The following is a 552,983-nucleotide window of genomic DNA, read 5'->3' as shown; positions in this document are numbered from 1 at the left end:
ATGAATAAGTCAGCCAGGATTGTTTAGAGGACTTTTAAAATAAAAATACTTGATTTAAAAAGAAAATAATTCTGATCCGAACAGGTCACTCTTGCAACTTATGTTATCTACAGTATTATTGATGGTGTTTCTTGGTGGTTTAGGTTGGCCATACATGGGTTGAATTTTGAAAGAATTGTCTTTTGAAAATGAGAAAATGTGTGCGTTTTGTGATATGATGGTACCACCATTCATTTCGAAATTCGACCAACCAAGCCTTCAATTTCACCTCCTGTTGCTAAAGAAAATAATTTTCATGGCTGAGAATCTTCTTTTCTTTGCGGGAATTTTATTTTCTTGCACATGCGCATTTTTTTTTCGATTACATTTCTCGCACGATTCTCCCATCATTATTTAGAAAAATATACACTTATTGCAAATTTTTTTAACCAAAAATATGTAGACATATTGGCCTAAACTGAGGATTTTTTATTTTTTTTAAATTAGGTGTATTTATTATAGCAAAAAGTAAAACAGTGTTTTTTTCAAAATTGTCGCTCTTCTTTTATTTATAGCGCAAAAAATAAAATGGTTAAACACAGCGGGAGCTGATTGGTGGGTATGGCAGACTCAATGTCCACCGGCACCCACCAATGCTTTGGTACACAGGCAGAACTGCAGTCTGCTTATGTAAACAAGGCAGATCACCGTTCTGTCACTACAGAAGGCTATGGGCCAGATTCAGAGAACACTTACGCTGGCGTATCTACAGATACGCAGCGTAAGTGTCCAGATGCGCCGTCGTATCTATGCGCCTGATTCCTAACACTAGATACGCCTGAAATATGGCTTCACCGACCGACGTAAGTTGCCGTACGCCGTCGTATCTTGGGTGCATATTTACGCTGGCCGCAAATGGAGCTTCCGTAGATTTACGCGTCAAATATGCAAATTACCTAGATACGCCGATTCACGAACGTACTTGCGCCCGTCGGATTTAGCTACGTCGTTTACGTAAGGCTTACGTCCAGCGTAAAGTTACCCCTGCTATATGAGGCGCAGGTAATGCAAAGTATGGACGTCGGAAAAAGCGTATATTTTTACGTTGTTTACGTAAGTCGTACGTGAATGGGGCTGGGCGTAGGTTACATTCACGTCGTTGCCATTGAGCCGTCGTATCTAAGGGAGTAAATTCGACGTGAATCTGAGCATGCGCGCGCATGCGCCGTTCGCACTGATCCATGCCTTCTTCTAGTACAAGCACCTCCCACACAGTAGTAAATTACTAATCAGGCACACATTTAACCCTTTGATCGCTCCTAATGTTAACCCCTGCCCAGCCAGTGTCATTAGTACAGTGACCGTGCATATTTCTTTTAGCACTGATCACTGTATTAGTGTCACTGGTCCCCAAAAAGTGACACTTGGTGTCCTAACTGTCCACCGCAATATCGCAGTCCCACTATAAGTCGCTGATCGCTGCCGTTACTAGTAAAAATAAAATAAATCAAAATATCCCATTGTTTGTAGGTGCTTTAACTTTTGTGCAAACCAATCAATATACGCTTTTTTATTGCATATGTTTTATAGCAGTAATGAAAAAATATTGTTTCATTTTCCAAAATTGTCTGTCTATTTTTTGTTTATAGCGCAAAAAATAAAAACCGCAAAGGTGATCAAATACCACCAAAAGAAATCTCTATTTGTGGGTAAAAAAATACATATATTTTGTTTAGGTACAGCATTGCATGACCACGCAATTGTCATTAAAAATAACGCAGCACAGTATCGCAAAAAAATTACCTGGTCATGAAGGGGGGGGGGTAAATCTTCCAGAGGTCAAGTGGTTAAATAAAGAATTTGCAAAAAAAAACTGTTGAACACTCATACAGATGTAAAGATACCAAATGCATATTTGAAAGTCTGCAGGTTTACAGTCTGAGCATGCCAGGTCTGTAATCATTGTGCAAGAAGTCGGGTTGCCTGTCTGTGAACCTACATAAGCACACACTTCCTTTGAAATTGTAATGAAGACTTTTGTTGTAACTGTTCTCCTTGTTTTTATTTTACCAGAGAGACCAAGAAACAGATTGTGATGATGAAAGGGGGGCCTGGAGGAAAGAATTGAGGATTAATAACCCTCCTGCCGCCAAAATATGTCCTTCCCATGTCCATATCCCCCTGATCTCAACCAACAGCCCTAATCTCCCCCAGTACAGTTCTTACCCCATAGCCCTAATAACCCACTCCCAGCCCAACACCTCAGTACAAATCCCCTTCCCAACTTAACCCCTCAGACAGATACCCCTCACTAAAGACTCCCTCAATACAGACCTCCCCAGTGCAGATTCCCCTCAAGACAGACCCCCCTCAGTAGGGACTCCTTTCCCATTACAGACCCATCTAATTACAGGCCCCCTCAGAACAGATGGCAAGTAAACACGTCTGACGTACAGATCCTCCTCCTCAGTACAGATTCTCTACCTCGGTACTCAATACCGATTCCTGCAGTACAGACCCTACCTCCTTCCCAGTACAGACTCTTTCAGTACACATTCCCTCTCAGTATAAACCAATACCTCCTAATCATTCCAGATTTAGCGGAACTGCCCTGAGATTAAAATAGGCCTGGAACGGGTGCACTAGCGCGGGCACCTGCTCCACCTCTTTTGTGGGGTGACAGGGTCCCAGACACCATGAACCCTCTTCAATGGCAGCTGGCGTCCCCGCCAACCACCTCCCTGTGACAATGGCAGAGCTGGCGGAGGCCTCCTCTAGGCTCCGCCTTGGATTTGTTATCAAGGACACAGGACAGGAGGAGGAGCTGGGGGGGGGTTCCCTTTGCATTAGTCGCACTGATCTGTGGTCTGTAAGTGCTTTAATAGAGATGGAGAGTTGATTGCAAGGGGAGGACACAGTGAGGGAGGTAATAAAGATTTATGCTGCATGGAGTGATTTGAGGGAGGGCCGGATTCAAAGATATGTGCTGGGGGTTGGGGGTATCAAATATGTACTAGAGGGGGTAAGAGTATTCTCTATGGGGAAAGGTTTTTGCTGGAAGGGGAGATGTGGGTGGGAAGATTTGTGGCAAAGTGGAAAGACCATTTGTGCTGGTAGGGGAAATTTGGGAACGGAGGATTTGTGCTGGAGAGAATTGGGGGGTGCTGGGGAGGAGGGGATTTGGGGGAGAGGGTGTTTGCTAGACATGAGAGGTTTTGTGTTGGGGGGAGATTGGAGGGAAGAAGGAGTTGAAGGATTTGAAGGGAGGAATGGGGGGGAGGGGTTGTGCCAGGGGGGGGATTTTGTAATTGGAATAAGATTTTTTTTTTCAAAATTGTTTATTTATTAAGAACAGGAAACAGGCCCGCCGGAACCACAGCGGCAACATATACAGTACAACCACAATTGTATGGGCAAGGTAGAGTACAAAGAAATACAGTACAGGCAGGGGTGGGCATTCATCACATCTATTGTAATACAGTTAACATCATACGTATTTTACCCATTTGTTCCAATCAAGTAATCAGCTGCCCAGCTTACACAGCGCGCAGTCTGTTCGCCATGGTCCCACGGGACCGCCACCTGCCACTTTTTTTTAAAGAATAAGGTCTAGTGAGGAAAAAAAGGTTAGAGGAGGTAGCCTAAGAGAAGGTCAGAGAGGTGCCGAGTAGAGCCCGGTTGGAAAGGGGGCAGAGAAAAAAGAACAGATATGGGGGGGGGGGAGGATCCGCAGACATGAACTTACGTTTCGCTCGAAGTGGTCTATTAGTACCGAGGGCCGTCTAGCTAGGTAAGCGTAGTTGAGCTTGCAAGACCCCTCTGAGTTTTCTAATGCGCTCCTCTAAGTGTTTGTCCCTCATCCGAGTACTTGAACATATTCCAGAGCTGCCACGTCTTAGAATATGCTTCGCTTCTGTTTTGGCTCGTAAGGATCAGGTCTTCTAGCCTGCTGATGTCATCTACTCTCCGCAGCCACATGGCGACCGTCGGGGGATGGGGAGACTTCCAACACAGTGGAATGCATGCCTTCGCTGCGTCAAGAAGGTGGCGGATAACTGATTTCTTATATATACGCATAGGTACGTTGTTTGCGTGCAGCAGGAAGTATGCCGGGTCGTCGGGTATCACCCGGTCAGTAAATTTTTGCAAGATTTTTCGCACTTCTTCCCAGTACGGTCGTAGGGTCGGGCATGTCCAAAAGACATGCAGCAATGTGCCCTTGTCTGTCTGGCATCGCCAACATCGGTCCGACGTTGTCGGGAAAATCTTATTCAGAAGGGCCGGGGTCCTGTACCACCTTGTCATGATCTTATAATTGGTTTCTTGCACCTTGGTGCAGATTGACGATTTATGTGTAAACGTAAGGATGTGTTGTGTCTGCCCAGACGAAAATGTACATTGCATATCTCGCTCCCACTTAGCCAGACTTGGAATTCTGTAGTCCTCCACCGGCGTGACCAACATAGTGTGGATAAGGGACAGGGCATGCGGCAGCGTGCCCGATTCCGAACATATCTCTTCAAAAGTTGAGAGAGGGTGGTCAGGCCGGGCGGGGGGGGGGTCATTGTATTCAGAAAATGGCTAAGTTGTTGCGCACGCAGGAAGTCCAGCTGAAATTGACCCCTTGGGTCCGTGAGTTCTATCGGTGTTCTCCACCGGCCCGCCACACTAAAGTGAGAGGCCTGAAATAGGCCAGCGTCTCTCAAGGCGGAGAATTTTGCATCCCGCATGCCCGGTTCAAAAGAGGGGTTCCCTAGTATTGGCCGTAGCGGTGAGATCCCCGACGAGAGATGCGATTGTGTCAGAAGTCTAGCACAGATTTTAATGGTGGTACCTATCAGCGGGTGGTTTTTAGATGGTTTCCGTATTGCCGCTTGACACCACGGCGCTCGGTCTAAAGGGGTCTCCCACTGTAATTGTTCCAGTGTCGGCCACAGTTTAGTGGTCTTGTGTCTGCACCAGTCTACAAGGCGGTTCAGATGTGCTGCGTGGTAGTAGGTCCTAATGTTTGGCATGGCCATGCCACCATATAGCTTAGGGAGGGAAAGGACCGTCTTATGAATTCTAGGGCGTTTTCCGGCCCACAGGAACGTTGTGAACGCGGTCTGGGTTCGCTTGAAAAAGTCGACTGGTATGTGGATAGGGAGAGCCTGCAAGAGATATAGGAATTTTGGCAGTATGGTCATCTTGAGGATGTTGCTCCTGCCAAACCAGGAGTGGAATCCCGAGGTCCACTGTGTCAGCAGCGTCTGGACCGATCTAAGTAGGGGCGGAAAATTTAGTTTATATACTTGGGAAATCTTTGGTGGAATGCGCGTGCCCAAGTAGGTCAGGGCCGTATTCGTCCATTTCAGGGGGAAGCTGCTACGGAGACGGGCCAGCTGTAATTCGGTCACTCCCACCCCCATCGCTTCTGATTTCGTGAAGTTTATCTTTAAATTTGACAATCGCCCATATCTCTCAAATTCTTCCATTAAGGTGGGTAGGGATATCGATGGTGACGTTAACGAGAAGAGCATATCGTCAGCGTACGCTGATATTTTAAATTGTTCTTCCTCTATCTCTACACCCCTGATGTTTGGGTTTAATCTCACGTGTCTCAAGAAAGGTTCCAGGGACAGAGCAAATAACAGGGGCGAGAGTGGGCATCCCTGTCTGGTCCCATTGGTGATTGGAAATGGCTCCGACAGTGTACCATTTGCTCTAACTCTAGCTGTCGGGTTCGTGTACACCGCCGATATCCAGTTCATCATTTTTGGTCCTATTCCTATATGTCTCAGGGTGGCGAACATGAATGGCCAGCTAACCCTATCGAATGCCTTTTCGGCGTCTGTCCCTATAAAGACACAGGGGGTTTTTGTTGTCGTGGCTACCTGGATCAGATTCAACACTTTAACAGTGTTGTCTCTGGCCTCTCTAGTTGGGACAAATCCGACCTGGTCGAGATGTATTAGGTCTGGGAGATGTTGTTGGATCCTGGATGCTATTATCTTGGTGAACAATTTAAGGTCCGTGTTCAACAGCGAGATCGGGCGGTAACTACCGCACTGTCCCGGGTCCTTTCCGTCTTTATGAATCACAGCTATTTGTGCCTGTAGAGTGGAGATGTGCAGTTTCGACCCGTCACTTAGGTTATTAAGAAGTGTCACCAAATGGGTACCCAGGGAGGGAAGGAGGGTCTTGTAATAGGCAGTGGTTAGTCCGTCCGGGCCCGGGGCCCTATTCAGCTTGGTCGTACCAATTGCTGTCGTAAGTTCCGAGAGGGTGATCGGCCCTTCTAAAAGGTCCATCGTCTCTGCGGTTAGTGTCGGCATCAGCGAGGAGATTATGTAGGTCTCTGTCGTGTCAGCGTCTGGGATCGGGGGAGTGGTGGGTAGGTTATATAGATTATGGTAGAAGTCTCTGAATTCTTGAGAGATGTGTTGGGGCGTTGAGATCTTCCGACCTCCACGTGACATGATATGTGGTATGTAGGCTGATTTGTTTTGTGCGCGGATAGCTTGGGCAAGCATCCGTCCGCATTTATCGCCTGACTCATATACTTTACGTCTACATATCTGAAGCGTCGCCTTAGCCTTAAATTGCAGTAGATCAGTGACTTGTCTGCGGGTAGTGTCCAAGTCAATGCCAAGTTGTGGCGTCTGGGCCTATTTATGTTGTGTTTCTAACGTCTGGAGTTTAGAAAGTACCGTATTCAGTTGTTCAGATCTCATTCTCTTTATCCTAGCCCCGTGCTTAATAAGTATGCCCCTGACAACCGCCTTATGGGCCTCCCATACTACCTCCGGATTACTATCTGGAGTAGTGTTCTCCCTGAAATAGTGCCCTATTTCCCTTACTACTTCCGTCAGGGTGTCTTGGTCTTGTAAGAGGGATTCGTTCAGTCGCCATGGGTGTCTCTGGGCGGATTGCCCTTCAGACAAGGCGTAAACCAGCTTGATCGGAGCATGATCCGACCACGTGATGGAACCTATTGTGGTGTCCTTAACGGCTGCTAATTGTCTGTGTGGGATCAAGAAGTAGTCAATCCTGGAGTAGGATTGGTGAGGTCTGGAGAAGAAGGTATAGTCCCTCTCTCCCGGGTGAAATAGACGCCAGGCATCTAACAATTGATTGGAGTGTAGCAGTGTCTGGATGTTTTTCCGCAGGGCCCCAGAGGTCGAGGACACCCCCGTGGAGGTGTCTTCATGAGGTGACAAAGGAATGTTCAAGTCGCCCCCCACCACCAGTTGCCCTTCTACAAAATTGGTCAGTTGTTTAATATGTCTTGTCAGGAACCTGTCTTGTCGGTCGTTTGGGGCGTAGATGTTCGCAAATGTAATTCGCGTCTCCCCTATTTTACCTTTTAAGAATATAAAACGACCCTCTGTGTCTAGTTTCACGTCTCCGTGCGTCCACGGCACTCTCGCAGAGATCAGTATGGATACTCCCCTGGACTTGGACAGCTCGTACATCGAATGGTGGACTATGGGGTAGTATTTGTTTTTTAGCATAGGGTATTGATTCCCCTTAAAGTGCGTCTCTTGTAGCAGGATAACGTCCGCTCGCAAGCGGCGCATATCATTCAAGAGCATCCTCCTCTTCTCAGGGATATTTAGGCCCTGGCATTCAATTGTTAGTTCGTCCATGTGCGCGGATATGTAAAAAAGAAAAACAATGAAAAAAAGGGGGGGGGGGAATCAACGGGGGTTAAAGAGGGGGAAGGGCCGTAGGGTGGTAAAAGAGTAACCACTCGGGCCTCGGATCAGATGGGATGGGGAGGGGAAGAGATTAAGATCCAAGTAGAGAGAGATAGGCTACTGCTCCTGAAAGAGAAAGCTTAGGGCAGTAGGCCGCTACTAGGGTGTGCGGCACAAAGTAAAAGGTCTAATTTAGCCGAACGGGCTAAAGCGCTCTCCAGTTAGACACTGGATATTGAGCACGGTCCTATGTGGGTGGTTGGGTGAACAGAGCCTGCGGAGCGAGCCCACCGGCCCTACCAACCCCCTCCGGCCAGTATCTAAAGTTGGATCACATGTCGGCAAAACAATCAAACAAAACAGTGCAATTTAGTAATATCAGAGCTAAAACATAGCATTTGTAACATTTATAATCTTTAATAACATTGCTGGACCCGGCATTGCTACCTCGGAGCCCCTCAGTTATGTAAGGGACCTCCAGTCTGTACGGCCAAAAAATAGGGTCTGACTATCCAATAGTCACCCCCAGATCTTTAGTGGGAAACATCATTCAGCAACCCCCATCATTCTCAGCCTCCCCCGCCCTCTCCTGGATCATACACATCAGAGCCCTCTGTAAGACCAGTAGGGGTCTCACTACCCCCCGCCCCCCCTCCCACCTAGTAAAATGTCTCGTCCATCACTCTTGTCCTGCGAGCGTGTCCTTCTTGCTGTAGATTCTGCCCCAAAACCATCACGGACAGGATCACTCGGATCAGAAATTCACAGAGTTTCGGGGGTGGTGGTAGTCTGGGTCCTGAGCTCCATAAATCCCAACAGAGTAAATAAGAACCCAAGTACAACAGGGGGTACCAGAGCTCAGGAATGTCACCTGTTAGGGCGCGTCCTAACAACGCGGGGGCCCACAGCAACACCCAGCTCGGGGCTTCAGCATAAATCGCTGATTCCGGATCTGTATAACCCGGGGGCTCACCCCCCCCTAGTCTTCAGCAGGAGAGGTGGGAGCCTGGTATGCAGGGTGAGGGGGGTACGGTGGGGGCGCGTTGGCAAAATATAGCAAACAGAGGCTTCTCTATCTGCTCGCCCGGTATCTGGGGGCCGTATAAGGCCTGTGAGGGACAGGGTGGGAGTCAGACGGGGTGTAAAGAAATAGTAAGATCATGGGGTGCTGGCCAAAGGCCTACTCACGTCTCTCCTCCCCGGACGGCGCTCGCTGTCTTCGTCTGCCGCCTCTCTGCTGCCTGGGTTGTGCTGCCATTCTATAGGTGAAAGGGCCAGACCTGCCGATGGAGCGTGGTTGCAGCTGGAGCCAGTCGGGGACTTCTATCTGTTCCGCTTCCATGAATCCGAAGAGGGCCGGGAGATCCGCTGGAGTCTGCAGGGTGAAGGCTGAGCCCTCCCTCCGGAAGGAGACCAACAGCGGGTAGCCCCATCTATAGGTGAAACCCTTCCGTCTCGCCAGATCCAGGACAGGGCGTAGCATGGCCCTACGTCTCAAGGTGGCTCTCGAGAGATCCGGGAGGATCTTGACCTGTGCGTCTTCCAGGATTCCGTCTCTGCTATCCCATGCGCTGCGCAGGATTCGTTCTTTCTGGGCGAATCGTAGAAGTCTACAGATTACGTCGCGCGGTCTGGCTGGGTCTGTTGATCTCGGGCCTAAGGCCCTGTGCGCCCTGTCGAGCTCCACCAGCACCGTCGGCTCATCTAGCACCGTGCGGAACAGCTCTTGTAGCCTCTCCTCCAGGGTCTCCGCCTCCACAGTCTCCGGTATTCCACGTATCCGCAAATTATTGCGGCGGCTCCGGTCTTCCACTTCCTCCAGGTGGAGCTGGAGGGTGACCGCTGCGTCCCTGTGTTGGTCCCTGGATCTCTCGAGGTCTGCGACTCTCAGCTCCAGTGCGGTAAGTGATGTCTCTCCTGTGGTCACGCGCTCCGCTATTGTGGTTACCTTTTCTCTCACCTCCTGGAATTCCCGGCGGTGGGTCTCCTCCAGTTTGAGGATAAGGGCCTCGATATCCGTTCTCGTGGGTAGGGCCCGAATATCCTGGTCTGTCTGTGGGTGTTCCGGGGACTGCGTCGGGGAATCCATGGTGTCCCTATCTGTGGGTTGTACTGACGCCTGTCTGTCCCTTGGTTCTGTTGGCCTCCGGGTGTCCGATGAGGAGACTCCCTCACTCCGCTCCTGATTCAGTGCCAATGGGACTCTTACTGTGCCTCGTGGCGTCGTAGCTCGGGCCCCGGGAGAAATCTGCTGTTGGGTCGGGAAATAGCGGTGTAAATCGCCCGCAAATGCGCCAGATCGGGTCACTCGGGTGTGCACTCTCCTTCCCTGCTTTTTGGAAGATTGCATGCCTGTTTTGATGGCCTGGTAGCCGGCGGAGGAAGGCTCAGGCCGGGAGCTCAGATGAAACACAGCTTCACACGGCCATATCCAAGCCACGCCGTAATTGGAATAAGATTTGTGCTGGAGAGGATTGGGGGGAGAATTTCTGTAGGTCAAGGAAGGTTGTTCTGGGAGTGGGGATTTAGGGAGTGGAAGAGGATTTGTGTTGGAAAGGATTGAGGGGGTTGTGCAGGCCAGGGGGATTAGGGAGAGATTTGTGCTAAAAGTGGGGAAAGGATTTTTGTTGGGAGAGGGGAATTGGGATTTAGAAAGGGAACTGGGAGGGTGTGCCCTGGTTAGGAGGAGATCGTGCTGGGAGGGGGGATTTCGGAGGCATTTGTGCTAGAAGAGGGGATAAGATTTGTGATGGGAGGGGGAATTGGGGGGGAAAAGGTTTTGTGCTGGGGGATTTGGAAGGAGGAAATTTGGTGTGTGTGTGTTGATGAAGAAGTTTTGTGCTGGAAGGGGGGGATTTGGGGGAGAGGACTTGTGCTAGAAGTGCTGAAAGGATTTATGCTGGGGGGGAGGATTTGTTCTAAAAGGAAGGTTGTGATTTTTGGGCAGGGGTGAAGTTTTCCTTGGAGGAGGAATTTGTGGGGATTTGGGGTGCTGGAAGAAGAAATGGGGGAAGGATAATTTGTGCTGAAGGGGAAATTGGGGGGAATTTGTATTGGAATGGGGGGTTGTGTTGGGAGGGAGGATTTGGGGGGTTGTGCTTGGAGGGAGAATTTGGGGGGTTGAAGAGAATTTGTGCCAGGAAGGAGGATTTGTCCTGAAGGATAGATTTGGAGAAAACAAATTCTGCTGGAAGGGGGGATTGGGCAGAGAGTGATTGGGAATTTTTGCTGAAAGTGTAAAGTGGGGAAAGTATTGAGTTCAGGGGGGGTTTTGCACTCTCCTAACCCCTACACTTTGTGTTACACACTCCTGACTCCTGCACTTTTTTTGTTTTGTACTTCTGACTCCTACTACACATTACACACATTACACACTCCTATTCCCTGTGCATTACATATTCCTGGACCCTGTTCTTTGAGTGTTATGTACTCCTAAACCCTGCACTAACCACAACACTTGTTACTTAATCCTGACCCTTGCACTGCACACCCTTGACCCCTGCACTCTGCCTTACAGGCTCCTGCATCACATACACTATATTGTATATTTGTATATTTTATACAGTACTTCCCAGCAAAGTGTTCATTGTCTCAACTGTTGCTGTTTGCTAAGCAGTCATTATATTACGTTTTAAGCCTCGTACACACAACCGTTTTCCTCGGCAAAACCCATCAAGAAAACTGCTGGCAGAGCTTTTTTGCAGAGAAAAACGGTTGTGTGTATGTTTTTCGTTGAGAAAACTGTAGTGGATCTTGACGAGATGTAGGGGGGGGGGGGGCAAGATGAGTTTGGGACCTCAAAAAATAAATAAATGGTGAAGCTATACTTTAGAACACATTTTAGGCAGGGATAGTAAAGCACTACAATGCAGCTGAAAAAATACATTGGGAAGTGACTAGGCTAGGTGTGTTTGGTCCCAGGATAGCATGCTGTGAAGGGAAATATGCATGTAGGCCAAAAAAGGGACATTAAAAGCTTACAGCATGCATGGGGACAAAGGAGACATTCACAGCATATTACAATCATGGTAATTAGGGAAGGAGGAAAGAAATACAATACATTAGCATACATTAAATACATTGAATGTTATATCAAAGGAGAAAACTTACCCTCATATAGTCCTCCTGCAGACTTGTATAATGGCAGAATAGGTATCTGGGATTATGAGGCCCAGAGCCTGTCATGAACTTCAAGTCCTGCAAGCTTCTCCCAGTTGCCAGATAGCATAACGTGGCAACTAGCCTCTGCTCAGCGCTGATGGCTTCCCGCATAACGGTTTCCTGCCTGGTGATATAGGGCGACACCAAAGCCAAGAGCTGCTGAAAAACGGGGTCAGACATCCTAAGAAAATTCCTGTAATCATCAGGATTATTCTCCTGGATCTCCCGCAGCAGAGGCATATGACAGAATTGGTCCCTAAGGAGCAACCAATTCTTGGTCCATGAACGCCTCCTCACCCTGTTCATGGCCTCGTCTTGGTCTAAAATAATAAGACCAGCACACACCAACTGCACAGCACGAACTCTGGGTCGAGCAGGTGCCTGCAACATGGCTATAAAACGAACGTCTAATCAGAACGATCGCACTAAACAGAACGCACTGAAGAATAGCAAGTCCTATGAAGAACGACCTGAAAATCAGAAACGAGCGGACAGGAACGTACTGTAAAATAAATATGACCTGACTACACACCCTGAAAGACAAGATACGAACCCACAAGCACAAACTGAACTGCAGAAAACGATCTGAAAGCACGAAGACTGAAAAGCGCAAATTGTCTCTCACCAAACTTTTACTAACACGCGGTAACACAAGATTAGCAAAAGCAGCCCCAAGGGTGGCGCCAGTGGAATCGAACTTCCCCTTTATAGTGCAGTCGTACGTGTTGTACGTCACCGCGTTTGAGAACGACGAGATTTTGTCTCGACAGTGTGTATGCAAGGAAAGCTTGACAAGAATCTCGTCAAGCTTGACAAGAACCTCGTCGAGAAAAACAACGTTTCTTTTACGACAAGATTTTCGGTCGTGCGTACGAGGCCTAAGTTATTAGTTCTTTTTTAAGGTAGGCTCAGGCGGTGTTAGCTTAGATTGTGCTGAGGTTTATATGTGTCTGTGAGACTCTTGCTTGTGACACATCACACAAAGCATATCTAGGTACAAGAATGTCTGAGTTTTGTTTAAATATGCCTCCCATTGTTAAAATTTATATGCAAACCTCCTTCCAGTAAAGGCCCCCTCCTCCCAGTACAGACTCCAATGCAACTCCCCTCTCTATTTCCCAGATGCAGCAGCAAGAAAGTCCTCCCCTCAGCTTTGGCATGTGACCAAAGCCAAGGATGAGCCTACCCTAGGTCTTACTCTGAACTGCTGCTGTGAGACAGGCAGATACAGGTTTCTAGTGCTATTAACCTCCCTGGCGGTATGATTATTTCAGAAAAAAGGTGCTGAAAGTGGTACTATTATTTGCAAGGAAATTTGGCATTTTATTCTATAGGCCTGTAATTCTTAGGAATAACTCACTTAAAAAATTTTATGACGAATTTCCCCACAAATCGCTATTGCATAATTCTGCAAGTGATTATAATTTATTATCGCTGTTTTTTAGCTGCTCTAAGACCATTTTTGACATAAAGGAACACTTTTGGACAATCTACAGTTTGCAGGCAGAAAGAACAGTTTTTATTATATAAAAGAACATGTAGGGCACTGGGCAGACCACTAGGGACAAGGGGTGTGTGTATTTTTTACATGAACATAAATGTTCTGGATGTATTGTGTTTGTTTACCTTTTTGAATTTGGTGCAGTTCTCCGCCCCCGTGCGTCGTAACGTCGCAGGGAACGGAGATCGGCGGCACACAGAGGCACTGTGTGAATCGAGCGAGGTCCCGCTTGCTCACACAGCGCGGTGGCATCGCTGGATCCAGGGACAAGGTAAGTGAATAATGCCTGTGGATTCAGCGAGGCGAACCCGAGTCTGACTCGGGGTTACCGATCGTAGCAAAAAATCTCACCCCGAGTCAGACTCGGGAATACCAACAGGCTGGTTAATATCATAGGCACTCCTGTTTGCCATGATATCTCTGCTATCTTCTGATGACTTTGTATTCCTCTCTCTTGAATTAATAAAAACGATTTAACAGAAAATATCATAGGCGCTGCAGCTGGCCCACTGGTCAGCACTACATAGCACCTGTTGTGGACAGCACCCCTCTAAGTACACCACTGTATTGGTGAAAGAAAAAAATCTCATTCCGACTTGTCCCCTCAAAGGAGGGGCCTCCACCAACCTTGAGCCCTGCGACGGTGTCCCCTGCTTTCTCTCCCTGTTTTTTTTAATTGAATGTGAAACACTCCATTTGCTGGATCTTACTAATTCTGGCACAACACTGTTGGTGGGGACATAGGCATGTCACCAACTTTTTATAATTGCCTGCACCAAGTGTTAGCCTGATTGCACTGCGCTTACTCTTGTGTGAGTTAACGCCCCTTACTACTGCACTGGGCCCCACACTGGAAGGACAACGTCCTTTCACCTGCTAGGGACACCTGTCCCAGCACTGACCACAATGTAATTTTAAGAAAAATAGTGTGAAACATTTTTTTTCTCTACCAGTTACACTTTACACTTACTCTTCAACTCATTGGCGGCTGGTGGTAAAAAAAAAATTGGGGGGGGGGTGCCAAACAGTGCACCCACAGCCCTGGGTCCAAGCCCCACCCCCACTCGGTTGGGTGGGACGGTCACGAACCCGGCACTTACCCCATCTATGGTGCGGGCAGCACTTCCCTCCGGTTGGTGGCTTCCCTGCATCTCCACCTCAGCATCATGCGGGATTCCGCCATGTGTCTCCTTCCTCCTCTTCCTAGGCCAGGAAGGGAGCCTAACTATCTTGACTGTGGGGCCAATAAGAGGATGATTCTTAAAGCCTAACTCCAGCTTTACTATCACTTACAATGATTTTTTTTGGCCAAGATGGCCCAAACTAACCATTTCCTTTACTAAAACTGTATCAAGCATCATACAATATACAGCACTGTGTTCCAGCAGCAGTACAGGAACTTCCCATCTCATTCCTAGAACCAAAATCAGCTCAGCCATTCTTAGGAAGCCATTTGATTTTATCAATAAAAAACAAGGCTTCCCCTGATTAACTGAGGTGGAGATCATGATATCACCTGCCCACCTTTCCACGTCACAGCAAATTAGAGGAAGCCTGATAAAGTTAGTGTTTGATACAATTTGGAAATCCAATTCCACCACTGGAATTTGAGAGTGTTAAAATGGACATTTTAAGCCTAGCTTTTTCCTGGCCCAAATACTGTATAATCTCAAAAAAATATACACGGGATTACAGTTTTCTAATTTAGGCAATAGTGATCTAGGTTAAAAACATTGGGAATGATTTACTAAAACTTGAGAGTGCAAAATCTGGTGTAGCTCTGCATAGAAACCAATCTGCTTCCAGGTTTTATTGCCAAAGCTTAATTGCACAAGCTAAAGTAAAGCCTCGTACACACGACCGAGTTTCTCGGCAAAAACCAGCAAGAAACTTGCTGGGAGATATTTTTTTGCCGAGGAAACCGGTCGTGTGTACATTTTCGTCGAGGAAACTGTCGAGAAACTCGACGAGCCAAAAAGAGAGCATGTTCTCTATTTCCTTGACGGGAATGGAGAAAATTGGCTTGTCGAGTTCCTCGACAGCCTAACAAGGAACTCAATGAGGAAAACTATGTGTTTCGTCGAGTTCCTCGGTCGTGTGTACGAGGCTTCAGAAGCTACCATTCACAGCTGCTCCAGACTTTGCAGTCTCCAGTTTTAGTAAATCAACCCCCATGTCACAATTTTACATCTGTCTTTATTTGGGAGACTTAGCAGGAACAAAAATGGGAAATGGAAACAATAACATCTGAGTCATTGTCACACTTCCCCAATGAGGTTTTCAAGAAATTGTTGTTATAAAAAACAAGGGAAATAGTGTATCTTTGCAGGTTAACAGGTATAGTTAGAGAAAAAGGTTTTCAGTTTAATTGTATTATGTAATTCAGACAATAAACATAATAGGTTATGTTTAAAGCGGAGTTCCACCCAAAATTGGAACTTACGCTTATCCCACTCCTTGCCCCCTTTACATGCCACATTTGGCATGTAATTTTTTTGGGGGGTTAGTGGGGGCTTCAGGAGGAGTGGGACTTCCTGTCCCACTTCCTCCTTCCGCCGAGGGGCTGGTAAGGCGAATAGCTTAATCGCCTTACTGCAGCCCCTCCCTGTAGGCGATCGCCTGGGACACATGACAGGTCCCATGCGATCGCCTGTCCAATGAGAGAGCACAGCGCCGCTCACGCATGCCCAGTGGGTGCCCGGCCGTGAAGCCGAAAGCTGTCACGGCCGGGTGCCCACACTTAGGATGAAGACGCTGGCCGGGGAGGGGGGAAGAGGAGCGGACCCCCCGGCCGGCGCGTCGCTGGAACGTGGAGCAGGTGAGTGTGTGTTTATTAAAAGCCAGCAGCTACACTTTTTTTATTCTACAAATATCTTCTAGACCCTCCTGAAGAAGCGGTATCACCGCGAAACCGGTCGAGGTCATTGGCTCCTCTCATTAGACACAGTTTGTTCTGTTATCTGATTTGATTTGTGGGGCCTGTCCCTAAATGTTTTTACACTGTAATTGTTCTATGTAAATAAATCTTGTTATTTTTATACTAATTGGTCTCTTATCAGTGCCGTGAAAGTCCCAACCAAAACCCCCCATCTTCCCCCTCCTTCTTGACCTATGATTACTGATGCCAACCGGCCTCAAGCAGCCTATGGTATCCCCGTAATTGGGTCTTACTGTTCATACATCAAACGGGATGTTGGCACATTTAATAATTTTTTATTACTATTCTATTAGAGGCAATACTCTCCCCTTTTCCATTACTGAAGACTGTTGAAATGCAAATTCAACAGATACATTAATTAATGAAGAAATGCCATAAAATTATATGTAATACTGTAACCAATAAATGTGTATGAACACAAATAAATGGGAAGGAATTAATGTGCAAAAAAAAAGGATAACATATGATTATATTACTCTTTAGCAAATTAGTCCATGCAAATGTGTATTTCTTTGGGAAGTACTGTGTAAACACAAGCAAATGTCCACGTGAATTATGGAAACTTTGAGATAACACAAAAACTCAGAGAATCAATCCAATAATGACTAGGATATCCCAGCGTTCCGAAGAAGCCTTGATCTTTTGACAGCCGAAAAGATATGATATTAAAGCCGCTTACGAGATAATGAGGATCTCATGTTATAGAGATCTGCAAAGCATGTAGGTCATCCCGCCGGCAGCGATGATGTCCACCTGTTCGTCGATCAAAAGAGGGTGTTCCCGTCTGATAGTAGTGAACGTTGTCAGCTTCAGGTAGATAAACCACTGATCAGAAAAATAATTCACAGGCGGAAATAGCTCAGCTTTTTCAGGCACTTCCTAGGAATGGTGACTCAGCAAGAAAAATATAATGAAGGCTTCATAGTATAGTATTTTCAAAAAGGGAGGTTTATGCCATAAAAAACACAGCAAGCAAGCTCAAAGGATTAAAAAAACAGCAAATGCCACAGCAAGCAAACTGGGTATTAGAAAAGGGAACAATCAACGGAAAAATGTAAAGGTATGTGCTCTACCCAACGCATTTCCCCAAAAATGACATCGACTGGGAACGGAGGCCAAGTTTCGTGGTTCCAACCACCCAGAGTCGCCAGACAAGGTGAGCCGATTCTCTTTGGTATAACCTATGCCTGCCTGATCTGCTGTCGGTGACAGGTAGATCCACTGGTTCTGGTAAGCATATTCCATCTATTTTTACTTAGTTGGAAGAAATTTCCCCATGATGATCCATGTGGCTACACGTTTATTTTTTCACCGTCACTCCACATTTTATATTGATGGACAATATTTATTTTTCTTCTTTATGTGGACTTATTAGAACATTCACCTTTAATTGTTTGGTTGTTTTGTTAATATTTTTTCACTGTTTTACAGCCAGTGATCATATTCACTTAGAGCCGGTTCACACTGGGGCGACCTGGGAGTCGCCCCAAGTCGCGCGGTCGAGAAAATGAATGGAAGTGAATGGGAGCCGTCTTAATGTACACTACTGAAGTCGCTCCAACTTCAGAAAAGGTTCCTGTACTACTTCAATCCGACTTCTAGGCAACTTGTACCCATTGATTTTGCCTCAGAAGATGGATCACTGTCTTAACTGAAGCAACAATACAGGAAGATAACATACATTTCTCAGGCAAACCCCTCCCTCCCTCCCCCTCCCTCCCACAGAGCTGATTGTTGTTTGATTGGCCACTGGAAAGCCTCCTGTCCTGGAGGCAACTTGAAGTTGCCTTGTAAGTTGCCTGATGATTCATACTCAAGTCGTGTCCAAGTTGCCTCCCAAAGTCGTGCTAGAAGTCGTGTTGCCCCTGTGTGAATGGGCTCTAAGTGAGATATTGAGTTTTCTCCTCAACCACCAGCGCTACATTTATATTTTTATGAGTCAGGGACAAGTTATTAGAATAACCCTGAATACACTAAGTGACCCTACTCGTCCTAAACTGTAGATTTCTAATCTGTCTCAAACTATATTCTTCATTATTGAAATCTCCAAGTAAAATGTGAAGAGGCTAAAATGTTTTTGGGCCAGATCACCTTCTCAAAAAAGCAATGTGATAACTTTCTATTGGTATTGTTTTACTTGACTTCGGTGTTGGAGCTCACAAAGGTTCATCTTCCATATTGGTGTGTTTGGCCTATTGAGTGGCCACTCAGGCCTGAGTACTGCCTAGGAAGAGGTCACATTCTCCCCCATACCAAAGCAACATGTATTTGTGAACACTCAACCAACTGGTGGGGGATAGGGGCAAAGAAAACAAAGTGGGCTAGTGGTGATTTGGTAAGAGACTCTTTTACTTTATTCTGAATGGGCGAAGTTATAGATTCTCTTAGGCCGCATTCACACCTGAGCCTAGCGTTTTCGGTTGTTTTTTCCGGTGTTTTGTCACGTATTAACACGTATTCGCTCATTTGCATACAGCGTTGTCCGACGTTTTTGAACTTAGTCGTTTTTTATCTTAGCCAATAGGAAAAATGCTCATCTCTTTCATCATTTGTTGCTATGTTTGTAGATTTTTTTTTATCTTCTTCCTGGGTGAAAATTCTATTTCACAGAACAGATTAAAGCGACAAAACGCCCGTAGAAACGCTCGTTGTCACGCCAGACGCTTGATTCAAGCGTTTCCATTAGTTTCTATGTGAATACAAACGTTCAAAAACGCCTAAATCAGCCCGATTTGCACGACAAAAAAGGGTCCAGAACTTGTTTGAGCTACAGGCGTTCGGCTTCAGGCGTTTTGGAGTGGAGATGTGAGCCATCTCCATAGAGAATAATGTATTTTTTCCCCTCTAGTGTTTTATAGCTTCAGGCTTCAGGCTACAAAATGTGTGAATGCAGCCTTAAGGCATCTTATTTTCTGCATATTAGTGAAAACTGTGTTTTACTATACACACGAGTGGCATTTGTTCTGATCAGAGGGGATCTGTGAACAGGAGCTAAACAGAAAAGACTGAGAAACTGATCTATCTGATTGTAATGCTCATCTGAAAGGGACCTCTTGATTTGCTTTTCCAAATGAAAACAGGTGAACAAACAAATAGCCAAATATGACAGCAATTTTATTTACCAAGGTCTCTAAATGACGGTATTTGGACCAGCATGTTCTGAAAATGCAGACCTGTCTAGCATTATTATAGCGCTGGATTACACAAGCTCAATATATAGTTGTATGATTTATTTTGTTATATGATTGTATAAAGCAGTAGCATGATAATTGTAATGTATTGGGGGTTATTTATGAAAGGCAAATCCACTTTGAACTACAAGTGCAAATGACAAGAGCAAAGTGCACTTGAAATTGCACTTGGAAGTGCAGTCGCTGTAGATCCGAGGGGGACAAGGAAAATAAAAAACAGCATTTTAGCTTGCACAAGATTGGATGATAAAATCATCAGAGCTTCCCCTCATTTCAGATCTACCCCTCAGATTTACAGCAACTGCACTTCCAAGTGCACTTTCAGTGCAATTTCAAATGCACTTTGCACTTGTAGTGCAAAGTGGATTTGCCTTTCTAAATAACCCCCATTGTGTTGACAATTCATTATTTTTCATTCACTTGTAAGGTAATAATAAATTAAATTCAAAAGAAATGTCATTTACTTCCTCTTAATTACACAAGATGCAGAAACGAAAGCCCTAACGTAGTTAGACGTGGAAATCCCCAAAATTGAGGTTCACTTCCTTATCACACTATACTGTGATGCAATTCTTGTCCTACCTGTTCCTGTATAAGATTTGTCTTAATTGTTAACAGCTAATGCAATAAAAACATTATGAAAAACAATAGGTGCATTTACCTTTTTAGGAGTAAACCTAGGTGATCTGTGTTTGAAGGAAAAAATGTTTTTAACAAATCCACACGAGCTACGTTCCATTTAATACCTTGTGATGGTTCTGACTGTATTAGAGGAAATTCGAAATCCTCTGCCCCTACATAACCCCACAGCAATAATCAGCCGGTGCTGCAGGGGTTAATACCATGGATGAAAAATGATCCATGAATGGAGTAGGCAGACCATTGAATGGAGGATTTGCAGATGAATAAAAAAGGTCCACAATCTGGTATGCTCATCCCCGAGAAGAAAAAACTCAGCTCAGGTAAGTAAAACGGGGAGGGGGTTTGGGGCTGGGGGGCCGGTGACTGCAAGAAATGTTTTCACCTTAATGCATAGGATGCATTAAGGTGAAAAAACATGAGGGTTTACAACCCCTTTAAAAGCGGTAGTAAAGTCTGCTTGATTATTTATACCTACAGGTAACCCTATGTAGCGCCTGTGTACTTTCTTACAGGTGCTATATTCAAATTTAGTGGGAGAATGAGAGTTATGTTACTCTCATTCTTTGATTTGACAAATTTGGCTGTCGCCAAATCTGGATTTGTCCTGTGGGTCAGTCTGTGCCCCAGAGATGCAGTCTCATCTCTGGGCGGCAGGTGGCGCCAGAGGGTCCAGGCGGAGCCGCTTCTTCCCAGCAGCCAATTGGAGGAGTTTTCCCTCGTGGGGCATGCTGGGGAGGGGTATTTCTGTGGCGGAGGCCGTTGTTCGGGGTTCTTTGCCGGTTCCTGGTTCCAGGTGTGGCACCCACCTTTAGGGTGTGCGCACATCACGGGCCCCACCACTATGGCCTACCTGGCCAGGGCCGCGTGCTACGCGGAGTTCCTGACTCTGGGCTCTCATAGCCCGGAGCAACGTATGCTGCAAAGGGGCCCCCAGTGACTTACTGGGTCTCCACTTCTATTGAGAAGATCCCAAGCTGGGTGCTGTTCGGTGGGGGATCGGTCTGAGGAGAACCCGAAGGCAGGTGATCCAACAGGGCTTGAACAAACCACCGGGGATCTGGGCACCGGACACTGACAGGTCACATTCAAGCTGTCAGTCGGTGACCCCAAAGACATACTGGGAGGATTTGCTCTACCGTCCTAACTTCCAAGCACTAGGCCTGTGGCAGAGGTCTCACCTGGACATCCAAATCCAATTTAGAGCCAAGTCTGTGGCAGAGACTTGTTTTCCTTTCCCAGAAGCTTTAAGTGGTGCTCTGGCTGCCAGCCCTGTGAGAGAGGTCTGTCCAGGGGCACTTCACCCACTCCGGCTGGAGTGGCGATATATACTAATACCATTGCTAAAGGGCAGGACTGCCTTTACTATCCATGGCCTGATACTGTGAAGTTGCTCTTCCTTCACCAACCTATCCTGTCTACCTCAAGTTACATGTTGGTCGTGTTTGTTCGGGAAAATAAAGCATTTGAAAACGCAATCAAGGGTCCTGGACATTCTATCATTGCTCTCAGCATCATCATCACCCCTAGACACAGTATAGAGGTAACTTAAAACACGCCGATCCCAAATCTAATCAGCGGCTCCTCCGGGGGTAGCGATACACCTATAATATGACTTACCTGTGGGTACAGTAAATATCTCCTAAATGTGCACTATTTAGGAGATATTTTCTTTAGTAGCAGCCAGTGACATCACGGACACATGGTATGGTACACATTGAAAGAGCTTTGTTATTACGGTTTACCACCGCTTTACCTCTTGTAGCCATGGACGAATAATGCTGTTGGGTATAGGAGGGGGGCAGAGGACTTGGGATTTTCACTGTTACAGCTGGCACCAGCACAAGGGACACTTTGAAATAAATGTAAATAATGTCCCTTATGCTGTTTTTGGCCAGTCTCTACTGAACCAGACAAAATTTTGATCCATATATGGTGGGCTTAATTTTTGCAGCACCTCTTTTTTTTTTCTCAGCTAAAAAAGGATAATAATATTCTAAATGACAGACAAACAATGGACAGCAGATCACTTAGCATAAATTATAGGTTTAAAGTGATTGTAAATGCTTTTAAAATTAACAAACAGGTTTATACTTCCGTGCTCTGTGCAATGCAATTGCACAGAGCAGCCTTGAAACTCCCTTTTCTTGTGTAACCTGCCAGCGCTACTACTATGTCTCCATAGAAAGCCGCTTTCAATGGGGGCACTTGTGCAGGTTTACTGTTAAGCCCCACCCCCTGCTCCATCGTCACTGGCTTTCATTACCTCAGCAAAGCCTGTGATACCAGGAAGTGAGGGCAGAGAAGAGCTGTAAACTGGCACAGCGCTGGATCAAATGGAGGGCTCGGGAGGTGTGTGAGGGGGGATACTGATTTCTAAACATTTTGTACCTAGATTCAAGAAATGCATTAAGGTAAAAAAAAATGAGGCTTTATAACAACTTTAAGAAGACCATAAGCTAATAAGCTTTATACATCAGGATCTCTCCCCCATCAACTGCAGCATTTAAGCTTGCCATACACTGATTAAAATTTCAATCATTGGCCATTTCTGTTCAACAGAAGAAATTCAAACATTGAAGAAATATGTAAAAAATGTTTCTCAATCAGTGATTGCAGACTCTGATTAGTGTATTCTGACAGCTTGTGGGTGCCACTGTTAGAATACAATATCCAAGTGGGGGCAAATGGAGCGGCGGTGCGAGTCCTCCATTTACCTTGTTTGTGTAGCTGGAGGAATCTTGCCTAGCACCAAGGCTATATAATAGGCACACAGATACTCTAATAAAGTCAATAAAAAGAAGGCCAGTTATAGGTGGGCCAGTAAGGAGGGGTTGGCTCCTTCCAGGCTCCCCTGCCCTCTATCAATTATAAAGCATGTGCTTCTACTATGGAGGCTCTCAAAATTTAGAGTTAGAACTGCAGATAATACTGGGGTGCCATGAAGTGGCTCTGCAGCTTACACATGTATTAGCAAATGTGTGCAAATGAAACCTCCTGTTTTAATACAATAAAACGATAATTATGTTGGTTGCAAGCTGGTCAGTAAGTTGCGCTTGGAATTTTCTTCATCCTTCCATGTGCTCCTTGCTGTAAAGGTCAGTTATAGGTGGGGGCAGTGGCCATTTGTAAAGTCCAAAATGTCCGGCACCTCAAAAGCAAATCAACTATAACTCAAAGGTAAGTATTGTCCTCCTTAATCCCTCCCCAGACTCTTACTAGATTTTCTAATGCCCGGTACACACGATCCGATTATCGGACAAATTTTTTTTTTTGCATGCTAATCTCATGTCGAATCTGATAAGTTTACTAAAGTCACGAAAATTCTCGTATAATTCAATAAAAAATTGGAAGTGATGTAATGTGTATTAATGCATATGTTTTGCATTTTCGAACAACAGCTGTACTGATTAAAAGAAAATTGTATAATCTGGCATCGTACGAACAAAAAAATTCCGTGCATGTCCAATAGAATAATATCGGATGAATGGTCCTGATCGTCTATCGAAAGCTCCGTACCAACGATCCGATTATCGCATGATCAATTAGAAAGCGGCATTTTTCGCACGATTTTCGTATTGGGTGTACGGGGCTTAAAACTCACAATGAAGATTTGGATCAAATAAAGCTTGATATAGGGGCTGCAAATGGGTAAGGTATTTTGTGCATAGGGGGGTGGAACAAGTTTTTCACTTCATGGAGCATGATTTGATGTGAGCACAATTCTAATTGGTGAAATTAATAAATGTAGGGCTGAGTATAAACCTATTAATACATATAAAAATATAAAATAAGGTGCATATATCTAATGATCATAAATCAAAATATAGGAGATTAATAGTCCATAAAATATAAATAAATAGAATCTCTCCTTATGGTCCGTGTTTCAATCGATAATCCACTGCTGTGATTGTTCGTCCTCAAAAGGAACGCACACCACCACCAGTAAAAATGCGCGCTCACCTCCCAGATGAGTTAAAACTCTTAAATAGATCTCCCCACAAGTTCACACGATCTCCTCCTTTAAACAATCAATGGTGGATAATCCAGCTTGTTCTGTTCTAATTAGCAACTCAGCACACTTGCTTTCAGGGAAACAAACGACCTCTCAGCCTGGCTCAAGATTCCAGGGATTCAGGGCATGTAAAAGATAAGTAGAGAGACCATAGTGTTTCTCTATATATACATTTATTTAAAGCCCCCCAAAAACAAGTTACACTTGCAGGATAAAAAACTTTAAAACCACATATAAAAGCTCCTCAGTAGCGCAGCTGTCTACACACTCACGGTGCCTGGCTCAACGTCACGTTATCAGCTCCTTCCCTCTAGACGTGTAGCAGGCAATCAGGCAGTATTTAGTAATACGGTATTTTTTGGCGCTGATTGTTATCATCTTACAATTCTAATTGGTGTTTTAATAATTTTAATACTACATTATCCTAGTAATTTTTCTTTTTGAGAGACACTGTGGGGAGGAGGATCCTGAGATTGTTTTTGTGGACTTTGGGTGTATTGATATGCATCTTAAAATGAAAGTTTGGTAAGAAGGGGTGTGCGGTCATGTCTCACTGGTGATATGTATTTTTAAAGTGGATGTGTGGTAAGTAGATAATCTGAGGGTTTTTGGGCTACTGCAGACTCTGTTTAATGCAACAGTACATAAGGATGCCAGGTTCTCTTACATTGTCCTGAACTGGAACTTTTTGCAGTGCAGCAGAAATTGGCTTCCTATATTTTCATTGCTGCTAAACGTACCATTGCTCAGGCCTGGAAGACTCCGTTGGCTGCCTCTCAGGGTGTGAAAACCTGGATGACTGCCCTGTTGGTTAATGAGTAGATGTTCAGTATCCTTAAGAATTTGCACAGGAAGTTCCTTAAAAACCTGGGCACCTTGAATAAACTATTGCTTCCATTCTTACCTCCAAAAAGTTATGGTCATTTATAGGTGTTGCCTGCATCGGTCCTGAGTCCGTGGTACTCTCTTAGTCTCCCGATCCTTCCTCTTCTCTCCTTTCTTGGTTTATTTTTTTCTATTCTTCAGACTCCCTCTTTTTTCTTAGATAACATCTATTATTGGGGACTCTCACCCCTTAGAGAACATCAAATAAGAAATACAGGGAGTGCAGAATTATTAGGCAAGTTGTATTTTTGAGGATTAATCTTATTATTGAACAACAACCATGTTCTCAATGAACCCAAAAAACTCATTAATATCAAAGCTGAATATTTTTGGAAGTAGTTTTTAGTTTGTTTTTAGTTTTAGCTAATTTAGGGGATATCTGTGTGTGCAGGTGACTATTACTGTGCATAATTATTAGGCAACTTAACAAAAAACAAATATATACCCATTTCAATTATTTATTTTTACCAGTGAAACCAATATAACATCTCAACATTCACAAATATATATTTATGACATTCAAAAACAAAAACAAATAAGTGACCAATATAGCCACCTTTCTTTGCATGGACACTCAAAAGCCTGCCATCCATGGATTCTGTCAGTGTTTTGATCTGTTCACCATCAACATTGCGTGCAGCAGCAACCACAGCCTCCCAGACACTGTTCAGAGAGGTGTACTGTTTTCCCTCCTTGTAAATCTCACATTTGATGATGGACCACAGGTTCTCAATGGGGTTCAGATCAGGTGAACAAGGAGGCCATGTCATTAGTTTTTTTTCTTTAATACCCTTTATTGCCAGCCACGCTGTGGAGTACTTGGACGCGTGTGATGGAGCATTGTCCTGCATGAAAATCATGTTTTTCTTGAAGGATGCAGACTTCTTCCTGTACCACTGCTTGAAGAAGGTGTCTTCCAGAAACTGGCAGTAGGACTGGGAGTTGAGCTTGACTCCATCCTCGACCCGAAAAGGCCCCACAAGCTCATCTTTGATGATACCAGCCCAAACCAGTACTCCACCTCCACCTTGCTGGCGTCTGAGTCGGACTGGAGCTCTCTGCCCTTTACCAATCCAGCCACGGGCCCATCCATCTGGCCCATCAAGACTCACTCTCATTTCATCAGTCCATAAAACCTTAGAAAAATCAGTCTTGAGATATTTCTTGGCCCAGGCTTGACGTTTCAGCTTGTGTGTCTTGTTCAGTGGTGGTCGTCTTTCAGCCTTTCTTACCTTGGCCATGTCTCTGAGTATTGCACACCTTGTGCTTTTGGGCACTCCAGTGATGTTGCAGCTCTGAAATATGGCCAAACTGGTGGCAAGTGGCATCTTGGCAGCTGCACGCTTGACTTTTCTCAGTTCATGGGCTGTTATTTTGCGCCTTGGTTTTTCCACACGCTTCTTGCAACCCTGTTGACTATTTTGAATGAAACGCTTGATTGTTCGATGATCACGCTTCAGAAGCTTTGCAATTTTAAGAGTGCTGCATCCCTCTGCAAGATATCTCACTATTTTTGACTTTTCTGAGCCTGTCAAGTCCTTCTTTTGACCCATTTTGCCAAAGAAAAGGAAGTTGCCTAATAATTATGCACACCTGATATAGGGTGTTGATGTCATTAGACCACACCCCTTCTCATTACAGAGATGCACATCAACTAATATGCTTAACTGGTAGTAGGCTTTCAAGCCTATACAGCTTGGAGTAAGACAACATGCATAAAGAGAATGATGTGGTCAAAATACTCATTTGCCTAATAATTCTGCACTCCCTGTAGCTGCACAACATGGCTAGTTCCAAAGTCCTTTACTGGAGTTCCCAATGTGACACTACAGGACACCAACAAGCTGCATGGTTGACGTGTTTCACACACTACAAATGTGCTTAATCGTTATGATTAAGCACATTTGTAGTGTGTGAAACGCATCAACCATGCAGCCTGTTGGTGTCCTGTAGTGTCACATTGGGAACTTCAATAAAGGACTTTGGAACTAGCCGTGGTGTGAAGCTATATCTTCTATGATTACTATATGTGGAGGCGAGCAGGGGCGGGCACCCACGTGCAGTTTCGATTAAGCTTTCTTGCCTCACCTGGAGTGGTGGGTCGTCTTTATTTATTGACCTCTTAGAGGACTGCCTGCCAATGATTGGGATGTTTAACTTGACTTCCCTGCTGGTCCACCTTAGTTTTGATTAGAATTATACTGTTTTAACAATACACATGACTTGTGTATGCCTGTTCTTATACGTGACTTTTTAGCGTAGGTAAACGGAGAGCTTGCTATGTTTTCTCTGAAAAGTTCAATGAACATATTGAAACAGAAGATAATCAGAGGGGGTGAGGATTCACGTATCAATGGTGTTTATCACATATGTTGGCATGCACATATGTGAGCACATTAAACTTTTTTTGTGATATTTTAGAAATTAGTACACTATATGAGTTTTTTTTGGGCATGCATAGGTGATTAAATGAAGAGGTTTCTAGAAGATGTAAAAACACTGGAGTGACCGGGTCTATTGGAAATAAGGAGGACACACACAGACATTAGTGATTTAAAGCTTTCAAATCTCCATTGTGGGTCAAAAAATCTAGCAAGTATCTGGGGACTATAGTTTATTTGCTTCAGAGGCACTGGATGTTTTATACTTTAATTAAACTGTAACTTGCCAGGTGGCACTGAATTTGGTCCAGGTGCTGGGAAATTGTTGGGTGCACTTAAGCGCTGGTGGATATTTAAACTGATAACAGTGCTCGAAGTGGTGTTATTGCAAGATTACTGAGAGGCAGAAGTGACTGTGGTGTACTTGGGCCCAAGCATCTATTCCAATGCACAAGAAAAGCATGCAAGCTAGAGACAACTACTTCTCACGTGCCTGTATTTACAAGTTAATTTAATTTTCTTAGTTAAGGAAAACAGTACCAAAGTATTAAAATGCAAACACATGGAACAGTTAAATACAAAAAGCAATCCAGACTTCTTTTTAAATGTGATACACAAACTCTAATTGGTTGCTAAAGAAGCAGCTTCAGAGTTGCGCAGATTTTTCATAGCACTTCCTATTAATCGACCCCAATGTAAAATATATCTAGTTAAAGCATACACCATGATCGGACTAGGTCCTACATTGGTGTTTTGTGTCATCCTTATTGCCAGTAAAATACCAAACATGGGGCCTGAAACAAGTGTCAACATCCTAGTCATTCAAAAAATACTGAAGGAACCAAAAATGGTGAAACTATCTCTGGACCAGAGAACATCAAGCTGACACTTCTTCACTAATATATCCTGAGCATAACTAAATTTCTCACAACATGTAAAGTATTGATTTGCAAATAGGATGTTTAGAAATATTACATGGAGTAAAAAGCAGGAATGTAGGTATGTAAATAGTAGCTTACACAATAAATCAATGAAGTGTATATTATTTAACATGTTACTGTGTTATAGAATACAAATTGTTACTTCTACTTCTTGTATAATCTTTACAGAAATATTGAATTAATGATTTGTAAAGGATATGTAATTTGAATATAAACTGTAGGCAATGTTATTGATCATCTTTCACCACCCATCATTCTCTGCAAATATATTTTTTTCTGAAACAATTATTACACAACCATTTCTGAAGAATTTGGTCCTGTGGCTTTGTTCTCAAATCAAGAAGTTGCACTTCCCTTTTCATTGTCAGTTTCAAGAAAATAGGTTATGAAAACATTGTTACAATTTATTGTTAAATTGTAATATAGGGCAGGGGTAGGCAACCTTTTGAGCACAGTGTGCTAAAAAAAAAAAAAAAAAAAAAAAAGCTTTTCAAAGAAATTGAAAGTGCCAGATATATATATATATATATGAAAAATGTCATCTTCACAATCTAAAGTAGTTGTTACCAACATCTGTCCTAAAGTTGTACCTAATTACCAATAGCAGTTATAAAGTAGTAGTTACTAAGCTCTGTTATAAAGTAGTTGTTCTTTCTATGGCCCCAAGATGCCATGACGGTACACATATCCTCCAACCTATTTTTTTTTTTTGAAAGACAGACCAAGGTATTTAATAAGAGACACCGTGAGGTTTTTAAAGTTGTAATTTCTTGAAATTTTTTTTTTTAAATAAACTGTTCTTTTCCCAAAGAGTTGAAATTTTAACAAGTTATTTCTCACACACAGCATAGGCATACTTCTAGTTACACATTCTACAACGCCTCCCGAGTATGGGGATACTACATGTGTGAGACTTTTTCTCAGCCTAGATGCATGGAGCGGCTCAAATTTAAAGCAGGCGTTCCAATTTCCTATCACATTTTTGGAGGCCCTGGAGAACCAAGACAGTGAAAACACCTATACCAATTAGTATGCTTTGAAACGTCCCACCTGGGAGATGTTTTGGAGATGCCAAGGGGATTTCTAAGCGCCGGTCTGGTGAGGCGGATGTAGCAGGGCTCATAACAGATCTCTGCGCTGCAGGTCAGCGGGAGGGGGGGCGGGGAGCTATTCCTGTGTACGTTTACCTTACAGGATTTTCTACAAATGTGAACTCACCCTTTAAAGATTTTTTTTATCAAGTGGTTATGAGTAAAGTTCCACTTTATTAAGATATTTCTCACACACAACATCATTTTGGAAAGCAAAGACGACAAGGTATTTGTATCTGAAAGGCACAGAGAGTCTTTTTTAAAATGTAATTTTGTTGCCATAAGTTTTTGGAAAATGCAAGAAACAATCTTTTTTTACACAATGCATCTCTTATACGACTCGACAGGTGTTCCTTAGACTTTAAAATGAGAGCTGTCAACTGTGGTTGCACTCCCTTTTTATGGACCTTGAGAGGGGGGGTGTTGACAAGAAATGACTTAACCAATCATGCGGTCTTAATGGCGCGTACACACGACCGTTTTTTTTTTATGATGTGAAAAATTAATTTTCTTTTAAATGTCATTAAAAACGACAGTGTGTAGGCTCCAGAGCATTTTTCATGACGTGAAAAATGACCATTAAAAATTTAGAACATTCTCTATTTTTTCCCGTCGTCGTTTTTCACGTCATAAAAAATGGTCTTGTGTAGGCTTTAACAACGTGAAAAAAACCGCGCATGCTCAGAAGCAAGTTATGAGACGGGAGCGCTCGTTCTGGTAAAACTAGCGTTCATAATGGAGATAGCACATTCGTCACACTGTAACAGACTAAAAAGCACGAAGACTGAAAAGCGCGAATCGTCTCTCACCAAACTTTTACTAACACGAAATCAGCAAAAGCAGCCACAAGGGTGGCACCATCCGAATGGAACTTCCCCTTTATAGTGCCGTCGTACGTGTTGTACGTCACTGTGGTTTACGCAAGCATTTTTTTTTCACGATCGTGTGTAGGCAAGGCAGGCTTAACAAAAATCTGGTTGAAAACAACTTTGTTTTTTCTAGACCATTAAAAATGGTCGTGTGTACGCGGCATAAGGTGTGGCTGTTGAGATGACACTGTTTACAACCATGTCCCAGATGCAGCTTCCTATAGGTATTAATATCTTGGCATACCTACAGGTTACAATCTGCTAACTTGCATATTATTGTCCAGCACTGAATTACCTTCAGAATGTATATAAATATGACAGATTTCGGATCTCTACTTTACCTAGGAGGGATAATGTGTTCCGTTAGCTCTCCATCTTGTCTAAGATAGAGGGGTTTGGACTTAAAACGTTACAGATTAACTGATGAAGGTAAATAATTCCTTATTCTGGCTGTACTATTATTATTTCATCAGTTATAATATACCCTGAATTTATTGATTCTACCAAGACAAAAATATGTATTGCTAGAGACTTCAGCTAAGGTATTTACGATGGGGGAGATCTGGCAGGTATCTGCTTGTTTTCTGGTTTGCTCACGCACGATCATTTTTCGGGTTTTAAAAAACAATGTTTTTTAAAAATGTCATTTAAAACGATCGTGTTGTGGACTTCAGAGCATTTTTTGGGTTCTGAAAAACGGGCAAATTTTTTCCCCGAACATGCTCTATTTTTTAACGACGTTTTAAACAATGTCGTATTTCGGGTTGTAAAAAATGATCTTGTGTGGGCTTTAACGACGTGAAAAATCTGTGCATTCTCAGAAGCAAGTTATGAGACGGGAGCGCTCGTTCTGGAAAAACTAGCGTTCGTAATGGAGTAAGCACATTCATCACGCTGTAACAGACAGAAAAGCGCGAATCGTCTTTTACTAACACAAAATCAGCTAAAGCAGCCCAAAGGGTGGCGCCATCCACATGGACCTTCCCCTTTATAGTGCCGTAGTACGTGTGGTACGTCACCGCGCTTTGCTAGAGCATTTTTTTTTAACGATCGTGTGTAGGCAACGCCTTTTTAATGATGAAGTTGAGAAAAACTTTGTTTTTTCTAGAGCCTGAAAAACGTTGGTTTTTAGAACCCGAAAAATGATCGTGTGTACGCGGCATAATGGCTTCTAGCCTGTGGATTTCGCTAATATGCTTGAGAGGGTCTGCATCTGTCCTCTTAAGGATGTGATAAGAAGGTTCTGACATTGGCTAACATTTTGTGTATTGCATGAACTGAAGGAGGAGGGAGGTGGAAGGTCACTGCAGCTATGTGTCTTATTCTGGCAAAATGGCATGAGTGACTTGGGACCTAAACAAAATATCTGCCACACATACAGATTTTTGTGTGTCCAGTATGCACAACACAACCATTACAATCGTGTATAGTGCCCAATAGAACATTTAATTCTCTATACATAAGGTACATGTCCTGACATTACCTGTATTAGTGCTTTACAAGTCATAATTTAAAGCCAGAGAACAGAATTTACTTATTTTTTTATTTTCAAGTAGAATATAAAACATAATTTTTAGAGTACCAGTCTGGGTTTACATTAGTAAACATTTACTTAAACAGCTTAAAACAAAACATACAAAAACTATTGTAAAATATGCAATGTAACCTTATTGTGTAATAAGAAAGATTAAGCGATACAAACGCTGAGCACTATCTGTTTTTGGAGGTTAAAACAGTCATATCAAACACAAGTGGCAAACCTTACAAAAATAAACCAGCTTATTTTGCAGGAGTACAATGTGGAGTGGCTGAAAGGAAACAGGACACCATGCAATAAACTCCTATTAACCCCAGCTGCCTTAAATGTTTAAAACCAACCTTGTCAACATAAAGTCTGTGATGCAAGGAGTACCTAAGCTTTCAAGTGTATATGTACATAGGTACATTTTCACAGTATCCTTTTCTTTATTTTAAAAAGTAAAAAATGCTTTTCGGCAGGAAACTGGGGTTGTCAAGAATTTACCCACATCATTTATGTATAAAAATCTATAAACATTTTCTCAAACATATTTTGTGCACAGGGTTACTTTACAATGTAAAAAATCTGTTAAGAGAAACAACATCCAGAGCAATATGTATCTTTAAGAGGTGAATATGAAAATACACAGCAAAGCAGACAATCTTTAGCAAACTAAAACTGTAATCCTTGGTGTATCAGTAGCTGTTTTAATGTCCTTTTGCGCAAATCAGCACAATGACATACATTTGTAATATGTGTTATCGCATGTATTTTCCCTGCATTCGAAAGTGATTGTGCATTTTTCTCCACTCTTGTGTGTGTGCTAAAGTACGCTTTATGTAATCTATTAAAGGAGGATTAGGTAAGAATCTGTTACTGCAACTGCTAGGCTGTGGGTTTAGAGCAATCATCTGTTAAATCTTTTCATTAAAAAAAAAGTTCAACAAGTTTTACTATAAAATGAAGTAACAAAAAACTGAAAAAGGGGCAAAATGCTCACTACATTTCTGCATAGTTTATTATCAGAGTGTGAATAAACCAAAATAAAGTGGTGGAGCCCTGCTGTATTATGAGGCAAGAGTTTCCTCTCTCTATTAGCCAATAATATCGAAGAGTAAGAAATATTGTAACCAGTGGCCTATTCTTCTTCAATGAAGGAGCAAAAAAAAAAAAAAAACTGTCAGAAAATTGTATTTGTATGCTTTTTAATGCAGGAGAACACAACGCTAAGAACAAGCAGTGCTGAGAATTTAAAGTGAAACTTTGGTCAGAAAATGAAGTCCTGATTGATATATACTGTTTAAAATCCAGTAGTAGTAGTAGACTATCTCACCCTGCTCTGCACATTCCCAGTTGTTTTCTATTTTTAGGCACTGTGCTGAAAATGTAGAGGCCGATCTGCTGACAGCCTAAAGAGTTACTGCTGCTCAGAGGCTCTGGGCTTCAGCAAAATGGCAACCTCCAGCAAGAAGAAACAGGAACAATACTGGAGGCAAATTACAGCACACACTATCTTTGGTATCTAATTATAATATGCAATGTATCTTCCTTGCTAAATAACATTATTTTTTAATAAGTTGTTATGGGTAAAGTTCCACTTTAACATATGCAAAATGCATGAACTACAGGCAGAGGATAATGAAGGTAATGTGTAACATATTAATTTATACAGTGGTAGGCTGCAGCTTTGGAGACTACAATTAGCCCTTAGGAGGGTAGAAAAAAATCTGTCAATTGTAGCTTTGGTACATTTTCATACTATATTTATATGATTAAAACATGGGCTAAAAAAAAAATACCATGTAAATAGATATTTGACTATGACAATCGCTGTGATATTGAAAATTAATATTAGAATATATGTTTTGCAGCGCTGAATGATTCTGTTTATGGCTGATTTAAACAGGCTTTGGTATGTGTCTGAACTGCTTTTCTTCCCTATTTAAAGGGGTTGTAAAGGTTCGTCTTTTATTTTCTAAATTGGTTCCTTTAAGCTAGTGCATTGTTGGTTCACTTACCTTTTCCTTCCATTTCCCTTCTAAATGTTTTTTTTCTTTGTTTGAATTTCTCACTTCCTGTTTCTCCTCAGTAAGCTTTCCACCATCATCCGAGCGGTGGAAAGTCATTTAGCTTACTGAACACCTTACTGAGGAGAAACAGGAAGTGAGAAATTCAGACAAAAAAAAAAACATTTAGAAGGGAAATGGAAGGAAAAGGTAAGTGAACCAACAATGCATGAGCTTAAAGCAGTGGTTCTCAACCTGGGGGTCGGGACCCCCCCGGGGGTCGAATGACGATATGACAGGGGTCCCCTAATCCTGGGCTGTTCCTGAATCCTGCACCACTCTCCCAGCCTTTTTGTGGCTGCCCAGCTGGGCTGTCCCTGGAGCCCACGGCTGCCCACTCAGCCTCAGCACAGCCGCCCATTTAATTCACGGCATGGCTGGGGGGCAGAGACTAGAGGTCAGCTGACTGGTGAGCAATGTGGGTGGGGCCCCTATCGCCTTATTTCGGCATAGGTCTCTTTGCTGAGAGACACCACAAAGTCTAAGACACAGTGAGTAACACTTTTCTTTTTTTTCTAGTGAGTAACACTACCTGTGATTAGTGTTCCCATTAAAATGTCCCCACTACAGTTCTCAGGTCAGCAGATGACAATCAAGAGCACCCGAGTTGGCTGATCAGAAATCCCTCCAGCACTGCCACTGATCCCATTCCCCCACCTAGGAGTAAGAGAAGGAATTAAAATAGAGAATACATGGAAGGGAGAGGAAAAGAGGGGGAGGCACAAAGAAAAAGGGAGAGAAAGAATAAGAGCAAGGACAAGAAAGACGGTTAGAGAGGAATGGGGGGGGGGGGGGGCAAGAAATTAGGATAGAGAGAATTAAAAGGGAAAGAAAGGAGAACAAAGAAAGAGTTGTACATCCTAAAATGTACCATAAGGGGTTTAAATATTGTACGAGTGGAAGGGACTCGGGGATCGCTAAATGTTCGTGGGTTAGGGGCGCAAATTACTTGTCTTGCCTTGGGTGCCGACAACCCACGCTACGAAAATAATTTTACTGTTAGGGGTCCCCACAGCTTGGGAAATTTTATCAAGGGGTCACGGCACTAAAAAAGTTGAGAACCACTGGCTTAAAGGAACCTATTTAAAAAATAAAAAAACGAACCTTTACAACTCCTTTAAGTCAAAATAATTGTAAAAGCACCTCAAAACAAATCAGTAAAACTCACATTTCAAGTGGTCCAATTCTTATTTAAAATATGTATTGGAAGCTCATAAAACAATATATAAAAATATTAGGCAAAATGCAGCTTCATCATATTCACCCTCCCCAATGCTAAGCATTGTAAAAATGCTCTCACAGAGCTGGGTTTCATTTGGTTAAATTAGAGTGCAGTTTTGGGGTTTAGTATTATGACTGATTATTGGTTAGTGCAATTCCCAGCTGTTTAGATTGGTTTACATTAAAATCCGAATGTTCGACAGAACATCTTGCTGATCATAGCAAGATTTGCTCGGGTTTATTTTAAAATCTCTTATGCCTTGTACACATGATCGGAATTTCCGATGGAAAAAGTCAGACGTAATTTTTTCATTGCATATTCCGACCGTGTGTGTGCCCCATCTGAGTTTTTCCATCGGAAATTCCGACGGACTTAGAAAGAGAACATGTTCTCTTTTTTTCCGATTCCGTTCGTCTGTATGGAGCTCCGAAGGAGAAAAAAACATGCATGTTCATAATCAAATCGATGCATGCTCAGAAGCATTGAACTTCATTTTTCTTGGCTCGTTGTAGTGTTGTACTTCACCACGTTTTGGACGGTCGGAATTTGGTGTGACAGTGTGTATGCAAGGCAGCTTGAACGGAATTTCGTCATAAAAATCCGTTGGAGTTTATCCCGATGGAAATTCCGATCGTGTGTACGGGACATTACTGGTTTGAGCAGACAGTGAAGAGAAGTGAAGGGATTTGTTAAAATGTTTTAAATAGGTCCATAAATTACAAATCAAATCTCATCAGGTGAAATCTAAATTGCATCTCAACCCTACTGTGTCAGAAAGGTCACAAAGATCTGGAAATCTCCTTTAAGGGAAGAACTGCAAAAAGCTATTTGATACGGCTTTGCTTCAAATGTTTTTAATATATATCACCAAGATGTAGCCACATTGCTCTCAATTGCTTCAAAAGACAGGTTTAGGCTAGTGCAACAAACCCTTGCACAATTAAATTCAATTTGAAATACAGACTTATATAGTTAGAAAAATAGGCACACATTCTAAGACAAAAATACAAGTTAGTAAAGATAGCTTACTTAAATGTTAACAAAAAAAGAAAAATATTGCAGGGAACAAATATAGGAGGAATCTTCTTGTAATTCAAGACCTATAAGATGAGAAAGACTTGCAACAGTCTCAGTGGTTCACCTGTGGAATAGTAATAGCAAATTGATGATTTAGTCAACATTGTCCTAAGAGGGCCAAAGAGGACATGTAGGTCTTTTCAGAATGTAGAATACCCCTATAATCAACAATTCTTATAGGACAACACATGACTTTTCACCTGCAGGACACAATAAAAGTCATAGTCGTTCCTGTAATACATATGAAAAATAAATCATGTGTTTTTAACAAATAACAAAAAAACTAACAACAAAGGGGATCAAACAACTTTCTTAATCTAAAAGAGTAAAAAAACTAAGTAAGGCAGTATACAAATTACTATGAAAAAAGTTGTGATTTCGGCTCTGGGTTGATTATTTTAAAAGACTAAAGTGCAACAGGCTAACATATTATATTTCGAGGTATACAATCCAAAGACTTCAAAGGAAAATAGCCTTATTTAATAAAATGCCACATGGCATTAAAGTAGCTCAAAGAGACCACTAATGCTTTGCAAGTGATGGCATAAGGACATTTTCTCTTTCCTTCAATTCCCCACCCGCCTGGGTGTTTTTCACAATGTAATAGGGAACCTGCAATTCTAAACCTTGCAGGTATCAACAGATTAATATAGAATGATTAGTGTTAACTGGATGCTACAATTTCACCAGGTACAAATTAGACTATACAATAGCTAAAATAAAGCACTGTTCAGCTTCAGCAGCATTGTCATGTAGAAATGAACTGCATACACAATAGAAATTATGGCTAATTGTTATATATGCAAGAGGCATTGCTATCCATCTTTGATCTACAGTGTAAATAGAAACAAATGGTATACTGAATGAATAGTTGTGACATTTTTACACTGATGCATTGAGTTTTTTCCACACTCGTAGGTTTTGTGTAGGTTACCTGCACTTTGCTATAGACTTCTATTTCATGGGGAATGGACGTGAATTTACAGAAATAGCTTAGGTCCTCATGTGTGGCTAGGCGAAAATTTAGCTGCTTCTAGCAAATGGAGTATTTGCCCACCAGCAGTAGCCGCCCCCAGGCTCTGCTTTTTTTTATGTGCCTGGCGGCTTACTCCTGCAGGTGGCAGTATAAACATTATAGTACGAATGATCTCCCCTGTGTACTTCAATGAACATAAGAAAGCAGAATTAGTGTTGTAATAGTCCATGGATCATTGTACAAATTGCTTTCCACATAAATTACATCTGTGTGTTTTATAGTTAAATTTAGCAGGAGAAAATTGAACTGTATTCACACATAACAATAGTATAAGTGCACTGGTCTACATTCATTTACATTTTAGTGAAAGCTAACTGGCTAATATATATTTGGGGAAGCTACACATTTTTCACTTTGCAAGGTTGCGGAAAAAAGAAAGTTCAACAAATCTTGGATCTAAACTCAATAAAACCTAAAAATCTTCCCCTGCAGTGGGACTGCGCCTACACTGCAAGCGTTAAGTGCATCATTTTGTCTGGGGGACTTGGTAAAGCACTTTTAGTTACTCTGCTCCCACATGCTCCTCTTTGCTGCTAGATACCATAGGTACTGTAGCCTCTTCTACCTTCCCATCTGGTGGTCTACAATCCTCTGATATCATCAGGATTGATGCATGAACCACAGCCCTGCACTGGATATGAAGATGCTGAGGAACAGTCCACCACCATGGGGAAGTGCCATCTGCCAGGGAAGCAGAGCAGGTAAGTAAAAAAGCTTTTCCCTCTCTTAGCAGGGTTGCCAACCGCCAGTAAATTTACTGGCAGTTTGTAAAAATCTGTTTTTTTTTCAACTGCCAGTAAATATCAGGGGCTGATAATTTCATTCTTTGTTTAGGTATTATCAGTGTTTCCAAATCATGTTTATACTATTCAAATATTCACTTTCTGTCCCAATTTTAATTGGATTTTGAAAATTTTGGGCTGTTGTGGAAACAAGGATTGGTGATAAAGCATCAGTGGAGACACCTTTTTCCCATAACTCTTACAGAAGTGAATTTCCCTTCCATGGGGTAGATTTCTTCTCACTTTCGGTTGTCTCCCTCCGTTTGTAAGTAGGAGTCGTTTGTAAGTCTGGTGTTTGGAACTCGGGGACCGCCTGTAATGGTACCCCCTTGTGTCTACTAAAGAGCAGCACATTTTGCCTGCGGGTCAGAAATATATGCGATTATGCATGGATTCCTGACCCACACAACTTTGTACCTAGCTTCACTGCTTATTCATCATCCCCTAGACTTAATGTGGAATTCCAGTTATATTGTTGTTTATTAAAAGTCAACAGCTACAAAAAGTGTAGCTGCAGACTTTTAATAAACTGCCACTCACCTGTCCCATGATCCAGCCGTACACTCACCTCTCCCCGTGTCCTCCCTCTGCGGTGCCATCATCCCTACTATAAGTCCTGGCTGTGACAGCTTGCGGCTACACAGCCCATGCGCGAGCGGCGCTTCGCTGCACTCTGTGACTGGTCTCAAAGTCTTCTAGGACCTGTCATTTGTACCAGAAGGGTAGAACTTAGGGAGGGAGAACTTCCACTTCCGATCGCCTAAGGAGATCGGAAGTAGGAGAAGGTACCTGTGAAAATCTGTACCTTCTCCCCGACTCCTCCCCAAAAGCTCAGTTTCACAAACAGGAGTCGGGGGCAGAAGTACCAATTTTGGGTGGAACTCCGCTTTAATGAGCATTCAAACCTTGCATTGTAGGAAGGACCCCACAGCTTTTCCCACAGAGTTCAGCTTTAAAAAACAGTCGGTAAATGGCTGTTTCACATCCCAAGCATATAGGTGCTGTACTTCTTCACAAACTCCCTTTTAATTGTAATCTATAATAAGATAATGAACACTGCAACAAAGAAAAAATGCAGTCAAAATTATGTTTGCGAAGACTGAACTGGTTTCTTTGAGCCCCATTACCACAGCCAAATATTCATGCCTCCATGGTCAGTATGGCCCCACATTTTAAACTGTTAAACGGTCAGGTTTAGGCCCCTTTCACACGGGGCGGGAGGTGCATTGGCGGTAAAGCGCCAATATTTTTAGCGCCACTTTACCGCTAATTTTGCGCCGCTATTTGGCTGAGAAAGGGTTAAAACCGCCCACAATGCACCTCTACAGAGGTGCATTGCCGGCGGTACAGCTGCGGTGTCCCATTGATTTCAATGGGCGGGAGCGGTATACACAACGCTTCAAAGATGTGGCTAGCAGGACTTTTTTACTGTACTGCTGGCGCACCGCTCCAGTGTCGGGCTTTCACACTTGAGACATAGCAGTGGCTGTTTAGGTCCGGTTTGCAGGCGCTATTTTTAGCGCAATTATGCCTGCAAACCGCTCCAGTGTGAAAGGGGTCTTAGTGCTAGAGCTCTATGTATAATGTACACCAGGGGTTTCCCAGGACACAGAAAGTATTAACTGATAATTAAAAATACTTGGAAGCACCAACAGCTTGCCTACATTTTGACACAGTTAGGCTTTGTTCACACTATTGTGGGTCGGGAACGCTCTTAAAAACGTATGCATTCCCGACCTGCAGGCAAAACACGCTGCTCTTTAGTAAACATGCGGGGGTGACATGAATTCTTAATAGCACCCCAACTCATTGGCAAACACAGTGCGTTCTGTGGCATCATGTGACTTTGTGTGGTGCGATTTAAAATAAAAAGAATAAATCATGGGTCTTCTTTTCCTGCATTTCTGCAGGTAGGGCAGCCCACTGCAATGAAAGGGTTACATACATACAGAATGCAGGTCGCACAGGTGGGAATCTAGCTTTAGGCCTCATCACCTTTGCTTACTTGACAAGCCCATCAGGTCATTTAAAGAAGAATTAGAGTTAGGCCAAACAAAATACTATGTTCTTACTGCCTATACGGTGGACCGTTCAAATTCATTTTACTGCATTTAGTTATACACACTAAATTTTTCGAGAATTCATGGTCATAAAAAGCAAGCAAAGTAAAAGGCCCATAAACCATCTGATCCTGAAGAGGTACCAGTTATGTGGTGAGCCAGCACCACAGTCTGGTACCATTCCTCATTTCTTGCTTGCAATAACAAATTTCATATCTTCAACATTTTCTGATACATACAGTATATAATGGTAGCAACTGCTACTAGTGTATTCTTGGAAAAATTTGTGTAGATTGTCTTACTTTAACATCAATACATTTTATAGCTGCAACAGTATGCAATTTGCCTTGCAGAGAAATTCTGCTAGAAACACATGTGAACATGCATTCATACTAAGTGAATTCATATTGTCCATCAGGGTCAAAGTAGCTAGGCATGAGTTAAACACAATGAAATATGTGATGCAATACACCAGCCTCCCTCCATGACTCATATTAGTGAAGTACACTTTACATGTGCTCTTTATGGTACACTATGGAATGCACAATACATTTGCTAAAGTGCAGAACAGTTTGTCTAAATGAAAAACTCAGGCATAACATATATGTGATAGGATTTGCTACTTAATTTCTATACCTTTACAAATGTGTTAAGAATCTAACACATATCATTTCTGCTACTTCTGCTCAGTGTATGGTAACCCAACATATAGATGTTGGGTTACCATACACTGAGCAGAATTAGCAGAAAATATGTGCGTTACATTCTATTACCAACCATCTCCTTAGCACTCATGCAATGTATAAAATAAACGCTCTTGGAACCCCCCCCCCAAAAACTTGTGTTATATATTAAAATATAAGATTCATGAAAGTTAAGCTCAGGTAATGGGGGAATGAAGGAACTTCGTACTTGTGTGTTACACAGTAGTTCATTGATCCTGCTGCAGATTAAAGAAAATCAGATACTGCTGTTAATGGCTGTAACTAGCAGCATTTATAACAAAATCCCATTAAACACTATTTTGTGCTAACGGGTCTGTTCACAGACACCTACTCTTTACATTGCACAAGAAGGTAAGAGGGTGTTTTGCAAACAATGATACCAAAAAGCTTCTCAACTCTATGTGAAAAAAAAAAACAGCAAAGCCAGTATTCTTCATGAATTCCATTAATCCCGGGCTCAGAAGAGAACAGGCTGCTTAAAAACATAAAGTTAGAATTTCTATTCCAAACTCAAACCTTAGGCACATTCTTCTACAGAAGAAATTGCTGTTAAAAAAGGAAAGGTTCACCGAGATGGTGGTGCCAGCACAGGGTATGACAGAGAGACATTAAGGGCATCGTTGTGCTGCACCAAGGATGTATGTTGATAATGCAAAACCAACTCTTTCAATGAAGCATAAAGGTAATAGGGCTCAGCAAAGCCATATCCAGTGGTTGTCTTGTAGATAACGCAGTGTTTGGTATCACCGTCGACCCTATAAATAGAAGTCAGAATAAATGAGTTAGGGGATCTAAGGTCACAGCATACACTTTCATTTTAGATCATCAGCATTGTGATTGTAATACAAACAATAGTTATCTTTGATAATCAAAATAAAGCTTCCTTGAAAAATCTTGAATGTTATAAGTGCTGCCAGTCTTCTGACAATCTTTTCCTGCAACCTCTGCTGCACTCTACTCTACTGTATTGGTGTGCCATTTATAGTGAATAGCACCATAGCACACCAAGAGCAGGTGCGTTACAAGAACTTGCACAAGCATGGATGGGCTCTTAATCTCTTAGCCAATGCCACTGCAGGGTACAGTTACTGGAGCCCCTGAAGTTTTATTAGTGCCAGCATAAAAGTAACAATAGCATAACAGAGTGCCAGCATAAAAGTAACAATACATATTCTATATTGGCATTATTATCAATTTAAATACATTTAGCCTAAGAAAAACAAACACTATTTAACCAAATTATTAGGGAATTGGGAAATATATATCTGACAGGTTTGTAACCTCATACTTACACAACAGAGCAGGCATAACAGCCTTTCTGGCGACTCTCTCGAATCAGAAAGGTACCATTTGCCTTCCCAGCCAGCATCTCTTCAGCCTGCTCTCTTTTCATCTTTCCCATGTACCAAGTGCTTTCATCATGGTGTAGGAGATCCTCCTCACCATCCCTGATGGAGTATGGGCTGCAAGGAACATAGAATATATCAAACATCTATTTTCTAAATACACAGTTTAACATAAGGCAGAACAACTTCAACAGTTGTAGGCTTTGCAGAAAATAAAGGGAAGACATGTATACACACGTCCAATAAATAGGACCAAGCCTTTGTCTCCAATATATAGATTGATCCCATGTACTGTTTGTTTATTACCAAATCGAACAGACAAAAACTTGAAAGACATTTGAAGCAAGTGTAAACTAGCCATTAATGTGTGTTGAAGCTGAAGCAAGTGTAAATGAGCCCTTAAACTAATACTTTGTTGAAGCACCTTTTGATTTTGATCAGCATGGCGCATCTTGACTTGGCAAAATTTGCCCATTCTTCTTTGCAAAAACACTTGAAATCCTTTGCTGATTTGGATGTATGCGTTGGGTCGTTGTCATGCTGAATAAAAATCAAGTTTCTCTTCATGTTCAGCTTGCTAGCAGAAGCCTGAAGGTTTTATGCTAATATTAACTGGTATTTGGAACTGTTCATAATTCTCCCTACCTTGACTAAGGCCCCTGTTTCAGCTGAAAAAAAAACAGCCCCAAAGCATGATGCTGCCACCACCATGCTTCACTGTGGGTATGGTGTTCTTTTGGTGATGTGCAGTGTTTTTGCGCCAAACATATCTTTTGGAATTATGACCAAAAAGTTCAACCTTGGTTTCATTAGACCATAACATATTTTTTCACATGCTGTTGGGAGACTTCAGCTGTGTTTTTGCTAAATTTAGCCGGGCTTAGATGTTTTTCTTGCCACTTTACCCCAAAGCCCAGACATATGAAGAATACGGGAGATTGTTGTCACATGTACCACACCAGATATTCGTGCAGCTCCTTTAATGTTGCTGTAGGCCTCTTGGCAGCCTCCCTGACACCAGTTTTCTTCTCATAAATTTTGGAGAAATATACATTTTTTTGTAACATCACTGCTGTGCCATAGTTTCTCCACTTGATGACTGTCTTCACTGTGTTCCATGGTATATCTAATGCCTTGGAAATTATTTTGTACCCTTCTCCTGACTGATACCTTCTAACAATGAGATCCTGTTGATGTTTTGGAAGCTCTTTAGGGACCATGGCTTTTTCTGTAGAATGTAACTAAGGAAATTTAAGGAAAGACCTACTAGAACAGCTGAACTACATTTGGGGTTTATCAGAGGCACTCTAAATGATATCAGGTGTACCGAGTCATATTTAACATGAGTTTGAATGTGATTGCTTAATTCTGAACACAGCTACATCCCCAGTTATAATAACCACATTATTTTATTTTTTACTTCCCCCCTAAAAGATTTCAGTTTGTTTTTCGATTGTACAGTTTATAGGTCACATTAAAGGTGGAAAAAGTTCTAAAATTATTTATTTGTCTAATTTTTTAGATCACAGAAACCTGACATTTTAACAGGGGTGTGCAGACTTTACATATCCACTGTATATACAAATTGGATGTGTTTTTAACCGCATTCAATTTGCATAACATGTGAGTGTGACCGGCTTTCAATTAAACCAGTTCACACATGTCCACGGCAGCTGCTGTGCCATTTTAAAAAGTGTCCTGTGCGAGTCTGGATCAAGTGTGAATTCAGGGAAAAATTTCCACCTGAATCGCACCTGAACAGTTGAACAGAAACGCACAGGACACCAGACTGCAAACTGCAGCCGCATACAGTGGGGTAAAAAAGTATTTGACCCCCTGCAGATTTTGTACATTTGCCCACTGACAAAGAAACAATCAGTCTGTAATTTTAACAGTCACAGAATAACAAAAATACCCAGAAAAATGCATTTCAAATAAGTTGTAAATTGATTTGCATTTTAATGAGTGAAATAAAACACAAAACATGACTTAGTACTAGAGGTCGACCGATATGGGTTTTTCTATGGCCGATGTCGATATTTAGAAATGAGGGCGGCCGATGGCCGATATATAATGCCGATTTTTGCAGCCGATTTTTTGGGCTGATTTTTTTTTTTTACCCATTTCGTAAAATGTACCAGTTTAGTTAAATAATAAAGAATGGAGGCTAGGCGTGGGTGGTGCTGCGTTGTGGAGAGGGATGGGTGGTGCTAGGCGTGGGTGGTGCTGCGTTGTGGGGAGGGATGGGTGGTGCTGCGTTGTAGGGAGGGATGTGTGGTGCTGCGTTGTGGAGAGGGATGGCTGGTGCTGCGTTGTGGAGAGGGATGGGTGGTGCTGCGTTGTGGAGAGGGATGGGTGGTGCTGCGTTGTGGAGAAGGATGGGTGGTGCTGTGTTGTGGAGAGGGATGGGTGGTGCTGCGTTGTGGAGAGGGATGGGTGGTGCTGCAGCAAGATGATTGATTTGCAATGCATTGTGAAAATGAATGAGGATGAGAGTTACATTGTGAAGAGGATCTCCACAATGTAACTGTGATATACACCCAGAGTCATCCTCATCCATTTTCTCAATGCCAGCCTCAGCCAGGTTTCACTTTAAAAAGACATACAATTAAGTCTGCAGGGGAGCACAGTACAGTAGCACTTACCCTCCATACATGCTGTTATCTATCTGCATGCACCTGATAGGCTAGGTGCATGCTGATGAGATGACCAGCCAATCATTGAACAAGTAAAATACAAGCAGCCAGCAGGCTTCGCCTCAGCAGAAAAGAAGACAGAGCTAGTGCTGGCCACGATCTCCTGCTGGGGGGAGTTACCATGTCAGGTGGAAGATGCTTGTAAAGGGCCAATGATTGTTTCTCTAAGGCCCCGTACACACGAGGGGATCTCCGCTGGAAACGGTCCGTCGGACCGTTTCCAGCGGAGATTCCTCCTCCGGATTTGGATCCGATGGCTTGTACTCACGATCGGATCAAAATCCGCGCGGAATTCTTCCGCGGTGACGTGTCGCGCCGCGATGATGACGCGGCGACGTGCGCGACGCTGGAAGGTAAGTACTTCCACGCATGCGTCGAATCATTACGACGCATGCGAGGGAGGGGAGCGGACAGATTGATCCGGTGAGTCTGTACAGACCACCAGATCAATCCGCTGGACCCGATTCAAGCGGATAAATTTCTTAGCATGCTAAGAAATTTATATCCGCTTGAAATCGATCCGGCCGACAAATCTCCGCTAGGCCGTACAGACGACCGGATTTATCCGCTGGAACTGATCCGCAGATCAATTCCAGCGGATAGATCCGGTGGTGTGTACGAGGCCTAATACAGCTCGCCGAGGGAGGGGGCAGGGCGGTACGATACAATGCCAGTAAAATCTTTCCTTGCCTTCAATAGTGGCCATGCTGGTAGAGGATTCAGGGACACACGCTGCTGGAGCACTGGTCAGTACTGCAGGGCTGGCGGCCATGCCAGCCGTTTATTGTAATAGCCGCGAATGCCGCTAATCGGACGCTTTTTTCACAATAATCGGCCAATGCCGATTTTATAAAAACGGACAAATATCGGCCGATATATCGGTCGACCTCTACTTAGTACTCCTTGCAAAATCCTTGATGGCAATCACAGAGGTCAGACATTTCTTGTAGTTGGCCACCAGATTTTGTACCACTCCTCTTTGCAGATCCTCTCCAAGTCATTAAGGTTTCAAGGCTGACTTTTTTTTAACTCGAACCTTCAGCCCCCTCCACATATTTTCTATGGGATTAAGGCAGTGTTTCTCAATTCCAGTCCTCAGGCCCCCCCAACAGGTCAGGTTTTCAGGATTTCCATTATTTTGCACAGGTGATTTGATCAGTTTCACTGCCTTAGTAATCACCACAGCCTTTTCATCTGAGGGAAATCCTGAAAACCTGACCTGTTGGGGGGGCCTGAGGACTGGAATTGAGAAACACTGGATTAAGGTCTGAAGACTGTCTAGGCCACTCCAGGACCTTAATGTGCTTCCCCAACTCCCCCAAAGCAAATTGTTTCCACCACCATGTTTTACAATGGGAATGGTGTTCTTGGGGTCATAGGCAGCATTCCTCCTTCTCCTCCAAACACGGTGAGTTGAGTTGATGCCAAAAAGCTCGATTTTGGTCTCATCTGACTACAGCACTTTCACTCAGTTCTCCTCTGAATCATTCAGATGTTCATTAGCAAACTTTAGACGGGCCTGTACATGTGCTTTCTTGAGCAGGGGGACCTTGGTCTGAGATCATTGACAAGATTCTCCTGTGTAGTTCTGGGCTGATTCGTCATTGTTCTCATGATAAGAAAAACTCCACGAGGTGAGATCATGCATGGAGCCCCAGAGCGAGGGAGATTGACAGTTATTTTGTTTCTTCCATTTGCGAATAATCGCACCAACTGTTGTTACCCTCTCACCAAGCTGCTTGGCGATGGTCTTCTAGCCCATTCCAGCCTTGTGTAGGTCAACAATCTTGTACCTAACATCTTTGGACAGCTCTTTGGTCTTGGCCATGGTGGAGAGATTGGAATCTGACTGATTGATTGTTTCTGTGGACAGGTGTCTTTTATACAGGTAACGTTACCTGTATAGAAGACACCTGGTAGCCAGAAATCTTGCTAATTGATAGGGGATCAAATACTTACTTCACTCATTAACCACTTACAGACCGCCCGCCGTAGTTTTACGTTGGCTGTTTGAAGAGGAATACCGTTGTCATGGTAGCAGCTAGCTACCATAACCCTGGTACCCTCTACTTCAGTGGGTGGTCCGCTACAAGATAAAAGTGGACTCTTCTGCGGATACGCAGCAAAATCACATTTATCTGCGATGGGAGAGGGCCCCCCCCCCTCCCCGGTGCCATTGGCAGCGGCGGAGGCGATCCGGTCCTTTGCCTTGCTGTGTATGGAGACGAGTGAGGGGAAGATGGCCCCCACCCATCTCCATATCACTGCAGGGCCGAAGCGATGTCAAAACATTACTTCCGCCCATAAGTCTTAGGCCGGGTACACACGGACAAACATGTATGGTGAAAGCGGTCCGTCGGACCGTTTCCACCATACATGTCTGCCAGAGGGCTTCTGTACGATGGTTGTACACACCATCGTACAGAAGTCCGCGCGTAAACAATACGCGGGGCGTGTCCGCGGTGTCGCCGCGTCGATGACGCGGTGTCGCCGCGACAATGACGCGGCGACGTGGGCGGCCCGCCTTTAAAATGCTTCCACGCATGCGTCGAAGTCATTCGACGCATGCGAGGGACGGCGGGCGCCTGGACATGTACGGTAGGTCTGTACTGACGACCGTACATGTCCGAGCGGGCTGAATTCCAGCGGACTGTTTTAAAACAAGTCCAGGAATATTTGTCTGCTGGGAAAAGGCCCGGCGGGCAAATGTTTGCTGGAATTCGGCCCGCTCGCGCCCACACACGACCAAACATGTCTGCTGAAACTGGCCTGCGGGCCAGTTTCAGCAGACATGTTTGCTCGTGAGTATGGGGCCTTAAAGGAACATTTTTATTTTTTTTAGAATGACATAATTAAATTTTTATTTTTTTATTGCATTTTAGTCCAAATATGATATCTGAGGTCTTTTTGACCCTAGATCTCATATTTAAGAGGACCTGTCATGCTTTTTTCTATTACAAGGCATGTTTACATTCCTTGTAATAGGAATAAAAGTGACCCCATTTTTTTTTTAAAACAGTGTCAAAATAAATAAAATAAAATAAATAATATATATATATATATATATATATATATATATATAATGGGCCAGATTCAGGTACATTGCCGTATCTTTGTGCCGGTGTAGCGCATCTCATAAGCGCTACGCCGACGTAACATTGAGAGGCAAGAGGAGCAGTATTCACAAAGCACTTGCTCCCAAAGTTACGTCGGCGTTGCGTAAATGGGCCGGCGTAAGCCCGCCTAATTCAAAGTAGCAAGGCAGTGGGCGTGTAGTATTATAATGAAGCGTGACCCCATGTAAATGCATGGCCGAACGAACGGCGCATGCTCAGAATCACATCGCAAATACTCCCTAAGATACGTCGGCTCAATGCTTTCGACGTGAACGTAACCTACGCCCAGCCCCATTCATGTACGACTTACGCAAACGACGTAAAATACGACGCTGTTCCCGCGCCCATACCTTAACATGACTTACCCCTGCTTTATGAGGGATAAAGTTACGCCGGACGTACGCCTTACGCAAACGGCGTAGCTTACTGCGACGGACGCAAGTACGTTCGTGAATCGGCGTATCTAGCTCATTTACATATTCAACGCGTAAATCTACGGAAGCGCCCCTAGCGGCCAGCGTAAATATGCACCCAAGATACGACGGCGTAAGGAGACTTACGTCGGTTGGATCAAGCCGCAATTCAGGCGTATCTGCTTACAAGAATACGGCACATAGATACAGAGGCGCATCCTACAACTTACGCGGCGTATCAGCAGATACGTCAGAGTAAGTTGTCTGTGAATCCGGCCCATTGTTTTTAAAGCGGCCCGTTTCGACGAGCTCACGCGCAGAAGCGACCGCATATGAAAGAGGTGTTCAAACTACACATGTGAGGTATCGCCGTCATTGTTAGAGCAAGAGCAATAATTCTAGCCCCAGACCTCATCTGTAACTCAAAACATGCAACCTATAAAATATTTGCAACTTCACCTATGGAGATTTTTAAGGGTAAAAGATTGTCACCATTCCACGAGCAGGTGAAATTTTGAAGCCTGACATGTTGGGTATCAATTTACTCGGCGTAACATTATCTTTCACAATATAAAAAACAATTGGGCTAACTTTACTATTGTCTTATTTTTTTATTAAAAAAAAGTGATTTCCCCCCCCAAAAAATGCGCTTTTAAGACCGCTGCGCAAATACGGTGTGATAAAAAATATCGCAAAGACTGCCATTTTATTCTCTAGGGTGTTAGAAAATATATATATATAATGTTTGGGAGTTCAAAGTAATTTTCTAGCAAAAAAATAATGTTTTTAATTTGTAAACACCAAATCTCAGAAAGAGGCTCAGTCCTTAAGTGGTTAAAATGCAAATCAATGTAAAACTTTTTTGAAATGCGTTTTTCTGGATATTTTTGTTGTTATTCTGTCTCTCACTGTTAAAATAAACCTGCCATTAAAATTATAGACTGATCTTTTTTTTTTTTTTCAGTGGGTAAATGTACAAAATCAGTAGGGGATCAAATACTCCCCCCCCCCCCCCCTTACAGTATGTGTGAACCTAGCCTGAGAGATTTCCTTGGCTCTTTGTTGATTATTCACACTATCCTTTAACTCAATATGGAGCCAGTTTTCCATTTGCGACCATGTCCAAGGAGGTTCTACCTTAAACGTACATCAAGCTGCTTGGGGGTGGTCTTTTAGCCTTAGGTGACTCCTTAGCTTTTATTGGTCCATGTTCAATGTGGGGCACGCCATAATACCAAACATCAGTCACTACTATTCTCCATTTATATGGGCTGATTGATTACAAGATATGTGTTATATTAATTAGACAAAACTGTTTGAAATATCACAGTGATCCAATTATTTAAAACATTTTCTAGGGGTACCAACAAAGCTGTCCCGGCCATTTTAGAATATCTTTGCATATTAAGCAATAATTTTCTATTTTCACACTTATTTGCTTTTCAAAGCCATGCAAAATACAACTGAGAAAATTATATTTAATTTCATCACTTTTCAGAAGAAAGGAAATATTCAATGAACTGTAGGGGCACCAACAAATTTGTCCAGTTAAACGTCCTTAGTTTTTATATATTCACTTCCTTTCATTCAAGCAAAAACCCTAGCTTAGATGATGGCATAAAGTTCAAGGTTATGATGCTGGCAGGATTTTGATTGAAAGAGTAATGTTTATTGGCCAGTTTTACCCAAAGTGTCACTAAAGGCAAAACCTTTTTTAAATTTTTTTTGGATAGAGTAAGGAAGGGTTATAACCTGGGAGTTTTTTTTTTTGTTATGGGTGTCCCACAGGGGAGATTTCTCTTCACTTCCTGTCTCATAGCCAAAACAGGACGTGAGAGGATATCCCTCCAAAGTGAGAGAATCCCGATGTGTCACCAGAACTAGTGTCCCCATTGGAGTATTTCCCCCTCTATTACTGTTCTGATGTCAACTATGCACAGGCTAAGTGATTGACGTATGACAAAAGGTTCCCCTCGGCGCATACGGCCGCGTCACGAGTTGCCGAAAGAAGCCGAACGTTGGTGCGTATATCGCCGTATAGCGCCGACTCGCAGTCCGGCTTCTTTCGGCAACTCGTGAACCGGCCGTATGCGCCAAGGGGAAGCTTTTGTCATACGTCAATCATTTAGCCTAAGCATAGGAACGCCCACTCCCGTGGGATTCACTACCCGGAAGGCGGGGGGAAAATAACGGAAAAAAGCGGTATGTACAGCAAAAAAAAAAAAAAGATCTGCATACTGTCAATGTCGGTAGTGAGCTGAATGTAATGTTAGAATTTTTTTTAGGGTGACCCCCCCGCTTTAAATCTTGACAAGTGGGACGTCCCCAAGCAGTGTCAAAAAACGAGGGGTGGGAACAGTATCAGTAAAACCAAAATAAGTTCACCCCAAAACAAGCAGAGCTCCTCAACAGAGGAGTTGCAACTTTAAACAGCCGTCTGCAAAACCTAGCGGCCGAAAGAAGCATCAGAAGATGCACTCACAGCAACCATGTAAAATATTGAAAAAACATGTGAACGGATGACTAAGTCGCCGCCTCGCACACCTGTGAGACAGACGCTTTATGTCGGAAAACCCAGGAAGCACCAATTGCCCTGGTCGAAAGTGCCGTGACCGGAAAGGGAGCGCCCTCACCCCAAGAACATAGGCATGTATGACGGTCTGCCTGATTCACCGAGAAATGGTGGCTGACGAGACCGCCAGGCCCTTTTGTGGACCAGACACCAACACAAAAAGTGCGTCAGTTCTACAAAACTGAGCCGCAGTGGACAGGTACACCCACAAAGCGCGTACCACGCCCAAAGTGTGAAGCGCAACCTCCCCAGGCTGTGCTGGCCAAGGACATAAGGATGGAAAAATAATGTCCTCATTCAGGTGAAAAAACACCTTCGGACTAAAGGAAGGTCGTGGACGCAGCACCGCCTTATCCTTATGGAGGATCAGGTATGGTGACTTGCAAGACAAGGCTGCAAACTCAGAAAGTCTTCTGACAGAAGTAATGGCCACCTTCTGAGATAGTGTCAAGAGAGGGATCTCTCTGATGTTTTCAAAAGGAAGGTTCCTGAAGAACCGAGAGCACCAGAGTCAAAACCCATGGGGGAAGAGGTGGGTCAAGAGTGGGGAAGTTTATGACAAAACCCCTTGCACAAAGGTACCCACCAGACACTAAAAAAACACAGCCAAGGCTGAAAACTGCCCCTTAACGGTGCTTAAGGCAAGTTTCTGATCTACTCCAAGCTGTAAAAAACAGCAGGACCCTGGACACCGAGTACGTCCGTGGACGCCACCCCATCTCTTCGCACAAAGAGATGTAGGCCTTCCAGGTGGTCCAGGTGATCCTCCTGGAAGAAGACCTCCGTGCCCTCAGCATGGTTGAGATGACCGAGTCGGACAGATCCCGGTCTCTTAAAACCCGTCTTCCAATAGCCATGCCGTGAAAGACAGCGACTGTAATCAGGATGAAGTATGGGACCCTGAGACAGAAGGTCCTCCCGCATTGGCAACCGCCAGGGTACATCCGCCACCAGGCACACAAGATTGGCGTACCAAGGACGCAGAGGCCAATCTGGAGCGATTAGAATCATCGAGATCCCCTCGGCCTCCACACTGCGAAGCAGCCGAGGAAGCAACTTCAATGGGGGAGAGGCATAAAGTAGCCAATACTGACCCCACAGGGCCACCAACACGTCAGCACAGGGATCACTAGACCTGGCCACGAACTTCGACACCTTACGGTTGAGACGAGCGGCCAGGAGATCCACGCCCTGTGAGCCCCACCTCCTGCAAGGGAGTTGAAACACCTTTGAGTGCAAAGACCAGTCACCCTGGTCCAGCATTTGGCGACTCAGGTAGTCCGCTTGCCAGTTTACCAGACGGTAGACATAAGCCACAGCCGTGGCGTTGTCCGACTGAATCCTGATCGGGCGACTTAGCAACCTCCTTGACCACGAGGAGAGGCAAAGCCTGAACGCCAGGAGTTCTAGGACATTGATCGGTAGACAGGATTCCGCTAGAGTCCAGCAACCCTGGGCCGACTGGACCCCCCAGACGCCCCCCCCCCAACTTGTGAGGCTTGCGTCCGTTGTAATCACCTAGACGGGAAGGGAAGAAACGACTACCCGGACCGAAGAGCCGGTGATCTCAGCCACCAACTCAGAGAGACTCTGACTAGGTGGCTTACCTGAATCTGACGACCCAGAGACAGAGGAAATTTGTTCCACTTGGACAGTATGTCTTTCAGCAAAACACAAGTGTGGAACTGGGCATACGGAACCGCCTCGAAGGATGCTACCATCAGGCCCAGGACTCACATGCAAAAACGGAGAGACAACCATTTCCGTGATGTCAACACCTTCACTGCAGACTGAAGAGTCTTCAATCTCTCCAGGCGAAGAAAGATCTTTGCTTCCAAGGAGTCCAGGATCAATCCTAGGTACTCCAAACGCTGAGTTGGAACCAGGACTGACTTCTGATTGTTTAACACCCACCCGAACTCTAGGAGGGTCTGGCTGGCTATAGACCCATCCTCCTCCAATTCTAAGCCAGAAGCTGCTCTCAGAAGAAGGTCTTCTAAGTAGCCCACGATGGCAATGCTTCGCTGTCTCAGCAAGCTAGGATCGGTGCGAGCACCTTGGTGAAAACTCTTGGTGCTGACGCTAGGCCAAAGGGAAGAGCCACAAACTGATAGTGGTCCTCCCCTAACGTGAAGCGCAGAAACCTCTGGTGACTTGCGTGAATTGGATGCCAGAAGGTCCCCTGGATTAAGCGTAGCTACCACCGAACGAAAGGATTCCATGCGGAACTCCCTTACTCTCACAAAGGCATTGAGGGCTTTGAGGTTCAAAATTGGACGGACCGCGTCCGTCTTCGGGACCCTAAACAGATTTGAATAAAATCCCTGAAAACTCTCGTCCTGCTGGACAGGTAAAATTACCCCGCAGCTTAGCAAGTCCTGCACTGCCCCTAGCAGGGCAGACCAAAGAAAGAGAGGGAAAGAATATGTTCTGTGAATAGGAAAGAACTACCTAGTACCCCGAAGAGACCACCTCGCAGACCCACTGGTCGGAGCAGGGAGGTTCACCTAGCTGTAAACCTGCGAATCTGTCCCCCTACCCATGAGACGAGCAGGGGCAAGACTTCATGCATTGGCGGGTTTGGGTGCCAGCGTGTTCGGCTTATGCACCCAGGGACGTTTCCGTCCCCCAGTTGAGCCCTTGTTGGCCTGGGAGGGTTTACCCGCGGGCCCTGACCGATGAAAAAAAATACCGCTTCTGAGCGGGGAATGAAGGACCCGGCTCACGGCGCGGCTCCTTTCCCCTGGTGGACTGAGGAAGGAGAGTGCTCTTACGCTCAGTGACATCCTTGATAATGTCATCCAGCGAGGTACCAAAAAACCTCCCACCCCTGAAGGGTAAATCAGCCAGGGCTTTTTTGGATGCTTGGTCAATAGACCAGCATTTCAGCCAAATCAGGTGGCGCAAAACCACCGCTGAAACAGAGGCTCTGGACATCAAGGATGCTGCATCCTGTGTAGCATCGCAGACATATACAAGAACCTGGACCAACTGGTCGGCCAGTCTAACAAATTAGGGAGGGAGGTGGTGCTCCTCCACAGTCTGGTGCAAAACCTTGGCCATTCAGTGAGTGTCTGAGACATCAAGGTTGCAGCCACAACAGGCCGCGATGCAGACCCCAGAATGGTAAACATGGAGTGGGTCAGCGCCTCGGACCTCCTATCAGTATGGTCATTGAAAGCAGGGGTCCCTTCTATAGGGAGAGCAGTCACCCCCATTTTAACCGGGCACACATGTCTTTGGAGCAAAACACTGCGACGTGGATGAGAAGGCCTAATGAGGCCTTTCTGAGCAAATACACCCCCACAGGAAAAAAAAACACAGGCCCAGACACCCCACAGTCCCCTGGTGGGGAAATTAGTCCCCCCCCCACCGGTCCACCCCGGCAGCAATAGAACAGCAGAGGGAAATATGACAGAGAGCAGGGAAGGGAGGACAGGAGGACCCCCGAACCCCAGGAATGCTCAGCCGTACCGACCCGCTGAAGCGGGAAGGACTGTACTTACCCGTCCCTGCGAGGACCCACTGACGCATTTCTGACAGGCATACACCGCGTAGGAGTAGCTGTCGACCCGGTCCACTGTGAGTGAGACAACACCACAGCCCAGTCATATGTGGACCCTGGAGCCAAAGCTCACCGGCCACCCCAGAAGCCATGGGGTATGTCGTGGCAGACCCAGCCTCTTTGCAAAGGTGTGCTCACGCTCGCTGGCCAGACTGAGGAGACTACAAGGATCTATATATCCAGCCTGTCTCTCAGCCGACAGTTGATAGAAGATTCTAGAAAGAAAATAAACGAAAAAGAAAAATATCCTCAGGGCGCTGGGCCCAAAGGGAGCCATACGTCCTTCTCCTTTTCTAGGCAGGAAGAAACTGAGGCTGCATACTGCAGGAAGTAGGGTTATGTCCGAAGGGGGCGGGGCTGTTCAACTCTGTTAAAGTAACATGTATCTAACATGTTTCTGCCTAGTCCTCTCCTGTGAACAGGATCATAACCCACTTGTCAAGATACTGTATAAGGAGCTGCGTCCGTCCATGGACGATAAGAGAAATACATAATTTATATACCGTATTTATCGGCGTATAACACACACTTTTTTACCCTGAAATAAAAGGGTAAAACATGCCTGCGTGTTATACGTCGATATCGGATTTTTTCTCAATGGGGGGCGGGGCTCGGGCGGTCCGCCCGAGTGCTACCCACTGGGAGGGTAGCAGGCTGGCCACCCGCCTCTCCTGGCCGTGGGACAGCACTGTAGAAAACATTAATGACAGCACTTTCTCCTAAAACGCTCCTCCTGTGTCACTCTGTCAAATTAATCAAAGCCTCTCTAATACCTGAGATAAGGACGCTCCTTCTGGCTGTTCTCCTCCTCATCCGCCTCATTCACAAGTGTAGCTTGTGATAGGAGGAGGAGAGCGGTCATGTGACCATCAATGAAACAGCAGAGGAGAGTCACATGACTGTGTCTACGAGAGAACGGCATTAATTGAGGTATGTAGAAGCTTTGATTTGCAGTAAGAGTGACATAGGAGTGGTGTAGAAGGGGCCGACATGTGTAGGCCCGACCGGACAATTGTCCGGCGGATCGGACAGTTTCCAGCGGACAAATGTTTCTTAGCATGCTAAGAAACCTGTCCGCTGGAACCATGTCCGTCGGACATGTTCGGTCGTCTGTACAGACTCACCGGACATGTCCGACCGGCCGTCATCCCTAGCATGCGTCATACTGATTCGACGCATGCGTGGAAGCTTTGAACTTCCAGGGCCGCCCACGTCATTGTCGCAGCGACGGCGCGGCCACGTCCCCGCGTATTGTTTACGCGCGGATTTCTGTCTGATGATGTGTACAACCATCAGACAGAAATCTCCGACCGGACATGTCCGCTGAAAATGGTCCGGCGGACCGTTTTCAGCGGACTGTCCGGTCGTCTGTACAAGGCCTTAGAAGTTGCGTGGGACAGATGCAATATCGGATCAATGCTGCACCCACCTATGTAATGATAAAGGCTTTTTTTAAACCCATACTTCTCTTATTTACAACTGAACGTTTTACTAAATGGCAGGAGGGGCAGGAACAGCAGCAAAATATAACTCTGCAGATACAGAAGCTGAGAACGAAAAAGGTACAGCACATTTTACATAGTGGTTGAATTCCTGGAGTTTAGCGTTAAAGCGGAGTTCCACACAAAAATAGAACTTCCGCTTTTCGGAAACCCTCCTCCCCTCCGGTGTCACATTTGGCACCCTTCAGGGGGGAGCAGATACCTGTCTAAGACAGGTATTTGCACCCACTTCCGGGCATAGAATCCTGCATTATCTGCGGGAGTCTACACGACGTCCGGCGCCCAACCGCTGTCTCCTGGTAAATACACTGGTCCCGGGAGAGTGCAGGGACCAATGACGGTGCGCCACGCTACTCGCGCATGCGCAGTAGGGAATCGGGCAGTGAAGCCTTCACTTCCTGATTCCCTCACCAAGGATGGCGGCGGCAGCATCCGAGAGACGAGCGATTGCTCTGCCTTGTCTGCCGACATCGCGGGCGCGCTGGACAGGTAAGTGTAATTTTTTAAGTCAGCAGCTGCAGCATTTGTAGCTGCTGGCTTTTAAAAAGAAAAATTTGGGAGGACCTCCGCTTTAAGCTTTCTGCCCAACCTTGTGTTAGGCTGGAGGAAGAATTTCAACAACTATTTGCTTTTATGCATGTTGTGGCGCTAAGCGTAAGCCTACAAAATCGTTTAGGGATACAGTATATATTCAGATTATTGCAAATAAATAATAGCGGTTTTACATTTACAATATTGGATTAAAAGACCAGATAGAAAGAACAAAAAAAAATAAAAAATAAGAAAATATTTACTCTTCAGCTTCATTCTTCAGGTCCAGCCACTCGCTGATATCTTTGTTACGAGCCCCTTTGCCAAACAGCCAACTGAAATACAAGACAGGACAATAAAACAGAATATAGGCAACAGCTATAAGATGCATGGAGACAGCAGACGAAATACCATTTGGAGATGATCATATGCACATTAGTAAAACTGAGTAAAACCCTACGGCAAGCTTCTTTACAGCCATCTTGACTTGCTAGAAGCTCTGATTAAACAAGCTCTTTACATTAAAAATAGATTGTAAAGAATGTGCAGCTCGCAGCACCACCATAAAAGTTATAAAAGCATTATTCAACAGTTGTTTCCTTTTGGATTGGTGAAGCACAGTTATGTCTTTATTACTGCAGTGGCAGAGCTAAGCCTACCAGTGCTTTGCTGTAAACTATTCTTCTCTGTTCTCCACACATCATTCAACCTGCTTCCTCTAAGCACAGTTCATCCTGGACCAGCCTGTGCCTTTTATTGGACGGTAAGGAAAAGCAGGACCGTTTTCAGCTCATTTCTCTTTCACTCTGCTATCTATCAGCATGCTTTTTGTCAGCACACACAATGATTGTCTCCTGTGCAGTTCTTTCCCTTTCACACTCCAGCTCTGTTATAAATATATATAAATATATATATATATATATATATATATATATATATATATATATATATATATATATATATATACTGCACAATGATGATATCCAATTAAAGTGGTTGTAAACCCTGCTTTTTTTATTTTTACCTACAGGCAAGCCTATAATGTTTACCTGTAGGTAAAATGAATATCTCCTAAACCTGCACAGTTTAGAAGATATTACCCTGCATGCAGCTGCTGATGTCAGCGGCGCATGCGCTCTAAAGGTCTGATGGCTTACTGAGCCGGAAATTCAGAGCTCCTTGCCAGAGCTCACAGCGCCAGAGCCCACAATCCCGTAAGAAAGGACAGGAGAAGAAGTCAGCCCTCTGAGCGGTGACTGCATGCCGCTGAGAAGGATTCACTCTAAGGTGAGTATTTCATAATGTGCTAGTATGCGATGTTTACATTCCTTGTGACAGCAATAAAAGTGATCAAAAATGTTTTTTTTTAAAAGCACAATTTTGTATTATAAAATTAAATAAAAAAAATTAAAGCGCCCTCCGTCCCCGCGCAGCAAAGAAAACGCATACAGAAGTCACGCCCGCATATGTAAACGGTGTTTAAATCACACATGTGAGGTATTGCTACGATCATCAGAGCAATAATTCTAGCCGTAGACCTCCTCTGTAAAGCCGCGTACACACGACCATTTTTCATGTCATGGGAAAAACAAAGTTTTTCTCAACGTGATTCTTGTCAAGCCTGCCTTGCATACACACGATCGTGAAAAAAAATGCTCGAGCAAAGCGTGGTGACGTACAACGGCAATATAAAGGGGAAGTTCCATATGGATGGCGCCACCCTTTGGGCTGCTTTTGTGTTATTAAAAGTTTGGTGAGAGACAATTCGCGCTTTTCAGTCTTTGTGCTTTTCAGTCTGTTACAGCGTGACGAATGTGCTATCTCCATTACAAACGCTAGTTTCACCAGAACGAGTGCTCCCGTCTCATAACTTGCTTCTGAGCATGCGTGTTTTTTCCCCATCGTTAAAGCCTACACACGACCGTTTTTCACGACGTGAAAAAGGACGAGAAAAATTAGAGCATGTTCTAAATTTTTAATGCCCATTTTTCACGACGAGAAAATGCTCTGGAGCCTACACACGATCGCTTTTAATGACCAATTAAAAAAATTGCATTTTTCTCGTCATGAAAAACGGTCGTGTGTACGCGGCATAACTCTAACCTGGTAACCGTAAAAAAAAAAAAAATTAAAGCGTCGCCTTTGGAGATTTTTAGGTACCGTTGTTTGTCGCCATTCCACGAGTGTGTGCAATTATAAAGCATGACATGTTTGGTATGTATTTACTCGGCGTAACATCATCTTTCACATTATATAAAAAAATTGGGCTAACTGTACGTTTAAATTTTTTTTTAATTCTTGAAAGTTAATTTTTCCAAAAAAGTTGCGTTAAAAACACCGCTGCACAAATACCTTGTGACATAAAATATTGCAACAATCGCTGTTTTATTCTCTAGATTCTCTGCTAAAAAATATATATAATGTATGGGGGTTCTAAGTAATTTTCTAGCAAAAAATACAGATTTTTACCTTGTAAACACCAAGGGCCAGATTCAGATACAAGATACGACGGCGTATCTCCTGATACGCCGTCGTATCTCTGAGTGCGGGAGGTCGTATCTATGCGCCTGATTCAGAGAATCGGTTACGCATAGATTTCCCTAAGATCCGACAGGTGTAAGTGTCTTAAAAAACGTGGGGTCAAGTAAAATTTAAATAAAACACGCCCCCAACATCCCCATTTGAATTAGGCGGGCTTACGCCGCCACACATACGTTACGCCGCCGTAACTAAGGGCGCAAGTTCTTTCTGAATACAGAACTTGCGCCCAAAGTTACAGCGGCGTAACGTATCGGAGATACGTTACGCCGGCAGATAGATACACAAATCTATCTGAATCCGGCCCACCCCAAATGTCAGAAATAGGCTTAGTCATGAAAGGGTTAATAGACACCTTAAAGGGGTTGTAAACCCTTGTGTTTCTTCACCTTAATGCATCCTATGCAATAAGGTGAAAAGACTTCTGTCACTGACCAGCCCCCCAGCACCCCCATTTTACTCACCTGAGCCCAGTCGTTCCCACTCCGGAGATGCGCTCTACCTCTCTGGCCAGGGTTCTTGGCTCTTGATTGGATAGATTAATAGCAGCGCAGCCATTGGCTCCCACTGCTGTCAATCAAATTCAATGACACGGGCGCCCAGGGGGTGGGGCCGAGTTTGGCATTCTGTGTCTATGGACGCAAATGTTGGACTCTGGAGCGTGCCCGCACAGTAACAACCAGGGAGAGCACTTCTTCTAGGTGATTTACTGATGCGGGGAGGAGCCACCAGCGCTGTTAGAGGACCCAAAAAGATGATGATCAGGGCCACTCTGTGCAAAACGAACTGCACAGTGGAGGTATGATATATTTGTTATTTAAGAAAAAAACAGGGTTTACAACCCCTTTAATATTTTTATGAAATGGATACATTTCTGTTTCTGCACTTCTACTGTTTAAGCAGAAGAGTGATTGAAAATAAAATGTTATACCAGATAGAGATTTTCTGCACCATCCTACTTACACCAGATACTGGTCTCTAAGTTTACGCAGCTGCAAAAGGTCTGGCTTCAAGCTGTTCATTTTCTTGTCGATTTCACGATTTTCAGTTGCCTGTTTTATTAAGTCTTGCTCTAGTTTCTTCTTGCTGTCATGAATTTCAGTCACTCGAGACTTTAGTTTTTCTGCATTGGTTGAGATTCTATTGGTAAAAAAAAAAAGAGATGTGATAAAACAAAGCAATATCTGAAGTACAGGAGTGTAAAACCTTGCTTCATGCAGTGATGTATGTTTTTAGATTTTTTTTAAATATCTTTGAACGCTTGTAAATTTGATTTGTGTTTTTCTAATACTAAACAATATGTAAGTAGATTGTAAACTTAGGGTAAGACAAACTATTTTTACAGGTTTTGGCTAGAGTAAAGGAGGTTTTTTTTTGCCATCTGTGTTTCATTGGGGAAATTTCCCATTTCTTCCTTTCTGATAGTGAAAACAGAAAGTAAGTGGGGGAATCTCAGGGGAGTCACCAGAACTAGTGTTCATATTAAAAAATATCCCCTCTACTACAGTTCTGGTGTTAAGCCAAAATATGGACTTTATCTTACTTTTTATGATAATGGTAAACAGGATATCTGCTGATGCAGATCGTGGGCGCAGTGTAGACTGTCAATATAGCCGTCTGTTCTTACCTCGTATGGGTAGGCAGTTACTGAATGGCAGAATCACTGAGCTACCTAGAGCGCTCATCAGCATCCTGGAATTTCATTGAGAACTACAAGCCGTCATCCCCATGGATGACGGTAGTTGTAGTTCAGCCATTCACAAAACGCTGTGAAGGAATGATGCGGCTGGGTGGGGAGAGGGGAGGTAAGGGGAAAATCTGAGCCACTCTACGAAACTATTACACAGAGCAAAAAACAAACAAATACCCCCCAAGGTGAGTATTTGGGATTTTTCAGGCAACAAAGAAAATCTATATAAGCAAGAAGTAAATTAATTGATATTTATTATTAGAAAATATGTAAAAATTGATCAGGTGCAAAACATCACCGGCAATACATTTTTAAAAACAAGATATACAGTGAATCATTTGTGCATATTCAGTCTGACGCGTTTTCAGGACAGCTGTAGGGCCCCTTATCTGTAGCTTTCAAGGCAGGATAAGACTACCGTAGCTAGGGTTATCCCGTTACCACTTTTTTGAGACCAAGTACAAGTACCGATACGTTTTTTCAAGTACTCGCCAATACCGAATACCGATACTTGTTTTTAATGTCATGTGACAATGGTGTTTTTTTTCTTATTTTTTAGGGGGGGGGGCTTGTAGTGGATTGTCAGTGCGTTTTTTTATTTTATTATTATTTACATTTTATTTAAATAAACACTCCGTGCTATGCTCCCCCCGTGCCATCTTCTCTCCCCTTGTGCCGTCTTCTGTGCCCCTCCGAGCCATCTTCTCCCCCCCTCCGTGCCGCTCTCCCCCCTCAATCTGTCAGGAAGGAGAGCAGAGAACTCTGTTCATTCGGAAAAGGTAGGAGCCGCTAAACCGGGCTCCTACCTTTTCCGAATGAACAGAGTCAGTGATCACTCACATAACTGAGCATCGTAACCTGTGTTTACGATGCTTCAGTTTATGAATGGAGAGGAGCTTCTCTCCATTTATTTCAGCTGAAGCTGCAGAGAAAGGGACTGGGGAATCTGTGTCCTTAGTCCCTTTCTCTGTCTTTAAGGGGAGATGCCAGAGGTCTGACAAGACCCACGATATCTCACCAAAGCCCCCCCCAACAGGGCTGATAAAAAAAAAAAAGAAGAAAAAATTGCCTAAATGCAAAGCTGCCTGCCTGTAGTGATCTGCTTCTTGAAGAAGCAAGTAGAAACAGGTAGAAGAAAGGAACAGAAAGAAGACAGCAATAGAGACTTTTGGCTCTCCACCAGCATACGCTTGTCCCATAACAGGTTCTCAAGTCCCCACCTGCTCCAGGGGTCCAAAGGAAAGGTCACCAGCAGTTTAGAAGTGTTTCACCCAGCAATCTCTCAAAACTGTTTCCTGTTTTACTCAACAGTTCATGAACACTTAGGCTGCTTTCACATTGGGTGGTGGAGCCGCTGTGATGGTATAGCCGTGTATTTAGCGCGATATTCGGGCGCTAGCGGTGAGGTTTTAACCCCCGCTAGCGGCCAAAAAGGGGTTAATACCGCGTGCTTTCCCATTGAAGCCTGCAGGGCATGATTTTTTCATGCGGTATAGCAGCGCTATTTTTAGAGCTGTACCGCATGAAAACGCCTCAATGTGAAAGGGGCCTAAGGATGAGCTCCGGCGTGTTTGCACACCCCACGTGCAGAGCCCACCAGGAAGTCGGCACTGCGCTGCGCTAATCACAGGCAGTGAGACATTGTCCCGATGCGCGACTGCATAGATCGCGAAAAGTCTCACTGCCTGTTATTAGCGCAGCGCAGTGCCGACTTCCTGGCAGGCTCTGCACGTGGGGTGTGCGAACACGCCGAAGCTCATCCTTAATGAACACCTACTGACTACTTCCTGCTCTTTTCAGCCCTCTCTTACAGGGCGGGTTACCCCTTGAAGACCAAAGTACCCGTAGTCAGGGTTAGAGGCTTTTTTCCACCCAAAATTTATACAAGCCTCAGAATTCTGTGTCCTATTATCAGGACTTGACAATCCTGAGAAAGCTGTAAGGTAGTTTATCCTCTTTGAGACGGACCACACCATAACCCCTTACCCTGCACAGCTGAGAATCCCAGTACTACATAGCTGTGATATACACCTGCCTTCTGGGACTCATCACTGGCATCCTGAACAAAGGCTTTTCAGCAGGCCCTTCTTAGACGTGAACGGTCTGCCATGACAAGGTAGTGAACAGATTGTACATGTAATATAGAGAAGGCCCATTCATAGGGAGGTATGATTGGGGATATTCGGGTAGGGAGCAACTTCTACCTCAATGTAAAAGGAGAAGTCCAGCCTGAGCTTGTTTGGCTGGGCTTCTCCTAAGGGTCACAAGAGTGCTATTAGTTTTGCACACCTATGACCCGTTTTCAGCAGAGAGCGGACTGAAGTCCTGTCTCTGCTGATGTCACAGGAATCAGTCCAGGCACCACGTCATCACGACAAAGTCTGGATTCGCCAGGTGCCTGGACTGATACCCGGTCTAAGCGAGCTGATGAGAGCCTGAGATGGCTGCTCCTTGCCCCTCCACGGCTCAGCAATCCAGTGACCCTGCACAGAGCAGAGATCTGCTGTCATTCGGCAGCTCTCTACTTGGGGAGCTGTGAGAACCGAGCCATCAGCGATGTTTGATCATTCGGTTCTCAGTGCAGAGGCGCCGGGGGGATAGCTGCAGCATCAGTTCCATGCTGCATCCTCCTAAGTATAATGGGGAACCCCCCCCCCCATACTTCTCTTTTAAGAGAACTCCCAAAGAGACAATCCTCTTCAAAGGCACATGCTCAAACGCACTTTTCCCAAGCTTAGTCAGGTGACCAAAGTGGAATCTCAGGGTGGTTTGGTCATAGGAGCGTGCACTGTGGGCAACTCTAGCAAACTTTTTGCCAGTGCCCAATTATCTTAAAGTGATATTAAAGACTATTTTTTTTAAAACAACAAACATGTCATACTTACCTGCTCTGTGCAGTGGTTTTGCACAGAGCAGCCCTATTCCTCCTCTTCTCGGGTCTCCTGGCTGTGACAGTAGTGGGAGCCCCTGGACGACGTCATCTCTGGCTAAACGCATAGGGCTGAGCGACGTGCTGACGTCACCTCGTGTTTCCATTCGTGTCCCGGAAGGATGGGTTTGTCTGGATGTGCATGTGCCAGCACACCAAACTTATGGCATTCTAACAAAATGGATGCTGTAAGAGCAATATTCTATGATACGATCAAAAAGGTTTATGGATTTACACTACAGTATATTGAGCTTTTTTATCTTCTATAAAAACCACCCATATATGCATACAAGCAAACAAGAGGCGCCCTGGAGATTGATGTATGCATATTCTTGGAGAAAGGGGATCATGTGGGTCTGGTAAGGAGATAATTCTATCATCTGGTGGTGGAACTTGCATGTTGAAGATGGTGGATGGATTTTTGTGAATAAGCCTATAGTTTCAAGCACTGGTGGACTTTTAAACATATGAACTTTTTATCTAGCGCGGTTTTATTTTCTATTTATATATGCCATACTGTGTTCTATATTATACAGGAGAATCGCTGCATTTGTTCATTATTTTTGTACTATTTTGATTATTGTTTTTTATTTACAATTAGCGCAGTTTTTCTAAATTTTCTACTATATAAAGCTTCTATTTTAGGGACTGGGATTACATTTTGTGGCAATATTTCTCAAGGTTTCTGTCATATGTAAGAAACTAATGCATCATTGATTTACTGTGTATTGTGTTACCTTGTTTGGTTCAAATCCAAGGACAGGTTTTAAATGTTCCTTTACCCTAGGAATGGGGACCCCAAAAGAATGAAGTCTCACAATTTACATTAAGAAATGTGTATGGTACCTCTCAATCTCCTGGTTATTGCCCTCTCTGCGACACTTTTCAATGTAGTCTTTAGTGAATGCTTCTTGGGTCTGACACTGCTCTTCAAAGATTTTGATTGTTTCTTTAAAAGCTTCAATGGCTGTTCGCTTCATCTGTAGTTCCTATTTTGGACAAAACAGAGAACATGGATGGTAAAATTCTAAGGCCCGGATTCAGGTAACACTTACGCCGCGTAAGTGTCAATGTGCGCCGTCGTATCTATGCGCCTGATTCTTAATGCAAGATACGCCTGAAATGTGGCTTCGTCCGACCGACGTAAGTTCCTTGGGCGCATATTTACGCTGGCCGCAAGGGGCGCTTCCATTGAATTACGCGTCGAATATGTAAATAACCGAGATACGCCGATTCACGAACGTACTTGCGCCCGTCGCAGTAATATACGCCGTTTACGTAAGGCGTACGTCCGGCGTAAAGTTATTCCACCTATAGGAGGCGCATCCCATGCAAAGGTATGGACGACGGAACAGCCGTCGTATTTTACGTCGTTTACGTAGTAGTACGTGATTGGGGCTGGGCGTAGGTTACGTTCACGCCGTAGGCATTGAGCCGTCGTATCTTAGGGAGTATTTTCGACGTGATTCTGAGCATGCGCCGTTCGTTTGGACCATCATTTGCATGGGGTCACGGTTCATTTAAATGGATCACGCCCACCTACTTTGAATTAGGCAGGCTTACACCGAATAATTTACGTTACGTTGGCGCAACGTAGGGAGCGAGTGCTTTGTTAATACTGTTCTTGCCTCTCTATGTTACGTCGGCGTAGCGCATATGAGATGCGCTACACCGGCAGAAAGATGCGCGGTTCTAAATCCGGCCCTAAGAGTGCAGGATTTAAGCAAAAATACACAGATGTTTTAAGTCAAAGGCATACCTGAGTTGTTCGGGTATATTCTTCATAAAGAGAGTCAAATTCCCGACTTTTGTCTCTGTATTGTTGGTTATAAACCTTAAGCTGTTCTCCTACAGCTTCTACACTGTCTTCTTTAACAATCTGGTCCTATTTCCATAAAACAAAAGATAGTAATGAAAGAAATGAAGAATGGTTTTGTACATATTTTTTTTTTTTTTTAATTTTTTATTTATAACAAGGGCAGGGCCCACACGGCCCGACTCAATACATGTCATATCTGAATACATTTCTGAATACACACTCCAATCAACGGTACAAAACATGGTACATTGTAGTATATCCAACACATCAACATAACTGTCCCTCCTACATCACATAGGAGGGGGTATCCAACTCAACATGTCTGTAGGATGACCCGAGCACCCCAGGAGATAACACCGGCGCCCCAACCGCCTTAAAGTCGCAGCAATGAAGCGGAACCTCCCCTGGATGTGGGAATCGGATCAGAGCCAACCTGTGGTGACGTCGGTCGCATGCGCCCTAGCCCTCCCTTTTCCATTTATCAAGGAAGGAGAGAATGAAATAGAGAAGAATCTAAGAGAGAGGGGGGTAGAATAGGAAGCGGTCAGAGCTTAGGGGGAGAGAAAAGAGAGAGAAATGTGGGGGGGGAGGGATGAGGGGGATCAGGCCCCCGTGCCGAAAAGGAACACCCGGTCACTTCCGCACTGTCCTAAACGGTCTCCTATATAGACCGGGGGAGGGGGGTGGGGAGACAGAAATCTCACGAGGGGACATGTATTCATACGCCAGCGGAGGGGTCTCTTAATGCTTGCCCCTCAGTGGAGAATATGAAAATGTTCCACAATTGCCAGGTGTTAGTGAATGTTTCCTGCCTGTTTTGCGATGTGAGGATGAGATCTTCCATGTGCTTTATCTCTTCCACCCTAGTCAGCCAAGAGGCAATAGTCGGTGGGAGTGTGGCTTTCCAGTGAAGCGGGATGCAGGCCTTGGCTGCGTCGAGCAGGTGTCTGATCACAGACTTTTTGTATACCTTCTCCGGGATGTTCGATGCATGCAGGAGAAAGAATGCAGGATCGTCTGGTATGATGCGATCCGTGAATTTCTGGGACACCTCCCGTACCACCCGCCAAAAGTGGCGTAGGCCGGGGCATGACCAGAAAATATGTAGGAGTGTACCCTTGTCAGCTTGGCATCTCCAGCAAAGGTCTGACGTTGCCGGAAAGAGTTTGTGAAGCAGTGCCGGGGTTCTGTACCACCTCGACACCAATTTATAGTTAGTCTCCTGGGTTTTGGCACAGATGGAGGACTTGTGGGTAAATCGGAGGATGCGCTGTCGTCTGGATTCATTGAAATGGCAATTCAGTTCCATCTCCCATTTAAGCAAACCCGGAGGTGCAAAGTCTGCCTTTGGTACGTTTAAAAGTTCATAGACTACTGAAAGCGTGTGCGTTATGGTGCCCGAGGTGTCACAGAGTTCCTCTAGTGTCGTGAGCGGGCGGTCGTTAGCAGCAGGGGGTGTCAAGGAGTGTAGGAAGTGGCCTAGCTGCCTGGACCTCAAAAAGTCCAGTCGAAAAGGGCCCGCGGGGTCCGAAAGTTCTGCTACGGTGTTCCAACGTCCACCCGTACTGAAGTGGGCGGCCTGGCACAAACCCGCGTCGCCCAGTCTCTGAAAGACTGCGTCGTGCATTCCCGGTGCGAACCCGGGGTTTCCCAGTATGGGATATATAGGCGAGTTGGTAGAGGATATGGTGGCCTGGGAAATGATACGAGCGCAAACTCGTGCCGTGTTACCAATAAGTGGGTGCCGCCGGACTTCCACCGGTAAAGACATGTAGCACCAGGGGGCCCTGTTGAGGGGGACTGAACTTTGGCTTTGTTCTAACTGTGTCCATAATTTGGTCTCTTGGTGCCGACACCAGTCTACCAACCTCCCTAGGTGAATTGCCCGGTGATAGTCCCGAATGTCAGGTAGCGCAAGCCCGCCGTGGTGTTTGGGTAGGACTAGTAACTTATGCGACAGACGCGGTCTCTTCTTAGCCCAAATAAACTCGGTAAATGCGGACTGGACCTGCTTAAAGAATGATATCGGGATGTGTACTGGTAACGCTTGCATAAGGTAAAGGAATTTCGGGAGGATCGACATTTTTAAAATGTTACACCGGCCCACCCAGGAGTGCAGACCCGTGTGCCACTGATTCAGCAGGGATCTAATGGTTCTCAGCAGGGGAGGGAAGTTGAGGTCGTATAGTCGCGAGAAAGTGTGGGGAATATAGGTGCCCAGATATTTCAGGGCAGTCGTCGTCCACTTCAATTTGAAGCTGGATTGTAGTTGTGAGAGTTGCGCCTGCGGTATGCCCACTCCCATTGCCGCTGACTTTGCAAAGTTAATTTTTAAGTTGGAGAGCGCCCCGTATTTTGCGAATTCGCGAAAAACAAATTGGGAATAGAGACCGAGGGAGCCGCGAGCGAGAACATCAAGTCATCCGCGTAAGCCGATACCTTATGTTGAGTGTGGTTAATCGTCACACCTAAAATGTTGGGATTTAGGCGTACCTGGCATAGGAACGGTTCCAGCGAGAGGGCAAAAAGAAGAGGGGACAGTGGGCACCCCTGGCGCGTCCCATTCGTGATTGGGAAGGATTCCGAGATCACCCCATTAGCCCGCACCTTAGCCGACGGGTCCGCATATGTTGCCGAGATCCAGCCTAACATATTGCCTCCCAACCCTACGTGGCGCAGTGTAGCAAACATAAAAGCCCAGCTGACCCTGTCGAACGCTTTTTCGGCATCTGTGCCTATAAAGACGCTGGGGGTGTTAGTGCGGGTGGCCGAATATAGCAGGTTTAGGACCTTAATGGTATTATCCCTCGCCTCTCTCCTGGGAACAAACCCAACTTGGTCTAGGTGTATTAGGCGGGGTAGGTGGGCCTGCAGTCTAGTGGCTATAATTTTGGTGAACAGTTTAAGGTCCGTGTTAAGTAGGGAGATAGGTCGATAGCTCCCGCAGTAGGTCGGGTCTTTGTCATCTTTGGGAATAACCGCAATTTGAGCTTGGAGTGTCGTAGTGTGTAGTGTTCCCCCCTTAGCAAGGCTGTTAAGGAGTCTGGCCAGATGGTCGCCCAGTACTGGGATCAGTGTCTTGTAATATTGGAGCGGAAGTCCGTCCGGCCCCGGTGCTTTCCCCAATTTTGTGTTATTTATCGCAAGCTGTATCTCGGGCAGCGTGATGGGTTCCTCTAGCAGGTCACGTGTCTCAGTAGGTAGGGAGGGCATACCGGACGAGGTTATGTAGTCTGTGATGTGGTCATGCGGTGGAGGCGTCGTGGGTAGGTTGTATAGTGACTCATAGAATTTTTTAAATTCCTGAGTTATTTGTTGGGGCATGGATACTTTTTGTCCCGACGGAGAGTGTACATACGGTATATAGGACGCCAGCTTCTGGGATTGCAGGGACCGTGCCAAAAGCCTACCGCATTTGTTGCCTGATTCGTACACCTTTTTACGAGAGATCTGAAGTGCCGATTTCGCTTTGAAGTTGAGTAGGTCAGTTACCTGCGTCCGCAGTGTGTCAAGTTCGTTTCTAATCCGGCTCGTCTGGGTTTGCTTGTGTCTAGTCTCCAGGTCCTGGAGTTTGTCAAGAAGGAGAGTCAAGTGGGCTGTTCGCTGTTTTTTAAGTCTCGCCCCATGTTTTATGAGTACCCCCCGTATGACTGCCTTGTGCGCTTCCCACACTAGGCCCGCATCACTGTCAGCGTCAGTGTTGGTTTGGAAGTAGTGAGAGATTTCCTTTGTCACCTCAGCCAGTACTTCAGGGTTCTGTAGCAGGCTCTCATTGAGCCTCCACGGTGGCCTCTGACCTCTATGGAGATCGGACAAGGCGTATCGCAACGTCACCGGGGCATGATCCGACCAGGTAATGGACCCCAGCGAGGAGCCTCTCACCGCCTGAAGTTGGTTGTGGGGAAGCAGGAAGTAGTCGATACGCGAGTATGTGATATGGGGACGAGAATAGAAGGTGTAGTCGCGCTCGCCGGGGTGAAGAAGGCGCCAGACGTCCACCAACTGTGAGGCATGGAGGGACGAATGGACGGCCCTGCGCAAGCCTCCAGTAGTAGAGGAGTGCCCTGTGGATTGTACATATTTTTTATAATTTATAGTAAACATAGATATAAAACATAAGTAAAACAAACTTTAACCGCAAACAGTAGGCATCATTTACATATCTCCACTAAAAACCAAGGATCCAGCGTAAAAAAGTGAATTTTTATAATTTTTTACTTACTGTCACCAGACAGTATCTCTGATCACTGCTACAATGGTCAAATAACACCACTGTACTGCACTGGTGACAGTGTGTAAAAAATTTTTAAATAAATAAATAAAAAAAACACATTGTGAGACATTTTTATTTGATTTCTTCATTTTCCAAAAAATCTTTAAAAAAAATTACCACTTCAAAAATGCCTCTTACTAAATACTTTGGACTGCCTATTCAGCAAAATTGGGTCATTTGGGGGTATTTGTACTGTCCTGGCATTTTAGGGCCACAAGAAATGAAATAAGCCAACAGTACATCAGGACTGATACATTTTTAATCACTTCAGGCCCAGGCCAATTCTGATGCCGCATACACACGATCATTTTTCAGCTTATAAAAAAACGACGTTTTTCAGCCTCTAGAAAAAACAATGTTTTTTCCAACTTCATTATTAAAACGACGTTGCCCACACACGATCGTTAAAAAAAAAAATGCTCTATGTTTATATAGCAAAAAAAAAACCCATTGCCAATTAAGGGCTCTTTCACACGGAGCGGACCGTTTCTGGGTCCGCTCCATGTGTCCGCCAAAGCTCAGCGGATAGGGCGGTCCCCGCACACAGTGCAGAGACCGCCCTGTCTCTGCTCCGCTCTCCCCTATGGGGGATCGGATGCAGACGGACCGTCTGTCCGTCTGCATCCGATCCGTTCCGCCGAACGGAAGAAAAATAGGGTTTCTTCCGTTCGCAAAAGCGGATCCCGACGGACGCGGAAGCTAGCGGATGCTCCATCCGCTAACGGACACGATCCCATAGGGATTCATTACAAGTCCGTTAACGGACTTGTAATGAACGGACGAACGGTCCGCTCGTGTGAAAGGACCCTAAATACTAACAAAAGTAAGCTCTACTCGTGTGAAAAAAATATAAAAAATTTATTTTGCAAGCAGTGTCGCATGTACAAGCAATTGCCAGTTAAAGCAGCACAGTGCTGAACAGCATTAAATGCCCTGGTCGTGAAAGGGTTAGAAACTTCCAGTAGTCAACTACAATAAAATTGATCTGAAAGCAATCTATAGTTTCTCTGTAACAGGCAGCAAAGGAAAAACAAAAACAACAAGGCAAATGATTACTAACCTGCTGATACTTAGACATGGGGTATAGCAGTGTGATGTCAAGTTTAGGGTTGTACTGAGCTAGAGACTCATGCCTGTAATGTGTAATAAGGGCTACCACTGATGTAAATGTTAGGGGTTCAGAGAAGCCATACACGTTATCTCGATGGAATATCTTGATTAGTTTGTTGTTTCCTCCTTTCCTGAAAAGTAAATATTTTAATAGGATATAAATATATACACACATATACTATATTACCAAAAGTATTGGGACACCTGCCTTAACACACACATGAACTTTAATGGAATCCCAGTCTTAGTCTGTAGGGTTCAATATTGAAATACCCACCCTTTGCAGCTTTAACAGCTTCAACTCTTCTGGGAAGGCTGTCCAAAAGGTTTAGGAGTGTGTCTATGGGAATGTTTGACCATTCTCCAAGAAACACATTTGTGAGGTCAGACATTGAACCCGATAGAACACCTTAAATTAGAGCAGAGAATGCAAGCCAGACCTTCTCTTCCACATCAGTGCCTGACCTCACAAATGCGCTACTGGAAGAATGATCAAACATTCCCATAGACACACTCCTAAACCTTGTGGACAGCCTTCCCAGAAGAGTTGAAGCTGTTATAGCGGCAAAGGGTAGGCCAACTCAATATTGAACCCTAAGTTATTGTTCGCTTTTGCCTTATGAATAGAATTAGCACTGGGCCAATCTGGTGCACTGAGAATCACTGGAGGGAGGAAGGACGGAGAATTTGAAGATACAGAAAGGTACATATCATACTGAACTAATTCCACAAGGTCATCAGAGTGTCTACTGCAAAGACCTGAGGGTTCAAAGATCCGTTGACGAATCTAAACACCGTGAGATTAATATCAGGTCTCCCCCACCAGTGGCAATGGGCTTGAGAGGCCATTCTCCCATCCAAATGCTGACGACTGGAAAGGTCTACCTATCAATTTTCCACACCTGGGATGTGGACAATGGAAAGAGCTGGAATGTAAAGTTCTGCCCAAGAAAGTATGATTAATGTAGGCCGTGGCTGTGGAATTTTCCACTAGATTTTTGTTGGGTGTCCTTGCAAATAACGTTTGGCTTTAAGGGAAACCCACATTGCTCTAAGCTCCAAAATGTTGATAGAAGTTCTCGTCAATTTAGAGGGGATATATGTCAGCTCCCCGCAGGACAGGGAGGCATCCATCGTGAGAACTTCGGAGTGCTGGGTTGAAAATCCACCATGATAAGGAAAAGCTGGCAAACCCATGGTGCTACCATGCTACCAGAATGTAGAATTGAAATGGTGTGAAGTAAGGGGTCTACAAAGTACAGCTCATTTTTGTTGGCCAGCAACTAGAATCCTCAGACACACTGCAGGGATGGTTTCTGCTAAAGTTAACTGTCCTCAACTCCAGGCAGTATGGAGTGCAGGTCCGGCAACCTGACAAAGCCCACCCCACCTGACACCTCACTGTGTTGTCGGTTGCTAGGCCTGCCCACATCCTAGCAACCAATGAAGTACTTCAGTGTAGACCTTCTGCAACGCTTGGCTTCAACTCCCTAGGTGTATTTCAAATTGGCACAATAGAGAGCCTACTGTTTCAGGGCTTCCAGGGCACTATAAGATAAACCCCCTGGATACAACTGGTTGTGTCCCACACATGAGACTAGTATAAGTTTTTTTTAAAGTGGTTCTAAAGTCAGAAGGTTATTTTATCTTAATGCATTCTATGCATTAAAGGGGTTGTAAAGGTAAAACATTTTTCCTAAAGAGCTTCCTTTACCTTGGTGCAGTCCTCCTTCACTTACCTCATCCTTCCATTTTGCTCTTAAATGTCCTTATTTCTTCTGAGAAATCCTCACTTCCTGTTCTTCTGCCTGTAACGTCACACAGTAATGCAAGGCTTTCTCCCTGGTGTGGAGTGTCGTGCTCGCCCCCTCCCTTGAGGGGGCGAGCAGGAGAATCAGGACGCTCTCTACATTGCAGACAGAGAAAGGAGCTGTATGTTGGTGGGCGTCCTGACTCTCCTGCTCGCCCCCTCAAGGGAGGGGGCGAGCACGATACTCCACACCAGGGAGAAAGCCTTGCATTACTGTGTGTAGTTCAGACAGAACAACAGGAAGTGAGGATTTCTCAGAAGAAATTAGGACATTTAAAAGCAAAATCGAAGAATGAGGTAAGTGAAGGAGGACTGCACTAAGGTAAAGGAAGCTATTTAGGGATTTTTTTTTTTACCTTTACAACCCCTTTAAGATAAAAAAAATCTTCTGTGTGCAGCAGCCCCCTCTGTACCCCTAATACTAACTTGAGCCCCATCTCGATCCAGCAATATTGCACAAGTATCTCAGCTGTCCAGGACTCCCCTCCTCATTGACTGAGACAGCAGCCGGACACCATTGGCTTTCACTGCTGTCAATCAAAGTCAGTGATTCAGCTCCATGTCTGAATGAACACAGAGCAGCAGCTCAGCTCGGGTGCCCCACAGCAAGCAGCTTGCTGGGCACTTGGCAGGAGGGAGGGGCCAGTAGCACCAGCGAGGGACCCAAGAAGAGGAGGATCTGGACTACTCTTTGCAAAACCACTGCACAGAGCAGGCAATTATAACATTTTTGTTTTTTAATAATAATAATAAAAAAAAAGACATTAGTATCATTTTAGCCTGTGGAGCACTGCCTGCAAGCATGATCTTCTAGCATTTCCTTGACATACTTGTCTTAGTTTTTTGAACTTGCCATTTTTAATTGCCTGTTGTGTTTACTGACCCCAGGCCTACCTAGAAGGCAGGTTTTAGGTCTGCCTGACTTTAGCAAGGATTTACAACCTGTAAATCATCACCTTTTGAGACTTGATAGGAAAAGAAAAAATAACAATTTGGGACTTTATTAAAGGCGGTGACCTGGTAAGGTCCAGTGCCTCCATCCCCATCTAAATGAAGAGGAAAAAATCATGCAATAAATTTGATATTTTTACACCTACGTACTTCATTCAAAGTTCCGCCTTTTGAGATTTAGAGCAGATGTAGAGCAAGTTGGGGAATGTGTACAGTTAGAACATTTTAAAGCCATAGTGTCATGGACATGCAATAATGTCTGGCAGCTTACCTTCTCCTCATGTGTCCATTAGAGGCCTGACTCTCTTCTGGCTGCCTTTTTATCATCTCTCCTCCCTGTATGGCCCCACCCCAGGCCATCCCAGGAAGTTTATATTAACTGTTGCACTGCAGGTCTGCTTTGCTGTTCAACTTTGTTTGTTAGCTTGTGTTTCTGTCTGCCGTGTACTACGTTTACCTTTCTGTGTACCGATTTTGGCTCGTCTCTGACTACTCCTGTTTGCCTGTGACCCTGACCTTTTGGCCTGTCCCTTGGTTACCCTTGTCTGCCTGTTGCCCCGACCTCGGCTTACCCATCACCATCCCTTGTGTCCTCAGTGACTGCTTCCCCTCTCTCCCTACGGAGCGTGACCTGGGGGACCCCAGGGGCCGCGACCTGGGTTCAGTTGCAGTGAAGGCCATCCTCACCACTAGAGGCTCTGGTGAACACCTGCTGGACCTTAGATTCCGCTCCCTGGGGAATCTTGGGCTCACGTTTCCTGTCCATCCACAGCAGTCTGCTATTGGGTTCACTACCTTGCGGTGCACCCTTGTCTCCATCTGGGTGCATTTGTCACCTGGCCACAGGTGACCTGACACATAGCCACAGAGGTTTATATATTTATATAGCTCAGAAAAAAGGTACCAACTTTTTTCCCCTGGTTTAGGCCACATTTGTTTTTTATACCAACTGCAGCCAATTTGAGGCAGTAACACTGCAAGGAAAATGTTGGCCATTAGGCCAAAATCCCCACATTTTCCCATTTACAGTATGTCCAACCAGAACTATCATAAGAAATATCATAATGAGCAAAACACAAAACTGACTGTTCTTTCAGCTGGATATCAATATTTAAACCATGTTGTTGTCACAAAAGCATGTGGTTACCTGATTGTAAGTGTGTATTCCCCCGGAATTTTATTGGCAGCATCTCTCACCAAATATGTCCCATCTGGTGTGTCTCGGAGTATATCATTCACCTCTTCTCTGAAGTAATGCAAACAGCAAAATAATTTCAAATGAGTATATTCTATTTAGCAATATGCTGTGTTTTTATAATTTAGAACAGGTCATCAAAGAATATGCATCTAGTTTTCCCTTTTCTTTGAAATCCTAAGCTGTCTTTCCAAATACCTGCTGCTTACAGACTCATACCTAAAATTGGGGAATTACTAAGCTTGAACACTTTTGGATGGAGTGCATGAAAATGATACTGTGTTAATGTGGAACTAAAGGTAAGGAAATTTTATGAAGGAGCAACTGATAGATTATGGTGTGCATTTCTCCTGTCGGTCATCACTGCAACAAATAACTATTAAATATTGCAACCATTAAAGTGGGAGTAAACTCCCATCTCTGAATTTTACCTATAGGTAAGCCTATAATAAGGCTTATCTATAGGGGGACTTTAAATCTCTCCTAAACATGCACTGTTTAGGAGATATTTACTGTACATGTAGCCAGTGACATCACTGGTGCATGCGCTCTGAAGCAACGGGCCATTCTTTCAGAGCCCTGTGCCGTAAACTGCGGCTCTCCGGGCATATATGCAGGAGTGATGGTGGCTCCGGACCAGTCAAACACATGGAGTCCAAGAACCCGAAAGGAAGATGGATGAAGATGCTCTGACATCTCGGTGCTGGAAGGGCTTTGTTTTAAGGTACATTTAACAAAATGTGCTAGTATGCGATGCATACTAGCACATTATGACATTACCTTGCAGGGTACAAAAACAAAAAAACATCCAGAAATTTACTACTGCTGTAAATACTTTTTACTGAGCAACAGTAGACTGGAATAACAATCCATTATCCATTCAGAGTTAGTGGATGTGTCCATGGGACAGGTGCAATTATCTTAAACTGGGATCCTGTGTTAGCAGTAAAAAGGAGAGTTGCAGGGAGCATGAGGGGCAGTAAAATAGCAGCAAGGTGCAAGTCTTGTTGTATACGTGGCACCAACAGTGGAAGTTGGCTCCCACTATAGCTGGCCTTACAGAGTTTTAAATTTGGCTGGTTCAGCAGGTACCAACTAAATTGTAATCCATGTATGGCCGTTCTTGCTCATGAAAAGTCGATCTATCAATTAACTTCTCATGAAAGGGCTTGTTGGTAAATTTTCACTTGATCGGTGCATGCAGCCAATCGGCTGCAGTGCTTATTAGTGTATTCTGACAGCCGGGGAATCCTGCTGTCTGGATACAATGACACAGCGGGGAGGATTCCCACATCCACATTGAATGTGTGGATCAGGGAATCGGTTCATTTTTTTTTTTGACCAGCCTAAAACAGCAGAAATTAGATTGATGTGTTTTAGAGTGTGTTACATGAACTTGGCAGCATGGACAGGAGTCTGTTGGAAGAAAGCATGCTAGTTCCATAGGGTAAAGGGTTGGTGTGTTGCAGCAGGCAAGGCAGCTCTTTCATAAAATGTGTGTAAGGCACGGCTGCAATGTCAAAAATGTTCTGTGATTTGCACTGCACTACTGTGCAAATCACATGCAATATCTGTGTGATTTCGAATTCAGCCATACAGATTGTATGGCTGAATTTGCATTGCATTCGGACCAAAATCATCCAGGACCCTTTTTTTTTGGTCCGCACCCACACGATCTAATTCCTGTCCGAATTGACAGTTCGCACTGCAAAATGCGAACCGATCTGGGGGTGTCATTAATTTTCTATTGACACCCGCAGTGGTTTGCATAGGGCAGTGTGAACAGCCTGCGAATAACATGCAATGCGGGAACCCGTACTGGATTTGCATGGGTTCTCGCATCGCAGCAGTGTGAACCAAGCCTAAAACAGACAGTTCATAAGGATGTGTACATAGTGTAAAATCAGACCTTGTACAAGTGGGCTTTCGTTTGAAGGAAAACAGTGTTTACAACAAGCTGTTACAAAGCATTTAAGTTTTCTTTTTTTAACAGTTTTATTGACGTTGCAGGGAGCTGCAGCCGCTGGCAAAAATTGCATGTAAAGATCGGACATACTGGTTGGACCCAACTTAATTGATTAATCAACTTGGGTACAATCAGCCTGTCCATACATGGTTTGAATCTCGGCTGGTTCAGCAGTGACCTGCCGGGATTCAAACTATTTATGGTTTTAATGGAAGTACTCTAGGTAATCTCATCTAGAAACAAGCTGTTAGGATGCTTCAGTAAGCTTCACCGCAGCTTGTTGAAGCCTGAAGCCAGCTGCTGGTTTAAGATAACAGAAAACCTATGAAGATCAATGTTTAACAACCCTAAACTGTAACTGAAGTTTGCTGTAAAAGCTTCCACAAAGCTGCTTGAAGCTTATTGAACACTTTGCAAATAGTGTATAAAAGAATGCTGTACACATTGATCTTTCAAATACTGAACCCCGTATAGAGAAGTCTAAAAAGCTGATCTAAACCCAAGAGCGAAGACTAAAGGCAGCATTAAACCTGCCATTAAGTTAATTAATGTTTTTAACAGAACAAGCTGTCCTGCAGATATAGCAGTTAGAGGGTTGAGACAAACCATGTAACACTGACAGGGGTGTATACAATGATCAGCTTTTATTTATGTAAAACCTTTACAGGAACAAAACTGTTGCTTTAACCTCCCTGGCGGTATGATTCTTTCTTATTTTAGGTCCTGAGAGCGGTACAATTATTTTGCATGAAAATTTGGCGTTTTATAGTGTAGGCCTGTAATTCTTAGGAACAACTCATTAAATCTGACCAAACAAGAGTCTAGTAGACATCCCGGGTATGATAAAGTTTGAAACACAAAATCATAAATTATAATTTAATAAATACCTTTAAATAATTATAACAAATAATAATATAATAATAATGAAAATTATTGAATAATGTACTCAAATCAAAAACACTGAAATTTGCTCAGTTGCAGAATTGTCTTCGTCATTACTTTCAGTGTTTGATGACGAATTTCCCCACAAATCGCTATCGCTCAATTCTGCAAGTGATTCTATTTATTATCGCTGTTTTCTAGCTGGTCTAAAACCACTTTTGATGTAAAAAGACACTTTTGGTTGCTATGGACAGTTTCCAGGCAGAAAGAACAGTTATTATAATATAAAAGTACATGCAGGACACTGGGCAGACCACTGGGGACAAAGGGGGTGTGTATTTATTTCATACAGTACTGCAATCTGTAAGATTACAGTATACTGTATGTATTGTGTGTATTTACTTTTTGGAATTTGGCGCCGTTCTTCGCCCCTGTGCGTCGTAACGTCGCAGGGAACGGAGCTCGGCAGCACACAGGCACTGTGTGAATCGAGCGAGGTGGCAGCTCGATCACACAGCGGGGAGGCATTGCAGGATCCAGGGACAAGGTAAGTAACTCTGCCTGCCTGAATACTGCAATGCGATCCCGAGACTGGGTCGGGGATACCGCTAATTGTACTGGATTTCCACCCCGAGCCACACTTGGGAATACCGCCAGGAGGGTTAAAGGGGTTGTAAAGGTAAAAAAAATGTTCCCTAAATAGCTTCCTTTACCTTAGTGCAGTCCTCCTTCACTTACCTCATCCTTCCATTTTGCTTTTAAATGGCCTTATTTCTTCTGAGAAATCATCACTTCCTGTTCTTCTGTCTGTAACTACACACAGTAATGCAAGGCTTTCTCCCTGGTGTGGAGAAAGCCTCTTGAGGGGGCGAGCAGGAGGGTCAGGACACTCTCTACTTTGCAGATAGAGAAAGGAGCTGTGTGTTAGTGGGCATCCTGACACTCCTGCTTGCCCCCTCCCCCCCTCAAGAGGCTTTCTCCACACCAGGGAGAAAGCCTCGCATTACTGTGTGCAGTTAAAGACAGAAGAACAGGAAGTGAGGATTTCTCAGAAGAAATAAGGCCATTTAAAAGCAAAATTGAAGGATGAGGTAAGTGAAGGAGGACTGCACTAGGGTAAAGGAAGCTATTTAGGGGAAAAAATTACCTTTACAACCCCTTTAACTGTTTAAAAACTATTAACTGGAGTTTGGCTTCAATTTGTCAGGGTATCCAATTCTGCTAGTGCATCCAACACCCCCTTCCCCAGACTGACAATGCTGCTGTCCAAAGGTGTGTGTTTCTCCTTCATCTGGAGTGTAGGCATCCTAAGACAGGCGATTACTTGCTAGATTACTAGGTGAAAACAGACAGTAAATTTAATGATTGGTAGATTGAAACACATTACATTTTTGGTTTTGGGGGTTTAATATTGCATAGTCCTTATAAGTGGTGGCTGCATTTATTATTATTATTTTTTTTTTTTTTTTCATGCCCGGTAAGTAAACAGGCATCTTAATTACAATTACTCCTAGCTGAACAACTACAGTTGCAAGAAAAAGTATGTGAACCCTTATGGAATGATATGGATTTCTGCACAAATTGGTCATAAAATGTGATCTGATCTTCATCCAAGTCACAACAATAGACAATCACAGTCTGCTTAAACTAATAACACACAAAATTGTTTATGTTACCATGTTTTTATTGAACAAACCATGTTCACAGTGCTGGTGGAAAAAGTATGTGAACCCCTAGACTAATGACATCTCCAAGAGCTAATTGGAGTGAGGTGTCAGCCAACTGGAGTCCAATCAATGAGATGAGATTGGAGGTGTTGGTTACAGCTGCCCTATAAAAAACACACCAGTTCTGGGTTTGCTTTTCACAAAAAGTCTCTGGCATATGCTAAAATTCCTGTTAGCGAATCTACGATACGTAAAACACTAAACAATAATGTATTTCATGGGAGGATACCACAGAGGAAACCACTGCACAAGAGCACCTGGCAAAATATTCTGTGGACAGATGAAACCAAAGTTGAGTTGTTTGGAAGAAACACACAACACTATGTGTGGAGAAAAAGAGGCACAGCACACCAACATCAAAACATCATCCCAACTGTGAAGCATGGGGGTGGGGCATCATGGTTTGGGGCTGCTTTGCTGTGTCAGGGCCTGGACGGATTGCTATCATCGAAGGAAAAATGAATTCCCAAGTTTATCAAGACATTTTGCAGGAGAATTTAAGGCCATCAGTCCACCAGCTGAAGCTCAACAGAAGATGGGTAAAGCAGGGTGAACAAATATCTGCGCTAACAATAATAAATAAAAAATAAAACTGAATAGAAGCAGCCAGTTTGTAGATAAATCAAACACAAAATATAATAGTCCAAAGTGCAGAGCTTGAAATTGTGATAAATATGTGATAGTCCAAATAACAAATTCCAACAAAGAGTGAAGAAGAAAGAAAGACTTCCACCAGACTTCAGGGTGCACAGAAGCAAAGCACACCAACACCCAGTGCAATCAATCTGCTTTGCCAGATACATATGAAAACAAGCAAGTAATCATATGATGCAGAGGCTCAATGGTGGATGGCAACACTTTAAAACTTGGTATGCAGGATTGGGTTAATCCAAAATCACCGGTCCATAGATGGATGGATGTGTGGTGCAGTCATCAACAGGGCATTAACCAATATGAAGAGAAAGCAAATAATTGGGAAGCCAGTAAGGTAAAAACACAAGATTTATTGGTAATCTACTTACAGGTAAAAAAGGACATTATAGCTCATAAAATCTCTGCGGCTCTCAGCGTGCTTGCATTGGCCAGCCTGACATGTTTCATCCTAAATGGATATCATCAGAGGCGTGATGGGTGTTGCAACAGAACAACGACCCAAAGCATAGAAGTAAATCAACAACAGAATGGCTTAAACCGAAGAAAATACGCCTTCTGGAGTGGCCCAGTCGGAGTCCTGACCTCAACCCGATTGAAATGCTGTGGCATGACCTTAAGAAAACGATTCACACCAGACATCCCAAGAATATTGCTGAACTGAAACAGTTCTGTAAAGAGGAATGGTCAAGAATTACTCCTGACCGTTGTGCACGTCTGATCTGCAACTACAGGAAACGTTTGGTTGAAGTTATAGCTGCCAAAGGAGGATCAACCAGTTATTAAACCAGGTTCACATACTTTTTCCACCTGCACTGTGAATGTTTACATGGTGTGTTCAATAAAAACTTGGTAACATTTAATTCTTTGTGTGTTTCTAGTTTAAGCAGACTGTGATTGTCTATTGTTGTGACTTAGATGAAGATCAGATCACATTTTATGACCAATTTGTGCAGAAATCCATATCATTCCAAAGGGGTTCACATACTTTTTCTTGCAACTGTATTTTTCTTTGCAAGTACAAAATGTTGTATGAGGTTATAGAATAACCCCCAACAAAAAAATAAAAGTGTTGGACTCACCTAGAAACGTCCCCCCAGTACCACTCTGCTTCCTGCAATGTTCCTCCACTCATGTTGGTTGTGCTGACTGGTGGTTTAGGTTTTGTTGGTTTTGGAGGGAGAGCTGATAAAAAAAAAAAAAAAAAAGCAAGGGAGCTTACCGGAGTCCACTTTGTTTAATCATCACTGTTATAAGCTCAATTCACTAAGGCTCAACTCCTTATTTTCCTTTATTATTGTTCAGTTGAAACAAAAACATTTCACTTAAGAGTCGGTTCACACTGCAGCGGCACGACTTCGGGGGCGACTCTGCAAGTCGTCCTGAGGACGACTTCAGAGGCGATTTGCGAAACGACTTCTGTATAGAAGTCAATGCAGGTCGCCCCGAGCCGCCCCCGAAGTCGTACAGGAACCTTTTTCTAAGTTGGATCGACTTGCGTCGCTCCTATTAGAACGTTTCCATTGCATTGAATGGGACGCGACACGTCAGGCGGCTGAGCCACCTGTCGTGTTGCCCCAGTGTGTTACGGTAAGTGTCATTCTTGTTTTACTAAAGTGTACTGAGTGTCTTTACAAAGGAAATACAGCATAAAGAAGGTCGCAGACACCGGAAATGTAGGAAAAACTCCCCACTGCCATATGGACCTGTATGTGAAAGGGTTAATAGCAAAAGATTGTGAATGTACCGCACACCCTTAGCGGTTCACCAGGCAAAAGCCAGTACATCATTCTTAAAATTAACATTTAGTATTCAGAGCCACATTTTCTTAAAAATAGTTATTTTATCTTAAGTGTTTTTATTTTATTTGTATGTTTTTTCAATAAATCTTTTTGTTTTAATTTATCATTTTTTATTTTGCTCTTCAGCAAAGCAGTGGGCCAGATATGGCGGATCAGAAACCTTCATAAAGCATTTAACAGTAACAATGAAATATGTCAATACACATTTGGAATCGTGTCGTCTTGTATAATTCTGTTATTAGGAATCCGAAACATGAAAAACTTTAGTTCCGAACAAGGCCCCTAGAACATACAATGCAAGAACATGTAATACTAGTGTGCAAACAGGGGTCCGACACATGCAGGCTTAAGCCATAAGAGCGTGGTTTATTTTTATTTTCTATAAAACCTAACTTAGAACATAGATGGGGATCAGGGAGGAATGAGTGAAAAGAAAAGGGAAAGGAAGAGGAAAAGCAAGGGGATTGGTGCAGGGGCTGGTGCTTGCCCAAGAAGCCAAAGGGGTACCAAGCAATCAATCACTTCTGGGCCTAAGCCCGTACAAATCAAGGAGACAGGTACGAAGTGTTCCAATAAATTTTAATGAAAATATTAAACATAAATATGCTTATAATTTTATCAAACAGAAGTCAATTTACATTATAAATGATAATAAAGACTTAAAAGTGATATTGTAGCTCTATTCTAATATAAATAAAATGTATAGATGTTGATGTGAGATAAATTAGAGAGATGGGTAAGGAAAGAAAAGAATATAAATGGAGAAGGAGCCAGGGAGGCACATCTACAAGAGGAATAAGCATGTGGATGTGAATACAAGCAATCTTATGCTTTATATGCGTAACAAGGTCATATCAAAGTCTTTTGGAAGGTAGGATATAATCCAAGGAGACCACATTTTTTCAAATTTGGATACATTGGGGAGGTTTTAAATTCAATAATGCTTCTTTTGTATTTTTTTATATTCTTTCTTTTATGAATTATTCTATAAATGTCTGTCCAAAATTGTTCGATGAGGGTTCCTTTTGCATGGAGTGAACATCGGATTATGTATATTTGAAAGAAGGGGGATAGTTATCGCAGTAAAGATACGCCGTTTACATAAGGCGTTTTCAGGCGTAAAGTTAGTCCAACAAAAAGCTGGCCAATGTTAAGTATGGACGTCGGTCCCGCGTCGAATTTTAAATTTTTTACGTTGTTTGCGTAAGTCGTCCGTGAATGGGGCTGGGCGTCATTTACGTTCACGTCGAAACCAATAAGTCTTTGTGGTGTAATTTGGAGCATGCGCACTGGGATATGTCCACAGACGGCGCATGCTCCGTTCGTAAAAAACGTCAATCACGTCGGGTCACGGTTCATTAGCATAAAACACGCCCATCTCTTCACAATTTGAATTAGGCGCGCTTAGGCCAGCACATTTACGCTACGCCGCCGTAACTTAGGACGCAAGTGCTTTGTGAATACAGCACTTGCCTCTCTAACTTACGGCGGCGTAGCATATATGCGATACGCTACGCCTGTCTAATGTTAGGCTCTCATACCATGCTTCAATTTTTTTTGGTCGTTTTTTACAAGACATAAAATGACGTTTTCCCCCACACACGGTCAATTAAAGTGACGTTTTTGAAAACGTCATTTTTTTTCATCACATAAAGTGATGGTGTGTACGCGGCATAAGTCCCCATTCACATCTAGGCGTTTTGTCGCCTGTAGTGCGACGCCGCTGCCGCCAGAGGGATGAAAAGACATTGCACTCTATGGAGATGGTTCACATCTCCACGCCGAACGCCTGCCGCCTGAAAAAAGGTCCCGGACCTTTTTTTCAGGCGGCTATTGGCGTTCGGGAACCATCTCCATAGAGGGGCACATCTAAGCGGACAATCGCGGCGTTTTGTCGCCGCAAATCGCGGTACAAAACGGGTTTGTTTTCAGGCGTAAAGTTAGTCCAACAAAAAGCTGGCCAATGTTAAGTATGGACGTCGGTCCCGCGTCGAATTTTACATTTTTTACGTTGTTTGCGTAAGTCGTCCGTGAATGGGGCTGGGCGTCATTTACGTTCACGTCGAAACCAATAAGTCTTTGTGGTGTAATTTGGAGCATGAGCACTGGGATATGTCCACAGACGGCGCATGCGCCGTTCGTAAAAAATGTCAATCACGTCGGGTCACGATTCATTAGCATAAAACACGCCCATCTCTTCACAATTTTAATTAGGCGCGCTTAGGCCAGCACATTTACGCTACGCCGCCGTAACTTAGGACGCAAGTGCTTTGTGAATACAGCACTTGCCTCTCTAACTTACGGCGGCGTAGCATATATGCGATACGCTACGCCTGCCTAACGTTAGGCTCTCATACCTGAATCTAGCTATCCGTAATTATCATACAATTGACAGGCAGCAAACATCTGATTTCGGGTGAACTATGACCACATTAAAAAAGCTGTACGATTCACAAATTATTTCAAGGGTCAAAACAAATGGTCGCTAAACTGATTTGAATTGTTAAATTGATTTCACGACACAGATGTTAATTAATTTATTACACAATGAGCATACCAGGAGGAGGGTGTTCTATAGGAACATTATTATCCTTCAGCAGAAGTTCCAAGAGCACAGCAGGATAATCTGGCAATGCTTCTGCCCTGTACATAACAAAAACAACAGAATAGGAAATAGAAAATTAGCAAGAAGGAATATGGGTATTTAAAATGTATACACTTAAATCTAAATAAAATGTCTTCTATGTTTTTTTTTTACTGGTAAATAAATTAATGCTGAAATATAGGCAGACCTGAAAAAACATTTAACATAAAAGTGTAGTCAATCAAAAGTGACATTAAAATAAATTATCACCAGGTTTCTGTAAACTAAAAAAATGAGACAAGGATAAATCATTTCAGAACTTTTTCCACCTATAGGTGTACGTTTAATAAAACAGTAATAAGCCGAGATCATGATGATCACGGCTTATCTCAGAGCATTGCTGGTTTAATAAACGGAGATAAGGAGCAGAGAGCATGTTCTCCGCTTCTCATCACAGCACATGACTGTTTTGTCACAAACGGCAAGTTTAATAAACCGAGATCTGAAGACTTCACAGCCCTTCCACTGAAATATCTCACTTCCAGATTCACCAGCTCAGAGGTGGAAAATCTGGGAGAGAAGCTGGTGTGATAAGAGGAAGAAGGCTTATTTCTTCCTAATATCAGCACTAGTGGGTTAAAAATGAAAATTAACATACCGTAATATATATATATATATACTGTATATATACGTGTGTATATAGATACTGTATATATGTGTGTGTATATATATATATATATATATATATATATATATACACATATACTGTATATATATATATATACACACACATATATACAGTATCTATATACACATGTATGTGTGTGTATGTATATATATATATATATATATATATATATATATATATATATATGTATGTATACACACATATATACAGTATTTATATATAAATGTATACACACAAAAAAATATGAATATATACATAAATACTGTATATATACACACACCCACCATGTGTATATATACAGGATATATATATATTTATCACATGTCTGAAAACATGCAATTACATGTTCTTTTAAACTTTAGTTTCACTTTTTGAACTCGGCTGCACCATAATCTCACAATATCTCACGAGATTACAGGCAGCCCACCCACTTTTACACAGATCTCGGCTGTTTTCAGAGGAAAAACGTCTCCTCTGTTCTCCCTCTGAGAACTTCAGTTCTCAGTTTATTAAACCGGCTGCAAAGGAGATAATTTTCCTCTGAGAACTGCCGAGAACTGAACTGAGAAAAAACTTCACAGTTTATTAAACAGACACCTTAATGTGACCTATAAACTGTACAACTCAGTTGAAAAACAAACTGAAATCTTTTAGGAGGGGAAGTAAAAAAACTAAAATAAATGTGGTTCCATAAGTGTGCGCACCCTCTTATAACTGGGGATGTAGCTGTGTTCAGAATTAAGCAATCACATTCAAACTCATCATAAATAGACACTGTTTACCTGATTTGGATGTAAATACCCTCAAATTAAAGCTGAAAGTCTGCAGTTAAAGCACATCTTGTTCGTTTCATTTCAAATCCATTGTGGTGGTGTATAGAGCCAAAAATATTAGAATTGTGTCGATGTCCCAATATTTATGGACCTGACTGTATAGCACTTACTTTATATTAGTAGCACAGAAGTACATTTCTTTGTAATTGTTTTCAACTGAGTTGTACAGTTTATAGGTTGAATTAAAGGTGAAAAAAGTTCTGAAATTATTAATCTTTGTCTCACTTTTTTACATCACTGAAACCTTTTTAAACAGGGGTGTGTAGACTTTTTATATCCACTGTAAGTTTAAATGTTGGTTTGTGTCTGCATCGTATACAATGCATCCCTGTTTTCTGTAAAAAAAAAAAATTCACCTCTTGCTATATTGCTCTTATGTGGCGCACCATGTGTAAGCTCTGCTAGTTTGCCTTGCTCTGGTACCCCAGCTCTGCTGATACTCTGCCACTCATTCCTCTTTCTCCAGTCTCTGCACACCTATAGGGTTCCCATGCTGCTCACCATGTGTGCCACTAGTTGCTTCACTCCAGTTTGGACCCTGCTCAAACACTTCCAGACTATATTATCGTGAACCGGAAATGACTGCTGAGGATGTCTTTACGGCTTGCTTGTTAGTTTCCCGGTACATCCAGGGATAGCTCATATATCTGCAATACCTCCAAAACAAAGCAACGCTAAATAAAAGCATCTAAAAAGCTGCAGGTGATGCTAGTGAGATTTGTCATAGACTTTTATGGAGGCTTTGGAGATACTTTGAAGCACCAAAAAAGCAATGTGGGGTATAATTTGCGAAGCGAAAGCAAAGCAAGCGCTGCAAGCTGACCCTTTTATTTAGTGACAGATGCTTTTATTGGCAGTCAGAGTGCTTTAAAAAAGCGTGTCCAATGCCACATTTTGAAGCAAGTGTAAACAACCCCCTAGTCAGGCTACTGGGTCTTTGCATGAAACTTCCTTCCATCTTATGTTAAGTAGCCTATATATTATGCATTTTCTTTCTTTCCACTACAGGTTTCCCAAGAAACAGCAAGGTGCTGATCTGAACTACACCCTGGATAAAAGTTTCTGAAAGAGAATGGACAGAGTAGAAAACATTTTGTATCAGGGTACTTAAGGCCCAGTTCTAGCCAAGCCCTGATTGTATTGTAGGAAATACAGAAAGCAAGGCACAGGGTACCGTAATCTCTGGGTTTAAAGTGCCTGTGTTCACAGCAGGTAAGAAAGGATTTCCAGGCACAATAATAGATCTTTCTTAAGTGGCTTTTTCCGTCTTCTTGTAATTAGCAAGTTAGGAATGACAGACTCAAGAGAGCACTCTGTCCCTGAATACATGAGCTTTAACATCCATGCTGTTAAATCTAGTGACCAAGAATCAAGATGGGCCCTGGGACCGCAAGGCTGGCCTGTTGGGAAGAGGCCAGGGGATGTCTCCTAGTAGTCTAAATAAATCTTTGTACTAAGTTCTTCTGGGCCAGTTTGGTACAATAAGAATCACTAGTTTCTTCCTTTGCTCTATTTTGTGGAGCGAGATAGAATTTGCACTGGAGGGAAGGCATAAATTAGCTTGAACCTAGACCAGGGGATTATCAAGACATCAAATGCCAATGCTAGAGGAACCTTGGTCCTGGCCATAAACAGATGTAGATTGCTGTTGAATCTGGAGGCCAGGCCAGCCATGTCTGGGGTTCTTTATCTCTGACATATCAGGATGCTGTGTTGAAAAAGTCTCAAAATTGAGAAAATGGAACAGAACTCAGATGAAGAAATTCACAGAGACTATATCTTTGACCTGAATTTCTGAGTGTGAGCTCTGAGAGAAAGCAGCTTCAGTTTACGGTAGAAGTTGATCACCCAAACGAAAGTTTGAAGTATCTGAATTGTCCTGTGGATGTTTGCAGATAGTTGAAAGGGACAAGAGTCCTTCAGAAGGTTGTCTAGATAACCTGTGATCTTAGGAGGGCAAGAAGAGGTACAAGGTAAATTTGCTGGAAGCAGCGGATAGGTCAAATGGCAGTGTGACAAACTGAAAGTAATGCTCTCTTGCCGCAATGCGGAGAAAGCGCTAATGAAGTGGATTAATGTTAAATGCAGATAGGCATCTTGGATGTCTTTGCCAGGAACTTGTTTCAGACAGGCAATACCTGACCTTCTATGCAAAATTTTGGATATCAAAGGCATTTAATGAGAAATAATTTTATATACAGGATAGAACTTTGGTACAATGAAAAAGTTTGAATAGAATTTTTATAACCTGGCCTGTGGAGGTAATGGCACAACCACTCCCTGTGGCAAGAGAAGGTTCAGGGCACTCTGCAAATCTGACTGTGCTTGGGCAGATTTTGGTTAATTTGAGAGAAGAAAATGGTGAGGGGGGTACAGTTGTAAACTCTATTTTGTACCCCTTTGAAACCATCAATTAAACCCATTGGTTCGGGATGTCTGTGACCCAGAAAGAAGCAAACTGTGTACCTTCATTAGGAAAAGGGCTTTAGGGCAAAGGCTTAACTAGAACCTTCAGGGCCCCGGTGTTTACCAAAAATATGTAGAGGAATACGTATCAGCCTAAACTGAGGGGAAACAAATGTTTTTTTTTATATATATATTTTTTTGGGGGATATTTATTATAGCAAAAAGTAAAAAATATTGTTTTTTTTTTTTCAAAATTGTCGCTCTATTTTTGTTTATAGCGCAACAAATAAAAACCGCAGAGGTGATCAAATACCATCAAAAGAAAGCTCTATTGTTTTTTTTTCAACCCAGAGAACACTAACCAAAGACATAATCAATTTTGCGTTCATACGCTGTCTCCATCCTGGTTCGCATCATGGTAGGAAGTTGGTTTTATTTTTTTGCTTTCTTTGTTATATCAATATATAGGTATAGACATGCTAAGCCTATATGGCCATAGAGTAGAAAAATACAAATAGTGCAAAAGTTTACATATTAATAAAAAGTGCCCCTACCCAAATCCACTAACCCCAGCCCCCCCCCCCCCCCATACCCCAGCCCTCCCCGTTCTCTCCGAACTTCAGTCTCTTAACTTATCAGCTTTTACTAAAATGCGCTTCCTGCTCTATACCATCTTAACTAGATAACTCTGTGATGACTTATAATTGACCCAATCCTGCCATTTCAGTTTAAATCCCCCTTCACCTTCCTCCCCCATGAACTTGAGCTGTTCAATATAATAGATGTCATTTATTTTACCAAGGCAATTCCTCATTGTTGGGCTCTCAGGATCTTTCCACTGTTTGGGGATCAGGCTCTTTGCTGCATTCAAGATATGGGGGAGCAAGGTTCTCATATACTGTTTACTAGTCATGTTTGTCCCATGGAACAAGCACACCCACGGGTCGACTGCTATTTTAGTTCCAGTAATTTCCTTGATTATAGAAAGCTCTATTTGCTAAATGCATGGCAGTGCCATTGAGAATTAATGGCACCCACGTCCGTCTGCAAAAGGCAGGTTTTTGTGTGGTGTGGGAAAACAAGAAATTTCTCGCGCATTCGCCTGGTGTGAACAAGCCCTAAAATGTAATATGTGAGGCAGAGTTCTGTGGTCAGTAGGTTATGACGGAGTTGCCTTGTACCTGTACAAATATGTAAGCAGTATGTACTGCCAGGACAGGGTAGTATGCAGTGGTAGAGCAGTCAGTGAGCGGTATGGTAGCACCAGTCAGTGAGCACCATGGTAGAGGCAGTCAGTGAAGCCTCTCGCAATCTGCAACTTACAACGCACCACTGAAGATGAAGGGAGACTTGCAGGGCTGTTTTCTTTGCTCCTTCATCTTCAGCCTTGAATCAACCATAGCAGTCGCCTGTGTGAGAAGGGAAGGAGGTGGCCACACCTTCTGAGTGAAGAGCTGCATATGAAGTCAAAGGAAAGTGCCACGAACAGTCCCTCCCCCCCTCTGACCTGTTCCTCCGTATCATCTTTGGAGGCAAGTCAGGGGAAACCAAGACCACTAAGCGGGCTAACAAAGGCCTCCTTAGCAACTGATTATGTCATCATTTGGCAGGATGCAGGAGGTCAACCCACACAGCACATAGGAGGTTACACGTGAGTTTAAAAGGCACAAAAAAGACCGGCATTGTGGTTAAAAAAAAAAAAAATAACACAACAAACTTGAGCCGGTAGTAAATAATATTTCATTTACCTGCCTACGTTAGTTGGGGCATTTTTGTTGTGCTTTTGCTGCAGAACCCCTGAGGACTCTTTGCAGCACCCCGGTCGAAAAAACTCTGTTCTAAGGCATGCACACAAAAGAGCAGAGTAGCCATATTTGGGGTCCAATTAAACCCCAGTTTCCTAAAGTGATCTTGTTTCTTCCACGTTTGAGTGGTGATCTTGTCCATCTTGCACAATAGGAAGTTGGCCCAAATGCAGAAAACCCCTTGTGGGTAGGCATTGAAGCTGCAGATTGTGACACTTTCCCACTATGGCTTTGACAGAGTGCAGGTGTACAGTATTTCTAATTCTCTCTCCCCGCATTCTCTAAAGCCTCGTACACACGATCGGATATCTGATGTAATCTAATCAGATGGATTTTTTCCTCGGATATCCGATAAAGCTGACTTTCATCAGTTTTGCCTACACACCATCAGTCAAAAAAAATCTGACCATGCCAAAACGCGTTGACGTAAAACACTAAGACGTGCTGAGAAAAATTAAGTTCAATGCTTCAGAGCATGCGTCGACTTGATTCTGAGCATGCATGGATTTTTGACCGATGGACTTCCACACAGACGATTGTTTTTTTCTATCGTTTTTTTTATCCATAGGAAAAATTTAAAACATGTTCTATTTTTTTCACCAATGGAAAACAAACCGATGGGACCCACACACGATCGGTTTGTCCGATGAAAACGGTCTGTTTTCATCGGTCAAACCGATCGTGTGCACAGGGCATCAAAGGACCATCCCAGCTTTTATCCACCCATTGACCGCTCCTCTCATTCCATCATTTTATCCAGCTCTAGTGGCTCCGGCTTCCTTTGCCCCCTGGGAACTTCTTAATCTTGCTTGTTTGCATTGGCTAGTTGGCCTAGCAGGTTGCTTTCCTTCTTGATACAAAAAAAGCGCCACTGCCTCATCTATAACTGGCCATCGCAGTAAGCAGCATTGGGGGGCGACATAAGGTATAAACAGGGCCAAGGAAAAATCCAAGGGAAAAAGACCAAGCTTACTTACCGACCAGCTCGTAGACAACCTGCCGATGCTGCTTACTGCGATGGCCAGTTATAGATGGGGGCAGTGGCGCTTTTTTTTGTATCACTGTATATTGGTCAGGCAACGCACTGATACCTTTGCAGCCATTGAGCTACATGCTGGGTGCTCAGTGTGCTCTTGTACCTTTGAAGAAGGGGTAGGCTGCCCTTCAATCCACCTGCCCTCACCTATCCATCAGAATGCATGTGCTTCCAATGTGGAGACACTAATAAGTTAGTGTTAGGGACCACAAATTCAAGGCTGCCGTGGCACCCTGCTTTGAACGCATACTGTTAGACAGGTTGATTTGGTTGTCTGCGAGCTGACCGGTAAGTAAGCTTGGTCTTTTTCCCTTGGATTTATCCTTGGCCCCGTTTATGCTTTCCTTCTTGGCCCTGCAAGAGACCCATAAACTACCACGATCTGAGGTCTTTAGATACCTACAGGTAAAACACTTTTACACCTCTGGTCTGCAAACTCAATTCTGTTTAGACTACCTTTTATGTTTTGAAGACGTCTTAAAGAATTTAATTCCCCATGTCTTATCTCTAGGCATATGATCTCAAAGCAGTATATTCGACTCCCATCCTGTTCTTGTAACACGTTACATTATGTTGCATTATGTTGTTAGAATACGTGGGAACTAGTTATTCGATATTTGATGTTTTTCTCTATTAAGAGTTGAAACAAGGTTCCTAGGCTATCTGTTTGTTTACCACTCCTGAAACTTACATGGCTTTTTCAAATTTTTTTTACTTACGTATCAATACCTTGGGGCTTTATTGCTATTCCAACTGCTGTTCTCTAAGGTAGAAAACAGCAACGCAAAAGGTAAATTATGTAATTGCTCAATTAAAGCACGGTCCTGGAATACAAGATCATGTTGGTTTGTTCATTGCCCTAGTCCAGTTAGCTGCAGTTGGATAGACAGATCTGGGCCTACAAGTGTAAAGAGAGCCTTTAAGACTGTCCCAAACGTCCTATCTGTAGAATCTTTGAATGCAGGAACATCTTCAATTGGTACAGTGAGATGTTTGAGACTGAGATGGCAGACCAACTAATGAAAAAGACCACTTTTTAGTGAACTCTATTTCCACTGGATAGAGCTTTTCAGAGGAATGCAAAATCCTTATTGGATTGACCCAATCATCATAAAATTCTATTTGTTTATGAACAGAATTTTTTTTTTTTCAACTTAGCAGGTCACTTTGCACCCAACTAGGGACATGACGAAAAGGGGGACAGTCAAATTCCACAATGCCAAGGCTTCTGCACACAGAAGTGAGCAACATAAGGTGTATGGAAATCTTACACAGTTTCCTCTAACTCCGCCTCTGGGTCCTTTTAATTCCATCCTCTTGTATTTCAGGGACAGTAAATCGGGACTATGCTCAGGTAGAGATTGTGGAGCTGGGGAAGGAATCTGGCATTTTGTAGCCAGTGTACAATGGTGACATAGTTTAGTAAAAATCTGCCTTAGTCAGGCAGAGTTTGTTGCATGCTTGAGACAGAACCAAAATTGGATGCAGAAACTGGTGTTAAAATCAGGTGCTGCTCTGATGAAAAGGAAGCATTGTCACTCTGAGACTGAGGTTAAACAGAACAAATGTTCACATGAGTTTTTGCTGTGGCTCCCTTTCGCTTAGATTGCACAATAGCTACAGGTAAGGAAATTTCCCCTGAGAGGTACGTAGAGTAGGTTGCGGAATTTAGCAAGTCTGAAGAAATATGCAGCAACAGGGGCGCAGATTGTCCCAAAAGGAGGTACTAATGCCAAAAGGTCTAGAGAAAGGGACTGGGTACCTTATAAGGGCTCTAGGCAGAAGTGGAGGTAAAGTCTGTGACCTGTGGTGTGATGTAACACCAGGTTATCCACATGACACAAAGCTCTGAGTGGGTACATTTTTGCGCCAGGTTAGAAACCTTTACACTGTAAATTGAATACATTCCAAACAAAGTCCTGGTTACAGTAACATGTCAGAGATACATGGTGACCCTCTATAACAATGATGGCGAACCTTGGCACCCCAGATGTTTTGGAACTACAGTACATTTCCCATGATGCTCAAGTACACTGTAGAGTGCATGAGCATCATGGGAAATGTAGTTCCAAAACATCTGGGGTGCCAAGGTTCGTCATCACTGCTCTATAACCTATCTTTGTTGCTGGTCCCTGTATAAAGCATACCACTGAATGGTCTTCAGGGTCTGGTTTCTATAGCAATGGACCTTGGCCCTGCATAGCACCCTGTGTTGCACAAAGTGCTGAGGTGAGTGCCCATTCAGGATCCAGTGTTCAAAGCAATATTACAAGCTGTCTCCATAATGTGGGGTCCAGGTATAGCTTCCAGGGTTTTACAGAGGTTGCACTGCCAGTATTGCTGTATTAGAAAACAGCAAATAGTTGATTGAAGCGTTGGCCAAGTTAAAATATTAAAGTAGTTAAAGCGGTGGTTCACCCTCCTTAACATCAGTCTAGCATTACATTCGGCATAGTAGCGCGAGCTACAGTATGCCTATCTGTATTTTTTTATCCCCGTACTCAATGTGCTATTGCACATTGAAGATTCCGACTCCCGCGGGGAATGGGCGTGCCTATGGAGAGGGAGGATGATTGACGGCCGGCTCTGGCACGTCACGCTCCCCGAAGACAGCCGGAGTAGGTCTCGGCTCTTCACGGCGCCTGCGCACAGGCTATGCGCAGGCGCCGTGAAGAGCCAAGCCTATTTCGGCTATTTCCGGAGAAGCGTGACGTGCCAGGGCCGGCCGTCAATCACCTTCTCTCTCCATAGGAACGCCCATTCCCCGGAATCTTCAATGTACAATAGCACAGTGAGTACGGGGATAAAAAATGTAAGACCGGCATACTGTAGCTCGCGCTACGATGCCGAATTTTATGCTAGAATAAAAAAAAAAAATTTTTTTAATAGGGTGAACCCCCGCTTTAAGCTAAGCTAAGAGTGATTTCTCAATAAAAGAAGAAGTCCATCACCTTGAGATACTAGCAAAAACTGAGGTCTCATGGATTGGGTTAGGGTTATACAGGGGATGCCCAGGGGGCATGTCAATCACTTGTAGGTACCAGTCTATAACCCAGGGTCTAGCAATTTAATATAGAGGATTTTGTTGATTACTGGAGGCTTGCTAAACTGTTTTATAGTGAACAATTGGCAAAAATACACCTTAAACATTTGTATAAAATGAGCTAGATAAAAAACAAAAGCACTCACCCTGTGATCACAGGCCGAACCAACAATGGTCCAAAGATCTCTGCAGCAACCTTCACGTTGAATCCATTAACGCTGCCAAAGCTGCATACCTTTCCAATGTGCCAAAGTATACACTGTAAAGTGAGAACGTGCTGAATAGGAACAGTAGGTGGTTGTAAAATTGAAGAAATACGTGCTCTCTTCTGCTCGTCTTCACTAGGATCTGTGTGACAGAAAAAATAAAGAACTAATGCATTAAAAAAAAAAGAAAAAAAAAATGTATGATGCATTTAGATTTAGTCCATATTCACACAGTGTTTTTTTGCTTGTTTCTTGTGGATGCTGGCTAATGGTGGAAACATCTTTCTACTATGAAAATACAAAGAAGAGCAAAGTGAAACAAAACTTTCTCAATCAGCATTACTTATTTGTAATCCTTATGCTGCTATCATTAGTTGATAGATGTGACCATATATTATATTTTTTTGTTTTAATGTTTTTCTGGCCTAGGCCAAAATTATGTTATACATCCCATGAGTCTTTATGGGCATTTTTTTCTTTCCTCTGAGGGAGGTTAAAAGTTTTTTTTTTTAGGTAAGCACACCCTCCTCCCTGCACACCTAAGCTAAGGGCAGATGGATTACATGTAGATAATGCTACATTAATCCTCTTCCCTTACTCAGGATAGTGGTGGCTAGAAATGCTAGGGGGCTTTTTTTTTATGTCGTTTACGTTCGGCTTTTTCCGGTGTAGAGTTACCGCTGCTAAATGAGGGGTATCCTATGTTAAGTATGGACGTCGTTCCCGCGTCAAATTTTGAAAATGTTACATCGTTTGCGTAAGTAGTTCGCGAATAGGGCTGTACATAAGTTACGTTCACGTCTAAAGCTATGACGATTTGCGGCGTAATTTCACGCATGCGCACTGGGATTCTTTCACGAACGGCGCATTCGCCGTTGCTAAAAAATGTAAAATACGTGGGGTCACACAAAATTTGAATAAAACACGCCCACATCATCCACATTTGAATTAGGCGGGCTTACGCCGACACATTTACACTATGCCGCCGTAACTTAGGGCGCAAGTTCTTTCTGAATTACGCCCGCCGATAGATACGTAAATGTAGCTGAATTCGGGCCATAGACTTTTGCATATGCTAGCCATTGCTCCCAGATTTCAAAGATTAAACATTCACTTTTCTAGACAAGAGTAATCCCAATAACTGATATGCTGTATTAGTATCAATTTACTAAGGGCCAGTGTTGATTGAGTTTTTCCCCATGTATTCCTATACAATCTTAAAGGAATGCAAAAGCAGGTCAATTGCACTAACAATTAATTATGAACTATCTCAGAAGCATTGCAAAGTGAAGCTTGCTGCTTTTTCCCATCAAAGGCAGTTGACATCAATATGACTCCAAGGCATTGCACAGTAGGTGTAAGGCAGGGGTCTCCAAACATTCTAAAACACATTGCCAGTTTACTGTCCATTCAGACTTTAGGGGGACCAGACTGAAGCCAACATCGTGTGGAATAGATGTGTATAGCAAAGTCACATGTAAAGAAAGCCAGGTGTAAGATTCTTCTCATGTATAATGGGAAAGAGTGTCCATAAGGTGAAAAGAATCTCGAACATATGATGGTAGGGACTGGACTATAGGAAGGTATTTACGTACTGGGAAAGACCAGTTGTGAGGCTATCCATAGCCACAAAGATTGGTCTTCTCGGGGGGCAGATAGGGTCTTTATGTACCTTCGGCAGCCGGTAAAAGTACAGATGTTTGTACAGCTCCCTATACAAGAAGAGATATTCCCCTGTAGTGATAACTTCGACTTTAAGGGCCTGATCTACTAGGGCAGGCATATGCAATTAGCGGACCTCCAGCTGTTGTAAAACTACAAGTCCCATCATGCCTCTGCCTCTGGATGTCCTGCTTGTGGCTGTCAGAATCTTGCAATGCCTCATGGGACTTGTAGTTCTGCAACAGCTTGAGGTCCGCTAATTGCATATCCCTGTACTAGGGTGTTGAGTTCTAGCTTATAGGATTCTAGGGGATTTGTGTAAGTTGTTTATATGTTCCCTTATCCGAAAACAATCTTCTGCTTCTTTAAGGTGATTCCCTGGCTAGTGTGGGCAGTGGTTTCTTCATCAAGTGTGTCCACCTTCGGTTTTTCGGTGGTGGGAGTCTTTTGGAGTTTGCTGACACTGTCAGCCTCAGCTGTCTTCACCAGAGAGTGTGAACACTCATAGCAGCCCTCCAGTCCACCCTGTTTACCATCCTGGATCATCACAGACAATATCACAGCACATCTACACGCAGTTTTCAAGTTTCTTAGATGTAAGTGGATATTGGAATAAAGTATTGTTGGTTTTACTTACACCGACATGGCTCCTTGTTTTTCTCCTTTATATCTCTTTTTCTGGGGGAATCCCAAATGTCAACAAGGAGCTGCCGGCTTGTATGTATCCTGTCCAGTCACCACCTGCTGCTGTTTTTCCCATTGATCTGAGTCACATTGTGGTTCTTACCTGTTCATGGACTAGTATCATTGGGCCTGATCCACAAAAGGGATACGCCGGCGTATCTACTGATACGCCGTCGTATCCCTGTTTCTATCTATCTAACTGATCCACAGAATCAGTTTCTCATAGATAGGCAAAAGATCTGACATGTGTAAGGGACTTACACTGTCGGATCTTAGGATGCAGTACCGCAGCCGCCGCTGGGGGCATTTCTCGTCGAAATCCAGCGTCGGGTATGCAAATTAGCACTTACGGAGATCCACGAAGCTTTTACGCTTCGTTTTTTCTCCGTAAGTATTAGTTTGCCGTCGCAAAATTAGGGCTGCTTTTACAAAGTGTAAAGTTAGTATACCATGTAAAAGTAGACCCTTCTTTCCCGCGACGCTGTCAAATTTGTTTTAAAAAAAACCCGCCACATCTTTTTTTTTCCCCGACGCAACTTTTTTTACCCGGGGCGCGATTCACAAAACTCGGCGTAACGTAAAACCGCGCAAAGCACGTCGGGAGCATGCGCAGTACGTCCGGCACGGGAGCGCGCCTAATTTAAATGGGACTCGCCCCATTAGATTAGGAACGCCTTGCGCCGAACGGATTTAAGTTACACCGCTCAAAATTTCTAGGTAAGTGCTTTGTGGATCGGGCACTTGGGTAGAGATTTTGCGGCGGTGTAACTTAAATGTCAAAAGTTAAGTTATGCAGGGTTTTTGTGGATCAGGCCCATTGTCTATTACTTTTTATTAGTCCGTATTATTTTTATTTATTTGTTATTTCAGTATATATTATACAGTCCCTGACAAAAGTCTTGTCGCTTCTCTATTTTGTAGAAACTCCTTCTATTAACCTGACTTTTAATTAATCAATTGGTGTTAGAAATAGCTCATATGAAAAGCTAAAGCCCTCCCAAATGATGTTTAATGCACTGAAATGAATTAGTTTCACTGAAAAAAGATTTATCATTTAATCAAGACAGAAAGGTCAAATTTTGGCAAGACAAAAGTTTTGTCGCCTATACAGAAATTGAACAACTTTACTGAAAATCCAAAAATATGTCAGCAAATTAAGTAGTGGTGCTGTGAGATCCAAATTGAATATCTTGTATGACTTCCGTGAGCTTGAAGGACAGCACCCATGCAGTCTGGCAAGGATTCATAACATTTATTGATGAAGTCATCATGAATAGCAAATAAAACAGTCTTGCATGCCCCCCAGAGTTCATCAATATTCTTTGGTTTCGTCTTCCATGCTTCCTCTGTCATTCTACACCACATATGCTCAATGATGTTCATGTCTGGTGACTGGGCTGGCCAATCCTGGAGCATCTTGATCTTCTTCGCCTTAAGGAACTTTGATGTGGAGATGGAAGAATGCGATGGAGCACCATCCTGCTGCAAAATTTGGCCTTTTTTATGGTTGGGAATATAAGAGGTAGCTAAGATTTCTTGGTATTTTAGACTATTGATGTTGCCTTCCACCCTGCAGATCTCTCGCACACCCCCATACTGGATGTAACCCCAGACCATGATTTTGCCTCCACCAAACTTCACTGTTTTCTGGGTTAATCTCAGCTCCATGCGGGTTCCAGTAGGTCTCCTGCAATATTTGCGGCGACTGTGGTGTAATTCAACAGAAGATTCATCTGAAAAATCCACCTTCTGCCACTTTTCCAGAGTCTATTCTTTTAGCAGGCTGTGGCCCTTGGCAAATGCCACACGGTTTTTCAATTGTCTTTTGTTTAGTGCTGGCTTATGGGCACTGATTCGACCATGGAGGCCATTTCGAGACAGAATCCGACAAACTGTTCTGGTTTACACAGGGACTTCAGGTGACCAGGTTTCGTGGAGCTCTGCTGCAATGGAAAATGGGCTGGCCTTGGATTTTCGAGCCAACAAATGGTCCTTTCGAGCAGTTGTCTTGCGGGGTGGGCCTGACCTGGCCTTGTCCAAAACGTCTCCAGTCTCTTCAAATCTTTTTTTTATCCTCTGAATTTGACGCTGAGACACATTGAAGGTGTCTGCCACATCAGCAGTGGATCTGGTCTTCAGCCTCTTGATAATCAACACTTTAGTCTCCGGGTGAATCTTGGGCATGTTTGCAGAGGTCTAGTTGCACTTGAGAAGGTCTAGTGTACTGGTGTTCTTTTTATACACACCTGAGACCTAATTGATCCATTATTAGTCACAGGTGAAGATCATATAACAAGGCGACAACACTTATGTCTTGGCAAAAATCGACTCAATGGGCTTTATCAAGCTGTGAATATTAGAATACAAAATTTTTGTCAGTTTGGTTTTGCACTGAAAAATTATTACAAAAGCTGTTGGGATTAAAATGATCCATTTCTTGTAACAAAATCTTGATTAGAAATATATTTTAGCTGCACTTCAGGTCAATTTGTACACAAGCGACAAGACTTTCTTCAGGGACTGTACACAGATACCATCTTATGTCAGTGAGCGCTAACTCACTCATTTTTTAGTCGGTGAATTGTTTGCATACTTTCTATTAGTTTGATACCCCTATTTTCTACCTCTTTAGCAATAACAGACATAAAAAATAAATAAAAAAAAAGCAGTGGTTTAGATGTCAAAGATTTAGTTTTAAAGTAAAATTCAAAGAAAATCAAATGTTACCTTGCAGTGTTTGGATTAGTTCCAGGTTGATGTGTGACGGTATTACAGGACTTGGCAACTCTTGAAGAAATGCCTTGACTAGGTCAGCAATAAAATGTACATGGGCTGCTTCCAAATCACCTCCGAAAAAATCTAGAATGAGAAGGAACACCTTGTACTGAAGTAGGATGTGAATTTACAAATGTGCAATTAATACAGATATGCCTAGTTCACATGGGTGTACTTAAAGTGGTTCTTAAGCCTTGAAGAGGTTTTGTAAACCTTAGTTTTCTTTTTTTTTTGGTAAGCAACAAACATATCATACTTACCTCCACTGTGCAGTTCGTTTTGCACAGAGTGGCTTGATCCTCGTCTTCTGGGGTCACCCAACGGCGGTCGCGGCTCCTCCCCGCATCGGGAAACCCCCATGCTAGACTCGGCCTGCCCCCGCGTCATTGTATTTGATTGACAGCAGCGAGAGCCAATAGGCTACACTGCTATCAATTTATCCAATCAAGAGCCGAGACCCGGCCAGAGAGGGTGTGCACGTCTCCTGCCTGGGGAACGTCGGAGGCTCTTAACCCAGGTCGGTGTAGCTATGTGTCAGACTGACACACCGCACCACCGATCGCTGCGATGCGCACCCCATGGGCACGTGGCGGCTGTTATTCTGCTGGACGTCATATAACGTCCAGTCAGGAAAACTGAACCACCGCCCAGCCGTCATTCTGCTATAGGCTGGGCAGAAAGTAGTTTAAGAAGTTGTTAAGTCTTGAGGTTTTTCACCTTAATGCATTCTATGCAAATTAGACAAAATACTTTCTGTGTTGCAGCTGCCCCCCTTTCCTTACCTGAACCCCATCGTTCCAGTGATGAGCATGAGCCCAACAGCTCCAGCCACTGTCTCGGGTCCTTATTGGATAGATTAATAGCAGCCGGGGCCATTGGCTCCCTCTGCTGTCAAAAATCCATCAAATCCAGTGACACAGGAGCCGGGGCTGGGGCCGAGTCCTGCTGTCTGTGCCAATGGGCACAGCAGCAGGACTCTGGAGCTCGCCCGCACGAGTGCCCCCATTGAATGCGGCCCTCTGTGGGGGCACTTGAAGAGGAGGTGCCAGGAGCACCACCTGGGTATCCCAGAAAAGGAGGACCGGGGCCCCTCTGTGCAAAACCCTTGCACAGAGCACGCAAGTATGACATGTTAGTTTAAAAAAAAAAAATCTGAGCTGCATATTCCCCCACCCAGGACAAACCAGCCTAACAAGAAATAATTAAAAAAAGGCCCCTTAACCCAACATGCATTTTCGTTACCTCCAGCTCCGCCATGCCCTCCTGGTTCAATTTGGCGGTACTTCCCCTAGTGTAGAACAACTGGATATTCTTTAAATCATAACGGGGCAAGACTCCCATAAACGTATCTCAGTGTTTTAAAACTCTCTCCTCCGCCCCACAGCGACGACCCTTGCATATAAATTGAGAGATCGTTGGTATGGGGATGTGGGGGAGCTGGGGGATGACGAATGGGAGGACGCATTAGAGACCCGTGGAAAGGTCTCAACTAGGCTATCGGACCACCTTACACAGCTTTACATCATACACAGATCATATTTGACCCCTCTTTGCTTGGCCAAATACAAACCTGACCAAAACCCATTGTGCCCCAGATGTGATAGTCCATCCAGCACCTTCTTTCATCTTCTCTGATCATGCCCAACAATACAGGACTACTGGTCCCACATAGTGAAATTCATTCATGATGAGATGGGGTCTCCCCTGACGTTGTGTCCCAAACAATGTTTACTTGGGGTGTTCCCAGATCAGGATTTGGATAAATTCCACAAAATATTCCTCCAAGAATCACTATTTATAGCTGGGTTACTTATAGCAAGAAAGTGGCTTCAAGTCATACCACGACACTCCAGGAGTGGATATCCGCAATCAACTAAATCAACACTGTCTTATCGTACAAAAAAAGAGATCTATGTTCATAGGGGTTGTCCAGCTAAATATGGCAACATTTGGGACACTTGGTTAGGAAATGCTGCTACGTGTAATGAGATACCCGATTGATCCCCTTGCCATTGTCTTTTTCCACTTTTGTTTTTTCCTTGTTTCTTACACTATGTTGGGTCCATAAACCTCCCTGGATGCAGACCCAGCGAATGGACCTCTTATGTTTCTGCAATTATTCATTAAGCTTACATATTACAACATTAAATGTACAAGATCTGTTGAACATGTCATCAACTTGGATCCTCTTGGTCTAATTGCATTTCCTGTAAGGTTTCAGACTATGGGAAACAGATCAGATGGTAGTAGAGCCTTGTGTAGACAAAATACCAGACAATGATCCCCCATGGAGCCATATACAGGGTATGAGAAGGTGAGGTCAGCTGATCCCCTGCACTCTTAATCTGCCAAGTGCAGGGCACAGTGTCCCTAGAAGGTGACGTTCATTGCTGTGGAAGAGTGAAGCCTTTAGTGCTTGACACTATAGGCTGTTGAATCCTGGAAGCATCTAGAGATCGCTGTGTTGTATGGTGTAAGCAAGTAGAGTAGGACCAAGCTCTTAAAACATCATTACAAGCTGGTCTGCATTTTCTATGGTCCCTCCACAATGCTATGTCATCAAGTGCTGGGGAGAAAGAGGGAGGAGGTGAACATTTTTTAACGGCAGCTCAGGTATAGACAATGCACAGGCTACCTGAGGAAAGGGAAGTTCTCACGCCTCACCTGTACAGCCTGACAGACTAAGTAGAGGAGGGTTTCCTATTTACAAAATTAAAGCTTTCACAAAACCCCACTGTACATAAATGGTTAACAAGTAAGTTCAGAATAAAATGAGAGATGTTAACCACCCTTACAAAGAGCCATTTACAGACTCCAGCCTCTGATAAAATAAAGGGGGGAAAAAAAATCTTCAACACAGTATGTAGCCGGCTAGCAAAACGAGTCTTCAGGGACAATGACAGGAGATACTGCCACAATTAAACTCACAATAAAAATATATTAAAACATACAGTTTAAATCCCAGTGTTATATAAAAATACAAGGTGAACATTAAACATAAGTCTCCTCAGTAAGTTTTCTGCTCATTTTAAGTAAAACAAACTAAACAGACCCTAGAGTTTGCAATAAAGGCCCTTAATAAGTTCAACTCTTGTAAGAACTGGTTCTTACCAGTTTTTAATGTGTGTCTAAACTCCGAGCCAGAGGTCCTGTACAGCAATTCACTGTCCATTCCTAGAAAGAAAACAAAATCTGTCATAAATTACATTTACAGAGTACTCAAGCGTAGTAATCCCCCACACGATACTTAAAGCAAGCAAAATACTCATCTTCTCAACCAAAGAAAGTGACAAAAATAGTAAATTAAAGAAAGAGGGTTATTATAACATGTCTAACCAATGTTTCTATTAAATATTATGGGCCAGATTCACAGTCAGCGGCGTATGTTTGAGCGGGCGTAGCGCATCTCATATGCGCTACGCCAACGTAACATAGAGAGGCAAGAGCAGTATTCACAAAGCACTTGCTCCCTAAGTTACAGCGGTGTAGCGTAAATGGGCCGGCGTAAGCCCGCCTAATTCAAATTTGGAAGGTAGTGGGCATGTTCCGTGTTGTATTATAATTAACCGTGACCCCATGTAAATGAATGGCCGAATGAACGGCGCATGCGCGCGCATGCTCATAATCACGTCGCATATACTCCCTAAGAAACGATGGCTCAATGCGTACGACGTGAACGTAACCTACGCCCAGCCCCATTCACGTACGACTTATGTAAACAACGTAAAATACGACGCTGTTCCCGCGCCCATACCTTAACATGACTTACCCCTGCTTTAGGTGGGGTAACTTTACGACGGACGTACGCCTTACGTAAGTGACGTAGCTTACTGCGACGGGCGCAAGTACGTTCGTGAATCAACGTATCTAGCTCATTTACATATTCGACGCGTAAATCAACGGAAGCGCCCCCAGCGGCCAGCGTAAATATGCACCCAAGATACGACGGCGTAAGGAGACTTACGTCGGTCGGATCAAGCAGAAATTCAGGCGTATCTGATTTCCTGAATACAGCGCATAGATACGACGGCGCATACTACAACTTACGCGGCGTATCAACAGATACGTCAGCGTAAGTTGTCTGTGAATCCAGCCCTATATATATACTATATATATATATATATATATATATATATATATATATATATATATATATATATATACAGGGAGTGCAGAATTGTTAGGCAAATTAGTATTTTGACCACATCATCCTCTTTATGCATGTTGTCTTACTCCAAGCTGTATAGGCTCGAAAGCCTACTACCAATTAAGCATATTAGGTGATGTACATCTCTGTAATGAGAAGGTGTGTGGTCTAATGACATCAACACCCTATATCAGGTGTGCATAATTATTAGTCAACTTCCTTTCCTTTGGCAAAATGGGTCAAAAGAAGGACTTGACAGGCTCAGAAAAGTCAAAAATAGTGAGATATCTTGCAGAGGGATGCAGCACTCTTAAAATTGCAAAGCTTCTGAAGCGTGATCATCGAACAATCAAGCGTTTCATTCAAAATAGTCAACAGGGTCGCAAGAAGCGTGTGGAAAAACCAAGGCGCAAAATAACTGCCCATGAACTGAGAAAAGTCAAGCGTGCAGCTGCCAAGATGCCACTTGCCACCAGTTTGGCCATATTTCAGAGCTGCAACATCACTGGAGTGCCCAAAAGCACAAGGTGTGCAATACTCAGAGACATGGCCAAGGTAAGAAAGGCTGAAAGACGACCACCACTGAACAAGACACACAAGCTGAAACGTCAAGACTGGGCCAAGAAATATCTCAAGACTGATTTTTCTAAGGTTTTATGGACTGATGAAATGAGAGTGAGTCTTGATCGGCCAGATGGATGGGCCCGTGGCTGGATTGGTAAAGGGCAGAGAGCTCCAGTCCGACTCAGACGCCAGCAAGGTGGAGGTGGAGTACTGGTTTGGGCTGGTATCATCAAAGATGAGCTTGTGGGGCGTTTTCGGGTTGAGGATGGAGTCAAGCTCAACTCCCAGTCCTACTGCCAGTTTCTGGAAGACACCTTCTTCAAGCAGTGGTACAGGAAGAAGTCTGCATCCTTCAAGAAAAACATGATTTTCATGCAGGACAATGCTCCATCACACGCGTCCAAGTACCCCACAGCGTGGCTGGCAAGAAAGGGTATAAAAGAAGAAAAACTAATGACATGGCCTCCTTGTTCACCTGATCTGAACCCCATTGAGAACCTGTGGTCCATCATCAAATGTGAGATTTACAAGGATGGAAAACAGTACACCTCTCTGAACAGTGTCTGGGAGGCTGTGGTTGCTGCTGCACGCAATGTTGATGGTGAACAGATCAAAACACTGACAGAATCCATGGATGGCAGGCTTTTGAGTGTCCTTGCAAAGAAAGGTGGCTATATTGGTCACTGATTTGTTTTTGTTTTGTTTTTGAATGTCAGAAATGTATATTTGTGAATGTTGATATGTTATATTGGTTTCACTGGTAAAAATAAATAATTGAAATGGGTATATATATTTTTTTTGTTAAGTTGCCTAATAATTATGCACAGTAATAGTCACCTGCACAAACAGATATCCCCCTAAAATAGCTAAAACTAAAAACAAACTAAAAACTACTTCCAAAAATATTCAGCTTTGATATTAATGAGTTTTTTGGGTTCATTGAGAACATGGTTGTTGTTCAATAATAAAATTAATCCTCAAAAATACAACTTGCCTAATAATTCTGCACTCCCTGTATATATATATATTCCGCTTTAACCACTTGCCGTCGCCGCACCGTCATTATACGTCCACAAGGTGGCTCTCCTAGGCGAGACCACGTAAATGGACGTCCTACCTTTTAGCCGCCACTAGGGGCGCACGCGCGCCCCCCGCTCGCCCCCGACTCCCGTGCGTGTGCCCGGCGGGCGCGATCGCCGCCGGGCACACGCGATCGCTCGGTACAGAGCGGGGAACGGGAGCTGTGTGTGTAAACACACAGCTCTCGTTCCTGTCAGCAGGGGAAATGCTGATTTTCTGTTCATACAATGTATGAACAGAAGATCAGTGTTTCCCCTAGTGAGGCCCCCCCCCCCCCCCCACAGTAAGAACACACCCAGGCATACTTAACCCCTTCCCCGCCCCCTAGTGTTAACCCCTTCACTGCCAGTGGCATTTTTATAGTAATCTAATGCATTTTTATAGCACTGATCGCTATAAAAATGCCAATGGTCCCAAAAATGTGTCAAAAATGTCCGAAGTGTCCGCCATAATGTCGCAATACCGAAAAAAAAATCGCTGATCGCCGCCATTACTAGTAAAAAAAATATTAATAAAAATGCCATAAAAATACCCCCTATTTTGTAAACGCTATAACTTTTGCGCAAACCAATCAATAAACGCTTATTGCGATTTTTTTTACGAAAAATATGTAGAAGAATACGTATCGGCCTAAACTGAGGAAAAAAAATGTTTTTTTATATATTTTTGGGGGATATTTATTACAGCAAAAAGTAAAAAATATTCATTTTTTTCAAAATTGTCGCTCTATTTTTGTTTATAGCGCAAAAAATAAAAAACGCAGAGGTGATCAAATACCACCAAAAGAAAGCTCTATTTGTGGGAAAAAAAGGACGCCAATTTTGTTTGGGAGCCACGTCGCACGACCGCGCAATTGTCTGTTAAAGCGACGCAGTCCCGAATCGCAAAAAGTACTCTGGTCTTTGGGCAGCAATATGGTCCGGGGGGTAAGTGGTTAAAGTATCTTTTTGGCATTTAATAAAAAAAACATATTGTGCAAAAAAAATCAAAAATTCAGACAACTGTTAAAAAAAGAAGAAAAAAAATGGTTATAATTTTTTCTATTCTTTTTTTGTTTCATTCAACCAGAGGGTTGAACAAAAAAAAAAACCCATCCGATTCCCCCATCCACACATTCAAGGTGGATGGGGGAATCCTCCCAATAAGCTATTATTCTCACAGTGGGAAGAGTTCTCCGCTGTCAGAATACACTGATCAGTGCTGCCAGCTAGCGCTGATCAAGTGGCAAAAATCTGAAAGGGTGGTTGTACAGAAGTTAATTGGTAGATCGACTTCTGTACAACTGCCTTTCACATTTCTAGATCAAAATTCGGACGGTTTCTGCTGTAATGGGCGAATGTCGATCCAAAAAAGCCTGCAATATATTTAATAAAACATCTGTATTTTAGATTTACACACACTTTCATATAAACACTTAGAAAACAAAATATAAAGAAACACAATATCTTAAAAGGTATTAAAGGTGTTGTAAAGGTAAAAAAAAAGTTTCCTAAATAGCTTCCTTTACTTTAGTGCAGTCCTCCTTCACTTACCTCATTCTTCCATTTTGCTTTTAAATGTCCTTATTTCTTCTGAGAAATTCTCACTTCCTGTTTTTCTGTCTGTAACTACACACAGTAATGCAAGGCTTTCTCCCTTGGACTACAGGAGAGTCAGGACGCCCTCTAACACACAGCTCCTTTCTCTATCTGCAACGTAGAGAGCATCCTGACTCTCCTGTAGTCCAAAGGAGGAGGCAAGCACGACACTCCACACCAGGGAGAAAGTGTTGCATTACTGTGTGTAGTTACAGACAGAAGAACAGGAAGTGAGGATTTCTCAGAAGAAATAAGGACATTTAAAAGCAAAATGGAAGGATGAGGTAAGTGAAGGAGGACTGCACTAAGGTAAAGGAAGCTATTTAGGAGAAAAAAAATTGTACCTTTACAACCCCTTTAAATAAGGTAGTGCTCTTACATAAATAAACAAAATACACTGTCCAAATCTTGCCGCCTCAACCTTCGCAACATCTCCAAAATACGCCCCTTTCTAACCAATGACACCACAAAACTCTTAATTCACTCCCTGGTCCTCTCTCGCCTCGATTACTGCAACTCCCTCCTCATTGGCTTACCTTTGCATACTCTAACCCCCCTTCAGTCCATCATGAATGCTGCTGCCAGACTTATCCACCTTACCAATCGCTCTGTCTCTGCTACTCCCCTCTGTCAATCCCTCCACTGGCTTCCGCTCGCCCAACAAATTAAATTCAAACTACTAACAATTACCTACAATGCCATCCACAACTCTGCCCCCAGCTACATCACTGACCTAGTCTCTAAATACCAACCTAATCGTTCTCTTCGTTCTTCTCAAGACCGTCTACTCTCTAGCTCTCTCATCACCTGCTCCCATGCTCGTCTCCAGGACTTTTCTAGAGCCTCTCCAAGCTTATGGAACTCCTTACCCCAATCTATCCGTCTATCTCCTTCTCTATTAGCTTTTAGAGGATCCCTGAAAACCCTCCTCTTCAGAGAAGCCTATCCTACCCACACCTAACAACAGTACTTTCATTTAAGTCCATCTGATCATCCCCCACAGCTAACTACCCTTTGTTCCACTTGACCCTCCCTTCTAGATTGTAAGCTCTAACTAGCAGGGCCCTCTGATCCCTCCTGTATTGATTTGTATTGTGACTGCACTGTCTTCCCTGATATAAATCCTGTATAATAATAATAATAATAATATTAATACAAAAGAATCAACAAAGTAATTTTCCTGCATTTAAAGTGTTACTAAACCCACAACAGTAAAATCAGTCTATATATGCAGTAAAGCATGTTTGTTATACTCACTGAAGAACCCATGGGGTTAATCCTCTGCGTAGTGTAAAAATTATGTTTGATCCTGTCTCCTCTGATCCTCCCCTTTTTCCACTGTCCTCTAATCACTGCTTGATAGTACAGAGCTCAGGGACAAGCTGCACATGCACAGTTTGGTGTGTATTGCCAGAGAGTTGTTTTTGTTCTTGGGAGAGAGTATGTGATCAGCACAGGGCCAATCAGCACTGTCCAAACAGAGGGTCGGGTGTCCTGCAGCCTCATGGGACAATCAGAGGGGAATGAAAATTCCTCCTACAAGCTTTAACCAGACAGTCACAAGACTGCTTTAAATGCTAATGAGAATAGGTATTTAGCAGTTTATATTTACTAAAATAATTGCATTTCCATGTTCTGTGTACTGTGGGAGACCAGATATAGTGAATGCAGGGCCCTGGGTTTAGTAACACTTTAAAGTGGTTGTTAACCATTACATATACCCACTGAAATATCTAGCCTCAGGAGATACACATATAAATTAAATCCCCCTAAGCTGTACCTGTTGTATTTGCTGCCTTCTCTTCTCTACAGCCATTCAAATTGCACACATCAAAGGCTATTTCTGAGCCTCCAACAAGCAGGGGGTGGGAATATGACATTACACACTGCACAGCACAATGCTGAGTCTAATCTTAGACCTGAGTAGAGGAACACCACACCCCGCACAATTGTATAAGTAAACATGCAAAGCTGAGGCTGTCAATCATCTATTACATGCTGGGGGAAGGGGCTGTCTCCCGGGATACTCTAGTTTCGGCATTAAAAATTCAGAAGTGAGGCATGCAGATAGCAGGAGGAGAGGGCAGCCAAAAATTACACCAAATGCTTTGGATTAATGCAAGTATACACTGTATTCACATTTCAGACCTTTACAACCAGTTTAGGAATAAAAAGTGGTGGAAACTGCAATAATACACACGTTTTACGATATTATCTATGCTATTGTGTTGCCGTTACCACAAAAACGTGACAATGGACACTTAAAACATCATCTCACCTTTGTTTTCAAGGGCTTCAAACAACTTGACCAGTATTGGAGGACCTATTTCTGGAGAACAAAACTGATCAACCAGCTCAGGTAGTAGAGGACCTTAAAAAATAAACAGAAATGATTAAATACTGATCATACTTTTCTTTCAAAATCAATGGCAGTACCACAAAAAAACAGATACGTTCAAAAGAAAAAAATGACTGTGTTGGAAGCAGCTTTTGTAACCTTGCATTCTGCAGTGTAAGTGGCACTGTTCAGTATATATACTAACACATCCTGAATGAGGCTGGGCCATCACATACAGCAGCTGCATTAAAACATCAGCTTATAACTAGGCCCCTGAGGCCGCGCACACACGATAGGTTAAACCAATGAAACGGTCTGATGGACCGTTTTTATCGGTCCAAACCGATCGTGTGTGGGCCCCATAGGTTATTTAACCTTCGATTAAAAAAAAGCAAACTTGCTTTAAAATTTAACCGATGGATTGCTAACCGATAGGTCAAAACCGATCGTTAGTATGCAAAACCGATCGGTTAAAAACCCACGCATGCTCAGAATCAAGTCGACACATGCTTGGAAGCATTGAACTTAATTTTTTTCAGCACGTCGTTGTGTTTTACGTCACCGCGTTCTGACACGATCGGTTTTTTAACTGATGGTGTGTAGGCGCGACGGACCATCAGTCAGCTTCAACGGTTAACCTAAGACAACTGTCCTTCAGACCGTTTTCATCGGATGGACTGATCGTGTGTGCGAGGCTAAACACATTCAGCCCCAAGAGGGTCACATGCAGCGTCCAGCCCAGCTGAGGGCAGCCTGTCAAAGGCTATGGCAGGATGTGACTGGACAGGGATGAATGCTGTACTAAGTGTTACCTTGTAGGTGTACCAGTGTGAATAATGCATTTGATTTGAATAGAGTGGGAAGAACCTCTATTCTCACTGCTATCCGGGGGTACATCAAGGAGATTTAGCCTCACTTCCTGTACTGTTGATGTTCAACTAGACAGATAAATCTAGATCTCTAAAGCCACAAGAGCACTGTTTTTTATTTTGTCAAAACATGGAAAATGTACAGGCACATTTTTAACTGACAACCTGAAATATGACAGACACTCCTATTAGAATTGATAAGAGAATTGATATTTAAAGAGTATAAACAATATGTAAACATTAACAATACCCATAACAAGTTATCTGCCTGGCTTTACAATGAAAGTCCTGTGGTGCTCTAAGCATGTTGGCAAATGGTGGTCAAGGTCAGGTTGTACCTAACAGTGGGAGTGGCCTAAAGAAGGATGCTTAACGGCTCCCAGACTGCCCACCGCATATATACTGTGGCAGGGCGGGCTGGCTGAAAAAATCACCTACCTGTGCATGATTTTGTGCACGCGGTGTATGGGGCGCGCCGCTCTCACTGTGATTGGACACAGCGGGAGCCAATCAGCGGGTCTGGGGGCTGTCATGGCCGATTCAACCCACCGAGCGATCTGTGGAGAGACAGAGCAGCGGTGTGCCTATGTAAACAAGGCACACCGCTGATCTGTTAGGGAGCAAAAGAGAGATTGAGCTCAGTTGAAACACAATGGCCCGGATTCACATACATCGGCGCATATTTATGCCGCCGTAGCGTATCTCTTTTACGCCACGCCGGCGCAGCGTGGAGAGGCATGCACTGCATTCACAAAGCCAGTGCTTACCAAGATGAGCCAGCGTAGAGTATTTTTGAAGGCGCAGGCCAGCGTAAGTGTAAGTGGGCGTGACCCCATGCAAATGATGGTCCGAGCCTGGCGCAGTGGTTTACGTCCGGCATATCTCAAACGGCGCATGCGCCGTGACATGAACGCATGTCCCCAACCCCTCGGCTCACAACTACGCCCGGCGTAACCCCTAAGATACGCCAGCCCACCGCCTACGCCCAGAGCATAAATACGCCCAGACATGCGCCCGTCCAGCGCAAAAGTACATCCGTTTGCTTGTTTCCCCCCCTGGAGCAAAGTACTTTTGTTAGAGCCATGGCAGCTGCTAAGGAGAGGAGGAAGAGAAATTTCTCGATGGAGGAGAGGGCTATCCTGATTTCGGCAACAGCCCAATATGATGCGTACTTCCATGGTGCCCACAGTGCCAGGACCAGCAAGGCACGCAAGAGGGAGATCCTGGAGAAGATCACCCTGGATGTCAATGCCTTTGGGCATGAGGCCAGGACCCCCGATGATATAAATAAGAAAATTAACGACATGAGACGTCGGGCCCGGGATAAGCTGGCCAGTATGAGGAGGCACGCCAGGGGCACCAGCTTCTGCTCTGCGGTTGACTGATGAGGAGGAGGTCATCGCCAGCTGTCTGGAGCGGGAGCAGGTGGAGGGCTTTGACTCCAGTGACCAGGCCTTGAGGACAGGTAAGTGTGTTTTATCCCCCATTCGGTGTGTAGCAAAACATTTGTCAGCTGCAATGTCGCAGTCCCACCAAAAATTGCTCATAGTCACCACCATTACTAGTAAAAACAATAAAAATAAATACAAGTTTGTAGACGCTATAACTTTTGCCCGAACCAATATAAAATATACGCTTATTGGGATTTTTTTTACCAAAAACGTGTAGCAGAATACATATTGGCCTAAATTGAGGAAGAAATTTGATTTTACATTTTTTTTTATTGGATGTGTTTTACAGCAAAATGTAAAAAAAAAATATATATATTTTTTTTAAATTGTCGGTCTTTTTTGCTTATAGTGCAAAAAATAAAAACCGCAGCAAGGTGATCAAATACCATCAAAAGCAAGCTTTATTTGTGGGGAAAAAGGACATACATTTTATTTGGGTACAGTGTCGCACGACCACGCAATTGTCAGTTAAAGCAACGCAGTGCCGTATCGTAAAAAGTGGCCTGGTCAAGAAGGGGGTTAAACCTTCTGGAGCTGAAGTGGGAAAAGTATAACCAAAAGGCAATTTTTTAGTTTTTGATGGAATGGAGAGGAATTAGAACACCTGTCAGGTTGTTATTGCCGTCTGTGTCTCCATTGGGGAGATTCACCATATCTGTGTCCTGTTGACAGTTAGCATCTAAAGTGAAGGTAATAAAACAGCCCAAATTGTGAGTTGTCCCCAGAACATAAATAAAGAGGAAATCTTCTAACGAGGACACTAGTTCTGACAACCAGGGATTTCCTCACTTTTGAGGGATTTCTTCATTCCATCACTTCACTTTAGGCTATGGGACAGGAAGTGAAGGGAACTCTTCCCATGAGGTATAGATTGCAAAAAAAACTCCCTTACGCTATCCAAAATAAAAAATAAATAAATAATTTGCCTTTAATTCTACTTTAAAGCAGAACTTCATGAAAATAAACAAATGTTGGGACAATGAAAGCCTTGGTCAGGGTTATATAAAATACAACATAATTAGCCGGATTCACGTAGAGCGGCACATCTATATACCGGCAGAGCGCATCTCATATGCGATACGCCAACGTAAATCAGTGAGGCAAGAACAGTATTCACAAAGCACTCGCTCCCAACGTTGCACCGGCGTAACGTAAATTGGCCAGCATAAGCCCGCCTAATTCAAAGTAGGAAGAAAGTGGGCGTGATCCATTTAAATGAACCGTGACCCCATGCAAATGAATGCGCCGTCCCGTGGGCGCTTCCCAGTGCGCATGGTCAGAATCACGTCGGACCTAACGCCAAAGATACGTCGAATCACTGAACGTAACCTACGCCCAGCCCTATTCACGTAGTCCTACGTAAACAACTTAAAATACAACGGCTGTTCCGTCGTCCATACCTTTGCATGGGATGCGCCTCCTATAGGTGGAATAACTTCACGCCGGACATGCGCCTTACTTAAACGGCGTATACTACTGCGTCAGGTGCAAGTACATTCGTGAATCGGTATATCGGTCATTTGCATATTCGACGGGTAAATCAATGGAAGCGCCCCTTGCGGCCAGAGTAAATATGCGCCCAAGATACGACGGCGTAGGAGACTTACGTCGGTCGGATGGAGCCAAAATTCAGGCTATCTTCTTTCAAGAATCAGGCGCATAGATACGACGGCGCATCCGTGCACTTACGCGGCGTATCAGAAGATACATCGGCGTAAGTGCTTTCTGAATCCGGGCCAATGTATATATAGAGTGTAGGGCTCAGGAGTAAGTAACATACAAGACAGTGTATTGATTGCAGCAATCAGGATTAGAGAAGGTGGGGAAAATAATGTTGTCAGCCAACGTCCCTGACTGTGTTTACTTTCAGTTATCTGTAAGGGAATCTCCCTGCTGGCAACTAAACAGAGTCAGGGATGTGCCAATAGTTGCTAGGACACCATTGGCTGCCAATGTCCTAGCAACCCATCAGCCCTGTACAGGAAGCTGTCACATTAATGCCAGTTTCCCAACAAATATGCTCAACTCTGAGCACTGATGTCTGTCAGTATCCTAACCCAGAGTTCTGTTTTAACTACCACCAGTTTGGGTGTCCGTTTAATCTGAAAACTGCCGAGATCTGTGTAAAAGTGGGTGGACTGCCTGTAATCTCGTGAGATATTGTCAATTACAGTGCAGCCGAGTTCAAAAAGTGAAACTAAAGTTTAAAAGAACATGTAATTACATGTTTTCAGACATGTGATAACTATATATATATATCCTGTATATATACACGTGTGTGTGTGTGTATGTATATATAAATATATATTAGGGCTGAAACAAATAATCGATTATGAAATTAATCGATTACTATTTTCATAATCGATTAATCGGCCAGTAACATAATGGGGTTAAAAAAAAAAGAAAATTATCCCTTTATAGTACAAAAAGAGCAAATAATCACTACTGTTAATATTATATTAATACGAAAAATCTTTGTACATTCGCTGAAAGAATGCTGTTTGAAATTTTCACTTGCTTTTAACATTTAGTTTTAAAATGAATGTAATTTCTGAAAGAAAACCCCATACACGGTCTGAAAATTCCTTTGACCAAGAGGTTTTCTATTATTTCTAAACTTCCCCGTCACTGTGGTTGAAAACGAATGTCGAGTTGACCCCACTAACGATTAGAAAATCGAACAAACGTTCTTAAAATATATATTTTTTTGAAGGAAGACATTGTTGTATGGCCACACTTTTTTAAGGTTATAAACCGATTAATCGAAACAATAATCGGCCAACTAATCGATCATGAAAATAATCGTTAGTTGCAGCCCTAATATATATAAATATATATAAAATGTTGTTAATATTCATTTTTAACCCACTGGTGATATTAGGAAGAAATAAGCCTTCTTCCTCTTATCACACCGGCTTCTCTCCCAGATTCTCCACCTCTGATCTGGTGAATCTGGAAGGGAGATATTTCAGTGGAAGGGCTGTGAAATCTTCAGATCTCGGTTTATTAAATTGGCCGTTTGTGACAAAACAGTCATGTGCTGTGATGAGAAGCGGAGAACATGCTCTCTGCTCCTTATCTCCGTTTATTAAACCAGCAATGCTCTGAGATAAGCAGTGATCATCATGATCTCGGCTTATCACGGTTTATTAAACGTACACCTTGGTTCTGTGACCTGGAGTTAATTTGTTTTTGTTCTGCGACAGATTCTAAACAAGCAGTTAAACCTTGCAATGCCCCCCACCCCCTGCTCTAGAAGACTCCAGGATTGTTCTAATTGAGGATGGGAGCATGCAGACCGCTAATGGGCGGCACAGTGGTAAAGTGTATAGCATATTCGCCTAGCAGTAAAAAAAGGGTTTGAATCCCAACCACGGCACTACCTGCCTGGAGTTTTCATGTTCTCCCTGTGCTTGCGTGGGTTTCCTCCGGGTATTCTGGTTTCCTCCAACACTCCAAGAGACATGCTGGTAGATTAATTGGATCCTGTCTAAATTGCTCCTAGTATATGTATGTATGAATGTGAATTAGGGTCCTTAGAGTGTAAGCTCCTTGAGGGTAGGGACTGATGTGAATGTACAATGTAAATTGACGGTGCTATATAAGTACAGTAGCTGAAATAAATAATTTCACAGTTCAAATGTATAATTTTTATCAGCATATCAGAAGAGGCAGCAACACGTTGTTGTCAACCCTGTAATCTCCTCCAATAAGCCAGTTTATGTTTTGTGCAATGTGTGATTAGTGGTGTCCATGGTGGTGGACTAGACCTCTTCAAGAATGAATTATGGCCAGCTTAGTACATTTTAAAGTAACAGTTCCATGGACGTAGCCGAAAGAAGCCGAACGTCGGTGCGGCTCTATACGGCGCCTGCGCACCGACGTTCGGCTACTTTCGGAAAATCGTGACGCGATGTATACGACTGTCGGAAGCCTGTCGGATCAAAATAGGAACGCCCAGTCCCGCAGCCCATACCCGGAAGCGGCGGAGAAGATCGCTCTCTAAAACGGTAAGTACAGCTTCGATTCCCCTAGACAAAATGAGCATGAATCTAATGTTAAAAATTAACATTTGTGGGTGAACCTCCACTTTAACCTGCATAATGGTCCGAGTCTTAAGTGGCTAATGCCATAATCAAAACAGGTCAAATTGTCTGAATACTACAACATGCATCACATGCCCTACATTTCACTGCTAGAGGACAAACCTACAGTAGGTAAATAAAAAGTTGTTTTAATGCTTTCCTCACCTCCCCCTTCCTCTGTATAGAAGCAGCCTGGCTAACTACTTAATCCTTAGCCTGGACGACGATCAGCAAATTCCAAGCTCTTTGAGTATTTTAACGCTTACAAGATGGGAAGCAAAAACAATGACTCAACAAAATGTCCTTTGAAAACATGGAATGGAAGGGATGAAAGTTGCTTCGCCTAGACTTAAAATATTTCAGCTGTTTTTGGAAAACTGTTGCTTTCAATAACTCAACTTTAATGCCTCGTACACACAACCGGTTTTCCCATCGAGAAAACTGCCATGAGAGCTTTTGGCTGGGAAAACCAGCCATGTGTACGCTCCATCGCAGTTTTCCCGACAGGAAAACTGCCGGAAAAAAAAGAGACCCAGCTCTCTTTTTTCCTGCCGATATTCCCTGTGGTTTAAACCCGGCAGTTTTCCTATGGGAAACACTGCGATGGAGTGTACTCACGGTCGGGATTTCCGACCAAAGCTCTCATGGCAGTTTTCCTGTCGGGAAACCCGGTCGTGTGTAGGGGGAAAAAGTTAGGTTTTCCCCTCGGGTTTCTGGCGGACATTTTAAAATTTATAAAAAGGAGTCCAAAGGAGGTGAGGTGATGTGTTTTTAAAAATAATGATGATGGTGATGATGATGCTTTACCTTGGACGCGCACTCAGGTCTAAGCTCTTCTCATGAGTGAAGCCAACTCTGGATAACAATGTAAAGGAAGACAGAAAAGTGCCTCTGAGTGCAATGTTTATTGTACAATAGTAGAAATTAATCCAACAGTTACATGGAGGTAAGGAAAAATATACTTATGGAGAACTGGGATCATCTACATTGTATCTTGTGTGAGCAGGGAACAAGACACTGAAGCCACGGTATGCCAGGATGTAAGCAGGCTAATCCAATAGGGGATAGATGTAAGGTTTAGCTCGGAAAGCAGCACCTCTAGGTGTGTGATGTCACTGGGAGTATAGAGGAAACCACAAAGCGTTTCAGAGCATGCGCGCTCTTTTGTCATGTGATACAAGCTTATGCTCTGCTCTTGCTGCACTGACCTAGCAGCTATTATAGCTGCTAAGTCAGTGCAGTAAGAACAGAGCACAAGCTTGTGGAACCACAGGTGCCAGCAGACCTACAGAAGCAAAAGAGCATCTAATATAGGACCCGACCCTCTCCTGTCCTCGTATCACTTGACAAAAGAGCGTGCATGCTCTTAAACGCGTTGTGGTTTCCCCTATACTCGCGGTGACGTCACACGCCTAGAGGGGCTTCTCTCCGAGCTAAACATTTTATTTATACCCAGTCCCCTATTGGATTAGTCGGCTTCCATACTGGGATACCGTGGATTCAGTGGCTGGTTCCCTGCTCACAGAGGTGACGTAGACGATTCTGGTTCACTCCATTCTCCATGAGTATATCTTTCATTACCTCCATGTAAGTGTTGGATTAATTCCCACTATTCCTTTACCTTTTTTTTAAAATGACCTGTGCGGCGACCCCTGTGGCCCAGTCATGGGCCACAATGAAATTAAATGGTTCAGAATTTTTTATTTTGAATAGCATAATGAGTGTTTTCCTTCTGCATCCGCTGAATGCCAGTGGGAGGGGGAGGAAGAGAAGTTGGCTTTCAGCAGTTGAAAAATGGAAAGGATCGGGGGGTAAGTAAGACCACATCTCAACTATTGGGTTTTACCGGACCCCAAACTGCAAATGTAAATACTCTTTTTTTTTTAAAGATATTTTTATTAGGTTTAAGACAATCCACAAACAGAAAAACATACAAAAAAAAAAACACCAGACAACCTGGTCATAAACGTTAGGCAATACACTCAAACATAGAAAAATAAACTGACATCAGTGCAAAATATAAAGTAGTCACAGTGGTAAAAGGCTCAGGTATAATACTGGAATATAGCAAAAGCGGAGGTCCAGACATTAGAGATCCCTGAGGCACGGCCCATCAATGGTCAAGCAAGAGTAGTACAATCAGTGCTGGGAGGGGTTAGCGGACTAGCCAACCATCTACCCCAAATTTTGTGGAAGGTTTTGTTCCGTTTCCGGAGTTCAAAAGTAAATGTAAATAATCTTTACCGTCATGCGCACCCCATTAGGCTGCTTTCACACTGATGTACTGTGGTTGCAGCGCAGTGTACATGCAGCTTTCCTGCAGGTTAGTTGCGCTTTTATGCTGGCTGTTAGAAAGGTTCCTGTCCCAGGCAAGGAATGATAACAAATGCACTTTGCCTGGGACAGGAGCCAGTCCAACAGCATCGGCTTATGCAGCTCCTGCAGCCGCTTGCTTCCTCTGGGGCGTCGGCTCCATCCAGTCTGAGATGGCAGGTCAGTAACCCGAAATCTGGAATTACCGACCCGCCATCCCAGGGCATGAGGTCACAGGCCACCATTTGAGCACCCCTGCTTTAAAGTGTGTTATGGCATTCTGCAGCACAAAGTCTGGGTGCAAGGTGCTTTAGGGTGCCATTAAGAACAAATAGCACCAAAAAGTACCAACACACTTCTTCCCCCTACAGTGCAGTGTAAACCTAGCCTAATAATTAAACTTAAAAATATTAATAGAAAACAAAATTCTTCCTAAGGAAGCAGATTATACAAAGCTATGGGAATTGTTAAAGAATAAAAATCACACACATACATAAGTTGAACTGGATAGATCTGTGTCTGTCTTTTTTCAAATCTTACAAACTATGGCCCGGATTCAGATAGAATTTTCGGTCGGCGTATCGATTGTTACGCCGCGTAAGTTCTGTATTCAGAAAGCAAGATACGCCAGAATTTTACTAAGATACGGCCGGCGTAAGTCTCTTACACCGTCATATCTTAGTTGCATATTTACGTTGGCCGCTAGGTGGCGCTTCCGTAGATTTACGCGTAGAATATGCAAATTATGTAGATACGCCTATTCAAGAATGTAGTTGCACCTGGCGTATCTATATGCGTCGTTTGCGTAAGGCGTCGGACCGGCGTAAAGTTACCTCTGCTCTATGAGGCGTAGCCAATGTTAAGTATGGACGTCGGGACAGCGTCAAATTTTCCGTCGTTTGCGTAAAACGTTCGCGAATAGGGCTTTGCGTAAGTTACATTCACGTCTAATGCAGTGACTATTTGCGACGTGATTTGGAGCATGCGCACTGGGATACGTCCACGAACGGCGCATGCGCCGTTCGTAAAGAGCGTCAATTACGTGGGGTCATGATAGATTAACATACAACACGCCCACTACCAGCCAAATTTGAATTAGGCGGGCTTACGCCGACACATTTACACTACGCCGCTGTAACGTAGGGCGCAAGTTCTTTGTGAATACGGAACTTGCGCCCTAAGTTACGGCGTAGTGTATCTCAGATACGCTACGCCGCCTACAACTTAGACTATTCTTTCTGAATCCGGGCCTATGTATCTATGTACTTTTACGACCTCCATGTCTGAACCCTGGGCTACTTTGGTCTTCCTGTACATTGCTAATGGCCAGTAGAAAAGTCGATTATACTAACAGATCAACAGGAATGTTCAAGTGTAACAAAAAGTATCAGAGTTTTGACAGTTCAGAACACAGTTCAGGTGCCACTGAAAATGTCAAAAGGTTTGTGCAGGCATCTCTAGCTATACTTGCCATATGGGGTGTGACAAACCCAACCATGATATGGGCTTTTGGAGGGGGTGGTACTGTAGGGTAGCCTCTTGCCTACTGACTATTGGCCCTGGTGTTGGGGGGGCTCTATTCTTTGGGAGGTGTGTGCCTGGGGGACCTTTGCCTTTGGAGTAGTTTTACCAAGTCCACATCTCCTCTAAACACACAGACTCTGAGTACTGGAGGACCCAAAAACAGATTTGTGGGCATATGTGCCCAACCAGCAATGACAGCTTCAACTCCTTACTACACTCAGAGACTTAAAGCAGATATTACCAGCTCAAAACAACACAATGCTGGGGTCTCCTGCACTGTAATCTGTTTATTAAGGTGTTGTGTTTACTGTAAAAGCCAGGTTCCCACTTGTACGACAAATGCTCCGACATTGGGAGCTCATGTTGCATGATGTGTGCAAATCAATGGTTCCCTGAGAGCCGTCTTAAAGCGGAGTTCCACCAAAAAGCGGAATTTCCGCTTTAAACACTCCTCATCCCCTTACATGCCACATTTGGATGTAATTTAGTTTTGAGTTGGACTTCCTGTCCCACTTTCTGCTTTCGCCTATGGGCTGCCTAGGCGACTCCTCTCCCCCTAGACGGCCCCTCCCTCTCTGCAATCTTCTGGGACACGTGACAGGTCTAAGAAGATTGTCCATCCACTGGGAGAGCGCAGCGCGACTCACTAATGCTCAGTGTGTGCCTGGCCGTGAAGCCGCAACCTGTCACGGCCGGGTGCCCAGTGTCACTGGAGGCACCGAGGAGGGGGAGTCGAGCGAGGCTCCATGCGGCCAGATCGCTGAACCATGGGACAGGTAAGTGTCTGTTTATTAAAAGCCAGCAGCTAAACTTCTTGTAGCTGCTGACTTTTAATAAACAAATAAAGCCTGGAACTCCGCTTTAACTGTTGCGACACGAGTCGGTCTAACTTTGAAAAATGTTCCTGCACTACTTTGGTCCGACTTTGATCCTACTTCAGCCCATTGAATATCATTGAAGTCGGAAAATCGTCTTAACTGATCCAACATTGGCATGCATGCTCTGAGGATCTTGAAGGGGAGCTCCACACCAAAAAAAAAAACTGGCATGGGGTCCCCCCTAAAATTGATACCAGATCCTAATCTGAGCACGCAGTCCGGCAGATCAGAAAATGGGGTGCGACAACCCTGGCTAGTGGTTGTTGGGGTGTGTGGACCAGGGCTGTGGAGTCGGTAGATAAATGTTCCGACTCCGACTCCTCAGTTTTATGTACTTCCGACTCCGACTCCCAGACTCCTCTGTATTAATATGCGAATGTATTTTATACATTCCTTGAGTGAAAGAAACGCAACCTACCACAGGACTACTGGCTGGGAAGCCAACATTCTACTGTATTGCTCAGTTTAAGCAAAAGACAAACACAATGAAAACAATCAAGTGACTGGATAGTAGCAGCAGGCATAAACATCAGTAACAGGCTCTTTACCAGTTCAAAAATACAAACCACATTATTTGGTTGTTTTAGAACAAAAACAAAGCTTATCTATAATGAACCAAAAACAAAATCTGCAAAACCTAGAAATGGTTTATATTAATCTTGAAATGTAGTTCTAGGCTTAGCAAATGCAAATCAATTCAATGTAGAGTTCTAAGGAAGAGAATTGCCTCTGCCAGATCCTCTTTCATAGAGGCTCTTAAGTCAGACTTTATTATTTTTAGGGCTGAAAATAATCTTTCGACACTGACTTGGGTGGGTGGCATTGCAGTAACTATTCTGGCCACATCACTAACGATCTCTGGATAAACAAGGATGGCTTCTTCAACAGTAAGTTTTGATGAGCGATCATACTTTTCAACTTCTTTTAGTGCTTTATAAAACTCCTGTTGGAATTTTTTTATTTGGACACTTACTGGTTCTCTAACATGCGTTCCCTGTAAAAGCAGAACACAACACTATGGAAAGTATAAGTATTGCAGCTCCTAATTGTGCGTTGCGTGCCATATAGTGAAGCACATGAAAAGCATGCTTCTTCACGGTCACTTAACGTGTTCGTTTTGCGGTTACGTGAGGCACTGCATGCATTGGTCTTTATTCTTACAGTAAAGAAGTCATTAATTATAACTTTTTGTGAATTGGGACATTTAAACTTGCTTTTTTTTTTTTTTTTATTCCAATCTAAATTTAGTAGGAGTCGGAGTCGGTGCATTGTTTGCCGACTCCGCTCCGACTCCAGGTACCCAAAATTTCCCCCGACTCCGACTCCACAGCCCTGGTGTGGACAGGGGGGGGCTTATCGGAATCTAGAAGCCCTCTTATTAAAAAAAAAATGTCAAAAATAAAACCAGTACACAGGTTTTTGACAAAGTAATTTATTAAATCAGCTTCGGCGTCTCTAATGCCGTGTACACACAGTCGTTTTTTGTGATGAAATAAAACAACGTTTTTCATCAGGAAAAAAACGACGTTTTTCATCCTGAAAAAAATTTACGTTTTTCTAACTTCATCATAAAAAACGACGTTGCCCACACACCATCGTTTTCTGAAAATGCTCTAGCAAAGCACGGTTACGTACAACACGTACGACGGCACTCTGTTCCATTCAAGCTCCCGTCTCATAATTTGCTTCTGAGCATGCGCGGGTTTAAAACGTTGTTTAAAACGTCGTTTTAGCCCACACGCGATCATTTTTTATGACACAAAAAACTACATTTTGAAAAACGGCATAAAAAATTGAAGCATGTTCGAATTTTTTTTTTGCTCGTTTTTTTTTAAGACAAAAAAACGATGTGAAGCCCACACACGATCATTTTAAATGACGTTTTTAAAAACATTGTTTTAATTCATCACAAAAAAAACGACCGTGTGTACGCGGCATTACAATTTCTTCTCCCCTCACCGGTTCTTCTCTGTGACGTCATATGGAGGCACCACCCCATCGTGCACCAGGTGGTGGCATAACAAGGGGGCAGGGCCTCCGGGTGACGTCACCCAGTGGCCCTGGCCCATGCCTATATAAGTAATTGCACACCGCAGACCTAACATTAGAGCGAGAGAGAGCATTGAGAAAAGATCGGAGGAAGAACAGAGGGAGAAGACAGCGCAGAGAGGAGAACCAGCAGATGCAGAAGACATCAGCGGAGAGTGGAGACCCGGCAGAAGGAGAAGAAAGCGAAGACCGGAGAAGACATCTCCTGGTGGAGGGAGAAGAGCCGGAGAGGGTAGAAGAGATCCCGTAGCTAATTTAATAAATTACTTGGTCAAAAACCTGTGTACGGATTTTATTTTTGACACTTTTCTTTAAGTAATGTGTGCGGGTACATACTCATTCACATAGGGTGGGGAGGGCGAGACCTGGGGGCCCCCTTGTTAAAGGGGGCTTCCAGATACCGATAAGCCCCCCTGCCCTATGTGAATGAATGCACCCACACCTCCATGGTGAGGGCATGTGGCCTGGTATGGTATGGTTCAGGAGGGAGGTGCGTTCACTCGTCCCCACCCCCTTTGCTAACCTGCCAGGCTGCATGCTCGGATAAGGGTCTGGTATAGATTTTGAGGGGTGAACCGAACTCTGTTTTTTTGTCCCTTAAAATCCACACCAAACCGAACGGCCTGGTATGAGTCTTGGAGGACAGCACACTGCATTGCAACACGCTTCCGGTTCTAAAACACTCCCTCATAAACTTGCCCCATCCCTCCATGTAACCTATCATGTAACAGCTGAAGCCTAGCCCCTTTTCTGAACGATGCATTTCCGGTTTCCGTCGTGTTCCTATTAGCTGTCTCTGTGCACTGTCTCAGTGTACATGAGAGCCTTTACTTCAACCCCATGATGACCAATGGAGTGGTGCACGCCAATGTGTTCGGTAAGGACTGGGTGACGCCGTACAAGATCTCTGTGCTGGTACTGCTGAGTGAGATCACCAAGAACATGAAGATCAGTGCGCTGGAGAAGAGAAGGCTCAATAAGCACATCCTACCCCTTCTCCCGGTGAGCACACATCATCCGATACTTCCTTCCAACCTAGGTACTCTAAAGAACTACTGTCAGCCATGTCCTATACATGAGAGGAATAAGTGCCCCCCCATCGCTTGTGCCAGTTGGAGGAATAAGTGCCCCCCATGTCCTATACATGGGAGGAATAAGTGCCCCCCCCTCGCTGGTGCCAATGGGAGGAATATTTTGCCCCCCCCATTGCTGGTTCCAGTGGGAGGAATAAGTGCCCCCCCATAGCTGCTGCTAGTGGGAGAAATAAGTGCCCCCCCCGGTTGCTGGTGCCAGTGGGAGGAATAAGTGCCCCCCCATTGCTTGTGCCAGTGGGAGGAATGAGTGCCCCCCCGTTCGCTGGTGCCAGTGGGAGGAATAAGTGCCCCCCCCATTGCTTGTGCCAGTGGGAGGAATGAGTGCCCCCCCATTCGCTGGTGCCAGTGGGAGGAATAAGTGCCCCCCCGTCGCCAGTAGGATGAATAAGTGCCCCCCCCTCGCTGGTGCCAGAGGGAGGAATAAGTGCCCCCCAGTGAGGGAAATTGTTCCCAGCGCCCCACTCTTGATGATAGTGGAAGGAATAGTGCCCCATTGGCATCAGTGGAAGAAATAGCAGCATTTTGTTGGTGTATGTGCTAGGAATAGCGCCCCATCATTGGTTTTAGTGGGGAAAAAATGGTCCTCGGAGTTGGTTTCAAGAGGATGGCTAGTGCACCATTGTTGGTATCAGTAATAGGAATTAGGGCTGTCCCGATACCAATACTACTTGTACTCGCACAAATGCTCCAGATACCAGATCCAATACCTGGAACCGGAAGTCAGACAACGGTCTGGCAGCAGCGGATCACGGGGGTAAGCTGGCCGGGGCAGGAGTGCAGGGCGGTGGCGGCGCCGCATGTTCCTTCCAAAACGGTGACCGGAGCAGTCACATTTGGTACAGGAAGAGACGTTCCGTGTCGCCGTCGGAAGGTAAACATCACGACACCCATCTTGGTACACCATGTACTCGGCTGCAGTAAGCCAGCAGCGGACATCTTGTTACACCCAGTTCATATAGTTCAGGCTGGGTGTAACCAGATGTCGGCTGCTGGCTTACTGTAGCCAAGTGCAAGGTGTACCAATATGGGCGCTGCAGTATACTTAATAGAAGTTAAATTACATGAACAATGAGAGGAAAGGAAGGATTTTGCAATGCTATATGCCATATAGCATTGCAAAATCCTTCCTCTCCTCTCATCATTCATGTTATTTATTATGCAATTGCCAATCAGTGCTGCATTTCAGTGCCTGCCCATAAGTGCCATCAGTTCCATCTATCAGTGCCACCTTTCAGTGTCCATAAGTGTCATCCATCTGTCAGTGACAATTAGTCAACCTTCAGCTCCCTTTACATATTTTTTATTGGATTAATGTCTGGAGACTGGCTAGGCCACTCCAGGACCTTAATGTGCTTCTTCTTGAGCCACTGACTCGTTGCCTTGGCTGTGTGTTTTTGGTCATTGTCATGCTCGAAGACCCACTTTCAGTGCCCTGGCTGAGGGAAGGAGGTTCTCGCCCAAGATTTGACGGTACATGGCCCCGGTCATCGTCCCCTTGATGTGATGAAGTGGTCCTGTCTCCAAAGCAGACAAAAAAAAAACAATACATAATGTTTCCACCTCTGTTTTAGGATGGGGGTGGTGTTCTTGAGGGTTATAGGCAGCATTCCTCCTCCTCCTCCTCCTCCAAACACGGTGAGTTGATTTGAAGCCAAAGAGCTCGATTTTGGTCCCATCTGACCACAACACCGTTATCCTCTAAATCATTCAGATGTTCCTTAGCAAACTTCAGACGGGCCTGTACATGTGCTTTTTTTTGAGCAGAGGGACGTTGTGGGCGCTGTAGGATTTCAGTCTTTTTGTTTTCTTGGTGACTATAGTCCCAGCTGCCTTGAGATCATTGACAAGATTCTCCTGTGTAGTTCTGGGCTGATTCCTCACCGTTCTCTTAAACATTGAAACTCCACAAGGTGAGATCATGCATTGAGCCCAAGACCAAGGGAGATGAACTATTATTTTGTGTTTTTTTCCATTTGCAAATAATCACACAAACTGTTGTCACCCTCTCACAAAGCTGCTTGTTGATGGTCTTGTAACCCATCCCAGCCTTGTGTAGGTATACAATCTTGTCCCCGACATCCTTGGAAAGCTCTTTGGTCTTGGTAATAGTGGAGAGATTGGAATCTGATGGACTGCTTCTGTGGACAAGTATCCCTTTAAGGCTGGGTTCACACTACTACACTACTTTCATCCTACTTTGCTCTGTGTTCAATGTTTCCCTATGAGAGCATCTTGTAGCGTCCTACACAAGTCGGTCCAACTTTGAAAATGCTCCCTGTACTACTTTTGGTCCTACATTGATCCTACTTCAGGCCCATTGAATATCATTGAAGTCGGACCAAAGTAGTATCCTGTTCATGAAAATAGGATGGATGTAGGACCAATGTAGGATAAATGTAGGACCAATGTAGCAGAGCAAAGTAGGATTAAAGTAGTGTAGTAGTGTGAACCCAGCCTTAGAGAGAGTGCTCCTAATCTCAGCACATTACCTGTATGGAAGACACCTGGGAGCCAGAAATCTTGCTGACTGATAGGGGAACAAATACTTATTTCCCTCATTAAAATGTAAATCAATTTATAATTTTTGGAAATACGTTTTTTTTTTATATTTTTGTAGTTCTTCTGTCTCTCACTGTTAAAATAAACCTACTATTCAAATTATAGACTGATCGTTTCTTTGTCAGTGGGCAAACATACAAAATCAGCAGGGGATCAAATACTTTCTTCCCTCACTGTATGTGATTTCCCATTGTTAATTGAGTCACCTATTGTTTCTGTCCGTTTGCGAATCATACATGATGTGACAAGTCTTGTAACAACATCACTTAACCATTGTGGGACTTTTACCCCAATGTGTAATATGTTTTTATTGTTCATTTGGTAACTACCCCTATTTTTTGAAGTGTATCAAAAAACAAACAAAAAAAACCCCACTGTATTTCTGTTCAATAAACAGTCAATCCTTTTGGTTTTTACCTCAAAATATTGTCTGTGTACAATGCTTCGGGTAAGGAGCTAGTATTCATTATCAGTCTGCTGGAAGTGTTTGGAGAGCAGGAAGCACTGTTTGGTTGAGGCACCCAGGTGGTCCATCACATGGTGTATTTAAGTGACAAAGTATGTTCATATCTAGGAGTAGGGTTGTCCCGATACCACTTTTTTAGGACCGAGTACAAGTACCGATACTTTTTTTCAAGTAGTCGCCGATACCGAATACCGATACTTTTTTTTAATGTCATGTGACCGTTTTCAAACCACAATACAGACCAAAGATATTTTCTTTAGAATTATGAAGAACTGGTACATCATGGTGTGGGGCTGTTTTTTAGCATACGGTACTGGAAAACTACATATCATTGAAGGAGTGATTACTGTCAGTGCAGCTCATCGGTGCCAGTGCCCAAAAGTGCAGCTAGCCAGTGCCACCTATCAGTGCAGATCAGTGCCCATTAGTGCATCAGTGCAGGGAGGCAGCTTATTAGTGCATCTCATCAGTGCCACCCAATCAATGCCAGTGCCACCTATCAGTGCCATCCATTTATGAGTGCCATTCAATCAATGCCAGTGCCACCTATCAGTGCCATCCAATTTGTGTTCGATGCCACAAAAAAAAAAAAAAGTATTCTATTTTGGTATCGGGAGTATTTGCGCGAGTACGAGTACTAGCGCAAATACTCGGTATCGGTCCCGATACCGATACTGGTATCTGGACAACCCTAGTAGATGTATACTATGAATGTTTGGTAATACCACACTAATGGGTGAGGCAGCCTAGTGGTAAAATATGTGGATGGATGTGCTTCAATGCCCTGGAACAGACAGTTTGGAACAGGAATGCAGGATCACCAGGTATTTCACACAAAATAAAGGCACGCAAAAGAGGACAAGGATACTTTTTAAATATAAGTGCATTAGAACACAGATACAAATCAGAAATATGAAATGTTGGGGTTATTATACCCTTTAATTGTCTAAATGTAAAATATGGTCACATTATATTAAAAAAACAAAATCTGAAACCACAATAATTAAATGTGATGATAATCCAAGATACCCAAATTAATGCAGAAGAATCTTGACTGAATATCTGGAATCACTAGATATATTTTCCAAAATGACAGCAGTCCCAACCTAAAAAGGTTTTTGGAGTGTAAAGCAGAGTGGCACCTTTCAGGGGGAGGACGACAGGATACCTCTCTTTTATTGGGTATCCTGTCCCCACTTCCACAGCACGGCCCATGATGTCACCGCAGGGCTCCCTCCTCCCCCCTGTCGCGGGGCCAGTAGGAGAGAGGAGCGGGCCGCGCATGCCCAGTAGGGTTCCCAGCGTGAAGCCATAAGACTACACCGCTGGGTTCCCTTACACAAAATGGCGGCGGCACCCAACAGCTGATGGAAACATCAGCTGCCGTGCCGACATCTCTGGACTCCAGAACAGGCAGTCTCCTATTAGAAGCCAGCAGCCACAGTATGTGAAGCTGCTGGCTTTTAATAATTGTTTTGGGGGCGGACCTCTGCTTTAAACAAATAAAACAGATTTCATGCCTCCAAACTTTCCACATACAATACAAGATTTTCCAGCAAGACAAAATTATTTAAAAAAAAAAACAACACAGCAAATCTGAAAGGTTTAAGCCTTTATATAAAAAAAAAAAAGGAGAAGGCTTTAGATTGTTTGAAAAGACCACCTAACTAAGTGGAAGAGAACACTGCTGCAGGCTCGTTAGACCAGCTATACAACTATCACAAAAGAGCTAAACATTGCTTATTCTTTGAAATTGATAGAACTGAAAGTTCAATTCCTGATTCAAATAACTTAAATGCCAAGCATGTTTGAAAATTTTGCAATAGAGGACTTGGGTCTCAAAAAGTGCTCATTATAAAGCAACAGAAACCCTCAGATTTAAAGCATATTTTAAAGGAAACATTTTATGATTGGTTGTTCATTTTTATTTTATATTTTTTAAAGGTTTATAAAAAGGAATCATTAAAAAATGTTCATATCTGTATAAAATATTTTCTGACATATATTACCCAGCCCTTTTATGACTTTTTGCAAAGGATGCCAGTCTAAGAAAAAGGTAAGACACTGCCCTCTAAGGTCTACCTTAGAGGGCAGTGTCTTAGAGTAATTCAGATCTGTGTACATACAGTAGGCAAAATAATTTGATCCCCTGCAAATTTTGTAAGTATGCCCACTTACAAAGGAATTAAGGGTCCATTTTTTATTATAGGTGTATCAATCAAAAATCCTGAAAGAACACATGATACAATTGTTATAAATTGAGTTGCAGTTCAGTGAGTAAAAATAAGTATTTGATCCCCTACCAACCAACAATAATTCTGGCTCCCACAGACTGGCTACAGTATGTGCTCATGCGGTACACAGATCAGTCCTGTCAATTTAAGAAGGTGCTCCCAACGTCAACTCGTTATGTGTATAAAAAGACACCTATCCAAAGAATCTCTCTTCATTCAAACCTCACCATCATGGGCAAGACCAAAATAACTGTAAACGATTGTAGACCTGCACCTGAAGGAGATAACTGCTGAAGTTATTATTCACAAATGTAAGAAATACAAAATAACCATCAATCGCCCTTGGCCTGAAGCTCCATGCAAGATTTTGCCTCATGGGGTATGGATGATCATGAGAAAAGTGAGTTATCAGCCCAGAACTACATGGGAGGAGCTGGTGAAGGATCTCAAGGCAGTTGGGACCACAGTCACCAAATGATCTAGTGGCAACACAATATGCCACCATGGATTGAAATCCTGAAGTACCCACAGGGTCCCCTTCCCCAAGAAGGCACATGCACAGGCCCATCTGAAGTTTCCCAATGAACATCTCAAATATTCAGAGAATGATTGGGAGAAAATTCTGTGGTCAGAGGAGACCAAAAATTGAGCTCCTTGGCATTAACTTGACTTGTCATGTTTGGAGAAAGAAAAATGCTGACTATGACCCTAAGAACACCATCCCAACAGTCAAGCACAGAGGTGGTAACATTATGCTTTGGGGTGGTTTCTGTGCTAAAAAGGTACAGGCCGACTTTGCCACATTGAGGGGCCAATGGATCATGGGGCCATGAATTGTCAAATCTTGGATGAGAACCTTCTTCCCTCAGCAAGAACACTGAAGATGGGTCATGGATGGATCTTCTAGCATGACATGACCCAAAACATACCATCAAGGCAACAAAGGAGTGGCTCAAAAAGAAGCACATTAAAAAGGTGAAGTCCAGCCTGAGTGTGTTTGGCTGGGCTTCCCCTACGGATCACAGGAGTGCAATTCGTTTTGCACTCTTGTGATCCGTTTTCAGCAGAAATTAGTCTGAAATTCATAAAAAAAAAAAAACTGGATCCGCCAGGTGCTTGAACTGACATGGTATGTGGATCATGGAGAGCGAGGAACAGAGCCAATAGACTATTGGCTCCGTTCCTCCATCTCCATTATCTACATACAGTGTTTGGTTAAAAACTGTAATTAACCCTTCATGCTCCTGAAAAAGCATTATTTGAAAACGCGAAACATGTCGAGCACAGCTCTGTTCTAGCCTACACACCCCTCTATAGCTACAGCCCTTTGTATATTATCAGCGTTTGGTGATTTTTTTTTTTTTTTTTTTTTTAGCATGCTGTATATACACGAATATGAATACTTTGGAGACTCCCTACCTATGTCTAAGGGGTGGGTACACTCACACTATAGTTCGTATTGGCGTTTTAATGATTTTCTAATACATCTTTATCTATATATATATATGCTCATTTGTTGTTAATATGGTGCCTCGAAAAGGCCCATATTCTGTGGTTCCTATTTCTCTCCTATATGCGAGGGTTAACATCCACTTTAAAGTGATTGTTATTCTTACAGAAAAAAAAAACAAGACTTTACAAACAGGTTATACTTACCTGCTCTGTACAGTTTTGCACAGGGCAGCCCAGATCCTCCCCGTCCCGAGTCCCTCTTTGGTTCTCCTGGCACATTCTTCCTGTTGAGTGCCCCTGCAGCAAGCAGCTTGCAATGAGGGCACCCAATCTAAGTCACAGCTCCCTGTGTCCATTTAGACATCAAGGACCGGTCAAGCCCCACCCCCCCTCTCTCGATTGGCTAACTGATTTTAAATTGACAGCAGCGGGAGCTAATGGCGCCACTGCTGTCTCAGCCTATCAGAAGGAGAGTTCGACTGCCGAGGCACGCGTGGACATTGCTGGAGAGAGATGGGGCTCGAGTAAGTATTAGGGGGTGCTGGGGTGGCTGCTGCACGCAGAAGTTTTTTTTTATCTTAATGTATAGAATACATCAAGATAGAAAACCTTCTGACTTTACAAATCTTTTCGAACATTAAAGTGTTTGTAAAGAGTGGACCAAATCCCTCCCGAGATATGTGCAAATCTGGTAACCAACTACAAGAAACAGCTTACCTGTGCTTCCCAACAAGGGTTTCTCCACCAAATACAAAGATATATATAGTAGACTTCCTTGGACATTCACAGGGAGAATCCAGAAAAATTATCAATGTCCCAGGCAGGGCTGATCCGGGCGCCAAAGCGTACCAACGGTGGGGGGAAGGTTGGGTCCGGGTGCCACACATTGGAACGCCCGGAGTCCTTCTCTCCTTGTAGGTGTCATGCAGAGTGGCGATCTCCCGCTGTGACACTGAGCTTGAAACTCAAATGTCCCGCCTCTTAGACTGACTCCTGTGATTGACGACACACTGATCCAATGCTAGGAAATTTAATCAGTGTGAGGTGTATCATGGGAGTGGGTCTAGGATGCGGGACATTGTTACAGCAGCTTCCCGAGCAATTCAAATACAACTTAACACAGCGAGAGATCGCCACTCTATGTGATCTGGGCACAGTGAGTCTGCATTGATGAGCACAGTGAATCTGCACTATTACTTTCACTGTGTCACAGTATAAATGAACGGTTGAACCCCTTTATAGTAGCGACCATTTGCTCTTTTCGTACTATAAAGTGGAGGTCGACCGATATATCGGCTGATATTTAGCTGAAGAAATCGGCATCGGCCGATTTTTGTGTAAACCAGTCCGATTTGCGGCTTTACCCGGCCCACAGGGCCGTCAGCAGTATTGACCAGGGCCCCACTCCTGCTACAGCATGTGAAATTCATTCTTCACCCCGCACACTGCCAGTCACTATATCCAAGGGAAGGGGAAAGTTTCACTGGCACCGCCCCACTCCCGCGGCGGGCTGTAGCAGAGGAACAATACAACTTCATTAGCATGTCAAAAGCCAACTAGTAACTCCCCCAAGCAGGTGATCGTGGCCAGCACTAGCTAGCTCTTCCTTCCTGCTAAGGAGGAGTCGGCTGGCTGCTTCTTTTTTTTCTTGTTATGCGATTGGCTAATCAGGGTCTATCTGCATGCACTTAGCCCTATCAGATGCATGCAGATAGATACCAGCATGGATGGCGGGTAAGTCACAAAGATTTAATGTGTGCTACTGTGCCCCCCCTGCAAACCTGGCTGAGGCCGAAAAGCTGGCATTGAGAAAATAGATGAGGATGACTCTGGGTGGATACGATTGTTACATTGTGGAGATCCTCTTCACAATGTAAGTCTCATCCTCACACAGTCATCCTCATCCCCCCCAGCACTATCCACCCCTCGCCACCCGGCATCCCCAGCACCATCCACAACGCATCCCCAGCACCATCCACCCCTCTCCACCACGCATCCCCAGCACCATCCACCACGCATCCCCAGCACCATCCACCACGCATCCCCATCCAAAAATCGGCCTAAAATATTGGCTACAAAAATCGGCATCATATATCGGCCGCCCCGATTTCTAAATATCGGCATGAGAAAAACCCATATCGGCCGACCTCTACTATAAAGGGCTAATTTTAGTTATGACGACAGGTGATACAAAAAAAATGCATGCAGCTGCTACTACAAAACGTCTTAGGCTTGGTTTACACTTATGCGTTTTTTTGGTGCTTTTTGCAGAAATGCACTAAAGTTCATTTTACATGGTTTCCTTTGGGACACATTCACATTATGCTTTTTTTCAGTAGCTGCGTATATGTGTACATACACACATATCCATGTTCTGCCCCTTCTGCCCACGACCGCTGGCCACGAGCATCGACGCGCCTGCTATTCCACTTAAAAGGGACCGACGTACAGCTACGACCAGGGGTCGACAAAATCCGGGTGACAGGTCGCAATTGCGACAAGAAATTGTGACCTGGCGCCCGCGTCCTCAATTACCGGTCGCCGCGATCGCGGGGGCGCACGGAGGCACAGGATCCTGTGTCTCCGTGTGGCCGCACCTCCCCCACTGCGCGATTGCGGCGGGCCCGCGATGGCCGGTAATTGAGGCCGTGGCTTTGCGGCCTTGTGAAGTCCCAAGCTCTTCCTTCTGCGAGCTGGCGCCATCTGGTGGTGGCCGTTGGCATTACAAGTTAAACAGCTGTTCTAATGTGTAATCTTTCACTGCCATCTCCTTCCCTCCAAGTAGAACCCCCAAACATTATATATATTTTTTATTCTAACACCCTAGAGAATAAAATGGTGATTGTTGCAATACTTTGTCACGCCGTATTTGCGCAGCGGTCTTACAAGCGCACTTTTTTGGGGGGAAAATACACTTTTTTTTAATTAAAAAAATAAGACAACAGTAAAGTTATCTCAATTTTTTTTGTGAAAGATAATGTTACGCCGAGTAAATTGATACTCAACATGTCACGCTTCAAAATTACATCCGCTCGTGGAATGGCGACAAACTTTTACCCTTTAAAATCTTCATAGGAGATGTTTAAAAAAATCTACAGGTAGAATTATTGCTCTCGCTCCAACAATCGCGGCGATACCTCATGTGTGGTTTGAATACCGTTTACATATGCGGGCGCTACTCACGTATGTGTTCGCTTCTGCGTGCAAGCTCGTCGGGAGGGGGGCGCGTTTTCTGCCTCCTAACTTTTTTAGCTGGCTCCTAGATACGAAGCAAATTTGTCAAACCTTGGCTACGACTGTTCGTGCTGACCTGCTGCAATATAATGACGGCGGCTGGTCGGCAAGCAGGTAAATAAAAAAATTATCCGAGTGATGATATTTACTAGATTCAACCTCTAAGGCCCCATTCACACCTAGGCGTTTTTACGCCTGAAGCGCACTGCTCACAAACGCCAGAGGGAAGAATTAACATTATTCCCTATGGTGACTGTTCACACCTGAACGCCTGAACGCCCAAACGCCCAAACGCCTGTCGCGCGAAGTTCAAACAAGTCCCGGACCTTTTTTTGTCGCGCGAATCGCGCGACAGAGGCGTTTGAGCGTTTTTTTTTTCCCCATCGAAAGTAATGGGAAACGCGCGTATTGAGCGTATCGCGCGACAACGGGCGTTTGCTATGGGCGTTTCGTCGCTTTAATCAATAGAACTTGTCGCCCATGCAGAAGATTAAAAAAAATCTACCAACATAGCAACAAGTGATGAAAAGATGATAATTTTTCCTATTGGCTAAAATAAGAAACGCCGAAGTACAAAAACGTCGCACGACGCTGTATGCAAACGCGCAAATAAGCATGAATACGCGCGAAAAAAAACGCCCGAAAAAACGACCGAACGCCCTACGCTCAGGTGTGAATGCAGCCTAATAGTATATACAGTATATCTCTTCTGTCTGTTTATTCTCAGAGTGGATTAGAGATTTTGAGCCCCAACCATATAGTTGGTTATTTATATTTACCACCGCATATAGATATTTAAGAATATATTTGCCCTTTTTTTTTTTTTTTTACTTTACATATTAACTAAATTAATTAAGGTTATATCTGATTAATCGAAGCGATAATCAGCCAACTAATCGATTATGAAAAAAAAAATGTTAGGTACAGTCCTAGTTACAATAGCATGAAAAAAAGAAAAAGGAATTGAATGGATGGACAAGTTGACAAATGGCTTAAATTTATCCCAGCATTGCTATTTGTATATACAGTGCATCCGGAAAGTATTAAAGTGGAGTTCCACCCATTTTTTTATGTTTGTCTGTGCTGCATGCTCTAATCTCATAGTGTTCAGAATGGACAATTTTTATTTAATTTGTTGCTTGTAAATACCTTTATTTTGTAGTCCTTCATTACTTCCTCCTCCTTATTTGCCTAGGCTATTTGCAAGGGTTTCTGGGATAGGCATCATGTTTCCCAGTAGTCCTTGCAAACCTGACTGAAACCTATTACATTGCTTGTGCACTGAGCATGTGCGAGATATGCAAAGCTGAAATCCAGGAAGTCATACAGTCTGGCTTCATGATGCCCACACTTAAGATGGCCACGGTCTATTTCTAGATTATAAACTAAATGCTGTAACAACCTAACAAAACGGACCTTAGTTTACAGACTAACTTTACTAGAATACATTAAGCTTGTGTATTACAGGAGTATTTATATTTAAAAAGTGAAATTGTGGGTGGAACTCCCCTTTAACAGCATTTTCCACATTGTCATGTTACAGCCTTTTTCCAAAATAGATAAAATTCATTATTTTCCCTCAAAATTCAACAAACAATACCCCATAATGACAACGTGAAAAGAAGTTTGTTTGAAATCTTTGCAAATTTATAAAAATAAAAAAATAAATCACATGTACAGACGTATTCACAGCCTTTGCCATGACACTCAAATTTGAGCTTAGGCCCATCTTGTTTCCATTGATCATTCTTGAAATGTCTACCTGTGATAAATTCAGTTGATTGGACATGATTTGGAAAGGCACACACCCATCAATATAATAGTTAACAGTGCATGTCACCATGCCATGAAGTCCAAGAATTCTGTAGACCTCCGAGACAAGATTGTATCGAGATACAGATCTGGGGGAAGGGTACAGAAAAACTTCTGCAACATTAAGCCCTGGTTCACATCGATTTGGCATGGGATTTGACATGTAAAATCCCATGCCAAATCGGCGGCAAAGGCACCGTCCGAATCGGTGCGATGCCACACTGTTTCCCAAAAGTAGTTTCTGTACTACTTTTGGCGGCTTCGAGGTGCGATTTTCATTGACATCTGTGCAGCAACCTGAACAGGTCTCAAAAATAGCCCCCGAAGTTGGGACTGACGTGCGGGAATGAAATAATGCAAGTTCAGTGTGGACGTTGGCTGAAGCACAGTAACATCCATCATCTGTAAATGGAACAAGTTTAGAACCACCAGGACTCTAAACTAGAGCGGGCCGCCCAGCCAAACTGAGCGATCGGGAGAAAAGGGCCTTAGTCAGGGAGGTGACCAAGAACCCGGTCACTCCGACAGAGCTCCAGCGTTTTTGTGGAGAGAGGAGAACCATTCAAAAGATAAACTATCTCTGCAGCACTCCACCAATCAGGCCTGTATGGTAGAGTGGCCAGATGGAAGCCTCTCCTCAGTAAAAGGCACATGACAGCCCGCCTGGAGTTTGCCAAAAGGCACCTGAAGGACTCTCTTGGCCTGAATGGTAAGCGTCATGTCTGGAGGAAACCAGGCACCACTCATCACCTGGCCAATACCGTCCCTACAGTAAAACATGGTGGTGGCAGCATCATACTGTGGGGATATTTTTCAGCGGCATCAACTGAGAGACTAGTCGGATCAAGGGAAAGATGAATGCAGCAATGTACAGAGACATCCTTGATGCTTCAAAGCGCTCCGAACCTCAGACTTGGGCAAAGGTTCATCTTCCAACGAGACAATGACCCAAAGCACAAAGCCAAGATAAAAGGAGTGGCTATGGGACATCTCTGTAGAGATCTGAAAATGGCTGTGCACCGACGCTCCCCATCCAACCTGATGGCGCTTAAGAGGTCCTGCAAAGAATGTGAGAAACTACCAAAAAATAAGTTTGCCAAGCTTGTAGCATCATACTCAAAAGACTTGAGGCTGTAATTGTACTTTATACATGTGTTTTTTTTTATATATAAATTTGCAAGGATTTCAAACAAACTTCTTTCATGTTGTCATTATGGGGTATGGTTTGTAGAGTTTTGGAGGAAGATAATGAATTTAATCCATTTTGGAATAAGGCTGTAACATAACAAAATGTGGAAAAAGTGAATACATTCTGGATTCAACATACATATACACTTTATAAACCCCCCCCCCCCCCCCCCCCCCCAGGGACAACAAACTACTATTTCCTAAGGGAATACCTTTTTCATATGCTATTGTTAGATTAAGCAAGTGTCTGCATAAGAGCAGTTCTGTCACAAAACAAAGGGAAACTAAAATAGTATTGGTGAATGTGTATCAACTGAAAATCATTTGACGAGAAAGTACACATTTTTAGCTGTTCCCATTGTTTGGAGGGACAAATACTGGACCCAACCTTTATAGCAGCTGTATTAAAGTGGAGGTTCCATCAAAAAAACTTTTTTGCTTTAAACTGTAGCTTACGACTAAAAAAAAAAAAAAAAAAAATTTTTTTTTTACTCATCTGGAAATGCCTGTTTCTATGCGGTCCCACGAAATCTGCCTTTGAAACCACCTAGGATTCTGACATCATCTCCCTCTAATGCTCCTGGGAAATGTGTGTCATCATTTCCCAGGATGCAGTGCGCTGTCCAATTATCACTCCCCATCCAAGACTTCCAGGAAGTGCCTGTAGGCTTCACAATGCCCACAAGCAAAATGACAACGGTGTGGACATAGTTTTATAAACTATCTTTTTTGAATATCTATGCGGATCGGCGGCGGATTGTAAAATAGTAAGTGACCAGATTTATATTATAAAAACGCAGGATGAAAGGACATACATTTAAAAAATGCTAATTGTGGTTGGAACTCCGCTTTAAGAATCAAGAATAGTTTGACTTTGTGACATAGCTGACCTTTGGCGTTTAAAAATACTGTGCTGCCATCTAGAGTTTGCAGGCAGAAATGTTCCAGAAAAATCACTCTTAGAAAGTAATGTAGGAAAGAAGTGGCAAGGGCTACAGCCCAGTGGGATGTGGCTGTAAACGTTCATGATAAAAAAAAAAAGCCTGTGCCAAACCTGAAAGGATGACTCTACCATGGGGTGAAAACAAAAGCTGTGGAAAGAGAGATAGAGACTGCCAAGATAAATAACCCATTTTCCTGCAATCGCCTGATGTGCTTGCAAAGGAAATCTTGGACCAGCTGTAATGAAAGCTACGCGATTTTGTAATATCCCATATCTATTCTATTGACAATGTTCACTTGCTAGGAAAGCATAGATAACATGCGCGTATGTATGGCCATAGGTTTTGTATTATTAGCCTTTAAAGGGTTACTATAGGAAAAAAAAAAATGTTTGCTTTAAAATAACAAACATGTTATACTTACCTCCACTGTGCAGTTCGTTTTGCACAGAGTGGCCCTGATCCACGTCTTCTGGGGTCCCTCTGCGGCTTTCTCTGGTCCTCCCCACAAGAACTCACCACAGTCATGCGAGAGCGCTCGCATGGTGGCGAGCCATTGCGGGTTCACTGCCAAATTCCCTACTGCACATGTGCGAGGATCGCGGCGCGCCGTCATTGGTCCCCGCTCTCTCCTGGGAACAGTGTTTCCCAGAAGACAGCAGGGGGTGACGTAACAAGGCTGGATTCCCCGCGGGAGTCAGAACCCGGAAGTGGTGCAAATACCTGTCTCAGACAGGTATCTGCACCCCCCTGAAAGGTGCCAAATGTGACACCGGAAGGGGGGGGGGGATCCAAAAAGCGGAGGTTCACTTTTTGTGTGAACCTCAGTTTTAAATCAAATCTAATTATTGAGCCAGTTCCTACAATAGTCTGCCCACCAATATCATGCAAACCTGTGCATGAACCGAGCCAGAAGATCTCCTGTTTTATATTTAATTTATATAGAAATACTTGAATGTTTTTCATGTTTTGACAGGAAACTAGTTAAAAAAAAAAAAAAAAAACCCCACACAGAAAAAACTCCAAATCGTTCCCATGTTCTAAAGGGATTTTTTATTTTTTTCATCAATTCTTCTGCTTAGTTGTATACACAGCTCCTAAAGCGCCCCTGCCCATGGAAATCAATTTGCTTAACCCTTTTTCGGCCACTAGCGGGGTTAAAGGCGCGGAGAGTCTAGATGGAGAGCGGGGGAAGGAAATAGCAGTAGAACGGGTGACGAGGAAGCCTATATCACAGCTCTGTGCGGCTGCCCTGAGGATCGTATGAGCTTCTCAGTGCCGACTCCCGAGGAGCATGTCATTCAGTCGCGCTGCTTCACTAAACCAGGAGAGGTGAGCGCTGGGGGGGGGGGGGACAGAGGAGCGGAGGTGACCAGAGCCGCATGGGGGGGGGGGGTCGCGCTGCTTAACTAAGACAGGGATATGTGAGCGCTGGGGGGGGACAGAGGAGCGGAGGGGACCAGAGCAGCATGGGGGGGATCGCGCTGCTTAACTAAGACAGGGAGAGGTGAGCGCTGGGGGGGGGGCAGAGGAGCGGAGGGGACCAGTACATGCCTGCCCAGCTATCAAACTGGGAAGAGGATGTCGGAAGTTGGCAGGCAGCCAGAGCAAGCTGATCATCACAGGACCATCTACCAGAGGGCGCTGATTCGAAAAAAGCGACGGTCTCAATTTTGGCTAGCACAGGCTGAAGTCCGAATACCTACAGTGGGGCCACGTCCCAGCTGCTGCGGTGTAGCCCAGGCGCCAGGACTCAATTTCCAGTCACCATGGCGACCTGGCGTCTGGGTTGTCAAGCCCTGCCTTAAAGCGGGGGTTCACCCTATAAACAAAAAAAAAATTTCTTCTTTTAGCATAAAATGAGGCATAGTAGCGCGAGCTACAGTATGCCTGTCTTGATTTTTTTATCCCCGTACTCACAGTGCAATCCTACTTTGAATATTCCGTCTCCCCACGGGGAATGGGCGTTCCTATCCAGACGGAGGATGATTGACGGCCGGCTCTGGCACGTCACGCTTCTCCGGAAATAGCCGAAATAGACTTGGCTCTTCGCGGCGCCTGCGCAGTCTGTGCGCAGGCGCCGTATAGCGCCGTGAAGAGCCGAGACCTACTCCGGCTGTCTTCGGGGAGCGTGACGTGCCAGAGCCGGCCGTCAATCATCCTCCGTCTGGATAGGAACGCCCATTCCCCGCGGGGAGACGGAATCTTCAATGTAGGATTGCACTGTGAGTACGGGGATAAAAAAAATCAAGACAGGCATACTGTAGCTCGCGCTACTATGCCTCATTTTATGCTAAAATGCTGCTATGGAGGGTGAACCACCGCTTTAATGTATTCGCTGCATTAAGGTAAACCCTATGCTGTATAAGGGGTAAAGAATCACTGAATTATGGAAAGTTTATGTGGCAGCTAAACATGGTTGTTGTGGGCTTAGGTGGGGAATTATAAATATTGCTGTGGGTGCATTGAAGTGAATCTTATACATTAGTAGGCAGCTTTCATGTACTTGCCAGTGTTTTAGGGCTTTCAGTGCAAGTTTATCTATCAAGGAAACCAGATAAGATTCTCCAGACAGAAGTTATTTCCATTCAATATAGTGACACACGATAGTGATTTTCCAGTTTTTTGGCTTGCATTGGCTCTCAGCCTGTTCCAGCACAGGACAACTAAGCTACCCATTCCAAAGATATGAGGCACCCTTTCAGTACCAAAACTTGCCATTTCAGTGAAATTTACCACATTAACACTATGGCAGCCGATCCATTTCTCACTGTCCTCCAATAATAGATTGTGTGCGTCAACAAAATGACTGCATTAGCAAACCTGCACTGAGAAAATATGAAGGCTTCTGTTAGCTTTCATGTTTTTTCAATTATTGACCCAGGATAAGCATATTTTCTTCAGTTCATGTTTTCTTTACAAGACTAAAGACACTCTGGACAGGGTTGGTCAGCTTCTAAATGTGTAAGCATATGAGATCTGGGCAATTTGTTGAAGAAAAAGACATGGAGATTGACTTCACACCATGACTATATTTCCTGGTGTAGCATTAAGCTAGCCAATAATCTCAAAAACAAGTCATTTAACACAGCAGACTGCCCCTACCACCAAATCAGAAGAGGAAGGACCTGTGATCTCACTAGACCAGCCAAAAGCATAAGAAACTTGGATTATTATTGTGTTTAAAATGCTTACCAGAGAAAGTACTTTGCTCTGCCTGAGGTGGAGTGGGTGTAGCAGGTAGTGGACGCAGGCCACGTGGACGATGGGCAGGTAAAGACATTTGAACAGGCCCAATATATTCCACATAGGTTCCTGGAAAGTCCCCCTTCTGCTTTGTTCTTTCATTAATACCCAAAATCCATCCAATATGATCTGGGTCACGCTCATCTCCATTTTTGCAACCTAATGCTAATAAAGCTGCTCGAGTAACAGTCAGGATATCACCAGGCAAAAGGTCTAGGTCTTCTGCTCGCTCTTTTTCATACGAGTACAGCGCACGATACTGGTACCCCTCGGTTGACATTGGTAAAAAAAATAAAAATAAATTTCCTTTGAGATTTAGGGCCTAGAAGCCTCAGCTTCCCAGAATATGTCTAGTGTAAACCAGAAACAAAAAGGCAAGGCGAATAGGTTACAGCAAGAAAGTAACCAGGCTTTCTGCCAACATTGTTCTACAGAAAGAATAAATGAGGGTTGAATTAATGCTAAATTAGGGAGTCAACAAATCCCATCAAACAGCTAGCTGGAACTCTCCATAGAACTGAAGACATGTTCATCGACAATATAAGGAGATGCTTCAAACGTAAGCTCCATTTTCTAATTTCTCCAGCAAGTTCCTGATATGTGCTCAGCCCCGACAAATTCTCTTCTGTATTGAAGTCCAAGAAATAATGGATGAAAAATGGTTTGTCTTTAGCTGCCTCTTATTCTAAGCTTGAAGCCTCGGTTGAGCCAGATGATAGAGCACAAAAAAAGGGCCACAAACATAATCCACGACTTTAAAGGAATCATGCGACAAAAAGAAAGATGGAAAGCAAAAACAAACAGAGGGGGACCTGAAGGAGAAATTCTCAACAAACAAAATGTACTTTCTTGGATCAATTCACGGAAGACAAGAAATCTGAAAAGAAAAGAGTGGAATACAAGTTAATATTTTTTGCATAAGTCCAGAGAATAAATGAAAATGGTACAAAGGTAGGCGGTCAACTGCTACAGGTGAAAAAAGATTAAATAAAAAAGAAAGAAGTTTAGGTAAAAGTGATAATAAAGCCTTATCTTGTAAAATTCTGTTTAACCACCTCAATACAAGGCACTTTCACCACCTTCCTGCCCAAGCCATTTGAAGAAACAGCCCTCCTTGTCGTTTCTTGACTCGCAAGTGCTGTGACCGATGGCTCCAGCGCGCATTCGCGGGAGTGACGTCGCGCCGCTCCGGCAAGAAACAGATGGAGTCCGCTGCCCCGGAAGGAAGAGGAGCGAAGATGGATGTGGCCACCAGCGGGAACATCACAGGCTTAGTTTGCAGGTAAATGCTACATAATGGGTTAGTTATGCTTTTACTTTGCAGGGAAACAAAGAGGAAGTAAAACCCATCAGTGATTGTAAAAAAAACAAACAAAAAAAAAACAAAACATGTTATACATACCTGCTCTGTGCAGTTGGTTTTGCGCAGAGGAGCACTGATTTTCCTCTACTTAGGTCCCTCTATGCTGCTCCTGGCCCCTGTCTCCTGTTGAGTGGCCTCACAGCCAGCAGCTTGCTATGGGGGCACCCAAGCCAAGTCAGAGCTCCGTGTATCCATTCAGATATGGAGTCTTGACACATCCCCGCCCTCTCCCCCCAAAGTCAGTGAGCCAATGGTGCCACTGCTGTCTCTCAGCCAATCAGGAGGAGATTCCCAGATGGCTAAGACACTCATGGACAACGCTGTAGAGAGATGGGGCTCAGGTAAGTAATTAGGGGGGTGCTGGGGAGGCTGCTACATGCAGAAGTTTTTTTATCCTAATGCATAGAATTCATCAAGATAAAAAATACGGACTTTACAACTCCTTTAGTCCTCTGAATTGTGCACGTGTGTATGTATGTATGTATATATATATATCGCGGTGCAGTTTTACCTGAAAAAGGATAGCACCTGAAAAAGGGTTAATACTGCCAGCAATGCACCTCTGGAGAGGCACTTTCCGGCGGTATAGCCGCCGTTTCCCATTGCTTTCAATGGGAAGGAGCAGTGGAGGAGCGGTAAACACACCACTCCTTCACCGCTCCAAAGATGCAGCTAGCAGGACTTTTGGAGCGGTCCTGCTAGCGCACCGCTCCAGTGTGAAAGCCCTTGATTTTCTTTCCTGCAACCACGGGTTGCAGGTAAGAAAGTTCAATTCCCCCCATCAACACAGTCAGAGGGGGGAATTCCTCCCGTGGCGCAATTATGTTCTTCCAGTCGGGAGGCACTGGGAGAACACAGCAATTACTGCAAGAAGCTGACTGCCTCTAGCAATAAACACACGTCAAATCTGACAGGCTGTTGTACCCAAGTTGATTAATCGATCAAATTGTGTACAATTAACCTGTCCATACATGGTTTGAATCTCAGCTGGACCCTGCTGAACTAGCTGAGATTCGGACCGTTTATGGCTAGCTTAAGGTGAATATTACCGACTTCCTAGGTAATAAAATGTTATCAGCCGACAAGATGGGTTAGAAGGAATAATTGGAAAAATACAAATTTTGGGTGAAGTTGGCATTTCAATTTTACAGCAGTCCGGAAATGGCTTTAGCCATAGTGCTTGTTCAAGACATGATGCAGCCCTTGATGCCAACTCTGAAAAGTGATCCATGGTGGACTACTTCCTTTCAGAAGGTGTTTGGGAGGTGGCTGGGATGCCTCCTCACTGCCCACTCAATGCGACTGCATTTCCTTGCTTTGGTGGGAAAATGTTGCTCAATTGCCCTCTACTGCCACCTATGTGATGAGCCCTTTAGACCACCACACCAATCAGTGGTCACTTGGTGTACAATAAATACACAGAAAAGGCAGACAAAATGGCTGTGAACATGAAACACAATGAGATATACCTCTATGGCCCAGTTTACTTTTGCTGTGCTAAATCACAGCATTCAAAGAGTCAAAAGTGCACCACTTTCCAGCCGCGCTATAGCCAAAAGACGGCTACAGTGTGGTCGGATAGATCTGGGTGGGCATCCATGGACGACCTCCCAGAATCACACCCTAACATTGCGCCCCCTGGGGTGCACATCCAGTGTGCTCTGTGTTTGTGATAAAGGGCCAGTCACAGTGGTCAGCAGTGTCCATTTACAGCTGATCACATGTAAACAGACTTTCGGGTTATTGCCATTCCTTTCCTTAGAGCATGAGGAGAGTCGGTAACTGGCAATTCTGACAGCACACATTTACACTGATAATCAGTGCGGCCCCATCAGTGCCCTGATTATCAGTCCAGTGTTGCATTTAAAATGCGACAGCACGTTATTTGATTTAAAAAAAATGCGACAGCACTGAAAGCTAAAAATTGGCCTGGGCAGGCAGTGGGTAAAAGTGCCCAGTATTGAAGTGGTTAAATCCTAACTGTTCACATCTGTTTAGTCCCCATAGAGGAATGTTGGGATTAGAAAAAGTCTACGTGTGGATCTAGACTAGTCTGACGGGAAAAAGTGAGCTTACAAGAGACACACAAGGAAGTGTTTGCACATTTTTTGTATGCAAAATTGCTGCAGTGAAAATGACCCTGGGGGAATTTACCAAGGCTGGCTTTACAATGTGCAACTTTCTTTCCTTCAACCTGTGAGAAAATCACTCAAATTCCCCATCAATACAGTGATTATGGGGGAATGCCTCCCACTATGATATTGTATTCTGATAGTGGGAGCCTTCCCTGCTGGCAGTGATCGAACAAAAAAACCCAATAGGCTAGTTGCACTGAAGTGGATTGACTTCAGTATAACCAGCACACACAGATGGGTAGAATCCGGCCAGTTCTTCCTGAACCAGCTGAATTTTGATCCGTCTTTGGCTGGCTTAAACTGGTAGCAAACTCGTTTTTTGAACTTGTACCTACAGGCAAGCTTGTAAAATAGCTTACCTGTATGTACAGTGAATATCTCCTATACTTTCACTATTCAGGAGATATTCACACTGGATGCAACCGCGTGCATGTGTGGGAGTGACATCACAGCGGCTCCGGCCACATATACAGCCAGAGACCACAAATCCAGGTGAAGATGGAAGCCCTGTCAATGGTGCCATCTCGACCCTTTAAACTCAAACACATTAATTACACAGGTACTGAGGCGAAGTGAATGCAGATAAAGCACTATGGGAGTTTAATTGCCACTTTAGTCCACCACAGAACCTGCGTAATTAATGTGTTCGGGGTTAAAGGGATGAGGTGGCAACCCTAGTGACAGTGCACCGCTGGAGGGCTTCATTCTAAATTAAGTATTTCATAATGTGCTAGTATGCGATGCATACAAGCACATTATGCCATTGTCTTACAGGGGATTATTTTTTCAAACCACTTGCCGACCAGCCGCAATTTATTTTTATTAAACTGCGGCGGGTCGACCCCATTGTGCAAAACAACGTACCTGTACGTCATTTTGTGCAATAGCCAGTGGAGGCGTGCATGCCGATTGGCCGGGGGGGAGCCAAGCAGCGGGTCCGGCAGATGCAATGTCCGCCGGCCACCCGCGAACCCAGAGAGATAGAACAGCGGTCTGTTGATGTAAACAAGGCAGACTGCCGTTCCGTCAGGGTTTACCTCCGTGATCTTGCTAATCAGGAACATGGATCACTGTGTTTATCTAGTGCAGGGATCCTCAAACTACAGCCCTCCAGCTGTTGCGGAACTACAAATCCCATGAGGCATTGCAAAACTGACATTCACAGACATCAGTAGGCATGATGGGAATTGTAGTTCCTGAACAACTGGAGGGCCGTAGTTTGAAGACCTGTGATCTAGTGAGTCAACCCCTACACAAGTTAAGAGGCATTCCCTAGGGAACACTTAACCCTTTGATCGCCCCGGTGTTCACCCCTTTCCCTGCCAGTGTCATTAGTGTAAAAATAAATTCACCGTTACTGTACGGATTACTATAGTAATTTCACTGGTTCCCAAAAAAGTGTCAGGTGTCCGATGCAATTTCACAGTCCCGCTAAAAATCGCTGATCGCCGTTACTAGTATAAAAAAAAAAAAATCCCACAGTTTGTAGAAGCTATAACTTTTGCGCAAACCAATCACTATGCACTTATTGGGACTTTTTTTTTCTTCAAAAATATGTAGCAGAATACACATTGGCCTAAATTGATATTGTTTTTTTTTTTTTGTATTGGATACGTTTTATTTTAAAATTGTCGGTCTTTTTTGTTTCTAGCGCAAAAAATAAAAACTGCAGAGGTGATCAAATTCCACCAAAAAGCTCCATTCGTGAAAAAAAGGACATCAATTTTATTTGTCTGTTAAAGTATCGCAGTGCCGTATCGTCAAAAAAATGCCCTGGTAAGGAAGGGGGTAAACCTTTTGGAGCGGTTGGAGGGTTGTAAAGGTAAAAAAAAAAAAAAAAATCCCTAAATAGCTTCCTTTACCTTAGTACAGTCCTCCTTCACTTACCTCATCCTTCCATTCTGCTTTTAAATGTCCTTATTTCTTCTGAGAAAGGAGCTGTGTGTTAGTGGGCGTCCTGACACTCCTGCTCGCCCCCTCCCCCCTCAAGAGGCTTTCTCCACACCAGGGAGAAAGCCTTGCATTACTGTGTGGAGTTACAGACAGAAGAACAGGAAGTGAGGATTTCTCAGAAGAAATAAGGACATTTAAAAGCAAAATGGAAGGATGAGGTAAGTGAAGGAGGACTACACTAAGGTAAAGGAAGCTATTTAGGGATTTTTTTTTTTACCTTTACAACCCCTTTAAATGCCGCAGTTTACTACCACTTCAAAGCAGAGCTCCACTTGTTCACACCCCGCCACTTTTTGCACTGAGTGGGTACCTGGTTTTGACAGGTACCCGCTCCCACTTCTGAGTAAGATCGCCGATTTATGACATTTCCAGGCCCTCCTCCTCACACAGGTCACAGAAGACGGCGGGAACATTCAGAAAGTGCAGCACCACCGAAGGATTCACTGCCTCTTTCCCTTAGGCCCCTTTCACACGGACTTTCCAATCAGGTCCGCAGATACAAACAGGCAGACCTGATGGGACGCTCCATTCAGCCCTAGGGAGCAACGGGACGTCAGCAATGACATGTGCGCTGACATCCGCCGATATCCTGTCTGTGAAATCCAGACTGGAGGATCAAAATGGAAACGGACAGGTGGTCTGTTTTCATCTGATCTCCATAGATGACAGTGGGGCTTCGATGGCCCATCTCAGCACAGTGAGCAGAAACGGACCTGTCATCCGCCGGCTCAGCGGGGATCAGTGGATTGAGCCCTGCTGGGCAAGTGGAGTCTGTACATGGACAAGCCCACGTGAAAGAACCCTTACTTACAATGCCAGAGTCCTGACGAGAAGGTTCCCCCGTCGGATAATGCCTGCCCTGTACTGCACAGCACTTGCGCAGTACGGAGCACAACTGAGCCGCTACAAATCGCTGAAGATGAACAGCTGTACACGGCGCCAGCGCAATAAACAAGACATTGCGCCACATGCTCCCGATGCTCGTGCAACTCTGCAAGGGGCGAGTGTATTACTATTATATTGTGTAAGGGGCAGAAGGCCTAAGAACAGCAAACCCGCCTATCAACATTGCCCCGTAAACACGTGTAGTTTATTGATAAAACCACCCGAATTTAAAATTGATGGGCAGAGCTGATAAGTTTGGGGTGGTTTTATCAATGAAAAACACGTGTTTGCGGGGTGTGTTTAAACAACTAAAGGGTGGCTTTTGCAATGTTGATGGGCGGGTTTGCTGTTCTTTAGCCATCTGCCCCTTACACAATATAATAGTAATTAGGGATGAGCTACGGCGTGTTCGCACAGTCCACCAGGAATTCGGCACGGCGCTGCGCTAATCCCAGGCAGGGAGACATTTGCCAATGCTCGGCTGCAGAGATCGGGAAAAGTCTCCCCGCCTGTGGTTAGCGCAGCGCCAACTTCCTGGCGGGCTCTGCACATGGACTGTCATCCCTAATAGTAATACACCCGCCCCTTGTAGAGTTGCGCGAGCATCGGGAGCGTGCGGCGCGATGTCGTGTTCATTGTGCAGGCGCCGTGTACAGCTGAATCACAACTGTTCATCTTCGGCGATTTTCGCCGGCTCAAGTGTCCTCCGTACTGCGCAAGCGCCGGAGTACAGGGCGGGTATTATCTGACGGGGGACCCTTCTCGTCAGGACACAGGCACCTGCAACCGATGAACAATTCAGATTGGGGTGCAGACATTGCAGGCTCCCTGAACAGGTAAGTGTTCCAATAATAAAAGGCCAGCAGCTGCAGTATTTGTAACTGCTGACTTTTTTTTTTACAGGCTGGAACTCCTCTTTAAAACTGGAGAAGCAATGCATGGCAACCAATCAGCTTCTAGCTTTCCTTTACAACGCCTAATTGAACAAGCTGAAGCTAGAAGCTGATTGGCTGCTCTAGTTTCCATAAATCTCTTCATGGGATTCCAGAAGGAAATCCTAAAATGTAATCTGCCATTTTATGTGGGACTTCCTTCTCCGTTCAAAAGGGATGCGTTAAAATAAGTCCACCGTCCCCAAAGAATACACATTGCTAAGAACGGTTTTCTTTTTAGAGAATGTCTCCCGTTATCTCCTCCCTCCCCCCGAAGTGAAGAAAAGTAATCCTATCCTGCTATACGCACAACTTTTCCCTTACCCTCCTCACAGCGCTCCATGTTTCATGGCGGCCGTTCTCCTCAGACTTTCGCCTGTCCCGAGCCTCCCCCGCCTAGGACATTACAGCGCCACACGAACACTCACTGCAACGGCGGCCGCTGGCATGTTCTACGAGAAACATTCACCCCCCTGACAAGCGCTGAGGCCTGCCGCCGATCCCCCCTTCACCACAGCAGTGCGCCTGCGCCAGCACAATCCCCTCCCCCTTTGTTAGGGCGTCCAATGAGCTTCTCCTAACGTTCTAGCTCCCCCAATGCCTGCCTAGGGGTGGGCGTGGTGACGTGCATGGCAAAGGGGCAGGAAGCAGCACTGAAAATGGCCAACTGTGCTCTTGGTTGTCACGCTGCTTGTAGTTCAGCAGTACTTGTAGTAGGGCTGTTTTTTTCTTATTTCTCACGGTTTAAGTAGAAAGAAAGGCAAAGCTTTTATTTTTTTTCACTTAGGTAAAACATGGAACTTGGTAATGGTGCACTTATACAGCCGTGGCCAAAAGTTTGGAGAATGACACAAATATTCATTTTCACAAAGTCTGCAGCTTCAGTGTTTTTAGACTGGCCATTCGGGTACTCAGGCACTGCCCGAGGGCCCCATGCCACTAGGGGGCCCCATCTGGGTTGCCAGCCTCAGTAAAACCAGGGACAGTATGTCAAAATCTGTGTTTTAAAAAAAATTCTAAGATTTGAGCTGCCCCGCCTCGCCAGTATCTTTTCAATGTGTGTGTGTATTCTGTGGGTGTACACTGTGTATGTATACTGTATGTGTGTGTATACTGTGTGTGTGTATACTGTGTATGTATACTGTGTGTGTATACTGTGTATGTATACTGTATGTGTGTGTATACTGTGTGTGTATACTGTGTATGTATACTGTATGTGTGTGTATACTGTGTGTGTGTATACTGTGTATGTATACTGTATGTGTGTGTATACTGTGTGTATGTATACTGTATGTGTGTGTATACTGTGTGTGTGTGTGTGTATACTGTGTATGTATACTGTATGTGTGTGTATACTATGTGGCCCCATAATCTGTTGCTTGGGGGCCCCATAATCTCCTATTGCCCGGGGGCCCCATGAGTTGTCAGTCCTCCCCTGTTACTATGGTATACTGAACAGCGACAGCCCGTCCATGAGGGACGCACGAGCACCACCACCCCCCCTATCCATGCGTCTGGCCCCCTGATCTAAAAACCGGACGCATGGATTTCAATGGCGGGGCGTGTTTTTTTTTAAGCACATGATTAGAGCCAGAGGCTCTAAAAGGGTTCAAAAGAGGGTGGACCCCTGCACCCCCGATCCCACCCAGTTGTGTGACAATAGCGTATGAATATTCGCTATCACTACACTGATCCTCCTCTCGGCCAATCAGGAAGCGAGTCTTGAGACCCATCACCTGATTTTCTGAAAGGACAGGTGGATCCTACAGGATATCTGGGAGGAGCTGCATTGCAGAAGCCGGCGTGATGCAGAAGGGAAGAGGACACAAGAGCCCGCCGCCCAGGGGGTTGGTTGGCACTGACCAACCAACCAGGGGGGACAGGGGTGGTTGTTTGCCGTGCACCCCAAAGAAGAAAAAAAAACAGCCGCCACTGATACTGAAAAATGATTACAAGTATTTTATAAGTATCAAAGGCTTTTATTGACAATTACATTAGGGCACTTTCACACTGAGGCGGTGGGGGTCATCGACGGTAAGGCGCTGCTATTTTTTAGCGGCACTTTACCGTCGTTTTTAACCCGCGCTAGCAGCCGATGAAGGGGTTAATAGCGATCATGTAGCGCCGCTGCTGCCCATTGATTTCAATGGGCAGGGGTACTTTAGGAGCTCCTAAAGCAGGGGTCTCCAAACTTTATAAGCAAAGGGCCAGTTTACCGCCCTTTAGGCTTTAGGGGGGGCCGGACTGTGGCCAGTGGTAGTAGAAAATGCCTCATCATTTGTTTTAATGGGAGAATTAGTACCCCATTGTTGGTATTAATGGGAGAATTAGTACCCCATTGTTGGTATCAATGGTAGAAATAGTACCCCATTGTTGGTGGAGGTAGGGGGAATGGTGCCCCATGATTGGTGTCAGTTGGTGAAATAGTGCCCCAAGGGCCAGTTAAAGGCAAGCAAAGGGCCACATCTGGCCCCCGGGCCGCAGTTTGGAGACCAATGTCCTAAAGCATCCCAAAGATGCTGCTTGCAGGACTTTTTTTTTTATATGTTCCGCAAGTGCAACGCTTCATGGTGAAAGCATTCAGCCTTTCACACTGAAGTGACAGGAGAAGCACTTTGCAGGCGCTATTTTTTAGCGCTAAAATGTTTGTAAAGCACCTCAGTGTGAAAGTAGCCTTATGTTTATGCACAGTCAATATTTGCAGTGTTGACTCTTCTTTTTCAAGACCTCTGCAATTCGCCCTGGCGTGCTGGCAATCAACTTCTGGGCCACATCCTGACCGATGGCAGACCATTCTTGCATAATCAATGCTTGGAGTTTGTCAGAATTTGTTTTTTTTTCGCCCGCATCTTGAGGATTTACCACAAGTTCTCAATGGGATTAAGGTCTGGAAAGTTTCCTGGCTTGTTCCCCAAGCCACTTGATTATCACTTTTGCCTTATGGCTCCATCATGCTGGAAAATGCATTGTTCCTCACCAAACTGTTCTTGGATGGGTGGGAGAAGTTGCTCTCGGAGGATGTTTTGGTACCATTCTTTATTCATGGCTGCGGTCTTATGAAAAATTGCGAGTGAGCCCACTCCCATGGCTGAGAAGCAAGCCCACACATGAATGGTCTGAGGATGCTTTACTGTTGGCATGACACAGGACTGATGTCAGCGCTCCGTACAAGTTTTTTTTTTCCGGATGCCCCAAACAATCAGAAAGGGCATTCACTTTACCCCAGTCTTCAGCAGTCCAATCCCTGATGTTTATTCCTGGAGAGAAATTGCTTCTTTGCTGCCCTTCTCGACACCAGGCCATCCTCTAAAAGTCTTCTCCTCACTGTGCGTGCAGATTCATTCACACCTGGTTTCTGTCATTCCTGAGCAAGTTCCTGTACTGGTGGTGCCGGTGACTTGTCCTCAATGTTCCCCTAACGGGGAAGTTCCTTCACTGACTGTGCAGGCGCAAACTTCCCGACGGAAATCTCCGAACCTCGCCCGGCATCCAGGCTCATTCTTTAACATCCCCGTGGATTGGAGGATGTTAAAAAAAGAGCCAGGAGGCCGAACGAGCGAAGCGAGCCGTCCGAGCGCAGCGAGGACGTGAGGCCGACTGGCCACTTACCTCGAAATCCACGTCGCCCTGGATGCCGGCCGCCGTTCGGGGATTTCCGTCAGCAAGTTTGCACCTGCGCAGTCCTTGAAGGAACTTTCCTGATAGCTGGAACCATCTCAGCACATCAGTTTGCGCATGCGCTGGAACTTCCCTGATAGCTGGAATCAGCGCGGCAGATCACCGGGATCCCGCAGCTGAATAAACTGTGGGAGTACTGGCGCTTGCTTGACTTTCTTGGGTGCCCTGAAGCCTTCTTCACCAATGAAGTGGAAATGTTTTCTGTGGGATTAAGTTAATTTTTATGGCAAAGAGGGACTTTGCAATTAATTGCAATGAGTGGCGGCCCGTCCCCCTAATCTATTCGCCCCCGGTCCCTAATCTCCATGCAAGGCACCAGACGTATGGATTTCAATATTTTTTTTTTTAAAAGCACATGATTAGCGCCTGAGGCTCTAATTGGCTTAAGAAAAGGATGTGCTTGGGGCCCAGAGCACTGCATCCTGAGCCAACCCAGTTGTGCGACAATAGCGAATTAATATTTGCTATTGTCTTCCTGCTTCTCCTCCCGTCCAATCAGGAAGCGGGCCCTGGGACTCAATTGGCCAGGGAGTCTTAGGCCCCTTTCACATTGAGGAGTTTTTCAGGCGGTACAGCGCTAAAAATAGCGCTGCTATCCCGCCTGAAAAACTCCTTCACTGCAGATTCAATGTGAAAGCCCGAGGGCTTTCACACTAAGGCGATGCGCTGGCGGGAGACAAAAAAAATCTCCTGTCAGCAGCATCTTTGGAGCGGTGAGAGGAGCGGCATGTATACCGCTCCTTCCCATTGAAAACAATGGGAAACCGCGGCAATACCGCCCGCAATGCGCCTTTATAGAGGCGCATTGCGGGCGGTGTTAACCCTTTATCGGCCGCTAGCGTCTCAGGATCCACTTCTTGTTCAGCCAGGGGGAGAAGCAATGGTCTTGGCTCTTCCCTTGGCAAGCTGGAGCGAGGAGCAGCAACTGATCGCCGCTGCCGTCTCCCCCGTGGGCACTGATCGCTGCTGTCCGTTTTTTGCTGGGGGGTGCAGCACCTGATCGCCGCCATCCGTCTCCCGCTTGGAGGGGGGCATCTGATCGCCACCGCCCGTCTCCCGCAGGGGGGGCACCTGATCATGGTCACGAGGCCCTGGACTGGGGGGTGCAGAAGAGGCCCTGGACTGAGTGGGTGCAGAAAAGGCCCTGGGCTGGGGGGAGGGGTGCAGATGAGGCCCTGGACTGAGGAAGGTGCAGAGGAGGTCCTGAGATAGGGGGGGTGCAGAAGAGCCCCCGGGCTGGAAAGGTTCAGAGGAGGCCCTAGACTAGAAAAGGGTTGGCGTGGCAAAGAGCCTGGATTAGGAGAGGAGGCCCTGAACTAGGAGGAGAGTACACAGGAGGCAACACAAGGCTTTCCTATGGCCCCATTCACACACAACATTTAGCTGCGACTTCATTACATGCGGTTTGGTGCGAATAGAAAAAATAGAATTGAATGCAGCCAGGTGCGATTTAGCGCAGCTATATGCACTTAACCGCAGGTAATTGCAGTCTTTTGTGTCAAGTGCGGATAGCAGCGTGAGAAAAAAAAGAAAGAACAGGAAGCACATCATAATCAAAAAAATAAAAAGGGTTGCTATGGAAATGACTACTGCAGCTAAACGCGGCCGCATGTAATCGCAATGTACAAATGCAGCTAATCGCAGTGCCCAGTGCCTTGAATTTCACAGAAAATGTACATGCTTGTAACTGCGGCAAAACAGCCGTCCATGTGAAAGGGGCCTTAGGGGCTTTTGAAAATTGTATTTCAGACTATAAAGTACATCCATGGTAGCCTATGTGAATGTCCTATGTGTCCTATATGCCATGCACATAAAGACGTTTATTTACAGGCTGGGGGGGGACCAAATGAGCTTTTAGGATAGGAGCTGAAGAGCAGAAAAAATGCTGACGCATCTAGTGTTGTATTTCAATAGCCAGAATAAATTAATATTCTGGGCAATGACATCTATTAATGCCTAAACATGTGTGTGCGACACGGCTTTTACCATGGTTTTTAAGCATCTTTTCTTCTGCCAGTGGTTCTGACAGTCAGAGGGGCTAAACAGACTCCCCGCATGCATGTGGAGTAAAGCCTATGAGGAGAAATTTGAGGGTTTCTATAAATATAAAAAATAAATAAAAAATCCATACTCGCCTCGATGCTGCAGCTGTTTCATGTTGGCTCTAAAACCCCATACACACTATACAACTTTTTTTTGTCTGATTTACTTTAGATTTACCAAAACCATTGTAGTGCAAGGGCCTGCCTGATTGTATACAAATTGAAACTCTTAAAGTTTGACCTCATATTACATGGTTTTGATAAATCTGGAGAAAATCTACAGACAATTGTATAGTGTATATCCAGCTATAGTCTGAGAACTGAGCAATCACGCACCTGCTGATCGCTCAGTTCTTGGAGCCTCTGGTCAGTCACCAGCTCTCTGCTCTGCCCCTCCAGTGCTCACTGGAGCCTCTGACAGGGAAGTGATGGACAGCTGACTCCAGCTCTCGGCTGCACACTGGGAGGCTGAGCCAGATGTCATTCGGATATCTGGGTGGATTCCAACAATATGGTCAGGATCCTTCCAGAGCAGTGTTGCTAACCGTATGTATATTTATGGACAGCTAGGGAATTTAACCGCTTTTTCAGGGTGTACGTTAAAGTCTGTTATGGGCACCGGCGCCCATAAAAAAGATGGCAGAGAGCCGGCCATACAACTGTGCATGTGCCGTTCCGAAGTCGGCCAAGCTCAGGGAAACATGTTCGCGCTCGGCCAGGCAGCGCACGCGCAGTAACGTGATGGCGCCGCCGGCGCCATTTCTGAATAGACCACAGCACAGCGGCTGGCGCGAGCCGCGCGACTCCTGCAGTGAGTGCATGCCATGCACTCATCATAGGTGGAGGAGCAGAGCACTGACAGGGGTGAGGACGGACTTGAGGTGAGTGAAACTGGGGGGATACAAGGGGACAGCGAGTGAGAGCCTGGACATTACTGGGAGCCTGAAGCCGTGCCATGCAGGGGACACAGAGACTGATGTGCTCTGTCCACCATATTACTTCTCAAAATCATCAGTGTGCTGTGTCCTCCTCCTGTGCCCCTTTCACCTCTCCACAGGTCAGGGCAGGACAGTGCTGATGTAAGGAGGTGAGTGAATACAATAATGTAAGGGGGCACTGATATAAAGGTTTCCCCCTTTTATTAGTAAACACCCCCCCCCCTTCAATTAATTTACACTACACATGACATTAAATATAGTAAAAGATCCCCAAACGATTGCTAAAGCAATCTAACACTTGCCTTCTTTGCTGTAGCAGATTCTGTGGCCGTTGCCATCCTATGTGTGGGCATTTGAAGCCCAGTACATTTTTTTTTCCTGTTTTAGTCGCGATCTCGCGCCTGCGCAGTACAGCGGCGCTCGTATCACAGGTTGTTTGTGCCGTTGTCATGACAACGGGCGGCGCGAAGGAACGTCCCGCCCCGTTGTTATGACAACGCGATTTTTCGGCACAGAAGAGCGCACAGTCTCCTGGGAAATGAGGACACTCATTTCCCAGGAGTCTGTGCGGCTTAGTTAGGAAGGAGAAGGACCGCTGTCCAGGAAGAAGGCAGATTAGAAATTCTGCCTAGCAACAGGCTATTCCAGGCAAGTAAAACATTTTTTTCACACATAACATTTTTAAACTGATTAAAAGGAACATATTGAAGCAAAGTGTGATTTTAGTGTGGAGCTCCGCTTTAACTTAAACACATTAATAATAGCATTAGCTATGTGTTTATAGTTGAAATAATAATATTTGCACTGTTTAGCACTAACATTTTTAATTTTTAGGTACTTTTTTGCAGCGTCAGTGAAAAATGCGGCTCTGCCGGTAATTTTCATGATTTTTGCTAGTAAAAAATTGGTGCCGTTTGAAAATTTTGGCATCTTTGGCAGTAAATTTCACTTCAGGGGTTCCAGAGCCTGGAGCAGCACTGTGAAGTTAGTTCACAGCGGGTCATAGCCCACTATACAGTAACTTTATTCTGGGTCACAGGTGAACAAAAGTAATTGCACTCTCTTGATCCAGAAGTGAAGTATGGACCAAAAAAAGCTTTGTTCATACTTCTCTTTTAATGTGTAAGTCAGGAATCACTAAATGGACATGGACTGAGTGAACGTTCTATCCAGACCACCAGCTGGTCCCCAGCACAGTCCCTTCCTACCCTCTTCCTCCTCCTTTGAAATTATAGGTTGTTAGGACTGTGGGCATGCTAAACCAATGTCATGTGTGTCTCTCACCCTTTTCCCCAGCATTACAAGCAGGAGGTGGAACTTCCTCCATGTACACCTGCAGCCTGCTTTGCCTCCCACCCTCTGCCAGCCTAGCGTTAAAAGGTATGGGGACACAGATGTAAAAGGGCACTGTGATGAGGACACATGTGATGTAAGGGGGCACTGCGATGAAGACACATGTGATGGAAGGGGGCACTGTGGTAGGGACACCTGATGTAAGGGGGCACTGAAATGGGAATACGTGATGTAAGGGGGCACCGTGGCAAGGACACACCTGATGTAAGATAGCACTGCGATAGGAACACTTGATGTAAGGGAGCACTGCAATGGGTATATGTGATGTAAGAAGGCACTGTGGCTGGGACACACGTGATGTAAGGGGGCACTGCAATGAGGACACACATGATGTAGGAGGGCACTATGGCTGGGACACACCTGATAAAAGGGGGCACTGTGATGAGAACACACCTGATGCAAGAGGCACTGTGATGGGAACACACCCGATGCAAGGGGGACACTGACAAATATTAGCAGCAATACAGTTAGTAATATTGACTTGCCTCTTTTTTTAGGTTTTCTGTAGTCTCTGTCACCTGCAGACAGGAAACCTGTGCCTCTATTTAAAAAAAAATGCTTCTTCTTTATTCTGTTCCGGCTCATTCATAGTGTGTAGAATGGTATACAGAATAATTCCGCCCTGCCTTAAGGGTAAGCTGCTGAGCTGACACACCAAGTAGATAAATTGCAACAATGTGGAAACAAAAAAAGTGTAGCGCTAATCAAAATATATAAATTAATAAATAAATAAATACCGGTACATGAAAACTTAAATGAATAAATATGTAAAAACTTGATAAATAAAGTGCTCAAATATTGATAGTGAACAGTGTAAATAGAAATGTCCCCATAAGCACACTATGAAAGTCTATATGCAGGAAATTCAAAACAGGTGCAAAAATGCAAAGACTATCTGTCTTTAGAGTGATCAAATTTCGGTGTTGACAAAGTTCAAAAATATGGTGACGACTTCAAACCATGCAGATCTGTGCAAGTGAAGAAGTGATGAAGTGAAGGGAACCACCCCCAGAGGTAAAAGGCTTACCAGAATGTATGGACCCTAGAGAACCTACGTTCAATGGGTCAAAAAGGCTTGCGTGGTGGAACCACAATGTAATTTGGGCGATCCTATGGACTTCAGGATGCTGTGCTAGAGATGACAAAACACCAGCAGTATAGAGAGAATCTCAGGGAAAGGTGACTTCCTAGTGGGTCGTCTCATAGAAAATGATGGCAATTTGTGATGATATTCAAGCGCTTTGTATAAAATGTGGCAACAATGGAGTCCTCCGACGCGTTTCGTCCGCTAGGACATCATCTGGGGTTATTCATAGTGTCTACACCTGTGCCGTAAGAGATCTGATGTGCTTTCTTAGTGAACAACAAAAAGTGTCAGATCTTCTACACTGCATACCATATAGAAACTGGTACAGTTTGTTATTAAATATTAACATAACACACCAGGTCCCCTATGGCACATGCACAAGTTCAGGTGAAATCTCCCTGAAAGGCATTGGTGACATAGCCTTCCCATTGAGCAGCTGTGAGCCCCTGGCTACATCACCAGTGCTTATTGAAAAACAGAAAGTGTGGGGGAAAATGTAAGTTTACCAAAAAGTTGTACTGTACAAATTAAGGTAGAGGATGTGAAAGAAGAACTGTAGGCAACAAGGAATTTTGTGTTTGGGGCATAATGGTCCACTTTACCACAGCTGCCCCACAAAACTAAATGGAAAAATAAGAAAATGTTTCCCCCTGTGACCATACTGAGCCTTATTATAATTCTTTAAAGCGGTGGTTCCCCTAAAAATAAACTTTTGACATTGCATTTGCTACATTAATTACAATTAGAATCGGCTGGTTTTATTGAAAAAATACCTCCGTACGTAGCGTTTGCTATATTCGTTCCCACCGCCACTTCCGGGTACGATGCTGGCGGTGGGCGTTCCTAATTGATGGACAGGCATCCGACCGACGCATCCATCGCGTCACGAGATGCCGAAAGAAGCCGAACGTCGGTGCGCATGCGCCGTATAGAGCCGCACCGACGTTCGGCTTCTTTCGGTATCTCGTGACGCGATGGATGCGTCGGTCGGATGCCTGTCCATCAATTAGGAACGCCCACCGCCAGCATCGTACCCGGAAGTGGCGGTGGGAACGAATATAGCAAACGCTACGTACGGAGGTATTTTTTCAATAAAACCAGCCGATTCTAATTGTAATTAATGTAGCAAATGCAATGTCAAAAGTTTATTTTTAGGGGAACCACCGCTTTAAGGGAGCCATTGAAGCATAGCGTTCTACATTCATAAAGTCCAGTTGTGTGGAGCAACTAAAATCAGAGCTCCACCCAAAAGGGGAAGCTCTGCTTTAAGGCCACCTCCCCATGTGAAATGGAGCTTTTGGGGAGGAGGGTGTACACTATTTTGACAGGTACTAGCTCCCAGTTTGTGCATGCGCAGTGTGACCTTGGCTGTGAAGCTGCAAGCTGTCACAGATAGGTTCCCATAGTAAGGATGCTGGTGTGCTGTCAAAACAGCCACCTCGCCAAAATCTCCAACCACGTCACTTCCGGTGACTCTCCAGCAGCAGTAATTGCAGATTTCGACGACTTAGCTGTTTTCAAAGAACACCGACAGTGTATACAGTACACAATATAAGTGGACATTGTTAGTCCGCCCGCTAGTAACCAACAACATGGCCGCTCCCGAGGTGGAGGCAACTTTTTTACTCCTGTGTTGTCAAAACAGTCAAGTCATCGAAATCTGCAATTACTGCTGCTGGAGAGTCACCGGAAGTGACGCAATTGGAGAGTTTGAAGAGTTGGCTCTTTTGACAGAACATCGACAAGAGGGGACACAGGGAGAACATGGCTGGGGTGAGCACACCGCTGGATCCTGGGAGAGGTGAGTGTTTTTTTTATTAAAAGTCAACAGCTATAGTTTTTGTAGCGGCTGATTTTTAATTTTCACTTAAGACCCCTTTCACACTGGAGCGTATTGCAGGTGCTATAGCGTTAAAAATAGCACCTGCAATCAGCCCTTAAAAAGCTGTTACATTCACTCCAGTGTGAAAGCCCGAGGGTGTTCACACCACTCCACCGGGGCTGCCCATTGAAATCAATGGGACAGCGCGGCTATACCGCCCGCAATGCGCTGTTTCAGCAGCGCATTGCGGATGTTTTAACCCTTTATTGGCCGCTAGCAGGGGGGGGGGTAAAACTAATGCGGCCGAAATGCAATGCAAATCAACCTATAGCGTCAGCGGTAAAAATAGCAGCGTTTTACTGCCGACACTATGGGCGCCTCAGTGTGAAAGGGCTCTAAGAGGCTGGAGCTCCTCTTTAAGCAGTTATTTATAGGGACAGTGAGGGGGAAAAGCCAGAAAGGAAGAGGTAAATATTGTTATAGTTCTGGGCAGGCCACTGTTGTCAGTGAATAGTTACATAGTTAACCTGATTGAAAAAAGACACAAGGCCAACCAGTTCATCCAATGTAAAAAGAAAAAACACCACAGAAACCGAAAAATCTCCATAAAACCTCCATATACCCACAGTCGATCCAGAGAAAGGCAAAACACAGGGGAGGAATTTGCTACTGATCCCGAAAGAGGCAATCGGATATTCCCTGGATCAACTTTACCTATAAATATTAGTATCCAGTTATATATTATATTATAAATCCTGTATAATAATAATATAGCAAGCAAGGCTTCAACTTGTGGACTGCAAGGGCTAGTAAATTTTGGAAGTGGGCAGTGTTATTGAAAATAATCTTCATTAACCCTTTTGTGACCAGAGGTAATTAAGGCCTACTGTAAATAGCTAGGCCAAATTTAAGTGTCAGCACCAGTATACAGTGCTTTGAAAAAGGTATTCATATACCCTTGAAAATTTCCACATTTACAACCAAGAACGTAAATATATTTCATTGGGATTTCATGTGATAGATCAACACAAAGTGGCACATAATTGTGAAGTGAAAGGAAAATGATAAATGGTTTTCAAAATGTTGTGTAAATAAATATCTGAAAAATGTGGTGTGCATTTGAATTCAGCCCTCCTGAGTCAATACTTTGTAGAACTACCTTTTGCTGCAATTACAACTGTGAGGTCCCATACACACGATAGAATCTATCCGCAGATAAATCCCAGCAAATGGGTTTCTGCGGATAGATCCTATGGTGTGTACACGCCAGCGGATCTGTTTCCGCGGAGAAATCTCCTCTGGGATGGATTCCAGCAGATCGGATATTTGCTGACATGCACAACAAATCCATCTGCTGGAATCCATTCCAACGGATGGATCCGCTCGTCTGTACAGACTTACCGGATCCATCCGTCCAAAGGGATTCCCCGCACGCGTCGTAATGATTTGACGCATGCGTGGAATTCCTTATATGACAGCGTCGCGCCCGTCGCCGCGTCATAACAGCGGCGACGGCGCGACACGTCATCGCCAGAGGATTTCAGCGCGGATTTCAATGCGATGGTGTGTACACGCCATCGCATAGAAATCTTCTGAAATCCTCAAGAGGATTTATCCGCGGATACGGTCCGCTGGACCGTATCTGCGGATAAATCCTCTCGTGTGTATGGGGCCTTAAGTCTTTTTGAGGTTGTCTACCAGCTTTGCACATCTAGAGAATGTAAATGTTGCCCATTCTTCTTTGCAAAATAGCTCAAGCTCTGTCAGATTGGATATAGAGCATCTGGGAACAGCAATTTTCAAGTCTTGCCACATGTTCTCAATTGGATTTAGGGCTGGACTTTGACTGGGCAATTCTATAACATGAATATGCTTTGATCTAAACCGGGGATATGCAATTAGCGGACCTCCAGATGTTGCAGAACTACAAATCCCATGAGGCACAGCAAGACTCTGACAGCCACAAGCATAACACTCAGAGGCAGAAGCATGATGGGACTTGTAGTTTTGCAACAGCTGGAGGTCCGCTAATTGCATATCCCTGAATTCTAAACCATTCCACTGTAGCTCTGGCTGTATGTTTAGGGTCGTTGTCCTGCTGGAAGGTGAACCTCAAGTCTTTTGCAGACTCTCATGCCGCGTACACACGGTCGTTTTTCGACATGAAAAAAACGACGTTTTTCAGCATGTCCAAAAAACGAAGTTTTTCCAACTTCATCATTAAAAACGATGTTGCCCACACACCATCGTTTTTGAAAAATGATGAACAAAGCGCAGTGACGTACAACACATACGACGGCACTCTGAAGGGGAAGTTCTATTTGCCTTTGGGCTGCTTTTAGCTGATTCCTTGTTAGTAAAAGACGATTCGCGCTTTTTTGTCTGTTACAGCGTGATGAATGTGCTTACTCCATTATGAATGGTAGTTTTACCTGAACGAGCGCTCCCGTCTCATAACTCGCTTCTGGGTATGCGCATGTTCGGAAAAAAAAAATTGTTGTTTTTCAGAACCCGAAAAATTTGGTGAAGCCCACACACGATCATTTTAAATTACATTTTTTTAAAACGTCGTTTTTTTCATGCCGATAAATGATCGTGTGTACGCGGCATAAGAGTTTGGTGTCTGCCCTTGCCATTGGGTGTCTCTCACTCTTGCCTCTGTAAAGTGGTATGTTCCCTATGTTGCAGGTGGCCTGACAGAGCTACTCTGTAGGCTAGTGGCAAAGTCAGTCTTTTACTAGCACTACTCAAACTGAAATGTAGTCATGGACATCAGTGTGACAAGAAGACTGCAGGAGAAAATGATGTACTGTATAGGGTGTTTTTTTTTTTTTTTAATAAGGTACCCAAGGATTTAAGAAGCCGAAAAACGATGTGAAGCCCACACACAATGATTTTAAATGACGTTTTTAAAAACGTCGTTTTTTTTCATGCAGAAAAACAACCGTGTGTACGCGGCATAACAGGTTTTCTTCTAAGATTTACCTGTATTTGGCTCCAGCCATCTTCCCATCAACTCTGATCAGCCTCCTTGTCCCTGCTGAAGAAATGCATCCCCACAACATGCTGCTGGGACCGCCATGTTTGATGGTGGGGAAGGTGTGTTCAGGGTGATGTGCAGTGTTAGGTTTCTGCCACACATAGCGTTTTGCTTTTAGGCCAAAAAGTTCAATTTTGACCAGAGCACTTTCTTCCACGTTTGATGTGTCCCCCACATGGCTTTTCACAAATGGGACTGTCATGGATCTTGAGATATTAAAGTGTTTCTACTTGACATCTGTTACACAGGAGAGGGACATTCAATGCAAGGACACCGGCTTTTGAAATGCTAAGTGGAACCAGCTTGTGAAATACCTTTTATTGTGTTCTGCAGGTTAAGAGCGGGTGTCGGAGACAGTCCGTCTGAATAGAATTGGGGATTGAAGGTTAATTGAATCTATTATGTATGTTTGAAGATGTATGTGTTTACGCTAAGGGACTTTGTATTGTTCTAAAGGTCAGAAGCCTGTCAGCTGTATTGAATTAGCATTCTATTGTCTAAAAGGAATGTAACCTCTCAGAGGTAGTAATTAAGTAGACCGGGTTATTGTGTACATTGATTACCCCCTGGGGCTTCTGTCTCAATACACAAGTCTTTCTATCCAAGCTATTGGACCAATCCCTGTTGACTATTTCAAGTCCTCATTTGCATGGTCAAGGAGGACCTGAGTGAAGACTGCATACTTTACAATTGACCAATAGGAAAGCGGTTGTTGGGAGTGGGATGTTCCAAAATTCTGTATAAAAGCGTGCTGTGTACTTGAAAATAAAGAGTCCTGTTTGAACTTACATACAGCCTGCCTGGTGTTTGTTCTTAATGGGTCCGAATGGCACATAGCTGTAATTCGGATCCCGGAACCTTGGATGACTGGACCATCAGACGTTGCAATCTGCAAGCTGACTACCAAAAGGGTCTCGTCACAGGGACTTTTTATGGATGTCTTTCAACAATGGCTTTCTTCTTGCCACTCTTCCATAAAGGTCAGATTTGTGGAGTGCATGACTAATAGTTGTCATGTGGACAGATTCTCCCACAGGCTGTGGATCTCTGCAGCTCCTCCAGAGTTACCATGGGCCTATTGGCTGCTTCTCCGATTAATGCTCTCCTTGCTGGGACTGTCACTTTAGGTGAATGGCCATGTCTTGGTAGGTTTGCAGTTGTACCATACTCTTTCCATTTTCAGATGATGGATTTAACAGTGCTTCATGAGATGTTTAAATCTTGGGATGTTTTTTCCCCCCAAATATATATTTTATTAAACACTAAAAAAGGGGGGAGGCCACCCACGTTACAAAAAGTGTGTGAACATTAACAAAGTTACATAGTCCATGTACCGTGTCTAAAGTAGCTACAATCAACATACATTTTAGCTTACATGTTAGCATGAGACAATGGACCAAGTGTCTGTCCCCAAAGATGTCAAAATTCACTATCATCAATTTACGTGGAAATATCAGGAGGTAAAGGGCTCTACCTCCTTTTCTTAAAACGAAAACAAAAATACTGAATGGTATAATAGGGGGAAGGGGACTTCTAAAACAGGGGGGGAGACATGGCAATGGCTGTAAGACATGAACTCAAGGCTTGAAAAGGGATAATCTATGATCCCAGAAGGCGTTGCCCTTCATTAGAGAAGAAAAAGACATTCCATATATCCTAGGTCTTTGTGTAAAGCTCCCTTCTGTGTTGTGCGGTGAGGATCAAATCCTCCATTTTTTTCACCTCCTCCACTTTCCTCAGCCAATGTGCAATGGTCGGGGGGACTGTTGCTTCCAATAAAGGGGAACACATGCCTTTGCAGCATTAAGCAGGTGGCGTATCAGTGATTTCTAGTATGTTTTGGTTGGGATCTTTGAATGGTGTAAGAGAAAAAACGTGGCATCATCTGGGATGTTATATTCTGTAAAAATGGGAATGACACATACTAAAGAGATGGTAGAGCTGCTCGCCCTGTAGGATAATAGAAAGTGGAAAGTTCCCCGTTGGGCTTTTAGGCAGAAATGTCAAAAATATAGAAGTACTGATTACTGTATAAAGATAGTATTTATTAACAAAAAGCTTAAAAGTCACATTGTATAGAAATTACAGTTCATAAAATCAAATACAGAGAGTCATATTCCATGGTGCAGTAGACATTATAGTTACACATTGTTGTATTACATAATTGTACAGTGTTGATCCCTGACGCGTTTCGACCAGTAAAGGTCTCTTCAGGGGGATAATTAATTTCTAAAAGGGTATATCACAAAGATATGGAGTTAGTAAAAGAGCTAGCATGTCAGTATTCATCACATAGATTCGACCATGGGAATATATTTACCGCTAAAACATGGAATGGAAGGTGTATGAAGCCGCTGCATAGTCCGATAGGGCCTACAGGAAGTCCCCACATTCCTGAGGGTAGTGGGTCCACCCAAGGGGGTTTTCAAGGAGCCTCATTATTGACACCCACCTGGTGGGGGGAGGGGAGGAACCGGCACCTGCAATGAGCACCCATAATAGCCATAGTAAGATTGAGGAGGGTTAAAATAGAGTAATTACAAGTAAACCTATCAAGGTGATGGTTGAATTGTATATGTATATACGGAGTAAAGGGGCAAAGGCAACTGAAAGTTGCCATATATAATGTTAGTCAGGGCGTTTATAAACGTACATAAATGAACAAAAAGCAGTAGGAAAGTTGGGGTAGTCTCAAAATATAATGTGTAGTAAAATGTAGTGTGAAGCACTAGTACAAGGTAATATCTGCATATCTTCTCTCATTACTTTATATATATATTATATATTTTATAACGAACTTTCCCACACTGACACTCATTCAATCTTTTTATCTCACAATTTATTTTGCCCAAATTCATTATTGGGCACACATGTTGTTTGTTTTCACATAACCATTATTATTTCATGTCATTTTCACTCACATCTGTATTTTACACTACAGTACTTATCCTCTGACCATTTTATCTGGCAGTCTTGTCACATGCACTTACACTGCACTTTTGTATCCAGTTCATTACCTCATTTTATTTAATATTTCTTCACACTACATTTTACTACACATTATATTTTGAGACTACCCCAACTTTCCTACTGCTTATTGTTCATTTATGTACATTTATAAACGCCCTGACTAACATTATATATGGCAACTTTCAGTTGCCTTTGCCCCTTTACTCCGTATATACATATACAATTCAACCATCACCTTGATAGGTTTACTTGTAATTACTCTATTTTAACCCTCCTCAATCTTACTATGGCTATTATGGGTGCTCATTGCAGGTGCCGGTTCCTCCCCTCCCCCCACCGGGTGAGTGTCAATAATGAGGCTCCTTGAAAACCCCCTTGGGTGGACCCACTACCCTCGGGAATGTGGGGACTTCCTGTAGGCCCTATCGGACTATGCAGCGGCTTCATACACCTTCCATTCCATGTTTTAGCGGTAAATATATTCCCATGGTCGAATCTATGTGATGAATACTGACATGCTAGCTCTTTTACTAACTCCATATCTTTGTGATATACCCTTTTAGAAATTAATTATCCCCCTGAAGAGACCTTTACTGGTCGAAATGCGTCGGGGATCAACACTGTACAATTATGTAATACAACAATGTGTAACTATCATGTCTACTGCACCATGGAATATGACTCTCTGTATTTGATTTTATGTACTGTAATTTCTATACAATGTGACTTTTAAGCTTTTTGTTAATAAATACTATCTTTATACAGTAATCAGTACTTCTATATTTTTTACATTGCTGCCTAAAAGCCCAACGGGGAACTTCCCACATTATATTCTGTAAATTCCTGCGTGATGCAGCGGACCTCTCCCCAGAAATTTCGGTTTGAGGTAGAGGGGAAGCATCTGTGTAGTCTGGAGGGTGTCAGGTACCAACGGGATAGCAATTTTAAAATTCGTCTCTTGTGTTTTAGTACACAAGGAGGATTTAAGAGCAAAATAATGATACCATGCTTTTGTACAAGTCTGTCTCCTATCTGACCAGGCAGGGAAGATGTGGTTGTTCCTTTGGAGTATTTAGCAAGGAGTATGTTTGGGACAATATGTGGGCCAATGTGTCAGAGCCCGAGCAGAGGTCCTTGAACGTTGTCAGCTGACGTGAGAAGTTTTGGGGATCGGAATGGAGTGAACGAAGTGGTGCATTTTCACCGCCTTCCAGAAGGGAAGTTGGAAGGTCCCTGCCGCCGCAGTCAGTTCTAAAATGAATGGCCATTTCCCATTGATGACAAATTTAGCTGCATGGTCACAGTCCGAGCTTCTTAATGTAGGGTACTCCGCGGGGTGTAAACCTGGTTCAAAATTTGAATGGCCAAGTATGGGAAATAACAGAGTTTTTGGACGTGAGTGATGCTTGGTTGGCAGCTAAGTGGCTGTATCTCAGAGTGGTGCCTATGAGCGGGTGCAATCTCATCTCAGTAGGCAGGTCTTTATAGCACCACAGCGCACCCTTTAATGGTATACGGGATTGGGACTGTTTGATTTGTACCCAAAGCTTGGATGTCACGTTTCGCTTCCAGTCCAGTACGGGAGGCCAGATAGTACTGTCGGATGTCAGGTAGAGCCAGGCCACTGTTATGTTTGGGGAGTGTCATTTCTGTTCGACTGAGTCTGTTTTTTTTATGTGCCCAGATCAGGTAAAAAAGGGCCTGTACTTGTCTGAAAAAGGAGGGAGGTAGCTGTATAGGCAGGGCTTGAATAAGGTTAAGGAATTTGGGTAAAATACTCATTTTAATAAGGTTGCATCTGCCAAACCAGGAGTGTATGCCTGTGTGGCACTTTTCTAGTAAAATGCGTTGGGATGTTTTTATAACCTAACCCTGCTTTAAACATCTCCAAAACGTTATCCCTGACCGGTCTGGCGTGTTCTTTGGCTTTCATGATGCCGTTTGTTCACGAAGGCTCTCTAACAAACCTCTGAGGACGTTTTACCAACTTGTGACAAATGACTGGCCAACCCCACACTGTGCTTTCACAATGATACTCTCAACCTCAACCTGCATAAAGATTGGCCTACAGTTTTTTTTTGTTTGCCAGGGTCCAATTCTTTTGTAGGTGATAGTATAAAATGAAGGTTTGGAGAGGTTCCCCTGCTCCTCTGCCACTGAATTCAGGACAAAGCACTTCATTTAAAAAAGGGTTCATTCAAAACCACCCTTTAAAGCCAGCAATAGAAAATGTGCTCATCATCTGACATGGCCACATTAGGTTATTGACTTTGGGCCAGATTCTCAGTCAGCGGCGTATCTTTGCCCAGGCGTAACGTATCCGATTTACGTTACGCCTTCGCAACTTAGACGGGAAAGTGCTGTATTCTCAAAGCACTTGCTCCGTAAGTTGCGGCGGCGTAACATAAATCGGCCGGCGTAAGCCCGCCTAATTCAGGGGATCAGGGGGGCGTGTTTTATGTAAAACTACTGTGACCCGACGTGATTGACGTTTTTGCGGAACGGCGCATGCGCCGTCCGTGGAATTTCCCAGTGTGCATTGCTCCAAAGTACGCCGCAAGGACGTCATTGGTTTCGACGTGAACGTAAATGACGTCCAGCCCCATTCACGGTCGACTTACGCAAACGACGTAACTTTTTCAAATTTCGACGCAGGAACGACGGCCATACTTAACATTGGTACGCCACACTTATGCCTCATATAGCAGGGGCAACTATACGCCGGGAAAAGCCTAACATAAACGTCGTAACTTTACTGTGTCGGCCGCACGTACGTTGGGAATTCGTGTATCTAGCTAATTTGCATACTCAACGCGGAATTCGACGGAAGCGCCACCTAGCGGTCAACAAAAAAATGCAGTTAAGATCCGACGGCGTAAGAGACTTACGCCTGTCGGATCTAATGGATATCTATGCGTAACTGATTCTAAGAATCAGGCGCATAGATACGACGGGTCGGATTAGGACTTACGACAGGATACATGGTGCTGCGCCGTTGTAAGTCCTTTCAGAATCTGGCCCTGTGTGTACAAGTACATGCAGCTGTGGGGCGGTGAATACCCTGGGTGCAATTGATTGGACAACAGTGGGTGGAAGTGACAGATTTCTTTTACGTTCAGTCTGAACCCAAGTTTAGTCCAAACCAATGCTCATCTATTTTTTTTTTTATCAGATTTTTATTAAAATATAATTGACTTATAAACTGACTCATTGCCAGTTTTAAAGTAGTGTTTCTTTCATCATTTAATAGGACCTCCAAAAGGCAACTCACTGTACCAGAGCTTATTCAGGGGGCGAGGAAAAAGTAAATGGTTTGGAAATAATTTGAAAAACAATTTTTTTTTCCACATTTGACTACTTTGTGTAGGTCAGGGACTATAAATTAAAATGCAACTTTTTTTTTATATCTGGCAAGCAATTTTGTGAAAGAAGGTTAAAGTGTTACTAAACCCAAAACCTGCATTCACTATATCTGATCTTCCACAATACACAGAATAAAGAAATGCAATTATTTTAGTAAAAATAAACAGGTAAATACATTTTCTCATCAGCAGTATATACAGTGCCTTGAAAAAGTATAAATACCCCTTAAAATTTTCCACATTTTGTCATGTTACAACCAAAAAATGTTAGTTATTTTATTGGGATTTTATGTAATAGATCAACACAACCGTGGCACATAATTGTGAAGTGGAAGGAAAATGATAAATGGTTTTCAATTTTTTTTTTTTTTACAAATAGATATGTGAAAAGTGTGGTGTGCATTTGTATCCAGCCCCCCTGAGTCAATCCTTTGTAGAACCACCTTTTGCTGCAATTACAGCTGCACGTCTTTTTGGGTATGTCTATACCAGCTTTGCACATCTAGAGAGTGAAATTGTTGCCCATTCTTCTTTGCAAAATAGCTCAAGTTCTGTCAGATTTGATGGAGAGCATCTGAACAGCAATTTTCACGTCTTGCCACAGATTCTCTGTTGGATTTAGGTCAGGACTTTGACTGGGCCATTCTAACACATGAATATGCTTTGATTTAAATCATGGGTCTTTTAACCACTTCCATACAGGGCACGTAAACACCTTCCCGCCCAAGCCAATTTTCAGCTTTCAGCACTGTCGCACTTTGAATGGCAATTGCGCGGTCGTGCTACACTGTACCCAAACAAAATTGGCGTCCTTTTTCCGCCACAAATATAGCTTTCTTTTGGTGGTATTTGATCACCTCTGCGATTTTTTTTTTTTGCGCAACAACTAAAAAAAGACTGGAAATTTTGAAAAAAAATTACGTTTTTATTTTTTTCTGTAAATTTTTTTGTAAATAAGTAAGTTTTCTCTTTCAATTATGGGCACTGATATGGCGGCACTGATGGGCACAGATGAGATGGCACTGATGGACATCGATGAGGTAGTACTGACGGGCACAGATGAGGTGGTACTGATTGGCGGCGCTGGTATGCGGCACTGATGGGCGCTGATATGCGGCACTGATGGGCACTCATAGGCGGCACATGGGCGGCACTGATGGGCACACATAGGCGGCACTGATGGGCACATGGGCGGCACTGATGGGCGGCACTGATGGGCACTCATGGGCGGCACTGATGGGCACTGTGGGGCGGCACTGATGGACACTGTGGGGCGGCACTGATGGACAGTGTGGGGCGGCACTGATGGACAGTGTGGGGCGGCACTGATGGACAGTGTGGGGCGGCACTGTTTTCCTTTTGTTGCCAGTCAGTGCCCATTTGTGGGCACTGATTGGCATCTTAATTTTTTTTTCCAGACTTATTTTTTTTTTTTTTTAAACTTTTTTTTTTTTTTTGACTTTTTTTTTGCTCCGTTTTTTTTTCTTCCTGCCCTTCCCTGGTGGTCCAGGGTGGGCTTCCCTGGTGGTCCATGTGGCGATCCGAGGGGGGGCTGCGCTCATAAACAATCAGCGCGACCCCCCCTGTCAGGAGAGCCGCCGATCGGCTCTCCTCTACTCGCATCTGTCAGACGCGAGTGAGGAAGAGCCATCGACGGCTCTTCCTGTTTACATCATGATCAGCCGTGATTCGACATGGCTGATCACGTGGTAAAGAGTCTCCGTGAGAGACTCTTTACCGAGATCGGTGTTGCGGGGTGTCAGACTGACACCCTGCAACAACGATCGCCGCGAGGGGCGCGAAGCGGCTCAGAATCCTGAGGACGTCATATGACGTCCAGTCAGGATTCTACAACCACTTTGCCGACGTCAATATGTCATTGGCGGGCGGCAAGTGGTTAAACTATGGCCCTCCAGTTGTTCAGGAACTACAATTCCCATCATGCCTAGTCATGTCTGCGAATGTCAGAGTTTTACAATGCCTGATGGGATGTGTAGTTCCACAACAGCTGGAGGGCCGTAGTTTGAGGATCCCTGATCTAAACCATTCCATTGTAGCGCTGGCTGTATGTTTTGGGTCCTTGTCCTGCTGGAAGGTGAACCTCTGCCACAGTCTCAAGTCTTTTGCAGACTCCAACAGGTTTTCTTCTAATTTTGCTCTATATTTGGCTCCTTCCATCTTCCCATCAACTCTAATCAGCCTTCTTGTCTCTGCTGAAGAAAAGCATCCCCACAACATGATGCTACCACACCACGTTTCACGGTGGGGATGGTGTGTTCAGGGTGATGTGCAGAGTTAGTACAGGATTGGATGATAAAATCAGCAGATCTTCCCCTCAGATCTACAGCGACTGCACTTCCAAGTGCACTTTCAGTGCTCTTGTAGTGCAAAGTGGATTTGCGTTTAGTAAACCAACCCCATGGTGTATAATGGATATCGTCGGCAGGGGGGGAGGGGATTTATATTATTTACAGGTTCTTGCTTGCCACTGATGCTAAATTACCTTATATGCATGCATGGAGTATGAGGGCATGCTACATTTCTCTTTGGTGGAGGAAGGTGAAAAGTCTTGACCCAATGGTATATTGGGGTTGACTTACGAAAGGCAAATCCACTTAGCCCTGCAAGTGCACTTGGAAGTTCAGTCGCTGTAAATCTGAGGGGGACATGCAAGAAAAAAAAAAACAGCATTATTGCTTGCACATGAGTGGATGATAAAATCAGCAGAGCTTCCCCTCAGATTTACAGCGACCGCACTTACAAGTGCACTTGCAGTGAAAAGTGGATTAGCCTTTCGTAAATAACCCCCATAGTCCCTTCTTGCCTATAGAGGCTTTTTCCAACCTCCTCGCCTCTCTGTCTTCAGGGGTGTCAGTCATATAGAACTGTCAGTGTTATTTACAAAACGCAAATCCACTTTGCACTACAAGTGCCCTTGGAAGTGCAGTCACTTTAGATCTGAGGGAAAGATCTGAAATGAGGGGAAGCTCTGCTGATTTTATCATCCAATCATGTGCAAGCTAAAATTATGTTTTTTTTATTTTCCTTGCATGTCTTACTTAGATTTACAGCGATGCACTTGTAGTGCAAAGTGGATTTGCCTTTAGTAAAGTAACCCCAGAGTGTTGCTTTTAGGCCAATAAGTTCAATTTTGGTCTCATCTGACCAGAGCACCTTCTCCCACATGTTTGCTGCGTCCCCCACATGGCTTCTCATAAACTCTAAACAGGACTTCTTATGGCTTGCACGACTAATAGTTGTCCTGTGGACAGAGTCTCCCAGCTGAGCTGTGGATCTGAGCTTACCATGGGCCTCTTGGCTGCTTCTCTGATAAATGCTCTCCTTGCCCGGCCGGTCAGTTTAGGTGGACGGACATGTCTTGGTAGGTTTGCAGTTGTGCCATACTCTTTCCATTTTCAGATGATTGATTGAACAGTGCTCTGTGAGATGTTCAAAGCTTGGGATATTTTTTTATAACCTAACCCTGCTTTAAACTTGTCCACAACGTTATCGCTGAACGCTGAAATCTGGTGTGTTCCTTGGCCTTTATGATGCCATTTGTTCACTAAAGTTCTCTAACAAACCTCTGAGGGTTTCACAGTACAGTTGTATTTATACTGAGATTAAATTACACACAGGTGGACTTTATTTACCAATTAGGTGACTTCTGAAGGCAATTGTTTCCACTAGATATTGGTTAGAAATATCACAGTAAAGGGGGGTTGAATACAAATGTGCACACCACACTTTTACGGTATTTAATTGTAAAAAAAAATCATGCACCCCGTCCCCAGGCTCTGTAAATATCTGGTTATTTTTTGGAGACAGTAAAAGAAGAGGAGAATCAGAGAGAAATGATCAAACAGCCTTTATACACAAGCAAAGTATTAACCCCCTTTATATATATATATACATACATACACACACATACATACATACATACATACATATATACAGTAAAGCAAGCTTGTTATACTCGCTGTGGAAACTGATTTTACTGTTGTGGGCTTAGAAAGACTTTAAGGTTTTAACATTAGAAAGTTCCATTGCCCATTTACTCCCAACAAGTGGAGAGATCAACAGGTTCCCTTGTAATCTTCTATACGTAACATAGGAGATCTGATCAGGGTCCTGGAATAAGCAAAACTGTTTCCAATGAAGGGAATTCTTAACCACTTAAGGACCACCTAACGCCGATATACGTCGGCAGAATGGCACGGCTGGGTACAGGTACGTTGCCCTTTAAATGCCCAGCCGTGGGTGGCGTGCGCTTGCGACCCGGCCCGAAGCTCCGTGACCCGATCGCTGCCAGTGTCCCGCGATCGGGTCACAGGAGCTGAAGAACGGGGAGAGGTGTGTGTAAACAAACCTTCTCTGTGGCAGTGTCAGTGATCGTCTGTTCCCTGATATAGGGAACGACGATCACTGACGTCACACGTCCAGCCCTGCCCCCCTACAGTCAGAAACACACATGAGGTCACACTTAACCCCTTAGCGCACCCCCTAGTGGTTAACCCCTTCACTGCCATTGTCATTTTCACAGTAATCAGTTCCTTTTTCATAGCACTTTTCGCTGTGAAAATGACAATAATCCCAAATATGTGTCAAAAGTGTCCGATGTGTCCGCCATAATGTCGCAGTCACGAAAGAAAAAAAAACAAAAAACGCTGATCGCCGCCATTACTAGTAAAAAAAAAAAAAAATTAATAAAAATGCCATAAAACTATGCCCTATTTTGCAAACGCTATAACTTTTGAGCAAACCAATCGATAAACGCTTATTGCAATTTTTTTTACCAAAAATATGTAGAAGAATACGTATCGGCCTAAACTGAGGAAAAAAAAATTTGTTTTTATATATTTTTGGGGATATTTATTAAAGCAAAAAGTAAAAAAATATTGCATTTTTTCAAAATTGTCGCTCTATTTTTGTTTATAGCGCAAAAAATTAAAACCGCATAGGTGATCAAATACCACCAAAAGAAAGCTCTATTTGTGGGGAAAAAAAATGACGCCACTTTTGTTTGAAAACCACATTGCACGACCGCGCAATTGTCAGTTAAAGCGACGCAGTGGCGAATCGCAAAAAGGGGCCAGGCTCTTTACCTGCATAATGGTCTGGATCTTATGTGGTTAAAAACACTTTTGGGCCCCTTTCACACTGGCAGAGTCCCCCAGCAGATCCGCTCACTTAGAAGGGGATAACTCCACTGATCCATGCAGAGCAGGCAGATCACAGGTCCATGTCCGCTCTGCTGATGCTGAGAGGACACATGCCACTTTTTGATGGAAACAGACTGCCTGTCCATTTCCATCCAACTGTCATCTGATCCGATCCACCAGACGGATGGGGATGCCATTAATTTAAATACCTTTTTTAAAGTGATCGTACGATAATCTGATCGTTGGTACACAGATTTCGAGAGCCGATCACGACAGTTCATCCAAAATTATCCAAAGGGGCAAATACAAAAAAAATCTTGTACGATACCAGATCATACGATTTTCTTTAATCAGTATAGTATTTGCCCGACACATTACATCTCTTCCAAAGTTGAATTCTGTTGTACGAGAATTTTGATAACTTTAGTAACGTCTAGCATGCAAAAAAAAAACAAAACACACACACGATTATTCCTCCGATATTTTCATCGTGTGTACGAGGCCCAAGGAAAAGCTTTTTAGATCTGGATAGAATGGTGAGGGGGTTAGAACCACTGTAAGGCAAGTTTCTCTGCTGTCCAGGTTCCTGTTAGGGCAAGTCACTCTCTCCTATTGTCCTGATTAACAACGTCTCTAGGAATAATTACAAAAGGAGAATCGAATATAACAGGACACAGGAGGAATCTCCCAATTGCAACATATGTCTAAGAGGGGACTTTCCTTACATTGGAAAGATATCATCTCACTTCCAGTTGATGCTACAGGACAAGGAGGGGACGGAAAATCACAATTGACAAAAAAAAAAAAAACAGCGGTTTTAACCCACCCATACTTTATCCAAACGTAAAGTGGAGTTCCACCCATAAATATAACATTACATCAGTAGTTTTAAAAAAATGTCATTAGTCCTTTACGAATTTTTTTTTTTTTTTTTTAGATGCCTTCAAAGTGTTGTTGCTAGGCAGAATAGTTAATCTTCCCACTTCCTGCACCTAGGTGCTTAATGCTTCCTAACCTACACCGCACAGACTCCTGGGAATGTAGTGGGTGTAACTTTCCAGGAGTCTGTGCATTCCCCAGTCTCAAAGAATCATGTGACTTGGACAGCACAGGTGCTGAAACCTGATCTGACACTGCTTGTGCAGCACTGAGCATGTGCGAGGTCTGCAAGGCTGAAATCCAGGAAGTCATACAGTCTGGCTTCATGATGCACACACTTAAGATGGCCCCAGTCAATTTCTATTTTATAAAGTGTCTAAATGCTGTAACAACCTAAGAAAACGGACCTTAGTTTACAGACTAACTTTACTAGAATACATTAAGCTTGTGTATTACAGGGGTATTTATATTTAAAAAGTGAAATTGTGGCCGGAACTCCGCTTTAAAGAAAAAAAAGTTTGTGTTTTAGATATACTTTAATTATAATGCAACAAGTAGTAAGTACAGTACTTCAGTTTTTAGGACACTACTTTGCAAATGCACTTACACAATATTGTTCTTTAATTAAATAATGAAAAGTAACATTTAAGGTCTCAAAGGAAACATTTTAAAACATTTCACTGACAAACAGCCATCCATGTAGTTATAAAAGAATGCATAAATAAGATTGATGGTCGAAGAACGGTATTACAGCAGTTTTTGCTTGTTAACCCGGGTCAAGCTAAAAATAGCCTTTAGTAAACACAATCTGCTTCTCGTAATATGCACACATATTTGAAAATTGAAATGTATATAAACTGCAGACATTGACAACAAACACAATTGGGTAGATTCACATAGAATGGCGTTTCTTTGTGCGGGCGTAACGTATCCTATTTACGTTACGCCTCCGCAACTTTTACAGGCAAGTGCCGTATTCTCAAAAGAAAGTTGCGGCGGCGTATCATAAATAGGCCGGCGTAAGCCCGCCTAATTCAAATTGTGAAGAGGTGGGCGTGTGTTATGTAAATCAACCCTGACCCAACGTGATTGACATTTTTCACGAACAGCACATGCGCCGTCCGTGGAATTTCCCAGTGTGCATTGCTCCAAAGTACGCCGCAAGGACGTCATTGGTTTCGACGTGAACGTAAATGATGTCCAGCCCCATTCACGGACGACTTACGCAAACGACGTAAATTTTTCAAATTTCGGCGCGGGAACGACGGCCATACTTAACATTGGTGCGCCACATATACGCCTCATATAGCAGGGGTAACTTTACCCAGGGAAAAGCCTAACGTAAATGGTGTATCGGGCGTACGTTCGTGAATTCGCGTATCTAGCTGATTTACATATTCTAGGCGGAAAACAGCGTACACGCCCCTAGCGGCCAGCATAAATATGCAGTTAAGATCCGACCGGCATAAGAGACTTACGCCGGTTGGATCTAACAGAAATCTATGCGCAACTGATTCTATGAATCAGGCGCATAGATACGACCGGCCTGACTCAGAGATACGACGGCGTATCTGGAGATACGCTGTTGTATCTCCTTTGTGAATCTACCCCAATATCTTCTGTCATACTCCATAAATACTTGCTTTTACAAATATAATGTTTTCTTTTTTTTTTTTTTACAAATAAAAAAATCAATCAGTTATATATTTATAAAATACTAAGTTATACAAATGAAGAGTTTAAGAACATTGAAAATAGGCAATGCCATCTTTATCACATCACCATGTATTAAACAGGGGAAATTCGGCTTCCTCCTCTGCACATATTAAGAACACAAACTTCAGCAGCCTCCGGTTAATAGTATATAGCAAAGGCACATTGAATAGGAAAACTCCAGTTTGATAGAACAGATATTTGCTATATGAATCATTTTGTAATTTAACGTTATTAAAAAAGGGCGTTCAGTACTAATATACAGGCAGCCCACTGAAGTTTACATAGTATACTAGCACAAGCACAGTACTGCAATCAGCCAGCTTAGGGAAATCTGTTGGAAACACAAACAGTGACCCAGGCTGGTAGAAACTAAAATGAGTCAGACATTAAACAGTGCAGAGGGTCAAATCTACTGCTGAGGGTATTGTATCCAGAATGCAGTGGGTGCTGCCAAACAGTTGGCTGTCCAGAATGATCTGCCCGACTCCATCAGATTGAAGGATGGCAGGAGGTAGGATGTCCAGGTTGTATTCTATGTTACATGCCCAATACTGAATTCTGTATTCTTGGCTAACTTCTACCAAAAACAACATGCTGCCATTTTTTCCCCATTTAGTTCCACTTTAAGCTGCTTAAAATTAGTTGAACTCTTAAATTTCGCAGAAACATCTGAACAGAGGAAAAAGATCTTTGTACCCACCAGGAAAATCCTTTTTTTGAAGTCTATTGGGGCAGCACAGAAAGTCTTAACCTTTGGGTTATAATGTCTCCTACAGGAGGACTAGAAACGACATTCACAGCTGGCATCAGATGGGGTCACAACATCGACTTGTTAGAAATTAAAATGAACTGAAAATCAGGTGGAAGCTTTGTAGATCTGGAAAACAGGTGCTTGATGTAGTAATCCCAAGCGCTCGGATCTAGTAATGGCCCCTTGACAGGAAAGGGTGGAACCTGATCCTTGAGACCATAAGCTTGGATGATGGTCTGCTTAACCACTTGAGGACCGCCTGCCACAGTTGTACTGCGGCAGGTTATCTCCCATGCGAATTGCCATCATTGTACGTTGGCTCACGCAGGTGCAGTGGCGGCACGCTCTTGTGCCAGCTGCATGAGCGTGGCCGCGTGTCGGGCGGACTCAATGTCCGCCTAGTATAGAGGATGTGGATCTTCCTTTGTAAACAAGGCGAATCCCCATTCTCACAGGGAACATGACAGATCTCCTGTTCCCAGTCATCGGGAACAGTAATCGGTCATGTCCTAGGCAGCCCATCCCCTCTACAGTTACAACACACCTAGGGAACACAGTTAACCTCTTGATCGCCCCCTAGTGTTAACCCCTCCCCTGCCAGTGTAATTTTTACATTGATCAGTGGATTTTTATAGCACCGATCAATGTAATAATGTCACTGGTCCCCAAAAAGTGTCAATTGGAGTCATATTTGTCCACCACAATGTTGCAGTCCCCCTAAAAATCACAGATTGCCCTCATAACCAGTAGAAAAAAAAAGTCTCTAAATCTATCCCATAGTTTGTAGACTAAATAACTTTTGCACAAACCAATCTATACGCCTATTGCGATTCTTTTTTTTAATCAAAAATATGTCGAAGAATATATAAACAACCTGAACTGATGATTAAATTAGATTTTTTTACATATTCCCCCAAAAATATATATTATAACGAAAAGTACAATTTTTTTTTTGCTCTTTATTTATAGCGCAAAAATACCACCAAAAGAAAGCTCTATTTGTGGGGAAAAAAGGACTTCAATTTTGTTTGGGTACAGCGTTGTGCAATTGTCAGTTATCGCAGAAAAATTCCTGGTCATTAAGGGGGCAAATTCTTCTAGTCCTTAAGTTGTTAAAGTGTTACTAAACCCAGTAATATGAAAATAGTTCCCCTGCCCCCCCACAGCTTATAAATCCTCTTTTTACATTAAAATATTGCCACTATAACCTTTTTGGCTGATCTGTACAACACAGTCATGTGATAAACTGCAGGGTTTGCCCGAGTGCTGAGTGTTCAGGTAAGAGGAGATTTCCACTATAGCCTGTGTCCTCATGCTGTTATGGGAGGTGGATCATCCATCAATCAAGAGGTGACATTCCACCCACTGTGTTCTTTTTTAATTACTGGGCATGGAGGAGGGAGTGAGGGACTGTGCTGTCATTTAGGATCTGTATACACCCACATATGTGATGTCAATACCATGTAACCTGTCTAGCTCAGCTTAACAAGGAAATATTCTCTACAGAAATAGAGACTATAATACAGCCAGCTTGGAAGAGTCACCCATCTGTTAGACATCTTTTGTTTAGCCCACAGGCTCCAATTCGGCCAACGGGATGTCATCAGCATATCATTATCCTTTGCCACCACAAACTAAGGTAACAGGGATGTAAGCAACCCAGAGATAAAAGGTAACTCCTGATGTGCCAAGGCAATGCCAGTGGTTCTGGATCTATAAAGCACTCCACAGATAACTTATCACTGAGTCTGGAAAGTGCCCTACATGTGGCCCAGTGCCCATTGTTCACTTTCAGGCTAGATCTGTACAATTTGTCCAGTGAGATCTAGACACAGTACTCCAAAAGCCAGATTGAGGATAATTGTTCTAGAAAACGGCAAATGGAAGATAAAGTTCAATAGCGATACAGAGAAGAGCTCTGAAAAAAAAACTGAAGAAAAAAGGTGTTCGCAAAATTAAAAGTTGAAACATGGCAAAGCTGTTGAAAAGATGACCATCTTCTTAGGGCACTAGCTTTTACATGCTGTTAGTAGATGGGGTTATCCTAGGTTGGTCTACATGTTTTTTGTGTTTATATTGTCCAATCCCAATCTAGGCAACAGGATAACCTGAAGGTTAAGCCTTACTGTGGCATGCAATGGATGAGAAAGAAATCCGTCTATAGATACACCACTTGTTAAATGTGTTCTGTTTAGCGGAGTTCTGCTCAATATACATAAAACTCAGGTAGTACAACAAATATGTGGAGAACCACTTCTGCTGTAAACAAAGATTTGTATGGAAAGATAAATGTGTCCCTTCTGCTTTGTATTTTAGGGGGGACTCTGAACGCCCATGTATGCAGTAAACCAAAATTGTTGCATAAAGTTTCACACAACCTGCTGTAAATGGAAGCTAGCGCATATGCAACACATGTGAACTTAAAAAGGGGTTGTAAACCCTTGTGTTTTTTCACCTATGCATTAAGGTAAAAAAACTTCTGCCAGTGACCGACCCCCTAGCCCCCCGTTTTACTTAACTGAGCCCTGTAATTCTCTCAGCAGAGACGCACTCTTCCTCTCTGCAAGATTGATGGCAGCGCAACCAATGGCTCCCGCTGCTGTCAAACAAATCCAATGACGTGGGCGCCAGGGCCGATTCCGGCATTTGCATCTATGGACGCAAATGCTGGACTCGGGAGAGCGCCCACAAGGTAACCCCCCTGGGATTGTGCTTCTCCTAGGGGGTTATCTGATGTGAGGAGGAGCTGCGAGAGCTGTGCAAAACGAGCTGCATAGTGGAGGTAAGTATAATGTGTTTTTTTTTTTTAAAGTAACAAACAGGAAGGTTTACAATCACTTTAAGTCCTAGTGTACATCCACATATTCATTAAGCTGCAATAGCAGTCACTGACACACCTCTGAACTGAAAAGAACACATTGGGCTGGATTCAGATACGAGGGCGTATCTCCTGATACGCTGTCGTATCTCTGAGTGCGGGCTGTCGTATCTATGCGCCTGATTCAGAGAATCAGTTACGCATAGATTTCCCTAAGATCCGACTGGCGTAAGTGTCTTACACTGTCGTATCTTAGGCTGCATATTTACGCTGGCCGCTAGGTGGCGCTTCCGTATAGTTACGCAAGGATTATGCTAATGAGGTATTTACGCCGATTCAGAAACGTACGTCCCGCCGGCTGCATGTTTTTACGTCATTTACGTTAGGCTTTTTTCGGGCGTATAGTTACCCCTGCTATATGAGGCGTAGCTAATGTTAAGTATGGGCGTCGTTCTCGCGCGGGGTTTTGAAAATTTTATGTCTTTTGCGTAAGTCGTTCACGAATAGGGCTGGACGTCATTTACGTTCACGTCGAATCCAATACGTCCTTGCGGCGTACTTTGGCGTAATGCACACTAGGATATTTTACGGACGGCGCATTGGCCGTTCAAAAAAAAAAAAAAAGTCAAAAACGCGGGGTCAAGTAAAATTTAAATAAAACACGCCCCCAACATCCCGATTTGAATTAGGCAGGCTTACGCTGCAACACATACGTTACGCCGCCGTAACTAAGGGCGCAAGTTCTTTCTGCATACGGAACTTGAGCCCAAAGTTTCAGCGGAGTAACGTATCAGAGATACGTTACGCCCGCAGAAAGATGCGCTCATCTTTCTGATTCCAGCCCATTGTTCTTGATAAAGGATGACAACTTAAAAACCGTGGCTTCACTTCACAAAATACTTTAAATTCATCTTGTTGCTAGTGATTTAGTAATGACCAAATATAATCTAAAATACATAAAACAATAATTGTTATTCTTTACAATACAGGATTACGACCCATTGATTTTAAATCACCTGCAGTACTTATTTCATTCTACCTCCCTGAAAGTGTATAAACCCAGTGTCACCCCATATCTTCTAAATGCAGCAAAGACTTTAATACCTAGATTTTGTAAACAAAGTCAATGTCTGAATTTACAAGATTGGCAAAGGGAAGCAGAGAGGACTATGGAAGCAGAGAGATGGTTCCTTGGCTTATACCTACTGCCCTTTGATGACTTATTCTCTGTTTGGTATCAGTTAACTATGATCTATGGTTACCCATTAATATTTTTAGGATTGATATTAGTGACCATGGTTCTACTGAGCCATGCAATGTCTAATGTGCCGTACCTGAGGCAGTTCGCCTCATGCGATTTGTTTTTATATGTATTTGTACAAACCTTGTGACTTTCACGCCCAAGGTTTACACAAGGGTGGAACTCCGTTAAAGCTACGTATATATTACTGGTTATCTATGGTCTTATCCTTAGGTGCACTTTGCAGAATCCATAACCCCTTTTCTATATTTTCAGGTTTTTGACAATGTATGTTTTTGTACCTTTTTCTGTTCATGCAAAGTGGATCATATATATGGGGGGGGGGGGGGGGGAATCCAGGGAGTTAGACATTTACAAGAAATTATTTGTATTAAGGTTGGAACTGACTGACCTTACTTCAAATTATTCTTGCTACCTAATATACTGTATAAAACTTCATTATTGGCTGTTTTGGGTGTAATCCAAAGGCAGACAAAACCTTGGGAAATTGGGCCTTCTTCATAATTCATAGAACACATACTTTCTGGAAACAAGATATAAATAAAAGTTACAATAGTGTAAAGTAAAAAAAGTATAAAACAATAAAATTAAATTAAAGTTTACAATTGCAAAAGATGACGTCATTCTTTTTCCCTTGCTAACATGTAAACCCCCAAGTACAAATCTTTGTATTTTGCAAGAACTACTGCTGTGAAAGGCTTCACTACCTTCAGTCCATATTAACATTTGTAGTCTTAGAGTTATAGCCAGTATAATAACTCAGCATGTTTTCTTGCTTTGCTCATTTTTGTCCAAGTGCATATCTGAGGTGGCTATAGACAACGAAGTCTGTAACTTCTGCTGTCTGGGAGCATCATGACAATCAACCCGTCTTTCTAAACTGGCAGCTGAACTCTCCGATAACCAAGGAACAGGAGAACTTTTGCCACTGTCTGTTGCATGTAGGGGATAAAAAGCCTGGCATTCCCAGTGCCCTTCTTGTTCATCACTTTCAGAAGTCTGAACAGCTATTTGTGGAACCAAGCGATGCTGCTGCTCCAGGACTGTAGATATCGATGATACACTTGCAGGTCTTGCTTGAACCCAAGAAGTTTGGTGAGGTAACCGTTCCCATAGCACCAAATTGCCCCCTGCCTTTTGCCCTTCAGAGACCACCTCGCCATCCCCTGAATCTTGCTCATCAAAACTTACTTCTTGCACAGCTTCCTGCTTTTTGAAGGAGTCTCTGCGTTCTGAGAGGTTAAGCCTCCTCATTACTACTACTTCTTGATCCCGCTCATGTTTATCTGTTCCCCAGTCTTTACAATGGTTTGCAGCATCTGTCAAACTTTCAGATGTCTCAAGTAGCTCACCACACTGATGGCTGTCTGGAGGTGTTGTTTTGCGTCCAATAGCAAAGTGGGCAGCCATCTTCTCTACAGACTGTACTCTTTTTAACAAAGGTGAACGAGGAGGCTCTGTCGTCCGACCTCTTGCTCCTTGGCGAACAACTGTTGGGGGTGACAAAGTTGATCCCTGGAAAACATTATGGCTGCTTCTTGAATGTCCAGAGATTAATGGAGGAGATGCATGCTGTGGGGAAGATGGTGCTTGAGAGACTGAAGATGGAGTGCACGCCAAAGGAGATGGAGGAATGCTGCTTGTGGATTTCCTGCGTCCCACCTTGTACCGTTGTCCACTTAGCTTGGGTGCTAAACACTGGAGCGAACTGGGTCTGATGTGTCCAGCAGGAGAACTGGGTGTACTAGAACATGGAGATGTGCTTTGAGGTGACACTGCATCTGAAAGACATAAATGTTAGTTCAATAATATCCTTGGTTAGTTTCAAATAATTTCTTGCAAAAAGATATTGTGCAATAAGGTCTCATGCACACAGACAATTTTGCAAACTAGAAGCTTTTTCTCCTGGCAGCAGTGTTTAGGCAGAAAAAAAACGCCCCACGCTTGTAAAAGCGCGTAATGCCTTAAGGCGCATTTACAGGCATTACGCGATTAAGCGTTAATTTATATGATTGTATTTCATTGGCCAGAATAACAGACTCTTACCAGAGAGCCTGGACCCATTATTAGAACAATCTTTGCAGGGGTCATCTGCTGGACATGTGTCCTCAGATCAAACAGGGCATAAGTAGGATATTGAAACCAAGCGCCATCCACCCCATGATCAGATAGAGATGCCAGATACTTTTAAATCCCAAAAGGTTTGTTCAATAAAGTATTGCACTTACGTTAGTACAGGTAAAACCAGTGTTGTGTACAATATAGGTGGCCGCCTTAAGATATCCAGGCACTGTGCAAACAAACGCAATAGCAGGAAACTTTTTGGCATCTTTCATTTTATGATCAATCTGATAACGGGGTTGATGGAGCTTGGTTTGAATATCCTACTTATGCCATGTTTGATCTGAGGACACATCTCCCGCAGATTGCTTTTCAGGCGTTTTAGCGCTAAAAATAGCGACTGAAAAGAATCTCTCAAGTCACCCGAGTGCTTTCACACTGTGGTGGTGCACTTGTGGGACTTTAGAAAAAGTCCTGCAGGCAGCATCTTTGGGGCTGTTTGGGAGCGCTCCCAAAATGCCCTGCCTATTGACATGAATAGGCAGCTTTGCCGAAGCGCCAGAAAGCGATTCGGCAGCGTGGCAACACGGGCACTTTGTTTGGCTGCTAGCGGGGGTTAAATTCACCCCTTTGGTGGCTGAAAAGCTTTACCGGCAACGGGGCCACACTACAGTGTGGAAGGACTCCAAATATTTACTAAACACCTGCTTGATGTACAATGCATCCAGAAAGTATTTACAGCGCTTCACTTTTTTCACATTTTGTTTCGTTACAGCCTTATTCCAAAATGGATTAAATTCATTACTTTCCTACAAATTCTACAAATAATACCCCATAATGACAAAGTTTGTTTGAAATCTTTGCAAATTTATAAAAACAAAAACCAACATGATGTACTCAAGTATTCATAGCCTTTGTGTAATACTTTGTGGAAGCACCTTTGGCATCAATTACAGCCTCAGGTCTTTTTGAGTATGATGCTACAAGCTTGGCACACCTATTTTTGGGCAGTTTATCCCATTCTTCTTTGCGGGACCTCTCAAGCGACATCAGGTTGGACGGGAAGCGTAGGTGCACAGCCATTTTCAGATCTCTACAGAGATGTTCAATCGGGTTCAAGTCTGAGCTCTGGCTGGGCCACTTAAGGACATTCACAGAGTTGTCCTGTAGCCACTCCTTTGCCATCTTGGCTGTGTGCTTAGGGTTACTGTCTTGTTGGAAGATGAACCTTCACCCCAGTCTGAAGTTCAGAGCGCTCTGGAGCAGGTTTTTATCAAGTTAGTCTTTGTACATTACTGCATTCATCTTTCCATCGATCCTGACTATTCTCCCAGTTCTTGGCCCTGAAAAACATCCTCCATCGCATGATTCTGCCACCACCATGCTTCACTGTAGGAGTGGTATTGGCCAGGTGATGAGTGGTACCCGGTTTCCTCCATATATGATGCTTGCCATTCAGGCCAAAGAGTTCAATCAGACCAGAGAACTTTAGTTCTTCAGGTGCCTTTTGGCAAACTCCAGGCGAGCTTGTCATGTGCCTTTTACTAAGGAGTGGCTTCTGTTTGGCCACTCTACCATACAGGCTTGATTGGTGGAGTGCTGAAGAGATGTTTTTTCTTCTGGAAGGTTCTCCTCTCTCCGCAGAGAAACGTTGAAGCTCTGTCAGAGTGACCATTGGGTTCTTGGTCACCTCCCTAAGGCCCTTCTCCCCTGATCGCTCAGCTTGGCTGGCTCTAGGAAGATTCCTGGTGGTTCCAAACTTCTTCCATTTTACGAATGGAGGAGGCCACTGTGCTCAATAGGCCCTTCAATCCTGCATACATGTTTCTGTACCCTTCCCCCAGTTCTGTGCCTCGATACAATCCTGTCTGAGAGGTCTACAGACAATTCCTTGAACTTCATGGCTTGGTTTGTGCCCTTACATGTACGGTTAACTGTGGGACCTTATGTAGACAGATGTGTGCCTTTTCAAATCATGTCCAATCAACTGAATTTACCACAGGTGGACTCCAATCAAATTGTAGAAACATCTCAGGGATGATCATTGGAAACCGGATGCACCTGAGCTAAATTTTGAGTGTCACAGCAAAGGCTGTGAATACTTCTGTTCATGCGATTTTTTTTTTTTTATTATTAAATTTGCAAAGATTTCAAAAACAAAACTTCTTTCACGTTGTCATAATGGGGTATTTTTTGTAGAATTTTGGAGCAAAATAATGAATTTTATTTTAGAATAAGGCTGTAACATAAAATGTGGAAAAAGTGGAGCCCTGTGAATACTTTCCGGATGCACTGTAACTCTTTTCAGACTAAAGTGCACATGCCTATGTGTACCCACCTTTACTTGTATATTTGCGATCAGTTGGGGCAGGTGTAGTAATGGGGATTGTCACCTCAAATCAATCACAAACTGTATTAGCATTGTTTAAGAATGTTCTAATGCAAAGCTCATTCACGATACAATAAATATATGCAAACTTTGTCTATTTGACTTAAATATTTAAAGTACTCAAAGTAGGGTTTGACAATTCCCGCTCACCAGTTAAAAAAAAAACACAACCACACTCTGGTGACTGGATCATTGAGAGTTTCTGTCAGTTTCGGCAGTTGCACAAACCCTTCCACCCTGTGTAGAGGAAGGTGTGCAGGGTCAGGGATCTTGTGCTGCCCTGTGGCACTGCATGTTCTGTGTGTATTGTGCTTCAGAAGTGCTACACTGTACCTTGCCTCACATGTGATGCACTGCGTGCTCTGTGTACTGGGCCTCGGATGTGCTGCACTGTGTGTACCGTGGAACACATTGAAAACGCTTGAGCTGTCAAATGAATGAGAAAAGCATGGGAAAACCTCACAGTGCCATATTCTGCACCTTATTAAGTGGGTCACTTTGTGTCACCCATGGGTGTATCATATGTTGCGTTGGGAACATAACTTGAGATGATAGCAACTGATTATTGTATATACTTGAAATGAAGACCCCAATATCATGTGTTGGCTATGTACAACTTGTGGAAGCAAACACAATATGTAGCCAGAAATATGAAATAAAGATTGATGCAGCATCAGGAGTATGACTCAGCAGATATATCATAAATCTCAGCAAGCCAATAAATTCAGTCTCAACAGCTTAACTGTAGCAGGCAAAAATATTAAAAATGGGTGTATCGTGCATTACAGTCGGCTAATTTCACACAAGGAAATGCGGGTAAGAAAGATGTACCACAGGTCTCAGCAAGTTGATTGAGGAAATTATACATATATAACATCCATTTGCACAGTAGCATAATGTTTAGCCATCCATAATTTAATGTGTCAGCAAATGTATCAAAAGTCAAGCCCCTCTGAGGAAGCCTAGTGGCAAAACATGTCAGTTGACAGGTTTTTGTTTGCCACAGAGCTGATCCTCTCCTGCAGCACCGTTCCCTTCAATAGGTGATCACCAATTCGAATACATGGGTGAATAACTGAACTGTTATTTGTGTTCTGTATTGTAGGCTTGAAATTTTGTACCTTCATGCCTTAAGAACAATACATAGACCAAAAAACATTTCTATACCAACAGCTATTGGCTTTACAGGCACTTACCAATTGGCATATCAGGAGCTGGGCTACGGCTTGGGGTTGTGGGGCCCGGAGACAAGCTGTGGGTGGGGGAGGCTGGGAGGCTCTCACTGGAAGACAAGGACTGATGGAAGCCTGAGGAAAAACTCTTGCTTGTTTGTAATACTGATGGCTGCTTAGAAAGCTTCCTGAAAAGTGAGGATTTCCTACAGTAAGAAAATATATTTTATTTAGCAATAATTCTGGCCATTAAAAAGTAGACAGTATACATTTCTGTACAAATATAATTTTTTTTAAATCCAGAAATATAAAAAAGTAGCCGCAGAACTCTATAGCAAGTGACAAGCAAAACAAGATCAGGTCACCAAATGATAATTTTAACAAATAAATGTTGCCTTGCATTGCCCAACTGTGCATGTTTATGTGATGAAGTGCAGATTATGTACAACATTAGCGCTGGTCTTAAATTAAGAAAAACAGCAGCCAAATTTTAAAACATTCCCAAAAAGTCTTTATAGAGCTACATTCTTTGCCATTACATTCCCTTTAGGCACCCAGAAGGCATACATTAAAAATTTGCATATTTTAAAAACCTATCTTAGAAATATGGCTTTACCTGCTTTCTTTTAATACACAACAAAGACATCTAAAACCTATACCTTTATATATCATTTCTCCTTGGAAGCAGTTGCACAATTAAAGGGGTTGTAAAGGAATATTTTTTTTCCCTAAATAGCTTCCTTTACCTTAGTGCAGTCCCCCTTCACTTACCTCATCCTTCCATTTTGCTTTTACATGTCCTTATTTCTTCTGAGAAATCCTCACTTCCTGTTCTTCTGTCTGTAACTCCACACAGTAATGCAAGGCTTTCTTCCTGGTGTGGAGAAAGCCTCTTGAGGGGGGAGGGGGCGAGCAGAAGTGTCAGGACACCCACTAACACACAGCTCCTTTCTCTATCTGCAAAGTAGAGCGTGTCCTGACTTGCCTGCTCGTCCCCTCCCCCTCAAGAGGTTTTCTCCACACCAGGGAGAAAGCCTCGCATTACGGTGTGTAGTTACAGACAGAAGAACAGGAAGTGAAAATTTCTCAGAAGAAATAAGGACATTTAAAAGCAAAATCGAAGGATGTTGCAAGTAACTGCACTAAGGTAAAGGAAGCTATTTAGGGAAAACATTTTTTTTCCCCCTTTACAACCCCTTTAAGAACATTACTTGGTCTATTATTCTGGTACGTGTAAAGTTTTATACAGACCAATAATCTCAGCATTTGCAAAAAAAAAGACTTTCATTACTTAGGTGGTCTTCTTCATGCATCTACAAATGTCATACATTAAATTTATAAGAATCACATTTTTAAAAAACATTTTTCTTTGATGAGGATCTTTAGAACTCCAGGACCCAATATCTACTTCATCTGGCCACTTACTGTAAGACAATTCTTATTCATAACGAATGGAGAGATCTATTCCCAAACAATTAGGAATGATTGAGACGGTGTTTTGACATTACATTTAAATTTGTAGCGCCTTAAAGTGGTTGTAAACCCACTTTTGCAAGTTACATCTACAGGTAAGCCTAGATTAAGGCTTACCTGTAGGTGTTAGCAATATCTCCTAAACCTACACGGTTTATGAGATATTCGCCGAATGACAGGACCGTTGTCTACGGCGCATGTGCCGTAGACAACGGCGTGCAGGCGCACTAATAATAAACACGGCAATGCTGTGTTTGACGGCTCCCGCACACATGTGCGGGAATGACGCCATCGCCGCTCCGGCCAATCACAGCGTCGATTACAGGAAGAAGATCGCCAGAGACATGGCGGCCGAGGGCACGGATGAGAACTTCGGGGGCTTCGTTCTCAGGTAAGTCGATCATAATGAGCTAGTATGCTGTGCATACTAGCTCATTATGACTATCTTGCAGGGTATTTAAAAAAATAAAAATAAATAAAAAACAAGGGTTTACTTCCTCTTTAAACATAGGAATGCCTCTTCCATACATTATTTATCAAACTCATCTTATTGTATATTATGAACATCAAACAGCTAGATTACTTGAAAATGGCTCTTTATTGGACTTCATCCAGATTAATAGTGGTTAACCTCTTTTTTCATATCTAGCCAATTCCCTACATCTTAACCCTACCATACCATACAAGGTATAACCGTGGGTTTTATCCATCATAGATTAGGGTTGTATGCCAAAAAGGTACGAACAGTTGTAACAAAGTCTAAATTGACATTTCCAGATATACTGAAGGAATTTGAGACCTTTGCCTGCTTTAGCAAAAGCTTAAAGTTATCACCAATAAAATTAATTGCACTTTATATCTCCCTGCTAAAATGCTCCTTTCATATACTGAAAACTTTCACTGTAGAATATTTTTGCACAATTGCCCCCCTGACTATGCCACAGTATTTGGGTCAGGCATAAGTCAGCAGGCAGTGTGGTACTTCCTTGACTGTACTACAAAGTGGCTCTTAACTCACATGCTTGACTGGATACACCATGGTAAAAACAAGTTTTGGGTGACAATTGAAAACCATTTCTCACCCATCTTATTGACTTTTTGTCCCATAGATACCACCCCAAACTTGGCCCATAGTTCCCATTGTTCTTTTCAGGATTACAATCTCCTTTTGAAGGCTTGGAATTCCATTCTTTAACACCAACACTTATCCTCATATGTATGGTCTAAAATGACTCCAATCCCAAACACTGCAGAGGGATGAGAAATATACTGGCTAAAAAAGAACATTGTACATTGATGAATACATAATTCATAAACAATCCATAAGAAATTATTCTGTTGTGTTCTATTTCCCAATATTCCTGTTACTTTCTTGGTTTCGTTGGGCATCTCTCCCCTTTTTCTTCCTGGGGATTCATTCATCTGCTCTCTCACTGGTCATTTTGGTTTCAGCTTCACTTCATCCCATTTTCTTTCCTTTTGCACTACCTTTTTTATCTAGATAGGGGATGTTATGCACCCCTGGTTTAACACATTCCACACATTTTTTACAGCTACTGGTTGTCTTTGGCACCATGTTCACTCAAAATGTATTGCCTGATGCTCATCCACCATGGGTGGCATCTGTGGTTTGTCCATTGCAGAACACACCATCACAGCTCCCGGGGGAGGAATTCCCAATATGGGGGAACTCATGACCCACAGTACCATACTAACATATAGATACCCTCTAAGTACTATATGGGGTTCTTACCCCTTTTTCTTCATTTGACCTTTGTGTATATGCAGGATCAATTAGAAATGTATCTATGCCATTGCAGAGACACATTACACGCTTGCTCCTGATGAGTGACGCCAAGTCATGAAACACGTTGGGCCAGATCCACAAAAGAGATACGCCGACTTAACTCGATTTTTCTAAATTTACACGGCGTGTATCTTTGCGCCCGATCCTCAAAACGAGAAGCGCCTGAAATTCGGGCTTTTCCGTCCTACCTAAAAATATTACGCCGGCGCATTCTCGTGCGCAAATTACGCTAGGCACGCCGCTTTATTTGATAGGCAAAGATGCAAATGAGGGAGATAGGGCGATCCACAGAATTAAGTGTGTGCGCCGTAGATTACGCCCTGTGCGCACCTGTTAGTTTTTTGGTGGGATTTTACACATTATAAAAGCAGCCCTAATTTTACACATGCCGTCTGAATGTCTGCTGAAGCAACACCATTCAGGAAGAGCTCAGCACACAAACGTTCAGGACTGAAATCTCTCTGCCAAAATGCCAGGACCAGCAATGATACTAGCTGCATTAGTTGATATAGAGACACAAAGAAGGAGGAGGGCACAGAGGAGGAGGGCACAGGAGAGGGTCTACCGCCCACGGCAAGATTTGTTTGGCATGCCTGCTTGTGAAGTTTACCGCACCTACAGATTTACCCGTGAGGCCATCCTGGAATTAACATCAATACTTCAGGATGATATTACCAGCCCAACCCAACGCTCCCATGCCCTGCAGCCACTCACCAAAGTACTGGCCACTTTGCATTTTCTGGCCACTGGCTCATTCCAACGCACAAGTGGAGGCGTGGCTGGGATGGCACAATCCTCCATCAGCAGGTGTGTGCACCAAGTGGTCCCTGCAATCCTGCTGCGCATGGGAAATCAGTTTCAGAAACCCACCCAGGAGGATCAGCGTTTAAAGTCAATGACCGACTTTTACAACCTTGCCAGATTTCCACGCACCATCGGGGCCATTGATTGTACCCATGTGGCACTACAACCACCCCATGATACTGAGCACATGTTCCGGAATCGTAAAGGCTGGCATTCCATTAATGTGCAAGTCATCGTTGATGCCCATGGCCTCATCTGGCATGTCTGTGCTAAATTTCCTGGATCCTGCCATGATAGTTACATTTACCGGCAGACACAGATCTCAAGAGATTTTGACCAGAACATGTATGGAGACAGCTGGCTGATTGGTGAGTGACATGTGTGTCAGGTATGTCCCCCCCATGATGCTGACATCACAAGGGGCACATGCATGACTAATATCCTCCTGTCTTTTCCCTTACAGGTGACTCTGGATATGCCTTGGGACCTCATCTAATGACCCCATTCAGGAACCCCCAAACCCCAGGAGAGCAACGCTACAACCAGGCGCACATACGAACCCGGGGAGTGGTTGAACGGACCTTTGGGCTTCTGAAGTCCCGCTTCAGATGCCTGGATAAGTCTGGGGGTACCCTGCTGTATTCCCCTGACTTTGTGTGTCAAATAATTGGGGCATGTTGCATACTCCATAACTTTGCCCTCAGAAGGGGACTGCATATTGACTTATGTAATGACCTGACCCCTGACCCAGGCAATACTATCCCAACCAACTCTACCCGGTCTGCTGAGGGCACAACAGCTAGGAGACGCCTTGCAGAAGGCATTTTTTCCCAGTAAATGTACATGATTAATGTCACAATAATTATGTTTTTTTTCACTGTAAATGCACATGATTAATGTCACAATAAGTATGTATTTTTTCACTGTAAATGCACATCAATAAAGTCACAATGATAATGCATGAATGCACACCACTGTGGTTCCTTGCACAGACACATCACATGCACATCGAATTGGATTAGATCCAAGTCCCCCCCCCCCCTTGGGACTTGGGAGCAGTAACGCCACGCCACGGCTCCAATTATGTCACTGTGCATTCATACACCATTCAGGAACCTGGGATTGCCCTTCTCCCTGGTCCTGGGGATCCCTTCTCCACCAAAACTGAGGGTGACAACCTTAATTTCTTAGGAATGCCACCCCCCCCACATTCACACATCATTCACACACATAAACCAAATCATAAGTACAGAAGACAAAATTAAAAAAAAAAAAAAATGCATAAACAAAAAAAAACAAGTATCCCAGCAAATTTTTTAGCGGCGGCGATTGCTACGCCTTGGCTGGGCAGGGGCACGGGCAGGGGCACGGGCACGAGCAGGGGCACGGCCACGGCCACGGCCACGGCGTCGCGGAGGATGTCCATTGGGGGGGTGTTGAGCTGGGGAAGGAGGAGCCTCCTGGGGGGGTTGAGCTGGGGAAGGAGGAGCCTCCTGGGGGGGTTGAGCTGGGGAAGGAGGAGCCTCCTGGGGGGGTTGAGCTGGGGAAGGAGGAGCCGCCCCTGCTGGCCTGCCCTCCATGGCCCCTGCAATGCGAGTGAGACAGGCAGTGAGGGCAGCCGCATTGGCCTGGCCAGACCTTGTATTGTCCTGCACAGCCTGGGTCAGGGCACTCAGCTCATGGGCCACGCGCGTTGTGGCGGTCTGTATGTCATTCAAACATGTTATGACCGCCGTTGAGTTGGTGGCCACATCACCGAGTGCCTCCATCATTTCACCATGGCTGTGCTCCATCTGCGTCAGTTTTTCCAAAATTTTTCCAAGAATGCGGGTCTGCCGGGCATTGTCCTTCACCACACTGGCCGACAGACGCTCGCCCACAGCCACGGTCTCCTGGGTTGTCCCCCTGGCTGCCGCTGAGTCTTGCGGGCCTGGAGGAGGGGAGAGAGTGACCCTGGTGACTGGAGGCCTGTTGGGGGAGAAGTGGGAGGGGCTACCCCTGATGGTGGCCTGACTGGTGCCAGCCTCAGGGGTAGTCTCAGGGGAAGACTCAAAGGTCATCATATCAGTGGCCAGGAGGACTTCCCGGCCAATCTGCATATTTTCCTCCTCCTCCCCCTCATCATCCTCCTCCCACTCAACCTCAACCTCCTCCCCCTCAACCTCCTCATGAGTGTAGGTTTGGCCAATCCCCTCCCCTGGGGAATCCTGCCCTTCTTGGGACTCATCATCTGCCTGTCTTGGGGGTGGTGCTGCAGCCTGGCCCGATGGGCCTGCAACCTCCTGGCCTCCAACCTCCTGGCGTGGAACCTCCTGGCCTCCAACCTCCTGGCGTGGAACCTCCTGGCGTGTAACCTCCTGGCCATCTGTGGAGGACACAAAACAATCACATGTTTGAGGAACCACACACTTGGCACATCTTCCCTTCCCCCACCCACACATGCTAATCAACAGAGAATAAACCAAAAAACATACCTGTCCTCCTAGGAACATCTGACGTATAGCCAGGCAGGCCCACCACCTGCTGTGGGTGGAAACACTGGGCCACTGCCCATTCCTCCTCCGTCAGTCTGACTGGGCAGGGTCCCCCTCCTCCAGTGCCCCTGGTATGGGCGTCGATCCTTGCCATCTTAGTCCGGACGACGCTTCTCAGATCGTTTATTTTTTTCTGTATGCCAGCGGGGGTCCTAGTCTCCCCCCCCCCCGCCGCATTGATCTGGTCCGTTATCTTTTTAAGAAGCTGCCTCCTCCTGGCCGGGGTGGTGTTCTGGCTCTCAGGGCCATGCAGAAATCGCCCATATTTCACAATGCCCCGAGCAAGAATTTGCTTCTCTCCCAGGGTGAAATTAAGCTTCCTGCGTTTAGGGGGCATCTCATACACCACCCAGCAACAACAAACACACCCGACAAACAATCGACAATACACACCCAAAAACCTGACAAAAATCTATACCACCAAAAAATCAAGAAAATCTAAACACACAAGGACACAGCTAATAGTAATTCAAAAAGAAACACGCACCAACAAACAAACAAAAAACAAACACCAAAAAACAAACACCAAAAAACAAACACCAAAAAACAATCAGCAAAAACAATAACAAACAAATTAAATAAATACACTTCTCAAACACAAACAACAACTAGACTCTCCAACTCCTCAAACACTTTTCTCACAAACACAACTTACCAACACACAAACAAACAGAGCAGAAGCAAATTGCTCATGGAAGGGGAACAATGGGATATACTTTAGCAAGGGAAGTGTGTGTGTGTGGTGCTTTTTAGACACAGGGCGATCCTCAAACTAAGTACACTTGGCCTTTTACCTATCTCACTGATTGCGCCGAGATAAGTTCTGCACATGCCCAGTGAGGTCCCGATTCGTGCGCGCATGCGCAGTAGGGCCGGCGCCTCATTTGCATGGGGTCACGGCTCATTACAATGAAGCACGCCCACTTCCTTCCCACTTGCAAAAACCCCGCCTTACGCCTCTGAATTTAAGTTACGCTGGCGCACATTTAGACGCAAATGCGCTGTGGATACGGCACTTACGACACCAACTTAGGGCAACGTAACTTAAATCACATAAGTTAGGACAAACTAAATTTGCACCGCTGGCTGAGGATCTGGCCCGTTAAGCCAACAGATGTCGTGTTTCAATCATGTGTTATATCAGTGTATTTTCTACTGTACCAATTGTTCATAGCCAAAAGACGTTGGGATCATGTATTGTCAATTTCTTATGGATTGTTTATGAATTATGATTATGTATTCACCAATGTATAATTACGTTTATCCAGTATATTTCTCATCCCTCTTCAGTGTTAGGGATTAGAGGAATTTTAGATCATGCATGTACTTTTTTGTGTGTGTATGTACATTAAATGTGTGTATGAGTTTTATCAAGTATGATTTATAATTATCAAAAATTAATGTTCTATAGATTACTATAATATATTATATATCACATAGATTTTCATTACAATAATTCAATACCAAATCCTATCCCTCACTTACTTAATTTAAAGTTCCACCCTCTTTGCGCATTAATACAGGGATGGAGGTTAATGACTACATCATTGCCTCATATAAAGTCCCATAAACCCCCTTTCCCCGCACTTATCCTCGTATGTTGGACCACTTACTCCTAACTTGGGTAACAATTTTTATTATTAGTATCTTTCCAAACCTATTTTTCTAAATGGACACACAAGATTCTTCCCAAATCTTAGAGCCATCCATTATGGTAAACACCAGCCACTCTCAACTTAACTTACAACTTTTGTCCCAGGACACTAGCTCCAATACTTTCAACTGCAAAGTCATGTAACTCACTTAAAAAGTAAGGATCAGTTTTATGTGGATATGAGTTCCCTTGAATCCCTTGGTCTATAAGATACAGTACACTGCTTACAAACATTATAAAACAATTATATATTATCTTATTATAAAACACATATTACGCTACACTGTAATATCTCGGTGCATCAAAAAAAAAAAAAAGCTATAAGTATAGTTTTCTGGCTTCCTTCCTGTTGGTGCATGGGAGGAACAAGTCAAGTATGGGTCCTTGGTTGATGGCAGAATCTGTGACTGTTGCCTTATGTTTTTTTAATCTAAATTAAATTGCTGTGTATATATATATATATATATATATATTGTAATTATGAATATATTTAATTTAGCGGGTTGAATATAGTTCATTTAGCTTGCTGAATATATGTAATTTAGCACAGAGGAAAGCCCTTTTGTTAAGACTAGACTATGTGGAGCCCCAAGATTGTAGAGACAATTCCATTGTGTTAAACCCACTTTCTGTGATTGACCCCATGCTATTATGTGCAATGAAGATAGCCCCACCCCTTTGCATGAAAGGGGGCTGACTTATGTAGTAAGGCCTCCAATCCTGATCCAAGGTAGGCCAACCAATGAGACGTCAGCATAGAGAGATATACTCCAGAGAATAGGAGAAGGGAGGTCGCTTTATGGAAGGATGGCCTGCAGGCTGGTTCTAAAAGGGTAATTATGGAAAAGGGTCTGTGATGCCTGTAACTAAATATATCTGTACTTTAATTTTTTTCGAGGAATACGCTCTGTATCCCATGTAAATACTCTGTATTTTAAACTACTATTGCTGCTTCTTCAAGGAGATAGATAGTATGTGTGTTAGATTATACTTTGTATAAGCTCTAATAAATGTTTATTATATTGAAGCTTTCACTTCTGGTCAAAATAACTCTTATTTAACTGATATCATATCTTTGAGATATTAAATCTAAATTATATAGATTTGAAAAGTTACAGTGACATAAATCTTTATTGACCTTCCTAGGCATATGTTTAGGAGGTCAATAACCATTGGTGAGTTTGGAGGGGACAGTGGTGGGGACACAATGTGGAATTGGTTGGAGTGGAACACAGAGCACAAGTCACTTTTATTTTAGAAGTTTTGCAGCACAAGTGTATAGCACTTTGATTCACTATTGTGGACTGCACCTTATGGAAATTGCACTTTCAAACTGATTACATATATTTATTGGTTTTGTCAAGTTGATTATTAAGAACTTGTTTTTATCACCAACACAGGGATTGTACTATTTAAAAGGGGGTAAATGCAGCCTGGTATTTTATACCATTGTATATTATTTATTGTCTAGGAATACATTAGCAAGGACTCATAGAAAATAAAAAAACACAAAATTACTATGACAAACCAAAATAGGTGAAACTCATCTTATAGTAAGCCGTATTCTTCATCCCCAATTCACTGTGATATCAAGCCTTAGCTTACCTGTCTTGAGTATCTTTTTTCCTGTTCTTCTTGGTTCTCCTTGCCATGCGACCTTTGCAACTATTTTTTCTGGCAGGTCCAATCTTTATGGAAGTGTTTTCTAGTGGGGTAGTCCTTAGAGACACTTTGTTGCCACTCTGTTAGGAAAAATCAAAGTTTCCAATACTTAGAAAGCGGACACAAAAGGGAAACTACAATGCTTTTGGTTTCACTGTAATTAAAAAGAAAAAAATTATTTAACAGATCTTTTAAATCGGTTTTGTATGTATAAAAATGTGTTTTACAAATAAACGTTTAACCCACGACAAAGAATTCCCAAAGCTCTATAAGCCCTCTAAAGCACAGCTTAGCAAACTACTTCCTAGCTGGCTTTGTTTGACTGAAAGCTTGAAATAAACCCTTTGAAAAGAAATAAGTCATTACTAATGAGCGATTTGGTTCTGTATAAAAAATGATGCCTACAAAGCTCTGTAAAACCGACTGTCTTGTTGTAAACTGCTTACAACAAAAAAAGAGATTTTTAATACAGCTTACCTGTAAAATCTTTTTCTTGGAGTACATCACGGGACACAGAGCGGCATTCATTACTATATGGGTTATATGGAGTACCTTCAGGTGATGGACACTGGCAATCTCAAACAGGAAATGCCCCTCCCTATATAACCCCCTCCCATAGGAGGAGTACCTCAGTTTTGTAGCAAGCAGTATGCCTCCCAAAATGGTCCCCCAAAAGAGGGGTGGGAGCTCTGTGTCCCGTGATGTACTCCAAGAAAAAGATTTTACAGGTAAGCTGTATTAAAAATCTCTTTTTCTTTATCGTTACATCACGGGACACAGAGCGGCATTCATTACTATATGGGATGTCCCAAAGCAATGCTTACAATGAGGGGAGGGAGAACATCTCCAAGACAAAAGGATTTAATTTAGAGATATACTCAAATCATAAAAAATCCAACTTAGTTGAGAAAAATAATCTTAAATTTTAAATTTAACTCAAAAAAGAGGAGCCCCCGGAATCCGAAGGTCTCAAACTGCAGCCTGCAGCACTGCCTGCCCAAAGGCTGTATCAGTATTCCTTCTTACGTCCAACTGGTAGAATTTTGTAAACGTGTGGACAGAAGACCAGGTTGCCGCCTTGCAAACTTGAGCCATAGAGATCTGGTGGTGTGCTGCCCAGGAGGCGCCCATGGCCCTAGTAGAATGAGCCCTTAATGATACTGGAGGAGGCAACCCTTTCAAGCCGTAGGCCTGAGTGATTAATTGCTTAATCCACCTAGAAATGGTGGACTTTGCAGCTGCCTGCCCCTTCTTGGGCCCATCCGGTAAAATGAACAGCACATCTGTTTTCCGGATCTTCTTTGTAGCTTTAAGATAGGCCTTCATGGCCCTGACAATATCCAAGGTATGCAGCAACCCTTCCTTTCTGGAAGTAGGTTTAGGGAAGAAGGATGGTAATACCAAATCCTGGTTCAAATGAAAACTGGATATAACCTTCGGTAGGAAGGAAGGATGAGGGCGGAGAACGACCCTGTCCTTATGAAAAATAAGATATGGTTCCTTACAGGATAAGGCCGCCAGTTCCGATACTCTTCTTGCGGAAACTATGGCGACCAAAAATACTAACTTCCTTGTCAGTAAAACCAAAAGAATTTCAGCCAACGGCTCAAACGGTTGTTTCTGTAAACTTGACAGAACAAGATTTAAATCCCACGGACAAAGCGGGGATTTAACTGGAGGTTTAATACGTAAGACCCCTTGAAGGAAGGTCTTAACCAGCGAGTGGGTGGCCAGCGGCCGCTGAAACCACACTGACAGAGCCGAAATCTGTCCTTTGATTGTGCTTAATGCCAATCCTTTATCCACTCCTAGCTGGAGAAAACTTAAAACTCTATCGATGGTGAACTTGCGAGGAAGCCATAGCTTGGACTCACACCAGCCTACATAGGCCTTCCAGACCCTGTGATAAATCACCCTAGAGACCGGTTTCCTGGCTCTGATTAGGGTAGAGATTACTCTCTGAGACAGACCTCTACCCCTGAGAATCAGGGATTCAGCTTCCAGGCCGTCAAATTTAGATGCCGTAAGGCAGGGTGGAGGATCGGACCTTGCGATAGCAGGTCTGGCCGTAGAGGAAGAGTCCAAGGGTCTCCCACTACCATCCTTAAGATTAGTGAGTACCATGCCCTTCTGGGCCATGCTGGAGCTACCAGGATGACTGGTATGTGCTCCACCCGGATCCTGCGCAGCAGGCGGGGTAGTAACTGGAGCGGGGGAAACGCATAAAGAAGTTTGAACTGATGCCAAGGGCAAACCAACGCATCGGTTCCGCAGGCCATCGGATCCCTTGAGCGGGACATGAACCTGTCTAGCTTCTTGTTGAGTCTCGATGCCATGATATCCACGTCCGGCACTCCCCATCTTTGGCAGAGTGCTTGAAAGATTTGTGGATGCAGAGACCATTCCCCCGGCAATAGAGTCTGGCGGCTTAAGAAGTCCGCCTGAAAGTTGTCCACTCCTGGAATGAATATTGCCGATATGCAGGGCACATGAGCCTCTGCCCATAAGAGAATCAAGCTCATCTCTCTCTGAGCGGCTTGACTCCTGGTTCCCCCTTGGTGATTTATGTATGCCACGGCCGTGGCATTGTCTGATTGAATTCTCACCGGGAACCCCTGCAATTTTGACGTCCAAGCCCTGAGGGCTAGTCGAGCAGCTCTGAGCTCCAAGATGTTGATGGGCAACTGCTTCTCTGGCTTTGCCCAAGTACCTTGGCGAGTGCAACCATCCAAAATTGCTCCCCAGCCCGTCAGGCTGGCGTCTGTGGTCACTATCTTCCAAGCCACTGGGCTGAAAGACTTCCCCTTCAGTAGATTCTGAGGGTCTAACCACCAACACAGACTTTGTCGGACTCTTGATGAGAGCGGCAACGGGATATCCAAGGCCTGTGGCCTTCTGCTCCATGCTGACAGGATGGCTGCCTGCAGGATGCGAGTGTGGCTCTGGGCGTATGGTACCGCCTCGAATGTGGCCACCATCTTGCCTAGTAACCTCATACATAGGCGAATAGTCGGTTCCTTCTTGCTTAGAACCAGTAGGATTAATTCCTTGATGGCTTTGACCTTCCTCAGAGGTAGAAACACTCTTTGTTGTTCTGTGTCTAATCTCATGCCGAGATATTCCAACTGCCTTGTGGGCAGGAAAGCTGACTTTTCTCGATTTAGGACCCAGCCGAACTTCTCGAGGTATTGGACCGTGAGGGCCACTGCTCGCTCCAAGCCGGGAGACGAGTGATCTATGACTAGGAGGTCGTCCAGGTATGCTAGGATCGTGACCCCTTGGATCCTTAGCTTGGCTAGGATTGGAGCTAGGACCTTCGTGAACACCCGGGGGGCCGTAGCCAACCCGAAGGGAAGCGCCACGAATTGGAAATGACGTGAAGCCACCATGAAGCGTAGATATCTTTGATGTGGCTGATAAATTGGAACATGAAGGTAGGCATCCTTTATGTCTATGGATGCCATGAAGTCGTCCTTTTGGAGTGTGGCAGCAGCTGACCGCACGGATTCCATCCGAAATGAGCGGACTTTTAGGTATGCGTTTACCATCTTTAGGTCCAAAATTGGCCTGACATCTCCATTGGACTTTGGGATGATGAATAGGTTGGAGTAGAAACCCAGCCCCTGTTCCAGGACTGGTACCTCTACTATTACTTCCTGGGAAAGTAGATGATTTAATGCCGACATTAATGCGGCTCCCTTCTCCGGATCGTTTGGAATCCTCGACGCCTGAAAATGAGGAGGAGGAAACTTTAGGAAATCTAATTTGTAGCCCGTGGCCACGGAAGACCGTACCCACTCGTCGGGAATGCTGGCTTCCCAGACCTCTGAAAAGAGTCGCAGCCTTCCCCCCACCTTCGTGGGTGGGGGCGCCCCTTCATAAGGTCGGCTTGGGGGCTGGTTTTGCTGGTTTGCGAAACCACTGCTTTCTGCCTCTAGCAGCCTGTCCTTGTGACTTGCTGTTGAAGCCGAAGTTTGCTTTCGCAGGAGGCCGTCGATACTGTTTGGCATTAGAGGGCCCCTGCCCAGGGGAGTACTGTCGTTTAAACGCAGGCCCCTGAAACTTCTTCTTAGTTGGCAAGAGAGTACTTTTGCCGTTTGAAATGGTCTGAATGTATTTATCTAGGTCTTCTCTGAAGAGTCGTCCTCCATGGAAGGGGAACCCTACCAGGAGCTTCTTGCATGGGGGCTCGGCCTCCCAGCTTTTTAACCATAAGAGTCTTCTCATATGGATAAGGGATAACGATAAATGTGACGCTTGCTGGATAGAATCCTTAATTGCGTCTACCGTAAAACAAATGGCTTTAGGGACATCCGAAAATTCTTCTGCCTGCTGGGCAGGAATAAGTTTAAGCATCTGCTTAACTTGATCCGATAATGCTTGAGCAACCCCAATCGCAGCCACAGCTGGCTGTACTACTGCCCCTGCAGTAGTGAAGGAGTTCTTAAGTAGCGCTTCCAAGCGTTTATCAACTGGATCCTTGAATACCTGTATGTTTTCTACAGGGCATGTTAATGATTTGTTAATACATGAGATGGCTGCGTCCACTGCAGGAGTAGCCCATTTCTTGGAAAATTTATCTTCCATAGGATATAGGGCAGAGAATCTTTTAGGTGGTAAGAAGATTTTATCTGGCTTGTTCCAATCTTGGAACAAAACTCCCTCTAGTAGAGGGTGGATCGGAAACACTGCATTGCTTTGAGGCGCCCTCAGTGAGCCCAAAGCTGAAACCGTCGATACCTGGAGATCTGGTACTGGCAAGTTAAATGCATTATGGACCAAGTCCGTTAAGGCTTGAATCCACCAGCTCTCCCCTTGGGAGACTGCTCCAGACTCCTCTGTATCCGGATCTTCGATCCCTGAACCTACTTGGTCCTTGTCCAAGAGGTCGTCCAATTCCCCTGAGGAAAGGACCTCCTCTTCTGAGGGTCCGCGCTCGGGCGACGGAGATCTAATCCGTTTACTGCCCCGCATAGCTGTGGCTATCATTTTTCCCATTCTTTTCTCCATCTCTTTTAAAGAGGTGAGTAATACCTCGTCCGTGACTATCTTAGGGCTGGACTGACACGTGCCAGCTCCAGCCCCAGATCCCGATGGCCCCAAGGCTCCCTGAGGGGAAAGCAGCGGCATAACTTTGTCCGAGACCTCAGACTCTCTGGGGGAATCCCCACCTCTTGTACCCTCTGACCCGGATGCCATGGTACAATACCGAGGTACACCTGCTAGCTTATTGGTACTTGGAACTATAAATAGTTAATTGCCCAAACACCTGTTTGGGGGATAAAAAATGCTTCCTCTCCCCTAGATGACTTTTTTTTTTTTTTTTTTCAATCTTTTTCTCTTTTTTTTTTTTTTTTTGTTTCAAATCCAGGAAAGAAAAAGCATTCTGTCCCCCTGAGTAGTATTGCAAAGAAAAACTATGAGATGGAAAAGAAACAGCCTATTTCTAGGCTTGAAAACAGTCTTCTGAAGACTGCAATATCCTTTCTGGCCACTGTGTGTCCTCGGCGCCCCGTGCTGCCGCTCTGGTCTTTCCTCCCCAGTTCCAATGTATCGAATGAGCTGTTTGGAACGAAAAAGGAAGGGCCGCCCCTTCCTTAAGCCACTGACCCGCCCTTCCCCCCTCAGCTAAACGGCGCGAATTGCGCCTATAACACGTGAACGCGCGCGCCCCCGATAGGGGGGGGGTTGGGGGGAAGGGAGCCTCTCTGCTCCAGCTGGAACCACGAGGAGGTCAGCGTTTTGCCTGCTTTGCAGGCTCAGAGGAGGAAGACTGATGGAGCATCACCTGGAGGCTTGCAGGTAAGCTCAGCTCTCTGACACACACATATACATTATATCACACAGGCCCCACTCAATGCTTTTCCAACACTACAAGGGAGGTCACTTCTTATGGGGAATAATACACATAGAGCCATCCTATCATTAAGATATGTGACTAGTTTGCCAGATGCAGCGCATAACTTTAGGCATGTTCCCTGTGACCCCCCAGAAAAAACCTGCTAAGAACCAAGTTCCGCAAGTTTTCCCCTCACTTACCTGCTCCATGCCGCAGGACTTTGCCAAGCAAGAGGCCCAATCTTCCCCCATCTCCGTGGGGATGTCTAGACCTTCAGGCCCTGGGTTCCTATGAAGGATCCACTGTCCTGGGCCCATATAGCACCCTGGCAACAGAAACATTAGGCCCCCAAAGGTTTCTAAGTTCTGGGCCCAGGGTCCAGCTCTCTAAAAAGAAAAAGCATTATGGGCTATACCCCAAGGGTTTGGGGCCCGGTTACTGACCACTTTAGCGCTGAGGCCTTTGGACAGAACCGGTTAGCTCACCTAATCCCAAGGATGCGGAGGCAAGCTAAACCATGACCAACACCTAAGACACTGGCGTAAAAACTGAGGTACTCCTCCTATGGGAGGGGGTTATATAGGGAGGGGCATTTCCTGTTTGAGATTGCCAGTGTCCATCACCTGAAGGTACTCCATATAACCCATATAGTAATGAATGCCGCTCTGTGTCCCGTGATGTAACGATAAAGAAAAAGGGATTTTTAATACAGCTTACCTGTAAAATCCTTTTCTTGGAGTACATCACGGGACACAGAGCGGCATAATCATTACTATGTGGGTTATATGGAGTACCTTCAGGTGATGGACACTGGCAATCTCAAACAGGAAGTCCCCTCCCTATATAACCCCCTCCCATAGGCGGAGTCCCTCACATTTTGTAGCAAGCAGTATGCCTCCCAAAATGGTCCCCAAAAGAGGGGTGGGAGCTCTGTGTCCCGTGATGTACTCCAAGAAAAGGATTTTACAGGTAAGCTGTATTAAAAATCCCTTTTTCTTTCTCGTACATCACGGGACACAGAGCGGCATAATCATTACTATGTGGGATGTCCGAAAGCAATGCTTCCATGAGGGGAGGGAGACATCTCAACCAGGAGATCTAATTCAGAAAGTGACCTTTAAATCATAATAAATCCAAATTAAATCCAACAAATAATTAATATGATTAATTTAATTAATTCATTAATTTAACCAAGGGTGCCCCGGATCCCGAGGATCTTAAATTTCAGCCTGCAGCACTACCTGTCCAAAGGCTGCATCGGCCCTTCTTCTCACATCCAATAGGTAAAACCTTTGTGAAAGTGTGGACCGATGACCAGATTGCCACCTTGCAAACCTGAGCCATAGAGATCTGGTGGTGTGCTGCCCAGGAGGCGTTCATGGCCCTAGTAGAATGGGCCTCAACTGATAAAAGGAGGGGGCAACCCCTTCAAGCCGTAGGCCTGACTGATTAGCTGCTTAAACCATCTGGTGATGGTAGCTTCAGCTGCCGCTTGACCCTCCTTGGGTTCTTCCGGCAGGATGAACAATGTATCCATCTTCCAAATCCTTTCTGTAGCCCTGAGACAGGCCTTCATGGCCTTGACCAAACCTAAGGCGTGCATCAAGCCTTCTACGTAGGAGTGGGCTTTTGGAAAAAAAGATGGTAGGATCAAATCCTGATTCAAGAGAAAAACTGGACCCCACCTTAGGCGGGAAAGACGGATGCGGACGGAGAACCACCCTGTCTTTATGCAGACTGAGGCATGGTTCTTTACAAGACAAGGCTGCCAGCTCTGATACTGTTCTAGCAGGAATCATAGCAGTCAAACAATACCAACTTCTCAGTCAGTAGTACCACTGGAACCTCTGCCAGAGGCTCAAAGGGCTGCTTATGCAGAGCTGACAACACAAGATTCAAATCCCACGGATAAACCGGAGACAAGATAAGGAGATTAATGCGTCAGACCCCCTAGAAAAAAAGGTTTTAACCAAAGAGTGCGTGGCCAACGGCCAACACAACCATACCGATAAGGCCGAAATCTGTCCTTTAATAGGACTTCAAGGCCAAAACCTTATCTACTCTGTCTGAAGGAAAAAACGCAATACCCTGACAATGGTGTATTTGCGTGGAAGCCATCTCTGGGAATCACACCAGCCTCCATAGGCCCTTCAGACCCTGTAATAGATTACTCTGGAGACTGACCTTCTAACCTTAATCAGAGTAGAAAATAACTTGGCTAGATAGGCCCTACCCCTGAGGATCAGGGATTCAGCCGCCAAGCCGTCAAATTTAGATGCCGTAAGGCAGGGTGGAGTATCGGACCTTGAGAGAGTAGGTCTGGGCGAAGTGGAAGGGTCCAAGGCTCCCCCACTGACATTCTCAAGATCAGAGAGTACCATGACCTTCGGGGCCATGCTGGGGCTATCAGAATGACTGGCCTGTTCTCCACCCTGATCCTGCGCAGCAGGCGGGGCAGCATCTGTAATGGGGGGAAGGCGTACAGCAGACTGAACGAATGCCAAGGACAAATCAACGCATCGGTTCCGCAGGCCAGAGGGTCCCTTGATCGGGACAGGAACTTGTTTAGCTTCCTGTTGAACCTAGATGCCATGATGTCCACATCCGGAAATCCCCATTTCTGGCAGATCTCCTGAAAGATTTGGGGATGGAGAGACCACTCCCCTGAAATCAGCTGTTGGCGACTTAAGAAGTCCGCCTGTAAATTGTCCACCCCTGGGATAAAAATCGCCGAGATGCATGGAACATGCGCTTCTGCCCACCGGAAAATTAAGCTCACTTCCCTTTGGGCGGCTCGACTCTTCGTGCCCCCTTGATGGTTTATATATGCCACTGCCGTGGCATTGTCGGACTGCACTCTCACTGGAGACCCTTGCAGTTTGGACGTCCAGGCCTTTAAGGCTAAGCGTGCCGCCCTGATCTCCAAGACATTGATTGGCAGCCGTCTTTCTGACTCTGCCCAAATCCCCTGCTGGATCTGCCCATCCAAGACTGCTCCCCAGCCCTTCAGGCTGGCATCTGTGGTTATCAACTTCCAGATGATGGGACTGAAAGATTTTCCCTTTAGGAGGTTCCGAGGCTTTAGCCACCAGCAGAGACTTTGCCGGACCCTTGATGGCAGGGTCAACGGAAGATCCAGGGCTTGTGGTTCTTTGTTCCAGGCTGACAGGATGGTTGTCTGCAGGATTCGCGTGTGCGCCTGAGCATATGGCACTGCCTCGAAGGTGGCCACCATCTTTCCTAGTAAGCTCATGCACAAACGGAACTTCTCTAAGGGGAGAAACACCCTTTGCTGCTTCGTGTCTAGCAGCATGCCGAGGTATTCCAATCGCTTTGTAGGTAGCAAAGCCGATTTTTCTAGGTTTAGAACCCACCCAAATACCTCGAGGAACTGAACCGTCAGGGTTACTGCTCGAGACAAGTCTGAAGCAGAGTGATCTATGATCAGGAGGTCGTCCAAATAGGCTAGGATCAGGACTCCCTGGGTCCTTAGACTGGCCAAGATGGGGGCCAGGACCTTCGTAAACACACGAGGGGCCGTAGCCAACCCGAAAGGGAGGGCCACAAATTGATAGTGACACCCTGCGACTGCAAAGCGTAGGAACCTTTGATGCCCCTGGAAAATTGGAACATGAAGATATGCGTCCTTTATGTCTATCGAGGCCAAAAAATCGTTCTGCTGCAAAGCTGCGGCAGCAGAGCGTATGGATTCCATCCGAAAGGACCGAATCCTCAGGTAAGAGTTTAGAATCTTTAGATCCAGAATGGGCCTTACATCGCCGTTGGGTTTTGGAACGATAAACAGATTGGAGTAGAAGCCAAGCTTGCGCTCCTGAATTGGTACCTCTACGATTACCCCTTGATCTAGAAGACGATCCAAAGCTGTAAGCAAGGCAGCCCTCTTTCCCGGATCGCTTGGAATCCTTGATTCCTGAAAATGTGGAGGGGGAAACTCCCGAAATTCTATCTTGTAGCCAGCCGTCACTAAGGAAAGAACCCACTTGTCGGGGATCTTGGCTTCCCAAACTTTTGCAAAGAATCGAAGCCTTCCCCCCACCCGATTGAGTGGGGGCGCCCCTTCATAAGGCTGACTTGGGAGCTGGTTTAGCTGGTTTGCGGAACCATGGTTTTTTACCCCCAGCGGCCTGCCCCTGCGACTTATTAGCAAAGTTTGGTCGTGCGGGAGGCCGTCGATACTGCCTGGGGCCCGAGAGCCCTGGGGCTGGGGATTGCTGCTGCTTGAACGTAGGACCTTGAAATCTCCTTTTGACTGGTAAAAGAGTACTCTTGCCACTTGATATTGTCTGTATGTATTTATCGAGATCTTCCCCAAAAAGCCTACCTCCGTGAAAAGGAAAGCCTGCTAAAAGCTTTTTACACGGAGTCTCGGCTGACCAATTCTTTAGCCACAAGAGCCGTCGCATATGTACCAGAAACAGCGACAGACGGGACGCTTGTTGGATGGAATCCTTTATGGCATCCACCGCAAAACAGAGAGCTCTAGGGAGGTCGGCCAGATCCTGCGCCTGCTGAGCCGGGAGCTCCCTTAATATCTCTTTTGTCTGGTTCTTCAAAGCCTGACAGACGCCTATAGCAGCAACCGCCGGTTGCACGACTGCTCCTGCTGTAGAAAAAGATGCCTTCAAAAGGGTCTCTAACCGCTTATCAACCGGATCCTTGAACATTTGTATGTTCTCTACTGGACAAGTTAAAGACTTGTTTACGCAGGAGACCGCTGCATCCACAGCGGGAAGCACCCATTTCTTCGAAAATTTTTCCTCCATGGGGTACAGTACAGAAAACCTCTTAGGAGGCACGAAAATCTTATCGGGCCGGGCCCAATCCTGAAAGATCAGGTCTTCCAGCAAAGGGTGGACCGGAAATGCTACGTTACTCAATGGCGCTTTTAAGGAGCCCAGAGAAGATACGGCAGGAATCTGAAGTTCTGGCGAGGGCAGATTAAAAGCCGAGCGGACCATGTCCGTTAAAGACTGTACCCACAGATTCTCTGCCTGAGAAACCGAAAAAGGTTCCTCAATAGTGGATTCCTCAATGTCAGAACCTTCTAGGAACTGCTCCGTTTGGTCCTCCTGAGATTCTAACTCCTCTGGGGAGAGAACCTCAGCATCAGCGGAGACCAACTTAGGGGACGGAGACCTGGTCCGTTTTTTGCCTGCAAGAGAACTAGTAAAAAGGGTTGATAGTCGCTGTTCTAACCCCTGCAGGGAGACAGCTAACATATCCTGCGTGACAAACACTGGGTCAGGCAGAATGGGGCCAGCCACAGCACCCACCACACCTAATGGCTCCTCAAAGGCGGCAACATCTAGATTTTCGGGAGAGGACGGAACCGGCATAGTCTGATTAAGATCCTCAGAACTAGAGGGGGAACCCTTCTGCTTCTTTGTACTTTTAGCATTCTTAGTCCCCGAACCTTTAGGGCCCATGATACAAAATTGAGGCACTCCGCTAACAACACCTGACTGTTGTAGCAAGGAGAAAAAATATATGTAGCTTAAGGCAGAAAAAAACCTTATAAGCCAATGAAAAGGTAGTGCACACCCTTTTCCCTGAGGAAACAATCTTTATATTATAATCCTCCTTTTTTTTTTTTTTTTTTCGTTTGTTTTTCCCTTTTATTTTTTTATTTTTTTTATATTATTTTTTTTTTTTTTTTTGCACCTTTAAACAGACTGTGTGAGTGCCAAAACTGCTGCCAAAAAACCTTAGGCTCAAAATAGAGAAAATCAGGGAAAAAATCTCCTATTTCTCCAAAAAAGTCAGTGAGGAGCTTAGCTCCAGACCTAAAAAGGTCTTATACCGCCACTAGGTGTCACCCTGCGCCGCTCTGTGTCCTGCTCTGCATCGCTCTTGCGTCCCTCCGGTCAGCAGACGAATCCTACACTGACCGGAGGAACAAGCTGCTGCGACTATACAGCGAGGGGGAACGCCCCCTACGTCCCGCCGACGTCACTACGCTCCCCGCCCCCTACGCGCACATCTATATCATGCGCGCGCGTCCCAGGAGGAACACGAGGAGGGGAGCAGCACGCCGGCGGCGCCAGGACACCCGGAGACCTCCGCTACAGAGCTGCAGGGGGAGCACCCAATACAGGTAGGCCCTGGCCTTATTAAGCCGGGAAATAACGGGGGGTGGGCTTGCCCTGCTAGTCCTAGAACCAGGCCACTAGCCCCTACCCCCCAAAACCCATGCGGGGCAGCCACATAGCAACACAGTCAGAGGGGGGATCCACTAGCAAAAAAACAAGGGGAGGTAACCATCCTGTCTGGCAGACATAGTGGAAACAATTGCCTATGCAGAGCATCCCAGGCTAACCCAACTAGGCTTCCCCCCGAGGGACCTGCTGACGAACCAAGTTCCGCAGGCCCCTCTCTTACCTGCTCCACGCTGAAGGGTATTGCAAACGCAAGAGGCCCAATCTTCCCCCATCTCCGTGGGTTCTGTACCAGACCTTCAGGGACCCGGGTCCTGTGCAGGAACCACACTGCCCTGGACCTATACAGCACCCTGGCAACAGCACCTTTTGGACTTTAGAAAGTTCAAAGTTCTGGGCCCAGGGTCCAGCCCTCCGAAGAGAGGCATTATAGGCTAAACCCCACGACTTGGGGCCCGGGTACTGTCCACTTTGGCTCTGAGGCACCTTGGACAGATCCGGTATAGTCTACCTAGTCCCAAGGACATGGAGGCAAACTAATTCGTGACCAACACCTAAGACACTGGCGAAAAAACTGAGGGACTCCTCCTATGGGAGGGGGTTATATAGGGAGGGGACTTCCTGTTTGAGATTGCCAGTGTCCATCACCTGAAGGTACTCCATATAACCCACATAGTAATGATTATGCCGCTCTGTGTCCCGTGATGTACGAGAAAGAAAGCCAAGCAGTTTCATATGGAACATATAAAAAGCAGACCACTAAAATATACTGAATATTAATTTACAACGTTTTATATTTACCAGTTTAATATTTTGGTATTCCTAGGCCATAAAACAAAACACACATATAAGGCTGCTACATACTTTTTTTTTTTTTTTTTTTACAAAAAATACATTCTTGCGTTTTCTGAAGGTACAGATTAGCCAAAATACAAGAAAGTACTTCCTGTAAAAGTAATTTCACATATACTGTACACCTCCGTTGTGTAGTTGCATGTATATAAAAACATACAAATAGGTATACCTTTAAAAGCAGCTCTACAACATCCATATGTACCAGGCCAAGAACAGATTCCCCATTCACATGAGTTATCAGATCCCCAGCTCTTAACCCTGCTTCATGAGCTGGGCTTCCATCTTCTACGTTCTGGAAGAAGAAAATAAAAGACATTATGAAATGCTAAAATTAGGCAGCGTTCAAATAGACCAAAAAACACTACTTACCCAAACCATGTGGTGTACAGTATACACATCACTTTCGCCCATGTAAACACGAATTGCACGCAAAGTGAAGCCATACTTCTTTCCGGAGCTGTGAATAATTATTGGGGGGCGCAGACTTGCTATTGCCACAGCGGAGTATCGATTTGGAGAAGAATCTCTGGAAGAAGGATTAGATGAGACGGAATGTGGAGAAACGGGGCTTGTAAGAGATCCACTGCTAAAATCATCTGTGGGAAAGAATAAACAATCCATTAGAATTTCTCCCCGCTAAGAAATAACCTAAACAATTGTGACAGTGACTAGTGTCTGTAATTACTACTGTTTACTTACAAAGATGTCAAATACACACCATCACAAACATTTTCTACTACATTGTTGCAGTAACGAACTGCTTAATTTTTTTTTTTTTTGTATAAATGTACAAAAATAAAAGCAGTCTACTTAACTTACATATTTCCCAGATTGCCAGGACAAGAAATAACTGTATAATCTTAAAATTAGAAAAACACTGAATATCATTTTCCCACATTTTTAGATTTACGGTTTGCCGGGTCCTTTTACTTTAAAATGGGGTTGATTTACTTAAGGCGTAGAGACAGTTTACTTTAAAAAGTGAATTTTTACGAAGTTTAGTAAATGAGGTGAAACTGCTAACCATCAAATCATTTGCAAGCAAACATACGTTTTTTTTATTTTTTTTCTTCATTGTCCTTGTACATTAAAGGGCATATTTCACTTACCTTACCCTTATTCGCCAAGCAAATAAATCGAAAATCCCAGAGCATGAAGTGAACATGCTCTACTCCTTTAATAAATCAGCACTAATGTTAAGCACTGTAAATATTGACATCAAATTTCAATTTAGTCCTAGTATTATGACTAGAATGTAATTTTCGTTTTAGTCGTATTTTAATCATCTGAACGGTTTTAGTCTTAGTCATGTTTTAGTCAACTTAAAACTCCAGTACATTCTAATCAACTTAAAACTCCAGTGCCCACCTGAACTTCGGCTTTCCTCGGAGCTTCACCTGTCGGTTACAGCCCACATCCCCTGACTATCGGCAAGCTGTATTGGCTGAGAGACGTACGCACCCTCTGTCTGCCTGCGAGTTCTAGAACAATGCCCTGCAAACCACAGAAGAGGAACTCCTCTGTCGGATTCATATCTGTCTGGATGTGACATGGTGAGTATTCCCCCTCCCAGCAAGGTAAGAGGGCTTAGCACTGTGTAAAACAGGGGTGCCCAACCAGTGGCCCACGGAGCCCTCTGATGTGGCCCGGGACCTACTGCTCTGGGATGGCTGGTTGGCAAGCCCAGATTGCAGGTTGCCAACCTGCCATCCCAGAGCATCAGTGTTGTGAATGAAGCAGACGGTAGAGGAAGCAAGTGGCTTTTCAGAAAGTGCACCACACCTGCAGGATATAATAGACATCTATGGCAAAGTGCATCTAACTGCTGAGAAAACCTCAGGTATACTGCGCTGCACCCACAGTGTGGGTAGACCGCAGACCATCAGTGTAAAAGCAGTCTTAAGCCCCTTTCACACGATTGGTCCAACCAAATCGCACCCTCCTACACTTTTGTCCGTTTACACCCACCTACCTCCAATCCGATCTGTTATAAAAAAACAAAAAAAAAACAGAAGTGGATCCCTCCCCTTCCATCTGATTGGATCAGAGGGCCCATAAAGTAGATTGGGCTGTGTCCGTTTTGCATATGCAGACTGGACACAGACCTGTCATCTGCCCACTCTGCTCACTGTGGCCCACAACTGGTTACTAAGTCGCTTAATTGGCCTTTGGTTTTCAAAGGGTTGGGCACCCCTGGTGTAAAACAACAGCCTTCCCCAGACCGTCCAGTTCTCTGCCTTGTGTGCTCCCTCCCTCCCATTTAATTTCCCATCCCTGTTTGCAAGTCACCTCCCCTTCCACAAAGTATAATGCACCCTGCCCTGTGCACTGCCCCCCCCCCCCCCTCACTTACTTCCCCATCCCCACACTCAGGTCACCTCTTCATCCCTAAAGTATAATGCACCCTGGCCTGTGCATTCCCTCACTCCCATTTACTTCCCCATCCCCATTCTCAGGTCACCTCTCCATCCCCAAAGTATAACACACCCTGGCCTGTGCATCTCCTCACTCCCATTTACTTCCCCATCCCCACTTGCATCCGCGCATTACAGCCTATAGAGTTTACAGTTTTTTTTGTTTTGTTTTTTACATTTTTAAGTTGCACTTTGTTTTTTCAAAAAACATTATTTTTGTTGATCAAACGTGGTTTTATTTCTAAAGACGTTCTATATCATAAGGGCTAAATCAGTGTCTGTAGTGCATGCTCAAACCTTAATACCAGAAATAACAACATGTTATTAGATTTTTACTCAAGGAGTATGTAATTATTTTTTACTCATTATGTGCAATTGTTACTTTGGATAATTTTATGTGGCAATTTTTTTTTTATATTTAGTAGTTATTATGGTTACTGGAGATTGGTTGTGGTATGTAGTCCTAGTATAATATTGTGATTTATGACATTTTGATATTTGGTCACTTCATTCAAGGTGTTCCCTGTTCGTTTTATGAAGTGACAATGGGTGAAAGTCCTGGTCAAGCATCAGCTGTTGCTCTCACACCCTTCCTGCCTGAACATATGGCAGACTAATTAGGTGGAAGCGCTCGTTAATGGGTGACTATATCAAAGCGTGTAGTAAACACGACTCCTCCCCTACTAAGGAAGACCAGAGGTTTAGATGCAACGTACGTATAGGACGAGGTTTTCACCTATATGGCGTCATCCTGTGATCATCTCTGCATCTAAGGATCCTGTGATTATACATGACAGACACGCGATTCATGGCTACCACTGCCTATAATGCCATCTTTGTAAGTGCAATACTATATCTTTTTCTAAATAAATGTGAAAGCGGAGTTGTGCTTTAAGCACTCCTCGCCCCCTACAGGCCACATTTGACATATCTTTTTTTTGGGTGGGGGGTACCTGGTTTTGACAGGTACTTCCTCCTTCCGTCGCTTTGCTGCCTAGATGACTCCTCCTCTTCCCCCTAGGCGGCTCCTCCATCTCTGCAATCTTTTGAGACACGTCACAAGTCCCAAAAGATTGCCTGGCCACTAGGAGAGCGCAGAGCAAATCGAATAATCCATCCATCAGAGTAAGAGGCATTTGAAGCGGCAGCAGTTTGTCTTCATCCCTAAAGAGGGAAAAACATCTGGCAAGACCTACTGGTAATGTAGGGGTCATGACAGTGAGGCGAGAGGCTAATCTACAAGGGTGGAGGCTTCACACTTCGCATTACATGTCACATTGGTAATTGGAGTGGATTCAAATTGGATATCGTTGCCTTCTTTGATATTTTTGGATATACATTGGATTATATATATATATATATATATATATATATATATATATATATATATAAAAAAATTGTATACATTTTGCTCAATTGTTTGCACTTTTATTATATTGTGGTTATTTTTTGTAAGTTGAGCTACATCATTCTGTTGTATATATTAGTTCACTAAAGTTTGAATCACTTATGGGGGTTGGCTATCAACTTTAATTAATTTCATTGATCTAGTATTGGATTGCGCAGATTGATTAATATCACACTGTTTTAGTATATAATGAGTTTGGAATGCTTAAACTAATGCATTACAAATTTAACTGAACCCATTCGATTTTAGTCAACATAAATTGGAGATTTTAGTTGACTAAATGAAAATTGTACTGTAATTGATTTTCGTCATAGTTTTCATCAATTGACTAAATTCTAATTTTATTTTTCATTAGTTTTCATCACTGAAAACACGCAGCTGACGAAAACCTTGATTGGCCCGGTCAGGATGATGTCACTACTGCACATGTGTACGAGAGTCACATCGTCACAGCAGAGGCATAACATAAATGTACTCTGAGCTGTACATGCAAGGCTCAGTGTACTCAAATGCTGACAGGCAGAGATAAGCAGTTATAACAGAAGAGACAAACGGGGTCTCTTCTGTCATAAAAATCCTGCCTTTCGGGCTTTTTTTCTTAATTATCCTATAAGCCATTTTGCTAAAAGGAAACAAATATGTGCACTCAAGCAGTGAATAACACACTGCTTGGAATTTATGTGCAGCAGAGGAAACTTTGAGGGCCCAGAACAGGCAGATTAAGGCATAGGGATTTCTGACAGGATCAACATGAATGTTTAAGCACTTTTAAAAGAAGAAAACCATGGGGTACCTGCATGTATAGCAAAGATGTACTGTATAGGTTTTGATTATTTTACCCACTTACACTTTATAACGCAGTTTTGTTTTTATTTCTTGAATTGCATTAAAGTTTGCTTCTTCCCGAGTACACATTCTCTTACAGCAAAATAATGTGTATTAAAATTACCTTCAGAACAAATTTGCTGAGAACACAATTTAAATTAGCTTTTTAGTTGAGAGTTCTTCGGTAACTAGGGGGGTTATCCACAAAAGGGATACGCCGGCGTATCTACTGATACGCCATCGTATCCCTGTTTCTATCTATGGAACTGATCCACAGAATCAGTTTACCATAGATAGGCAGAAGATCAGACATGTGTAATTGAATTACACTGTCGGATCTTAAGGATGCAATTCTAGGCCGGCCGCTAGGTGGCGAGGCCATTGCGGCCGGCCTAGAATATGCAAATGAACACTTACGGCGATCCACGAACATTCCGACGGGCCCGTCGCGCTAAATCTACGTCGTTTACGTCGAGTTACGCCGCGTAAAAATAGGGCTGAGTCCAATTTGACTAAGCCCTATTAAGTATGACCGTCGTTCCCGCGTCGAAATTTTAAACTCTACGTCGTTTGCGTAAGACGTTCGTGAATGGCGCTGGACGCCATTTACGTTAACGTCTAAGCAAATGACGTCGGAAGCGACGTCAGTTAGCGCAATGCACGTCGGGTAAGTTACCCAACGGAGCATGCGCAGTACGTCCGGCGCGGGAGCGCGCCTAATTTAAATGGGACTCGCCCCATTAGATTCGGCACGCCTTGCGCCGGACGGATTTGAGTTACACCGCCGCAAATTTCCAGGTAAGTCTGTTGTGGATCGATACCTAACTTAGGAAATTTGCGGCAGTGTAACTTAAATCACTTAAGTTACGTTGCGCTGCGGGGCTGTGGATTTGGCCCTAGGTTTTTTATGGGTCTTTGTGTTGTACATGGATATTATATAATGCTATTCTTATCTTTGTATTTTTATTTTGTGGCCGACAGAAAGCACATTGCCATTTAAGCAGACATGCCCAATACCAGAGAAGTAATGATAGTAGATAATGCATCACATTTGTAAAGGAGTTGTTAGAATATTGTCAAAGTGGCTCACCAGAAGTAATAATCAGTGATAGAGCAGAAACAGATGCAGACTTGGGTACACGTCTGCCTGGGGTAGAGCTTTGTATTTCAGTTCTCTCTCTCTGACCACGCAGTCGACGACTTGAACTCAGATCCAGGTTAGGTGTGATAGAATTCTTGGCACCAGTGCTATTACTACGCAGACGAGTTCGGCTAAGGCTGACAATTTCTGAAATAGAATTAGACACAGAGACAATTTATCATAGTGAGTGTAAAAAAACTGGAATACATAATTGTATTTACAAGTTTTCCTATGGGGGTGGGGGGGTTGGCTCTGCATGCATGGTACAACTCTATACTAATGTACATGCTGTCTGTGGGAATGGGACATTCAACAAGCTTATATAGATCTCAAAAGATACATTTTCAATTTCAAGTTTCTTACCAGAAAAAGCTGTGTGCTTGGAAGATGCCCGTTTCTTCTCCTGTGCAGAGAAGGTGGGCTTCTCGGATTTGTGGTCAGATGTCTCATCTTCAGAGGAGAAAGCAAACTTTGGCATGGCATCCAGACTGCAAGTGCTGGTCAGGAAGCCGGGGCTTACACTACGCTCACTTAACCACGAGTTGTAGGAGGATCCAGAGGAAGTCCACGACCTCAGCCTGAAGGACGATAGAACAGAAAATTAAAACCTTACATTCCTCTACCATTAAAAATAATTATAGAATCAATTGTAACACTCACAACAAAAGACAATTAAAAGGTACATCTTAACCTCATCTTTCCTAGCCCTTTAAGAGCTTCTAGATGCCAGGAGACAGAGGTGGGTATTCGTGTTATGTGACCGATGTGATTGGCTATCACAGCAGTCACATGATCGGAAAGCTCCTGATCGCTGTACACGTGCTCACAGTACAAGGAAGTGTTTACATAAAACTTCCTCTCATCATTAAAGCCCACTTGGCGAGAGGCTGCATATATGCGTATGGCCGGCGGGAAGAGACTATGTTAAAACAAAAAAGGTAATGCAACAAAAATGTAAACTGAACTGCCACACCACTGCTAAAAAGGTTCAGATATAACTTAATTCAAGGAAGGGTTAAGGAGACAATGATCTTGGTCACCTCTGCCAATTTTGAATACCTTGTATTGGTTGCCCGTCGCTGAGCAGGTTCTGTTTAAGATTGACTGTTTTATGCATAGGATAGTCCATGAAGGTGGACCAGAGTACCTCCGAAATGAATTCACACAATATGCTCCTAGTAGAGCACTACGTTCAGCGGGACAAACGAACGTCATTGTCCCTAGGGTGAAGAAACAGAAGAGGAGGACGTGCTTTCTCGTGCAGGGGGGTAAGGTATGGAATGATTTACCGTTGGTCCTAAAAAACACCACCAATTTGCCAAGCTTCAGGAAGAGTTTGAAGACTGCTCTTCCAGAAGTGTTATAGTGGCTTATAGGTCACTGCATCCTTGCCAGTAAGGGAGCTAGATTAAGAAGATCAGATTCTCCCTGCTCATTATAGTCAGACCGATTGGCATCGAGGCCAATCGGTAAGACTGCGTTTATAAGCATTTTTTAATAATAATAGAATAATAATCTGACCCCTACCTGCTAACAGCTCTGTAGGCTTTGTAGTACCTTATGCCTTGTCTTTTATCCTGAGCTTAAAGGGGTTGTAAAGGTTTGTGTCTTTTCACCTTAATGCATCCTATGCATTAAGGTGAAAAAACACCTGGCAATGACGGCCCCCCAGCCCTCCCGTTTATTTATCTGAGCCCGCCCCCGGCATCCTCTTCTCCACAGAGTCTGGCCGTTGATTGGATAGATTGATAGCAGCGCAGCCATTGGCTCGTGCTGCTGTCAATCACATCCAATGACACGGCCGCCGAGGGGCGGGACCGAGTCATACACGCTGTGTCTATGGACGCAGCGTGTATGACAGGGAGCGCGCCCGCAAGCTAACCCCAACGGGATAGCGTTTCCCAGAGGGGGGTTAGCTATTGCGGGGAGGAGCCTGGACAGCTGGCGAGGGACCCCAGAACAGGAGGATGGGGCCACTCTGTGTAAAACGAACTGCACAGTGGAGGCAAGTATAACATGTTTTTTATTTGAAAACATAATTAACCCATACAACCCCTTTAAGTTGACTTAAAAGTTCAAGGTGCAGCATGTCTACTTCTAAACACAGAAAGGACAGTCCAGCTGCAATGGGTGATTTCAGCTTACTAATGGTTCTGTGTTGACATTTGTAATTTGGAATCCTGCTGCAGTAGTGCTTAATGATTGTAAGCACAAGGCCAAGGTAAAGGTTCTGGAGTGGCTATCAGTCTCCTGACCTTAATATCAATGAGTCTCTCTGGGAATATTTCAAACGTGCAGTTAATGCGAGACAACCAAAGACTTTGCATGACCTGGACGCATTTTGCCAAGACGAATGGGCAGCTATACCATCTGCAAGAATTTGGGGCCTCAGACATCCATCTCAAAAAAGTGCATACGGTCATTCATGCTAAAGGGGGTATTAAGAACTAAGGGTATGCAGACCTTTGAGCAGGGGTCATTTAATTTGTTTACTTGTTGCCACGTTTTGCTTTATGATGTCTTTCTGTTATGACCTACAATTGAATATGAATTCCATAATAAAATAAAAGACATGTGTTTTGCCTACTAACTCATGTTTTCTTTATAAATGGTACATACCAGTGCCTTGAAAAAGTATTTATACCTCTTGAAATTTTCCTCATGCGTGAGGCCCGGATCTCATCCATTTTTGGCTTAATACTCTAGCGTCCTGGATGGACCCGACAGTCTAGCTCCTTTAGCCCCCAGAGGGCTCTTTAGTCGAGCTTCCCTAGCACATCTCCACGCGTCCAATCCTTAGACACTGGCAAAAAAAACTGAGGCACTCCCCTGATGGGAGGGGCTATATGGAGGGGAATTGTCTCTGATTGGTTGTGCCAGTGTCCATTTACCTCTGGTGACCATACAACCCAATATGTAATGATTATGGCTCTGTGTCCCATGGTGTACGATAAAGAATCTGGGCTTTATGGAAGAGTGGCAAGAAGAAAGCCATTGTTGAAAGAAAGCCATATGAAGTTTGCAAGAAGCCATGTGGGGGACACAGCAAACATGTGGAAGAAGGTGTTCTGATCATACAAATGCACGCCACACTTTTCACATATTTGTAAAAGAAATTGAAAACCATTTATCATTTCCTTCCACTTCACAATTATGTGCCACTTTGTGTTGGTCTATCACATAAAATCCCAATAAAATACATTTACGTTTTTGGTTGTAACATGGCAAAACGTGAAGGATTTCAAGGTTATGAATGCTTTTTCAAGGCACTGGATATTACCAATTCTCCAAGGGTATGCAAACTTTTGAGCACAACTGTATCCTCTGCTTATAAAGTCTAACTCAGGGATCTTCAAACTACGGCCCTCCAGCAATTGCGGAACTATCCATCCCATGAGGCATTGTAAAACTCTGACATTCACAGACGTGACTAGGCATGATGGGAATTGTAGTTCCTAAACAACTGGAGGGCCGTAGTTTGAGGACCCCTGGTCTAACTCGTCATCAGAGTCCTCCCCCTCCAGGTAGTCCCCTGCCTTGTCAGCCGCAGTCTTTCTGTAGTCCAATTCACCCAGATCTTGGATGGCTTGGACTGTTGCGGATGTTCGCAACATCCTACAAAGATTCTATGGCCCATCTACTCACAGTCCTAGTGGCTTCTAAGCCATTGGTCACAATGATTATATCGGATGTGGAGTCACCCCAATCTCTACCTGGTGAGATTAGTCTTGAGGAATCACAGTCTCACTATTACTCTACAGTGGTGATCTCCAAACTACAGCCTGTTGCTTGCCACTATCTGGCCCATAGGACACCATTTCTCCTACTGATACAGGAGAATCTTCTACTCACCGACACCGATGGGGCACTATTCCTCTTACTGACACCAATAATGGGGCACTATTCCTTCCAGTGACACTACTGAAGGGGCGCTATTCTGCCCACTAATACCAATCATGAGACATTGATTACTTCCTCTGACACTGGGCATTTTCTATTCCTAATAATGTCTAAAGGACAGTAAATCTCAGTGCTTGCAGGCAGATCATGCCCTTTGCGTTATTCTGGCTGTGACTTCAATTTTTCAAACCAGGACATGGCTAATTCTTTTACTGATTCCGGGAGATTTAGGATCCACCCATATATCTGTAGGATCTGAACTGTCTGTTTTCTTACAGAACCTTAATCAAACATTTTCCTCAGAAGGTGGTCATCCAGATATACCACTCAGGGGATTTCCTAAGAGAGGAGCAGAATGAGAACACTTGGTCTTCACATTGGTGAAGATCCAATGTATAGTGGACAGGCCAATGGAAAGGGCAACAAATGTGTACCAAGAGCAAAATGCAGGTAGCACCAATGCCCTGGGAACATGCAAAAAGGCATCCTTTATTGTCACAGAAGCCAAAAGTTCTCCTGGATAAAGGAAAGCAATAAAAAGGTATTAAGAACCTGTAGATTCAGCACTGAGCGGTACTTTTGCTTGGGGGGCAATGAACAGGTTTAAATAGAAACCTTCAAATACTTTTCCGAGACCATGGCTATGAGCCAGAGATTATTGGATATGTAGTTTTATCACAGAAAGTGTCAGGTTACACACTACAGAGGGAACGCATTAATCTGTGCAGTGCAATGCCACATGCCTCATGTTTCAACACAAATTGAAACTGCCGATATAGGAGCAGTGTGCATACAGGGCAACACATCACATGAAAATCTATGTACATCCTATGCAAGTGAAAAACACAAGGGGAATGTAGGAATTTTAGATTTCTTATGTAAATTACCTGGTCTCAGTGTGTAGTTGATTGTTTTCATCTTCTCTTGACATGACTCTGTCCCAGTTCTCCCCTTTTTCATCACTATGGCTTCTTTCAGTTGATGAGAAGCTGAGACTGAGTTGTGTCGCAAGATGCTCTGTGCTGCTATAAACCTACAAGTTTAACAATCAAGATTTAAAACAAAATTGGCTATTGCGCCACTCCAGCTAGAAATTCTATCTATACACATTGCGCCAATATCTTCTCCCACCTGTACACATGCTACTATGGTACACTGCTACACTACAGTCAGTCATCACATACAACTGTATCATTCTGTACAAGTGAACTTTTGTACAATGAGGTATATCACTGCTAAAAGGTACCTTGCTGAATCGATGAGAACAAGAAGAAAATTGCCTAATTTCCACAGAGGGCTCCTCATCATTTGTTTCATCATCTTCTTCTTCAGAGGCCAGATGATGATACCGTTCAGAGCGTGCTAAAATCAAAGCAAGAGACTATAATTTAAAAAACACATGCAGGTACCATGTACAGAGACAATTCAGTCAATTTACCATAGAAGTAGAGGATGTCAACTTAAAAATAAATATTCGCTTGGTGCTGGGAGAAGAGACAAGGTAGAAAGGTAGTGGGTGTTCAGGCATGGCATGGTGATGAGAGGGTGTATGTGTGTGAGAATGGGGGGGGGGGGTCGCATATACATAGTAGTGAGAGCATGGGGGAGTTGTGGTGGTAAGAAAAAGGTGTGGTGCTGCTGTGGCAAGGGCCTACCGGAAGAGGAGAAGCAGTAGAAGTTTTGGGGCCTAGGGCTGAGTGTTAGGCCCCTTTCATACTGAAGGTGTTTTACAGGCGTATTAGCGCTAAAAATAGCCTGAGTGCTTTCACACTGGGGCGGTGCTCTTGCGGGGCATTAGAAAAAGTCCTGCAAACAGCATCTTTGGGGCGGTTTGGAAGAGGTGTAAACCACCACGCCCAAAACGCCCTGCCCATTGAAATGAATGGGAAGCGCTGCCGAAGCGCCGCAACACGGAGGTCAAAAGCTCCCCACTAGCAGCCGAAAAGTGGCGCTAAAACAACAGTAAAGCGGCACTAATACTAGCGCCGCTTTACCGCTAATGTGGCCGCGCTACAGTGTGAATGGGGTTTTAAAGGAATTAGACGGGCAGTGAGAATTTTTTTAAATCAACTTCTGTTGCAGGTACATGTTGGAAAATATTCTGACAATTAGCCAATATTCTGCAGCCACTAAGAAGTGTATTCAGACAGCGGCAGGGGAAATGCTTCCACCCACCTCCCTTTTATAGATGGTGGAATCAACTCACTAGCTGAACAGTATCATGGACAGCCTTACCTTGTGTCTGTAAGCTGGCTCTTGGGTATGTGGGAGTATGTGTAAGCAACAAGGGAGCAGACAATTCCCCTGGCTCCCTAACACATACACTGACACACACAGTGAGCATAATAAGAAATGAAAACAGCAATCTACACACATTATTCAGTGTTCTCATCAGTGCCTCTTCAGCCAAAGGCATTATTTAAAGATTTATTTTATTTATTACAGGTACTTATATGGCGCGGTCGGCGCAGATCAGTAGAAGTAAAACATATCTCCATGCATTGCACTGACAGAGCTTCTCCAATGTATGGCATTGGAGAAGTCTGGGTACAAGCCCTTCTGTATACTGCTGTCACTGTGGAGGGTATAGGAGTCAGGTTGCAAAGCACACACAATGCAGTCACCTTCTCTCCCCTCACCACTGTGCACATTGTGTATAAAAACCCTGTGTATTGTGACTGAAAGGAGGGTAGAGGATCAAGACAGCACACACAATACAATCTCCTCCTTGACGTCTCCTCTAAAACGACTGTGCCACGTCACTGAATGAAGGTAGAAGACCCAGGCTGCACAGAACACACAATGAAACCACTTCCTCTACCTCCATCTACAGCTGCTACGCTGTAGTTACTTTGTACACTTCTGGCTCAGTCTGCATTCCTTGTGCCTTCAGCTCTTTGCCTCATGCCTGTGCTGATACAGTGGCATCATTAGTATGTGTAAAAACACCACACTACAGAGGAGGGGTTGAGGAGACCAGTCCCCTCAACAGGAGGTTAGATTTTAGGTTTGGGTTTCATGGCTGAATTAAGCCAAGGGTTAAAGGCTACAGGGATAACCTGGACAAGAAAAACTAGGAAACTTCTGCTATAGAATGTTAATGCTGCACTAACTTACATTTTCTGCTGCTGCAGTTGTTTTAATACAGCGTTTATGCTACCATAGGCCATAATGCAATCAAGCTCTTCTTGCTAGAGAGCTATGGCATACCAAACTACCAAAAAACAAAACAAAAAAACCCAGATATGCTTAGTGGAAATGTACAGATCAGTGTCAAAATAAAAATATACTGTGTTCGATTTCTTGCTGCAATGTTACCATTTACTAGGGCTATACTATTTACCAGCCCTAACTATGATCAGAAATGGAAAAGTAGAGGTAAAACATGCAGTGCATGCAAAAAGATCTAAGAATATTGCGACAAGAAAAAAGTTTTATTTAACCTGAGAGGCCACCAATTTACATATGACTGTAACATCCTACTTCCCAACAACTATTTCTCCAAAGCCAGCCAAAAAGACACCAAACTGTATTATTTGCAAACACCTAAATATTTTAGAGCCAAGGGCACCATACATTTTTACAATAAAAAGGTAAAAATATGCAAATCTTGTAAAGTACTTTAACGGGAGTCTTTTTTTGCCGTTTTGTCATGCAGGAGAGAAATCTGGGTAATCTAGGAATGATAGCAGAAATTACTACTAGACAAAACAACTTGTATGGGCACCATGTTTAACATCACAAACCCTCACTGGACTCTTACTGTCAAAATAGCTGGTATCATCTTCAGCATCTAACTGTGGAACAAACTCAGCCTTTTGCCTCAGGAGCCCATTCCAGTCCAAGGAATAAAAGAAGAGGTGATGCTTTACTTCGTGTACTCCACCTAAGCAAAGAAAAAAAAATATTCTATATGTAAATTATCTACAATTAAAAACATAAATAAATAAATAATAAAAAGAAAATTAATATTATATATATAATCTACAATAAAAAAAATTATATATATATATATATATATTTTTTTTTTAATTGTAGAATATATATATATATATATATAATATATATTCTACAATTAAAAAAAAAAATGTTATATATATCTCCCCCACTAGATATCAGATCATTGCAGGCAAGACAAGTGTGAAAGAAAAGTGGGAACAAAAAAATTAAATATAATTCAGCATCCAAACTATGAACTTGAAAAGTTTTCATTTGCTGTTGAAATTTTTTTTTTTTTTTTTTTACATCAAAACTTTATTAAGGATATAGTTATGGCAATACAAATCAATGCGAATAACAGGTAACATTATATTGGAAAGGTTTGTTCCAATAAGCATAGTCAGTTTCAAACCGTTGTATAACAAACAGAGGTGTATATGTTACTCCTCAAACAATCCTAAGATCGAGTGCTTGATGTTGAAAATTCTAATAAAAACATGGTTTTAAAAAATAATTCCAGGCCTGGCATATTTTACATAGTTGCATATAGTAACTTTGGTCCAGCTTGGACCAATGTAACTATGTATATACACAATACCTGGCTCATGCCCCTGGATGCTGGAAATCAATGAAGCAGACAATGTTTGCTTCTGACTTCAGAGGAGGGGGAGAGAAAGGAGAGAGAGCACAGAAGAGGGAGAGAACAGAGCCCTTGCAGTAAAAAAAACTCTGTACCCATCCTTAAGATAACCTTCTCCTAAATCGGGCTCTGCTGTCTCTCCTGCCCAGCTTTGCTCCTTCTCCCCTCTCCCCCAGCTCCAATATTTTCTTCTAAGTCAAAGGTGGTGGGCTTGGGAAGAGGGCAGGTTACAGCAAAGCCCATTTGGTCAGTAGGCGGCTGGAAGCGAATCTGCTATAGCTTTAGTTAATCCATCAGATTCTCCCTCCTAGTCATGCTGGCCAGCTGTTGCTATACAGTTTCACCCCGATTTCTTACAGCTGCTTGTACTGTCAGTGAGAGAAGTCAGCATATTTATGGACAGTTTACTTCTCCTATGGACAGTCACAGACAGCTGTAAAAATTACAGATTTTTACAACATGTTCATGATTTTATGGACAGTTGGCAACCCTGTATAGGACTAGGTTGTCTGCACCAATACCAAGACAGTGCCATGAATGCATACAGCTAGATTAATCTCTTCAGCTCCGGAAGGCTTCATAACTAGGCCATTTTTTGCCATACGGCACTGCTTAACTTTAACCGACAATTGTGTGGTTGTGCGACGCTGTACCCAAATAAAATTGATGTCCTTTTTTCTGACAAATAGAACCTTCCTTTGGTGGTATTTTTAATTTTAATAAAAAAAAAATTTTTTTTTTTTCCGTAAATTTAAGTCAATATGTATTCTGCTACATATTTTTGGTGAAAAAATTCCAATAAGTGTATATTGGTTTGCGCAAAAGTTAAAGCGTTTACAAGCTATGGGATAGATTTATAGAATTTTTCGATTTGTTCTTGGTGGATGGTGATCTGCGGGTCCCGGCAGACAACGGATCCCCTGGACCCACTAATTGGCTCCCGCTGTGTCCAATCACAGCGGGAGCGGGTCGCTGGCGGCGCACCTGGAAGCATCAGAACATGTACTAGGTATGTGATCTGGCACAGAGTGGCCTCCCTGCCGCAGTATATCTGTGTGGGGCAGTCCGCATGTGTTTAAATTCACAGCTACTTGTTACCTGTTCCTAGGCGCTCCAATGGATTCTGCCGTAACAGTCGTGTGATGAGGTCCTGAGAATCGGCTGGAAGAGCTTCTTCCCCTCCTGGCCAAACAATGTCATCTGGAAAAAGAAAAAAAAAAAGCAAGATGCCATCTTACATTTAATTATAAGTTCTAAGCAAATTTCGAATTTAGCAACCCTTTGCATGCCTTTACTCGGCCCCTGAGGCATTATTCCTGACACTAACATCAATAACAGGGCATAAATTCTGTCACAGACAACACAAACAGGACAGGACACGACAAGCCCCCCCCCCCCCTCAAATTTTTATTTTCCTGGGAGGGTTCCGATCGGCGGGAGTTCCACTTTAGGGTGGAGCTCCGCTTTAAGTATACAAATATATGGAAGTTAAATCTAGATTCTTAAGTCTGGTTTTTAACATCCTCAGAAGACTGGGATGGAAGACTTGAGCGGCAACCATTTCTTGCACTGCAATTCAACAGGCCAACATTTCAGCCAAAACGTTCTCTGCATATCAACAGACAGGAGACTCATTTGGAAAAAGACAGACAATGACCAACTTGTTCACACAATAGTGTAGGGCTTAAAAGCATAACTCTAGATGTGAACATTAGGAGTCAATAATTATTTGATCCCCTGCAGATTTTGTAAATTTACCCACTTAAGGGTCTATAATTTTTATCATAGGTGTATTTAAAATAATAGAGACAGACTATTAACAAAAATCCAGAAAAAAAAATGATACAAAATGTTATAAATTGAGTTGTAGTTTAGAGAGTAAAATACTGTATATTCTCGAGTATTAGCTGACCCGAATATAAGCCTAATTTTACCACAAAAAAATGGGAAAACGTATTGACTCGAGTATAAGCCTAGGGTGGCCATCTGCAATGCCTCACTGTGTCCATGTGCATGCCTCAATGTGCCCATGCCTCACAGTGCCCATTCCTATGACTAGACTTACATTTAACATGGGAGTATATAGAAGGGGTGCCCCGGCTTTGAAAAATCGGTGTTCCCCGGCCGTAGGTTCCCCAGACAGCAAACTTTGCAAACTTGTAGAGGAGAACTGGGGCTACATGTGTGCCAAGTGGCTGGTACCGGTACAAGCAAACTTTGCACACTTGTAGAGGAAGAGTGGGGCTATATGTGTGTTTGGGGTCCAGGAGACTTACAAACGCCACCGGGTCCCCAAAGTCCGGGAGATCAGGCGCAAAATGGTGACTTGAGTATAAGCCGAGGGGGGCATTTTCAGCACCAGAAAATGTGCCGAAATACTCTGCTTATACTCGAGTATCTACGGTAAGTATTTGATCTCAAAGCAAAACATGACTTAGTACTTGGTGGAGAAACCCTTGTTGGCAAGAGCAAGACATTTCTTGTAGTTGGTTACAAGGTTTGCACACATTTCAGGAGGGATTTTGGTCCCCTCTTTACAGATCTTCTATAATTCCTTGGGGGTTCCTTAGCTGTTTCTTGGTTACTTAGTTTTTAGCTCCCTCCATACATTTTCTGTAGGATTAAGGTCTGGAGACTGGCTAGGCCACTACATAACCTTAGTGTGCTTCTTCTTGAGACACTCCTTTGTTGCTATGGTGGTACTTTTGGGTCATTATCATGAAAGACCCATCTTCAATGTTCTGGCTGAGGAAAGAGGTTTCTCATCCAAGATTTAACAATACATGGCCCCATCCATTGGCTCCTCAATGCATCAAAGTCGGTCTGAACCTTTAGCAGAGAAACAACCCCACAGCATCATGTTTCCACCTCCATACTTGACTGTAGGGATGGTGTCCTTAGGGTCAGAGTCAGCATTTTTCTTCCTCCAAACATGGCAAGTCCCCCTCCGCAAGAAGGCACACATACAGTCATGCCAATGAACATCTAAATTATTCATAGAAGAATTGGGAGAGGTGGTATGGTCAGACGAGACCAAAATTGAGCTTTTTGGCATTAACTCAGCTCGCCATGTTTGGAGGAAATGCTGACTATGACCCTAAGAACACCATCCTACAGGAAACATGATGCTTTGGGGCTGTGACTTTGCTGCATTGAGGGGCCAATGAACGGAGCCATGTAGTGTAAAATCTTGGACGAGAACCATCCTCCCTCAGGCAGAAAACTGAAGATGGGTCATAGATTGGGCCATGGATGGGTCTTCCAGCAGGGCAATGGCCCAAAACATACTGCCAATGAAACAAAAAGAGGTGGTTCAAGAAGAAGCACATTAAAATCATGGAGTGATCTAGTCAGTCTCCAGAACTTAATCCTTTAGAAAACGTATGAAGGGAGCTGAAACTTCAAGTTGCCAAAAGACAGCCAAGAATTTTAGGATTTCGAGAAGATCTGTAAAGAAGAGTGGATCAAAATACCTCCCGAGATGTGTGCAAACCTGGTTACCAACTACAAGAAACATCGTACCTCTGTGCTTGCCAACATGAGTTTCTCCACCAAGTACAAAGTCATGTTTTGCTTGGGGATCAAATACTTATTTTACCCACTGAACTGCAACTTAATTTATAGCATTTGTTTTATGCGTTTTTGGTTGATATTCTGTTTCTATGATAAAAAATTATAGGCCCTTAATTTCTTTGTAAGTGGGCAAACTTACAAAATATGCAAGGGATCAAATAATTATTTTCCCCACTGTATATGGTGGGAATACCCCAAAACCTAGTAATTTAGGAATGGGCTTTTTCCCTAATATAGAAGGTTACTGATATATAAATCCCAAGACATCTTTAACCACTTAAGGACCGCCTCATGTAAATATACGTCAGCAGAATGGCACGGACAGGCACATGCACGTACCTGTACGTCCTCTGCTTGACGTGGGTCGGGGGTCTGATCGGGACCCCCCCCGGTACATGCGGCGGTCGGTAAGCCTCGGGGAGCGATCCGGGACGACGGCGCGGCTATTCGTTTATCGCCGCCCCGTCGCGATCGCTCCCCGGAGCTGAAGAACGGGGAGAGCCGTATGTAAACACGGCTTCCCCGTGGCGGCGCATCGATCGAGTGATCCCTTTTATTAGGGAGACTCGATTGATGATGTCAGTCCTACAGCCACACCCCCCTACAGTTGTAAACACACACAAAGTGAACCCTAAATGTTACAGCGCCCCCTGTGTTTAACTCCCAAACTGCAACTGTCATTTTCACAATAAAGAATGCAATTTAAATGCATTTTTTGCTGTGAAAATGACAATGGTCCCAAAAATGTGTCAAAATTGTCCGAAGTGTCCGCCATAATGTCGCAGTCACGAAAAAAATCGCTGATTGCCGCCATTAGTAGTAAAAAAAATAAAAAAAATAAAAATGCAATAAAACTATCCCCTATTTTGTAAACGCTATAAATTTTGCGCAAACCAACCGATAAACGATTATTGCGATTTTTTTTACCAAAAATAGGAAGAAGAATACGTATCGGCCTAAACTGAGGAAAAAAAATTTTTTATATATGTTTTTGGGGGATATTTATTATAGCAAAAAGTAAAAGATATTGCATTTTTTTCAAAATAGTCGCTCTATTTTTGTTTATAGCGCAAAAAATAAAAACCGCAGAGGTGATCAAATGCCACCAAAAGAAAGCTCTATTTGTGAGGAAAAAAGGACGCCAATTTTGTTTGGGAGCCACGTCGCACGACCGCGCAATTGTCTGTTAAAGCGACGCAGTCCCGAACTGTAAAAACCCCTTGGGTCTTTAGGCAGCATATTGGTCCGGGGCTTAAGTGGTTAATGCACACTTCTTAGTGAGCCAGTACAAGATACCCCTAGACGCTCTCAGATCCTAATCCTCTATGTTTCTAGCAGCAAAAACATCTATAGAGAGGACTTGGAAAACCTTTTTGGCATCTAACCAGATCTAACATTTTCAGACTTCTGACACATGGGAAATTAGCCAGCATCATTAGAGATAACAGTTTGAGGCAATCTGGGACCTCTGCATAGGCTATGTCAATGCATGGCAGCCTCCCTGAGCAATCGTTACCCGGGATATAGTCCTTTAACCTGCTTGACCCGAAACTTGCTCTCCCTCACCTTCTCTACTTTGTCTTCTACTTTGAACTTTACGGTTGATGCATGTTCAGTTCTATAAGTATTTAGTACATGGCCCGCTCTGAAGGGCAAGTTATTAGGTTTGCTTACAAAGTTTTCTTCAAAGAATTTCAGCTACAACTGGGATCCAATGATCAGTCTTATCAAGAATAAGGGCCCGTTCACACTGCTGCGATGCAGGAATCCTGCAAATCTACTGCGGGTTCCCGCATTGCATGTTTCCCAGCGGCAGTTCACACTGCCCTATGTGAACTGTTGGGAGTGTCAATTAAAAGTTAACGACACCCTCAAATCAGTTCGCATATCGCAGTGCGATCTGCAAACTCGGACAGAAATCAGGTTGCATGGGTGTGAACACCCATGCAATCTGATTCTTCTGCGGACAAAAAAAAAAGGTCCTGTGCAAGTTTGATGCAAATTCAGCCATACGATTTGTATGGCTGAAATCGCATCGCACAGAGATCGCATGTGATTTGCCGTGCGGTGTCCGAATCACATCCGAACTCTGACATCACAGCAGTGTGAACTGCCCCTAATGTAAACTATGTGGGCATTCTGGTAATTACTATCGGGAGCTGAGAGGCAGCGATCACGTAGAAATAGTGGGAGATTATAGTTTTACAGGCCAGAGAAAAACGGTAGCTGGCTTTTAAAAAGGTAGTTTTAGTCTGTAAAGATGTCTCTGGAGTTGAAAATAATGTACTTCTACGTAAGAGCTTAAAAAGTATACAAGACTAAATAAGTAGGGTTGTCCCGATACCACTTTAAGACCGAGTACAAGTACCGATACTCTTTTTCATGTACTCACCGATACCGATACTTTTTTTCCAAGTACTCACCGATACCGAATACCGATACTTTTTTTTTATCTCATGTGACAGCGGCACGTGTCAGTCGTTTTTTTTTTTTTTTTTATCTTTAACGTTTTGTTAATTTTTTACAATTTTATTTATTTATAATGCTTTCTTTTTTTTTTTTTTTAGGGGGGGGGGGTGGACCATGTCAGTGTATTTTTTTTTTTTTTATTATTATTTTCTACAATAATATTTTTTATTTATTTTATTTATTATTTTTTTTCAGCCCTGTTGGGGGGCTTTGGTGAGATATCAGGGGTCTTAACAGACCTCTGACATCTCCCCTTTGAGACAGAGAAAGGGACTAGGGACACAGATTCCCCAGTTCCTTTCTCAGCAGTCTCAGCTGCGCTGAAAATGAATGCAGAGAAGACAGCGTCTTCTCTTCATTCATAAACTGAAACATTGTAATCACAGTTTACAATGTTTCAGTTATGTGAATAGGCAGAGTCAGTGATCACTGACTCTGTCCATTCGGAGCAGTAAGGAGCCGGATTTACCGGCTCCTACCCCGCTCTCCATCCTGACAGTTCCAGGGGGTGGAGGAGGAGCACGGAAGGAGAGAGAAACACGGCGGATACACGGAGGAATACACAGCGGGAATACACGAAGGGAGAGAGAAACACGGCGGATACACGGAGGAATACACGGCGGGGGACACGAAGGGAGGGAGACTGCAGCAAAACAGAGGGGGGCTGGAGGAGGACACGGGACAGTCAGCGGTGATCGTGTGTGGGGGAGTTACAAGCACCGATCACTGCTGATTTTAAAGCAGCTGAAAGCTGCTTTAAATGCTTGGTATCGGGACAACCCAACTAATAAGCCATCTCAATAACCCTACAGCAATACACTCACGAGCCACTTTATTAGAAACACCTTGCTTGTACCGGGTTGGACCCCCCTTTGCCTTCAGAACTGTCTTTATTCTTTGTGGAAAAGATTCAACAAAGCATTGGGAACATTCCTCAGAGATTTTGGTCTATATTTACATGATAGCATCACGCAGTTGCTGCAGATTTGTCAGCTGCACATCCAGGATGCAAATCTCGTGTTCCACCAAAGATGCTCTATTGGATTGAGACCTGGTTACTGTGGAGGCCATTAGAGTACAGTGACCCCATTGTCATGTTCAAGAAACCAGTTTGAGATGATTTGAGCTTTGTGACATGGTTCATTATCCTGCTGGAAGTAGCTATCAGAAGATGGGTACACTGTAGTCATAAAGAAATGGACATGGTCAGCAACAATACTCAGGAAGGCCGTGGCATTTAATTGATGCTCAATTGGTACTAAGGGGCCCAAAGTGTGCCAAGAAAATATTCCCCACACCATTACACCACCACCACCAGCCTGAACCATTTATACCAGGCAGGATGGATCCATGCTATATGCCATATTCTGACTCTGAATGCCGCAGCTTAAAAATCAAGACTCCTCAAACCAGGCAACATTTTTCCAATCTTCTTTGGTGAGCCTATGCGAATTATAGCCTCAGTTTTTTGTTCTTAGCTGGCACAAGTGGCACCTGGTGTGATCTGCTGCTGCTGTAGCCCACCTAATTAAATGTTTGATGTGTTGTGCATTCAGAGATGGTATTCTGTATACCTTGGTTGTAAGGAGTGGATAATTGAGTTATTGTTGCCCATCATCTCGTCTCCATTATCCTCTGAGCTCTGACAACAAGGCATTTTGGTCCACACAACTGCAGCTCACTGCATATTATATATTTTTCGGACCATTCTCTGTAAACCCTAGAAATGGTTGTGCGTGAAAATCCCAGTAGATCTGCAGTTTTTTTAATACTCAGACTAGCCCATCTGGTACCAGCTACCATGCCACAATCAAAGTAACTTAAATCCCCTTTCTTCCCCATTCTGATGCTCGGTTTGAACTTCAGCAAGTCATTGCACCACGTCTAGATGCCTAAATGCATTGAGTTGCTGCCATGCGATTGGCTGATTAGCAAGCAACTGAACAGGTGTACCTAATAAAGTGGCCAGTAAGTGTACAACTACATTGTTTTTTCATTACCGTTATCAAGAGGACCATTGGTATTCTCTTTAAAACATTACAATGACGTTTTTTGAATATGTGTACAGAAAAAGCCACAGGTCTTCCATTTACATCACAAGCAGAAAAATAAATCCAACTTACCACTGATAACTTGTCCAAACAACTCCTCTGGAGTGTCACCAAAAAATGGCACACAGCCCACCAGAAACTCATAGAGAATGATGCCCATTGCCCACCAGTCCACAGGCTTGCCATAACCCTGCCGCAAGATTACTTCAGGTGCTATGTATTCAGGGGTTCCACATACCTATAGGATATATTCAAAATTCCAAAAACAAACTTTACAAGCTGTTATCCAACAATTTTAACATACAGCCTGAAAAGTAAACATCATTTTGTTTCTATGCTATGCCATCAAAAAAGGTAAAATAAAGTGGTTGTAAACTTCAGACATGAATTATGAGCAAGGCATATCCCTCTATGGTGTGTAATTAAAGAGCACAAAGTGTCATTTATGTCTGCTGCTGCGTTCCTCTGCCAACAGCATAAATCACTTCAGACAAGTTTTCCTGACACCAGGAGAAAAATGGTGACAAGGGAGGGAGCTCCAGCTGATTGACAGCCCAAGTTCTGTTCCTGTGTGTGGTGTAAAGGAGGGCGTGTCCCTTTCCTCAACTCTATGAACTCTGAACTTATGTAGAGGATTTGCTTAATCTCTGTGTATCACCTGAGGCCGGTCACTTCACTGGGTTTATTAAAGTGGAGGTTCACCCTATAAAAAATTTCTAACACTGCATCCAGCACCGTGCTGCATATAAAATGTCACTGACCTTTATTTATTTTTCCCCGTAGATATCGTTTAGCCGTGGAATTCACCGCGGCTTCCGGGTAGGGAATCCCGCGGGAGTGGGCGTTCCTATTGACATGCCAATCAATTGGCATTCCAAAACGACGGCGCACACAGAGCGTCACGACTTCCCGAAAGAAGCCCGGGTCGGCTTGGCTCTATTCGGCGCCGGTGCGCAGGCGCCAAATAGAGCCGAGCCCTCCATTGAGAGCCGGTCACAGTCACATGTTATGCGAATTGTATGTGGTTAAAAACGCATTATATATATATATATATACATACATACATACACATACACACATACACACACACACACACATATATATATATATATGTATATGAAAATGATGTGAACCCAGCCAAGTATTTGGTCCTTGTGCTTTGTGCTTTTTAAAGCAGAACTCAAGGATTTCTATACCTTTGTTCCTTGCCTCCTTAAATCCTTGGGTACCTTATTTAAAAAAAAAAAAAAAAAAAAAACCCTATACAGTACATAATTTTCTCCTGCAGTCTTCTTGTCACACTGATGTCCATGACTACATTTCAGTTTGAGTAGTGCTAGTAAAAGACCGACTTTGCCACTAGCCTACAGAGTAGCTCTGTCAGGCCACCTGCAACATAGGGAACATACCACTTTACAGAGGCAAGAGTGAGAGACACCCATTGGCAAGGGCAGACAGCAAACTCTTATGCCGCGTACACACGATCATTTATCGGCATGAAAAAAAAACAAGTTTTTAAAAATGATCGTGTGTGGGCTTCACATAATTTTTCGGGTTCTGAAAAATAATTTTTTTTTTTCGAACATGCTGCATTTTTTAATAACGTTTTAAACAATGTCGTTTTTCGGGTTGTAAAAAATTGTGTGTGGGCTAAAACGACGTTAAAAACCCACGCATGCTTAGAAGTTATGAGAAGGGAGCGCTCGTTCTGGTAAACTACCGTTCGTAATGGAGTAAGCACATTTAGCACGCCGTAACAGACAGAAAAGCGCGAATCGTCTTTTACAAACAAGAAATCAGCTAAAGCAGCCCCAAGGGTGGCGTCATCCGCATGGAACTTCCTCTTTATAGTGCCGTCGTACGTGTTGTACGTCAGCGCGCTTTGCTAGAGCATTTTTTTTAAAAACGATTGTGTGTAGGCAACGTCGTTTTAATGATGAAGTTGGAAAAAACTAAGTTTTTTCTTGATGCTGAAAAACGTTGATTTTTACATGCCGAAAAATGACCGTGTGTACGCGCCATCACTTCTGTCATACACAGGGTGCAAATGAGGGCCTGGACAGCAGTAAAATAAAGTCCACTAAGCACCATTTTCCTCTAAACCAAGCACATGCTTATGAAATAGGGACTTTTCATAATTTATTATTGTGCACTTTATCAATTGAATGACACGGTTAATTATTATCCATTAAGTATTTCACTAACCACATTGTCCAATTGCGCCCTTTATTATTTCAATAGTTACTAGTCATTACTTATTTTAGGTGCAGCATTAGGACTATTTAGTTATTTGCTATTTGGCACCGTTACCCTATCACTTCCCCCCCCCCCCCCCCCCCCAAGCACATACTTTAACTCCTGTTCCATTTCAGAAAAAAATCAGTTTGCCAAAAATGATTCATTATTTATGAGGGGTACTATGACTAACAGTGATAACATTTGGAATAATTAAAAACAATTAGCTGTGGAGAGTAAATCGCTACCCCTCTTTACTGTGTCACAGTGCACACGTTTAGTATAATTTACACTAATTGGCAATGATCTCATGCAGTGTGGGCAAGGATCACAAAATAGTCTGGTTGTCGGTTAGAGGTGCTGAGCTAGTTTTCATATTAGCAGCCTTGCCAACCTCAGAAACAAAGAAAAAAATGTTTATTTTTAGAGAGTTGTCATCAAACTTGTGTGGGTGAATGTTTTGCCTATTGCTTTAGATTGTACAAACCTGTTTGTCAAGGAACTCCCGTGTATCCTTCTCAATATGTCCTTCATATAGATTTGTAGTCATGTTCATTAGTCCAATTTTAGACAGGCCAAAGTCTGTAAGCTTTATGTGCCCAAGAGATGTGATAAGCAAACTGCAAAGATAGAGAAAAACGATTAAAGCCCTGTACACACGGCCGGGATTCTCGTCAGGAAAAAAGTTGTTTTTCCTGACGAGATTCCTGGCAAGATCACCGCGTTCTTTTGAATGGCACGAACGCGGTGATGTCATGGACTACGACGAGCATGCACTCGTCACATTCAATGCCGTCGCGGCCATCTTGCTTCACCCTACATATGCCTTGGAAGCTACCGCGCATGCGTCAAAGTCATTTCGAGCATGCGCGGGTTTCCATGGAGGCAAGCAAGTATACACACGCTTGGGTTTCTCAGCAGGAAAACACTGTCGAGAATCTCACAATGAGAAAATAGAGAACATGTTCTCTATTATTCTAGTCGAGATTCTGGGCAGTTTTCTTGACGAGAAACCTTAAAGCCCCGTACACACGCACGGTTTACTCGGCAAGAAAGCTCTGCCAGCAGTTTTCTTGCGGTTTCTGGCCGAGAAAACCGTGCGTGTGTACGAGGCTTTAGAATACACAACATTAGGTGCACATACTGATCGGCAGGAGCTACTGAAAAAAAGATAAATGCATCTCCACACATGCCTCGCTGTCAGCTGAAATTGTGGAACATGAATAGTTTCTGCAGAAACATTAAACACAAGAAAATCTGCATAGATAGATTGCTGTATAAGATTTTACCAAAACATGCTGCAGTAAAGTCTAGACTACAAAATAAATTTTCCAATCATGTCCTGTTAAATTTTTTTAAAAACGAATTTTAAACAAAAATTACTAACTTGTCAGGTTTGAGGTCTCTATGAACAATCCCATAACTGTGTAGATATTCCAGTGCCAGGACCGTCTCTGCAAAATACATTCTGCTCATATCGACTGGAAGGGGCCCCATGTTCTTCAAAAGAGTGGCACAATCCCCACCTAGAAGAGAACCACAATGCTAGCTATGACCATACCATCTGATAAAATTAACAAACACAAATTAGAGGTTAACCGAATAAGGGTAATATTTTCATTTTTTTTATTTATTTTTTATTATCAGCTTTTTTGAGGTATACAGTACTATTTTATTTACAGTCCGAGATAAAATGCATAATCTATTTTTAAAGTGGACCTAGGTAACGTGGCTGGGTACGCAATTTCAGAATTGGTGCACATTGAGAAAACAATGAGCATTATACTTACCTCCAAGTCTAAAGCCTCGTACACACAGTACGATTGTTTGCCAACCGAGCATCTGATTTTTGTCAAAAGGGCGTGTGCCAGGATCTTGTCTTGCATACTAACGGTACACAATTGTCATGCTGTGTACATGCGTAGGAGTGACATCATTGTGGTCTGGCCATTTAAACAGCCGAACGCAGGAGTGCTGACAGCAGAGTGCAGGAGGGCATTGTTTGACAAGCAAGCAAGTATGCCATAATGTGTTAACATGCTCAATTAAAATTCCTGTCTGGTTTTTTCCACATACCATTATGGAGATTCCCTTTCACTTCCTATCCTGTAGAAACAGGAATAAAGAGAAATTCTCACACAAGAGAGAGAAAAAAAAAAAAAAAAAAACTCATAGGACAGCTACCCCAAAATAAGTGTGCCACCACTGGAAGATTTGCCAACTATTACTGTTTTGTTAAAAAATCCTCGGAATTTCCTTAAAGGGTCACTAAAGAAATGTTTTAGCTTCCTTTACCTTACTGCAGTCCTGGTTTCATGTCCTCATTGTTAGATCCTGTAGTACAAAGGAACTTTGTCACCACTAAGGGACCCTCAATGCCCAGGATACCTACCAGCAGAGAGGAAGATACACAAGGACCCCCCAAAGACTCACCCTACCAGCGGAGGAGGGCCGCAATTCAGAGCCAGCAACAACATGGACACCATCTAATTCAAATATCCAGGGACAGGAAGGAGGGAAAAAAAGGAGGAGGAAGAGGAGGACCTCCAGCGTCTCACTAGACTAACGGAAAATGGCCACCGTGACTCGGACCAGAGCCCATTGGTATGTGACCCTGAGAGACGTTTAACCCGTGGACCTAGCTCGTAGTTGCCGTCTGCACACGCACACTTGGCTGGCTGGACTGGGGAGACCACTGGATCTAGATTATCCAGCCGGTCGCCCAGCCCTGCAGTTGATTGTAGATCTTCCAGGAGAAAACGCATGGAAGAAAGACAAAAAGACAAATTTGCTAAGACCAAAAGATCCCAGCAAGGAGCTAGGTCCTTAATAGACAGAAAAACTGAATACCTAGAGCATGGAGGGGGTTATATACCGACTGAGGACAGCGCATGGGCGGAGCCAGGTGTTTTTTGTTCTGCCTAGTCCTACTCCTGCGAAGGCGATATAACCCAATGGTCAAAATTAAGGCAGTGCTGTGCCCGTCAATGAACGAAAGAGAAAGGAGGTTTGGGGCCAATATATCTGTAGTGTTTTCTTTCTTTCTAAGTTCCGTGGCTTTCTCTTGCTCCGTTCTTCTGTTATCAGCATAACTTCTGACAAGTTCTCTGTCAACTGTGATAAAACCAGCCTGAAATTTGTGTCAGGGTGGGTGCTATAAATAGATTAGCAGAGAGCTGGTCTATTTCCTCCAATCAGCTGTCTCACGGTGTATGACAAGAATCCACACCCACAGGTGAATTAGGAAGAGAATATATAGCTGAAGACAGCAGATATACATGTAAAATGTATGTAGGAGGATTGTTTCATCTCTGCATCATCTGAGGCTGTTCACTTCACTGGGTACGTGTGAGGGTATACATCCACTTTAAAATAAAATTTAAAACCTTTAAAACATCTTTAATGCCGATACCTGCATAATCTTGACAAATGCCATAGCTGTGATACCAAAGCACAGAATGATCAAGAGTTATTATTATGTGTCAATCTGATAAAAGCTATATCACCTTCTTTGTGCAGCTGTTCTCTGGGCGAGCCAGTATTATATGTTATGCAAACTTAACCTTGCTGTTACAAATATGATTATAATGTTATGCAAATAAAACTGCTGTGATGCAAACGACATCTTACTGTGATATACACAACTATTCTACTTCAACAGAAGAATGTTCTAGGGGAAAATTTGCATGAAAAGAGTTGGGTATTTTGTACACATATGTATTATCTATAACCGACGGTTAACAGATAGCATTACATTGTAAGGAAAACAGACTTACAGACAGTGATATACCAGTAACTGCATGTGATATTTAGCCGATACACTGGATGTGCAAATTATCAAGTGCCACAATCAGGAAGCATTATAACTTTGGTGTACATCTAATAAACAGTAAAAAGCTGGTAAAAAGACTTTTTGTTGTTTATCACAGTGTTCAAGTCTCAGTGATGTATTTAATAAATAAGTCCCTAAAAAGGGCATTTAAAAAAAGTATAGTCAAAGCTATTTTGGCCATGTTTTTACTATGGATCACGGGAGTGTGGTTCGTTCTGCACTCCTGTGATTCGTTGTCAGCATGTCACCGAGCCGCTCCAATCTCTAAAAAGATCCCAACCATATGGTCAGGAGGACCCACCTAGATGCCTAGTCCAGCTGCGGGCTCAGCCTCTCAGCAATCTGCCAAGAGCCTGAGCTAGCCCCCTTCACAGCCAGGCGCTCTAGTGAGCGTAGGAGAGGAGAGCAGGGAGTCGCTGACCAGCAGTCACAGCCCTCTGCTCAAAGTGGAGGGAAGAACTGAGCAATCAGGGGTGTTTTATCACTCAGTTCTCAATGTAAAGGTGGCAGGGGACAGATGTAGCATTAGATGGACCTGCTTAATAAACTGTGAAAGGCTAAAAGGCTGCTACATCATATTCAGTTCACACCAGTGGACGTGCATTATGAGGTTTTTAATGCGAATGCGCTGTGCACTCGTACTGCGATGCATTGCAACACCACATCAGTGTTTAGGTTTTGCATTTTTTTGCATTGCATTTTTATGCTAAATATGGTGTGAACAGGTCATATAGGAAAAAAAAGCTAATACGGCTTAATAAATGGACACCTTTATGCTACAAATCTGTACACATCTGGGGAGTGTTACAGATCAATGTGTAATATTACAACACACTTGTCTTATTTTTGAAAATATAGTGAAAGTTAATTTTGCACAGATGTTTATTTTTATATCCATTTTTCAATATTTCTATGCATTAATAAAGACAAATACACGTTACTGTATTTATTGGTGTAGAACACTCACTTTTTTACCCTGAAAATAGAGGGTAAACTGAACCTGCGTGTTAAACGCAGGGTGCTGTGGAAAGTTTTTTTCCCTGAAACTTCCCTCCTAAAGTTAAGGTGCGTGTTCTACGCCTGTGTGTGTTATACGCTGATAAATACGGTAATACTAGTCTCATATTTGGGTCATTATGAAGCAGTAAGGCAAATTAGGTGACAAAGAACAGAATTTCACTACTAACCCTCTACATATTCCATCACCATACAGAGATGACGTCGGGTTTCAAATGAACAGAACATGCTGACTACAAAGGGATTTTCGGCAAAGGTAAGAATGTCTCGCTCAACGAAAACTTGCTGGATCTGGTTTCGCAGTATCAAATTCTGTTTGTTGATCTTCTTCATGGCAAATCGTTGCCTAGTCTCCTTGTGTCTGACCAGGTACACTGCACTAAAAAAGGAAAGGGGTATATTTTTCAAACAAGAGAACCATCTATCACCTCAGACCTTTAAAAACAGAATATTAACATTTCACAAGTTTTTCACTGATTGTTAATGAAGAATGCGAAAGAGCACCCAGGATAGCTAGCAGTTTCATGGTGAAGATGGAAATTAATGGATCAATGGGAAGAATAGGAATGCAGACCTTTAGTGTAATATTTAAGGGCTAAATTACACCAGTGTGTTGATCTGCAAATTAGCGCAGCAGTAAAACACAAAACTGTTTGGGTGTGAGGGGGACCAGTGGTACAATACTTGTTTTAACGCAGTATTATATTCAGAGGGGCAACTCACACAGCCTTGGGGCAATCTTGTCGATGCTAACTTTTTTCATTTACCCATGATGCCCAAAAGTTAGCATGGACAAGATTGCCCCAAGGCTGTGTGAGTAGCCCCTCTGATTATAATACTGCATTAAAGCAAGTATTAAACCACTGGTCCCCCTCACGCCCAAACATACATTTGCACAATTTGCTTATTCATTCTGATACAAAGGACAAATTTGTAGCAGCAAAACAGCAAGGCCCCTTTCACATGGACATGTCCGTGTACAGGCTCCGTTTTGTTCAGCAGGGATCGCTCTGTTGATCCCCGCTGAGCAGGCAGATGACAGATCCGTCTCTGCACACTGTGCAGGGACCGACCTGTCAGAGAGCCGCTCTCCTCTACGGGAATCGGATGAAGACGGACCGTAGAGTCCGTTTTCATCTGATAGACAGATGGAAAATAGGGTTTCCATCTGTCACATTTTTTAAATATACGTTTTTATTGATTTTTTTCAAAACACAGGCAAAAAATGTACAATCACAAAAATAGTAAACAAAGACATCCGTCACACTTAAGCGGATCGGAGCGGGTCGGATGTCAGCGAACATGTCACCACTGACATCTATCGCTCCATAGGAGGTGCACGGAGCGTCCGTTCAGGTCCACCTAAAAAACTGACAGGAGGACCTGAACGGTCCACCCGTGTGAAAGGGGCCCAAGTCTTCTCATGTTTCTCTATAACAGTAACAACAAAGTTAGCAAAGATAAGCTTCAATACTACCAAGAGAAAGTGATCTTCCTGAGTCATTGCATTTCACATGGAATCCGTCAACTAACCCCAGATCGAGTTAAAACTCTACAAAAATTTGAAAAGCCAAGAATGTACGGCAACTACGTGCTTTCCTTGTGTTAGTGGGATATTGTAGGGACTGGATTCCAAATGCATCAGAATTTATGGCTCCTCTATTTGAGGCTACCACTACAAACCCTTTCAAACTCATATGGGACAATGAATTGCAGATGAAGGACCCTTTTTAAAAAATGTGTCTGAAGCTCCCGCTATTAGACTTCCTGACTATATTAAAGCGGTTCTCCACCCTAAAGTGGAGTCCCGCTGATCGGAACCCTCCCCCCCTCCGGTGTCACATTTGACACCTTTCAGGGGGGAGGGGGGTGCAGATACCTGTCTAAAGACAGGTATTTGCACCCACTTCCGGCCCGGCATTCAAGGGCAAAAGACGGGCATTCCGTCACTTCCCTTCACCCCCCCCCCCCGTTGTGTGCTGGGAACACTCGGCTCCCAGCACACAGCGGGAGCCAATCGGCGGGCGCGGCGCGACTCGCGCATGCGCCGTAGGGAACCGGGCAGTGAAGCCGCAGCGCTTCACTTCCTGGTTCCCTCAGCGTGGATGGCGGGGGGAGCAGCAGAGAGACGAGCGATCGCTCGTCCTCTGCTGCGATCGGCGCTGGACTCCAGGACAGGTAAGTGTCCTAATATTAAAAGTCAGCAGCTGCAGTATTTGTATCTGCTGGCTTTTAATATTGTTTTCCCATGGCACATCCGCTTTAAGACCTTCTCATTCTTTTTTCATTAAGTCAATGGATTTGCTGCAGGTTTACTCGCCCAGCTACATGGAGACAAACAAAGGCCTCTGATGTATGCATCAGCATCTGGTGGTGTCTACCCAGGAGTTTGTACCCAGTTTTAGCACAACTGGCACATGGCATCAGTCATCTTGCTAAGGGCACAATGGTGGCACTTACTGACTGCTATTGGGCAGCACCTGTATTTAGTGCACTTGCAGCAAGGCTTCATGACGCACTTGTTCTCTGTACAATGCAGGGTGGCCTGTCCATGTTCCCCAAAAGCATTCTCCCAAGCCAGATTTCCCTTTCCAAAGAATTCAAATAGACTACATTCAGATTTCCAGAATAGGCACCTATTAGTACGCTTTAGTGTGCACTGACATGTTTTCAGGCTGGCCTGAACGCTTGTCAGTAGCTTAAAAGCGGGGGTTCGCCCTATTAATAAAAAAACTTTTTTTTTTTTTCTTCTAGCATAAAATGAGGCATAGTAGCGCGAGCTACAGTATGCCTGTCTTATTTTTTTAGTCCCGTACTCACAGTGTAATCGTAGAGACAAGATTCCGACCCCCCTCGGGGAATGGGCGTTCCTATGGAGAGGGAGCATGATTGACGGCCGGCTATGGCACGTCACGCTTCTCTGGAAATACCCGAAATAGGACTTAGCGCTTCACGGCGCCTGCGCATAGTCTGTGCGCAGGCGCCGTATAGCGTCGTGAAGAGCCGAGACCTGTTCCGGCTGTCTTCGGGGAGCGTGACGTGCCAGAGCCGGCCGTCAATCACCTTCCCTCTCCATAGGAACGCCCATTCCCCGCGGGGAGTCGGAATCTTGTCTCTACGATTACACTGTGAGTACGGGACTAAAAAAATAAAGACAGGCATACTGTAGCTCGCGCTACTATGCCTCATTTTATGCTAAAAAGTTGTTAATAAGGGTGAACCACCGCTTTAAGCAAATGCAAAAACAACAGCAAATTTTTTTTTAAACAAAATAGTTTGTAGATAGAGTTCCTAAAACTATTGAGTGACAGAGAAACCCATTTTACTGGGGAAGTAATGAAAGAGGTAATGGAAGCCCTTCACATACAGCAAGCTTTCCACACACCTTATCCATAAAGTAGTGGTAAAGTTGAGACTTAATGGAATTTTGAAAAACGGATGTGCAAAAATTAAAGCAGATACAGGTAAAGGATAGATGGAAGCTTTGCCAATGGCCCTAAAGCCCTATATTCTGTATGAACTACCCCTAAACAACCACATGGGCTGTCCCCCTATGAGATTTTATTTGGCGGCCACCCGAAACAGGGCTATATTTTCCTTTTTAGCTGGCTACTAGGGGGAGATGGTCTCTGCGGTAAATAATGTTGCCAAGACTTTTCTGGTGCCCTCCATGAGTATATGTTTACTGGGGTTGGTGGAGGAATTGGTCCCCATGGTGGCAGAATGGCCCATGATTGGTCTTCTATTTTTTTATGCTCATAAGGCTATCACTTTGTCATGTCAGAAAGCTTCTCCCCATTCCTTACCTTTTGGAAAAATCTGGTCAATGTTACCCTTGAATATAGACACCTATGCCAATAGGGGTTTCCCAAAGAAATACGATAAAGTATGGTCCGAATGGCTGGCTAAACCCTCTACAGCAGTAATGATTGATAATTCCTAGATGTTACGGTCTCCACTTTATTTCCCTGGTTTATTATTGATAATTTTGGCATGGCTTTTGGGCCCCGGGGACACTTCTCCTCATGAGAATGGTCAACCTGTATTAGGAGTATTTTTTCTGAACATGAGCGGACCTTTATGTCTCTTATTTCTCTGAATCGAAATGTTCATGCACCAAGATTTGTTCTCCTCTATTTTGGCCTCTACATAGGTAGATTTATTTTTATAAAACCCAAAATGAAAAACAAAGAAAAAGAAGAGAAGAATGTTTTTAACATGTCCTGTTCACACTACAATGCTGTGTAGATCTGCGTTTCATTGTGTTAAAATGCAAATGCATACACATGCAAAACGCAAGTCAAAGCAGTGCAAGTAAAGAAAACAAAAAGTTTGCTTTGTGATTAAGTTTGTTCTTTTTTTAATTTATTTTGTCTTGCCCTTTACTTTCACTTTCTAACAGCAATGGATGTACTCAATAGCGTCTTCTGCTTTGACCCAAACTCCTCATACGCCTCCTCCTCCTCAGTAGTGCTAGCACAATTACAATGGATTAGGGTTGTTGTGCTACACATCCTGTTTACTGAAAAACCTCTCAAAAAATCGCCAGAAACACTCTCAAAAAAATGAATAGGTCTTCACTCCTCCTTTAACCCACAGAATATGATGACACAGGAAACCCTGCAAAATGCAGTGCTTTTAAATGCATGTCAAAACACACATCAACAGAAGTAAACGCGTATTAAAACGGATGGAAATGTAGATACGTTATCTCTCCATTTTAATTGCAAGTCAGTGTTAATCGAGTCCAAAACTGCCACCGGCCTATAGATAAAAACAAAGTGATCTTACACACCCAGTTAAACAATCCTTCACCTGAGGATCCGGGAGTTAGATCTACTTTGCTTCTCAATCGAATAGCTCTGGCAGTTTTTAATCATTTCACATTTTAAAATACACACAATTGTTATGCAATCTTGCTGATTTTGGTCTGAACAGGCAACATATTTCGATATCGATGGGGTAAAAACAATCCACTCTATACATTCCAGCAGGGCCACAAATGACTGCTGGCATTCAGTATTTTGGATCAATTTCCAAATGCCCAAAATCAAGTGAGCGCCAGGTAGTTCAGTCCTTCCAGTAACAAACATCAGGCAATCGGTACATATTTAGTACTCCAAAGATAGCATAAATCTATTAATAAGGTCTTTGCAAAGGGAGCTAACTGCAATTCTGAATCGCATACCCATAGGCTCCGTTGCTGATCAACTTGATGTTTTCAAAATCACATTCTCCTGGTTTCCGTTTGTTAGGAGTGCTCGTAATGCAAGTCTGAAATGCAGAAAGTAAGAAGAGAAGACAAAGCCTTACACATACATGTATTTGAAGGAGAAAAAGTTGTCAGTTTTTGCTTTCTTCCAGTGGTTAACTGGAGAACAAAGGAGATCATTTGAATAGCTGAAAGGGGCAGCAAGAATAGTTATTCCCTTGGAAATTTGTATCAAATATAAATCATATTATTTAAGGGTGGCCTTGTATAAAGCTTTAAATATTTATTCAATAGTGGTTGGGAGCAAGGATATTTATATCCCTCAATATTACAATGCTAAAGTTAACAAAGATTACACTTACTTCTTGATAGTCTTCATGTTCCAACTGTATTGTGGATTCAGAGTCATAATGGTCAAGTTGAACAATCTCTGCAGACAGAAGGAGACAGTAGAATGAAAGGTTAACTCATACTTAAGCTAAAATAAAGATGACTTGTTGGAGTTTTACTCCAATTTATTTTATGGACAAATACAGATGCAGAGCCAAACGTTCAGAATAGTCAACATTGTGAGTCATAAGGAGCAGAGGAGAGGAATCTCTGTCTTGTGATATACTCCAAGAAAAGGATTTTGCAGGCAAGTCAAAAATCCTATTAGACCGTTGGATGTGCCAAAGCAATGCAACTGGGGTGTGGGCAACACAGCAAACACTGAGGCCCCGTACACACGACCAGTTTCCTCGGCAGAATTCAGCTTCCGACCGAGTTTCTGGCTGAATTCTGCCGAGGAAACTGGTCGTGTGTACACTTTCGGCCGAGGAAGCCGACGAGGAGCTCGACGAGGAAATAGAGAACATGTTCTCTATTTCCTCGTTGTTCTATGGGAGCTCTCCTCCCGCCGAGCTCCTTGGCGGCTTCAGGGCTGAACTGGCCGAGGAACTCGATGTGTTTGGCACGTCGAGTTCCTCGGCCGTGTGTACGGGGCCTAACAGGTTCATGTAACAAAATAGGCTTGAAGACTCAGAGTAGACTGAAGCACCTTCCACCTGAAAAAAAAACACAAGAAGAGACCTGAACATCCACCTGTTAAAACTAACATGGCTAGGTTCACATCTATGCAGGTTGCGGTTTATGCGTTTTTCTGGCAAATTTTGCAATGCAATTTTGATGTGTCTTTTTTATTTGGCTAATAGCAAAATAGCTATGTTCATGTAGTTCAACTATGATGCAACTTTACACTCTTTGGCACTCAAGTAGCTTTAAAGTCGCATCAGTGAGGCTCCATTCACACTTGTCGCTAATTTGATGCTACTTTGGAAGGTTGTGACTTGGATGCGACTTATGGTTAACGAGCAGGTGGTTGCCAGCATCCTTAACAAACGATGACTTAGCGGTCATCAGGATTTCCCGCTGACAGCTAAATGTAAACAAAAAAATGCTGACATTAAAAGATAGAAAAAAAAATGCGTAGGACACACCGATCCATACCAGGCCCTTAATGTCTGATGCAGGTTTAAAGGGGAGCCCCATACCAAAGGAAAAATTAAATAAAACTGGCATTCCTCCCCCAACCTATACGAGAGCATGCCCTTAACATTTAGCCCTACTACTGTTCACTTGTCAGATAGAAGCATTTGGGTGGCTGCTGTGCCGCTCGAATGCTTCCACACACCCTGATGAAGTGCAGCCAGACAACCGCATGCCCCCGCTATGTATCCCATCTGCGGGACAGGACCAGCATAGTGGGTTCTGCCAGGTAAAGGGCAGGGAGGAGGGTGGACATACGTCCGCTCTTCTCCCAGTCTTATTCCTGACCTGGAAGCAACGTGTATATGACGTCACTTTTGGGTTTCAGTTGACAGTTTCCCCGGCCATTACGGCCAGGAAAGAATGTAATGCAGTGCGATCTGCACTGCATTACATTAGTAGAGCACAGAAGAGACATGCAGGGTCTTTTGGACCCTGGATATCTCATTAAAGAGACATGGAGAACTGTCCAATGAACTAGGTCTGGGCCAACTGTTTCTTCAGCAGGTCATCAAGGTCATTAGAGTAACCCAAAATGGGAAAACCTGAGTGTGCAGCAGAGCTAGGAGCAGGAGTTAACACTGAAGGTGCCACAGAAAGACCAAAGGGGAGAGCAATAAACTGGTCATGTTGGATGTCCAAAGCAAAAGGCAGGTAGCTGACAAAGATTGGAAGATTGGGATACGCAAGTAGGCATCCTTGGTGTGCATAAAGGAACCTGTTAAGAATCTTCAGATCCAGAAAGGGAACTAATGCCTCCCTTTAACTTAAGTAGAGTGAATAGGTTTAAGTAGACTCCTAAAATGACTCTTTATCTGGGACAGGACAGCAGGACAAAAGATCTGACCATTTTTGTGTCAGGACAGCACATGAGACAGCATAAAGCCGGCGTAAAAAGAGCGAGACTTTAGTTTGTAGCCCCTGGATATCTGAAATGTCCTTAGCCCAGTCACCTGACAAGTGTCCCCCTCACTCTGAAGAGTAGGGGTTCTCCCTGGACTTTGCAGGCTTGAAGGTCTAGGTCTCATGGTAGAAATGCGAGCTGAGCTTTGACTTGGGACAACCCAAGAGAAGATCCTGAATGAAGACAGGCGCAGGGTCTTTGCTTGCACATACTAAATACATATACAACACTAGGTTATAATACTGCAAACATACCTTCCAATGGATCCTTTGTAAGACCCAACTGGTTAATAATATAGCGTGGAATATCAATTTTTATTCCATGACCCTCCTTAGCTTGACCTTCTGCAGCTTCTAAAAGATGATAGAACTGTTCTGGGTCAAACTCCTGTGAACAAAGATAGCACAAACCCATTGAGTAAAGGAACATATCAGAATAACATTTTAGCAACAGTTTTACTCTACAACACAATAAATAACGCACTTTTCTGAGATTAGTAAAAAACGACATAACTATGAGCACTTCAGGAACAAGGACCTATCTGATCCTGATTTTTACTTACCATTTACATAAGCAATATTTTACAATAGGAAAATATTACAATTGCAGAAATTGCATGTTAAGATTTAGTATAAAAATGTTACTTCCTTACCAGACACTCAAGCAATCTTGCAGGTCGAGCAATAATCATCAGTAACTTTCTTACAAGTTGGATAATAAATGCGACTTCCTCACTCTCTGAACGCTCATAGGCCTGGAGCAGAGAAAACATTTATGATGAGCTGGAAAATATTGCTATTTCTATCACATTTGCAACCAGTCATTGGCTGCTGTCTAATGTTACCGACCAAGAAAATAAATAAATAAATAAATAAATAAATAGTACTGTGAAGTTTGTTCAATAAGTCTGCATAATTTTAGCCATTTTTGTAACTGTACAGTGATCAAATACAACTATGTGAAAACTGTGTATGATGAATATTTATGTGCTCTTGGCTGCAGCCCGCCCCTGATCGAGGAAAATCTTTTAACAGAAGTTGACTAACGTCTGACTTGCGTTGAGCGTGGAGCGTGGATGGACACACACACACACACACACTTAGGCTGGGTTCACACCGTCCCCGCATGCGGCTCGCAGCAGGGGTCTGGTGCGTGCTGGTTCACCGGTTCAGATCCGTTTTCAGCCCGAATTTTTGGCTGAAATAGAACCTGAAACGCACCAAAAAGAGTGTGCGTTTTTCTGGCACACCACACCGGACCCGCTGCGGAGATACTTGAACCGTCTCCAAAGAGAGCCACGTCACATTCTCCTGCTACGCGAATTGAATGCGAGGAAACGCGCATTCAATTTGCATAGGTGTAAACCCGGCCTGAATGAAATTTGACCGGTCCCTTCTAAACTGGCCACATTTCAATCAGTGTAAGACCAGCCCAAGTGAAACACGGTTATATACCGTTGTATTGCCAAATAAGAAAAAAAAAAAAAAAAAAAAAAAGTACTGTGCTGGTTAAAGTGGTTGTAAACCCTTACACACCATTTTTCCCTACAGGTAAGCCTATAATAAGGCTTACCTGAAGGTACTGTAAATATCTCCTAAACCTGCACGGTTTAGAAGATATTTACCATATACGCTTGCGCCAACATCATCGGTGCATGCGCACTGAAAAAGGGCACAATTGTGCCGTTTCTAAAGGGTCGTGACTGTCGCAGTAGAGGAGAACTATGGGGTGTAGTAGGTAAGGCTGGGATACATGCAGAAAATGTTTAGCACAGGAATAAAGCTCTAAAAAGGTACCCTTAACCAAGAGACCAGCAGCACATAGATATGTGAAGGAAGGAGAGTGACTAAGGGTCAGTTTAGAGCAGACCTGGGCAAACTACGGCCCGCGGGCCGTATACGGCCCGGCAGACCTTTTAATCCGGCCCCCCGCCGCCGCCGCCGCCACGTTAATCACCGCAGCGGGGAACATTACAGACAGCGTTCGTTTGAACAGCTGTTTTCCCCGCCGCGCATAGACACTCCCCCTTGGACGGATCTGTCCAATCGCGAGCAAGGGGGAGTCGCATAGACACTCCCCCTTGCTCGCGATTGGACAGATCCGTCCAAGGGGGAGTGTCTATGCGCAGCGGGGAAAACAGCTGTTCAAACGAACGCTGTCTGTAATGTTCCCCGCTGCGGTGATAACAGTAGGCAGGGCAGCCACTTGTGCATGATTCTCGGCAGGAAACAAGGCGGCATCACGGGGAATGAAATTAGAGCTAGCTCCACTGACAGGGGCGATCGGGCGAGATATACAGTGCAGACAGCTCACGGCTCTCCTCTCCCTGTCACAGCGCCGCTGCAGAGTTCTCTGGTAAATAGAGCCGTGGCGCTGTGACAGGAAGAGGAGAGCCGTGAGCTGTCTGCACTGTATATCTCCCCCGATCGCCCCCCCCTCTCTGTCAGCGGGACGGCCCCCCCTGAAATCTAACAGCGGATGGCCGGTGAGTGCCGTGGATGGGTGAGAGCTAGCAGGCCAGGCTGTGGGCAGCTGGGTGGGCTGGTGAGGGAGCGAGTGACATAGTGTGCGGGCGAGTGACAGCTAAAAGTGCGGGCGGCTCCGCTGACGGGTGTCAGGTGAGAGAACTTGTGGGCTGGGCGGCTTGGCTTGGTGAGTGTCTATGCCTGAGCGAGTGCTGGCCAATCAGCGAGCTGGTAAGCGGGAGGGAGTAGAGAGATTACATCATCTCTCACTGCCCGCCCAGCAGCCCCCCCCCCCCCTTCCTCTCTGTGTAGGCAGCGCGGGAATTTAGAGAGTTTAAATAATTTCTCTGCTGCCTGACATTGCTGACAACCCTGGTCCTGACTCTGGGACACAGCAAGGGACAATTGGAGCAGGCAAGTGACAATCCGGACCGCAACATGTGACAGGCGATGTGGCAAGTGACAATCCGGACCGCAACATGTGACAGGCGATGTGGCAAGTGACAATCCACAATGTGTGACAGCAGGCAACGTGGCAAGTGACAATCCACAATGTGTGACAGCAGGCAACGTGGCAAGTGACAATCCACAATGTGTGACAGCAGGCAACGTGGCAAGTGACAATCCACAATGTGTGACAGCAGGCAACGTGGCAAGTGACAATCCACAATGTGTGACAGCAGGCAACGTGGCAAGTGACAATCCACAACATGTGACAGGCGACGTGGCAAGTGACAATCCACAACATGTGACAGGTGACGTGGCTAGTGACAATCCACAACATGTGACAGGCGACGTGGCAAGTGACAATCCACAACATGTGACAGGTGACGTGGCAAGTGATAAACATGTGACAGGCGATGTGGCAAGTGACAATCCACAACATGTGACAGGTGACGTGGCTAGTGACAATCCACAACATGTGACAGGCAACGTGGCAAGTGATAAACATGTGACAGGCGATGTGGCAAGTGACAATCCACAATGTGTGACAGCAGGCAACGTGGCAAGTGACAATCCACAACATGTGACAGGCGACGTGGCTAGTGACAATCCACAACATGTGACAGGCAACGTTGCAAGTGATAAACATGTGACAGGCGATGTGGCAAGTGACAATCCACAATGTGCGACAGGCGCTGTGGCAAGTGACAATCCACAACATGTGACAGCAGGCAACGTGGCAAGTGACAATCCACAACATGTGACAGCAGGCAACGTGGCAAGTGACAATCCACAACATGTGACAGGCGACGTGGCAAGTGACAATCCACAACATGTGACAGCAGGCGACGTGGCAAGTGACAATCCACAACATGTGACAGCAGGCAACGTGGCAAGTGACAATCCACAACATGTGACAGGCAACGTGGCAAGTGATAAGCATGTGGCAGGCGATGGTGGCAAGTGACACACTCGGGTCTCCAACTGTTTCTGCATTATGGTGAGTTGAACCATTTAATTTTGTATAACTATGTAATAATAGAAATAGGTCCAGTGATGCAGGATGCTGTGTAATGTAAAGGGGTCCAGAGGTGCAGTTGTGGAGACGGGGTACACAGTAGGACAAAGAGATATTGAAAGATGCAGGGGGCACAGTGGGGTGTTTTTAAATTTTAACGTGGGGGGGATAGCTTTTAACCCCCGCTAGCGGTCGATGAAAGGGTAAAATGCGACTGTGTATCGCCGCTGCTGAAGCGCCCCCCCCCCCCCTGAAAAAATTTCAGCGGACGCCCATGAGTCTGTGCCACCATAAATTGTCGCCACTGTGCCCATTAAACGCAGCCACTATGCCAATCACACGCAGCCACTGTTCCCATCAAACGCAGCCACTGTGCCAATCACACGCAGCCACTGTGCAATCAATTGTTGCCACTGTTCCCAAACGCAGCCACTGTGCCAATCACATGCAGCCACTGTGCCAATCACACGCAGCCACTGTGCCAATCACATGCAGCCACTGTGCCAATCACACGCAGCCACTGTGCCAATAACACGCAGCCACTGTGCCAATAACACGCAGCCACTGTGCCCATCAAACGCAGCCACTGTGCCATCAATTGTTGCCACTGTGCCCATCACACGCAGCCACTGTGCCATCACACGCAGCCACTGTGCCATCACACGCAGCCACTGTGCCATCACATGCAGCCACTGTTTAATCAATTGTTATTGATTAAACAGTGGCTGCCTGTCCCCAGCGTCTGTCCCCCTCCTGTGTCATGTCCCCAGCGTCTGTCCCCCTCCTGTGCCATGTCCCCAGCGTCTGTCCCCCTCCTGTGCCATGTCCCCAGCGTCTGTCCCCCTCCTGTGCCATGTCCCCAGCGTCTGTCCCCCTCCTGTGCCATGTCCCCAGCGTCTGTCCCTCTCCTGTGCCATGTCCCCAGCGTCTGTCCCTCTCCTGTGTCATGTCCCCAGCGTCTGTCCCTCTCCTGTGTCATGTCCCCAGCGTCTGTCCCTCTCCTGTGTCATGTCCCCAGCGTCTGTCCCTCTCCTGTGTCATGTCCCCAGCGTCTGTCCCCCTCCTGTGTCATGTCCCCAGCGTCTGTCCCTCTCCTGTGTCATGTCCCCAGCGTCTGTCCCTCTCCTGTGTCATGTCCCCAGCGTCTGTTCCCCGCCTGTGTCATGTCCCCAGCGTCTGTCCCCCTCCTGTGTCATGTCCCCAGCGTCTGTCCCTCTCCTGTGTCATGTCCCCAGCGTCTGTCCCTCTCCTGTGTCATGTCCCCAGCGTCTGTCCCTCTCCTGTGTCATGTCCCCAGCGTCTGTCCCCCTTCTGTGTCATGTCCCCAGCGTCTGTTCCCCGCCTGTGTCATGTCCCCAGCGTCTGTTCCCCGCCTGTGTCATGTCCCCAGCGTCTGTCCCCCGCCTCTGTCCCCCTCCTGTGCCATGTCTATAACAAGTACTCGTACCAGTTGTCCAACAATGATATTTACTGCTTTTTATAAAGAAATACAATTGATTTTATGCAGTATTGAGTTTAGCCTTTTGGCCCGGCCCTCCAAAATATTTTTAGTTTCTCATGTGGCCCCATCGAAAAAATAATTGCCCACCCCTGGTTTAGAGGCAACATTTTTTTCAGTAAATCCTCAGCAGGGGCCTCTTTGCTATGAAACCTGACCACCATGTTTCTCAAGTCCATTAGCAAAAATTTTATTTTATTTATTTAACTTTGCAGGTAAAAATTGTACACTCAATGCTTCATAACTATTGAACTCTGCCTACTAAAACTTGTATTAGAGGAAAGAAGAAGAGCTGGACGGCAGCACTCTGATACATACACCTTTATTGGAATTAATTAAAATCCATAGTCACAGGGATACAGGGACAGTGACAGCTGGTGCATTTCACACCCTTATTGGTGCTTAAACCGGAGTTCCACCCAAAAGTGGAACTTCCGCTTAATCCACTCCTCGCCCCCCCTTACAAGTCACATTTGGCATGTAATTTTCTTGGGGGAGAGTGGGACTTCCTGTCCCACTTCCTCTTTCTGCCCAGGGACCACTAAGGCGATACATCATATTGCCTTTTAGCGGCCCCTCCCTGTAGGCGATCGCCTGGGACACGTGACAGGTCCCAGGCGATCGCCTGTCCACTCAGGGAGCGCTGCGCCGTTCGCGCATTCGCAGTGAGTGCCTGGCCGTGAAGCCGAAAGCTGTCATGGCCGGGTGCCCACAGTTGCAATGGAGGCGCCAGCGGTGAAGGGGGGGGGACCGGAATGAAGCTTCCGGCGGCACGTTGCTGGACCATGGAACAGGAAAGTGTCGGTTTATTAAAAGCCAGCAGCTACACCTTTTGTAGCTGCTGACTTTTAATAAACATTAAAAAAAGGCTGGAACTCAGCTTTAATCATAGCTACAAGATTACAAACACTGATTGTGTGTATATATATATATATATATATATATATATATATATATATATATATATATATATATATATATATACACACACACACACACACACACACCTATATGTAATAAATTATATATATATATATATATATATATATATATATATATATATATATATATATATATATATATATATATAAAATGTATTACACATATAGGAATCTGACCAGATGATCCATCATCAATTAATTGATCAATTAACCTACAAGCAATCAGGAGTGATCCATGAAGCGCATGGCGAAGGCATGAAGGCAACACAAGCAAACAGGACGTTTAAGGTTAACTTATGAATCAAAGACAAAACCATTCATGTCCTCCTCTTGTATTCTCCAACACGCAGTCCCCATACAGAAAAAATTCACAAATCTTATATCAGATTAATTAAAATATAAAAACGAATAGTAAAATCCCATATACATGTGTGCAAAGAAAACATATATAGGACAAAAAAATAAATAAAAAATATCTACACAAATATATGTAATAAAAAGGTGTGTATGCGTCTTCCATATGTTGCGGTCTCCCAGGGACAGAAACCCACTCAAATTTGGAACAGCCCTGGAAATTCCCCCAACAAAAACTGAACCCCATAAGGAGATATACTAAAACTTGAACTAACATATAAGATGGACCATTATTCAGGTGTAGAAGTGGGAGCAGGAGGAGAGGTGGCTTTTAAACATAGCAGTTGGTCAAAGTTTGCAAAAAAATAATTTTTGTAGTTTCGGGGCTCTAGGGTCCACAGGATTAAAAACGCGATTTCGCATGTAGGTAGTGGTATTTTAGCAACTCCTCTCTGCAGGTTTATTTTAAATCACTTAATAGTTTCTCATGTCATTCTCGTCATAATTTATAGTATCACTATACGTCTCAGATGCAGATGAACTTACCTTTACACTTCGGCAGCCTACTCAGAACCTAAATGAGTAGGCCCAGTAGACCCTTGATCCTCATGTACAAGGGTCAATGTTCCTTGGTAAGAGGAAGAGAAGTTTGTCTGCATCAGTCTTCTAGATAATCTTAGGGGTCATTACCTAAACTAGTGCCCTTAACCACTTGAGACCAGGACCTTTATGCAGGTTAAGGACCTGGCCAGTTTTTGCGATTCGGCACTGCGTTGCTTTAACTGACAATTGCGCGGTTGTGTGATGTGGCTCCCAAACAAAATTGGTGTCCTTTTTTTCCCACAAATAGAGCTTTCTTTTGGTGGCATTTGATCACCCCTGCAGTTTTTATTTTTTGCGCTATAAACAAAAATAGAGCGACAATTTTGAAAAAAAATCAATATCTTTTACTTTTTGCTATAATGAATATCCCCCAAAAAGATATAAAAAAAACGTATTTTTTTCCTCAGTTTAGGCCGATACGTATTCTTCTACCTATTTTTGGTAAAAAAATCACAATAAGCGTTTATCGATTGGTTTGCGCAAAATTGATAACGTTTATAAAAATAGGATATAGTTTTATTGCAAGTTTATTCATTTTAATTTTTTTACTACTAATGGCGGCAATCAGCGATTTTTTTCGTGACTGCGACATTATGGCGGACACATCGGACAATTTTGACACATTTTGGGACCATTGTCATTTTCACAGCAAAAAATGCTATAAAAATGCATTGTTTACTGTGAAAATGACAGTGCAGTTTAGGAGTTAATCACTAGGGGGCGCTGTAGGGTTATGTATGACCTCATATGTTTTTCTAACTGTAGGGGGGCGGGGCTGGACGTGTGACGTCATTGATCGTGTTTCCCTATATTAGGGAACACATGCAATGAAGCTGCCACTGTGAAGAACGGGGAAGCTGTGTTTACACACAGCTCTCCCCGTTCTTCAGCTCTGGGGACCGATTGCGGTACTCTGGCGGTGATCGGGTCCCGTGGCCGCGGAGCTTCAGACCGCGACCTATGGCTAGGCACTTAAAGAGGACGTACAGGTACGTGCTTGTGCCCAGCCGTGCCATTCTGTCGACATATATTTGCAGGAGGCGGTCCTTAAGGAAGCCATTTTTGATTTAAAGTTATTGTAAAGTCTTTTTTTTTAAAAATAACAAATTATAACTTCCCTCCTCTGTGCAGTTGGTTTTGCACAGAGCAGACCAGATCCTCCTCTTCTCAGGTCTCTCTTTGCTGCTCCTGGCCCTTCCTATTGCGTGCCCCCTCAGCCAGCAGTTTTCTATGGTGGCACCCAAGCAGAGTCAGAGCTAAATATATCAATTCAGACACGGAGCCCTGGCCTGGCACCTCCCCGTCTCCCGATTGGCTGGCTAACTTTGAGTAACAGCCGTGAGAGCCAATGGCGCCGCTGCTGTTTCTCAGCAAATCAGGAGTGTCCTGGACAGCCGAGGGATTCGTGGACATCGCTGTAGAGGGAAGAGGCTCAGGTAAGTAATTAGGGGGTGCTGGGTAGGCTGACACACACCGAAGGTTTTTTAGCTTAATGCATCAAGATAACAAAAAAAACAAAAAAACTTCCGCCTTTGCAACATCCTTTAATTTCATCATAATGGATTTGAGTACCTGTACTCACATAGAAGTTTTTATGCAAATTAACTGATATGTAGTCACAATGCCACAGTAGGAGGATGAGGGTAGAGTGAAGTTCAGCCTTTGCCCAATCATATTGGGCTACAGGTATGCTTTAACTTTACGGCATCTAAAATTGTATTAAAAACTCACGTCTTGTAGCATCTTTTCCAGCTTTTCTTGGAGCTCCACAAAATAGCGGGAAGTAACCACTGCCCCCTTTGATTTGTCGAGGCAGTCTCGAACCAGCTCAATGATCTGATGATGAATGAAACCTAAGACACCATCAGCCAAAGGTAAAGTGCGACTTGGGCATAAGTTAGTGATGACATCCTGAAGTCTCTCTTCCATCTGCGCTGTTGCCTAAAACAAGGTAAACGTAATCCATTATACCAAGCAGAAGGATAAGGAACTGCATAGTTTCCAACATTTATTAAAAAACAACAATAAAGAAAATACTTTCAAAGCACTTGGCAACACAACATGCACACTTTAGTGTGTTGTGGTACCATTCATTTTGATCAGCACTCCAACGCTTGGTTGCATACTACCCTGATGTGTCGCAGCATACTGCATTGGACAGAAATGGTGCAGGTGCTTTTTTGGCCCGGTATGGTGCCCTGGCAGTCAATTGGAATGAGTGCGCCGCCTTAATACACTGCGTTAGTGAACAGCACTGGGCTGGAAAAGTGGAATGAGGCCCTAAAGCCCTTATGATACATTTATACTGTGAGAGTATTTACATATTAATGTACTATAATGTTCAAACAGAAAAGCACAGGACATCGGTTTGCTATGAAAACAATGAATGTGCAGCCATTTGGTGCAAGAAGTCACACACTGCCATTTTGGGTTCACTGAAAGATATAGAAATGCTCTACTAGCACAGAACAAAAATAAGGGCATGTACTCCAAAAATGTGTGACCATTAAAACCAAGATCAGGAAGTGGTTAATGCTTCATATTGCTAAGATCAGGATGCAATATGGTAGAATCAGGGTCTAGACTCTTATAGGCCTCCCTCTGGCCTCATATACCAGATTACACCACCTTTCACCGTGACAAAGATTAGCGGTTATAATTTGTTTAAGGTCCAACAGGCTGATTTAATTTTTTTTTTATCATTTGCTGCTGTTTGTTTTAAAAGTCTTCCTTGCAAAGGAATAGAAAAAGTGTACTGTATTTGAGATCTTTATGCAGTATGCACACTTTCCGATTACCAGTGGCGGCCCACCCATTAGGGGTGCAGGGGCAACGCACTTCCCCCTATCCATGTGTCCGGCCCCCCTAATCTACATGCAGGGTCCCGGACGCATGGATTCTGAGTTTTTTTATTTAAGGCATGCGATTAGAGCCATGTACTCTGAGCCCACCCAGTTCTGTGAAAATTGAATATGCGCTATGGTCACACTGATTCTCTTCCCGGCTAATCAGAAAGCGGATCCTGAGACCAGTTTCCGATTGGCCAAAAGGAGAAGCAATCCTATTGGCCTAGGAGGAGGAGGGAGGAAATACACGGCTGTTGTTGATGTCAAGGAGAAGATGCAGCTGCCACTGACCCCATCTCTGCTCTGTCCCCCAGCAGCATCCATCCAGTGCTCAGTCCCATCTGCATCGCTCCCTCCCCCTGCTCTGTGTCAGTACCTTTCCCCAGCACGCTGTCAGCTGTCCCCGCTTCCTGCCCCTCGGTGATATGTGATGGAACCTGCCCGGAGATTCACCAAGAGCCTGCTAAAGCCCGGGGTAGCCATAGAGCTACCGCAAGTCTCTACCCCTCGCTGCAAAAGTTTCTCAAAGCTTCCTATTGTGTTGTCCAGTATTCTCTTCTGCACATACCTCCACCCATCATACCTCTGGACTCTTCTATTAAACATACTGCACATTGCCCTGCACTTTTCTCCTGCCCTATTGAGGACATATTTCCCCATCTGTAATACCCTCCACACATTATCCCCCCAACATGACCCTCTGCTCTACTGACATACTGCCCACTCACTTTTTTTAGCATGGTTGGTTATATCCCTAAACCTTTCTGGTCCTGGAATGGGCGCAATTTTTAGCGTATACACAGACATAAAATACATTTTATATACAGTATGTAAACACACACACACACACACACGATTCTCAATCAACCTTCTGCACATTACCCTTATATACTTCTAGAAAACCTTTCCATATAAACAAGGATTATTGGTTTTCCCATATAGAAATACATGTACATACAACTGCATTAAAGTGATCTTTGATGCAGGAATACTGCATTATAGAAACATCACAGAAGAAAGAAAAAATTATAACCTAAGGCTAAAGCTATTAAGTCAATCTAGCAGAATTTGTATAGGCTTCCTTTTATTATGATGTTCTGCTAGAGTCTTACTGAGCACTAGCTGCTCTATGTTATGAATTCTATGTTGAGCTTAAGGGTTACTAAGCTCTCCAAGTAAACTGCAATGTATAATTGTTACTGCTTCCCTCCATACTTATGTTATATTTGGGGACTGCCAACTGCAAAAGCTGGCATGAATTCAATGACTTACAAGTATACAGTACTATGTAGGATAGGATATTTTTTTTTTGCACTCTATAGAATTCTTTAGTGAGACATTCAGTGAAGGACACATTTACATGCCCAGTGGGTGTATTGCTGCTTACCAGACAATTTGATATTATGGGGCATATTTTTTAGGATTATATATATATATATATATATATATATATATATATATATATATATATATATATATATATATATATATATATATATATATATATATATATATATATATATATATATATATATATATATATATATATATAAAAATACACACACACACACACACACACACACTTGTGTTCATAAGTTTACATACCATGGTACAATTAAATTAATGATTTATTGGCCATTTTTAAGAGAATATGAATGATAAACACAAAAACTTTTCTTTCACTCATGGTTATTGTTTGGCTGAAGCCATTTATTATCAAGCAACTGTTAACTCTTTTTAAATCATAATGACAACAGAAACTACCCAAATGACCCTGATCAAAAGTTTACATACCCCAGTTCTTTTGTGGTATTTGTGGATGAGGCTCTTTGGGCTCTTTCACACGGGCGGCCTGTTCAGTTTTTTAGGCGGACCTGAACGGGCGCTCCGTGCTCCTCTATGGAGCCGCGGATGTCAGCGGTGACATGCCCGCTGACATCCGACCCGCCAAAGTGTGACGGAGGAAAAACCTACTTTTTCATCCATCTGGTGGATTGGATCGGGTGAACACGGACAGACGGTCCGTGTTCATCCGATCCCCTCATAGGGGAGAGCAGAGAAAAGACAGGGCGGTCCCTGCACAGTGTGCGGGGACCGCCCTGTTGACCGCCGGCTCAGTGGGGATCAACGGAGCGATCCCCGCTGAGCAAGGGGCCTTAATCTTCTTAGATAGTAAAGCTGCCCATTCTTCTTGGCAAAGCGCCTCCAGTTCCTGTAAATTCTTGGAGTTTCTTCCCTGAACTGCACGTTTGAGATCTCCCCAGAGTGGCTCAATGATATTGAGGTCAGGAGACTGAGATGGCCACTCCAGAACCTTTGGTTTATTCTGCTGTAGCCAATGACAGTTTGACTTGGCCTTGTGTTTTGGATCATTGTCATGTTGGAATGTCCAAGTACGTCCCATGCGCAGCTTCCTGGCTGATGAATGCAAATGTTCCTCCAGTATTTTTTGATAACATACTGCATTCATCCTGCCATCAATTTTGATCAAATTTCCTGCGTCTTTGTAGCTCACACATCCCCAAAACATCAGCGATCCACCTCCGCGTTTCACATTAGGAATCGTGTACCTTTCATCATAGGCCTTGTTGACTGCTCTCCAAATGTAGAGTTTATGGTTGTGGCCAAAAAGCTCAATTTTGGTCTCATCACTCCAAATTCATTTCGGACTGATAAAACATGACAAGGAAATGGGGGATCCCAATACAGGTGGTTCCCAGGTTACAAACAAGATAGGGTCTGTAGGTTTTTTCTTAAGTTGAATCTGTTTGTAAGTCGGAACAGGTAAAATTTTTAAGTGTAGCTCCAGCCCAAAAAACGATTTTACACCCCTGTAACATTTGTTTTGCTGTCTGTGCCCTGTTCAGAAGATTTCACCTCACTTTCTGTCCCTGTGACAGTTGGATTTTGGAAATTTTGGGTTGTTGTGGAAACAAGCCTTGGTGATAAAGCATCAGAGGAGACACCTTTTTCCCATATTAACTCAGGAGTGAATTTCCCTTCCTAGGGGTAGATTTCCTCTCACTTCTTGTGGTCTCCCTCCGTTTGTAAGTAGGAGTCATTTGTAAATCGGATGTTTGTAACTAGGGGACCCCCTGTACATTAATGCATAAGCTTTAAAGCATCAGGATAGCACAAGATAGAGAAAAGAAGGTCCAACTAATAACCATAGGAACCCTTACAGCTAGCAACCAGAATGAAAAACAAAGAATCCCACTTCCAAAAGAAGTAGCATTCAAGTAATGTGACAGACCCGAGCTGGACCTTAGGCAAAAATGAAAGTCACAGGGCACCAGAAACATGTCCTCGCAAAAATAAAACAGCCGTTTACTAAACCCTCCTAAGTCCATGTAAAAAGAAGTGTTATTTTTTTATGCAAAATTTCGATTTCGTTTTAGTCCTAGTCTTTTGGCTAAAATTACATTTTAGTTTAAGTCGTATTTTCGTTACCTGTATTGTTTTCGTTTAAATTGTACTGGAGATTTTAGTTAACTAAAATACAATTAAAACGGAGTTCCGCCCAATTTTTTTTTTAAAGTCAGTAGCTACAAATACTGCAGCTGCTGACTTTTAAAATAAGGACACTTACCTGTCCAGGGCACCCGCAAAGTCGGCACCTGAATCCGATCTGTCCCTCGGGTGGAGGCGCCGCCATCTTCGGTAAGAGAATCAGGAAGTGAAGCCTGTTCCCTACAGGACATACACGACTCGCGCTGTGCGATCCCACTGGTCTCTCCTGTCTTCTGGGACCCGTGTGTCTCCCAGAAGACAGGGGGGGAGGAGAAGGCTCCCGGAAGCGGCGAAAATACCCACAAGTGGCTCGGGTTTCTATGCCCGGAAGTGGGAGAAAAATACCTGTATTAGACAGGCATCTGCTCCCCCCTACCCCTGAAAAGTGCCAAATGTGACACTGCAGGGGGGGATTCTGAAAAGCTGAAGTTCCATTTTTAGTGTGGACCTTCACTTTAAAGTGGAAGTAAACCCTCCTATCGTTTTCAGCCAAGGAAGCGGCCATCTTGACCTCGGTTTAATCTGCAACTGCCATTAAGCTGTACATGTGACCTGTTATGAAACCAGCCATTGGATGGTTTGGCAGTTTGGTTGAGAGCACAAACAAATGTGACAGCTAGCATTTCCGGCATGCCGGGAATGTTAACTGTTTTTGTAACTATGAAATTGAAGGGTTTACTTCCACTTCAAGTCTACTAAAATCGAATGGGTTTAGCTAAATTGTAATGCCTTATTTAAGCATTTCTCTAGGAATTTCCAGACTCATACTCCTGGAGTAAAAATCGAACATGTTATTAATTATGTTTTACGGTTTGAACAGCACTACAGACACAGATTTAGCCGTTGTGATATACATCGTCTTTATAAATAAAACCAAGTTTAATAAACAAACAAAAATGTTGCTTTTTTGACAAACAGAAGTGCAGTTATTAAAAAAAAAAAAAAAAAGACAAAAAACCCTACAAAACTCTATTGGCTGTAAAGCCATTGCACATATTACCCGAATATATTATCAGCATTAAATATTAAGAAAAGCTTAGTAGATGCCCCCTACCTTTGCTTGTGTGGTAGTGCAGTTTTTGACGTCAGATTTAGTTTTAGTGATAGTCTTAACTAAAATTACATTTTAGTTGTATTTTTGACATCTGAATTGTTTTAGTCATATTTTAGTTGACTAAAATAGTGTTAATATAGTCAATGAAAATTTATTAATTTTAGTCAACGAAATAAAAAATGTGTAAAAGTAACCAAAAAGGCTACCTTTTGGCACAAGTTCATCAAGGAACTTCTGAAATAAATTTGAATGGAAGACTCTGTATGGCCAAAAAGACCAAGGTAAAATCCCAAGTTCAAAGGAGGACTTCACATGGTAAGTAACATGAACTACCCTGTGAACATAGCTTTAAATCAAAGAATAGTTTGTCAGGAGCCACTGGCAAGGAATCCCCAAGGTTGAAATCTGATGGCACTCGTCACCAAACACTGTTCTATCCCCATCTTCAGAAATGGAATCCAAGGATAAGTGAGGATTAAAGCCAAAAGAATCACACTACTGAAAGTAAGCCTTGCAGTTATGGTGATAAACCTTCCAAGATGTTCACTTGCAGGTCTTAAGCTTGGTAGACATGAAAAACTCAGTCTCTTGGTCTCTTAGCACGTGTGCTTCAAGAATCATGATTTAAAGCAAGCCAACTGAGAAGCAGGATGCAGTACTGTCCCCTGCAATCACAGCTGTGGCAAAACTGGAAGACGCCATGAGATAACTGCGAGAAGACACCCAGATCTGCCTACTCCTGTGTCAATCTGGAGCTATGAGGATGATGGGCATACCCTCTAACTTCATCTACCAGAATAGTTGGCACAAAAGCTTCACCGGGGAAACACAATGATCATTATCAGATTGTAATAATCCCACAGAGCCATCAGAATGTCTCCTGCGAAAGATAGTAGATCCTTTGATTTTGCAACAAATTTGTCAACTTTTCTACTAAAACAATACGCCATCAAATCCATGTCCAGCATCCCCTAGCGGACGTACATATGTCGAAACACATCCTGGTTGACAGATTATTCACCAGAATCCAGGTGCTGACAGTTTAGGAAGACCTTCATGCTAATTTTCTATGCTGGGAATGTGCAGTGCAGAGAGCCAGTACCCGCTATTCCACCCAGCAGGGAATGTGTTCTAGCTCCCAAGCTGTTGCTGAACTCTGTGCCATCCTGATAACTTGCATTTGCCAGTGTGGACCGTACTTTAACTAGGTTGGTCTAACAAAAAGGGAGGAAAATGGGATCACTGAAATTTTAGAATGATAGTCTAGATTACTACTGGGACCAGTAAATGACCCTGTACATAAAGCGCTGCGCTCCACTTCCTCCTCCCGGGAGAACACACATGTCAGAGCTTGTAGCCATTGGGCTCCAGTCGCTAATCAAATGCAGATCTCCTGCTGGTTTTCCAGCATAGGCCTGGAGACCGGCTTCTGTCTTATGAGGACCTGTACACAAGGGCCGAAAGTCAGCCAGTAACGGCTGGACTGTTTTTGGACCATTTTGGGCTGTGTATCTAGCAATAGTCTGTGCCCAATAATAATGCTCATTCTTTTTTCTTCCCTTCACCGCACATTTCTTCTCTCCAAATAAGCAGTAGCCCAGATGTTTGCCCAAGAAAAGTCAACATTTTTTTCGTTGTCCAATTGCCCTGTGAAGCCTATGATGCACATAACACGATTCAAAATTTAGTTGTTGGAGATAAAATTGACAGATATGGTATTTTTAATGAACAACATTAAAGAAGTCGTCTCAATAGAGTTTTAAAATGTTCAATTTAATCCTTCAGCAGAAACACTTGGTCCTGTTGGAATTTGTTCTGCCATTGTCAAGTAGTGTGGTGCACCCCCACCGTTTCCCATGCCCAACCAAACTGTGGCTCTGTGTGCCTAATTGCAGCTGTTTGTAAACATACACAGCCCCACTTGCTGGATCACAGCCCCGCAGCACTGAGCAATCTTTCACTTTTATGAACAATCAGCACTACACAGTGCTGAAGGATCGTTCATAAAAGTCAAAGATTACACACTACTGCAGGGATGTGTGTGTTCGATCGGCCATGACTGTGTATGTGTACAAGCAACAAAAGATAGAAACGCAGCTGCAGAGAGGAAGGGTCTGTTGTTATTGCATTGCCAGGGCAGCACTGATCTTTCCATCATACTAGTAAAAAAGTGAAACAAAGGGACTCAATGTAGGCTTTAACTAACCCCCCCCCCCACCATCCTTTCTTTGTTTACAATGATAAAAACAGACTGCTGTTTTAGGGACGCTAAGAGGCAAAATAATACATGAGTTTAACATACAATTACCTTTGGAAATCTCTCCTTATAAACATGATTCATCATAATGATCTCATTATCAAAGTTTCCTGATGCTCGACCAGGGCTGAAAGACATACAAACAGATTCCTTAAAGCATATACAAAATCATTTATATCTATTGCTTCATTTCCTGTCTCAAACACTTTAGTTCTGTTTCCTTTATATTGAAAGAAGCATTGCTTAAAAATAACAAAAATAAATAACCACATATTCAAACAACAAATCTGTGAAGTTATTTAAAAAAAAAAAAAAAAAAAAAAAGACACACATTTATGTTGCAAATAAGCACATCAGCATTATTGTATGTACTGTATGGGGTTATTAAACATAAAAGCTATGCTGCAGCTGTCCCATGTCAGCTCTAAGATCAAGAGCTGTCATTACTGCTGATCAAGTTCTTGGTCTGCTCAGAGCAAAGATCAGTGACCGCTCTCTGCTCTGCTTCTTCAGAGCTCACTGGATCGTTGGGCAGGAGAGGGGGCGAGCGCAGCTGGCTCGGGCTCTTAGCTGCATGCTAAGAGCTGGAATCAGCTGTCAATGAGGCAGCTGGGTGAACCCCTGACAATATTGTCAGGAACCTTCCAGAGCCGGGAGCTGCTCTGCCATGACAGTGGGAAACACCCTGCTATAAGTGGACTCTGGGTCACTGGAGAGCAAAATTAAAAGGCACTCCTGTGACCCACAAGAGAAGTATGGCCAAAAATGATTTCATCTCACAGCGCTTCACTTTTAAAAAATGTTGTTTTGTTACAGCCTTATACCAAAATAGATTATATTAATTATTTTCCTCAAAAATCTACAAACAATACAGCATATAATGACGACATGAAAGAAGTTTGTTTTAAATCTTTGCAAATTTATTTAAAAAATGTACATAAATATTTATAGTCTTTGCTTAATACTTTGTTGAAGTTACAGCCTTAAAGGGGTTGTAAAGGTAAACATTTTTTTTCCTAAATAGCTTCCTTTTCCTTAGTGCAGTCCTCCTTCACTTACCTCATCCTTCCATTTTGCTTTTAAATGTCTTTATTTCTTCTGAGAAATCCTCACGTCCTGTTCTTCTGTCTGTAACTCCACACAGTAATGCAAGGCTTTCTCCCTGGTGTGGAGTGTCGTGCTCGCCCACTCCCTTGAGGGGAAAGGGGGTGAGTCAGGACACTCTCTGCATTGCAGATAGAGAAAGGAGCTGTGTGTTAGTGGACGTCCTGACTCTCCTGCTCGCCCACTCCCCGCTCAAGGGAGGGGGCAAGCACGACACTCCACACCAGGAAGAAAGCCTTAAATTACGGTGTGTAGTTACAGACAGAAGAACAGAAAGTGAGGATTTCTCAGAAGAAATAAGGACATTTAAAAGCAAAATCGAAGGATGAGGTAAGTGAAGGAGGACTGCACTAAGGTAAAGGAAGCCATTTAGGGGGGAAAAAATTGTACATTTACAACCCCTTTATTAAGTCTTTTGGAGTATGATACTACAAGCTTGGCACACCTATTTTTGAAACAAGTGAAATATTTGCGCTGTAAAGTGTTATACAAATTAATGTGTGTGTGCATATAACCACATACATATACAAGTACAAAAAATGGGTGGGGAAAGTCCAAAAAAGGGGGAGTGACACTAATATACCAGTAAACAATATTGTTGAATAGTCATTAATCGAGGGCACAGTGCTGAAGAGGTCCAGGTACAACGAAAATCCAACCATGTAGGGGTGCAGTTCATCAATAACGTTGTGAAGTGAAAAATGTTGAAAAACACAACAACAATAAAAAAAAAAAAAAAAAAAAAAAATTATATAAAAATAGAAATAAAAATAAGTATAAAAATAAAAATAAGAATAAGGGTCAAAGTATTTCAGAAGAAGGAGGCCTTGTATCCAAAAAGGGTGAAAGATAGAGAGTGAGCCGTAACCAAGATCTCATATATGCACCTCTAGTGATCCCAGCAGCTCACCTCTAATCTGGCAAGCTGGATTAAATCAGCCTGATCCTGATGGGTGTGGTCCGTTGTTGAATATCACATACGGGTCTCCATAAAGTGTATTACATGAAAAAGTAAAAGGAGTAGAAACCAAATGGTGTGATAACGTCACAGAGAGGGATAGCAATGTCTTCTGATTTAAACCAGTAGAGATGCACTCACATGTGGGTGAAAAAACTGGGGCTCTTATCCACGAACGCCGAGCTCGTCAGTCCCTCCTTCCTCTCCCTTACTGCTTCTCCAGGGTTAGGAGTCCCGTGTCCCCAATGGTTCACGAGTCGGCTCTTGTTATGTATGAGGATCTCGGTGGTGTATGTGGGGTAAGAGAGAAGGACAAGCCTGATCGTGTGATATCATCAACAATAAACAAAAACCCCCCAAGAATGCCCAGGTAGTAATGCACTCACATGAACAATATAACATAAAAGACCTTCCTCCACGAGTGCGGACTCGCAATAAATCTGTGCCTCCAACACTTCCCCTCTATCTGTGGCTCAGTCCGGACACTCAGATGTGGCAGTCATACATGGGGGGAAGTGGAATGGACAACCACAGCGTAGCCCAGTCAGACGTGAAAAGTTTATTATAAAAGCACTTAAAAACTCACATTTAAAATCGAAATTGCTGCATCAATCCGACGAGTGGCGAACTCGTATATCCAGTGGTCCGATGCTGGAGTGTGTCAAGCCCTCCAATCCCGACGCGTATCGTCAACATGTGACGTCAAACTTTTCACGTCTGACTGGGCTACGCTGTGGTTGTCCATTCCACTTCCCCCCATGTATGACTGCCACATCGGAGTGTCCGGACTGAGCCACAGATAGAGGGGAAGTGTTGGAGGCACAGATTTATTGCGAGTCCGCACTCGTGGAGGAAGGTCTTTTATGTTATATTGTTCATGTGAGTGCATTACTACCTGGGCATTCTTGGGGGGTTTTTGTTTATTGTTGATGATATCACACGATCAGGCTTGTCCTTCTCTCTTACCCCACATACACCACCGAGATCCTCATACATAACAAGAGCCGACTCGTGAACCATTGGGGACACGGGACTCCTAACCCTGGAGAAGCAGTAAGGGAGAGGAAGGAGGGACTGACGAGCTCGGCGTTCGTGGATAAGAGCCCCAGTTTTTTCACCCACATGTGAGTGCATCTCTACTGGTTTAAATCAGAAGACATACTTCTGAAATACTTTGACCCTTATTCTTATTTTTATTTTTATACTTATTTTTATTTCTATTTTTATATAATTTTTTTTTTTTTTTTTTTTTTTTATTGTTGTTGTGTTTTTCAACATTTTTCACTTCACAACGTTATTGATTGGATAAAGTATTGATGAACTGCACCCCTACATGGTTGGATTTTCGTTGTACCTGGACCTCTTCAGCACTGTGCCCTCGATTAATGACTATTCAACAATATTGTTTACTGGTATATTAGTGTCACTCCCCCTTTTTTGGACTTTCCCCACCCATTTTTTGTACTTGTATATGTATGTGGTTATATGCACACACACATTAATTTGTATAACACTTTACAGCGCAAATATTTCACTTGTTACAATTATCACTTTTTGTCTATCGAGGTAGACCTCTTTTTTATTTGCAGCAGTATCCCCACTTTTCACTTGTCCCCTCACTCTAGACAGCGCAGGAGTTCACTTCACCTATATTTCACTTACCTATTTTTGAGCAGTTTCTCCCATTCTTCTTTGCAGGACCTCTTAAGCTCCATCAGGTTGGATGGTGAGCGTTGGTGCACAGCCATTTTCAGATCTCTCCAGAGATGTTTAAAACGGATTTAAGTCTGGGGTCTGGCTGGGCCACTCAAAGACATTCACAGAGTTGTTCCATAACAACTTTTTTGTTATCTTGGCTGTGTGCTTAGGGTCGTTTCCCTGTTGGAAGAAGAACCTTTGCTCCTATCGGAGGTCCAGACCTCTCTGGAATAGGTTTTCATCAAGGAGGTTTCTGTACATTGCTGCATTCATCTTTCCCTAAATCCTGATTAGTCTCCCAGTTCCTGCCGCTGAAAAACATCCCCACAGCACGATGCTGCCACCACCATGTTTCACTGTAGTGATGGCAATTTCCAGGTGATTAGCGGTGCCTGGTTTCCTCCAGATATGATGCTTGCCAAAGAGTTCAGGCCAAAGAGTTCAGGCCAAAGAGTTCAATCTTTGTTCCATCAGGCCAGAGAATTTGGTTTCTCATGGAATGAGAGTCCTTAAGGTGTCCTTTGGCAAAACCCCAGGCGGGCTGTCAAGTGTCATGTGCCTTTCATCTGGCCACTCTACCATACAGGCCTGATTTGTGGAGTGCTGCAGAGATGGTTGCTCTTCTGGAAGGTTCTTCTCCCTCCACAGAAAAAACACTGGAGCTCTGTCAGATTGACCATTAGGTTCTTGGTTACCTCCCTGACTAATGCCCTTCTCCCCTTATCGCTCAGTTTTGCCAGGTGGCCCACTGTAGGAAGAGTCCTGGTGGTTCCAAACTGCTTTCATTTACGCATGATGGTGGCCACTGTGCTCAGTGGGACCTTCAATGCTGAAATATTTCGGTACCCTTCCCCAGATCTGTGCCTCGATACAATCCTGTCTCGGAGGTTTACAGACAATTTCTTGGACCATTTGCCTTGTTTTTTTGCTCTGACATTCACTGTTAACTGTTGGACCTTATATAGATAGGTGTGTGCCTTTCCAAATCATGACCAATTAACTGAATTTACCACAAGTGGATGCCAATCAAGTTGCAGAAACATCTCAAGGATAATTAGAGGCAACAGGATGCACTTGAGCTAAATTTTGAGTGTCATGGCAAAGGCTTATACTTATGTACATGCGATTTTTTTTCTATTATTTTTAAAAAAAATTGCAAAGATTTCAAACAAACTTCTTTCATGTTGTCAGTATGGGGTATGGTTTGTAGAATTTTGAAGAACATAATGAATTTAATACATTTTGGAATAAGGCTGTACCATAACAAAAATATGGAAAAAGTGAAGCGCTGTGAATACTTTCCGGATGTACTGTACATACTGAACATCAGAGCACCTCTCTGGGTATTAAAAAGTAAAAAGGGACACACAGATCTGTAACTTTGAATGATGACCTGTTTTCTTGATTTACTGGAACATATAAACAAATCAATGAGACTGTATGTACATGCAAGGAACATGAAAAACATAAAAAAAAAAAAACATAAAAAAAAAAAGGGACACAGTCAACTGTGCAAACATTTTCCGTAGTTACAATGATTATACTATATGGAACAGCTGTGAGTGTGGACAAGTATACCTTTTTATACAGTAGTCAAAAATGAACTAGAGAATTTTATCATGAATTATGCAATCACTAAACTGCATTAGTTGCGTAGCTCTTTGACTATATTTTTGTTCAAGATTTTATATTTTAAGTGCAAGATGATTTAAAAAAAATTAGTACATTACAGTACTCTCACCTGAGGCTTCGTGAACGAGGCCGCATACATGGTGGTTGCATTCCTTCTTCATTGCTGATGCTCTCTGTGCTGCGGAAGTGCTTGGAAAGAAAATGCAGCTCATCGGCAGTGGGCTGGTAGGGTAGTTGATGCAGCTTCTCTTGAGAAGAGGAGGAAGACTGCAGAGAGAGAGCGAGAGAGAGAGAGAAACACATTAATGCAAAACAGAGGTTGTCGCCTACTTGGGACGCCTGGCATACAAAAATCATTAGAATACCTAAAACATGTATAAGCCTGGTAACACTCATAGGGAGTCAATAAAAATAACTAGAATGCGCAGTATAAACATTTAAAATTATAAAAAATTTAGTGGGTGCAACATAAGTGTAGCATAAAAACTTTTTTTTATTTTTTTATTAATGTAGCGCCTTTGTACTTATCAGTACAGGTGCGATCGTTAAATTTAGTGGGATGAGAGACTTGCTTGCTATCATCCATGTTGATTTATTTAAAATTTGGCTGTCGCCAGCCCTGAACTGTCCTGTGGGTCATTCTGGCTCCGGAGATGCCGTTTCATCTCTGGATGACAGGTGGCGCCAAAGGGGTCCAGGCGGAGCCACTTCTTCCCAGCAGCCAATTAGAGGAGTTTTCCCCCGCGGAGCATGCTGGGGAGGGGTATTTCTGTGGCGGAGGCCATTGCTCTGGGTTCTTTGCGGGTTACTGGTGCGGCACCCACCTTTAGGGTGTGCGCACATCACGGGCCCCGGCTATATGGCCTACCAGGCCGGGGCGCACATGCTACACGGAGTTCCTGACTCTGGGCCCTCATGGCCCGGGGCGACTGATGCTGCCAAGGGGCCCCAGTGATTGACTGGGTTCCCCATCCCTCATCAAGAAGATCCCAAGCGAGTTGTGCTGTTCGATGGGGAGTCGGTCTGAGGTGAACCCGGAGGCAGGTGATCCAACAGGGCTTAGACGAACCATTGGGGATCTGGGTGGCGGACACTGACAGGTTGTATGCTGCAAACTGTCAGTCGGTGACTCAAGGACAAGAAGTCTATCCTGAGGGAGATTCAGGCTGATTATTAACGGGGAGGATTCGCTCTACTATTCACGCTCTTGATACATTGGGCCTGTGAAAGAGGTCTGTCCAGGGACACTTTACCCACTCCGGCTGGAGTGGCGACGTGACAAGTGTAGTTATTGGAGGCCGGACTGCTTATTCTATCCATAGCCTGAATCTGTGAAGTTTATTCTCTTTTCACCAATCTGCACTATCTACCTCAAGTTGACTGTTGGTCGTGTTGGACCAGAAATAAAGCATTGAAAACGTCAACCAACAGTCTGGACATTCATTCCGTTACTGCTGTCATCACCATCATTATCCCTAGACACATCACGAAGGTAACTTAAATACGCCGATCCCAAATCTAACCAGCGGCTCCTGAGGGGGTAGCGCTACATTAATAAATGACAAAAACAGCAACATGTTGGCAAAATAAAAAGCGCATATCACATATCTTCAAGGGGCAGCACGAAGAAAAATAAGTTAATGCAGTCATTTAATTTTGTGCCTTTAGTAGTTAAAAGGTTTTTGAATGTACAATTGCTCTCTCTAGTAGCTGTTTAATATTAGAACTATCCATTTTTTTATTTTTTTGCATCATTATTCACTGTGAGTATACACTTAAACATACTTGGGGGGGGGGGGGGGAAGGCTGGGGCGGCCTTGAAATGCATAGTCACGTCCTGCTAGGGTGTATAATGTTATCAGCTTCAGCTTTCCTATGCTGTCAAAGAGTCTCCTACATTTTGGCAGACCTGGCCTGTGGCAATGTACACTTCATGGATTACCACTGCTACCTCAAGGACGACAGTTTTACCTGATTGAGGCTATGCGATAATGCGCTTTTTATTTTGCCAACATGCGAGTTGCCATTTGTCTTTCTTCTATTACTAGGTATGTCTATATGCTACACTAAGGCCCCTTTCAGACTGGGGCGGGAGCCGCAGTGGCGGTATAACGGCGCTAAAAATAGCGGCGCTATACCGCCGGGATTGCCGCGGGAATCAGCCGCTAGCAGTGCGGTATTACCCCCGCTAGCGGCCGATAAAGGGTTAATACCGCCCGCGGCGGTATTGCCGCGGTCTCCCATTGTTTTCAATGGGAATGAGCGGTATACATGCCGCTCCTCTCACCGCTCCAAAGATGCTTTTTCCACTATTTTTCATTATGGTTTACAATACAGATAAGGAATAATTTACTCACAAACTTTCCAATTAAAGCGGAACTTCACAAAAGGGGAAATTTCACTTATCCTTCTCCACCACTATTGTAACAATCTTTTTTCAGTGAGCACTTCAAGTGTTTCCCTGAAAATAAGCCCGGGTCTTATATTAATTTTGGTAACAAAAGACACAGTGGGGCTTATTTTCGGGGTAGGTCTTACCATGTCATGTGTGGTCTTCACTCCCCCCTCTCCCTCCCTGCCTGACAGAATTCCCCAGTGTAAACTGAGATAAAATGCTTGTACAATCCTATAATCCACTCTATTAGAGCATTATATAATGTACGTGTGTGTTTCTGTAATATAATTGTGCCAAATACTTTCGTTATAGCGCCGCTCTGCGCTTCTGTGACCCGCCGGAAGCTCTCTTCCCCGCAATTATATTACAGAAACACACACATTGTACATTATATACCACTGTAATAGAGTGAATTATAGAATTTTAAAAGAATTTTAAACTAGGGCTTATTTTCGGGGTAGGGCTTATATTGCAGGCCTCCTGGAAAATAATGCTAGGTCTTATTTTTGGGGTGGGTCTTCTTTTTGGGGAAACAAGGTACCTATTTTGTACAGGTACCTGCTCTCACTACTGCTCTGCTCGCCATAGACACACACACTGCATTTATGGTAAATGTTTTAGGCCTAAAGATTACTTTAAACCCACAAACAGTATATACAGTATTTTCTGCAGAGACCCTGTAGAATAAAAATTACTGCAGTTGCTATTTTTTATGTCACTCAAAAATTACCTAATTTTTATTAAATCTATATTTTTAGTAAAAAAATAAAAATAAAAAAAAAAACACTCAAATTAATGACACTTTGCCACAATGTAAAATAGTGAGTGTACAGTTTGTATAACAGTGTAAATTTGCTGTCCCCTCAAAATAAAATAACTCAGCACACAGCCATTAATGTCTAAACTGCTGGCAACAAAAGTGAGTACACCCCTAAGATGAAAATGTCCAAATTGGGCCCAAAGTGTCAATATTTTTTGTGGCCACCGATATTTTGCAGCACTGCCTTAACCCTTTTGGGCATGGGAATTCACCAGAGCTTGACAGGTTGCCACCGGAGTCCTCTTCCACTCCTCCATGACGAAATCACAGAGCTGGTGGATGTTAGAGCCCTTTGGCCCAAATTAGCCATTTCCCCTCCCCGATGTCATATGACTAGGGCCAAAACAACTAATCGATTAATCGACAACTAATCGATTATGAAATTAATCAATTACCATTTTCATAATTGATTAATCGGCCAGTAACATAATGGGGGTTAAAAAAAATAATAATTAGCCCTTTATAGTACAAAAATAGCAAATCGCTATTGTAAATATTACTTTCACTGTCCCACAGTAAGAAATGAACCCCTAACAATAGCGATTATTTGCTCTTTTTGTACCAATTCTTGTTTTTTTAACCCCATTATGTTACTAAACATCTCAGGCCTGGGTTACACCTCTGTTTTTTGGTGCTTTTTGCAGAAACACACTACAATTCATTCACATGGTTTAATATGGGACACGTTTGCATCCATGATTTTTTCAGCTGCCGCGTATTCGGAAAGAGCAAGGACTTTTAACGCAAAACGGGGCTATTTTGTTTTTTCATTTCAATATACTTCAAAAGGAGACACTGCAGTGAACCATGTAATGCATCTGTGTGGCAATTTGTGTTTTTTAATCTGCCCAAATACAAATAGGTAAAAAAAAAAAAAAAAAAAATGTAAAAATGCAAATCGCCGCGAATTTTTTTTAAGGTTATTAACCGATTAATCAAAACAATAAATCGGACAACTAATCGATTATGAAAATAATCGTTAGTTGCAGCCCTACATATGACTCATTGGTTTTACAAGGTCTCAGGTGTGAACGGGGGGGCAGGTGTGTGAAATTTGGTGTAAAAACGCTCACTCTCTCATACTGGTCACTGAAAGGTCAACATGGCACCTCATGGCAAAGAACTCTCTGAGAATCTGAATACAAAGAATTGTTGCTCTACATAAAGATGGCATAGACTATAAGAAGATTGCAAAGACCCTGAAACTGAGCTGCAGCACGGTGGCCAGGTCCATTCAGCGGTTTAACAGGACAGGTTCCACTCAGAACAGGCCTCTCCATGGTCAGCCAAAGAAGTTGAGTGCAAGTGCTCAGCATCATATGCAGAGGTTGTCTTTGCGAAATAGACATACGAGTGCTGCCAGCATTGCTGCAGAGGTTGAAGGGGTGGGGGGGTCAGCCTGTCAGTGCCAAGACCATATGCTGCACACTGCATAAAATCCCCTGGATCCATAAAAAGAGCGGAAAAGCGTAGCATTATTTTAACATGAATGTGAATATGCAAGTGGGCCAAAAGCAAGCCAAATGTTGGTCTTAAAATTGGTAATGTGCCCTCCTTAATTGCTTGCCGACCAGCCGCCGCAGTTATACGGCGGCAGGTCTCTCTGCTGGGCGAGATCACGTAGCTATACGTCAGGTATATTTAATTAGCTAGCCTCCAGCTGTTGCAGAACTACAAGTCCCATGAGGCAAAGCAAGACTGATAGCCACAAGCATAACACCCAGAGGCAGAGGCATGATGGGACTTGTAGTTTTGCAACAGCTGGAGGTCCGCTAATTGCTTATCCCTGCTATACGTCATCTCTCCCAGCAGCCCCCCGCTCGTCCCTGATCCCGGCGCGCATGCCCGACGGGCGCGCGATCGCCGCCGGGCACCCGCGATCGCGCGTTACAGAGCGAGAACTGAAGGGGGGGGGGGACTGACTGGGAGAAATGACTGATCGCTGTTCATACATTGTATGAACAGACGGTCAGGCATTTCTCCCCTGACAGGCCCGGGAGCTGTGTGTTCACACACAAACAGCTCCCGGGCCTGTCAGGGGAGAAATGCCTGACCGTCTGTTCATACAATGTATGAACAGCCATTTCTCCCAGTCAGTCCGCCCCCCTTCAGTTAGAACACACCCAGGGAACATACCTAACCCCTTCCTCGCCCCCTAGTGTTAACCCCTTCCCTGCCAGTGGCATTTTTATAGTAATCAATGCATTTTTATAGCACTGAGCGCTATAAAATGCCAATGGTCCCAAAAATGTGTCTAAAGTGTCCGCCATATTGTCGCAGTACCGAAAAAAAAAAAAAAAACGTTGATCGCCGCCATTACTAGTAAAAAAAAAAATTATTAAGAAAAATGCCATAAAACTATCCCCTATTTTGTAAACGCTATAACTTTTGCGCAAACAAATCAATAAACGCTTATTGCGATTTTTTTTATGAAAAATATGTAGACGAATACGTATCGGCCTAAACTGAGGAAAAAATTTTTTTTTTTTATATATTTTTGGGGGATATTTATTATAGCAAAAGGTAAAAAATATTATTTTTTTTCAAAATTGTCGCTATATTTTTGTTTATAGCGCAAAAACGAAAAACCGCAGAGGTGATCAAATACCACCAAAATAAAGCTCTATTTGTGGGAAAAAAGGGACGCCAATTTTGTTTGGGAGCCACATCGCACGACCGCGCAATTGTCAGTTAAACCGACGCAGTGCTGAATCGCAAAAAGTGGCCTGGTCTTTGACCAGCAATATGGTCCGGGGGACTATGTGGTTAATGTACAACAGGGCACTGGAGAGGCACTGCATAAATCCAATGTCTGAAAGGCCAGCGATATCAAAACCATCTGGAAGTGCTCTGCTGGAGAGCAAAACATTCATGGACCCAGCACTTGCTGAAACAATACATCCTTTAAGGGTACAAGACAGACTGTATGGAACTCAAGGTATTTAACTACTATTGCCATTATAATGTTCAGCACCAGACACAATTCCCGAGTACTCAGGACCAAAAATTGTACAAACTTTGGAACCGATGGGCTTTTTATGGCCAGCAGAAGATTGCCCTTATAATGATTAAAAAAAAAAAAAAGTATCTCCACTTTTGTTAAAACAAAATAAAAAACATTCCCCTCTGGGTGATTGGTGTACTTTGCTGCAGATTTTGGCAAACTTTACTGCCGATTTTTTTTTCCAAATCAAAACTGTCCATCTTAGAGGGTTAAAACCATGACATAAGCGAATATGGCTTTATTCAAACCAGAACACCACATTTCATTATTAGCCTACAGATATGTATCTTAAGAACAGCAGTGATTTACCGAAAGAGTGGAACTTGGAGTATTGGTACCATATCCAGATGATGGCAAAGATGCCAAGGACCATCTACGTCCATCAGATCTAAAAAATAAATTCATGAAAACAGTTACAAAAGTTTCATAGTTAAAAATGCTTTGTGAATTCAATGTTGAAAACATATCTGTTATTACCTGTCAGTCCGTGGTCCATGACTTCAATCATTTCAGGGATTAAATAGCAAGGAAAAAAAAAAAACACAAAACATTAAAATATATAACAGGCAGTAATATCAGTACACAGACTCATAAAGATAAGACTACATTAATACAATACAAGAATACATTAATAACAGATCATAACCAATGTCTAATAAAAGAATGGCCAATAAGCATGGAGTACAATTTGTTGGCATCCTCTTAATTATTTTACTTTACAAATCCATGTATAAAACGTTTGCAGACCAACCCTTGTGAGATCTGCTTTGTTACTTAAAGGGTCACTAAAGGAAACATTTTTTTTTGCTGAAATGACTGTTTATTGGGTATAGAGACATAAAAGTTAACCGATTCCTTTTAAAAATGATTACAAATTGAATTTAATCTATCATATAATGTGCCTCTAGTTTCACTTTCGGTTTTAAAGGTACATACATGAAGTTCCGGGTGAGAGGTGAGTCGGGAAGACTCACAGAACAAAAACAAACAAATCCAGGGCAGGGTTTTGTTTTTAAAATGAATCTGATTGGTTCTGAGGAGTTTTAGACACACATTAATGACAGCTTAGACCACCGTGAAAATCTCCCAGTACGATGGTTATAAGGAAACAGGCAACCAGGAAGTGTGGAGATCAGAGCAGAATTACAGCTACTTCAAAGCAAAAACAAACAATGAGGACCTAAAAAAAAAAAAATTCCTTTAGTGACCCTTTAACAGCACTGGGCATTGCAAATGCAAAAAAAATAATGCCCCTCAATGTAATTGTCAATCATATTGTCCAGTGATGTAGATCTATTATCAATCAAGATGTTGCTGTGCCAAATATTGACCGGTCACACTACAGCTGCTTAATGACAGACCCTTGGCTTCCAGAATATATACAAATCAGCCAGGGATCCTGGGAGATGCTGTTGGCCATGAATAAAAGGGGCCACCCTGTACTCATTACCCTGGGAGCCATGATTAAGCACTAGCTGTAAGTGCGAAACGCGTCGGCTATCCTGTATTCTGTTGGTTGCAGTGACTGTGTGTGTACAGTTGAATATTAAAGACAACTTTTTTAAGTATTTTGGAGTGCGGCCATCCAGTTTTTGTTCCTCAATTTTTTGCCATTACCCTGGGAAGGTGGCTTGGGGGTGCTCGAGTCTATGACAATATTCCCATATCAAAAGGCCACAAATGCATTGCGGAAAATGACAACCATATAAAAAAGGCAAGGAGCACCTTGTGTACCTTGGCTAGAGAGATAGTGAGCAGCGGTCTCTTGGCAGTAACACCCTGGGCCTGAAGTAACACATTTTTTTGATAGATCAATATCATGCCAAGGCTCAGTAAGTGAACTATACTGATGGTGAGATGCAACTATACTGCCTCAGAATGGAAGACACTGCAACATGGCTCATACAGTATATTCAGCTAGTTGGTCTATCTTGTCAAGGAGGACACAAAGGCCTGTGAACTCCTGACACCTGTACTCTGTGCAATAAACACGCTTGACACCTGTGCGGTTTGTGATGCACACTCCTGAGCCCTTCAGTATGTGCAATATATATACTGCTGGTCCCAGCATTTTGTGCTTTAGGTATCCTGCATGATAGACACATTGGGGATATTTACTAAAGGCAAATCCACTTTGCACTACAAGTGCACTTGGAAGTGCAGTCATTGTAGATCTGAGGGGAAGATATGAAATGAGGGGAAGCTCTGCTGATTTTATCATCCAATCATGTACAAGCTAAAATGCTTTTTTTTTTAAGTTTCCTTGCATGTCCCCCTCGGATCTACAGCGACTGCACTTCCAGTGCAAAGTGGATTTTCCCTTCGTAAATAACCCCCAATGTTGTACATTTTATACTCCTAGCCACTGCACTTTGTACATACTCCTCACCGCTGCACTCCAAGTACATTATATACTTCTGAAATTCTTCTTAAGGTAGGATGTGTGCAAAAAATGGAATGGTTACATAGTTACATACCGTATTTATCGGTGTATACCGCGCACTTTTTTGCCCTGAAAATCAGGGCAAAATCGTGGGTGTGCGATATACGCCAATACCCGCACCGAGTTTGAAAAAACTGAGCGGACGTGTGAAAGAGCCCTTATTCTATGTGTCCATGCACACAGTCACGTTTATTGCGGTTTCTAGGCAGTTGCGTTTAACCTTGTTTTTCCAGAAGCAAAAAATGGGTTCAGACGCAAAACGCGGCACCAGCGTTTTGCGGCGTCACCTCCACAGGTCAGGTGGGAGAATCTATCCACAGGACAAATATTAGTCATGCTCTCCACAAATCTGGCCTTTATGAAAGAGTGGCAAGAAGCTAGAGCTACAATGGAATAGTTTTGATCAAAGAAGAGTTATGTGTTAGAATAGCCCAGTCAAAGTCCAGACCTAAATCCAATTGAGAATCTGTGGCAAGATTTCAAAATTTCTGTTCAGATGCTCTCCATCCAATCTGACAGAGCTTGAGCTATTTTGCAAAGAAGATTGAGCCAAAAATGTCTCTCTAGATGTGCAAAGCTGGTAGAGACATCCAAAAAGACTTGCAGCTGTAACTGCAGCGAAATGTGATTCTACGAAGTATTGACTCAGGGGGGGGCTAAAAACATATGCATCCCATTTATGTGCCACTTTGTGTTGGTTCATGACATAAAATTCCAATGAACTACATTTACGTTTTTGGTTGTAACAAATTTTCAAGGGGTATGAATACTTTTTCAAGGCGCTGTAAGCAGTTGTACAAATACTCATACAAATGCTCACACACCTGAAACCGATACCTTTGTGGTGCAATTTGAGCCCATACAAAATTAATGGGCTCAAATTGCACTGCAAAGAATCCCATAGGAATGTGGTGCATTTCCCCCACTGCTCCTGTGTGAACCATTTGATGCAGAGAGAAAATCGCAATGCATTCCCGTTCAAATCGCACGTGATTTGAGCCTATTCATTTTGTAAGGACGCAAAAGGTATCGGTAATCAGTATCGAGCAGAAGTATCAGTACTTGTCGATAAAAATAAATAAATAAAATAAAAAACAGTATTGGTGCAATCCTAGGCACAGTCATTAAAGCATAGCTTGTGGGTAAAAGGACTGTAGCATATGTGCGCTGTGTATACAGGGAGAAGACTCAACAGATTGGTGCCAAATGTTTTCTAAATCTTTTTTTGCTAAATGTATTTGAAGTGTAATTTGTGTTTTATAATTGCATTCTCAGCTGAGAGCCGTTGTCACACTGTATACAGACTGTACTAAAAGTTGTAGCTAGCTAAACAAATACCGTATTTTCTGCTCCAAAAGACGCACTTTTTCCCCCCAGAAATATGGGGGAAAATGTCTCTGCGTCTTATGGTGCTAATATGCGGTAGGCACCACCACCCGAAGAGGGGCAGGAGAGCAGAGAACAGACATCCAAACCCCCCCACACCACAAGCGCCGTGCTGGGCCTGACACCGTTCCTGAGAACGGCTGCTTGGGCTGCTCTGTCTTCTGTCAGGTGGATGGGATGTCATTTCTTTGGCCACGGCCAGGCTTCTTTTCTACGGCCACGGCCAGGCTGCATTTCTACGGCCACGGCCAGGCTGCATTTCTACGGCCACGGCCAGGCTGCATTTCTACGGCCACGGCCAGGCTGCATTTCTACGGCCACGGCCAGGCTGCATTTCTACGGCCACGGCCAGGCTGCATTTCTACGGCCACGGCCAGGCTGCATTTCTACGGCCACGGCCAGGCTGCATTTCTACGGCCACGGCCAGGCTGCATTTCTACGGCCACGGCCAGGCTGCATTTCTACGGCCACGGCCAGGCTGCATTTCTACGACCACGGCCAGGCTGCATTTCTACGACCACGGCCAGGCTGCATTTCTTTGGCAACGGCCAGGCTGCATTTCTATGGCCACGGCCAGGCTGCATTTCTTTGGCCAACTGGCACTGGAAAATATTTTAGTACACCTTTTGGTTCAGAATATGTTTTTTCTCGTTTTCCTCGATACACAATAATGAACACCACCTTCTTGGCTGTTTCTGTTCATATTAACACAAAGCGTCCAGTGACAGTTGGGATTCTTACCAGATCTGCTTCAGGTCTATCTTTAAACCACACCCAAATGACCATCCCCACTTTTCACCACAGTGCACTATACGTTCAGTATTCTGCCCCTTTAAAATCCGTCCTTCCATGTTTAAAAATTGGGAGGTATGAAAAAAAACTCAGTCAGTTTATCACAGACTAATCTTCTGAGTCACTTCTCAAAATGCAAACATGCCAAGGGCCAGGAGCACCAGCTCCACCCTGGCGAGATAAACAGTGAACCTTTGCCCAAGACAAATCTAAAGTGATCCACTGTATCAAAACAGCTAGAATCATATACACATTTCGGATATGCAAACAATATGCCACTGCCAGGAGAGGAACAACTGAAATAAACCTAGATCAAAAGAAAGAAAAATGGATCCTAAGGTAAAGCAACCAAAAAAGGAGGGCGATTTGGGCCCCATGTCATATTAGGCTTGCTAGAGGGACAAGAAAAAAATAATTGTTTTAACAGTGTCATTCCTTCAGCAAATGTTCCAGCCAGCAGATAACACCTCAGAGACAGGAAAGTGACTTTTGGAATAAAAAATAAAAAAACGCTGGTGATATTAAAAGTTGCAAAAACACACACACACACCACACTGAATGAAACAGGATTAACCCACATAGTGTTTGTGCATCTTTCTACCATATATACTGCACCAATAGAAAAAAGCAAGGGGTATGGACATATCTGATCCCCTGGAATAAAACCCTTGCCTGGTATAACAGCCACTGGGAGGAACAAACGACTTGAACCCCATGGGTGCAGGGATATGCACACAAAGATTTCTGGCCTAGCAGCCACAAGTGCATGAACCACAATACGGCTTCATACACGTAGCCATAAAGCATGCAGAGCCTGCATAATTACTCCCCAGAGACCTGCAACTGCCATGTCCAGCTGCTCATTGAGATCAATTAGAAAATGTGGCTGCATGCAGTAATGCTCCAGAGTGGCAGATGTGTTTGGACCAAACGTCTGAGCAAGTGCAGGCAGATGTGGGTCCTAGGAGAGGGATTACACAGGCTCAGAATGCTGTACAGCCCCTGTACCTTCATGTGAGTGAAGCCTAAAATACCTGAAACTAGACAAAGACAATGAGATCTTGGTGGAGGACAGTAGGGGAAAGACAGGGGAACATGACAACCACAAATAAAGGAGCAAGAAAGCAACAACAGAGAGCATACAGATCAGACTCGAAAAGCATTTCTGCTGACCATAGCACAGTTAACTACTGTTTCTGATCTTTTTTTTTTTATTTACACTCAGAGCCGGTTCACACACAGGCGGCACGACTTTAGGGGCGACTCGGCAAGGCCATCTCAAGGCGACTTGAGAGGCAACTTGCAAAATGACTTTAGTATTGAAGTCGATGCAAGTCGCCCCCAAAGTCCTACAGGAACCTTTTTCTAAGTCGGAGCGACTTGCGGCGCTCCTATTAGAACGGTTCCATTGACTACTGTGGACCGCGACTTGTCAGGCGGCTGAGTCGCCTGACAGGTCGCCCCAGTGTGAACCGGCTCTAACAGATACAATTTCAGGACAAGCTTTCAGGATATACCCCGTTCTTGTACTCCAGAAAGTTTGTCTAATATATCAAAAAAAAATTCACCTGTGACTTCAACCAGGACTATGAATGCTGCTTGTGCTAGGCCTTACACAGTAGCTATCCAGATCAGCGTATCCTCAGCTATAGCTTTGGCGGCCATACCCTGCTCTTTCTGGATCAAAGAATGCAGAGTTAGCCTGGAATGTTACTTTTGGGTTTTGCACTCTGCACTGTGGCACTTTCTAGGCCTTTGTGTACTGTGGTGTTAGTAAGCCACAGAGACCTCTTCAGGTCAAGATGGGCTTGGGCATATTCGAAACCCCACATGCCCGATCCTGCCAGGAAGCTGACACTGCATACTGCTAATCACAGGCAGTGAAACATTTGCCGATCCACAGGGAGAGAACTTACAGCCAGTAAGTGTCCTTTGTGTTGATTCTTCCACTGTTAGTATTACGTCTCCTCTGTCCCATCCCCCCTCCCGTCTATCAGATAAAATCTTTCTTATATGGACCCACCTCTCCTGAAGTGAAGGGTTTTACAGTGTTCTGCTTAAGCTTAAGATATACCTGGTCCTCTCCAAGCTTTTCTTTCTCCAAGGTCAAGAATTAGGTTAACTAGGCTAAGACCTTTATCCCAGTTAACATTTATTTACTGTGTATTGAAAACACTTGCACTTAATAAACATGACAAAATAAAACAGAATTACCACTGCCGTCAATAGGATTTCTATTTGTCCATTACTTTAAATAAAGTGCTGGGTCCCAGCTGTGGAATAGAGATTCCTATCACAGGGGCAGGCTGATAACGTCACACTCTCTGACTCAGCGGAAGTTTTGTATTCATTCACCGAACACAAAGCTGCCTATGAACGGCTGAACGTCACAAAGCATAAAAGTTGCAGAACATCTCAGGGGGAATCCCAGGTGGCCAGATCACTCAACAGATAGTTCAATCACAGGGCTGAAATGGGGCTTATTACATCTTTGCCCACATTTTTTTCCTTCAACACAGCAAAACATCGGCTGGACTGTTGGGTGGATGATTTGCTCACAATGAACTCTCTCCATCTGCGCTCCCGCCCCCCCCAATTGATTCCTAGTGGGATTTGTGGCCCTGCCATCATACCTGGGATTCCCCCTGAGATGTGCTGTAGCTATCTTATGCTTTTCAAATCTGGTCTACCCATGTATGCTCCACCTATATCCCCTGGGGAAGATTAATCCTAATCAAAACGTGTAGGTGTCAGCGTATCAGTTGATGTATATTGTATGCAATTATTACTCCCTGCTGGGAGAAAAAATAAAAAAATAAATGGAGGATGGTGTATAGTCAAAGACCAGAACATTTTATATAATCGATTTATTTTATTCTTTTTGTGTATAAAACCTTTTGCTTCTTATAAATGTCGATTGAATTAATACGTCTTGGCTGCAACAAAGTCCCATGAGAGATGCTTTTTATATATATATATATATATATATATATATATATATATATATATATATATATATATATATATATATATATATATATATATATATTTATTAGACAGGGACAGAGCAGCCCATGATATACTTACCCGAATCGACAAAGAATTGTACCGTCTTCAGCAAATAAACAAGAAATACTCTATCTTTAAAAAAAAAAAAAAAAATGGGTGTGTTACACTCACCTGCGTGCAAAAGGAAAGTTGACAGATGTACTAGTAGAAAAGTTTCTTGGGCTGTCGAGAGGGCTGCTCCCTGCTACAAAAAGAGCATGAAAATGAGAAAACATCTGCACGTGGCAGCTAGAGGTACTGTAAATATGAAAAAGTGCAATCAAAATGTTATTAGCAACACAAACCGTTATTTTTGACAATCCCATATAAAGCTTGCTAGAAAAAATTACTTTCAGGTTTCCTGCATGATTTACAGCTTCTCGTATGCCGTTTACTTATTATTTCCACAGACTACATATCCCATGGCACCTTGCTTCCTCCAAACTGATTCCTGCACCGACTGCCCCATGAAACTCCTCCTTTCAGCACCTCTGTAGTTCAGAAAGCAGGCTCTCTGAGATGTGTGACACAGCAGTGCCTACTCACAGGGCATAGTAAATATGGGTCACATAATTCAATGAATGAGGGCGCAATAAAAACAGGCAGGCACTCAGGAGGCAATAGTTATCACCCCCGGAATGCCCAGCATCTGCTGCTCTACCACTCTCTGAAAATAGATCCACTATGAATTGTTATTTATAGGGACAGTAGAGAGTGCCATGCCACATATGCAAATGAGGGCTTACAGTTTTGATCAAGTAAATTACTATTTAGGGTTTAGAAAATTAGACACTAGCTTTGGTATCCCTTTTAAACAGTAGTTTAGGCAAAACATGCAATAACATTTTTTTTTTTTATCTGCAATACAGAATACTTTATTAATTCCAAAGGGAAATTGGGAAATTGTTGTTACGACACAGACACACTTAAAGACAACACAAGATCACAACAATAAACTAAACAAGATGCAAAAACACAACAAAATTACCAATAACAGCCATTAACAATACACAAATAAAACATCCATACAATAAAAATATAACATAGCATAAATAACACAGATTAAAATAATAGGCAAACTACCAAATCCAAATAATACAACACTTTCTCTACCACCACCCCAAATAAAAACAAAATCACAATACCAACATATTTTAAAAACACAAAATCCTGATCAAAATTAAAATTTTCACCTCCAGCCCTCACAGAAAATAAATATACATCTTGATCACCACAGGCAAAAAGGATTTCCTTTGTCGCTCTGTGGTGCATTGTGGGTGTAACAATCTGTCACTGATGGTACTCCGCAGACTGACCAGCGTATTGTGGAGAGGGTGGGAAGAGTTGTCCACGATTAAATGTAACGTGAACAATATTCTCCTCTCCAACTCTGTTGTAAAAGACTCCAAATTCCAATCCAACAACATCATTGGCCTTGCAAATCGGTTTGTTGAGTCTGTTGGTGTCGGACACCCTAAGCCTGCTTCCCCAGCATGCCACTGCATACAGGAGAGCGCTGGGCACCAGCAGATGTTAAAAGGATATCAGGTCTCCTCAAAAAGTAGAGGCGGCTCTGGCCCTTCCTATAGAGTACCTCAGTGTTCTTGCTCCAATCCAGATATTTATGTGCACCACCAGATACGTGCAACTCTACTACCTCCACATCCACTCCTCAAATGGAGATTGAGGGTCACTGGTGGCTTCCTCTTTCTGAAATCCACAACCAGCTCCTTTGTCGTTGTCAAATTTAGATACAGAGGATTAACCTCACACCATGTGGCAATCATGGCCAGGGTGATTATTTAAAAAAAAAAACACACACACACCCGCGCAATGGCGACTGGAAATTGCATCCTGGCGCCTGGATTACACTGCAGTAGTTTCGCGGACTAGCGTCGGGCTGGCGATTAATTGAGGCCGTGGCTTTTGCGGCCTGCTGGAGCGGGATACACATTCCTATCTTCAAACCGGCGCCCTCTGGTGGACAGTGCTGTGATGAGCGCGGCTTGCTCTCACTGCCCGCCCACCTCCGAAATTATCTTCCCAGGTTTACAGCTGGGCTTGAGCGTTGCCAGGCTGGGGTGCGGGCCGCACCCGGGTGATACACGCCAGAGGGGTGACACCCGTGGATAGCGGCAGCTGCAACACCGCCCGCTGCCCTACACTGATCGCTTCACTAACACTAGCAAGGGAGGCACAAGAGTCGGACCAAAGCCGCTAGCACCTCCTCCTCCGTTTACATCCAGTGAGGAGGAGGAGCCCGAGGTACACATACACGGCCTCCCTGTTCTGAGGTCTGTACTGTACACTCTCTATTAAGTAGATAGACATGTGCGGGGGGAGGGGGAGGGGTGCCTATGCTGATGGGGGTCTGCACCAAGTTGGGTGTTTATACTGCAGTGGTCTGTACTAAGGGGGGATTCTATACTGACGGGGGGGGGGTCTGTACTAAGGGAGTGTTTCTATACTTCTGGGGTCTGTACTAAAGGGAGGGGGTGTATACTGTGGGGTCTGTACTAAGGGGGGATTCTATAGTGATGGGGGGTTTGCACTAAGAGGGTGTCTATACTGTGGGGGTCTGCACTAAGGGGGCATCTATACATCTGGGGTCTGCACTAAGGGGGGTTGTATACTGATGGGGGTCTGCACTAAGAGGGGGGATTCTACACTGATAGGGGTATCTGTACTGAGGGATGGGGGGGATCTATACTGTGGGAGGGGGGTCCGTCGTTAGTGGAGGGGGGTCTGTACTGAAGGGGGGGGGGGGAGACACCATTTTTTTCCGCACCAGGTAGCATCAACCCTAGTGACGCCACTGTCAGAGCCACCCCATCAGTGCAGCCTTATCAGCGTCACTCATCAGTGAGTGCCACCTGTCAGTGCCCATTAGCACAGCCTATCAGTGCTTATTCGTGCAACCTCATCAATGTCATCAGCCAGAGAGTAGAGGAGAGAAGAAAAAAAAAAAAGGAGGGGGGGGGGGGGGAAAAGAAGAGCCGTGGAACTCATACAGGTACAATCGTGCAGTTATTTTTACAGAACACAGGCAAACTTCCTACAATGGTGCAGAGAGGATGGCAGCATTTTAATAGCTGAAAGGAGAACAGCAGGAGCGGGGGTATAGCAGAGACAGGCAGAAAGGGGAGGACGACACAGGAGACAGATAGCAGGGCTGGGGCTGACGGAATCACGCAAACAGACCACAATGTCAGGGCTCGGCAGCCATGATTATCGTGGTCTGTTTGCAGAAGGGAAGGTATAGCCAGGTATTTCAGGCGATATGGGGGTCCAAATGAAACGCTTTAAAGAATGGGAGGCAAGCGCTCTTTGGAATAAGATTGCAAATTACAAGAATTGACCCTCGATTGCACTCAGTGCCAAATTGTTGAGCCAGACATGAATGCAAAAAAGCCAAAATTTGTCCTACTGAATATTTTATCGAATGAAAGCTCCCCCCCCCCCCTCGCTGGCTTTGTGTACGATTGTAAACCTTACAGAAAGTTGAACTTCCTGGCTTTCTGCATTGTGGGAATCTCCAAACTGGAAAGGCCCCTTTCCCTCAGGACCAGGGCTTCAACAGTCAGGTTGATAAAGCCAGTGACTGAAGTAGGGTGATAAACCAATCTTTAGGATAGGATATTCAGTAGATCTGAACAACCCCATGGAGCATCCATCAGGAGGCTGATTAGGAAACAGCACCACATCCAAATGGGCAAATTCAGACCTATGATTATCACCAGACTGCTCTCCATCTTGAAACAAGGAATTCATTTTAGGGGCGGAAAGGCATAGATCAGGTTGTACTGATCCCCAAAGCCACCACAGCATCCCACCACTGTCACCAGAGGTTTTCTGCAACTAGAAACAAACCTGCCCAGTTTGTAGTTGTACCTGGAGGCCAAGAGGTCCACAACGGTATGCTACCATGCCTGTGGTTGATTCCCTCATTCCCCTTGTCAAGTTCTGCCTGACTTTATTCTTACATCTGACCTCTCCCACAGCTGCGCCGCTCATGTTTGTGGGGATTTGCGCTGCAGGTGTTTGCTGCATTTGCTTTCTTTCATCCCTCTGTTTTGTACATCATGCCTACGATAGCGGCAGAGAGGGGTTGTCAGCTTCTGGAATCCTTTGAACTGCTTTATTGGATATACTTTTAAGCAATGTGTGTTTTATTACTGTAATATGTATGGTTGGTACGGCTGTGTGGTTTGGTGTATTTGTATATATTTATAAAATTGTATATTTACTTCCAGATGGACTACTAGACCATTGAGCAATTTCTGATACTTTTGCAGAAGCCTAACCCTGAAGAAGTGAATCCAACTGTGAAAAAAGTTGTCAGGGATTACATCAGTCAGGAATAGTTTGTGGTACTTTCATGATATTATTCCTATACAATATATACCGGTATGTGTTGCATATCCATGCAACTTGTTTTAATATAAAATAGAAGAGGGTGGTTTCACTGCAATAAGATTGAAATTCTTTGATTGAAGTAAATATTTGTACACGGTGTGGCCAAATCATAGTTTTTATGCTTATTGTCCAATACCAAGCTGTTACCCCCAACTCACGTCTTTTTTTTTTTTTTTTTGCTTAGACATTTCTTACAAGCTCCAATAATGCCCAGAGATGAACTCACTGGCAGAACAAAAGAAGTGCCTAAAAAAAAAACCCACACACAACACACACACCAGACCCAATACTCCCATCCACTCATTCGAGTTGGATTGGGGAAACCTCCTCCCTGTGTTTTTGTACTCGGACAGCAGGTAGAGATCCCCACTGTTAGAATACACTGATCAGTACTGCCGTCTATAGCCTGCATTGCTGATCGTGTGGACATTTTCCACCAGGGTGCTTAAAAGAGTCAATCAGTAGATCGACTTCCCCTCAACCACAGTAGCCAAACATGGATTGAAATTCGGATGGTCCCCGTTAAGGCGACTGATTTATATTTTTGCATCTATCGATCCAAAATGAACCAGCCTGTTGACTTTTTTTTTTGCATGCGATTACTGCCGGCGGCTGTGATCATTGTGTTCCCTACCGGTATAACGCAATAGAACTACGGGAGGGATTCTCCCCATCAACACTGGGTTAATGGGGGTATCAATCAATTTTGCATGAAAGAAAAAAAAATAAAAATATAAATAAATCGCATCATCTATGGCTTACCTTAGTAAAGACAAAGAATAGTCAATGCATTAGTTCCAGGTATGATCACTAGGGTAGGGTAAAAGTGCAGCCTGCTCATTCACCAAGGACCAGCTACATCATTTAGAAAGTAGCATATAAATTCACCAGTAACATCACTGGGAATGTTATTTACTCTAGACTAGCGATACTGTTGTGGATACAGCGTACCCATTTACAAGATCCTGTTGATATCAATTCTTTAGTGAGCAGAGTCACCAGTGACTATGTAGCCTATTCATTACCATGCAGACAGTCCATTCGCAACATCACTGACAATGCAAGCTATCCATTGACATCAGAAACAATGCACCCTATCCATTCCCTGGAGATTAGGGACATCATTGATCATGCAGCCTATCTATTCCCTAGAGACCGGATGCCGAATACTCAATGTGAATATGCTGTTGATGGTTTCATTACTACATTTCTATGAGCCAGATTTCCGTTGAATCTGTTGTGGTTTCATTTGTTGCCATATTTATGTACCCTCATAATGTTATATATATATATATATATATAACTGCAGAATCATGGCTCATGTAATTCCTAATAATTCTTGTTCAATGCGCTTAAAGAATTTGACTAAAAGAGGATGAATGATAGATAAAAAAAAAAAAAAAAAAGAAGAAGGGGATATGCACTGTGCTAACCGGATTACTATTCTCAAATTCCAAGCCTAGAAGAGGAGTACGGTATGTCTATCATATTTCTTTGGTGATCCGTGGTATATTTTGGGTCGAGTAGATTGATTACAGGTTACTATGCGTAATTTCACTGTTTATATCAGAGAAAAAGGACACTCACCTGTAGGTACCGATAGTGGAGAGAGTGGGCGCGACAATGTTGGCGATGGGGACCCCACCACCAAGCTCTTCCTGTTGTTGCTTCGGCAACTAAACAAGACACAAGATAAATAAATACCCAATTACAATAATTTCAACAATTGTGATGCATCAGAAAAAAATAAAAATAAATTATAAATATGTAGGATAAACTTTCTGCAAATAACCAAAATCTATAGAATGAGATTTCTGGGAAATGAAAAAAAACTGACAAGCATTAAAAAGTTAACAACTACACATATGCCTTACAGGGCTATTTGGATCACAAGCCTATTCGTGAACATAAGGCTCACACATGTAAAGATAAAAGTCTCGCTGGCAGTTTATAGCACGCAGATCTATTTTAACGCTTTCGCTACCGACCAGTTTTTCATTTTTTCAAATGTTCAAATGAAAATTTTCAAAGAAATACAGAAATCTCCCATTAAACTAACAACACCTGCAAGCATTTCCCTGTAAGGCGGAGTCCTTGCGGGAGAGGGATCTTGGTCAACTGACGGGGGATCAGTGGGAGGAAGCCATGCAATCTGTAACCATATGCTCTTTGAATGTAGTGCAGAAGGTGTCCCAACTATACATATTGTTGAGAGGTAGTGGGTACACTTAAAGGGTTTCAAACGACAATCCCTGTAGACCCTCTGTGTTGCTTGCTGGGGGTCCTGGAGGATGTGATTCCTGAGGAATTAACCAGGATCGCAGTCTCTAGAGTCTTACTTCGGGCCAGAAAGCTTATATTGATGGGATGGAAATCAATCTTACCTCCTACCACCGCCCTCATGGATAGCACACATGGTATAATATATATATATATATATATATATATATATATATATATATATATATATATATATATATATACACATACATACATATATACATATATACACATATACACACACACACATACACACCCCAACACAGGGGAAGCCCGGGCAGGTTTGAACGAATTTGGTCCCAATGGCCGGTTTGAGCCCCAGGGAGCTAGTGTTGTCCAGAATTCTGCAATGTCCATAACACTAATCTATACATGTATGCTGAATTTAGAATTGCAATATTGTGGTGTTACGCCTAGCTGATCATATCCTATTTGTCAGCGGAGTGAAACCTCTGCAAGTTTTTGTACAACGGAAACTGTTGTGATTTGCCATAAAGCGGTAGTTCACCCTCACTGACTTGATTTTACCATCGAGACAGGCATTGTAGCGCGAGCTACAGTATGCCTGTCCCAATTTTTTTAACCCCGGACTCACCTTGTAATCGTACATTGTAGATTTCGGCTCCCGCGGGGAATGGGCGTGCCTATGGAGAGGGAGGATGATTGACGGCCGGCCCTGGCACGTCACTCTCCCCGAAGACAGCCGGAGTAGGTCTCGGCTCTTCACGGCGCCTGCGCACAGGCTATGCGCAGGCGCCGTGAAGAGCCAAGCCTATTTCGGCTATTTCCGGAGAAGCGTGACGCGCCAGAGCCGGCCGTCAATCATCCTCCGTCTCCATAGGCACGCCCATTCCCCGGTATCTTCGATGTACGAGTACACGGTGAGTACGGGGGTAAAAAAATCGGGACAGGCATACTGTAGCTCGCGCTACAATGCCTGATTTTATGGTAAAAGAAAAAAAAATATTTTTTTTTGCGTTGATAGGGTGAACCCCCGCTTTAAGTTCAATAAAAACCTTTTTGATAAAAAAAAAAAAAAAAAAAACACAACACTTACAGGCAACTATACTTCCAAGTGTCTCCCAGGACAGCATATGTGATTTAGGCACCGCCTCCAACAGGAAACACATCATGCAAAAAAAAAAGTCTCTCTGCTAAACCAAATAACAGAGCACCATCATGAGGGTGGGATACTGCTGTTCTGAAAGACTCCTGGAGTTACCATTAAAGTCGAACTATAGGCATTCACATGTGAAGCTGCCAGTGACGTCACTAGAGTATGTGTACTGCACCCTTAATTGGACGGCATGCTGTCCACTGAGAGAGCGGTGTTGCAGAGATAGAGAAAAAAAAATCCAGGAGCTTCTAAAGCATTGCATCTGAGATCAGCAGATCACGGGTGCAATGCACTGTTTTTGCAGACTGTCAAGTGTAAGCCGTCTGCTCGTACATCCAGGCAGATACACACTGACAGTAAGCATCAATGAACTACCTGGAGAGCTCAACAGCACCCCGGTAGTACAATGAAAACTATCAGCTGAAAAGTATCTTGTTACTTGTAGTTCTCCCATTCACAGAAATCTGTGAATAAATGACAGGGCCAGGTTTGATTGGCAGCCAGATTGGGGAGAAGATCCCCAACTCACTGTCACTACAGGCGGTGGATTGAGGGGTAATGGCTGCAGTGGGAACACGTTCCACCCCAAATACGGGCTTAACATGTAACATGTTCCCAAAGGTGAACTTACATATACAGAGAGGGGGGAAAAAAAAAAGTATTTGATCCCCTGATGATTTTGTACATTTGCCCAATGAAAAAGAAAATGATCAGTCTATAATTTTAATGGTAGCTTTCTGTTAATAGAGAGAGACAGAACAAAAAAGGTCCCCAAAAGACGCATTTCAAAAAGTTATAAATTGATTTGCATTTTAAATGAGTGAAATAAGTATTTGACCCCTTCGCAAAACATGACTTGGTGGAAAAACCCTTGTTGGAAATCAGAGGTAAGATGTTTCTTGTAGTTGGCCACCAGGTTCGCACACATCTAAGGAGGGATTTTGTCCTACTGTTCTTTGTAGATCATCTCCAAGTCATTAAATGTTTCTTGTGTAGGTCTACAATCTTGTCGCGGAGATCCTTGTACAACTCTTTGGTCTTGGCCATGGTGAAGAGATGGGAATCTGATTGATTGCTTCTGTGGACAGGTGTCTCTTATACAAGTAACAAGCTATGATTAGGAGCACTTCCTTTAAGAGAGTGCTCCTAATCTCAGCTCTTTACCTGTATAGAAGACACCTGGGAGCCAGAAATATCGCCGATTGAAAGGGGATCAAATACGTATTTCACTCATTAAAATTAAAATCAATTCATAACTTTTTGAAATGCGTTTTTCTGGATATTTTATTGTTATTCTGTCTCTCACTGTTAAAATAAACCTACCATTAAAATTATAGACTGATCAGCTCTTTGTCAGTGGGCAAATGTACAAAATCAGCAGGCGATCAAATACTCTTTTTCCCCTCACTGTAACTGCCGATTAGTGTATTCTGATAGCAGTGGGTGCTACTGTTCAAATGCAATGTTCTGACGGGGGAGGGGAGATTCATCCATCCACCTCACCTAGTTAGTGTTTGTTTTTTTAAATTAGCCTTCGGACTGAACAAAAAAAAAAAAAAAAAGAAGGAAGAAGAAGAAGTGCATGGGCAGCATTAGAGATTTTTTTTTTTTTGAAACACATGATGCTGCACTGTTCTATATTCTTTATATAAAAAAAAAAAAATAGAAGGGACTTCCTGTTTCTACAATACATTCTTACAACATTCAAAACAAGAGGAAAACACTGGTTTCGTTGAGCAAAGTGAGCTCTTTAATGAAGCGGAAGATTCTGGATAACAGACAGCAATTATATTTAGAACAGTCATACAGATTCCAACTGACTGATGTAAATCCACATCTGCATTCTCATAAATAAATTGTTGGGGAAATAAGTAAGGGAGCATCAAACCTCTGGCATAGTACAATCAAAACAACTGCATAGGAACCGTTAGGAGGCTACAGAAAATATCTAAAATGAGTCATACAGACACGTTTCAGTGCTCTGCAAAGACAAAACGTATATGACCCATTTCAGGATGAATGTGAGGCCTAGTACACACGAGAGGATTTATCCGCGGATAAATCCTCTCGAGGATTTCCACGGATTTTGATCCGATGGAGTGTACTCACCATCGGATCGAAATCCGCGCCGAAATCCCCTCGCAATGACATGTCGCCGCGATGATGACGCGGCGACGTGCGCGACGCTGTCATAAAAGGAATTCCACGCATGCGTCGAATCATTACGACGCATGCGGGGGATCCATTCGGACGGATTGATCCGGTGAGTCTGTACAGACCAGCGGATCAATCCGTTGGGATGGATTCAAGCGGATAGATTTGAAAGCATGTCTTCAAATTTTTATCTGCTTGAAATCCATCCCAGGGGATAAAAATCCGCGGAAACAGATCCGCTGGATTGTACACACCAGGGGATCTATCCGCTGGAGCCGGTCCGCGGATCAATTCCAGCGGATGGATCCTCTCGTGTGTACGGGGCCTTAGAATTGTCTCTCTATGGCTACAAAGAGCAATGAATATTCATCCAAATTTACGGATTCTGTTATAAAAGATAATTTTGCTGGGTTAAACACATTTAGTTAACATTAAAGTGGTTCTAAAGGCTGAAGATTTTTTTTTTACCTTAATGCATTCTCCAGTCACCAACACAAAGTGGCACACAATTGTGAAGTGGAAGGAAAATGATAAATGGTTCTCATTTTTTTTTACAAAAAAATGTGAGAAGTGTGGGGTGCATTTGTATTCCCCCCCCATTCAAAACTTTAGAGAACCACCTTTCGCTGCAATTACAGCTGCAAGTCTTTTTGGGGATGTCTCTACCAGCTTTGCACATCTAGAGAGAGTGACATTCTTTGAAAAATAACTCAAGCTCTGTCAGACTGAATGGAGAGTGTTCAAGTCTTGCCACAGATTCTCAATTGGATTTAGGTCTGGACTTTGACTCTGCCATTCAAACATATGAATATGCTTTGATCTAAACCATTCCATTGTAGCTCTGGCTGTATGTTTAGGGTTGTTGTCCTGCTGGAAGGTGAACCTCCCCCCCCCCCCCCCCCCACTCTCAAGTCTTTTACAGACTCGAACAGGTTTTCTTCTAAGATTGCCCTGTATTTGGCTCCATCCATCTTCCAATCAACTCTGACCAGCTTCCCTGTCCATGCTGAAGAAAAGCATCCCCTCAACATGATTCTGCGATGGGGATGGTGTGTTCAGGGTTAGTTTTCCACCACACGTATGCGTTTTGCTTTTAGGCCAAAAAGTTCAATTTGGTCTCATCTGACCAGAGCACCTTCTTCTACATGTTTGCTGTTTCTGATAAGCCATATGGGGGACACAGCAAACGGGACCTCTTTTGGCTTTCTAACTAACACACAGCTCCTTTATCTGCAACGTAGAGAGCGTCCTGACTCCCCTGTATTCCAGGGGAGGGGTCGAGCACGACACTCCACACCAGGGAGAAAGCCTTGCATTACTGTGTGTAGTTACAGACAGAAGAACAGGAAGTGAGGATCTCTCAGAAGAAATAAAGACATTTAAAAGCAAAATCGAAGGATGAGGCAAGTGAAGGAGGACTGCACCAAGGTAAAGGAAGCTATTTAGGAAAACATTTTTTTTACCTTTACAACCCCTTTAAACTTCTCCACAACTTTATCTTTGTAAAAATGGCTAAGCAAATATCCCGAGACATAAAAGTTGCAACAACCACCATTGTATTCACAGGGGTCCCGGCTTTCAAAAATATATATATACGACTTGGGGGTTTAAGTAATTTACTAACAAAAAGAAATGCCGATTTTACATTGGGGGGTAAAGTGGCTAAACAAGTTCTATAATTATCTTTAGAATAACTTAAAGCTAGCACCATCTCTCACATGGAAAAAACTTTCTGGTAACGTTCTTTCCCAGGGGCTTTCAGGACAGCCACCTGAGAGACCTTTGCTCCTCCCCTCTGTAGGAAACACCGCGCCAGCCTTCTATAAATTTCCTCCTCCCCTGCTGGTCCTCAGTTCTTTAAGAGCACCTCCAGTCGCTGGGGAGACACAAGAATATATGATACAACATAATAAACAATATCACATTTCCTGCAAGGAAATGTTATGCTTTTTCAACATACTTTTGGGTGGGTACCTGGCTGTCCTGAAAGACTCCCGGAAAGAACGTTACCAGTAGGTAACTTTTTTCCCCTAATCGTCTTTCAGGACAGCCACCTGAGAGGATAACCGAGCACTTACCCTTAGGGCGGGACCACAGCTTGTAAGACCTTGCGTCCAAAGGTCTGATCTTTAGCTGACCAAAGATCCACCCTATAGTGTCTTACGAAGGTGGCAAAGCTGGACCATGTTGCCGCTTTACAAATTTGTTCCGGCGTTGCTCCAGCTCTTTCTGCCTGTGAGGCTGCCATTGATCTTGTGGAGTGCGCTCTGATACCCTCTGGGATCTGTGTGCCTCCTAACTTGTAAGCCTGTTCAATGGCTTCCCTTAGCCATCTGGCTATGGTGCGTCTAGTGGCTCTATGCCCTTTCCTAGCTCCAGAATGTAAAATAAATAAGGAATCCGTCTTCCTCAGTGTTTTTGTTACTTCTAAATAATGCAAGACGCATCTCCTGACATCTAAATTATGAAACTTTACTTCTTGTTCTTTAGAAAGGGTTCGGACAAAATGAAAGTAACACAACTTCTTGTTCCCTATGGAATCTCAAGACTACTTTCGGCAGGAATCCCGGATCCATTTTAAAAATGATGCGGTCCGCATCTGACAAAAGGGGGGGTCTGGTTGATAAGGCCTCTATCTCACAGACCCTCTTGGCTATGGTAATTGCTACCAGAAAGACTGCTTTTAGCGTCAGCGTCTAAGTTGCAATTTTCTAGTGGTTCAAAGGGGTCTACTGTCAAAGTTTGCAGCACTAGTGACAGGTCCCACTTTGGAAAGACTGCACTCTGTGTGTGTTTTTGTCTGCTCAGGGATCTGACGAGTCTGATTATCCATGGATCGGATGCTAACCTCTTTTCCTGAAAAAACGAAAGTGTTGACACTTGACTCTTTAGGGTACTAAGGCTTAGTCCTTTCTCTACACCATTCTGTAGAAATTCTAAGTCTGCCACTGAGCTCTGTGTGTTGAAGGTGTTTTCTGTGCACCAGTTGTTAAAGCACTTCCACACTTTCTGATAGATACTGCGTGTCTCCACTTTCCTGCTTTTTAGCAGAGTCGCTATTAAGTGGCTTTGCTTTCCTTTGCTTTCAGCAGCTGCTCCTTAGATACCAGGCGGCCAAGTTCCACCTTTTTACTTGGGGGCAGTATATTGGGCCCTGGGAGAGTAGATCTTCCCGGACTGGCAGTAACCAGGTGGGCTCTATAGCGAGTTCTTTCAGCATAGAGAACCACAGTCTCCTGGGCCAGTGAGGTGCTATGAGAATCAAAGTTGTGTTCTCTATGCAGAGCTTTCTTATTACCGCTGGTATCAGAACCAGTGGAGGAAAGGCATAAACACATCTTGAATGTCCACCTCTGTGCCAAAGCATCCACCCCTATCGCTCCGTCCTCTCTTTTCAGAGAAAAGAACGCTCCGACTTTTTTGTTTTCTCTTGAGGCAAATAAGTCCATCTGAGGTGTTCCCCATTTTTGCGTAATTTGTTTGAACACCTCTTGGTTTAACGCCCAGTCGCCTTCTTTCACTTGCTTCCTGCTGGAGAAAATCTGCCACTCTGTTTAAATTCCCATTTAGGTGGACTGCTGATTTCAGGATTTTCTCTGCTAGTGCCCACAGGGTTCCACTTCTTGTTCCTCCCTGTTTATGTAGGCAATGACTGATGCGTTGTCGGACCTGATCTGCAAGTGATGTCCTTTTAACTCCTTCTGGAAGGATTGAAGTGCAAGCCCTACTGCTTTCAATTCCTTCCAGTTGGATGATCTCATCCTTTCTTCCTTTTCCCACATCCCTTGTGTAATCTGGGAGCCTAGATACGCTCCCCATCCTACGCCACTTGTGTCTGTGGTAAGGGTCTGGGAAATGGGACGTGACCACAGCCGTCCTTGGGTTACATTTTCCACTGTCCTCCACCACCATAGGGTTCTTTTCACCTTTGCTGGTATTAGAACCTGGATGTCCAAGGACTCCTGCTTGTGATCCCATATCTTTAATAGGAACATTTGTAGTGGCCGAAAATGTAGGGCTGCCCATTGTTCTGCTGGGATTGCGGACGTTAGTAATCCCAGTGTTGACATTACCTTTCTGATGGTGCATGGTAAGTTTGCCTGGATTGCACTTACTTCTTTTTGGATTTTTTCTATTTTCTCCTTGGGTAGAAATATTTTTTGTTGGACCGAATCTATTACATATCCCAAGTATGTTATCCGCTGAGTGGGTTGTAGGTTGGATTTTTCTATGTTTATTAGCCAACCTAAATCTTTTAGAAACGTCTGCGTGATCTTGAAGTTCTTTTGAAACCTTTCTGGAGATTCTGCAAATAGGAGCAGATCGTCTAAATAGGCGATGATTGATATGCCTTGGACTCGCAAGGGTGCCAGGGCTTCCGCCAGAATTTTTGTAAAGATTCTGGGGGAAGAGGAAGGGCCGGAGGGTAAGGCTCGGAATTGTAGGTGCATGGTTTTGTTTTTATTGCCAACCTTAGAAATGTTTGATAATCCCTGTGTATTGGGACGTGTAGGTATGCGTCCTTCAAGTCTAGGGAAACTAGAAAACAGTTTGGGGGAAGTAAGGCCTTGACTGAATATATCGAGTCCATCCTGAATTTTTGTAGGTTATGGACACATTCAAGGGTTTGAGGTTTAGGATTGGTCTGACCTTTCCCGTGGGTTTTTGCACTCCGAATATGTGGGAGTAATAACCTTGTCCTCTTTCTTCCTTTGGCACCTCTATGATTACTTCCTGTTTCCTGAGATCCTCTATGGCTCTCATTAACCCTTCGGCTTTTCCTTTGTTTTTTGGAAGCTTGGTTAAGTACAATCTGTTTGGGGGTGTTTTTGAGAACTCCAGGTGATATCCGTCCCTTATTGTTCTCAAAATAAAATGGATTGGAGGTTATTCTTTCCCATTGCGGGAGGAAGGCCCCCAGTCTTCCTCCTACTGTGACCAATTTGTCATTTCTTGTCGTAGGTTTGTTCAGGAGGACAAAAATCGCTCCCCTTTGCCTTTCCCCTTCAGGACCCAAGGTCTTTTTTGGTTGTCTGCCTTGGGTGTTGTATAACCGGGACCTTTTGGGACCCAAGTAGTACTTTTTTGCTTCCTTTTGTTCTGATGTGGCTGACTCCAGGGCGCTTTGCGTTTCAGCGGAAATGCTTTCTTTTTATCCGCTGTACAATCTAGCACCTTTTCCAACCCTGGCCCAAATAGCAAGTCCCCTGTAAATGGGATGCCACATAATTTGGTTTTCGATGCGCAGTCCCCCTGCCATGTCTTTAACCATAGGGCCCTTCTTGTGGAGTTGGTTAGTGCGGATGACCTGGCTGCCATCCGTACCAGTTGAACTGAGGCATCTGCGATATAGGCTATGCCTCGTAGCAGTGTGGGAAAGGAGGATAGGATTTGCTCCTTCGCAGTCCCTTCCTCAATGTGTGGCTGGATCTGGTTTAGCCGTGTGGAGTCCCATGATTTCTTTAACAAAGAGTTCATTATTTTATCCATTGCTTCAGATAAAATGCCCATATCCTCAAATGCTAGATCCGTGTGCCTTGATACTTGTGAGAAGGCGGCATCTAGCTTTGTAGTTTTGTTCCATATTGAGGATAGGTCATCTGAAAATGGAAACCGTCTTTTTAAAGCGTTAGAAAATAATGGTTTTCTTTCCGGTTCCTGCTATTCTTTTTTTAATTGCCTCCATTAACACCTCATGAACTGGAAAATTCTTCTTTTCCTGTTCTCCTAATCCCTCATACATCAGATCATGTAGGGATAGAGTCTTTTTCTCTGTTTGTATACCCAGTGTGGTATAGATGGCTCCCAAGAGGTGATCGATATCCTCCAACGAGAGTTTGTATCGGGATGGCCTCCTGGAATCACTTTTCTGAGCCTCCCCCTCTGACTCTTGGGAGCCAGACACTGCGCTGTCAGGTTCCTCTTCTGCCTCCTCTCTAGGAGTTACTGAAGGGCCCGCACTGGTGGAAGGTATAACTTCCGTTACTTTAACCGCTGCTTGCACTGGAGGAGAAGCCGACTGAAGCTGCGGGATCTGAAAACCTTCAAAGAAGGTTTTAAAGGATTCAAAGGTGTTGGATAATTCTTTAACAGATGATGCTAGCTCACTCTGTTCTGTAGTATGTTCCTGTACTAGTTTGCTAATACAATCGCTATATATAGCTTTCCTCCATGAATCTCTGAGTGTGGCTCCGTTGTCGTAATTTGCGGCCGGAACCGGAAGCTGTGAACCCAGAAGTGCGCGCCCCCGTTTGCCAGACATGACGTCACCCGCCGTCGGCTCCATGCGGTCCCAATACCCGGTGTGGCTGTCTGTTTGAATCTCCTTCTGCCGCCACACACGCTGCTGCGGTATGTGCACTTCTCCCCACCGCACTCCCCTGCTGAGTGCCAGCAGGGGAGGAGGAAATTTATAGAAGGCTGACGCAGTGTTTCCTACAGAGGGGAGGAGCCAAGGTCTCTCAGGTGGCTGTCCTGAAAGACGATTAGGGGAAAATGATAATCTTTGCAATGCTGAATCCTAACAACAAATACCACATAACTTATTTCACACATGGCTCAGATGTCTGAAAATGCACAATGCCGCTTTAAACTTCTGGGCAGGTTTGCAGAATTATAATCATGTCAAGTATGTCATGTAGTGTTCCTTTTAATAACATACCTAACATATGGGAGCTATAGAAATATAAAGGATTACCTTTAAAATAAACAAAAAATAATGTTGTTCCTACATCTTACCCGTAAAATTATTTTCTTGGGAGTACATCACAGGACACAGAGCAGCCATAATAATTGCTATCTGGGTTATGCACCCCCTATAGGTGAATGGACACTGGCAGATCAATCAAACAGAAAGTCCTCCCCTATATAACCCCTCTTATACAGGCAGTACCTCAGTTTTGTAGCAAGAAATGAATATCTCAGAAAAGAAGGGATGGAACTCCGTGTCCTGTGATGTACTCCAAGAAAAGGATATTACAGGAAAGATGTAGGAAAAAAATCACATTTTCTTTATTGTACATCCCTGGCCTAGAGAGGAGGGAGACAGAATCACAGAAACTGCCACCTGAAAAGGACCCATTCTGCCCCTATAACATACTGTGGCCAAGGCAGTATCCTCTGTGGCTTTGATATCCATCTGTTAAAACCCTGTGAATGTATGAACCCAAGACCATGTAGCATTCTTGAAAACCTGAGCCACCAATGCCTGGTGGCGGAAAGCCAAAGATGCCCCCACATACATGGTGGCGATCGCTCTCACCAGAAAGGGTGTGGATCTTTCCCTTTCAAGTCATAGGCTTAAAAGATTAACTGGTGGATCCAATGAGAAATAGTTAAATTAGGTGCCGCCTACTCTTCCTGGGCTCTTTTGGCAGCACAAACCAGGATTCCTGACCTGCGACAACAATTCAAGTAAATGCAAACTAACTGCTCCCGCCGCCGGGCTCCGATTCATAACAGGAGTCCAACTTTCACCCATCAAGGTGAGCTCTGTCATAAAAGACCTTCAAGATCTCAGTCCCTGTTAATCTTGGGTCCACTCCCCTGGACCTGTATAGTATCGTGCTGGAAAGTCCCTTATTGAGAACAAACACTGCACAGGATTCCATTACACAAGGTCCAGCGAGAGAAAAAAAAAACGCTCAGTAGTCTTCAAAGAACCTCCTCACTGGAACCATTGCCATGGGTGCCGGCAATGCAATAGTGATGCAAAAATACAAAGGAAACTTGGACAGCCGTACTAGCTATGACTAAGCACTGAAGCTACAGTGCGAAACGTTCGCTTTTATTCCAATTTTTTGGCTGTGGCATGTTTATTTTGTGATCGATTTTAATTAAAAGAACATTTTTGGAGGAAGGAAGGAAACAAAGTTTCCTTCGTATTTTTGCAACACAAGGTCCAGCGCCGTAAGGCTGCATTACAGGCAAACCTCAAAGATTCTTCTCTCCAACAAGGCTCCAGTATCATCCATTTTGGCTGACAGCTTTTTCGAATGGATCCAATTGAAGTCCCCGATTCTTAGTAGAACCACTCCAGACCTACAAGAGCACATGTAGCTCATCAGTGACCACCACCTTACACTGGCAAAATAAAATTAGGTATTTTCTGTATGGGAGGGGGGTGTATAGGGGAGGACTTCCTGTTTCATTGATCTGCCAGTGTCCATTCACCTATAAGTAGCTTCTAACCCAGATAGTAATTATTATGGCTGCTCTGTGTCCCATGATGTACGATAAAGAAATAACTATAGCTGGCCATAGATGGATCAAAAGTTTGACTGGTTCAGCAGGGACAGGACAAATTTCAATCTATTTATGGTCGCTCCCGTTCAAGAGCAGTCAGTCTAAGGATTGGCTCCTCTCAAACAGGACTGCTGGAAGATTTTGCCTCAACCAGTGCAGATTCGTGTATTTTGACGGCGGGGGTGTGAGAAAACAATGACGCAGTAAGGAGGATTCCACCATCTACCTTGATTGTGTGGATGGGGGAATCCGTTCATTCTGACTGATCAAAAAATGTATGGCCAGCATTATGCATTCAAATCATTCTACAGCCTCAGGAGCCGTCCTGATGACAACATGACATCATCACAACCCTGATAATAGCATCATGCATGCTGCCCCAAGTTCCGGCTCAATGGGCTATTTCCACGTGGTGGATAAGTGAGTCTTTGTTCTTTAGCGTGACGGTTTCCCTTTCAAAGTTACACAGGGTATATACTGCCTTAACTTCAGTGACAGCATTCTGCATGTGCAAGTAGATGGGACTCAAGTGGTTAGCATTACCAAACAGAGAGAGCAGTGTCCTTCTGTTAGGGCTGTCTTTGTGTACACTGATCTCAGACAAATATGCCAGCATGTTTTTAACCAACAAATAGAAAAATAAATAAATCTGAACTCTGGGTCTGTTTTAACCACTTCAGCCCCAGACCATATTGCTAGTCAAAGACCAGGCCACTTTTTGCGATTCGGCACTGCGTTGATTTAACTGACAATTGCGCAGTCGTGCGACGTGGCTCCCAAACAAAATTTCCGATCTTTTTTTCCCACAAATAGAGCTTTCTTTTGGTGGCATATGATCACCTCTGCGGTTTTTAGTTTTTGCGCTATAAACAAAAATAGAGCGACAATTTTGAAAAAAAAAAATATTTTACTTTTTGCTGTAATAAATATTCCCCCCAAAAAAAAAAAAAAAAAATATATATATATATATATATATATATATAATAAAAAAAAAAAATTCCCTCAGTTTAGGCTGATACGTATTCTTCTACATTTTTTTTTTTTTTACGAAAAATATCGCAATAAGCGTTTATTGATTGGTTTGCGCAAAAGTTATAGCGTTTACAAAATAGGGGATAGTTTTATGGCATTTTTATTAATATTTTTTTTTTTACTAGTAATGGCGGCGATCAGCAATTTTTTTCGGTACTGCGACATTATGACGGGCACTTCGGACACATTTTTGGGACCATTGGCATTTTTTTAGCGATCAGTGCTATAAAAATGCATTGATTACTATAAAAATGCCACTGGCAGGGAAGGGGGTTAACACTAGGGGGCGAGGAAGGGGTTAAGTATGTTCCCTGAGTGTGTTCTAACTGAAGGGGGGGGGGGGTGGACTGTCTTGGGGAAATGACTGATCGCTGTTCATACATTGTATGAACAGACGGTCAGGCATTTCTCCCCCTGACAGGACCGGGAGCTATGTGTTTACACACACAGCTCCCGGTTCTCGCTCTGCAACGATCGCGGGTGCCCGGCAGTGATCGCGCGTGCCCGGCGTCAGGAGCCTTGGCTGCTCGGTGAGATGACGTAGATATACGTGATCTCGCCCAGCAGAGCCGACCTGCCGACGTTAAACGGCGGCTGGTCGGCTAGTGGTTAACCTGGCCTGGGCATCGCAAAACCTGGCCTGGGCATTTAGCTGCCTAAAGGTCCGGGGCTTAAAGCGGTGGTTCACCCTCAGTGACACGATTTTACCATCGAGACAGGCATTGTAGCGCGAGCTACAGTATGCCTGTCCCGATTTTTTTACCCCCGTACTCACTGTGTACTCGTACATTATAGATTTCGGCTCCCGCGGGGAATGGGCATGCCTATGGAGAGGGAGGATGATTGACGGCCGGCCCTGGCACGTCACTCTCTCCGAAGACAGCCGGAGTAGGTCTCGGCTCTTCACGGCGCCTGCGCACAGGCTATGCGCAGGCGCCGTGAAGAGCCAAGCCTATTTCGGCTATTTCCGGAGAAGCGTGACGCGCCAGAGCCGGCCGTCAATCATCCTCCGTCTCCATAGGCACGCCCATTCCCCGAGGGGAGTCGGTATCTTCGATGTACGAGTACACGGTGAGTACGGGGATAAAAAAATCGGGACAGGCATACTGTAGCTCGCGCTACAATGCCTGATTTTATGGTAGAAGAAAACATTTTTTTTTTTTGGGGGTTTATAGGGTGAACCCCCGCTTTAAGTGGTTCCTGCTTCTAAGCATCACTGTTTTACTTCCTCCATCAGCTCATCCCCCACAGCCATTACCTTTTGTATCAATTAACCCTCCTTTTTAGATTGTAAACTATAATGAGCAGGGCCTTCTGATTCCTCTTGTACCAAATTGTAATGCAACTGTAATGTCTGCCTTTATTTTGTTAAGCGCTGCGCAAACTTTTGGCGCTATATAAAACCTGTATAATAATAATAAAGTGATTTTAGGGTGGTCCTTGAGACCCATTGTCAACAGAAGGCCATCAACCGGGATAAACTTGTTGCGGTGCGCTTTTTTAAAAAACAGCCTTACACGTGTGAACTTGGAGGTATAGGGATGCATCGGATTCCAATCCTAATCGTGGAGTGGACAGAAATTTGTTGGGAGTCGTATTGGATTTTTTTCCCTACAGATTGTACCTCCCGAGGACTTAAAATACTTTATGCTTCAATAAATATGTTTACTTTGGCCTCTAGTGCCATTTCCTGCAGCATTCCAGATCTCTGTGATAACAGAGGCCATGCTTAGTGAGGACTCTCTTATGTGCTTGTTCATTGAGGGAAGAGAAAGTGCGTTATGACAACTTCCTGGTTGGGGACTGCATGACACGCCCACTTCCAGTATCCAGAAAGCATGGCAACACATAGTTATTGCATGCAAATACATTGCTAAGGCTTGTGATCGCTGAAGATGTAACAAAGCAATATTGCCATGGTAATTGGAATTATGAATTTAGGTCGAACAATAACAGCTGAGCAACTTTTTCTTTTTTTTAATCACTGCCTGGGAACAGGGTTGACTTTACCCCCCCCCCTCCCCCCCCATGTTTAAAGTCAAGTACAAAATGATCAACCCTAAAACTTTATCCAATTTAGCCAACAGTAAGCTGCAGTATTAATATTTTTTATTTGGGGTTTAGATAGACTCTGGAGGTCTTATTCACATGGGGCGTATCGATGCATACCCTGCATACGGTCACGTCCATGCAGCTGTTGCATGCAGTAAAGCATGGCCCTTGCACAGGATACTCATTGATATACCCCATGTGAACAAGACCTTGACCACTTCACGAATGCCCTTAAAGGGGTTGTAAAAGGTAAAAGTTTTTTCACCTTAACCACTTAAGCCCCGGACCAAAATGCAGGTAAAGGACCTTGCCCCTTTTGGCGATTCAGCAATGCGTCGCTTTAACAGACAATTGCGCGGTCGTGCGACGTGGCTCCCAAACAAAATTGGCATCCTTTTTTCCCCCACAAATAGAGCTTTCTTTTGGTGGTATTTGATCCCCTCTGCGGTTTTTATTTTTTGTGCTATAAACAAAAATAAGAGCGACAATTTTGAAAAAAATTCAATAATTTTTACTTTTTGCTATAATAAATATCCCCCAAAAATATAGAATTTTTTTTTTTTCCTCAGTTTAGGCCGATACGTATTCTTCTACATGTTTTTGGTAAAAAAAAAAAAAAAATACAAAAAAATTATCGCAATAAGCGTTTATCGGTTGGTTTGCGCAAAATTTATAGCGTTTACAAAATAGGGGATAGTTTTATTGCATTTTTATTAATTTTTATTTTTTTACTACTAATGGCGGCGATCAGCGATTTTTTTCTTGACTGCGACATTATGGCGGACACTTCTGACAATTTTGACACATTTTTAAAACCATTGTTATTGTTAAAATGCATTGTTTATTGTGGAAATGACAGTTGCAGTTTGGAAGTTAACCACAGGGGGCGCTGAAGGGGTTATGTTTCACCTAGTGTGTGTTTACAACTGTAGGGGGGTGTGGCTGTAGGAGTGACATCATCGATTGTGTCTCCCTATAAAGGGGATGACACGTTCGATGCAGCCGCCACAGTGAAGAACGGGGAAGCCTCCCGTTCTTCAGTTCCAGGGACCGATCGCGGGACCCCAGTGGCGATCGGGTCCGCGGGTCCCGGAGCTTCGGACCGGGTCGCGGGCGTGCGCCAGCGACCCACGGCTGGATAGATGTACAGGACGTGCCGGTACGTCCATCTGCCCAGCCATGCCATTCCACCGACATATTTTTTACAGGCGGCGGTCCTTAAGTGGTTAATGCATTAAGGTGAAAAAACTTCTGACAATACCGGCCTCCCCAGCCCCCCCCCTTTACTTACCTGACCCCCTCGAAAGTCCCGCGCTGTGAACGCGCTGGCATCTCGGCCGGCTTCACGGCTCATTCATTGGTCGATTGAAGCAGCGCAGCCATTGGCTCGCGCTGCTGTCAATCACAACCAATGACGCGGTGCACCGGGGGGCGGGGGCCAAGTGATACAGTCGGCAGCTATGGCCGTCGGCTGTATCACGGGAGCGGGCCTGTAAAGACTCCACACTAGGGTTGTCCCGATACCGATACCAGTATCGGGACCGATACAGAGTATTTGCAGGAGTACTTGTACTTCCGCAAATGCCCCCGATGCCTCATCCGATACTCGCCCCTCCACGCCGCCGCAACGAATGCCGCCGCCGCATACCGCAACAATGCCGCCGCCGCCTGGTTAAGCAGTGTGCGGGGAACATTACAGCTTTCATTTGAATAGCTGTAGTGTTTCCCGCCGCGCATAGACACTCCCCCTTGCTCGGGTGATCTGTCCAATCCCGAGCAAGGGGGAGTGTCTATACGCGGCGCAGCGGGGAACACTACAGCTATACAAATGAAAGCTGTAATGTTCCCCGCACACTGATTAACCATGCGGGGGCGGCATCTAGGTATGGGGGGGACATGGCTGGATTTATGGGGGACATGGCTGGATTTGTGGGGGGACATGGCTGGATTTGTGGGGGGACATGGCTGGATTTGTGGGGGGACATGGCTGGATTTGTGGGGGGACATTTAAAAAAAAAAGTATTCGGTAGTAAAAAAAAAGTAAATCGGTATTCGGTATCGGCGAGTACTTGAAAAAAAGTATCGGTACTTGTACTCGGTCCTAAAAAAGTGGTATCGGGACAACCCTACTCCACACAAGCTCTCTCGCATGAATGTGTGGAGTTCTTGCGAGGAAGACCAGAGACAGCCGCCGAGGGACCCCAGAAGATGTGGATCGGGGCCACACTGTGCAAAAAACGAGCAGTGTCAGTTATGAGATTGTCTGCCACAATATCGCATTCCCATAGTTTGTAGACGCTATTATTTTTGTGCAAACCAATCAGCATACACACCCATTGTTTTTTTTTTTTTTTTTATCAAATAACATGTATCAGAATACATTTTGGCCAAACTATTTGAAGAAATTGGTAAAAAAATAAAATAATTGTATATGTTTAAATATATATATATATATATATATATATATATATATATATATATATATATATCAGTCTTTTTTCCATTTATATCACAAAACATAAAAAACCCAGTGGTGATCAAATACCACCAAAAGAAAACTATTTGTGTGAAAACAAAAATTATATAAATTTTGTTTGGGGACATCATTGCATGACCAGCCCAGATACTCTTTTTCTGGGGTCCCCCCGCAGGTACTTTAGGCCCCTTTCACACACACCTCCGTATGCTCAGCGGGGATTGCTCCATTGATCCCCGCTGAGCCAGGGGATGACAGGGCGGTCCCCGCACACCGTGCAGGGACCACCCTGTCTTTTCTCCGCTTTTCCCTATGGGGGGGGGGGGGGAAATCGCATGAACACGGACCGTATGTCCGTGTTTATATAATCCGCAGACGGAAGGAAAAAACGGGGTTACTTACCGGTAACATCCCTTTTCCTGGAGTCTTTCAGGACAGGTACTGTAGAGAGACACAGGCTCCTCCCCTCACAGGAAACACCGCCTTCCAATTAAGAATTTAAGCCTCATCCTCCCTCAGCTCCTCAGTTTTTTCCAGAGTACCTCCGGCCAGCTGGGGAGACACAAGAACACGTCATAAAAGTATAAAATTACATCTTACCTGACGGCCTCGTCTGATGAGTTTCCATAATATCCCCTACAACAAAGAGGGTGGGTACCAGTGCTGTCCTGAAAGACTCCAGGAAAAGGGATGTTACCGGTAAGTAACCCCGTTTTTCCCTGTTCGTCTTTCAGGACAGGTACTGTAGAGAGGATAAGCGAGCACCTTACCCTAGGGTGGGACAACTGCTTGCAGTACTTTGCGTCCAAAAGCCTGGTCTTTGGTTGAAAGTAGGTCCAGTCTGTAATGTTTTACAAACGTTGAGAAACTAGACCATGTTGCAGCCTTGCAGATCTGCTCCGGGGAGGCACCAGCACACTCTGCTTGGGAAGTTGCTACTGCCCTGGTGGAATGAGCCTTGATACCTTGTGGAGGCTCTACTCCCCTAGAAGAATAGGCTAGAACGATGGCTGCCCTTAACCACCTGGCTATCGTGCGTCTAGAAGCCCTGGACCCTTTCCTGGACCCAGAAAACAAAACAAATAGTGAATCAGCTTTCCTGAACTGACTTGTGTAATCCAAGTATTGTAGGACACACCTCCTAACGTCTAGGTTGTGAAACTTGTGTTCCTGTTCCCTCACAGGATTTGAACAAAAAGAAGGCAATGTTATTTCTTGACTTCTGTGAAACTTAGAAGCTACCTTTGGTAGAAAAGCCGGATCTGTCTTAAAAATGATGCGATCCGGAAAAACTTGAAAAAAGGGGACCCTAATAGATAGGGCCTCGAGTTCGCTCACTCTCCTGGCAGTAGTGATCGCTACTAAAAATACTGTTTTGAGAGTGATCACTTTTAAACTACATTTGTCTAAAGGCTCAAATGGTTCTACTGTAAAGGCTTGAAGAACCAATGAGAGATCCCAAACTGGGAAGTTGGAGGTTTTTACAGGTCTCCGTCTACTCAAAGCCTTAAAAAATCTAGAGACCCAAGGGTCAAATGCTAGTTGTTTTTCAAGAAATACACTTAGCGCTGACACCTGACCCTTCAGCGTGCTAGTTGCCAGCCCTTTATCAGCTCCAGCTTGAAGAAATTCTAAAACAGCCACAGAGCTGTTGACACTGAATGAGCTTTCTGCACACCAGATGTTAAACCGTTTCCACACTTTTTGGTAAATGGCTTGCGTCTCCTTCTTTCTACAGCTTAGGAGTGTTTCAACCAAGTGTTCTGAAAACCCTTTGCCCCTCAGCAGCTCTTCCTCAGAAGCCAGGCTGCCAGGTTCCATCTCTCTACCTGCGGGCAGCAGATTGGACCCTGCAAAAGGAGATCCTCCCGAATTGGTAGAATCCAAGGAGATTCTATCGATAGATTTTTTAGGATAGAGAACCATGGTCTCCTGGGCCAATGAGGTGCGATGAGAATGAGTGTTGTGTTCTCCCCCTGCAGTTTCCTCAGGACTGCTGGTATTAGAACCGGAGGGGGGAAAGCATAACACCTGGAGAACTTCCAGGTTTGGGCCAGAGCGTCCACCGCCAGAGCTCCATCCCATCTGTTTAGGGAAAAAAAGAGCCGAGTTTTGGCATTTTCTCTTGAGGCGAATAAATCCACCTCCGGAAGACCCCATCTTTGAGTGATCGCTCTGAAAACTTCTTGATTCAGAACCCAATCGCCCTCCCTCAGTTTCTTCCTGCTGAGGAAGTCTGCGACCTGATTTAATTCTCCCTTCAGATGTATGGCTGAGAGGGATAAGACATTGGCCTCCGCCCATATGAGAATAGATTTTGTCAGATCCCATAAGGACTTGCTCCTGGTGCCCCCCTGCTTGTTGACATAAGCTACTGCCGAGGAGTTGTCTGTCCTGATTCGAACATGCTGTCCCTGCAGCTCCTTCTGAAAGGCTTTGAGGGCTAACTCTATCGCTTTTAGTTCTCTCCAATTCGAGGATTTTTGCGAGTCCTCTTTTGCCCAGCGACCCTGTGTCAGAAGGGAGTCCAGGTGTGCTCCCCAACCGGAGCCACTGGCATCTGTTGTCACTGTTCTGGAGATCGGGGAGATCCAATCCAGGCCCTGTAAAAGGTTCGCCCCTTTCCTCCACCACCAAAGGGACCTTTTGATGTGAACCGGTATGGATATCAGGGAATCCAAGGATTCCGGTTTGTGGTCCCAAATGTTCAGTATGAACAGTTGTAGAGGTCGGAAATGCAGACCTGCCCACTGTACTGCAGGAAGACAAGATGTTAATAACCCCAGAGCTGACATGACTTTCCTTATCGGAAGCTGGCCACTGCTCTGAAGAAGTGATATTACATTGTCCACCTTCTGAACTTTTTCTACTGGGAGAAAAGTCATCTGTCTGGTTGAGTCCAGTACATATCCCAGAAAAGTGACTCTTTGGGAGGGTGTCAGGCTGGATTTTTCCAGATTGAGTAACCAACCTAGGTTTTCCAGAATCCCCTTTGCAACCTGGAGGTCCTGGGACAACCGTGTCGGGGAGTCTGCAAAAAATAGCAGATCGTCCAGGTAAGCTACCACCAGGATGCCTTTGAGACGTAGAAAGGCTAGTACCTCCACCATCACTTTGGTGAATATGCGGGGGGAAGAGGAGAGCCCGAAGGGGAGTGCTTTGAATTGCAGGTGAAACGTCCCCTCTCTGGACCTCACGGCCAGTCTGAGAAATCTCTGATGGCATTCCGCTATTGGGATGTGTAGGTAGGCATCCTTTAGATCTATGGATGCCATGAAGCAGTTCGGAAGGAGGAGTGTCCTCACGGAATAGATGGAATCCATCCGAAACCGTTTGTACGTGACCGAGGTGTTTAGAGGTTTTAAATTCAGTATAAGCCTGAATTTCCCTGAAGGCTTGCGGACCACAAATATGTGGGAGTAGAAGCCCTTTCCTATCTCCTCCGATGGAACCCGAACTACCACCTCCTGATCCTCCAACTCCTGAAGAGAGGAGATCAGAGCCACCGATTTCTCTTTGCACTGGGGCAAATTGGTGACTAAGAGTCTGGATGGGGGGGGACTTGAGAATTCTAGTCTGTACCCTCTCCTTATGATCCCCAGCACAAATTGGTTGCTGGTGATCGTCTCCCATTGTGGGAGAAAGGCCCCCAACCTTCCTCCCACCTTGACTCCGTCATTGAGGTTTTTGGGGCTGTTCAGGAGCACGAAAAAGCGCCCCGGCACGGCCTTTCCCTTTTGGTCCCCAAAACTTTTTCTTTCCCTCAGGTTTGGGGACTTCCACCTTCTTTTGGGTCCAGAATTTTTTCTTTGCCTGTCCCCCAAATTTTTTCTTTAAGGGGAAAGCCTTCTTCTTGTCGGCTGTACGATCTAAGACAGCCTCCAAGCCTGGCCCAAATAATAAGTCTCCTGTAAGGGGGATCCCGCACAATTTAATCTTTGAGGCGCTATCCCCCTGCCATGTCTTGAGCCAGAGAGCTCTTCTTGCAGAATTAGATAGAGCTGCAGATCTGGCAGACATGCGGATTGACTCTGCTGAGGCGTCCGCTACATACCGTACGCCACTCAGTAAAGTTGGAAAAGAGGAAAGTATAGTCTCTTTTGGCGTTCCGGCCTCAATATGTGCCTTAATTTGTAAGAGCCAATGCTCTAAATTACGGGCCACCACTGTTGCTGCCATAGCTGGCTTAAGGTTCCCCTGGGAAGCATCCCAGGACTTTTTTAATAGCGAATCCATCCGCCTGTCCATGGGGTCTGAAAGGACCCCCATGTCCTCAAACGCCAAGTCCGTATGTCGGGATACCTGCGAAAAGGCGGCATCTAGTTTGGGGGATTTGTTCCACACTGAAGCCTCCTCTTCAGAAAAAGGAAACCTCCTCTTCAAAGAGTTTGAGAAGAAAGGTTTCCTCTCTGGGTCCTGCCATTCTTTTTTGATGGCATTGACCAGTACTTCATGGACTGGAAAAACCCTTTTCTTTTGTTCTCCCAAACCACTGTACATCTGGTCATGGAGTGACAGTGTCTTTTTCTCCTCAACTATCCCTAAAGTAGCGTGGATAGTTTCCAATAACTCTTCCACCTCTTCAAGGGAAAGCTTGTAGCGAGAGACCTTTGAGGACCCTGCCTCTGTCTTCTCACTATCTGACTCCTCTTGGGAGCTAGAAGCGGCACTGTCTTGCTCCTCCTCAGCATCCTCTCTGATATCCGCAGGTTTCTCTCTACTCCCAGAGGGAAGAACCTCAGGATTCGGTGGAATTACCTGTTGCGCTACAGAAGGGCTGCTTTGGGGCAATTGAAAATTAGCAAAAATATCTTTAAACGATTGAAAGGTGCCAGAAAGCTCTTTCATAGAAGCTGCTAATTCAGATGCCTGCTCTGCCTCCCTTTCTTTAACCAGCCCCTCAATACATCTCCTGCAAAGAGCTTTGTTCCAACTCTCACTAAGTGAAGATCTGCAGGAAGGGCATTTCTTCCTGCTGTGGGCTGATTTTTCTGTGGATTTCTGAAAAACACAGAAGAAAGTGGAGGCTAGATTAAAAGAGAGACCAGCGCATAACACAGGTAACCACCAGGAGTGTTCTAGGACCAACCACCACCAGGGTTCCAGACACACTACACTAACAAACTCCCCGACCACCAGGAGAAGAAAACAAAAAAAAATCACCAGTGAAGCTGTACAACATGATAAGGGAACACCACCCCAGGGTTCTCCTTACCTTAGAGTGGCTGGTGCTGTCGTCATCCGGAGGTGCACGGGAAGCCTCTGCTTCCGACATCTCGCTGAGGAATGTGGTCGCGACTGCCTGCAAAAACGCCGACACTACGGCTGAGAAGAGAGAGGCCGCACCAGCCCAGCGTCAGGCCTTTTCACACTGCAGCGTCCGGGACCAGTGACGCGTATCCAGCGGAAGTGCCCGCCCCCCCCGGAACTGACGTCACTCGTCATCCGGTCCGGCCCAGCTCCTGGCCGACTGTGAATTCTCACAGGGAGCGTGCACCCCGCCTGCAGCGCCACCCCTGTGCGTTTAGTAAATAGGCCTCCGCGGCTGAATCCACCCCAGGAATGTCCGCGGGACGCTACACGGCGATGTCCTGGGTAAGTGACTTCCCCAGTCAACCAGGACGCCATGCATTTAAAAAATAGCCCTGATCCCAGGGGACCCCTCTCAGGAAAACTGGCCTCAGCTTCCCCAGCTGTCTGGCCCTTGGCCCCCAGCGGTGTCTCCCCTCCGGAGGAAACACCATAAACTGAGGAGCTGAGGGAGGATGAGGCTTAAATTCTTAATTGGAAGGCGGTGTTTCCTGTGAGGGGAGGAGCCTGTGTCTCTCTACAGTACCTGTCCTGAAAGACGAACAGGGAAAATAGGGTTTTCTTCCGTCTGCAAAATCGGATCTTTGCGGAGGCGGACGAGATCGGATGTCAGCGGATGTTCATCCGCTGACACCCGCAATCTCATAGGGACCAATGTATGTCCCTTTTTCATCCGCAAACGGATAGATGAAAAAGGGGACATACGGTCCGCACGTGTAATAGGGGCCTTAGACTCCTCCTCTTTATGGGGGTCACCTGTGTGGGCTCGCTCCCAGCTGCTGCATCCATTGACAGATAGCCCCTTGCTACCGTGTCACAGGATTTGATTGACGGCAGTGGGAGCCAATGGCTCCTGCTGCCATCAATCTGTCCAATGAGGAGAGAGACAGCGGATGGAGCCAATGGGCTTGTGCACGTTGCTGGATCGGATAAGGATCAGGCTAGAAAAGAGGGGGCGGGGGCTGGAGGAACAGAAGGTTTTTCACCTGTGCTGCATAGAACTTAGCACAGTGCTCAACAGGAAAAAAATGGCTAGGTTATGAAGGGGGGGAAATATTTTGCAGGTTAAAGTGTATATCTAAACCCAAAATATAAATATATGCTGCAGCTCACTGGTGCTTAAAAAGGTGCCTGCATAAGATAGATTTTCACCAGATAATTCTGCAAATTGTATTGGACTTCAAACAGGTCTGCCTTAGTACAATTCGATTACATGGGGGGTGGGGAGATTAATAGCTTCCAGATAAAAGATTACATTGTTTTATTTCTTCAGAAGTGAACAGAATGCTGGATTTCTAGCTTTGAAAGTAATTAGAAGATGGCTCTGCTCAAAAGATAAACATAAAAAGATGTCTCTACTCATTTTGTACATGTGAAATAAAAATACACCAACATCATTATTAAGGCACACACATACAAAACTTTCAGATTTCTTACTAAATGTAAATGATAAAAGACGTTGATAAAATAAAATAAAAACCTTCAGGCTAATTTTACACATATTTGTTGTGGTAAATCACATTCTGCATTTATTTTGAATCGCACCCCAAAGAACATTACAAGAACATCTCAACGCACATAAATTACAGTGCACAACACCTCACAGATGGGAACCATGTGTGTTGTGATGGAGAAAAGGCTTATGCGTGATTTTAAAGAGGAGGCCCAGGCTTCCCCCGAAAAAATTAAGCAGCTACATATACTGTAATTTCTTTTTTTTATATAAGAACACATACCTGTCCAGGGATCCAGCGATGTCCTCACCCAAGCTGATTCTTCCATTTGCTTCAGGTGCCGGCATTGTGAGGGAAACAGGAAGTGAAGCCTTGCAGCTTAACAGCTGGTTTCCTACTGCACATGTGCGAGTTGCGTTGTGCTTCGTAAAATGTTCCCCGTAGGCTGGGGGGGGTGAACTTCTGGCTCAGAGTGCCACGGCTTATCTGACCGAAAGTGGGAGCAGATACCTGTCAAAAACAGGTACCCACTTTACCCTTCCCCCCCAAAAAAGTGCTAAACGTGGCAGTGGGAGGGGGGATGCAAACAAAGCAGAACTTCACCCAAAAAAGGGAATTTACGCTTAAGTGCATTGTAGTTTGCTGGCACTCTGTTAAAAGACTGGGCTACCTTAACGCAATGCATGTTAATGCACAAAAACATACAGCAAATAGTCACAACGTGTGTGAATCAGCAGGAGAGATCATGTCATTCATCTACTTCTCCATTCACAGAATGCGTTACATTGCGAGACAATATGAGTCTGGTATATGGCAGAGGGGTGGGCGAGCGGATCAAATCCTTTACATTCACAGACGCTACTGCTAACCCCTGCAGCGTGAGGGAACGATTTCCACATGAGCAGCAGCCTACAGGAAATGAGATCCACACAATTAACACTCACACAAGGGAATTCATAAAGGGTGTCTTAAGCCTCGTACACACGATCGGATTTTCCGACAACAAATGTGTGAGGGGTTTTGATGGAAAATCCGACCGTTTGTATGCTCCATCGGATAACTGTTGTCGGATTTTCCGACAACAAATGCTTTATAGCATGCTTTCAAATTTTCCGACAACAAATGTGTGATGTCGGATTATCCGATCGTGTGTACATAAGTCCGTCGGAAAAAAATCCAAAGTACAAACACGCATGCTCAGAAGCAATGCCAACCATAGCACAACATTAGCAGAAGTTGTCCAAAGGGTGGCGCTAAAGAGCAGAAAAAACACAGTTTAATTTTGTTGGCTGACAACGTTTTGCTGTCTGTATGCAGAAGAAGTTCACGGCCTACGCCCTTCGGACAAAATTCGAGGTGCTTAAGACAATCTTTAAAATTCCAACATGCCTCCACAAGACTAGGTCGGTGTGGGCAACAGATTCATGAACCTGGGGCATACACCACATGTGGAGGCACACTGAGAATGAAGGTCCATATGGACACTCAACCCTCTGAACTGTGCTTCCTCCTGGTGCTTCAGCGGTTACACAGGCAGTACAGCAGCAAGGAGTTCTGAAGCTGGGCAGGAAAAGTCTGATGGGATTCTAAAACACACTACTTCCCCATCAAGTCCGCTAACCTTGTAAATGACAGCAGGCAGTGTGCAGATCCTTAACCAACAGACAGCCTGCTGCTAGCTACATAATCCAAACCCTGCCTGCTGGTAAAGGAGAGGGTAAACCTGAACAACTACTAGTGCATCGGCTTCCTCATGAGGCTCCGCCCACTGAGCATCAATTGTTGTTCAGAGAGGACAGTGTTCGTAACCCCTTAAAGGGCAAGTAAAGGTTCCCGTTTTTTAAAAAAATAACAAACATACCATACTCCACTGTGCAGTTCGTTTTGCACAAAGTGGCCTCGGTCCTTGTCTTCTGGGGTCCCTCGGCGGCTGTCTCAGCTTCCCCCCACAAGAGCTAACCCCCGTTCTGGGAAGTGCTCTCCCAAGGGGGTTAGCTTGCGGGCACTCCCGTCTGTATCATTCGGCCCCACCCCCGTCACACAGCGTCATTAATTTGATTGACAGCAGCGAGAGCCAATGGCTGACTGTCATCAATCATCCAATGAATGAGTCGAGAAGAGCCAAGAAGCCCGGCCGAGAAGCCAGTGCGTTCACAACGCCGGACAAATGTATGAACAGCGATCTGTCATTTCCCCTAGTCAGTCCCACCGCCCCTTCAGTTAGAACACACCCAGGGAACATAATTAACCCCTTCCTCGCCCCCTAGTGTTAACCCCTTCCCTGCCAGTGACATTTTTACAGTAATCAATGAATTTTTATAGCACTGAACGCTATAAAAATGGCAATGGTCCCAAAAATGTGTCAAAAGTGTCCGAAGTGTCCGCCATAAGGTCGCAGTACCGATAAAAATCACAGATCGCTGCCATTACTAGTAAAAAAAAAAAAAATATTAATAAAAATGCCATATAAATTTTGCACAAACCAATCAATAAACGCTTATTGCGATTCTTTTAACGAAAAATATGTAGAAGAATACGTATCGGCCTAAACCGAGGAAAAAAAAAAAAGTATTTTTTATATATTTTTGGGGGATATTTATTACAGCAACAAGTAAAAAATATTCATTTTTTTTCAAAATTGTCGCTCTATTTTTGTTTATAGCGCAAAAAATAAAAACCGCAGAGGTGAACAAAATACCACCAAAAGAAAGCTCTATTTTTGGGAAAAAAAGGACGCCAATTTTGTTTCGGAGCCATGTCGCACGACCGCGCAATTGTCAGTTAAAGCGACGCAGTGCCGAATCGCAAAAAGTGGCCTGGTCATTGACCAGCAAAATGGTCCTGGGCTGAAGTGGTTAAAGCGGAACTAAACCCTCCTATTGTTTTCAGCCAAGGAAGCCGCCGTCTTGGCCTTGTGTGATCTTCAACAGCCACGGTTCTGCACAAGTGATCAGTTATGACACCAGCCTATTGATGGTTTGACAGTTTTGTTGAGAGCACAGCAAATGTGATAGCTACATTCTCAGGAAGTGTTTTTTGAAACTTAAAAAGGTGACAGGTGGGGGGGGGGGGGGGGGGGACAGTAAATCTGCCACCTGTTACACGCCGTACAGAAACAGGTACTCTGGTCATCTCTGTACACCAACTTACCCTTGGCTCACACCCATGCGGTTTTTACTGCAAAACACACTACAGTCCATTTACTTTGGTTTCATATAGATCTTGTTCACATCGGTGCGTTTTGAGCTGGTGCTCAAATTTTTTTCCCCACAGCAGAGTGCACTGCCCCAGTGTGAAATCACTCGGGCTTTCACACTGAGGAGGCATGAGAGGCACCATTTTTAGTGCTAAAACGCCTGAAATCTGCCTCAGTGTGAAAGAGGTCTTAAAGCGGAGTTTCACCTAAAAATGGAACTTGCGCTTAATCCACTTCTTCCCCCCTTACATGCCACATTTGGCATGTAATTTTTTGGGGGGGGGGGGGGGGTCAGGAGGGGTGGGACTTCCTGTCCCACTTCCTCCTTCCGCCGAGGGGCTGGTAAGGCGATTAGCTTAATCGCCTTATTGCAGCCCCTCCCTGTGGGCGAGCGCCTGTCCAATCGGACGGCGCCGCGCCGCTCGCGCATGCGCAGTGTCGCTCACGCATGCACAGTGGGTGCACGGCCGTGAAGCCGAAAGCTGTCACTGCCGGGTGCTGGTGGGGCGAGGAGCGGAGCAGGTAAGTGTCTGTTTATTAAAAGCCAGCAGCTACACTTTTTGTAGCTGCTGACTTTTAATCAACTTAAAAAAAGGCTGGAACTCCGCTTTAAGGAGCTGGCATCTGCCAGAGTCCTAACAACTCTTCCCTGCTGTCCGCTCAGGATTTCTGGCTGGCAGCAGAACGTAAACAAAGATGTTGGGCAGAAATAGTAAAAAAGAAAAAAAAAAAAAAAGTGTGTGACCACCCCACCCAATCCCACAGAACCTGCGGGTCTGACACAGAGTGAGGGGGGCACCAAAAGCTGGCACAGAGTTCCTCCCAAAATCCATACCATACCCTTATCTGAGCATGTAGCCTGGCAGGGGGAAGATGAGTGTGTGCCCCCAATAATACCTGGTGACATGCCCTTAACAAGGCAGGGGTACTGGCAAAGCACTTTTTCCCCATGCTGATGAAGACAAAGGACTCTTCCCCACAACCCTGGCCCTGTGGTTGTGGGGAGGGGGATTAAATATGTTATAAACCTCCCTGTGTAGGTAAGCTTAGAATAAGACTTACCTATAGATACTGTAAATATCTCCTAAATGTGCACCATTTGGGAGATATTTACTATATACTGCGCCGATGACATCATCGGCGCATGCGCTCTGAAGGAACGGCTGCCCATGCCATTTCTTCAGGAACTTGTGCCGTGAACGGCGGCTCCCGTGTACATGCGTGGGAGTGACGTCACGTATCTCCGGCCAGTCACACAACCGGAGTCCGCGGCTCCAGTAGAAAGATGGGCGAACATGGATGCGGCCTGCAGCGGGGATGATACGGGCTTCGCGATGCATGCTAGCACATTATGCTTTTACTTTGCAAGGAAGAAAAACCCACCAGGGTTTACTTCCTCATTAAAGTGGAATTTCAGTCATTTTTCCCATCTATTAAAAGCAGAGTTCCAGGCTTTTTATGTTTATTAAAAGTCAGCAGCTACAAAAAGTGTAGCTGCTGACTTTTAATAAAAACACTTACCTGTTCCACGGTCCATCGGTGCGGCCGCCCGGAGCGACACTCCTCTCCAACTCTTCTACGCCGGCGCCTCCACTGCCACTCTGGGCACCCGGCCGTGACAGCTTTCGGCTTCACGGCCGGGCACGCACTGCGCGAGTCGCGCTGCTCCAGCGGAGTGGACAGGCGGTCTTCTGCGACCTGTCACGTGTCCCAGAAGATCGCCTAGGGGGAGAGGAGTCGCCTAGGCAGCCAGAAGGAGGAAGTGGGACAGGAAGTCCCACTCCTAACAAAGCCCCCCCCCCCCAAAAAAAAATATATGCCAAATGTGGCATGTAAGGGGGCGAGGAGTGCTTAAAGCGGAAGTTTCACTTTTGAATGGAAATCTGCTTTAAATCTTTTGGTCTTGTTCTGTTAACTTTGGATAGTGAAACATTTTTGTTCTGCCTTGTACAGCCCACTTCCTGTTTGTCTGGAAAAAAGCCTAGGCCTATGTCTTTACGCACATAGCTCTTTCTCCTAAGTTTGCCAGGAAGGGAGGGGTGGTGAGTCATAAGACGGCCAATGAGAGCTACAGAGCTGGAGGTGTGCCTCTGTGTAAATCCAGGAAGTAAACAGGCAGCAGCCCACAGTTAAAATGGCTGTAGTCAGACTTAGTGGAGGGAGATTTCTGCAGCATATTTGGCAAGTACAGGATCGCAGTATATATAAAATAATATGCAACGTGATTGGAGGGAAGCTTCAGAATGGCAAAGATGTTTTTATTACAAATTATGTGAGAAGACTGCAGTTCCTCTTCAAGTAGTATTAGGTAAGGGATACATAGTAGCCAAAGTTAAGGCCCCTTTCACACTTATGTGACTTGGGACTGTCACTAATTGAAATATTTGGTTTCCATTATTCCCTATGGGCGTTACATTTTGTTCCATAATTCTCTATGGGCATTCTGTCCCCTGTTAAAGTCTATGGGCATTCCGTCCCCTGTTAAAGTCTATGGGCATTCCGTCCCCTGTTAAAGTCTATGGGCATTCCGTCCCCTGTTAAAGTCTATGGGCATTCCGTCCCCTGTTAAAGTCTATGGGCATTCCTTTCTGTCATTCCTTTTAGTATGTCCCCTGCAAAGTCACATGACAAACTGTACCCCATGATTTTCAATGACTACCATTCATATCTGTGCGACTTCAAAAAGTAGTCCCTGTACTACTTTTAGTCCGACTTTGGTGTCATAGACTTTGAGATCACGCAGGCATTGCTTCAAGTCGCATTGCACAAGTGTGAAGGGGGCTGGTTTCATACATTGGGTAACTATTTACTCATCTTTTATACTTTACCATAAATCGTGCCGTTTATTATGTTTGTGAGCCCCAAAAAAAAAAAAAATGGTTCTGGTAGGGAAAGATTTGTTGCTGCATTCCAGAGAAATGATCCCTACTATATAAAATTTGCTATTAATAAAAATGATATCATGAATGGTTCTGTTTCTATTCAAGTGTATGCAGAGATACAGCAGGAATTTCTCCAAACTGGGGCAGCTGTGGAGGGCAACCAATCAGCTGCTAGCTTCCGCTTTGTTCAGTCAGGCTTTGAAAAATGAAAGCTAGAAGCTGATTGGCTGTCCCATTTTTGCTTAAAAAAAAAAAAAAAAAAACACACTTGTAGGAGAAATGTGAAGTGTTGGGAAACAAACCCGATTGTTTACCTCTTTGATCGTTGCAGTAGAGCCCCTTTGGCCAGAGGTCCTTTACTCCTCTGGACCGCAGTCCAGTAACTGGGATCCGACATCCTTCTTTACAAGTCTGCTAATGGATAACAGAGCACAGATGCCCGCACTTTGCCTTCCATTGTTTCCGCTCGCTCCCCTCTATGCCTGCACCTCTCCCCATCTATTGCCTTCTTCTCAGCACGCTATGGGGACACAGGCTCCGCACGTCATGGCTCCGGCTTTTCGGGGTTCCATCTACTTCTATAGGCTGAGCAACGGAGGACCAGCATACAACGAGGGGCTCCAACGCAGGAAGCCAGTGTGGTGACATCACATGGGGGCGGGGCTCGCCCGGCTAACACTGTCAGTGCTGGAGGGAAGCATGGTACAGGCTGAGGAGACTGCACACTACAGCAGCACACAGGGGACTTAGTCAGGAGGACCTTTATGGTACATGCTGAGGGGACAACACACTACACCAGCTCACAGGGGAGGGGAGCATGGTACAGGCTGAGGGGAAAACACACTACATCAGCTCACAGGGGACTCAGGAGGACCTTTATGGTACATGCTGAGGGGACAACACACTACACCAGCTCACAGGGGACTCAGGAGGACCTTTACTCTATGCTACTCAGTGCTGGAGGGGAGCATGGTACAGGCTGAGGGGACAACACACTACACCAGCTCACAGGTGACTCAGTCAGGAGGACCTTTATGGTACAGGCTGAGGGGACAACACACTGCACCAGCTCACAGGGGACTCAGGAGGACCTTTACTCTATGCTACTCAGTACTGGAGGGAAGCATGGTACAGGCTGAGGGGACAACACACTGCACCAGCACACAGGGGACTCAGGAGGACCTTTACTCTACGCTACTCAGTGCTGGAGGGGAGCATGGTACAGGCTGAGGGGACAACACACTACATCAGCTCACAGGGGACTCAGGAGGACCTTTATGGTACATGCTGAGGGGACAACACACTACAGCAGCACACAGGGGACTCAGGAGGACCTTTATGGTACATGCTGAGGGGACAACACACTACACCAGCTCACAGGGGACTCAGGAGGACCTTTACTCTATGCTACTCAGTGCTGGAGGGGAGCATGGTACAGGCTGAGGGGACAACACACTACACCAGCTCACAGGTGACTCAGTCAGGAGGACCTTTATGGTACAGGCCGAGGGGACAACACACTGCACCAGCTCACAGGGGACTCAGGAGGACCTTTACTCTATGCTACTCAGTGCTGGAGGGAAGCATGGTACAGGCTGAGGGGACAACACACTGCACCAGCTCACAGGGGACTCAGGAGGACCTTTACTCTATGCTACTCAGTGCTGGAGGGAAGCATGGTACAGGCTGAGGGGACAACACACTACACCAGCTCACAGGTGACTCAGTCAGGAGGACCTTTATGGTACAGGCTGAGGGGACAACACACTGCACCAGCTCACAGGGGACTCAGGAGGACCTTTACTCTATGCTACTCAGTGCTGGAGGAAAGCATGGTACAGGCTGAGGGGACAACACACTAAACCAGCTCACAGGGGACTCAGTCAGGAGGACCTTTACTCTATGCCAGTGTATCTCAACTCCAGTCCTTAAGGCGCCCCAACAGGTCATGTTTTCAGGATTTCCCTCAGATGACACGGCTGTGGTAATTACTAAGGCAGTGAAACTGATCAAACCACTTGTGCAAAATAATGGAAAGCCTAAAAACATGACCTGTTGGGGTGCCTTGAGGACTGGAGTTGAGAAACACTGCTCTATGCTACTCAGTGCTGGAGGGAAGCATGGTATAGGCTGAGGGGACAACACACTACACCAGCTCACAGGGGACTCAGGAGGACCTTTACTCTATGCTACTCAGTGCTGGAGGGAACAACACACCATACCAGCTCACAGGGGACTCAGGAGGACCTTTACTCTATGCTACTCAGTGCTGGAGGGGAGCATGGTACAGGCTGAGGGGACAACACACTGCACCAGCTAACAGGGGAGCCGGGAGGACCTTTACTCTATGCTACTCAGTGCTGGAGGGAAGCATGATACAGGCTGAGGGGACAACACACTGCACCAGCTCACAAGGGACTCAGGAGGACCTTTACTCTATGCTACTCAGTGCTGGAGGGGAGCATGGTACAGGCTGAGGGGACAACACACTACACCAGCTCACAGGTGACTCAGTCAGGACCTTTATGGTACAGGCTGAGGGGACAACACACTGCACCAGCTCACAGGGGACTCAGGAGGACCTTTACTCTATGCTACTCAGTGCTGGAGGGAAGCATGGTGCAAGCTGAGGGGACAGCACACTGCACCAGCTCACAGGGGACTCAGGAGGACCTTTACTCTATGCTACTCAGTGCTGGAGGTAAGCATGGTACAGGCTGAGGGGACAACACACTACACCAGCTCACAGGGGACTCAGGAGGACCTTTACTCTATGCTACTCAGTGCTGGAGGGGAGCATGGTACAGGCTGAGGGGACAACACACTGCACCAGCTCACAGGGGACTCAGGAGGACCTTTACTCTATGCTACTCAGTACTGGAGGGGAGCATGGTACAGGCTGAGGGGACAGCACACTACACCAGCTCACAGGGGACTCAGGAGGACCTTTACTCTATGCTACTCAGTGCTGGAGGGAAGCATGGTACAGGCAGAGGGGACAACACACTACACCAGCTCACAGGGGACTCAGGAGGACCTTTACTCTATGCTACTCAGTGCTGGAGGGGAGCATGGTACAGGCTGAGGGGACAACACACTGCACCAGCTCACAGGGGACTCAGGAGGACCTTTACTCTCTGCTACTCAGTGCTGGAGGGGAGCATGGTGCAGGCTGAGGGGACAGCACACTGCACCAGCTCACAGGGGACTCAGGAGGACCTTTACTCTATGCTACTCAGTGCTGGAGGGAAGCATGGTACAGGCTGAGGGGACAACACACTACACCAGCTCACAGGGGACTCAGTCAGGAGGACCTTTACTCTATGCCAGTGTATCTCAACTCCAGTCCTTAAGGCGCCCCAACAGTCATGTTTTCAGGATTTCCCTCAGATGACACGGCTGTGGTAATTACTAAGGCAGTGAAACTGATCAAACCACTTGTGCAAAATAATGGAAAGCCTAAAAACATGACCTGTTGGGGTGCCTTGAGGACTGGAGTTGAGAAACACTGCTCTATGCTACTCAGTGCTGGAGGGAAGCATTGTACAGGCTGAGGGGACAACACACTGCACCAGCTCACAGGGGACTCAGGGCTCAGGAGGACCTTTATGGTACACGCTGAGGGGACAACACACTACACCAGCTCACAGGGGACTCAGGAGGACCTTTACTCTATTCTACTCAGTGCTGGAGGGAAGCATGGTACATGCTGAGGGGACAACACACTGCACCAGCTCACAGGGGACTCAGGAGGACCTTAAAGCTGGCCATACACCTATAGATTATCTGCAGATTTTCTATGGTTAGATGGAAAAAGTGCAACAGATTCTCCATGTACGCTAAACTGTGTGGATGAAGGAATCTCCCACTTTTTCTATCTGACCATAGAAAACCTGCAGATAATCTATAGGTGTATGGCCAGTCGACAGGAAAAGTGAACTTTTGGTCGGAAATTGTGTGTAGGCTCCATCGGAATTTTTCTGTCTGAAAAATCGAGAACCAGCTCTCAATTTTTTCTTGGCAAAAATTCAGATGGGAAAAGTTCTTGGAGGAAATTCCGATAATCTGTATGCAATTCCGGCATGCAAAAAAAATGCATGCTCAGGATCAAGTCGACGCATGCTCGGAAGCATTGAACTTAATTTTTCTCGGCTCGTCGTAGTGTTGTACCTCTCCGCGTTCTTGACGGTGGGAATTTGGTGTAACTGTGTGTATGCAAGACAAGTTTGAGCCGAAATTCCATCGGAAAAAAAATCCACGGTTATCTTGTCGGATTTTCCGATCGTGTGTATGCATTATTGCATTATTCTATGCTACTCGGTGCTAGGACAAACTGTTCATTCCAAAAATCTAAAAAAAATCATTCAATCAGCACATCTACAAATAAATTTACTAGTGTGTAAGCAGCTTTGGCACTTTCCTGCCCTGCATCTCAGTCTCCGAAGGGAGGGGATCATGCTCTGCTTCAGTATGTCACAGTACATGTCGGCATTCATGGTTCCCTCAATAAACTGTAGCCCCCCAATGCCAGCAGCAGTCATGCAGCCCCAGACCATGCTTCACTGTAGGCAAGACACACTTGTCTTTGTACTCCTCACCTGGTTGCCGCCACACACGCTTGAGACCATCTGAACCAAATAAGTTTATCTTGGTCTCATCAGACCACAGGACATGGTCCCAGTAATCCATGTCCTTAACAAAAAAAGGGCGCCAACTAAAAATCAAAATCAATTAAGTGCATATATGATTAACATAAGAAAAAAATAGAAAGTCCAAAAAATGCAGTAACGGAAATTCGGACAGACAGCACCCCAGTGCACTTGAAAGGACCGTGTACCACCACCACATGGAATGAGGCTTACCAGAGATAAGCTTATTGCAAGCATTAATCAAACTCCAGACCAGGTTCTCTCAGAGATAGATGTCCCAGCATACGGTATTCAGATGTCACACAGACCAGGGCTGGACTCAGGATCCACAGCAGGTAGACCAGAGCACGGCAATGAACCATATGCAAGGAAGGAGACCGCACCATAGTATAACTCTGTATAAACAATGTATTAAAATAACATAAAATCTACTTACACAATGCTGTGCAAAAGCTAGCAGTTTAAAAATTAATGCCGGCCGGCATAAACAGGAGCCCTTCCTCCTAGCGTAAACGCGGTGACGTCACTGCACGCCGTCGACCCAGACGCGTTTCGTCATACGTTGACGTTCTCAATGGGGATGGGCTCTGCAGTGATCCACCGTAATAAATACCCAAGCCTCGTTCTGGTCACCAGGAACCGGAAATATAATAATCTCCATTTTGGATTTGGGAATCAGTTAATTCAATAGTGTGAATGAACACGGACAAATTTTAGAAAAAAACATAACCGAATCAAGGCGGCAAATTTAGAAGCAACCATAAATTGGGAATTTACCACTACCTATACTTTAAATAATATGATGCGAACCAAAAATGTGAGATAATGCCCGAGCACGATCGGGCTAATATATAGACCCCTACTGGGAAATTAAGTGAACTACATCCTAGACTAAATATTAAGAAAGACAACAAAACTAATGGTAAGGAGTCCCAATAGGGAAAACACGGAATTATACCATGTTAAAAGCCCATTAGCAATAAATTGTGAAAAATTACTAGTTTTAATTGTGTGTGATAATCTTAAACAAAAATATACTAAAGTGCGTGTGAATACAAATTTAGTAACCTCGGTCCTCAATAAAATACTAGGAACCAAAGGCCAAAATGATAACTAAGTGAATAGTCAAAAAAAATTTTTTTTATATATAATCAAAAACTATTATATCTTTTGAAAAAATGAGAGCTATTAAATATATAAAAAATATATATACATAAAAAAATATATAAAATATATAAAAAATACATAAAAAACCATCCATCCTGGTGATCCAAAACGGGCCTTTAACAAATACACAATAAAAGAGCATAGGACATCAGGCATTGTTAATAAAAGCATTGACATCAGTGTCGATGTTCAATCCATGCATTTAAGGCGATGTATCCAAGACATCTCCATTTTTGAAATTTCTCTGACGAGAGAGCTACCCCTCCAATTAGGCTTGAATTTGTCTATACCTAAAAACAATGTGTTAGACGGATCCCTATTGTGCTTCAACAGGTAGTGTTTGGACACCAAATGATTTCTAAAGCCACTGAGTATGTTAGTGATGTGTTCATTTAAGCGGACCTGTAACGGTCGTTTGGTCCTACCCACATACTGCAGGCCACAAGGGCACTGCAGTAGGTAGACCACACCAGTGGTTGCACAAGTAATAAATGGTTTTATAAGGTGTTCTCTCCCAGTGACGGTGGAGACAAAAGCAGTAGTGCGTCTGTTCCTACATGAATTATTTGAACACACTCGGCAGCGTCTACACTGATAAAACCCAGTTAATTGGTCAAAAAACGTTGAAATGGTATGAGGAGGATCTAGAACATTAGGAGCAATACGGTTCCGTAGGGACGGTGCAGCTTTGAAAATGACCCTAGGTCTATCAGGTAATAATTCTTTAAGCACCGGGTCATTTTTTGCCAGGTGCCAGTGTTTATTAATCAACTGTTTAACACTCCTGTTTTGTATTGAATATGGAGTGATAAAAGGAACGCCCAATGGGAATTGTTCATGTTCACCCTGAGATTTCTCTCTCAAAAGATCAGCCCTTGTAATAGAGCCAACACCATCCAGAGTCTCCAGCAGGGACTCTCTGTCATAACCTTTCTCCAGGAACCTATCGGTCAGGACCCTAGCCTGCTCTGAAAACTCTAAAGGGTCTGAGCAGTTCCTGCGGAGCCTTAAATATTGGCTCTTCGGGACTGATTTGAGCCACTGGCTATGATGGCAACTCTTCAAAGGAATAAAAGAGTTGCGATCTGTCGCTTTAAAATAAGTGGAGGTGTTAAACTCATTATTTCTGATCCGTACATTAAGATCTAAATAATGTATCTCAGTTTGACTAGCCTCAAACTTCAACTGTATCCCCCTTTGGTTGAGATTCAATTCTGATATAAATCCCTCCAAACGGTCAAGAGGGCCATCCCATAGGAGGAGGATGTCATCGATATACCTGGCCCAAAGGGTAATCTCAGGTATATCAGTATTATGGATGACATCCTCCTCCCACTTGGCCATGAAGAGATTAGCCAGACTAGGGGCGTATTTAGCGCCCATAGCCACACCCGTTTCTTGTTTGTAAAATTCCCCATCAAACCAAAAATAGTTTGAAGAGGTAGCAAACCTCAAAAGTGACATAATAAATTCCACTTGATCACTAGGGAGCCCAGAATCCCGTGTCAAATAAAACTGAACAGCCTCAAACCCCAAATCATGGGGAATGATAGTATAGTGACGTGACATCTATAGTGGCCATCCACATACCACTCTTGAGAGAAAGGCTCGATAATATGTTAATGATGTGCCTAGAATCCTTCACATATGATGGAATCTTTTTCACCAACGGCTGAAGGAAATAGTCCACATACCTACCCACCCGGGACGTCACCGAGTCAATGCCACTCACAATGGGACGTCCCGGGGGGCAGACAGGGTCTTTGTGTAGTTTGGGCAGGTAATATATAGTTGGAGTACGAGGGGCCTGCGGAATCAAATACAACCTCTCCTTAGGAGTGAGGATCCCTTTATAGAACCCTTTAGCCACCAAACCTTCAAGTTCCCTTTTAAATTTATTTTTAGGGTCTGAAGCCAATAATGTGTAAGTATTGGAGTCTCCAACAATATTGTGCATTTACCTGAGGTAATCACATTTATCCAACACAACAATACCACCGCCTTTGTCGGCTGGTCTCACCACCAGATCTTTATCATTACATAATTGATCTAGACCCTCCTGCATATTTTTGCTTAAACGTGCCTTTTTAATCTCCATCTGATCTAGATCTCTCAAAAGAATTTCACGAAAAACCTTAAGGGAAGGGGCCAAATGGCCTGGGGGGTTGAATAGGGATGCGTTGGATAGGCCAGAGTGTGTATATACATCTGAAGTAACTTGATTGGTAAAGGTATTAGTAGCCATATACCTTTTAATATTTAATCTCCTAACAAATTTGTGAATATCCATAAAGGTATGGAATTTATCAAGACCCTTTGGTGGAGCAAATTTAAGACCCTGATCTAAAATACGTTTTTCGGATTCCGTTAGGGTTTTAGAACTCAAGTTAAAAATACCCTGTCCTAATTTCAAATTTTTGGCCGCTTTGGCAATTCTGCTCTGCCTCCCCCCTCTGGTTCCTCTCCTCTTTCGCCTTGTCTTTTTGTGCCTTGGAGGGGTTTGTGAAAACCCCAACTTGCTAAATCATTTTGTGGTTGAAAAACAAAGGGGTTAGGAGGTTTGGCATAATTGGAATTGGTACTATATTGCTGAAACGAAGAGGGCTGGGTAGGTTCGTGATACCAGTTGGCATCCGGACACTCTCTATCACTCAAAGGAAAGAAAGAATTTTGGACTGGTACATTATAGTCCCATCCAGATGCACCCACTGATTGATAGGTTGAGGGGGACTGAAAGCCCCAGTCAGAACCCTGACTGTACATCCAACCATCAGAGTGGTCAGCATAAGACCCTCTACCGCGTTGGGGATTGTGACTCCACCCCCTTCCACAAGGGTTATGACCCCTTGGTCTAAAGGAAGCACCTTGATACGGGGGTCTGGAGTTTGATTAATGCTTGCAATAAGCTTATCTCTGGTAAGCCTCATTCCATGTGGTGGTGGTACACGGTCCTTTCAAGTGCACTGGGGTGCTGTCTGTCCGAATTTCCGTTACTGCATTTTTTGGACTTTCTATTTTTTTCTTATGTTAATCATATATGGACTTAATTGATTTTGATTTTTAGTTGGCGCAAAAAAATGTTTTCTGTTATTCTTACCTGTGTTAGATCACGTGATTGCAGCCTTCTGTGATTTTATTATCACTTATTTTGGGTTAGCGCAAAATTTCTTTCTTTTTAAAATCCATGTCCTTAGTCTGCTTGTCTTTAGCAAACTGTTTGCGGCTTTCTTGTGCATCATCTTTAGAAGATGATGCACAAGCAGTGGCATAGCAAGGGGGCAGTGGGGGGTGCGGGCCGCACCCGGGTGACATCCGGCACAGCACTGGATTGAGAGGCGCTGCGGCCCTTTCCTCTTCCTTCTTCCCCTGCTCACTCCAGTATCTCTGCGTGAGGGAGGAGGAGAAAGAATGGTGAGGCTGGCAGAGGCAGACAGCTCCGGAGTACCATAGTCCAGTGCCTTGGCGCCCGCATGTTCCTTCCAGGAACCGGCACTGCGATCGGCAACAGCAATTGTGACAGAAGGTGGGGAGAGGAGACGGTGTCGTATAACATTTAGGCCCCTTCCACACTGGGGCGTTTTTCGAGCGAAGCCTCATCTGCAATCCCAATGTGAAAGCCCGAGTGCTTTCAGAGCCCTTTCACACTGCTAGCGCCCGAAAAACGCTGGTAAAGCACCGCTAAGACCCTAATGTTTCAGGGCGTTTTTGTAGTGCCTCAGTGTTAAAAGGGTAAGGCATTTTTACAGCGCTTTCAATTCATTTCAATGGAGAGGGGCGTTTTTGGAGCATTTTTTTCAGCGCCCAAAAGCTGCTCCAAAGATGCTGCTTGCAGGACTCAGTGTGAAAGGGTCAATTGAGATGCATGGAGAGCATTTTTTGAGCTTTTAATAGGGCTATTTTTAATGCTAAAACGCTGTAAAAGCGCTTCAGTGTGAAAGGGGTCTTACACTCCTCAGACCGACAATGCCTAGGCTCCTCCTCCACACTGACAGTATATTCACAACATAAGGAGGAGGAGCCTATGGAAGAGGGACATTTGTGTGTACAAAGCCGCACTGATTTGAGGTCTGTAAATGTAGGGAGGGGAGGTATACAGAAGGGGGGGGGTTACATTAGGGGAATTGCAGGGGGGTAACATTAGGGGTATGGCACAGGGGGGTTACATTGGGGGGATTACATTGGGAGGTAACATTAGGGGGATTACACAGGGGGGGGTTACATTAGGGGAATGCAAGGGGGTTATATTAGGGGGATTACACAGGGGGGGTTACATTAGGGGAATGCAAGGGGGTTATATTAGGGGGATTACACAGGGGGCAGAGCTGCTCTGATGCGCTACCCGGCTCAGTACCGGATTGCTCATGCTCAGTGACCCCGGGGGGGGGGGGGGGTGACACCAAATTTTACCACACCAGGTGACACCAACCCTAGTGTAAGGTGACCAGATTTTTAAAATGAAATAAGGGGACATTTTTTTTTTTTACCAGTAATGGCGGCAATCTGCGACTCTCTGCCCGTCGCCGCCTGCTGTTCTTTTGGCCAAGGCAGAAGAACATGCAAGCAGAGTTGAATAGGCATGCACCCGAAACTGAAAAAAAATTCCCTCCGCTCTGACCATCACATGATCATCAGAAAGGGGCACAGATAATGGAAAAAAAAATACACCCTCCTAAGCTAGTAGGAGCGGCGGAGCCGGGGTGTGTAATTCAGATTGTATTTTATTTATTCTGCACTGGCTGTCTTTGAAATTGCCCCAACCCCTGTTCAAATCCAAAACGGGGACAGACTTGGTCCGGGGACAGTGTCCTCAATCCGGGGACTGTCCCCTGAAACCGGGGATGTCTGGTCACCCTACCCTAGTGACTCCACTGTGCACAAGAAAGCTCCCCGGCACTGGGTAGCTACAGTTCATTGAGGGAACCCTGAATGGAACCTTCAAAAAAAAAGAAAAGAAAATGCACTGTCACTATATAAATTACATGGGATAAAATCAGGGGTGACCACAGTGTTAAAGGGGTTGTAAAGCTTTGTGTTTTCTTTCCTTAATGCATCCTATGCAATAAGGTGGAAAAACACCTTGCAGTGTCCGGCCCCGCAGGCCCCCCCCCCCCCCCCGTTTTACTTTAGTGTGCATGGACACATAGGCCAACATGGAGGGGAGTTTACAGGCAGAGAAAAATAAAAGCTCAAATGGCTGTAGGATTAGCGTCTTTGAGCTGCAGTGAGCATGAGGCCTTCTAAAGAGGAGAAAGAATAAAGGTCCTAAAATACAAACAGCTGCAGCCTGAGCAGAAAATCCTGTCCCCTGCCAGAATTCCGCAGAGCAAGGCCCTTGGTCTACAGTGGAAGCAATGGTCTTTTTGCAGGGGTTCAATTTGGTCATAATGCACAATTCCAATTTTTAATCGCTACTCAAAGTATTCGAAAATGTAAACGTTAGTAAAAGAAATGCCATTTTATTAAAATTAACTAAAGCTAATTAAGCAATAGTTTTCTTTACTCTTACGTACTATCGGTACACAACACAATAGTATTGTGGACATTCCCCTTTTAATAAAACCAATATTCTGTGCAATATGTAGTCTGCAGTGTTTTGCCAGACATGAGGAGTTCCAGACAACGTATTCAATTTTTCCATGATGCTGTGTGTTTGGGCACACATTTACCCAGACTTGCACATAGCACAGAGCTCAACAATGCATTCAGGAAGGAATTCCAGTACACTGACAACTGCAAAGCTGTATGCTGGTTTAACTCTTTAATGATTAAAATATATCCAAAGCTAAAACTTGCTTTCACTTTAGAAAGAGTATTCGTTTTTTTCACGGTGTCCTGTAAGGGAGATTCCCTTCACTGCTTGCCATGCAAAATCAACAGGAAGTGAGGGAATGTCTTTCCAATGTGAAGGATATATACTTTTAATCCTGGTACGCACTATTCTCTGTTTTTGTTATTTAACCCAGCGGGATGAATGGAAAAAAAAAAAACCTGACAGCTCAGGTCGGAGCTGCTGTACTAACTATGTGATGTTAGTACAGTGATCTCCCCAGCTGTTGTATTGTGTTCTGACAGAGGGGACGGCTCCCCCTGCCAGAACACTCCGGTCAGCACTCTCAGCCATTGGCTGCAGTACACATAGGCCGAATGTTGGCCAGTTTCTATTGCACCGCATTGCATTCGGCTTTAGATCGTTGTCATCCATAGCAGGAATCCCCCTTGGAAGATTTCCCCCTCTGCTGGAGGCAACTCAAAAGGTGGAATTTACCCTACTTTTTATTCCTGCTGAAATTGGTGATCAGGACAATTCATGAGGGCTAATCTCCCTAACAGAAACACAAACGGCAATAAAAACCTAACAATAAGAGAGAAAACCAGCACACCGAGAAGTTGATTCTGAATCACCAACATTTCGAGAGTACTTGGCCATGTTTTTAAAGGTAAGGCAGAGTTGCTGCCAGGGGAGGCCCGCCCGTTAAGGGTGCAGGGGCACCGCCCCCCTGTCCATGCATCTGGCCCCCATTCAGGATGCCGGATGCATGGATTCCAATAGGAGGGGGGGGGGTTTAAGCACATGATTAGAGTGAGAGGTTCTAATAGGCTTCAAAATAGGGTGGACTCGGGGGCGCAGAGCACTGCAAACCTAGCCCACCCAGGTGTGTTACAATATAAAATATTCATTCACACAGATCCTCCTCCCAGCCAATCAGGAAGTGGGTCCTGAGACCCATCACCCGACTAGCTGAAAGGACAGGTGATCGGATTGGATGCCAAGCAGGAGGAGGGAGGAGATGCAGTGGAATCCGTTGTGATGTACCCGATGGAAGCTGCAAGCCGCCGCCCATCCGCAACCTAGACGATGGGGTAAGTGCAGGGCTGGATGACCGACCGACCAACACCGCCTGCGGGGTTACCCGGGTGCCGACTGACCGGTCTGGGGGGGTGTTTGTTTTCCGCGACCCCCCCAAAAAAAAACACCAGCCGCCACTGGTTGCTGTAATTTTTTGTTGTTGTGCTTGAGCAGTTTGCCCTTTTTTCTTTTTCCATCTACTGCATGTTACTAACTGTTAGACTGATGATGGAGCTTTCCTATTTGAGGGGGTAAGAATCTCCCTTCCAATTGTACAGGACTGGAACATAACTCTCCGCCAAGTATTACATTTGCAGAATCTTTTGCATTGCTAATAAACTTCTTGTTCCCTCCTTTATGATTCGCATGAAGGCAGGTGCAGTCTACTTTCTCTACTGCAGGAGGCACTCAACCACAACAACACTGCAAGTCAGAGGAAGTCAAGAACAACACGGTTCCTCTATGGTTTCCTGGATCACTTGGGAAGATATCAGATTGGATGCTGCCGCCCAATGTAAAGGCGACCATACACGATTCGAATTTCGAAAGAATTTTCTTTCGAAAAGCATATCAAAGAATTTTCAGACGAATTTCGCACCATTAGTGGGCTGCAGCAACAGTCGATTTTCGTGCGGCAAAATAATTCGAGGAATCCGACATGTTGGACATTTTTCGAAAAACTAATGATTTTCTGATCAATGATGGGAGAATCGTGCGAGAAATGTAATAGAAAAAAAAAATGCGCATGTGCAAGAAAAGAATATTCCCGGAGAGAAAAGAAAATTCACAGAGAGAAAAGAATATTCCCAGAGAGAAAAGAATATTCCCGGCAACATGAAGGTTTGGTCGGTTGAATTTCGAAAATCAATGGTGGCATAATCGGATCACAAAAAAACAAACTTTCTGATTTTGAAAAGAAAATTCGTTCAAAATTCGACCGTGTATGGCCTGCTTTACTCTGGTGTCATCTTGGGTCAGGCAGAGTCTATTTAGGACACTGGCTTCCAGAAATTTTATGAGTACAGACTGCTGTAAGCAGTGGCGTTGCTAAGCTGCAGGCCCCGTCGAGGCTCTCTGTATACTGGGCTACCTCCAGTCACCTGCCCCTTATCTATCCATCAGCAGTCATGTGCTCCTACTGAGGAGACTTAAAATGCAATGTTATAGTTAGGACTGCAGAGAGCCTGCAGCTTACACATGCATTTGCAAATGCGTGCAACTAAACCTCTGTTTTTAACGCACACTGTTAGACAGGTGAATTTGGTTGGTTGCTGATTGGTCGGTAAGTTTGAGCCTAGATATTCCATGTTTTTGTTAATACAATAGAAAATAATAGAATAGAATAGAATTCTTTTTAATAGAATAGAAAAAAAACAATAGAATATTACTTTTGTCTGAAATTCAAATAGAATAAATTCAGATTCAAATAGAATAGAAAACAATAGAATAGAAAATTAAAGAATAGAATAGAAAGAATATAATTTCCCAAAATTCTAATATAATAAATCGGAATTGGAATAGAATAGAAAATAATAGATTGGAACAGAATAGAAAATAAAAGAATAGAAAGGACTACAATAGAAAAAAACAATAGAATAGAATAGAAAGAATATAACCATCTTCCGAAATTCAAAATTTGACTAGAATAAATTTGAATAGAATAGAATAGAGAATAATAGAATATAAAATAATAGGATTGGAATAGAATAGAACAATAGAAAAGAATAGAATCAAATAAAAAATATAACGATATAACAGTTTTCCAAAATTCTAATTTCAAATAGAATAAATTTGATTCTAAGAGAAAATAATATAATAAAACAATAGAATATAAAGGAATAGAAAAGAATAGAATAGAAAATAAAAGAATAGAATAGAAAATAAAAATAGAAACAATAGAATAGAAAATAAAGGAATAGAAAATAATTAGGGCCTAATCAATTAATCAACAACTAATCGATTATTAAAATAGTTGTCAACTATTTCATAATTGATTAGTTGGTCAGCCGATAAGTTGGCCTGCATACAGATTTTTAATTTTTTTCCATATTTTAGGAAATACAGTACAGCTCAGTACATCATGCATACATGTCAGTAAGTGCCTGAGAACATGAAACTGTGTGAGGAGCAATGCTTCATGGGACATGTAGTCCTGGTCAGGAAGTGAGTAGTTCTAAAGGCAGAGTTTTTTTTTTACCTTGCTATAGGGGCATGCTATACTTTGCTGCTTGCTATTGGGGTACTCTAAAGGCAGGAGGAGCCAGAAGCGTCGATGGGGGACACCAGGAAAGGAGAATCAGGGCTGTTCTGTGCAAAACCATTACACAGAGCAGCTAAGTATAACATGTTTGTTGTTTAAAATTTACATTTAAAGTGTGCATAGAAGAAATTACAAAGGGGAAAATTAAGTTGGACCCCTGGGTGGTACTGTTCCATGGGGGAGAGGAAGGAATTAAAAAATATAGGAAAACCTTAGTTCCACACCTACTTAACGCAGCCAAGAGGTTAATACCAAGAAAATGGCAGGAGGTGGACTGTCCCTCAATCTGGGAATGGATCGATTCGGTGGAAGAGACCTATAGAATGGAAGAACTGAGAGAGGGATTGGAAGGCAATAACATAGCACAAGTTAAGAAATGGGATAATTGGAGGATCTTTAAGAAATCTTGGAGTTATGCTGAAAAATTAAGGGAGGCGAGTTAAGATAACCCCTCTCTTTTTATTTTTTATTATTTCCTTTTTTTTTTTCTCCAAAAGGAAAAAAGAAAGGGAAAAAGGAAATCTAGGTGACATCAGAGAGATTATTTAGGTGAGATAGGGGGAGGGAGGGAGGGGAGGGAAAAGGGAAGGGGGAGGGAAGCATAAGGGGATAAAAGGGTAAGTTTCATAATGCATAAAAAAAAAAATCTAAAATTAATGATGAACACATCCTAATAAGAGGAAAAAAAAAAAAAAAAAGTCACATGAATAAGAAAAGCAAACAAATTAAAAGAGACACACTAATGATGCGAAACCAAAACTAGAGACGCTAAGGGCTGGCAAACAGAACATGAGCGTATACACGCATACTCTATGAGGTTGGAGTCTGAAGTGTTTAAAAAAAAAAAAACAATTACATTTAAAGTAAACATTTACCAGTATTGTACATTATATATAAAATGATTGGCCCAGATTCTTAAAGGACTTCCGACGGCGCAGCGCCATGTACGCCGTCGTAAGTCCTAATCTGACCCGTCGCATAGATATCCATTAGATCCGACAGGCGTAAGTCTCTTGTTTTCGCTGTCCGCCCATCCCCTTCCCTTTACTTAGAACCCCCAAATATATATATATATATATATATTTTTTTATTCTAACACCGTAGAGAATAAAATGGCGGTCGTTGCAATACTTTCTGTCACACCGTATTTGTGCAGCAGTCTTACAAGTGCACTTTTTGGGGAAAAAATTAGACAACAGTAAAGTTAGCCCATTTTTTTTATATATATTGTGAAAGATAATGTTACACGAGTAAATTGATACCCAACATGTCACACTTCAAAATTGCATCCGCTCGTGGAATGGCGACAAACTTTTACCCTTTAAAATCTCCAGAGGCAACATTTAAAATATTCTATAGGTTGCATGTTTTGAGTTACAGAGGAGGTCTGGGGCTAGAATTATTGTTCTCGCTCTACCAATCGTGGTGATACCTCACATGTGTAGTTTCATATGCAGGCGCTACTCACGTATGCGCTCGCTTCTGCACGTGAGCTCGGCACGACGGGGGGCTCGTTCCTGGCTCCTAACTTTTTTAGCTGGCTCCTAGATTCCAAGCGAATTTGTCAAGCCCTGATACAAGTAATAAATATTATTTTGACAGTATAAAGAACCCCATTATAGCGATTATCTGCTCTTTTTGTACTATAAAGGGCTACTTTTAGTTATAGCTATAGTTAGTCAGGTTGAAAAAAGACAAGTCCATCTAGTTCAACCAAAAAAATAAAAAAGTTTTTTTGTTTTTTATCCCCATCACAGGTGATACAAAAAAAAAAGGCATACTGCTGCTACTAAGCATCTTAGGTTCACACCTCTGTGTTTTTTGGTGCTTTTTGCAGAAAAGAAAACCCCATACACTGTTTGAAAATTAATTTGACCAAGAAGTTTTCTATTCTGCTCCTTCGAATTTTCCCATCACTGTGATCGAAAACCAATGAACGTTCTTAAAATCTTGAGTATGATGATATTTACCAGATTCAACCTCTAATGGTATATACAGTATTATGCCGCGTACACACGATCGGAATTTCTGAAACAAATGTTCGATGGGAGCTTTCTTCAGAAATTACAGACCGTGTATAGGCAAGATTGGACATTTGTTGTCGGAATTTCGGACAACAAAAATGTAAGAGCTGGTTCTCAAATTTTTCGACAACAAAATCAGTTTTCACATAAATTTAGAGCGTTTGTAGACAATTCTAATACACAAAATTCCACGCATGCTCTGAATCAAGTAAGAGGCGGAAGCGCTCGGTCTGGTAAAACTAGCATTCATAATGGAGATGGCACATTTGTCACACTGTAACGGACTGAAAAGCACAAGGCTGAAAATCGTGAATTGTCTCTCACCAAACTTCTACTAACATGACTGGTATTGAACTTCCTTTAATAGTGCCGTTGTACGTGACCGCGTTCTTGGCGATTGGAACTTCCGACCATATTTGTGCGACATTGTGTATGCAAGACCAGTTTGAGCCAACATCCGTCTGAAAAAATCCAGTTTTGTCAGAATGTCCGATCGTCTGTACAAGGCATATGTCTTCTGTCTGTTTATTCTCAGTGGATTAGAGATGTTGCTCCCTAACCATATAGTTGGTTATTTATATTTACCACTGCGTATAGATATTTAAGAATACATTTTTTTTTTACTTTATAAAACTTAACTTAACATATTAATTAAGTTATACACCACACTTTTTTAAGGTCATTATCCAATTAATCAAAACAATAATCGGCCAACTAATCGATTATGAAAATAATCGTTAGTTATAGCCCTTAAAAGAATAGAAAAGAAAAATACAGAATAGAATAAACAAAATTGAATAACATAAAAAGAATATAACCATCTTCTAAAATTTGAGAAAAATTATAAAAAAATAATAAATAGAAAAAAATAATAGAATAGAATTAAATATAATATAACTTTCAGAAATTCGAATTTCAAATAAAATATGTTCAAATTCAAATAGAATAGAAAATAAAAGAATATAATTTAAAAAAACAATAGAATAGAAGGAATATAACCATTTCCTAAAACTCTAATAGAATACATTTGAATTGGAATATAATAGAAAAGAATAGATTAGAATAGAATAAAAAATAAAATAAAAATTTACTAGAATAGAAAAGAATAGAATTGACTAAAATAGAAAGAATTGGATAGAAAAAAAAGTAGAATAGAAAGAATATAACCATCTTCTGAAATTGGAAGAGAATAAATTCAAATTAGAATACAATAGAAAATAATAGAATAGAAAATAAAAGAGAATAGATTATAATAGAACAATAGAAAATAATAAAAAGCATATAACAATATAACCGTTTTCCAAAATTCAAATTCCGAAAAGGATTAAATTCAAAGAGAAAAGAATAGAATATAAAAAATAATAGAATAGAGTTAAATAGAATATAACCTTATTTTAGAAAATTGAATTTCAAATAAGATATATTCAAATTCTAATAGAATAGAAACGAATAGAAAAGAATAGAAAGAATATAACCATTTCCCAAAATTCTAATAGAATAATCTTGAATTGGAATAGAATAGAATAGAAACGAATAGATAGAATAGAATAGAAATAAAAGGTAAATAATTGACTAAATAACCGTTTTCAAAAATTCAAATTTCGAATTGAAAAAACTTTGAATTAAAATAGAAAAGAATAGAAAATAATAGAATAGAAAAAAACAATAGAATAAAATAGAAAGAATATAATCATAGAATAAATTTGATTTTGAATGGAATTCGAAATGCAATTTAGATGGAATTCAAATTGATTTGAATAGTCTGAATTCTGTCGAATTGACTTCAGTTTGACAGAATTCGGAAAATTCGAATCGATTCGAATTCAAATAAATAAAACGAATTCCAAAAACAAATTAAACAAATCTAACTTAACAAATATATGTAAATAGTGCATCGAAATGAAACAAATTTTTTCGTTCTGCACATGTCTAATTCTCTGTCAGGCAGAGTGATCTGCCCGACAGATGATTTCTAGTCCTGGCCCCTGACATGACGTCATTCAGAGGGCGGGACAAGAAGAGCGGCACCGCGAGGGGCGTGCATGTCGGTCCGATAAGATAAGTGAGCACCCTGATACAAGCAGCAGGCAGAGAATTCTAAACAACAAGTGCAATGTGGTGAACTGGACTGGTTACCTGAGGAGTGTGTGGGCTAGTAAGGTGCAGCGCAGGTGGGTTAATGTATTGCCACTGGTCACTGATGCATTAGTGATCAGTGACATTTAACCACTTTGTACTACATTAGTGCCATTGGCTTCAGTGCCAGTGTTAATTAACCCCTGTGGGCTGCAGCATGAAGAAGTTTATAATCACATACACTGGTGCCACTAATGCAGCACAAAGGAGTTAATTAAATTCCACTGGTCACTATTGCATCAGTGACCAATGGCAATACATTACCCCCTCCATATTACAAATAGCATTGCGCAGACCCGGACTGGCCATAGGGCACACCAGGCATTTGCACACTGGGGCAGCCCTTTGAGAGCCAACTACTTGGAGGACAACGCAGGCTTGTCTCCCAGCCCCCCACCCATCATACACAGAGATCCCTCCCCATGGAGAAGAGGATGTAGCCTCCTATGCTGATTGCTAAGTTTGTGCCGCTGCTGGAGGGAATCAAAGCGTCCATGGACTAGTGCTTGGAGGGTGACTGGCCACAGTGCTGTATGCTTCCTCTCCAACTACAACAGCCAGACCATGCTGGCTGGGATCTAGTACCCACACTCCATCAATCTGACGCTGCACCTTGGTCACAGTGAGTGAGACAACCCCCCTATCTCCCCTATACACCATCCCATACCCCACCCCTAATGACATGGACCCCATATTCCCCTAGGGACAGGGATGCATCTCCCTAGGGGACAGGGATCCCCATCTCCCTTAGGGACCCCATATTTCCTGGAGACAAGGACCCCATGTACCTGAGGTATCATTGCATACTGAATTACTCTTGTATTTTGTAATCTTATTTATATATACAGTTGAACCTCGGATTACGAGCATAATCCATTCCTGGAGTATGCTCGTAATCCAAAGTACTCGCATATCAAAGCGAGTTTTCCCATTGAAGTCAATGGAAACGAAAATAATTTGTTCCGCATTGACTTCAATAGGATGCAATACCGCATGCAGCCAGAGGTGGGAGGGCGCCAGAGATCGCCGAAAACGTCCGAAAAAGGCCCGAGGACACTTTAGCTTGTTTCATGCGCCCCTGTACCTCAGGCCAAATGAGGTACTGCAGGCCAATGTTCGGCTTCTGCTTGGCTTCTGCGCCCCCGTACCTCAGGCCAAATTAGGTACTGCAGGCCTATTTAGCTTGAATTCAGCTTTTCTTGCGATTCAACACTTGCAAACCGAGTCAGAATAAAAAAAAAAAAAAGTTGCTCGCAAATCAAGGCGCTCTCAAATCAAGTTACTTAACCGAGGTTCCACTGTACTTATTTAGTTTATTTTTAGTGGTATGATTTATTGGTGAAAATTGTTAGTGCTCTCCCAGTTTTGACTGTGGTATCTTATGTGCCCACCATATATTGTTCCTAGAGTCGCCACTGGCTGTGAGAGATCTTAGAGACTTTGGGGCTGTTGCCACCCCTCTTGTGCTAGAGCAGGGATATGCAATTAGCGGACCTCCAGCTGTTGCAGAACTACAAGTCCCATGAAGCATAGCAAGACTCTGATAGCCACAAGCATGACACCTAGAGGCGGAGGCACGATGGGACTTGTAGTTTTGCAACAGCTGGAGGTCGGCTAATTGCATATCCCTGTGCTAGAGAGTCGGCTGTGTGTTTGAAAAGGGGGACATCGGCTGGTGTCCTGAAAAGCTTAGTCTATCTGGTTCTATAAGAAGGGACTCTGCTCTTGTTGGTCTAAAGAATGAAGTCTGCCTTTTCCACCACAAAGCCAAGTCCACAGTCTGCTATAAGCAAGGACTTTTGCTTCAGCTTTTCAGAAATAAGTTTATTGTCCTCAGATCTCTACATAGTTCTGTTTTTGGAGCATCTCTCATTTCCTCAACCCCATCCAAGTTCTCCAAAAACAAAAACAACAAATACAAAACACCCCTAGACTGGTTATTGAGGAAAAGTGTGGCTGAGATCATGTGCCTGGCTGTGGGGCAATCCATTGGGGAAGAACCTGGGCAAATACTGTATCCTACAGGAGTAAGTGCTACAGTAGCAACAAAAGAAAAATAGGTCCTTACTCCTCAACACTAAGTATAAATATGGTTGTTTCTGGAAATTATGGTGTTTGGCCACTAGATGGTGCTATCCCACCACTTTGTTTTGTTACCAAACATCCTATATCTGTGTATGGCACTATAACCCAATTTCAGTGAACGAAAGAGACAATTATTATTTTTGTATCACTTTTTGTGATTTGAAAAATATTTTTCCTTTGTAACCTAGTGTTTTTAATGTGGGGTGGAGGCTAACTAATTAAGGGACCTTGAATTTCTGTACAAGGTGTGTTTTAAGAGGCCAGAGCATCAGTAGCACAGCCAAGCAGCTAACACTCTTAAGCCTCATACACACAATCGGATTTTCTGCGGACAGCGTAGGACTTTTGTCCGAAGGGCGTTGGCCAGGAACTTGTCTTGCATACAAACGGCAAAGAATTGTCGGCCAACAAACATGAAACTACATGGTTTTTCAGCTCTTTAGCGCCACCCTTTGGACAACTTCTGCTAATGTTGTGTTAAGGTGAACATTGCTTCTGAGCATGCGTGTTGTTTGTACTTTGGAGTTTTGTCCGAAAAACTTGTGTACACACGATTGGAAAATCTGACAATACACAATTGTTGGCGGACAATTTGAAAGCATGCTATCCCACATTTGTCCGCAGAAAATCTGACAACAATTGTCCGATGGAACATACAAACAGTCCGATTTTCGGACAACAGCCTGTCATCACACAATTCCCGTTGGATAATTCGATCGTGTGTATGAGGCTTTAGAAAGAAGTCAGCAGTGGTAGCTCATATATTTTAATAGCAGATTTCCTCTTAGGCCTCGTACACACGACCGAACATGTCCGCTGAAACTGGTCCGGCGGACCAGTTTCCGCGGACATGTTCGGTCGTGTGTAGGGCCGACCGGACAATTTTCCGGCGGATCGGACAGGTTTCCAGCGGACAAATGTTTCTTAGCATGCTAAGAATCATGTCCGCTGGAACCATGTCCGCCGGACATGTCCGATGGTCAGTATGACTCATCGGACATGTCCGCTGGCCCGAGAACCCGCGCATGACTTTGAAGTGATTTGACGCATGCGTGGAAGCATTGAACTTCCGGGATCGCGCACGTCGCCGCGTCATCGCCACGTCACAGCGTCGTAACCGCGTCGTCTGTCCGCGGGAAATTTGATCTGATGGTGTGTACAGCCATCAGACTGTTTTCATCGGACAGGTCCGCTCGTCTGTACGAGGCCTTATATGCATGCCAAAGGGCTTGTGTACACGGTCAGTTTTTTTTTTGCGTGTGATGGTTGTCCAAGCAGTTTGGAATGCAATATTTGAATTTTTATTTGGGTCTTATTGAGAAGTGTTACCTTTTATTACTCAATTTTCTTTTCTTTATTTTCATGTTGCAGCATTTTGTTATGTTGCTGAACTGCTGAAACATACCATTTTATGGGAATGGAAGAAAAAAGCTAGTGAAAAACAGTTCAGAAGCAGGTCAAGAGCTACTCTGATGAATGTCAAAAGAATCTCAAACATATTTTATATGCAAACCAGTTTCCCTGCTGCACTTGAATTTTTGATCCCGTGTATACAGTCCCTAAAGCTACCCTGATTCCAGGTGGAATAAGGACACTGCAAGAAATAACCTGTATAAAATGCTATAAACCTTTCAGAGCATACAGGTTAACTAGGCAGTGCATGGAGAAAAATGACATTAGGCATAGTGAAATATAGTCTTTTGAAAGTGAGCAACATATACATTCCATCTCTATATTATATAAAGATTTCATACAAATAAAAAAAAAAAAACATCAGTTTAAAAACCTGTAAAGTTAAACTCTGCAAGCTGTACCAAAAAAGCGAGGGGCAAAAAACTAATCACCAGTATTGCATATGCTTTCTCTGCTGCTGGCAGTTATCTTGGTCGAGCCAGGGTTTCCTTTAATGTCAGAGCCTCTATCACAGAGAGCAGTGAGCAGCACAATTATGCCCTGTACAGACTGAATTTCCGATGTGATAAAATTAGATGGAATTTTCCGTCTGAATTCCGTTCAAGCTGTCTTGCATACACACTGTCAGACCAAATTCCGACCGTCCAAAACGCGGTGACGTAAAACACTGCGACAAGATGAGAAAATTAAGTTCAATGCTTCCGAGCATGCGTTGGAATTGCCGATAGGATTTTTTGCCACATCACCTGCCACAAGTTGTGGATTGTCCACTTGCCACGTCAATGGCCACGTCACATGGCCACATCACCTGCCACGAGTTGTGGATTGCCCACTTGCCACATCACCTGGCCACAGGTTGTGGATTGTCCACTTGCCACGTCACCTGGCCACAACACCTGGCCATGTCACCCGCCACAAGTTGTGGATTGTCCACTTGCCACGTCACCTGCCACAAGTTGTGGATTGTCCACTTTCCATATCATCTGGCCACAACACCTGGCCATGTCACCCGCCACAAGTTGTGGATTGTCCACTTGCCACATCATCTGCCACAAGTTGTGGATTGTTCACTTGCCACGTCACCTGCCACAAGTTGTGGATTGTCCACTTTCCATATCACCTGGCCACAACACCTGGCCATGTCACCCACCACAAGTTGTGGATTGTCCACTTGCCACATCACCTGCCACAAGTTGTGGATTGTCCACTTTCCATATCACCTGGCTACAAGTTGTGAATTGTCCACTTGCCACGTCACCTACCACAAGTTGTGGATTGTCTACTTGCCACAAGTTGCGGATTGTCATTTGCCACGTCACCTGCCAGACGTTGTGGATTGTCCACTTGCCACATCACCTGCCACAAGTTGCTTGTTCAAATCTAACAACATATGGGTCAAATTCCAATTATACTTCGGATACCAGCAATGCTAGGGGTGTATTGGATTGGATCATTAGGGTATATAAATGGTCTATGAATCATTGCAAGCAATTACAATTTTTTAAAATATGTTTTTAATGGTTTTTCATAATTTTTGAGATTTCCAATGTCAAAAAAATAGGGCACCTTTAAAAAAGCTTATAAAACGAAAACGCGATTTGCGTCTGAAACGTGGAAATCTTTTGCGTCTGAACCCATTTTTCTGCTTTCAAAGAAACACTGTTAAACGCAACTGCATAAAAACGGCAATAAACGAGACTGTGTACATACATGGTCACATAGGATAACATTGAATGTGTTCAGGGGTAGTTGAAAAAAGTGTCCAACTGCCTCTGAACGCGCGTTTAACAGTGTCCCGTGTACATGGGGCCCTGGCGTTATGGAATAGTTGGGCATTTTTTTCAACTGCTCCTGAACTCTCCTCTATATTATCTTATCAGTACACAGGGTCGTTTATAGTCATTTCTAGGCAGTTGAGTTTGAAGGCTTTTTCTGGAACCCCAAAAAAATGCGTTCAGAAGCTGTGTTTAGAGGCATTTCAAGCGTCAAACACGGCTAAACGCGGTAATTAGCAAAAAAAAAAAGGTTTCTATCTGTCAAGTTCATTTGTTCAGGAGAGGTTGAACAACGTCCCATGTACATAAAGCCTAAGTGACATCATCAAATCTCACTTAAATTCTCTCAAGGCTAACAATTAGTGTCAGCAGTGCCTTATCGCTCACGCTGCAGATATACTGTATAGCTAAGAGGCTGTAGGCAAAGGAGTGCCTAGGCACCTTCCCATTCAAGAAAATGCACTGGAAGACTAATGCCGCGTACACACGACCGTTTTTCGGGATATAAAAAATTAAGTTTTTTTTTTTAATGTCATTAAAAACGATCGTGTGGGCTCCAGAGCATTTTTCACGACGTACAAAATGGACATGAAAAATTTAGAACATGCTCTAAATTTTCACGTCATTTTTAACATCGTAAAAAATGGTCGTGTGTGGGCTTTAACGACGTGAAAAAAACGTGCATGCTCAGAAGCAAGTTATGAGACGGGAGCGCTCGTTCTGGTAAAACTAGCGTTCGTAATGGAGATAGCACATTTGTCACGCTGTAACAGACTGAAAAGCAGGAAGACTGAAAGCGCGAATCGTCTCTCACCAAACTTTTACTAACACAAAATCAGCAAAAGCAGCCCAAAGGGTGGCGCCATCTGAACGGAACTTCCCCTTTATAGTGCCGTTGTATGTGTTGTACGTCACCGCGCTTTGCTAGAGCATTTTTTTTTCACGATCGTGTGTAGGCAAGACCGGCTTAACAATAATCGGGTTGAAAAAAACATTGTTTTTTCTAGACCATTAAAAATGGTCATGTGTACGCGGCATAACGGTAAATTTTTCCGGGTACTGCTTATGCACAATTAAAATTTCTACATTTTGGGGGCGTGGCCGGGATGTAGAGAGAGACGGACGCGTTCAGCCTGTGCTCCTGCCATCCGTGTTCTCCATCCGAAGGAATCCTCGACTAACAGAGCCATCCTGCTCAGCAAACACCTTCCTCCTGTCCGGGGGGCTGCCCTGGTCCTCCCGATGCCTGGGAAGCGAGGTTTAGCTAGGAAGGCAGACAGCTACTCAGCCCGGATCCAGCAGCCGGCCACACGTGCGGCGGCCATCTTGCCTTCCCTGTCATCTTCCCCGGCCTCGGTGGCGGTGCAGACAGAATCCTGGATGGCAGACTTGGGGGCTCTGGACCTGGAGGACTCGTCGGTGGAGATGAAGGAGCCGCCGGGGCTGCTGGGGAGCCAGTCCACCGCCGCGATCCTGGCGGCCATCGCTGACAGTAAGTCCTCGGTGGAGGGGAAGATTGACACCCTGGCTATAGAGTGCGGGCTCATTAGACAGGATATGGACAAGTTCCGGGGCCGCCTGTCTGAAGCTGAACACCGCATATCTGCGGTGGAGGACGCGGTGGCATCTAATACGCATGATGTGGGGGAGTTGCAGCGGCAGGTTAAGGTCCTTATGGCCCGTTCTGAAGATGCTGAAAATCGCCTTCGTCGCAATAATGTGCGGGTGGTCGGGCTCCCTGAGGGGGCTGAAGGGGCCAACCCGGTGCTGTTTGCGGAAGCCTTTTTTAAGGAGCTCCTGGGCCTGCAGAATCTGTCCCCTGTCTATGTGGGGGAACGTGCCCACAGGGTGCCCGCGGGGAGGAGGCCTGCGGGTGCGTGGCCTCGGGCCTTCCTTGTCCGCCTGCTGAATTTCAGAGACAGGGATATGATCCTGGCTGAGGCTCGTAAACACCCAGAGCTGAAGCATGATAATGCTGTGATTCATCTCTATCCCGATTTCTCTCAGGATCTGCAGAAGAAGAGGCGCTCCTTCACAGACATCCGTCGCCGATTGAGGGAAAAGGGCTTGGTGTACAGTATGCTCTATCCTAGCCGTCTGAAAGTGATTCATCGTGGGTCTGCAAAGTTTTTTGATTCCCCATCGGAGGCGGTGGACTGGCTGGATTCGCTGGCCTAGTGTTCTGCTCCGATCCGGGGCTCCATGGTAGTGATGCCGGTGGCCTGAAGATGGGAGATACTCACCTACCTAAGATGTTGTTGCTGCGATTCTCTCCTTCATTCCTGCTACCTCCTGATGTTGGCTCTTGTGAAAGCAGGCATGCTGCAGAGGACTACAAGAGCAGTTATCCGTTCTCGACAGGAGCACCAGGTACTGAACTATTCAGGTTGGGGTTTTTGTGTGTCTCTCTGGACTCCCTTTCCCCCCTCCTTTCGAGTGGATGAACTCTACAGATATTCCACTTCTGTTCAACATGTTTTTGGGTCTGAAGTTTCTCCAGCGGTGTTTCCGTTTTTTAGTTTGGTTCGCCTGGAGCAAACAGGGAGTTGGGATTTTTTGGTTGTCATTTTTTTTGTCTTTTTTTCTATTTTTTTCACATTTTTTGGTTTGTTTTTTTGCCTTTTTTTTCTTTTTGCTCGGGACAGCAACATCTGGTTCCCCCCCTCTCAATACATGTGATCTCTGCTTCCTGTACGCAAGTGCAGAGGACTATTTTCTGCCCAGTGTGGGATTTGCTCATGGGATGCTGTATGGTGTTGTAGTGTGGCTCTCTGTGTCCGGTCTCCTCCCTCCTAGTCGTCCTATCTTACAGGCTTCTCCTGTCTTTCTATTGTACCCTGCCCGCATTAATGAATGACATTAAAGTTGTCTCGTGGAATGTCCGCGGTCTAAATTCTAAGTATAAGCGTTCCCTAGTCCTTCAGTATCTTAAATCCCTGAACCCCCATGTCATTCTCTTACAAGAGACCCACTTAATGGGCAGCCCTATCACTGAACAGGAGCTGGATACAGAGGGCGATACACTCCACTTATTCCTCATATGCCAGGGGAGTGGCTATCTTGCTACACAAGAAATTTCAATGTGTTATTGAACATGTAGTAACTGACCCCTATGGGAAGTATGCAATTGTGGTTCTAAATGTTGATTCTCAACTATGGGCTATAGCGAATGTCTATGTCCCCCCCCCCTTTAGCAAAGAGGTACTATACCAAGTTTTGGAGAAAATAGCTGCATTCGGCCCGATAAAAATGCTGGTGGCCGGGGATTTAAACAACATTCTTGATTATACACTGGACGCCTCCAACCCGAATCGGGTGCGGAATCTTGACCTCCGGCAGTGGGCGGACACGGCGGCCTTGGAGGAGGTTTGGCGGTGGAAACATCCTGGTGAGAGAGGTTACTCCTATCTTTCCCACGTCAGCTCCTCCTCCTCCCGTATTGATCTGGCCTTCGCGAACTCGGCCTTGCTGCCTCAGGTGGCAGAGGCCAGTTATCTGGCTGGTGGACTCTCGGACCACACTCCCCTGCAGGTGACGCTGAGCCGCCCGGGGGATGGAGGTCGGAGGGTCTGGAGATTGCACCCGGGGTGGGTGGATGAGTTATCTGTGGAGCCATTGATCTCCGCACATGTCTCAGAATATTGGAATGTGAATGAGGGCTCCGCGAATGGTCACATGGTATGGGATGCGTTTAAGGCGTCCACCAGGGGGGCATACATAGCGGCCATTAAAGCCGCTAGAATTGAGAAAAACTCTGAGTCGGAGGCACTCCAGGCTCATGAATTGCAGTGCTCGAAGAAACACGCGGAGGCGCCCTCTCAATCGACGCTTGTGGAGTTGCAGATGGCAAGGAGGGCATTCTTGGTCCATTTTCAAACTCTCACGCAATGTACATTTAAGTGCAGGGCGGAGGAGCTATTTGAGAAGGGAGATAAGAATGGGAAATTGTTAGCCTACTTGGCGGCGGATGCTCGACCCCACGTGGCCATTCCTTGCGTTTATTCGGCAGGGGGTGCCTTAGTGAGGGATAGAGAGAGTATCATGCAGGCTTTTGTATCCTACTATTCTGATCTCTATGCGGCTATCCCGCAATATGACAGTCAGGTGCTGACGGATTTGCTGGACTCCTTTCAGATCCCGGAGCTGCCCAGGGAGGCGGCGGCAGACTTGGAGGCCCCTTTTACCTCCAAGGAGCTGGCCGTGGCAATTGCCTCCTTCCCGAATGGTAAGGCGCCGGGACCTGACGGGTTTCCGGCTGAATGGTATAAGACCTATTCAGAGGTGCTGTCCCACAAGCTTTTAAACCTGTATACAGAATGTCTTGAAATTGGGAGCTTGCCCCCTATGTGGTATGAGGCACATGTGGTTCTGCTCCCCAAGCCAGAAAAGGACCCACTGCACTGTTCCTCTTACAGGCCCATTGCACTGTTGAACATGGATCTTAAAATCCTTACCAAAATGGTGGCCAATCGATTAATGCAATGCCTGGACCACTTGATATCACCTGACCAGACGGGGTTTATGCCCAAAAAAGCTACCGGCATTAATATCCGCAGGGTGTACGCGCATACGCAAATTGATGGTGAGCTGTCTCATGGGGGGGCCCTGGTGTTTTTTGACCTGGAAAAGGCGTTTGACTCCATTGATTGGGGATACATGGTCCAGGTGCTAGAACGCATGGGTTTCGGCCCTGTGTTCCTCCAATGGATAAAAATGCTCTATGACCGCCCAGTAGCGGCAATCCGCCTGAACGGTGGGGTGTCTGACACTTTTCCAGTATCCAGGGGCACCAGGCAGGGATGCCCCTTGTCCCCGGGTTTGTTTTCTCTGGTTATGGAACCCCTGGCGATTGCATTGCGCTCTTCGTCGCAGATTCAGGGGATTAGGGTGGGCACCCTGACTGAGACTGTGGCCCTCTATGCTGATGACCTGGTTCTATTTCTTGGGGATACGGGCCCTTCTCTACATGCTGCACTCGCATTGATGGGTAGGTTCACTGAGGTCTCCGGTCTCAAGGTCAATTGGACTAAGTCAAAGATCCTTCCGCTACGCTCCCATGGGATGCCCGGGCGGGTTGACCCTTCCAATCCCTTACAGTGGGTGACTCAGATTAGATACCTGGGGCTACATATCACAAATTCTGTGACGGATTTCATTAGCCTAAATGTGTCTCCACTGCTGGCTACTGTATCTAAAAAACTCCACTCCTGGAAAAGTCTTCCCCTGTCCCTCATTGGGAAAGTGAGTCTGATTAAAATGAAGATTCTTCCTCTCCTGCTTTACACTCTCAGGAACTCTCCGGTGTGGATACCAAGGTCAATATTCAGGTCCATAGACAGTATGATCTCCTCCTTCCTGTGGCAAGGGAAGCTCCCTCGCCTCAAACTGGCTATTCTTCAACAACCATGGGGGGAGGGAGGACTGGCGGTACCCAATTTCCACAAATACTTTTTAGCCGGCCAGCTGGCGGTGGCTAACCGTTGGTTGATCACCGCCCCGGACGACGCTGCGGTCTCTTTGGAGGCTGCTTGTGTGGGCTCCTATGAGGCGCTTTCGCTTCTGGTCTATAGAGGGCCGAGGGCCCCCTACCCCTTGACGTCCTCTATGCGGTCGGTACTCAGAGCTTGGGCTGTGGCCCAGGAGCTGAGACCCCAGGATGGTGTCACTTTCTCTCCTGAGACCCCCTTGTGGAGGAATCCCAAGCTGTCACACTTTCTTGACTATCCAGACCCAGTGGTGTGGACTGCCTTTGGAGTCAAGCTCCTGCGCCATATAGTGGTCAATGGCACTCTTATGCCGTTTGACGACCTAAAAACTTGTTATGGTCTACCAAACACACATTTCTTCAGGTACCTGCAACTAAGACATACATTTCAGGCCCAATTCAGAGGGGTCCCCTTGTCCTTAAACTTAGTGATTTGGAATTATTGGCTCGTGGTGAATCGCTGTCCAAAGCGGTTTCTGTCCTATATAGGGACCTTTTTCCGGAAACTACTAAACTGCTAGCGCCATGTAGGCGGGCCTGGGAAACAGTGACTTCGGGACTGGACAGAGATGACTGGGATGATGTTTGGGGGGCAGCTTTTCTGGCCCTGGTTTCTACCAGGGATAGACTAATTCATTACAAATTTTTGCACAGGATTTACCTGACCCCAGCTAGACTAGCTAAAATATTTGGAAATCAGAGATCAGTATGCTGGCGGTGTTCTATGCCCTCTGCAGACTTTATGCATGTCTTCTGGGACTGTCCCCGGGTTCAACCATACTGGCAAGGTGTGGTGGACTGTATACGGTCGGTCACTTCTGTTTCAGTTCCCATCACTGTGGAGGTGTGTCTACTGCATCTGGTGGAGCCCCTGGCTACGACCAGGGCGATTAGGACACTACTTATTCTTCTTTTTTTTTATGCTAAAAAGCGGATCATCCTTTCTTGGAAGAGCTCCTCGGCCCCAACGGTGGAGTCCTGGAAGGTACTGGTCAACAAGGTCATTCCATTTTACAAGGCTACTTACCTGAGCAGGGGGGCCCTGACAAAATTTGATAAGGTGTGGGGAGGTTGGTTGGCCTCGGTGGATACAGTGTCGGATTAGGCCGGGTTCCATACAGTCATGGAGTGTATGTGTGATAGTGTCAGGTGGGGGTGGAGTGTGGACCTATTTATTTTGGAGCAACGGTGTATTCTGTAAGGGAATGTATCCCATCTCTTTTCTTTCCTGGGCAGAGATTTGCATGTTATACTCTATCAGCATAGAGATCAAGATTGCGCAAAAGGTTGTACTTGTCATGGGGGGGGGGGGGGTCACGCGTTACGATATACTTATGATTTGATTTAATCTGATTTCACTGATTTTGATTAGGTTTGTAAACATTTAATGTGTACCAGTGCTGTCCCTTTTTTTTTTTTTCCTTTTTCTTTTCTTTTCTTTTCTTCCAGCCGGTTTCTGTGTTCTGACCGGTAATTGTCGGTCGCATGTTGCGGCCTAGTATTGTATCTGTGTTGCAAAAATTGAATAAAAATAATTTTCCAAAAAAAAAAAATAAATAAAAAAATTTCTACATTTTCATCTCCACATAGGAAAGATGGGGGTAATCCACAAAGATCCGGCGTAACGTAAATTTTCCCATTTAAGTTACACTGCCTTAAAATTTCTACCTAAGTGCCCGATCCACAAAGCACTTACCTAGAAATTTTTGGCTGTGTAACTTAAATTCCGCCGGCGCAAGGCGTTCCTCTTTTCATGGGGGCGATTCCCATTTAAATTAGGCACGCTCCCGCGCCGGCCGTACTGCGCATGCTCGTGACGTAATTTTCCCGACGTGCATAGCGCGAAATTACGTTACGCCGAGCTTTGTGGATCGCGACGGGTCAATAAAGTTGCGTCAAAAAAAAAAAAAGATACGGCGGGTAAAAAAAAATTCAAAACGAAAGAAAAATCGCGTCGCTGGACAGAAGGGTCTGCTTTTACATGGTGTAAACAGTTTACACTTTGTAAAAGCAGCCCTAATTTTGCGTTTGCAAACTAAAACTTACAGAGAAAAAACAAAGCTGAAAAGCTTTGTGGATCTCCGTAAGTGCTAATTTGCATACCCGAGGCGGCATTTCGACACAAAATGCCCCCAGCGGCGGATGCGGTACTGCATCCTAAGATCCGGCAGTGTAAGTCCCTTACACATGCCGGATCTTCTGCCTAACTATGGAAAACTGATTCTGTGGATCAGTTCCATAGTTAGAAACAGGGATACGACGGCGTAACAGCAGTTACGCCGGCGTATCCCTTTTGAGGATCTGGCCCGATGTTCTCTTCTTTTTGGTTTATGCATTAAAGATGATATCTCTTTCCAGTAGCAAACAACAAAATTTTAGGCTAATGCCGCGTACATACGACCATTTTTAATGGTCTATAAAAAACCAAAGTTTTCAACCCGATTATTGTTAAGCCTGCCTTGCCTACACACGATCGTGAAAAAAAAAATGCTCTAGCAAAGCGCGGTGACGTACAACGCGTACGACGGCACAATAGAGGGGAAGTTCCATGCGGATGACGTCACCCTTTGGGCTGCTTTAGCTGATTTTGTGTTAGTAAAAGACGATTCACGCTTTTCAGTCTGTTACAGCGTGATGAATGTGCTTACTCCATTACGAACGCTAGTTTTACCAGAACGAGCGCTCCCGTCTCATAACTTGCTTCTGAGCATGCAAATTTTTTTCACGTCGTTAAAGCCCACACACAACCATTTTTTACGATGTTAAAAACGACAATGTTAAAAACAACGTGAAAATTTAGAGCATGTTCTAAATTTTTAATAGCCATTTTTTACGTCGTGAAAAATGCTCTGGAGCCCACACACAATCGTTTTTAATGACATACAGTACAGACCAAAATTTTGGACACACCTTCTCATTCAAAGAGTTTTCTTTATTTTCATGACTATGAAAATTGTAGAGATTCACACTGAAGGCATCAAAACTATGAATTAACACATGTGGAATTATACATAACAAAAAAGTGTGAAACAACTGAAAATATATTTCATATTCTAGGTTCTTCAAAGTAGCCACCTTTTGCAGCAGACACATCTCTAGAACTGTTAGAGGAGACTGTGTGAATCAGGCCTTCATGGTAGAATATCTGCTAGGAAACCACTGCTAAAGAAAGGCAACAAGCAGAAGAGACTTGTTTGGGCTAAAGAACACAAGGGATGGACATAAGACCAGTGGAAATCTGTGCTTTGGTCTGATGAGTCCAAACTTGAGATCTTTGGTTCCAACCCCCGTGTCTTTGTGCGACGCAGAAAAGGTGAACGGATGGACTCTACATGCCTGGTTCCCACCGTGAAGCATGGAGGAGGAGGTGTGATGGTGTGGGGGTGCTTTGCTGGTGACACTGTTGGGGATTTATTCAAAATTGAAGGCATACTGAACCAGCATGGCTACCACAGCATCTTGCAGCGGCATTCTATTCCATCCGGTTTGCGTTTAGTTGGACCATCATTTATTTTTCAACAGGACAATGACCCCAAACACACCTCCAGGCTGTGTGAGGGCTATTTGACCAAGAAGGAGAGTGATGGGGTGCTGCGCCAGGTGACTACCTCTTGAAGCTCATCAAGAGAATGCCAAGAGTGTGCCAAGCAGTAATCAAAGCAAAAGGTGGCTACTTTGAAGAACCTAGAATATGAAATATATTTTCAGTTGTTTCACACTTTTTTGTTATGTATAATTCCACATGTGTTCATTCATAGTTTTGATGCCTTCAGTGTGAATCTACAATTTTCATAGTCATGAAAATAAAGAAAGCTCTTTGAATGAGAAGGTGTGTCCAAACTTTTGGTCTGTACTGTAAAAAAAAAAAACACATTTTTTACATCCCGAAAAAAGGTCGTGTGTACGCGGCATTATGCTTTTTTCTGCCCCATAATTCCAGAAAATGCAAGTACCAGCTATCAGTGGTGTATTATGGTTTTGTGCTGCCCTAGGCAAGACTAAAATCGGGCACCCAGATTCTACATTTGTCCCACCCTTGCATGTCCATTGACACCCGCCACCATCTGGTCCGATCCTGCCTGCCAAAAACAGACGGATGGGGGAATTTATATTTGTCTGGTGGATCGGATGGCCATCCGACTGCCCTATAGAGGAGAGCAGGCTGTGTTCGTGTGCGCTTTGCATAGTGGACAGATCCCCCTCTTACTATGTTTTTTATATTATTATAATCTTTTTTTGTATAATATTATCTATTTAATATTTTTTTACATTTTGGGGGGGTGTGGCTTTGGAGAGACATCAGGGGTCTAAACAGATCGCGGTCTGTATTATTTCAGGAAAGGAAGGGGCCCCACCGCTCTCCCTCCATGCATCAATCTTCCATACTAGCAGCGGCTGCAGCCAGCAGAGGAGGGAGGAGGGAGAGCCGGCCAACAGCTTCAAGCGCTTTGCACTCACTAAGGTGGTGGGCACTGAAGGGGGTAGGATCAGCGAGAGGAGGGGGGGTCTGTTTGCCAAATAGATCCCTCTGTGGCTGGGAGGGCCAAATTGGTGGGAGTGTGGGGGGGTGAATCAGTGCAGTGGGGTAAAGTGGCAGGCATAGGGAGCTCAGAGCGGCGCTGCCCCCCCCCCCCCTGAAAAATGGTGCCCAAGGCAAATGCCTTGTTTGACTCACGGTAGATACGCCCCTACCAGCTACTGTGGAGCCTATGGATATAATGTGCATTTAGAGAAGCACTGCCATTGTCAAGCCCAGAATCAGAACCTTGTAAATATTTTCAAAGCACACCACATATCTTCACATGCCTGACAAAGGGGTCCTGCGCAACCCTGAAACGTTGCACTACTTTGCTGCGATGTGATTTCTCTCAATAAAAAAAAAAACGTTTTGGACTGTGAAGGAAGATCTGTGGTGTGCTGGCAAATATTTATGTTCTGTGCATGCTTCCCGTCACCAGCTGGCTGTTGCTGTAGCACGCTTTACTTTTGAGCCTATTCCAGGAACAACATGTGCGATGGCAATATGGACAGTCAGAAACAGAACCCGTCACAGTATATACTGTATGCTATCACACAGAGGGCTGCTGATCGCTTATGTAATAGTAATAAAGTTAAAGTGTTAGTTTACCTTTTAGGTCACCTTTAGAGAGAAAATAAAAAGGTGAACGAACACAGTACACCATCCCCACCCACCTGGTCCCTGCTGTACTTATCTTAGGCAAAGTTGAGCTGTCAGCACCCAAGCAGAAGCAGCAGAAGTGGAAGAGCAGGGATTTCAACTGCTGGCCCAGCTGCTTGGGCACGGAGAGCTCAACATACACTACCACCATTTTGTTCACCAGGGTCTTCGCTTTCAAAAAATATGTCCTGTTTGGTAGTTTTAACAAATCATCAGTCCTAAAATAATTTTTTAGCGTGTGCAAAATTGATGATCATTAGCACCTGCTTGGTATCATTTATTAATCATACACTTTACTCTAATTCTACATAATCCCTGACTTTCTGCAAGTGTACAAAGTGTGCAAGTGTAAGAATTGATGCTCGTTTTAAGCCAAAAAGAGTAATCACACCAATCATTGATTTCACGTAGATTTTCCTTCTGTTCGATCACTTTGCATTATGTAATTAAAATATAGTTTTTTAAAAGCATGCTTACATATCTTCACACCTGCCTAAAACTTTGTACAGTACTATATACTGTATATAAAAAGAGAACAAGCTTTGCAAGCTTGCTTTGACCCCTATGGTAAGCCCCAATGGATGGGATGAAATAGGTCATGGTCTGAGGAGCCGCATTGACGCATTGACACACCATCACTTTATGTGATGAAAAAAAATGAAGTTTTTAAAAACGTCACTTTAATTGACCGTGTGTGGGGGAAAACTTCGTTTTATGTCTTCTAAAAAACGACCAAAAAAAATTGAAGCATGCTTCAATTTTATGTGTCGTTTTTCAAAACGTTGTTTTTTACTTCACAGAAATTGACCGTGTGTAGCAAAAAACGTTGTTTAAAAAGACGTTTTTACACCCGCGCATGCCCAGAAGCTACTTATGAAGCAAGCCTCAATGGAAAAACGTGGTGGAACGTAACCTCGCTTTGCTAGAACATTGTGAGAAAAACGAGGGTGTGTAGGCAACTTCGTCTTTGAAAATTGAAGTTTCAAAAACGTCATTTTTTACTTCACAGAAAATGTCGTTTTTTTCATCACATAAAGTGATGGTGTGTACAGGGCATAAGGCTTTCACTAGGACAGGCTATGGGAAACAGCAGTTTCAAGCAAAAATGTTCATTGCTCACTGGATCAGTTTTCTTACGCTGGCATTCCTACTATCCTGAATGCCAATGGGACTCTACACCTCAGCCTGGAGCATCACCACCAACTACTTAAAGCTTTGCAAGTGATACAATCGTGACAATACAATATATTGGAAAAGCTGGTTTGGGCACAAAAGGCTGTGTACTTAAGAAACTGAATCAGTGGCAATAATGCCTTGATACAGTGGGCAGCTACTTTCACAGTGGCCTTCTCAAAGTCTCAAAAAAGTATTAGTACTGTCAAGTCCAAAATGTGGGATGTGACCAACACATTTCTGTTGCTACTGCTGCTCAAAAGGAGGCTAACAGGGCAAAACTGGCAAAATTGAAGGCTACCAGCAACAGGACCTGAAAGTCCTAAAGGATATTGTACGGTAACAAGTTGCTAAGAGTGTGACAGACACACCCTGGACAGAGGATTTTGGAGGGGAGTGAATGCTAGCCTTTTGCCTACTGACTATGGGCCCTGGCTTTTAAGGGAACACTACTCTTTGTGAGGCGTATGCCTGGGGACCCTTGGAGTAATGTTGCTTGGGATTCAAGTCCATATCTCCCCAAGACACAGAGACTCTGGGATAAATGTTAAGGGCCTATATGCCACATTTCCAGCAAGGACAGCTTCACACTGTGGGACTCATAGCAGATGCGGATGTCATCAGCAAGCCACCTGTCTGGGGTTGTCTGCTATAATGTGTTTATTGCAACTGGGTCTAGTGGGCCTCCTAAAGGTCTTTCACCCAATGTTATTTGTGCTAATTAACTCAGCTATTGTCTGAAGACGTTCTGTATTTATACCTACCATATTTTCCGACGACTTTCTACACCCAAATCATGCTGCCAAAATAGGGGGATCGTCTTATACGCCGGGTGCAGAGGCCGGCCGGGTGATCGGTACCTGTTAAGGAGGCCCGCCGGGTGCTCGTTACCGGGTGAAGACGCCGCCAAACCTATGTTTAAATGCCTGGTGCCTCAGTACTGCTATTGCGGCCATCGGGTGCTCGGCAATGCTGTGTATACAGTGCACGCCGCTCAGTCAATCCTGGCAGCGATGCACTCTGTTGCTGGATGAAGCCTGCTCGGATTGGTGCGGCGCAGGCTGATGATGTCACAGCCTCTGCCAATCCGAGCAGGCTTTGCATCCATCAACCATCTAGTCAGATGCATTGCCTGCCGTGATTGGCTCAGCGGTGCACACTGTATGCACACAGTAGTCACCTAAAATGTATTTTGAGCTTCTTACATCTTATACACATAAAAAAAGAACAAATGTTGGCAAAGCTCTGAAAAGGTACAAGATACTGGGCCAAATCCACAAAGATCCGGCGTAACTTATTTTTTTCCATTTAAGTTACACTGCCTTAAAATTTCTACCTAAGTGCCCAATCCACAAAGCACTTACCTAGAAATTTTGGGCTGTGTAACTTAAATTCCGCCGGCGCAAGGCGTTCCTATTTTCATGGGGGCGATTCCCATTTAAATTAGGCGCGCTCCCGCGCCGGCCGTACTGCGCATGCTCGTGACGTCATTTTCCCGACGTGCATAGCGCGAAATTACGTTACGCCGAGCTTTGTGGATTGCGACGGGTCAATAAAGTTGCGTCGGGAAAAAAAAAAGATACGGCGAAAAAAAAATAATTAAAAATTAAAAAAAAATCGCGGCGCTGGACAGAAAGGTCTGCTTTTACATGGTGTACTAACTTTACACCTTGTAAAAGCAGCCCTAATTTTGCGTATGCAAACTAAAACTTACGGAGAAAAAACGAAGCTGAAAAGCTTCGTGGATCTCCGTAAGTGCTAATTTGCATACCCGAAGCAGCATTTCGACGAGAAATGCCCCCAGCGGCGGCTGCGGTACTGCATCCTAAGATCCGGCAGTGTAAGTCCCTTACACATGCCGGATCTTCTGCCTAACTATGGAAAACTGATTCTGTGGATCAGTTCCATAGTTAGGAACAGGGATACGACGGCGTAACAGCAGTTACGCGTCGTATCCCTTTTGTGGATTTAGCCCACTATATCTAATTACAAATGAGCAACGTTTAACCTGAAATAATGTCTCTGTATATTTTAGGGTATTAACATATTATACTGCAGTCTTCTACTACAAAATCATTATTATCATATACTGCAGTCTTCTACTACAAGTATAAAGTCCTACATCAAAAGTTTTATGGTACCTTTAAATCAAATCTGATGTTTTTTTTTATGTTTCTGATTTTTTTTTTTAAATGGTGGTGTTGTCTCAGAAGGGGGTAGTCTTATACGGCGAGTATAGCCCAAAACACAAGTTTTCACTGAAAAAATAGGGGGTCCTCTTATACGCCCAGTCGTCTTATACACCGGAAAATACGGTATAAAAATGTGTGTTGTGCCTTCTGAGCTTGGAGTCGGCAAGTCTGACCTGTAAAGAGATATGTTAGTCATTCAGGTGGTAAATTAAGGATCCTCTGTGATGGGATTAGCCATGAGTCAGCTGGACCTCGTTAGCTAAAACATTGTGTGATGTTTTGGGTAAATATTTGGGTCATTGTTAATGTGGTGAGTGACCTCCTTCTCAAGTGTATAAAAACTGTGGGCCAAATTCTCAAAAACCTGTGTAAATTTAGGATTATCTAACTTATGTCATTTAAGTTACGGCGCCCTAAGTTGGTGTCGTAAGTACCGTATTCTCAGCGCATTTGCGCACAAAATTGCGCCATCCTTAACCTAAGTCTCAATGCGTAAGGCGTGGTTATGGCAAGTGGGAATGAAGTGGGCGTGCCTCATTGTAATGAGCCGTGACCCCATGCAAATGAAGTGCCGGCCCGTACTGCGCATGCGCGCACAAATCTGGACCTCACTGCGCATGTGCAGAACTTTGGTCATCGCAATCAGTGAGATAGGTAAAAGGCCAAGCGTACTTAGTTTGAAGATCGCCCTGTGTCTAAATAGCCCCAGTCAAACAGACTTCTATTGCAAAAGTATTTCCCTGTGTTCCCTTCCTAAAGCAAGTTGCTTCTGCTTTGAACGTTTGTCAGTGTTTGTTGGTAAGATTTGTTTGTGAGAAAAGTGTTTGTGGAGTTGGAGGGTATAGTTGGTGTTTGTTTTTGCTAATTTGTTCTTTGTTTTGATTGTTTGCCTGTTTGTTTTTGATAAGTGTTTCTTTTTTGGTGTGTGATTGTTTTTTGTTTCCCTTTTTTGCCTGTTTGTTTTTGATAAGTGTTTCTTTTTTGGTGTGTGATTGTTTTTTGTTTCCCTTTTTTGCCTGTTTGTTTTTGAATTTATAGTAGCTGTCTGTATTTTTCTTTTTTTTTTGCTTGTTTTTATTTTCTTTGTTGTGTGTGTGTATTGTTGTTTGTTTTTTGGGTGAGTTCCCTGTTGCTGGGTTTTGCCTGTCATGGCTCCCAAGCGCAGGAAGCTTAATTTTACCCTGGCAGAGAAGCATATACTTGCTCAGGGCGTCATTAAATATGGGCGATTTCTCCATGGCCCTGAGAGCCACAACACCACCCCGGCCAGGAGGAAGGAGATCCTTAAAACTATTACCAATCGGATCAATGCGGCGGGGGGGGGGGGAGACCAGGACCATCGCTGGAGTTAAAAAAAAAAAAAATGACTTGAGGAGCGTGTCCCGGAACAAGCTGGCAACGCTGCATGCCCATACCAGGGGCACTGGAGGAGGGGGACCCTGCCCAGTCAGGATGAGTGAGGAGGAATGGGCAGTGGCCCAGTGTTTCCACCCACAGCAGGTGGTGGGCCTGCCTAGCTTTGACAATGATCCTCTTATGAGGACAGGTAATTTTTTGGCATTTCTATCTGGTGATTAGCATGTGTGGGTGGGGGAAGGGAAGATGTGCCAAGTGTGTGGATCCAACAACCTGTGATTGTTTTGTGTCCTCCCCAGATGGCCAGGAGGTTGCAGCCCCATCAGCCCAGGAGGTGGCAGCCCCATCAGGGCAGGAGGTTGCTGGCCCATCAGGGCATGAGGTGGCAGCCCCATCAGCCCAGGAGGTGGCAGCGCCATCAGGTCAGGAGGTTGCTGGCCCATCAGGGCATGAGGTGGCAGCCCCATCAGCCCAGGAGGTGGCAGCCCCATCAGGTCAGGAGGTTGCTGGCCCATCAGGGCAGGCTGCTGCACCACCCCCAAGACAGGCTGATGCAGAGTCACAAGAAGGGCAGGATTCGCCATGGGAGGGGAGTGCCCACAACTCCCCTAATTTGGATGTTGAGTGGGAGGAGGATGAGGGGGAGGAAGATGACAATATTGTGATTGGGCAGCAAATCATGATGGGCCAAGATATGACCTTTGAGTCATCCCCTGAGGGAACCCCACAGGCGCCCAGCAGTCAGGCCACCATCATGGGTCGCCCCTTCCAACCCTCCTCCAACATGCAGCAGCACCCATGGCTCACTCCAACTCCTCCTTCAAGGCCACAAGCCTCAGGGGCAAGTAGGAGGCCGACCCCGGAAAACAGGGGGGGGGTTGGTGCGTCTGCCGGTCAGTCTGTTGACGGACAATGTCCGGCAGACCCGCAGTCTGTCTGCAATCCAAAAAACGATGACCAAGGTGGAGCGCAGCCTGGGTGCAATGAGGGAGTCACTGGGTGAGGTGGCCACCAACTCAGTGGGGGTCATCACGTGCTTGTGGGACCTGAAAAACGCAACAACAGGCGTGGCCCAGGAGGTGACTGCCCTCACCCAGGCTGTGCAGGCCAATACGGCTGACATTACTTCCTGTCTGACAAGGATAGCCGTTGCCTTGGAGGGAAGGCCAGCAGGAGGACAGACACCAGGGGAGGCTCCTTCTTCCCCTGCACAGACCCCCCCCCCTGAAAATACTCCCTCCCCTGCACAGACCCCCCCTGAAAATACTCCCTCCCCTGCACAGACCCCCCCCCGTGAAGATCCCCCAGTCGGCCGTGGCCGTCCCCGTGGCCGTGCCCATGCCCGTGCCCGTGGCCGTGGGCAGCCCAGAAGGAGCACTCGGCAACATCCTTAATTTGCAGGGTTACTTTTGATATATTTTTTTTTTTTTTGCTACTGTACTTATGATTTGGTTTATGTGTGTGAATGATGTGTGAATGTGGGGGGGGGTGGCATTCCTGAAAACATAAGGGTGTCACCCTCAGTTTTGGTGGAGTATGGATCCCCAGGACCAGGGAGAAGTCATCCCAGGTTCCTGAATGGTGTATGAATGCACAGTGACATAATTGGAGCCGTGGCGGGGCGTTACTGCTCCCAAGTACCAAAGAGGGGGGGGTACTTGGATCTAATCCAATTCGATGTGCATGTGATGTGTCTGTGCTAGGGACCACAGTGACGTGCATTCATGCATTCTCATTGTGAGATAATTAATGTGCGTTTTGGAAAAAAAACAAAAATTCTCATTGGCATATAAGTAATGTGCAAAGAAAATATTTAAAGGTCACATAATCTCTGTGGTTTATTCTGGGCAAAGCAAAAAAATAAAGATAATTAGGGTCCATTTACTGGGCAAAGATGCCTTCAGCCAGTTGTCTCCTTATTGCCTGGCCCTCAGCAGACCGGGTAGAGGTGGTTGGGGGGGGGGGGTTGCCTGGGTGGGGGGTTAGGTCAGGACATATATCAACATGCAGGCCCCTTCTCAAAGCAAAATTATGGAGGATGCAACATGCCTCAATAATTTGGCAGACAAAGTCTGGGGAATACAAGAGTGTACCCCCAGTCTTGTCAAGGCATCTAAATCTGGACTTGAGAAGGCCAAATGTCCGCTCTACTATTGCCCGGGTCTGGATGTGCACCTCGTTGAATTTCCGTTCTCCGGGTGTTTGGGGTTCCTAAAGGGGGTCATCAGGTGGGGTCCCAACGCATATCCTAAGTCACCTGTAAGGGAAAAGACAGGAGGATATTAGTCATGCATGTGCCCCTTGTGATGTCTGCATCATGGGGGGGGGCATACCTGACACCAATGTCACTCACCAATCAGCCAGCTGTCTCCATACACATTATGCTCCAAGTCTTGGTAGATCTTGGTCTGCCGTAGGATGTAACTGTCGTGGCACGACCCTGGAAACTTGGCACAAACGTGCCAGATGAGGCCATGGGCATCTACGATCACCTGGACATTGATCGAATGCCAGCCTTTCCTGTTTCTGAACAGGTGTTCTGTTTCATGGGGGGCCTGTAGTGCCACATGGGTGCAGTCTATCGCCCGATGGTCCTTGGGAAGCCAGCAATGTTATAGAAGTCTGTCATGGCTTGCACACGCTGCTCCTCCTGGGTGGGCATCACAAACTGGTTGCTCATGCGCCGCAGTATGGCAGGGACCACCTGATGGACACATTTGCTCATTGTTGACTGCACCATACCAGCCACACCTCCAGATGCACGCTGGAATGAGCCACTGGATAAAAAATGGAGGGTTGCCATCACTTTTTGTAGAGGTGTCAGGGCATGGGAACGTATGGTTGGGGTGATAAGATCCTCCTGAAGAAGTTGGGTGATTTCCAGGATGGCCTCCCTATCAAACCGGTAGTTGCCAATCACCTCATAATCTGGCATTTGCCAAAGATCACGCCGTGGACGATAAACCCGCGCCTGTGCCCTCATCCTCCTCCTCTGTGCCCTCCTCCTCCTTTGTGCCTGTAAGGCAGCAAGTGCCGTCAGAATCATAGTTGGTCCTGGCATTTTTACACAAAGATCCTTCTCAACTATAGCTCTAAGCTCTAGTCACTACCTACAGCAAACCCTTCCACAGCATGTGTAAAATTAGGGCTGGTTTTATAATGTGGAAATTTAGTCAGAAAAACTAACAGGTGCGCACAGGGCGGAAAATACGGCACACACACTTAATTCTGAGAATCGCCCTAACTCCCTCATTTGCATCTTTGCCTATCAAAAACAGCGGCGAGCCTAGCGTAATTTGCGCCCGGGGATGCGCAGGTGTAACTAATTTAAGTACGGCTGAAAATACGGAAATGTTTGCTTAACTCGTTTTGAAGATCGTGCGCAAATATACGCGCCGTGTAAATTTAGAAAACTTGAGTTAAGTCTGCGTATCTCTTTTGAGAATTTGGCCCTGTATTCTTGTTTAAAAAAACAGTTCCAGCTTTGCAGCCAAACAAGTCCTGCCTAGTTCTTGGTTGTAATATACTATCTAATATCTATATTCAGACTGAAGGAAGTGGTATATGACGGAAGCACTCAAGCGGAGTGCGACAGGGATCCGTTACAAAGAGTACCAAGCCCTCTATAGAAGTCATCCAGACACAGTGGGGTGGATTCAGGTAGGGGCGCGCACTACTACAGGGGCGCAGCGTACCGTTTTTACGCTACGCCTCCATAAATTACCTGCGCTACGCTTCATTCACGAAGCAGTAGCTCCGTAATTTGCGTGTGCGCTCCGGAATACTGCCCGGCGTAAGCGCGCGTAATTTAAATGATCCTGTAGGGGGTGTGGATCATTTAAATTAGGCGCGTTCCCGCGCCGAACGTTGTGCGCATGCTCCGTCGGGAAACGTTCCCGTTGTGCATTGCGGTAAATGATGTCGCAAGGACGTCATTTGCTTCAACGTGAACGTAAATGGCATCCAGCGCCATTCACGATTCACTTACGCAAACGACGTAATTTTTAAAAATCGCGACGCGGGAACGACGGGTATACTTGGCATTGGCTGCCCCTGCTAATAGCAGGAGCAGCCTTACGCAGAACCCGACTAACGCAAACGACGTAAAATGCGAACGCAGGGCGCGTGTACGGTTGTGAATCGACGTGAGTATGCAATTTGCATACTCTACGCTGACCACTACGGGAACGCCACCTAGCGGCCATCGTAAGAATGCAGCCTACGAAGAGCCTTATGCCAGTCATATCTTAGGCTGCAGTCGGCGTATCGACCTTTCTGAATCAGGAGCAGTCGATACGCCGGCGCAACTAAGCAATTGCGCTGCGTATCTATGGATACGCAGACGCAATTGCTTACTGAATCTACCCCAGTGCCTTTTATGTAAGCAAATTACTCCATAGGATAAGGAGTCCTACCTATCTAATTTTAAAAAACAATGCAGAATGAGAGGGCAGGCCAAAGAAGCAGTAGGCCAGTTTTGTGACCTTCCTTCTATTTTGTGAGCCCCCATAAACCCATTATGATCTTAAAGGCATAGGGTTATGGCAAGTTCAAAGCAGAGATAGTAGTCTTTTAAGTTCCTGCCCCTGTGTTTACTGGTGGTTTCTTGAGTTTACAAAATCATCACGTTCGCAGATGCTTGACATCATCCACTTCACTAAAAAATGGCTGCATTCAAAGACCCTGACATGGTTCTATACAGTATCATGGGAAAAGTTATCATGAACCAGTATCTGTGATCCCTGTGATACTTGGAAAAAAGTGAGGGAGCCATAGAGATCCCTGGACTATGGGTCAGGTTGTGGAGATGGCAGCATGGTACGTCATGGTAGCAGCGCTACTAAGTTAACTACAATCCCAGTGTGGTCAAGTCTAGAGAGTTATACTTCCAGCATTACCCGATAAGGTGAAGGGCTCTGGGGACAGTGATGATACTGTTCTTGGAGATACTGTAGGTACTGGTCCTGCAGACTTTGGCTCCCGATGCTGTCAAAGTCAGTGAGCCAATGAGAAGAGAGGGGGTGGGGCCATGCCGCCGTTCCATGTATGAATGGACACACAAAGCAGCGGCTCGGGTGCCCCCATAGCAAGCTGTTTGCTGTGGGGGCACTCGGGAGTGACCAGGAGCAACGGCGAGGGACCTGAGAAGAGGAGGATCTGGTCTCCTCTGTGCAAAACCACTGCACATAGCAGGTAAGTATAACATGTTTATTATTTTTAAATGAAAAAAATTTTGACTTTAGTATTACTTTAATGCTTAGTATTAAACCCTCAACATTTTGTTGCTTAACCACTTAAGGACCGCCTCCTGCACATTTACGTCAGTAGTTGTTCCAAAAAACATATTTCGGCACTCCCCAGGTGCCCCCTATCTCACCTCTCCTGTCTCCTGACAGGAGAGGTGAGATAGGTGTGTAGTGTGGAAGCGTCCATTGACCATAAAGGGGGCAACTGGGGAGTGCCGAAATATGTTTGGAGACCAGTATGGAGACCATCATCGGTAGTGCCGAAATATGTTTTTTGGAACAACTACCGATGATGGTCTCCACCGTACAAGAGGCCACGATCCTTTATACACTGATACCAGGAAGGAGATCGATTGGAATCCTTAGACAGTCGGTGGAGGATCTGGAGTATGAGCTGGATCTCTTTTTTTGTTTGCTGCTTGCCTGAGGGATTTCTGTTTGGTGTTGAGCCCCTAAGATCTCCGTGACAGAGATCCAACAGATCCGGTAAGCGCCTCATCCATATTCCATCTCTGCCGAGTGAGATACGAGAGGAAGTTTTATACATACATCTGTTGTTCGGAACACAGGAATAACATCCTATGCAGCTACTTTGAAATGGACTTTTGTTATTTATTTCCATCACTTTATTGATATTTGTTGTTTAACCACTTGCCGTCGCCGCACCGTCGAAATACGTCCACAAGGTGGCTCTCCTAGGCGAGATCACGTTATATGACGTCCTGCCTATTAGCCGCCACTAGGGGCGCACGCGCGCCGCCGGAGGCGCGCGCCCCCCGCTCGCCCCCGACTCCCGTGCGTGTGCCCGGCGGGCGCGATCGCCGCCGGGCACACGCGATCACTCGGTACAGAGCGGGGAACGGGAGCTGTGTGTGTAAACACACAGCTCTCGTTCCTGTCAGCAGGGGAAATGCTGATTTTCTGTTCATACAATGTATGAACAGAAGATCAGTGTTTCCCCTAGTGAGGCCACCCCCCCACCACAGTAAGAACACACCCAGGCATACTTAACCCCTTCCCCGCCCCCTAGTGTTAACCCCTTCACTGCCAGTGGCATTTTTATAGTAATCTAATGCATTTTTATAGCACTGATCGCTATAAAAATGCCAATGGTCCCAAAAATGTGTCAAAAATGTCCGAAGTGTCCGCCATAATGTCGCAATACCGAAAAAAAAATCGCTGATCGCCGCCATTACTAGTAAAAAAAAATATTAATAAAAATGCCATAAAAATACCCCCTATTTTGTAAACGCTATAACTTTTGCGCAAACCAATCAATAAACGCTTATTGCGATTTTTTTTTACGAAAAATATGTAGAAGAATACGTATCGGCCTAAACTGAGGAAAAAAAATGTTTTTTTATATATTTTTGGGGGATATTTATTACAGCAAAAAGTAAAAAATATTCATTTTTTTCAAAATTGTCGTTCTATTTTTGTTTATAGCGCAAAAAATAAAAAACGCAGAGGTGATCAAATACCACCAAAAGAAAGCTCTATTTGTGGGAAAAAAAGGACGCCAATTTTGTTTGGGAGCCACGTCGCACGACCGCGCAATTGTCTGTTAAAGCGACGCAGTCCCGAATCGCAAAAAGTACTCTGGTCTTTGGGCAGCAATATGGTCCGGGGGGTAAGTGGTTAAACAGCATTTTTTATTTTTGCACTTTGTTTGCTTCACTTTAAGGTTGCGCATTTATTTCCATTTTTAAACAAGAGGAGGATTAGGGCTGCTCTGTGCGAAACCATTACACAGAGCAGGTAAGTATAACATGTTTGTTATTTTTATTGAAAAAAAAAACAAGACTATACAATCACTTTAACACCACAATAGAACACCAGTAAAGGTTTTGGTAAAATTCTTAACCCAGCACTTGCAGTTTACAACATTCAGTGCTGCTGGATTACCTCTCAGGGCTGCTTCCCTAAATGTTCTGCTTTGCAATGTGTTTCTATTGATGCACACAGTGTAATGCCGTGTACACACGATCGGTTTGTCTGATGAAAACGGACCGTTTTCATCAGACGAATCGATCGTGTGTGGGCCCCATTGGTTTTTTATCCATCGGTGAAAAAAATAGGAACTTGTTTTAAAATTATCTGATGGTTAAAAAACCTATAGAAAAAAATGATCGTCTGTGGGTACGTCCATCGGTTAAAAATCCATGCATGCTCAGAATCAAGTCGACGCATGCTTGGAAGCATTGAACTTCATTTTTCTCAGCACGTCGTTCGTTGTGTTTTACGTCACCGCGTTCTGAAACGATCGTTTTTTAACCGATGGTGTGTAGGCAAGACTGATGAAAGTCAGCTTCATTGGATATCTGATGAAAAAATCCATCAGACCCTTTTCATCGGATGAACCAATCGTGTGTACAGGGCATAAGACACAAACTCTAGCGTCTGCATGCGATCTAGGAACCCTGGGACCGCAGACATAGTACTACCTTAAAGCGGACCTTCAGTCATTTTTTCAACTTTCCACTTATTAAATCTTCTGCCCTTGTTGTTTTAATTTTAGGAAGTAAAACATTTTTTTTCCTGCCAGTAAATGCCTTATACAGCCCACTTCTTTTTCTTGTCTGGTCATTAGCCTAGGCTTATGACATCATGCACAACTCTCTCTCTCACTCTTGTGAGAGTTTGCTAGGAAGGGAGGGGAGATGAGTCATAGGAGGGCCAATGAGAACTGCAGGGCTGCAGAGCTGGAGGTGTGCCTCTGTGTAAATTCAGGAAGTGAACAAGCAGCAGCTTTAGCTGCCCACAGTTAAAATGGTTGCAGCCAGACTTAGTGGAAGGAGATTTCTGCAGCATATTTGGCAAGTACAGAATCACAGTATATATAAAATAATATGCAAGTGGTTGGAGGGAAGCTTCAGAATGGCAAAGATGTTTTTATTACAAATTATGTGAGCAGACTGCAGTTCCTCTTTAAACTGATGCATAGGCCATAATTAAAAGGATAAGGAAACTGTATACTCAGTAAGCAATTAAACAAAACTTGGGGTTTAATATCACTTTAGGTGCACCTTGCTCAAACATGCAAAATGTGAAGCAACGGACTAAATTTAGTAATGAACACAATATATTATCAGATACAAATTTTAATTCTATAAAAGATTCACAGCACAAAATGCCTTATTAGCATTATACAAACAGTGTCTATGTTTCAGAGAATAATGTGTTTGCTTGTGTGTACGATTTACATCTGTTGCTGGTCATTGCATTATTTTACATTACAAGGCAAGTCAAATTTGCATCTTACAACAATAATTAGTAAGCCAAGTGTGTAATGCCTAAGAAAAATGTTCACGGAGGCGCATGCGCGGAGGCGTCCAAGATGGCCGCGTAAGCTAGGAGCTCCGGTCTGCCTCAGCTCCACGTCAGCCCTAGCACCGGTTTCATGGCGGTGCTATGATCCCAGAGGGTCGGATTCGATTGGGGAACGCTCGGTCGAGCCCCCCATGTACAGCGGAGCGGTCCGGAGGGGCCTGGGGGCGAGTTACACGGCGCTAGAAACTCAGGCCGATTCCAAGATGGCGGCCGCGCCTCAGCTACAAATACCTCACACAGGAGGAAATGCTGACTTGAGGCAAGTGATCGCCCCTGCTACTTTAAACTTCCCTCCTTTGCTGGCCCAAGGCTCTCCAGGCTCCCTGGCACCTTCAGCAGCCACCTCAGGTCCCCAGTCAGACTCCACACTGGTCCACTACACTGGCCAGGCACAAGGTGCAACACAGGCCTCACCAGTCTCCATGGCTGCTGGTCACTCAGAATCAGAAATACCTCAGAATGCGGGGGAGCTCTTTTTGAAGTTCTCTGAACTACTTGAACGAGGGCTAGCCCAAACAGCAGTTAATATTACTAAGGAAATACATGCTGACTTCCAGAATCTGGGCTCCAGGATGGAGATCATAGAAAATAAATTGGACATCACTATATCCAGAACTAACCAGAACACTGACCAAATACAATCACTTCAGGAGCAACTAGACGTGGCCCTTACTAGAATTGACGACCTCGAGAATCGTTCAGAAGGGACAACTTTAGGGTGAGGGGTCTCCCTGAATCCGTTACAGATATCCCCAAAGCTATCCAGGACCTCATCAAAAGCATGATCCCCTCTATTGCACCCCACAAGCTGGAGCTGGACAGGGCCCATAGGTCCCTGGGCCCCCTGAGAAAGGACGGATCTCCCAGGGATATCATAGTAAAACCCCATTACTTCTCAGTGAAGGAAGAGGTCATGAGGGCTTCCCGTCAGCAACCCCGCATATCCTTCATGGGTCAGGATATTCAAATTTTTGCTGACATTTCGGCAGCTACCATACAAAGACGCAGATCGCTGAAACCCTTATTGCTGATTTTGTCCCAAAAGGACATCAAATATTGGTGGGGATTTCCGTTTGCCTTAAAATTCGCCTTCAAGGGCAAAACCCACGCCTTCACCACGCTATCTGAAGGAGAAAAAATTTTGCTAGCCTTGAAACTGATCTCGCTGGACTCAGCAATGGACACGTCAAATTTTCCACCAGGTTCATCCAAACGGCCCACCCCGGCCAGTCCTTTATCCCCTACCTGGCACACGAGCAAAAGCAGACGCACCAAAGATACCACAAAGACCTGAAATAATCATCATAGCGGTCCTGCTCACTGTTCTGGAGTTTGCCTCCGCTTGGTGTTTCTAACGGAGGATATTATACCTGTTTGGTATAATGGTTATGGGTACCCTATCCGTGGCTGGGGACCCATGAAATCCCCATACAGTTTTTTTTTGAGACTGTTTTGTTTCCTAGTTTTATGTTCTCCGCACTGACCGTGATCCGTATATTTTTTTTATGTATCGTGATAGTATACATTTAGAGTGTTATATGATAAGCTATCATCTCCTTGTTGACTCTAAAGGGTTGATAGGGGCTGAGGCAGTTGCCTTGCGCCTCAGATCATCCCTGGACGGGGACTATGTCGCTGTCGGGGTTTGGTCCTGTAGCCCGAGTTAAGGGCTACGTTATTGGTTCGACTGACGAAGGTGGAACGGATCTCTATCCCTTCCACGTTCGTTGTGAGGACATACTTTATATTTTAAAATGTATTATCTCTTCTTTTGTCTGCTTTCTTATCTCTCTTCTCACTAACCTTTTTTTCTTGATTGCCAGTCCGTGCTTATGTCATCCTGCCTATAGTATTCCAGGCCTCGGCTCCGTTCCTGCTCCGCTCTGCTGTCTCCCATGCCTCCATGTTGATGGGGTAAGTTCCACATTGCACCCACTTTGTTCTCCCAATGACTTCACCACATAACTCGACTTTGCCGAACTTGGTTAGAGTTGCCTCACACAATGTTCAGGGCTTGAATTCACCCGTCAAGAGAGGGAAGGTGTTTCATTCTTACCATTCCCGGAGGATGTCAGTTGTCTTATTACAAGAGACACATTTTCCGGCCACTTACACGCCCTCCTTTCTTCATGCGCAATACCCACAATTTTTTCTGGCTAACGCCGAGGATAAAACGAGAGGGGTGGCTATCCTTTTCGCGAAATCCTGCAAATTTAACCCGCTCCTGACTCATAGAGATCCTAATGGTAGGTTCCTGTTGGTTAAGGGGGAATTGGATGAACTTCTAGTGTCATTTATCTCATACTACGCTCCCAACAGAGGACAGACCGAATTTTTTAAAACTATGTTTGATACCTTAGAACCTCTCCTGGAGGGAATGATAGTGTGCGGAGGAGACTCCAACATTGCATTCGACCTAAGCTTGGACAAATCCAAACCTATAGCTACAGCATTGACACGCCCAACTAGAGCCAGCTCACACATAGCAAAACTGATATATCAGCATAACCTGGTAGACATTTGGAGGGAACTCAATCCAAACAAAAAGGACTACTCCCACTATTCCCATCCGCATCGATCGTACTCTAGAATTGACCATATATTTATATCTGCTAGACATATTCCCCTGATTACGAAAGCTAACATAACGGACACAGCCCTATCGGACCACTCCATGGTGGTTTGCTCGCTACAAACTCAAAACTCAGATCCTCACAAATCACACTGGAAATTAAACGAAACTTTACTACACGACCCTAATGTGGTCTTAGAGATTGAAGGGGCCATCAAGGAATATTTTGGGTTTAACAGCGTTGAAGGGACCTCGGCCGAGATATTGTGGGCAGCTCATAAAGCTACCATTCGCAGCAGGATCATCCAGATAGCCTCTAAAAGAAAGAAGGAAAAGTCTGCGGAGGTGATGAGGCTTGAGAAAGATTTCTTAACCCTGCGCAGACAACATAAGAAGGACCAGACGACGGTTCAGGCCCCGCAGCTTGATGCCGCTCGACTAGCTTTAAATTTAGCTTTGACGGTTAGGGCGGAACGATCGTTAAATTGGTCCAGCGCTAGATTTTATTTATACAGGAACAAAATGAACACGATGCTAGCCACCAAGCTCTCGCCGAGGTTCCGAACGTTTGCTCTGCCTAAGATTAAGACCAGGGACGGGACAACAACCCTTAACCCTAAACGCATACTGCAAGAATTTGAAACCTTTTATACCTCCCTATATCGGGGGTCGGGGATGGCCAGACACTCCGAGGTCAATTCCTTTTTGGACCGGTTAGTGATCCCGAACCTACAGGAGAGTCATGTAGATTTGATGGAGGCACCGATCTCCACAGAAGAAACTATAGAGGTAATTAGGGGACTTAAGGATGGTTCGGCCCCTGGACCGGATGGTTTCTCAGTCCCATATTACAAGACTTTCTGTGAAACCTTGGCCCCTCACCTCACTAAATTTTTTAATTCAAAACGGGGGAGGGAGGGCGGATCCATGCACCCGAATTTGAATGAGGCGTTTATCTCAGTCATCCCCAAACCAGATAAGGATTCAGAGCTCGTTGAAAATTACAGACCTATTTCCCTAATCAATAACGATTTAAAAATATTGACCAAGATACTAGCCAACAGGTTAAATTCTTTTATAAAAATTTATATCCATAGGGACCAGGTTGGATTCGTCCCTGGTAGGCAGGGCCCTGACCAGGTGAGGCGAGCAATCGATATTATCTCTATGCTTCAGTCGGGCTGGGACGGGAACCCGCGGCAGGAAGGACTCCTCCTTTCTTTAGACCTACGAAAGGCGTTCGACTCTGTATCGTGGTATTACCTCTTCGAGATTTTGCGGCGTTGGGGCTTTGGTGAACAATTCCGGGGATTGTTGAAATCTCTCTACTCTGAACCCAGTGCACGGGTCAAACTACAGGGATTTTTTTCGGGCTCCATTAGAATTGCTAGGGGTACTAGACAGGGCTGCCCCTTGTCCCCCTTGATTTTCGCAATAGCGATTGAGACACTTGCTATTGCGATCAGGTCGGATCCGGATATTAGGGGGGTATCATGTGGTTCCCAAATCCATAAATGCGCCCTCTTTGCAGACGACCTTCTTCTGTATATCTCCTCCCCGATCACCTCTCTTCCAATTCTTTGCAACTTACTGGAGTCTTTCGGGAAGATTTCGGGTTTGCGGGTTAATTGGAATAAATCCCAAGCCTTAAACATCTCCACCCCCCCCTCAGTGATCAATCACTTGAAACCCTATTTTGAATTCCAGTGGGCCGAATCATCCATTCGTTACTTAGGTATAAACCTCACAACCAAAATTGAACATCTCTACCAGGCTAATTATCCCCCTATATTTCGTAAACTAGAATTAGATCTACAGACGTGGGCTCGACACAAACTTTCTTGGACAGGTAGAGTTAACGCAGTCAAAATGACCCTCCTACCAAGGTTACTCTACTTGTTCAGATCTCTACCAATAGCTGTTAAAAAAGACCAACTCAGACCACTACAGAGTAAAATTCTGAAATTCGTTTGGGAGGGCAAGGGTTATAGAGTGGCACAAAATGTCCTATACGGGCTCAGAACACAAGGAGGTCTTGGACTACCAAACCTGTTTAAATACTACCAAGCTGCCAGACTAGCACAATTTTCTGCTATTTTTGCGGAATGTGAAAAGCCAGAGTGGATAGACATGGAGGGTTTGGCGATCCCTAATCTTTCGATAGAGAGCCTTTTTTGGTCTCCCCAAAAATCTAGACCTTCAATACTATCCCCCACATTGTCGCAATCTTTCAGACTCTGGGATGGTCTGAGACACCTTCCTTCTTTGGTCTCGGAGACTAAGCCTTTGACAAGGATCTTTCTCAACCCTCAGTTTCCTATAGGGATGGACATTTCAGCTTTCCAATGGTGGCTGGACAAAGGGATCTATAGAATAGGCGACTTTTTGACAGCCACGGGCCCACTTTCACTGGAACATTGTGTGAGGACACTTGACTTGCCTCTATCGGAAAGAGCCCGGTACACCCAAATTTTTAACTTCGTGTCATCCTTCTGGACTGACAATTTCAGGTACGCAACTCTTACTAGTTACGAAAGCTGGTGTAAACAAATGATGGAACACAAGGGGGGAATATCTATAATATATATAGCTTTGTCTGAGGTTTCCACAAAATTTTCATACATGGAGGCATGGGAGAGAGACCTGCGGATGACCTGGGACCTGAGTAGATGGCACAAGGTAGGTTTGAAATCTTTCAAAGGTTTAGTAAACACTTCATTAGCTGAAGCTAACACAAAGGTTCTGATGCGGTGGTACCTGGTCCCCAGTAGGTTGGCTGCGATGTTTCCTACGTCTTCCCCGTTATGCTTTCGCAACTGCCAAGCCCAAGGCACGATGCTTCACGTTTGGTGGGAGTGCCCCAGAATCAGGGGGTTTTGGAACAGAATCTTTTGCCTTATCAGAAAAGTCACGGGGGTACCGGTGGTGAAATCTCCGCAGATAGCTCTGCTGGGCTCCGAAATTCCTCAGGTCTCCAAACCCATACAACAACTGATAGCTTTCATGCTCATAGGAGCTAAAACCACTTTGGCGGCGGCCTGGAAGCAACCTAGGGTCTCTTTCTTGGCAGCTAAGGGGAAGATTTCATGGATCATGACACAGGAAAAAATGGTCAGCTCTATCTCTAATACAAGTGATATATTTGAGGCCATATGGGAGCCTTGGGCCAGACATGTTGGCGTATCCCTATCGCCGGGTCATGCACCGTCCCCTTCGGGTACTTAACTGGCCTACTGGCAATCAATTTTTCTCATTTGTTCTATCTTTCTTTTTTCCTCTTTCTTTTTCTCTCCTTCTTTTATGCTAACTTTGGTACAATCTCCTCTTCGAGATTGTTGATTTAGTTATTATACCAGTCTGTTAATAGGCAATACTTTCATGGGAGCGCCCTGGGGGAGGGGGAGAGTATGGTGGGGAGTGGGAGGTCTTTCTCCTCACACGTCCCTTGGGAAGGGACGGGTTGTCTAGCGCTCTGTTCCACAGTTTTGGCGGGGTCCTAGGTTATCTGGGGTCACAGAAGTCTCTTATCAATATTAAGTTGTGCTATCCCTTTATCCGACACAGTTTGCTCCCTTTACGGGGTGTCGGATGAGACTCTGTACGGAAAGCGTTGATTGGGTTCCCCGCCCCTCTTCAGCCCAGCCTACACATAGTTGAGTAGGGGATCTCCTACGGGGATATCGATTTATATTTTAATTGCTCTCCCTTTATGGTGCTAGATTGACCTAAAATGAAAATTGAAGTTTGGATTGTATCTTCATTATTTATTTGTCGCTGACTTTTTGCCATGGAATGTACTGAGAGCTTCATGTTGTACATTGTATTACTTTATTTCTTCATCAATAAAATAAAACATTAGATAATGTGAAAAAAAAAAAAAAAAAAAAAAAAAAAAAATGTTCACACTGCATTGATGCAATAGATCTGGTTGTATTTAGCTACATTATAAACAGAAAAAAGTGGTGGCATGTTTTTTTTTTCAAATAATAGAGAACGTACAGGAAATGCTCTAATCATTTTTATTTTTAACATTTAAATTTTTTAAAAAGGAGCAAAGAGGGATCATGAGGATTATTCTAATCTGGGGTTTGGTGACTCAGAGGTAGGGGAGAGCACATTGTAAACAGATGTTACCATGTCTTATAAACCCCACTTTCCCATCTTATTATGGTGTAGCGCCCTCTACCTTAGGTTGAGGATTTTTGTGATAGCTGCCAGGCAGGTAAATTTAGGCAGGCCTATGCTGCATGCTAGGCCTGCTTGTTTTTGATCTGGGGGCAGGGAGTGGTTAGTGTAGCAGTGGGTGTGACCACCTGTGCTTCAGTTCTTGTGCGCCTCCCCTGCTTCCAGGGAAAATGTTCTGGAAGAGGGGCAGGGCTGGAAATTGGAGTTACAGGGAGCTCATGTGAGGAGCCCTGACCAACCCCCAATTGGAATTTTCAGGCCACAGGTCCAGGTCCAGCCCACTGGAGGGGAGTTGTCAGCTAAGAGAAGTAAAGAATGGAGTGTTAGACTGCAGCAGAAGGCCCATCCCCATCTGGGGGGGGGGGTGCAGGCCTTGGCGGAGGAGCCTCATCCTTACACGGTCATGGAAGAGGTATCCTGGAACAGAGGAGCTGGAGAAGCAGTCGGTACACATGTCCGTGTAAATTCTTCACCATGGACCCAGGACAGGAGAAGGTCAGTGAGTGAGGCACAGTAGACATCTGGAGGAGCCATGCCAGGGGAGCTGGGTGCAAGGCCAGAGGAGAGACTTTGGGGTTTTGTGTCAAATCGGGCACATGATTTGCAAGTCGGGCTAGCTAGGATGAGTAGTCCACCAACTAACTCAAGCTGCTAAACAACTAGGCCGCCAAGAAGGGGTACTGCAGGTCCCTGGCCTATCAGTGTTCAGAAAGTTAGATAACCACCTGGGATTATTCAGCGCGATCCCTGGTGCAGCGTAACAATGATGGGGCGGAGATACTGACAGGTTGCAGTGAAGTTTTGTGCAGGAGGAGAAGAGTCCTGGGAGTAACAGTCTGCAGGATTCGGTGCAGAGGAGAGACTGCAAATGTTAGCGTCCATCATTTGCTCACAGTGCTAGTGATTTAACAATTCTTTAACAATGATGGCAAAGTGATCTGTTCTATGGGCAGCCCATACCCAGGCCTGTCGGAACAAGATAGGCAAAACAAGCAACTGCTTGGGGCCCCCGAGCTGGCCTGGGGCCCCAGCAGAGCGGGCCCTTGCCGCGCCGCCGCTTCCTATAAATGCTGCAGCCTGTAGCGTGGCCGAGCTCCTTTCCTAATTCCTCCTGCAGTCTGGCCGGATACCGTAACCGCGTGGTACAGGAGATTTAGTTTCCTGTTCCCGGTCGGACTGACAGGAAGTGCACACACTCAGTGCTCACTTCCTTTCAGTCCGGCCGGGAACAGCAAACTGAATCTTCTGCTGAGTCTTCTGCTGCGCAGTGTGCGGTAAGGGGGGGGGTAAAAAGAACATGGGGGGGGGGGCAGTCAGAAGAAGTTCGGCAGCAGCAGCTGTATGCGGCGGTATGCGGTAGGGAGGTGGGCAGCAGCTGTATGCAGCGGACCAGTATGTGTTAGGGAGGGGGGGGAGTAAGGGGGGGTAAAAAGAACATGGGGTGGGAGGCAGTCAGAAGAAGTACTAGCCGACGTTCGGCAGAGGCAGCAGCAGCCCCCCTCCCCCCGCTTATAGCAGAATCAATGGGCATTTTTTAAAATTAGCGAAGTGATAAGACAAAATGCTTCCACAGCTTGCACAGCGTAACACCCCCCCCCCCCACTTATCAACTTCAACTTGCAATGACAGAAGAAGTACTTCTTGGTGTTCAGAGGCAGCTGCATCTGACCCCCCCCCCCTTCTCAACTTGAAACTCAGCAACACACCCCTTCCCCCGCTTCTTGCTTCTTGCTTGGGGCCCCCAAATTCCTTCAAACGGCCCTGCCCATACCCACTTTCCCCAACCAAGTTATATCCCCCAAATAAACAAAAACAAAACAAATGACTGTTCATTGTCTCCTGGAGTGTGATGTATGAAGGTCTGGCAGCAGGGTGAGCATGGTGGATGTTAGTAACTAGTAGCACGATCAACTACAATGGTAACAGAGGTTCTGGTGTGTAAATATCATTCTTCAAAGGCAGTCAGAGGAGTAACACTTTCTATGTGGTTTGACACAACTAAGCCTGCTATGTTCTCTCCCTCCCCCCCCTCTCTCTCTCCACCCCCTCTCTCTCTTTCTCCCTCCCCCTCTCTCCCCTCCCTCTCTCTCTCCCTCCCTCTCTCTCTCCCTCCCTCTCTGCTAATACATTTTGGCTCTTGCAAAGAAGAAAGCAAATGGTTAATTTTCTGCTCGTGCCACTAACCCCCCTCTCTCCCCTCTCTCTCTTCCCCTCTCTCTCTCCCCTCCCTCCCCTCTCTCTCCCCCCTCCCCTCTCTCTCCCCCTCCCCCTCTCTCTATTACAAGGCAAGTCAAATTTGCATCTTACAACAGTAAGTCAAGTGAGTAATGCCTACGAAAAATGTTCACACTGCATTGATGCAACAGATCTGGTTGTACTTAGCTACATTATAAACAGAATAAAGTGGTAGCACGTATTTTCAAAATAATAGAGAACGTACAGGAAATGCTCTAATCATTTCTATTTTAAACATTTAAATTCTTTAAAAGGAGCAAAATGAGGGATTGTGAGAATTATCCTAATCTGGGGTTTGGTGACTCGGAGGTAGGGGAGAGCACATTGTAAAGAGATGTTACCAGGTCTTTTAAACCCCACTTTCCCATCTTATTATGGTAACAGAGGTTCTGGTGTGTACATGTCATTCTCCAAAGGGAGTCAGAGGAGTAACACTTTCTATGTGCTTTGACACAGCCAAGCCTATCATGTTCTCTCCCTCCCCCTCTCCCTCCCTCTCCCCCTTCACCTCTCTCTCCCATCTCCCTCTCTCTCCCCCCCTCTCTTTCATCTCTCTCCCCTCTCCCCCATCTCCCCCCCTCTCTCTCTCCCCCCTTCTCCCTCCCTCTCTCTTCCCCTCTCCCTCATCTCTCTCCCCTCTCCCTCTATTCCCTCTCTCCCCCCTCCCCTTTTTCCCCTCCTTCTCTCCCCCTCACCCTCCCACTCTCCCCCCCGCTCTCTCCTCCCTTTCTCCCTCTCCTTCGTCTCTCTCCCAAATCTCTCTCTCTCCTCCATCCCTCCTTCTCTCTCCCCCTTCTCTCTCCCACTCTTCCTCATCTCTCTCCCCCCTCTCTCTACTTCTCCCTCCCTCCCCCTCCTCCTCTCTCCCTCCCCCTCCTCCTCTCTCCCTCTCTCTTCCCCTCCCTTTCCCCCTCTCTCCACCTCTCCCCCTCCTTCTCTCTTCCTCCCTCCCCTTTCCCCCTCTATCCCTCTCCCCCTTCCATTTTCTCCACCTCTCCCCCTCTCCCCTCCCCCCTCATCCTCTTAAATTACAAGGCAGGTCAAATTTGCATCTTACGACAGTAATTAGTGTAATGCCTACAAAAAATGTTCACACTGCATTGATGCAACAGATCTGGTTGTACTTAGTTATATTATAAACAGAATAAAGTGGTAGCAAGTTTTTTCAAAATGATAGAGAACGTACAGGAAATGCTCCACCTCTCTCTCCCATCTCCCTCTCTCTCCCCCTCCTCCTCTCTCTCACTCACTCTCTCTCCCCCTTCCATTTCCCCTCTCTCCACCTCTCCCCCTCCTTCTCTCTCTTCCTCCCTCCCTTTCCCTCCCCCTCTCCCCCCCCTTCTCCACCTCTCCCCTCTCCCTCCCCTCTCTGCCTCCCCCTCTCCCCCCCCCCATTGTCTTATATTACAAGGCAGGTAAAATTTTCATTTTACGACAGTAATTAGTGTAATGCTTACAAAAAATGTTCACACTGCATTGATGCAACAGATCTGGTTGTACTTAGGTACATTATAAACAGAAAAAAATGGTAGCATGTTTTTTTTCAAAATAATAGAGAACGTACAGGAAATGCTCTAATCGTTTCTATTTTAAACATTTACATTCTTTAAAAGGAGCAAAAGGAGGAATCATAATGATTATTCTAATCTGGGATTTGGTGACTCAGAGGTAGGGGAGAGCACATTATAAACAGATGTTACCAGGTTTTAAAAAAAAAAAACACTTTAAACCCCACTTTCCCATCTTATTATGGTAACAGAGGTTCTGGTGTGTACATGTCATTCTCCAAAGGGAGTCCAAGGAGAAACACTTTGGAAATGTGCTTTGACACAAATAAGCCTGCCATGTTCGCTCCCTCCCATAAATAACACTGCCAATAACTGTGGCAATTGCAAAGAAAAAAGTAAATGGTTATTTTGCTGCTTGCGTCACTGACCTCTACCTCTCTCTCACCCTCCCATTCTCCCTCCCTCCTTCCCTCTCTTCCACGTCCCCTCCTGCTTTCTCTCCCTCCCACTTCCACTCTCTCTATCCCTCCCCTCTCTACCCCTTTCCCTCCCCCTCTTCCTCCACCTCCCCTCTTCCCATCTCTCCCTACCCCTCTACTCTTTCTCCCCTCTTTCTCTCCCCTCTCCTTCCCTCTCTGCCTCCCCCTCTACTCCCTCCCCTTTCTATCTCTCCCCCTCTGCTCTCTATCCCCTCTTTCTCTCCCCCCCTTCTACTCTGTCTCTCCCCTCTCTCCTTCCCCCTCTACTCTCTCTCCCCTCTCTCCCTCCCCCTATACACTCTCTCCCCCTATACTCTCTCTCCCCCCTCTCTCTCTCCCCTTCTACCCCTCCCCTTATGTATTGTCTTGTCTGTAACCAATCTCAAAACTTTGATCCCTACTCTTGGCGATTACCACACCTGGCCTACAACAAGAAATGTACCCCTTCACATTGCCACTGGCAACCAAACATGTTTTTGCAACAGCTTTCTTGTTCTTATTCTAGGAGTTTATAACCTCCCCAACTGTGACCAACTGTCGTTTGCTTGTTATCACACAGAAATTTCCAGATATCCTATCCAGGATCATAATTCTCTTTTTCCTAGGATGACAACTACTTGGTGTCTCTTATCTGTATGTAGCGCTACCCCCTCAGGAGCTGCTGGTTGTTGTTGGGATCGGCCTATTAAGTTACCTCTCAGGCCCCGTACACACGACCGAGTTTCTCGGCAGAATTCAGCCAGAAACTCGATCGGAGCCGTATTCTGCCGAGAAACCCGGTCGTCTGTACACTTTCGGCCGAGGAAACCGATGAGGATCTCGTCGGGCCAAATAGAGAACATGTTCTCTATTTCCTCGTTAGTCAATGAGGAAACTTGGCTTGCCGAGATCCTCGGCGGCTTCACAAGGAACTCGACGAGCAAAACGATGTGTTTTGCCCGTTGAGTTTCTCGGATGTGTGTACGGGGCCTTAGTGTTGTCTAGGGGTGTAGTTGATGAGTAGAGTAGTGAGCGAATGTCCAGTCAATCAAAGAAGGTTTTCAAATGCTTTATTTTCGGCCCAACCTGGCCAACATCAACATGAGGTAGGGAGAAAAAGTTGATGAAGCGATAGAGAACTTTGCAGTATCAGGCCTGAATATGAAAGGCGCAATCCTGCTCTCAACAGCACAGTAGTAGTAGTTAGAGTTTGTCGCCACTCTAGCCAGAGTGGGTGAAGCGCCCCCGGACAGACCCCTGCCACGAGCCTGGCAGCCGAAGTGTCACTTTAGATTGCTGGGAGGAACAGGTCTCTGCCACAGACCTGGCTCTAGGGCCTCTGCCACAGGCCTAGTACTTTAAGTGAACGGATTGAGCGAATCCTCCCAGTAGATTAAGTAAGGGTCACCGGGTGACAGTTGAAGTGTACCTGTCAATGTTCCGGTCACCAGATCCCCGATGGTTCGTTCAAGCCCTGTTGGACAACCTGCCTCCGGGTTCTCCTCAAGCTGACCCCCCATCGAACGGCATCCAGCCTAGGATCTCCTCAATGGAGCTGGGGACCCAGTAAGTCACTGGGGCCCCTTTCAGAAACATGGAACTCCGTGTAGCATGCGACCCCGGCCTGGTAGGCCATCGCTGGGGTCCATTGGATGCGCACACCCTGAAGGTGGGTGCCGCACCTGGAACCCGCGAAGACCCCCACAAAATGGCGTCTGCCACAGATATACCCTCCCCCAGCATGTCCCGCGAGGGAAAACTCCTCTAATTGGCTGCTGGGCAAAAGTGGCTCTGCCAGAACCCCTCTAGCACCACCTGTCGCCCAGGGGTAGAATCAGCACCCCTGGAGCGCAGACTGACCTACAGGACAGTTCAGGAATGACAGCAGTCCTAGCAAATTGTGAATGGGAGCAAAATAACTCTCCCATTCCCCACTAACATTAGCGTAGTGCCCATACTGAAAGTAAGGGGGCCCTACGTACTACATGTAGACTAAGGGCCGGATTCAGGTAGATCCGGGCATTGTTACGGCGGAACAGCGTATTGTATTTACTCTACGCTGCCGTAAGTCAGAGAATCAAGTGCTGTATTCACAAAGCACTTGCCTCCTAAGTTACGGGCCGGCGTAAGCGCGCCTAATTCAAATGAGGATGAGGGGGCATGTTTTATGTTAATTATTGGTGACCCGACGTGATTGACATTTTTCCCCGAACGGCGCATGCGCCGTTTGTGGAATTTCCCAGTGTGCATTGCTCCAAAGTACGCCGCAAGGACGTCATTGGTTTCGACGTGAACGTAAATTACGTCCAGCCCCATTCACGGACGAGTTACGCAAACGACATAAAATTTTCAAATTTCGACGTGGGAACGACGGCCATACTTAACATTGGCTACGCCATCTAGGGGGCAGCTTTAACTTTACGCGGCGTATCTCTTACGGAAACGGCGTAACTTTACTGCGACGGTCAAGCGTACGTTCGTGAATCGGCGTATCTAGTCATTTATATATTCTACGCCGAAAACAACGGAAGCGCCACCTAGCGGCCAGCGGAAAAATTACACCCTAAGATACAATGGCGCAGGCTGTCGTATCTTAGCTAGGTTTAAGTGTATCTCAGTTTGAGCATACACTTAAACTTACGACGGGCTTAGATTCAGAGTTACGTCGGCGTATCTACTGATACGCCGGCGTAACTCTTTATGAATCCTGCCCTAAATTTCCTAATCTTTTGAAATTACTATATAGCTTCACATAGAAATCTGCTTGCTAATTCCCTGCACATGAAAAAACAGTCAGTGTTTCTGACACCTGTAATCCTCCTTGCACTTTCCTGTGGCTGTTGCCAAGGCAGCAAGTTATGGATTAGGAGATGATAAAGTAAAAAGGTCTAGAATTATGATGCATTCTTAAAGAAATGCTGTCACTAAAATAACTGCTAATAAATGTGGCTCTTGCAAAGAAGATAGAAATGTGTTATTTTGCCGCTCGTGCCACTGACCATTGTTGTAATGAAGAAAAATCGACTCCCAAAGATTCTTCACAAATCAATACTTACGGGAGTGTCGGATTCCTTGTTCATCTCTGTGCTCAGTGGTACCTCCTGTTGACCATTATGACTAGGTGAGGAACCACTGGGGTAGATTCACGTAGCTGCGCGCCTAGTTACGGCGGCGCAGCGTATTGTATTTACGCTACGCCGACGCAACTTACAGGAGCAAGTGCAGTATTCACAAAGCACTTGCTCCCTAAGTTGAGGCGGCGTAGCGTAAATGGGGCCAGCATAAGGCCGCGTAATTCAAATGTGGAAGGGGGGGGCGTGTTTTATGCTAATGTATGATGACCTGACGTGATTGACGTTTTTTACGAACGGCGCATGCGCCGTCCGTGTACATATCCCAGTGTGCATTGCTCTCAAGTACGCCGCAACGATGTATTGGTTTAGACGTGAACGTAAATTACGTCCAGCCCTATTCGCGAACGACTTATGTAAACGACGTAAAAAATTAAAAAATCGAAGCGGGAACGACGTCCATACTTAACATTGAGTGCGCCTCATAGAAGCAGGCACAACGCTACGGCGAAAAAGCCTTACGCAAACGACGTAAAAAACGAACGCCGGCGCACGTACGTTTGTGAATCGGCGTATCTAGGTAATTTGCATACTCTCCGCCTAAAACGACGGGAGCGCCACCTAGCGGGCAGCGTGAGAATGCACCCTAAGATACGACGGCGTAATAGAATTTCGCCAGTCGGATCTTAGGCTAATGTCGGAATATCTAGCTTTCTGAATACAGAAAGTAGATACGCCGGCGCAGATTTGAATTTACGCGGAGTATCTATGGATACGCCGGCGTAAATTTTCTCTGAATCTGGCCCACTGAGTGCAGTCAGGAGGTCGACACCCCAGGAAGTGTTTATTAAGATTTCTTTTTTTATTACAGCATTGTACGCTTTTATTAGCAGTTTTATTTTAGCAACATAGTCCTTTTGGTGTATTGATGTTGAATTGGACTGTAGTATAAAATTATCGTTAATATGTTGCCAACTGAAAAAACGAACAAAAAAAAAAAAAAAGGATAGAGTGGTTTCGAGATGTTTAACCCTGTTTAGCTTGGAGCTAGTAAAATAAATAAAAAAAAGTCTGATTTGTATCAACTGCTGAATTTTAGTGCGCGCCATTGATCACAGTGGGGTTTTCCCCCTGATTGTTTAACTGATATGTTGCCTTTTTATTTTGTTGTGCTGTCCCATTTTTTTTATTTTTATATTTTATTACATTGCACTAGATTATCTTTTGAAGGTTGGGGATCAACAGGACAGGTAAGCACTATGTACAATAAAAAGTGAAAGAAGAGAAGCACTTTGTACAGCTACAAGCATGTATGCTGTACAGAGCAATATGTTAGTTGGCATAGATGTTACATTTCTGTTTTGCACATGTATGTCAGCTAAGTTGTGACATACACTGAAAGGAATGCTGTGGTTATTAGCATGCATACCAGTTTACTAGTAGGGAAGTGTTCTTTTGTATACGGTCTTTGAGGTTGTCATAGAGTTCTTTTTACAAACAGATTCTTCCTGTTAAGAAGTTGTCCTCACTTAAGGGTCAGTAAACCCTTCAAGGCTATATATGTGTATCTCTTACAGGAAGTGAAGGAGAGTATAGCCAGCCACATGCTGTCAAAGCTAGAGGTGCTGCAGGCTGATTTTGTGCTGTATCCATCCAGACTGAAAAGGGACAATAGGCAAGTGTTATTGCACTGTGTAGCTCACTGTTTGTTGTATTACTGTTACTCCTGTGTGAGAATCAGAGATATCCATTAGAGGCTTCTCTGATTCACTGAAACTTTCTATTTGCATACTGCAATATAATTGGGCTAGTCTAAAATGTATGTGAGAAAAGCTCATTTGATTCTAACCTATCAAGTGACTGGTTTGTGTTAAAGTGTATGGGGCAGATCCACAAAAGAATTACGCCGGCGTATCTATTGATACACCGCGTAATTTTAAAGTTCCCGCGTTGTATCTTTGTTTTGTATCTACAAAACAAGATACGACTGCATCTGGGATCGATCCGACAGGCGTACGTCTTAGTACGCCGTCGGATCGGTGATGCATTTTTTCCGCCGGGCCGCTAGGTGGCGTTTCCGTTGAATTCTGCGCCGAGTATGCAAATTAGCTAGTTACGGCGATCCACGAACGTACGTCCGGCCGGCGCCTTTTTTTTAATGTTGTTTGCGTTCGGCTTTTTCCAGGGTATAGTTAAAGCTGCTGTTATGAGGCGTACTCCATGTTAAGTATGGCCGTCGTTCCCACGTCAAATTTTGAATTTTTTACTTCGTTTGCGTAAGTCGTTCGCGAATAGGTATTTGCGTAGAGTGACGTCACCGTCGTAAGCATTGGCTTGTTCCGGTTTAATTTCGAGCATGCGCACTGGTATACCCCCACGGACGGCGCATGCGCCGTTAAAAAAAAACGTAGTTTACGTCGGGTCACGACGTATTTACATAAAACACTCCCCCATCACATCCATTTGAATTCCGCGCCCTTACGCCGCCAAAGATACACTACGCCGCCGTAACTTACGGCGCAAATTCTTTGAGGATTCGGAAAAAAAAATTACGACGGCGTAGTGTATCTTAGATACGCTACGCCCGGCGGATATATGCGCTGCGCTACGTGGATCTGCCCCTATATCTGCTACTTCATTATTTAAAACAACAGTGTCCCTTTTTGATCTGGGGGGGGGGGGGGGTTCATAGCTAGTATTAGCCTAGGGAATGGTAAACAGTTCAACAGTTCAGGGTAGTGACAGGATAAGCTTCCGATGGCCATTTAGATAGGTAGAGGTCCGGTAGCATTGATAGCCTATAGACAGGTTAGGGACCAAGATATAGACTATATAGGCCTGATTTTCCTTGCAGGTGGCATATTCCAGGGTTCTTCGCCATCTGTGTGTTCTTCTGTACAAGTGTCCCCAGGAAGCCACCGCCCCACAGATGTGTCAGCTTTTGTCCTCTCAAGCCAGATTGTGTTATACCTTGCAAGTCAGCTCATCAGGGGTCCCTGCAACTGAACTGTGCCACAGTGCTTAATTGGAAGTATCCAGACGGAACATGTTCTCTATCCAATTCCGTCGGAATTTCCGATGGAAAAAGTCAGATGGGGCATACACACGGATGGAAAATCCAATGAAAAGCTTCCATCTGACTTTTTCCGTTGGAAATTCCGCTCGTGTGTACAAGGCATTAGAAATCTATGCTGAGTATATTGGTACTACTGCTGCCAGTTATTTTGGGTGAGTTACTAGTTATTGTCCTAGAAAGGCATCATCTCTACATACACTGAAGCCCTGTTCTAGGTGGAGGCACTGCCAATTATTTATTCATAGTCCACCCTTCTTAGCTCTGACTCTGGCTCATTAGGCTACCTACAGGTTAGCGCCATAGCCTGTGTGGAGAGGGCAACTTCATATGACACCCCCCCCCCCCCCTTATAACAGGGCTACACTATTGCTAACAAATATGGAAGAAAGTGTTCTAAAGTTTTTGATTCTTGGTAATGAGCAAGGTTTAATCATTCTTCTTTTATTTCTAATCCGCGAAAAAAAAAAAAAAAATGAGATCTGTCTGGTGACCATTAGCAATGGCTTTCTTTTTTATATCCCCCACTGTTTGCATAACCAGAGTCAAAATAAATGTATGTTACGTGCGAATTACACACAAAAAAATTGAATTTGATCCAACTGGATGTGGACACAAGTTGAAATTTTGTTGTTGAAAGGAGCAAAAAAATCATGATTTCCTATCTTTCTGCATTTGGAGATATAGCCACTAGATGGCACAGTTTCAATCTTACTCAACTCTAAAGGAACGAATTGTCATATATATATATATATATATATGTGTATTACAATGAAACGTTATGATTATTACAGTTTTGCTTGGTTTCATAGCAGTTGGGATGACATTTGGCCATTATATCTACAGTCATGGCTGCTGTTAAAGATCACAGGGCCCATCTGACAGGCCTCCTCCCCCCGAAAATATCAAATAAAATTTTCACTAAAAACACACAAAAATCATTATTAGCGGACAGAAATACAACAGAACCCCTGCTAAATCTAAAAGATAAAACTGTATTGGAGTTAATAAATAAAGTTATGTGTGAATGTGTGCTCTCAGCAGCTGCCAGCGGGAGGAAGAAGAGGGAAGCCAGTAGCAGGGCACAGATACTAGAACTAATTCCCCTGCTATGCAGACATAGTGGGAAAGGAGGAGAAGCTGGCATCGCTTCTGGATGTGCCACAAAGGGTGTCAGCAATAAGGCGGTACAGGTGCCTCGGGCCCCCCTTTTAAACTGATGGGGTCCGGGACCAGCACAGGAGGGCTGGCTGTACTGGCTTATCAGCGGCCCTGTGTAAAGCATACTGTGGGGATAATTATTATTTGATCCCCTGAAGATTGTTTAAGTTTGCCCACTTACAAATGAATAAAGGGTCTATATTTTTTCTCATAGGTGTATTTTAAATGATAGAGTCAGAATATCAACCAAAAATACAGAAAAAAACACATGATACAAATGTTATAAATTGAGTTGCAGTTCAGTGAGTAAAATAAGTATTTGATCCCCAAGCAAAACATGACTTAGTACTTGGTGGAGAAACCCTTGGTTGGATTTCAGTCCACTCTTTTTTACAGATCTTCTCTAAATCCTTAGGCCCCGTACACACGAGGGGATCTCCGCTGGAAACGGTCCGCCGGACCGTTTCCAGCGGACATTCCTCCTCCGGATTTGGATCCGATGGCTTGTACTCACCATCGGATCAAAATCCGCGCGGAATTCATCCACGGTGACGTGCGCAATGCTGGAATGTAAGTTCTTCCACGCATGCGTCGAATCGTTACGACGCATGCGAGGGAGGGGAGCGGACGGATTGATCCGGTGAGTCTGTACAGACTGCCGGATCAATCCGCTGGACCCGATTCAAGCGGATAAATTTCTTAGCATGCTAAGAAATTTATATCCGCTTGAAATCGATCCGGCCGAGAAATCTCCGCGGATAAATATCCGCTAGGCCGTACAGACGACCGGATTTGTCCGCTGGAACTGATCCGCGGATCAATCCCAGCGGATAGATCCGGTGGTGTGTACGAGGCCTTAAGGGTTTTTGGCTGTTTGGCAACTCAAGGTTTCAGCTCCCTCCATACATTTTCTATAGGATTATGGTCTGGAGACTGGCTAGGCCACTCCATGACCCTAATGTGCTTCTTCTTGAGCCACTCCTTTGCATCCTTGGCGGTATGTTTTGGGTCATTGCCATGCTGGAGTTCAGTTGAACTTGCACGATTTTATTCCTGCTGTCAGTGTTAACCAGGGCTTAAAGAGGAAGTAAACCCTGATGGGTTTTACTTCCTTCCTTTCCCCTGCAAAGTAAAAGCATAATGTGCTAGTATGCATCGCATACTTTTTTTAGGGAGCCGCCAGCCACGGCATTTGCTCGTGAAGAAACGGCGCAGGGGGCCGTTTCTTCACAGCGCATGCGCCAAAGACATAATTGGCGCAAAACACAGGAAAGGTATTTATAATACCTATAGGTAAGCCTTATTATAGGCTTACCTATAGGTACAACTTCCACAGAGAGGTTTAGAGCCTCTTTAACCACTTCAATACAGGCCTATTCTGGCTCTTCTCTCCTTCATGTAAAAATCATATTTCTTCTTCTTGTGAAAAACAAAAAAAAAAATCATATTTCTTTTGCTAGAAAATTAGTCAGAACCCCCAAACATTATATATTTGTTTTAGCAGACACCCTAGGGAATAAAATGGCGGTCAGTGCTTTTTATCTCGCACGGTATTTGCGCAATCATTTTTCAAACGCCTTTTTTTGTGAAAAAAAAAAGTTTCATGAATTAAAAAATAACAAAACAGTAAAGTTAGCCCAATTTGTTTTGTATAATGTGAAAGATGATGTTACGCTGAGTAGAATAGATACCAAACTTGTCATGCTTTAAAATTCCGCAAACTCATGGAATGGCGCCAAACTTCAGTACTTAAAAATCTCTATAGGCGATGCTTTACATTTTTTTACAGGTTGCTATTTTCGAGTTACAGAGGAGGTCTAGTGCTAGAATTGTTGCATGCGGCGATACCTCACATGTGGGGTTTGAACAGTGTTTACATACGCTGGCAGGTCTTAAATGCGTGTTCGCTTCTGAGCGAGAGCTACCGGGGACAGGGGCGTTTAAAAAATTATATATATATATTTTATTTTACTTTATTTTTTATTTTTACACTTTTATTTTTTTGATCATTTTTTTTCCTATTACAAGGAATGTAAACATCCCTTGTAATAGGAATATATTGTGACAGGTCCTCTTTATGGAGAGATGTGGGGTCAATAAGAGGTCAAGAAAAAAATTCACAATCTCATGCTGACAGCCGCGATTGCGGCTTTGTTTACAACGTCACAACGTCGCGCCCGGGCCTCTGAGGTCACCGGAAATCTCTATAATCGAGAGCCGGCGCTGGCCGATTCGCTCTCCGGGCCCCGATGGCACGGGAGAGCCCGGAGAAGCACCGGATGACGGTGGGAGGGAACTTCCGCTATGATCATTCTTATGGTGCAGAATCGCAGTGATATCTGAATGATGCCTGTAGCTGCAGGCATCATTCAGATATCACTGCACAAAGTCAAGGACGTCATATGACGTCCTTGGTGTTGAAGTTTTTAAGAGCGTTTTAAAAAAATAATAATTTGCGGTAAATACCTCACAATCTTTATTTCATGAATTGGACTTCATTTACAGCATTCGATAATTTATGGAAATTAGTCACATGACCACATTATCGCATGCGGTAAACGTTAGTGAATTGACCCCTTTAAAGAGGCACCATAATTTCAAATGAGAGGTTTGTTTGTCAATTTTAAATCTTATGTGAAAAGCATGTGAATCTTGGGTAAAAACTAGAGTTGTCCCGATACCAGTATCGGTATCGGGACCGATACCGAGTATTTGCGGGAGTACTCGTACTCCCGCAAATACCCCCGATACTGAAATAGAATACTTGTTCCCCCCGCGCCGCCGCAAACCCGTCGCCGCAAACCCGTCACCGCAAAGCCGCCGCCGCCGTTAATCAGCGTGCGGGGAACATTACAGCTTTCGTTTGAATAGCTGTATCCCCGCCGCGTATAGACACTCCCCCTTGCGCGGGATTGGACGGGTGATCTGTCCAATCCCGAGCAAGGGGGAGTGTCTATACGCGGCGGAGATACAGCTATTCAAACGAAAGCTGTAATGTTCCCCGCACGCTGATTAACGGCGGCACGTGCGGCATCATCAAGGTATGTAGGACATGGCTGCATTATGTGGGGGACATGGCTGCATTATGTGGGGGACATGGCTGCATTATGTGGGGGACATGGCTGGAATATGTGGGGGACATGGCTGGAATATGTGGGGGACATGGCTGGAATATGTGGGGGACACGGCTGGAATATGTGGGGGACACGGCTGTAATATGTGGGGGACATGGCTGTAATATGTGGGGGACATGGCTGCATTATGTGGGGGACATGGCTGTAATATGTGGGGGACATGGCTGTAATATGTGTGGGACATGGCTGCATTATGTGGGGGACATGGCTGCATTATGTGGGGGACATGGCTGAAATATGTGGGGGACATGGCTGGAATATGTGGGGGACATGGCTGGAATATGTGGGGGACATGGCTGGAATAAGTGGGGGACATGGCTGGAATATGGGGGGGGACATGGCTGCATATGTGGGGGGACATGGCTGCATTTGGGGACACATTTAAAAAAAGTATCGGTATTCGGTATCGGCGAGTACATAAAAAAAAGTATCGGTACTCGTACTCGGTCCTAAAAAAGTGGTATCGGGACAACCCTAGTAAAAACAGTGCTTTCACTCTCTACTGGCTAATCTACAGATAACTGTATAAAATACAAAACTAAAGAAGAGCATTCATATGGAAAAAATAAATAAAAAGTTTATCTAAGGTAAACACTGCAATAATAATGCAAAATATATGCTCATAGAAGTGGCTATCTATAGCAGAGATCAGGTACCGCTGTCTGCTCTCCAGTGGACACTGTAGTGTTATTCTACACCATGGTGTGAATTTTATGTTTAATTCATAAAATTCAAGCCATAGCGTGGAGCCTGCAGTTTCCCATAGAGTTCTCCCTACTTGTTGCTGCAGATAGAGCTCTGACTAGGCTCTCCTCCTAGTGTTATTTATTTTCATACTTACCAAAATCCTCGCCCCTGAGGGCTTTTTTCTCATCACAGTGTGATCGGCCCCCCGAAGCAAATTCCCTTCGCCATTCAATCACTACATATAATGCTGTACCGGAAATCTTTAAACTAAACAAAACATATTTGTTTCTTTTTTATACTATTTTTTAATATAGTATTAAGAGCACTGAATATTTATTATGAGCTCCTAGGGCAAGGGTGTCAAACTCGATTTCATCGTGGGACGCATCAGCATTACGATTCTCCTCAAAAGGGTCGGTTGTATCTGTAAGATTAGATGTCCAGCGCATCCCCTCCCCTTACATTAGATGTCAAGAGCCACCCCACCATCAGAAGTTGAGTCCCCCACTCTCCCTTACATCACAGTGCACCCCCTTTCCTTATGCTGCTGCTGGGAAGAAGCTGGATGCATTGCTTGAAAGCAGAAAGTACGGGTCTGGAGGAGGATTAGAGGAGGGCTGGAGCTCTCCGGCAGCTGCAGTAGAGGTGTGAGGGCCACATGAAATGGCTTGGAGGGCCGGTTCGGCTCGTGGGCCACTTTTTCATCAACTTTTTAAAGGGGTTTTAAAGGTTTGTTTTTTATTTTCTTAATAGGTTCCTTTAAGCTAGTGCATTGTTCACTAACCTTTTCCTCCGATTTCCCTTCTAAATGTTTTTTTTCTTTGTCTGAATTTCTCACTTCCTGTTCCTCCCCAGTAAGCTTGCCCACAGGTCCGGATTTACCCACTTTGCCGCCCCAAGGCCGGGTCCTTCAATGCCACCCACGCCTGCGCAGTACAGGGGGGACATTATTCGCCGGGGGACTTTTTTCCGGCAGGACACTGGGACGCAGGGGGGTGCTGGTGCCAAAAATGACATTGAGAACCGGGGGGGATGTTGCTGCCAAAAATGACATTGATCATTGGGGGGTGCTGCTGCCGAAAATTACATTGCCTCTCATAAAATACTGATGGTTGGCAACACTGCTCCCTTGGGACTACGTCCCTGTGTTCACAGCATCTCCTCGCAGGGAAGTAGTCCCAAGGCATGGGGCGAGCACGCTGACTAACCCCCATCCAGAATGGCTCGGATGATGGTGGCAAGCTTACTAAGGAGAAACAGGAAGTGAGAAATTCAAACAAATAATTTTTTTTTTAGAAGGGAAATGGAAGGAAAAAGTAAGTGAACCAACAATGCACTAGCTTAAAGAAACCTATTTGGAAAATAAAAAACAAACCTTTACAAACCCTTTAATGCCAAAGGCAATATAAATGACATGTCCAAAGTGGTGCATCTTGAATCTGAATACTAGATTGGGGTTTCTCAGTTGGGTTACCACTGCACCCTGGGGTGCTGTTTGGGCTCCTCTAGGGTGTGGCAGGCAAAAGACTCTGGATCATCATAACTATTTGCTGGAAAGTTGGCTGGCAGCACCAGAACAGCCAAAGAGGCTCTAGGGCAGTATGATGATGTAATAGGGGGACCTCTGATGTGGTGGGAATCCTCTAGCATGACGTGAAATGGGGACACGGATGTGAAGGGAAGACTCCAATGTGATGGGTGGACCTGTTATGTAAAGGGGTGCTTCTGATGTGAAGTTCATTTTATTAAGGCAGTGGTGCGCATCTGATAATTGTCTTGGGATTGCGCGCTTATTTTTTGTATGTATGTGTTTTTTGAGTTTTGGGTATTTAAACTTATATAGGCTGCAGCATCCCTCTTCTTGTATCACATATTTTTTCACTTTTTTTATGTTACTTTTTTATTAACTATCTTTACCTTTCGTGGGTTTAGCGCAGAGTTTTTTCTTCTTTTTTTGTTTAGTGGTGTGCATTGTCCTAGGCTCAGGTTTCCCATTTATGTAACATTTATGTTTTCTTATGTTTTATGCCCCGTACATACCATCACTTTATGTGATGAAAAAAAATGACGTTTTTAAAAACGTCACTTTAATTGACCGTGTGTGGGGGAAAACGTCGTTTTATGTCTTCTAAAAAACGACCAAAAAAAAATTGAAGCATGCTTCAATTTTATGTGTCGTTTTTCAAAACGTCAACTTTTACTTCACAGAAATTGACCGTGTGTAGCAAAAAACGTTGTTTAAAACGACGTTTTTTCACCCGCGCATGCCCAGAAGCTACTTATGAAGCAAGCTTCAATGGAAAAACGTGGTGAACGTAACCTCGCTTTGCTAGAACATTGTGAGAAAAACGATGGTGTGTAGGCAACTTCGTCTTTGAAAATTGAAGTTTCAAAAACGTCATTTTTTACCTCACAGAAAATGTCGTTTTTTTTCATCACATAAAGTGATGGTGTGTACGGGGCATTAGACTCTAGCACCTTGAGACTTTGCATACTTTTAAACAGCGCCCCGAATGATGGACTAGATTGTGCAATTATATATTCATTGATTTATTACTGAATATTATGAATAAGCATTTGTTCTCCCAGATCTCCATGATCCGACTGCCATGAGATTGTTTTTCTTAATGTCTATGTAGGCAGGGCCGATCTTCCCTATAGGCTCACTATGCAAGCCGCTTAGGGCCCTGCAAAGCTGCGGAGGGCCCCCCAAATTACTAGAGGCCCCACCTGATGAGAAGTCATTTTCGGCCCCTCACCCCGCTTCTCAACTCACTGGCTGCATGGGAGAAGAGGTAAGAAGTCAGCATCCCCCGCTTCTCACTTTAATGTAAGATGTCATTTCCGACAGCAGAAAACCCCCTCCCCCCGCTTCTCAACTTTAATCTTTAATGTGACATGTCATTTTCGACAGCCCCCCCCGCTTCTCAACTCTAATGTGACATGTCATTTTGCTTAGGGCCCCAGGGAGGTCAGGATCGGCACTGTATGTAGGGGAGAGAAGTGAGAAACCAAGCAACCCCCCCACCCCCGCCAGCCTAATATTGAGAAAAAATAAAACATTCCAGATAAAGAAAAATCCAACCTGGCTAATTGCTAGTTCTTCTAAATGCAATCGACCAGGGACGTCAGCTGTAGTCTGCTGATACTTTGCTATTTCTTCAGGCTTTCCCTTTATTCCCATGATTCTTCATTTATGATAAGCTTCCAATGCTGCTCCTGTTATTTTAATTGGTATACTTTGGGCAATAAATAAAAACGACTTTTATTTATTTAAAACTAAAATATTTCTATTTGTAAAGATGGCGTTCTGAAAGGGTTAATATCACTCGTCTGAATGGCGTTTCCCCTTCGAACACAGTGATCGCTACGCAGCAAGTGTATTCTGTATTAGCCAGGAGCTGGATGGTGTTTCCCTGGAAACGCCATGGATTTCTTTCCTTCATCATTACATCTTCAGCCACTGCACTGTGGGAGCGAGGGACTTCCCTCCCCTGTATATGACATTTCCTCTGCTGGCAAGCTGCCACCTGTCAGGGAAGCGCGTGTGTGTTCTATGAGGCTTATGCCGCGTACACACGACCATTTATCGGCATGAAAAAAACGTCGTTTTTAAAAAACGTAATTTAAAATGATCGTGTGTGGGCTTCACATCATTTTTCGGCTTCTGAAATACGACAATTTTTTTTCCCGAACATGCTGCATTTTTTAACGACGTTTTAAACAATGTCGTTTTTCGGGTTGTAAAAAATGGTCGTGTGTGGGCTAAAACGACGTTAAAAACCCGCGCATGCTCAGAAGCAAGTTATGAGACGGGATCGCTCGTTCTGGTAAAACTACCGTTCATAATGGAGTAAGCACATTCATCGCGCTGTAACAGACAGAAAAGCGCGAATCGTCTTTTACTAACAGGAAATCCGCTAAAGCAGCCCCAAGGGTGGCGTCATTCGCATGGAACTTCCCCTTTATAGTGCCGTCGTACGTGTTGTACGTCACCGCGCTTTTCTAGAGCTTTTTTTTAAAACGATGGTGTGTGGGCAACGTCGTTTTAATGATGAAGTTGGAAAAACTTCGATTTTTTTCATGCCGAAAAATGATCATGTGTACGTGGCATTAGAGGTGAGCTGCTGTTCTTAAAGCGGACCTTCAGTCATTTTTTCATCTTTCCATCTATTATATCTTCAGCCCTTGTTGTTTTAACTTTGGATAGTAACATTCGGCTAGATTCACGTACGGCGGCGTATCTTTCTGCCGACGTAGCGCATCCCATTTGCACTACGCCGACGTAAGATAGTGTATTCACAAAGCACTTGCCTCCTAAGTTACGTCGGCGTAGCGCAAATGGCCCGGCGTAACCCCGCCTAATTCAAAATAGGCAGGTAGGGGGCGTGTTGTATGGTAATGAATTCACGATTCATTACCATACATGTAAATGAAGCGCCGATCGTACGGCGCATGCGCGCGCATGCTCAGTATCACGACGCAAATACTCCTTGCTTTCGACGTGAACGTAACCTACGCCCAGCCTCATTCTGAATCGGCTTATGCAAACGACGCTTACGCAAACGACGTAAACGACGTGAAATTCAACGGCTGTCCGACGTCCATACTTAACATTGGCTGTGCCATCTTTTTGGTGGTTTATCTTTACGCCTGAAAACGCCTTACGTAAACGGCGTATTTTACATGCGACGGGCGAGCGTACGTTCGTGAATAGGCGTATCTACGTCATTTACATATTCTCGGCGTAAATCGACGTACACGCCCCTAGCGGCCAGCGTAATTATGCAACTAAGATACGACGGCGTAGGAGACTTACGATGGTCGTATCTTAGCAACATTTAAGCGTATCTCAATTTGAGCATACCGCTTAAAGATACGACGGCGCGGATTCGGACTTACGACGGCGTATCTAATGATACGCCGTCGTAAGTCTTTATGAATCTAGCCCATTGTTTTTTCTGCCAGTAAATACTTATACAGCCCACTTGTTTCTTGTCTGTTAATAAGAGTAGGCTTAAGACTTTATGCACAGCTCTCACTCTTGTGAGTTTGCCAGGAAGGGAGGGGCGATGAGTCATAAGAGGGCCAAAAGGAGCTGCAGAGCTGGAGGTGCCTCGGTTTCTGTGTAAATCCAGGAAGTGAATAGGCAGCAGCTTCAGCTGCTCACACTTAAAATAGGTGCAGGCAGACTCAGCGGAGGGAGATTTCTGCAGCATATTTGGCAAGTACAGAATCACAGTATATATAAAATAATATGCAAAGTGATTGGAGGGAAGCTTCAGAATGGCAAAGATGTTTTTATTACAAATTATGTGAGCAGACTGCACTTCCTCTTTAAGAAGAGAGTGCTGATCAGTTAAGACATAATGCATACATTTTATTATGTAATAATCAATTTTTTCCTCATTTCTCATTGTAACGATTCAAGTAGTATAGTTTAGATCAGGATCTGATCAGGATCTGAAGGGGGGGGAATTCTCCTTAAATCTCTACCAGGTGGATTATAAGGCCCCTTTCACACGGGGCGGATCAGTAATGATCCACCCCGTGAACCTCTGCTTGCTCAGCGGGAATCGCTCGGTTGATCCCCGCTGAGCCGGCGGATGACAGGGCGGTCCCCGCACACTGTGCAGGGACCGCCCTGTCTTTTCTCCGCTCTCCCCCATGGGGGGATCAGATGAACACGGACCGTCTGTCCGTGTTCACCCGATCCGATCTGCCAGACGGATGGAAAAGTAGGTTTTTCCTCCGTCACACTTTGGCGGATCGGAGCGGGTCGGATGTCAGCGGGCATGTCACCGCTGACATCCGCGGCTCTATAGAGGAGCACGGAGCGCCTGTTCAGGTCCGCCAAAAAAAACTGGCAGGCGGACCTGAACGGGCCATCTGTGTGAAAGGACCCTAACCCTTTTTATAGTGACCAATTTGTAAAAGGTTGAAAGAAAAACGTTGCCATTTCCTTTTATCTTTTTTTTTCAATTTCCTCCCACCCTGTTAAAAAAGGCTATTTACGTCAACAAGTATAATAAGAGGGGGAACCAATGCGCAAATCAACCTAATCAAGGATAATTCTGAACTAAAATTAAAATAAATAAATAGCAGCCACGACAAAAAGTGTTCTCACACTCAAGACAGATATGAATAATGGTAGGTGTAATGGCGCTAAAAACACTAAAAAAACTAATAAGCAATAAATAATCTCATCACTAAACCCATAAAGTAATAGAGAAAAAATTCCGTGGTGAATCCTACAATGGATGTGAATAAAATGTGTTCCACTCTGGGTAAATCCTGGAATACCATCCAACATCAATAAAAAATGTGGAGGGTATTAATAGTGGTAAATAATAATAAATGATAAGTGAACAGCTGTGCCAAGCCACTGCACAATGTTGCATCAATCCAATCAAAAGTGAATAATAGAGTAACTAAATGAACATCGATAATTGTGAAAAACAAATCCAATATATAAAAACACCAAAAACAATAGTCCATTAAAGTGCAGCGTGCAATGATTAAAGTGCAACAAATTCCAAAGTGATCCGAAGTATTAAAACGACATGCAAAAAATTGAGCATGAAAATAAAAATAAAATCTATATGTGAAAAAAATGTCCAGTGAAACAAATAATGTCTCTAAAATTCACCAAATGAGGTTAAAAATAAAAGCAGAGTGATAATAATAAAATGTCACAGTGCATAAAATGATGAAAAATACACAATCATAAATAAATGTTCAGTGTAAAAATGTGCTCCAAATCACAAATCCTTATATCCACAGCATTCAGTGATCTATGCTGGATGTGCATGCATGCTTAAAAAACTTCCACCATCAGGCTTCCCAGAAGTGTCCGACAGACTAGGTGTTCCAGCCCCTTACCTCAGAGCGGCTTGTAATTAAGCCTAAATGGATGTCTCACAGGCAGTCTGCTGTTCATCCAGCCCTTCAATCCCACGACTCGGTCACGGATGATTGCAGTCTCTCAGAGGAAATATAAAGCAAGGGGAGCCTCCATAGTGTAGTAACATCAAAGCATTTTATTAAAAAACAAGTAGACACTCACATTTCTAGTGGTACAAAGTCGGCGTGTATAATCTTAGTGTCTCCCGCTCTACGGCCGCGAGCGGGTGACGTCACCAGCAGCTCCTCCACGTCCTCTCCACGTCCTTTTAGGACGTGGAGGAGCTGCTGGTGACGTCACCCGCTCGCGGCCGTAGAGCGGGAGACACTAAGATTATACACGCCGACTTTGTACCACTAGAAATGTGAGTGTCTACTTGTTTTTTAATAAAATGCTTTGATGTTACTACACTATGGAGGCTCCCCTTGCTTTATATTTCCTCTGAGAGACTGCAATCATCCGTGACCGAGTCGTGGGATTGAAGGGCTGGATGAACAGCAGACTGCCTGTGAGACATCCATTTAGGCTTAATTACAAGCCGCTCTGAGGTAAGGGGCTGGAACACCTAGTCTGTCGGACACTTCTGGGAAGCCTGATGGTGGAAGTTTTTTAAGCATGCATGCACATCCAGCATAGATCACTGAATGCTGTGGATATAAGGATTTGTGATTTGGAGCACATTTTTACACTGAACATTTATTTATAATTGTGTATTTTTCATCATTTTATGCACTGTGACATTTTATTATTATCACTCTGCTTTTATTTTTAACCTCATTTGGTGAATTTTAGAGACATTATTTGTTTCACTGGACATTTTTTTCACATATAGATTTTATTTTTATTTTCATGCTCAATTTTTTGCATGTCGTTTTAATACTTCGGATCACTTTGGAATTTGTTGCACTTTAATCATTGCACGCTGCACTTTAATGGACTATTGTTTTTGGTGTTTTTATATATTGGATTTGTTTTTCACAATTATCGATGTTCATTTAGTTACTCTATTATTCACTTTTGATTGGATTGATGCAACATTGTGCAGTGGCTTGGCACAGCTGTTCACTTATCATTTATTATTATTTACCACTATTAATACCCTCCACATTTTTTATTGATGTTGGATGGTATTCCAGGATTTACCCAGAGTGGAACACATTTTATTCACATCCATTGGAGGATTCACCACGGAATTTTTTCTCTATTACTTTATGGGTTTAGTGATGAGATTATTTATTGCTTATTAGTTTTTTTAGTGTTTTTAGCGCCATTACACCTACCATTATTCATATTTACGTCAACAGTTTTTTTTTTTTACCTTTTAAATTGATTGTAACAAAAGTAATACAACTACTCTGGCAGTTCAGGCTCATTTACACTTGCATCCCCTTTGACAGGAAGTTAGGTAGATCTGTGGGTGTTGTCACTGATAGGACATACATTTCTGCCTTGTTTAGACGATACACAGATTGTTATCGGGCGTCGGCTACAAACGTAGCCAGAGGAAGGCTAAAGGCCGTTGAAAAACTTCAGCTGTTCAGAATGAAGCAATCAAGGCCTTTATAATTAGCCAGAGGGTTACCACTTGGTTGCTGCATCACTCCTAAGGCTGTGTGAGTAGGAGAGCAGTGCCAGAAAGTCTCCTGATGAGGTGAGGAGACCATTGACTTTTTCCTGTGTTATAAATATCAAAAAAGACTACTGTTTGTGCTGTATGACCAGCATTGTCTGCCCAGCGCTAGGCTGAGTCAGACTCCATAGATAGGTTCCTGTGTGGAAGGTAGACGCCCAGAGTGGCTAGGATTTATTTTATGTTTGATTTTGTTTATGCTGTTTGGATGCTTGCAATTATTTTCCAGCAAGATGGAAAAATAAACCAAAAACTTTATTTTTCAACTGTCTTCGACTGCCAGTCTGTATAAAATCAGTGTGTGGTGAACCCAAGCAAGGGTTCACACACCCCGCTACCGAGCTAACCCCTCACACCCCTCATTGCCACCCCATGACACCCATTTTGATCCTTGAAAGTGTGCAGCACCAGGTGCAGGGCGGTTGTCTAATGGCCCGTTCATGCTTGATGTCAATAATGCCCGCCAAATGCATGCTGGTGTGTAATATTTGCTGCAAAGCACCACTACCACGGCAGTGTGTACCAACATGGCTGGTGGTTAGTTCACATCATATGTGCCTGTTGTACTGTGTACTTGTATGAAAAAGTATGTCGTTCTCTTTGTATTGCTTCTTTTGTGTGAAATCCCTGGTGTTCCTGCTAGTCCTCTTGCTTTCCTATTAAACACTGACCACACTAAACAGGAGAGCACAACGTGGTCAGTTCTCTAGCTATGCTGGGAACTCCGTATATTCTCCTCCAATGATCAGACTTGTTCTGACACGCCCCTGCTGAACAGCCATTTACTGGGAAGCTCAGTGTCCTGCTGCTTCTCCTCTCCCAGCTGTTATGCAGCCGGGATCAGGGGGATTGTGATCATTTATAAAAACTGAAAAAAAGGGTATTCATTTTTTTTTTTTTTTTAAACAATTTAATTTATTGAAATCTTTTCCAAAAAGTTACATAACATATTAATCAATATTTGTTGATTTGCTCATGACATATCACTTTTACCTACTCCCTTTTTTTTTTTTTTTATATCTATACAAAATGTTTTTCCTTTCATTTCTATTTAAAAAAGAATGGGTTGTTTTACAAGGTGATCGTTTACAATCAATAACTTGTGGCTGGGCGGTTGGGGCTGTGGGGGGTGCTTAGCTACCTATTTTTACAACCCCCCTAGTTGCCCCTGTAAATAGGGCCCTGAGGCTGGTGCTGGAGCTATTTCATAAGCCATGGGTGCTTAACCGGTGGCCCTCCAGCTGTTGCAGAACTACAAGTCCCATTATGCCTTTGCCTTTGAGATTCATGCTTGTATCTGTCAGCCTTGCAATGCCTCATGGGACTTGTAGTTCCGCAAAAGCTGGCGAGCACCAGGTTGAGCATGCCTGACATAAGCAATGGGGTAGATTCAGGTAGGGGCGCGCACTACTACTGATGCGCAGCGTACCGTTTTTACGCTACGCCTCCGTAAATTACTTGAGCTACGCTTCATTCACAAAGCATTTGCTCCGGAATTTGCGGGGGTGTTTCGTAAAAGTGTCCGGCGTAAGCGCGCGTAATTTAAATGATCCCGTAGGGGGCGTGGATCATTTAAATTAGGCGCGTTCCCGCGCCGAACGTACTGCGCATGCTCCGTCGGGAAAATTTCACAACGTGCATTGCGGTAAATGACGTCGCAAGGACGTCATTTGCTTCGACGTGAACGTAAATGGCGTCCAGCGCCATTCACGATTCACTTACGCAAACGACGTTAATTTCAAAAATAGTGACGCGGGAACGACGTGTATACTTACCATTGGCTGCGCCTCCTAATAGCAGGAGCAGCCTTACGCAGAAATCAACGAACGCAAACGACGTAAAACTCGAACGTTTGTGAATCGGCGTGAGTATGCAATTTGCATACTCTACGCTGACCACTACGGGAACGCCACCTAGCGACCATCGTAAGAATGCAGCCTAAGATACGACGGCAAAAGAGCCTTATGCCAGTCATATCTTAGGCTACAGTCGGCGTATCGAGCTTTCTGAATACAGAAAGTCGATACGCCGGCGCTACTTAGCAATTACGCTGCGTATCTATGGATACGCAGGTGTAATTGCTACCTGAATCTACCCCAATACTAAGTAGGATCTTCCTACATACTTTTAGATCAGTGGCAAAGGTTCATCTCAACCCCTTGGTGTGTACCTCCCTTATCTGCAACTGCTCTTTTCCATCTACCAGTATATATTGGCCATACATTGTACAATCTGAATGTACAATCTCTTTACATTTTACCAAACTATATAATAGGAGGATGAACTTAAACAATTTATCCAGCTTTGTATCAATTTAGACAGGCTCTTGTGGGATACACTTTGTAGTTGAAGGTAGATCTGAAAGGGATCAGACTATATAGTCAGCTTTAGTAGTAGCAATCGATCGAAAATCATCTGTACTATTCTCCTTCAGCAGAATGAATTGATTGGTTGATATGGGTTACTGCAATTAAGAATTCACATTTCACCCCAATTATCAATATTGTGGTGCATTAGGATGCATTGTGTTAAAGTGGATGTAAACCCAATTTTTTTTTTTTTTATATATATCACAATGTAGAGTATTTCCTATCATCTGTGCCCAGTCTTGCCACACAGAGTTAATCCAGCTCTGAGCAATCCTCTTTTATTGTTCAGTGAAAATTAACAGACTTACAGATAAAACCCTGTCTAAATACAAAGTCCATTCCTCTCTCCTTGCTTTGAGTGACAGGTTATTTACATATCTAGCTTGGACATGTTTATCATATGTTATGTTATGTTTATCATAATATGAGGTGATCCACAGTATAAAAAGCGAGAAATCCACCCCTCCCCCACATAACACATTCTGGTAATATACAATGACCTGTGGATCACCTCATAATATGATAAACATAACATATGATAAACATGTCCAAGCTAGATATGTAAATAACCTGTACATTTTTGGTTTTAGGTTTAATACCGTTTTAACCATGCACTATCCATTGCTGCACTTTAAAAGGAAGTGTACATGGAGTCATAGTGGCACTGAATTCCAGTGCTCATTGGGTCCCATGCAATGGAAACTTGTACGGACTGAATATGGAGATTGCCACTGCTGATCTGTCCTTGTAAAAATGCTAGCAGTCACACTGATCCCATGGCTTCAATACCCTCTGTGTCACTGTCCCAGAACAGGCACGCGGATCCAACGTTTTCAAATCGGCATACATGTTGGAGGTCAGTGGTTTAATAGGTATTGAAGCAGACAACTCGTATTCATAGAATGAGGACAGTTAAACCTTGAAGGCACTATAACTGTGTACATGGTTTTATAGACTCAGCAGTGTCTGAGTGCCATTCACTCTGCAGTAATTAGAACATGCCACAGAATAGCAATGCAGAGGAAATATCTTTATCGAGTCTAAACAAACAAAAAAATATCCATAAAAATAAAAGATTAGCTGTTGTTTGATGCAGTGTTTACATCCTTTCATATAATGTCACTAGGAGCAAGCACCCACTCCAAGTAAAGGATGGGGAAGACAGGATGATTCCATCCGGCAGTGGCGGCTGGTGCTGAAATTTTTTGGGGGGCGCAAACAAATGAAAAAAAAAAAAAAATTGCAGCCTCACTGTGCCCATCAAACGCAGCTACTGTGCCCATCAAACGCAGCCACTGTGCCCATCAAACGCAGCCACTGTGCCCATCAATTGTCGCCACTGTGCCCATCAATTGTCGCCACTGTGCCATCAACTGTCACCACTGTGCCATCAATTGTCACCACTGTGCCATGCCATCAAATGCAGCCACTGTGCCCATCAATTTAACATCGTAAAAAATGGTCGTGTGTGGGCTTTAATGACGTGAAAAAAACGTGCATGCTCAGAAGCAAGTTATGAGACGGGAGCGCTCGTTCTGGTAAAAGTAGCGTTCGTAATGGAGATAGCACATTCGTCACGCTGTAACAGACTGAAAAGTGCAAATCGTCTCTCACAAAACTTTTACTAAAACAAAATCAGCAAAAGCAGCCCCAAGGGTGGCGCCATCCGAATGGTACTTCCCCTTTATAGTGCCGTCGTACGTGTTTTACGTCACCACGCTTTGCTGGAGAATTTTTTTTTCGCGATCGTGTGTAGACAAGGCCGGCTTAACAATAATCGGGTTGAAAAATGTCGTTTTTTTCTAGACCATTAAAAACGGTCGTGTGTACGCGGCATAAGTGTCAGCCCTACACTGATTTTCGGAATTTATCGGCGTATACCGTGCACTTTTTTCCCCTTAAAATCAGGGGAAAATCGTGGGTGCGTGATATACGGCGATCCCCGCTTCCTGCACTGTGTTTGAACGCCGCCGCCGACATATACCGAGCGCAGTACACTCGGGTACACTCGGCCAGGCTCGGCTACCCTCGCGGTCACGCCCTGTGCCGCCTCCTAGCCTTTATGCGAGAGGAGCCGAGCGTGCCCGAGTGTACTGCGCTTGGTATATGTTGGCGGCGGCATTCAAACACAGCGCGGGAAGCGGGGATCGACTAAGAAACAGCGGGGAGGACACCACCAGGGCCGCAGACGGACGCCGGACCGGACAAGGCCGCCGATGGACGCCGGGCAAGACACCGACGAGGGGCATTCAAACTGTAAGCATTTTCTTTTTTTCCTGAAATTTCCCTTCCAGGTTGGGGGTGCGCGCTATACGCCGGGGCGCGCTATATGAAGATAAATACGGTACTTCTAATTATATTACTGCTAATGATAATAGTGATCCATTCTTCCATATTGTGATTTTCATCAGCTGCTGCACAACATTCCTGGTGATATTAAAATCACTTTAAATCACCTAATATATCTAATCAGCTAGAGTAGCAGTTAATTTATATTAAGACTATATATATATGTAATGATATTACAAACAATACATTATTGCCTTGTTTGGCCATGTGTAGGCGCTGATAATTAACTCTAGTGAACTGGAATGCATGACCCACGTTGATGTTATCCATTGGGATATGCTGATACATTGAGCTACAGATGTTAAAACAGCAATCTGGGATTTAAGCTGTAACATAATGCACCTTTATCTACAAGCCTTAGGCTTCCCATATGGTAATATATTTTAGTTACGCAGTTTCTGAAATACACTATTACAGGTATATACACATTCTTAAAGTATAGGCGTACAGTAATTGTCTCTAAACTTTGGCTAATCAACCCCCAAGCTAAAACTACACTAATCCCCCATTTTGTGTAAGTAAAGCCTCGTACACACGCATTGGTTTTCTCGGCAAGAAAACTGCTGGCAGAGCTTTCTTGCCGAGTAAACCGTGCGTGTGTACGAGGCTTTGAGGTTTCTCATCAAGAAAACTGCCCAGAATCTCGACGAGAAAAATAGAGAACCTGCTTCTCTATATTCTCGTTGTGATTCTCGGCAGTGTTTTCCTGCCGAGAAACCCGAGCGTCTGTATACTTACCTGTCTCCATGGAAACCTGCGCATGCTCGAAATGACTTTGACGCATGCACGGTAGCTTCCTAGGCATAGGTAGGGTGAAGCAAGATGGCGGCGACAGCATCGAATGTGACGAGAGCATGCACATCGTAGTCGGTGACGTCACCGCGTTCGTGCCATTCAAAAGAATGGCGGTTCTTTTGAATCGTACGTCTGTACACTCGGCCGGCAAGACAATCTTGCCAGGAATCTCGTCAGGAAAAACGCAGTTTTTTTCCTGACGAGAATCCCGGCCGTGTGTACAGGGCTTAAAAAGCTGTGGATGGGGGGGGGGGGGGGGGTTGGTTACATCTAGTTTAGCTTAGATGGCAGTTTAGTTGTCCTTAAAGCGGAGTTCTAACCACAATTAGCAATTTTTAAATGTATGTCCTTTCATCATGCGTTTTTATTATATAAATCCGGTCACTTACTATTTTACAATCCACCGCCGCTCCGCATAGTTATTCAAAAATGATAGTTAATAAAACTATGTCCACACCATTGTCATTTTGCTTGTGGGCATTGTGAAGCCCACAAGCACTTACTTCCTGGAAGTCTTGGATGGGGAGTGATAATTGGGTAGCGCACTGCATCCTGGGAAATGATGACACACATTTCCCAGGAGCATTAGAGGGAGATGATGTCAGAATCCTAGGTGATTCCAAAGGCAGATTTCGTGGGACCGCATAGCAACAGGCATTTCCAGATGAGTAAAAAACATTTTTTTTTCTTTTTTTCATTTTTTAGGTCTCATGAGCACAATAATGGAAAAAAAAATTGGGGATGGAAACTCCACTTTAAGTATCAAATTTATAGAAAAATCTACAAATATGATCATTAATGTTTTCAAGCATTAGGCTGTATTCTGGGCTTACCCTTCTTTTAACCCCTTGACCTCCGGAAGAATTACCCCCCCCCCCTTCATGACCAGGCCATAAGTTACTTTAACTGACCATTGCGCGGTCATGCAACACTGTACATAAATAAAATGTATATAATGTTTTCCCACAAATATAGCTTTCTTTTGGTGGTATCTATCTATCTATCTATCTATCTATCTATATAATTTTTTATTTATTTATTTTTTACTAGTAATGGTGGCAATCAGTGACTTATAGCGATATTGCGGCAGACAACCGGAGACTAACTGACACTTTTTGGGAACCAGTGATAAAAATTTGCACAGTCACTGTACTGATGACACTGGCTGGGAAAGGGTAAAACAGATACCGGTAGGACAATGAAACGGTTAAATGTGTGCCTAATCAGTGTTTTGGTGTACTATGGTGTAAATACAATACTTCCATGCTTTTACATTAGGCAAAGCTTTGTCCTTTGTGTCTTCCTGTTATCCATTGGCCTGCACCAACTGATCGGCATCTGCTGTGTATAATCACAGCACAGATGGGTCGCTGGCTGTTTCTTCAGAAACCCTGTACTGTGACCGGCGGCTCCCGCACGGGAGTGGCGTCACGTGGCTCTGGCCAGTCACATAGACGGAGCCCGCGGACCCGGAAGGAAGACGGACAAAGATTGATTTGGCCTCCAGTGGGACGCCGAGGGCTTTGTTTGCAGGTAAGATTAACATAATAAAGCACATTACGACTTTACTTTTGCAAGTCAGGAAAAAAAAAACGTTACTTCCTCTTTATCACTGCCCCCTAATCCTTCTTAACCCCTATGCTGACCAGCCTGTGAAGTAAAGATGTATATCCTTACGTATTTTCAAGACGCTACAGTCCAGTAACGTGATCCCGCTCCCATCTGTCAGTTAGCAAGGCTGCAGGGAGGAGGAGGCAGCGTTGATAACTGACTGACCATTGAAGCCTATGAGTGATGTCACTCCATCAGACATTTATCAGCTGTTCTTGAGCACGCTCCCCTCTCCTCTGTAGCGCCACGGGCTGACACAGGGGCTAAAAATAGACAAGATCTTTCTTACACAGGTTGGTAGACATAGATGTTAGGAGGAGTGATGGGATGGAAGTTTTATGCCTCATACACACGGCCGGACTTTCCAAGAAAAAAAGTCCGATGGGCTTTTTTTCTTTGGAAAGTCCGGCCGTGTGTAGCCTCCATCTGACTTTTTTTGTCGGAGATCCGACGGACCTTAGATAGAGAACCTGGGTCACGGCGGACTTTTGCACGGTCAAAAGTCAGACCGTGTGTACGAGGCATTAGGAGTAGTTAATCACAGAATTCCACTTTAACACAATAATATGGGTCTTTATTTCAGCTATGTGGTTGCTATTTTTAAAGCAATTTCAGATGAAAATAATTGTCATTTTTTGAAAATAAGGACGCTTATCCTGAGTTTTTATCTTTGTGATCTTAAAAGCCATGCTCCCCAGGAGCAGTGGCATAACTACATTCATATATACACATAAGGCTGCCATGGGGTACTGTGGCAATGGGATTTATTCTGAGTATTGCTAAATACCACCTCCTTTTGGCACAAAGGCCCGGATTCAGAAAGGAGTTACGACAACGTATCTCCGGATACGCCGTCGTAACTCTGATTGTGCGGGGTCGTATCTATGCGACTGATTCATAGAATCAGTTACGCATAGATTTCCCTAAGATCCGACCGGCGTAAGTGTCTTACACCGTCGTATCTTAGGCTGCATATTTAAGATGGCCGCTAGCTGGCGCTTCCGTATATTTACAAGGAATATGCAAATTAGGTAGATACGCCGATTCAGAAACGTACGTCCGCCCGGCGCATTTTTTTACGTTGTTTACATTAGACTTTTTCCGGCGTAATGTTACCCCTGCTATATGAGGCATATCCTATGTTAAGTATGGACGTCGTTCCCGCATCGAATTTTGAAAATTTTACGTTGTTTGCGTAAGTCTTTCGCGAATAGGGCTGTACGTAAGTTACGTTCACGTCTAAAGCATTGACGATTTGCGTCGTAATTTCGAGCATGCACACTGGGATTCTTTCACGAACGGCGCATGCGCCGTTTGTAAAAAACTTCAAATACGTGGGGTCATAATTAATTTAAGTAAAACACGCCCACATCATCCACATTTAAATTAGGCGGGCTTACGCCGGACCACATACATTACGCCGCCGTAACTTAGGGCGCATGTTCTTCCTGAATACGGAACTTGCGCCCTAATTTACGGCGGCGTAGGGTATCTGAGATACGTTACGCCCGTCGAGAGATAGGCAGATCTCTCTGAATCTGGGCCAAAGTCTCTCTTTGTTGATCTAAGCTTATTTGTTTACATTCAATGTAGTCAGTATATCACAGTTCGCAAATTCTGCCATTCACGTCTCTGTTTCCCCAATCTCCTGGTAATTTTACTATTTGCAGACAGGGGAAAGAAAATTGAGCACATCATAATGGGTCCCAACTCTGAAGATACTGTAGATTTCCCTACATTTATCAAATTCTTGTTATCTCACAAAAGGTCTTTTGACTCTACCAGTCTCAACGAATATTGAGTAATTACAGGAATATGAAGATTAGTTTCTGCTTGATGTGATTAAATGATTAAATGTACCTTTGAATATCATGAGCATACAAGTCTAGTCCTTTAATATTAGGATTAGAGTTCATTTTACTATTTGCAGACAAGGGAAAGAAAATTGAGCATATCATAATGGGTCCCAACTCTGAAGATACTGTAGATTTCCCTACATTTATCGAATTCTTGTTGTCTCACGAAAGAGCTTTGGACTCTACTGGTCTCAAACAAGATTAAGCAATTACAGGAATATGAAGATTAGTTTACGCTTGATGCGATTACAAAAAAGAAATAAAAATTAAACGTACCTTTGAATATCATGAGCATACTGTATAAGTCTAGTCCTTTAATATTAGGACTAGAGTAATATTTAACTACTATTGTACTTTTACAAATACTACATTTGATAATATAGAAAGAGACAAAATTGTAAAGGGAACGGAAAAGTGTTTTACAGTACACATAGTAGAGTCAAGGCACAATAACGTGTTTCTTACCTCCATGGGTGTAGTGTTTGCAGGGGACTGTTGGGGCTGCAAGGACTACAGGGACTTAGCAGAGTCGGACTTTGGCTGTTCGGAGATAAACTGTAAAGGAAGAGCAAGTTCAACACCTGGAGCTCTTCATACTGTACATTACAGTCGTATGGACAAAAAATGCAAAGCTGAATTCTACAATAATCTAAAACCATACAAGACAAACTCAATGGCATAGGAGTTCAAATAAGGTTGCAGATACACTTAAGACTACACGTTAACTTACAAAGTGTAATGTCAGTTGACATATGCACAAAATTTGTGAGGAACAGTAGACATTTAGCCAACATTTAAACCGATCTCAGTGAATACTGACTGTTCCATGATATTTGTACCTTATAGTCAAACAACAAAAATGTATTCACTCGAAGAATTAATAAAAATAAAAAAATAAATGAGCAGATTCGCAATGTTCCTTTGTGCACTGAATTAATAAACTGTATGTCATCTATGAGTCAGATCGGGACACATATGTTCGTGGACAAAAACCAGCAAATTGAGTTCAAGTCCTTCAAATATTTTCAGAGAATAATGCTGACTCTCATTTTAACATTGAGAAAGCTTATGTGTTTGTTGGCAGGTGGGACCTTTTGGGTCATTTCCTGGTGTAGACGCCTCTTTTGGTCTTTAAAAGGTTTGGGAGGAGTTTTCTCAAGGTCTTTGGCCAAGTGAAGCCAATGGGGAGGACTATGGAGGCTTCGGGCCTGTTTTAGAACATGAGCAGCATTGCCCTAAAACTGAAGTATACCACAGCACTCCTCTAGACTGTATGCAAGCTATGTAAAGTCTAAAGGACCACTCAGAAGCTAGATAGTGTGAGGCCTATTGTTTATCCAAAAGTCTAGACTGTTTATCTATTTCTACACTTGATATGACTGTGGTCTCAGAAAGGTGAAATATTGTGTTATTGAAGAGTTGAAATTCAGTTAAAGGTGTCCGTTTATGAAGCAGTGAAATCTATTCACTGCTTCATTCTCCGGCATTCACGGAGGAGATATTTCTCCTCTGTGTGCCTGTTTATGAAGCAGAGAAGATCACTTCACCCTTGGAGGAGTGAGGAGATCTACCAACGCTTCAAACAGTGGAGAACTGCCCCTGATACTGGAATCTCGTGAGACTTTACGAGATTACAGTACCAGAAATTCACAGAAAAACCGAGATGTCCGTTTATTGAGCAGTGATAAATTATCACCGCTCAGTACACTGACAGACCGAGTGGGTAATGTAATTCAAATAAACGAGTCCCCCTTGATAATATATACATGTATACACACACACACACACACACACACACATTGTATATACATGTAAATACACACACACATTATATATATATGTATGTATATATATATGTATACACATAAATATTACAGGGGGACATGGTTACAGTGTTGGGGGGTCAGAACGAGGTAGAAGGAAGTTAAAAATCTTCCCCCTTCCTCCTCAGAACCCCCGGGATTCCCTCTTCACTCCCCGCTTCACCAGCTCTGAGATGGTGAATCGGGGAGGGTGAATTCTGACACAGATCGCCAGTGAAGCTCTCAGATCACAGCTTCATAAACTTGCCGTTACTGTGTCAGTCAATGAGACTTCTCTGTGTGAAGAGATAATCGGCGGGAAAACAAGTTGAAACACTTCTCCCCCAGATTATCTCTGTTTCATAAACTGTTTATGAGCTGTGATCAGTGGTGATCCTTGGGATCACCGCTCTTCACTGCTTCATAAACAGACACCAAAGTGGTTAAAAATGACACTGAGATTAAAGACCCCTATAGAAGTTGTACCTGTTTATTTGCAGCCATTTGTCCTGTAAAACTCAGAGATAAAAATAATTTTTCGCAGACCCACAAAGCAGGGGGCAGGGAGATGAAGTTACACAGTTTACATCTCAGTAAGAAGAGCTTTGTGCCATGAATGGAGGGAAAAGACACACTCTCCTCACAGCACATAACAACAATGCAGAACTGAGGATATGAATATCAGACTGTGTGCTGGAGCTCTCCTGCCTCTCACCTTTATTATCTCTTGGTGTCAGGAAAAATTGTAAGAAGTGACTCACGTGGATAGCAAATGGATGAGGCAGCAGAGAGAAATGACATTCAGTGATTTGGATAGAGGATTGTAAACACTTTAGAAATATGTGCTTTGTTTGTATTTCATATTTACAACCACTGTGGAGTGGTGTATCTGTGAAGTGTTTTGTGCAAACATGGTCGGCCACAGAGCGGTGATGGTTAGGGGAACATTGATCCCCCTCCTCAGAGATGAGTCACCTGAGAGATGACCCTGACAGGTTGCATGCATCAGGTGACTTGGGCCCTGAGTGTCTGTATTGACTTTAGGAGGGCTTCCCATGTGAGTGTTTTTTCTGTAGGAGTGTTCACAGCAGTTTAAGACCCCTTTCACAGGTACAGCTAAAAAATAGCGCTGCTATACCGCCTGAAAAACTCCTGCACTGCATACTCAATGTGAAAGCCCGAGGGCTTTCACACTGAGGCGATGCGCTGGCGGGAGAGAAAGAAATCTCCTGCAAACAGCATCTTTGGAGCGGTGAGAGGAGCGGCGTGTATACTGCTCTTTCCCATTTAAAACAATGGGAAACCGCGGCAATACCGCCCGCAATGCACCTCTGCAGAGGCGCATTGCGGGCGGTATTAACCCTTTATCGGCCGCTAGCGGGGGTTAATACCGCACTGATAGCGTCCGAATCCTGCGGCAAATCCTACGGTATAGCGCCGCTAGTACATATCACCCTCACTGTTACCCTCTCCCTACTACTGTTCTCATCACCCCTTGCAAATATTTAAAGTAGTTCAAAAGTCAGAAGGTTTTCCAAATCTTAATGCATTCTACGCTGCTGTCAAAGTCAGTAAGCCAATGAGGAGAGGGAGGGGGCGGGGCAGAGATACAGCTCTGTGTCTGAATGGACACACAGAGCAGCGGCTCAGTTTAGGTGTCCCCATAGTAAGCTGATTGGGGAGGGGCCAGGAGCGCCGGGGAGGGACCCGAGAGGAATAAAATGTGTGCTAAATACCGCGCTGTCCAAAGAAGGGGGGAAGCTACCAGCACCGCAAATGACAATTGCAAAAAGTAGAAGTGGGAAAAGTGTTGGTGCGGCGCTTGTGACAATTTAAAATTTTAATGGGAGATCTAAAGTGCATAGATAACCTGATACACATCTAAATATATGAGTTAGAATAATTGTGAAGATATCAAACTAACAATATACATGTGCAGTATTGAAATAATAACAGGTGATTAGACCAATGTATACTATACATATAAAATGCAATAATATCGGGTAATTAAACCAGTGTATGCCATACATATACAATGCAGTGATGTCAGGTGATTAAACCAATGAATACCATACACATAATGCAGTGAACAACTTATCATAAACTCAAAAGCAAAAATAAAGAAAATAAATAAAGAAAAAGTCCACTGAGTGAGGAAGAGTGTTTGATGAAAAGGAAATGTCCAAAAACATATGTATCTTGACGCCCCAAATGGACATTTTCAAGCCACCGCTGAACGTGCATGAAAAGGGAGAGATGGAGCACCGCCACCAATAACACTGAGGCTTACCGGAAAGTGTGGATTCAATAGGACATATGCCCCATGAATCAAACAGACTTGTCGGCGATTCTTCACCAAAGATAATAGGGCCTGGATGGATATAGGCGTTGATGGATAAAATAATCTTCTCACAAAGACCACCAGTCAACAAGAAAAGAAGCTCCAAGATATATAAAACATCATGTGGATTCAAACATATAGGGCCAAAAAGGAAAAAAAAATGCACATAGCGTTTCATCCACATTATTAATAAAAATGAAAGATTTACACTCACATTTGGAAGAGGTAAAACAAGCGCCCGGTAATCAATAAAATTACGCAATGGGAACAGCAGGCTCAATCTGACGTGTTTCATCCAAAAAGATATTGTCTGTGGTCCCGAGAGGAGGAAGATCTGGACTGCTCTGTGCAAAATCACTGCACAGAGCAGGTAAATATGACATGTTTTTTTTTTAACGAAAAGACCCGAGACTTTAATCTCACTATAACCCACATGCTGACCCAAAATCCAGGACATAGAGGTATGTGCACTCATATACATCCCACTCTCATCTTACTTTTCTCACCCTCCTAATCTTTGGGGATATTTCTCCTAATCCTGGTCCTCCTGTATCTCACTCCCACATACGCCACCCTTCTTCCTCAGGCAATAGCCGCAATCCACTCAGTTTAATCTTGATCCCCATGCTTCCAAAAACCACCTCCCTTCTCATGTGCCCTCTGGGATGCCCGCTCTGTCTGTAACAAGCTCACCTCTGTCAAGACCTTTTTGTCTTCCACTCCCTTAACCTTCTTGAAATTACAAAAACCTGGCTTCAAGCATCTGCCTCTTCCACCACCCTCTGCCATGGTGGCCTCCACTGGACTCACTCACCCAGACCTAGTGGTTGGAAAAGAGGTGGAGTTGGTTTGCTTCTATCCCCACTAAGCATCTTTCAAGTCCTTCCTAGCCCTCCCTCTCTCTTCTTCTCCTCTTTTGAGACTCGCTGTAATCATCTGTTAAATTTCTCTAAGGATTGCATTTATCTAGACCAGTGTCATGCTTCTTTGATGACTTCTCTTCCTGGCTAACCCTTTCTCTCTCCTCTACCCACCATCATGCTTGGTGATTTTAACAGTCTGGTTTCATCTAAACTTTTCAATTTAACCTCTTCTTTTGACCCGACACAATGGACACAATCCTCCACCCACGCTGATGGTAACACCCTTGACCTTGTTTTCTCCCATCTTTGCACTCCTGGTAACCTCACCAACACCCCCTTTCCTCTCTCTGATCGCAACCTCATCACTTTATAGTGATCTCTTTAACCATCTATCTCTCCAAGCAGAAAACAATTACCCCTAGAAACCTTTGTAATCCTTCTCTTTTCTACTCTGTACTGACCACCTCTGACAAAATCATACCCCTGTTCTGCCCTGACTCGACACTGGACTCACTTGCTCCTCTCACTACACAAAGTATCAGGCCCCGACCATTACAACCTTGGCAGACTGACGGCACCAGATATATTAAGAAACATGCCGCCCTTTCACACTGCCAGTGCCCAAGCGTCAGTTGTTAAACACTGCTTGTTTTAGCGGCGCTTTACCGTAGTTTTTGTGGCACTTTTCGGGTGTTAGTGGGGCACTTTTAACACTGCTAGCGGTCGAATAAAGGGTTAAAATCGCAAAAAGCGCTGCGGCCCAGGAGCTTTACAGGCGCTTCAGTGGCACTGCCTATTGATTTCAATGGGCAGGGGCACTTTAGGAGTATACACCGCTCCTAAAGCGCCTCAGAAAAGCTGCTTGCAGGACTTTTTTTGATGTCTCTGGCTTTCACACTGGGATTGCAGATAAGGCTTTTTTCAAGTACATTACAGGTGCTATTTTTAGCGCTAAAGCTCCTGAAAAACACTTCCATTGTGAAAGGGGCCATAGACATGCACTGGAGCTATTGTAGTGTGAAACCAAATCCCAGCAAGCATTTACCTTATATAAATCTGCCTTCATAAAATACAATTCTTCCCTCCATGTTGCCCAACAAGCCTGCTTTGTCATTCTCATCTAGTCCTCATCATCTCTTCTCTACTTTTAACTCTCTACTTTCTCCACTACCACCTCCACCCAGTAACTCACTCACTGCTCAGGAGATTGACAATCACTGCAAAAACAATACTGATGCAAATAGCAGGGGCATCTCCACTTCATAGATACCTACCCACTTAACATACCCACTTTCCTCTTTTGACCTTGCTACTACCGAAGAGTTTGCTATTATTTTCTCAGAAGCTCACCTTCTGCCCACCGTCTGCTGGACCTTGTTTCCTCACAACTACTACAGTCACCCTCTTCATCTATCCTATGCTCCCTCACTCACATCTTCAATCTCTTCCTCTCTACTGGCACCTTCCCCTCCCCGTTAAAACACACACTGATCACCCCTATACCTAAAAAGCCATCACTGGACCCCACCGGCAAAACGTAAGACTCATCTCCTTGCTCTTGTTTACCTCTAAACTTTTAGAACGCTTACTCTACAACTGTCTGAGCTCCTACCACACTGACGACAATCTTCTTGACCTCTTACAGTATGGCTTTTGCTTATTATACTCCACTGAAACTGCCCTACTAAAATTCACCAATGAGTTACTAAGTGCTAAAACCAATGTCCACTACTCCGTACTCATACTACTAGACCTCTTTGCTGCCTTTTATTCTGTTGACCATCTGTTGACCATCCCCTCCTCCTCAAAAAACTCCACTCTCTTGTCCTTCAAGAGTCTGCTCTCTCCTGGTTCCCCTCTTACCTATCACAGCGCTCCTTCCAATAACGCTGTCTCCTCCTCTCCACCTCCTCTTTCTGTCCTTGGACCACTCCTCGTACACCTCCTCCCTTCATCACTTGATAAACTCCCATGGCTTCCAGTACTATCTCTACGTCGATGACACTCAAATCTAGCTCTCTACTTCTCACCTCACTCCTTGATGCTTCTCTCACATTACACATTTATTAACTGACATATCAGCATGAATGTGCCACCACTTCTTCAAACTTAATCTTTCTAAAACTGAGCTCGTAATATTCCCCCCTGCCCATATCCCCTCCCCTGACTTCTCTATTAATATAAATTATACAACTATCAGTCCCTCCCCTCATACCAGGGTACTAATCCTGGACTCTGACCTGTCTTTTTAGCCCCAAATCCAATCACGCTTCAAATATTGAAGACTTCACCTCCATAACATCTCCAAAATACTCAACTTATTCACTCCCTTGTTATCTCTTGCCTTGACTATTGTAACTCTCTCCTCATAGAATTTGCTCTTCGCAGGCTATCCTCTCTTAAGTCTATCATGAATGCTGCTGCCAGATTCATCTACCTTACCGTTCAATGTCCACCACCCCTCTATGAAAGCCCCTCCACTGGATTGCCATTGCCCAACTAATAAAGTTCAACACATGAACAATAACATACAAAGACATTTACAACTTTTCCCCGAGCTACATCAACAATCTTGTCTCCAAATATCACCAAACCTTCCTCTCCATTCCTCCCAAGACCTCCTGCTCTTTAGCTCCCTTGTCTCCTACTCCCATGCTCAAATCCAGGACATCTCCAGAGCCTCTCACATCCTCTGGAACTCCCTACCCCAATCTGTCCGGCTATCGCCTACTCTTTCCACTTTTAGGCAATCCCTAAAAAAATATCTCTTCAGGCAAGCCTATTCTGCTTTCAGCTAATAACCAAATTTCTTTTTTTTTCCATCAGTTTATCCCTCACAGTTATTACCTTATGTTTCACCAGTCCCTCCCTATTGATGAAACATGATGACGATGTTTAGAGATAAAACAATGGTCTAACGTAGAAAAGACTTGTATCCTAAAATACAATATATTGCAATATATTGCAATATATTACATTTTTGTTCTTGGATTTAGATACTCTTTAAAGTTATCTTGTTCTTTAGCACAATATCAGATGTGCATGTTTGCAAACTAAGATTCATGTCAATGTTGAACTGATCAATGGTCTATCAGTTCAAGGTGGGATTTATTTTTATTTTTACTAGATGTTGCTAAGAAATAAATTGTTTTCTCCCACGTTTGTCTGATACAAGGTTAGTAATCTCCAATGAGCTGACATAGCATTTATCACCTCAGCAGGGAAATCATGGCAAAAGTGGATAAAAGCAATGTGCAGATTTACCTATGGGGTACTCACTTTAAATTGGGTATCAGCCATGTTTATCACCCATGGTGGTTCATCCCATATTAGATGCCAATACTATTTTTATTTGTAACCAGCATGCCATTGTGGGTTTTAGAAGGTGATTTGCCCACTGAGTACTCACAAAACATAATGAGGTTGATTTACTAAAGGCAAATCCACTTTACACTACAAGTGCACATGGAAAGTCAGTCGCTGTAGATCTGAGGGGAAGATCAGAAATGAGGGGAAGCTCTGCTGATTTTATCATCCAATCATGTACAAGCAAAAATGCTGTTTTTATCCTCCTTGCATGTCCCCCTCAGATCTACAGTGAGTGCACTTGTGGTGCAAAGTGGATTTACCTTTAGGAAATGAACCCCTATGTACCCCTATGTATGGCTCACTGTCTGCAACTTAAAGCCAATAGTTTGACTAACCTAAAACAAAAAAAAATAATAATATGCTTTTAAGCACAAAAAGCACAAGATTGCATGTTACCTTTATTCAGTTATTGGCTGCTTAAAATCCAGATATTACATTATGCTAGAAGAGAGGGAAGTGGCTATGTCCCTTTGAGTCATTTTCTAGGTTTGTAATTAGATTTCTCCCTGTTCAGGTCTATTTACAACATAGACTATTCAAGCTATTTGTAAAATATCAGTAAATCTGTGTTCATAAAAGATGCTGGTAAATATAACATTTTATAATGCATTTTTACCTAACCAATAAAAAAAAGTTAGCATTAATTTTGTTGTCCTGATTATTGTAAATTAAGAAAATATATATACTCATCAACCATCTCTAATGGATTTAGAGCATGGAAAAGCAAAAACGAAATCTAGTGTTCTCAGTTTCCATAAGATTTATTATAAAAGGATAAAAATAGCACTTACAAAAAAAGGCAATGTTCCACAGCACCAGGGATTCACAGCGTGTAAACAATCTGCAGTCTATCTGTACTCCAACGAGACACAGTGTATAGGACGCGGGTGACGTCACAATCTTCGATCATGTGTTTTGTACCCGTTACGTCCCAAGGGGGCGGGACTCCTTTACTGCTGAAGAAGTCCCGCCCCCCTGGGACGTAACACGTACAGAACACGTGATCGAAGATTGTGACGTCACCCGCGTCCTATACACTGTGTCTCGTGGAGTACAGATCGACTGCAGATTGTTTACACGCTGTGAATCCCTGGTGCTGTGGAACAGTGCCTTGTTTGTAAGTGCTATTTTTATCCTTTTATAATAAATCTTATGGAAACGGAGAGCACTAGATTTCGTTTTCGCTTTTCCATGCTCTAAATCCATTGGAGATGGTTGATGAGTCTATCCATGATCCAGCAAGTTATTGGCATAGTATCCTCCTCATTCTGAATTTCTGGCTTATGAGACCTGACTGATTCATTCAGGGGTCCATGATCTAAGGTGAGCTGCTATAATTACCATTGGTGGAGGTTGTCACTAAAGTCACTTGATTATCCTCTATTTCACTGTGGACACTTGCTGGTGTATGCTCATCACCCTCCTATTTGTGAAGAATTATAAGAAAAGCATGGACTATTCTTACATAATAATTCTACCACTATAGATGTTTTTGCGCTGCACTGATGTTTTATCTTTTATGATTGGGGATTTGATATTTTGACCCTCAGTGTTTTAGCTGCTGTATTTTAGTTTTTATTTGCGCTGGTTGATTTACTATTTAAAAGTAATTTAATGTTCAACATCTATTTTTTATTTTAGCTCAATTATTCGAAAAAAGTTAAAATAAAAGTAAACCAGACAGCACTCGGGTGTATGCTGATTGTACATTTTGGTTAATCACTTGTTGATTTAAATTATTCCTTATTAATAATTGAATGATAAAAGTTCCACTTCATCCAGCATTTTGGTTTCCATGTTCTTATTTATGGTAATAGAGAATGCCACAATTTAATTGTGTTTCTTCTGCCAGTGATCAAAAGATTTCCCACAAGGCATTTTTGGATGGTAACTGATGACAATACAAATTAGAGCGTAAATGATTTCAAAAGCTACTAGTATAAACATTCAGTTTTGCACAGTTGGGAAAAAAATAGCAATCAGCTCTCCCTCCCAGAAGTGTAGGACAGGGAATGTCTGCCATAGTCATGTCTACACATACACACATGTTCCAATGCTTTGATCAGCCAAATTCACGAACCTGCGTGCCCCCGACGCAGGTTACGCGAGGTGCGCGTAAGTTGTACGTCCGGCGTAAAGTTATTCCTCATAAAGGAGGTGCAACCCAGCAGCAGACATGCAAAGGTCTGCACCAGGGAACACAAGCCGGCGTATTTTACGTTGGACGTGTGTCTGGCTGGGCGTAGGTTACGTTCACGCCGTACGCAGTAATCCGGCGTAGTTTAGGCAGTTGTTCCAACGTGGTTGTGAGCAGGCGCAGGGGGATGCGTCCACGTCACGGCGCAATGCGCAGTTCGTGATACATATCTGTCTGGCGCTCGGCCCATCATTTGCATGGGGTCACGCCTCATTTGCATGGGTCACGCCCACTTCCACCTACGCCGGCGTACGCCTTCGAATCCCACGCAACGCTGGCGCAGTGTTGGGAGCACTGGCTTGCTGAATGCATTGCTTGCCTCTCTGCTTTGGCGTAGCGTACATTGGTTACTCTACGGCGGCGTAATGTGCGCCTTGCTCTCTGTGAATCTGGGCCTATGTTGTTGGGCTTTCATTCAGTCAATAATAAAAGATGTGGGAATCATTTACATTAGTTTTATTTAAAATACTACATGGTTATCCCAAAGTCCCCTTTTATATACAATTTTTAAATAGGAAGGGGGGGCTACATTATTTTAAAAATTAATGGGAAGGTATGGTAATTTTTATATATTTTCTTAATTTACAATAATCAGGACAACAATATTAATGCTAACTTTTTTTATTGGTTAGGTAAAAATGCATTATAAAATGTTATATTTACCAGCATATTTTGTGAACACAGATTTACTGATATTTTATAAATAGCTTGAATTGTCTATGTTGTAAATAGACCTGAACAGGGAGAAATCTAATTACAAACCTAGAAAATGACTCAAAGGGACATAGCCACTTCCCACTCTTCTAGCATAATGCAATATCTGGATTTTAAGCAGTCAATAACTGAATAAAAGGTAACATGCAATCTTGTGCTTTTTGTGCTTGAAAGCCCCCACCTACATAAAAAGTTGGTGCCTTGAAAACATCTTAAAAATGTATTTATTTGTAAAATAAAGATTTTATACAGACATTACATTATAAACAGTTTAAAAATCTTACAAATTCTTTAGAGCCGGTTCACACTGGGGCAGTACGACGTGCTGAGCGACTCGATAAGGCGATCTGCCCACGACTTTAGAGACGACTTGCAAAATGACTTCTGTATTGAAGTCAATGCAAGTCGCCCTGAAGTCGTCCCAAAGTAGTACAGGAACCTTTTTCTAAGTCGAAGCGACTTGAGTCGCTCCTATTAGAACGGTTCCATTGTACAGAACAGACGCGCAACTTGTCAGGCGGCTAGTCGCCTGACGAGTCGCGCCTGTGTGAACCGGCTCCTAGGGTTTTCCTTTTGGGACAATTGAGTATCTGTTTGTTCTTTGCTAACGAGACTCCCCCCCCCCCCTTCTCTTTTTCCATGATGTAGTGTAAAAACGTCAACATTTCTGTCCTGTACGCTAAGTGCACATCTTTTTCAATCATACATTACAGGATACAAAATGAAGTATTCTGTAAACATGGGTAATGCACCTGCCTTCAGGAGACTGGACAAAAGCAAAAAAAGCTGAAAGGACAGCACTGTATATCCTCCTCCCACTCCCAGCAAGCTTCAGATTTTTGCTAGAATGGAGGTCTTCTCTCTGCCCTTAGAGAAGCAAACCATTTTCACTTTTCTATTAGATTATTTTCTCAAGATTTGTCTATAAGCATTTTTCTTCAGCAGCAGCTAAGCTGCTTAAGTATATTTTGTTTGCCACGGTCATAGTTTTTTTACCCATTCAGTCTGCAGACTGATCAAAAAAAATAAAATAAAATCTAGCAGATTTCTACATCCATGCTACATAATTCAGATGGATAAATCTCTACGGGCTCTCACAGATTACTGGGATGTTATGTCCAAGGGGTCAATCTACCATTTTGCTTTTAGGTTGCTGGGTTTACTGGCTTGGCTGTTGAAGTCTAGGTCCAGAGGGATTTGGTCATCTATATGCTCCTAAAAGCTATGCAATTCACTTTTCACAAGATCTACAATTGCTCTTGGAGAACATAGGGCCAGATTCATGTAGAAGTGCGGCGGCGTAACGTATCGTAGATACGTTACACCGCCGCAAGTTTTAATCGCAAGTGCCTGATTCACAAAGCACTTGCAATGAAAACCTACGCTGGTGGCCTCCGGCGTAAGCCCGCGTAATTTAAATGGGCGTGTGCCATTTAAATTAGGCGCGCTCCCGCGCCGGACCTACTGCGCATGCTCCGTTTCGAAATTCCCGTCGTGCTTTGCGCGAAGTGACGGAATTTTTTCGAACGGCGACGTGCGTTGCGTACTTCCGTATTCCCGGACGTCTTACGCAAACGACGTGAATTTTTAAATTTCGACGTGGGAACGACGGCCATACTTTATACAGCACATACGTGTGCTGTGTAAAGTTAGGGCACCCAAAACTACGACTATATTTGCGACGGGAAACTAGTCTAGCAGCGACGTAGCGAACGCGAAAAACCGTTGTGGATCGCCGTAACTCCTAATTTGCATACCCGACGCTGGTTTACGATGCAAACTCCCCCCAGCGGCGGCCGCGGTACTGCATCCTAAGATCCAACAGTGTAAAACAATTACACCTGTCGGATCTTAGGGCTATCTATGCGTAACTGATTCTATGAATCAGTCGCATAGATACTCTGAGAGATACGACGGAGTATCTTAGATACTCTGTCGTATCTCCTTTGTGAATCTGGCCCATAGTTCCCTGGACGTGAGGCAAGAAAATTCCATCCCAGAAAGTACTGCATGGGATGAATCCTATCTTTTCTCCAGTCTAGTCTGGATCAACATTTAGCCTTAAGCACCATCAAGGGTCAATTCTCAGCAATGGCGGCTCTTTTTTCAGAGACCAGTTGCCTCTTACTCCCCAATGAAGGCCTTTGTATAGGTTTTCTTTCTTATTGTTTCTCCTGTATATTTTCCTGTTACTCTAGCCTAGTTTTAGCCTATTAGGATATTTTTTTTGGTATGTTTACCATTACTTGCAAGGTTGTCTTTCCTGCTGCTTTCTGCATGGTGCATTTCTAAGCTGCCATGACCTGTAAAAAAAACTATTTTTTGTGCTACACTAGTACAAGGGTGTTTTAAGGCCTAGGTCCTCTTTACTTCCCAAGGTGGTTACTTTATTTAATCTAACCCAGGCCATTATTTATTATTGCTTTGTCGTACACCTATGCACTCTAGGAAGATTTTTCTCCATTGTTTGGGTGAGGTACATGCTGTTTGAATTTGTTTGAGGCACAATCTTGTTTCTTAGTCCAAATCTCTATTTGTCATTTATGAAGGCCCTCTCAGGGGTTAGCTAGCTTCTTTCTATTGCTAGGTGTAGTCAGTAGCACATCATTTAGACTCCTTTCACACTGAGGAGTTTTTCAGGCAGTACAGCGCTAAAAATAGCGCTGCTATACCGCCTGAAAAACTCCTGCACTGCATACTCAATGTGATAGCCCTAAGGGTTTTCACACTGAGGCGATGCGCTGGCGGGAGAGAAACAAATCTCCTGCCAGCGGCATCTTTGGAGCGGTGAGAGGAGTGGCGTGTATACCGCTCCTTCACCACTCCTTCCCATTTAAAACAATGGGAAACCGCAGCAATACCGCCCGCAATGTGCCTCTGCAGAGGCGCATTGCGGGCGGTATTAACCCTTTATCGGCCGCTAGCGGGGGTAAATATCGCACCACTAGTGGCCGAATCCCGCGGCAAATCCGACGGTATAGCGCCGCTATTTTTAGCGGCGCTATACCGCCACCGCGCCTCCCGCCCTAGTGTGAAAGGGGCCTTAGGCTTAAAGTAGTTGTTAAGCCACTCTAACATGTATACACCATCAGCACTGCCTCCTATTGTAGTGTCTCCCTCTGTAAATACTTCACTTCAGAGACGAGATTGCGATCACATGACTGGCCGGATCTCTCCTTTCCTCTGTAGGATTGGTTCCCATTGGCCAGCAGGGGAGCCAATCAGCGTGTCCGGTGGACTCGATGTCCACTGGCCACCTGTGGTCCTTCCCCACAGTGACAGATTGGGGATCTGCCTGTGTAAACAAGGCAGATCTCTAATCTGACAGGGGAAATCACACAGATCCTGTCTTTCTGCTAAGCAGGAAGACAGATCTGTGTGTTTCCCCAGTCACACAGTCCCCCCACACAGTTAGAAAACACCTACAGGGAACACATTTAACCCCTTGATCGCCCCTAGTGTTAACCCCTTCCCTGCTAGTGTCATTAATACAATAAAAGTGCATATTTTTAGCACTGATTACTCTAATAATGTCACTGGTTCCAATCTGTCCACCGTAATGTTACAGTCCCGCTAAAAATCACTGATCACCGCCAATACTAGTAAAAAAATTATAATAAAAATGCCATAAATCTATCCCCTATTTTTTAGATGCAATAACTTTTGTGCAAACCAATAAATATAAGCTTATTGGGATTTTTACCAAAAATATGTAGCAGAATACATATTGGCCTAAAACAGTGGTTCTCAACTCCGGTCCTCGGGACCCACTTACAGGCCAGATTTTAAATATTACCATGATATCACCTGTATAACTGTATTTCAGTTATTTTGAAAACGTTTCAGTTATTTTGAAAACGTGACCTGTTAGTGGGTCCCGAGGACTGGCCTAAACTGATGAATACATTAAAAAAAAACAACAAAAAAAACGTGGAAATGTTTTGTAGCGCCCTGCTCCTGTTGGGTAGGTGCTATTTGCAAATTTAAGTTATCTGAGCTGTAGTTTAGCTCGGAATGATTATGTCAAATTGTTGGTCTTTCTTCCAGTTCAGCTGCGTTGCACATTTTCCACTTGACTGTAGGTGTCGCTGTCACCACGGGTCAAGGTTGGAAACGCAGCTGGCTGAGTGTATTGAGTGTTCTTTGCCCAGAGGCAGCCCAGTGGGCGTGGTCTCCGCCGCTGTGCATTCTTGTAGAGGATACTTAAGGGACAGACACCATTCTGGCGGGGTCTTCCGATCCTGACCTGATGGCCCTCCAGGCCTCATGGGTGTGTTGGCAGTTTTTTCCGGCTTAAGGGCATGCTGGCCCGAGGCTCCGCTACTGAGAGTAGGCCCAGGAGTTTCTGGGGCCTACTGGTCCAGGGGTGGTCCTGTGCTGTCTTGCCTGCGGGAAGAAGCCGAGCAATTGGGAACTCAATTGGAGGATGTATCCTGGCCAATCTACCACACAGTGCTGCCGGTTGGCTGAAAGATCCTGGTACTGTGTAGCTGTGTCTTTGGAACTTTGCAAAGTGTGTGTGTGGTTACACGGTCCTGTGGCAGAGGACTGTGCAACGACTCAACTGCACTCATCAAGTCTGTGGCAGAGACTTTAGAATGAGCTCCTACGGGGGTAGTGCTACAGTTTTATAGCAGAAAGTCAAATATTTTGTTTTAAAATTGTCGCAGTTTTTTTTGTTTATAGCGCAAAAAATAATCAAATACTACCAAAAGAAAGCTCTATTTGTGGGGAAAAAAGGACATACTTTTTTTTTGGGTGCAGTGTCGTGCAATTGTCAGTTAAAGCGATGCAGTGCCGTATTGCAAAAAAATGGCCTGGTCAGGAAGTGGGTAAATCCTTTCCGGGGCTGAAGTGTTAAACAAATAATGGAAGAAAACTATCCCTCTCAGATGAAAAAATACAGTAAGCAGACAACAAAAAATTAACCAAACAGAAGAGAGAAGCCTGTGACCTCCAATTAACAATAGGATACATGGATTGTTAGTAAAAAACAAACAAACTATTTTCTCCAGCATTCATTGGAGGACATCATTTGGTTATATCCTTTTATCTGTGGGACATTTAAAAGCACTCCCAAATGAGGAATGGGAGGGGACAACTAACATAAAACAAGGGGCAAGCTTGTAACTCAAGAACATAAAGGTGGTCACATAACCACCTGCAGGATGCCTGAAGCTAACGAGGCAATGCTGCCTAAGCCACCATATATAGCTTGCTAAAGGGGTGGAATAGTTAGCACTTAAAAAAACACACTAGTATTTGCGCTGGTCTTCATATCCCATGAAGAGCTGCTAAATACAATTCATAGTGCCTGACAATTCAAACACTTGGCAGCTACAGCTCTCAAAAACTCCACCGGGGGCAGGAACACTTCTAAGAAACAAAACAAAACAAAACAAGATAAAAGAGAGTGTGATTTCCCTGTGTGAAACCATTTATTCATTGCTGGAGCTAGAGGAGATACCTGTGTGGTAATAAAGGTGAGCCACCACACCATAGCAACCAAGCTTCATGCTTCTTTCCTCTCCTGCTCTCAGCTCCAGATTGTGTCTTACTAGTGGATGGAAGATCAGGGCTGCCTTGTAATGGCTTGCCTTTATTAACACACGGGTATCTCCTTCATAGACTGAGAGCCGGACCATCGATGAGAGGTGGCAAAGAACTTGTTGATATGCCGGTCTTTTCTCATAAAATCTGAGTGCATTGAAAGTTGGTTTTATATATGCGTTCAATAAATGGTTTCACACTAAGGAGATCACTCTCTCTCTTGTTTTGTTTCTTTAAAATGGGCAGATTGAAGAGCAATTGGCAGTACATATTTGGGAAATAGAGGCCTGATGACAAAAAACAAACAAAACAAAAGTGCCCCCAGTCTTGTAGAATGAACAAAGTGATGTGACTTTGGGTAAAAGCTACATTCTAAGCCTCTGGGCTAACTTGTACTTGTAAAGAGCAAGATAAAAGGTACCTCGCAGGACAGAGCTGCCAGGACAACAGGAATGTCCGCTGGATATTCTGCAGAAGTCAGGGAAGCAGGTCCAAGGAATGAAAGGGTGTACTGAGACAAAAAGATGATCAGAGCATCTACCACATTTGCCAACAGATTCCTGGAGCTCAGGATGAAACTGTATACACAATTCAGAAAGGATGCCATAAGCCCATAAGTTACATATCCAGCCATCTCCAGCAAATACAAATCTGTTGCAAAACGTCTGGGTGGAGGGACTGTGACGGGAGTCACTTTGGGAGGGGAGCCCATGGAACCCACAATCCCTTGGAGAGGTTGTGAAACCCTTGTTGCAGCTCCCAATGCACCGCCTATGTCTAAGTTACCCTGTGTCTATTAGGGGCACAGGGTGACTGAGAAAATGATGGACAGCTATTTAAGGGACACTGAGAATGTAGTTTGGATTACTTAAAATGGAACAGTAATATTTATTAACATTATTCCTCAAGAAATCTTTGATACATTAGTTCCACTGTATCAGAATGATGGGACATTGTAATGCCGCGTACACACGATCGGTCCATCCGATGAGAACGGACCGATGGACCGTTTTCATCGGTTAACTGATGAAGCTGACTGATGGTCCGTCACGCCTACATACCATCGGTTAAAAAAACAATCGTGTCAGAACGCGGTGACGTAAAACACAATGACGTGCTGAAAAAAACGAAGTTCAATGCTTCCAAGCATGCGTCAACTTGATTCTGAGCATGCGTGGATTTTTAACCGATGGTTGTGCCTACTTACGATTGGTTTTGTCCTATCGGTTAGGAATCCATCGGTTAAATTTAAAACAAGTTGGCTTTTTTTTAACCGATGGTTAAATAACCGATGGCACCCACACACAATCGGTTTTGACCGATGAAAACGGTCCATCAGACCATGCTCATCGGTTTAACCGATCGTGTGTATGCGGCATAAGAGTTTTGCAGACTGTTGCCATGTCATGTGCAATCCCTGATTAATCAAGGCATTGCTTAGATATGGATTTTATGGACTTTAATGTACAAGAAGAATCACCACATTCTTACACTGGGCCTCTGGAAATGCCATGGGTGTGGAGCAGAGATCTGTGTGATAAAATCCATTTGTCAATTGTCAACTTCTGGAAAGGCCAGAACCTGAGATTCCTTGATCTGCCCTGTTTGCTCTTGTATGCCACCACTGTGGCATTGTTGAACTTGACTCTGACTAAATGGTTCTCTAGAAGACGTATACAATGTAAGAGGGATAGATAAATATCTTGCAGCTCAAACCAATTACTTGGAAACATGGATTGCATGACCCTGCACTGAGGTTTTGTGGAATGCCTCCCTAGCAAGGGACACTCTCAACCATGATGAGAGACTTTAAAAAAAAAAAAACTTGCCTGTTCATTCTGGTATAAGAACTGAGACGACAAATCTTCCTTTCCAGGCAAAGTGGGAATCTGTTGCATTTGGCTAGGGACTTCTTCTGCAATATACTGGTGTGGAGCTGAGCAAACAGAACTGCCTCAAATGCAGAAACCATAAGCCCTGGGACCCTCATTCAGCAGTCCATAGAGGACCTGTGCTGTGCTCAAAGCAGCAGAACCTAAACCGTCAGCAGTTCGCTTTTCCCCTCAGTAAGAAATGCCTTGGCAGTACTCCAGATGTAGAGATGGCAGCGAGAAAAATTTTGGATGTTTCAAGAGATTCTCTTTAGAGTTTGTAGAGTGACTTAATCCTTGGATTCTCATTTCCAAGATGATTCCTGAACAGGAGATTGCCTTGTTCCACAACAGCACTAGAGTCAAGACAGTTTCAGAGCAGAAATAAGCCTGAAGAAAAGTGCCACAAATTGGAAAAAATGCTCAACTACTAGTAAAAAAGCCCTGGGAGCCAGCAAATAATGGGGATGTGAGGACAAATCTTTCAGATGTGTAAAGAGGCCAGGAAATATCCATGCACAGCTTTTAAGCCTACAGAATGTGAAAGACACAACCATTTTTGCTGTGAATAGGTTGGAGTTAATGAGGTACAAGGACCATCATTTGTTGTTCCAAGAAGTCCTAACAACCTGGGAAAGGTCAGACAATTCCTGCAATGAAACCAGGAGATTGGAAAGGCATCCATAACGGATTAGTAGACCTAATAATTATGCTTTCATACTCCTTTGTATAGCATGTATGTATCTGGGTTGTTAACCCCAAAGTATATGTTGCTATAAAACAGAGGGTGTTTCTAAATAGTCCTATTCTTGACTAGTAAATAAAAGGCCAATTGAAAATGCAATGCATTTTAAATAATTGAGAAGATAATAAAATGAATAATAAATATTCAGGATCAACATAGACCAGAGAGGTCAACCTGGGAGAACAGTTAATAGGGCGTTAAGGAAGTGGCAGGTGTAGTGGCAAAAACTGTTTGAGGCTAAATTATTTAAGGGGTCTGGTTTAAAGAGGGGACTTACAAATACACAAAGTAAAAAAAGAGTTATTGAACAGACAAAATAATTTGTGCAGTGAACTTAAAAATGAGTGTAGATGCCAAGAATCCCTTTTAGGAAGTGGTACCATGCAGCATCACTGTAGACATCGATAACAACAACAGAAACAGTATTAGGCTGGGTTTCACATGTGCCTGGTGTCTGGTGAGCCTCTGTATGGGGATTTAACGGTTCAGGTGTGAATCAGGTCCAAATTAAGAAAAATGTATTGACTCATATAGGTTGGCGTGTAAATTGCCATCATCCCTGGATAGATTAAAGGTATAGAACCTCAAAATGGTATTTTAAAGGCAATTTTGGAGAAAAATAAGAAAAAATTATAAACAATTTAAAAATATATAAATGAATTAACACAAAATAGATAAAAAAAACAGCATTCTTATGGGAAAAAAACACAATAAAAAACACACATGTACATTTGTAAATATTACACAGTGGTTGACAGACTAAAACCATCTGTGCAGATTGCGGAAGATTGTGAGTAGTGGAAAAGTCCAAAGGACTGTCAACTACTGTGTAACATTTACAAATGCATGTACATTTTTTTTCCCATAAGAATGCTGTTTTTATCTATTTTGTATTTTTTTATTAAAGCCATTTTTTTATTTGACCAGTTAAAAAGAAAGAAAAAAAAAAAAAAGACATTACAGATATACATTCTAGACCCCGGCTCCTAGATTCAATCCATCCCCACTTCGGGAGCGTAATATATCCACCTTGCCCATGTATCTTTGAATTTGTCCTGTTGGTCTCTCACAGTATTTACCCATCTTCTCCACCCCCCTTTTCCACTCCCCTATCGTGGGGCATATGGATTGCTTCCAGTATCTAGGGTCTAGTGCCTTAGCTGCATTTAGAAAATGTGGAGTAACGCTTCTTTTATAAAATTTTATAGAAGCTGGCATCCCGTGAAAGAGGAAATGTAGCAGGGAGAGTTCTATAGATCTAAGTTTTAACTTTTTAATCCAGGGTGTTATCTCTTCCCAGAATTTTTTAATCTTGGGACAATACCACCATACCTATTTTGTATTAATAAATGTATATCTTTTATAAATATAGGCCGAGATTCACAGAGAGCGGCGTATCTCTGTGCGGGCGTAGCGCATCTCATATGCGCTACGCCGACGTAACATAGAGAGGCAAGTACAGTATTCACAAAGCACTTGCTCCCTAAGTTACGGCGGCGTAGCGTAAATGGGCCGGCGTAAGCCTGCCTAATTCAAATTAGGAAGGTAGTGGGCGTGTTGTATTAAAATTAGCCGTGACCCCATGTAAATGAATTCCCGAACGAACGGAGCATGCTCAGAATCACGTCGAATTTACGCCCTAAGATACGACGGCTCAATGGCAACGACGTGAACGTAACCTACACCCAGCCCCATTCTCGTACGACTTACGTAAACGACGTAAAATCCGACGGCAGTTCCGACGTCCATACCCTAACATGACTTAGACCAGCTTTTTGGTGGTTTATCTTTACGCCGGACGTACGCCTTACGTAAACGGCGTAGCTTACTGCGACAGGCGCAAGTACGTTCGTGAATCGGCGTATCTCTCTCATTTACATATTCAACGCGTAAATCAATGGAAGCGCCCCTAACGGCCAGCGTAAATATGCACCCAAGATACGACGGCGTAGGAGACTTACGTCGGTCGTAGGAAGTCAAAATTCAGTCGTATCTTGTACTGTGAATTAGGCGCATAGATACGACGGCGCATCCGTGGACTTACGCGTTGTATCATTAGATACGTCGGCGTAAGTCTTTGTGAATCCGGGCCATATTTTTTCTTATTTTTCTCCAAAATTGCCTTTAAAATACCATTTTGAGGTTCTATATTTTTAAGCGGGTCTAAATTTTTGCCTGAATTCACACCTGAATCGGACCCAAAGAAGCACAGGACCCTTTTTGAATGCGGACCACAGACACCCCAGACCTGCGTGAACCGTCACACTTGCCTGTCTTGCGAATTGGATGTAGAGAAAAACCGCATCAAATTCGCATATGTGTGAACCCAGACTTACAGTGTAGCATCCATGCAGACAGAAGTAGGACAGACACAGAGAAGGTAGCCATACTTAGAATTAAGCTGGCCATAGATGGATTTGTTTTTCTCGATCAGCTGATAAAAAAACAAACAAATGGATTCCCCCATCCACATAAGCGAAGTGGAGAGAGGGATCTTCCCCGCTGTGCTACTATATTCTGACAGAGGGGACTCCCGTTCAGCAGAAATTGAACATTCCCGTTCAAGATAATCCAATTATTAGATCGACTTCTCTTGAGCAGAGAAGGATTGAAATCTGGCCCTCCATGTTGACCTGGATGATTTTCGATGCAACATTGGCTAGCTTAACACCCAGCATACAGGTGAGGAGAAGTGTTACTGTGCAGTCTCCATCCATACAAGATAAGAATAGATACTGAGAATCACACTCAGCTGGATAAGGAAAGTGCTCCTGTGCAGCATCCAGCCATAATAATTAACAACAAGATACTAAAAATGACACTCATAATACTGGACAAGAGAAGTTCTAATGTGCAGCATCCATTCATATAGAAAAACAAATACCAATAATTGTATCCAGCATACAGGACAAGAGAAATGGTAGTATACAACATCTCTACATAGAGAGCAGGAAGAGATACAAATTACAAACAGCAAACATACAAAAAACAAAAAGCTGAGAATCATATTCAGAAAATACAGTAGTACTAGGAAATTTCCATTAGTTGTCAACCGTTTAGAAACCATAATCAAAATAGCAAAGTACGCATTTATGTGCATTTCATGGCTGTCCTGTAAAATTCAGATCACCTGGCAGCTGTGGAGGGAAGATATTTGGTGAAAGAGAGGAATAAAGGTAAACTTGTATGCCAAGCAGGGTGACTCCCTGGATTTTAGGGTTGACATGGCTGTACAGACTGCTGTGAAAATCCGGGTTGATGCTGATAGTAAACAGGTATTTTTTTTTTGGGGGGGGGGGGGGGGAACTACGCTCATAACACTAAATATAAGAATAAAATATAAAAAATAAAAACATTTCAAACAAATTTAACATTACGTTTTCTGCAAAAAATATGCTAGGGCTATTTTGAGATGATCAAGGGAACCTGATAGCGTGAGATTTTACTGTGAGACAGTGTGTGATATTTGTAAAGGTGATTGTATTAGGCTGATATATAAATGGAAGGGTGTTTTCCAGGATGGAAGATTCTGTCTCCATGGTAACCCCATCTGTACCGCTGCAGTAAGATCCTCTTTCACTGCATGTTTTAAGATCCAATTTAGCTGTAACTATGCTTTTCTCTGCCCTGTTTACAGTCTTTACTGTTATAGACTAGAAGTATAACGAAAATCTGACTCTTCCAAAACACAATGTGACCACATACACAGAAATTAAGGTTGAAAATACACATGCTGCCAAAGCTCTAGTAAACAAATATAAACACATAAAATTTAAAACGTACAGTCGTGCATACGCACTACATAGTTATTACTGCAAAAACAATCAACAATCAAGTCCCATAGCAATTAATCAGTTCCTTTCTTGTATTTTCAACTTGTCAACATCCAAAGAAAATTGCTATGGGCCAACACAGCAGAACTTTTTTGGACACTGTTGACAGCAATAGTAATCCAATACATATACAGGTGTGAAAAAATGGCTAATTTCCAAAAAGTGGGGTAGGAAAAGTCCTTTGAGTTTCTCAAATGAAACCAATCAAATCTGACCTGTTGTAATGGGTACTGTTGGTAAGTAATAACTACCTAAAAAATTTGGGTAAGAACTTCCCTTATCAAAATTGCCTTGATGTTATACAAATTGTGTATGCCATATATGCCTTTATTTATATATTTTTCTCTGCCCTATCTCTTGTTTTTTTATATTTTAACAAAACTTTAACCAGAAAGTACAAAAAAAATTGGGTAAGAACTTCCCTTATCAATATTGCCTTGATGTTATACAAATTGTGTATGCCATATTTGCCTTTATTTATATATTTTTCTCTGCCCTATCTCTTGTTTTTTTATATTTTAACAAAACTTTAACCATAAAGTACAAAAGAAATTGGGTAAGCAGTTTAAATACGTGTTCTAAAAATGGCCAGTGAATATTATAGCAAAAACAGTTCTATGAATTAATGCAGTTATAGTGATTTATATTTTGGTGCTTTGCCAATAAACATTTTGGTAAGAAAACAAAATACACATTTTAAATAGCTTCCAAATATATATAAATATATAGATATATATCTATAGATACATAACCTTTTAGGACCATCATGAAATTTGTAGGAATGTGTCTGTATAATTTGATAATGACAAACTTTGCCATAAGAAAATATTTACATTTTTTTTTTAAGTTAATGTATTTTTAAACAGAAGCCTTTTTAATCATAGAAAGAAATTCTCTTATAAATGTGTACAAAATTTTACCCAAGGTAACCCGACAAGAGAACCTTATCCTAATTGATCTGACAGACCCATTTATGACTTTGGGGAATGCGCTTGTCTTTTTTTCCGCTAATCGAAAAAAAAAAAAAAACAGATCCATGTATGGCCAGCTTTAGTCCCAACATGTATTTATATCCGTACAAACAAATTTATATTGTTGCAATTTTTTTTTTAAGATTTCCACTGTAATCAGTCGGTGTTAGTTATCACATGTGATATTGAGAACTACATTGTTTACTTGTCATCAGTCAAAAAAGGCTTACCCCTGTGAAGCAATTTTCAAGGTAAACCTCATCATAAATGGCTGTCTTCTCCAATGATAAATTAAAACCATCTACTTAATGAATGTCAAGGATGGACTCATTTTCCATGTCTGATTGTTTTTCTTTAGCTGCTGTCAGTCAGAAGAAAAACACCTCGCTTCTTGTGGTTTAACATCTAAAATCATGTTTTAATAGCAAGACAAAAATCTCCATTTTACATGCTACCCAGTTTACAGTAGATAGCACCATCTGAATAACTGCTAGGCTAGCCTGCAACAGCTGTTTGATTTCATATACCCCAGCCAAAAAACCCATGAATCTATCTCCATGTATGCATTAATCCAATGTGCAGGGGAACCTCCCGGCTAGCCAAAGGAAATTCTAGACATATGTAGATACTCACTCTAACGTCAACGAGGGGATTTTCAGTCTGTCTCTTCTTGATTTCATGGCTGTTTTCTGATGATTTTTTTTTTCCTGCTTTCAGTCTCACTCCCTTTCCTGTTCTTTCGCTTATGTTATCAGCACAGCCAGCTATAATAAGTGTACTAGGCACAGCTGGTCATTGGGGAGGGAGAGAGAAGAGGGAGGGAGCATGTGTGTGTAAAGACTGAGTAATGCAAATATGTGTATGTGGGTTATACAATCATTGGTTGTCTTATCTGTTTTGAGATGACCCCCTTTCCCTATGTAAATACTTAATTTAGCACTAATTAATAAGCAAACGAACATTGTTTTTTTGTCCTACCGGTGTGTTTATATGGTACGTTCACCATGAAGTATGAAATTCCTGATCTTCTAAAAATTTAAGAAGCTGTAGATAAACTCATATATTGTTTACAATATGTATTATATGTTTGTTGTTTAAGATGAGTGACCCGTTAAGTATCAGTAGTCTGCGTTTAAGTGCAGCAGACCAAGTGAGAACAAATATTTTTTTATTCTAGGTTTTGCAGGTCAGTGAGATGGCCTCTTTGTTGTTCTTTTCAACGGTTTTAGGTTTTCCCACTTAAAGCGATTGTAAACAATCAGCTTGTAAAACAACCAATTTTGTTTAAAATATAAATGAAAGGCAAAACATTTATGTGTGTGTGTATATGTGTGTATATATATATATATATATATATATATATATATATATATATATTGTTGTGGAAATTTTATGAAGATGTATTTAATATGTATTGTCATAGTGTCACCCAGTGTAAGTACTTCCGCAACCCGCACTAAACAGCTGACTGGGGCAGTCAGACTGGTTGAGATAAACCTCCTGATTTGGAGAAGGGTGTTTGCAGAGTGGGGATCTCGGCCGGCGAAAGGGCCCCTATGTGATGCACAGAAATTTGCCTGTGGGATGCGTCCATTCTGCAAACGCATTGTCGGTATAGCGGATATATATCCTTGTCATGCCTGATCAACACTGTATGATGACGTGAGCATACACCTGCAGATAAGCTCCACTAATAAGGGAACTGTGTTCATTGGTTATTGTATTATTACTGTATCGTGTTGTTTTTGTATTATTACTGTATCGTTTCACGTTGTTACTGTATTATTAATGTATCGTGTTGTTGTTGTATCTAAATATCATGTATTATCACATCCTGTGTTGTCAAATCCATAAATGGGCATCTGCTGGGTGGAGCTCACACCCTGTGAGCTCACTTCCTATGGAGGAGGTCACATGCTGTGACAACACCTCCTGCTGGGTTTTTAATAAAACCGCCTGTGAGGGCGTTGGCAAACCAGTGATTGCTGGGATGTTGAGCTGATAAGAACAGTCTCAGCTATGAATAAGCACTGTATGAGAGTGTGAAACGCGTTAGCTCTTTTCCTGTTTTTTTGCTGTGACATATCCATGTTGTGACCAGTTTTTATTAAAGGGAACACATTTTTATTTTTGGAGTGCGGCCGTCCCGGTTTTTCCATACACATTTTTGCAACAGTCTGAGGATGTCTGTGACTTGATTGAATGGCAGATCGAATGAATGGTGAGTGAACTTTGAGCTTAAAATATGGATTATTTCACTGAGACAAGATGTGTTGCTATTAGAGACACGATATCTGGCTGTGTGCTCCGCATACAGCCTGATTTCGCAAACAGATGGCGAGCCAGGTAGGAGTAACATGGCCTCCCCTAGCATCATTTTGTGATGGGGTGAGATTGGATGCACGTTCTGATGCGTAGGGAGGCTGTGCTTTGAAAAATAACAACGTTTTCGTCTTTTTGAAATAATGCTTGAAGTTCGATTGTTTGTGTCTGTGTTTGTGCATGTGTGAGTATCTGTTGTATGAGAGATACATGCGTTTGTGTGCCTGTGTGAGGACTGTTTTTGGAATGTTTGTGTGGGGAGACTGTGTGCTGTAACAGTGTAACTGAATGAAAAATGTAGACTGAGTGCATTTGGATAGTTTGTCTGATGCAGGACACGTGTCCCCATGAGTGAGATAGAGAAGCTAAAATGGCTGCTCCTATGTGCTTGAATGGGGGAGGGGCGACAAGTAAATGATTGTTTGGTGTGCCATCTTGCGGTGGTACAGATTTCATCCACCATTTTGTTGTGGCCTGGCTTGTCGGCCAACTTGAGAGGCGCAGTTCTTAACGTTTTTTATCTGGGAGAAACCCACATTTTGAGAGATTTTTGTTTTATACTGTTTGGCCTGTGGGTCATCCTAAAGGGGAAGGTGCAGCCACCTTGCCTTTGGGTGTGATATTCGTTGGCTATCTTGCTGGTGGAATTTCGCAGTCTTTGGGGCAGATTTCAATGTTTGGTCCGAATTTAAATGGTGTGGTCTTTTCTGTGTTGGAATCTGGTGGACGCTATTTTTGTTTTCCTTTTGTGCATGTGTAGTACGGTCTGGCCTGTTTTAAAAAGGTGATTTGGAGGCGCGGTTAAATTTTTTCTAAGCATCGCCTTTTGAGTTGCGTAGAGCGGTATCTTGATATATCGCAGTCTTGCCCCGAGGGATCCCGACGCGCTTGCAGACACATGCACATGCTAGGGCCAATTTATAGACATGATCTGACTAATCTACCAGCTGACTCTGCAGTATAAGAGTGGAGATTTTTGTATTGGATTTTGTTTTTAAGTGAAAACGCTACTTTACACTGAATTTTGATGTGTTGATAAGACAAAGCGAAGAAGCTAGGCTTCCCCCTCCCTCTTCCTGTTGTTATGTAAATAAACTAGTTTGGGGTTTTTGAGAGCTGAGCATACAACAGGAAGTTATTTTCAGCATTTATGTATCAGCAGGAAGTTGGTGGGAGGAGCTTGGGGTCTTCTGTAAGATGAGCAATGAGATTTGTGTTTTGAAAGGACAATGGAAAACACTTTGGAGTTTAAAAGAGTGTTTTCAAGTTTAATTTCAGTTGTTTTTGTGAAGTTTTATACTGTAAATACAGTTTTGGGTAGAGAGTAGTACAGGAGGGCATCACCATTATTGTTGTAGCATCTAGATGCAGGTAGAAAGAAGCCATAATAATGTTTTGAATTGTGGAGGATTTCATGGTGCTTTGTAGGTTGTCTGACAAACACGTTTAGAAGGCTTTATATCGTGAGACAGATCGAGCCTTGTAGAATAACCGGAATTCCTGTGCGCGATTGTATTAGCATAAATGTGAGGAGTAGTACGCTAACAGCCCTGCTCAGGCCGTGTAGAATAATCGGGATGCAGGGGTCGATTATGGTAATAAAGGCACAAACCAGTAACCGCTCCGAAAATAAAGCACAGATTTCTCTGGACGCAGAGTTCACCAAAAAAGCGATTTGAATCGTCATGGGCAAATGTGCCGTCCATGCAGTGCACCAGTCAGACGGCTGCACCGCACATGAGGTCTGGGTTTGGGGCTCCTGATCTGAGACCCCTTAAAGAATGACATATATGGTCAGATGGTACAGTAAGGTGTATTCCTTTGGAAGGTACTCTTGCTGGAGATACAAGACCTCAGAATAAAGATACCTTGGATGTAGTTCAGCTGTGGCTTCAGAAATCTGTAATGATGAGTGGGTTGATGGAGGTGTAGTACACGCTTTTGTGATCCTCAGAGGAGGAACTGTGGTTAAAATTCTCATGCCTGTTTGTTTGAACTTTGTATGGCTGGTCCATGCAAGGCTCTCGAGCTGCTCTCATGTTTTTCCCATTGTATTTTCTTCTATTGCTGAAAGAGTGAAGGGAGAATTCTGGCTGTTTTGGTTTTTCATTTTTGGTTTTGGAAACTATGAATTATCTCCCCCACATTTGTATCTGAATGTTTGTATGTAGTAACGTGAATATGTTCGAACTTACCACGGCGATCCTCCGATGCGCAGCGGCTGTTGTATTTTTGTAGGAACGGGAAAAGTAAGGGTTACAGAGAGTTTTGTTTGAATCGGTTTTGAAAGAATGTCATTGACAATTTAACAATGTACAGGAATGTCATTTTTGTTTGCCATTCTTTGCAGGTTAAATATGAAGGATAGAGTAATGATTTTTGCTTATAAGTATTTTTCATGTCCAAGGAGGTCCTGGAAGTGTTTGTACATAGAGAGCAGGTGTATGTAGACAGCTATACACATGGATAAATACGAGTCTAAGGAGGTAAAAGTATCATAGGCTATTTCATTGTTTCTTTTTTCCTGCACCACACATTTCTTCCTTCAGTCTGTAATGAGGAAAAAAATGGGGGGGGGGGGGGATAAATAAATGTAAGAATGACAATTTTTCAAACTAAAAATGTTAAAGCGGGGGTTCACCCAAAAAAAAAATGTTAACATTACATTCAGCCGAGTTGTCCGGGTATGCCTTCTGCGGGACTGGGCGTTCCTAATTGATTGACAGGCTTCCGACCGTCGCATACTGCGCGTCACGAGTTTCCGAAAGAAGCCGAACGTCGGTGCGCAGGCGCCGTATAGAGCCGACTCGCAGTCTGGCTTCTTTCGGAAGCTCGTGACGCGCTGTATGCGACGGTCGGAAGCCTGTCAATCAATTAGGAACGCCCAGTCCTGCAGAAGACATACCCGGAAGCGACGTTGAAAATACGGTATGTACGGGGATAAATAAAAAAAAACAGCCGATTGTCATTCTGACAACTCGGCTGAATGTAATGTTAAAACTTTTTTTTTTGGGTGAACCCCGCTTTAACCTCCTGTAATTTTAACCAAGTTTGTGCCCTGGCCCAATGTGGAATAGGTTCAGCCCTCGCTAGGATGTCGGGGTAGTGCATCCACACTAGCCATTGTGGCTTTAATAAGTATTTCTACACATTTGGGATGCACCCACATCCTAGTTCTACTTGTACACACGCACATATGCTTTCCATGGCCTGCCCCTGTAAGCCGCTGTGGCAGTGACACCAATAGGTACTTTGTTACCTTCATGACTATGGATATGATCGCAATTATAACAATAATAGTGTTGTTATTTTATTTTTTATATATATATACTGTGTATATATATATATATATATATATATATATATATATATATATATATATATATAATTTTTTAAATGATATCCTAAGTGTCATGATTCGCAAATTATAGTCTATGATCCATGAACTACAAAGTGCAAGCTCTGTTTGGCCCCATGGAGTGCAATATTGCTGGTATAGCGATCTATAGTCAGTCACCTAGTATATCCCCCCCCTTTTCTTGCCACTGGGAGTTCGCTATTTGTTCTCCGGCGTTTGGCCATCAGTAAAATGGCAGCGATTTGGGGGTGTGTGTGTCCACCTGTCAGTAGAGTGACGTACGGGCGGGCCGTCTCGGCGATGATGCAGGTTTCTGGCGTCTGGCAACGTGGAGCGCAGATGGACTTGTTTGCGCTCCACCTACAGCGCGTTTGTGTTTGTGCGGAGGCACACTATGATCGCCATGGCCTATGCTGGTCCACTCCTGGGAAAATGATGTCCAGTTTAAGGTAATCCATGCAGGCAGTGGGCTCCTGGTCATATGCATATGCATGTGCTTTATAAACCAGCATCTATTATCTTTGTGCACATAACGCTACTGCAGTTGCGCCGTCCTCTGCATCATGCCCTGTCTAATATTTATAATATTTATAACATCTATAACATTTATAATACTAGCAACATTACTTATGGTGTGTTGTTGATATTTGCATCTAAAACATCATTACTTTTATCACTACTACTATCGATACTATCTCTGACTTTCCGACAACAAATGTTCGATGGCAGCTATTTGTCAGAAATTCCGACCATGTGTAGGCCCCATCGGACATTTTCTGTCGGAATTTCCGACAACAAAAATTTGAGAGCTGGTTCTCAAATTTTCCGATAACAAAATCCGTTCTCGTAAATTCCGAGCGTGTGTAGACAATTTCGACGCACAAAATTCAACGCATGCTCTGAATCAAGTACGAGATGGAAGCGCTCGGTCTGGTAAAACTAGCGATCATAATGGAGATGGCACATTTGTCACACTGTAACGGACTGAAAAGCACAAGGCTGAAAAGTGCGAATTGTCTCTCACCAAACTTCTACTAACACAACTGGTATTGAACTTCCCTTTAATAGTGCTGTCGTACGTGTTGTACGTGACCGCGTTCTTGGCAATCGGAATTTCTGACAACATTTGTGCGACAGTGTGTATGCAAGATAAGTTTGAGCCAACATCCGTTGGAAAAAAATCCACGATTTTGTTGTCGGAATGTTCGATCGTCTGTACGCGGCATTACTGTCACCAACAAAAAAAGGCCTACAAGACAGCCTGGAAGTGCTGGAGAAATACAGTGTGGAATGGGCACTACCTAGCAACTAAAAAAAAAAAAAAACATCATGGCATTCCAAACAAAGAACATAAAATAAACAAAGAGCCCTTCCTTTACCTTAAACTACTACCCTCTTGATCAAACTAACAGCTACACATACATCAGCCTAGTAATGAATCAGAAAGTTTTAAGCCAATCATAGAGACCCAAAAAGACAGATCAGGAGACAGCTGTACCACCTAAAACCACCGGTAAGAGTCTGGCTTAGAATCTTTGATAGTCTCATGACCCCGATCCTTCTTTATGACAGTGAAGATTGGGGTCATGTCACCTACCCAGACCAATCAAAATGGGACTCCAGCCCAACAGCAATATTTCATTTGGAATTCCGCAAGCACTTCCTCTTAGGCCCCGTACACACGGCCGAGGAACTCGACGTGCCAAACACATCGAGTTCCTCGGCCAGTTCAGCCCTGAAGCCGCCGAGGAGCTCGGCGGGCCGAGAGCTCCCATAGAAGAACGAGGAAATAGAGAACATGTTCTCTATTTCCTCGCCGAGGTCCTCGTCGGCTTCCTCGGCGAAATTGTACACACGGCCGGGTTTCTCGGCAGAATTCAGCCAGAAACTCGGTCGGAAGCTGAATTCTGCCGAGGAAACTGGTCGTGTGTACGGGGCCTCAGTCCATCGGAGCACCTCCAACAGTGCTTGCCGGCTGAAGCTGGGCTGATTTCCCCTACTTCTTGCAGTACAGAAGAGGGTAATATCATACTGGGACTCTGTTCTCATCCCAGATTTCAATTCTATAGAAGAGAGAAGGAAACTTCACATTTGTTTTTTGTTGGTTTATTGATGTTTAAGGCATACAACATTTGGTTCAACCGAAAGAGAAACAAGAAGAAAGAGGGGAAAAACTATGGAATTTCCAGTGTTACCAGTTATCTATCTAGTGTACAAAAGAGGAGTAGTGATATTAGGCAGCAAAGTCAAGTACAAAAAACAAAACAAAAAACAAGACAGTAGCACTCCCACTCTAGATTATAGTGCGCAAACCACCTTGTAATTCAATTCATAAACATGTGCAATTCATTTTGGCTTATCTTCCTTTAACAAAGGGGCCCCCAGGTCCTGCCCCCCCATATGAATGAGTATGGGGTACATAGTACCCTTACCCATTCACCCAAAAAGTGTAAAAAAGTGAACACAACACAAGTTTTTGATGATTTCTTTATTAAAAAAAAAGTCCCCAGGTGTATATCCATCGTCAAGCACGACACCCGTCACCACCGCCGGACCCAAAAAAAGGAAGAAAAGAACAAAAAAAAAATCTCTGTCTCGTCAAATTTTTCAGCCATCTGCCTGCGCTGCCGTTTAACATTTCTTAAATAGCTAAGTGGCGTAGTCACTCAATGACATCAGTGGGTGACCCCATCCCCTTGTGATGTCACCGGCCGGGGCATGCTGGGTCAATGACATCACAAGGGTGTGGGGTCGCGATTGACATTGGATGTACACTATGCAACATTTTTTTTTCTCAATAAAGGAATTGTCATAAACTTGTGTTGTGTCTTCCAGATTCCAATAAGTCACCTGCCTGCAGACCCCCACAACCACTGCCCCGAGTTGTGGAGAAAAGGCCCTTATTCCCATCAAAACGAGGACAAGGTGTTTTGGGGTGGGGGGAGCCCCCATGTTGAGGGCATGTGGCCTGGTATGGTTCAGTGGGGGGCACTCGCTCACCCCCCCTTTACTGACCTGCCAGGCTGCATGCTCGTATAAGGGTCTGGTATGGATTCTGGGGGAGATCCCACACCGTTTTTCTTGTAAATGTGAGTGTGGTGTGAGGTTCCCCTTAAAATCCATTCTGAATTTCTTATTGCCCGCATTCTTTTGTTTACATTTCAGCTCCCAGTGGGGAAGCACGCTGACTATATATACACACAGTATCTCCCAAATATGAGCACACCCCCACATTTTTTGGGTAATTTTTTTATATCTTTTCATGTGACAACATGGAAGAAAGGACTCTTTGCTACAATGTAGTGAGTGTACAGTTTGTATAAAGGTGTACATTTGCTATCCCCTCAAAATAAATGAACACACATCCAATATTGTCTAAATCGCTGGCAACAAAAGCGAGTACACCCCTAAGTCAAAAATATCGAAACTGAGCCCAAAGTATCAATATTTTGTGTGGTCACTATTATTTTCCCGCACTACCCCTACCCTCTTGGGGATGGAGTTCACCAGAGCTTGACAGGTTTCCACGGAGCTGGTGGATGTTAGAGACCTTGCGCTCCTTCACCTTCCGTTTGAGGATGCCCCACAAATGCTCAATAGGGTTTAGGCCTGGAGACGTGCTTGGTCAGTCCATTACCTTTACTCTCAGGTTCTTCAGAAAGGTAGTGGTCGTCATGGAGGTGTGTTTGGGGTCGTTATCATGTTTGAATATTTCCCTGCAGCCCAGTCTCTGAAGGGAGGGGATCATGCTCTGTTTCAGTATGTCACAGTACATGTTGGCATTCATAGTTGCCTCAATGAACTGTAGTTCCCCAGTGCCAGCAGCACTTATGCAGCCCCAGACCATGACACCATCTAATCAAAATAAGTTTATTTGGTCTCATCAGACCACAGAATATGTCCTTAGTCTGCCTGTCTTCTGCAACTGTTTGTGGGCTTTCTTGTGCATCATCTTTAGAAGAGGCTTTTGTCTGGGATAACAGCTATCTTTGCGCCCGATCTTCAAAACGAGTTAAGCCAAGATTTCCGGATTTTCAGTCTTACCTAAAATAGTTACACCTGCGCATCCCCGGGCGCAAATTACGCTAGTCTCGCCGCTGTTTTTGATAGGCAAAGATGCAAATGAGGGAGTTAGGGCGATTCTCAAAATTAAGTGTATGCGGCGTATTTTCCGCCCTGTGCGCACCTGTTAGTTTCCCTGTCTAAATTTCCACATTATAAAAGCAGCCCTAATTTTACACATGCCGTGGAAGGGTTTGCTGAAGGTAGTGACTAGAGCTATAGTTGTGAAGGATCTGTCTGGAAAAATGCCTGGGGCATCAATGATTCTGACGGCACTTGCCACCTTACAGGCACAAAGGAGGAGGAGGGCACAGAGGAGGAGGATGAGGGCACAGGAGAGAGTTTATCGGCCACGGCGTGATCTTTTTCAAATGCCAGATTATGAGGTGTATGGCAACTACAGGTTTGATAGGGAAGCCATCCTGGAGATCACCCAACTACTTCAGGAGGATCTTATCACCCCAACCAGACGCTCCCATGCCCTGCCACCTCTACATAAAGTGATGGCAACCCTCCATTTTTTATTCAGTGGCTCATTCCAGCGTGCATCTGGAGGTCTGGCTGGGATGGTGCAGTCGACAATGAGCCGATGTGTCCATCAGGTGGTCCCTGCCATACTGCGGCGCATGACCAACCAATTTGTCAAGCCCACCCAGGAGGAGCAGCGTCTGCAAGCCATGACTGATTTTTACAGCATTGCTGGCTTCCCAAGGACCATCGGGGCGATAGACTGCACCCATGTGGCACTACAGCCCCCCCATGAAACTGAACACCTGTTCAGAAACAGAAAAGGGTGGCATTCCATCAACGTCCAGATGATTGTAGATGCCCATGGCCTCATCTGTGCCAAGTTTCCAGGGTCGTGCCACGACAGTTTCATTCTCCGGCAGACCAAGATCTACCAAGACTTGGAGATGAACGTTTATGGAGACAGCTGGCTGATTGGTGAGTGACATTGGTGTCAGCTATGCCCCCCCCATGATGCAGACATCACAAGGGGCACATGCATGACTAATATCCTCCTGTCTTTTCCCTTACAGGTGACTCTGGATATGCTTTGGGACCCCATCTCATGACCCCTTTTAGGAACCCCCAAACACCCGGAGAACGGAAATTCAACGAGGTGCACATCCAGACCCGGTCAATAGTAGAGCGGACATTTGGCCTTCTCAAGTCCAGATTCAGATGCCTTGACACGACTGGGGGTACACTCTTGTATTCCCCAGACTTTGTCTGTCAAATTATTGGGGCATGTTGCATCCTCCATAATTTTGCTCTGAGAAGGGGCCTGCATGTTGAGATATGTCCTGACCTAACCCCCCACCCAGGCAACCCCCCCCCAACCACCTCTACCCGGTCTGCTGAGGGCCAGGCAATAAGGAGACAACTGGCTGAAGGCATCTTTGCCCAGTAAATGGACCTTAATTATCTTTATTTTTTTGCTTTGCCAAAAAAAAATCACAGAGATTATGTGACCTTTAAACATTTACTTTGCACATAAAATGCACATTACTTATATGACAATGAGAATGTCTTTTTTTATACAAAACGCACATTAATTATCTCACAATGAGAATGCATGAATGCACGCCACTGTGGTCCCTAGCACAGACACATCACATGCACATCGAATTGGATTAGATCCAAGTACCCCCCCCCCCCCCCTTTGGTACTTGGGAGCAGTAACGCCCCGCCACGGCTCCAATTATGTCACTGTGCATTCATACACCATTCAGGAACCTGGGATGACTTCTCCCTGGTCCTGGGGATCCCTACTCCACCAAAACTGAGGGTGACACCCTTATGTTATCAGGAATGCCACCCCCCCCCACATTCACACATCATTCACACACATAAACCAAATCATAAGTACAGTATAAAAAAAATCAAAAATAAAAAAAATAAAAAGTACCCCTGCAACTTACTGATGTTGCCGAGTGCTCCTTCTGGGCTGACCACGGGCACGGCCACGGCCAACTGGGGGATCTTCACGGGGGGGGTCTGTGCAGGGGAGGGAGTATCTTCACGGGGGGGGGGTCTGTGCAGGGGAGGGAGTATCTTCACGGGGGGGGGTCTGTGCAGGGGAAGAAGGAGCCTCCCCTGGTGTCTGTCCTCCTGCTGGCCTGCCCTCCAAGGCCACGGCTATCCTTGTCAGACAGGCAGTCATGTCAGCCGTATTAGCCTGGCCAGCCCGGGTATTGGCCTGCACAGCCCGGGTATTGGCCTGCACAGCCTGGGTGAGGGCAGTCACCTCCTGGGCCACGCCTGTTGTGGCGTTCTTCAGGTCCCACAAACACGTGATGACCCCCACTGAGTTGGTGGCCACGTCACCCAGTGACTCCCTCATTAAAACCAGGCTGTGCTCCACATTGCTCATAGATTTTTTAATTTCACCCAGACTGCGGGTCTGCCGGGCATTGTCCCTCAACAGACTGACCGGCAGACGCACAAACCCCCCTGGTTTCCGGGGTCGGCCTCCTACTTGCCCCTGAGGCTTGTGGCCTTGGAGGAGGGGTTGGAGTGACCCATGGGTGCTGCTGCATGTTGGAGGAGGGTTGGGAGGGGCCACCCATGATGGTGGCCTGACTGCTGGGTGCCTCTGGGGTACCCTCAGGGGATGACTCAAAGGTCATATCTTGGCCCATCAGGATTTGCTGGCCAATATCAATATTCTCATCTTCCTCCCCCCTCATCCTCCTCCCACTCAACATCCAAATTAGGGGAGTTATGGGCACTCCCCTCCCATGGCAAATCCTGCCCTTCTTGGGACTCTGCATCAGCCTGTCTTGGGGGTGGTGCAGCAGCCTGCCCTGATGGGCCAGCAACCTCCTGCCCTGATGGGGCTGCCACCTCCTGGGCTGATGGGGCTGCCACCTCCTGGGCTGATGGGGCTGCCACCTCCTGGGCTGATGGGGCTGCCACATCCTGGGCTGATGACCCAGCAACCTCCTGGGCTGATGGGGCTGCCACCTCCTGGGCTGATGACCCAGCAACCTCCTGGGCTGATGGGGAGGACACAAAACAATCACAGGTTGGTGGATCCACACACTTGGCACATCTTCCCTTCCCCCACCCACACATGCTAATCACCAGATAGAAAATTACAAAAAATTACCTGTCCTCATAAGAGGATCAGAGTCAAAGCCAGGCAGGCCCACCACCTGCTGTGGGTGGAAACACTGGGCCACTGCCCATTCCTCCTCACTCATCCTGACTGGGCAGGGTCCCCCTCCTCCAGTGCCCCTGGTATGGGCATGCAGCGTTGCCAGCTTGTTCCGGGACACGCTCTTCAAATCGTTAATTTTTTTTTGAACTCCAGCGATGGTCCTGGTCTCCCCCCCCCCGCGCCGCATTGATCCGATCGGTGATCTTTTTAATGATCTCCTTCCTCCTGGCCGGGGTGGTGTTGTGGCTCTCAGGGCCATGGAGAAAACGCCCATATTTTATGACGCCCTGAGCAAGAATATGCTTCTCTGCCACTGTAAAATTTAGCTTCCTGCGCTTGGTGGCCATCACAGACAACACCCAACAACAGGAAACTCACCCAAAAAACAATCAACAATACACACACAACAAAAAAAAAAAACAAGCAAAAAAAAAAAAAAAAAGACAGCTACTATAAATTCAAAAACAAACAGGCAAAAAAGAGAAAGAAAAAACAATCACACACCAAAAAAGAAACACTTATCAAAAACAAACAGGCAAAAAAGGAAAACAAAAAACAATCACACAACAAAAAAGAAACACTTATCAAAAACAAACAGGCAAACAATCAAAACAAATAACAAATTATCAAAAACAAACACCAACTATACTCTACAACTCCTCAACAACTTTTCTCACAAACAAATCTTACCAACAAACACTGACAAACGTTCAAAGCAGAAGCAACTTGCTTTAGGAAGGGAACACAGGGAAATACTTTTGCAAGGGAAGTGTGTTTGACTGGGGCTATTTAGACACAGGGCGATCCTCAAACTAAGTACGCTTGGCCTTTTACCTATCTCACTGATTGCGATGAGCAAAGTTCTGCACATGCCCAGTGAGGTCCAGATTCGTGCGCGCATGCGCAGTACGGCCGGCCCTTCATTTGCATGGGGTCACGGCTCATTACAATGAAGCACGCCCACTTCATTCCCACTTGCCATAACCACGCCTTACGCCTTGGAATTTAGGTTAAGGATGGCGCAATTTTGTGCGCAAATGCGCTGAGGATACGGCACTTACGACACCAACTTAGGGCGCCGTAACTTAAATGACATAAGTTAGGTAATACTAAATTTGCACAGCTTTTTGAGAATTTGGCCCTTTCTTCAGGATCCAACGCTATCAACACATGGGGGGTTGTTTACTAAAGGCAAATCCACTTTGTACTACAAGTGCAAACTACAAGTGCAAAGTACACTTGAAATTGCATATATCAAAATAATTTTTTTTTCTCTGAAGGATATGTTTTTGATAACACCGGTCCCAATATTTTGTCACTAGTCAATATAAGCCAATATTATTTTAAGGAAAATATCGAAAAAAATGTTTTAGTTAGCCCCCATTAAGGTTTATAAATAAAAAAAATCATATCAAGTTACAATACTCACCTATAACCCTTTAGCTGTCACCGTAGTACTTATTTTTGGCCACAAGATTTTTGCCTACCATCAAGACTGAGAAGATGTTGTGACTGTAGGACATCATGGGCCTGTCCCTCTAAGGCCCCGTACACACGATAGAATCCATCCGCTGAAAAATCTCAGCGGATCGGTTTCAGCGGATAGATTCTATGGTGTGTACATTCCTGCGGATATTTATCCGCGGAAATTTCCCGATTCCAGCAGATAAAAATTTGTAGACATGTCTACAAATCTATCCGCTTGAATCGATCCCAACGGATTGATCCGCTGGTCTGTACAGACTCACCGGATCAATCCGTCCGAAGGGATCCCCCACATGCGTCGTAATGATTCGACGCATGCGTGGAATTCCTTATATGACAGCGTCGCGCTAAGGCCTAGTACACACAAGGATTTATCCGCGGATACGGTCCAGCGGACCGTTTCCGCGGATAAATCCTCTCGAGGATTTCAGCGGATTTGGATCCGATGGAGTGTACTCACCATAGGATCGAAATCCGCGCCGAAATCCCCTCGCGATGACGTGTCGCGCCGTCGCCGCGATGATGACGCGGCGACGAGCGCGACGCTGTCATATAAGGAATTCCACGCATTCGTCGAATCATTACGACGCATGCGGGGGATCCCTTCGGACGGATCGATCCGGTGAGTCTGTACAGACCACCGGATCGATCCGCGGGAGCCAATTCAAGCGGATAGATTTGTAGACATGTCTACAAATTTTTATCTGCTGGAATTGGGAAATTTCCGCAGATAAATATCCGCAGGAATGTACACACCATAGAATCTATCCGCTGAAACCGATCCACTGAGATTTTTCAGCGGATGGATTCTATGGTGTGTACGGGGCAGGGGCGGACTGACCATTGAGTCACTCGGGCACTGCCCGAGGGCCCCATGCCACTAGGGGGCCCCATCAGGGTTGCCAGGCTCAGTAAAACCAGGGACAGTATGTAAAAATCTGTGTTTTTTTTAGATCTGTTCCTGATATGTCCGAAACTGACATGCTTTTAATGTGAATATCCCAAGATTTTAGCTGCCCTGCCTCTGCACTGCCTCCTGGCGTGGTGGCCATCTGTAAGCCAGAGGGGCCCCATAATCTTCTATTGCCCGGGGGCCCCATGAGTTGTCAGTCCGCCCCTGGTACGGGGCCTACGGAGGCATCACCACACAGCCATTTATTCACTATATATTCATGCAGAGAGTAATGCTGATGAGAAGCTTAAAGTAACTAAAGGGGCAATTTTTTGTATTAGATAGAGTTGAAAGGGATTAGAACACCTGTCGGGTGTTTTCCTCTGTCTGTTCGAAAATGATCGAAAATTAAAAGTGAAAGTAAAATAAGATCACAAATTTGGGGTTGACATGGGACCAGTAATAGAGGGGAAATCATGTAATGTGTACATTAGTTCTGGTGACACCCTGGTATTCCCTCACTTCCTATTTTGACTATGGAACAGGGAAATCTTCCAAATGGAACACATGAAAAAAAGCAAATATCAGGTCTTATAACCCTCCCTTACTCTATCCAAAATGAAAAGTAAAAGTTTTGCGTTTAGTTTGAAATTAAAGAGAAAGAAGACTTGGGGGTAGATCCACAAAGAAAGTACGCCGTAATTTCAAAATTCCCGCGTCGTATCTAAACAAGATACAAAGGCATCTGGGTTAGATCTGACAGGCGTACATCTTCGTACGCCTTCGGATCTTAGATGCAATTTTTCGACGTCCGCTAGGTGGCGTTCCCGTCGTAATCGGCGTTGAGTATGCAAATTAGCTATTTCCGACGATCCACGAACGTACGAGCGGCCGTCGCATTTTTTTACGTCGTTTCAATACGGCTTTTTCTGGCGTATAGTTAAAGCTACTGGTGGCGTACTCAATGTTAAGTATGGCCGTCGTTCCCTCGTATAATTTTAAAAATAATGTTTGCGTAAGTCGTCCGTGAATGGGGCTGGACGCCATTTACGTTCACGTCGAAAACAATGATGTCCTTGCGATGTCATTTGGAGCAATGCACCCTGGGAGTTTTGACGGACGGGGCATGCGCAGTTCGTTCGGCGCGGGGACGCGCTTCATTTAAATGAAACACGCCCAATTTGAATTCCGCGCCCTTACGCCGCGAGAGATACACTACGCCGCCGTAACTTACGGCGCAAATTCGTTGAGGATTCAAACCAAGTCAAAGTAATTTACAGCGGCGTAGCGTATCTGACATATGCGCCGGGCGCAGCGTATGTATGTGGATCTGCCCCACAGTGTGTACCTTTGGAAAAAGATAAGTATATTAACTTTTTTTTGTGTGTGATACAGTGGGTTGGCAGAGGGCTAAGCCCAGCATTAAGCTTGAATTATTCCAAATTTTTGTACTGAATAATACAATTTGTAATAACAAAAGTATCCATGGATATTATTATTACCCAGCTTTGTTTTATTCCTACTTTCATTCATATTTTCAAATTTTTTTTTTTATTTATCCATTAGCTTTTCTTTATTATATAGTATTCCCTATGATGAAGTCTGTCTACGATTCCCAAACATACTGTATTGAATATATATTTTTCATTATTTATTGCATGGGATTGGCACATTTTCTCTCATCTATTGTGGTGAAAGTAGCTTTGTGTTTATATACAGTATGTATGGTCCTATAAACATAATTGTATTTTTAAATAAGTGACATCACTACTCTCCAATTTGGGGGGCCATCTCTATGATATCTACCTATTATTTATTTTACCTCTTTATATGGTGCTTACACTTTTTCCATAGAGTGTTACAGAGAAAATGTAACCATTCAAACAAGTCCCTGCAAAATAGCTTACGGTCTAATGTCCATATGAAAATTCCTGTATACTAAGGAAAATTTTGGAACAAAGTCATATAACCTGCCAGTATGCTTTTGGACTTTGGGAAGAAATCATGCAAAACAAAAAAACGTAATTGTTGGGAATCAAAGCATGGACCAAAGCAATACCAAGAAAGAGTGCTAACTTTCTAGCCATTTCTTCTTCTGGCTATTTATTTCTAATCGTATAGCAATAAACTTTAAATGACATGGTTTCAACAGATTATGATTAACAAAAAAAAGTGTCAGATCCCACATCATCAAACTGCTCATTTTGGCTAAGAACAGAAGAACAGATGGACAATGATCACATATGTAGAGTAGGAGGAAATGCTTATAAATATCATTCAAATAGACAATATTTTTTGTGACTTTCAGTGTATTTTCACATAAAAATGTGTGTGTGTATGTATGTATATATATATATATATATATATATATATATATATATATATATATATATATATTATTGGCTAAACAATGTTGTGCATAGAACGTTAAAACAAAGGTACAGAATAGTCATGGATATAATTTAGGGAAAAATCTCCAAACACAAGTTTTGACTGTTCTTACAGTCTCTATAAGTAGATTTATCTAGCATTTGGCTTGAAATTTCTATGAGTAAAATCTGTTACAAATACACAATTCCTGGCTAGTGCAAGACAGACTGGGAGTCTGGGGAGCACTCGATTCTGATACTGCTGTGTGGGTGGATGCTTTAATTTGGAAAAGCAGAATGTCAACATTTTTCTATAAGTACTATAGTTTTTTGGTTGTACAACAGCAATATAGGCGACAACAGAAATGAGAATGCAGTATGGGTGTCCAGTGTTGCCGCTTAGCTGCCAGCTACACAAACTGTTGTCTAGTCATAGTCTAGCTGAACATACAGTGATGAAAATAAGTATTTGAACACCCTGCTATTTTGCAAGTTCTCCCACTTGGAAATCATGGAGGGGTCTGAAATTGTTATCGTAGGTGCATGTCCACTGTGAGAGACATAATCAAAAAAAAAAAAATCCAGAAATCACAATGTATGATTTTTTTTAACTATTTATTTGTATGATACAGCTGCAAATAAGTATTTGAACACCTGAGAAAATCAATGTTAATATTTGGTACAGTAGCCTTTGTTTGCAATTACAGAGGTCAAACGTTTCTTGTAGTTTTTCACCAGGTTTGCACACACTGGAGGAGGGATTTTGGCCCACTCCTCCACACAGATCTTCTCTAGATCAGTCAGGTTTCTGGGCTGTCGCTGAGAAACACGGAGTTTGAGCTCCCTCCAAAGATTCTCTATTGGGTTTAGGTCTGGAGACTGGCTAGGCCACGCCAGAACCTTGATATGCTTCTTACAGAGCCACTCCTTGGTTATCCTGGCTGTGCTTTGGGTCATTGTCATGTTGGAAGACCCAGCCTCGACCCATCTTCAAAGCTCTAACTGAGGGAAGGAGGTTGTTGCCCAAAATCTCGCAATACATGGCCCCGGTCATCCTCTCCTTAATACAGTGCAGTCGCCCTGTCCCATGTGCAGAAAAACCCCCCCAAAGCATGATGCTACCACCCCCATGCTTCACAGTAGGGATGGTGTTCTTGGGATGGTACTCATCATTCTTCTTCCTCCAAACACGGTTAGTGGAATTATGACCAAAAAGTTCTATTTTGGTCTCATCTGACCACATGACTTTCTCCCATGACTCCTCTGGATCATCCAAATGGTCATTGGCAAACTTAAGACGGGCCTTGACATGTGCTGGTTTAAGCAGGGGAACCTTCCGTGCCATGCATGATTTCAAACCATGACGTCTTAGTGTATTACCAACAGTAACTTTGGAAACGGTGGTCCCAGCTCTTTTCAGGTCATTGACCAGCTCCTCCCGTGTAGTCCTGGGCTGATTTCTCACCTTTCTTAGGATCATTGAGACCCCACGAGGTGAGATTTTGCATGGAGCCCCAGTCCGAGGGAGATTGACAGTCATGTTTAGCTTCTTCCATTTTCTAATGATTGCTCCAACAGTGGACCTTTTTTCACCAAGCTGCTTGGCAATTTCCCCGTAGCCCTTTCCAGCCTTGTGGAGGTGTACAATTTTGTCTCTAGTGTCTTTGGACAGCTCTTTGGTCTTGGCCATGTTAGTAGTTGGATTCTTACTGATTGTATGGGGTGGACAGGTGTCTTTATGCAGCTAATGACCTCAAACAGGTGCATCTAATTTAGGATAATAAATGGAGTGGAGGTGGACATTTTAAAGGCAGACTAACAGGTCTTTGAGGGTCAGAATTCTAGCTGATAGACAGGTGTTCAAATACTTATTTGCAGCTGTATCATACAAATAAATAGTTAAAAAATCATAAATTGTGATTTCTGGAATTTTTTTTTTTGATTATGTCTCTCACAGTGGACATGCACCTACGATGACAATTTCAGACCCCTCCATGATTTCCAAGTGGGAGAACTTGCAAAATAGCAGGGTGTTCAAATACTTATTTTCCTCACTGTATCTATTGGTGAGTAAAGTACATGTTATCAAAAGTGTTTTGTCACCCCTGCCCCATACAGCTCATAGGAGTTGCCAAAATCTGACTGAACACTGGCAGCACTTTGCCATTTGTGAATCTTGGCGTAGAGGAGAAACTCCTGGTTTAAGGTCTGCAAGTCAGTCCAAACTGTGAGACAGCATTGCACCACCATTGTGCTTATCCCCTTCCATGGAACAAAACAGTGTATTAAAATAGACCCATATTGATGTAGGCTGCCATAGCTAATATATGCCTTTGTAAATGCACATTGCATAGCTCTTTATGTTGATCCAGGCTTCAGTAACTGACCTGCAATAAGTATGTAGATTACAAGAAAGGGAAATAGCAGCCTCTGTATTTCTCTCAGTACATGTTTCCTTTAAGGCAGTGGTTCTCAACCTTTCCAATACCGTGACTCCTTCCTTGGTAACGTTTCCCAAGTTGTGGGGACCCCTAACTGAAATAATTTTTTGTACCGTGGGTTGTCAGCACCTTTAACCCACGGACATTTAGCGCTCCCCGAGTTCCTTCCACTCATACAGTATAAAAAACCCTTATGGTACATTTTAGGATGTACCACTCTTTGTTCTCCTTTCTTTCCCTATTATTTCTCTCTATCGTAATTTCCTGTTTTTTTCCTTCATCCCTCTCTCTAGCCGTGTTTCTTGTTCTTTCTCTTATTCTTTTTCCTTGTTCCTCCCCCTCTTTTCCTCTACTTTCCATGTATTCTCTATTTTTATTCCTTCTCGTACTCCTTTGTGGAATGGTGGGGGAATGGGGTGAGCGGCAGTGCTGATAGGGAGTGGGATCATTGGCAGAGCTGGCGGGGAGTTGGGATGAGTGGCAGTGCTGGCGGGGAGTTGGGATGAGTGGCAGTGCTGATCTGCCAACTTACCGTATTTTCCGGCGTATAAGACGATCTTTTACACCGGAATTACACAGCCAAAAACCGGGGGTCGTCTTATAAGCCAGGTGAAGCAGCTGCTCGATCGATATCAGCTGCCGGGTGCTCTGTACGGCTGCATGTATTCTGTATATGCGCCGCTCAGCCAATCCCAAAGCACTCTGTTAATGACAGAGCATGCTAAGCCTGCTCGGATTGGAGTAATAACCCAGGCTTAGCATGCTCTGTCATCAACACAGTGCATCGGGATTGGCTGAGCGGCGCATATACAGACTACATACAGCCTTACAGAGCACCCGGCGGGCTGTGGCTTCTTCATTTAATTAAAACACATTACTACTAAAATTCTTCCTTTGTTTATACCTTCCCTTCTGTACTTTAAAATAAAAGAAACCTGCCTGCTGTGATGATGGGTGCGCCGCACACCACGGCTAAGCTGAGCTGCTGCAGGACACATGAAGTCTGTCACCTGGTCAGGTTGGTCAGTGTATGTATGTCACTACCGTCAGTGTATATATGTCAGGTAGGTCAGTGTATGTATGTCACTACAGTCAGTGTATGTATGTCAGGTAGGTTAGTGTATGTATGTCAGGTAGGTCAGTGTATGTATGTCACTACCGTCAGTGTATGTATGTCACTACCGTCAGTGTATGTATGTCAGGTAGGTCAGTGTATGTATGTCAGGTAGGTCAGTGTATGTATGTCAGGTAGGTCACTGTATGTATGTCAGGTTGGTCAGTGTATGTAGGTCAGTGTATGTATGTCAGGTAGGTCAGTGTATGTATGTATGTATGTCAGGTAGGTCAGTGTATGCATGTCAGTTAGGTCAGTGTATGTATGTTACTACCATCAATGTATGTAGGTCAGGTAGGTAGGTCAGTGTATGCATGTCAGTGTATGTATGTTACTACCATCAATGTATGTAGGTCAGGTAGGTAGGTCAGTGTATGTAGGTAAGGTAGGTCAGTGTATGTATGTCACTACCGTCAGTGTATGTATGTCAGGTAGGTCCGTTTATGTATGTCAGGTAGTTCAGTGTAATGGTCATTGTGTCAGGCAGGTGAGTTTAGTGGTCAGCATTAATGGGCACTGGTAAGCCAGGCAGCAACTAGCAAGTGAGCTTACCCCCCCCGCCACACAACCCCAACGCCCAGCCCAAAAAAAAACCTGCGCCCCAACCCCCCCTCCCCCATTGCCAGTCTTGGACTTTGGGCTAAAGCCCCTGATCTTTTTGCCACCTAGCAATGCCCCTGGAGGTGGTATGGGTGATAATTTGACCTCAGAAGCAGATAAATGGCTTGTATTTGCCAAATAAATCAAAAAGTAAATCTGTGGATGAGCAACCCTGTGTATTAATCACAAACCCATAGTGTGGCTCCCTTATTTAGGGCCTCAGCCCCAGGCAGTGATATTAAGGGAAAATCTGTGTGTATTGAGTTGTGAGGAAGTACTTTTGGTATATTGTTCAGTTGTTGTGGTAGCCAGACAAGCAGTCCCGCCAGCATTTTTAAGTTTAAAGGGGTTGTAAAGGTTCGGTCTTTATTTTCTAAATAGGTTCCTTTAAGCTAGTGCATTGTTGGTTCACTTACCTTTTCCTTCGATTTCCCTTCTAAATGTTTATTTTTCTTTGTCTGAATTTCTCACTTCCTGTTTCTCCTCAGTAAACTTACCACCATCAACCGAGCGGTGGTTAGTCAGCCAGAACAGCTTACTGAGCAGCTTACTGAGGAGGAACAGGAAGTGAGAAATTCAGACAAAGAAAAAAAAAATTTAGAAGGAAAATCGAAGGAAAAGGTAAGTGAACCAACAATGCACTAGCTTAAAGGAACCTATTTGGAAAATAAAAACAAACCTTTACAACCCCTTTAACTACTCCTTTAGCTCCAAATATGAAATGTAACTTGTACCTGTATATAGAGGCCAATGTTGACGTCCTCAGAAAAATGGTAGTTACATAGTTGCATAGTAGGTGAGGTTGAAAAAAGACACAAGTCCATAAAGTTCAACCTATGACTTGTTGCATGGCTGTCTTTGCTTCAAGTAAAAGAGTGACACCTGAACTGCTGATCTAAACACTTGTTCCAGGTTAGTGATTCAAAGAGGAAATATATAACAAAAATATATACTATAACATTTCATCCAAGGAACTAGCATTTTTAGAATGAACAGTAAGTAATAGCAACTTTAATTTTTTCTAAATCGAGTTACTCAAAAAAACTAACCTTGCAGTGCAATCCAATTTCTCTTAATATGCTCCAGAGAGCTTGGAAATTAATACCTATTTAAGTGGGATGTCATGCTTTTTGAGTGTTCAAGTTTTGGCTACCATCCAGGATGAAAAGTCTCTATTGCTTACCTACCTCAAAACTTTGCTATTGAAAATGTTCTGCATCTGCCACTGCTATGGGAGAAGGTTGATTTGCAGGTATACCCTTGTATCTAGCAGTTGTTGGGATATTGTAACCTCATCCTGTTCCCCTACAAGTTGAACATTTTGAGAAGAACACATTAAATTTCCCTGGTACCCATCACTGGGAAAGCAGTACGCAGAGTTTCTAAGATCATTCAGAATTTGACAGGTACATCTGGCCTGCAGTTGACCTGCTTCAATGGGTTTTTTCATTGCTATAGCCTTCCCATTTAATACAAACAAACTCTTATGCCTCGTACACACAACCGTTTTTTCCGTCGGATAAACATCCAACAGTTTTGCTGACAGAATTCCTCTCAGGCTGCCTTGCATACACACGCTCAGACAAAAGTCCGCGCGGCCAAGTCGGGGTGACGTACAACACGTACGACGACACAATAAAGGGGAAGTTCCATTCCAACGGCGCCACCCTTTGGGCTGCTTTTGCTGATCCTCGTGTTAGTAAAAAGTTTGGTGAGAGATGATTCGCGCTTTTCAGTCTTTGTGCTTTTCAGTCCGTTACAGTGTGACAAATGTGCTATCTCCATTACGAACGCTAGTTTTACCAGAAAGAGGGCTCCCGTCTCATACTTGATTCTGGGCATGCGCAGTTTTCTGCCCGTTAAAAAAACTATACAGACGAACGGTTTTCCCACTCGGATTTTTGGCCTGACGGGGAAAAAAGAGATCCTGATCCCGTCGGAAAAAATGCGATGGAGCATACACACGGCCGGAATTCCAGACGAAAACCTCTCATAGCAGTTTTCCCATCACATCCAGCCAGTTATGCCGCGTACACACGATCGGTCAAACCGATGAGAACGGTCTGATGGACCATTTTCATCAGTTAACCGATGAAGCTGACTGATGGTCAGTCGTGCCTACACACCATTGATTAAAAAAACGATCGTGTCAGAACACGGTGACGTAAAACACAACAACGTGCTGAAAAAAACGAAGTTCAATGCTTCCAAGCATGCGTCAACTTGATTCTGAGCATGCGTGGATTTTTAACCGATGGTCGTGCCTACTAACGATAGGTTTTTTTTCGGTTAGGTATCCATCGGTTAAAATTAAAACAAGATTGCTTTTTTTTAACCTATGGATAAATAACCGATGGGGCCCACACACGTTCGGTTTGGTCTGATGAAAACGGTCCATCAGACCATTTTTAATCGGTTTGACCGATCGTGTGTGTGTGGCATTAGTCACCAAATTGGAAGCCAGTACAGGTTAGCTAAAAATCACTTCAAGTGAGTCAATAACCCAAATTAATTTTGTAAAACCACAACACAAATAATCATCTCAAGTGTCTAGGAAGTCATTTGGCAATGAAGGTGTAATATCCCATTGAAAAAGTCTATACTGACGGAACATGTCTGGGCGGGGCCTGCATAGCAAATTTTTGTGATCCCTATACGTACTATCACCGCCGAGGTAAGTGGCTGTTCTGGCTGGGGAAGTGAGCGAGCAAGTGGAGGGTGAGATCTGTTGGGTGTTCTGTGTCCGCCGTGACCACAATAACCTAACCTCTTACTGCAAGTCTCCTTCATTAGAGAACTTTTTTGATTGAAGTGTCTGTGTGAATTTTATAACATGTGAGTACAATGAGTGAGGATTTGTGAGCACTTTTTAATATATTGGTTTTACATACTTCACCATTGGAATCATTTATTTATTTTTTCATGTGGATTTGATTGATTTGTGATCACCGTTGTAATTGTCCATCAACCCGGGTGGGTTATCAAGCTATTGTGCCAAACATGTGAATGTGAGGCATATTGTTTTGGTGAGTTTTTTTCCTTTCGGAGTGGATTCACAAGCACATGAGGTGTGGTGGAAAGTTTGTATCAAGATTTCTTTAAGAAAGATGCCATTCATTGATCAATCACTGCTTTATCACTTGAAGATTGGTGTGATTTATGGACACTTTTATATGAATTTATTTTCTTTTCAACTTTCTTTATAGGTTTATGGATCATTCACATGCACTATTAATTCACTTTCACTTGCTAATTTGTATGTGTTTATTTATGTTATTTTAATATAATCACTTTACTAGTACTGTTTTATGAAACAGAGCGCTACTATTTTTTTCATTAAAGATTCACTATAATGAAGGTGTTATGTCCATGTTCCCAACCATGGCATAATCAATTTGATAGGCTGTTTGTGTAAAGAGATGGTGGTAGATTCAGAAAGATGCGCGCATCTTTCTGCGGGCGTAACGTATGTCCGATACGTTACGCCGCTGTAACTTTGGGCGCAAGTTCTGTATTCAGAAAGGACTTGCGCCCTTAGTTACGGCGGCGTAACGTATGTGTGGCGGCGTTAGCCCGCTTAATTCAAATGGGGATGTTGGGGGCGTGTTTTATTAAAATTTTACTTGACCCCGCGTTTTTCAAGTTTTTTTTTAATTGCGCATGCGCCGTACGTAAAATATCCCAGTGTGCATTGCTCCAAATTACGCCGCAAGGACGTATTGGATTCGACGTGAACGTAAATGACGTACAGCCGTATTCGCGAACGACTTACGCAAACAACGGAAAAATGTCAAAACTCGGCGCGGGAACGACGGCCATACTTAACATTAGCTACGCCTCATATAGCAGGGGTAACTATACGCCGAAAAAAGCCTAACGCAAACGACGTAAAAAAATGCGCCGGCCGGACGTATGTTTCTGAATCGGCGTATCTAGCTCATTTGCATATTCCTCACGTAAACCTATGGAAGCGCCACCTAGCGGCCAGCATAAATATGCAGCCTTAGACCCCTACACACGACCGAACATGTCTGCTGAAACTGGTCCGCGGACCAGTTTCAGCAGACATGTTCGGTCGTGTGTATGGCCGATCGGACAGGATTCCAGCGTACATTTGCCCACCAGACCGTTTTCGAGCGGGCAAATGTTTCTAAACTTGCTTAGAAACATGCCCGCTGGAATCCTGCCCGTCGGACATGTTCGGTCGTTTGTACAGACTTACCGTACATGTCCGAGCGGCCGTCATCCCTCGAATGCGTGGAATGACTTTGACGCATGCGTGGAAGCATTGAACTTCCAGGGCCTCGCACGTCGCCGCGTCATCGTCGCGGCGACGGTGCGGCCTCATCACCGCGTATCGTGTACGCGCGTATTTCTGTATGATGGTGTGAACAGCCATCATACAGAAATCTCCGGGTGGGCATGTACACTGAAAACGGTCCGGCGGACCGTTTTCATCGTACATGTTTGCCCGTGTGTACGAGGCCTTAAGATACGACGGTGTAAAACACTTACGCCGGTCGGATCTTAGGAAAATCTATGCGTAACTGATTCTTTGAATCAGGCGCATAGATACGACCGGCCAGACTCAGAGATACGATGGCGTATCTGGAGATACGCCGTCGTATCTTCTATCTGAATCTATCCCAAGTACTGTAACTGAACAGATGTTCTCTGAACTCTCAGTAAAAGGCTTCTGAAATCTTTTTATCATTTTAGTGTTGTCATAGTGATGATATCTTTTCCTCCAAAAGAAGGTACAGTGTAGCTATGTTTCAGATTTTTGTTTATAGTAGTTTTTATAGTGACTACATTACAGTTTAGTACATTTGAAGAGAGTTTGGGAGGATATTACATTTGTGAAAAATGGCTAATTATAAAAAAACATATGGTAAAAAAAAATTCTTCCATTGGCTAGCAAAATAACAAATACATTCCAAGTATAATTTTCCTCCTTCTATGACCTGTAGCTTTCAATGTAAATTAGTCGGTGTAACCCATACCTTCTACAAATATGGGGCATATCATATGTAGGGAAACCTATTGGACAAATCAGCAATGAACGTGGATTTCTGCTATGCTCATCTGCATAGTAGTCCTCGGATTCTCCAGAGAAGTAATTGTCTCTGCAGCAGAGAAAATCCATTCCCAGGATGCCACTGACACTGATCTCATAGTACTGCCTTGGTTACCACAACAACCAGGCATACAAATGAGAATATACAGTAATGAAAACTTGGTATTGAATAAAATAAACTCTAGACAGAACGTAATATTCAGAAATAGATATTCAAGGTGAAAACATTTGTGACTCTTCAGAGTTAATCCTTTTTTTATGTATAAACACTAAATATATTTCACAAAATTAATTCTATAGGTGCAAAAAACCTTCATCTTTTCTGTGGAGAACACTAGCAGCAGACAATGTAATCCAGCAATAGCACATCCCACATGCCTACATGCCTTTGATTGAAAATGATTAGAAAATTATTTTTACTTCCAGCATAATACTTCTGAAACTCACAATAAAAAAGAAATAAGAAAGTATGCAATTTTCTATTACGTTTTGTCCTGGAAGGTGTCCACCTTATTATGTTACTATGTAAAGATTAATTGGACATGCCGCCTACACCAATTCTATGTAAGGTTGCCACGTATCCAGTAAAAATTTAACTTCTCACCAATTACATTAATGGGACCATGAGGCTGATATTTTCCGATAAGGCTGATAATTTCCTAAAAATTGAGGCAACTTTAATGCTATGCTATTGGATATTTAAATACACTGAAGCCACTGATTTTACCCCCAAAAAAAGTCAACACAAATAAAAAGAAAAAACGTGACAAAGAAGCTTTTCAAAACAATGGCTAACCTGTGTACATATGTTGATGTGTGTCAAAATGCCTTGGGTAAAGTAGGGAATAGTTAACATCCCATGTTGGAGTTATCTGTTGTCCAAGTCCCAATTGGAAATTTTTATCTTGTCTTGAAAATCTCTCTGAAGGGAGGAAAATCCATTCTTAAGCCTCGTACACACGTCCAGGTTTCCCGGCCAAAGCTCTCATGGCAGTTTTCCTGCCAGGAAAACCAGCCGTGTGTAGGGGGAAAAAGCTGCCGAGCCGGTTCTCGGCTTTCCCCTCAGGTTTCCCGGCGGTAAAAAGTCTGCCGGGACACCCGATTGTGTGTATGAGGAATTAGACAGTTGTCACTGGAGCAAGTGTCCCATTATCCCCTGAGCTCCTATTTAGATGTTAAAGGAGAAGTCCAGCCTGAGCTCGTTTGGCTTGGCTTCTCCTAAGGATCACAGGAGTGCATTTAATTTTGCTCCCCTGTGACCTGTTTTCAGCAGAGATTGGTCTAAAGTCCGCTCTCTGCTGACGTCACCAAGATCAGTCCAGGGACGGCATCATCCCAACTTTGGTAGTCTGGATCCGCCAGGTGCCTGGACTGATGGCAGTCTCAGCCTCTCAGCGAGTCGCTGAGACCCTGAGATGGCCTCTCCCTGTCCCTCCACAGCTCAGCACTCCAGTGAGCATGGAGGAGCAGAGCAGGAAAGCTGCCGATTGACAGTCAGCAGCTCTACTCTCGGGGAGTGGAGAGAATCGAGCCATCGGGGGTGTTTGCCAAGTATTTTAGAACCATTTTATTCTGACCTAGGCAAGTATGAATATGGGAAAAAAGCCAAACCCATACTTCTTTAAGAATTCCCCATCCCCTTCTTTTAGGCCAGATTCACACCATAGTGAATTGGATGCAGGATCCCTGTGTGCAATTCGCAATAGCAGGAGATTTTGACCAGCTCTCTATGGAGCCAGTTCACATATCTCTGCAGCAGGTCCAGTGTGTTTTGCAGAAAACGTCTTTTGGTCTTTTGGTCCGAATTCAACCCAAAAATCAGGCTAAAATCGTACCTGAAATGGTGAACCAGCACGCACCGGACCCCTTGCTATGAGCCGCATGCTGCTCATATGTGAACTGAGCCTGACAGTTACATTGGTCACCAGGACAAACAGAGCAGGTGAATCGCTCCAGTGGGGATATAGATGGCAGTAAAAAACATGATAATGGCTTTTACCATTTTTAACTCTATCCAAAACTATACAAAAAAGTTAAGCTTACACATAATAAAAATAGTACTTTTGTTCCATCCCAGTGCAGCAGTGCAGTGCTTTTTGAAGAATATGACTTGTCCATTTTTTCTTCATTTTATTGCATTGGGAGCAACCCACAGAAGTCAATGACTACACATCAAAATGCATGTATTTCGCATTTGGTTAAGTTGGTAACAGGTATTAACAAACCTTGGTGAAAGGCTGTTAACTCAATCCACTCCAAATCCTAAAGTGAAAAAACGCATTGAAAACTCTGGTCAATAACGAATGTCAACACACATTGAACACACAACTGCCTAACCCTTCAGTCCCACCTGTACTAATCTAAATGGGCCCTAAGAGGTAGCTCATAGCATAGTCTAGTATAAGCGCTTTTATCAGTACTTACCAACTCCCTGAAGCATATTTGAGATGTATTTAACAAGTGCTTGACAGGCTTCTTCCAGCAGCTTGATACAGTAACCATTCCTTCAGAATAAAATGTTTCTGAAATACTTGCCAAACACTTCTCAAAATAATATCCAAACTCTATACAGGTGTCCCATGTCCACTGACTTCTCTTAAGATATTTGCAAACCTTCACCCACAATGCAATCCCCAGTATTGCTGTGTCTTTTTTCAACCCTGTAAACTATGTAACTTCGGGAAAAAGTATATAGCTTTATGACACATAGACCTTGAAAAAATAGTAAGTTGGGCAGCAACATGACATGATGAGGTTCAATATTGAGAAATATGCTGCGCCTCATCCTCTGTAAATCTCCAAAATATGAGTCTTCCTAACCAATGACACCACAAAGCTTCTAATTCCCTCTCTGATCATCTCTCGCCTTGACTACTGTAACTCCCTCCTCATTGGATTACCTCTACATAGGCTATCCCTCCTTCATTCCATCATGAATGCTTATGCCAGACTTATACATCTTACCAACCACATATTGTCCACTACCCCTCTCTGCCAATCCCTTAATTTGGCTGCCACTCACCCAACAAATGAAATGCAAACTACTAGCAATAACTTACAAAGCCATTCACAACTCGGCCCCCAGCTACATCACTAACCTAGGCTCAAAATATCAGCCAAATCGTTCTCCTTGTTCCTCTCAAGACATCCTGCTCTCTTGGTCCCTTGTCACCTCCTCCCATGCTCACCTCCATGACTTCTCCCGAGCCTCTCCCATCCTATGGAACTCCTTACCGCAATCTTTCCAGCTTCTGCTCTTTCCGCTTTTAGGCGATCCCTGAAAACCCTTCTCTTCAGAGAAGCCTATCCCATTTCCACCTAACAACTGTGTTTCCATATTCTCCATCAGCTCATCCCTCACAGTTATTACCTTTTGTATCACTTGATCTTCCCTTTTCAATTGTAAGCTCCAATGAGCAGGGCCCTCTTAATTCCTCCTGTGTTAATTGGTTTTGTAACTGTACTGTCTCCCCTCATGTTGTAAAGCGCTGCACAAACTGTTGGTTCTATATAAATCCTGTATAATATTAAAGGGGTTGTAAAGGTAAAAAATGTTTTTACTAAATAGCTTCCTTTACCTCAGTGCAGTCCTCCTTCACTTACCTCATCCTTCCATTTTGCTTTTAAATGTCCTTATTTCTTCTGAGAAATCCTCACTTCCTGTTCTTCTGTCTAACTCCACACAGTAATGCAAGGCTTTCTCCTGGAATACAGGAGAGTCAGGACGCCCACTAAGACACAGCTCCTTTCTCTATCTGCAACGTAGAGAGCGTCCTGACTCTCTATTCCAGGGAAGGGGTCGAGCACGACACTCCACACCAGGGAGAAAGCCTTGCATTACTGTGTGTAGTTACAGACAGAAGAACAGGAAGTGAGGATTTCTCAGAAGAAATAAGGACATTTAAAAGCAAAATCGAAGGATGAGGTAAGTGAAGGAGGACTGCACTAAGGTAAAGGAAGCTATTTAAGATTTTTTTTTTTTACCTTTACAACCCCTTTAAAGTGGTTGTATACCCTTACACTCTACTTTTTGCTATAGGTAGCCTGTAGCTACCCCAGATATCTCCTAAACGACATACGTGTCGTTGCTTCAGTGAGTGTGCCGTTACCGGCGGCTCTTGCGCGAATGCGTGGGAGTGACATCAATCAATCAATCTTAGCTCAGGTGCCCACGATACCCGGAAGTAACTCTGGGAGCAACGTCGCCGGCCGGTGCTGTGTATGGGCACCACAGCAGGGGCTTCGATCTCAGGTTGTATCTTAGGCAAACTTCTGGGAAAATAGGTGAGCCAATCACACAAGCAGGAATTTGTTTCTGGGGTGTGGTCAGTACACATTCGGTGTACAAAACAACTTCAGGTAGCCATAGTGCAATGCATTCTCAGGAAATTACATCGGCTGGAGATTGAAAAGGAAAGGCAATTTTTAATATCATTCAATATTCAATAACAATATGACTTATGTCGAAATGATATGCGCTATATTATTTTTTCTTTATTTGCTATTTTTCTTTCTCCAGGAATGTGGAGTTACCTTTTAAACTCTTTTTGCTATGTAACGTTTAGTACTTCTCTGTTTTAAGCAATGTGTCATTCCTCCTAAATTCTTATACAATTTTTTACAGTCTCTACTATACTCCAAGCCCTACACCTCGTGGTTACAGTGTGTACTTAAAACATGTATGTATAATAGAATTAATAAGCACGCCAAATAGAAAAATATATACAGCAGCAAATTAAGTTATAAAAATAAACAGGCAACATTGGTCACACATGGAATAATTTGCAATTTTATGCTGAACACTGGTAGACATCATTGCCTACTTTATTTATAAAGTAATTTGCTGCAGTATATATTTTTCTGTTTGGGGGTGCCTATTTCTTGTATTACACACTCTGGGCCAGATCCACGAAGCGTTTACGCTGGTGTATCTATTGATACGCCGCGTAACTTCTAGTTTGCTCCGGCGTATCTTTGTTTTGTATCCACCAACAAGATACGCCTGAAGCTGGGCTAGATCCGACGGGCGTACGTCTTAGTACGCCGTCGGATCTAAGGTGCATATTTCCGCTGGCCGCTAGGTGACGTTTCCGTCGATTTTCGCGTTGAGTATGCAAATTAGCTAGATACGGCGATCCACAAACGTACGTCCGGCCGGCGCATTTTTTTACGTAGTTTCCATAAGGCTTTTTTCGGCGTATAGTTACCCCTGCTATATGAGGCGTATCCTATGTTAAGTATGGAGGTCGTTCCCGCGTTGAATTTTGAAAATTTTACGTCGTTTGAGTAAGTCGTTTGCAAATAGGGCTTTGCGTAGAATGACGTTCACGTCGTAAGAATTGGCTTGTTGCGGGTTAATTTCGAGCATGCGCACTGGGATACCCCCACGAACGGCGCATGCGCTGTTCAGAAAAAACGTAATTTACGTCGGGTCAAGACGTATTACCATAAAACACGCCCCCATCTCATCCATTTGAATTGCACGCCCTTACACCGACACAGTTACACTACTCCGCCGTAACTTACGGCGCAAGTTCTTTGAGAATACGGGAAATACGCTGTAAGTTACGGCAGCGTAGTGTATCTGAGATACACTATGCCGGCCGTAAAGAAGCGCCGCGCTTCGTGGATCTGGCCCTCTGCTTTTGAGGTTTAAGAAATAGCATATTTTAAGTATTATAACTCCCATACATGCTTTGTATATATAAATATATATATATATATATATATATATATATATATATACTGTATATTTTTTTTGGTGTGCATGTTTTATGAATGTTTCATTATACCTACTCACTCACTTGCAATCATGTCTTCCCAATGCAAAGGGAATCCACTCAATCCACTGATCAGTGTTATTATTATTATTATATTTTTCCATAATTGTTATTGTTTTGATAAAGACATAATCTTGGTTATATATCCCAGATCTACTTCTTGTGTACATTCATGTATTTGGATTTATTATCCTTGCTTCCATCTCCTCTATTTATGTTGCCATGGTAGCATAGTCATATTTAGAATAATTATATCATGCCTGGCTCTTTAAAGCGGGGTTCCCATTACATTTTTTAATTTTTAAAAATATGTACTTTCATCTCTCAATCTATTATTTTTGTAGTGTCACTTACAAGATTTTCAAGTTCCGCCATTCCGCCAAGTTCTTTCAAATGCACACTTTATATTCTTGAGTGCTGATCATTCCCATTTTGCTTGTGGGCATTGTGAAGCCCACAAGCAATTAGTTCCGGGAATACTAGGGATGACGGCGGATGACTAGCTGAAAGGGCCGCCCGCCCCGCCCCATTCTCGTGCATCCGCAATAGAACTGCAGCGCCGCAACCTCAAACACTTGGGTTGCCATCACAACGAGCGGCGGCGGCAAAAGTGCAAGCCTTTGTGATGGCAACCCATAAACATCAACAAGCACGGAGACACAGGGGAAGCGCACGGCATCCTGGGAGCTGACGTCAGGATCCTCGGTGAATAGGAAGGCAGATTTCGAGGGACCGCATACCAACAGGCATTTCAAGGTGAGTAAAAAATGTTTTTTTTTTTCAGGTCTAAGCTACACTTTAAAGAGAAATTATATTTTTGATGGAACCTCCACTTTAAATTCCTGCAAAACCCAGTGATGCTAACAGGCATGCCCAGGAACTATAAATGTGGGAACAAGCAGTGAACAATCCCCTCTCTGGCTTTTTAGAAAAGTTAAAGGGGTTGTACATTTTTTATTTTTCTAAATAGGTTCCTTTAAGCTAGTGCATTGTTGGTTCACTAACCTTTTGCTTCGATTTCCCTTCTAAATGTTTTTTTTCTTTGTTTTCTTTGTCTGAATTTCTCACTTCCTGTTCCTCCTCAGTAAGGTGTTCAGTAAGCTGTTCTAAATGACTTTCCACCGCTCGGATGATGGTGGAAAGCTTACTGAGGAGAAACAGGAAGTGAGAAATTCAGACAAAGAAAAAAAACATTTAGAAGGGAAAACGAAGGAAAAGGTAAGTGAACCAACAATGCACTAGCTTAAAGGAACCTATTTAGAAAATAAAAGACGAAACTTTACAACCCCTTTAAGAATAAAGGGCCAGATCCTCAAAAGGGATATGCAGGCGTATCTGTTTCTATCTATGCGACTGATCCACAGAATCAGTTACGCATAGATATTCCTAAGATCCGGCAGGTGTAATAGTTTTACACTGTCAGATGTTAGGATGCAGTACCTCGGCCGCCGCTGGGGGCATTTCTCGTCGAAATGCCGCTTCGGGTATGCAAATTAGCACTTACGGAGATCCACGAAGCGGTTTCCCTTCGTGAAGTCTCCGTAAGTTGTTAGTTTGCAAACGCAAAATTAGGGCTGCTTTTACAAAGTGTAAAGTTAGTAAACCTTGTAAAAGTATACCCTTCTTTCCCAAAGCGATGTCAAATTTTTTTTTACATTTTTTTTTTCCCGCCGCATCTTTTTTTTTTCCGACGCAACTTTTTTTACCCGGCGCGATTCACAAAACTCGGCGCAACGTAATTTTGCGCAATGCACGTCGGGAAAATCGTGTCGGGAGCATGCGCAGTACGTCCGGCGCGGGAGCGCGCCTAATTTAAATGGGACTAGCCCCATTAGATTGGGCACGCCTTGCGCCGGACAGATTCAAGTTACACAGCCGAAAATTTCTAGGTAAGTGCTTTGTGGATCGGGCGCTTAGGTAGAAATTTTGCGGCGGTGTAACTTAAATAGGAAGATTTAAGTTAAAGCGGATCTCCCATGCAAATACGTTTTTTTTTGGGGGGGGGAGTTAAATATCCAATAGCAAGGCTTCAAATAACTCACGTTTCTCGTGTCCAATGTCCACGCCACTCTGTTTCTGTCTGGAATATACACTTATATTCCCTTCGGTCCGCCGTTGCCATTTTAAGTGTGGGCATTAGAATCCCACAGGGATCAGGGAGCAAGGACTTCCTGGTTGCGCGCTCGCAGCGGCGTCAGTGTCTCTGTTGCCGTGACAATGGCAGGCGTTACCGCCCCTGATGTTAACCCAGCCTCATAGACCAATACAGCTCATTCGAAACAACGGACTACTAGTGAATAGCGCGATCACAAGGGAGCTATGACTCAAGCTCCCAGAACACACTGCGCCGTGCAGGAAACAAGGAAATTCCCGAGAAAAACCCGAAGGCTGCAGACCGGAAGGAGCTATATTATATCTGGTACTGTAAATTTATTATTTAAAAAAATATCCGTTTATGCAATGTTTAGGAGCAACTATAATATTGAGATTATGTTGCGATTCGGGTGGAGCTCCGCTTTAAGCCCACTGGCTGTGGATCTGGCCCAAAATGAGCAGTACACAGGAAAAATAAAGAATCTGCAAAGAATTACTGGATGTCATCTGGCCTACTTGATTTCATCTGCAACAAAGTAAAGGGCTGTACATTTGCACTATTTAAATAGAACATTCACTGGATATGTGCCCAGTAAAACACATTCAATGACATTTAACAACATCTGTTCTTCAGTGGGAAAAGGCGCTTACAGTTTATAAATGAGAGGCTAGGTTCACACTGGTGCGATGCGGGAACCACAGCCATTCCTGTGCGGGTCCCCTCATCGCATCTGAATCGCAGGCAGTTTACACTGCTCTCTGCGAACCACTGCGGTGGTCAATATAAAGTTAACGACGTGCCCAAATCGGTTTGCAGAATGCAGTGTGAACTGTAAAATCAGATGCAATCGGATCGCATGGGTCTGAACACCTGTGGGATCCGATTCCAATGAGGACAAAAAAATGGTTTTGCACCAGGCCCGGACTGGCCATCGGGCAAACCGGGCATTCGCCCGGTGTGCCGCGGCCACCGAGAGGCCGCCAGGCTGCAAGTCGCGGGGCACAAGTCTCTTTAAACCCGCGCCACTCATCAAGCCTCTCCGCGGCCTTCCGGGTGGACGTAAACACAGGGGGGAGGAGCTAGATGAGAAGCCTTCGGCCTCTCCACGGCCGGGGGGCGTGACTGCGAGGGAGAGGAGCCAGAGCGGACACCTGTTGCTCCTTCCTTTATATTTCTCTTTATTTGATTTTAACATGACTTATACATCAGACATTTATTTTAACAGGTAACCCTCTAGCATTATACAAACAGGAAAAAAGAACAGGAAAACAACATACTACAATCGATACTAAGCATGTACTTAGCCTGCATAATCAGATGTACCTGATATCTTCTATGTCTTCTAACCCTATATCCAGTCTCCCCCCTTCCCCCACCCTCCCCCCAACTACTTAAGGGAGCGTACTACCCCATTAATTAATCCACTGAGCGGACAGGCGAGAACAGAGGAGAGGAGGTGGCCATACTTGACCCTTGTCTCTTGTGTCGTTGATAGTGGTCACATGCACTATATCGCCGATCCCCATTAGAGCACCCATCAACCCCGCTCCCGCCGTAATAGGTGAGAGGGAGAGGGGGGGGGGAGGAGGGGAGGCACGATACCCTGGAGTCACTTCCTCAAGTGCCATCTCATATGTTCCACACCGCCCTCTGCCACGGCCCCCATATGCTAGTGAATTTTCCATGGTTCCCCTGTCTAGTAAAATATACTCTCTCATTTGAGATTGTTAGGTTCATAGTCGCTAACCAATTATCTACCGATGGGGGCGTCTGGGCTTGCCATTTTTGGGCTATCGTTTTTCGTGCCTGGAAGAGGCATCTCAATATAGCTTCCAAGCTGCCTTGAGGTGCTCTTATATCTTCTATACACCCCAGAAGACAGGTCCTGGCCACTGGATTGAGGGATGTTCCAAATACCTGGTTTATCCTCTCTATTATTTCTACCCAATAGTCGTAAAGTTTGGGGCACTTCCAGACCATGTGAATTAAGTCCCCTTTATCTTTGCATCTCGGGCATTCATTATTTTGTCTCCACCCCAGTTTAAACATTTTATGCGGGGTATGATATACCCTATGCAATAAAAACAAATGGGACAGTCTTTGCGCTGGGGCGATTGAAACACAGGCGCATTGATGGAGGATTCTCTCCCACTGTTCAGATGATATTGTTCCCAGGTCTCTTTCCCATGCTTCTTTACTCTTGGCCGGGCCCGCTCTGCTTATCGCACTAGCACTCAAGCTGTTATATGTTGCTGTTATTAAGCCCCTGGCAGTACTTGCCCTGATTACTTTGAGAAGGACGGGGATCTGGGTCCATACAATTGTTTTAGAACTAAATTGTGCATGAATAGCATGGCGGACCTGCAGATATTTGTAGAATGTTTTGTTGGGAATATTAAATTCTCTTGTTAAATCTGAGAATGATTTTAGGGTGTTTCCCTCAAACAGGTGTTTTAAACGAGTTATACCTTGACTCGTCCATTCTCTCGATTCTTCTATGCTTGTTATTTCCTGTAGATTATTGTTTTTCCATAGAGGAGAGAATTCTGTTTGGCCACTATATCCCAATGAGGACTTTATTGTGTGCCAAACTTTAATAGACAATTTTATAGTTGGGAATTTGTGGGGAAAATAATCTGCCTCTAGTGCTTCCACCAACAATTTATGGGGGTTACCCGTTAACATCAAACGGCTAATAGAGCTGTCTCCCTCAGTGGTTCCACACCCTACCAGGTGTTGCAGTTGTGACGCGATAAAGTATAACTTTGGGTGTGGAACCGCCATACCCCCTTCTTTTACTGGTAGCTGAAGTGTTTGCAGGCTTATCCTGGCTTGTCCTCCCCTCCATATCAGTTCCCTAAATAGTGATTCTATGTTCTTGAACCATTTATATCCCAACCATAAAGGTGCGTTATGGAGCAAATATATTAATTGCGGTTGCCATATCATTTTGATTAAGTTACATCGTCCTGCTACAGACAGGGGAAGTCTTTTCCAGATATCGCATTTATTTTTCCACTTTAATAACAGAGGAGCAAGATTTAAAATAGCATATTGGGTGATATCTTTCGTTATCCAGATCCCTAGGTATTTAAATTTTTTGACCACGCTTAATTGAGAGGTACTTGGCAGGAGCTGGAGATCGATTGGATCCAGTGGTAAAAGGGCCGATTTTTCCCAGTTAATTGTCAAACCTGAGAAGTGACCAAAGTCACTTACCAGTTGTATCACTTTGTCTAGAGTGGATTCAACATCCCCCAGAAAAAACAAAATGTCATCTGCAAATAGTGCAATCTTGTCTTCCCCTTGGTGTCTTCTGAACCCCATTATGTCCGACCTCTCCCTGGCCATTATTGCAAGTGGTTCCATGGCGAGGGCGAACAGAAGGGGGGACAGAGGACACCCCTGCCTCGTCCCTCGCTCAAGCTGAAAAAAATCCGATATCTCATTATTAACTTTAATTTTAGCTCTTGGCTTGCTATATAGCAATTTAACCCATCTAACAAAGTGAGGCCCAAAGCCAAATCTTTCTAATACTTCCCATAAATATCTCCATTCAAGGCTATCGAATGCCTTAGCGGCATCAAGAGATAGCACTGCTCTGGGCCTCCCATTATCAGTTGGTATTTCTATATTTAAAAAAGTTCTTCTTATGTTAATAGTTGTTGCCCTGCCTGGTATAAACCCTGACTGATCTGGGTGGATAAGTTTGCTAATAAATCTATTTAAGCGAGTTGCTAAAATTTTGGCCACGATCTTAACATCGGTAGGTAACAAAGAAATTGGGCGATAAGATGAGGGGAGCAACTTTTCTTTCCCCTCTTTATGAATCACTATGATAGTTGCTTCCAGCATTGAGCGGGGAAGAGTGCCTCCACTCTCAGCCCCCTCCAAGGCCTTCAACAACTCTGGTAGCAGAATCTCGCCGAATTTCTTATACACCTCGATAGGTAGTCCATCCGGGCCAGGGGATTTCTGGTTTGACATCGAGGTAACGGCTTGCTGAATTTCAATTAACGTGATTGGTGCATCCAAGGCCTGTCTGTCCTCGTCTAGCAGGGTAGGGACTATTATTTTCTGAAAAAACAATTCCATGGCTCCACTCCCAGCCCCCCCTTTAGATTTATACAATTCTTTGTAGTATTCACAAAACGTTTGTAAAACCACCTGTCCTTCCGTAGATATTTCTCCCCCTATCGTCTTTATTGCTGGAATGTTTGACGGAGGGGAGTTGCTCCTTACACCGGCCCGGATATAGCAGAAAACGTAAGTGCAGCCCCCCCCCGCTCCTGTAACCTGGATAGGAGGAGCAGTGGGGGTGGCTGCATATAAAAAATATTTTTCTCTGTCTCCCTTCTGCTGTGTTGGAGTGCCTGAGGCTGCGGGAGGTAGAGGAGAAGCAGGCATTCCAATATTGCAGAAGGGAGATGGAGAAAAAGATTGTTTATATGCAGCCGCCCCCACTGCTCCTTCTACACCTCTCATACACTTTGCCTCCTCGTGATCTCCCCAGTGCTCTCTGCCACCTCCCCCCCAGTGATTTCTGCCACCCCCTCCCAGTGATTTCTGCCACCCCCCTCCCAGTGCTCTCTGCCACCCCACCCCCCCCAGTGATTTCTGCCACCCCCTCTCAGTGCTCTCTGCCACCCCCCCCCAGTGATTTCTGCCACCCCCCCCCCCCAGTGCTCTCTGCCACCCCCTCCCAGTGCTCTCTGCCACCCCCTCCCAGTGCTCTCTGCCACCCCCCAGTGATTTCTGCCACCCCCTCCCAGTGCTCTCTGCCACCCCCCCAAGTGATTTCTGCCACCCCCTCCCAGTGCTCTCTGCCACCCCCTCCCAGTGCTCTCTGCCACCCCCCCCAGTGATTTCTGCCACCCCCTCCCAGTGCTCTCTGCCACCCCCCCAGTGATTTCTGCCACCCCCTCCCAGTGCTCTCTGCCACCCCCTCCCAGTGATTTCTGCCACCCCTCCCAGTGCTCTCTGCCACCCCTCCCAGTGCTCTCTGCCACCCCCCCAGTGATTTCTGCAACCCCCTCCCAGTGCTCTCTGCCACCCCCTCCCAGTGCTCTCTGCCACCCCCCCCAGTGATTTCTGCCACCCCCTCCCAGTGCTCTCTGCCACCCCCCCCAGTGATTTCTGCCACCCCCTCCCAGTGCTCTCTGCCACCCCCCCCCCCAGTGATTTCTGCCACCCCCTCCCAGTGCTCTCTGCCACCCCCTCCCAGTGCTCTCTGCCACCCCCTCCCAGTGCTCTCTGCCACCCCCCCAGTGATTTCTGCCACCCCCTCCCAGTGCTCTCTGCCACCCCCCCCCAGTGATTTCTGCCACCCCCTCCCAGTGCTCTCTGCCACCCCCCCCCAGTGATTTCTGCCACCCCCTCCCAGTGCTCTCTGCCACCCCCTCCCAGTGCTCTCTGCCACCCCCCCAGTGATTTCTGCCACCCCCCCCTAGTGCTCTCTGCCACCCCCCCAGTGATTTCTGCCACCCCCTCCCAGTGCTCTCTGCCACCCCGTCCCAGTGCTCTCTGCCACCCCGTCCCAGTGCTCTCTGCCACCCCCCCCAGTGCTTTCTGCCACCCCCTCCCAGTGCTCTCTGCCACCCCCTCCCAGTGCTTTCTGCCACCCCCCCCCCCAGTGCTTTCTGCCACCCCCTCCCAGTGCTCTCTGCCACCCCCCCCAGTGATTTCTGCCACCCCCTCCCAGTGCTCTCTGCCACCCCCCCCCCCCCGTGCTCTCTGCCACCCCCCCAGTGCTCTCTGCCACCCCCCCAGTGCTTTCTGCCACCCCCTCCCAGTGCTCTCTGCCACCCCCTCCCAGTGCTCTCTGCCACCCCCTCCCAGTGCCATCTGCCACCCCCTCCCCCCAGTGATTTCTGCCACCCCCTCCCAGTGCTCTCTGCCACCCCCTCCCAGTGCTCTCTGCCACCCCCCCAGTGCTTTCTGCCACCCCCTCCCAGTGCTCTCTGCCACCCCCTCCCAGTGCTCTCTGCCACCCCCTCCCAGTGCTCTCTGCCACCCCCCCAGTGCTCTCCGCCACCTCCCAGTGCTCTCCGCCACCTCCCAGTACTCTCTGCCTCCCCCCAGTGCTCTCTGCCACCCCCCAGTGCTCTCTGCCACCCCCTCCAGTGCTCTCTGCCACCCCCCCAGTGCTATCCGCCACCTCCCAGTGCTCTCCGCCACCTCCCAGTACTCTCTGCCACCCCCCAGTGCTCTTTACCACCCCCCAGTGCTCTCAACCTCCCCTCAGGGTTCTCTGTCACCCCCCAGTGCTCTCCACCTCCCTCCATGCTCTCTGCCACCCCTCAGTGCTCTCAACCTCCAACCAGGGCTCTCCTCCACCCCCGCAGTGCTCTCCTCCACCCCTGCAGTGCTCTCTGCCAATCCCCGCAGTGCTCTCTGCCACCCCCAGTGCTCTCTGCCACCCCCAGGGCTCTCTGCCACCACCCCAGGGCTCTCTCCCACCACACCAGTGCTCTCAACCTTCCCACCAGTGCTCTCCACCTCCCTTAGTGCTCTCCACCTCCCCCAGTGCTCTCTGCCATGCCACCCCCCAGTGCTCTCAACCTTCCCCCCAGTGCTCTCTGCCACGTCACCCCCCCCCCCAGTGCTCTCTGCCACCCCCCAGGGCTCTCTGCCACCCCCCCAGGGCTCTCCACCTCTCCCCATGGTCTCTGCCACCCCCCAGTGCTCTCCACCACCCTCCCTGTGCTCTCCACCTCCCTGCATGCTCTCCACCTCCCCCATGTTCTCTGCCGGAGGTGTCGGTTAGCATGTCATGGGCTGCTTAATCCAAAATGCCCGAGCCTATTTTTTGTCCCAGTCCGGGCCTGTTCTGCACCATTTTGGCGTGAATGCGATTTCAGCTATACAAACTGTATGGCTGAATTTGCATCACACAGACATTGCATGTCATGTGCACAGCAATGCAGTGCGAATCACATGCAATGTCTAGCATCACATACATGTAAAACCCAGCCTGAATGTTACATTTACACTCAACTGACATTCCTGCATAACTGCACGCTCATACTCACTGACATTCACTAACATGTCACTGCATGTTTTAGTGCTTTTAACATGGGTTCAGCACTTAGGCTTATTTTCTTTTATTATTATTGCTAATCTGCATGCATGGTGAACTGGTTAGGGGTCAAAAGCAGAGCCACACAGGCAGGTAGGTGGCTGCTTAGTGGAAAACACCCACCAATCACCCCAGAAAAGGTGCAAGTGGATTTTCTATTCTTTTGTATATGGCGTCATGCATCTTTAATAAAGATAAAAAAAATACTTTTGCTGTAATGCTCTCCTTATCCTTAGCACTATTCCCCACAGACCTACCACTCTGGTGTCCAGTGTACTCCATTTTCCAGGCTGAATGAGACCCGTGTTTACACACCCATCAATAAAAAAGTGCCATAGGGCCAGATTCACAAAAGGGATACGCAGGCGTTTCTCCTGATACGCCGTCGTATCCCTGTTTCTATCTATGCGACTGATTCATAGAATCAGTTACGCACAGATATCCCTAAGATCCGACAGGTGTAATAGTTTTACACTGTCGGATCTTAGGATGCAGTACCGCGGCCGCCGCTGGGGGGAGTTTGCGTCGTAAACCAGCGTTGGGTATGCAAATTAGGAGTTACGGCGATCCACAAAGCTTTTTCCCGTCGTTACGTCGTCGCGAGTGTTAGATTTCCATTGCAAAGATAGTGCACCTTTAACATGGTGTAAAAGTACTCCACCATGTTAAAGTATGCCTGTCTTTCCCGCGTCGCTTTTGCATTTTTTTAAAATCTTTTATTTTTCCTGGCGTAAATCTTTTTTCACGTCGCGATTCACAAAACGTCGGCGCGTCGTAATTTCGCGCAAAGCACGTCGGGAAATTTGCGACTGGAGCATGCGCAGTACGTCCGGTGCGGGAGCGCGCCCAATTTAAATGGTACCCGCCCCATTTGAATTGGACCGCCTTGCGCCGGACCTGTTTAAGATACACCGCCACAAATTTCCAGGTAAGTGCTTTGTGGATCGGGCACTAAATCGGAAAAATTGCGGCAGTGTAACGCAAACCGGTTACGTAAAATTGCGCCCGCTGTACGTGAATCTGGCCCATAGAGTCTACATAGAAGGGCTGTTTACTGCCAGTGTCAAGAAATGAGACGACCTGCAATACCACTAGACCAAATCAGCCTAAATAGTGCAGAACAAATGTGTATATACTGTATATATCTATATCTATCTATCTATCTATATACATATATCTATATACATATAGATTTCTATATCTCTATATATATATATATATATATATATATATATATATATATATATATATATGTATAAATAACTTAAAAAATCTGGGATCTATAATGGTTGGCAACTATGCAGTGACTGCCATGTTATTTTCTCTTTTTCCACTCACTACTAGAAAATACGGTATGTACGTATTGTATGCTATGTACAAAGTACCATACATAAATCTATTGATTTAAATATAGTAAATGCAAGAATACTAAACTGTACAGAAATAGTAATTACCAATTGTAAATTGCTACATGCACTGTCAATTACTGTATGTGTTAGAGCCAAAACTTATTTTTTTTATTTTAGCTCTAGAGTAGGAGATTGAAAAAACACTAATGCCGTGTACACACGATCGGATTTTCCATCGGAAGAACCTTGGATGTTTTTTCCGATGGAATTCCGCTCAAGCTTGGCTTGCATACACACGGTCACAAAAAAGTTCTCTGAACTTTCGACCGTCAAGAACGCGGTGACGTACAAAACTACAACGAGCCGAGAAAATAAAGTTCAATGCTTCCAAGCATGCGTCAAATTGTTTCCGAGCATGCGTCGGAATTTTGCGCGGCAGAATTGCTACAGACAATCAGATTTTCCGATAGGAATTTTTTCCGTCTGAAAATTTGAGAACCAGCTCTCAATCTTTTGTTGGCGGAAATTCCGACAGAAAAAGTCAGATGGAACATACACACGGTCGGAATTTCCGACCAAAAGCTCACATTGGACTTTTGCTGTCAGAATTTCTGATCGTGTGTACGGGGCATAAGAGTTATTTTTGTTTGTCTGTGTCCAATTGGAGGGATTATCATTCACTTCCTATCACGAGACATAAGTGAGAGAAAATCTATCCAAAGTAAGGGAAATTCTCTCAGACATTTGTCGCTAGAACACGTGACTCCATTGAAGAATTTCCCCTCTGTTCCTGTTCTGGTAACAACACAAAATGTTAGATTTTCCCTTATATTCAGCTCTGTGGTGATCATGGTCACAGGACAAATAGAGACGGTGAATCAGCCCAATAGGGACACAGACAGCTATAAACACCTATACAATAGGCTGAAAAGAAGAGAAATTGAAACAAGAGTGTGATCAATCACAATAATAAAATCTCTTTTCTTATGTCACCCCCAGAAGGGAGCAGAGAGAGATCAAAAGCTCATATAATCGCAAAACACATTGGGCCAGATCCAGAGAGAATTGGATCCGCGCAGCGTATCAGAGATACGCTACGCCGCCGTACCTTACCTGGAGGAATTTCGAATCCTCAATAATTTCGCGCCGTAAGTTACGGCGGCGTAGTGTATTTCTGGCGGCGGAATTCAAATCGGCGATCAGGGGGCGGGTTTCATTTAAATGAAGTGCGTCACCCCCGCGCCAAATGCGTCGTCCAGAAATTTCCCGCCATGATTTGCGCGAAATGACGTCGCAACGACGTAATTTTTTGAACTTAGACGTGAGTTACGTCCATCCCTATACTTAACATGGCAAGTCTATCTATACACCACAAAATACCAGCTTTAACTATACGCCGGAAAAAGCCGACTACAGACAACGTTAGAAAATGCGACGGCCGCGGGTACGTTTGTGGATCGTCGTAAATCGCTAATTTGCATACCCGACGCGGAAAACGGCGCGAACTCCACCCAGCGGGCGCCGAAGTATTGCATCTAAGATCCGAAGGCGTACAAAGCCGTACACCTGTCGGATCTTACCCAAATGCCGTCTGTTCTTGGTTTGAGGATTCAAACTAAAGATAAGACGCGGGAAATTTGAAAGTACGCCGGCGTATTAGTAGATACGCCGGCGTACTTGCTCTGTGAATCTGGCCCATTGAATCAAGCTTGTACAGTTAAAAGTAGAACTAAAGGCATTTTTTCATTTAAGATAGAGTAAGGGATGGTTATAACCCCTGTGTTTTTATTGTCATTTTGATCCCATTGGGGAGATTTCCCTTCACTTCCTGTCCCAAAACTAAAACGGAAAGAATGAGAGGAAATCATCACAAAGTAAGAGAATCCCTGGTTGTCAACGGGGTCACCAAAACTAGTGTCACCATTGTAAGATTTCCTCTCTATTACTGTTCTGGGGACTACCCAAAATGTGGGATTTTCTTTCACATTCACTCTTGGTGTAGGGATAAACTGAGAAGGAATCTTCCTATGGGAACGAAGACAGCAATAAATTGGTGAACTGTTTTTGACTGAGACAGTTAAGCTGCTGAGTGTCATGGACCTTGGAATGCTGAAGTGTATCTCTTTGAATTCTGTTACACAGTGGGGGGGTCTTCTGCCCTGTCTTAAGGCTAACCCCCCCCCCTCCAGACGTCTCCATGGTCTGGAGGAAAAGCATTGTTCTGTGTCTGGCTGTTTGTGTACATTGATTACCCCCTGGGGCTTCTGTCTCATTACACATAACAGTCCTTCTAATCAAGCTATCGGACCAATCCCTACTGACGCATTTTCAAGTCCTGATTTGCATGGCTAAGGAGGACCTGAAGGGGGACTACATGTACTTTACAATTGACCAATAGGAAAGCGGTTGTTAGGGGCGGGATGTTCCAAATTCTGTATAAAAGTGTGTTGTGTACTTCCAATAAAGGTCTTCCTGTTTGAACTTACATACAGCCTGCCTGGTGTTTGTTCTAATGGATTCCGAACGGCACATAGCTGTAGTTCGGATCCCGGAGCCTTGGATGACCGAACCATCAGACGTTGCGATCTGCAAGCTGACTCACTAGTAGCAGAGGAGTGTCGGGAGAGCGGAAGCGAGCGGGCAAGGGTCTTGTTACACTGATGATCTGACCTTTGGGGCCCATTGGAACACCGTTTTTGTGGGCACTGGGCCATATCTTTACATCTAAACCACATATGTTTGGACTATTTGTTTTTATTTATGCTGAAGGAAGCTATTTTTGTTTGACCTGTTTGGAAGGAATAAAGACTAACTGCTTTTACCAACATGCTTGGTTAATGATCTCAGGCTCCACATATCGCACACGCTAAGATATAATGTCACATCAAAAATAGTGTAAGATTGTAATGACCTTTTTGTAGCGCTATTAAATAATAACAAAGTTGAATAGCAAGTTGTATAGTATTATTAATCCACACAATATGTGCTGATGCACACTAGCGAGTGAGCGGCACCTTTTGTATAAATGGCACACAGTCTAGACAGTACACATCTTTTAATAAATTGCACCATACCACTTTTCTTTTTTTTTTAACAGTGAGTGAATTGTCAGAAAATCAGTCAACAGCTGGTTCAAGGTTAATAAAAAGTGGATATACTTGCACGCTGTTATGTTGTGCTATTGATATCCCCCTGAGAAAGCCAAGTGACCCTGTGGGGTAATGCGTAGAGGAGGGGCCAATCTGTCTTCATGCTGAGGCACTCATTGTGAGCATACTATGGTAATACTGTCTGATTGTCTTATACCTGCAGTGTGAGGACTAAATGCTTTTTACAGTTTGGTGCACTCTAAGCACCTGGAAAATGTAAGTGTTTTTATACTTCGTGTTTAAAAAAAAAATGTTCTATTAAAAAATAAAGCACTATGTACAGCTTTCTCTCTTTCTGATTTGGGTGACTGGAGATAAGTGTAAAGCCCTGTACACACGATCGGATATCTGATGGAATTTAATCCGATGGATTTTTTCGTCAGATATCCGATGAAGCTGACTTTCACCAGTCTTGCCTACACACCATCATTAAAAAATCTGACCGTGTCCAAACGCGGTTACATAAAACACTACGATGTGCTGAGAAAAATGAAGTTCAATGCTTCTGAGCATGCCTGGACTTGATTCTGAGCATGCGTGGATTTTTGGCCGATGGACTTCCACACAGACGATCATTTTTTTTCTATTGTTTTTTTATCCATAGGAAAATTTTAAAACATGTTCTATTTTTTTTCACCAAAGGAAAACAAATGGGGTCCACACACGATCGGTTTGTCCGATGAAAACGGTCCGTTTTCATCTGACAAACCGATCGTGTGTACAGGGCTTAAGAGAAGGAGGATTCTAATCTCAAGATTACCAGCAAAGGAGTGAAACTACATAAAACAGATCCCCAGAGAGGGACAAAAGCGCATATTGACCATTGGTTGGTCTTATCCCCCAAGTTAGGGCACATCGGATGCGAGGATTAATGTAACGGAACGTTCCACACTCCGCTTGAGTGCTTCTATCATATACCACTTGCTTCAGTCTGAATATAAATATTAGATATTATAGCCACATATTACAACCAAGAACTAGGCAGGACTCGTTTGACTGCAAAGCTGGAACTGTTTATTTGAACAAGAATACAGGCTTTTATAAACTTGAGAAGGACATTCCCCCCTCTTTGCATAATTACACATGGTGGGCTAAACTTTACCTTCAGTAAAAAGAGACACACAGGAGGGACTGCAGGAGAAACCCCCCTCTCCCAGATAATCCACATACACATACCGTATACATCCCATAATAGGCTGCTCCCAAGGCAGACAGAAACAATATAACACTGGGATACAGCCACATCTCAAACAATCTAGCAGCCTGAAAGGTTAAATTATTTATCTTCATATTTCTTGAGGGATATTGTTCAGAAATGTCCCAAGTGAAAGAGCCCCTTCATTCTTTCAGCACAAACCGCACATATAGAATCCATAACAGGGGTAAAAGGAAATGCTAAGTCTGGTGTGATTGTATGGTGAGTCGTGTTAGGCAGACCCAACTGGGGTTCTTGGTCACCATGTGCCCCTAATAGACACAGGGTGACTTACACATAGGAGGGGCCAGGGGAGCTGGACAAGGAGTTTCCAGAGCTCTCCAAGGTAAGATGAGTTCCACAACCCGTCCCCCACCCGCCCAAAGTGACTTCCGTCACAAATATCACAAATGTATGTGAATGATTGGAGCACATAGTGGTGAACACTAATTAAGGAAGCAGTCGTTTGGACATGTGAACAGAAGCTTGTTTTTTATGAAAAATTTTGCATATGCAAGCAAATTCATACCAAATGACACTTTATGGACTGATGCATGGTTTGTTTTGGCAATGTTATATATATGGTTTGATATGACGTGGATTCTGAAAATTGCTATGCAAACAGATTTAAAGGGATAATAACATATTAGCATTTGGGAGCGTGGCACCACTTTTGAATATAATGGTCACTAACGGAATTTTTTTTAGCTAAATAGCTTCCTTTACCTTACTGCAGTCCTGGTTTCATGTCCTCATTGTTTGTTTTTGCTCTGATGTTGCTGTAATTCTGCTCTGTTCTGGACACTTCCTGGTTGTCTGTTTCCTGATGACCACAGTGCTGGGAGCTTCTAGTTTTTTGTTTTCCAAACCATCACTTCTCTATGGCTCTATACAGCACAGAGGCAGGATAACATGCAAAAACTAAACTGAAACTACAGGTACATTATATGATTGATTGTTATCTATTTTTAATTGTTTTTAAAAGGAATCAGTTAACTATTATGTCTCTATACCCTGTAAACAGTCATTTGAGCAAAACATTTTTTTTTCCTTTACAACTCCATTAACTGATTCAAGGCTGATGTAGGCTCCCCTACAACCCCTTCATGTATTCTTTAAAAATAGCTGATTGGAAAATGGCTGTATGTGACTTGGTACAGGAAGCTCAATTTTGCTAAAATGGGCATACTCTCAAAAATATTAGAGCAAATTACTTATATTTCAATCAAAATTATTACATGTTTTCATTTAAATTTTCTTTTTTAATATTGTTTGCAATAATAAAAACAAATATCTGAAAGTTGACACTAAATAAGAAATGGAGGCTTGGGTCTCTATGACCTACAGATATATTAAAGGGATTTCCACGCCGTCAAAGTAATTGAATATCCAAATCTTGAGCGAGAAGACATGCATATTGAACACAACAGCACTACCTTAGATTTAGAAGAGAAACTTTGGCAAAAAACAGGCAATATTCTCTGCACCATCCTATCATTAAAATAACACATATTGCAGGACTTTAACGAGATATATAATCAGATTAACCAACTACTCTCCTTGAATTATAAATATAGCAACTACATATTTTAAAATCAAATGCTTTGTGAAACGTTTGTCCCACTAAAAAACTATGGGGCAGATCCACAAGGATCTGCCCCGGCGCAGCGTATCTGAGATATGCTATGCCGCCGTAACTTACTTTTGTTTGCTTAGAATCCAGAAAGAATTTGCTCCGTAAATTATGGCGGCGTAGTCTATCTCTCGCGGCGTAATGGCGCGTAATTCAAATCGGCGAGTAGGGGGCGTGTTTCATTTAAATGAAGCGCGTCCCCGCGCCAAAAGAAACTGCGCATGCGCCGTCCCTAAATTTCCCGCCGTGTATTGTGCTAAATGACGTCGCAAGGACGTCATTGTTTTGACGTGGATGTAAATTACGTCCATCCCGATTCACGGACGACTTACGCAAACTAATTATTTTTTTTTAATTATACGCGGGAACGACGGCCATACTTAACATTGCGTACGCCACCAAATAGCAGCTTTAACTATACGCCGGAAAAAGCCGACTAGAGACGACTTAAAAGAATGCGACGGCCGCTCATACGTTCGTGGATCGTCGGAAATAGCTAATTTGCATACTCAATGCGGATTACGACGGGAACGCCACCCAGCGGACGCGGAAGAATTGCATCTTAGATCCGAAGGCGTACAAAGACGTACGCCTGTCGGATCTAACCCAGATGCCGTCGTATCTTGTTTTGAGGATTCAAAACAAAGATACGACGCAGGAAATTTGAAAGTACGCCGGCGTATCAGTAGATACGCCGGTGTACTCTATTTGTGGATCTGCCCCTATATCTCAGATTCTATTTTTTTCATACCCAACCACAACAATGCTTTACTAATCATTCTTTATTATTAACCACAACAATACTTTACAATGCGTTTGTGGAAGGAATTATCCATAAATCCATAATCCATATATCAACTAATCTGAAACATTTATGTAAAACAACTTTTTTTTTAATACCACTGTCTGATATATACGATATATTATACATTATTGAAATGGGAAATAGGAAAATGTATTTATAGTGGATGTAAACCCTCTTATATATGCAGTGAAGTGATGATACACAGGAATGAAACAAATCATCCTACATACGTTTTACATGTATATCTGCTGTCTTCACCTTGCTTTATTCTTTATAAAGTGCACATCATGTTAGACATTTTCTCTTCCTGTTTCAGCTGTGGGAGTAAAGTCTTGGCATACACTGTGTGACAGCTGATTGGAGGAAAGGCACACACCCCCCCTCCACAGGCAGAGGAAGGAAGGAATGTGCTGTGAATACACCAGCTCTATGCTAATCTATTTATAGCACCCACCCTGACACAAATGTTCAGCTGGTTTTATCTTCTTTGTCAGAGAACTTGTCAGAAGTTATCTTGCTGATAACAGAAGAACGGAGCAGCAGAAAGACACATGACTTAGGGCTTTTGGAGAGGTAAGAAAACACTGCAGGTATATGTGCCTAGGTCAAATTTTGTGAATCAGGTTTACATCCACTTTATAAAGAGAAATTACATTAAAAGAAAAACATAAACATGCTTCAGATAAGATCCTAGATACACTGGATAATAATAACTTCAATATAAACAAATCAATAAATTGTATTTGGTATCTACAGAATTAACAGCCCAAATCACATGCAAATACTAGTTATGTAATCTTGCTAACTCCTGTAGACATCTGGCTTTTACACTCTCGAATTAGTGTTAGAGTGTAAAAGTGTCAAAAGTGTCCGATCTGTTCGCCGTAATGTTGCAGTCCCGCTTAAAATCACTGATCATTACTAGTAAAGAAAATAATAATAAAAATGCCATAACGATATCCCCTATTTGTAGACGCTATGGGGCAGATCCACAAAGAAATTACGCCGGCGTATCTATTGATACGCCGGCGTAATTTCAAAATTCCTGCGTCGTATCTTTGTTTGGAATCCTCAAAACAAGATACGATGGCATCTCGGCGTGATCCGACAGGCGTACGTCTTTGTACGCCTTCGGATCTTACATGCAATTTTCCGGCGGCCGCTAGGTGGCGTTTCCGGCGTAATCAGCATCGAGTATGCAAATTAGCTATTTACGGCGATCCAGGAACGTACGCCGGCCCGGCGCATTTTTTTTCGTCGTTTGCGTTCGCCTTTTTCCAGCGTATAGTTAAAGCTGCTATATGGTGGCATACTCAATGTTAAGTATGGCCATCCTTCCCGTGTACAATTTTAAAATTTTTGCGTTGTTTGCGCAAGTTGTTCGCGAATAGGAATTTGCGTAGAATGACGTCACCGTCGTTAGCATTGGTTGGTTCCGGTTTAATTTCGAGCATGCGCACTGGGATACCCCCAGGGACGGCGCATGCGCAGTTGAAAAAAAACGACGATTACGTCGGGTCACAACGTATTAACATAAAACACGCCCCCATCACAGCCATTTGAATTCCGCGCCCTTACGCCGCGAGAGATACACTACGCCGCCGTAACTTACGGTGCAAATTCGTTGAGGATTCAAACCAAAGTAAAGTAAGTTACAGCGGCGTAGCGTATCTTAGATACGCTGCGCCCGGCGCAGATGTATATGGATCTGCCCCTATAACTTTTGGCCAAACCAATCAATATACGCTTATTGCGATTTTTTTTACCAAAAATATGTAGAATACATATTGGCCTAAACTGATGAAAAAAAATATTTTTTTTTAGTTTTAATTTTGGATATTTATTATAGCAAAAAGTAAAAAAATATCGTTTTTTTTTCTTTTGTAGCGCAAAAAATAAAAACCGCAGAGGTGATCAAGTACGCCCAAAAGAAAGCTCTATTTGTGGAAAAAAAGGACATACATTTTGTTTGTGTACAATGTCGCATGATTGCTCAAATGTCAGGTAAAGTGACGCAGTGCCATATTGCTAAAAATAGTCTGGTCATTAAGGGGGCAAATCCTTCTGGTCCTTAGGTGGTTATGACATTGTAATAATACATTCAATACTGATAATGCCTAAATGTTTATTGAATACATTTTATAAAATATTTACATCCCCTACATATAAAAAATAGATCCTGTAAATATTTAAGAGTGACATAACCTCAGGGTAATACCATCACTACTTTGGTGAATTGTTTGACCTAAACATTATTCGATTAATAATTCTTGAGTATATTTTTACTTATATATCGCATATCAAACTGAGTTTCCCCATAGAAGTCAAAGGAAACTAAAATAATTGGTTCCACATTGACTTCTACAGCATGCAATACAGCATGTGGTCAGAGGTGGGGGGGCGCCGGAGAGACTGGGAAACCGTTTTGCATTCAGAAACCCTCGGAAAGGCTCAGAAACACTGGGGAACGGAGTATTTTCGAGTGTTTCCGAATGGCTCTGAACGGCTCTGATTGGCTCTGATCGGCTCCAGCGCACCCGCACCTCTGGCCAAATGCGGTACTGCACACCGAAGAGGCTTGAATCCTGTTCGTTTTGCAAGACAACACTCGCAAACCGAGTCAGGATTTAAAGAAAAAAAATTGCTCGTATTGCGAAATACTCGCGAGACTCGCAATCCGAGGTTCCACTATACTAGTAATTTTCTCAGTCTTGGTTTTCCAGTATGGTTTCAGTTTAAGCTTTAAATTGCTTCCTCAAGTTCAGATAAACAAAACTGTACAAATACTGGTTGGAGATAAGTTACCATACCATAGTCCACCTGTAAGTTTCCCCTTCCTTTGTACTTTCTTATTAATACTTTATTGTATTCTTCCTTACTTTTGTTTTTTAGAATTCTATGTTTCTATTTATTTTACCTAACAGAAGAATAAAAACAAAGAATCCAAGAAAAAAAAAACATAAAAAATACCACACAAACATATGTTAGAATAAAAATATGGGCCCAGATTCTCAAAGGACTTACGACAGCGCAGCGCCATGTACGCCGTCGTAAGTCCTAATCGGGCCGGTCGTATCTATGCGACTGATTCTTAGAATCAGTTACGCATAGATATCCATTAGATCCGACAGGCGTAAGTCTCTTACGCCGTCGGATTGTAACTGCAATTTTTTGTTTGCCCGCTAGGTGGCGCTTCCGTCGATTTCCGCGTTGAGTATGCAAATTAGCTAGATACGCGAATTCCCGAACGTACGCGCGGCCGACGCAGTAAAGTTACGACGTTTACGTTAGGCTTTTCCTGGAGTAATGTTGCCCCTGCTATATGGTGGCATAAGTGCGGCGCAACAATGTTAAGTATGGCCGTCGTTCCCGCGTCGAAATTTGAAAAAGTTACGTCGTTTGCGTAAGTCGTTCGTGAATGCGGCTGGACGTCATTTACGTTCACGTCGAAACCAATGACGTCCTTGCGACGTCATTTGGAGCAATGCACACTGGGATATTTTTCGTTCGGCGCGGGGACGCGCTTCATTTAAATGATACACGCCCCCTACCCTCTGAATTTGAATTACGCCGGGTGATTTACGCTACGCCGCCGCAACTTTACAGGCAAGTGCTTCGTGAATAAAGCACTTGCCTGAAAAACTTGCGGCGGCGTAACGTAAATCAGATACGTTACGCCCGCACAAATTTGCGCGGATCTACGTGAATCTGCCCCATGGTATATACACTTTAAACCACAATTAATATTGATCAACTTAATCAACTTTTGTACAACTGCCCTGTCAGATTTTTGCCACTCAATCAGCACTGCTGGCTCTAGCCAACAGAACTGATCAGTGTATTCTAACAGCAAGGGAAATCTCCAAGCACCTAAAATTCAAGGGCCACATCCACCTCTGACATTGTTTAAACATTTTTTTCAGTCAGCTATGAGGCCCTCTTCTGAACAACATCTAAAAGGTAAGAATATATATATATATATATATATATATATATATATATATATATATATATATATATATATATATATATATATATATATATATATATATATATATATATATATATATATATATATATATATATATATACTGTCTGAATGGTACAGCATAAACCTATAGTGAGGTTTTCTCATATTTGACTGCAAAAGTGTAAATACACAATTCAAAATTGGAACGTAATGCATTTGCAATACTTTTTATCAGTTTGGCTGGGCAGGCAATGAGTGTCGTTTATATGACAGTATATACAAGAAAGTGAAAGATCATAGAGGGATTCAAGTAAAGGTCTGGGAAGACTTTGGGCCAGATTCTTAGAGGAGATACGACGGCGTATCTCCAGATACGCCGTCGTATCTCTGCGTCCGGCCGGTCGTATCTATGCGCCTGATTCTTAGAATCAGTTACGCATAGATATCTGTTAGATCCGACAGGCGTAAGTCTTTTACGCCGTCGGATCGTAACTGCAATTTTAAGCTGACCGCTAGGGGCGTGTATGCTGATTTATGTGGCGAAATATGTAAATCAGCAAGATATGCGAATTCCCGAACGTACGCGCGGCCGACGCAGTAAATTTACGCCGTTTACGTAAGGCTTTTCCCGGCGTATAGTTGCCCCTGCTATGTGATGGCGTAAGTGCGGCGTTCCAATGTTAAGTATGGCCGTCGTTCCCGCAACGAAATTTAAACATTTTGCGTCGTTTGCGTAACTCGTCCGTGAATGGGGCTGGACGTAATTTACGTCCACGTCAAAACCAATACGTCCTTGCGGCGTATTAGGAGCAATGCACACTGGGAGATTTCCACGGACGGTGCATGCGCCGTTTGTGAAAAACGTCAATCACGTCGGGTCACAGAAGATTAACATAAAACACGCCCCCCCTGTCCCACATTTGAATTAGGCGGGCTTACGCCGGCCGATTTACGCTACGCCGCCGCAACTTACGGAGCAAGTGCTTTGAGAATACAGCACTTGCCCGTCTAAGTTGCGGTGGCGTAACGTAAATCGGATACGTTACGCCGCCGCAAACATACGCGCTCCTACGAGAATCTGGCCCTTTGTTGCAACATGAAGCTATCACCATGCAGTATGTGGTCAAGCACACTCACTATATAATTTTTTGATTTATTAAAAATTGTGACTAATCTCTTCACATTCACAATTTGGTTGAGATGTCTAAATATAAATACAATTCATTTACCATAAATAATTATTTATTACATTTTATTTCTGCCTACATAATTTATGGCATAGCCAGACAGTATGGGTCCCTTTTAGTGGATTTATAGCAGCCGTGCTGGGTATTCATGGATGGCAGATTGCATGCTCTGGCCTGTGGCAATTGGCAAAGCAGTATTTCTACTTACATACACCCTTGTCGAGGCAAACTCAATTCTTTCTGTAGAGAAAAAAAAAACAGGGACATTTATGAATACCAAAGTCTGTAAAACCACAATAAAATGTAACTGGTGTTTCTAATTCCAGATACCAGTCTAATGCCACGTACACGCGATCAGAATTTCCGACAAGAAAAGTTTGATGTGAGCTTTTGGTCGGAAATTCCGACCGTGTCTAGGCCCCGTCGGACATTTACTGATGGAATTTCCGACAGCAAAAATTTGAGAGCAATTCCGACACACAAAAATCCTACGCATACTCGGAATCATTGAACTTATTTTTTGTCAGCTCGCCGTAGTGTTGTACGTCACCACGTTCTTGACGTTTGGAATTTCCGACAACATTTGTCTGACCGATGCAACACAAGTTTGAGTCAACATTCCATCGGGGAAAAAAATCCATGGTTTTGTTGTCGGAATTTCCGATTGTGTGTACGCGGCATTATTCGTTGACTTTACCAAATACTTTTGAATACTTTTATTGATACAGAAGTGTTTGCTGAACAAAGTAAACTGGCTAGAACGGGACTTTCTTAAATGTGTAATATCCCAAAGGGACAAAGAATGACACAGATGTAGTAGAAAGTTCAGGTATTTTTTATTAATCACAAAAGCATCCCAAAGCATATGCTTTAGGGAAAACAATTCATAAGGCATATATTACCTTATATACTCGAGTAAAAGCCGAGTTTTTCAGCACATTTTTTGTGTGCTGAAAATGCCCCCCTTGACTTATACTCGAGTCACCTTTTTGCTCCTATTCTCCCGTACTTTGGTAACAGCCGGCCATAGATCCCCTGGACCCCAAATTTTTGGACCACCAATTTTTCAAACCGGGCACCCCTTCTATATACTCCCATGTTAAACGTGCCCCCCTCGGCTTATACTCGAGTCACCTTTTTGCGCCTAATCTCCCGGACTTTGGTACCAGCCGGCCATAGATCCCCTGGACCCCAAATTTTTGGACCACCAATTTTTCAAACCGGGCACCCCTTCTATATACTCCCATGTTAAAAGTAAGTCAAGTCATGGACACAGTGAGGCATGGGCACAGTGTGGCATGGACTTAGTGAGGCATGAGCACAGTGAGGCATGGGCACAGTGAGGCATAGACACAGTGATGCAAAGTGAGGCACAGTGAGGCATGCAGATGGACACCCTAGGCTTATACTCGAGTCAATAATTTTTCCCATTTTTTTGTGGTAAAATTAGGTGCCTCGGCTTATATTCAGGTCGCCTTATACTCGAGTATACACGGGTAATATCATCACATGTCAAATTTCTGCATTAAAATTGTAATACTGTGCCAGAATAATGTTATCACATAGTGTCCTGATAATCACACAAAATACAAGCTGGAGTATGTATAAGTAGTCACATAAAACAATTTAAATATATTAGATATACAAAAATTTTAAGTTTGCCAACAATATTCTGAGACAACAAGAACAACATTGTTGCCTCGTACACACGACTAGTTTTCCCGCCGGGAAAACTGCCATGACAGATTCTGGCCTGGGAAAACTGGCCATGCTCCATTGCAGTTTTCCAGACAGGAAAACCGCAGGGAATCCCGGTGGGAAAAATGAGAACATGTTCTCTTTTTTCCTGCCGCGATTCCTGGCGTTTTTTTTCCTGGCAGTTTTCCTGTGGGAAACATTGTGGTGGAGCATACAAACGGCTGGGTTTCCCGGCCAAAGCTCTTATGGCAGTTTTCCTGCCAGGAAAACCGGCCATGTGTAGGGGGAAAAAAGTTTCCGAGCAGGTTCTCGGCTTTCCCCTCGGTTTTCCCGGCAGACTTTTTACCACTGGGAAAACCGATGGTGTGTACAAAGCATTTGAGAATATACTGAATTTCATCAACTGCCATAAATATATTTGAACACTCAGTAAATCTGTAAATACTCGCACATTCTCGCAACTGACCCCCTTTCGAACAGAGACTTTCCACAACACCAGCATGTCAGGAGGAAATTACAGATGCAGGAGGAGTGGTAAATGCTTGGGCTGCAAATCAATAATCAATATGACGCAAATAGAGGTCTCAACAATCAATGGCATTTCAAGGTCTATCAAAACATTGGTCAACAACCCCTCAATAGCCCTGTCAATCTCCAACCACTCCAACTATTTATCGGCGTATACCGCGCACTTTTTTGCCCTGAAAATCAGGGCAAAATCGTGGGTGCGCGGTATACGCCTATACCCGCTTTCCCGCGCCGAGTTTGAATACTGCGCCAACATATACCGAGCGCAGTACACTCGTGTATTGTCGGGCAGTCTCGGCTCCTCTCGCGCTGACATCCTGGACGTACAGGAAGTCAGCGCGAGAGTAGCCGAGCCTGCCCGACAATACACGAGTGTACTGCGCTCTGTATATGTCGGCGCAGTATTCAAACTCGGCGCGGGAAACGAGCGGGGAGGACGCCGCAGAAGGACGCCGGACCCGACGAAGAGGACACCCGAAGCCGCAGACGGACGCCGGACCCGACGAGGCCGCCGCGCAAGACACCAAAACTGTAAGTACAAAAAAACTTTTTTCCACAGGAATTCGGGGAAACTTTAGGGGTGCGCGCTATACGCGGGAGCGCGCTATACCCCAATAAATACTGTACTTGTTTTCTAAAATGGATTAATGTAATCCATATCACCATACTAAAAAAATACAACTTTTTCTAGAGTAGTGGATTATAGCCACGGTTGTAATTTTCACTATAGTATATACGATAGATCTTAAACCGGTACTTCACTTAAAAGGAAAAGGTTACTGTAACTTTATTGGTGTTTTTTTTTTCAGTGGGAATAGGTACCTTTTTCTGACAGGTACCTTCTCCCACTTCCGTAATTCCCATAGGCCAGAATTAATGAAGCTTGGTCTGGCCCCCCTGCCCACCCTCAACCTCCTCTGAAGAAGTCACGAGAAGTGACGAATACGCGTACGAGTGTAACAAAGAGTCCACCAAGAGGTACCGGAGGTGACGTCGGCGAACGTCTTGTTTTTACATGCCTGAATTTATCACAGCAATGTGAGTACCTAATGTTTTATTTTGTTTGAATAAATCTTTTTTAAAACAATACTGCACTATTGGCACTTTATCTCCCTGGGTGCGAGTCACTGTCACTGTTTGATCTACCTTTTCAATTACAGTCCATTTGGATTACACCCTATGTGGATACGACCAGAAAAGTGTACCTGGGTTTATATGCTGTTACCTTACAGAAGTAAGGTAAGGGGACATCCTCACTTACTCTGAAGAAAACACCGGAAACCCTCTTTTCTTCACATTTTGTTGGCATCTACACCAGCATTCTTATTTTGGATTCCTTCCTGTGTTATGCTTATCTGTTGCATGGACATTTAACTGAGTCTATTACAGTCACAAGTTGTGTGTTGTGCTACGCACGCTGTACACCTTATTGTGTATTAGTACATTTTTTACTACTGTATTTCACGTTATGACACCAGCACCGTCACTGTGTATTACTCCACATTTTTGTCAGCTAATTTTAGCTGCATTGTAGCACGTTTATTTTGATGTTATCTATTTGTTATGGTATACTAGTATCATTTCCATTATTGGTATTATGATTAGTATCCAGATTATATTGTTTCCTAATTAAGGATTTGCCACACTTCTTCTGCACATTTATCCCATTCCCTATTCACAGCACAGCACTACCTCCCTATTATTCATTTGTTCCTGGTTTGATACACCATTCAGTGCCGCAGCTGTACCCCTCCTCTTTCCCCCACTCTCTTGGTAAGCGCGGTAATATTCACCCCATCACTATCCCAGTTCTATCCCTCTTTGAAAAAACGCTTTGGGCGATGATGGAAGAGGATGTGGCACAGGAGGAGGAGGAGGAGAAATCGGGATCATTTCCAAGGCTTTCAGGGCAGTCATTCACGAGTGGCTCCGAGGGTGGGTTCCTGCACCAACAAAGGCCAGGTACACAATTGTCCAGCAAGGGCACAGTTCTGGAGGATGACGAGGTGGAGGATGAGGAGGAGGAGATGGAGGAGGAGGAACCATGTTCACAGCAGGGTGGCACCCAGACCAGCTCATGGCCATCACTGGTGCATGGCTGGGGGGATACAGAGGATACAGACGATACACCTCCCACAGAGGACAGCTTTTCGTTGCCTCTGGGCAGCCTGGCACACATGAGCGATTACATGCAGTGTCTCCGCAATGACCGGCGTGTTTCGCACATTATAACAGGTGCTGATTACTGGGTGGCCACGCTGCTGGATCCCTGTTACAAGGACAATGTACCGTCCTTAATTCCCTCACTGGAGCGTGACCGTAAGATGCGCGAGTACAAGGGCACGCTGGTAGACGCGCTGCTGGTGGAATTCCCACCTGACAGCGGGGGCACAGTGGAAGCACAAGGCGAAGGCAGAGGAGGTGGAAGAGGTCGCCAACGCAGCCGGGGCACCGCCAGCGCCTCAGAAGGCAGGGTTAGCATGGCCGAAATGTGGAAAAGCTTTGTCAGCACGCCACAACAACTACCACCAGCTAATATGGAACGTTTTAGCAGGAGGCAGCATTTCACCAACATGGTGGAGCAGTATGTGTGCACACGCCTACACATACTGAATAACGGGTCTGCCCCCTTAAAGTTCTGGGTCTCCAAATTGGGCACATGGCCTGAGCTTGCCCTTTACGCCTTGGAGGTGCTGGCCTGCCCTACAGCCAGTGTATTATCTGAACGTGTTTTAAGCACGGCAGGGGACGTTATCACAGACAAGCGCAGCCGCCTGTCCAGAGCCAATGTGGACAAGCTCACGTTCATTAAAATGAACCAGGCATGGATCCCACAGGACTTGTCTGTACCTTGTGCAGAATAGACATGTATACCGGCCTTACCCAGCCATTCTTGTATTTCTGATCTTTCTCACTCTTTTGGGGTGTACCCTAATTTAAAAAATGAATGAATTAAAAACAAAAACCTGTGTTGGCTACCTCGTCCTCCTCCACCGCCGCTTCCACCTACACTGCCACATCCACCGCCACCTCAACCTCCTACTCCATATGGACCTCGTCCTCCTAGGTCAAGATTATTATTATTTTTTTAGGTATTTTATGTTATTTTAAGTTATTTCCCTATCTACATTTGTTTGCAGAGTACTTGCCATGCTCTTACCAACATTTTGTTGCCATTTGCAGCCCTCTAGCCCTTTCCATTACTTTTTTAGAGACATTTAAGTAGTCAAAAGTTCGGGTCCCCATTGACTTCAATGGGGTTGGGTTCGGGGTCAAGTTCGGGTCCCGAACCCGGACTTTTTTCCGAAGTTCGGCCGAACCCGTCGAACCCGAACATCCAGGTGTCCGCTCAACTCTACTCAAATTGTCTGTGGGATGGGCTAACACAGGGCAATGCTAAATTAAATTCACAGCCCCATGCTGTGTTTTGGCTGAGACAACCAGTTTGCCCCTCTTGCTGATGTCAGCATATACGATGCCTGCCCACACGTTGGTGCTGGAGAGAAGAGAACTGGACCACAAGCTGTTACCGGACCCATCCTCTAAACAAATTAAGCACTTCAGCTTTCATTAACTGGCATGAAGTGGGGCAATATTTAAATTTTGTTTTAGCTGCCTGAGAGATATATTACACAGTTAGCAGATATTGTACTGTATGCAATATTTAAAACAGTATTTACATTATACACCTTTTATACAGTAGATACATTCCAGTGACGTTCATGGCTAAACTTGTAATCCCCTGCTGATGTTAACTTGCCATCTAGTGGCCAACAAATACATTGAATTTGCAAACAGAAGCTACAAAATTCAATCACACAAGAATGTGCATTCACATGTGATCTGGGGGCAGTGTAGTGCGATTTCAGCCCATTCATTTCAAATGGGCTAAAATCACACCACGCCAAAAGTAGTACAAAAAGTAGTACATGCACTACTTTTAGAAATGCACTGCAACTGGATTAGATGGTACTTCTGTACCATGTGATCCAATGCAGGAAAACGCACTGCAGTTGTGACCTGCATTTGAGGTGTCCTGAACTTTGCATTGACACCTGCTGAAGATTGCAAGGACAGTGCAGGAAACACACAGGGAATGCAGGAGAGTACCCTGCTCCACCATCCCGGGCTGCATAGGACTGCTTCCTAGATTTAGGGTCATTCACAGTAGAATCCCACTGTGATTCCCCCCCCCCCCCTTGGGGACCATTATACTGGTGATATGTATGGGTTGTCACTATGCTTTTAAATTGTACATGATTTTGTGTGTTTTATTGATTTTGTATTAATAAAAACCCTGTTTAATTTTCTTGATATATATGTGTCCCTACATTTGATTCAAATTACTTATCTGTACCATACTAGTCCTATTGCCCTTGGCTTTTTGGTTTGGTCGCCAAAAACCTGATACCCTTCAAAATCTTCAGGATGATGGTACTATAACTTATAACAAAATATAATACTCATATCTCTGTAGAGGCTACACTCTCTACATTCAGCCTGCTGGGTTGAAAAAAAAAAAAAAAACACTTTATGTATGCCCAGCATAACGCTGTGCCCTCTCCCCTACCGCACACAGCATGTAAGTTTTAGTTTGCCTCACCTGCCAACTGCCTGTAGCCAGTGAGGGGATGCAGGGACAAAATGCACCTTTGTCTGAGTAGACAAAAAGCCTTGCACTGGCCCTGCAGACATACCTAAAGGCTTTGTGGTGAAGAGGAGTAAATGTCCCTGCCAGTGTTCTATCTAGTGCAGGATAAGGACAGAGCGCAGCCTCCCCCCCCCCCCTTCCCCCTGGTATGAATGGTATACATTGCATCAGAGGGGGGCTCATTGCACCAACAGAGGCTCTTCTCCCCCGGCCAACCCCAACCGAGCCACCATCTCCCACAAACAGCACTCGGCTGCCCCCCTCCACCGGTCAGTTCAAGAACCCAAAATCGGTGCAGCAGGTGCTGTTCAACCCGTCCTGCCAGATGAGCAGAGGTTACCTGAATGTAGCTTCAGCCTAGGATGGGGTCGGGAGGAGGCAGGGAAGAGGGAGAGCAGGAAGGGGGCCAAGTCGCTGCATTATGGGCCTCTGGCTTGTACTTGATCCCCGGGCCAAAAGTTGTCCTTCACCCCCTGGGTATATGTGAGGTTTTACAACAATTTTAACCACTTAAGGACCCCCTACCGACTATATACGTCGGCAGAATGGCATGGCTGGGCACAGGTACGTCGCCTTTAAGAGACCAGCCGTTGGTCGCGGGTGCACGCCCGTGGCCGGGCCTGAAGCTCCGTGACCGCGCCCGCGGGACCCGCGGACACCGATCGCCGCCGGTGTCACGCGATCGGTCACAGGAGCTGAAGAACGGGGAGAGGTGTGTGTAAACGCGCCTTCCCCGTTCTTCATTGTGGCAATGTCAGTGATCGTCTGTTCCCTGATATAGGGAAAGACGATCACTGACGTCACAAGTCCAGCCCCACCCCCTACAGTTAGAAACACATATGAGGTCACACTTAACCCCTACAGCGCCCCCTAGTGGTTAACTCCTAAACTGCAATTGTCATTTTCACAGTAATCAGTCCATTTTTATAGCACTTTTCGCTGTAAAAATGACAATGGTCCCAAAAATTTGTCAAAATTGTACGATGTGTCCGCCATAATGTCGCAGTCACAAAAGAAAAACGCTGATCGCCGCCATTAGTAGTAAAAAAAAAATTATTAATAAAAATGCCATAAAACTATCCCCTATTTTGTAAACGCTATGAAATTGTCAGCAGCCCAAAACTGCACATGCACAGTTCCAGAGCCAGACAATTTGTGAACTGCTAAGCTCGGCCTCAACTCATGCAGCCGGGTGTGTGAATATAAGCACCTGCTGCCCGACCTGATGCCGAGCTCAGAAGTTCTCCAATCAGCTGGCTCTGGAACTGCACATGCGCAGTTCAGAGTTGCTGAAAGGGGGATTTTTTACAGGCACTTTTCTCCTGACTACAGACATTTACGGGTAGGAGAAAAGTGCCTGTTTTTACAAACCATCTGTAAATGTATGGACAGTTGGCAACACTGTGCTAATGACAGCTCTCTCCGGATCGGTCGTTAGATTTATACACAAGGAGTAGTAATGTGATGACATCAATGTCAAAATATGGACCTGGCCATATTTGACCTATGGCTAGGGTCATATTTGGTCAGTGATGTCACCCCCCACCCCTTTGCTCACATGCCTGGGAATTATTACAACACAAGCCACTGTTTGCCCCCATTTATCTGTTAACATTATTGCAATGTCACAGGGGGGATTTGTTATTTACTAAGGTTGGAGAGTGCAAAATCAGGCTCACATCTGCATAGAAATCAATCAGCTTCAAGGTTTTATTGACAAAACTTAATTGAACAAGCTGAGGTTAGAAGCTGATTGGTTTCTATGCAACTTTGGTCTGTTGCAATGAAACACAGGGTGCGACAGCAGATTGGTGCAGAAAACTGCAGACAAGTTGCGTTCTAATGTGAACAAGGCACAAAGAAAACAACAGTCTGTGTGCCCTTGCGGAGAACAGTTTTTTCTAGTTCAGAAATCTTCGCGCAAGTGTGAACAAACCCTGAGGCCTCGTACACACGACCGAACATGTCTGCTGAAACTGGTCCGCGGACCAGTTTCCGCGGACATGTTCGGTCGTCTGTACGGCCGACCGGACCGGATTCCCGGCCTAGCGGACAGGTTTCCAGCGGACAAATGTTTCTTCGCATGCTAAGAAACATGTCCGCTGGAAGCCTGTCCGTCGGACATGTTCGGTCGTCTGTATGATTTACCGGACATGTCCGCTCGGCCGAAAGCCCTCGCATGCGTCAAAGTGATTCGACGCATGCGTGGAAGCATTGACCTTCCAGGGTCGCGCACGTCGCCGCGTCATCGTCACGGCCACGTCACGACCACGTCACCGCGTTTGCTTTCCGCGGGGATTTTGGTCTGATGGTGTGTACACACATCAGACCAAAATCCGGCAGCGGACATGTCCGATGAAAACGGTCCAGCGGACCGTTTTCATCGGACCGTCCGACCGTGTGTACGCGGCCTCAGAAACAGATCAGTAATGAAACAATGAACTAACAAAACTGAAAGGGGAACCAGTTATAAACAACATATAGAATAGAAATAGAAACTGTTGGCTCACAGATGCTGGCGAAATGTAGTAAAATGTATCCTAAGAGATGCAAGTTTGCACTAGCATTTCCACTAGAATTGTGATGGTTTGCCTTTAACCCCACTTGGAGTGTTACCTCTAATATCTAGAAATTAGCAATGTTTACCCTTAAAATGTCCTTGGCATACTTTGTAATATATCTAAAGACAGAGGTAATGGTATGTCTCTTGTGTATTGGATATTTCATTTGCAAAGCATACCCAACGTTAAAAAAATCTTTGGTTTGAATCTTTGTCAGGCCCGTCTTTCTGTGTATCTCAAGCTTTGGAGGCCACTTATCAATTTTCCAAATGTGTGTGTGGGAAGGTGGAAAGAATGATAAGGGATAGCCACACAGGCATGATACAGAATCTGGCTGCTAAAAGGGAGATTTTGATCCAGTTGATATTACTAAACTTCTGAAATATATTGAATTATGCAATTACGCAAGGCTGATATGTGAGAAAAGATGAGAGGCAATGAAAGTGTAGCACGTAATATTTTTGTACTGAGTTGTGCCCCCCCCCCCCCCCAGGATTTATTAATAAGGACTATGTGGATAGTGTCGTATCCTGTTTAAAACTATGTCAAATATGTTCTGTTGGGTAGTCCAATGCCCATTTGACTTTCAAGTGTTCTAATGAGCATGCGCTGAGAATATTCAGGGAGGTGTAAATGCCAGATACCTGGGTTGTTGTTGCCAGGGTACCTAAGATGTGTGTACTCAAATCCAATAATGAGCCACAGTAGCCAGTGGCTTGGAGATAATGCAAGCTATAATTTGGAGGAATATGAAATTTAGTACAAAATTCCTGAAAAGGAGTTTTCTGAGAAGAGATGGCAAAAGGTTGTGAGACCTTTTTTTTGACTGGTAGTTTCAATTTTTTATGTCATGATTATTGCGCAAAATTAGTTTTCATACACAGACACGGATAAGTACTGCAATTGGAATTGTAGATAAAAAAAGGTTTTCATAACTAAATTTCTTACTCTAACGCGTACACACGGTCGTTTTTCGGCATGAAAAAAAACAACATTTTTTAAAACGTCATTTAAAACCATCGTGTGTGGGCTTCACATTGTTTTTCGGCTTCTGAATTTGCTGCATTTTTTAACGTCGTTTTTTAAAATGTCGTTTTTCGGGTTGTAAAAAATAATTGTGTGTGGGCTAAAACGACGTTTTAAACCTGCGCATGCCAAGAAGCGAGTTATGAGACGGGAGCGCTCGTTCTGGTAAAACTACCATTCATAATGGAGTAAGCACATTCATCACGCTGTAACAGACAGGAAAGTGCGAATCGTCTTTTACTAACAAGGAATCAGCTATAAGCAGCCCAAAGGCGAAAAGAACTTCCCCTTTAGAGTGCAGTCGTACGTGTTGTACGTCACCGCACTTTGTTCATCATTTTTCAAAAACGATGGTGTGTGGGCAACATCGTTTTTAATGATGAAGTTGGAAAAACTTCGTTTTTTGGACATGCTGAAAAACTTCGTTTTTTTTTCATGCCGAAAAACGACCGTGTGTACGCGACATTAGAAAGAATAGAAAGACTATTAGCTTCCAATATTAAATATGTGCTAATATGCAACCTTGAATCTCTATTCTTAAATAAAGTTTGTATACTGAAATAATTTCGAGATCCAAAATGTGAGAATTTTCACAAATTGCTAAGCGAGTATAAATAACAATTAATAATTATGTATGTGACAGAACTGAATTTCATTTGCACATTGGTAAAACAAAAAACTCATTGCAATGCAAAAACAGGAGAGGAGAGGTGAACCCTAAATGTTTTATAACATATTTAATGAGGATAAAATATGCAGTTGGCATAGAGCATACATTATAATAGTGTTCTATAGTGGGGATATCAAATCACAGGACGTAATAAAAAGTTTACATTGCTAATTCAATAAACTGGAAGAGTTCATTTGCAAAAATCCAATAATAAGCAACCTACGTATTTTGATTGATGTCAACCTATGCTTGTAGCTAGCCAGCTATAAAACATGGCATACATTAAAAATAAGTGGCTCATTTTCTAAAAGAAGGAAGAGTGGCTTGTTAAGTTTATCATTATTAAATATGTATAAAACTGATAGCATGTAGTTATTCAATGACTGTATTTATGAATAGTACAATGAAACACGAGTAGGACAAGTGTAATAAAAGTGTGCTAATCAGTAATCAGCACCACTTTCAATTCTGAACCCTAAACTGCAAAATGACAGCTCATTGTTTTACCACGACAGCTCATAAGCGATTCGATTCTGTGGCCAGCAAGAATTTTTTTTAGTCTTGAGTTTAGCATAAAATATCTTTTAGTGTGTTTTCATAAACCCTTTCCCGCCCGCTATCTGTATATAAGCATTCCCCAACCTATGTGTGCTGCTGCTGGCTCTTAATACCAGCCCAGGTTGCTATTGATGATCAGGAAGCAGAGTGTTTTCCGATTACTGTATATATTCACTATTTCAGCTATGGCATAGTGATCACATACAGGTTGGAAGCTTCACTGGAAAAACTGAAAGTTTTCAATCTGCAGATGAACACTGCTACCTTCAATATCCATCTGCAGTGCCATACGTTTAATGCTATAAAAATGTATTTGCAGTATTAAAAATAAATAGGAAAAAAAACATTTTTTTTTATACATTTAGCCTATAATAAAAAACAGATTAGGGTTTTATTAAAATTATGTATCAAACAAAATCCTTTATGCCCTTAATAAATATTAGGTATGTAATTGACTCATTACTTACACATCAATAGCCTCAGAGCAAAAAAAGGTAAATCGTTTTTCCCTAAATAGCTTCCTTTACCGTAGTGCAGTCCTCCTTCACTTACCTCATCCTTCCATTTTTCTTTTAAATGTCCTTATTTCTTCTGAGAAATCCTCACTTCCTGTTCTTCTGTCTGTAACTCCACACAGTAATGCGATGCTTTCTCCCTGGTGTGGAGAAAGCGTCTTGAGGGGGGGGGGGGCAGCTAGCAGGAGTGTCAGGACGCCCAATAACACACAGCTCCTTTCTCAATCTGCAAAGTAGAGAGTGTCCTGACTTGCCTGCTCGCCCCCTCCCCCCTCAAGAGGCTTTCTCCACACCAGGGACAAAGCCTCGCATTACAGTGTGTAGTTACAGACAGAAGAACAGGAAGTGAGGATTTCTCAGAAGAAATAAGGACATTTAAAAGCAAAATCGAAGGATGAGGTAAGTGAAGGAGGGCTGCACTAAGGTAAAGGACGCTATTTAGGGATTTTTTTTTTACCTTTACAACCCCTTTACTGTAAATGACAGTTCCAGTCAAAACTTTATGTTTACTTTTTATAAGAGTACATAGAGCCCTATTGGCTGTCAAACTACCAGAACAGTGGCTGCATCTGATTGAATGCAGCCGCTTTTTGGTCAACAATTTTCCTCCCCTCTTCAATTTTTTAGTCAAAGGATGTTTAGCAGGAGGCAGCTGATAGGGCTATCCACTGTGGGAATTTGGGCCAGTTGCTGAGGGAGTAAGGTGTGCACCTGGGTTAATGAAACTGAAATAATCAGCAGTGGTGTCACTATAGGGGTACAGCCCGCACCCGGGTGACACCCGCAAAGGAGTGACACCATCTGGAGGGTGGCATCTAGGCAAGGGTACTGGGTCCCGAAGGCAGGGCTTTTTTCAACCAGAACATGCCAATGCCTAGTTAGCCCTGAGTGAGACTTCTCAGTCTCACTCTCACTGCTGCTGCGGCTGTCGCTAATACAGAAGCCCGCTGCCTGGAGAGTGACAGTCTGAGCAAGCAACTCTCTGGGCGGCATGGCTGCACACTGGGGAGGGTGGCCAATGACAGTGATTGCTCATTGAGCACTGGTGTCTGTCAGGTCCCTGGGACCGGGTCTATACTAATGGAAGGGTCTGTACTGAGGGGGGACCTATACTGATGGAGGGGTCTATACTGAAGGAGGGGGGTTATACTTAAGTGTAGAGGGGGTCTGTACTGATGGAGGGGGTCAATACTTAGTAGAGAGTGGGGTCTGTACTGAGGGAAGGGGGACCTGTACTGAGGGGGGGACTATAGTTGGTGGAGGGGGTGACACCATGTTTTACAAACCTGGGTGATACCAACCCTAGTGATGCCACTGATAATGAGAGCTGTACAACATGAGAAAAAAAATGTTTACTTCGAATACACAATCCTGCAAACAGAGGATTTTACTTTGCACATATCATTTAAAATCAAGTTAAACAGAATTGCTCTCTTGACGTTTTTATTTTTTTCTGTTAATTTTTTGTAAAGAAGTTTTCTCTTTCAATTACGGGCACTGATATGGCGGCACTGATGGGCACCGATGAGATGGCACTGATGGACATCGATGAGGTAGTACTGATTGGCACAGATGAGGTGGCACTGATTGGCGGCGCTGGTATGTGGCACTGATGGGCACTCATAGGCGGCACTGATGGGCACTCATCGGCGGCACCGGGCACTCATAGGCAGCACAGATGGGCACTCATGGGCGGCACAGATGGGCACTCATGGGCGGCACTTATGGGTGGCACTTATGGATACTTATGGGCGGCACAGATGGGCACTGATAGGTGGGCACTGGGCATAGATGGGCACTGTGGGGTGGCACTGATGGACACTGTGGGGTGGCACTGATGGACACTGTGGGGTGGCACTGATGGACACTGTGGGGCAGCACTGATTTATCCATGTTGCCAGTCAGTGCCCATTTGTGGGCACTGATTGGCATCTTTTTTATTTTTTAATGCTCTTTTTTTTCCCCCAATTACTTTTTTTTTGCCCCTTTTTTTTTGTTTGCCCTTCCCTGGTGGTCCAGGGTGGGCTTCCCTGGTGGTCCAGTGTGGCGATCTGAGGGGGGGCTGCGCTGATAAACAATCAGCGCGAACCCCCCCTGTCAGGAGAGCCACCGATCGGCTCTCCTCTACTCGCGTCTGTCAGACGCGACTGAGGAAGAGTCAGCAACGGCTCTTCCTGTTTACATCGTGATCAGCCATTATTGGACACGGCTGATCACGTGGTAAAGAGCCTCCGCCGGAGGCTCTACAGAGACCCACAGGCGCGCGCGGCATGAAATCCAGTCAGGATTTCAGAACCACTTCCCGGACGTAAATCCCCTATGGACCGGGCGGGGAGTGGTTAATGGAGCCTATGGCCCAGATTCTCATACATTTACGTTGCTCCTGGGCAGCGTAACGTATGTGATTTACGTTACACCGCCGCAGGTTTACAGGTTTGCAGCCTGATTCTCAGAACACTTACCTGTAAACTTGCGGCGGTGTATCGTTAAATCGCTCGGTGCAAGCCCGCCCAATTCAAATGGGGCGGGCACTATTTAAATTAGGCGTGCTCCCGCGCCGAGCGTACTGCGCATGCTCCGTTGGGTAAATTACCCGACGTGCATTGCGCTAAATGACATCGCCCCAACGTCATTTGCTTAGACGTTTACGTAAATGGCGTCCAGCGCCATTCACGGACGTCTTACGCAAACAACGTAATTTTTTTTAAATTCGACGCGGGAACGACGGCCATACTTAACATTGGTTGCCCCTCCTAATAGCAGGGGCAACCTTACGCGTCGCGTACGCTACGGAAACGACGTAAATTCTCAGCGTCGACCGCGCGTATGTTCGGGAATCTCGCATAATTACCTCATTTGCATAGATGACGGGGAAAACGACGATGCGACACCTAGCGGCGGGAAAAAAAATTGCTTTTAAGATCTGACAGCGTAAGAGCCTTACGCCTGTCAGATCTAATGGGTATCTATGCGTAACTGATTCTAAGAATCAGTCGCATAGATACCCGGGGCCAGATGAGGAGTTACGACGGCGCAAATGGTGTTGCGCCGTCGTAACGCCTTTGAGAATCTGGGCCTCAATGTTCTGCCCTAACCTTTTTACTATTGATATATTTGTATTTATTTATTTTATTTAGAAATTGCGATGAGCAAGTACAAAACCACATTCAGTGGATCTAATGGGGGCGTGTTTTATGTTAATACGTCGTGACCCAACGTAAACAAAGTTTTTTTGGAACTGCGCATGCACCGTCCCTGGGGGTATCCCAGTGCGCATGCTCGAAATTAAACCAGAACCCGCCAATGCTTACGACGGTGACGTCATTCTACGCAAATTCCTATTCGCAAATGACTTATGCATACGACGTAAAAAATTCTAAATTGTACGCGGAAAGGACGGCCATACTTAACATTGAGTACGCCTCAGTATAGCAGCTTTAACTATACGCCAGAAAAAGCCGAACGCAAACGATGGAAAAAAAAGCGACGGGCCGACGTACGTTCGTGGATCGCCGTAAATAGCTCATTTGCATACTCGACGCGGATTACGACGGGAACGCCACCTAGCGGCCGCCGAAAAATTGCATCTTAGATCCGAAGGCGTACGAAGACGTACGCCTGTCGGATCTAGCCGAGATGCCGTCGTATCTTGTTTTGAGGATTCAAAACAAAGATACGATGCGGGAATTTTGAAATTACGCTGGCGTATCAGTAGATACACCGGCGTAATTTCTTTGTGGATCTACCCCTAAGTATGCACATCGAAAGAGTTGGTTCATTCAGTACATACAACATTCAAAGGGCTTGAAAACAACTCAATGCAGTGTTTTTCAGTTGCTAAAAATACATGAGCATTTTTCATTAAAAACCATGGCCCATTCCCCCCCCCCCCCACCACCCCAAATTGGAGGGGTAAAGGGCAAGGACATAAATGGACAGTTGCATCTCGCAAACCTTCTGGCATATATTTTTAAAGTCCATTTTTCCCATCTACGGTATATTGTATGTTTTTTACACTAGAATTGAGCCACATAAGTTTTGTTCTTCTATGTTTGTTTCCAAACGCAATGCATTGGCTGATGCAATTGTTTCATATGTACTTAAAAACACTCCCACTTGTGTTCAGTGTTCTTGTGAAAATGTGTCCCCATTTAGTATCATACAGTAAGAAGCACAGCTTATTAAAGTTGGCTTTTTTGAAATGTTGTGTTCTTGACAAACCCCATGTCTATCTTTCCTAATATTTATGGAAAATCACATTAATCTGTGACAGAGCATTTAATTTCATTCCATAAAATTGTTTTACGATATATTAAAGGAATTGTGAACCTTGAGGTTAGAGAGCCTAAAGCCTGGTATACACTGCAAGACTTCATCAAATAAAACCCGACAGCTCCGGAGTAGCCACTGTACTAACCATGCAATGTTAGTACAGCAATCTCCCCTGCTGTGCTATTGTGTTCTGACAGGGTGACCCCCCCCCCCCCTGCCAGAAGACTCCAGTCAGCACTCTCAGATCGGGAGCGGATCAGCAGATCTTTTTTGGTGATGCCTCATTGACAGAACCTGGCCGAACAGCTGCAGTAGACACGGGCTGAATGTCAGACAGTTTCTATTGAACCGACTGAAGCTGGCCAATATTCGGCCCCTGTGTACAAGGCTTAAAGCATACAACCACAATTAATTAAATTTTTATTCCTTAGAAACTCCAAACATAAAGACTCTGCACCATCATTACTCTTGTTGGTGATGAAATGTATCACTCACTTTTGGATCATTCTCGACATGTAGGCATAGCCCTCCCCCTATACCTTGTCTTTTCAAAACAAAGTGTAGCCTTGAATATTCGTGACCCAGTCTTGTGAGCTGTCTAACCAGGTTTCTGATATTCCCTCAAAGTCAAACTCCTACTCAAATAACGTAAGTTCTAGCTTTTCCATTTTAGACAGACTTCTAGCATTTACATACATTTCATTTTGTAACAAATCTGTTTGCACATTTTGCACACTGAACCCCTCATGGACTATAAGGCAGACTCATAGTGTAAAGTCAAAATACAATTTTTATTTGGACATCATTGTCATTAAAATTGGAAGATAAAATCTAGAACAGTGGACATTATGGGCCAGATTCACAAATGAGATACGACGGCGTTTCTCCTGATACGCCGTCGTATCTCTGTTTCTATCTATGCGACTGATTCATAGATTCCGTTACGCATAGATATCCCTAAGATCCGACAGGTGTAATTGTTTTACACTGTCGGATCTTAGGATGCAGTACCGCGGCCGCTGCTGGGGGGAGTTCGCGTCGTAAACCAGCGTCGGGTATGCAAATTAGGAGTTACGGCGGATCCACAGCGGTTTTTCGCGTTCGCTACGTCGCCGCTAGTCTAGTTTCCCGTCGCAAAGTTAGTCGTTTTTTTTTGGTGCCCTAACTTTAGTCAGCAAGCGTATTGCTGTCTAAAGTATGGCCGTCGTTCCCGCGTCGAAATTCAAAATTTAACGTCGTTTTTGTAAGCCGTCCGGGAATACGGAAGTACGCTACGCGCGTCGCCGTTCAAAAAAATTACGTCACGGCGCGCAAAGCACGGCGGGAGTTAAGAAACGGAGCATGCGCAGTAGGTCCGGCGCGGGAGCGTGCCTAATTTAAATGGCACACGCCCATTTAAATTGGCCCGCCTTGCGCCGGAGGCCGCCGGCGTAGTTTTCATCGCAAGTGCTTGGTGAATCAGGCACTTGCGATGAAAAATTGCGGCGGTGTAACGTATCTAGGATACGTTACGCCGCCGCGATTCTACGTGAATCTGGCCCTATATTTATAAGTCCACTGTTCTAGGATTTTATCTTCCAATTTTAATAACAATGGTGTCTAAATAAAAAGTCTGCTTTATACTCCACGAGGAGTTCAGTGTGCAACATATGCACTTAAATTTGTACAATTTTCATGGTGGATCTTCGAAGACTTCTCTCTGTTACACTCCACCCCCAATATTATTACTAATTCAATTTTCTAACAGCGTTTAGTGTTTCAATTCAGCAAACATATCAGCATTGAACTTGGATAATGTAGTTTCCCTGGTATATTCCCACCTCTACATTTAGTGCCCACCTTGACCCTTGTTCACTTCACTGGAGAACATGTCCTTCACTAATCCCTCCTCTAAAATCCTAGTTTAAAAGCGCCTCCTACAATCTTTTATTCAACTTTTTTTTTTAATGTTTATTACTGAAAAGTATTAGATAGTATAAAATCAGGGGGGTGAATTAAAAATGATCTGCTTTGGTTGTCAAATGCACTAAATTTGAAGCTCATGATAACAAATAAGCAAAAATAGGACGACTTACCAGTGAATTATTTATTTTGTCTCAAACCAAGCCTGGGTTTAATATTTTGTGTTCTTTGTTAATCATTGGTGAATATGGATGTTGTTACACACAACAATTACTATCCAAAGGCTGGTCATAGAATGTCCACTTATTTATAAAGTTTTTTTTTGCAAAAAGATGGATAAATAAGATTATGGTTTTAAACTTTAAGGTTTAATCCACTTTATTATGTTGTTTTAATCAATAACGCAGTTAGGGCTCACTGATCACTAAGTGCTATTAAATGTAAAATGTACAAATAGTTAAATGAAAGCAAAAAAATACTTCTTAAAGGTCAAGGTCTAAGGATTTACATGAACGGTAATAGTCTAATGGTATAAGGCTACGTTACATTTTGTAACTCAGTTTAAAAGGTTCTCTTACAATAAACTAAACATCGTTATTAAATAAACCTGTAAAGCTACCCTAGTTTTTGTTGTTTGCTACCGTTTATAGTCTACTGTTATTTACTGGGTGTTTGAACCACAGAGACAACTGTTTAGCATTTTAATTATAATAAAGTTAGTGTGCAACTACATCAAAATGAAGGGGTTAATAAGCTAAGAATGTTCACTTAGCTTACTAAATAAGGTGAACTTATATTCACTTGTAATACTTAATTTTGTGCAAAGGATTTAAAAAAAAATAAAAAAAATTGTGTGCACACAGTTATATGATTTAATTTGATACAGCTTATCTTCATTCATGTTGCGTAATGAAAATTCTCTGCTCCTTTAGGATAATCAAACCCAAAACCCAATAGAAATAACACAAATATAAATACGTAATTATTCCCTTTAAACAAGCCATTGCATTGTAGTATAACTTCAGCAATACTATGCGTTCTCCAGTATATAGCATATGCACAATAAACAGACAATTGCAAATTAGACACAGTAGCCCACTTCTTAAGCGTTGCTAGTTTCTAAACTGAATACTAGGAAGCATGCAAAATCTGAAAAAGACTCACTTGTAGTCCTCTGCGCCTCAGGATGTTTGACTCATCCATGTCAAATTTCTCCTTCTTTGCCCCGTGGTGTCTCTCACACACCCAGCTGCACTATCCTAACTTGTTAAAGTCTTCTTAGATATGTCTTTCAGTGGCAAACAAGACCAGAAGTAATTCATCGGCTCCAGAATTCCAGTTGGATGTTACCAGTCATATGATTGCCCCTCTTCTTAACCTCTCCATTGCCGTACTAATTCGATGTTCTGCTCAGCCCCGTATTTGAATGTTCTGTGAATGCATTTTCATTGCATTACCATTAGCATTTAATTATTGCCATTTACATGGATCTGTTTAACCTAAATCGGGATATTTATTTCCATACACCTAATTTTTTCATTGTGCTTGTACTGTACTTATTCTAAAGAATCAGCATGTAATCTTAGGCTTACTAGTTAAATCAGGGCATCTGAAAAATAAAATTATAAGTGAAATGAAAAGAAAAGAAGAAAAGTGAGCTGTACCCCCCCCCCCAGACATTAGTCCCCCCCAAGGTTTCTTAGAAGGCATCTACTGGTCCATAAACCAGCCTGATGGGGACACTAATATAGGGGACACTTTTATAAGGAGAAAAGATGTAAGGGCACACTCTGATGAAGACTCCCTATGTAAGGGGGACTCTGATAGGGACACTTGATAGAAGGGGCACAGGTTTTGTTTAATCATCCTAATGACACAGCCTGATACGTACATGTGTTTCCCAGGTCATGATTCTTGGTATAAAAGCATGTTGAGTAAACAAGTAATACTGGTTCCCTGCATCTCTGCCATACTGTGTACTGTCAGTGATTACAAAAAGACCCCTTTCACACTGAGGCACTCTACAGGTGCTATAGCACTAAAAATAGCGCCTGCAAAGTGCCTGTAAAGCGCCCCTCTTTTCACTCCAATGTGAAAGCCCGAGGACTTTCACACTGGAGCGCTGCGCTGGCAAGAAGCTCAAAAAATTCCTGCAAGCAGCATATTTGAGGCGCTGTAGGAGTGCTGTATACACCGCTCCTAAAGCGTCCCTGCCCATTTTTCGGACATAGGTTAAAAGCGCCCGGCAAGGGGCCGAAAAGCTCTGCAAAAACAACAGTAAAGCGCTGCTAAAAATAGCGTCGCTTTACCGCCGACGCCCGGGTGCTGCCAGTGTGAAAGTACCCAAAGTGTTGATGTTAGACCCCCTTACTTTTTTTTACTGCACTCCAAGGTGATATTGGCTAGATCTGACCCTGTATAAAAAGATAATATTTTAAGTATAGTAAACAGTGTTTTGTATGTTCAGACATGATACCATAAAACAGACAGAAAAAAATTAAAATCTTTACAGTAGCATGTAAAATAAGTGAGCCTTAAAAAAAAAACAAGCAATAAAGTGATAAAAAGCAAACAAAACAAACAAAAACAAAAAAAATAATTTTTTACACCAGAGGGTGTCAGTGTATGTGCAGTACATTTCAACTCAACTTTCAACTAGCAATACTCGCAGCCACAGCCCGATAACACGGACCACAAAGATCTAAGATGCAGAGAATGGTTGGCTAAACCACACAAGCACGTTTTGACCTTTATTTTGTTTTTTTTTTAAATAAAAAATGAATATAAAGGTTGTATAAAAAAAAATGTTTAGTGCAGCAAAACAATATTCATAGTAAAATAGTACATTTTGTACAGAGATGTACACATCAGACCAAAAAGAGCAATAACTGAGGCTGTGCGAAGGGAAAAGGGATTTGGCCTCAGAAAAGGCACAGTCCCTCCAAATGAGGAACAGTTGAGAGCTATGGGCCAGATTCACGTAGATCTGCGACAGCGTAACGTATCGCATTTACGTTACACCGCCGCAAGTTTTACGGGCAAGTGCTTGATTCACAAAGCACTTGCCTGTAAACTTGCGGCGGCGTAGCGTACAGCCCGCCTAATTCAAATGGGGCGTGTATCATTTAAATTAGGCGCGTTCCTGCGCCGAACGTACTGCGCATGCTCCGTTTTGAAATTTCCCGCCGTGCTTTGCGCGAAATGACGTCGCACCGACGTCATTTTTTGAACGCCGATGTACGTTACGTCCTTTTCTATTCCCGGACGACTTACGCAAAAAAAAAAAAATTTTTTTACATTCGACGGCCATACTTTAACATGGCTGGTCTAAATATAAGCCATGAAATAGCAGCTGTAACTTTACGCCAGGAAAAGCCGACTAGCGACGACGTAAGAGAATGTGACGAATGCTCGTACCTTCGTGGATCGCCGTAAACAGCTAATTAGCATACCCAACGCGGAAAACGACGCAAACTCCACCCAGCGGGCGCCGAAGTATTACACCTACAACCCGAAGGCGTATGAAGCCGTACGCCTGTCGGATCGAAGCCAGAAGCCGCGGTATCTTGGTTTGAGAATTCAAACTAAAGATACGACGCGGCAAATTTTAAAGTACGCCGGAGTATCAGCAGATACTCCGGCGTACTTTTTCGTGGAATCTGGCCCTATGTCTGGAAACAGTAAAAACAGAGAAAACATACTTGCTGCATCGATTTTGCTTTGTTCAACATTTAGGCCTCATGCACACTAAGGGCCTGATTTACTATGCTATGTGCGCTGCGCTGGTTCATGCGTTAATTAGTACTCCGGGTGGAGGCTTAATTGGGCGCATGAACCAGCGTAGCAGCCGGCGCATTGAAACTAATATGTAAAGCCGCGCCGAACTCCCTATAGAAGTCTATGGGAGAAATCAAAAGTGTTCATTTTAAAGGCTAATCTGCAAGTTTTGTCCTAAAAAGTGTTTGGGGACCTCAGTCCTGTCCCAGGGAACATGTATCAATGCTTTTTTTATTTTTTAAAACGGCCGTTTTTTAGGGAGAAGTGAAATTAATAATTCTTAAAGTGAAACAATAAAAGTGAAATATTCCTTTAAATTTCGTACCTAGGGGGGGTGTAATGTCAGCATGTGAAATAGCGCATTTTTCCCGCACTTAGAACTCCCCCTGCACAAAGTGACATTCAGAAGGAAAAAAGTCATTTAAAAATTCACACGCGGCTATAATGAATTGTCGGCTCTGACAATTCTAAAGGGATTCATTCATAAAACAAACAAAAAAATGTGTAGGGGTTCCCCCAAATTAAATTACCAGGCCCTTCAGGTCTGGAATGGATATTAAGGGGAACCCCGCCGTAAAAACCAAAAAAAAAAAAGACGTGCGGTTCCCGGCAAATATCCATTCCAGGCCCTTCAGGTCTGGTGTGGATTTTAAGGGGAACTCCACCCCAAATTGAAAAAAAAATGGCGTGGAGTCCCCCTAAAAATCCACACCAGACCCTTATCCGAGCACGTTGACCTGGCCGGCCGCAGAAAAGAGGGGGGGACAGAGTGCGGCCCCCCCCTCTCCTGAACCGCACCAGGCCACATGCCCTCAACATGGGGAGGATGTCCCCATGTTGATGGGGACAAGGGTCTCATCCCCACAACCCTTGCCCGGTGGTTGTGGGGGTATGCGGGCGGGGGGCTTATCAGAATCTGGCAGACCCCTTTAACAAAGGGGACCCCCAGATCCTGGCCCCCCCCCTATGTGAAATGGTAATGAGGTACATTGTACCTCTACCATTTCACCCCAAAAAAAAAGTCAAAGTGTTAAAAATGACAGTAGCCGGTTTTTGACAAATCTTTTAATAAAATCTTCGTTTCTTCTTTCCTTCGGATTTCTTCCGCTGCTTCTTTCTCGGGTCTTCTCGTCCACATCTTGCCCGACCTCTTCTTCTATCTTCTCCGTCCGTCCTTCAGCCTTCTGGTCACGCATCTTGCCCGTTGTCTTGTCCTGTCTTCTTCTCCGTCCTTCCGCCAGCCTCCTCGCATCTTGTGTCTTCTCCGGTCTTCTTCTCGGTCCGCCAGCCTTCTCGTCCCCGGACCCAGCGTTTGAATTTGATTTGGCCGCCGTGTTCCCGCTCCTGGGACCCGCCCCCCTCTGACGCCACAAGTAAACTCCTTAGAAGGTCATGTGCGTCAGAGGGGGGCGGGGTCACATGAGTGTGACACGGCGGGAACTTCTTCTCCGGGCGGCGCGATTGAAATTGAATTCCCCCGCTGTGTGACGCTCTGTGACCCCGCCCCCCTCTGACGCACATGACCTTCTAAGGAGTTTACTTGTGGCGTCAGAGGGGGGCGGGTCCCAGGAGCGGGAACACGGCGGCCAAATCAAATTCAAACGCTGGGTCCGGGGACGAGAAGGCTGGCGGACCGAGAAGAAGACCGGAGAAGACACAAGATGCGAGGAGGCTGGCGGAAGGACGGAGAAGAAGACAGGACAAGACAACGGGCAAGATGCGTGACCAGAAGGCTGAAGGACGGACGGAGAAGATAGAAGAAGACGTCGGGCAAGATGTGGACGAGAAGACCCGAGAAAGAAGCAGCGGAAGAAACCCGAAGGAAAGAAGAAAAGAAGATTTTATTAAAAGATTTGTCAAAAACCGGCTACTGTCATTTTTAACACTTTGACATTTTTTTTGGGGTGAAATGGTAGAGGTACAATGTACCCCATTACCATTTCACATAGGGGGGGGCCAGGATCTGGGGGTCCCCTTTGTTAAAGGGGTCTTCCAGATTCTGATAAGCCCCCCGCCCGCATACCCCCACAACCACCGGGCAAGGGTTGTGGGGATGAGACCCTTGTCCCCATCAACATGGGGACATCCTCCCCATGTTGAGGGCATGTGGCCTGGTGCGGTTCAGGAGAGGGGGGGGGCCGCACTCTGTCCCCCCCTCTTTTCTGCGGCCGGCCAGGTCAACGTGCTCGGATAAGGGTCTGGTGTGGATTTTTAGGGGGACTCCATTTTTTTTTTCAATTTGGGGTGGAGTTCCCCTTAAAATCCACACCAGACCTGAAGGGTCTGGTATGGATATTTGGGGGGACCCCACGCCATTTTTTGGGGGTTTTTTTTACGGCGGGGTTCCCCTTAATATCCATTCCAGACCTGAAGGGCCTGGTAATTTAATTTGGAGGGACCCCCTTTTTTTTTTTTTTTTTTTTTTTTAATGAGCAATGACTCTATTCTTTATAGCCATGAGTACTTTAACCACTTGCCCACCGGGTTAATTCTGGCACTTCTCTCCTTCATGTGAAAATCACAATTTTTTTGCTAGAAAATTAATCAGAACCCCCAAACATTATATATTTTTTTTTAGCAGACATCCTAGGGAATAAAATGGCAGTCATTGCAATACTTTTTGTCACACCGTATTTGCGCAGCGGTCTTACAAGCACACTTTTTTTGGATAAAAATCACTTTTTTGAATTAAAAAATAAGACAACAATACATTTTGCCCAATTTTTTTATATATTGTGAAAGATAATGTTACGCCGAGTAAAATGATACCCAACATGTCACGCTTAAAAATTGCGCCCGCTCGTGGCATGGCGTCAAACTTTTACCCTTTAAAAATCTCGATAGGCGACGTTTAAAAAATTCTACAGGTTGCATTTTTTGAGTTGCAGAGTAGGTCTAGGGCTAGAATTATTGCTCTCACTCTAACGATCGCGGCGATACCTCACTTGTGTGGTTTGAATACCGTTTTCATATGCGGGCGCTACTCGCGTATGCGTTTGCTTCTGTGCGCGAGCTCGTCGGGACGGGGCGCTTTAAAATTTTTCTTTTGGGTTTTCTTATTTATTTTTATTTAGTTTTATAATTTTTTACACTGAAATAAAAAAAAAAAAAAAAAATGATCAGTTTTCTTCCTATTACAAGGAATGTAAACATCCCTTGTAATAGGACTAGTGTGTGACAGGTCCTCTTTATGGAGAGAGGCGGGGTCAATAAGGCTGGAAAGCATGGTATTGGAGAAAAAAAAAGATCTCATGCTTTCAGCTGCAATCATGTTAGTTCAGCACAGTGGTGTAGTGTATAGCACTTTGACCTAGCAGCAAAAGAGTCGTTGGTTCGAATCCCGCCCGTGACAGCATCTGCATGGAGTTTGCATGTTCTCCCTGTGCCTGCGTGGGTTTCCTCCCACAATATAAAAACACGCTGTAAATTGGATCCGGTCTAAATAAGCCCTAATATGCAGTAGTATATTTAGGTTTGGTTCTGCCCTAGGCCTGACTACATATCTGCACCTCCTAATAGAAAAATGACCCACCCCTTCCTGTCAAGGTCACACCCTGTTTTTGTATAACCCCGCCCAGTAATTTTCAGCGGACCCACACACTAGTTCTGGGGGGGCACTGGATTCCCTTAACCACTTCCATACCAGGCACTTACGCACCTTCCCGCCCAAGCCAATTTTCAGCTTTCAACACTGTCGCACTTTGAATGGCAATTGCGCGGTCATACAACACTGTACCCAAACAAAATTGGCGTCCTTTTTTCCCCACAAATAGAGCTTTCTTTTGTTGTTATTTGATCACCTCTGCGTTTTTTTTTTTTGCGCAACAACTAAAAAAAGACTGCAAATTTTGAAACAAAAAAACGTTTTTATTTTTTTAGGTTAATTTTTTTGTAAATAAGTTTTTCTCTTTCAATTACGGGCACTGATATGGCGGCACTGATGGGCACCGATGAGATGGCACTGATGGACATCGATGAGGTAGTACTGACGGGCACAGATGAGGTGGCATTGATTGGCGGCGCTGCTATGCGGCACTGATGGGCACTCATAGGCGGCACTGATGGGCACTCATGGGCGGCACAGATGGGCGGCACTTATGGGTGGCACTGATGGATACTTATGGGCGGCACTTATGGGTGGCACTGATGGATACTTATGGGTGGCACAGGTGGGCACTGATAGGTGGGCACTGTGCATGGATGGGCACTGTGGGGTGGCACTGATGGACACTGTGGGGTGGCACTGATTTTCCCAGTCAGTGCCCATTTGTGGGCACTGATTGGCATCTTTTTTCTTATTTTTTAATGCTTTTTGTTTTTTTGTTCTATATTTTTTTTGTTTTTGCACACCCTGGTGGTCCAGGGTGGGCATCCCTGGTGGTCTAGTGTGGTGATCCGAGGGGGGGCTGCGCTGATAAACAATCAGCGCGAACGCCCCCTGTCAGGAGAGCCGCCGATCGGCTCTCCTATACTCGCGTCTGTCAGACGCGAGTGAGGAAGAGCCATCGATGGCTCTTCCTGTTTACATCGTGATCAGCCGTGATTGGACACGGCTGATCACGTGGTAAAGAGTCTCCGTCTCCGTGAGAGACTCTTTACCGAGATCGGAGATGCAGGGTGTCAGACTGACACCCCGCATCACCGATCGCCGCGCTGCGTGCCCCCACAGGCGCGTGCGGCATGAAATCCTGCAGGACGTCCTGTCAGGATTGTGTAACCACTTCCCGGACGTAAATCGGCCATAGGCTGGGCGGGAAGTGGTTAATTTGCATAGTTTTTCTCTCACTTCCTGTTTGGCTATGGGGCAGGAAGTGAAGGCAAATCTCCCCAATTGGACACAGATAATACAAAATAAACTGACAGGGCCTATAACCCTCCCTCACTCTATCCAAAATTAAAGAAAATAAAACTTGTTGATTATAGTTCTTGTCAGGGGCGGACTGAGCATTGAGTCACTCGGGCACTGCCCGAGGGCCCCATGCCACTAGGGGGCCCCATCCGGGTTGCCAGGCTCAGTAAAACCAGGGACAGTATGTAAAAATCTGTGTTTTTTTTTTACATCTGTCCCTGATATGTCCGAAAATGACATGCTTTTAATGTGAATATCCCAAGATTTCAGCTGCCCGCCTCTGCACTACCTCCTGGCGTGGTGGTCATCTGTAAGCCAGAGGGGCCCCATAATCTTCTATTGCCCAGGGGCCCCATGAGTTGTCAGTCCGCCCCTGGTTCTAGTTTAAGCACAAATTTCATAGAGTTTTATTGAGAGCCCTAAGAAAATATAACCATGCCAATAGGCCAGGATAGAGCGTTGCTAATATGTAGGAATGTGTGTGTTAGAGCACCCCATCCAATGTTAACTAAAAAATTATTAATTTGCAAATAAGTATTATCTGCTCATTTTTTTGGGGATGTCTGCACCCCTGATAGTGACAACATTTGTGAGGTGTCTTCACCCTTTCTAATTCATTCACTTCCTGTCACATAGCCAAACAGGAAGTGAGGGTAAAACCTTACTAATATCTTTTCTTGGGGACACAGAGATCTAAATAGTTTCCCATTATGTAAATTGCACTCTAGCATTTTGCTGTGTACACCCCAAATTATTAGGGATCTTGGACTTTGGGGTCCATTTACTAAAGGCAAATCCACTTTGCACTACAAGTGCAAAGCAAGGAAGAAAGAAAACAAAACAACTTTGCTTCTACAGGATTGGATGTTAAAACCATCAGTGCTTCCTCTCTGATTTTCAGCAACTATGCTTGTACTGCAGAGTGGCTTTGCCTTTACTAAACCCCAAACTAAATAATCATTTGGGGCAGGGATCCTCAAACTACGGCCCTCCAGCTGTTTTAGAACTACACATCCCATGAGGCCTTGTAATGCACTGACATTCACAGACATGACTAGGCATGATGGGAATTGTAGTTCCTGAACAACTGGAGGGCCGTAGTTTGAAGACCCATGATTTGGGGTGTACACAGCAGTGCTGGAGTGCAATTTGCTTAATGGGGACACTAGTTAGATTGACCTGTGTCCCCAAGAAATGACACTGGTAGGGTTTTAACCTCACTTCCTGTTCAGCTGTGTGACAGGAAGTGAAGCCAATTTTAAGAAAAGGGACACAAAGCTCAACACAAAAATAAAAAAACACAAAGCAGGGGTTCTAACACTCACTTGGCTTCCCTCAAACACCCACAATTTGAATAGGATTGCCTTGCGCTAGATTTAAGCACAGTGCTGTAAATCAGCACGTCAAGCCTGTCCACCAATAGCAAACCCCCCCACAGGCCATGTTTGCAGGTTTTCCTTCATCTTGCACATGTGCTTTAAAAGACAGTCTGGACAGCAATTCTTGATAAGAGAAATCCCCAAAACATGTCCTGTCGGGGGTACTTGAGGGCTGAGGACCACTGCAGAAAAAATAAAATGACCAGTTTTGTCTTTAAAGTCATGGAGAATAAACATGGCAAACATTTCATGATTACACACCAGGAAAGAAGCTTAGACACACATAATTTGTTAGGCCCAAACCGATTTCAGCTGCAGCTGTCAACATATGTAGCATGAAAAAGTAACAAAAGACAAACTTAACAATTTTAAAGTAATTTTTATTGGTCAACAAAACAAGGAAAGCGAAAAAAGACAAACAAACAAACACAAACAAAAATACATTTCAAAATTCTAAATAACCATAGCTTCACACATTTTTCATAAAATAAGGCCACATAGACAAATACATCAAAGTGAACATCATTTAAAAATAAACCAAAACCATTGGCAAAATAAAACAAAACACATGCAACAAACCACATTTGTGTTTAGCAACAGCATTTCTGCCAGCCTGCCCCTTCTGAGGGCAGCTGAGGACTGATCGATCCAAGCTTTTTATAACAGTGCTAGTAATGAAGCAATTGAAATCACATGAACAAATTGCAGTCTCTAGTTTGGGTGAGCTTGTAATTGGGCACACCTGCAATTAACCCAAACCACGCTCTATGAGCATCCAAGGAGTGTTTTTCACCTTTTAAAAAGAAAGGATATTTTTTTTCTAAGTGTTTGAGCATGCTCAGTTCATCACACATGTAGGAACCAAGCTGCAATGGAATGAGAGCTTTTTTTTTTTTTGTTTCCCCTGATCTGATGCTTTCCAGCCTGAAGGGGAGGTGTTAAAGACAGAAGTAAACACGCACATTTAATAATCTATTTGTGGGAAAAAAAAGGTTGCCAATTTTGTTTGGGAGCCACGTCGCACGACTGTGCAATTGTCAGTTAAAGCAACGCCGTGCCGAATCACAAATACTTGCCCGGTCATTGACCAGAAATATGTTCCGGGCTCAAGTGGTTAAAAATGAACAAAACACAAAAGTGAGCCCAATTTTTGGGGATAATGTGAAAGATGATGTTACACTGAGTAAATAGATACCTTACATGTCACGCTTTACTATTGGAAACACTCCTGCAATGGGGCCAAAATGAATTCCGTGAATATCCCTATAGGCGACCTTTTATTTTTTTTTCCAGGTTACCAGTTTATAGTTACAAAGAAGGTCTAGTGGTAAAAGTATTGCTCTCGCTCTAAGGCACGCGTCAATACCTCACATGTGTGGTTTGAACGATGTTTATATATGTGGGCGGGACTTGCGTAAGTCCCGCCCACATATGTAAAAATTATTTTTACTTTTTGCTATAATAAATATCCCCAAAAATATATATTGTAAAAAATAAAAAAACCCTCAGTTTAGGCCGATACGTATTCTACATCTTTTTGGTTCCAAAAAATCGCAAATAGCGTTTAGTGTTTGGTTTTGGCAAAAGTTATAGCGTCTACAAAATATATATTTTTTTGTTTTAACTAGTTATTGGGGCGATCAGCGATTTTTATCAGTACTGCGACATTATGGCGGACACATCGAACACTTTTTTGGAACCATTGGCATTTTTCTATCGATCAGTGCTGTAAAAATGCATTGCTTACTGTAAAAATGCCACTGGCAGGGAAGGGGTTAACACTAGGTGCGAGGGAGGGGTTAAATATGTTCCCTGGGTGTGTTCTAACTGTAGGGGGGGGGACTGACATGTGTAAATGACAGATCGCTGTTCATGAAGGGGAACTCCAGACCCCCCCCAAAAAAAAAAAGGTGGGTTCCCTCCAGGTGCATACCAGGCTCTTAGGCTTGGTCTGGAACATAAGGGGTTAAACCCGCGCAAAAAAAAATAGCGTGGGGTCCCCCCCAAGATCCAAACCAAGCCCTTATCCCAGGCACGCAGTCTGGTCAGACAGGAATGGGGGTGGGGACGAGCGAGCGCCCCCCTCCCTCCTGAGCCATACCAGACCACATGCCCTCAACATGGGGGAGTGTGTGCTGTGGGGGAGGGGGGCACTGCCCCCCCACAGCACTCTTGTCCCCATGTCGATAGGGACAAGAGCCTCTTCCCGACAACCCTGGCCGTTGGTTGTCGGGGTATGCGGGCGGAGGGCTTATCAGAATCTGAGAGACCCCTTTAATAAAGGGGTTCCCAGATTCCGGCCCCCCACCCTATGTGAATGAGTATGGGGTACATTGTACCCCTACCCATTCACCTGGGGAAAAAAATGGAAAAAAATAATACACCACACATGAATAAATTAATTTATTAGTCAGCCGGGGGTCTTCTGCCGGGGCCCCCCACCACCACCCCATTAGGCCCCGGGCTTCGCCATCTTCTGCCGGAACCCCCTTCACCAGTGAGGCTCCTGCCTTTGGGGGAGGGTCCCGGGCTACTACGACGGTTTCTGCGGGGGGGGGGGTGCACTGGCACCCCACCCCCGTCTTCAGCGACGTAATTCACCGGGACCCCCTTCACCAGGGAGGCTCCTGCCTTTGGGGGAGGGTCCCGGGCTTCCACGACGGTTTCTGCGGGGGGGGGGTGCACTGGCACCCCACCCCCGTCTTCAGCGACGTAATTCACCGGGACCCCCTTCACCAGGGAGGCTCCTGCCTTTGGGGGAGGGTCCCGGGCTTCCACGACGGTTTCTGCGGGGGGGGGGTGCACTGGCACCCCACCCCCGTCTTCAGCGACGTAATTCACCGGGACCCCCTTCACCAGGGAGGCTCCTGCCTTTGGGGGAGGGTCCCGGGCTTCCACGACGGTTTCTGCGGGGGGGGGTGCACTGGCACCCCACCCCCGTCTTCAGCGACGTAATTCACCGGGACCCCCTTCACCAGGGAGGCTCCTGCCTTTGGGGGAGGGTCCCGGGCTTCCACGACGGTTTCTGCGGGGGGGGGGTGCACTGGCACCCCACCCCCGTCTTCAGCGACGTAATTCACCGGGACCCCCTTCACCAGGGAGGCTCCTGCCTTTGGGGGAGGGTCCCGGGCTTGTACGGTGTCTTCCGCCGGAGGGCGCCACTCTCCGGGCTTCTGCGATGCCTTCCGCTTCTGCCTGTCTCCTCCGCGGAGCACAGGGCTTGTCTCCGCTGTCTTCTCCCTTCTCTTCCATTCGATGTTGACACGACGAGGTCCGGCGCTGGAATGCCGTCTGAGCAGTGGGCATGGACTTATATAGGGCAATGCCACCATGTGACCTCAACCCATGTGACATCACATTCCCATCATGCCCAGGGAATGTGATGTCACATGGGTTGAGGTCACATGGTGGCATTACCCTATATAAGTCCATGCCCGTCCTGACACTGCATGTCAGCGCGGAACCTCGTCGTGTCAACATCCAATGGAAGAGAAGCAAGAAGACAGAGGAGACAAGCCCTGTGCTCCCGGAGGAGACAGGCAGAAGAAGGAAGAGAGAAGAAAGAAGACGGAAGAAAGCCCTGGCTCCGCGGGGGAGCCAGGCAGAAGAGGGAGCAGAGAAAAGACCGGGGAGTTGGCGCACCCCCGGCAGAAGACCAGGAAGACCGGAACCCTGGCGGAAGGCACCGGAAAGACCGGGGGATAGGCGCCATCCCCCGGCAGAAGACCCCGAAGTCCGGATGCCCCTCCCTAATGAAAAAGAGCTTAAATGGGGTGGGGGCATCCGGCGGAAGGCTCCGGAGAGGACCGAGGGATGGCGCCCTCCCCCGGCAGAAATCACCGAAGCCCAGGGTCCCGGCAGAAGATCGGGAGAGAAGAAACCCCCCCTTCTAAGAGAGCTAAAGAAGAAAGGGGGGGCTCCGGAGCAGATTAATAAAATATTTTATTCTGTGTGGTGTTTTATTTTACTTTACATTTTCCCCCAGGTGAATGGGTAGAGGTACGATGTACCCCATACTCATTCACATAGGGTGGGGGGCCGGCATCTGGGGGCCCCTTTATTAAAGGAGCTCGCAGATTCCGATTAGCCCCGCCCGCATACCCCGACAACCAATGGCAAGGGTTGTCGGGAAGAGGCTCTTGTCCCTATCGACATGGGGGCAAGAGTGCTGTGGGGTGGGGGGGCAGTGCCCCCCTCCCCCACAGCACACACTCCCCCATGTTGAGGGCATGCGGTCTGGTACGGCTCAGGAGGGGGGGGCGCTCGCTCGTCCCCGCCCCCATTCCTGTCCGGGCCAGACTGCATGCTTGGGATGAGGGCTTGGTTTGGATCTGGGGGGCACCCCCGCGCCGAATCGGCGCGGGTTTAACCCCTCACGTTTCGGACCAGGCCTAAGAGCCTAATGTAGCCCTGGAGGGGGACCCGCGCCGATTTCAAGTTTGAAATTTGGCGCGGAGTTCCCCTTCAGGGCTGAAAACAGCTCGGAGATTCCCGTGCGCCGCGTCACGCAGCGCAATCACGGGTACGCCGCTTGGTATTTACCAAGATTTTCACGGCGTACTGACAAGGCGCACGGGAATCCCTGACTTTTCTCTCTGCGCATGCCCAGTATGCAAATGAACCTCCCGAGGTTCAGGCGCACTGTGCAAGCGTACGGGGATCTGTTTTCAAAAAACACTTTCCCTTTCAATTCGGCCCGCCAAACACTTCAAAACACATGTCACTTCACTTCCCCTGCATCCCCCCACCTCCCCCCCTAATAAACTCCCGCCCAAACCCCCGCAATTTACAGTTTAATGTGCCGTGCGCCAGGTCTGTACTGGTGCACAATGCACCCTCTCCTGGGCGCACGGAGCACATTAGTAACTAGGGAAATACACTGCACTAGCAGCGTATTTCTTTAGTAAATCACCAAACGGCTGCTACTCCTGCTTTTACTCCATGAGTCATGGAGTAAAGGCTTGGTAAATCAGCCCCTAAGTGTTTTTACAGCTACTGTTTTGGGTGTCGGACTTTTTTTATCCAATCCAGACAGGGAGGGCTGCCAGAGGTATCATTCCCGGGAGCTGAGGAGCCCTTCCTGTCTGGATGCACAGACTCTTTACAGGTTTGTAAGTATCCATAGGGATGAATACACACTTCTCTCCCTATACTTACATACTTCTCCCACATATGGTTTCAACCATGGTACATATTTATTCATGTTTTGTTGTATACCCAGGTGCACCTGCCCATGAAGAGTGTAATTTTATATACACAAAATGTGCCGGACCTACTGGATGCACCTATTCTGTAGATGATCTATTGATTTCAATATACTGTATGTACTAGATTTCTGTGATCTTATTTTGTTTCCACATGGAAGATCTTACCATTTACCATATTATGGTCCTGCCGTGCTGTATTACTGTTTATTTTTTTTTTGCATATTTACTCATTGCGTTTATGTTATGCTGTGATGCTTTTTAACAATAAAGGTATCCTTTTCAAAACCGACTTAACATTTAGCCACTCCCACCCACCTCATTCAAAGTCCCCCAAATCCCTCCTCTTTGCTACAAAGTTTGAGAGATTTACAATAAATTTTGTGGAAAGATTTTTCCCTTTTATGAATATGGTTTTTAATGTATAAATAAAATTAAACAGAACGTTTTTTATTAATTTATTGTGTCATCTTTTATATACCAATAAAATCTGTATTTTTTTTCTTTTGTATATAATATTAGGACGTGGTACACATTTTATGATATGGTTGTATCCTATATGATGAGTGGTGCAGACAAGAAAAAGTAGTCAGGTCCAGGAAGGCGTCAACATGGATGGCAGGCCAGAGAGTAATAAGGTCTAAGCAGAGATCTATGCCAACAGCAAGCAAGAGCTTAGTTAGGTCTAAGTAGAGGTCTAGGCAGACAGCAAGAGCATAGTCTGGTAAATTTGGGTCAGAATCAATCAGGTAGCTGGAAAGCAGATTTTATAGATTTTTATCTTTCAGGTAACTGGCAAAAAAACACTATCAGACACTTAAATGGCTGGAGTTTATAAGCACTTATAGTCCGAGGATATGCCCATTGTCATTGCTAGGAACTCTGTAAGTCCAGGCACAGTACAGTTGGATGTCCTGGCATTGATACTGTCACGTATTATGATAGTAGGAGTTCTGGAGGTCCTGGCAGGGATTCTGGGGCTTTTGAGAGTACTGAAACAGTGTTGTGGTGGTGGTGGGTGGGTTTAATAAAGCCCTGCAATCACAGTATGTTCTATGAACTAGGAATAGTTGTACCTTCTTAAATGTGCACTATAATAGCTTTTTTTTGTTCACGTTCTTTTAACTCTTTTATATATGTCTTGTTCACTATGTACAGTATATATAATCTTTATGTTGTATAAAGGAACATTTAATAATTGACACAGGCTTCCTAGAGCACTATGGATTATCTAAAGAGACAGTACACCAAAGAAGTTCTTTAGGAACACATTAATACTGGGTGGGGGGAGGGGTGGGAATGTGGGTTTCATTGCTGTGTGCCTAATGGTTGCCTGTTAAAATGTGTTATGCCATGTGTTGAGTTATGGTTAATGTGCATTGAGTTACAAGAGCTCATTTATTTGAATGGGCTGCCTAATGTACCACAATAGACAGCAAATAGGACCTGCAGCATTTTTGCTAGTGCATTGCACTGCAATTAATGGTTTCCTACTATAGAGCAGCGACGTTAATGCAGCCAAACAACAGACTGTGAAAAAGAGTCTCTATCTCCTAGTTGAAAAGAAGACAATAAAATATTAATATGCAATGTATCATATTTACTTTACTGAGGAGAAAAATAAAGAATTTTTAAAATGTTTTAATGTTGTATTTTACGGCTTTACCATCTCTAAATAAATTATACTTATAGTCGCAAAAAGCAAAGATTACCATAGCTTTCTTGCATTTCAGCATAAAAAGAACTTTTTACCGCTGAGTGTTTAAAATTGCACATATTTTATATATGCCTTGAGTAAAGGAAAGTTTGTCCAATTAAATCAGGAAATGCTATAGGCCACTAAAAACAGATTCTATAGAGTTATCCTCCAAAGAAAGATGATGCAGTAAACTTCAAAAAAATAAAAAAAAGTGAAATTTAGCTTTAGGCAATGCACTGAAATTTTATTAATTCAATTAATAATTTAAAACATTTAGATAGTTTTGGATTTGATGTTTATAAATTAACACAAGATAAAAATTGCTTACTTTCTGCAAGTTAAGAACTTAAACTTTTCTTTTTATTATTTCAGTATTAAACTATTAATGAAAAGCCTATATTAGTGCACATTAGTTATATGCCACCTTTTTTTTGTGGATGGGTAGCCAGTGCTATCCAGTCACAGCATTTAGAGGAGGTGGTGGATTGGCTTACTAAACCATCCTCATCCTCCTTATCCTCTATGACCTAAGCTGAGACTAGTGAGCAGTCCACTGCAACTGCCAGAGTGGCTTATTCTGCCTCCTTGTCCACAGCCTGCCAATGTCCCAGCATCATGCATGGAGGAGTCAGCTAAATTATTTGAACACAGCATCAGCCACTTGCTTCTTGAGGATGCACAGACATTACTTGATTTTAATGTTGGTTATGAGGTAGAGGATGGGAGTAACATGAGCCTACAGAGACAGGAGAACACTAATGAAGTGTTCTCCCTTCTCCCAAATTGGCAGTCATGTTACCAATTTTGACTGGGCAACTGTTTGACCGGGGCATCAAATTTTTTTTAACAGTCAGGAGTGCTTTATTGAAGGAAAACATACACAATAAAATACCAGCAATACAGACAATTTGTCAAGTAAATATAATGCAATATAAAAGCTTGCCAAGACACAGGTTACACATACTATGCTCGTTCATCAGTACAACCAGGATATCAACACCAACCAAAATATATAAGAAAAGGAAAGGAACTGAAGGAGCCCTGCCAAGAACCCCCAACCCAGGGAGAGGGATGAGAGGGGGGCAGGGAGAGAAGAGGGAAGAAGGGGGGATTAAGGGGAAGAGAGAGAGAGAGAGAAAGAAGAGGGGAGGGAGGAGGAGGAAGGACCACAACAAACTACCACCAGGAAGATCAGAGTTCTGACCACAGCAGCCACACCTTATCATACTTCCAGGGACATCCATGACTAATGTATGTTAATTTATACATAGGCAGAGCTGCATTGACTTTGCTTTCCCATGAGGACACAGAGGGGGGGGGGACAGAGGAGGTCCATTTACTGTATCTAATGTTTCTTTTTTAGCATAAAACAGAAGATATGAAATCAACAACTTACTATGGCGGGACCTTTGCTCGTCATCAATGACACCCAGCAAAGCCAGTGCGGGTGTCATGGGGACGGAAAGCTCCAGGTGAACATTTAAGTGGTCAAATACACCCGACCAAAAGGGTACCAGAGCAGGACACGTCCAAAACATATGCAGGAAAGTGCCCCGGTCCGTCCGACACCGCGGGCATTGTGGGTCCCTATCAGGGTAGATCCTGGAGAGGTGCTCTGGGGTAAAATAAACCCTGTGCAAAAATGTCATCTGTACGAGCTTGTCGCCCGCAAAAATAACCAATTTGGGAGCACGCTCCAGACAATCCTCCCAATCCTCCCTCTCCAGAGCCGGTATATCTGACTTCCAGGAGTCCCAGAGCCTGTTCATTTTAAGGGAGTCAATGGGGAGTAATACACTATATAGAGCAGAGAGAGGCTTTAGCATGTCGCTACAGGACAAGAGGTCTTCCACCGGGTCCAACCTAAGTTCCGGAAGAGTGGAAAATTGGACCCTAGCAGCATGGCGGAGCTGGGCATACCGGAAAAACATCCAGCCAGGCAACTTATAAGTCTGGGTCAGTTGTGAGAATGACAGGAGGGTGCCTGACGGCATAATATCTTTCAAGATCTTAATACCGAATCTCGCCCAGACCTGAGGGTCAGGTATGGACCAAAAATGGGGCAGGTTAGGATTCCCCCATAGAGGCTGGACCAGGGACCAGCACTCCTCCCGAAAGAATCTACGTTGTGCCGCCACCCACATCCTAAGTGTCGCCCGTTTGGGCCCGGAAGACCCTCATAGGCCCTCAACCCCCTAAGTTGTGCAACGCCTGCAGGGAACCCAGCCAAGCCGCCTCAACACACACCGTAGCATTAGAGCATTTGGCCTCAAACCACCAGTATATTGAGACCAGCATTGCTGCGCAGCAGTAAATCTTAAAATTCGGAAGGGCCAGACCCCCAAGGTGAGTAGGTATATGCAGTGTGGATTTTGCCAATCAGGGGACAGACCTGTTCCAAATAAAGGAAACAATACACTTGTCCACCTCCCGAAAGAAGGCCGCCGTTACCCAAACCGGGCTGTTCCGAAAGAGGTAATTACATTTAGGCAAGATAATCATCTTTAAGATGTTAATTCGGCCAATTAAATTCAACGGAAGGCCGGACCAGGATTGACAGCGTTCCCTGAGGAGCTGGAGCAAAGGGAGTACAATAAGAGTGTAGTATTGGGAGGGAGACCTAGCCACCCTAACCCCAAGATATTTGAACTCTGTAACCAATTTCAACGATGTGAGGCTGGACAAGGCAACAGTTTGCGTGTCCAAGGGGAAAAGAACCGACTTTGACCAGTTAATACGAATACCGGATAGGGACCCAAATTTATCAAACAGTTCCAGAGCAGCAGACAGGGACGGGCCAGCGTCATTCAAGTATAGTAGGTTATCATCGGTGTAGAGTGAAAGTCTCTCCTCCAGCCCAATGATCTGCATTCCTCGGACTTCCAGAGACTCCCGGACCAAAATCGCCAGGGGCTTCAGTGCCAGGGCAAACAGACCAGGAGACAGAGGGCACCCATGACGCGTGCCCCTATGGAGGTGGAAGAAGTCAAAAACCCAGTCATTGGTACGCACCCTAGCCCTCGGCACCCGATACAGCAGCCGAACCCACTGGAGGAAACCAGGGCCAAAACCAAAGTGCCGCAACACCCCCCAAAGATAGTCCCACTCCACTGAGTCAAATGAATAGAACTCGGTAGAAAGGCCATCTGCACCCGGGGTCTTGCCACTCTGTAGTCCCCCTATCACAGATTGTACCTCCTCCAGAGAAATGGACAACATGGTGGATGAGGAAGAAGAATGTGGAAGAGCAGGGGTACTCCACAGTAGGGAGCAGTCATCAAAAGTGGGTAAACAGAGCTCTTCAGTGTGGGCTTTTATCAGCATATCCAATGCTCACAGTAACCTTGTGATCTTCAGCACTGGTCTGCAGAAGATAAGCTGGGGCAAGACCGGCAGCAATTTTGGCACTGCATCTGCATGAAAAACTATATGAAGCTCTACCTTAGAACTTTATGGGAGCAGCACAAGGTGAGTGAGTGAGTGAGTGAGTGAGTGAGAGACTTATATAGCGCAACACATGCAAACTGAATCGCCTCTGGGCGCTTAGTATGCATTCCCTGAGTGAACTTTTTGATCTCAGAAGAGATGGGTTTTGACAGCAACAGTCTCATTCTCCACCTATTTTTGCTCCATCCCCTCACTCTTCTCTTCTGCCACTGATTGGGTCATGTGCAGCCATGTTCTTTGTGCCGCTAGGCCTGACCCCTCTTCCTTTGTAAATGAAAGACTATGCCTCTTAGGATATGTGATGTTCATATGTATCCCAAAGACTTTTCATAAAATAAAGGTAAATAAAAAAGAGCGCTTTTTGTGTAGAGGGCAGAGAGTAGGGAAGTTCAATCTGAGGGTGAAGATCCACTTTAACTAAGTGTGTAAGGACGAAATCCATCTGGAAGGGGTAGTCTGTAGGTGGGGACTCTCAGTGTGCTTGGGCTGACTCACTATAACTATTAGTAATGACTTACTATGAGTGATGTCATTAGTGTCCTGTATGTTTCAGTTTTTGCAGCTTCTACTTCTGATGTCCTAGTATGCCTTGATGAAAATTTGGCTGTGTGGCTTTTAAAATTACCAGGAAAAAAGCCTGTAAAAATGAATCAAATATTAGCTTGGGTTTCTACTACTGTTTGTAGGTCAAGCTAATTATAAAAGGCAAAAAACCCTCAGCAAAATATACACTGTCAAAATATGCTCTTGCTGAGGCATATGACAATTTTTGGGATAATTCTTGGAGTGATCTAATAAAAGCATATTTTATACAAAAGAATTATGTGGAACACTGTCAATAAATGTTTTTTGGTCTTACAGAAACTTTGGCCCGGATTCACGTAGCACTTACGCCGACGTATCTCGATATACGCCGCGTAAGTGTTAATGTGCGCCGTCGTATCTGTGCGCCGTACCCACAGAAGTAGATACGCCTGAAAATAGGCTTCTTCCGACCGATGTAACTTTCCTATGCTGGCGTATCGTTGGCGCATATTTACGCTGGACAAATCTGGCGCTCCAATCGATTTCCTATTCAAATATGCAAATGAGTGAGATATGGCGATTCACGAACGTACATGCGCCCGGCGCAGGCTACGTGCGGTGCGCGTAAGTTGTACGTCCGGCCTAAAGTTATCCCTCATAAAGCAGGTGTAACTCAGCAACAGACGTGCACAGGTCAGCTGGAGAGCAGCTGCAGCAGCACCGTTACGGACGAGCTGAGCAACCACACTTGCAGGACAACACATCTGTATGCCAACATGCCAGGGGCAACCATGGTCATAGCACTACTACTGTGTCCCCAGGCACGTAGGAGGGCACGGGAGAGGATATACCGAACGCGCATGAACATCTTTGGCATGGGGGAATGGGAGGTGTATCGCATCTTCAGATTCAGCCCTGATGCCATCCTGGAATTAGCCACAGCCCTGCATGATGACATCACCAGCAAGACACAACGCTCACATGCAGTGCAGCCACTGGTCAAGGTACTGGCAACACTGCATTTCCTTGCCAGTGGTTCGTTTCAACGTACAAGTGGAGTCGTGTCTGGGATGTCACAATCCACCATGAGCAGATGCGTGCACCAGGTTGTCCCCACAATCCTCACACGCATGTCCCACCACATCATCAAACCCACCCATGAGCATCTGCGGCAGAAGGCAATGCAGGATTTCTACAGAATTGCCAGATTCCCACGCACCATGGGGGCCATTGATAGCACACATGTGGCACTACGGCCCCCCCCCCCGTGCCACAGAGCACATATACCGCAATCGTAAGCATTGGCATTCCATCAATGTACAGGTGATAGCCGATGCCCAATGCCTCATATGGCATGTCCGTGCCAAACACCCAGGGGCCAGCCACGACAGTTACATATACCGTCAAAGCAACATCCCAACAGAATTCGAACAGAACATGTACAGGGACAGCTGGCTGGTTGGTGAGTGACATGGGTGTCAGGCATGACTGTCCGACCCCATGATGCAGACATCACGAGTGGCACATGCACGACTAACATCCTCCTGTCTTTTCCCTTCCAGATGACTCTGCATATGCACTTGGGCCCCATCTCCTGACTCCATACCGGAATAATCCCCAAACCAGAGGAGAGAGAAGATACAATGCTGCACACATACGTACCCGTGCAGTGGTGGAGCGCACATTTGAAGTCCCGTTTCCGATGCCTGTATAAGTCCGGGGGGACCCTGTTGTATTCCCCAAACTTTGTGTGCCAGATCATCGGTGCATGTTGTGTGCTGCATAACTACGCCATTAGAGGGAGGGCCTGGAGATTGACATATGTGATGACCTTACCCCCCAACCACACAGTCCCCCCCTGAATGAGGCTACCCCATCTGCTGAGGGAACAGCAGTCAGGAGTTGCCTCGTGGAACGCATCTTTGCACGTTAAACACACACATTCATCATGGCACAAGGAGAATGCACGCATGCACACCACTGTGGTCCCTAGCTCACACACACCACATCCACCTCACATTGGATTAGCCCAAGTCCACCATGCAGGAATTGGAAGCAGCAACGCCGCGCCAAGGCCCCAATGATGTTACTGTCCATTCATACCACATTCACATGGTCGTAGGGATAAGCTCTCCCTGACGACCCAGGGTGACACACCTTGCTGGCAAGAGTGTCACCCCCACATTCACATACCAGTCACACTGTAGCCTGCACTCCTCACTGTGTGCATTCATTACAAAATAAAAAAACGCTCATAACCTGAGCATAACCAAAAATAAAACGCTCATAACATGAGCAAAGATAATAAAAAAAGGCAATCAATTGCCCTGTTGTGGGCTTCGCCTGGTGCCACGGCTCTGGCTCCTCAGTTGCCTGAGGGGAGCATTGGGTGGGGGGGGGGTGGGGCATCTGGAGGAGCATCATCCCTAGGTCTGCCACTCCTGGCAGGTGCTGGCTGCCTGCCCTCCATTGCCAGGGCAATGCGGGTGAGGACCGCATTGGTTTGTGCCTGCATCCGCAGCTGGCGGGTGGTGTTGTGCAGCTGGTGGCGCCTCATCTGCCTCCCCTCCGCCTTGATGGCAGCAGTATTGGCCTTTACAGCCACTGCCAGGCTCTTGACCTCTGCTACGAGGGATGATGATGTGGCCTACAGCTCCCCAACGCAGGTCACTATCACAGCACAGTTCCCACTGACATCCTGCAGGCTCTCATTTATGTGTGCCGAGGAGGCCAGGTTGTCTGCCACACGACGCAATTCCCTGGCTACAGCACCCATATGGCGGGTCTGGCGGGCCTGATCCCTCGCAAGGTTTTCCTGGAGGGACTCAGTAACACCCCTGTTCTTGCGCGTCGCCTTTCTGGGTGCAGGAGAGGCTTGGGGCCATGTATACGGGGAGGCCCTTGAGGGGCTTTCCCTGATGATGGAGGAGGGTGAGGGGCTTCCCCTGATGGTGGAGGAGGGTGAGGGGCTTCCCCTGATATGGGAGGAGGTTTGGGAGGGTCCAGGGATGATGGGATCCTCCTCAACGAGGTACACAACTTCCTCCAGGTCCCCTTGCTCCTCCACAACTTCCTCCAGAGGAGAGGTGTGGGCACACTCCTCTGGGGATGGCGTGGGTCGTCCAGCAGATGACGACGGGCCCGATCCCTCCAGCACATCTGTGGATGACACAAAACATTCACATGTTGGTGGACCCACACACTTGTCACATGTTCCCTTCCACCCCCTCACATGCTACACAACGGATAGGAGATAAAACACACTTACCTGTCCTCAAGGCCTGGTCACCGGAGTCAAATCCCTCCATGCCCTCCACCTGATCCAGCTGCAGACATTGGGCGATGACCTTCTCCTCATCGGTCAACCTCAGAGAAGAGACTGGTCCTCCTCCCATGCCCCTGGCGTGCCTCCTCATAAGGGCCAGCTTGTCACGGACCCGACGTCTCAGGTCATTAATCTTTTTTTGTACATCGTCGGGGGTCCTGATCTCATTACCGATGGCATTGACCTCCAGGGTGATCTCTTCCAGGATCTCCCTCTTACGTGCCCTGCTGGTCCGGCCACTGTGGGCACCATGGAGGAACTGATCATATTTAGCTATTGCCGAAATAATAATCGCCCTCTCCTCCCTAGAAAAGTTTTTCTTCCTCCTCTCCTTGCCTCCATTTCCAGCTGCCGCCATCGCACAGCAAAAGTACCTTGTTTCAGGGTGGGAAACAAGCAGGATGTACTTTTGCGCCAGACGGGCGTATGGCTGGGCGTATTTATGTGCTCGTCGTAAGCCGGTGGGCTGGCATAGCCCAGGAAGTTGCGCTGGCGTAGTTGTGAGCATGCGCACAGGGGAGCGCTCATACGACCACGTCACTGCGCATGCTCCGTTCATGATACGCCGGGCGTAAAACACTGCTCCACGCTCGGACCATCATTTGCATAAGGTCACACCCACTTACACTTACGCTGGCTTACGCCTACGAAAGTACGTTACGCCGGCGCAACGTTGGGAGCATTTCTATTGTGAATACTGTGCTTGACGCTCTACGCAACGTCGGCGTAGCGTATATTTGATACGCTACGCCCGCCTAAAGATGCGCCAAGGTATGTGAATCTGGGCCCTTGTTTTCCAAATCCAGCTCAGATGTTTCAAAATGTGTAAAATATTTAGAAAAAAAATTACCAAGAGTTCATATTTTGCTCTGATTCAGAGTGCCTTTTCCAGTATCAGCCATACTCCTTTTAAGCTGTGTTCTTATTGAAGCCATTAGACTGTACTTGTTTTGAATAAAACTTTTTGTACAAAAGTTTTTAACCTTTGAAATTGATTTGCTAGGCACCAAGTAGTGTCTAAACACAATGGTCCGGATTCACAAAGCACTTACGCCGACGTATCGCGAGATACGCCGCGTAAGTGTAAATATGCGCCGTTGTATCTATGCGCCGTGCCCATAAACTGAGATACGCCTGAAAATAGGCTTTATCCGGCCGACGTAACTTTCCTACGCCGGCGTATCGTGGGCGCATATTTACGCTGGCCACAAGTGGCGCTCCCACTGATTTCCTATTCAAATATGGAAATGAGGGAGATACATCGATTCATGAACGTACTTGCGCCCGGCGCATAATATACGCGGTTTGCGTAAGGGCTGGGCGTAGGTTACGTTCACGTCGTAGGCAGTGATCCAACGTATCTTAGGGAGTAGTTCCGACGTGATTCTGAGCATGCGCACTGGGATACGTCCACGGGACGGCGCATGCGCCATTCGTTTTAAGTACTTGTATGGCACTCGGCCCATCATTTGCATGGGGTCACGCCTCATTAGCATGGCTCACGCCCACTTCCACCTACGACGGCTTACGCCGAGGGAACCCAGCGCAGTTTGGGAGGCAAGTGCTTTGTGAATTTGGTGCTTGCTTCTCTGCGCTACGTTGGCGTAGCGTATATTAGATACGCTACGCCGACATAAATATGCGCCAATGTATGTGAATCCGGGCTATCACCTCTAGTTTCATTTTTTCAAACACTCAACAAAAAATGTTTTTCAAAAAAAAAAACACATCCTTTTAGGGGGACTGGATGTGGAAGAGAGGCCCTTGTTCCTCATTATAAGTTATCTAACAAGGGGGAAGCTAGAAGCTGATTGGTGACTATGCAGTGCTGCTCCAGTTTTAATAAATTACCCCTTTTGCATCTTTTTTTCCTTGCTAGAGGAAAAGTCTGCAAAAAAAAAAAAGTTTGGGGGTTTGATAGACATTAGTGTTAGTTGGGGTCAGTGTCAGCATCAGTGAGTCTTAGGTAGGTAAAAAAAGGAATAAACAACAAAACAAAATGTGCACTAATGTTTCTGGGCCATCAACAACAAATAAATAATACACACATATTCTGCATCCAATGCATGTCAGGAACAGAAAAAAAAAAAAAGTATAATACACCCACACAAGAGTTTTATTAACACATGCTAAATTTGCAAAACTAGGTTTAGGTGTTAAAGGTGCAAAAGGGGAAGCTCTGCTTGTTTGCTTTGAAGTTTGCGGTCCTGTGAGCCATAGACAAAGTACAGCAAACAGCAGATCTCTCTCTACTTCTCTGACAGAACAGGGATCTGTCTGTTTACATTGACAGATCCCAATTCTGGCTCTCTAAGGAGAGATCGCCATTGGACATCTCGGCCGCCTGCTACTCGCATCTCTGCTGGCTGGGTCTCTGGCTTGACACCTGCTGCAGTTTTTCAATTCTTCACTGTCCCCGGTTGGTGAGAATACTGCTCTGGTACTTGCTTCAGCTACTCACAGTGGTCCCTGGTAAAAAGGTGGATGGTCCCTTAGGCCCGTACACACGGTCGGTTTTGTCCGATGAGAATGAACCGAAGTTCATTTTCATCGGACCAAACCGGATGTGTGTATAGGCTATCGGTCTGGTTTCCTTCGGTCCAGAATTTCTAAACACGCTTCAAATCCAAACCGATGGACCGCTGCCCCATCGGACCAAACCAATGGTTAGTACAGAAAAGCATCGGTTGAAAACCCGCGCATGCTCAGAATCAAGTAGACGCATGCTTGGAAGCATTGAACTTCGTTTTTTTCAGCACGTCGTGTGTTTGACGTCACCGCGTTCTGACCCGATCGGATTTTGGACTGATGGTGTGTACACATATCAGGCCATACAGCCACTTCAGAGGTGAACCGATAAAAACGGTCCGACGGGCCAGTCTCATCGGTTTGGTTCGACCGTGTGTACGGGGCCTAAGTGGCGAAAGCTTCCCTCCTACCTCCGACCACATCAGGTTCTCTGGCCGGCAGAACTGTCACTTTTGGTTAGACTGCAAGCTGCATTCCCAACCCTGCGCTGTTCTCTTGCTTCTGGATAGGCCCTCAGACAGATTAGCAGCCAGATGTCCCCAGGATAGCTTAGCGGAGGAGCTCAGGAGGAGAGATACCGCACCTGTATTATATACACCGCGCATATCTAGCAACTTTTTGTAAGCGCAATACCACTCTTTTATTAAATCATTTTATCGCAGTATACACTATGGAATTCTCTCTGTTTTCATTTCCTTGAGATACTATTGAGTGCTTGATCTACTGCATACAACCAGCTTCAGTTACGAGTTTGTAGGGAGACTTTAAATACCCTGGGCCTATATTGACCCCCGTTATTGTGGTCACACCTGATGGTAAGGAGACTGCATCATCAGCACTTGGGTGTTCTCCTTGGTGGAAGGAAGTGTGCTTTCTTGTTTTTCCACGAAGCCTTGTTTATTCAAAGAAAGAAGTTCCTGCATTTATACACATTTCTCTATGATTTATGGGACTCATTCACTATACTATATTGGATTGATGAATTCACTTATGTTTTTAATATCTTATATTCACTTTATTGTAATTTCACACGTGTTTTTATCTTGAGTATTGTTATTCACATATGATCTTTTTGATACATGCATGTTATTTTTCCTTAACCCTTTATCAAATTTTCTCAGCGCTGTACCTTATATTATAACGCAATACAACACATGTCCACCCAGACAGCTGTCCAAGTGGCACAGAACCCTACATAAATAGGCTCTACCAAAAGGCCAAGGGACCCAAGAAAATCCCTGCCCATTGGCTAAGACACCCTGGGCTAGATTCAGAGAGAAGATACGCCGGCGTATGTCCATATACGCCGTCGTATCTCTGAGTCCGGCCGGTCGTATCTATGCGTCTGATTCATAGAATCAGTTACGCATAGATTTTCCTAAGATACGACCGACGTAAGTGTTTTACACCGTCGTATCTTAGGCTGCATATTTACGCTGGCCGCTAGGTGGCGCTTCCGTATAGTTAAGCAAGGAATATGCAAATGAGCTAGATACGCCGATTCAGAAACGTATGTCCGGCGGGCGCATTTTTTTACGTCGTTTACGTTAGGCTTTTTTCTGTGTATAGATACCCCTGCTATATGAGGCGTATCCTATGTTAAGTATGGCCGTCGTTCCCGCGTCGAGTTTTGAAAATTTTACGTCGTTTGCGTAAGTCATTCGCGAGTAGGGATGTACGTCATTTACGTTCACGTCAAAAGCAATGACGTTTTGCGGCGGATTTTCGAGCATGCGCACTGGGATTTTTTCACGAACGGTGCATGCACCGTTCGTAAAAAAACGTCACAGTTAATATACATAAAACACGCCCACATCATCCACATTTGAATTATGCGGGCTTACGCCGACACAGATACGTTACGCCGCCGTAACTAAGGGCGCAAGTTCTTTCTGAATACAGAACTTGTGCCCTAAATTACGGCGGCGTAACGTATCTGAGATATGTTACGCCGGGCATAAAGATAGACGATTATATCTGAATCTAGCCCCCTATCTATTCCTAACCTATTCTTGCACTTCCCTTGTCTTATCTAATGCCACCAGGTATCTGCCCATCTAGTGACAGAAGAGAGAAGTGCAGCAATTCCAGAATTAGGGTGGAATCAATTGATCTCCTATCCATTGGCCAAGGCAACTATACTTGGCAGGTAAATTTACTAGCAACCCTGCCTAAACGGGAGGGTGCTACATCACGATAAAAAAATTTGTGCTTGTCCCATCAGATAATATTAGATGAACTGTCATGATCAGGTCTCGAAAGCGATGTACTAAAGATCAGATTATCTATGTTAGCTTCGAAAGCTGTTTTTTTCGTATGAAAGTGAAAACAGAGAGAAAAAAGTGAAAGATAAGAAAATTGATGCAACCACCACATCTAATGATTGGTAAGTTGCAATAAAAAAAATGTTTGTACTTGGGTTTAAAACCCGCTGTATATTTTGCAGTATTGCTGTAAACAGACTAAGTGTGTATTTTTACCAATTAAAGGGTTACTATAGGAAAACATTTTTTGCTTTAAAATAATAAACATGTTATACTTACCTCCACTGTGCAGTTTGTTTTGCACAGAGTGGCCCCAATCCACGTCTTCTGGGGTCCCTCTGCGGCTGTCTCTGGTTCTCCCCGCAAGAACTCACCACAGTCATGCGAGAGCGCTCGTATGGTGGCGAGTCTTTGCGGGCGCGCTCCCGTGGCCATAGCCGCTCACTGTATCACTCGGCCCTGCCCCTTGGCGCGCCGCGTTACTGGATGTGATTGACAGCAGCGCCAGCCAATGGCTGCGCTGCTCTCAATCCATCTGCTCTAGGGAAATCAGCAGACTGTTTTTTCACCTTAATGCATAGATATGCAAAATGCATATAAACATTTTCTTTACAACTCCTTTAACCACTTGAGATCCGCGCTATAGACGAAATACGTCCGCAGCGCGGCTCTCAAGTGCCAAGTGGCCGTTTAAACACGGCCTTGTATGTGCATTACCCGCGCGCGCCACTGGGTGGCGCGCGGCGGGTAAAAACTGTCCCGGCGCATCGCCGAAGACCCGATGCGTGTACCTGGCGGCCGCGATGTCCGCCGGGTACACGCGATCGTCGGTGACACGGCAGGTGACAGCAGGGACGTGGAGCTCTGTGTGTAAACACAGAGCTCCACGTGCTGTCAGAGGAGAGGAGACCGATCTGTGTCTCTTGTACATAGAGACACAGCATCGGTCCCCTCCCCCAGTCACCCCCCTCTCCCCACACAGTTATAACACACCCAGGCTACACAGTTAACCCCTTCCTCACCCCCTAGTGTTAACCCCTTCACTGCCAGTCACATTTATACAGTAATTCGTGCATTTTTATAGCACTGATCGCTGTATAAATGTGAATGGCGCCAAATTTGTGTCAAAAGTGTCCGATACGTCCGCCGCAATATCCCAGTCCCAATAAAAATCGCAGATCGCCGCCATTACTAGTAAAAAAAAAAATAATAAAAAAAATCATAATTCTGTTCCCCATTTTGTAGGCGCTATAACTTTTGCGCAAACCAGTCGCTTATTGCGATTTTTTTTTTTTTTTTTTACAAAAATACGTCGAAAAATACGTATCGGCCTTAACTGAGAAAAAAAATTGTTTTTTAAAAAAAAAATTGGGATATTTATTATAGCAACAAGTAAAAAAAATATATATATTTTTTAAATTGTTGCTCTTTTTTTGTTTATAGCGCAAAAAATAAAAACCGACGCCAATTTTGTTTGGGAGCCACGTCGCACGACCGCGCAATTGTCAGTTAAAGCGACGCAGTGCCGGACGCTGAGATTTCGCCTGGGAACGAAGGGGGTTTATGTGCCCAGTAAGCAAGTGGTTAAGTACAGTAATAAATACTGCACTAAATACTAGCATCAAAAGGACAGGCTCTAACAGTGCTGTGCAGTGCCTTCATGGTTTGATACACACTTTTTATTTTTATTTTTTAAATGGCCAATACTCATGTGTTCCTGTGTTTGGGTTTTTTCCATGTATATATATTAAATTATTTGAAGAAATATATATGTTTTATGCTTAAATTTTCTTTTTTTTGAACAGTCTTCCTAGATGGTGTCTCAAATTTGTCTGAAAACACAAGAGTTAAAGCCCGTCTTTTATTTTCTAGGTTGACAAAGGATGGGAATGGCAATGGGTGTTTCTCACATTAGATGTGCTACCAGGCTCTCAATGGTACTGCTTTTTTCTTATAATGAATGGTGTATAAATTAGAGCAGAACATGGACAATACAGCTATTTTGCAAAGCCGAACGAAATGATTTTCCTTGTTGTTACAACTGTGCAGTGATTTTCTATACAATTCACAGAACACTGCTGAAAAGCTTATTTTTGTCAACTTAATTTATGTACCTTTTATTATTTTGTTTTAAAAACAAGACAATAGTTTTTGGATAACAACATTTTTGTAGTAATAATTGCACTTTAAACCTTTTTTAAAAGCTAAATTTAGCATGATATGCTTTTCTAATGTGTTAATACTATCATAAAACAATGCTATATCTTAAAGTCAACCAAACTGAAGGACATTCCTAAATATATTTATATATATATATATATATATATAATATATATATAATATATAATTTTTTCTTTCTGAGCTCATTCATTGGCGTTTCTTTCATGCTGATCTTTTTGAGATTAATCCTCCATTAGATCCCATCATGGCTGTGTAGCGGACTCTCCGACTTCTAAGGACCTGATGGTGACCCCCAAAGCCAGGGAGAACCGACATTCATCCTCAGGGTGAAGGTTACTAGGCATAGTGGGTGTGGTGCAAGGTTCTGGCAACAAAAGTGAGTACACCCCTAGGTGAAAATGTCCAAATTGGGCCCAAAGTGTCAATGTTTTATGTGGCCACCATTATTTTCCAGCACTGCCTTAACCCTCTTGGGCATGGAGTTCACCAGAGCTTCACAGGTTGCCACTGGAATCCTCTTCCACTCCTCCATGACGACATAATGGAGCTGGTGGATGTTAGAGACTCGGATGAGCCGAACACTCCCAGGTTTGGTACGCTGTGATGCAATTGCCTATATGTCTCAGTTTAATTCTCCCTGCTTGCCCTGTGTGATTCTGTCCTCGGCTAACAGGTTATTGACGTGCTAATGTCCCCTCACTATTTCTAAAGGTTAATTGATCTATTGTGTTGTGTGAAGGAGATCTGTGTTTAAGTGGCTTGTGTTAATTATTCTGATTGCTCCATTGTGGTAATTATCTCTCTATATGCGGGGTCGAGCCGTCTAGTTAATGTATTCAGTACAACTAGTAATCAGCGTCATTGATGTCATTGTCTAAAGAAAATGTGTTTTCAGCATCGGCTCCGTCGTGTCTGCCTAATCATCTGTATGGAAGCCCCAGTGTGAGGGGGCGGAGATTTGTCATTGTAACAGTTTTGGAAATTACATATAAGCTGTGTGATATAACATTAAAGTCTGTCTTGTTCCAGCATTAAGCCTTGGCATGTGTGGCTTATTATGGCGATTCCAGGAGGGGATGTTCTTGTATGGGGAGAAGGGAATGCTTGACGGGGATATCATTCTAATACCGTCACAATTGGTGGAAGCAGTGGGATATCCATAGCTACGCCAGGGTTAAAGAAGCGCTCCTGGCTCGTTATGCAGTAACCCCAGAGTCCCACCGACAGAAGTTCAGGGACTCACGCAAAACCACGAAAGACTCTTACGCGGAATGGGCATGCCAGTTGTCCCTGTCGGCCTCTAACTGGGTTAACAGCAGCCAGGCCACCACCGCAGAGGACATTTTGCAACTAATGCTCCTGGAGCAATTTTACAATCACATCCAGACGGATGTCAAAGATTGGGTGAGAGATCGCAGGCCCATGACTCTACCAGAGGCCGCGAAGTTGGCGGATGAATATGCGGATACTCGCAAGACAAACCAGGTCACACCATGAGTACAACCTCCACGACCAACGGTGCCCTCACACCCACCAGCCGCTAGATACCAACCTCCTAACAGACCGGTGACATCTAGCCCTCGCTATCCACGACAGGAGGACAACGAACAACGCTGCTTCCGGTGCAAACAGCTGGGTCACTTCAAGCAGAATTGCCCCATGAACGACAACACCAGGTCAAATTGGTCTCAACCTGGGTACCGCCCACCAGCAGCAGCCCATTGTGTAGACTCGGCTTGGGATCTCCAGGAGCTGGGTCCGGAAGAACCATTAGACACCCTTTACGAAGCCCTCATGGTACAATCTGTTATTACGGACAACAGGGAACACCATTGTCAGCTGGTCATGGGCGACAGCCATGAGCCGGAGGGGCCCTGGAGGGAGCTGGGCAGAAAGAGGCACCGCCGGCTACCCCCCAAGAAGAAGAGGTCCTGGAAGCCGTATAACCAGCTGACCTGGGAGGAGAAGAAGCGACTGGAGGAGAGGGAGTCGCAGCGGGCGTCCCAGATGCGGGCCGAGATGTTCGCCAAGGGCCCACCGGTGGCCCCTTACACCACCACCCAGTTCCTGATGATGAAGGACCACGTGGAGAGCCTGCAGGACATGAGCAAGCAGGAGCTGATCCGTGAGTACATAGAGCTGGAGGAGTGCATAAGCCGCATGGAGGAGGAGAACAACCACCTGAGGTCACAGCAGGCTGACCCTCCCAGGCTCCATGAACTGGAGATGGAGCTGGAGAAGCTCAAAGAGGAGAACTGGCGGCTGCAGAGGGAGCAGAGGGTGGCTGACCCTATGGGGTACTGATCCCCCCCCCCCGGACTCTGAGCACCGGTGCTACAGCATTTCAACAAATATAACTTTTTCTTTTTTTTTTTATGAATCTCCTGTGATTGTCACTTCAGAGCCATAACCTGCCCCTCCCATAGCGGGACACCTAGATGGCGGCGCACAGACCCATTCGCCGTCTTCACACTGACTCCTGGTGACTTTGCAGATCGCACAAAGACTTGGGGACTGACCGGCGTGTGATCTGACGACCCGGTGGCATACCTGAGTCTGAAGCAGTTGCCAAGGGAGGTCAGTCACGCCAAACGGAGTTAACCTCAGACTAAAAGCTCTGAACCCGTCAACCCTACTGGACCAGGGAAGGTCCAACCGGGTTTGCCGGAGCAGGGAGAAAAAGGGGGGCCATTGTGATGCAATTGCCTATATGTCTCAGTTTAATTCTCCCTGCTTGCCCTGTGTGATTCTGTCCTCGGCTAACAGGTTATTGACGTGCTAATGTCCCCTCACTATTTCTAAAGGTTAATTGATCTATTGTGTTGTGTGAAGGAGATCTGTGTTTAAGTGGCTTGTGTTAATTATTCTGATTGCTCCATTGTGGTAATTATCTCTCTATATGCGGGGTCGAGCCGTCTAGTTAATGTATTCAGTACAACTAGTAATCAGCGTCATTGATGTCATTGTCTAAAGAAAATGTGTTTTCAGCATCGGCTCCGTCGTGTCTGCCTAATCATCTGTATGGAAGCCCCAGTGTGACGGGGCGGAGATTTGTCATTGTAACAGTTTTGGAAATTACATATAAGCTGTGTGATATAACATTAAAGTCTGTCTTGTTCCAGCATTAAGCCTTGGCATGTGTGGCTTATTATGGCGATTCCAGGAGGGGATGTTCTTGTATGGGGAGAATGGAATGCTTGACGGGGATATCATTCTAATACCGTCACATACGCATCAGAACCTTTCGAACGGACCGAAAGTTCGCACAAACTTTAGAACCCCATTAAAGTCTATGGGATTCAAACATTCAAAAGTGCTAATTTTAAAGGCTAATATGCAAGTTATTGTCCTAAAAAGGGTTTGGGGACCCGGGCCCTGCCCCAGGGAACATGTATCAATGCAAAAATAACTGACGTTTTTTCAGGAGCAGTGATTTTAATGATGCTTAAAGTGAAAAGAAAAGTGAAATATTTCTTTAAATATCGTACCTGCTAGGCGTCTATAGTATGCCTGTGAAGTGGCACATTTCTATAGGAAAAAAAGTCATTTAAAACTGCTTGCGGCTTTAATGTAATGTCTGGTCCCGGCAATATGGATGAAAAACATTGATAAAAATGGCCTGCCCTATATACTCTGCAGAAATTTGGGCCTTAGGTGCTGGTGTTGCCACAACACTGTAAGCCCTCACAGTTATGCCCCGTACACACCATCACTTTATGTGATGAAAAAAAACTACATTTTCTGTGAAGTAAAAAATTACGTTTTTGAAACTTGAATTTTCAAAGACGAAGTTGCCTACACACCATCGTTTTTCTCACAATGTTCTAGCAAAGCGAGGTTACGTTCTCACCACTTTTTCCATTGAAGCTTGCTTCATAAGTAGCTTCTGGGCATGCGCGGGTGAAAAAACGTCGTTTTAAACGACGTTTTTTACTACACACGGTCAATTTCTGTGAAGTAAAAGTTGACGTTTTGAAAAACGACACATAAAATTGAAGCATGCTTCAATTTTTTTTGGTCGTTTTTTAGAAGACATAAAACAACGTTTTCTCCCACACACGATCAATTAAATTGACATTTTTAAAAACGTCGTTTTTTTACATCGCATAAAACGACCGTGTGTACGCGGCATTAGTCTTGGTGGGCACTGGAACACCCTGCTGTGAACTATTATATTAAGAATTGTAATTACATGCCATTGTTTAACAGTGGTAGAAAAATTGGGCCTTTGGTGGTGGTGGTGCTGGTGCCACAACACTGTAAGTTCTCACAGATACTCTTGGTGGGCGCTGGAATGGGCCCTGCTGTGAAATATTAGATTAACAATTGTAATTACATGCCCCTGTTAAACAGGGGCAGAAAAATTGGGCCTTAGGCACTGGTTCCACAACACAGCAACCCCTCACAGATACTCTAGTTGTAGCGCAGGAATGAGCCCTGCTGCAAAGTATTGCATCAACAATTGTAATTGCACGCCCCTGTTAAACAGGGGCAGAAAAATTGGACCTTAGGCACTGGTCCTGGTGCCACATCACTGCAACCCCTCACACATACTCTAGTTGGAGCGCAGGAATGAGCCCTGCTGCAAAGTATTGCATCAAAAATTTTAATTACACGCCCCTGTTAAACAGGGGCAGAAAAATTGGGCCTTAGGCACTGGTGCTGGTGCCACAACACTGCAACCCCTCACAGATACTCTAGTTGTAGTGCAGGAATGAGCCCTGCTGCAAGGTACTGCATCAAAAATTTTAATTACACGCCCCTGTTAAACAGGGGCAAAAAAATTGGGCCTTAGGCACTGGTGCTGGTGCAACAACACTGCAACCCCTCACAGATACTCTAGTTGGAGCGCAGGAATGAGCCCTGCTGCAAAGTATTGCATTAAAAATTGTAATTACACGCCCCTGTTAAACAGGGGCAGAAAAATTGGGCCTTAGTCACTGGTGGCGGTGCCCAGAACTAAAAATGTTCTTACAAGCTATCAGCATGATCATTGAGGAGGAAGAGGATAGTCACTCAGCATAACAGAATAGTCACTCAGCATCAGCATAGGCAGTCTTAAAGGGATCTGACACTCCATAGGTTTGCATGGAGCAGCCGTTCAGGTCCGCCGTCAAAACTAACAGGCGGACCTGAACGGTCCGACCGTGTGAAAGGGGCCTTATGCAGTAAAACTTTACACGTGCACAACAGACCCCAGATTATGCCAGTCTCAATACTCTCACACATACCTAGTTTCTAGTTGTTTGGACACTCAGGCCCCATAAGGACTGTCATAGTTCACTTTGTTAGGACCAAGCCTTTGACTGTGGGGGCCTAGGATGAGCTAGGGTTCACATGTAACCATGTTAGCAAGAAAGCTGATAATAAAAAGAATAATACAAAATGTTATATTCAATAGGTGACAGTAGTAATACATTAAATTATCAGGTACAGCAAAGACACATTAAAAGAATAGTCCACTTAGTCCTTCATAATACATTTCATACAACTGAATTGCTGGTCAGACACATGGCAGTTTATTTTTTTTGTTTCAAAGTGTTTTAAAAAAGTGGTTGTAAAGGCAGAAGTTTTTTTTTATCTTAATGCATTCGATGCATTAAGATAAAAAGCCTTCTGTGTGAAGAAGCCCCCTTCATGCCCCCTCTAATACTTACCTGAGCCCCATCTAGATCCAGCGATGTTGCAGGAGTGTCTCGGCTGCCTGGGACTCCCCTCCTTTTTGGCTGAGACAGCAGCGCAGCGCCATTGACTCCCGCTCCTGTCAATCAAAGTCAATCAGCTAATGAGGTGAGAAAGGGGGAGTGGGGCCAGGCCACGGCTCCTTGTCTGAATGGACACAGGAAACTGTGGCTCGGCTTGGGTGCCCCATAGCAAGCTGCTTGCTGTGGGAGCACTCAGCAGGACGGAGGAGCCAGGAACACCGAAGAGGGACCTGAGAAGAGGAGGATCTGGGTTGCTCTGTGCAAAACCACTGCACACAGCATGTAAGTACAACATGTTTGTTATTTTTAACTAAAAAAACTAGACTTTACAATCACTTTAACTTTCAATCAAATTATTGCAAGAGGCTGAACAAACTGAAACATTTCCCACACAATTTTTAGGTTAAACAAAGTGATCGAATGTAAGAGAATGCAAAGGGATATTTACACCCAAAAGGGTCCGCTTGTTCGCACGACTCCACTGCCACATTTGAGGGGAGCCGGTACATGATTTTGACAGGTACCCGCTTCCACTTCTGGGTAAGATCGCCAATCGCGATCTACAACATTTCTGGCCCCTCCTCCTTTCCTCCACTGTCTTCAGAAGACAGCGGGACCATTCAGAAAGCACAGCGTGACTTGTGTATGCGCAGTAGGAAACCGGCTGTGAAGCCTGAAGGCTTCACTGTCGGTTTCCCTTACTTACAATGCCGGCGTCTGCACCCGAAGCCAATTAACAAATCGGCTTGGGGTGCCGAGATCATGGGATCCCTAGACAGGTAAGTGACCTTACATTAAAAGTTAGCAGCTACAGCATTTGTAGCTGCTGACTTTTATTTTTTATTTTTTTTATTCCATCTGGTTTCTGTTAATTTGATGTATGTGTGCACTCTGTATTACATCTTTATTTATAAAAAAGCTGTGACATGAATTATAAGGAAAAACATTAATTGAAATAGCTAAAAACTTAATGACATCTAAAAAGGACCTATAGTTTTCATATAGCATAGTCCATATTTCTCATGAATACATATTTTATATCTTAGACACCTCATAAATCTTCACAGTGAATACTAGAAAGAGGCATGCTGTATTAAAAAATAACTCATGAGAGCGATATGGGGTCTGCAATTGCTACTCTCTTTCCAAAAATGATAGATGCTTGGCTGTGTCAGATTTCAGCACCTGTCAGTTACAGTCCTGGAGTAAGCATGCATTAAATGAATGTCAGACAAGTGTCAGAACTACTTATTTCTATATGTTTTTCTGGGTCAGTGACTCAGACATCGTTGCAGTACAAGCCTCAGAACGACAGCATGAGTATAAAACCCTGCAAAATTTGTTAAAATTTGGTGCACAAGATAAATTCAGCTGAATCATGCCATGAATATTTAACTGAATTTGAACAATTATTTAAAACCACAAAAATAGCAAATAACTCAAATAATTCAAAATGTTGCACGTATTGTGCTCTAGTGAACTGACCTCATTATTCTGTGTTTCCTGCTGCTGAGATGTCACCTTCTGAGAGACATGTTTTGAGGTCCCTTGACTAGAAGTTAGGTTTGTGCTGCAAAATATTGCTCCATACAACTCTGAGAACATGTAAAACATTGTTATAAATAAGAATTGTATTTATACAAAACATTTTTCATTTTATGTTTACAGGCTTCATCTGTATATCTCATAGGCTTTGTTGGTAGAATGTCATTTAACCACTTGACCACTGGGCACTTAAACCACCTTCCTAACCAGACCAATTTTCAGCTTTCGGTGCTCTCAGGCCCCGTACACAAGGCCGAGAAACTCGACGAGCAAAACTCATAGTTTTGCTCGTCGAGTTCCTTGTGAAGCCGCCGAGGATCTCGGTGAACCAAGTTTCCCCGTTGACTAACGAGGAAATAGATGTTCTCTACATGTTCTCTATTTGGCCCGACGAGATCCTCGTCGGTTTCCTCGGCCGAAAGTGTACACACGGCCGGGTTTCTCGGCAGAATACAGCTCCGATCGAGTTTCTGGCTGAATTCTGCCGAGAAACTCGGTCGTGTGTACGGGGCCTCACAGTCATACAACACTGTACCCATATGAAATTTTTGTCCTTTTTTTCACACAAATAGAGCTTTCTTTTGGTGGTATTTAATCACCGTTGGGTTTTAAATTTTTTGCGCTATAAAAGAAAAAAGATTGAAAATTCTGTAAAAAAATTTATTTTCTTTGTTTCTGTTATAAAATTTTGCAAATTTGTAATTTTTTTTCATACATTTTGGCCAAAATTTATAGTGCTACATAACTTTGGTAAAAATAACCCAAATCGGTGTATATTATTTGGTCTTTGTGAAAGTTATAGAGTCCACAAGCTATGGTGCCAATCTCTGAAAATTGATCACACCTGAAGTACTGATGGACTCTCATTTCTTGAGACGTTAACATGCCAGAAAAGTACAAATACCCCCCAAATGACCCCTTTTTGGAAAGAAGACATTCCAAGGTATTTAGAAAGAGGCATGGTGAGTTTTTTGAAGTTGTCATTTTTTCCCCACAAAATTGTCATATTAGCAGGTTATTTCTCACACACAGCATATGCATACCACAAATTACACCCCAAAACACATTCTATTATTACTCCCGAGTATGGGATACCCCCTGTGTGAGACTTTTACACAGCGTGGCCACATACAGACGCCCAACATGCAGGGAGCACCTTCAGGCATTCTGGATCATAAATTACACATCTAATTTCCTGACTACCTCTTACATTTTTGAAGGCCCTGGAGCATCAGGACAATGAAAACACCCCAAAAATTACCCCATTTTGTAAAGAGAACACCCCAACGTATAATCTGAGGCATAATTAATCTTTTGAACATGTCATTTTTTTCTACAAATTTTTGGGAAAACGTGGAAAGAAAATGAACCACTTCCCACCCGCCGGCCATCATATGATTTTGTGCGGGGATATCTGAATGATGCCTGCAGCTACAGGCATCATTCAGATATCAGCTTTTTCAGCCGGCGATTCCCTACACCATAAGAATGATCATAGCGGCTGTTCCACCGCTTGATCATTCTTATGGGAGGGGAGAGGGCACGTCCCCCCTCCCACCACCCCCCGGTGGTTCTACTGACTCACCGATATGATCGGTGAGTCGGAGACAGGAGACAGGATCCGCCGGCCCTGGATGTTTGTCATAGAGATTTTCGGTGGACCAGATGGCGGCGGCGCCTCGGCTAGGAAGCCAGGATCGTTTTTTTTTTATTATTTCAGACTTCCCAGCCTATAGGTGAGATGTGGGGTCTTATTGACCCCATATCTCACTGTAAAGAGGATCTGTCATGCCGTATTCCTATTACAAGAGATGTTTAAATTCCTTGCAGTAGGAATAAAAGTGATCAAAAAATCTATTTCTGAGAAAAAAAGTGTCAAACTAAAATAAATGAAGTAAAATTTACAATAATTTGTTTTTTTTTTTAAAGCGCCCCTGTCCCCGTGTGCTGGCATGCAGAAGCGAATGCATACGTAAAGTTCCGCCAACATATGAAAACTGTGTTTAAACCACACATGTGAGGTATCGCCGCTAACGTTAGAGCAAGAGCAATAATTTTGTCCCTAGACCTCCTCTGTAACTCAAAACATGTGAAAAATGTGTATACATCTCGCGCCTGATAAATGAAAAATTTTAAATTTAACATTAACTAGCTATTAGCTATAACTGACCAAACTGGAAAGACGTCGTGAATTTTTTTTATATATAGTAATATATTAATGGGGACGCTCAAAAAATTAATAATAAAAAAAATAATTGATTACTAATATAAACACCAGCCTGCCCACACCATCTGAATTGCTAAAAAATAGTGTGTGAACCTATAAGAAAAAATTAGAACAGATAAATTAGTTTTAAATGATAAATTGCACTAGTGAAATGTAAACCACGGGTATTGTTGTGAAACAAATATGAACACCACTGTGTAAACCCGATTAATATATTGACTCTAAACCCAACTGAATGGGACCAGAACCATAAAGTGATACTGCTTGCAATGCAATTGCCAAACCAAAACAGAACTGAACCAGTCCTACTAAAGTCCTTGAAAAGAAATTTGTGTAAGAACACAATAGTGACAATCTTGATAGTGGTTTTCTTGAAAAACATCCATTAAAGGAACCAATCCAAAACTTAAAGTGACTTGCACCTTCACCACAGTTGCAAACAATAAACGACACCCAAAAGTGCTCAAGGTAAGGATGGCAGCTTACCAGAGCACATGGACCCTTTTAATTAAAAAAGAGGTCTAATGTGCTTGTTGTTATAATGGATGATGGCAGATAGAGGGATTTGATGCAGACAAAATCAGAGCTTCTCACACACTGGCAGGCTCAAATCAGGATATGCAAATGTAGCGCTTCCCCCGAAGGAGCCACTGGTTGTTGTTGGGATCGGCATATTAAGTTACCTCAGTGTTGTCTAGGGGTATATTTGATGAGTAGAGTAGTGAGCGAATGTCAGGTCAATTAATAAAGGTTTTCAAATGCTTTATTTCCAAGCCCAACATGGCCAACATCAACATCAAATGAGGAGAAAAGGTTGATGAAGCAAGAGAGAACTTTGCTGTATCAGGCCTGGATATGAACCGAGCAATCCTGCTCTCAGTAGTATCAATTGAAATCCGTCGCCACTCTAGCCAGAGTGGGTGAAGTGCCCCCGGACAGACTCCCGCCACAAGCCTGGCAGCCGAAGTGTCACTCTAGGTTTTCTGGGAGGAACAGGCCTCTGCCACAGACCTGGCTCTGGGCCTCTGCCACAGGCCAATTACTTAAATGAGCTAGATGAACAGATTGAGTATGAGCGAATCCTCCCAGTAGATTAAGCATAGGTCACCGGATGACAGCAATAGTGTACCTGTCAACATTCCGGTCACCAGATCCCCGATGGTTCGTTCAAGCCCTGTTGGACAACTTGCCTCCGGGTTCTCCTCAAGCCGACCCCCCATCGAACGGCATCCTGCCTGGGATCTCCTCAAAAGAATTGGGAACCCAGTAAGTCACTGGGGTCCCTATCAGGAACGTGGAGCTCCGCGTAGCGTATGACCCCGGCCTGGTAGGCCATCACCGGGGTCCGTTGGATGCGCACACCCTGAAGATGGGTGCCGCACCTGGAACCCGCGAAGGGCTACACAAAATGGCGTCTGCCACAGATATACTCTCCCCCAGCATGCCCCGCGAGGGAAAACTCCTTCAATTGGCTGCTGGGGAAAAGCGGCTCCGCCAGAACCCCTCTAGCGCCAGCTGTCGCCCAGGGGTGGAAAGAACACCCCTGGAGCGCAGACTGACCTACAGGACAGTTCAGGAATGACAGCTGCCCAATTTAGAAAATTGTGAATGGGAGCAAAATAACTCTCCCATTCCCCACTAACTTTAGCATAGTGCCCATACTGAAAGTAAGGGGGCGCTACACAAATAACAAGATAGACTGAACATAGTGTAATCACATTTAATAAATAAGTTTAAAATACTTGCCAAGTGGCCGCTTACATTTGTAGGTGCCTCGAACCCGGCACTGAGGCTGGATAGCAGTTACTATGGCTGAGTACACAAAGTCCCGTTATGGAGATGCCTGGCTTGCGTTCCACCTGTGACGGCGGTGAACCAGGGGGACCGGAAGTGACGTAATCACGTGACCTAGTTGCGCCTCGACAGCTGTTTCGTTATGCACGTCATCAGGCAGGCTAGTGTTTATAGTAGTAATCAATACATTTTATTATTAATTTTTTGAGCGCCCCCATTAATATATTACTATATATAATTTTTTTTCACTAACTCAAAAAATGTAACCAGTAAAAAAAATGTAAAGAGTCAGCTATGGGGATTTTTAAGTAGTGAAGTTTGGCGCCATTCCACGAGCGTGTGCAATTTTAAAGTGTGACATGTTAGGTATCTATTTACTCAGCGTAACTTCATCTTTTACATTGTGGAAAATCATTGGGTTAAATTTACTGTTTTGTTTTTTTTAAAGCACAAAACTGTTTTTTTTTAAGCGTGTTTTAAGCTGCGCAAATACAGTGCAAGATAAAAGGTTGCGCCATTGTATTCTCTAGGGTCTTTGCTAAAAAAACATATATAATGTTTGGGGGTTCTATGTAATTTTCTAGCAAATAAATTATGATTTTTACATGTAGGAGAGAAATTGGCCTGGGTGGCAAGTGGTTAAAATGCATTTTTTTTTTTAACACAAAGTTGTCCATTTGTACAATATTTCTAACACAGAGCATGTACATACCAAAAATTACACCCCAAAATAGATTCTGCTACTCCTCCTAAGTATGGCGATACCACATGTGTGAGACTTCTACAGCCTGGCCACATACAGAGGCCAAGTATAGCCGAGTATGGCTGAGCATGGCCGAGTATGGCTGAGCATAGCCGAGTATAGCTGAGCTAGGCTGAGCATGGCTGAGTATGGCTGAGCTTGGCTGAGCATGGCTAGGGACAGTTGGGTATGGCTGACCATGGCTGGGTACGGCTGGGTATGGCTGAGTATGGTTGGGTATGGCTGAGTATCGTCGAGTGTGGCTGGGTACGGTTGAGAATGGCTGAGTATGGCTGGGTACGACTGGGTATGGCTGAGTATCGCGGAGTATGGCTGGGTATGGCTGGGTATCGCCAAGTATGGCTGAGTACTGCCGAGTATGGCTGGGGGTGGATGGGATGGCTGAGTATGAATGGCTGAGCATGGATGGGTGGATCAGTATTGATGGATGAGTATGCATGGATGAGTATGGATGGTGGGATGGCTGAGTATGGATGGAGGGATGGCTGAGTATAGATGACGGGAGTATGGATGGCGGGATGCCTGAGTATGGATGGTGAGATGGCTGAGTATGGATGGCGGAATGGCTGAGTATGGATGGCAGGAGTATGGACGGTGGGATGGCTGAGTATGGATGGTGGGATGGCTGAGTATGGATGGTGGGATGGCTGAGTATGGATGGCTGAGAATGGATGGCGGGATCACTAATTATGGATGGCGGGATGGCTGAGTATGAATGGCGGGATGGTTGAGTATGGATGGTGGGATTGCTGAGTATAGATGGATGGATGGCTGAGGCTGTAGTTGTCACTAAGCAGCACCGTGGGCACTACACATGCAGCCCACAGCGCTGCTACATCCGATCTTTCCCATCTCCTCTCACACTGTACAGAGAGGGGGAGAGAGAAACCAGACAGTTTATTTAGAGAGGAACCGGACGGTTTGTTTACATGTGATGGCTCCGTCCCAAGGGGCGCGCAAGTTATTAAACCACCCTGTTGCCGTCATTCGGCTATAGGGCGGTCGGCAAGTGGTTAAGTGGCTCAAGTCTGCCTTAAAGTAAACATGTCAAACCACGATAAATGCCAGTGTTACCAACCTACCAGATTGGAATTTACTGACACTGCACCCAAAATTAACTGGCACAGGCAAGTTTTTACTGGCATTTCCAAAAGTTCCAAAAGTTACAATAAACAGCTTTAAATGCAAATTTCAGTATTTAAGCTACACACAAGTACAATTCTCAATTGCCAATATGATTTAAGGTAGAAATTAGGGAAAAAACATATTTCTTATGTAGCGCTACCCCCGAAAGAGCCGCTGATTTGTCATTGGGATTGGCATATTGAGTTACCTTAATGTGGCGTATGGGTGCAGTTGGAGAACAAAGCAGTGAGCGAAGGTCCAGACAGTGGATAAAGGGTTTTCCAATGCTTTATTCCAGGCCAAACACGGCCAACATCAACATTAAGTGGGAAGAGCAGGTTGATGAAGGAAAAAGAGAACCTTGCAGTGTCAGGCCCGGATATTAATTGAGCAGCACTTGCTCAATAGAGTACCAAATGTTATTCGTCGCCACTCTAGTTGGAGTGGGTAAAGTGCCCCCGGACAGACCCCTCTTACAAGCCTGGCAGCCGAATTGTCACTTAGGATTTGCTGGGAGGAACAGATCTCTCTCACAGACCTGGCTATAGGGCCTCTGCCACAGGCCAATTACTTTAGGTGAGCTAGATGGATAAATGGAGCGAATCCTCCCAGTAGGTTTTAGCGTAGGTCACTGGATGACAGCAAAACGTACCTGTCAGCATTCCGGTCACCAGATCCCCGATTGGTTCGTTCAAGCCCTGTTGGACAACCTGCCTCCGGGTTCTCCTCAAGCCGACCCCCAAATCGAACGGCACCCAGCTTGGGATCATTTCAATAGAACTGGGGACCCAGTAAGTCACTGGAGTCCCTTTTTACCTCCGGATGAGGGTTTGTGTAGACTGCAATTCTGGCCTGGTGGGCCCCTGAAGGTGGATGCCGCACCTGGAACCTGGACCCCGCGAAACTTCTTCAGCACATGACACCTTTCCCAGATATACCCCTCCCCAGCATGCCCCGCGAGGGAGAAACTTCTCTGATTGGCTGCTGGGGAAAGTTGCTCTGCCAGAACCCCTCTGGCGCCAACTACTGGCCAGGGATGGTATTGCATCCCTGGAGCACAGACTGACCCAGTGGACGTTTCTGGAGTGACAGAAGTCCCAATTTTAGCAAATTTTGAATGGAAGCAAAGTAACTCTCCCATTCCCCACTAACTTTAGCCTAGTGCCCATACTGAAAGTAAGGGGGCGCTACATACTCCCCCCACCTGAAATGACACTGTCCCTAGTGTCCTAAAGCATTCGAGCCCGAATGCTGGCCTAAAACCATGCTAACAGACAGAAAAATAAGGAAAAGAAGAACGGACAGGAATCACACATTGTATTACAATATCTAAGTAGCATAAGACATACAACATACACAACCCTATCTATCTAGCTGCCTATTCTCCGCAGTGTTGATAGTAGGTGGGTCCAAAAAAAAACCTGTATAGAGAAAAAAAATAAAGTAGCATACAGGTACATAATTTGCATTCTGATGTAAAAAATAATTTCTTATGTATTTACAACCTCCAGGGTCAGGATTGAGGCTGTGCACTCGAGCCAGAGCACAAAACCTCCTTCCCTCCCAAGGAGTCCTAAGGTGTAAGTGCTGTGAGAGAAATACTCTTTTCTATGCAAGAAATTTAAAACAATAAAACTTTACAGTTTATTTTTCTTCAAAGTAGCGGTGCAGAACACTGCCCCTAGTGGTCAGCGCGCTGGTACTGCAGCAGTTCAAAAATCAAAGGTGCAGAAGTAGCAGCAAAGGGAAGTGAACAAAAATATTGAAAAATAGTTATTTTTCCTCGCTGAATTTTCCAGAGCTGCTATAAAGAAGTCTTCAAGTTCCCACTCTAACTGACTGAACCCAGACCCCTCCCAAGAGTTCTTGACATGAAAGTCTATGTGGATCTGGAGGAGTAGGGGGGAAAGGGGAAACTGGGAAGGAGAAGAAAAAAAAATCAAACAGAGTGGGGCATACTTGTCCGTAACTTTCCTTTTTGGGTGAGCGCCCAAGCCGGGCAAAACTCACCCGATCACACAAACAGGGCCCGGCAACGGGAACATCGGGTACCCCAGATGGGACGGCATGTCCTGGGTTGGAGGAGCGGTGAGGGAAACAGCAACAGACTCACCAGTTCCTCAGGGTAGGCACGCAGTGCTCGGTCCACAAGGTGCACTCCAGGCAGAGCGCTTCTTCCTCCTCTTCTTCGTAGAGGCCCAAATTCCCCAAAGCCCTGTTGTTCGGGGAATCGTGGCTCAAAGAGGTGATCAGGCAGGTCATCACCATCTACCGTAGAATCACCCGACCAAAACTCAGGATCGGATGAATCCTCCGCTCTAGCAGGGAGGTAGTCAAAGGTCTTGGTTGGGGCAGTGGCCAGGTCAGGCTACGAGATTTTCGCCATGCATCCCAATCGATCGGCCGGGGAGGCCTTCCTCCGGTGGGCACACATTGAATGGAGGCCGCACCAACCGAGACGGCCTCGTGAACGGTCTTGGCCTGTATACATGCCGTGCGGGCCACGCAGTCACTCAACTCCTCCATCCCGTCCAACGGGCTTACCTTCTGGGAGTAGGGGATCAAGGTAGCCGGCAACAAAACCTTAGTGGACGGGACAGCGATATTTCCATCATGCGGGGCCTCCATCTCCGCGGCAACCTCTCCCGAGCAACGATCCACTCGGTACTCCTTCGGGGGACCCACATCGAACAGGTAAGTTCCGCACCTCCGACATCGGATGAAAGGCAGAAGGCGGACAGCCAGTTCCTGGCACTTATGGCAAGCTAAGCCCAGCATCTCCATCCCCACGTGGGACAGCAACACAAATTGTCCTTTAGTGGACAAGCGAATGCCCGTATCCTTCACGGACACTCCCGTAGGTGTAGAGGACACCCCCGGTGCAGTCATGGGGCACCTCAGGGCAGTATAGTCCTCTGAAATTTCAGACATCTCCAGCAGTGATCCGTTCTGTTCAAAGGAAATTGTGGTACTGCTGATTTGACGCGCGAGTGGGCGTTTCCTCCTCTCGTTTGGCAGGAATTCCCACTGCACGTCTCACGCAGGGGAGGGTGACTCCTCCCAGCTGGAAGAACTTGTCCAGGCACGTTGTAGGTGCGTGCTAGGCCGCACGTACGCCCAAGCTAACAATGGTTAATGAAATGTCTAGGAGTAGATGCAATTAACACCTTTCAAAAGAATGTGTCCCCACATTGAATAGCCAACAACTTGTGATATCTCAAGACATCCTGCAAACATGAATTATTATTATTAATGTCCCATCTCATGTAATACATGAATTATTATTAATGTCCCATCTCATGTAATACATGAATTATGATTAGCCACCCTATGCCCAAAAGGGGCACAGGGTGAACTTAGACCCAAGAGTTCTTAGGGCCGCTGGCACAGGAGTATCCCCCATCCCTCAAAAGTCTCTGGGTGTCACGGGTCATCCTGTTACAGTACATATCAGCTTCTGCTCAACATAGAATTTTTGAGTCTACTCTCGCCATTTCTCTATTGGTAAGTAAAGTGCAAACATTGCATTATAGAATTGGGTTTCCATAAGGGCTGTGGGTAGGAGACAAGGCAAATGTTTGCCTATTGTGTGCGCACAGTCAATGGAGGCTTTTTGAGTCATCAGCACATAAGCTGAATTAGATAAAGTATGTGCCACCTTATGGTGTGTGGTTTTATCTATTTAAGTTGCCCTGAACACATATTTAGACTGGTTTGGTTAAACTTGACCAAAGCACCCTTAACTTTAGTAGTACATTT

At 44.2% G+C, this 552,983-nt stretch overlaps 2 protein-coding genes across 5 annotated transcripts; both read right to left on the bottom strand.

The window, feature by feature from the left end:
* Positions 1-41,161: 41,161 nt before the first annotated feature.
* Positions 41,162-148,457, bottom strand: PIK3R2 (phosphoinositide-3-kinase regulatory subunit 2). Of its 2 annotated transcripts, none has more exons than XM_040326898.1 (16): positions 148,257-148,457; positions 140,614-141,541; positions 109,210-109,302; positions 102,675-102,737; positions 99,516-99,647; positions 94,383-94,584; positions 84,399-84,484; positions 81,122-81,224; positions 74,766-74,864; positions 70,808-70,988; positions 65,415-65,540; positions 64,502-64,644; positions 60,000-60,176; positions 56,762-56,833; positions 42,050-42,220; positions 41,162-41,512 (listed from the first exon to the last, which is right to left on the bottom strand). In XM_040326898.1, exons 2-16 carry the CDS (start codon positions 140,942-140,944, stop codon positions 41,323-41,325), a joined length of 2,169 nt encoding a protein of 722 aa, XP_040182832.1. In that variant the 5' UTR covers positions 140,945-141,541; positions 148,257-148,457; the 3' UTR covers positions 41,162-41,322. The 2 variants fall into 2 exon arrangements, with proteins under 2 accessions (XP_040182832.1, XP_040182836.1); XM_040326902.1 differs by having other exon boundaries at positions 148,361-148,457.
* A 32,676-nt stretch (positions 148,458-181,133) lies between these two features.
* Positions 181,134-432,191, bottom strand: MAST3 (microtubule associated serine/threonine kinase 3). Of its 3 annotated transcripts, none has more exons than XM_040326886.1 (28): positions 432,012-432,191; positions 407,588-407,677; positions 288,598-288,686; positions 282,727-282,799; positions 275,403-275,423; positions 275,235-275,313; positions 268,816-268,973; positions 263,366-263,441; positions 255,379-255,588; positions 246,977-247,078; positions 246,579-246,711; positions 244,256-244,323; positions 243,870-243,955; positions 238,852-239,060; positions 235,220-235,358; positions 234,320-234,452; positions 231,670-231,835; positions 224,603-224,704; positions 222,689-222,811; positions 220,172-220,287; positions 219,813-219,958; positions 215,389-215,603; positions 214,975-215,172; positions 209,607-209,833; positions 209,407-209,529; positions 196,311-196,447; positions 186,458-186,639; positions 181,134-182,592 (listed from the first exon to the last, which is right to left on the bottom strand). In XM_040326886.1, exons 1-28 carry the CDS (start codon positions 432,056-432,058, stop codon positions 181,571-181,573), a joined length of 4,470 nt encoding a protein of 1,489 aa, XP_040182820.1. In that variant the 5' UTR covers positions 432,059-432,191; the 3' UTR covers positions 181,134-181,570. The 3 variants fall into 3 exon arrangements, with proteins under 3 accessions (XP_040182820.1, XP_040182825.1, XP_040182829.1); XM_040326891.1 differs by having other exon boundaries at positions 282,727-282,796; XM_040326895.1 differs by lacking the exons at positions 407,588-407,677; positions 432,012-432,191 and adding an exon at positions 319,522-319,872.
* Positions 432,192-552,983: the final 120,792 nt, after the last annotated feature.

Source organism: Rana temporaria, chromosome 1 (genome assembly GCF_905171775.1).
Source record: "Rana temporaria chromosome 1, aRanTem1.1, whole genome shotgun sequence".
NCBI classification, from domain to species: Eukaryota; Metazoa; Chordata; class Amphibia; order Anura; family Ranidae; genus Rana; species Rana temporaria.
Note: the sequence above shows the minus strand (reverse complement) of the source record. Positions and strands in the feature narration are given on the sequence as shown.

Bases quoted from the DNA above. Each gene is read 5' to 3' on its own strand.
- MAST3 (XM_040326886.1), bottom strand. From the start codon at position 432,058: ATGAAATCAAGAAGAGACAGACTGAAAATCCCCTCGTTGACGTTAGA. The intron at 263,442-268,815 runs GTGAGAGTACTG...TATGTCTTTCAG, and splicing joins CCTCGTTCACGAAGCCTCAG to CCCTGGTCGAGCATCAGGAA. The intron at 182,593-186,457 runs GTAAGTGCCTGT...TATGTCTTTCAG, and splicing joins AGCTCCTGATATGCCAATTG to ATGCAGTGTCACCTCAAAGC.
- PIK3R2 (XM_040326898.1), bottom strand. From the start codon at position 140,944: ATGTCAACCGAGGGGTACCAGTATCGTGCGCTGTACTCGTATGAAAAA. The intron at 65,541-70,807 runs GTTAGTAATCAT...TTATGGAAATAG, and splicing joins CCATGTCTAAGTATCAGCAG to GACCAGATTGTTAAAGAAGA. The intron at 64,645-65,414 runs GTATGCCTTTGA...TGTCCAAAATAG, and splicing joins AATATACCCGAACAACTCAG to GAACTACAGATGAAGCGAAC.